Here is a 576,716-nt window from a genome sequence, read left to right on the forward strand (position 1 = left end):
CCAGGAGAGGATGGTCAGGGGAGGCACATTTGGCTCATGGAGCAGCAGTGAGGTGCTGCCATGCCAGGGCCAATCCCTGCTGAGGGGACCAAGCAGCACAAACCCACCCTGGCTCAGGATGGGCAGGCTCAGAGATGGAGCTCAGCTGCCAAAGTCGGTGCCACATCAGAGCCATAAGGGCTGAGCCTCACACTTCAGCCCTTCAGCTCTTGTGCTTAAGCCTCCTCATCAGCAACAGGCATCAAATAAACTTCCCAGGCACGTGCTCAGAGTGAATTGAGGCTTGTTAACCTCATGGAACAGTGCCATGGGGACTAGAATACACCATCTCTGTTCCCTGCATACAAATTGCATGAGCGAGCTTTCTTTTTAAATAACATACAAGTTAATTTCTAGCACAAGCCAAAATTTACTAGTCCCTGGAACCTCTTACTGAGGGTGGAAATATTCACTGAGTACCTATAAACTAAACACATCTCACAAGTATGAAGAAAAAGAAGTTCTTTTTATACCAGGACTTGATACAAAGCCCATTCTTAGCCTTTTCATTTCAAATCATTAAATGAATATTTTATATTAACTTCTCTGGCCAGGCTGAGTAAGATGACAATATTATATGCAGACTGTGGTCTGGAAAAAGTCCACAAATAACATTCATGGTTAGGAAAATGTGTTATACTGAAGGGTGATATGAGGAATGGTGTCCCACATATTTTTGCTGTCATCATGACTAAATCATGCTCCATGCCATCTGCGCCAACATCTGCATTTCAGCTTGGATTGGTTCAACATCTGCAAGGTCACCTACTTTGGTTTCCAAATTGATAATTTTAAATGAGTTTGAGGGTTTTAAAGAAATGCATTTTGTTAGAAGCAAGGATGCTCCCCTTGACTGCTGCATTCAGCAGCAAAAAATGCAGCAGAATTTTGATGCACCAAAAGGACCATATATTTTTTTTCCATCGGAATTATCTGAAATTGCTCTGCAGGTCTCCCCCACTCCCTGCTGTCCCCAGCCTCCTTGGCATTCCTCAGAAGGGTGAACAGGGAACATTGAAACTCTGGCCTCCTTCTCTGCTGTACCGAGGACTGAGTACCTCACTGCATCCCTTTAGAAAAAAGGCATTTAATGTGACCAAAACAGCAAAATCAGAACAGTGATACAGCTGCCATAGTCCTCCTCATTCCCTCAGTTTTCTGACATCACCCACTTTCAGTGTGGCACAGTTTCCAGAGAGCAAGCCAGATGTAGGAGGAAAAGGGACCTCACATTCATCAATACATTTGCTATTAAGACCATGGAGAAGGACCATATTTCTGTTTAAGCACAGATTTCATGGGACAAGGACTGAGCAGGCAGGCACAGACTGGCAAGCAAGCCCCTAGTGAGGAGATGTTCTAAACTAGCTGTCAGCTTGGTGTCTGAGGGCAGCAATCGTATTAGGAAGAGCAAACAGTGGAGCTCATGCTCGCCCAGGGCCATGCTGACCTGGTACACATGGGTCTGCCACGCTGCAGCTGCTCCCCCTGTCATCACTGACTTCTCCTCTGCTGTTATCTTCTCGTTTGAAGAGGACAGAGAGTTTTTTCTGCTCCTGCTGTGATTCCAAAAAGTCACTGCAAAGGTTGCAGCTGGGCACTGAACAGGCATGGACTGATAGAGCAGTGAATTGGGGCAGTCACTGCAAGTGCCACTGAAAAAAATTTTTAATAAGTCGCCTTATTCTCCCTGACTCTTAGATTTTTAAGACCCCTCAATCACCATTGCACTCAAGAAGGTCTCCATGCTCACGAAACAGCAGGTTTCCCTCTGTGTTACAGTGTGTTTAAAAACCTCAAAGCTCTCATCTCCTTTAGTGCCAGCTGAGAAGAAATCTCATCTCCTCGAATCACCCCTCTCTCTGCTGCAAGTAGTACCATCAGATCAAGGAGCCTCTGTAGGGTCTGGTGTTTTGCAGGCAGGACAGGTTGGAAGCATAAGGTCTTCAAATACACAAGATCTGGATTAACACAGCAGAAGCCCCACAGCCCAACACTCAGGAGGCAAGCCCTGAACTGCAGCATCCATACACAAACATGGGCCAGCGTTAATGCTGCTTGTGCCCTGCATGCAGAGAAGTATGGATTCTTTTATTAAAGCTTTAATCACGTGCTATTAAAGCTCTGAAGTCATTAAGAAGTTTATAATGCAATGAAAACATAGAGTGTCCTTTCTCCTGTGCTTTTTAATTCAACTATGAGTTTTTATCCACATGCATATCACAGATAAATCATTCAGTTAGAGCTAGACAGTGACAAAGGCCAAAATATCATTTAAAATTAGCATCTTAGAGTGTTATTCCAATACTTGGAATCACAAAATATAAGCAAAACATTTCCATAAATGCATCTGAATGATTTACAAAGCAGCTGAAAGATCCTGGTGCTTGGTCAAAAGCAGCTCACAGTGTATAAGCCTTTATCTTTTTTTAATATCCTTCCTCTCTAGTGCAGCTCCTAAGGGGTGTCTCAGGATTGACAGGCAGATGCACAGTCACATAACACAAGTTAAATGTCACCCACTGGCACGTGCAAGTCCCCTCCATGAGACCCTGCACTCCTTTATCAGCCTCATCCAGATGGTTTGGCTAAAAGATTGCACAAGTGATTTGCTAAAGCAAGACACTGTAATGTACCCCAAGCATCTGCAGCAAGTCACTGCATTAACACCTAAGCATGACCCTTGCAGAGAACTGCCACATGAACCTTTTGAGGCGTTGTTTGCACCCTCCACACAGCACACCTGCCACTAAATCCGTTACACAAATTGGAGCCAGCACGTGGGTTTTAAAAGCTTCCTACTTCTCAAGCACTGGTGTGTATCCTCATTAGTGTGCTTCATTTGCAGGGTGAAAGAAAAAAAGGAAGCAGCAATGATTCTCTGTAAAAAAAAAAAAAAAAAAAAAAAAAAAAAAAAAGTGAAAAGATCCTTCCTTTCACCACCAGCAAAAATGATGAAGAGGGAAACCAGGAAAGAAGTTATTTTTCTAAAATAAGTGAGAGCAGAAATAGATGTGAGAAGGCTGGCTGGAAAGAGGCAGGAAACAAGTCAAAGCCAACCTGAAACAAACAAAAGCAAATGGCCAAGAATAAGTGTGCCCAGGCACAGACTGAGACAGAAGAGACCCTAAAAAGAGCTCTTTTCTATCTCTGTTCCTCTTGAGTGCTGTGGAGAGTGGCTCTGAGTAGGTGTCAGGCTCCAAACTTGGCGTCTCCTCATCCCACCCAGCAGCTCTTCCCCAGCCACCCTTTGGAGGCCCAGGCTTTGCGGGGCAGCATCTCCCTGGGCTTTCAGCTGAGACCTGCTCAGTGCATGCTTCAGAAAACAAACACTCCTGTCTGTCAGCTTACAGCCTGCAAAGCCCAGCCTAACTTGAGATAATGGGAGACAACAAAGAAAAGGGCACCAAGCTCTTTCCGTGCCATGGAGGGGTCTGAAAGCAGCATTATTTAACTCAGCAGGCTGCTCCTAACAAAAGGCACATTGTTCCTCTGGATGACTTCTTCTAGGAAAAGCATGTGTGTGAATGTGGGAAACTTGGACTGGCAAGGCAATGAAGGTCAAAGTTTAACCATTTTTCCTCAAAACAGGAATTCATGGCTTAAAAAAAACCTAACCAATCCCCTTTGAATTGCTCAAGTTTCACACTCTGGCCAAAACTAGGTAAGCGTAATTTGTTCCATCCTTAAATTTTTTTATCTCCAGAGTTTCAGGTGGATCTGGACCCAAACCATAAGGGACCAGTCTCCAGGCCTGAATCTCTAGTTCCTTCCAGGCTGCAGTACTCACTGCTGCTGGCTTTCCAACATGTACCCAACAAGTGATGTAGCCACTAACATTGTCCTGCACTGCCTTAGGGTAACAGCTCCCATCATACACCATTCCTTCCCATTTCTCATCTCCTGCTTCAGCAGGACCACTGCAGGTGGGAAGAACTTGCTAGTTTTAACCTTTTCATTTGGGATATTTTCACATGGGTGCTAATCAGCCAGCCTTGTCCACACCAAGGAGGATATGCCAGTGTGCTCCCAAGCCCTGCAAGGTGGGCATACCTCCTACAGGAAAGGGTTGGGGGGAAATGAAACAGGCAGAGGCTTTCTCAGCATTAAAGTATTATGGCTCAGGATTACATTAGGCCAAGACAGGAATGAAGATTCTTGCAACAAACCCATGTTTAAAACAGTTTTAATTTAACAAGGGCTAATGCATACAAATATTTAAGTATTTGAGTATCCCTTTCTAGTAACTGAAACTCCCAAGTATCCATCAGCCATCGAGCCTTGGTTAACAGTGGAAAATGCCAAGATGAAGCAAACTCCTCAGGGAGGCAGATAGAGAAATTCTGTGCATAGGCATAGAAGTAAATTTTTCCATTACATGTAGTTGGGGTTCAAACGTGACTTTTGCAGTTCAGATGCTGTGCTGTTAGTGAAGACACAGCTGGTAGTGTGGTTTAACCCTTTTCTGGAAAGCTAGTTGTTTCATTAATATTTATTTGACCTGTTGGTGATTGCTGCAAAGCATGCCAAGAGATTTGCAATGATCATTTGCTTATAGAAAAAACTTAATACCACGAGACATCCTACAAGTCACATTAACCCTTGCACAGCCAGAGGCAATGGTACATGTTTGAGCCAGGTTTGACACAATCTAATTGCAACAAAGTGCTTTAGGAAAATTCCAGCTCCATCTTGCAGGCCCACCTAAAGTTAAGTCTCTTCATTTAGGCTGATGGGCTTTGTTAATTCATGCTATTTGTATCTCACGCATATTTTTTAAAAAATAAGAGGAGAACAATCAGAGGATTTTGGGGGCTCTCTTCTCTCTCCTAGTGGGCATGGCAAACATGTTGGCTTCTAGACTCAGGGGCCACCAGGCTCCAAGGGGCAGCAGGATGGCAGACCTCTGGGTAGGATCTGAGAGGGTCAGCTCCAGCCCCCAGCATGCAGATACACAGGAGGAACTTAAGGGCACAGAAAAGTAAGAAGCTCAATAAAATGGCTAATCCATCATCATCCAAGCTCCTGCTGGCTGTTCAGCAGGGTGCCAGCACACATTGACCATTTCTGCTTGGACTTAGAACCCACAGTCAGTGGTCAATTCGTTTTTATGCAATCCTCCTTCTTTTCACCCCAACACTGTCAGGAAACCCTTACAGTGAAAAAAATTCTCTACAGCTTCTCCAAATGCAAGGACAGAGTTTGGCATTAAACCCCCAGAATACTCAGACTGTAAGCAGACACCCCATTGTGCTCTTGTGGTCATTCTCTGGGTTTGTGAGTTTGGTCCCTGGAAAGTACAAGCTCCTTTGTCCAAACAACTGGAAGAGAAGGAATATAATAAAAATAGCTGCCTTGGAGGTAAATCCATCCTCCTCTGGGTGCAGACCACCAGCTACTGCCCCATGGCTGTCAAGTGCCAGGCCACATGGGGCAGGTCACCCTTCCCTTGGCTTTGGGAACACCAACGCAACGTGGATCCTGCCAGGCACCTCCTTCTTCAGGGCACTGGGCCAGGGGAGGCTGGTTGTTGGCACAGAGCGGCCCCTGAGCCCACTTCCCCAAGGCCAGCCTTCCACATACATGTTTCTAGTATTTCCTAAGCCTCGAGAGTCCAGGAAATCCCAATCACTAACCAATCTCTCATTATCTTTAAAACCAAAAATCCTGTTAATGGCTTTACCTCATACTCTGCAGCTCTGGAAACCTGCCCAGCTCCTTCTTGAGTTACTTACTTCAGCTGATGATCTTGGCAGGTTTTTCCCCCAGATCTTGGCTACTGCTCCTTGGTGGAACTGTGCCTAACCCTCTTGCTGGTGGTTGTCTGTCCTCAGGCTTGACTGCACGGGGCATTCATTCCTGCACCCGTTGAAAGACTAAACGCTGAGCAGGCAATTAATCAGTGCAATACATGGAGGCTGCAGGTTCCTACAATCAATTAACGACTTCACCATGTGTTCATTAGTTAAGAAAATGTTTCCATGCATACACATGTGATAAAATCACTGAGAGTGTTTAAACCTGCTTTCCATAGCTTAATTTAAAACCTAAGCTTTATTGCAGTGGTTCTTCCATGGCAAGGCTGAAAAGTGCAGCCCTCACTCCTGTGCCTCCTTTAATAAAGTTTAATAAAGTTCCCATTTACAAGCATCTCTTGTGCCATTATCTGGCATGAGGTACATGAGACAAAACCCTTCAGAGCCAGCACCTTTATTAAAAACATTGTTAGGGTTTCATTTGGGGCTCTTTTGAAGGTCAGTGGGATTTAATGACCAACCTTGCTTTCAACACCGAAAGCTGAGCAGGGGCTGGGTAAAGCTGAGGCACAGCCACAGACAACTGGTGGAAGAAAATAGCTCCAAGTTACAAGTTGAGACGCCATCCATCCAGAAATCAGACAGGGATGTAGGATGGGGTCTAAATTCCCCGAAGACATGCGTTTGCACCAGACAAAACATAATGGGCTTCTACATTCTTCTGTCTGGTGTGTTTGGGCTCAGTTCAACCATCTCCTATTATGTGACATTTTTGGTGAGTTGCATCCAAAGTACTCCGTGATTCACCCTTCGGGTATATCCACGGAGAGGTTTCAGCCAGGACTAACCCCATCAGTGCCTGTTGCTTTGTCAGCTGCATTTTAAGCCAAAGAACTCGGACAGGGCACTGGAATGCTGTTTTAAGGAGTCATGGACAACCCACAAGGGTGCTCATGTCAGCTGCCACCATCCCCAATGCAAAACCCACTGGCATTGGTGACAAGGACATTGGAGCCTAAGATGTATCTCCTAAAAGAAAGAACTGGGATTTCTTTATATCTCCTAAGACAAAACAGAAACAATTATCTCAGATAATTTGAGCAAATTTTACTTTCAGACCGGTTCTTTACCCTTCCACATGTATCCATAGAAGACCATCACCCCACTGAGCCAGGCGGGTCGAAGGACTTAGAACTCTCTTGGCCACCCCTCCCAGGCAGCCACTGTGTCTTCTTTGTCCTGAGTTAGCAGCACAAGCAAATCTGGGAGTCGTGCTCAGCGCATGCCAGCTGCTGCATAATGACGCACGGACAAAGGAAACCCGTGTTCCCAGGCCTGGCATCTTCCAGCAGAACAGTCTCCTCTTTGTGGCTTCAAAGAGCCCAGCACTTCAGTTTCTGTTCTTCAGCAGTTTCATGTTCATTGAAAAACAATTTTCTAATTTTGTAATGCCACACAAAAAGCACAGACGGGATGGATTTGTCAGCTGCTCCTGCCTGTAAAAAAATAATAATTTTACCACCAAGTCTTCCTTCACCAGACTCTTTCCCCCACTTCCCCAATACTCTCTCCCACCAAGAGCTTTTTCAGCTTCTGCCTTTGCAGGAGGACAAGCACCTTGCCTGTGGCAAAGCACTTCATTGAGGCAATGGTAACACTGTGAAGGAATGCACGGGGCAGGACTCACAGAAGGTCATTTTACATTTCCAGGCTTGGAAAAAGCCGTGAAGCAAACTTAACAGATTAATAGATCTGGGGGCTCATGCGAGATGACAGTGCAGCTCCTGACCTTCTGCAAAGCTTGTGAGAGGCCTTGGTTTGTATTTATGGTGAATGCATGTCAACCACAGCAGCATAGAACCACAGAAGATTTTGGGTTGGAAGAGACCAACCCCCTGCCTCAGGCAGGGACAACTGCCACTAGACCAAGTTGTTCAAAGCCCCATCCAACCTGGCCTCGAACACTACCAGGAATGGGGCATTCACAGCTTCTCTGGGCAACCTGTTCCAGTGCTTCACCACCCTCATAGTGAATAATTTCTTCCTGTTATCTGATCTAAATCATGAATCCAAAATTAGTGTCTCATAACTGGGGAATACTTGAGGGGAAGGTGAGAATTAGCTCATAATGCTGTGGAAGATCTACAAAGGGGTTACAAAAATAGTTGGAAATATCTGTTTGACTCTCATTGCTTACCATGGACCTACATACCTGTCACAACATCTGCTTGAGAAGCCTAGGGTGAAATCAAAGGCTTATTTGAAGTCCAGAATGACCTACTGTCCAGCTCCTTAAATGTCAGGCTGAAAGAGAGCAAACCGAGAATTTCCTACAGCATTTCAGGATGAAACCTATCTAGATAGTGAACACCAACAAAGACAAAACACCTGGCAAAGTCAGAGCCAACAAGATTAACTTGGTTATAAGTGAAGAAATGCTTTTTTTTCCCATTTCTGAGCTCAAACTTACTGATTTAGAGCCCTCATTTTTTATTCGGAGGTCTGCTTTGAGATCACACTAGGTGAAATTTCCTCCTTCTTTTTAAGCAAAGCTTCCAGCACTTCTGGTTTCAGGAAAAGTTTTTAAAATATGACACAAGTCAAGCAAAGGATTAAAATGCCGTAATAATTTCTGTTGTCTGCCCTGAAATCAGGTTTGAGACAGTTTGGAGTCTCCTTGATGTGTTTTGAATACTTGTCATAGCTTTAGCTTTAGCTTCAACTTCCTAAAATGTTCTTGTCTAAGCAAGGCAGAGAAAAACATGGATGGCTGTTTGACCTGAGCAGATCAGATACACCATCCTGAAAAAGAACATGACTTTTGGCTCAGTGTGTGTCTCCTCAGCAGTTTGCTATTTGACCTTTCTTAGCAAACAGCACTTCAGCAGTGGGACTGGGAGCTATTCCCCGGGCAATTCTTTGAGCCACTCTGTCATTATTAAATATTTAAATGTCCTTTTAAAATACTCTCCAGATTTCATAATATCCACCATAAAGTGTTTGCACCTTCTTCGCTGGGCGCGTCCTCAAAGGCTCCTAGTTGCATGAGTCTCCTTACCACGGAGGGGCAAGCCTTGGACCAGCAGTTTTTAAGCCTTTCAAAAGTTTCGCTAAATCAGTACAGACTGGTTCTGGCTGCAACATTTTATAGCTGGGCTGCTGGGATGGTCTGGGAACGTTTTTTCCTCCCTTTGTGATACATTGAAGTCTGAGACAGCTGGTGAGAGGGCTGGAGAAAGTACTAGAGCATTTCTGGTCACAAACGGGGGAGAGGAGAAGCTTGGGGCCAAATCTGCAGGCAGCCTCATGTTTCTAAGTCCAGAACATCATCTATATTGGACTCAGAGGTTTTAATACAGTGTCAGCTTTTCGCCAGAGGTGATTTGGGACCTTGGAGTAAAAGAACAAGCATCTGGTGTCCAAGGTTAGCCTGTTATTCAGGCAGAAGCACAGGTCCCTGGAGAGTGAGCATCAGAAGATAAAAATGAGGGGACACAGCATGAAAAGCCCAGCAAAGGCAGCAAGGAATGCCATAAATTAATAAGCAACTGTCCAGAAAAACACAATTAAATGAGATGCAATTACTTAAAGCCAAATAAGTATACAGAAAAGGGATAGCAAAATAAGCTACAGTTTTAGATCCCCTGTATGTGGTGCATTGGAGATGACCAGGTGGAGTCAGCTGGAGTCCCCTTGGAAGCTTTCCCATGCACTGGAAATCTTTTACAATCAGCTGCTGCCAATATTCAGTCACAGAGACAGGTCTCCACCTCAGATCTAGGATACAGACCCGTGTCCCCGACCAGCCACAGACTAAGGGCTTGGAGCAGAGCACTGGAGGAAACCCTGAGGTGCATGCTAAGCACAGAAAATCAGAGTAAATGCCTGTTACAGTGCTTTTTAACCCCTGTCTGACATGGGAGCCCAATACAGAATGGAGAACTTGGATGTGGCCTGCAGGGATCTGAGCATGGGAGTGGAATTTGGCCCAGGATACACAAATCCACTTCTCAAAGTCAGCCTGTGTTTTGGGGTGGAAGAAACCCAAAAAAGCCTCCAGAGGGAATCACAGCTGCAGACTGCACCCCAAAAGGGAGGAGGCAAACCTCCAGTGAGTCACATTCTTCTGGAAGAGGGATTCATGCTTGCAAGGAATCTTTATTTTGGGCAAAGTCAGTCACTCCTGAGTCATGCCAAAGCAACACCACTCAGATGACCAGGCAGAGAAAAATATCCACATTGCCTTTCCCAAGCAGAGCAGGTGGCAAATGCCATGCAGTGGAATGACGATGTCCATCTGCAGCCCTGGTCCCTTTCAGAGAGCCCTTCCTCCTCTCTGAATCCTAAAACCCGAAAGTGGATGAGAAGGAGGTGGAAAGAGGCCTGGAGTTCAAACTGGATGAGTTCAGCTCCCCAAGAGGGATGTGGTTGTCCCCCTGCAGTGAATCAGGGGCCTGGAGGGCACCCAAATTGCACCACCCTGGCTCTGGTGCAGCTTCCAAGGATGATCCCTCCAGCCTCAGAAGAGCCTGCCAGTCCCAATTCCTGGGAGCAGGAGTAATTCATCAGGGATGGGGGGAGAGGGGGTGCTGGGGGCAGCAAGGGGGGAGCATGGGAGGCAAGAGAGTAGAAAATGAATTGGGGGTAGAGAGGATGTCTCCAAGGAAAGCCAGAAAGCACCTACACATAGTATATAAATAAATACTACTTTCCTGTCTCTAATTTTGACACATGTGGAAATAGATCTTTTTGCTGTGCATGCTGATGGATCTGGGGATGGATCTCAGCAGCTGCAAGAGGAGCATACACTCCTCAACGACTCCACAACAGGATGGAGGCAAGGAGAGACCTGCAGACATCCACTCACTGCTCCTTCCCACAGCTCTTGTACACCCAACAGTTAAAAACTCCCAGATATCGGGCAACTTTAGCATCCCCAAGGACAAGGCAGAATTCCTGCCCACACACACCTCAAAACTCTCTATTTCCTTTCACTGAAGCAACTTGTACCCCTCAAGGCTGGAAGCTTAACAAAAAACCATAAATGGGATCTCCTGTTTCTGCATGTTTTCCAAAGACAGAACACCTGTGTGCATGTAGGAGGAAAAACCATCGGCTCAAGCTTAGGCACCCAGGAAAAGGACCCATGTCAAGCCCATTATTTCAAGCCAATGGAATTTTCCTAGAACTGGTAGGGACTTGGGTTAATCTGGCTTGCAGATGGGGAGAGGCTCGCACATGGGGTCAGGCACAGGAGCTCAGGCAGTAGGTCTGAGCGTGACACTGGCAGTGAGTCAGGTCAGCTCCTCGTCCGGGCAGCTGAGGTTTCACAGGACGGAGTCAGCAACTTTCTCAGCTCCAGTTAAAGCACAGAGTGAGCTAAATATGAGAAAAAGGCCTGAAGCCAAGCCTCTAAAAGCTGAGAATTCATAATCTGATGCTAAAGTAGGTCTTGATTTCTACTGAGCTGGCTCTCTGGTGCACATTCCAGCTTCGGCTGCTTCGCATTGCATCAGGCGGGAGCGTCACATTACGACTTGTTCACAGCTTGCACTGCAGCTTGGTTTCTGAAGCAGTTAGCCAACAAGCCAGGTAGATTCAAATTTGCCACGCAGAAACTTGTGTCAGTGTTTGGGTATTATTTGGGCAAGCTTCCATTTAAAGCAGTTTATTTTCCCCAAAGCTTTGGCAAGGAAGTAAATATGCTAAAAGGGCCAAGACACACATGGCCTATCCATCAGCTCCTTCCCTCTAGATGAATGACATTAACACTATAATCCATCCATCTGGGATATCTGAACATGATTCAGGATCCATTTCTGTCAGCCCTCCTTTGGTGGTTCCAAATGAGGGTACCCAAGCCAGAGGGCATGAGGCTTTCAGGGGGGTTTAATTCTACCAGTCCTACCATCTCCTGAACCTCCCTTCACCTGCTGCTAGATGGAGGAGGAATGGTTCACTTCAGACAATATGAATTTGGGGTCAACCTTCCTTTAACCCAACAAGCTAACCCCCAGAAGGACTGGATACTGTACCAAACAACTTCAGCAAAACTTAGAGACCATTACTGACGCTTGCATCTGCAGGGAGCTTGACACAGCACAGGGTCACTGTAGGGCCCCAAAACAACAGTAGTTTTGCTCCCTTTGGGGAAAACCCAGCATCTTGGGGTCTTTTCTTCACGCCACCAAGGTGACAGAAGCAAGGCCTCATGGGGCAGCAGAGAAACACTGACCTGGTTAACACTTACACATGCACATACCACATTAACATACACTTTTTTTCTATTTCTTGTCTGGTTTCATGAAATTAGATGGAGGCATCACACTAGGCTCTGCATATAGGCTAGCAAATCCCTCACCACATGAACTGGGGCTGCCTGCAGATTTACATCTTTTTTTCCATTAGGAACAAGAGACTGTTGTAACTCTGGCACTGAGATGAGCTGAGGGCATCAGTTTCCAAGCAAATCTCTATGATATCAGTCTGAATATGGAGGAAAATAAAAGTTCAAAAACACATGAATTGGAGAAAATCCAAAGAATAGAAAAATGAGAGGCTGAGCCCTTAACTGAGGAAAGATGAGAGAGGTCACTTTTCCTGCCTTCTCCCTTTAGTACAGTCAGTTTGCAACCATACATGGCTACCATGTAGTAGTGTTCCTTCTTGATAAAAAATCTACATTTGTTGGAACCCAAAGTGCAGGGAATGTTTCTCTGCCTGTCCTGAGGGACCCATCCCCCCAGGGAAATACTGTTTTTAACCTTCATCCGTGGAGAGAGCTGCCAAGGCTTTGGGATGAATTAGAATCTACAAGGGTAAGAGTTAGGTGGTAATATAATATATAGTTTGTCACAGGGTGAAAAATTTAGAGTTTTAGGTTTATTAATATGGTTAGTAGATGAAGACAAGATGGAGGATCCCTGTCATTTTTCAGTTCTCTTCCTTCTTCTTCACCTACTCCATTTTCTGCAGTGTTGGTGGCACAGAATGATTGGTTAGGAAATGCCGCAGTATAGGGCTACGTGAATGGATAGTTCATTAGGCACTGGTAGAAAAGACAAAATAATGTACGTTCTTGGTGACAATTGGGTGATTTATCTTTAAAAGGGCCTTGAGTTTCCTGCATTTTGTATTTCGGTACTTGCTCTGCTTCATGCTACGTGGGCGGCATGTCAATTACTGATAGGATATAATAAACAATCTGAAGACCGAGAAGATCCAAAAGTCCCGTTTGTCTCTTACTCCTGGCAAGGACTTTCTCCCCCATCCAGGGAGGACATGTGGGGGTCGAGAACCCACACATACATTCACAAGGCTGGCAGGTCTGTCCTCCTGCCATTTGGTTCTCACAAAAGCCAGAAAAATTTATTTATCTTGACGGTATTTATAACTTTCAAAAGATACAACAGAACTGGGCTGGCTTTAAGGAATAGTCTGTAAATTATAGAGGAAACATCTGAAATTATATCAGTGATTTAACAGACACATACTGCAAATGCATTTTTGTGTACAGATATAAAGCAGGAATTGCACTTTTGGCATGGTACTGCATGCAGACAAATCAGCTCTGCCTCTGAAATCTCTTAGAGAGCTAACTCTGTTCTGTGCCAGAAGCTGAGAAAGCAAATCATCACAGCCTAGCACACTCAAAATCCTACCTCACCTTTTCCCTGCTTCTGCAACTTCACCTCTGCTACTGAGTTCTTCTTTTGAGGACCAATACCATCCTACTTCAGGCCAGGCTTTTATGTATATGCATATCTATGCACTTCAAACCCCAAAAGGAAAGGCTTTCCTCAAGGAACTGGCTCAGTTCAGAGTCTGTTTCCCATTTTGGACATTGTCATCACCACACCAACTGCTCACCCCTGCATGTAAAGAGAAAAGAAGACTGAGAAATAAGAGCTGCCTGAAAACTTTTCCATCAAAGTCTAGACACGTCATTATGGGGAAATAGTCTGCCACAGAGGTGCTCTGAATGTAAAAATTCCTGAATAAAAAAAGTAGCTCAAAGGAGCTTTCCAGAAATGTTTGGGTGTTTTTATTCTCCCTTCCCTTCATTTCATGAGGTGCTAACGATGGCATGTCACAGGATATCACAGAAGCTCAACTGTCTTATTGTATTTTGAACATCAGCCAATAGAACCAATTTAAACCACCTTTTTTTTAAGATCAGGCTTTTTTTACATTGGAGCCAAGAGACATTTCAAAACAACAATGTTATTCAAAATACATAGGGAAGTCTGCTTCATTGGCTTGGTAATGTAAAAATTTTTTTAGTCAAAAAGAAGTCAGTTTTTTGAAAGGTCACTGGAAAAGCACAATTGGCAGATGTTGAATGGCTCCTTCTTCTTTAACCACTCAGTCATGAGGACCAGGGAAGAGTGGCAGATGGTCCAGCCATCACTGTGAAAAAAGCTTGTTTTAGTCTTAAACATGAGTCCGTAGACTCTGGACATTAATGTGAGCCACTGTGGATGCGTCATATTAAAGAAACACTAAAACAGATCTGACATTTTAAATATTTAAATATTTTTCTATCCAGATTGCCCATTGTTTGGGTATTTGTTCCCTTCCCTTCCATCTCTATCCTTGATAGGGATAAATAAAGTGACACATACACCAAGGGCCCATCCTCTAAGTTGAAACATTTAATGACAAAGAAAAGAAAATTTTAAAAAACCCAAAAAAAAGATGTGAAATTCCAGTAAACTGTGTTCTGGTGCTGGCTGCTGCTCTAGCACAGCCAAGGCATGTGCAAGGCTGCAGCTGAGCCAGGCAGGCCAGCGGGGGACAGAAGCAGAGCCAGCCCCACTTGGCCACCAAGAAGGGAGGTGATGAGGGAGCTGCTGCCCCTCGATGCACAACAAGGCACTGATGATGCTGGGGAAGTCCAGAGTCCAGGAAACAACAGTCTAAATGCTTCTACACTTTTCTTATGGCTCCACAGCTCAGGGGGATGGGGCCAGTTGGGATGTAGGAGATTTAAAAACCTGGAGAGATGAGCAGGGTCTTGCTCAGCTCAGCTCTGGCTCTGCCTGCTTTTTACCTGTGAGGTTACAGGCAAGGGGCTCACAGCCCATAGACCATGTGAATTTTCAGTCACAAAAGAAGATGAAGGAGGAAAAGAAATCTGCAACCTCTAACTCTCTTCTTTCCTTTTGCCTTTCTGTGGATGGATCAGCTGTCAGACAGGCTGTGATGCCCATCTTTTGGTCCAGTTTGAGAAGGGAGCACTAAAAGAAGGGGTTTTTCTAGTTACAAAAAAAAAAATGTAGAGGGAAGAGAACAGTTTATGGGAAGCATTTTGTGTTAAGAGGTAACTTCCCAGCTGGTAGAGGTGCATTTGAGTAATGCATTTCATCAGGGATCATGTGTTTCTTTATACCTTCATGGTCAGTGGAGGTGTAAAGAAACACATGGTCCCTGATGAAATGCATTACTGAGAACACTAAACAAGGATACTAATGGATTTCAGACAAGTTTCTGGAAACTCTGCAACTTTCCTCTGCAATCATCTGGGCTGGAGTTACCCAGCAGCAAGCTCAGGAAAAACCCACCCAGTTGGTTCTCTTAACTTCATTCAAGGGCTCAGGAATATAAGACACACTTGCTATGGCAAGACATTTCCTACAAGGTTATTTAAAGATGAAGTGCTGTGAGCAAGAAGCCCTAATCCTAAACTCATCATTAATGCAGGCTATGGACACGGCCAGCCTCCTCTGGCCAAGCACCAAACTTTCACCTCTCCCTCCAAACTGGGGCTGCTGCATGCTGGAGAGATCTGCCCTGAGCTTTATAGTGGAATTTATTTATTGGAGCATGCCAAAGTGCTTTGAGGCAGCCAATGTCTGGCTGCTAATGTGTAGTAACTATTGCTGTATTAGCAGCACATTGTAACAGCTGTCAACAAAATAAATTATCTAGGATGCTGTTTGGAGACTGAGAGCTGAGCTGTTCTGTTTGGCCTCTGAGAAAAACATGTATTTTGTTTCACCTCATAAACTCTACACATAAACAAACATAAAGCTACTGTTCATAAATCAGTTTTCCAAGAGCATAAAACTACTAAACTATACACAGCCTTGAGAACCAGACTATGGAGACAGATTGCCAACATCAGAGTTTAATGTTGCATGAGAGTCCACTGAAGTCACAGCTTGAAAACGCAAAATATTTGTAGGTATAAACTCTTAGCACCACCCTGTTGCCAAATCTCACGGGGGCAAAAGTGACAAGTCCCATCCACCCTCGTGACTCACTCTGCTTCTCAGAGAGATGGAGAAAAACCAGGGGACAGCACAATCACTCACTCAATTTTAACCTGGATACTAGGCCAAATGTCTCCTGAGATGTTTTAAATAGTGTTCTGAAACTCCTATTTGTGTTGCACAAGGAAGCTCACACACCCCAAGTTTGTAGACTTTCTGGAGCACTGGGGGAGCCACATCTTAAATCCCAGCCACCACTTAAATCCCAGCCCACCTGCAAATTGTACCATGGACTTCAGCAGCATCCATTCAGTCCTCAACCATTAGGCTACACATTATGGATAATTAACCTAGAAATTGTCAGCAGCTGAGATAGCCACCGGCATCGTCCTAGAATGCTTTTTTTTTTTTTTTAAAAACCAACAACCCCAAGGCTCCAGATATCCTGCTACAGCAGCAGGGCTGGCCTGACTGTGAGCATGGAATGGGCAGGTAAGGGACTGGAGCTGGGCGGCGGACAGGGAGCACCGGTGGAGAGCAGCAAAAGGCAAGGGAGAGTGTGCTCTGAGGGTGCAGAAAGCCAAAGGGCACAGGCCTGGGGGTCAGCACTGTGACACCCAAGCACCAGCCTGAGACTTTCCATTGTTTCCATTGGTCCTGCCCAAGGAGGTGACCTTGACACAGGGGGAAGCAGCAGGCAGTGTGCTGCTGTGGTGAGGATGAGGAGTGTACTTCTCCTCCAGCTTGTTCTGGCAACTCTGCTTCACAGCACAGAGTTCCCATGGGTTCATCCTGTGACATCCCACATGGATTTGTGCCCAAGCTGTGGTCCCAGCACCTCCCCACCTGGCCCAGGAGTGCCATGACCCAAATCCCAGGGCTAAAGCAAGCTGCTGTGCTTGCACCATGTGATGCAGAGCCTGAACACAGGAACCCTGCCCAGCTGGGTATTTCTGGCTCTGGTCTTCCAGCCCCACCAGCTGATAAACTAAGGCCACTTGTAGGCAGGTTTATTTTGACACCTACACTTTTCTTTAGTCAGTGGATTAAGAAGACCAAGTGAAAAATCTGCTTAACTGTTGTGTTTTACAATATTTGCTGTAGCAAAGGACCATCATTAGGGGGTAATTCAGTCTTCCTCTCCTTCCTGTAATGGCTATTGAAGGAGCCAAGGGCAACATCCTAACCTCAGTGGTTTATGTAAATGCTTAATTCAGGCTAAATTGATCCTGACCTGATTTGATACAGTAGCAAGATTTTTTTTTAAATGTGAAGACTACATATGTACTGTAATACTTTAATTGGTTCTTTTTTGAGACAAGGGCAACAGTTTTAATTAAAACTAATGATCTGAAATACATTATCAACAGAACCAAACTATGGCAATCAGTGGTACAGCCATCAGCTATGGAGAAGGCAACATTCACCTCTGGCTTGAAGCACATTTAAGCATCCTCAGTTCTCCCAGAGAAGACAGTGAGCTCTGATGCCTTGGGAGAATGGAGGCACAGGCCTCCAGTCTGTAGCTCTTGAAAGCTAAACTGATAAATATTTTATCTTTCCAAACATAGTTGTGAAAGAGCAAAAGCAACCAAAGCACCGGAGTGCCTTTGTAAACTGGCCAATTTTAATCCCACAGGTCAATCTACAGCATTTAACTGATAGCTCTTTTAACCTGTCAGAAAGAAAAGAACCTTGAAAAGATCTGGTTCACAGGTCTGATTTACAGTTTAGAATCTAAATTGACGAGGTATAGCAGCCAGGATCATTTTACATTATTGTGAAGTTATTTAGAGAACTAGAGCTGTCAGCCAGGCTGCAATAAAGTCAGAAATGTAGGAAGTAACATAGAAAACAGGAGATTACCCCATGGAGAATATGGATTTCATGCTGTCAGTATGCAGAGCTGGATTTAGTTCAAGAACTGCTGCAGTCATATTGGCTTTGCTTCCAAACATTGCAATGGTGGAAGTTTCTCTCCAACGGTCTAACAGATGTCATGTCTAGCCCCTTCAGATTTAGGCACCCTCAGATAAGTTAAATCTCCCATGATGGGCTCCAGCATGGCGCAAATACCCCTCCATATGGTCAGTTGGGTATACCTGAGCCATCTGACCCAGGGGATCCAGAGATCCGTGTGGGGTGGACCTTTCCCACTGGTGAATTCCAAATATTTCCTAGCAAGCGGAAACTTTCTGTTTTCTTTGCAAGCATCCACTACTGAAACCAAGGCTTAAATGAATCTGTGAAGCTCTGAACATGGATTCTCCTGCCCTCTTTGACCCTTCAGATTAGGCAATGCTGCTGGAAATCAGGTCCATGCCCAGCATGTACCAAAAAGCCTACAACAGCAACAAAGAAGGGGAGAAGGCACCAGGACACAGGCCATGGGAGCCAACAGGGGTTGAGCCCTTCCGTACAACCAAGATACATCACTGCCAATGCAACTGTTTTCCTCTCTCCCAAAAACTCACCTGCCTATCAGTGCTTCAGTAGTGGCTACAGATACGCATTTACCCAGGATAAAAAACAAATCCCTCTTCTGTCTTGTCTCTCTCCCTTATTAAGGTTACCACACATAATGTGTTACTGGGTGTCAGCTGAGCCTGGGCAGCACACCAAGGACACTCAGAGTCAACAGCAAACCCAAGATAAGATACATTAGCTCAAGCCTCAGTGATGGAGGTTTAAACAAATCCGTTTAACCTTGAATTTGTAGGAGGTAAAGAACACATGTGCAAGTAATTGTTTCACCTCACCTTACACAGGTTAAGCTGTGGCAATACATGTGCTTAGTCTAAGCTGCTCGTTTCTATTTCCGGAGGCATGGTGTTGGCACAACAATGCTGAGACTCTTCTGAATTCAAATTCACCATGGCAGCACCAGAGGGAGGTCAAAACAAGGATTAAAAAGTCAGCCAGGTCCATAAGGACAGTGCAGTTTCCTGCAATGTTCCTTGGGGATAAGGTATGACAGAACTTTTTCCAGCAATGCATTTTTTAGTGCCAAATGTAATCAGAAGATGAACTTAAGTCATAAAGCATCCTTCAGTGAAATGACATCTACATTAGTGCCTTCCTTCTGACACATTCAACATTGAACATAAACTGGCAGGAATTCAGATAAACAGCTCCACAGAAGATACTCCCAGATTTTGCAGCTGATCATCTCCAGATCTGCTGCATAAGCAAGAAGTCTCCACCTGTTCATGCATAAACAAGATTAAAAAACCCAAACAGATGGTGACTTAATCCCCACTCCATCACCGCTGATGTTAGACAAAGTGAGGGACACGCCTCGCTAAAAGCTTTGCTTATACTGGAAAAATCTTCAAAACTGGGTGTCTGTAAGGACAAAGTATTGCCATTCCAAAGTACTGCACTAATGTGGTGATTTCACTCTATAAAGGGAGGGATCTGACTTTAAATGCTGATTATAGCCACAGAGTATTCACAGGATCAAGCAACAACTGAACATGCAGAAATAAAGTGGAAAATTCACACCTCAAACAATCCAACCTGAGGAACAGAGGAGCAAAGAGCTGTTCATCTCCTGCCACCTTATAATCACTTGAAGTGGCCACCCCCTTGTTCACACTATCAACTAACATTAAAATATAGAAAAACAGCCAAAACTGCTGCTGCTATTCCAGCAGGTTTAAAAACAAGCCTTATGCTAAGGATGTTTCTTAAAAGGGAAGCACATGCTTGTCTCTCCTGTCCTGGTTCCCCTTCCCTCAGCTCCTGCTGAAAGGCATGGTGTCTCTACATTTAACAGAAGTCCTTCAGCAGCCAAAGGAATCCCCCTTGCTGACTTTGCACAGCAATACATCCCTTCACATCTGGGACTGGGGAGGAGGGGCAGACTCCCCTCTCAAGTTCCACAGAGGCAACAAAAAGGAATAATTGTTCCTGTACGTTTACAGTATAGCAGCAGTGAATTTTACACTGCTAATAACAGGGTTCCTGTGAAGTGGGAGCCTCTAGGAAGATCCTGGAGCAAGGAGAAGCACATCACTGTCTCAAACCTGAATCATAACTTTCTTCACAGATCTGAAAGTTAACCTCCTGCAAGCATGAAACCTTACCCTCCTAAATCATTTTACTCCCTTTCTATTCTACAGGACAATTTACCAACAGAATCTGCAGTAGGAAATGCTGAAAGGAATGTTTCCTCTTCAGGAACACACTGCACTACACACTGCTCCACTTCATGTTGCCCTTCTGCCTGAAAGAAGGAAAAAAACCACACAACAACCTCAATTGTTTTTTTCAGGCTGATAAAAATGTACCCAGTTCAGAATTTCTTCTTCTTACCAATGAATAAACCTGGAAAAAAAGAATCATATGGTGCTTAATAAGAGCCAAATGTTTTGGTCAATTTTTAGGAAATCTAAAAGCCAGAGAGATGGATCTCCACCATCCTTATGGTGCTCCTATTAGGAAATACACAGCAGATTTCCTCCAAGCTGCAGAAGGCAGGTCCAAATCTGTCTTTTAGGTCCCCTAAGCAGGTAGCTGTGTCACAGGTACACACACCCTCCAGACACACTCAAAGACAACAGACCAAGTGGGTACAATAACTGAACCACTCCAGCAACTGCTCACGAGACAGCTTTGGCCAAAATTAAGCAGGAGTTCAGACTAGCCCAGCCCCAGCTCACTTGGCCTGAACAGACTGGAGAGCACAGCTCAGACAGCAGAGCCAGCTGTAATGGCTGCAGCAGCTGGAGGAGAGCTCACATAATGACATTCCCAGTGCCTAATGCATATGGAAAGAATCAGGTTCCTTGTAAAAATACAGGTTCACCTTCCCTCTTTCAGCACCACACTGATGTCCAGGAAGTCTTTTCAGAGTGGTTTACTGTTCCAGACCCAAGGGCCTGGTATTAGAAACATCCAGACACGAGTATTTTCTCAGTGGTACAGGTCCTGCACACCTTTAAACTGAAGGGCCTAAATGTCTGACCTCCCAACTAGTGAGTGCTTCATGTCAAATGGTCTGAGAGTAAAACCAGCTTTTACATAGGGTTTAAAATAGGTGTTATTGTTCAAAACTCTACTAAGTCAGTCGTTTCATTTGTATTAACACAAATCTGAAGTAACAGTTTGACCAAATTTATTGTTTTCCTGATTGTATTAATTTTACATAGTACAAAGTTCTCTTATGTAAGCAATCACATTAAACTAGCATAACAGACTTTGCCTAGCAGCAAATACACCATTATTGAGATATTTTAAAGCATGTTGTTTTCAATAAGAGTTTAATTTGTACTTATGTTTCAGAGTTTGCATGTTCATAGGAAGCTTCCAGACATCTGGATTCCAGTTCAGAATTTATTTGCATACAAAAATATATTATAATGGAAAAAAGCATTAAAGTTTTCAACTATATAAAATTACAAATATATTTGCATAAAAGCAATTTTAAATTAAAATTCAAGCTATATTTTAAAGCAAAATACAGCTCTAACATTTAAGTTATCTTCTTCCATCTGCTGCAAAGTAAAAAAAAAAAAAAAAACAAACCCAAAACCAATGTTGCCAGTTAAATACTTGTAGGAGTTCACAAAGGTTATGTTCAGAGGGCATCTCAAGGAATGAAGTTATCAGACTAGGGCAGCAGCAGTTCTCACTGATTGATGTCACTTATCCTTCAGAGGACATTCACGTGCAAGCACAATGCTGAAAACTCCTTTCACATACCTGAAAATACAGAAGAAAGATCATTAAGCTCTCTATTAAATAAGATTGCATGTTGTTGATGTCTCAGACACTTGCCTACACCCAGTTTCCTAGACTGCCTAACAAGCCAAATTATGTCTTCTTTTTTTTTAAATTAACGTGAATGCTGAAATGCTAGTGTGCCAAAAAGACAAGGCAAGCACTGTTCTAACAAGTGCACCAGGCTTGAAAAGGTATCTGTACAAAGTTCTGTGTAACCTCAAGCATATAAATACAACTCCTCAAAAATATGATGATAAATACCAGATGGAAGTTGGACTTCTTCCTCACTGTACAGTGACACTGTACAAATGAGACTGCAGAGATCGCTGGAGATTTGTCTAGTTGGGATAAAAAAAAAAAAAAAATCACACCAAAAAAAAGCGCAAAGCCACAAGCACAGGTGGTAGTTCCTGCCTTCATCTTTGATGTACCTTGCAAGGGAAAAATGAAACCTATATGTTATAGGCAGCCCCTTAGAGTTAGCTGCGACATGGCTGTGCAAGATACAGCAATGGAAATATTTGGCAGTTTCGGCTTTCATTGTCCTACGCAAACCTTCCAAAACTTGGATTTTTTTCAGAGGAGTGAATTAAATTTCATTGGTAAAGATGGAGTTAGCTCAAGCTTACATCCATGACACAAGACAGGAAACTAGAGAATGTATTTTAAGAATGAGAAGTGAAACCAGGATTAAGATACAAGTAAGACAGCAGGGAAGCAGGACATTTGTAAGGGCAGCTGTCTTGAATTAAGTCTACATCTTCAAGAAATACAGGGAAGGGAAAATACCTAATGAATACACAAAACTCTCAGTTCACAGTCTGAGAGGGCTTTGTTTATGCTGCTATTTAGGTCTAGTCCTACAACTTGGTGGTTTGGGCTCTATAGCCTGGTTCCACACAAAAAAAAAACCCCAACCTGAAACACAAAAGAAATTGTATTATGTCCACAACAGAAGAAGAAGCAAAAGGAATAGGCAGAGTGCATGCTTGACAATAGGTGTCCAGTTTTTTGGCTTTGTTGTTTTTCTTTAAAAATCATAATGAAGAATTCATTACTGTAGCTGAAAGATACAATTTCTAGATAGTGGCAGAAAAAGTGATCTAAATTCCACTCCTGGTAAAGACAAGCACAAACAGGATTTTGACTTTTAGTTTAAGTCAACAGATACAGATATCTGTTCCTTAATTCTTTCATAAAGCAGAGTCTAGAACAAAAAGATTTTCTTCACCTGTGGATACTCCTCCAGTTACTTAGCTTTATTATGAAGAAATAAATCACCAGCTTTTAAGCTGAGTATTGAGCATATTAAAAAGCTGATGTTTATTTATCAATCCACTGTCAAAGAGAGGTGAATTGCAGCTGAGTCAGAGGTGGGGACAGGGGTTAATTGAGTTCAGCCTTTGTCACACAGGCTAAACTGCATGCCTTGAACATTCAGGCAAAGATCAGAATTTAGTCTGGTTTACTTTCTTATCCATATAATGATCCACAGGACTAATAAACGAAAAGGAAGCCACATTATATAAACTTTTTCTATCTTTTCCTTCCCTCTCTCCCCATACTTTGGTTTCCAACACTCTTTATAACAAGTACCAAGTGAGACACAAGCTACTAATAAAAATCTACTTACTTGCTAATATTCTGTCAAGATCAGCAATGAAGTCCTCCAGTTCTTTTGTGTCTCCAAGCTTTGCTGTAAAATAAGGGTCAATACTGCTTAGAGATGGCATGTTTCTCTGGCTAGAAGAAGCACTAGAAACACACGACCCTCCAAATAATTTTCAGTGGTACCAAACATGCTGTGGCTTATGGTCAGCAAAGTTCAATAGGGTTGCTGCAATGTCCAAAAGCACTTACAGAACACAGGAGACTGAACTGAAACTCCAGCTTTTATAATTTTCCATTTGACAGAAGCAACACAAAGCAATATTTTATTTAGTCTCCTTAAAAAGGAGTAGTTGAAGTGAAGAATAAAAGTTACATGTCAACTACTCTGTGTCCTTGCTACTGTGGCCATCTTTCTTGTTTCATCTATTCAGATACTGCATGCATGGCCCTAATCAATCCCACCCAATGAGCTCCCGGACCTACTCAAATCTTAGCCCCATAAAATCATATCAGTATCACTGGTTTGCTGTGCTGCCAGATCCTTTGACCTTGATCCATACACTATAAATTTGGAACAAAACATCCACCTAGGTTTCCACTTCTGACAACATCACTGTTTCCATTCAGTCTAGTTTTATTGGAAGTTGCTTCCGTATCTCACTTCTGTGATTTTTTCCAAGCCTGCTCCAACTCTTTCTGTCTTCTCATCAGGAAGAGCATCTTGTCCTTTAGTGTAATTCTTTGCCAAATATTTCCTGTCAGTTTAACTGAACTCTTTTTTGCTACTTCATAGAAACTATTACTCATAATTTCTCCCTAATATCAGACTAAATTGAAAAGAAAGCGTTTAACTTGGGTTTTTGTGACTGGTCACTGTCAAAAAGATATGAAAGCATGAAAGGCTATTGAGCATGCACCTGAGGAGAGTAGCTGTAACAAAAGCACCACGTAGTACATATGTATGAGTGTTCACTTATTGATATGTCTGCTCCAGAGTTAATCCAAGTTAACCTGAATGAAGCACTGTCCTGGGAAGTCAGATCAGCTGCAAGACAGAAGCCACTTTTGAAGAGCATAGCTTCAAAGGAGGAAGGAATTACTACTATATGGCTTGTATCAGCAGTGCAAGGTCTGTATGGATCTGAGCAATTGTGTTAACTTAAATGGCAGCACATGGCTTCAGAGGAGTCCCTCTGCCCCTGCATTCAGGCTAAGTATTTTTGTAGAGAACTTAAGCCACTTAGTTTCTTCAGTAAAGAAGTAACACGAGTTAATAATTAATCCTTATCAGCCAGAAAACTAATTTTTTTAGCTCAGTGTTTCAAAACCAAAAGAGTTGCCAGGCCACCTGCAAAGTGCAGATATGGCATGCTATTGCCATTTATAATCAAGACAATAATACTTGGACCTGTAATGTGCTCAATAGTAATCCTTAGTTTTGTTATCATTGAAAAAAAAACCAAAACCAACCAACCAAAAAAACCCCCACAAAACAAAAAACCAACCAAACAAAAAAACCCACAAAAACAAACAAACAGAAAACCCAACCAAATAAAACAACCCAACCAACCCAAACAAAAATACAAAAAAGTCCATGCAAGCATGTGAATCTCGGCACCCAGGAAGAAGCCCATATAGTTGAGGATTAGGAAGAAACATCAACAGTTAAAATTAAGATACCTTTACAAGGAGTTACTGAAGGGGATGGCAAGCTTGGAGTAGATGCAGTCAAAGAGTTGAGCTTTTCATCACTGAGACTGAAACTGTTTCTGTAGAGTGAATCTGCACCTGTAAAAAAGCAACATTATAAAGTAAACTTAACACCTTCTGCAAGTTTGCAATATAATTGAAACCCAAAATACAGCCTTTCCTATATGGACTTCAAAGTCTGTAGAACTCAGATTTACAGTCTTCAAAACCAGAGAAATAAATAAATAAACCCTCTATTGTTGCTCCCACTCCTACTGTTAAAAAGAAAGCAGCCCAAGGCTCAATCCTCATCCCCAGTAAGGAAAGGGTTAGCTTTCCCTGAAGTCAGCGCCATTTGAAAAATTATACAGAAATGACAATTATCCCACATCAGCTAAATTAAACCTAGTAGGACCTGCCTAATTCACAATATTCTGGGAAATTCTGTTACCTAAATTTTTCAAAAGCTACAAAAAAAACAAACAAAAAAACAACCTGAATAGAGAGCTCCAGGACAAGGACAGCCCCCCAGAATAAAGAATACATGTATACCCAAAGCAATGCACCTCTTTCTCCATACATTACTCTGCTGCTTTAGGTATGGCATTTTCAATTCTCTTTTATTCTGTGACTCTCTGGAGTTCATGATGCAGTACACTGGTACACAAGATATCCTGCAGTCTTATTTTAGGTGGTCTTTTAAAGAAAGCCTTATATGCCCTGGAAAGGACCAGAAAAGGTTCCAATATCTTTTGGATGTTCTGGTAGTTTAGAGGAGGCCTTAAGCTCCAAAAGTATCAAAAAGTATCTTTACCTTGTCTTTCTTCATGTAAGAAGTTGCAAAATGTACAGGGCACCCCAAGTATTATTCCTGGCTCCACTGGAAGGAGGCATTGTCATTGTGCTAGAGACACTAAAACTGCTGGTCCTGCAGTTTCAAGCCAGTGACCTGAAAACTGTAGTTCTACAAAAAGAAACCATTGTGATACAAACATGGTCTTCATTTACTTGGCACCTTGCCCAGGACATCAGAGTATGTCTTATTGTATTGAGTGGTGACTACCACTGCTTGCCATCGAGGCCAGCAATTCTGCTCCTGGCAGCACACACAGCATTTGTCCCTGGAGCCGCAGCCTGGGAGGCGGCTACGCTGCAGCACCAAGTCCATCCAAGAGAGAACTGTCCCACATCCTCGGACGTCTGTCCCATTTGCTGTGCCAGGAGAGGACTACCTTACTTAAGTTAAGCGTGTCTTGATGAATTGGCAGAAGGGGGCAGGAACACAGCTTGCCCTGCCAAGATCTGCACATCTACACCTCCCCTGAATGTTGCCAGGATGTCTCCAGACAGCAGACACTGAGACCACCCTCTTGCAGACTACTCCTTTTCCTCAAGTTCAGCCGCCTTTGGGAAGAAGGGTGCGTCTCCACACCCACCTCCTCTAGCCTGCTGTCCTTTCCAGTGCAAAAGCACCTTCCACAGGAACATACAGGTACAATCACAAGTCAGACGAGACGACTGCACCTGCAAAGCCTCTCAGATCTTTCCTCAGCCATAAAAGCTGATTTGTTTGTTCCATGCTGGCTTCCAAGCTTACGTCTGTTACAATACACACTGAAAAGGCTTGGGGCAAAAGCTTCAACCTGGAGTACTTTCCTCTTTCCCATGCATTTTGGCCCACCACTGTGCTGTGTCTTTCAGTTTGCTCTGCCATCAGCTCAGATCCTGGTCTGGCAAACACACGCTACCCACAGCGCCTCGCAAACATGACTGATGACGTGACTGCCATCTGTGACCTGGGGCTGCCACCTGGTCAGCCACCACGTGGTATTTCTTGTTTATAGAGATGGGTATGCTTCTTCAAGCTATCCCCTAATTGCAATTTCTTTATCTTCACTCTTAAGAAGTGCTGTTCTCTCTAAACTTCAGCAGATCAAAACCAAGCTACTTGAAACTTCAAATACAAGAAAGACTTCATGAGTACAATGCAGCACTGAGATAATTTTAGATAGAAAAACGGGGGGAAAAGATAAGACATTTTAAAAGTAGCTCCTAAAAACAGAAGAAAAAAAAAAGAACCTGAGGGTGAAGGAAAACTGATAGTGCTCTGCAATGATATGTCAGCAGTGCTGTACTATACCACATGAACCCTGTACATTAACTGATACTTCCTCTCCATTAAAGGCATGGCAAATTTCCTCCTGAAATCAGCTTACAGAACAATTGCCTACTAATACCACATTTCTTTCAGCCAAGATGCAAACCCCAGTGACTAAGAAACACAGAATGGAAAATTCTAGCTGTTCAGGACAAATCCCCTGCCATCACCAAAAGGCCAAGTAACTTGTAATAGCTCACGCAAACATAGCCAAGACTGTAATTCACTGAAACACTGACAGAACACACCAAAGATAAAACACTTTCCAGGCAATTTATTTGAAAGATGAGAACAAGAATTTCCAAATTAATTCATATTTTAGCTTTTACAGCTCATTGAATTAATAAAAAATACAGAGAACTATGGGTATAACTGAGTACGCTTATAATGTGAAATCTATGCTACTAGAATTCAAACAGCGAATGTAGCAAGGCTGGGAATTTATATTGCCAACCAATCCTTGTCATACACAAAATCCAAAGCTCCAGTTACTCTTATTTACAGATAGATTAAAACATTCTTTTTGTGCTTGTCAGAACAACTCAAATTGCAAAAGCTTTATTAAACCATTAAAACTGGCCACAAACTATTCACGTAATTCTTTCTATATATCCATGTGAACATCCAAGCTAGCAGACACCTTTGATTCTTTTTGGTTTTTTTCTCTTCATTATCCTTCTATAAGCAGTTGAAAGCACTAACTGCTTACTTTGCAATGTATTGACACCACTTGCTTCCACAAACAATATGCTGGGAAATATTTACAACTGAGCAAAGATAAAATATGACAAAACTGTTGTTTTAAATCTCTGAATGTTTTTCTTCCAGTTTCAAAAGGTAAAATGTTTTAACATAAGTGTTATCTTCTGATGGGTTGTAATAGTTTCAGGAAAATATCAACATTTATCTTTCTCAAAGCAAAAATGTACTTAAGTTACTAACTGTGGCTTATTCATGCCACCAAGCATCAGAAATTCTAGTGCTGTAAGGAGGAATGCATTGACTCCACCAGCAAGGTCACCATAACTGCTGAAAACAATGTACTGTTAAAAAATATTTATGACATCTACCACAGAAAAATACCCTCTTTGGCAAAGTGTGGCTGTAGGGCAGGAAGCTCTGGGAAAAGAACACTTCAGTCTTTGCTCTCTACCAGCTGCCACTGCCAAGATTTGCTCATTCACCTCCAATAATGGCCTTTGGAAGAGTTCCACTGCCAGACAAATACAACATCCTCTGCAACCCAATAACCAGGGGCTGATGCCAGGGATCCCACTGATGCTGTCCTTCCTCCTCCAGCTCCTTCTCTCCCACGGCAAGTTTATAATTCATTACTTATTTTTCACTTTGCGCATTGACTCTAGTCCCCATGCTTATATATAAACTATGCCACTTCAGCTGTTTAAAAAACAACAAAACTCAAATTGCCCCTTTAAAAAAAAATAGCCTTAAAATCTGATACTTTTGTTAGTGAGTTCATTTACATCAGTCAAGCTACACTGCAAAATTAGGGAGTAGGAATAAATATGGGTGTATTTTACTTTGGCAAAGTAATCTGTAGTTAGTATAACTTTGCTGTTCCAGTATATGGTTAAACCACAAAATAAACCATGGCAGTACCATGTAAATATAGAAATGTCCCCACAAAATGAGAACTTGAAAGGTTCTCGGCAGTACTTGACTGAAGGAGAAAAACCTCAAACTTTTCCTTTTAAAAGAGACAATGGAAAAGTTCAGCTGTCTAGCTTCTTTAATATCATGCTCTTTCTAGTACCATGACTCAAGACACAATTTTGAAGAGCACTGGAGTTGGTAAAAGTTTTACTGCAGTTTTCAGTGGGGAAAGTTTTAGGGGAAAAAATTAAAGCACATCCCTAAAGCTGTCAGAGAGAAGCTTCACAAGTCCACTGAAGTGTCTACAAACCATGAATTTATTATAAAACAGTAACCCAACACTTAATGAGCAGACTGCACAGCTAATTCCAAACAGAACACAGCCGACTTGTTAAAAAATCAGAAAAAAACCCCTGGAAATTGTAATGTCACCAGTAGAAGTGAGAAATATTCATGGCACAAAAAGCTTGTTTCACAATACATATGTTTCAGCCCCCAAAGACAGTGTTTATTTTTATCATCATCACAGTTACACTTAGCTGCATTGTTTATTTTTGGGGGGATTTTGCCTAGCTAACAAACATCTGTTCCAATACTGACCAAAAACTGACACCTTTTCTCTACTGACACATCTAAGCATCATTATTTAAAGGATTTCAAATCACACAGCTGCACAAAAATGATCTAGGAAGCCTGAAATCCAAGCATGTTTTCTCATCGTACACAATGCCTCGTGGATTGTAACCACGGGGGGGAGTGGAAAGGTAGGCTGTTTCCAGCTCCAACCTTCCATTTACTAATCTTCCTTTCTTACAAGCAAGAGCAATGGGTATGCTGGAGTGTAAAGAATGGGAAATCTTACAAAAAAGTGCATTTCTCAGCACACTGAAATACCTGTAAGAGAAGGCTATGCACCTGAAACTTCCAATTTCTCTTCCCCTTGGACGTATCAGGAACAGAATAAAACTTTATTTCTCAGATCATTTAATAAAAGGGCATTTCTCCAGGAGAGTCTCAATTTTTTCTCACTATAAATATTGCATTGCCCTCTTGTTTGAGACAGGCCATTGGAAGTTCACAGACACAATCTACCTCCTTTTCAAGTTACAAGACTGGCATTTGCTGCAGAGACCAAAGGCTCATCTACTTCACATCCTGTCTCTCACAACAACTCATGGCAGATGCCTGTAGAAGAGCTTTAGAGCGGTGCAGCCACACACAGAGTTTCAAAAGAAGCTCTACCAAGCTCTCACAATGCACATACCAGTCTCTTTCCTGAGACAGCAGTGGCATCTGCCCAAGCAGTCCTCCATCCTTCCTGCTGGGATTTTATCAAGTTATTTTTGAGTATGTGAACTTCGAATATCTGTAATACTTTAAGGCAGTATCTTTAACTGTTCATGAAAGAAGTAACACCATTTCTTTGAAAAATGCTAATTTAATTTTATTTCCTCATACTGGTGAGGTAGCAGTCACTTTCGTAATGTCACTTAGGATGTTCTGGAAGATTGTCTTGTCCCCACCCAAAACACCTCTTTTTTAGCCTGACAGTCCCAGTCTATTTAAGCATTTGGAAACTATTTTATGTCTTCAGTCATTTCTGTTGCCTTTACTTTCGTAACAGTCACACATTACAGGACTGACAATGTGAACAGGTTTTTCAGGGTGAGTGCTGCAGTACTAACAGTGGCTGGTGCTTCACCTCTGGATAGCCTAGGCATTAGCACAAGCACATGGGGACATCCACAGCCACATCCGTGTAACCACAAGTGCTGGCACTACACCAAGGACTGATGTCAACAGATCCTGCTCAACCCCTGCACCTACTTGATTTTAAAATCATAAAATTTAGAGTTCTAGATGCCCGCAGGATTTCTTTGTTGTTTTCAAAAGCCATGAGGCATTGCTCAGAAATCATTTACCTCTAAAAAATAACTACAAAGGAACACTGCAGGCTGTATGAGCACAAGAATTGAATTGATGCATTTATTTTGCAACGCTTTTAAGAGAGAGAGAATGCTTTTTAAGGGAGAGGCTGGAAGCCGAACCTGTCTCAAGAAAACATGGAGCTACAAGCATCAAACATTTCTGAGAGAACAACAACAGATTATGATGTAGCTTTTCAGTGTTATTGTAACTTTGGCCCGAGAAACACCAAAGCACTTCCCTTCTCAGCCTCTCATAAAGTCCAACTTCCCATTCATTATCCTAAGCCTAAACTTGGAAGACTGTCCTGACACTGCCATATACCGTACTAGCACAATGCACTGACTGGGCATGCAATTGACACAGGCAAGCCTGCGCTCTTCTTTGCAAGCTTATTCCAACACCAGAAGACAATGCTATCTGTAAGTTCATTAATACAGCTGCATCTACATTAGTGGCTTCTGCCAGCACAGCACTCTCTAGCACAAATCCTATTTTATCACAGCCAGCATATGCTGTGAATAGCAGAGATTTATAAAGTATTCCTCAACTTTGAAGTTCCAGCACAATTAATAACCTAAAAAACAAAGCTGCTAGGCATCAATTTGTTTGAATACATCAGGTTGAAACGTAAGTGGTACTCACTCACAGTCCAGCAGAATGTTGGAGTAACTCAGCAGTTGCATCATGATTTCCAGCACTGACCCAATCAGCTGTGGTGGTTAATGTAATACTCGTGGGCCGAGATCATCACACACATCTGCACACACAAGCCTCTCTGCTACTGCAAGGTCTAGAGTCCATTGTGCTATGTTCAGTGCTTAACCACAGCCAAGCCAGACCTCGTCCAAAGATCATTTAATCAAATGACAGGACAAGATGTGGGAGAACAAAGTACTAGTGTAGTCATTTTCCACAGTAGCGTCTTCAAAATCCTACTGTTTCTCAAGAGCCAGAAATATGTAATACAAGAATTTAAAGTAGTATTTTTGGAGCTAGGGTGAAATTTTAAGATGAAAGAATATTTTCAGGATTAACAGCATTGATAAAGATCTTTTGTAAATTTTTCTGTTAAATTAAATGGGCTCACCCTCATGGCAGAAACCCCAGGGGAGGAAAAGGCTTTCCTTGCCCTACTAAACAGGATTTTTCAAGTATGACCACTTGACATTTGTTAGTAGCTTCTCATGAAACTGAATTTAAGGCTGATTCAGGGCACTGAAACAAACAGTTGCAACAGTTTGAAATGTTTCCTCCTCTTACAGTTCCATCTGACTGGAAAGATATCATGGCAGGAGTGGCCAAAAGATACATATGCCTAACCTTCAGCCACACCACATCAGTTAGGAGGACTAGATTAAACAACAACCAACAGATAGCACTAAAACACAATAGTCTGCACTGTTCTGTTACACACATGATAAAGTGTATTTGCAACAGCCTTGGCACTGGATAACAAGATTTTGCAAAGATGTAAAGAGTCTTCATGAACAAGATGATCCTTCAAACTCTCTGCAGAGTTTTTACAGATTCACATTATCAGAACTTGCTCTTTCAGCCCAGTTACTCCTTGATTCTGCAGTGGTATTTTAACCTAAGCTTTACCACAGAAGAGCAAGGTCATGAATTCAGCACTACACTGGCTAACACTAATATTACAGAAATCAAAGGGAAAATAAACCTGGGGGAAAATAAATACTTGAGTTTGAACAGAAAGAACCTGGGTAAGTAGGCAACTCCCTGCATTTATTCTTAAAATAGATGTAGGGAGTGTAGCTGGATTACATCAGACACTAGAGCCTGTTTTATAAAAGGAGCTCTTCATAAATCCACAATTCCTCTCCTACTCTAACTTCAAAATAAAAAGTTGACTACACTGAATGACTCCTTTAAGAAGTGTTTCACCAGGCCTTACCTGAGCCATGAGCAGAGCTGGCTGTTTTTCTTTCCCTTCCCTTACATATATCCTCATAGACTCTGGTGCACCCTCCTGGTCCCATATATCCCAGTGCCCAGGTGACAGTGATTCTGATTTCTCCAGAGCCACCTTTCACATGATGCATCACCAAGGGAGGAACTCAGGCATGGGATGGGATATGAAAACTTGACAAGTTCCTTATGCAAGATCTTTGAGGACTTTGTATGGAGCCTTCAAACCCTGTCTATCCTACTAACCCACTACTGTCTTCAACCTAAATCAGTGTGGATTTGCCACACAGATTTTTATTTTCCAGATCTTCCTGAAGATGTGATCTGCCTGTTTACATAAGCATGCTGTTTTCTCACCAGGCCTTCTGCCCTGCCAGAGAACACTGTATCTTCCTCCCAAGATCCATCTTGTCAATTCTAACAGCAATTTTAAGCAGTTTTCAAGATTTAAGTTTTTTGAACCACAGCAGATAGCTATCTGTAGTTACTTAGCATTTCTCCATACAAGAAGAATAAGTTCTTAATACTGGGTTGGGGTTTTGATCATTTTCTCACCAGTAGATTATTTCACTGTATCATTACAAGTGTCTCAACTGTGAGACACAATAAGTGTCTCACAATGAGTGAGAGGTTAACATATCACAACAATGAAGACTGCACAAGAAATAGTAACACTAGGGCTGCCAGCTTGACTCAGTAAAGGCAGATTTCACCTCACACACCCTCAGCCATCTGAAAGACAAGTGTCCAGACCAAGTGTCCATCCGAAACACAAGTGTCACACATTTCTAAATCTTCCTTGGAGATGGAGAGATACTTAGAAGAAGTACTACACTCTACATTATGAAACAGAAAAATAGCATCTTGATCCATGTACTTCCACTGACTACAGAAAAAAACCGAAAGGCAGTGCTAGCCAAGGTATCCAAGTTCAGGGCAGGTAAAACAATACTTGTCAACCAAATGAAGCATATCCATGATGATGAAATAAAGGGCTCTGATAATCTGAGGAAGCTATGCTCTCACAGCTCAAGTACTAAGGAGATAGTATTAGTGTTTTAGCACTAAGTCAACAGAACTGCACCCTTGAGTCCCTGAACTGATAAAGAGGCAGAACAGAAATTAGAGAAGTAGTCTTATTACAAATGGCTGCAAAACAGGTGATTTTCACTAAGCTTCCCATATAGTTAGGAAATTAACAAAAAAAAACCAACATGCAACCAACACAACAAAACCAAACCAAAAACCTAAACCAACAAAACTGGTTATAGTTTGCTTTTAGCAGAACTTACTTCTGAGAAAGTAACCTACTGCTCCCAAAGAGAACGGCAGTTTCCAGCCTCACTGTATGGAAGACGAAAGATGTTTTCTCTCCCTGATTAGTAAAGCCAGTAGGAGGGGTTGAATTTTTTCCCAAGTTAACTAGAAAAAAAAATTAGTTCCAATTCTATGTTTTCTTGCTCCAAGCAGCTTTCCACCCTTCCTGTTCCATGTTCTGCACACACCATTCATATACATCTAGTGTACTTGGGCACAAGGTAGCTTAAAATTAGCACCTCGGAAACAGTGATAACACTGTCCTCCATCCAGATGGAGGGATGGATAACCATTCTTATAACGGGTAATGTAGACGAGTTTCCACCAGTTGTGGAAAGCATATTTTGGCTCACTCTCTCTATACATATAATTCTGGTTACCGAGACACAGCGGATGGCCCCTGTGAACCCAAAAGAGATCTTTTACTGCAGATGCCGGGACGTCCCGGTGTCCCGCAGCCGGCTGACAGCCCGACCTTCTCCCAAAGAGAGCTTTTTCAGCTCCCCTAAAACACCAGAACTCCCCTGTTCAAGAGAGTACCAGTGAGTAAAACCAGCGGGGCCAGACTCCGCATCTCTGCGACTTCTAGCCCAGAACGTAAACGAAAACGCACTGCTTTTATAGAAACAGGCGCGTTCCCGCTCCCGGGTCCCTGCCTCTCTCAAAGAGGGCTACGTGCTGGTTTAACACCCGCTCTGGAGCGTCGCTTCCCGGCCGCCCCGCGCCCCGGGGCCGGCACGGCCGGACCGACAGACACTCACTCTCGGAGTCGCTGAGGCCGCTGCCGTCGCTGACGCTGGCGCTGCTCCTCCGCTTCATGCGCTCCAGGTGCTCGCCGTAGAAGAAGCGGCGCCGGCCGGCGGGGCAGGAGAACTCCGCCAGCACCGCGTCGAACTCGCCCAGCGCCTCCGCCAGGCCCCGCCGCCGTCCTCCCCCGGCGCTGCCGGGCGGCGGCAGCGGTGTCAGGACCGGACCGGACCTGCCCGACCCGACCCTCACCCCGCCCGCCCCCCGCGCCCCCACCCCGGCGGAGGGAAAGGAAGGGAAGGGAAGGAAAGGAAAGGGGTCCCGCCTGCCCCCTCAGCCCGCCGCTCCCACCTTGCCCCGCAGGGCGCTGGGCTGGAGGAGACTTCATGGCGGAGGCGGGCGGAGATGCCCAGCGCCGCTGCCGCCTCCCGCCGCCAGCGTGAGAGCCCGGCCCGCCGCCGCCCCTCTTATAGCGCGGCGGGGCCGGGGGCCGGGCCGGGGCGGGCCGGGGGCGGCCCCGGGCGGTGCAGGTGCGCCGGGCCGGGTGTCCCCAAGGCCGCAGTCCCGCCAGCAACGCCGCCGCCAGCGGGAAGCGTCGCCCGTCGCCCTCCGTCCGCCACCGGGATCGCGGCGCCTTCGGGGTGATCGCGCTGCGCTTGCCCCAGCACCGGGTGCGTGCCGGGCTGCTGCGGAGGGAGGATACAGCGGGCGTCAGAGCCGGCTGCAAGGAGGGACTGTCGCGGGAACACAGGACTGGGTCAGCCTTACCCAGCCCCATGACTGCCAGCAGCACGAGGGCACACAGCAGCCAGCAGGACGAGGAGGCAGCAGCTCGCTTGCAGTGAGCCTGTGGCCTCGCATGCAACTGCACTGCTGCTCGGCCACCCCCGGGATCCCCTTCCTTCCCCATCCCCATGGCATTGTGCTGGCATCTGTCTGTAATTATTGCCCTTCTCCGTACATTGGTGAGCAACGGACACGGCCATGGGGGCAGCTGGGCCAGTTAATTCCAGAGGATGACCCGAGGAGAAGAGCGGGTGGCAGGGGACATGCAGGGAATACTCAGGCACAGGGAGTCACGGCCCCAGATACATCAGCCAGGGTGGTCTCCAGTGGAGTGCTTTCCTTGTTCTTAGAAGGAAGATTCTAGCACTTGTCCTGTAGTCAGCTAAACCTGATGTTTATACATGCCATAGCTGCGGAGTGCTGCTCTTGTGCTGTCTCTTGCATGTTTTAAATGTAAGGTGTCTGAGCAGCTAAAATACCTGTTAAATACTCATTGGGGAAGGCTCTGTCATATTTCGTTACTGCCAGAAATACTGAAAACAGACATCAGGTGCTATTCCATGAGAATGCGTCAGGATCTATGATTACATTTGTGTGCTGATGAAAATATTTAGAATTAGAAGAGTCAGGGAGAAGTAAGAAAAAACATCTGTGAAACTTTTCGACATTTTCAGACATGCTGTCATTGCTCCTGCAAGATACAAAATGAGAAAAACAATATTCTAGACAATAAACCAGATTTGTTCACCTCTCCTCACTGGCTGATATGGAGGCATTTATTTATTTTTGCAGTGAATCAAAAGAAGTTCTCATGGCGAAGTTCAATTGTTATTTATTCTGTGGCTTCCTCGTCTCTGTGGTCTTCCTCTGTTTTACTTTCTGCTAATAAAAGCATCTACAAACAATCCTTTTTAAAGACCATAGCGACACAGATGGAAAGCGAGGTTAAAAAGTAGGGGACAAGGAGGTACAAGGGCATGACGTCAATAGCACGAGCAGGATGAAAGATAATGGATGCGAGGCAGAAAGGAGAACTGTCGAGGATGTGACTAGGCACAGCTCACAGCCCAAAAAGACAAGGACCTGGCCCTGCCGCTGATGTCAAATCTCTTTTGCTCGATCAGCCCTACCTGTATCACACCCACCCCACCGAGCACTGGTGTTTCATCTATAGCACAGCCTGGCTTAGGGGCAAAAGGTGTTTGAGGTTAGGCTTGAACCTGTCCATTTTCTCAGGACACGCAAAATAACCAAAGGCTAAAAGTTCTCCTATGCCCTTCCTGTCATTTCTTGTAAAAATGGTCAAGCAATCCCACAGCCTTTTGGGATGGAGTATGAGGTCATGTAACAAAGAAAGAGCACAAAGGGGGATGAAGCTGTACAAGAAGGCTTGAGTTGCTTGGGGCCTTGCTGCCACAAAAAGGGGAATGGCATGCCTACTTCTCTCTTCTTGTGCTCCTGGCCTAGACCTTCTGCATGTCTTTTGAGCAGGTTTTTCTCATCTTCTGCTGAGCCAATTCAACACATTAGAACAGCAGCAAATTAATTCAGCAAGAAAGTGAGTGATTTTCTGTTGAACTGAGTAGAATGGGCTCAGCTCAGGGAGCTAAAAAAAGGAGGGTATGGATTGGTACGGGAAAAAACTTCTCCCCTGTAGTAATATAAGAACTTATCCCTGGCATTTTCTTTAAATTATTATTTTACACCCAAATTTACCATTTTCAGAACAATTTCTAGGCACGATAAAGAAATTATTCCATAAACCTCCCTTCTTTACAGCCATGTGTTTGGGAAATCTTCTTTGCTTAAGACAACTTGGGCTTAAAACGACTTAGTTGTGTTTACTGCTCCACAGACTAATCTCTTAACATTTCTTTCGGTAAATGCTCATGCTTTCTCCTAAGCAGCCTTGATTCTGCTGAATGCAACCGAGACAGCTGGCCAGTTTCAATTTTCCACATAAACCATTAGCTTATACCAGAGGAAACAAAGATTGGCTTTTATGCTTATTGGTTCTATGTCATGGACCATGTAGCCATGCACATCCATAAATATTCTTGAAAGGCCCCTGCATGCTCCAGCTGAACTGGCTGCACTTTTGCCACAGATGCCAATAGGAGCAGCCCACATCAGGCAAAACGAAGAAGTCACTTTTAAGTGCAGTGTCCTGAAACGCTGCAGGCTGACACGCCTGGCTGCTCATGTTTATTGGGAGAAACATCTAACACAACTCCTAATGTAAACCTCAGCTACTGAATCCCTCCCATTTTCTAGGCAGCCGTCCAAGCTGTATTTAAAGTCAATTTCTTCTTGACCATTCGACATAGTGTCTCCAGCTCCTTCTCAGCTGGTGATGCAATGTTTACAGTGGTTTCCTACTGCATTTTTAACCTCACAAACTTGTGAGCCACATAGCTATTTAAATCAGCAAATCCTGCCTGTAAATACGCTTAGGGAAAGGCTTTTAAAACAGGCACTTTGATATAGCCAAGCTGCAGGGCTCACGAAGGACTAGTTTTCTAAACAAAACATGGAGTAATATGGGACACAACATACTGTGCTGCTACACCAAAGAGACTCCTAGGAGGGGTTTACAAAGGTATTGGTACTGCAGGTTGAATAATCTAGTTGTTTCCAAAGCATGGCCCAGAGATGCCTACAGATCCATGAATGACTTCTGAGGCATTCATATAAAACAGGGGAAAAAAAGCAGAATAAAAAATTTACTGGAAATAAGTTAAAAATCACAGCACATGTGCAGCATGTACACAGAAACTAAAACTGCAGAAGGGGGAATTTGTAAATCTGAAATAGCTGAAAAGTTTTTGTCTAATGAATCTTTTCACCTTTCTTTTCATCTTTCATCACCCTTCTTTTCATCTTTCTTTTTGAAGATCAAGAATAACCCAAAATATCGATTGTGTTGAATAAGTACCATGTTCCCATAGCTAAAAACAGATGTTTTGTGAAACCTACACCTGTCTTCCCATTAGTATTGATACTAGACAAAAGCCATAGTGCCAGATCCCTGCCCATGGAAGCAGCCTGGAGTTTTCAATATTTAATTTCCACAAGTCTTTTAATATTTATTAGTCTGTGAAAATAATAATTCTTTACATAAGTAACAATACCAAGTTGTTAAAGTAGATAATTTAAAACCTGTGAATGACAAACAACAGCCCATCATTGCCAAACTTGTAGCTGAAGGAAGCAAGGCAACCCAAAATTAAGACAGATGTCAAAGAGAAAAATGGAAACTGCCAGGGGATGAAAAGCACAGGTGCCAGCCAGGCTGACACATAGGGAAACCCAACTTCTTGGGCTTCAGAGTAGGAATAGACCAAACATCATCACCAGCATAACTTGTCTCCCTGTGCAGCACATCACAACCCTGCCCTCGGGACGCTTGTTTGAAGGAGGCAGTGGTTGACACTCCAGCCTATTTTATCCTTCACACTGCAGTGGAATTGCCTATGTCAGTTAATTGCTAAACTTGTTTTGTAATGAGGAGAGCTGCCTAATTAAACCTTGTCAGAGATGAGCCATGCATTTTGCATAAGCTGCCTAACTACCGTCCAAAGTGTTTTGCTACGTTTGCTGCCAGCTGGGCTAAATAAAGCCCTATGATCTGTAGCTCAATCCACACCACCAGTGGGAAGAGTGAGTGACTTACAGCGATACATTAATCTTGAAAGATTGTCAAATAAAAAATCTTTTGCCAAAGGTCTTTCACAGGACTTTACTTCCTTTTCTCCCAATATGTTCTGTAGACCTTGAACTGAAACCTGGAGTTACTACAGACTGATGCATTTCCTTTTGATTCTCTCTCTGCCGTTCACTGATGTGCAGTGGATGCAAACTCATGGACCTGCTCACAGCCGCTCACAGCTGTGGCCTTGTGAGCAAACCATACACCTTCCTGCTGAATTCTGCCAAAAGCTGCACTCACTTCCTCTGGCCCATTATCCTTCCAAATTTTCTGCTTGTCAAATTAACCTCCTAAATGTGAACACGATATAGCCTGTGTCTCTTCCTCTGCCTTTCAGTAACCAGAGACAGAATCTCTTGGAGTTCTGAATGGATGTCTTTAAATAAGTTAATGACACTGAAACATATTTATGTCAGGTTGGATTTAATCCGTATTGTTGCAGCTGGATTAAAAGTCATTTAAACTGATAAAGTGGAATTGTAACCTATATTGACATCACTGGAATGTTGAGTGTTGAGCTTCTGTCCACAGTGAAGAGATATGCAAAACCACTCCAGACTTTGAATGTTCTGTTCAAGGGACTTTGGCTGAGCACTGCATGGGAAAGGGAGAGAAGTTCAGGTAAGGAGAGGTACAGGAGTGAGTAAATAAGAGATAAACAAGATTCAAAATAACTGCTTGATGCCATTTTGAGAGAAAATTAAAGGATTAGTGTCTCTTAATGAAAAATATGTTCATAGTACCAATTTGACTTGGGACCATAGCAATTTTGTCTCCAGTTGTCTTTTGGTGTTTTCAGTTTCTAAGCATTTTTCTTGTGCATGGGCTGACTTCTTTCAGAGTAAACTGAACTGGAAGACCAACCCAAGTGTACCCCAACTCTACAAGAGACAGGAAGGTCCCAACCAAATTCTTCAACCTGAAAACATGAACTTTTTTCTTCTGTTCTCAGGAAAGTACTCCCTGAATGCATGCTGTTCTTCACATTAGTGTAACTTAAACCTAAATTTTAGCAGTTTGGGTCAAAAGAGACAATTGCTGACAACCTAATTCCTGGTCACATTTGCAGAAACACCTTTTATATCGAGCTGCACGACAAGACCTTTTCCTCTTTTCCCCATTGGTCACCAGTTTTTTCCAATGGTGCCTGTATTTGTTTAGCTAGTACAAAACATCGGCCACATCCTGAAAATAGAATGTGTAGGAGCAAAGCAAACTGAACGGATTGCATTACAAAATTAGAGTTACAAGAGTGACTGGGCTGTAATAGATATTACAGAGCATGTACTGACTGTAAAGTATATAGGTAGTAAATAACACAGCAGTGGCAATGGAGAGAGGCAAGAAGCTCCTTTTCAGAGCAAGATCACTTCAGATGTAGGAGAAACTAACCAAAACACTGCTTGAAAGCTGTCCTAGTGTTTCTGGATCTCAGTGCAAGGATATGAGTGTTGTCTGGTTGTCTTTCCCCTGCAGTGCAAAGGAGCAACCAGAGAACAAGCAGAGAGAAGTGGACTAAAAGCCAGGAAAATCTAAGCAAAGGGACCACGGCAGTAAGCCAGGAGGGAGAGAGAGCCTGGAGTTTGGAGTGCTGTGTGGCAATTAGAGGTGGAGAAATTGCCTCTATTCTGGATGTGTTTTCAGGAAAACAAGGCTGTGCACATATCCTTTGCATGGGGAGATTGCACACGAGACTCTGCACAAGGCTGAGTGGAGGAGAGTTTGTTCTTCCATTAAGTCCTCCCTCAGCAGATGTCATCTAAAAGAGTCCAGTAGCTGTAAATATCAGTTCTAAACAGTAATGTGAAAAAAAAAAGGAAAAAGCATAGTTATGAATGCAATGTAAGAAATATATTTCCTGTGTTAGTTAGGTTGTGGGCTTCAGTTCAGGGCAAGCCACTATTTCTACCTCTACCTGATATTGCTGCCACCATACCAGGGTCCATGTATATTAATGTGCTGGACCAGGAACTGGAGACACTGAATGCTTTACTTTTCTGCCAGTTTTGCTTCAAAACCTTTCATGACTACCACTCCATCAAGAAACTTGTACTACTTCAAATGAAAATGAAAAGCAGTTGGTGTTTTCCACTTATTTTGGCTCTGAATTGTTGATAAATTGAGGAGTTCAGATTGCTGGATGCTTCAGAAAAAAAAGGTAATTTTGTCCAAAGGAGAAGGAATGTTCACTCAACAGGGGGCAATTACAAGAAAAAAAATGGGAATTTAAGGCTTGAGAGGCTTGTATTTCATGAAAAACATCTGACACACAAACCATATTGGAAGGAAATTTAAAGTCTTGTGAAGCAAAACATATAAGGGAACTCTTATGTATTAAAACAGTAAGATATCTTTTCTAATTTGTCTCCTCCATTAGTAAAATAAAAGGTAGCGAATTTTTCTGGTAGATATATTTCACAACAAAGCTATTTGCTGTGACTAAAAATTACACATTTTGTATTTTTTATATTGTATTTCACACACACACATACACAGAGCCTATTTGGCTCAGTCATCTGGTACTTCCTATCCAACACTGGTCGCAGACTCTGGCTTTCCAGAGCCTTAAATCTGGCCAGGAAATAAGATATTCTAAATAGATGTAATTAATAACTACAATGATAATAAAAAATACTTGTGGCCAAAATACCAAAAGATATGGCCAAAAAGATACTGACCAACATCTACAGGAATAAAAATGTTTCTTGCCCAAGAATTCTAATTAGATTTTCCTGGGAACACTGAATACCCTCTGGGTTTTGTGGTGATTTTTTGGTTTGTTTTTAAAAATGTACATGGGTTTCCATTTTGTTGTTTCTACTTGTCCTTGTGTTACTAAACCAATATTTTGGTTTTTCCATGGTGTATTACACCAGTTGCAAGGAAACTTAGGCCAGTATAGCCACAAGAACAGGGGAAGTCAGGAATGGCAGAAGGTGCTGGGGGTTGTTCCCATCCATCCCACTGAAGCAAGCTACCAAAACAGGCTGAAAAAAATCAAGCCTTTCTCTCCCTCCCATGCTCTGCTGGCTGTAAGGCAGTAGGAGGCAAAGGGAGAAGCCAAAACTGCTTGTTTGCTGAAGGCATGTGGCTGCAGAGGTTAGAACAGAAGAGGAGCTCTTCAATTATTTGTGTTGCAGTGGTGCCAATCATAGACCAGGACCCCATTGAGTCAGTCACCATACAAATGTGGAACAAAAGCAGTAATTCTTGAGCTTTGGTTGGCCAGTAATCCAACCTGCTTTAAGGCATGGGGATTTGCATGTTTATGGTTGGGAAATAACCATGTTTGAGTCCATTGGAGCCTCTCCTGTTATGAGTGCGCAGGGGATTGTGTAGATGGGAAGAAAAGCATCAGTGTTACAGCCAGTGACCATGTACTGCATCCAGCCCTTTCCTCTGAGTGAGGCAACTGCACTTAACTTCAGGAATAATTATTGAGCCCTGGGTCTTTTCCCCATTTTTCTCAGCTTCAAATAATTTTTGTGACAAGCCATAGCAGCGTCCTGTTTTCGTCACAAATGAAAGTAAACCACGCTCTAATTCTTCCAGCCAGAGGGAGGATCTGTGACAGCAACTTCTTCCATATGCTCATTTTCTATTTTCAACTCCTATTTCATAAATAACAGGCTTTCAGAATTGCTCACTCCAGACTGCCCAGCTTTACTAGTTGCATGTCTACATCAGAGGACTTGCATCCAAAACTAGAGTCAGAGTACTAACACAAGAGGGAGGCAGTTTAAAAAAATAAAAGAACATGAAATACCACTGAAAAACACAGGCTTTGCCACTGTAGACACTTAAAAAACACAGCTCTGCACATCCAGATTTATCCTGCCATGGCACTGAAAAACATTTGTATTATGCCATTGTATCCAGGGTTACTTGGGCCATAGGTCTTCCTGAAAGCACACTTCAAGGAGCACACACCTACTCAACACTTACACAGCAGGGTGCCAGGCTTGGCACTTGACACAGATGTGAGTTTCCTGTTTTTAGAGCAAGGTTACAAGCCCTCAGTGAGTCGGAGGAGACAACAGAGGAAAAGAGGTAGTCACCAGAGACAGAAATAGCTTATGTTATTTGGAGGATTTCTGCAGCCAATTTATATCATGGTAGGCCATGTACCTGGTCAGACCAGCACGGCCACTGCCTACTGTGGTCCTCACTCCTCAGGAATGCCAGGGCTTCTGTCACCATGGTCAGTGCTCATTAGAGGGTGCCTAATAATAAAGAGCCAAATGCAGAGACAACTTTCTTCTGATCTTCTATCTTTCTTCTGAGTTATTTGTTGCTTCCAGTTCCAATGTCCCTCTCCCCTCTCCAGCCCTGGCTCCTCAGAGATGGCCAGGATTGTGAGAGATTCCCTGTGAAACATGGTAGGAAGAGCCACGCATGGTCATAGCAAACCTAGAAGGATCACAATTTCTTCTAGAAAAAAACATACTTCCTATGATGGAAGGTGATTGAGAGGAATTTGTACCTTCCTTGAATGGAAGGCCATGTACAAAACAGCCTGATACACCTACCTGTGGACTGCTCATCAAATACTTGATTATCATTGCTGTCTTTCCTTTGTCTATCCATCTGTAATTGCTAGACAACCAACCTACATTTGCCAGGTGAGGTTCATGCTAAGCTGTTGACTTGAATCTGTTCATAGAAGCAATGTTGAATATACATCTTTCAGCACAACTTGTTACAGACTAGCTGGCACATCAGAAGCAAAAAGAAAATCAGCCTTGTAGTCTCAGTACCGCAATAACTATTTTTAGATGTCTGGCATCCTGAGTTAACCCATAGCTTTGCACTGGATATAGGGGTGCCCCTATATACAACAGAGATGTCTAGCCTTCTGATTTTTTATGAATTCATTGCCTACTAAAACAGAAAGTCTTCAGTGAAGGTGTAAGCTTCCAAAGAGAAGGCTGACACCTATTGATATCAATACAGGGCTGTTTGTTTTTCATTGCCTGTCCCCTGGAGAATCACCTTATGGGTCCTTCGGTGCTCACAAATGACTCAGCCGAGCGCTGTGGTCCTGCGAAGTGCAGGAACAGCAAGGGACCCGCTGACATTTCTGTACCACTTTGGGGCTGGATACTCTGCAGGGCCTGAGCTAATCACCAGTGCACGGCTCAGAACCTGAAGTAGCTCTCCAATCCCTGAGCAAATGAATCATCTCTCTTAAAAATTTATCCATGGCAAATCTAGCAGCTTCATCCCAGTGGCTCGAATTTCCCTGGACAGCTATTTAGACATGCAGGAAATGCATTACTAATAGAAGTAAAAGTTCCTCCAATTTCAGGAACTCTCAGAGCTCATTTTAAATACAATGAAATGCATGAATTAGCTACAATTTGATTAAACATCTCCAGTGATGGTTAACAGACTCCTTTGGTGCTTGATGCCTTTTGTGGATTCCTGGATATCTCTTGCACTACTGTATACAGAGCCTTGCCTCAAGCAGGTACAGTTTGTTTTCATTTACAGATAGGCTTTATGACAGTTTATTACCTATGGAATAAACCCTTGTCTCAAACTAGGAGGTCTCTGTGCTAGGCACTGTACAGGGAACAGCAAGACAGCTCCTGCTCTGGCCTCGCTTCCTCCCTTCTGTGTTGCTTTAAATGTGACTATTTATCATATGAAATCAATCCTAGAAATACCATCTATTTCCTTCCGCCATCTTACTGCATACCTAAAATACATCTAGGAACCTCTCAAAACCTGTGCCTCCTCTTGAGTGTTAGCAGCACATTCTCAAATACTTTGTCTAGACTTGAAATATGTTTAAGCAGCAAAGCCCAAGTGGGGAACAGACAACATATTTAGTTCATGATAAATTAACTGAAGGCTAATCTTCAAGGCCAACACATTCTGCCTCTCTTCAACAGCCTGAAGGCAGGAACAGGGTTGAGTGACACTTTTGCACAGGACATGGGATTTCCCAAAAAAGCCAATCTGATCATCTGTGGGCTCAGACATCTTTTCCCAGTATGTTTCCTGATGGTATGAAACAAGTCCAACCAACTGTGCTCTCGAGAGCCCCATATCAATGTCTACAGACAGCTGGGTTATACAAACACAAGTCTAATTCAGACGTTTAAGCACATACAAAACAATGACCTCTCTCCAATACCTGAAAGGAAGAAAAAATAAAAGCATTTTCCTATGCTCTTACCACAAAACAACACCTGACAAGACATTTGTTACCATGAAAATATTCCGGATGCAGGGCTTCCCTCTAGTGGAAAATTCACGAACTTTTCATTAGGAGCTGTAGTTAAGCCATAGAAAAACAAATGCCAAAAGCACATCTAATGTTGCTGTTGAAACACAAAGTGGCAAGTGCATTCCCACATGACAACACGATTATGCTTGAACTTCTGTGTCACACTTAACGCTTGACCTCTTCCTAGATGCTACAGCTGAAGAGATGTGAGGAACTGCCCCTTTCACCTTAATTGAAAATTCAGGACTAAACGTTTGCTATTCATACATGTTATCAGGTCAGGATTTTCCATTAGGGCCTGGGTTTTGGAACAAGCTTATTTCCTATGATGAGAAGTTTGTCAGATTTGGGGTACGCCTGCGGCAACAAGAGAAGGAAAGAGGGCATACTTGTGTGAGATGGCAGGACCCTATGTGAGATTAGATGCTGGGTCAACAAGTTCTCTTGACATTTATGCTGTTAACACAAATACTTGGTTTGTGCAGGGATCAGGAATAGAGATTTTAGAAAAGCCACAACCAGCCAGCTCAAAATAAAAGGTTTTTAAAGATCCAGAAAACAAGACAGGTAAGTAAATAAATGTACTGTAATTAATAGCGATCAAAATCAATGCATCTATAGCTTCACATCCAGACTATGAAGGAAATTTGAAGGTGCTGCTAAGACTGGTAAAGAGCAAATGAAGCCTAATTAACCTATATAGTGAGAGACCACAGAATACTTCACACAATCATAGGGTTGCTACATGAAGGCAAAGGCTGCAGAACATCTGCTGGGGGTGGGCAGCAAACCCAAGATGAAGTCAGAGTTGTGACCAAGCCCTGTTGTTACACACAGCCCAGTGGTGTTAGTCCTACATTCATCATTATGTATTTAGGAAGCACTGCTGCTACTACCCTCATGGTTTCACAGACCCTGAGGAAGGGCATAGCCACAGCAGACCCAGACTGAAATGCCAAGCCCAAGAGGCAGCTTCTTGCACCAGAGGTGCAGCACTTTTGACACCCCGCTAGTCAGCGTGGATAAATCCTAAGCCATGATAGCTGACAGTGCTGGCACAGCATCCCAAACTGCAGCAACGCCTGCACTGCAGCAGAAGAGGAGCTGCCCTGCTTCAGACCACTGCTGCCACCCTTCCCCTGCCTGTCTAATGAACTCATTAACCACCAGAAACCAAAGCAGTCAAAACAAGTATCTCTATCATCCCTTCTCTCTGAACGATCTAATGCTACCAGGCTTGCTGGGATAAATGAGGTCCTGCATTCTGCCTGCAGCCTTGTGCTGCATTTGCGTATTTTCCTTCTGCCTGGACACCCAAAGGCAGCAGCAGGCTGTTAGGGTACACCGCACGCCCTGCCCATCTGCTACAAAGATGAATTTTGGAGATCAGATTGCCAAGCATTTGTTACCCCAAGAAGTTCACATCTGCAATGACAGCCCTTAAAGACCATCTGGCTCCAACACCCCTGCCATGGGCAGGGACACTTACACTCTAGACCAGGGTGCTCAGAGCTTCATCCAACCCGGCCTTGAACACTGCCAGCTGGGGCACCCACAGCTTCTCTGGGCAACCTGTACAAGTGCCTCACCACCCTCATAGTAAAGAATTGCTTCCTGTTACCTGATCTAGACCTACTTGACTGCAGTCTGAAGCCATTACTTTTTATAGATACACATCTCAATCTGCTAAATAGTCATTATTTTTTTCTTAACTACTTACAGAGTTAATGTTGGAACAGTGATGTTCCAACTCAATAGAAAAAGAACCCAAATGAGAATGATGGACTGAAGTCTGATACCCATAAATATGCAAAAATTCCAAACCAAAGGCAAGTGTGTACAAAATAATTTATTACAGCATAACATATGTTGCCAATATTTTACAGTGAATTTTCCATTCAACAATTTTTTAATCTAAACAGATGACACACAAAGGAGAATTTTAATTAGAACAGTTTATTTGTCTTAATAAAATCCCCTCTTCATGAACTGGTATTTGCCTTTGAGGGGCTAGTTAATATTACTGAAATTATTTACATTGCAGTGAAATAAAAACAAACCAAGATTGAATAATTCCATTACAGTTTCCAGAAAACAGATTTTCTGTACAAGCCACAGTATAATTATGTTTTGATAGCAGTTCTTATAGAATGTAAAGCTGTCATGTGATATGTAGCCATTTTGTCTAGCAATGCTATGCTTTAAATAGGTATATTAGATTTAAACTTCCATTTTGATGTGTTGTATATCGAATAGTTAATGCACCAGAATACAAAGTAAGAAAAAGGTTATGATTCATAGTCAGCCTCTTTGTGCTCCCTTAAACAGCTTTAAAATGTAAAACATACTTCTCACACACTGTTTTGCCTTGCAGCACCTACAGCAATAGTATTTAGGCAGGAGAAGTTCTGGAGTATTGGCCGTAAGTAGACAACTAAGACTTTTAATGGAGTGAGGTTTTTATGATGTAGAGAAAAACTGTATTCCCCATTACTGTACCTTCTGCATTTGCCCAAAACTGGAGCAGCTTTTATCAACCTAAGTGTCAACAGGTGAACAGATGGGGAGAAACCAGAAGAGGTAGGGGGAGACGGAACAAAGGACAAACAACCGTATTCAAATTCATTGTGTCTTCTTAGGGAATTGCTTCAGGATACTAAAACTTTAGAATGTTAAACTGACCATAAAAAAAGGAAATAATAGCTATGGAACACAAGGTAAATGATATAGTTTTCAAAAAGCCTTAGATATTTGTTGTTTTTTTTTTTTACACAAACCTAATCTTCATATCTGTCAACACTGGTTCCATATAAGACACACACCTGACAAAAACATGCAACTCCCCCAATGCTTTCATTGTTGCTGTGCTTCAAAAGAAACCAAACTGACCAAAGATTAAAAAAGAAATCCAACCAAAACAACCCAGAAAAAAACCCTAAAGAACAGTAAAGACAGAGAGGGCAATTCAAGCAGCACTTCAGTCTTAATCTGCTAAAAACTCTCAAATGATAATTTATTAACGAGATATGTTCACATATATCTGCATATGTAACAACACTTAAGTGAAAGCAGTCTTTAATATCTGTATTCTTGTGAGGGAGGGCTGATGAATTATTAAAAGACTTAAACCTGTACAAGTATAAACATGAAAAATGCTGATTAAAGATGTTTACATAAATACTGGCAGTTTTCATTGGGAGGAAAAAAACCCTAATAGCATACTCCATTTAACTATCCAAATATTTTGTTTTAGATACCTGTTAAAGATATTAAAATACAACCTGGAAAAGTAACCCTGATCTGTATCCAACCAGCATGTAATGAGTCAGAGTTTCATACACGTGTGCATGTAGGTATACACACATACAGGGGCTTGCACACACTACTTCAGATTTCATTGGACAGCAAATCATGGTTAATGGCTGTGTGATTCACAGATGCAATGCTGCTGTTGTCGTCGTTTGTGGCAGGCATGAAGGCAGATGTAAAAGGGAACAGTTTATGACATGCTGCTTGATATTCTTCACACTGAGCATGGCAGCTTCCAAAACTGCCATCAAGCAATGCCTCAAAAACCTTTGTTAATGTCTAAAGAAACAAAAGTAACAGTTAATAAAAGTAATTTACAATTGTTTTATTACTAAAGGTACATACTGTTAAACAATACTAGTCTGAACAAACAGGTTTCTCTGTTGGTATTCACGTGTCTTTTACTTACAGGAAAAATTTGGAACTTTGTTCTTTCAAATATTAATTTATCATGATAATTAAGCATGCACATTATGCTGCATTAAATTACATACTATTTAAGATCCCACACATTTGGGGGCTTTATATACTGCATCTTTTACCTTCACATTTTTGTCTCTCATGTTTTTATCCAATCTAGTTGCAACAGCAATTGCTTTTTCTTGTCTTGATTTGTCCAGGAAATACATCATCTTTGCACCTTATCACAAGACAAAACCCACAATGTTTAGTTTTCCTAAATGCCATACTGCATATACGGACACACAGAACCTGAAAACTTACACATAAATGTGAACTAGACTTCTTACAAGTTTTAATAAACCATATCTTCCTCCTTTATTTGTAACTGAAAACTAATAAAACTAAAGCCATTTTGAAATTTATTAGAAGCATAAGGATTGCATAATACAGGAGACCTGTTCCTCCAAAAGTGACATGCCTTAGTTGACTGACAGGTCTTCAGTCAAGAAAAATATCAGAGTACATTGATGAGAAACCCTTCAAATCAGCACACTAAATGAAATCCATCCAACAAATGTAGAAGTGAGTAATTCTCAGAGACACACTGAATTCTCTTCAGAAGTACTGGAGGTAAGTGAACACCAGTTAACTGTGGAACACAGCCCAGTAAAGTTCAGGCCAGTCCATATGGCAGAATGCACGGCCATGGCTGCTCACCCAGAGCTAAGGACACAGCTTGGCTACAAGGAAAGTGCAGTGCAAGTTTGGTGCTTCACCTGGACCAGCCTACACTGGTGGAAAGGAAAACACTGCATTATGTAACTATACAGCTTCTCAGACCACAAACCATTTACCAAAACCCGTCTGGGCATCTCCGCAACATTCTGCTCCTTCTACCATAGCTGCCTTAATTTAAAATCTCATCTTAATGAATGTGTTGGCATTTCACTTTCCTCTGCTACTTCCTTTTGCCCAAATACAAAGTCCAGACCCACCCCACTATGTAACCTACTGCAAAAACCAAAAAGCTTAGTCATTTTGCTGGAAAAGTTAAAACCCCACATTCTGGATGTTTTGTCTTTTGTTTTTGCTCAACTAATTTCCCCAATTATTAGTTTTCCCAATGAAATGAAGTTTTCTAGTTCTTACTGCTTTTTGTAGGCTTCAGAAAATAAATTGCTAGATTCAATGTAGAGCCATTATTGCCCAAAACACTTCTACTAGCCTAGTCACTTTTGCTTAAAGTTAGGGAGGCTACGGTAGAGAAATTGGAAAGAGGTTAGAAGTCTGCTTATAGTTTTTTTATTAGTAATTTTAAGCTGAGAAAACACTCATTTGTACTCTCAGACTTAGGTTTTCAGACCTTGGATTTGCAAACTTAATTAAAAGACAACTGTTCAAGAAACTTAAAAGTTGTACAGTAGGAAGTCAATCGCCTCAAACCTGTTCCAGCATAAACAGAAGACTGACACACAGCTGAAGTCCTAAAGCTACCAAGAACCTACCCAGGGACTGTACTGTATTCCATAACACTGTAGGACCAGAAAATAAGACTGTAAAGCAGCCAGTGAGATGCTCAACAATTTGAAGAGTGGAAGAACACATCTCTAAGAATTGGGAGCAACTGGCTGCTGAGATACCTGTACTTGGCTTCTCAAATCTTGAGCCTGCTTGCAGAAAAGGGGTGCAAGTAATTCTCTCAAAATGCTGTCTTGAAACACAGACCTCATAGGACGCAACAGAAGTTTGTGATATTCTACCTAACCTTCTTTTAGGAGAGATGAACAATCCTCTGAAGTTAACTTTTTCCAGTTATTCTGGACAGACCCTGGGTAACTTTCAAAGACCAGGTGAGGTTAGCACTAAGTACTTAAAGTGCCTGATAAAACTACACTTACTTTTGTTTCTTAACTGCTGGAAATGGATTTTGTTTTTTCAACCAGCTTATCAAGTCACACCAATTTTTATTCCAAAACTTTCTGTACTTATTTAATTCCAACTTCCTTTGACTTAGCTCCAGCACCTACTTGTGGCTCTTCTATATAAATAGTGTCTGAGTGTCATATTCCAATATTTTCACTGCTGACCATGAAGCAGAAAAGCAAAGGCTACATAACAAGTTCATCATGGGACTTCTATTGATGCTGTTGCTACATGACAAAGTTGTGAGTAGGAACAGAGACATTCTGGCTGAAAAAAAACCAGGGAAAAGCACTTGCTAATAGATATGGGATTTTGTTTTATATTTTGTAACACTTTAAAAAGTAGAAGCTGTAGTAGGAAGGATGACAGTGCCTCAGTACTTGAATATCTATGGTGATTTGGCTGCACTTTTTGACAGTAAAGAGCAAGTTCCTTATGCATCCAATAAAAAAGAGAAGTACATTAAAAAAAAATGGTAAAATCAGACAAACGCCCCTCACACCCCAGCATAAACATGCAATTTTCTGGCTCATTGGAATTTATGTATGAATTCACAGAATGGTTTGGATTGGAAGGAACCCTAAAGATCATCTAGTTCCACATGCCCTGCCATTGGCAGGGACACCTTACACTGGACCAGGTTGCCCAAAGTCCCATCCAACCCGGCCTTGCAGAGTGCAGATAAAGATTCTGGATTTACATCACTTATATCATCTCCTTTTCAAGAGCATAAAAAAGTTAAACAAACCTGACAGCTGGTGCTGGATGGAGGTAGCATTGTGTTTGAGAAATTCCTCATTAAAACTCTCCAAGTTTTTATTAATAAAGATTTTCTGCATTTCTTGAGTTAGGACCTTGCTCACAATTTCTGGGAGGTTACTATGGTCAGATACTAGAAGAGGGAAGAAGAGGAGAAGCAAAAAAAAAAAAAAAAGACCCACATTTAAACAACTCTAGAAAACACTGAAAACCACAGACATCACTGCTGAAAGTGCCAGTTTTTTAAATGAGTGCACAGAAACACAAATCTCAGATCAAAATGTGTCAACACAAACATTGCTGATGCATTTACAGATGAAACATTCATAAAGGGTGCTCTGTCATGTAAACTTGCTATTACTTGCTAAACCACACACATTGTTTCAGTCAGAATCTCTCTCCTGTATTTGCCACTTATTTTTTTTAAAGCTTAAGGTTGTCCAGGATCCTTAGAACATTCACTTTTCTGTGAAATCTAGCCAAAATGAGTTGTTGGGTCCACCTGGTGGATTAATGGAGGAAGGAATATAATACATACACAGTACACCGGGTAGCACAACACAGTTTTCTTTGGTATTGCCATGGAAAAAACCAAACCATTTGTTTTCATTTTTTGTATCAGTTTGTGTTTCAAGAGTATAAATCTCAAAAATATGTAACTATGTCCTCGTAGAATGTAACTTCTTGTATCTTTATAATTACATACTTCCTACACACATACCAGCTTTAGAGAATTTAATCAAGCACTCGTGTAGCCATGGGTTATTACTGTTAATAGCAAAAGCTCTTTTGACAGACTGTAACATCAACAGAAACTTTCCTGTGGGAAGGAGAAAAAACAAATATTAGGAAACCAAGACTGAGAATACAGAACTTTTTCTCTTCATTATCAATTACTGTTTTCTTTAGTAAATCTAGTACAAATATTAGAAACATCAGTTTTCAGAAATAGAAAGTTTATTTTCCCATTCAAATTGCATAATAAAACAGAAGTTCTTGCTGCTCATACTCTGGCAACACTGCACAGATGTTACCATCTATTTGACTTTGGTTTCCTCTAGATAATTAAAGATCACACCACAAATACCTTTCCACAGTATTTAGAGTATATACTACAACATAGTCTGCTCTTACGTTTTTTTTTTAAGGGTGACTAAACAAAAACACTATTTACCCTATTATTACTGGATATGATGCAAACCTCAGCTTCAGTCAGATAAGTATTTATACCAGATAGTTTTCCACTACACTTGGATAACACAGGCTGCACTGAAGGATGAAAATTTTGTAGAGCAAAAATAAAATTAAGCAGTACTTTACCTTTTCTAAAGTATATTTCAAATGCTAATAAATGTGTTTCTATATCATCTCCAATAAGATTCTTAAGTGGTATAAGGAACTTAATGGCTTCTTCTAATGGATTTTCTACCTGTTTTAATAAAAGAACAGTGAAATTTACTGCTTAAAATAAATGTCAAATACAATGATAGTTTCTGTTATTCACAGCATTTAAATAATCAGAGGTCAAAGGTGAACTGAAGCTAGCTTTCTGAATTAAACTGCACTACAACATTTTTATTTAAACAGCAAGATTTTTAAAAGTGTTTACTCATCATTTCATGTTGACAATGACAGCATCATTGCTAACTCTGGCACTGCTTGTGTACTCAGTACTGCAATTTGGCATTTAGGAAACAATTAAATACAACCACCTTAGACAACAAGCTTGAAGTTACTATGATAAAGGAGGTAGTTCTTTGTGCATAGAGAAATACTGGCTCATCTCTTCAAACTTTGTAAACTGCAGTAATTTCTGTTATTTTTTCCTCTATTTACTCTATAAAACCAGATTTCTTCAGGCAAAACACATTTTTTTGTTCAGTATCTATTTTAATGACATATAGCCTATGGTTTGGAAAAAATCCTGAAATTTAAGGAAAGTAACAATATTAATGTAAAACTTGGATTTATTGAGGAAAAATACTTCTCTTTAGTGTAAAAAGAGGTACACTACAAAAAGGTACCTCTGCATGCAAAAATGATTTTATAAAAGCACCTAGATTCTTTTAGGAGAATCTGATAGCAAACCCATATTATAGGCTTTTTATGATAATCACATGAGTTTAACATGAAAGACCATGCTAACCCTTTCCAGTTTTTCAGGAACCAGCTCTTCCCTGGGTCCACTAGTTTCCTCCTCCTCTTCATCTCTCTTTTTCTTTTGATTTTTTTGCTGTCGTTCTCTTTCTGCATGCTTTCTTTCTTCTTCAAGTTTTGCTTTCTTCTGTGCTCTTCTTTGCTTACTAAGCATTTTCTTCAATTCTTTGGCTGAGAGATTTTCTACAGGTTAAAGTAACAGACAACATATTAAAAAAGTCTTTAATTAAAAATCTTGTTTCTCTCTAACAACTCAGACACATCATTATGCTTGTCCCCATCTCAAAATGGCCAACTTTTACAGCGATTTCCATAACTGCCAACACTACACAGGCCAACATTGCTGCTGGATTACTATTTACAGCCTAACACAACATTTGATCTTGCATATTTTCTCTTACATGGCTATTACAGAAACCTCAATGATTTCAAAGGTTAGCTACATGAAGTTGTTACATCTGTCACAGGTTTTACCTTAGAAAATGAACAATGGTAATAATAAGACTAAGCTCTCATATTGACTGTAGCTCAGCTTGCTTCTAATGCCATCTAGAAACATCCAGATGGATTTACACTCCATCTGAAAACATGCTGAACTTGCTATTTTTCATTAAAATGTCTGACTAATATACAGCCATGACAATTGCATTGGTTTCATACAAATGCCATGGGATAGCTAAACAGAAATTATCATTTAGCCAGAATAATCCTGCAGCTTCCAGTCTGTTTACTGTGGTGTTTCACTAAGAATAGGACTTTTGCTAAAAGCAGCAAGGCACAGAAAAATAGGCTCCCAAGGGACTAACACATCTTTTTTGTGGCTATGGCACCATGACCTCTGATGGTCATGATCCCCCATTGTGACACAGGGAAGCAAGTGTTCTTTTTACCCCAGCCACACAGTGCTGCCTTCTCCCACAGATAAGCCTACTGAATCCCAATGAACAGCAGGCAAATGAACTAACATGACTTCTTAGATGCCACCCACCTTTGTATCTATGATACATTGCTATCCTCTGTGACAGATCCTCTGTCACACACTGATCTTACATTATATACAGAAACAAATTAAGGTTGGAGAGAAAAAAGATACAAGTTCAGCTGTTCAAATATGCCTCTTTTTATATGTACTTCAGTATGTGTAGGCAGGTATAGAAAAACTTATTATCCACCTCTGAATAAAGGTAAGATTGTATTTGCAATATTAAGTGGCATTTTTGATTTAGCTTCCCTTTTCCCCCATGTCAAGTATTTTTCCCTTTGCAAAAAGCCAGACAATAATTTCACTGCTTTAGTCAACAGCCACTGCAATGCTGATAGTAGCTGTAAATCCACTAAAGGAGAAGCAACTATTTATCTTAAAATAAAAAAGTATCTTAAATAATCTGCTATTGAATCCTCAGATTTCCAAACCACACCCCACTAGCATCCAAAGAAAGTCTGTTTTCCATTTAATGCTAGTTTTAAATAATTTTCTAAATGTATTAATATTGCTAATACATTTATCCATGTATTCTTTGGTCCTCAAGTTATGTGAAAAGTGATAAAACTTAAGGCAGTAATAACTAGTATTACCATGTAATAAAGTAAATACACTAGACCAAAATTAAATTCTTACAATTCAGACTGCTTTTTCACAAAACTTATCCATTGCTTCATAATTCATTAGTTAGTAATATTTATCTAATGGCTGACCTGAATCTAGTTTTAATGTTCTGAAATGCCACTCCTCCTCAAGTACTCCAACTACACCTAGATTCATTCACGTTCTAGTTCTACAAAGTAAAGGGGTGTGAACAGAGAGAACTGTAGTGTGTTATCTATGATCTCTCTTCAGTTCTTGTGACAGAAAAGAGGAAAAACTTGTGTTCTATTTACTCTATAACATATAACTTACTTAGCTTAAGCTTTTACATGTGTCATAGACATATGAGCCTTCATTAAAGTGTAGATACCTGAATTCACTTCTTGCTCTTTGCTTTCATTGGTAAGAGGATTATCATGGAGCTTCAAGTAGATTTTGATTGCTGATCGGGCAGCCTTGAAGTAGAAGGCATGTTTCCTGAGCACATCTTCTAATCTCAGAAGGTCTACATAGGCACGAAGAGTCATCTTTCTCATGCAGTATGTGTGGAAGTCAAACTGATCATCTGTTATCTCAAAAAAATGCTTAAAAAAAAAAGAACACAATATACTCATCCTTTATTTAGTCTATTCTTTTATTAGACAGAGGTGAATAAAGTTACAACTGATACTATTTACAGGCAATATTTAACAGGTATAGAAATATATTTTAAATACTGACTCTTAAGAGAAACTATTGGTAGGGAAAAATCTCAGTTAAAGCCTATAATGTGATTATTCAATTAGTGACTTAGGCACTCTAAAAGCCAACTGATTGTGACTGTTCTGATTAGAAACACAATTGTCAAAAGTCAGCATAAAGTTAATGTATTAATAGCTCATAGTTAGGAGACATTGTATTTTATACTAAAACCTTTTCACTTCAGTAATAATCTTTCCATAATAGCTGGAGAAGACATCTCCTGTTACAATAAATGATCAAATATTAGCCTGTTTTTAAAAGCCATTATACCAGAAGTTTTATATGCCTAGCAAACAAAACTGCGCTGATTACATCAACAAATACTTTCATTTGTGTATGAGAAATAGTGGGGAAGCAATGGGTGGTGTTTGCACCTACTTACCCTTTCTACTTCATGACATTTTTTCAAGGCATCACCATACTTCCCTAGCCGTTGATAAGCTGCGGCGCATTCCGTCTGGAACCACATACACTGCATCTCATTAAGGTTCTCCATAGCAGAAGTTCCTTCCTGAAATAAGTGTCATTATTGCTATTGTAATTTACCAGCTGCATCTTTCAACTATGCCTGGTTCCAGGCCATTAGGAGCAAACAATCAATCCTTCAACTTACTTGGAATACAACAGGAAATGACAAACACCCAGTGACTGAGAAAAATACTTGTGGTATTCTATGTGCCCCCAGATAGAAAGAAATAGATTGAAATTATTAAAAAAAATCCAATTATCTGAAGATTAATGTCTCAACAGGCTTTCAAGATTAACTCATGCTTGCACACACAGTCTCACTTCTACAATCTGGGGGCAGAAAACAACACTATTTTTAAAAATTCTTTAAGTTCGGCAAACAATTTCAGCTGGTTTTCCCCATCATGTAAGTGGCATCCACCAGTCTAAAACTCCACCAATATAGTCACTGCTTTATCATGCACTATGAATAACTACACGTTCCTTGGAACTTTTTTGTTTAAATAAGTGAAGTTAGATTTATACTTGATATTTTCAAAAGAAAAAAAATCCTAGGATTGAGACTTAGTAGTTTTAATGCTCTAGACTGAGAATAAGTGAACTGGAAAAACATTCCACATAACATTAATATTAGTCATCAGGTATTCAAAACAGTCTTTATAGCAGAAAAATGACCCAGTTACACTCACAACATTTAATTACTGAGGATGAGATTTATCCTGTCTTTCCAGATATCTATGATAAAGTTGTTTCTTGCATTAACACTTCTGATAAGCAAACATGATGAGTTTTAGTAATCCAGTTTTCAGTCATTACTAGAAATATCTAGAAAGCTTGAATCCAATTTCAAGCGTTATCACACCTAAAATTAAAAAGAATAAAGGAGCCTAATTTGTTTATATGCTCCAGGATATCCCACAAAGTCATCTTCATGTTCAGTTACATAAATCGTATGAAAATCTGGTATTTAAGAATCCAAATTTTGTTCCATGTCAAAAATATATAATTTAAAGTGCTTATCCCATCTTTCAAGGATAGACTTTGCTTTAACAAAATTTTTGTGTGTAATACTAGCTTAAAGAAATTAAATGTTCAAGTCTAAATTAATTTATGTTAATGCTAAATCATAATGAATATAGTATACATTCCTGTGCAGTTAGATCAGATAGTACTAAAGGGAAACAACAAGGTAGTCATCAGATTAATTTCAAAAGTGGTATTTTGAAGTATGGCAATAAAAAATACTCCTTTGAACTACCATTTTTTCCAGTATTTACTGGGTCTGCACAGCTGGAATACTGCATCTGTCTCTGGGGCCCCCAGCACAAGAGGGATATGGGCTTGTTACAGCAGATTCAGAGAAAGGCCATGAAAACTCAAAAGGCTAGAACACCTGTCCTGTGACAAAAGGCTGAGAGAGTTGGGGTTCATCCTGGAGAAGAGCAGGCAGGCTCCAGGGAGACCTTACAGCAGCACGCCAGTATATAAAGGAAGTTCGTAAGACAGGCAAGAAGAGACTTTTCACCAGTCAGTAGCAACAGCAGAAGGAGCAAAAGTTTTAAGCTAAAAGAGGGTAGCTTTACACTGGATATAAGGAAAAAAATCTTTACTGCGAGGATGTGGCAATATGCTGGATCGTACATACCCAGGAAAGTTGTGGATGCCCTGTCCCTGTAAGTGTTCAAGACTGGGTTGGATGCAGCTTTGAGCAACCTGAGTTAGACAAAGATGTCCACACCCATGGCAGTGGCATTGGACTACTCCATCTTTAAAACGCCCTTGCCACTACAAACCATTCTATGTAGTTCCTTACCACCAGGCGTAAGAGCATTATAATAAAAATGGATATTAATAAAAGACATTTGACCAAAAATTATGAGTGAAAAACCACCAGAGGCAAGCAGAACACCTCTTAACTAAAGTAATATACTTGCCCTTGTGAATTTAGAGCACATCTCCTCTGCATCCTTCACCATATTTGCTCGCAGCATGTATTTAGCACATTTAGAATTGATAAATCTGTCTGCAGTATCCAAAGACTGTGCTTCATCCATCCATTTGGCAGCTTCCTTGATGTTACCTACATGCTGTTAGGAAGAAATTAAATAGTTAATTTTCAGTAGAAGCCCACTATTGACCATCTCCTGAAATCTGTATTTGTTGCTGGTATTTCTCCATCAGAACTAAAAGCTAGTGTTATTCTAACTCCTCCCACTCCCAGATTTTTTTCACCATTACAATTCACTGTAAGTTGTAACTGGCTTTGCAAAACCCAAAGAAAAGGGTTTTCATTTTCTTCCTGACAAAACAGTGCCCAAAAAGAAACCCACATGAAAACTGATGCCCATAACCACTGCAAACTGAAATATTACCCACACATTCACACCAGTTTGATGGGTTGATTTTTTTTATACATGAGGTACTCCACATGTCCAAATTCCCCTTTTACCTTGTAAATTTTTGCTTTTAAATAGAATAGTTCTATTAATGTTGGAGTGCTTGCAATTGCAGCATTAATGTAATCCAAGGCCAAAGAACACTGGCCAAGTTTGTCAAAGTGCTGTGCCAGGAAATACCGAACCCAAAGCAGTGTTGTTGGGGGCTCTTTCTCTCCATTTTCTGCAACAAAATGGGAAAGGTTACAATAACCAGTAAAGCTGAAGACTGCATTTGAAAAATGAACACAAAAACAAAGCTTGACAAACTCAGCAAATATTTCCTGTAATGAATCCATTTACTAGAAAATATAGTAACTATTTTTTTTGCAAAAAGTATCAGCACTTTAACAGTTCTTGATAACTTCCACGAACAGTATTAGCAGTTACAGGGTAATTAACGTAAGACCACAGAAACTTACCACATGTACTAAAAAGGTCACAAGTTTTCAAAGAGGCTTCATAACCAGTAACAAGTTCCTGGATTGTAGAAACCTACATGTAAAAAACAGTATGTGCTTAAGTTTTGCTTTACTATCATTTTAACAGAAACTAATACACTGAAAAGAATACTCGAGCAAACTAGAGAAACTATACAAAAATAACTACTTGATTTGGAAAAAAATTGGACATATCTTCACATAATTTACTTCCCCTTTCACAGATATTTTTGATCACCCGTTTTAACTAGTGATGTGGCAGAGAAACGGGTTAATCTCAGGCAGCTTACAGTAGAAGGTGTTCAAGTACACATGATTAATATCTTCAGTAAAAATTCCAAAATATAACTTAATTTATGCTATTTATTTTTAAGCATTGAAACTGAGCCAATTACAAAAAGGTGCTTTGAAAAAGAGAATGCAAGAACGTCCCATAACGATGGAGAAACAGCAGAAACTTCTGTGGTTTTTTGGCAGGTTGCTCTGTACTATTAATGATTTCTGTTTTGTTTGAAAGGCATTGCTGCCTAGAATGAAGGTTCCATCTTTTGACAAAAATCTGTACATTGACTTCCTGAAGGCTAGTACTTTCTGAAACCAGACACTGTCAACAACATTGGTTTTCATTCCTAGGTTTAAGACTCAAAATTCAGTCATACAGTTTTTAACTCACACTACACAAGTCTGACATTTACAGTAAGGACAAACGTTAGGATCTGTGCATTTCATGACAACTATTCCAGGTCCATGGCTCACAAATGCCACCTAGTATTTCTAAACCTTTTATGCAATGCTCAACCTTCATTTGAAACATGCCTGCCATATCCAGCAAGTAACCAACTAGCCACTTTACTTAACAAGAACAACATTACAGTAAGAAATATGATCTATGTATATACACCCAAAACACAGAAGGGACTTAAACATGAGACCTGACTGTAAGCATAGCACGGAAATGGCTACATTCATCATTAGGTGAAATCTCTAGATGGCAAAAACTGAAAACTTCAATGGTTAAAAGTAAGATGATCCTAATTTAAAAAGCTGGTTGCAAGAGTAAAATAGAATTGTAGGGAGACAGCAAAATTTTTAAAAAGCACAAATTGACAGTGCATGCATCCATTTCAAGATATACTTTGGGAGAGAAGGGAGAAGGGAATAAACCTTGGTCTAGAAGATCAAAGTATACAATTTGAAGGACACCACTTTATTTAACCTAATTCAGCACAACCAGCAAAAATGGCAAACACTATTTCAAAGAGAGCAGAGAAAGCGACGCGCCCAAGTCACACACAGCCACTGTAAATATCTCAAAAGTGTAATAAAATTTATAAACATACACATTCTGGAAAGCCCTGAGCAAATCTCATAAGAAATGAGTTTTGGTAGCAAAATCTCATAAAATACAATAAAATGTTACTGGACTTCAAATAACTACAAAGTGATAAAGGAATGTGAAGAAGTCACAAGTAAATGGACGAAGGCAAACAAGTTGTTCTCTGGCCTGCCTCAGACATCTGTTCACTGAAAGCAATCAACACCCTCAGAAAATATTTGAAGATTCTCCTCTCTAAAAAAAGTTTAAAAGCAGAAGCATCTGCTTCAGGTAGCATGGTCGCAGTGTGTATATGCAACTGTGTAGGCGTTATTTCCTTGCTGATTTTCACTGCAATTTCCAAGTATCCCGAAGTTATCCTCATCTGGCTGCTAGTAACCTCATTATCAGTGAATTGTGTGTAAAGGGAGAAAGTCTGCTTCATTTCTTGAACAAGCACAGCCCACCACCAAACTCTACATATAAATGTTTCTATTACTGCACACTCAGGAGCATGGCTTCATATCTGGACAAAGACCATGCTACAACCAAAAAGAATGGCATCACCACCCCTGAGCCACACATGCCTGGTCCCTGCTTTGGCTAAGTGCTAGTGACAGTATCCAGGGTTATGAGTGATTTCCTCCCAGTTCCCCCGCAGTGCACCAATGCCCAATTACTCATCTCATCAGCAGTGGGCACTGGCAGTGGACACACCTGGGACATCCTCATATGAGGGTCTTCCATCAGCTGACATGAACAGTGAAATCAAATACTCTGAATCTTGAGGAGATGGAGAATACCAAGATATAAAAGATGCCAAGTTCTTCCACATTCAGAAGTCTGCAGTGGTTTTGGCTTTTGCAGTTCAAGAAAATAATTGTCATTCTGGAAGCTACTATGAACATTACACTTGGAAACAAGTATTCAGTGAAAGCAACAGCTGAGAAAATGCAAACGAGACATTATTACAGACATACTTAATGAAAAATCACAGTATCTTTTCCCCTTACTTTTCATGCTTATGCTTCAGTCTCTTGCTAGTAATTCAGGAAAATAATCCCAGATTTGTCTGCTGCTTTAGGGAGCAAATTATCTGGAAATATAAACCATAATTTCTGTGTCCACATTAACTGCAAATTTAGTTGCAAAATCTGTCTCTTGGATTTGCTATTATCTGTATTCTAGAGTCATCACTGCCATCTTAAAGGCAGTAATATTTTACTATTTCTAAAAGCTACAGCATTCTTCATAATTTTATAATTTCCAAAAATTGCGCTGAGGTATCTGGAAATACCATGATATTGACCACAAGCTAATTTCAAACAGAATTATTCTAGGAAAACAGTGTGTTTGTTCTCTTGCCATTGAGTTGAAAAAACTTGAAGGTATCACAAAAGAGTCACTGAAGTCATCAACAAATCTCTAATTTCATTACAAAAAGACTGAATTAATTCCTGGGGTCACCAGTTTCAGAAGCCTCTTAATCAGAATTCAAACCTCAAACCTTTTCACAGGTCACTACCTACACCTTTTATTTCATTACAGAAGAACAATGAGCTGAGCAGCAAGAATCCAAGAAGGAGGAAATGGGCTTTAGCCTTCCTCATTTACACAAGCAAGTGTAGTGCTCATTTCTCCTCCTATACCCTAAAGATTAAAATTGTACATGCTCATAAACCACTATATATTCTTGTCAAGTGCAGTAATTCTGAAAGTTAAAAAGCATCTTTCACACTTGGTACTACTTGAAGCAAAGACTCCACAAAGGCTGCACTGCTCTTCCATTCCTGTGCAGTTTATTTCCATTGGAAACGACATTTTTAAAGTAAACTTTGAATAAATGCCTTAAAATGAATAGTTGAGAAATACAGACTGGAATAAATATAAGGCACACACACCTTAATTTCTTTTTAAATTGTAAGTAGCAAGAATGCAATTCACTCCAATTCTGAATTACTTTTTTCTCTGTGAGCACGAGTTTGTAATTATCTGATTACACCGAGATATATTTTGTGTCCTCTTTTGTAATGGACAGGCTAAGGGAAAGTGCCTATTTTCCAGGTAAACAATGATGACTAGAATTCTTCTATCATCTTCTGCAGCTATCATAGTGGCACCTACAGGCTCATCATGAAATGGAAATCTGTGCTACATGCTATGCCATACACCACTGACCCCTGCTACAGAAATTTTTCCTAAGACAAAGAGAAAAAGAGGCCTATCAAAGGTAAGAACAGTAGGCAAGAACTACAGTACCCGAAATTTTAGTTTGATTTTTTTCTATATTCCATGTAGTAGTAAGTTGAATGAAATGACAAAAGAATAAAAGTCAGAACAGCGATACAAAAAGATTAAGAAATATCCATAACAAAGGCACGGTGAAATACATAATGGAAGGTGAACTCAACAGCCTACTACCTACAAAGCAAGGATGCAAATTTTTCAAGTAAAAGGCTTAAATTCTCTGGTGCATTTATGGAAGCTAAATTACTACATTGATTCCACATCCTATTACTACATCAGTTGGGTAAAATATTTCATAATAGGCTTCTGTTTCAATGACAACCTTCCAAACACCAATACAGTATTTCCTTCAATGAAACAACTGCAAGGAACTGAATTACTGTAATGTACTATAAAGTGGTTAGACGGTGTCTATTCTTTTTTAAAAAAAATACTTCAGCCTGTTAATTTATCTGTTACGAATGCTACATTTAAGTATTTTTGTTTCAGTTGCTCCTAACAGAATTCAGTAAGAAGTTACCAGCACTTCCAGTGCAAACACAAGTCAAAAGCCACCGTATACAGGCAGTTTGGGAAGCAATCTGTGTTGACATTTGGCACAGGTTTGATTTCCTGAGGACATGTTTAATATTATCTGCTCCGTTCTCAATGCCAAATGACCAAATGGGAAACTTTACATACTGGTACTGAGACATTGAGTTCGTGACACCACTTTTCCAGCACAGCAGAAGCAGCATCCACTAGACTTGTCACCCTTATGTCTATTCGAGAAATTGACAAATAGCTGTACTTTTCAGAATATCCAAACTCTCTATATCTAGATATATCATCTAGATAACTCCATATTGACAGATTGAGATATCCAGAAACCATCTGCAAATGGCTTTGCTACACAGTACCCAAAGGAAACTGCTACTGTGCAACTTCAAAATAGGCAGGCATCATCAAGAAAAGACTGGATACCTAAAGACCAAATGACAAACTGCCTTTTAACAGCAGTTGAATCTTGTCCTTGTGCCAGAAAACCACATTGACATTAATAACAGAAAGTCCTTGTGACCAAATTAGGAATATCTTTCACAACACAAAGAAACATCTAGTACATGCCCTGAACCAATACTCTAAATGCCTCATGGGAAATGGAGAAGCAACAATAAAAACAGTCCACAAGAGTACTATGTCAATACTTGAAGTCTTTGCTACAACAATATTTTATCTAAGAGAGTGATAAGAAGGTGCATAAAGCAGTATCAAATATCACATCATGCAGAAGTGGTATAAATATGCCCTGAAAAATATTTATGAGCTTAGTACCAAATAAATTAAGACTGCAAAAATATAATGCAGTTGCTGGCTCAGAGTTCTGGAGAAGGCCTTTGATGACAACATTTTGAACAGGGTTTGCAGCTGGTCTGCGGCATGCACTTAACACCAAACCAAGCCTTTCTTGAGCTGTCTCCAGTATCAGTCCATTTCTGAGACAGTGGTAAATCATCCACACACACAAAGCCAGCCAACACAACAGAGCTGAAAGCTGAACCTACAAAACAATGAAGATTTCCACTATAATAAGATGGTTCCTTGTTTCACTTTTGATTCTATGCTCTCCACACCATTCTAAACCTTCCCCAGAAACAGTGCAGCACTAAAAAACACTCTGACACAATGATAGCACAAACAAGAATGTCTCCTGTTGCTCACAGAGACACTTTCATAGCCTTCCTGAAAAGGGTTACTTGATGGCTTGTGATGGATGAGCCAGACATACAGCCTGGCAAGGAACTTGTACTCCCTTCTTGAGAAGGGTCTCTAAAGACACCATGATGGAGGATCCCAGGTTCAGACCCAGTTCAGCTCTGCCCATGTGGTAAATTTGCAATCTGAAGTTCCCATCCCTACAAATGCTGATGCTTAGATCTGAACTTTCAGGCCTGCAAAAATACTTAAGAATGGTAGCAGAGGCACACTTCTGATAATCTCTTGTATCTAGCATGGCCCCATCACATGATTAATGGCATTTCAGTCCAGGGCATTTTGACCATACCTTTCTGGATGGAAAAGGGAAGGAAGTTTCAAATAAAGAAGCTGCCAATAGACTCAAAAACAGCTCATAAATTCAATTAACTACACGAAGAGAAAAGGGCAGGAGGAAAGGGCAGCTACACTTTAGAAAAAGTCTTCTACTACAGCCTAATAAAGACAAGAAGCATCTTTGTCTATAGCCAAGAGGTGACTGGCATGAATTGAGACCTGCTTTTTATCCAGACAAAGAAAAAAACATGCCAAGCACACAAGCCAGCTGGCACACCTGCCCTGCACAAAAGGTTTTGAGTTCAGGCTCTTCCAATGTAATCCACATAGGAAGGTGTTTATGGGCAGCCACCTAGAAAATTGCATTTCCTGTTACTTACTATAATTTTATGTAAATTAATATCGAAGATCACAGCATCTATAAGCTCAGACAGTTCAGAGAAGAACCAAAAAATTCTGCAGCAAGGCTCAGACTGGTAGATTTTTTTTTTACAGCAACATTTCTCCATTATTTAAAAAATGTCCCATCTACCTGCTTTGAAACATAAGATATTAACATTCAGATTTATCAGTGTAAAATAGAAAAGGCATAGGGTATGCAAATGACTGAATATTTCCATTTTTAATCATGGCAGCTGTACACTAACTTAGTTGCAACTGCTTCCTTTGTTCTCACTTGAAAAGTTTCTGCTCCACAACTTTTTATACAGCAGACACAGATTTCCCTCACCCAATGAGGTATGAACAAGCCCACAGAGAATATTCAAATAAATTACTCCAATTGTGAAAGCCCAGTCAGCCTCATACAGACAACTTCCATCGTTTACATGTTAGTAGATGGCTAACATCTGAATGCAGTAAAAAAATCACAAATAAAAAATATTGTACAACCCTCACACCATGAAAATAAAACCAGGAAAACCGGAAAGACAGCCTTTTACTTGACACAAGTCACCTTAAATTTCTTATCTTTGACATATATAGATGTCAAGGACATAGCTTTACTGTTTTGTGTAACATCCACTGAAAGTGTTGCTTTAAAACTAGCAGCAATTCACATGTAGGTACCGCTGTTTTTAAATTTATTCAACTGAGCCAACAGTAATCACTTTTGCTTCCCCGAGAAAACCATTTTTAAATGTGTGCATATGCTCACATTACACAGGGGAAGACAAAAATCTGTAATCTGCAGTAGAAGACACATCCCATGGTATCATGGTTAGTCACCAACTTCAGCATTTCTCAGTGTGTGGTGGCTAAGCACACTTTTACTCCCAGGAATTGTGCCACAGAGCTACCAGCTTATGATGACTGGCTAACCATAAAGCAGTAATTTTGCACTACTATATGTAAAGCTGCTGCTGTCCATCGCTGGTAGCACTGCTAACAGCTAATCTAGAAATAAAACAAGTGATACTTTTTCTAGGGTCAATAGTACAAATGATCACACAGGCTGTCTGAAACACTGAATTCCAGATGAAAAAACTTCCTCCATTTGTCTGAGTGAGTCTAGTTTGCATTTGTCATTCAAAAAGCAGATTGTAACAGGTATTCTGTATGCTTGCTCTGCTGAAGCAACATGCCCTTAAAAATAATGCTGTGTACAAGCATAATCAATTGGAAAGTTTATAGCAGCTGTAGTACAATACAAATTCAAAGCAAACCAATACTCTAAGATAACACTGTGGTCACCACACAACTAATTTAGTGAGAAACTGGTTTTCTGAAAGCTTTTGGACAAGTCTGGGGACTGCACTAAAGAAAGCAAATCATTTCACATGAGGAAAACATCAGTAGGAGCAACTGTGAGCAGAGATACCTAGAGCATTTCTTGTGGGTCTCCAAATGGGTTATTTGGAGCAGTTAATCCCAATACAGATCACTCCAACTAAAAAAGCTCTCTTGAAAAAGTAGTTCATAAATCAGCTGCTACACCTGTCAGCTCTTGGCTTACATGTTACCTCACAGACTTAAACTGTCGGCCCTCAGCATGTTTTACACTCCCCATTCTCACTGCAGAGCAGAAGCACCACATCCTTGCTGTAACTCTTGCTGTACCTACAATGATGTTTCTCATCCTTCTCCCTCCTCTACTTATTTTACAGTTTCCTTACTCCTCCTTATGATCCAGTTGTACAGTACAAATGCTATCTTTCACTGTGAACATACCAGTTGTTAGCCAGATCCTGGCTAAGTCCACTTACCAGATCATCCCTCCTGGAATTTTAACTCAAAGATGCTACTTCCTAACACTTGAAGTGATGGAGTTAGTATGAACAAAAGGCTGTCCTTGGTTAATCTTACAGAGATACTACTTCTTAAAATGCAGTTGCCTAACAGAACTAATGTTTTTACTGCCTTATGTAATCCACCAATAATCTGCAGAGGACATCTAACTAAAAAAAAACAAAAAAAAAACAAAAAAAAAAAAAAAAAAAAAAAAAACAAAAAAAAAAAAAACAAAAAAAACCAACAACAAAAAAAAAACCAACAAAAAAACAACAAAAAAAAACCAACAACAAAAAAAAAACACCACAAACCAAACCAAAAACCAACCAAACAAAAAAAACCCCAAACAACCAACAGTGGCAACTTGCTTTATATTCCTTTAGCTTTCCACATTAAGGAAGAAATATGCCTTCTTTCCAGAAAGGTTAAAGAAAGATCTTCACTGAAGACAGCCTACCTTCCTGTGTAGACAGTCTTACACCTTTTTTTGAGACTGTTGTTTCTGATGTTTCTTCCAGCCAGACATTTTCTCTCATCCAGTATTTCCTCACAGTCTCCATGATTTTAGATACTCAGAAAAAGGGCACATGTGCACTAATGTCGAGCTTCAATGGAATCAACCAATGCACCTGCAACACAATCGACGTAAACCTTGATGTTGACTAATTGAAGATCTTCACTCTTTGGATTTTTTATCTCATGGATATAGAGATCAGCATGTATGGGGAACCAAAGAGGATTTCTGAGCATTGATCAAGTACAAAGAGAATTTTCTGTGGAGGAGGTGAGGGTAGCACTCCGAGATCCATTTCTTGTGAGGAAGAGTAACAAATAACGCTGTTCACAGATATTTCAAATACATCTGGATTGTATCTTACAGAATGTGAAAATTACTACATCTCATGTAATTGCTTATACTTCAGGTTATTAACTTCCAGCAGAAACATTCTGCCAAGAGCCACAGTTACATTCACTCTGAACAGTAACTTTGCATAAACAACAAAACTCAAAATAATGAAGTGGCACTCCTAAATGCTAGTTTTTGCTCCCAAACATACAAAGCCTCCAGCTTCTTCCTGACATAGTAAGAATTATACCAACTGTGCAAATTTTATTCAAGCGGAAAGATATCAGTAGGATAACTGTCATTTAAATATGTACTCTCTTGTAGCAAGTACTCTTGCTAATCAGAAACTAAAAAAGACTGATAAAAAGATTTAATAATCCTCCGTGTTATACAGTAGGCTTTTTAAATGAAAGGTTTCGCATAACTCAAGGAAACTCAAGGAAAATGGCTATACTTTGCTGATACCAATATTTTAATAATAACAAACTTCAGATACTAAAGCACTAAGCAAAGTATAGAAGCTACAAAACCACTTGTAGCATAAAAGTAAAGCCTAGCAGCTAGATAGTAAATCTCTCCCTGCACAGGAGACTAAGACACCCATATCACAGTACTTAAATTTACACAAAAACTGTATTGTGTTGAGACATTTTCCTTGTAAATGCTCCATGTTTCTTAGCATAAAGAAACCCCATATATACAGTCACATTTCAAAACCTTTCATTCACATCGTAGTAGTTTAAGTGATTATTCCAAAAAGTCTCCACGAATCATGAAAATTAAATTGTTCACGCCATTACAGAAATATCAACCATACGTAAAACACCTATTATATTTGTATTTTTTAAAGCTGTGTTTTAAGTAACATTTCAAAGTTGTAGAGGAAAGTGGGTTATCTTGTTAATAAAACCCCCAAAACACAACCACAGAAGTTTCTTTATGTTGGATGAAGTTCTTTTATTACAGCCTCTCTGCTGTCCTCCCACGTCTCTCTTCCTTAGAATTAATTCACTGCAGTTAATCACCTACAAGTCTTACTACGTCGTCCTTGGTTAAAAGTCACAAATACCAGAAATTCACTTTAAAACACATTACCTCCAAGTATGTTTATGAATTGATGATGCCAAAACCTTAGTATTTTATGGCAAGATCAAGAATATCAAGTGAATAAATCTCCAAAGGCAATATGAGAACTACGTGTTTTAAATGTTCTTAAGAAACTACTTTTTTCAGAAATAACTACAGTTCTTCAAAACACACTATCATCACTGGCCCCACTACACACAAGCACCTCTCATAGTATGTGATCTTTTTATAAATCATGTCTGTGGACTTTCCAAATGAGGACAGCCAGTATTATTTTTTATTTACCCACGTTTAACCCATCCATCTTTTCAAGTGTGGCACTGCAGAAATGGTTTTTTGAGCAGCTCCCACTCTTAGCTTAAAAGCACACCATGCTGAGAAAAAACTGAGTACAAATTTAAAGCTGTACAGACTCAGACACTGGTACTCAAACACTTGCATTATTCTTTCAGCAAAAATGGCAGGGTGGAATGGACAATTGGGAATGTGATGTACACAGTCCACAAGTCAGGGCTCATATATAATCCATTCTGAATTGCATGAGAGATTCATAAATCAGTTCCCTAAGAATATCATCTGCTGGAGTCCTACAAATTCTGTGTCTCTTATTCTCCCCTTCAATATACACAGTACAGAAAGAGCAAGAACTTTTCTGGCACAGAATTTCTATGTATTAAAACACCAAGATGAGGATGACAGCTCATAGGACTTGTGTTATCACCTCCCATAAAGCAAGCTATTTTTGGGTTAAAGGCCACCTTCTCTTTAAACATATGCCATTGTAGTTGTCACTGTAGATCACAGCAACGCACCAGGTACTGGGAATAGCAGATATAAGTAGCAGTTGTTAAAAATTGAAGTCCTGGTCTCCAAAGCACAGCACCTCATTTATAACCTCTCATATGGCATCTGTCAAGCCTTAGACAATCACGCCACTGAGCAGCTCCCAACAGCTGGGCATTTACACAGCACATCAAGGGTAGGGGCAACAGCACACTGACCCCACCAGTGTCACACCAATAGTCCCTACTGCTTAATGTTACCAACAGCAGCAGGTTTCCTAGAACAAACTGACTCCACCAGCAGAAACCTACTCAAAGGGAACACGAACTATTCGGCCTGAGAAACCAATCTGGATGGAATTACAACTTCACCAGAATTTTATCAGTATTTTGTCCTCCACTTTTCCTTCGCCATCTAGATAGGACAAACTCATCTTCAGTGAGCATCTACATCAACAGCCCGGCCAAACCATTGCTGATTTCTAAGCTGGAAGTATTCTTTACACAGCTCTTTTTCTCTAATTGAGACTACAAGCAGATGATCACTGACAAAACACCAAATGCACAACACTCTCTATTAGAATTTGCACTGTGAAATTTTGCAGAAATAAAGACAGATGCCATATGTGCCACTTTGAGAGCTCCAAAATCAAGACTGATGAAGATGGAAACAATCATATGTGCTCTGTAGATCACATCCTCAGCCAAACCCCACTGCACTCTTGAATAAACAACCTGTTCTTTGGCAAGTACCTACCCTGAAGCAGCAGTTTCACATGCTTCCCATGACCTGTGGTGAACCATGCATTTACTCACGTTTAACCTAATCCTAAGGGAGTCTGCAGTTACTCAGCTATGATTTGAAGTTAATCCATTTCTAAAAGGCAGATTCTGTGACAAGTTTTTCCCTTTGTGAACAGCCTGAAGCAAGAAATTCTAGGAAGTGATTAGGACAGCTCTGCTGGCAAATGGATATAAAAATCACAACTGAAGATTCCAAATTACAGTATGTGGATTTGGGATCTCAGTGCTTCTGCATACAGGCATCCACATATATCAGCACCTTTACAGCACTGTTTGCTGTAGTGTCTTGGTGCTCCCAGACTTACATGAAATGCAACTTGCCCTGGCACTGCAGTACCAGTTCAGATGAGCTTGCCTGCTAGCAAGTAAATGGCTACAAGCTGGCCCTGGACTTGAAGGTAAAGTGAAAAGATGAAGAAGCATGAAGGTTTGAAGAGACCTCTACAGACTGCCTAGTCCAAGCCCTTGTTACACAACAGGGTCAGCTAAAGCAGATTATTCCTGGCCATGGCCAGTCACATTTTGACCATCTCCAAGGCGGCAACTCTACTACATCTCAACAACATCTATGACAAAAGTGTCTTTTCTTTAGCTCAAATATTCTCTTGTATTTTAATTTGTGCATATAATACCTTGTCTCTGGGCACCAATGAGAAGCATCTGCCTGTCTTTTTTCACTCTTGCCTTCAGTTAGTTACATACACAAGATCCCATCTGAGCCTTCTTTTCTCCAGTGTGAACAACCCAAATTCTTACCCTCTCTTTGTATGCCAGACACTCCAGTCCCTTCATCAGCTTCAAAGCCTTTCTCTGGGCTCTTCCTGGTGTGTACAGCTCTTGTACCAGGGCACCCAGAACTAGACTCAGCACTCCTGGTGCATCTCACCAGGGCTGAGAGAAAAGACGATCACCTCCTTCAACCTCACAGTAGTGCTTTCATTAATACAGCCCAGGATGCCATTGACGTTCTTTGCCACCGGGTACACTGATGGCTCATGTTCAGTCTGCTGACTACCACAACCCCCAGGGTCTTTTCTGCAAAGCTGCTTTCCAGCTGGTCAGGCCCCAGCCTATACTAGAGCATGGGCTTAGCCTTCCTAAGGTTCAGGACCCAGCTATTTCCCTTTGTTAAACTTCCTCTCAGCTCATTCCCTAGCCCATCAAGGCCTCTCAATAGCAGCACAATCTTCTCATGGATCAGCCACTCCTCCAGTTTTGTATCATCCACAAGGTTCTTGAAGGATACACTGTCCCATCAACTAAGTCATTAACAAAGATGTTCCCCACTACTGGCCCCAGTGTTACCTACCTAGGGACACCAGCTGGAGTTCATGCAGCTGATGACAACACTGAGCCTGGCAGCTCAGTCAGTTTTCAGTACAAATTACTGTCTACTAAGGTGTACTTCAACATGTTGTCTATGTTATCACAGATGGTGTCAAAAGCCTTGCTTATACACAGGATCAACTGCTGTCCCCATGTATGCTGAGATAGTAATTTTGTTAGAGAAGGCTATTAACTTAATCAGGCACGAATTCCCCTTCATAAAACCATACTACCTACTGTCCTGTGTGTTTGGTAATGGTTTCTGGGATTATTCACCTTACCAGCTTCACAAAGATTGAGACCAAGCTGACTGGCCCATAAGCTCCTCAGATCCTCCTTTTTGTACTTCTTGAAAACAGGAGAGACATACACTCTCCTCCATATACCTCAAGAAATTCCATCCATCATGATGATCTTTCAAAGACTGAATGGCAATGCAGTGACACTGTCTAGCTCCACTAAGAGTTGGAGATGCATCCCAATCAGGTTCAAGGTGCACATCCAATATGTTCAGACATTCTATAACCTAATCCTCCACTACTAAGATCCATGTATTTAAGAAAGCAATTAAAGTGACACCCAGATAACCTCAAAAATGACAGAAGTGGTGTACATTCTCTGCTGTCTTGATACACCAAACTTGATACTTGATCAGCACCTCTTAGAAGACTACCAGAAGATTTAACACAAGTGTTGAGCTTGAAATGAGAATCTTGTTAGGAAAGATGACCAAAAACAGTATCATGGAAAGTGCTTTGAATTTTACTGGATTCTGTCTCATGAAGACGTGTGGAGTTGTATTTTCATTTGTTTGCTTTTTTTTTTTAGCATAACAGCAAAAGCTGTCAGTGAAGCAGTGACAATTGGTATCTTCTGCTTCTCCTTGATACATAACAGGAATCCACTCTTGGACACGTAGATAAACACAAATATCATCAAGACAGCACTACAAGCACCAACTAGGCATCAGTTGAGCAATCCACTGCTGTTGTGTTCCATGCAATCCATTACAGAATATATGCAGGTGCCTTAATTGAGCCTCCTTCTGATTTAAGAAGCGTCCTATCAGAGGAGTAAAAGATTCCTAGAAGATCAAAAGACACATCACCATATCCAATGTTTGCCTTGGTGCTAGCAGATATGAGAAGATGCAGGTTGAGAAGGTAAAAAACTTAAGTACCTGCTTGGGACAGGTCTTCCTCCCAGGAAGACGAGGCATGTGCTGTTTCTGCCAATTAAAGCCACAGATGCAATACATGAAGAGTAAACTTGAAACTGCAGATTTAGTGTCAACACCACCATGATGTTGTTTATCACAGAGTGCCTTTTCTTTACAAGTAACTCGTAACTCCAGAATTCTTCCATTTCATCATAGAAATTACCCAAATAAAGTTAATATGAGGGGGAAAAGGTCTGAGAAAGAAAAAAAACATGGAATGAACTTAAGAGAGTTTTGTAGAGCAGTAAGACATTCACAGGATTCCCTCAGAATGTCTTAAATGATAGCCAGAACCAAGAAGGTGCTTCAAGAAGAACTGTACGAACAGGCAAAGGCTGGTATTTGAGAAGGCGACTGAACTCAAGATTAGTTGAGAAAAATTAATATCAAGCTCAGAATGCAAGTTCCTCAACACTAGTAACCTGTAGAGGAAGCACTCAGCTCTTGTTCAGATCAGCCATTTCCTTTCTCCAAAGCTCACAGGCGAAAAGAATCTGGTGCAATGCTTTTTACATTTGTGAACTTTGCCTTCACGCAACCACACGCATTTACCCTACTTCATTATGACCAAAGGTTTTCACATTTAAAAAGCCTCAGGCTGCCATATAATGAATAGAAGGAAAGCATAGCCAATTTATTCACAAGATACAGTGGTTACTTCAAAGAACCATCTGAAGCAAACAGGTCGTGATGAACATTATACTTCAAGTATTTTTTTTAAATACAAACGAAGCCATCAAGACAGTGTTCCATCAAATGATTTCTCTAGTATTTTGTAGATAAACAGTGATTTATGACCATAAGAAATGATGTACCACTGAACAGAGTCTATATGATATTATAAACTTCCTTTGAACAAGACACTATGAAAACAGTGTAAGACTGAGTCTGGCAGTCTCTATCACCCTCCAATTGACCTTGTCTTCAGTAGTAAAGACACAGAATCTGCCTGTGTACCAACACAGCAAGTTTGGAAGTGATTAGTGCATGCCTTTGGTATCTGCAAACAGGGAGCACAGTAACAATTATCACTTGAGAAATAATTTGAACTCTTTACATCCTAACTCCTTTTGCTCCTTATTCATGCACATAACCTGTAGAAAACCAATTGCCAATATTATAAAAAAAGTAAACAGACATCTACTCAAATAGCCTTTGTCCAAGAGTTCATCCTGCAATTCAACACCCCTCTCCTTATTCCAGTAGAGTAATTTCACGCTACAGCATGGTATAGAAGTGCACTCAGGATACTGAATAGCTAGCATAATTTTTTAGGGTCTTCAGTATTTTTATAATCAAAAGTTTTATCCACAGCACAATACATTAATCAAGTTAAAATGACAGTATAGTTTCTAGGCAGAAGACAATTGTTAGCTTCTTTTCTTACGGCTTCTCACCCTTCAGCCTGAACTACTTACATCTCCTCCAGTCTAGGTGGCTTGACAAAGAAGAAATAGCAAAAAAACAGTAAAAAAGCAAACCAGTTCCCATGCTACTTTATCGCAGTAGCATAACAGCACAAAACCTGAAGAAATCACAACCTCATTTGAAGAGCTTTGAAGAATTAAACCATGTCTTATATAACTCCCTTCTAAAACTATGGAGAAAAATGTAAGTCAGATCACTGACTTTCAAGGACTAATGGACCACACAGTATGAAACTGGATCTTGCTGCAGAAGCATGCTCAGTAATTTACAGTAAAGCCAGCTTAACACTTCCTCCTCATCAGGTTCCATAGTTCTTTTAAAGTCTGCTTTAACATAAATCATCAGTGGGTTAACAATTCCCTCCTAGAAGGCAACAGTACTGCTGGGAATGATGAAATACAGCACCACTTGCCCCAGGTTTCACCACACTATCTGTGTCACTTTCTCAAGCATCCAAGTTTCACAGTTACCAAGCCTTTAACAGTTTCCTTTTCAACTCAATTGTGCAGTCAAATATAAACCTCTGCACATCACAAACTGAACACAAGGCCAACACATATATAATTTTTTTCTGCGCCAGAATTATAGGAAAGACAGATTGCATAATGCAATATTAAGTATATTTTAACTCATTAGAGACTTCTTTATTAAGAAATGTTCTACCTCAAAACAGGTCTTTGAGTATACACAGAGCTTTTCTGCATTTTGGCAATCTTTCTTTATTGAACAGATTTCAGATTCTCATGTCTTTGGTTGCTCAAAGAGTTTCTTAGCAATAACATTAAGATTACTTTTTTTTTAATGAAACAAATAGCTTTACATTTCCCACTTACAGCATCCTTCTGAGACTTCATCCAAAGTTTCTTAAACAATTCTACTTACACTGTGAAGGAAGATTAAAAACATCTTTCCTACTTAACCACAGTAAGGCTTACTCTTCTATGAAGTGATGAAGAACAAGTTGTACTCCACACCCTTCACAACACCAACTTCACACAAGTACGTAAACAAATTCCAATTCAGTAGCTGAAAGAAGTAACATGCCATGCACCCACTTGGCACTGCAGTGATTTCAGTTTTATTTTTGGTGGGGCATTCATTAATTCTTTCTGGAAGCAGCTGGGGAACTTTCCTCAATGTTAGTTTCACAGATACAAAGTACTCATGTAACACATACTTTGGGACAAAACCTACCTAGCACAGCCAAAGGCTGAGGTACCAACTTACTGAAATGAGAGAATAAGCAACATTCTCCTGGACACATCTGACAAATGTCTGCCTTCTATACAATCACCCTTTTTTCCTTGCTGTTCATGAAAGATCACAGACCCACCTTGAGCTCTAGAAAGAAGGAACTTTCTAGGCTTAAATACCAACTCTTTCATCAAGTCCTCATGTCTATGCCACTCCAAAATCCAACTGCAGTTGACTACACCAAACTGCACATGTTTCCAAAGAAACACAAGGGGAACTTTCTTCCCAACTGGTAGAGAAATCAGAAATTTGCTAGGTATTTTCTAGTAGGCATAACACAATACTGACTACAATCCTCTTTCAGTCAAAATATACAAGTAATTTATGTGAGAAGCTACTACCAAGATCCAACTGAAATGTAAAAAGACAGGCATCTTTGGTAAGGAAACAATTTGAAATATGGCAAAAAAGCTTTTGCAGAAGTTAGCAGCACAAACAAATCCCAAGCATGTTTGGAAAAGGTGAAGCTCTTGATTTCAAGTACTTTTTTAGGATTAAGCTGGCAGTTTTGAGAAACTCTGATTTGATATAATGATGGTAACTAGCAGAAAGGCACCTTTCTGTGCAAGTCTGCCCCAAAATATGGTAGCCCTCTTTTTTTAGCCAAAAATTAAGTGCTAAAAATCTTTTCAGATGAGAAATGAGTTTATACTTATCTTTCAACCTGCAGATGTTTCACACTTCAAACAGCAGAGCTAGAACTTCCCTAACATTGACTGTACTTCTATCTAGATACCCAGAGTATCACAATGTAAAAAGTTTCAATTCCATTTCATTTACATTGAAAAGTGTCCATTAGCAATAGTCATTTTAGAAAAGCCTGTACTCTACAAGTGTGCTTGTTTTCAGCTGGGATAATTTGCTTCTTTAGTAGCCAGTACAGTGCTGTGTTTGGGATTGAACATGAGAATAATGCTGATAACACACTGGTATTTCAGTCATTGCTAAAGTGTGCTTACACTGTGGCGAGGACTGCTCAGGTTCCTGACCTCTGTGAGGCAGCAGGGGCACAAGAAGCCAAGAAGGAGCATGGCCAGGATAGATGACCTGAACTAGCCAAAAGGATATTCCATACCATACAATGTCATGACCAGTATATAAACTGGGGGAGTTGGCTGGGAGCTGCCAGTCACTGCTCAGGGATGGGCAGAGCACTGGTCAGTGAACAGAGAGCAATTATTCTGTGTATCACTTGTTTCTCTTGAATTTTTTTCTTCCCTCTCCCCTTTTCATTACAATTATTAGTATTATTATAGTTTATTTTCATTCAACATTAAAGTGTCCTTATCTTAACCCACAAGGTTTATGTGTTTCTGATTCTACTCCCCACCAAGCAGGGGTGGAATGAGCAAAGCAGTTGCATGGTACTTAAGCTGCCAGTTGAAGTTAAACCACAACATGATACCAGAATTCACTAAAATTATGTCAACCATGGCAAAAGTAGAGCTTACAGAAGTGTACTGAAGATTTTGTGGTAGGACACTAGCAAAGAAACTCTTAGAAAGAAGAATAATTTTAGTCCAAATAAAGGAGTATTCACTGCTGGTTGAAAAGCTGCATCATTTATTTAAGGTTTTTCCAGATACAAACCCCTCTTCTTACCAAGTCATGAATGGATTAGAACACCCATAGTGTTTGTAGCAAAGATAGTATCTGAAGAGACTGATCTTAATTATTCTATTTTCTACATATTTTAGTAACATGCTTTAGGTTCAAAAATTTATTTTCACTATACCTTACTGTCAAGTTTGGAAGGAAGAGCTACATTTGAAACCATTGTTCTAATGTGAAACAATCACACCAAAACTGTGACTTTAGAAGTACAAAAATTATACACTGAAGTTTCAGCTAAAGACTGAAATATGAAATAAGCCTTTGTGGTAGATACTAATGTATTCATGCAATTCAGAAATCTACATAGAACAATAGCCACCTGTTATTTTAAAAGCATTACTTCTGGTGACATCATAAACCATAAGTTGAAAGAATCCTGTAACACTTGCACTCAAAGTACACAAACTTAATGATCATTGATTTTTCAAAAACCTCGGTGCATTCTGCACCAATCTGACTTCAAGCATTTTGACATCAAGTGATCATTCACACATGACGAAATAGCACATTAGGGAAAAAATGTTCAACAACCATAATTGGTAGGTTATAGGAAAAACTACATTAAAACCTCTTAGTCTATTAGAAATTCAATACAGAAGACTTCATTAAAACCAAATAAATACTAAATTTTACCTTTTCTGGATTGTAATATAAAGATTTCAAAGTGGTAAACAAGGGTGGGCAGCCTTTACTGAAGTTAACCCTCAGGAACTTATCCGTTAGTTCTCTAAACTTTTCACCTAGGAACAAAAGTGTGTTTGGTTATATGTCAGTGATTGCAAGTGTTATATAAATATACTCACTAACTGCTGTGCAACTCTGGAAACAGAGGAACTGAGAAACTGCAATTAAGAGTTTTAATCTTTCCTGTTATTTAATAAGCCACAAATATGCTCGAGATTTAAAAAGAAAAATAAAAAAAATCAGAGTAAAATTCTTAAGTTGCTAGTGTTTAGGAGTCTGCTGGCAGACAAGGTAACAGTCCTTAAACCTGCAAAGTCTATTTAAAAAAGAAAATATTAAGTGTTGACTACAGAGGATGCAGCAAAAGCTATTTAAACAAACACTGAAAACATCCTATTAAGAATAACAATGGAAATCCTGCAAAAGCTCCATCATTGGAGGTTTTCATGAGCAAGTTAGACAAATATGTGTTAGAAGTAGTGCAGATATAAAGTTTCCTGATTTGAGGAAGAAGGATGAATGAAATGAACCCTTTGTCTCTCTTCTAGTCCTATTTTTATGAGTAGGACATGACTTGTGATATGATTGTTTCTGGCATTAGAAACAAGACTTATTGCTTCAGAAACATAAGCTCCATATCAGAATCATCTTGACCAAAATATACTGCAGAAAGCTAAAAATCTAATTATATTTTCAATTAAAAATTACAATACCTGCAGTAAGTGCTACCTTTCTGAGAAATGCTGTTTAAAAAAAAAGAAAAAGCAGGACTTCAAAGAGAAGATATCCAGCCAAGAAAATACCTGGTTTTCATGCTTTTATTTCTATGATGAAAGTGATTGTTTTCAGGTGGGGGGGGGGGGGGTGTGTGCTTGGTTGTTGTCATTTGATTGGGCTTTGTCTATTATTGACTTTGTTTGCTTTGCATAGGAATGAACTTGTTCCACACTTCAGTGCCTCCTCTGCTGTGGACTTCTCTAACTTTCTCAACAAGGAAGTAGCACACCTCATGTAATGCTAAGATTCACCCATAAAACTGACACAAAACTGTTGAAATAAACTTAACTTCAACAAGAACACATTAAAAATTTGATGAACAGATTGTTTTCAGAAAATGCAGACACTACTGCTTTGTATACAACATTTTCATTTACTTCTATCAACTCTCAATTGTCCTACACTTACTGTTATCAGCACTCTTGCTAATAAACACTGAGACTAATGAAAGTAACTCATGTTCTCACCTTGCTGTACTTAACCAAACTGCTGTGTATAGAAACTCCTACTACCTGTGAATGGGGATCCATAACTGGACTGTAAGCACATGCTTTATTACAGATGGATTAATTAAAATGTGCTGTCTCACACTACAGAAATTCCCCTACATAAAGAAAAAATCCATCTCAGTTTCTCCTGTTGAATTCCTGTAATTTATTTTCTCGCTGGAAGAATCATAATTTAGAATTTAGGAAAATTCCAAGTTTCCATTAAATACCTATTTGCTTATAGAAAGCAAAACAGTTTTAAAACAAAGTCTGGGGAAAAAAAAAAAGGCACACAGCTGGGCACCCACCTGTGACAAGAAGCCAAGTTACAATTTAGTCTCTGAGGCACACACCTGACCACAGGAGCATATACAAATCTAAAACTGCATGGCCACACACACACTTGATCAGTAAAATTGATGGTAACAGCCTTCCTCCATAAAAGTGGCTCCCAGCTCAATCAAGGAGCTGATTTGTATCAAATACAAGGTTAGGATGCAATGCATGGCAAGGTCTGGACAAGACCTGTCCTTTTAATACTAGCCTGCATTTTAGAGTATTTTAATTTTTAAGAGTAGTTTAATTCTGAATCAAACAGTGACAGCTGTAACTGATCACTGACCACACTGGAACAGTAACTGCACTTAAGCAGAAATTCTATCTTCTTAAAATTTGCAACTATTTTTCTGCAAAGATGTTCCTTCTAACACCTTCACATTCTCGGTATAAAATTTCACCTACAGAAATTCTCATCTCCTGTACTTGTAAACATAGAAAATCATTTAGTAAATAGATTAATCTCTGTGGGATCAAAAACAGTCTTACACATTTATGCCTGATAAGCTTAATACATTAACAGAAACAAGATTTAATTTTGAAAAATTCTTATTTGTTATAAAATGCTAGAGAAAGCAGCCATGAGATTTTTCTTGACCAATCTAATAATGGATTTTGTTTTCATTTATCGTATTGTTACAGCATGAGCAACTAATTCTTGTTACTATACATATTTCTACTTAAATGAACATGAGCTGTGAAACTACACTGATATAAGATACAAGGCAACCTAGAGCAAAACACACAGTGAAATGAACTCAACATCAAAACATGCTATTAATAAAGATATAGGAAAGCATTTTGCAGGTTATTTCCTCGTTTGCTGTGTTACCATAACAATCTTATTATAGAAAAAAACCCCAATTACTCATCACCCAGCTTTTCAAATCTAGCTGAAATGCCTTAAAATTTGCCCCTGTATCTTCAAAGAAACTGAAGTATATAGGATGATAAAAGGCACAAGTGGCAACTTCTCATGAAGCAGTTAAAATCTTTTGATTTTACACAGCAAATGTGTATACGCATTTGGACACACAAGCAACAACAGGGAATTGGACTAGCTATGCTATGGATCATTTAAAGCTACCAACGAATGTGGTGCTCAGCAAATGAGCTAAATTAAAACTAACCTTACAAATTTAAAACCATGAGGAAGTATGTTGGGAATTTGCAGCTGACCTCCAATTTCTTGACACTTGATATCTAGCTTATGTATTTTCCAAAAGTCTTCTGCTGGAGTTTCAGCAGTTAGACAGCCATGCACTAATTTTTATGTTATTTACCATTTCATTTAGTCTCCTTCCTTCTGTTTTGGAAGGGCACAGATTTCTATTTTAACAAGGATATACACATTTTACTTCCAAAACTGAGGGTGCACTGTATTTGAAAGGGCAAATCCACAAAGAACTTAGCTATAAAATGAAAGAATTTGTCCTACATAGTACTGCAGACCTTTTTGTTCCTTATCAAATTAGCAGCACAAAGGTAGTTTTTGTTGTCAAATTAAGTTCTAGTAGCTCTACAAGAACGTAGGCATACATTTTTACAGCAAATGTATGTATAGTAAAGATACAGGAGGGGGTATGCATATATGTACACTCACACCTTGAATTAAAGTGTGCGATACCCTACATTTTAACTCATGATTCTTAACTTGCATGAAGCAGAAAAATTATGTACAGGAATTCCTACAATCTACGTATCATTCTGTACTGTAGTTTTATCAACACAAATATTACATAGCTCATATTATCATATTTGAGTGCATGAAGTTTTTCTATCAAGTCCTAAAACATAAAAGAATTTTGTCTGTTCCAAGACAAATGCATACATCTGATTTGTCTACATGTTCAAGTAGGTATTAAATGCACAAGTAGGTATTAAACACACATTAAACAGCCTGATGAAAACTTCAGAAAAAAGTAAGAAAAAAACTATTACAGAACAGATATGCAACTTGTTACCTGAAACAAAGTTTAAAGGTAATCTTCTAGGTGAAACTGCTCTGGGATGTCTTTTACTAACTTCTTCATAAATCTGAAGCCTCTCTTCTAAAGTGCCTATTATCAGCAAATATAACAGATATAAGTAACAGACAAAAACCTATTCTTTTAAATGTCTTTAAATGTTGAGAATTAATTAAGCTAGACTCCTTATATGGATTTGGAACAATTTAAACATTTCATGTTATTTTTTCCAGTTAATCATAAACATTACTTTATAAAACTGTACTGAGGACACACTGTATATAAAATACACAACTACCAGCATTAATCACTCTAAGGATAAACAGGACCATTACCTTGCACATTCAATCACACAGAGCTGGAGCTTGGTTTCTTTCAGTTACATGTTGTGCAGACCCATTCACACAGTGTATGACATTCATAGCATCAATTAACGCTTTTTCACTATGCATCCATTTCAGACACACAAAGCATTCAGAGAAATAGGCTGCATTTCTAAACCGTAGGTATAAATTAGCATACTGTACAAGCATGCCTCTATTATAGGTCCTCTGGTGACAGCAAAACCAGGGCACGGTACTTCCAGTGTAAGTACTGAGCACCAGAACTCTTTATACCTTAATGTTTAACAAAAATAAAGCTACTTGAAGATTTTTTGCCCACTCCTCCCCTTTCCCCCATAATATGCTTTGGAGCTCCAATGTGGTTAGAACTTAAATAACACTAATCTTTTGCTTTAAAATGCCATTTTTATATAATTAAAATCGATTTTGCTTAAATATTAAATTCGTCAAACAATTTTAAACTGAATACACAGATCAAGACTACATATATATTAAATATATCTCTTTTCCTTTCATAAGAAAAACAGTTTATCTTGTCACTGAGCTCAGATGTTGGGGAAGGGGGGGGAAATCTATCACCCAGTGTCTCCAAGAGATGTAGAATTATAAAAGTTACACTAAAATATTGTTTGGACTGGAACTAAAGCATATGAAAGCCCTAATTGAAGTCACAAGTTGGAGCTCCAGAACTTACCATGGGGGAGGAAATAGTCCTAAGACCACCTAAAAAATAAAGTAGCATTATTAGTTTTATAGAATCAGTAAAGTCTTAGTCTACATAGGATTTTAATATGTCAAAAACTACTGGACTGGTTCTTTGTTAAAAATGACATGCTTTCATCAACTTATTTGTTGTATCAGAGAGAATAACTGAGTTCCTGGGTAATTTAATTTCTGAGACAATAACCATATGATTCAACTCTATGGGTACACCAGGAAAACCACTCAAAGGACAACACTACACTCTGAATATATGTAACAAATGAAGTAATTTTCATTACCCAGTCACTAGCCATATTCGCAGACCTCATGAGACCTAATTGTAAAACTTTCTAGAAGAAAGCTGGTTGAGAAAAGTACTGCAGCCATAGCAACTACAAATAATATAATTATGGGCTTATGATTTATGATGTCATCAGAATAACTCCAATAAACTTTCACTAATTAGTGAAAAACTAAATACAAAGAAACCATTCCTGCATAAATGTAAACATTCTGGAAAGTTACCACTGCAAAACACTTAATACAGCATAAATAGTTGCAATATTGTAGTTTTTTAAAAATAAGCTTTTTTCCTGGAAAAACACAATAGACATGTGAGCTGGCATTGGAGTAACAAAGGTTTTAGTTTTAACACATTTATCACCTTTAAGTGCCTACTAAAAAAAAAGGGAAAAAAGGTGTATTTTTCAGATGGTCTACCTTAAAGGGCCATCTGAAATAGCTATTTGAGTATTTCTCCACATGCCTCTAGAAAGAGGTACCACCTGAACAAGCTTCAAAATTAAAATTTTATGTTGTAACATATGATAGCAGTCTGACAATCAACAACTAGAGAGGAATTAATTGCCATTTGGTTTCCAAGTTCACATGTAGCAAGGGAATGTTCTTCGTGTAAGCACCTTTGCAAAAGCCACCCTTAATTCCAAGAAAATAAATCCTTGCTGTTATTTTCATGAATACAAGATTTTCAGTGAACATTTTAAAAATGAATGAACACACTATGTAATATTCAAGATCAGAAGGTACATCATTTTCTGCCAAGCAGAACTTTCTAATCTAAAGCAGTACCATATCCAACAGGAGCTCTAAATGTATCCTGTAACATACATATTTTCACTGTATCCGTGTAGCTTAACTTACTGGGTTGTAGGGCCCTTTCCAAGCCTTCATAATAATACCAGTTTTCTGCATTACGCTCAATTAACTCTTTGTATACTTCACCAGCTTCTTTCAGTCTTCCTAACTTGAGTAACATCTCTCCTAGAAACAACACAGTACAGATCTATGAATTACATGAGGAAACACTTGCAAGTAAAGTTTACAAGAGTAGATATATAAAATTGGGCTTAAGCATACACAGATTCTTTAAAACAGGCTTTATTTTCCCAAAGGCATTTGCTGTGTGTTACAAATGCTACCTGAAGCTATCACACATAGAGCTCAGACTGGAACATTCATCACCTGTGAAAACAAAGACTACCTAAATGTCTGTATCTGAGTATTTAAAATAGCTATTGGGATTATCAAATAAACAAGCAACTCCTCATTTCAGGACTCCAACACACAACTAGATCAGTTTTTAATCAGGCTATTTACTTAAGAACATTTTTTACATCCACTAACCAGTTTTTTAACCAGTTAAATCACACTGTTTTGCTACTAAGTAAATGGTTCTACCAGGTCTAGCTTGCATGGAATTAGTTTTCTTCACAGCAGCTCATGCTGGGCTGTGTTTTGGGATTTGTGACTGAGTTGATAAATACACCAGTGTTTCCACCACTGTTAAGCAGTATTTGCAGACCATCAAGGCTCTTTTTGCCCCTACTCTGCCACCACCCAGAGTAGACCACAGTGGACAATAACGCAGGAGTGGACCCAACCTGGACAGTTGATCCAAACTGGACAAAGAGATACTTTATGCTATCTAGTTTCATGCTAAGCAATAAAAACTGAGGAGAAGGAGTGTTGGGGCAAGTAGCCATTGCCTGGAAACCAGCTGAGCATCAGTTGGTTTGTGGGAAGTGTACAGTGACTGCATCAGTTGAGGATCTGGGTTTGATTTTCCTTTCTTCCTCTTTCCATCACTCAAGCTGTCTTCATCTCTATGCACAAGCTCTCTTGCTTTTGTTCTTCCTATTCTGTCCTAATTTGACAAGCGAGGCTGGTGAAGTGAGTGGGCAGCTGTTTGGGGCTTACCCACTGGCCAGGGTCAGCCCACCACAACTGCACAAGCAAGGAGTAGCTGAAGAATACGTGCCATTACTCACACGTATTCAGAAATCAGTATTAGCACTTCAAATCCACAAAACAACTGTGAGTTATTTTTAGCCAAAAAAGTCAACCTCAGCATTCACTTCAATAAGTAAGTGCATTAGAAAGCTTGAAAAGGAAACAAGAATTGGATATTTCAGTCAAAAAGGAAGAAAAATATATAAGTGTTTGTACTTCAAACAGTATTCTTTATGAAATTCTTTTTCAAAAGATTAAAACTGGGTTATAACACTTCTGATTTATGGAAATCTAGTCTAGTAAGTACAAATATAATCTGAGATTTCCTCTATTCCTGTGTCAACCCAAGTTAAACTACCTGCATCCACTACCCACTTTGGTAGGAAAACTTACTTTATTGTGCACAAAATTGTAAATCTGCTGGTACCTGTTTTCCTACAATAATTGTTACAAATAAATTAAAGACTTTACATGCTGATTTTTTTTTTCCTTTTACTGTTTAATTGTATATGAAAGCCATTAGCAAAAATTTCTAATGAAATTGGCTAAGGGAAGAAAAGTAATGACTTACCTTTGATTTCTTCCACTATTAATTTATCACATATTTGCTTTTCATAAGTCTCTATATGTTCTAAAGACTCCTGAAAAAGATCTGCCTCTCTCATCACTTGATTTTGATATAAAATCAGTTCACTATATTCATAATCTATTTTATTAGGAGGAACCTGGGGGGGGGGAGGGAAAAGCAATACATTAGTTAACATTTACCAGTACCTCAAAAGCATGCAATATTACAGAATACAAGATTTAAGCTATGGAACATAATCAGGTCTATTTATATACCCATCTAAACATTCAAAATGTAAAACTCCCATTATTCACAATCAAATCAGATTCATTTAATAATATCCTTTTTAAGATAACATTTTAGAAGAAGTCCTTTATTTCTCTTTTTTCTATCATTGTGGCAAGCTAATTAAAAAACTGAATTATATGAGAGAAAGCAAAGATCTTAATTTATTTCCATTCTGAAGGACTTATGCACAATACAACAACTTTGACTTAAGTTCTACAGCAGATGGTTGGGATCTAACAGTATCATTTTCAGCACACCAGAATTCTGTATCAAACTATTTCCAAGAGCAATGACCCATCCATAGCTTAACAATTTTTCAGATTGTAAACTTACACTATTTCTCTCTAACCAAGTGTTCTCTGTACTAAACTTCAATACCCCAGAAAATATAGTGCACAAGCATACAGAATGTTTTCAAGCAATGGATAATTATTTTTAGGTCTGCTTCCAGTTGTACACCTAGGACTTTCTAAAGGCTACAGTATAACTAGTGGCTCATCCACCTTGCAGTGCTACAACAGCCAAGGAAGCAGGGTGACATTCAAAGTTATTCCTTTCAGAGATAACTCCCTAAAGTGGATTAGGGCAATGAAAAGTCTTGCCAGAGTTATGGTAATTCTTTTCATACTAAATGCTCTTCACTAATATACAAAAAAGCTACTCCAATCACAAGAATGTTAGAGAGCAAATGCAATCTCCAGACAATGCCCAGCAGACCAATAAAACAGTTTGCTATCTGAAAGGTACTGTACTTAGAGAAATTGTAGGAGAGACTTATAATCTAATATGATTTTTTTACATAATGAAAGATGAGAAGCAGTTCAGTTTGACAAATGTTTATGATACTCTTTCCTGTGACACTACATACTTTGTTTCTTCCCGAGCAACCAACACTTTAAAGTCACATTGGTCACTAAACAGTTTACTATTATTTTCTGTTCTCTGAAAAAGCTTATCTTTGGTTTTTAAAGAGACAAATAATTTAATAAAAAACAACACAAAAAGTCAAAACATTAAATTGGCTGAAAGGAACATTATTATTAAGAATACTGTCCTAAACCACTACTTTCAGCCCTTCCCTAAGCACAAACTGATTTTATAGGATTTAACTTTTCAAATTTTGAGAGGCAACTTTTACAGTACTGCTGGGCATTTTTAGAAAGATTTGCTTTTACAGATTAGTGTTCTGAAAGATAGCATAACTAAATAAAATACTGTGAAGATGCGTGTATCTGACAGTGAACATTACTATGAAAATAACATAATTCAAGTACTTTTTGTAGTAGCTAATACAGAATAGCAAATGATGGCTAATGGAACAAGACTATCTTGCACATATTAGTCAGTAAGTTGCATGAAATTCTACCCACTTCTCAAAGTATATCTCTTACCTACAGCTCCACTTCCATTTCCACCTTTGCTCAATTTTTAGTTAGTCTATATTACCCGCTAGAAATCACTAATAAAAACACTGTTACCAGGAAAGCATTTTTAACTGCTTCACAGAATGGACTCATGGAACAGGGGTTAAGCAACATTAAGTCATGTCTTCCTGTTTATCTTTCCTGCAACACCATGGAACGAAACTGCAGGGCACCAATTTAGTTCTTTCTCCTTCACCTCCTCCTAAAAATATCCTTTCCTCCAACACAATACACATATCTAAATTCCACAACTAGCACAGCTTTTTGGCACATCATGAATTGGTTTTAGGCCTTCAAAACACAGATTACCCAAAAACCCATTAAAAATATATACACAAACAGATATCAGTTGACCTCCTCATAGCTGTTTTGGCTCAGCAGGATAAAAAAAATAAAAATTACTCTTGCACACAGAGCAAATCCGCCAGAAAGATACTGCACTTACTATCACTCCATTTAAAAAGCTATTTTTAAAAGTAATTTTAAGGAAAGTCCATTTTCAAAGAAATTTTGAAATCTCATCAATTTAATGATTACTTAAATAGGTAATTCATCAGAAGGCAGGCAGTTAATAAAGCAGTACTAAATCTGAATAATCAGATTGTTTTATAAAGAATAAGATATTTTATAAAGAGAATGTCCACACCACTGTTATTGCTCTTCAATACATCTTTACTCCTCCCACCCCCCAGAAGAGTTATGATTCTTGCACAGGAGATGTCCAACTTTCTCCTGAACTCAATTCTGCTCTTTCAGAATAAATGTCTTCCTGTCCTCCTGGACCAAAGAAGGATCAACTTTAGAACTGCAGATGCCCTAACAACTGTCACTGGAAGAATGTGACAAGATGCAGCCAAAACATACCTAAGAGCAGACCCCCAAAACTCTAGAGGTTTTCTGTCCATACCTGTATTTGTGGGCCTGATGCAAAAATTAGGAATAAAATAAAAATTAAGAATAAAAAATTGCTCTGGAAAAGAAGGAAGGAAAAATGGGACATACAACAGTAAAACAAATTGCATAGTTGTTTTACACCTTGGTTCCCAAAATTTAAATTCTGAACTGACTCTTAAATAATTTGACTTAACTTGGGACAGCACAAGCTGTTACATTTCCTGCAGTGATGTCTACCTTTAACCTCATAACCTGTTTTTGACTGAAATATTGTGCATCTGGACAATTTACAGCTTTCAGATGACAGGCAACATTGATCTTAATACACCAAGAGACAGAAAATTCACCATTTCCAATGATAACTTAGCCACAAGAATAAAATTGTCAATGATAAAGAGCAATTTATCACTTCAATTTGTTGATCAACTTCCGGACACTACTCCTTCCTTTATTGTCCCTGCTAAGCAAGCTTCCTAGCTATTACTCTTCCCAAACTCAGCATCCAATTTGTAGTAAAATCACCTAGGTTTTTTCCTGTTTACAGTAAACAAAGAGACTCTCTGCCCTTCACAGACAGCTTTTTCTCTAGTCACCTTATCTTGCCATATTGTTCTAGTCATTTTCTAACTTTTGACAACGGGCTCATCAGTAAGTCTTGATCTCTCAGTAATCAGTGTTTTATGGATAAAATCCCTGCTTGTCAGAACTAAGAGCATATTTTACTTTTCACTCATAAGCTTTGCCCTGAGGGACAGTTTTACAATAAACTAAGCCAGTGTAACTGCAGTCTGGATCAACAAAGGCAGCTCACTTCCCTCTATTATTCCCCTTCCTCTTTCCCCTTTCACCTCACAGTTGTTCAGTCCAGCCAATCAATCCTTCCAAAGAGTGATTATTTTTCTGGCACTTTGGCTTCCTGAACCAACCCTCCACAACTCAGTCAGTGCTACACAAGGAAGTGGTGCAAGCACACAGGAAAAACCCAGACTGCTGGTTTTGGCAACAGCTTGTAGCTAGACTAGCTCCATTATTTTGTAATACTGCATCTTCAGATGTTCACCTACAATCACTAAGATGACAGTTCCTTGAGTTTTTTCTTGGTTTTACTGCTTGGTTTTGGCTGTTTGCATTCACATCTGAATGGAAAGAGCTGCCTGAGTAATTCAAGTAAATAAATATCATCCTACATTACCACAATTTATTATTATGACAGCAGCATTTTATATAACATGTTACAATTCTTTGTCTATTCATTAACATGAATGGTAAACAGTATCAGGCCTAATACAGATTGCCATAAAACTCCTCAAAAACACCCATTTGTTGAGACCTGCTCACAAGTCATTTGGGTACCCTTCAGTCTCTCCACCCTCCTTTTAAACTACCACCCCACTGTAGTCACTGCAATATTCTGTGAAGTCAGTCACAGAAGTTCATCTGTCAAGTTGAGCGCATACGAAGTACAGGCTAAGAGGGGAGATTTGGGAAGGAAAGTAAGCAAGATGTGCGCCTCCTCAAAGATCCATGGAATGCCCTGGATTTAATTATTTTAACTGCAGGACTGAAAAACCCAGACACTGCAAAACCAGTACATTTGGAGAACATTGTGGAAGAGCCAATGAATGGCAAAACTGAGCTGTGAGTTTGCCTGGGCTCTCCTGATTGTTCTGGACCCAACACATGGATTCTCCCTTCCAGTGTATGGGGTTCTACCAGGGCCTGCACACATGAGGGAGCTGGCACAAAAAAGCACAAGACTATTTTTAAGAAAAATTGAACTAATTTGTTCATATGTATTTTTAGTGTTTTGGAGGAAAAAAGACAATATACCACTTAAGTGTCTCTAACAATCTCAAAAAAAGAGGACAGGCTTGACAGGACTAATTTCCTATAAAACTACATTGCCCAACATTTGCTGCATACTTCTGTCCTTCAATGCTTAAGGAGCTTTTCCACCACTTGCCTCTGACTGACACGATGCTAATCAACAGTTAAACCAGCTCATTGTGCAAGTACAAGCAATCTTCTTTTTTATGGGAATTTCCCATATATCTCCAGTTTTATCAGAAAATGGCATCAGTGCTTGCGCTCATCTTAGGATCATCTCTGTTTTAGAGTGAGATTTGAGATGGTGGCAACTTGCACAGCAGACTCAACTGATATCATGCATTCATCTACATTATTTAAATCTGGCTTAGTCACTAGACTGAACAGTCTATCATGATGGACCTCAACCAACCATATTTACACACAGCCTTTTAGAAAACACAACACACCAACAGCATCACTTCCATTCTCTCCAAGGGGCCAATACCACTATTAAGCTCTCTTAGTCCTTGAAGAGCCTCAGTTTCTTATGCTACATTTGCTGGTTTTCCATCTACTATATAGTCTTTCTAACTTGAACAGTCATTTTGACACCAAACTCAGATTGGGCTCTGCTGACTCATTTGAGAATGACGACTTTTTGGTTGTCAAACACTAACAGAAGATGACCCAATTTTGATTAAAACTCATTCTTTTCAGTTTTTACTCAAATTAGAAGTTACAGCTCTTTTGAAATATCAAGCTGTATATACCCAGCTTGCAACATCATTTTTTTGACCATGATATGTGATCAAGACAAACACTGGTCTCTCCTAGCCATTTATTTCCTTTCTTACAGTTAATCCCGTATAGAACAACTCAGAAAGGATATGAGATTTTTTTTAAAAACACACAGTCTAGAGGTCAGGTAATATCTTAGTATTTTTACACAGTACTTCCAAGATGCCTCCCTAGCTGAATGGATCTATAAACATGTTTCTTTTTCTTTCCACATTACAGAATAATCGACACATCCACTCTGTTCTGCTAATTTAGACTTTATAGCTCTGCATTACCACTAATAGAACAAGGGAATAGTCTCTCTCAAAAAAGGTTATACTCAGTGATTTTAGCATTGTACCATTTGATTTACTCAGGTCTCAGCAACACTGAGTCTGATCAAAGAATTTTCAGCTATACTTTCATGTTACTCTGAAACCAAGCATTGATTTTAAGTGTACTATATACAGGGGGTATACAAACCGTTGACAGTATCTCATTCTTTGTAGAGATGTAGTGGCATCCAGACTATTGCAGGAGAAAGGGCAAACTAGCACACCCAAATTTTTAAACTATTTTCTGTAGTTTCACTTACTGAAAAGGGGTAGGATCATCACAGGTTCTCTAGCTACAAGTCTCACAAACATTAAGTTTCTCCGCTTGAGACTTCTATCTTCAATCCTAATTGTTTATTGAGAGAGGAGAAAAGTACTCCCGTAGAATTTGTGTCTGTTCCTAAGCTCCTGGAAATCTTTCTGCTCAAAGGAGAAAGCTCCACAAATAAATTTATTCATAATTGATTTATATTTCCAAAGAACTAATTCCTCAGATTCTATCCCTTATACAAAAACTGTTCTGCTTCCAGACCAGGAAATCTTACCTGCTGGGTTTTCCTAAACTCTTCAAGTAATTTTAAGGCCATATCATAATCTTTCAGTAAGTGGTATGCAATGGCATATCCAATCCAGGAAGCGCGTTGTGTGGGGCGCAGTTGAAGCAGCTGGTATCTTGTCTCCTTCAGTAAAAGGAAAGCAATTTATTTAAAGAAGAATTTTTAACTGGAGTTAATACCATTTATCATGATTTAACACCAAGACAGCCAATATTTTAAAAGAACTTTTAAAAGCCGATGGCAATCTTTGAAACTCTAACAGCATGGGGACAAGCAGCACATTTCTGTTTGATAAATCTGGGGGCTACATTCTAAATATGTAAGTCATGGAACAAAGCATAACATCTATTTGTGAAGTCACAGAAGGTGTCATTTTCAAGAGCACCTCTTACAGGCCTAAATTATTTCCAAAGATAGAGCTTTGAAACCTCAGAAAGCACTTTCCTCTAGAAAGCAGGAGCTCACTGCCACTGAAAGAGTGGCATTCATTCTCCTCATGCCTAGGCACAAGGTCCTCACACACTACTGTAACACTTCTCAGAACTTCTTCCCAAGTCAAATCATATACTCAAATCAGCTATTTTATCTTCCCTTTGCATTAGCAAATTCACAGGAATTAACATCCTTACTAAAGAGGCCAATTAATGCCAAGCCCACAGTTTACACCTCTACTTCACACGAAACAGACCAATCAGTTCAGCCATTTTGAAACTACTCACAGATTTTAGACAAATTTTAAGGTTTTATTTATAATAATAATCATCACTGGGATTCCAGAATCAGTCATCATGGGGCAAGTTACCCACATACTCACAAGAAACATGATAATGTATTTCTTAACAAAAAGATCTTCAGCTTTTGCATCCAAAACACCATTTGTATTGTTTTGGCATGGTAAGTACTTCTACTTGCTAGTATAAGTATTGGCCCTTTTTCTTAGTATTTTAGTGAAAAATGAATTAAGAACTATTTTTACAAGGTGACTGATGAATCCAACTGCACAGAACAAATATTTCTAGTTCTGTTCTTGACCTTATATAGAGTTTTACCACAGTATCTTTCCTTGCTTTCCTAAACTATAGCTTAAAACATTTTTGAAACAGAAAAAAAAGTAGTAACAGAAATACTACCAATAAAAGGCTTCACAATGAAAAGAACAAGAGAGTAATAAGGTAACAGCCATAAGTGGGAATTCAAAGAGAATACTTACTCTATATCCTTCTAAATCTCTCATCTGAATCTGTAACAGAGAGAGATCCCTCAAGATCTGTAGATTATCTTTGTCTAGTTTGAGTGCATTCCGGTAACACTTGATGGCTTCATCATATTTCTTATCTGAACGCTGCAGAAGACCATAGACATGCCAACCTAATGTAGGTTAAGGAAAATACATTTACAATTTTCACAAAATAACTGCAGTGCACTTGTGTTACAGACCAAACAACTTTGCATCTTCCTTGAAGACCAGCACCCTTATAAATGAAGATGGATTACTGCAGTCAGACTTTACTAACACACTGTAAAATATTAAATGCTTTCAAATATTTTTTATGAGACTTTACTGCTTAACTCAAATTCAGAACCCCCTGAGCATTTTTATACAAATTAAATTATCCAAACTCCACTGCAAGAACTATTCCCCAAGATTTATTGTTTAAAACAGGCTACCATAATTACAGTAGGAATTCTTACTCATAGAAGTGTTTCATTACAACAATGTACTTTGTGTACAAGTTCTACTCGTCCTCTCTTGCCTATCTGTAACCTCAATTAGACTTCAGATTTTACAGTAAGGAATAAACACAGAGCCCCACTTGATTCATTGACAAAAGGGAAACTTAGCATTTTGTGCATCAGAAGTGTCACAATCTCAACATCTTCGATTTCCATCAATAGTGTCATAGCAAAACAAACAGCTTTTGTACTACAAAGGATACAGACATGACTCTTCACATCGTTACGAAGTCCTTTACGAACAAATTCGTATGCTTCTTCCTTCTTCCCTAGGCAGTTCAAGGTCAGTCCTTTCATCGCAAGAGTCTCTGTAAGAAGTATCAGATACTTATGTTTCTGACTTCCCATATGCCAGCTCCACAGTGCAGATATCCTTTGAAGTTGTTACACAGTGAAGTCCCCCATTAAATTTAGGACAGCAGCCTAGCACAGCTGTAGACTGTTACATGGAAGCATTTCCTTTCTTGAAACTGGTCTTTTTAACACTTGTAGAGCATCATACAGATGTGATGAACAAAGACAACACAAACTTTTATTAATTAAAAAATACACTTCCGCTGGCTCTAAGGGCATTAACAATAAAATAAAGCAAATTTAGAGAGCTCCTCAATGTGTATTAAAGTTCCAGATATGAAGACCAAGGGAAAAATGGCTGTGTCATACCACAAGAAAAAAATCTGTCAAAATCAGTTCCCCTGTTACAGACTTCTTAAAAATCATTAGTTAAGGGAAGCATATTTCCTGGTACCATATTTGGACTCTAAGAGACCTTCTCAATGCAATAACATTTTAATCAACGTTCTGAGAGGCACAAGATTTCATCCAGTACACTGGTATGACTTTGGTATTGTTCTCCCGCTTCTCCCATTCTTCAAGGCACACAGTAGCCAATTACAACCTCTTCCCCAGTATTAAGGGCAACAGCTCATGATCTCCAGGTCAGGTGTAACAGCAGTTTGAAGTTTTATTGATAGACCCATTTAACACTTTTTCTGTACAGTATACCTATAAGTAAATGATGACCCAAAATGAGTCAAGTTTTTTTGTTGTTATTTTTAAGTTGTCCTACATCCACACTGTAAGAACAGAGAAAGCCAGAATGATACCTTTCAAATAATATTAAGAAGTTTGAAAAAGAATATCCCCACTGTGGGAATGGGAGCAAGCTAATCCTGCCTTCTCACACCACTGAGATAACTGCCCAGCCACACCAATCCATCTGTTTGCCACCTTCTTACTAAACTTCTGAAACTCCTTTTCTCTGAAGCTAAGTGTGACAACAGTGCAGCTTTCCATCAGATCATTTCACTGGCTTAGTTCTGCTTCAGCTGCTCATTCCAGGCTTTATTCCCAAGCTTCAAAGCCATTAGTGGCTCAAAGCCCATGTAGTATGTGGATTGCCAAGGCAGCTAGCTGTCCTGGAAAAGTTTAAGAGGAAGCAAGAGCAGAAAAGACAGATCTGTATACTGAGATGTTATAAAAACAGAAGTGCTAGTAGAGACAAATGCATTAGGTCAGAGCTTGAACAAAACCACTCTAGCTTTGAAGCAACAAAAAAACTACTTTTATCTCTAGAGAAGTTATGAAGACAACAAAGAAACAGCAGACACGGATGGAAGCATGAAAAGGATTAGTCAAACATTTTGACAAGATTTGACAACATCAAATAGGAAAATAATTTTACTGACACATTACATGCACACTCAGTGTTAGGTTGCTTCAACAGCAAAAAAAAACCCAGAAAAATTACTGTATCAGAAGGAAAGACTGTCTGAATAATATAAAAGAAACCTGTAATACAATAAGACTAGAGAATCTTGTTGAGGATGTAAATAGAATTTAACAGATGTAAATAGAAGCAATATTTTTCTGCCCTGTTTCCTACAACATTTATCAGAACAGGATCACCAGATTCTGTCTTCAGCTTCAAGTATTAACAGCAAGAGTACTACACTTAACTCTGCTCCCTTTAAGCAGCAACTTGGTATGCAGTACAGAAAATTTAAGAGTATGAACTTGACAAAAAAACCCTCCAGATTTTTAATCTGTTAGCAGAACATGTTCATGTAATATTCAAAAAAAGGCTGGGCTTGCTTTAAATAGGAATGTAAGAAAAACCCACACTAGTATTCCGACCCAGAAACCTAGAAAGGCAAGTTGGAAGCTTCACTGAAGTGCTGCTTCCACCATGTATTTTCATCTTCAACATCTAACTGCACAGGAGCATTTCACTGAGGTAGAGTGGAAACCTGGTCTGAACGTACAAAGACTGAAAATCCAGAGTAATTATTCAGTCATAACAACAGAGTCACACTCCACAACAGGCTCCTTTCTTTCCTAATAGTATGATATAGACTAATAATACATTTAACCTTGTGACAGGAGACAAAAAAAAAAAAATCTTGAGTCTGCAGTTACCTCCATGTTCAGCAAATTTTGGGTTAGAGAGGATCATCTTGCAGAACTTGAGTCCATTTTTGTACTGTTTTTGTTCGTAACATTTCTGCAAAAGAGGTGAAATACAATCACTGAAATGCATTTAAAACCACAGTACCTTAACATACTATTACAAATGCAGTCATTCAACCAGCAAGGTATGGTGATCAGACCACTAACAAGCTCTAGGCAAATACAGCTATTCATACTAAATTGCCTTTTCTCAGCATTCAGAACATCCAGCCAATACTATACCTCATGGTCTACTTTTTTATAAAAAACTAGTTCCTTTTCAACAGAAATAGGAAAGGGAAATAGCAATATCTACTTCAACTCAAATTCTTAAAATAGAAAGCAGAGTTGGAAATCTTGACTCAACAGAACTTTTGAGGAGAATTAATCTCAGAATCTAGATACTCCTTTCAAAATCCCACTTCCCTGGCCTAGTGACTTCCCAGAGCAAGACATCTCTAGACAGAAGACTTTCCTAGTTGCCAATATACACTTTTGGAAAGAAGAAAGAAACCCTTACTATAACCTCAGAAATCGATACAGAGATATCAGGGTGGGAGAATTTACCTGGGTATTAAAAAAATAAAGCATCTAATTTCTACCTGAAATAGTACAGCTAAGGGCTACTTATAGATTTACATAGAATACAATTTACCTAATTACTAGGTAAACTGGCAAACAATGTGGTTCAACTGGGGGAACATACGGAACAAACAAAATGTGAACCTGGGTCCCTTTTCTTCTTTAGGAATATATTACCTAAATCAGTACAGTTTTAGTAATTTAAATCAACTACTGATCACTGCAGTGGATCACTAAAACAAATCTGTTTAAACCAGTTAAAGGCACGCTTGTGTCAGTAAGCATGAAAGTGATTTAAGGTCACTTAAGCTTTTTAACTATAGGAAAACCACCAAACCAGACTTAACTTGGCACCATTTTCAGTTAATATGGAGTATTGTCCTGCTGTAATTTAGACAGCTATTCTCAGGAGAAGCTATGTCATTTCAGTTATGTGCTTGAGTGCTTTAACAGTCTCCCATAGATCATTCCCACTCCATCAATCTTCCAGGACAAAGGCAAAATCTGTGTTAAATTAATATGGAGTATAGTAACTCCTTTGCAATCAGAAAAGATCATCCCATTACTTCACAGGGTAAAAGCAATACAAAAACATACTTATGCTCACTTCGGGGTACTGGCTAAGGTAGCAAAACGAGAGTCCTCCTCCAGTCTGTGGGGAAGGGTTTAACTGCAGACAGTTTTTAGGTTCTTGTTGCCTGAAACTCAAGACACTTGCAGTTAACCATAACTAAGTGCAGATTAAATCGGAGGTCACCAAAATAAACTCTCAAAACAAAAGAGAGCTAACCTTGATACTAGATCAGGTTGATCTGCCTGACTGGCTTCTGGCAGCATGGCCAGAGAGCTCCCATCAGAAGCAGTTATAACATGGGAACTCAATTCACATTTAAACAACAGCAACAGAAAAGCTCTGAGATTTTTTTTAAACTGAGAACTAGTTTCAGCATCTTTTACTGGAAAAAATCTAGGTTGTGGCAAAACTTGAGGGGAAGATGAAATTCTCCTATCCATCATCTAAGATGCTTAGTATCATTTTTTAAAGAGTCCTAGGAAAATACCAACAATGTGCCAAGTATGCTTTCTAAACTTATTCAAGCATGACTAAAAAAGTAGCAATTGTGAACATTCATCCACAGTTCTACAACTCTTGCAATGTTGAGTGAAACCCCAAATATACAGCAGTGCTTAACCAGAAGCTATTTGAGTCAAGTGTGCACTTAAAATAGATTAACTGCTGGAGAAAATTAGATCCATTATCCTCGTGCTGACATTTTTATCCTATAGAGTTCAGTCTCAGGCCTAGAATAAGAACTGAATTGAAGATAATTAGAGACAAATGTGATTTTTGGAGAATAGACAAGATCACATTTTCTAAAGCACAACAGATGAATGGGAGAGAGAAATTAATGCACTCCACACTGAGAGGAAGCGCTAAGTTCAATTTTCACAGTTTTTTGGCTTGCTGATAAGACAACCAGCATCTTTAGTTTAGGTTGAGAGAAGACCTCTTAGTGCCCCAAGTCCAAACTTTAATCCAGTACTGCCAAGTCCACCACTAAACCATGTCCCTAAGTACAACATCTATGCATCTTTTAAACATCTCCAGGGCTGGTGATCCAACCCGTTCCCTGAGCAGCCTCTTCCAATGCTGGACATCCCTTTCAAGTGAAGAAATTTTTCCTCATATCAAATCAAATTTAAACTTCCTCTGGTGCAACTTGAGGCCACTTCCTCTTGTCCTGAAGATTCTGGGAGAAAAGACCGACCAACCCCCATGTTGCTAGAGCCTCCTTTCAGGCAGTTGTAGTCTCCTTTTTTCCAGGCTAAATAATCACAGTTCCCTCAGCCACTTCCTCATAAGACTATACTTGTACTCATAACACTTGACAGTAAACACTTTAGCTGAAAACCAGAAAGCATTTGACCACACCTGCTTGTTACTAGACGAAAGAGGGTCTAACTACAGAAACATAAATAATCAGTACAAAATGCAACTTTATGCAATTCTCCACTTATGGGTCAAGTCTTGCTGGTTAATCAAAGAGTGGCTTCCCAGCCCCATTTCCTCCAAACACATATGTGAACATGCATTTGCAAACGAGTTTTGTATTTATACAAATATCCAATTGGTTTAAATGTATACCAATAGAAGAAAAAAGGGTTTTGCTCAGAAATACGAATTATTTCTCATCATATATATATATGTATATATATATACACACATAGAAAGGTCTAAAGATTCAGTACACAGACAAGCCTGAAGCTTTTAAAGCATCCAAACCTTATGAAAAGGCTACTTTCAAACTTTTCTGTCCAAAAACTGCAGATGAGCACACCATGCTCCACCTGTATTTTGTTTATAGAGGACCAGAGTTTGACGGCATATGATACCATCTCATTCTGTAGCACAGATGGGCATTTCATAGTTGGGAAGCCTGATGTGTTCTCAAGTTTTTTACTTATCAGGACAAATGTAGCTGAAATGCATTCACTAGTATCTGTCCCACTGCATTAAGACTTTGGTACACTAAAAGCTCAAGTTAATATGCTGAGTTGGGGTTTTTTTTTAACTGCCTTATCTGTTGTGCTTAATGTGATGCTCCCCCATCACCTCTTTATGGCAACCATTTCCTGCTAAAACTAAAGCCAAATCATGAATGTTTACAGACTTGAAACCTCAAAGGGAAATTGTGGAAAGGCCAAAATGTTATCCAGAACTTTTGCTACCAGATGTTCCTGGAAGGATGCTACCTCATCTGGCAAAAATCTCATTTATTCCCCTTTTCAACACTAACTCAAAGATATAATCTGCTTGTAGACTGCCATACAATTAAGCTAGATACCATTTAATGTACTTTCAGGTTAAATATTAAGTGCCTCTACACAGATGTCAAACTGGCACTGCATCTAAGAATTGCAATTGTACAGGTAAAAAATACTACTAAAAAGCATACAACAATGAAAAACAAGAAAAGACTTGATTCCTGTATTGCTGATGTGCTTTGCTGCACCTACTTAGCAAAACACCATTCATAAATTCTATTTTTTTGTATGATGCCATTTTGTTTAAAAACCTAAAATGCCTTCCACTATTAAGTATAAACAGAATCAAGGATCTGAATCACTAGCATTACTTGTAAAATAAAAGGACTTCACATATCACTACTCAATCACATGTGTCATTTACGTCTTACTTAGGTTTAACTACTTACAACATCAGGTTAGTAGAAGGATGATTTTACAAACTATGTCTCCCTAGACATAGCATCTGCTACTTTGAAAAAGACCCTGCATTGAAAGAACAGTTACATTTTTCACATACATAGTTTAATACACAGGCAATTTTATGGCTGAAGAACATCCCATTATCTCAGACATTAACACTCACTTCCAAGAAGTCATCTTAACAAAAAATCTCAACTGGCGACTCAAAGAGACTGCAGCAACCAATTTCCTTCCTCACTCCATGGCCCCAGTGCCTCTGAAGGTATTTAAGTGATGAATTATTTCACAAAGCATTCTTATGTGAAGGCTAGATAAAGAGTAGTATCACACTCAAAGAATGAGGACACCTATTGCATCAAACCAAATAGTGCTAAACACAGTAATCAGGCTTCCCTGGTCACCTTAAATGTTTTAATAATTTAAAGTTGTTTAAGATGGTCTGTGACTGTAACAAAGCTGCAGTGAAGTTCAGTCCAAATTGTACACTGACCCATCCGATGGTGAGCTTGTGTAAAGAGAGCTTGTAAGAAAGATGGGGACAACGCATTAGCAGGGCATCTTGTGATAGGATAAGAGGTGATGTTTTTACACTAAAAGATCAATTCAGACTAGACATAAGATGACATTTTTATGATTATAGTGGTAAAACACCGGAATAGGTTGCCCAGAGAGGTGACAGATGACTCCTTCCTGGAAACATTCAAGGGGTTCTGAGCCACAAAATCTAGTTGAAGATGTCCTTCCTAATGGCAGGAGGGTTGGACTACATGGCCTTTAAAGGTCCCTTCCAACCCAAGCTACTCTGTAATTCTATGCGCAATTTCTTTAACAACAATACTGCAATTTAAAAATTGGTTTTGCTGTCTCTCAACAAGAACTTATCAAACCCAAAATCCAAACCATTACCAACATATTTTAACATTATTCTCCAATCCTACCTGTACAGCCCACATTCTGTTAAGACAGGTCTGCACATCAACAGTCTTTCTTGCCAGAAACATGATAGAGCATCAGAACCACCAATAAGAAAAATAAGCATTTCAAACCAATTAAACAATTTTAACATAACTGAATAAATACAGCTTCAAGTTTTATTAGAAGAACAAATGATAGAAACATTAGGTTGGAAAAGACCTCTATAACTGTCAAGTCCAGCTGCCATGTTCTCACTAAACCGTGTCCCCAAGTACCATATTAACATCCCTTTGTAAATACTCCCAGGGTTGGTGACTCAGCCACTTCCCTGGGCAGCACGTTCCAGCGCTTAACCATCCCTTTCAGTGTGGAAATTTTCCCTCATATCCTATCTAAACCTCCCCTGATGTAACTTGAGGCCATTTCTTCATGTCCTGTGACTTGTTACCTGGGAGAAGACACTGACTCCCACCTCAATACCACCTCCTTTGAGGCAGTTGTAGTGAGTGATAAGGTCTCCCTTGAGCCTCCTTTTCTTCAGGTTAAACAACTACAGCTCCCTCAGCTACTCCTCAATTAGACTTCTTTAAGACATCACTTGTTTTAGTCTTCCCTGTTACTGTACTTCCATATAAACCTGCCTGCAGAACTCTCAGCACTTTCAACATTCTTCTTGCCAGGTAGTGTCTTTGCTCCTGTTGCCAAGATTTTTTGGTGTAGTACTCGGGGGGGGGGTGGGGAGGGAGGGGGGAGTGGCAACATCTAGGATTCATTAAAAAAAATTACTTGCGTTCTCAATGCTGTGCAACACTGATGGAAGTGCTGCTTAAGGAAGGAAGCCAAGAACTAAATGTGGAACATCAGAGCCTAAAGAAAAAGGACAAGGCTTACACATCAAGCCTTATGAAAAGAATGCTGGAAGTCAGTTATGCTGGAAATCTCCCCCAGTCACAATGGTGATCAAGTTCAGTAGTAAAAACCCCTCACTTATCAATGACACTGATTCTGATCAGCTCCTTTTCCTGGGAGCTATCTGACAAGTACTTTGGGGCTGACCAAATTACTGATACAGATTTCTGACCAAAGCCAAGCACAATCAATACAGGAACATCAGCACACTGTCAGTATACTTAATTGGCATTTAACACTTGGACCTTTTAAAAAGCCTTGTTTTATTGCTCATCTATAAAACAATGTCATCAACATATAACAGATGATCTATTTTTTACAGCAGCTGATAAAATCAGTTGTCTAAGTACATTAGATTTTAGGCAACACTCAGTAGCTACTACTTCTAAGCTAATAAATAATTATTAAATTATTCACCAGTTTGACAGCAAAGTCTGTCTTGTTTGAAGGAGTTCAGCATCTGTGTTGGAAATGCTCCTTGTATTACAAAATATACAGATATCTGCAAGTACCATGATACCATTGAAGTTCAGAGACAGACTGAAACCTCTCCATGATGTTTTCCAAACAGCATCCCTCTCCCCACACTGATTTCAGTTTGTCGATGTTTAAGAGAATGAAAAAAAAGTATCAGCTGGAAGGGGCTTTGGGTGATGGAGGCCAAGAAAGCTCTGTCTCAAGCATCTTAAATTTCTAGTCCCAGGGCAACCATTCCAGAATATTAACATGTTCATCTAGCCATTGTCCATACCTTACCAGGATTTTGAATATGCATGGCTACCCCATGCCTGCTCTTACTCTGCCGGTAAGAGCAGTTAACCTCATCATCTGAAATAAAAAGAAGACAACCTAGATACATCCTTGCTTGCTTCGATTGTCAAAATGGACAAGCCACATCATTCTTCCCCAGACCTGGGGACTTAGGAACACAGAACAGGGCTGAGTCAGAACACAGACAGTGGCGTACAACAGAACAAGCAACCAGCACTACATGGTGGTAACATTTTGACCAATGTATTAATGTCACAGTAATATCTGTTTTCGCTATTGTGATACTCTGTATACAGCAGCATTTTTGTCCCTTAACCAGATTTACACAATTACTCAAATAATCAGAAGACACAAAACTTGTTACATAATGCAGCTGGTAGTAACAGCTGTAATCACTGCTGTTTGTATTCTTTATTATTGGCAGAATAAAATTGATATTGTATTTATTATGGGAAAGAGCATGTATGGTAAGAAAATGTTTTTTTCACCATTTATTGTCATAGACATCTTTAACAGCCCTATAAACTACAACTCCTTTAAAAGGGGAAGCTATTATCAAAAAGCTTGCCTTAAATTAAGACCTAGTGTAATTTCATGCTGTGCACATACACTCAATACAATTTGAATTCCTAGAATATCTTTTACTTCAAAAGGGCAGAAACAAGAAAACAGAGTAGAAAGAGCTCTTGCTGGCAAGTACTTAGTGTTTGTAACTTTCACACTGCTTGACTTAATAGAGTTCTCTCTCCTGTTTATGAACACGTGTGCCCCTGCAAAGCAAAAACCATAACAGCAACACTAGAAATGAGAAGTCATAGGCCCGTCAGACATTTTCCACTAGTTTTCAATCCGCACTTTGTGCAGAAGTACCGAAGAGACTAATCTGCCACGTCTCCTGGGATGAATCGCAATTTGCTTAGCAAGAACTCAGACTAAGCAGGTGGCTCCACAACCTAGTGAAACTGCATCTGAGAGTTAAGTAAATGAAACTATGAACATCAGCACTGTTTTGTGGGATCTGATACAATACACACTAAAATAAACATCAGGCTTCAAAAGTTATGATTTTTTAGGCATCTTCAAGCAAGTTCAAGATAATTACCAATGCAAGCCTTCAACACTAATTTAATCTTGACATTCCATACTTAACAACACAGTGATTCAGCCAAAAATCGCATGAATCACAACAGATCAGAGCAGGGATCAGACACACCTGGAACAGGCCACTAGAGGTAAGATACAAGTGCTGGATGCAGAGAGAGGGGCTTATGAGTAAGACAAGCACTACTGCAGCTCTCACCAGAATGTTCTCAGCCTCCAGTTATTGGTGCCTCACCAACACTCCAGGCAAAAGGGTATATCTTCACACACCCAAAAAGAGTAAAGACGGTCCCCACCATGCACCTCTCAAAGTGTCCAAGTTTTTTATATGGCTAATACATCATGCAGCAAAGGGTTCCACAGTATAACTGCCTCTATGTTAACAACTTTTTGTTGGGAGCCTGCTACTTTGTAGCCACCATTTCTACCAAAATCAAAATAAATCACAATAGCTTGGAAATAGATATGTCCCTACTTAACTTCTCCAAGTTGCTCGACTGGTCAATCTTCTGTTAAGTTCCTTCTCCCTCTAGAAGGTAATTTCATACTCCTTCTGAGGAGGCCTGGGGGCAGGACAACAGGAAAGAGCAAAGCACACTGCCCTGCAAATGTAGACTTGTAGTGCACTTGGGCAGTGGCATATCAGCATCTTCCTTTCACCAGGATTCACCAGTTTTCAGTGTACAGGGAAACTGTCTTAAGAGAACTTCAAACACCTCTAAAAATCTCAAATCTTAAGAGCAATCCATCTCACAGCCCATACTAGGTCTATATTAAATTAGGATTTCCAAGTCTAACATTGATCTACAAACAATTTTACTTGTTATGACTCAACTTCCTTCAGAAACATGGAAGTTTTCAGGTGGGCTTCATCTTTTGTGCCACAAATAGTTTAGAACTGAACTCTTCTTGCCATTCAGTGCTTGTTCTGTTCCACATGAACAGCCAAATAAGAAAAAATTGCAGCATAAAACACTGAAAAATTACTATTTTTTAAAAGAGAAGTATGAATTAAAGTCCAGAGTGAAGAAACAACCCACAGCATTCCACAAAAGCCTGCTTTCTGAGCCTTGCATGATGACCTTCACAAACTCCTTTTAAAAAATTGAACCAAGAATATCTATTTGGGATAAAGTTGTCTCCAAATGAGACTCTCTCAAATCACTGACAAATGTGAAGTGTGACTTTGCCTTACAGCAGTCTTACTGACTGTTACCATTAGCCTGGCATCTATCTTCCACAATTCTGTCATTTCAGTAGTTTGCAGCTGGCCAGGCATCCTCACCACCTCGTTTGAAAGACCGTATCAAGGAAATCGCCTACACTCTTCCAAGGCTGCTTGTCCTTAGCAGCACAAGTAACAACCACACCAAGAATCAGTCTTAAGTTACACCAGAAGATTTTAAGTGACTGCTCCAAACTCCTATCTTTAAAAGGAAGAGATCTTTAATGTTAGAGACTTCAAACTTCCACTGCTCCAGTAGTGGATTATAATGGCTACCCTCAGCTATGGTATTTATCTCATTTGGGAGGCCCTAATTAGCGTAACAACATAATTTCCCAATTATTAAGTTTAATAGCTCAGTAACTCCCCCATGTCATTCCTAGGAGACTGACTAGTTGCATGCTTATAAACCATTATTATTTCATTAAATAAATTTTTAAAAAGCTTTTAGAATTCTGTGCATAAGAATTAATTTAATTAAATCCTACAAACACCTGTATATTTATATTTTATCAAAGAATAAATCTCTTAAAATTATTGAAAAAGTTGTAGAACAAAAAGGACATAACAAAGAAAGTGAAGAAGTCCTCAGACAAGGCACTTTAAATAATTTCTAACATTTCCTTACCCTCAGAAATGGAAAATACATGCCTGAATGAACTGAGCAGCCACAAGTCACTGCCACAAAGCTATATACTTGCAGACTTGTTGTGTCTTATTAGTTGAAGTCAGCTGCAGTTAAAGCAGCAAACCTTATTTTATGCAATACTAATATGTGGAATTTGCTAAGAAATCAAAGGATTAGTCATTTACAGGCATGATACTATCCACAGTTCTACGAGGCATGAAACAAACATCAGACCATACCTTATACTGCATGATCCTGGGCTGACACCACTACCTATTGGAAGACAGTAAGCATTTCTTAAAAACAAAAACAACTTGGCAAGTGAGCCATGAAAGCATGACAAGAACCCCAAGGCTTTCCTCTAAAGCACTTACAAAGATTACTGCCATGCCCTGTCCACACAGAGCTGATTTGATTCCATAAAACCAATGTTTAAGAGTAACTCTGAAACAGTTTATAGTACGGATTCTTGGGTGAAGGAAAAAAAAAAAAACCATCAAAGCTGCTTCAACTGAAATATACTCTGAAGGCAAGTTTACAACTCAATTTCAAATACACAAAACAGAAGATCTGGCTAAGCTTACTAGAAGTAAACACCAAATACACGATACCAAACTTCAACCCTAACAAGAAACATTTCTAAGTTACCATGAGTATGCTTAGTTTAGAGTGCATCTGCCCCATTCACTTAAGTCACCTGAGCTGAAGACTGACTTTAATTGGCAAAAAACACACCAGCATTCCTGTATTAATTCTTATTTATGATGCTTTTCTCCTTCCATGAGAGGGGAACATATGCAAATACTTCATCCATGCCTTCTGTGAAGTGGAAGACAGGAGCTTGAAGTTGCTCAGCCCCTTCCTCCCAAACAACATCACACCTGTAAGCACCAACAGATCTTCCAGGGAAGAGCAACTAGACTGAGAAAGTCTCTGCAGAGGAGTGGAAGTACGGCCTAAGAAACAGAACAGAACTGGAAGACAAGATGGAGCAAGAAAGGAGTTTTAGCACTACCTTACAGTAGTCCTGATCAACTAGAACTACTACCTAGGCTACAATTGCTATTACTTCCCTAATCACCTAACTGCTAGTTTTAAGTCAGCTTGTTCAAGCACTGCCAAGTGTGCAAGCACACAAACTGACTGATGTGGCCCTAAAGACTATTTACTCAGCTTCTTGAGCAGACTTCCCATCTTACGTTGAACTCCAAGAGGCCACACTAGTCAGGGCAGCTCTGACAGCTTCGCTGTTACACAGGCATCTTGTTCAGATCACTGATAACCTGTGTCACATGTTACATACGCACCAAGTCACTGCAAAGGATTTCTCATGGTCTTCAAATGAGTTTCTCATTTCACAACTGCTAATTCTCTGCAAAGTGTTCATAAAAATACTTAATACATGAGTACAGTTTCCTTGCATCTGTTCCAAGTGATTAAATCACTACATGCTTGTAGGGTCTTATTATGCAGCCTCCCACATAATCCCTGCCCTCAATATTTAAAATTACTAGGGATGCTATGGGCATTTTAAGTATTCTGGCAGTGCCAAAGTAAGCAAAAGCTGGTTCAACTAAAGAGCCTTTAGCACCACAGGCTATACTACTACACAAAAATACTCTGAGACATGTCAAGCAACCAAAGGGTTCCACTTGTACAACGCTGACATTAGTATTCCAGAAAGAAGTGCACCATGAAAGAGTTGGAGCTAGCTAGAAAAAAGTAATAAGAAATTAAGATTCAAGAAGTGACCATATATGAAGAGATAAGGCAGGAATTTTGTGATCAATACTTTAGGAACTGCAACTGGCCACTACACAGCACCAGTTAAAGGCTTCTGAAAGTTTTACAAAGCACGTAAATATCTGTATGAACGTCACTGAAGCTTAATGTATCTATTCTCCTTGCCTAAGCACTAATTTCAAAGTTTTATCCACTGTTTTATATATATATATATAAAACTGTCTAAAATATGGTCTTCAGAGAAGCCATGCTATAATTCAATCAAAAAAAACTTTAGAAGTGGCTGCTACTGTGAACTTGTCTGCTGCTAGTAAGAATAATCATTTAACTGTTCTAATATTAGTCACTTATTTTTAGCAGAGAGAAAGAGGAGTGCTAGAATGACTTACTAAGATGCATACCATAAGCATGCAGTAAGCAACAAATCCCCATTAAGAACCATTAAGTTTTTTAAAACCTACATACTACACAAAGCAGGCAAAAGAAAACAGCTCTGAAGCACCTGCTGAAATACACCCGCTCCATACAGAGTACACGGGCTTACACACACTGAGCTCAGCTTCCTGAAGCCAAAATGCCCACTTTTGGACCACAAAGTATAGAAACTAGATAACCAATTCAGAGAGAATTAAAGAAATCCGTGCCTGCCAGCAGGATTACTTAGTGTGCTGCATAGACGTCCTCTGCCTGCAGACTGGTAAACTGACACAAAACACCTCAATTTTGTTGAGGCGGGAACTCCATTACTATTACGCTGACAAGTTCATGAAAAGGGGAGGGTGGTGTTTTCTTGTCTGGGGAGGAGTGGGGGCTTTTTCTTCCTATAAAGTGGTAGCATGATAAAGTATACAGTGACTGAGTTACAAACTCACAGCTAAGGTGAGCTCCTCCTTCTTCAAAGTTATCTCAGAAACACTAAATGTCTTTTGCAACATTAAATCTCAAAGAGCTGAAGTAGCCCAGCACAAAGGAGTTGAGACAAGTCCTCCAAAGGACGCACAGAAGCAGGATACTTCAATCCACCAGACATCTTCAACTACACTCAAAACTGCTGAGCGAGCGAACTACTTTTAACCCGGTCCCTACAGCAAACCCGACGCTCTCGCTGGAAATGAAGCACCGATGGGAATCAACCAAGCAACAGCAACCCCTGCTACGCTCGCACCGTGCTTCGAGGTCTTCTCCTTCCGCGCTGCGCGGGGAGGGGAGCGGCGGCGCAGCCCGGGCTGGCTCCGCAGTCCCCGCGGCGAGCGGGAGGAAGGCGCTCGGCGGCCCGGAGAGGCTGCCTAGCTCCCTCCCTCCTTCCCACCCTCGCCCGGCCAGGGGCCACACCAGCCCTTCCCGGCCGCCGACACGAGCAGCGGCCGGCTCGCCCGGCCTGCTCGGCGGGCCCCAGACAAAGGAAGGAAGGAAGCGGGGACGAACCGGGGCGAGGAGGCGACGGCAGCCCGGCTCCTCCCGGGCGAGCGCGGCCGCCGCATCCGCGTGCGCTCAGCCGGGGCCAACTCCGGCGGCGGGCGAAGTGACCCGGAGGGTACCGAGCGAGGCCGGCGTGCGAGAGGGAAGAGGAGGGAGAAGCGGCGGCGGGAGGAGGAGAGAGGAGCGGGGCCGGTGGCTCACCAGGATCCGCTTGAAGAGGTTGCTCTCCTTGGGCGGCAGCGGCACGGACGGCATGGCGCGGGCGGCCCCGGGACAGGCACGGCTGGCGGGGGGTGGGGGCGGCCCGGGAGGGGCGGGTGTTGGTACGAGGGACGGGAGGAGGGGGAACGCCGGGGAGGAAAAGCCCGAACTCGGCGGGGCGGCGGCGGCGTCTCTTTAACTCATTGCCCTGCGCCGCCCGCCCTCCCCGCCGGCTCCCCCAGGCCCCTCTGCGCAGCTGCCGGGGCGGCCTCGCCGCCCGCCTGACGCTGCAAAATGGCCGCCGGGGTCCCCTCGGCGCAGGCGCAGCGCCGCTCCCCACCACAGACCCTCCGCCCGGCCGGCCCCAGGGCGGGGAGTGAGGGTTCCCTGAGTGATTTTCTGTGCGATTCCCGGAGTGTCGGCTGAAGCGTCCCTTTCTCGGCGCTCGAACAGCCTCTTCGGAGAGCCAGGCTGCCCGCAAGCCTGGCAGGGAGGCGGCGTTGGGAAGGAGCGCAGCCTCTGCCGGCGGCGGGGCTCGGGGAGGCTCTGCGGGCTTGCAGTGCCCTGGCTGGTATTTAAGGAAACAACAGCAAACTTGGCAGCCAGGCTGTGAGCAAGCGGGGACGGCCCCCGTCGCATTAAGGCATTTTCAGCAGTTGGTTATGTAAAACTTCCCGACACCATCGTGCGCCCATAGAACAGCGGCGTTTATTCATCGCTTGGCTCCTTCATCGAAGGTCTAAGGTCCTTTTTTTTTTTTCTTGTTACTCCCAAAAATCGTTCTTAAAAAACAAAACATAACCAAAACCACCAACAACCAGGAACACTAAAACTACATGGCCTGGGGCATTACACAGAAGGAAAACTGGTTAAACTGTCAAGGTTACAACCAATTTCATCTTACAGGGAAAATAAACTAGGTGACTTAAGTTAAAATCTCTGTTTACGTAATTAACCTTTAAAAATATTAATTATATTGTGGCATTTATTTCTAAGTATCTTAGCTCTGTAATAATATGGTTACCCACCTACAGTCGCAGATGATGAACGATAGATATCCCTAAGTAAAGCAAGTGCGTGTGAAACAGTAACTCACAAGAGCCAATTAGAAAATCTGTGCACTGAATATATTTTACTTGGTACTCGGTAAGTAGATGTCTATGAGACTGAAAATCCCAAGCACCACGTCCTTGACTTGACACAAGCCTTGCTGAAGCTGATGACATGATAGCTGCTTTCCTTTCTAGCTAACAGAAGCAACAAGAGAGTAGACAATTTCTTGGAAGAGAGTAACCTGGATGTCAGCCTAACTTGAGGACTACGAATTAGAAAAAAAAAAAAGTGGTATGTTTAGAAAGCCTCCTGAGATGAAAATAGCAAATATGAGGAGAACGTAAAGTATGCTTTCCTATAGTTCTTTATAGCTGAGCCATCAGCTTATGGACACTTTTTGTGAATGGTTGTTCTTTCTGTAGTGTTTTTTTAATCTCTCTAGATGTATGGTCTGTAATAAGGAATATCTCTACAGTGTTTATTTGTCACTTTTTTGTTCTGGCATGCTTCTAATTATGTCGGTCACCTGGGTCACTGATCACAGTATGTGTATTTTTCACAGGCAGTACCCAATTTGCTGTTCTTTCTGCTATATGCTTTAGAAGTGCTGTATTGCATATCTGATTTTTACAAAGCAGGAGTATTACTGACAGGGATGGCAGCCTTGGCTTTGCCTGCAGGATCATTTTCAGAGCCTATTTGTACCATGGCATGTCTTCAGCACTTTTTACAACCAGCTGAAGCCTTGACTCTATGAACCCTATTTTCTGTCTTAGCAAAAGACATGTTATGCCTCTGGTTGGGTTGAATGATAAACAGATGCATCATGGAGAACTGTCAGGCAAATATTGTGCTAGGTGGACCTTTGGTCTGAAGAAGTAAGGCTGCTCTTGACAGCTAAAGGTCTCTGTTTCCTGATAGCCCAAACACTGGAAAGAATGCTGTCTGAAAATAGGCAAATTGCAAATAAGAGCTAGGGGTTCAATTTGCATCTAGATGTGTCCATATTAAAAGTCTGTGTTAAAAGCACCAAGAAAAGGAAAGCAGGGAGGCAATAAAAGAAACATTTGTAGGCTAGCTGAGAGAGAATTAACAAAGAAATGAGCTTTGTGGGAAGGCCGAGCTCCAACTGAAAGTGAGGTTTGGGAGCGCAGTCAAGAAAACTTCATGTCATTTAATCCCACTGTGCTGGGCAAAACAAAGCTCTCTCTACAGGCTTTGTTAATAAACAGGACTGCATTCAAGATGTGTATGATTCTGTCACCATTTTTTCCTTCAGAGAATTCAGAAGTCTGAACTGTTTGGGCTGGAAGGGAGGAGTGATATGAAAGTGTTACATACATTGTAACAAGTTTGCTATTTTTGCCGTGTGTGTCACTTTACTCCTGTGAAGTTGTGGTGAGATCCTTGCACACCACTAAACCCAGTTAGGGACCCCTGGGCGAAACAGGGCCCCCGCGTGGGCATGGACCTGCCTTTGAGCCAAGCACGTTGTAAGGCCTGGAGCATGTTCTGTCTGATGAGCCATCCCTTTGCCTCCAGTTTCTAAATTGGCAGGTTAGGAGTGCCAGGTTTTAAAGCACAGGACCACCACGTCTATTCCAAAGCCTGGGAGCCCAGCTGTCTTTCTGCTGTCACTCTTCCCTTCTGCACCCAATGTCACTGCAGGCTGCTGTGGGAGCTGAGGAAGGTGGTGGCACCCTGCCCCAAACAGCCCGTGCCCCATAACCCGTGGTCCTCACCAGCTCCAGCAGCAGCTGCTGCTTCAGCCATGCAGGTTTTAAGGTATCGAAACAAACTGTAAGAGGGGTGGAAGCACAGACAGCAATGGGATTTCACATCCTTCGTACTCAGTTCTCATATCGCAATCTAAAAGAACACGGTAAACTTAGGGAAAGAGTGTATCTTACAGGTTTTGAATATGAGATGCATGGATAGGTCCTGTGGTGGATGGTCCCTGGCAACCCTGCTGACTGCACAGAGTCCAGCCCTTGTCTTGGCTGGGTGGCCCCTGCGTGCTTTGCTGCCTGGTAGGGAGGGAACAGGACTTTGTTACAATCTCTATTTTCACATTTAAGTTAAATATTCAGCCACAAGGCATAATAAAAACTGAACATGATCATGTTTAATCAGAGGAGTTAATGCAAGAACCATTACTGGCTGGAGAAGAAGCTGATTGATTTTCCTTGGCCTACCATCTTCTTTTAAAACCAATTTTGGAGCACGTGGTCTACTTGCAGTTTCGTGTTCTTATTAGGTTCTTGGTTGTCCTCCCAGAGAGTACCTTCCCAAGACTTTTAAGTATCAAATTGCATGTTTAGAGTACCAATGCAAGTATAATTTTATTATTTTATTTCACTGAGCCCCAGAAGTCATAGTGGGAGAAGAGTGAGATACAGTGGGAATGGTGTCTGGCTGATGGCATCTCTCATGGCACATCATTGCCGGCGCAGGCCTGGGGAAGCGCCTTGGAGATTTCAGGGTGCTGTTTGCTGTGACCCTTTGAAGACTAGACCAGCTCCAGGGTTGGTCCTGTTCTCTGGAAGTGGTTTTCCATCCGTCTGCCTTGCTTCCTGTCCCCATGGGTGCAGCAGAGCCAGAAGCTGTCCTCAGGTCCTAACAAGCAGTTAGTCATCATTCAGGCACTGAGGTTTGATCTGAATCCTACCCATTGATCAGTCCAGTTTTCAGTCTTTTGGAATATTTACCACACCAAATCCCAGTGATGTTTTACGTGCCAAATACCGAAGTTTTACCTTTTTTTTTTAAAAATTTTGTAGAATGACAGTAGCTGGGAAGAAGGGGTTTTTTTTGTTATTATCAGTATAAAAACCCCATTATTAAGTATTTTTAAAATTCTAATTTGGGAGGTAGCGGTATGATGTTTAATAATATCTTTTAAAATGTCCAAATACATAGTATGTTTTGAAACATAGTTTATGAGGAAGCTGCAGCTAACTAGCATAGTCATAATCCGAACGGTAATGTTTATTAATATTTTGTTTGCCTTCAGTAGCATAGTAATAGCTCCTTTTAAATATAATTGAATAGTGAGCTTTGACACAAAGTGAAACTTAATGTTATTTTACTCAGACTTCTCTGCAATTAATCTTTTACTAACCGGGTTTGAAAGGCAGAGGCCGCCTTCGCCGCCGGCGCGGCTCAGGCGCTGCCGCGCGGTGCGGGGAGACGGGAAGCGCGTTTTCCCGCGGGCATGCTGGGACCGGGAGTACGCCCGCTCCGCTTCCCGTCTGCCCTGGCCCCGCGTGCCGGGGCGGGATCCGTGCGGCGCCCGGGGGTGCGGACGGTGAGTGCCGGAGCCCTCCGCGGGTACCGGGGAGCGCAGTCCCCGCCCCGCCGCTGCTCCTGCCTCTCCTGCCCGCTCCTGTCTCCTCTCCCTGCCCGCTCCTGCCTTTTCTGCCCGACCGTGCCTCTTCTCCCAGCTCGTTCCTGCCTCTCCCTGCCCGCTCCCGCCTTCCCCGTCCGCCCGTGAGCCCGCAGCGGGGCCGGGCTGTGGGGGCTTCGCTCGGGCTGCGGGGGGAGGCAGAGGTGTGTGGGAGGCGCTCCGGGGCGCGGCCGCGAGCTGTTCCTGGCCCCGTCCGTGTGCACGGAGGTACCTCCTGCTGCCGTGCGCCTGCAGGTTCCAATGTGCCCGAGTGCTGCCGCATGGCGCCGGTAGCATCTTCGGTTGTTGGAAATGCTTATTTTAACCTCTGAAGGTGTTCGCGAGATTGAGAACTCTGTCTTAAAATTATTTTTTAAAATTATTATTTTAATGGGACAATTACAGTTGTCACTTTCGCTTACTGGTTTAGATTTGTCATGTGTACGAAGTAATTTTAATCACATTAAAAGGTTATTAAAATCTGGTTTGGAGATCACTTAATAGGTCATCTAATGCTCATAGCTCTGTAAAAGTTTTATGTATGCTTATTTTTGTGCAAATGTGATGCAGCAACCTTTCTCTGAGAAGGAGATACCTTTTTTGTTTTACATAGCAAAATTATTTTGAAACTTCTGACTTCCTTGAAGATCTGTGTCATTTCATTACTTTTTTTTTTTTTGGCATTTAAACCCCAGAATTTTATTTCTGAGAGCTTGGGCAAAGCAATGCAACAAATTTATTATTATTTGAGTACATTGCTTCTTAACTACACCCATAAAAATTAGCTAGATGGTTATAATGAATATGTTTAATGAATTAATTAAAACAAAATATAACATTAATATTTTAAAATTGAGTTGATGATGGTTAGCCCTTCGCCAAACAACAATGGGCCATGTTGATCTGGAGCAAGTCCATATTCATCAGCAGAATTAGGTCTTTTGGAACTGAGTCCACTCATGCCCCTGAGCAACTAAATCCAGGATCATAGATGATGAGCCCAAGTGCCTTTTGCTGTGTTCCTGGTGAAGGGAACAGGATCCCTCTCCTGCAGCTGGTTTTAGGCACTAGAGCAGTCCATGAGGGGTATCATTTGCTTTCTGTATATTAAAGCAGTCTTGAAATTTCTGCTGTGGATTCAATAGCACCTGCTGGCTGGCGAATCTGGGAGGGTGCAGAGGTAAAGGTCCTTGCCTCCTTCTGTAGGTAGTAAAACAGGCGTTCAGACAAGCAAGGTGCAGTACTTTTGGTTTTACTGCACATTGCTCTTTCTTCATTGTGGACAAATGGATGAAAGTAAATAGGTGAGAATAGTGGGCGACTTGAGTAGCGTGTCACAGTAATTTGTTAATAAAACGCATGAAGATGTGCAGGTCTTGTCACTGATGAGTAAAAAATAATCGTGCTAGCAAACTGAAATGTGTGTTTCCAGGAGATCTTGTTACAAATAGGTTCATGCTCTTATTTTCTCAGAATCCACTTTTTTGTAAAAATCAGTGAGCAGATGGGACCATGGCACTGACAGGGTTACTAGGGAGTGCTTCTTTGTTAAACCTTTTCTGTGGGAGTAGTCCTAGAATAAGTGTGATTTCAATTTAGTCTTCCTAGTAGAGCCTTGCTCTCCAGTACAAAATTTTAGAGCATAGTAGTAATTCATAACATAGTTTGCAATGTTGATGATATAAAATTAAGAGGAAATGATCGTTCACAGAGCAGGAGTAATGCTAAGGGGAGCCTGGGTCCTATAAAACCTGTAGGCCAAGTGTCTCAGAAAAATATGGGAGTTGTATTTCAGAGTACCTGCTTCTTACTCACTTCTCGGATGGAAAATACTATGTTGCTTAAGTGTAAATATAACATGGTAAGGAGTATACAGGGGACATAAAGCACATAAAGCAGTTCCCCTGTTTTCTGCATATATGAGTGAGTGATTTTTTGCAAGTGCATTGCAGTCCTATTGACTGATCTGTTGTGTGGTGTCCTCCTTTTATGGTAGTGGATATAATTTGGCACATAATTCTGGACATTTCATACATTCTCTATATAGAATTCTTTACCTCTAGTATTGATTTGTCTTCTCAGCAACATTTTTCTTTCACCCGTAAGGCATGGAATGGTTGGATTTTTCCAATGACACATATGGCAAAATGAAGCTGTTGTCTGCAAAGCCCTGTCCACAGGAGCTTTTCCATAGTATAAATAAACTGTTTGAAGAGGTGAGAGAAAAGACTTTTTCCAGCCCTCAGTCAGTACAATGGTGGTGATAAAAGCTTCTGGTTTAAACCAGGACTAAAACAGGTATAATTTTGTCCATGACAGTTGCATTTGTGTTGGTGTAATCAAAATCATGATATGGGCTTGTTGCAGTCCTTGTGTTTGTTGTTGTGGGTTTTTTTTAATAGAATGCTTTCTTTTTCTAGTTAATAACTCTGGCCCATGCACTGTGTACTTTTAATTTCAGGTGGTGGAAAAATAAGAAACAAAATGAAACCTTTCCAAAAGGTCTGTCTTTTCAAGAGCCTGCTTGCCAATTGCTACTGTTGCAGCCAACTTGACAGCTGTCTTCTCCTTCCTGCTGCGAAGAAGATAGGCTGTGTGGTGGGACTGCACAACCATGGATCTTGGAGGCCAAAGCCTTTATTGGACACAACCAGATTCACTCTGTCTTTTAACAGTTGGCACAGGAACAACCATCAGGATTCTCAAGCTTTGTGGAAGCATGAGGCTGTGCAGAAGTATCTGGAGAGTCTCAGCAAGGAGTACCAGCAGATTAGTCATCTGTTAAGTGCAGACTCATTAAATGGCTTTGAACAAAGAACCCTGAGGAGAAGATCTGCCGATCTGTCCCCCATTGCAGCTGCGTTTCAAGAAATCAAAGAGGCTGAAAGAGAAGCTCAGGAGTTAGAAGCAATGTGCACAGGTAAAGGAAAACACATCTACTTGCTTGCTTCAGAACAGCAGCTGTGCTTGTGATAAAGTTCATTGCCCAGCCTTTGAGGGAAGCTTGTGGGTAAATTCGACCAGCCCTGAAACACTCCCTGGTCCTCCCTGCTCCCGGGAGCTTGCATGCTGCAAGGGCTTTCTGCATCCAGCCACATCCTTCTGTTTTTCATCTCACCTCACTTTAGTTTGAGTTCTTAATATGGTAATTTTGGGAGAGTAGGGATTGTCTGGAACCTGAAGGATATCCATCTAGCAGAAATAGTTGGGAAGCATTTGTTTTGAGGTTATTTTTTAGGAGAACTGAGAGCAGTTTGAACTGAAGAAAAAAAAATTAGCGAGCCTAAAACCTTTGATAGACTTTAGCCGTGTTATTTAAAATGGGATTCCATCTGACCAGTTCAGTGATATTTATTGAGCAAATGACATGAACTTTCATTAGTCTCTGAGTTGTCAGCTCTAAATTTAAATGGCAAAAGCTAATATTTCTTTGAAAATGTTTGGGGAGTCCTTTAAGGAATAAAAACCGATGGTTTTTTAGAAGTTGCTGTTTTTCAATAGTCTGCTACAGTAGAAGTTGGGGTAAAAAGAAGTTTAAAATTGTTGCTGGTTTTTGTATGATTTGGGAATAAGAAAGTACAAGGGGAATAAAAAAAATTACAAACTAAGTAATGGTGCAACATTTGGGAAAAAAACCCCAACATTGTTACAAGTGTGGGGAGGAGCACACAGTAGGAAGGAAAAAGTGGAATCCATTCTGCTACAGTAGTAAGTATTAAGGCAAGAGAGGGAAACACTGACCTGGAGAGAATGGGGTTTACATTAAAGCAGTGAAGGAGGGGAAAATCAAAGGACAGGAGAAATCGGTACCCAACAGTGTAAATGGAGGAGGACAAAAGTTCATAAGAGCTTTTCAGAGAGAGAGCCAAGGAATCTGGACAAAACAGTAAGAGCCATACTGAAATAAAGATGTAAATGTGACTTATTTGGACAGGTAGAAAACATTTTTATTCTTTAGTTTTAAAAATAAATTGATGTTTATGCTTTTGGAGAAAAAATGGTTATTTAAAATATTTTAATCCTCAACCCTCTCTAATACTCTTCAGGGGAGAAAAGAGGAGAAAGACTGAAGGAGACACAGTACAAAAATTAATGCTGAAAAAGCAGTGTTCTTCAAAGACTTAAAAAGTATTAAGAAAGCTCTGGAAAATTCATATTTCAACTTAGAAAGGCTATTTTTGGATCAAGTGAATATAATAAAGAATTTTTCTAATTCCATAAATTATGATGTGGAGGGATGGAGTGAGTTCTAGTTGAAGGAAGGGAAAAGAATGGTAAAACATACAGCCAATAAATTAATTAAATGAAGCCAAATTATTCTGTCTGTACCATGTATCCTGTGGCCGAGTTAAAACGCACATGTCCCCTTCATTTGGCTGCCCATTGTTTTCCACTTAGCTCCCTAACTGACCCTCTTCTCTCTAGTACCTGAATTCCTGACAATTGATGTAGGATTTTATATTTGCAACACCCAGTGAGGCAGAAAAATATTTCCCAGTTTCCCTCTGGTGATGGGAGTCACGAGGTAGGTTAAATGAATTCTGTTGTGCAGGGAGGTAGGAATGGGATGCCAATCCTTTGAACCATAAGCTCATTCACCACCCCCAGACCACCTCACACTGCTGTTGACAGTAGTTAATTTGATACTGTTTATTTAACTGATCAGCAAACATACTTCTTGGACCAGCTAGAAGTGTTTGAGAGTCCAGTTTTATGCTGCATCTGAGACAAACCTATGGTTTCCATTCTGGCCACAAGGCAAAAGGTTTTCACCTCCTCGTCGTTGCTTTGTTCCCTCACTCTTACTCCCAGCTGCTCAAAGCTGGCTTCAACCATTCCCCTCATTTGTGTTGGTAATTGTCCAGTTGTAATTTAAATCTAGTTCAACTTGGCATGGTAAAAACATGTGTTTATTCAACCAGACTTGATTTTTAAATTTCAGTGAGTAGAATTGTTTCACTTTCTAATGAGTAGAAAAGTGGTAGAAAAGCAGGAAGAAATATGAAGAGGAGAGGGGGCTCCCTGTTTTAGCAGTGACTGGTTTTCCACTTGACTCCAGCTGTCTTCCAAGTTTCTACTTAGTGTATAATCTATTGGCAAATGATCAGCACTTTTAGTTACTGTAAACTGGAGCCTCCACAGCAGAGAAGGCTTGGAGCTTCTGTGAGCTTTACCTGAGAATGTGTCCTAGTTTGTTAGTAAGCTCTAAAATGTGGGAAGGGGCAGTCTAATCACAGGTAAAATATCTGCTGCTCCTTCCAGCACACCTGGAAGGTATGATCATTGAGTTAGCAATGTGCATCCTGTCTTGGGCTGCTCTGTTTGAGTATTTCACGCTGGCAAAACGCTGCAAGCTTTTCTGTGCTGCAGTGCATGTCTTTGGACAGCTGTGTTATAATTTGCTCTAGGTGAGATTGGCTAACATCTATTCTTGTTGTTGGAATTTAGATCTAGACAGCAGAGATGAGAAACAACTTCTAGAGCTTGCCTTAGAAGAGAAGGAAAGCCTGGATAAAAAAATGAACGTGTTGTGCAGAAAGGTGAGCCTGAGGTAAAATTTTACAGCTTTGTAAATAAAGATGTCAGAAAAACTTTCCTTTACGATCTTACCAATAGATTCTGACATTTGAGTTTAATGAAACAGAAGTCCAGCTTCTGTATTCTCCCTGAAAAGAAGTGGCAACATCACTTATTAGTAAGCTTCTTAGTGACAATTTCGTCTTAGAAACTGATTAATTGAGTCATTTCTCTTGCTTGCTTGTCTGTCTGCAAATGCTGAAGGGGATTATAAAAGTGGTGAGTCTGTGCTACTGAGACTTGACATGACATCCTAGTAACTGTTTGTGGCAGTGGAACATGCATTCTTGAAAGATTTCTGTTTGGAACTTGCAGTCTTTCATTTTCTCTTCAGCTGACAGCACCCCATGAGTGGGGAAAATATAAGCAAAGGAGTTGAAACGATTCAGTGGAGACCTCTGTGTTTGGGCTCATTTCTATGTTCAGAGTGAAATAATATGAAATGGGACTTTCTCAAATATAAGATTAATGTAAAGATTAGCTGGGTTAGCTAATAACTTTATCTTCATAGGTAGCTGGGGCTACCTGTGACCTGGCACCTGACTTTGCAGGACTGGATTTTCAGCTAGCTTCCATATGGATGCACTAGCATGTTGCATTTCCACACTGACTGCACTGAGTTGCAATGGTCATTGGACAGTTTTTAGTCCTACTTAACTAGCTTGCCAAAGGAAATCAGTGGCTGAGTGTGCTCAGACTGTGGCAATTTTGAAGGCTGGCTGTAAATTTGATTAAGAGAAGATCTGGGGTCATGAAGAAGATAATGGCTTTTTTTTTTTTTTTTCCAGCTTTTCCAGCTTCTAGTGCCAAAGGAAAAATATGATAGAAGTCCTGTCATATTAGAAGTGACAGCTGGCAGAACAACTGGAGGTCAGCAAAGCCCCTACAGTGAAGATTACTTCAAACCTCCATGCAACTCTATTAAACCTCTTATGGGTTATTCTTAAAGCTTTTTTTTATACTTTATTGGCATAAAGTAATACTTTCTGAAGACGAGCATTAACCTGCCTAATGACTGGGGTTAGAGTTGCAGCTAAATCTAAAACCTGCTGTTTATGTGGTAATGCCTTTTTATTTTTAGGGGACATCTGCCAGCAGTTCACTAAAGAAATGTTTGAGATGTACCAGAACTATGCCGACTACAAACGTTGGACCTTTGACATCGTGAACTATACGCCGGCTGAGATAGGTACAGCAGTTCTTCAGAGATTCTACCAAGACAATGAAGTTGAATACAGTGTTTCTCTGCTGTATTTGTCACACACTATTTTCTCTCCAGGAGGGTTGCATCATGCTGCTGCTCATATTTCAGGAGAGAATGTCTACAGGCATCTGAAGTATGAAGGAGGGACTCACCGAGTGCAGCGAATCCCTGAGACGGGCATGTCATCAAGAATGCAGCGTATTCACACTGGGACAATGTCAGTCATTGTCCTCCCTCAGCCAGAGGAGGTAAACTGTTCATTGGGGTGGTAAGGTGGTGCTGTACCCCGCCTCACCCAGTTTGGCATTGGAGTACGTGTTATTTAAGACCATGTTACTGTTTTGGGGATTTCACTGATAGCCAAGTGCTTTGTGCAAGTCCCAGCAAATGAACCACGAGTGCTCTGACTCTGGAAGGTGACAGTCCTTGGCTCTGTACTTTATATGTATAAATGGATCATCAGAAGCAACTTTGCAGAGATTTTCTGTTGCCTGAAAGAGCATGTAAATGAGTGATCATTTCATTAAGTTCCAGCCCCAACACTGACAAGGCTCACTGCTATGAGTAAGCCAATTTTAAATTACATCATGTATTGAGACAGAATATATCCAAGAAGATACTCAGTGTTGCATAGTAACGTGATTCTGCACGTCCTTTTGATTTTTTTTTGTTTCATTTAAATTATTGGTGTCCATCTCTGTTAAGTCAAGGACAGTCTCCTTTGAATGTGAATGAGTGTGTTGGCTAGTCCGTCTGAGATCTCGCTGATACTGATAGTTCTAACTTAGACCAGCAATTTACACACAAAGTAAACAAAACCAGATCCTGTAGGCTTTTCCCACACCTTCTCCTGTTCTTTATAATACTATCCTTGCAACATTGATCAGATCTGAATGTTCCTTTCCCATCCACTGAGCTCAAACTCCAGGTCCAGGTCATCACGGACTCCTATTTTCAATGTGGCAATCCTTACATGGATGGATCTGGATATGCCTATTTTCTCCTCAGATGATTCTAAGTACTGTTGCAAGAATCATTCAGGCTTGACTCATGAGCAAAATCCTTACACTGCTGCTTAGAAGTGTTTTTTAAATATTTGCTTATTTCTTAGACTCTCCACCAAAGCTAGTGGTTTTACAAAACAGTGATTTTGTTTTGTTTCACACACCCACATACCTTGTTTTGTGAAGGACCTGGATAAGAGTTTGAAAAACTAAGTGAAATTTTTAAGGCATCATTTGTTTTTCAGAGATATTTGACACTGCATTTTTTAAATTACAATGATTATGACTGTTATTTAGGAGCAGTTGTAAAGGAGCAATTTTTTGAGAAGTGATTTCTTATTACTGGTGAGTGTCACTGACATCCAAATATTTTTAGAATGATCGGGGAGTAGTAATTTTCTTTGATTCTAGGTTGATGTTAAAGTGGATCCCAAAGATTTGCGTATTGATACATTCAGAGCCAGAGGAGCAGGAGGGCAGCACGTTAACAAAACTGATAGTGCTGTGAGAATTGTGCACCTTCCCACAGGTAAGTTTGGCTGTACTTTGTGCTTCTAATCACACTGAATCTGTGTCTTGCAAAGGAAGCCTGTGATCCTGTAAGTTGTCTCATGCAAGACTGGGCCTTATACCAAAAAAGAGGAAGTAGCCCCTTCTGGTTCTGTCCCTCTTGTAGCGAGGCAGTGTGAGAAAGGGGCTGTGTACCAGGGGCACAGTGATTATGCCAGTTTTGTTTTAGAGGGAGTGTTTAATAAATACACTGTCTTTGAAGGATGAAAGAACAAATGGAGGGTGACAGGGAAGGGATAGAAGATGTAAATAATTCGCACTGTGTGCTCTGTACCTTCAACAGTAATGGCCAGTGGCAAGCAAAGGCGTGCTTTGCCTAGCTGGAATCTGTGTAGTTACATGACTGATTAAAAAGAAGGCTTGAAGATTTTCATTCAGTACTAGATAATGCTATCATATGTTGGATAGAAAGGGAAATGTATATTGATGGGAAGATAGTGTGTAGACTGGACCACTCTGTCTTTTTTGGGATTTGTTTTTATTGAAACTCAGTGAGCTTCTCTCTGTACAGATGCAGAATCACTTTAGGTGCACAAAATTACAGCAGTGACCTGAAAATAGCTGTTCCCTATGTGCCTTTTTCTTTCAGAAATCAAATGAGAAGTACTACATTTCTTTTAAACACCTTTATTGTGTTTTATCTCATTTTTCATAATTAAGTTCAAGACTCACCAGTCTTGATTAGACCCCCCTCTTCTACTAGAATAATGAATTTTCCAGTCACCAAGAGCTTATCTGGACTAAGGTTTTTAAAACTTGTGTTACACTGTTTTAACATGCTTCTGTAGACTGTTCAAGTTGCATTTTTAACATAATGACAGCTAATTGGAGTGAACCCAATTTCTAGAGGCAATGTTAGAACCTTGTTTGCTTCATGAAATTTTAAAATATCCCTGACTTTTCTGTAGCACAGAACAAAGCCCCCCGGTGCAGCTGTGACAAGTTTAAAAATGCACTAATGGTTCTGGCCAGTGTGTTAAAATGTCGTTTTATCCTACAGCTGAAAGGCCCTACAAACCAGCACTCCAGTAGGTTTCATTTGCCTAATGTGTTAGAATTAATTTAGCTCGTTTGTTCTTTGTTACAACGGGCTCTTGGATGCCTCTGTGAAGGACTGGCCGTTGAGTGCCAGCAGGAGCGGTCCCAGCAGATGAACAGGGAAATAGCTCTGCAGACACTGAGAGCTAAGCTGTACCACCAGATCATGGAAAAGCAGATCAGTCAAGAGCAGAGCGCCAGGAAACTGCAGGTGAGGACAAGTGGTGGCTGAGATTTGGAGAGGGTGTTGTGCTGTAGATTTGTTTCTGATCTCTTTGGGTAACAGGGACAGAGCAAGTAAGAGTGTGTGTCTAACCAGGGATGCTTACAAGGGAGAAGAATCTTGTAGTCTAAAGTGGTAAGTCTGCCCTTACTTATCCCAGCTCAATGCTATTGTGGAGTTCTCAGGCAATGAGAAGAGACATCAACGGTGGCTGGAAAGAAGGCTGGCTGAAATTATTCAAAAGGCAAAACTCGACATCATGTACTGAATGCCCCCATTAAGGCCAGAGTTACACAAATTTAGCATCAGTAAAAAGTTATGTTCAATGAAAACTGGGATCGGAAGTTCTCAGAACTTTCTAAAGGGGAGTATTTTAAGGCCATACAGGGCTTTTGAAAGAAACAAGTAAATAAACAATCCTGCCACTATGCAGTTAAGTAGCAGCTTATTTGATACAGTTAAGGTAACTTTTTGAGGAAGAAATAGCTCCTGGAAGAGTTACCTCAAGTTATGCTGCAAAGTGTGCTTTTCTCTCGGAATGTCCTATCATTCTTTTCCCATTCTTAGAGTATTTTCCCATTTGTGGTGTAAACTTCAACAGTGATCTATTGGAATAAAAATGCTTCAGAATTAGAGAATTATTCAGTACTCCAAATTTTCCAGCTCAGCTATTTAATCACTTACTTCAGGTTGCATTTAAGTGTATTGTCCCTGCAGATTATTAACCCCATCATTGTAGGCAGTGACCCATTTATCTTTTGTTATTAATTTCAGTTTGAGAGCCTTCAAAGCTGCATAAAGGATTTGTATTTATATTTATATATTAAATTTATATGAATAGTGTGGAAAATCAGGCAGAAGTAAATTACCTTTCCTAATGTTTCAGAATTTATTCAAGAAATTCCACGTTCTGAAGTATACATGTGGAGTGCAGATGAAATTTTCACCAAAGCCCACTGAAGCAGACACCCATTTGTTTCTCTGAGGGCTTTTTAGCATCTAATTCTCCATTTTATGAAGACCCACAGTGTTTAGTGGAGTGTTTAACCACAACTGTGCTACATTTGGGTTTCTGCTTCGAAAGTTAGAATTGCTGTCTGCACGCTCGCACTTCACCACTAGAGGGTAACTTAACTTCTTACTCTTAATCTCAGTCTTTTTCGGTGCTAATTTCCGACAGCCACGCAAGGACTGTGCTGCTTCCGTTATTAGTGGAGACTACTTTCATTATTTTTTGTGGGAGCTACAGCCCCCCCCCCCCAAAAATCCCACTCATATATTTTTTTGAAATAAAGACTCTCTTACCTTACATGACCTTTGAGAGTTACGTGGTTCTTCCAGCTACAGGGCTGGAACAGAAATATGCTGGAGGATATAAAAACTTGGTCTGTGATACAGAGTAACAAACAATACTGTTCAGTAATGCCACAATATTTAAAAAAAACCTGTATGCCAAGCCAGTGACCACTAGGTCCGTAGTTGGAAAAGGCTGATCCATTACAGTTTATTTTAAGTATCCTGTTTTAGAGAAGTGTTTGGTTTTTTTAAAACACAACATAACAGATTTTGGTTTTTCCTGCTTTGCTGAAGTTGGGAACAAGAGCCCAGTCAGAGAGAATTCGTACTTACAACTTCACCCAGGACAGAGTCACTGACCACAGGATCTCATATGATGCACGCAATATCAAGGTATGGGTTGCCTATGTGAGTGTTCAGATATTTATGTTTACCATAAGCAGAAAAAATTAGCTTCATGAGCACAACTTAAGATATACATATATGAAGAAAGTAGCCAGTTGTGCTCTGACAGAACACTGTAGATTTAGAAAGCTTAAACTTTCTTTCCTGCCTTCTTGTAGTCCTAGAGATTACTGGCAAAGGCTGTAGCTCACTGGCTTACTTCTCTGTCTGTTTTTCTCCTATATGTGAGTGAAAAATGACCAAGCATGTAGTCCTCAATGAGATCCATGAGTCCCTTGGCTAAACTTGGCAAGTGACATTTGAGATTCTTGAAGCATAGTACATCCAAAAGAAAAACCTTGCAGAAAGGACTTTTTATTTTTGTTAGGCCATTCTTTCTTCCTCCTAATGCTGGAGTGAAGAATGACAAAAACTTTTATGTTTGCATCACAGGCCACAGTTAAAAGAAACTGAAACTGAATGTTTGCATTTTAAGATTCTCTGAGATCTTGTTTCTGAGTAAATATCTACATATGGCTTGAATTTTACAGATTTTTCAACCTGGAAAAGAGAAGGCTTTGGGGTGACCTAATTGCAGCCTTCCAGTACCCAAAGGGAGCCTACAAGAAAGAGGGAGATTTTTACAAGACCATGTAGTGAAGGAAAAGGGGGAATGACTTGAAACTAAAATAGGGTATATTTAGATTGGATATTAGGAAAAAATTCATTACTGTGAGCATGGAGAGACACTGGAGCAGGTTGCCCAGTGAAGCTGTGGATGCCTCATCTCTGGAAGTGTTCAAGGCCGGGTTGGATGGGGCTTTGAGCAACCTGGTCTAGTGAAAAGTGTCCCTGCCCATGGCAGAGGGGTTGGAACTCAATGATCTTTATGGTCCCTTCCAACCCAGGCCATTCTATGATTCTATTTATTGGGTTTTTTTACAGTGGAAAAAACCCAAAGCAATGGATTTTTTTGTATTAAATTTATGAAAAACAAAGTTTAGGGTGATCCCTCAGTATTTTGGCTTAGGTATTCAGTTTGCTGTTAAGTGCTGTTGCATAAGGAGCGACACTTTTCAAACTGTACCCACAGGTGTTCTGGGTAGCTCCAGAGAATGCAGAGCATACTGAATATGGAGTGGTTCATATTTAATGGAGTGTAGAATACCATGGCCAGGGAAATAGTTCCATAATTACATAGAAGTGGCTTTTGTTAGACAGGTACTTAGTGTTTGGATCTTTCTTGAGTGAAACTGGAACCATAAACTCCCTAACAAAAGTTAGTTGAGCTTTCCTTGCAAAACAGCCTTGCTCTTGCCATGTTTGAATGAGGTTCTTCAATCCTTGATTGTTCTTGCAGGGGATTTTCATATAAGTGCATGGGTTACACGAAAGCAGGGGCAATAGCTGCTGTTGTTGCAGCCAGAAGCCACGTGCCTTGCACAGGCAGGCAGCTGATGTCCTGCTGCTGTCCACCATTGCTGCTTTCACATGGCAGTCACCTGCAAGGATGAGCAAGTGGAGGGACTGCAGGCAAAGTGCATTTCAGGGGTTTGAGTGTTTCAGAGTAATGCTGAAGGACAGTCAGTAATGCTTTTGTCTGCTTTTTTTTCATAGGAAATTCTAAGTGGGAAAGAAGCACTGGATAAGCTAATCAACAGACTACTGGAGTTTGCAGAGATAGAGGCTGTCACACGGTATCTAGAAAATTTGCAGGCTTTAGAAGGAGGAGGCTGAAGACCTCGAATAGTGTTAGAATTGTTGTGTTTGGTAACAGAATAAAACAGATGTGTTTGTTAGATGATACACTGATTAAAACCTATTCCTGTGGTTTTCAGTGTGTGACACTATTCTTTTTGTACCTTGGTGCAAGTGAGTTGAATTTATTGCAGCAGCCCCGGCAGTAAAGAACCAGCTTGGAGTTCTGTGTGCACACCTCTCCTGTCTTGGCAGCTGGGCTTTGTTAAGCTGGGCCTTCTCTTGACCGTATCACAGCTGGAAAGGTGAATTGTGGTGGTGGAGCAGAATAAATACCACATAGTACACTTTTTGTCTGGCAGTGGGAGATGTTCCTCTCCAGGTAAGAAACTGATCTGCCCTAACATAGTCTAGAACATGGCCTCACGAATACAGTTTATTTTTACCCATTTATTGCATGAGCTCCCTAAATGAAATTCCTTGTAAGTAACTTTGTATTATGATGCTTTATTTTCTTAAAGTATACAAAAGCAAAGGGAGTGAAGGGGCCAGAATGTCAAAAGAGAAGCCTGTTAGCTTTCTTCCAGGCATTCTTGGGTCAGCTTGTGGTGGGAGGGGCCCACATGCTGCAGTGGCATGTAGAAGTACCTGCTCTAGTTTTCAATTAAGTTTATGAGGTAACAGGCAGCTTCCTGCTTCCTTGCAAAGAAGACAAGTTCATACTGCAGAAGCGTTTCAGCAAACCAGGTAGCTTGGGAATTCAGCTCCTGTCGTTGGGAATGTCTGCCTTTGCCTGTCCTTGAGGGGATCCAGATGTCTACAGGGCACTCTCGGCTCTGACAGGACTTGTGCTGATGTTTTCCCCTGCACGTGTGCCGTGCTGGCAGGCACTGAGCACAGGCAGGCACTCGTTGTATGCCTGATTCTGGAGTGCTGACACAAAGATTGGTGCTCTGCTCCGCTGGGTTCACTTGCGAGATCACAGTGTCTTCTTTGCATCCTGCTCGTTCCAGGTTCTGCTGTAAAGCTGCTCTGCACAATCCTCTGCATGAGAAGAACCAGTTCATTGTTACAATTTAAATTATGCCTTGTGGTTGATTTATATTTGCATATTTATTTTGTAATCATGAATGATGCAGTGTGAGGAAATGTCAGGTAATTTAAGAAAAATAATTATTTCAATACTGAGTTCTTCTAAAGGGTGTAGGTTTTATTACTGTATATATAGCAACAATTGTAACATTATTCAGCTATATTAAGAAAGATAGAATTTGTAATGGGAAGAAAGCAGGAAAACTATACTCAGTTCCTCCATTCTTGAATTTTTTTTCAATTTTTTTGTGTGTTCTTATGAGCAAGCTTTGACAATTTCTGACTTGCTTCCAACACTTTAATTACAAAAGCTTTGGGGCTTCAGTTGGGTTGGTTGTTTTTTTTTTTTTAATTGATAGCTCTGCAAGTCAGTCAGGAAACGTATCACCATGCAATTCAGGATTCACTTGGACTTTGACTTCTTTCAGTAACCAGTCCAGAAAAAGAACCCTTCAGAAAGATTGGCAACTGAGCTTATACTTCTTGCAGTGCCGACAGACTGGCAATAACTAATATGATCAGCTGTAGTAGAATATCCAGCTAACATGGTTATCCAATTACCATGCTCACTTTCATTATGCAATTAAATTAACCAATTTATTTTATTAATTGTATCTCTCAAACAATCTTAGAAACTTCTTAAAAATTTTTAAATAATAAGATTCCACTTCCAGGATTAGTTAGTGCCTATGAAGTTCTTCACTATGAAAAATCACTGAAACACTTAAAAATATGAGCCTAGTTTATTTTACTGGAAGAAAGATAGTGATATTTCTGTAGGACCTTATGGACATTTGTGATTGATCAATTTTCTGTAGCCTGTTTTTGTTGGTGGTTTTGTGCAGACTGACAAAAAAAGGGAAACCAGACAGCAGCTCCCCTCTTTACTAAGTTTTGGATGCCCCAATTGTAGGTATTGAAATTTAGAAGCTAAGCTCCTTCTGCCAGCCTGGCCCAGGAGATCCTGAGGGGTCTTTGTCCTAAGCTTTTCCTGCAATTGCGTATACATGTGTGTGTGAGAAAAATACGGCTACGACAGCTTGGGATAGAGCGGAAACATTTCTACAGGAGGCCACTGCCTGCAATGCTCTGCTTTACTAAAACCAGGTATATTTGCTTCTCCTCATTGAGAACATGTTATTTGAAACTGTTTTCTCCTAACTTAAAAAATACTTGAAGCCATATTTTATTCTAAGCTCTTCCACCCCAGTCTTTCTGTGGGATATAAGAGCTGAAAGCTGAGAGATTGTTTGACCATGACCTGGCACCTCTCCTCAAGGAATGGATGTGTGGCACAACACTGCTATTTCTGAGGTGTTTTCAGGATGGAATATCTCAGCTTGGGCTTTTTGGCTCCTACAAGCAATCAGGACTTTCAGCAGTGAAATCAGTAGCAGGAAAAATTACAGTAACAAAGCACAGGGAGGAAAGGGAAAACAGTTTCTTGGGGAGAAACAAACAGCCCCGGGGGACAGCACAACAGAGCAAGAGGAGGTTCCTCTGCTAAAAACAGCCTTCTGCAGCTTTCCTTGTCAAATAGTGTTACAACAAACATAAACTACCACCCCTCCGCCTGGCTTCCCCTCAGCACCATCTGGGGAACCGAGACCTTACCCACAGACGTCACGTTACAGCTCGTGCAAGGCACCGGCTTCACCGCTCTGCAGATCCTGCTGATTGGTATGAAAGGTAGTCCTGGATCTCTTTCATTTCTCTGCTGAGGTCTCACGCAGCAGCATCTCACCCAGCCAGGAGGGAAGCCAGACAAAAGCTTTGTGTGCCTGGAAGTAGCGCTTCCATGGCAGTGGAGAGATGGATGTTTACCCTCTGCAAGAGGAGGGCAGCCCAGGTACCTCACCTCAATTGCTTTCATTGAGTCATCGAGTGTGTATCTGATTCTCAGGGCACTGCTCATTGCTCCTAAGGCCAGCAAATATGTAATACTGAATCACAGTCAGTTATATTAAAAAAAGCTCATATATTCAGCTTTATTCTGAATGTTGCTAATAGTAACTGCAACAAACCTTAACCTGAACTCAGTTAAAAATTTTTAAATTAAAAATTTAAACCCAGGGTTTTTGTTACTCATAATTGATGCACAGAATAAACCAATTTCCAGTTACTGCTTAAGGCGCTACAGGAACACACACAGACACTCTGTTGGTAGCCACAAAATACAAGTATTTCTCTTAAGAAGCATTTCCATACTTACAGACCTATTTTAGTTTATATTTATCTCAGGCCCCATTTTGAACAGAATATGCACCCCTAAATCTCCTAGGCTGCCTAAACCCCCTGAACAGATGCACAATGGTAACACAGATTGTTCAAATGAAAGCTTTATTCAGTATTTTTATATAAACTCCACTTCAAGAGCTTGCAATATTTTGTAATTGCAACTGAGAAGCAGTTCAAGAGAAACCAGCTGTTCAACTCTGCAGATATTACTTATAAACTAAAACAAATACTTTTCAATCACCCCAAGCAAGCCATTAAAATCCACTGTCTCCAGCCTGTGGTCTGTACAACGCTGTCTGCTGGTTTTTAACATAGGCTATTTCTGGTTTTACAGGTAAAATCAAATATGCTTTTGGGAATCCTGGGAATTCCTCAAATTCTCTAGGAATCTCTGAAACCTGGCTCTCCGGGAATCCTCTTGGGCAAATTTAGCCTTTTTGAGATTATAATTTGCAACACTTTTTGCTTTGTACAGAAACTTTTATTCAAGTTCTATCCTGAAACACTTCACAAAGCTAAACCTGTTAATCACACAAATGGTTAACACAATCTCTAAGTTAAATAATTTACCAGGTAGAAGGCTGGGGGACTTAAGAGGTAGATAGAGACTGAAGAGGTCTGGCTGACAAAACAGAACCCAAGTGTTGCCACAGTTGATAGCAGGAGGTATACAGACAGCTTTTGTACAAACAAGCAGAAGGATCTAAGGGCTGCAAGCCCTGTACGAGGAATGGAATGAGTCTTGGGAAAAGGAATTATCACGGAAATCAAAAGAGCACATGTAGTCAAGTCTTGAAATAGCCTGTGTGTTGTTGGAAAACAGAGAGGGTTCTTCAGGGCACAGTGCAAACAGGCAACAGAAGCGCTCGTGGGAGCCAGGACCTGGACACACGGTGGGTGGCTACAGAAGAACACGAAGCTTTCTGGAAATCTCAGCAGAGCAGGGGAGAAGGTGGAGGACACCAGAAACACGGCACAGCGGTGATACAGAGATTTGCATATCTGGGAATACTGGAGGAAGACAATTCGAGGAAGACAGCAATAATAAGTACTAAAAAAGGGGAGACACAACTCAAAAAACAAATCAAAGAAACCAAGCAGCATGAAATAGTTTTTTACTCCCTTTCTGAGATGCCACAATTTGCACTGAAATAAAATCTCCTTCAGGGAAGAAAAAAAAAGTATTTTATACATGCACAGGTTAGTGAATTTAACTCAGATCCATGTCATAACCAGCCCTGCCACTTCTAAAACTGAATATTGGGACTGGATGATGCTGCAGGCAGATTTTATCTATGAGGGTCAAACAAAACTTTACTCTTTTAGGAAAGTGTGGATTTCAATTTGCAAATCCCCAGGTGAAGGATTAAAATGTTTTAGCCTAAATAGGAACAAGGATTATTCTATAACATGGGTAAAATTGAGTGGTCTCTGCACAGCTCCTGGCATAGCAAATGCCCAACAAAATAATTTTTCTTTTTTCCATATATGCAATTATGTTTGCTTCTAAGAGCATCACCAACTTCAGGCAGGCCCTGCTGTAAAAACACACACAAATCTTACACTGTGAAGCTGCCTTTCTAAACAGACAAGGTGGATGAAAACATGAGGCAAGGAAGGAAAAATACAGAGCAGTGAATTGACTGGCTCGAAACCACACAGAAGAAATCATCATCAGAAATTGCAATGACTCCCCCCTGCTCTCTGGCTCTCCTCGTATTGCTAATAATGTCTATGACATCATATAAAACCAAGGGTGCAGTCCTCACTCAAGGAGCTTGCAATAAAAGCAGGCGAGCAGATAAAAACACACTGCATGATAGAAAATACATCAGCCAGAAAAGAAAACACTCTGCCGAACCAGCAAAAGGAACATTCCTTTGTCAAAAGGCAGTGCAGCCCAAAGAAGGGTTAGCAGATGAGGAGCATAACTGTGGCAACACCTCGAGGGTTCCTACAGCAAAATCCAAAAGCAGAAGACTTGCAGGGAGATAGGAGAGAGATCAGTGCAAAACAGATGTCTTGGAAAAGCAGCGTCTGCCTTAAATCTCACACAAGACAGTATTTTTTTTTTTGTGGAGCAAGAAATACTTGATTTAGATACACAGCAAGGAAATTGAATAACAGCATGGTGCAAAATTAAACAATGGCTTCAGATATACCAAAATTCATTCAACTGGCCCTTTTTGTAACTTAAGAACAAAGAATTAACTGGTCTCTGACTTTCAGAGGTAGTGGAGAGCAAAGTGCTGTTACTTCTTTGTGAAATGCAGGCTTTAAAAGTCACATCAGCTAAAGCCACACGTATGGTATTTAAACTAACTTTACTAGCTGTGAGCAAAGAAAACTATCTTTTTTCCTAATGTTCTGGTTTGTCTATTTAACGCAATACAAAGACCTTTGGTTCATATTACAACTAACAGCAGCTCCACAAGGAAACAAGTTTTGAACACTCATTTTCAGACGTCTTTAAGCATCTGCTCGAGAGATTTAGTTACAGGTATCTTAAATCACTGCCTGTGACCACTTCAAAGTGACAAAACTTTTTAAAGGAAAGACGCTAATATTTTGGGTACCTCACTAAAAGAGGAAAGCTATCCTCCTCAGAGGATATTAAAAGTGAAGCCTACAAAAAAACCCTGCACTACTTGATAAAACTGTACTAACAAACAAAAAATAACTTTCCAGAAATCATAATGAAATGTATACACTTTAGGCTTGGAGTAACAGAAGGAGGAGTACAGCAGTACAAAAATACGTCTAGGAAGAAAAAGAACTGTGCTTGGAAGGAAAGCATGACCAGCTGGTAACTCAGCAGCTGGTGAAAGCAAAGGAGCAGAGAGAATCAGATGTAGTGGTGGGTCACTGGTAAGGGCGCCCATAGCAGACAGCGTGATGGGGTCATGTGAAAGGCAAATGAGATTTAGGGACATATCAAGAGTGACTTCCAATATGCTAAGGAAGTATTGGTGACATTATGCACGGCCTTAATTCAGGTAAACTAGCCCAGGGAAACCCATCTAGGCAAGCGTAGTCCAGGCAGACTCAGGCTGGAAAGGGTGAAGAGAAGCGCTGGTGGAACACTGAAGGTCCTGTCACACAAGGACTTCGTTTGTGATTTCAAAGAGAGAAGATGTGATGGATTCAAGATGAAGAAAAGCTACTTAGCTCAAGGGCAGGACTTGTGTAAATTGGAAGAGTAAACTGGCCACAAACACAATGAGACTTCAAGTTAGAGCAGGCTCCTGGATGCCGGAGTAATGGTCAAGTAAGAACATATCCTAAAAAATCTGATTAAGAAACCCTCTCCTTGGAGTACACATTGTACATTCCTGTATCTACGACTTTGAAGCATCCTGCATGTGTCCTGCATCTCTAAATGGTAATCCAGGGTCAGATATTACAGTACACATTGAAATTTATCAGAACAAACATCAGACAAAATACAGCAACCCTGAGGAAGCCAAGGAAATGCATGGGTTTAAATACAATACTTAATTTTCTTCTAAACATAGAGTAAAAGTCACAAAATAGAAAAAGGGACTTCAGCGTCCACTGTAATACACAATAAGCCAGATTCCCTGTCTTGCACTCCTTTCTCAATTGATCCAACAGATTAATAGTTGTTTTCTCAAAGAAATTCAAGCTCAGCAGTTACCAACTCTATTTTGCCGGACTCTTGACAACTATCTTAACTGCACTCCTTTTTTTTTGACTGAGACTCTCCTGAACAAAACACTGTAAGCTTTAAGAATAGAGAAGTATTTTTTAACAGATTCATTATTTGGACCTTTATAGTTCACTGTTTGATGGCTAGAGGAGCAATGAGTGCTGCTATATTCTTACACAGACAACGAATCCTGGTGATGCTAAATGCAGACCAATCCCACCAAGTGAAGAAATCAAATCTACAATCCTTAAGAAAATGTCAAAGTCATCTTGGACTCCACTGCCATCAGCTCTGCTGATCTTTTGCTTTCCTCCCCTATGGTACTGAGAATGATGAAGCTTCAATATACTTAGGCCCTCTCAATTTATCAAACACTGCAACCCTAAAACACACGCTTCTTATCAACAGAAAAAACACAACTACCTCAAAAATGGTCCTGTATGCTGTAGGAGGGCCAAGTCTCTAAAGTATTTTTTCATTAAAGTATCAGGCAAGTGGTTTTTTGCTGGGAAAGAGACAAAAAGAAAGCAAGACTAAAAAAGAAAACTTGGTAAGTAAAAGGAAGGAAAAATTCAAGTAGACAACAAGAAAGAAGGAGACAGGAAAACATGACAGAAATGTCTACTCCAACAGGGGTGGCTCTGGTGCTGTTACTACAAGTTAGGATTCATCAGGGTTAAATCTTCTGCAGAGGTGTAATACATTTATCATGCACATACACAAATAATTTTTCAGAACATTATTTGGAATGGGTGGCACTGATGTGAATAACTCTTCTAAAAAAAGCTCCCAAATGATCAGTTTGAAATGTTGGCAGTCTCACCACCCACTCTTTTGCAAGCGATCAGACAAAGGTTAGTAAGCACAATATTTTACTCATTAGTGGAGAAACTACACCACATAAACAATCTTGAAGGATGATTTTACTACAATATGCTATTGAACCAGTTCCTCTCTAAAAATAAAAGGTCTGCTTCATTTTTGTCAGATTAAGGATTACTACATTCTCACATACTTAGAAAAGGAGTAAAAAACCTTATGAAATGTATTTAAAACAGCACACACAGAGCAAATACAACTTGGATGGCATGGTTAAAATAAAGAATACATGTATTTACAATATTGCATAAGTAATTTAACACAAACTTCCATTCCAAAACCAATCACATCAAAATAAAATAAAAAAATATTAAACTCACATATGTTTTAATACCTATAAATTCTTAACTTCTATCCAATATTTTCTTTATAAAAGCCTGTTCAAAATATTAAACTTTTGATTCACTCTAGCTTAAACAGAATCTAAAATGATTTGTTAAGTATTACTGATCACTTAGTCTTTGTCTTAAGTTTCTAGATTTTCCATTTTCAAATTTCCTCTTCTTAAATGTTGGCACCCCTTCTGTCAGGTCTCCAAGGGAGGTGACTGTCTTCTCCCTAAATATCACTGTTTCCTCTTCTGGATCCTCTAGCACTGGGGGTGCCACATTGTCACTCTCTGTACTTGGAAGCTCCAGGTCCACTTTTTCACTGGGACAAGACAGGGAAATTTAAAAGCGTTAATGTACATGGAGAAAACAACATGGTGTATTGCAGACAGCAACAGCTATTTTTATTTGACAAAACAGCTTTGAGCTAGATGCAGTCTTCTAGTCATCATCATGACAGGCATCAAGAAAAAAACCCACATTCTTTGTTTCTTCTGTGTGGGTAGCTGTAAAAAGTAACAAACTAACACCTCATTCTGTACAGAGCTTATAGCATGGCCCAAGCATGCATCGTCCTGCAAGAGATAACAGGGCTGTATGTCTGTAAATTTAAGAATATTGAAAGACAGTAGACAGTGAGTAATAGCAGTGGTTCACTGCCAAAACACCATTGAGCTGTTTTCCTCAAGCATCCATCCTGAAGGGACTGCATGACGGAAGAGAGACCCAGCTTACCAAATCAGACAGTGACCCTAAGCTGGGAGAGGTGCCTTTGGAGGGCAGGATCACAGCCAATACTGTCCAAACAAATCAAAGACATCAACTGAAAATCACCTATCTGTTTTAAGGGGTCAGCAGCAAAACACCGTGTTCCACAAGGATAACCTATGGCACAAACATACGCAGAAGAAGAACCGAAGAGTTGGCAGGAAGGTACCTAAATCACAGCTATCACACCAGCACAACACTGCTGCAGAGATATTGGCCAATCCATACAAGAATACTTCTGCTACTACCAAGTGTTAGTCTGATGTCAGCTCGTGTACTATGCCCAGTTTGGGGTCCCATGCTTCTAGGAAGACATAGATCCGCTCAAGCACCCAAACTGGCGCCACAAGAATGATGGCAAGTCAAGAAAATGCAATTGTTGCAGTATCCCAAAAATGTAAACCTCCTGGAAGTGGCTGGCACCGTGCCTAGACTGAATTTAAAGAAAATAATGAACAACTGCATTTGTCTCATTGACACATGTGCTCATCTCAAGCCTGTTAAAGTACAGACTGGTCTATGAGGTTCAATAGATGAAAGCACTTTTTACTACACAGTGCTTTCCAAAAACCCAGAAGAATTTTTCAGCTCAGGAGTCAAGGAGCAGTTTAGCTGGCCCAATACAGGAGGTGTTATGTGAACATTATCATCTCCAAGAAGTGCACCAGTGCTTAATTTTGTATGAACACTGTTGGAGGTCTACCTGCTAAATAATTTAGAACTAAAATGTTGGAGAATGGAGTAAGCATAAGGAAGAATACTCTTTTCATTCTCCAAAGCCTATTGTTGCCAGACTCCTTGCAGGATCCACAACAAGAAGCTGACAATTAAAGAGCATACTTCACAAGGGGAAAAAAAAAAAAAAAAAGATCCACCTCAGGCATTATGCAGAAAACAAAACAACCCTTCTGATCAGATGCACTTCATGAAAACATCTGCAGTTCATTGGTCTGACACGGAAGGGAGAGAGAGAGAGAGAGAGAGAGAGAATGAGAGATCATAGGATCATAGGAGCTCCTGGGGCAGCTGAACCAGATTGTTGGAGGAGATGACGTTAAGGAACATAAGCTTAGAGTAACAACATTTAAATATTTGATACTCAGCCTCTGAAAAAACAGCGCATGACTGATTCTTAAATCACTTCAATTTACTTTGTACTCATGGTGAACTTCTGCACAAAAACCAAAACACCACCTCTACCTGTAATGGAGAGCTATTACTTAAAATAATCACTGTGAAAAGAATTGTATTTGGGCAACATTTCCAATCACAGCTGTGCTAATTCTGCCAGAATTCAGAAGAAAAAGCTTCAGTTCTTGAAAACAACATTATGAAAATAATGATGGTAAAAAAATACTCACCCTGCTTCTTCTTCTTCTTGTTCTTCCCCTACTTCCTTAAGTGCTTTCCATTTTCCGTAAGGGTTGGTCTTGTTAGATCCATCACTAGAAGTTTCTTGGGAAGCTGATGTACTCTCCTCCTTATCCACGGTTTCTTCTGACTTAACTTCTCGCCATTTCCCATAAGGGCTTAACTTTTTAGCTTTAGGAGATTTTTTCCCTTCCTCTGATTCTTCACCATTATCTCCTTTCCTCTAAAGAGGAAAAAACCCATCTTAAGCAAAAATGCCTAAATAAAAACACAATGTAGCTTTATTTTACATCTTTTAATTTGCTACTATTATTATCTACTTATTATCTACTATTCACATTTTTCAACCAAGGGTAACTTGAAAAAATAAATTCATATTGTGATATCTAGAAATCTAGAAATTTTTCTTCTTGAGCTTTACAGATTTAAAAATCTTGAATGTTACAAGAAGTTAAAGTTGGAAAATCCCATCTACCAAGGCTGAAGTTATTAAACTCACAAACTGACCTGAAAACAAAGCTTAGCATATCTTAAAATAAAGGGGAAAAAATTCACATGCAACTTTCTCTACGTGCAGATGCACACACTTTATTGCTAATACCTGGTAGCAGTTTATAATGATTCAGTGATACAAAAATATGTGTTTTACAATTATCACCTGCCTAGGAATACATTTTGTATTTAAACTGTCTCTGTCCATTCTAAATTAACAGCTCCAGGCAAACCATCTAACCCAACCAGAGACATTATCACACTCTTTATCTTAAATTTATGTTTTAAATATGTAATTGATAGAGATTTTGTACTATAAGCTGTCTATGTTTTTTCTCAATTTAATAAGGAAACTACAACCATGCCATTTTCAGTCCAAAGCATTCCCTGAAGGTCTAATGGCAGTCACATTTACCAATGAAAGGCTGAAGTCATCCTCACACTGAAATCCAAACCATTTTGTGGATTATTTCAGAGAGATGGCAGTGACCTTTCTCAGAGAACACCACATTTTTTGTAGAATTCAAGATACTTCTGGCAAGTTGAAGGAAAGATCATGCTTTCTATTCTGTAACAGGGCCACTAATGAGCCAAATAATTGAATAAAGATTCATTTTATTAAGAAGTGCAAAATTTTACTTTCAGTCACATGTTTTAATCTCCTTTCAGTGAGTACAGCCTACCAAAAAAACCATAAAAGATATAGTTATAATTTTCTAGTATAAGATCATGTATGCAAAAGAAATCTGAAAAAAACCTACCTTGAAGTTTGTTTCTGGACTCTCTGCTTCATTCTCACTATCTTCTGAGTCTGATTCAGACTCTGTTTCAGCAGGCTTGTCATGCTGACCCTTCTCATTTGAAGAGGAAACAAAACCATCCGGTTTCTCCCATGTGGATACTGTCCAAGACATTTGAACAACCACATTATTTATGCTTCTCATTTTGATCTGTTATTGCTTTGACAACATAACCTTTCAGAAGCAGTGCTGCCTTATGCAAAAATACAGCAAATAATTTAGCAAAAGGCTTTTGCCTTTGTTTGGTACATTTGTTTTAATAACCATAATCAGAAAGATAACATTTCTTCCCAGCAGAAACACAGTCATGACAGCTGAGTTCACTGCTGAAAAAGCTTGTTTTAATTAGCTCTTACAAAAAGTATCACACATGGTGAACCGTGACCCACAAGACTGTGGTCCCTCTCATCCTTACAGAGGACAGACAAATAAATTTACTGCCCTCTAGATGTGCCTATTTGATTTGAGCTATTCAGTGATTATAAAGACAGGATAAAGTAAAGAATGGTAACTGTAAGCCTCAGGTCTCCAGACAGCTAGACCCCTTTCAAGTGCTACTTTGCATGGTAACGTTAGGTCTCAAGTGAAAAGAGCTCTCAAGCAAACAAGGAAATACAAACATCAACCTGAAAAGACATGGAAGTATGTACAGAACATGAACATACACATATATCCCCATTTTCAATTTAAAAGTAGCATTCCAGTAAATATACTGAGAAGAAATATTTAAATGAAAGTTGACTCAATGGTCTTAAAACTGGTTTTAGTAAGAATAAGGCAAAAGTACACCAACTTTCAGTCTAGAATTTTATATAAGCTTTCAGATGTAAAAAAACCTACACTTTTTCCTAACTGCAGACAACACAACATGTAAGTGCCTAGATGTGTCTTGAAGAAGTAAAAATGTAGGAAACTGGCAACGAATGGCTGCTGCATGAACAGCGCAGTCTCTTAAGGGTATTGCTGTCACCTGCTTCAGATTAGTAACTGAGCAAGTTCACTTTCCCAGGTACAGAGTGGAGTAGGTGCAGCCTCCCAAAGCACGACTCGTAGCACCAAGCCTGGAGCCATCAGTCCCCTAAGCTACATGTCTGACATGAGACACTTTTAACTATTTATAATAGTTAAAAATTTGTCTTGTCTTCAGAGGATGGGATTACTGTTAACAGAACAGAGAAGTAATTTTAAAGCAATCCCAAGACTCTTACTTACAGCTTTAAAAAAAAGGGATCAACTTGCAATCTCAAAAGGCAAAATTCTGCCAAATGTGACGATTAGAAACATATTCTTCCCAAGTGTCATATGTCCATGAAGTACTTAAAAGAACAGCAAACATAGTCATAAAATGTATTTGAACTTGGAAGGCAATGTTTAAAAATAACCAACATCTCTCTTCCTTTTCAAAAGAAATTGCAAATCGTTTGGGCAGGGGAGTGGCCCATTGAAGAACTGAAAGGTTTTGGATTGTTTTTTTTTGTTTTGTTTTGTTTTCCCCTATTCTTGGCATCATTAGCAATGCCACTTCATACCCAACTGCAGAAGGAAAATTCATAGCCAGCATAAAAATCACTTGCTCTCCAGAGAGGCATCATTGACCTTAAAATGATTCAAACAGATTTAGAAAGCAGATGCTATTCTGAGGGAGTTACCATGAAGCTCCCCATGTAGGGGAAAAATGGGAAAAAGAAGATTCTGGACTTCCATATCAATGCTACATCAGCAAGAGGAAAAGTTTAGGAGATTCTTATTCAGTCCTATATGCCTGTCAACACAAAATCCTTCCCTTTTCTAGTTTCCAAATTGTAATTTCAATATAAATGTAGTAAAGAACAATGCCTAGTTTAGAATTACAAGTTGAATGTCCAGGCGCTATGACTGACAATGCAGCTATAAAGGCAGTGCTGACTTAAGCAACTATTTTATTTCAACTAAGACAGCAGCTTAAAAAATACAAAACTTAGTAAAAAATGCAGTTATTTGCAAAACAAAAAGCTTTTCTGAAAACCCTCTCTCCTGAAATAGAGCTTAACTGGAAAGGAAGCTCTCCTTACCTCCAGTCTGTGTGTTATAGTAATAGGTATGACCATCTTCAGTGACACCTTCTACCCACTCTGCTCCCTAGGAAAAGACACAGGAGAGCTCATGAAAAAGACTTCAGGATCAGCCAAAGCATCACTTACAAATCTATTCAATTCCTAAGTACCTTTTGTCTGTGATCATCTTACTGCTTTAAAGCTTGAACCCCTAACGTTGTTAGAAAGTACTCCCTTCGACTCCAATGAGATGGAATTCCGTAACTTAAAATACAGCTAATGCAATACACAATTATTTTTCAAACAGTGGATGATTAGTATGAGGCTGTATAATAGATGTTGCCACACAGTTTAAATTATTATATAGGCCATTATTTTACATGTTCACCCCTGAGGCTGTAATTTCCTATTTGTGTCATTGTCTTTAGTGGAGGCTGCTGAAAAAATTCTCTGGGAGACTCAAGTCTTTGTGAGGGCTACGGAAAACCAATACCAATAAATTCTATCACAAATTAAATATACACAAACAAATAAAAATTTATTCCAAAACAGAACATTACAACAAATAATTATAGAATCAAACTTTGCATGCCAATAATTTTACTTCTTTACTAAAGCACCAATTTCAACAATGCACTGTTTTCCCCTACTGATTAATAAATAAACATGAAATGTGGCACAACTTGCTGGTATATCTTTGTGGATATGTAATTTTTTTTTCCCAGAATCAGCTACAGCTATATAATCAGTCATTACCCATGCCCTAACATTTTCCTTAAGAAACTGGTTTTCATCACCTCTTACACACACAACTACTTCCCTGCTCCTTAAACACCAATACGGCCAGCTCCGTGTTGGGCAACTTCACCATACATTATCTTGGCACTAATAAATGTCTGTGTGTATACAGAGATATACAGACAGGCTTTTGCACACCTATACATTTGCTTAACACTCTTATTAAAACTTTGCTGGGTTTTTTAAATAAAAACACAATAAAAATCAGAAGTTGAAGTTCTTGCATCCACTCTGTAAACACAATAAAATTGTACTGGCAAGTTCAGAGCAGGAAAAGGCAAGAAAGCCTTCAGAATCAAGTTTCCTCAAGGTTTTGTCCTCAGAAGTTTCAGTGTGCTGGTTTTGACAAAAGAAGCAAAAGGAAAGTTTATTTTAAGTATAAAGAGGATTAAAAAACCCCAGTCTTAACTATAATAGAGGTTTTCAGTCAATATCTGACACTAGGCACACTGAGTGTCCCATGACATAAATCCTAACAAGGACACTGTCAGTCTAACTGGTTATAGGTAGTCTTCAACATGCCCCTTCATTACTCTGTTCTCCCCACCTCTTACCAAGTCTGAACAACAACCTAATGTGCTGTAAAACCAGAAGGGCTCCTGAATCTCAACTGCACGATATATTGCAAGCATGCCTTTCAGTTTCTGGGCAATGAGTCCTTGTTAGAGATCTGGAATGTTCCCAATATCCTTAGCTCAGACTAAATAAAGGAGCAATCAAATGCTTGTTTTTAGCCACAGCGAAAATAACTCAAGACAGGACGAAGTCACTGAGCAGGGTGAGGGAAGAAAGGCAAAATACAGCTGTGTGGTGTTAAGATACTGGGGGCTGAAGGTGTGTGCTTCTGATATGGCTAGGATGAGCTAACTTCAAATTGTTGCCAAGAAGGGAGTGCCTTCTCCCCCCCAATCTGCTCTCCCCACGTTGGCATTTTTTCTGATTATTCAGAATGCTGATAGCAAGGAAATAAGTCTCCAAAGCACTAACCTAACTGATGCCTTCACTGCCTGAACTAGTGCACTGTCAGGATAAATGTGTCCCAAGGACCAAACAAGATTAGTTTCAGGACCACCTCTTTCAGTGGAAGGCTACAATAAGACTGGCTTTAAATATTGCAACGCTATGCCTTGACTGAAAAGATAAAGTTGAAGTGCTGATTAACAACTTGTGCAAACCCACAGGACAAGGAAATCAGAAAGCCAGAGTAGCACGTCATGTGATGATACAGAGCTACAGAATGTCAACCACTCTGAAAACACCAGGTTTTTTTGAACTCTAGTGTAAAATCCAACACTGGCAAACCAAACAAAACTGACATCAAATCATAGTGTACATATGACACCTATCTTGAAAACAGGGAAACGTAACATCACAGGAAATGTTGGAAAAATCCCGTTTTTAATGCTGCAAAGCACAAAAATCCTGGAGTGGTAAGTACCACAGGAAAGCCCATTAATAATAATAAGAAATCTTTCTGCCTTTGAACTACTCCGCAAGTTTTTCTGTGCCTGAAATAAGAAAAATTAAGTAACATACTAAATGACTAATTATGATGAATAATTGCTTGCATATAGGTTCCATGATCATAAGAAACCCAGTAAAAACACAATTTATTATGTAACTGTATGGTAAAGCAAACAAAAAATGGGCATTCTTTTTTTTTCAACTACCTGACAATGCAATCTCAGTGTTGCCTCAGATAAAGGCTTAACTATTTCAACTGTGTAATATTTAGCTTTTATAATTACATTTCATTCAAAAAAGGTTTAACAGAATTTATTCAGAATTTCCTCAAAGCTTTCAATTTTATGGGCTGAAGTATAAAAGAAGTATATTCTGCAGGAACCCAACCACCAGTAATTACTTCTCTTCCCTGGACAGAGAAATTAGCCAAATAGGATTTCTATAGTAAAACTGCAGTTTATAATAAATTATTCTAAATATTCAAATTATGTTTTCCTAAGTTTACAAAGGGCAAAAAATTTATTTTCCGCAACCAGAAGACTTGCAAATTGGTTAGATTATTTAAGTGTTTACAAGGACAAATACAAATATGAATAATTTGATTACCGTTTGTGAGTTTTGAGAGTTGCCTTGGAATCCTTTAGGTTTCTCCCACTGTGATTCTTAAAAAACAAAATCATATTTCATTCAATTTGGTTTATATTTAATAATCTTTACTAAAAACAGATCTAAAGGATATGCAGATCTAAAGGATATGACACTGATGTGTGTACACATAGAAACAAATAATAAAAAAAAATATTTATACACCTCACTGGAATATAAATAATCCTTGACCAAACCATGGTATGAACAATAAACCAAAGTATCATAATTGCAGCTGGCTTTACTGGCACTAACAACCCTCCAGACTCTATTACTAGGCCTGATACAGAGATACAGGATTTTTGGTTTTAAAGAAAAAAATAAAATGAAATGATGAAAGGCTACAGTAAATACTAATGTCAATCCTTAAATTTATAAGAAACAGTTTGTAACATTCTCATTAATGATAAAAGAGGGTTGCTTTTATGTTCTAAAGTAGATCACAACACACAGCTCCTCAAGAGAAGTCAGATAAAACCTGTAAATGTGGAAAGACACAATCAGTTTATTTCACATTCCTGATCACAAAGCTTCTTCAGGAAGAACACAGCTATCTTTGTATACTTAACCCCTGGCAGGCTAAACACTTCCAGAAACTGTGGAATTACTGCATTCTTCCATTATTAATCAACAGCAAAACCAGTCTGAAATTCTGGATGTCCAAGTCTCAGATGTTAAATACCAGAACTCCATCTAAGTGTTCACATTTCAATAATCAGCTTACTACTGAAAGAGCAGAGTAAAGAAATGCAGATAGTCTTTTCTCACTTGTATCCAGTAATTATATCTGCACTTGCTCCTCAGTAGCTTTTACCTCCAGTTTTTGTGTTGTAGTAGTATGTATAGCCTTCAGGAGATAATCCTTGCACCCACTCCTTCGTATCAATTTTTGCTGGCATTGAGGCATCCTGAGATGTCTTTTTTTTCTTTTCTTTCTTTTCTTTCTTCTCTTTCTTTTCTTTCTTTCCTTTAGTTTCCACTGTGTTGCTCTGCATTTTACTCTGTGTTGAACTGGAACCTACATCATCTTAAAGAAAATAATGCCCTTTAAAAAAAGAGTACTATTCTGAACTTAAATATTAGTCGCTCTTGCACAACAGAAAATAGGAAATTTCATTCTTACGAGTATTTTCATTAATGAGTGAAAATCATTAGTATTATACTCATAGCAAGTACACTTCAAAAACTATATTAAGAGAATCTTGCATTGTTGCACTGCTATAACATCATAACAAAGCCCAAATTTAAAATGATGAGTAACAAAGAGAAAAACCATAAGGACCAATGAGGTCTAACTCGACAACAAAAGAGAAACCAAAAGAGTTACGAAAAAGACAGCTTCTACAGGAGCCTGAAACTACAAACTTGTTTTTAAAGGATAATATATCTTCAGTGTACAGAACAAAGGTACTTGCTGAGCTGCAAGCTGACTAGGAGATTCTCATCTCCACTGTTTGACACCAGTGGGAATCCAACCTCTCCTACTCATAGGAACTTTAGCCTCCAACTGGCAAAAGTGAAACATTAAATTAATCAAAGGAAGCTGCACTGCTGATTCAAAGTACCAACTACAGCCTAATTTTCTGTTAACACATTGTTTAATTTTTCTGCTCCAAATTTGTTTGCTCCATGGATCACAGGATACCATAGCTATAAATATTCTGTACTGCAACTTCTACTACTGGCATTTTGAAGACTTTTTTTTTTTTTTTTAAATGAGCAACAGTCCTGGAGACCTCCTCTCTCGTTCTTAAACTTAAGACAAAACTTTCCTATTCAATATTCTTTCAATTCTGTCTTTAATCTTCTGGCAGCTACATGAACTACCTGGCTTAATTCCAAGCCTTTTCATATCCTCTTGATATGCTTTCATTGCAGCCTCCTCCATTGCTGCAAATTCTTTTGACATGTTTTCTTCTTCTTTTGCCTTTTCCAAGCTTTTCTTTTTAATCTAAAACAAAACAAAACAAAAAAAAAACAAACCCAAGAGAATAAATGAAAACCAATCTGATAATGAAAGAGAGTAAAAATAAGCATTTGCGCAATTAAGATATTTGAGTTACCTCACTAATTCTTTTTGCCACATTTTCTTTATGATTCTTTCCTCTTTCATGAAACTCAATGCTCTTCAAAGCAAGAAAAAAACCAAGAAAAATAATATGTAGTATACAATTTTTAAACAGTTCATTTTAGTTACTTAAAATTTAGTTGGACTAAATTTTGTTGAACAAACCTAAATGTAACCTGCTCTGAGAACACTTACAGTGAACACTACAGCTATAAAATGGCTATAGGAATACAGAAACACTGAGAAACATTCAACAGAGAAATTATGAAAAATCAGTAACACTCCAAAACGGTGTAATAAAATCTCATAGTATATTTATAAGATTTTTTTCAAATAATACTGCTCAGCATACATGTTAGAGACAAATAACAGGGAATCTGGGTTCCCTCTTCATGCTATCCTTTCACGTATCATCATGATTTTTTTTTCCTGTTCTCATGCAAACTTTTAAAAACCATATGGGTTATTCAGTGTTCCAAATATTAGCTACTGCCCTTAATTAGACTATACTACACTTCACAAACATCTCATGTATTTTAACTAGTCTGCAGGTTCAAAAATCTGAAAAAGAGAGAGAGAAGGAGGAAAAGACAAAGTGGGAGAGTTGGATAACTAAGGATAACAGAAGTCTGCAAGCCAAAAAGCTGCCAGAAAGACTGAATGCAGTAGGAGCGGGAAGGAATTCAGAAGCTCCCCACAGGTACAACAGTGGAAGTCCTCATGTGGTTCTCACATAAAAACATCTGTGCTCATTTAGATGTTCAGATGCTAGATGCCTAAGCCTGACCCGGTAACCCTAGAATTTCTGTACACAAACTGATGCGCAGAGGATGCGCATTCCAGGATGACTCATCTCATTTAGAGTCAGACTTTATAAAGTTACTCAAATCCCTCCCTTGACACATATTTCTCTTCACTTACTCCGAGAAGATACCTGCAGCTCATGTGAGCTAATTAGGTATCTTACTGTAAGCCAGAGGAAGCTCAGCTCAAGGAGCACCCCTGGCATCCAGTCAGGAATGCAAAACTTTCTGCTAAGGAAGACACCAATGTGTCTAGTAGTCTGCAAAAGGCATCTGCAAGTCAGAAACACGCTTCTGTAACCCAGTAATGTTTCCGTGGGCTGTGTGAAATGAAAGAAACCTGCTTTAAGAGCTCAGAGGCCTGGCTGTACTGTGCCTACCACATACAAACAGTACAGATACCAGGTTTTGCTTTCTACTTGCACATGAAAGCGAAGGACAGGCACAGGCAAAGTTCAAAGACAGACCAAATGTTAAGTCACAGAACTCAAAGCATAAGCAGGGTCAGATATTTAGTCCTTATCTGTACTGCCAAGTAGAACAGCACACACCATCTTATATGTGGGGATCTGGCTCTGACGTAATATATTTTAAGCATCACAGGTATTACAAAGGCATTTTTATAAAAACAAATCCCATGCATCAAAAGACTAGTATTAAAAACTGATGTGAAAAGCCTGTAATTAAAATTCCTAATATCTCAAATAATGGACATAGTATGGTAGACCATCATACAGGTCTGTTGTCTGCTATCCAGCACTTGCAGTAATCGCAGAATTTTTTAGGCTGAGATTTCCAGTAATCGGCCCTGGGGAAAGAAAAAAAAAGATATATAATCTGAAACAATAACCAAAGCCACAGGTTTTCGTATATATTTACATATATCTTCAGAAACTAAATTTAATCTTCTTTGGGTGATTAAATATTAAGAGTTTGGTTTTCTTTATTTTTTTTTTAAACCAAGTCTGGGGAGCCAGTAAGAGTAGATATATTAACAACTGTGTCTCATAAAGCACAGTTCAATATTGGGATTTTGACCATCTGACCTCCAAAAACTGCAGAATTTTTACAAGTGAGGCGGTGCTGTAAGAACCAGAGATACAAGACAAAGCAAGCCAGAGATAAACAAGCAGCTCTAGATACCCCATTTAAACACAGAACGGTCAGAAAAGTGCAACTTGCACTGTTTTTCATAAAAATGCTGGATACTGTACACAGTGAACTCAGCAACACAAAGGTGCAGTTCTGGACAATGCTGAGCTACTGTGGAGAGTGAATCCCAGACCAGATTCTGACCTGTGGGGTCACAGACATGGTAGTAAATTGTTCAGATGTTTCAGTGTAAAAATGTACGAATTTCTGAACCATGTAATTAGATAAGTGAGGAAACTTGGGGAAAACTCTTCAGAGCTCAGAAGTTAGTATATCAAAGTATTTAACAATAAAACCAACAACCTCCAATGGCTGTTTCTTCAACAAAAACCACTTTCTAATGCCAGATGAGACTTGTGTAGAAACAATTCTATTTCTCATTGGCTTGCAAAAACAGACACAATACTTTGGTTCAGCAGAACACATTTGAGCAACAGATTTCTTTGCTTTTAAGTTAAAATGAGAAAGAATGAGGGGCAAAATAAAAAAAAAATATTCAAGGTTACACTGAGAACATCAGAAAAATTGAAACTTGGCTTTTTGTCTGAAGATGACTGTACAAAGTTCAAGGAAAATACTTCCTGACATTCTTATTCAATAAAACCATAACTTCTTCCATGCACAACAATAGCACCCTCAATCCGTATGATACATGTGAGCAGATCTTTAATTACAGAAACAGACCTGATCAACTTAACTCCTACAATTTAAGCAGGTATCAAAATACACTCTCCCACCAGTGCTTCACACAAAAATACAGTTACCAAGAGGCTATGTTTATTTAAAAGTCTAAGTACAAAGCATGTACTCTGCAAAAATGTATCAACCTATAAGCAATAGAGTGTTAGCAATGCACAGCTTTTTGAGCAATTTCCTGGAAATCCAGAAGGAAGCAGCTGGGCTTTCCCTGATTTAAACAGAAATCCACTCATCCCTAAATGGTGTACTTTAAAACTGTGTGATTGCTTAGTCACAAATTTAATTAAAAGTGGTTTTTTGAGACTTGTACCTGAACATACTGGGGCAAAGCCTGAGTAATCTAATGCTCTGGCTGGAAAACCAGCTGAGTGGGAGGGAGAAATTCAAAGCTCAGAAATATCTCAAGAACCTTTTTCCTACTTGAGCTATGAATTGTCTCTAAATCCTTTGACATCATCTACAATAAATTTCCAGCTAAATGCAGGGTTAAACTTCCTATGGCAAGGGACCAATTTTGACAGAAAACATAAACTAGAAAAAAGCTTCACTGCATGTTTTGGATGTGCAAGAACCTCTGCCTTCTTCCAAGTTTAACCTAACATAGGAGGCTCTTTCTCTTCAAAAGAATCAAATGTAAGTGCTAAAATTAAGACTGTACAGCTGCACCCACCACAAGTCAAGACCTGAGAATTTGACGAACCATATTTTCACAGCTCTATTTTACACCAATTTCTTTCCTAAATCCTGCTGGCCACATCTGTTGCAAACCACTGTAGCTATACATAATCACTCTGAAGAACCTGAGAGAACACCTGTGGCTTCAGTACAAATCCACATCCTGGTAAAGTTTTTTAGCTTCATCTCCTATTGGTATTCATAAAAACTGGAGCTGGCTCTCTATTGTTACATATGAAATAAATGTAAGTGGTCCTGTGTGCAGATATCCTAAGAACATTAAATCCTGCATTTCACGATTAATGAAATTAATTGTGTAACTTATGATCTCAATTCTGTGACTTACGAGCATGACGAATCTTATATACCAAATAATTCTCTTAAATATTTTCTACTTGAGTTCACACCACTGGAAAAAAAAAGAACAAGCTCAGCTGAAATATCCATTGAATAACATCTTCCACTACAACAACAACAGAGCCTGCAAAGCTCCAATGGTGCTGCCATGAGATCAAACCAAGGAGGAATATTTGGAAAGGAGCAGCAACTGAAGTGAAACCCCACTTTATTGAGATGCTACAAATGCTTTATGGGCTCCATGGACAATTGTTTAAGTCTGTGATTGTTTTATCAATCTGACAAATACAGGCTTAAGAGTAAATGCCCTTAAAGCAGTACAGATGTTTTTTATTCTTGAATAACTGAACACAATTATTATATCCCACAAGTCATGGGAAACACAGTTATTTCATAAAGTCATTGCAGTCAGAATGGTACAGCTTTTAAGACTCCTTGTCTTCTGCCAGAAGTAAAGTTAAGGTTGGTTCTTGTTTTCAGCTCTACATCTGGGCCAGTCTCCTATGGACCAGAAAGCTGGCCAGCTAGCCAGCCACCAGTACAACTCCCTTTCTTCCTTTCAGTAAAATGAGGAGACAGTCTAGAGTATGTCTGCCTTGCCCAGGTTTGCAGGGTTGAGATTCAGCACTGCACACATGCCCCCAGGCATGGCTCCCAAAAGGCAGCTTGGTGACACAGACCCAGAGAGGTGTGCCAGTTTTACTGTGAAGCTCTAACTCCTGGGAAGGGTTCTGACCAAGTCTGTTTGGAGCCCAGCTTTCCAGAGCTGGCTGAGCAAGTCAGCTTGGCACCCTGCTACCAGGGAACAGGGCAGCACTGATACAGATGGGTATTAGGCAACTTCTGGACAAGCTGCTGTAGACTCATCCAGACTTGGAAATCCCGTACTAACTCGCAACTGGTTTACATCTCCTCCAGAAAAGTGATTTTCTTTCAACTTTTACTGGTCACACCACTCAGAAGAAGAATGCACATTTAGGGGGCTAAAGGAAAAGGAAGGAAGGAAAAAGAGGAAACAAACATCAAGCTGGTTTTTTGAAACCAATGAGATGCCAAAGTCTTTGCTGCAAACAGCAGAGTGCAAATTGCATCAATGTTAAAACAATTTTAATATTTCTGAAATTCATTTAAAACATCGGAGTGAACAAGAATCCAAGAAAGAACAAGTAGCAACTCTGCACTAAGAGCATCTGCCCCATTTGCCATTCCAAAAGATATGAAAATTACGAAACTCAGAGAGAAAGCACTGAAACTCAGGCATTTATACTCTGTACAATTCATTTCTTGAGCCACGAGAATCATGCAGCCTATGCTGCAGTGACCGGGTTACACATCCCAGCGCAGGAACCACGTGTTTGGGAGTATGCAAAAAGGACAGGTTCTGTCAACCACGTTCAGGAAGCAACCTGCAGAGTAACTCAAGTACTGGAGTCCAGGGCCCTGAACCCTCAACCTGCAGGGTGCTTCTCCTCACAAGTTACTGTACCATTAATGTTTCAATGGGTGGTGCAAACAGCTCTCCTTATACAGGGAAGCTTAAAAACCCTCATAAAGTAGCCATCTTGATTTGAGATAGCTTTGCTGAACTTTACCTGGAAATTCGGCTGAAGGATTTTGTTCCTACCATGTACTGAAATTAAGGGGGGAGGAGAAACAACTGGTTTAGGTGGTTCTGAACACAATGAAAAAGAATTTGACTGTACAAACAAAATCTGGAACCATTTGCTTTGAATAGCTCTGCTCTAAAATATCTGACTTGAAATCTGGCAGGGATGCAAGGGGTTTGTATCAGGGATGTCCAAATTAGAAGCCCTTGGGGGTAAAAAACAGCATAGCAGTCTTCCTTGGTTTGAGTATCTACAACCTCAAAAAACTTTACGAGAATTTAATATCTTATAGCTTTCTGCAAGTTTGAGCACTGAGGAGCTGCTACATGCATCATCGCCTTCAATACACGTTTGTGAGGCAAGATTCAAGTTTTTGACTACACAAGCAAATTAATTCAGCATAAACATTGTGGCTGTTCTAAAACAGCCACTCAAAAGGACAGAATCCATTACGATTTCTGAACACTATTTGGAAATACTGTGTACTTCTGAACAAAGGTAATGCTTCTGTAATGGAAAGAAGTAGAAGAAAACAAAAGAAAAAAAAAATCCCATGTATTTCACAACAGACACTCCTCCACATGGGAAGCTATTCCAGAACAGCTAATTCCAATTCAAATATCCCAGTACTGGTGAGACCTAAAATTGCAATGCTAAGATTGGCAGAGAAGGTCAAAAATGTTTTCTTGTACTGTGAAGTAGGTCCCAGTGCCATGGTCCCTAATGACTCACACTCCCCAGTAATTCACAGCAACTCTGTTCATTAATAGTGTAATAACTGTACCCTAAAAACTCTTCTTAGATAAATACCCTTTAATTTTTTTTTAAGGTATTTAAAAATAAGGTGTAAAGAAAAGAGCACCCCTGACAGTGAGTACATGGGACTGTCCTTCTGCCCAACCCCAGCTTGTTGGCTTTCTAATAGATCACACAATATATGTCTGTATGTGAGCTCCTGCAAGGTAGAACTGGATGGGAGTTTCATTCACATGAAACATGGCACTTCTCTGAAGGGCTTTGCTCTTCTGGCCTTCAAGTCAGTTATATTTTTTTCAATCCCTCTGTAAATACTAATTCACAACTCAAATGTCTGCTTCTTTTTATCATTATATTAGCCCCCTGTGAACTACATATAAATTACGATATCCCATGGAGAGCAGAGTCTGCAGAAGCTGCTCAGCCTGACCTGTATTGGCATGAATCTGCTTTGCCAGATCTCTTTTCAAAATTGTAAATTACAGAATCACAGAATCATTTAGGCTGGAAAAGACCTTTAAGATCATTGAGTCCAACCCTTAGCCCAGCACTGCCAAATCCACCACTAAACCATGTCCCCAAGCGATGTGTCTACACATCTTTTAAATATCTCCAGGGTCGGTGACTCAACCACTTCCAATGCCAGAAATACTTTTAATATACAAGAATGCACAAAGATATCAGGGAAGACAGCCTTCTGCATGTATGGAGCTCCAATTCTCTAGGTCATCTCCTCTAACTTCAGTTGTCTAAATAGTGAGATAGAGCTGTCTCAGTTCTCCCTGTCAATAGATGGAAACTGTCATCTCCAAAACACCACTCTTTGCATCCTAAAACGACACTTCAGAAGCATATTGAACTCCTTAGGTGCGTGTTTCATCCTTACAGAGGGAACCTAAAGCGAACTGCATGAGTCAGCCTTCAAAAGTTAAATATCTGAAGTTAGGAATATCTCCTGAGAGCAGAGGTCTGCTGCTGTAGATGAAGAAGAAGGATATGGCCTATATCAGGAAGAATGTGATAAGAATTAGAAGGGAGGAAAAAACCAGCAATGTAAATTGGGTCAGGAATCTGTTCAGGTATAATTTTAGCCATAACTAAAATTAAGAACACTGCTGTACATAGTACCAGTCTGCAAGACAGGCTCACACAGATCACCATCAAGTACTGCCCCACAGACAGACCTCTGAAGAAATTTTTGACCAGCTTAAGATTTTTTTTTTCCAGCAGGTAAGTTAGGATATCTTGAAAAGTAACAGAAACAAACAAATAGACACACCATTCTATACGCCATTCTCACCTAATAAAAACCACACGGGGATTTTTACACATCCCCCTCCTCCACACGTGCTCAGGTATTAACATAAATTCCCTAATTAAAGACTTCAAGGAGGTAGTGATGGCCAGGTAAAACCAAGGCACAGACACTTCTCCTCCTCACGTTTCGCCCAGAACCAAAGGCGGAAAAGGAGGCCGCAAGGTGGGAGGACCTGGGAGAGAGAGGGAAGGAGGGAGGCCAGGGGGGACGGGGAGAGGGGCAGGAGGGAGTGCGGGGGAGTGCAATGGAGAGAGGGAGGGAGGGAAGGGGGAAGGGGTACGGGGGGGGCAGGTTGAGGGGCCGCGGGCCCCATCCCCGGAGCCCTCCCCGAGCTGAGGGACGCCAAGTGCGCCGCCGGCGGGACGCGAAGCTGCCCGGCGTGTGTTGGGGCGATAAGAGCAAGACAGCGCAGCAGAAACAAACAACCTCAAGAGAGCGGCAGGGCGGAGGGGAGCAGAGGGGCCGGAGCGACAGTGAAACACCTCGCTCAGCGGGGAGGGGGTCGCCGGCCGCAGCCAGGGCACGGCCGCAGCCCCACTGCCCCCAAAAGCCCCACGGCCTGCAGGGGCCCGGCCCGGCCCTCGCACCGCACGCCGCCGGCCCTGCCCGACCCCGGCTCGCAGGGCAGGGGCTGTGCCCGCTCCCTCCCGGCCCCCGGCACTCACATCGCCGCTCCCCCGGCAGCGCCGCCGCTCCGCTACCCTGCACTCCCCTCCACTCGCCGCGCCGCTGGGGTGGGATGGGGCGGTGCCGGGAGAGGGAGGGAGGGCGGCGACGGGAGCCGAGAGGGCTCAAGCCGCGCTCTCCTCCCCGCCCTTCCCCACCTCCTGCTCTCACCCGCTCCTCCTCCCTGGCTCCCGAGGAGGCGAGCGCTCAGCGGGAGGCGCCCGGAGAGGGAGAAGGAGCTGCGGCCGCTCGGTGAGTGCCGCCCGCCGCCCGAGTCCCGCGCTCGGCGGCACCGGGAGGCTCGCACCCCTCCCTTGCGGTGGGGAGAACCACCGCGTGCCACGGGTTCGAGCCCCGCCGCCGGCAGCGCCCTGTGCCCAGCAGTCCCTGCCCCGCCGCACCCGTGGGATATGGGAGGTGTGGGGAGAAGGGCGGTGATGGGGTGCGAAGGGGCTGGGGAGGCGACAGGCCCCGGCCGGGTGGCGGTGCGCGCCCTGGGGCGGCGGCCAGCGGAGCCCCGTCCCGCCGGACGCCGCTGCCAACTTTCTGGGAGTTCGGCAGCGCGTGTGTCGGGAGGGCTCCTACTGCGTACCGGCTTCACCTCTTCCCTCTCCCCGCTGCCCCCGGCGCCGCTGCCCTGCTCTCTCTCCCTCCTGGCCGCCCGCCTCTCCCGCCGTCTTGGGGCAGCCGCGGCGGCGGCGGGGGCCGAGGGAGAGGGGGGGCAAGGGCCGGCGCCGTCCTGGGGCGCGGGGGACGGGGATGACACGGTCACACTTGGGTGTCCCCGGCACACTGGCCCCGGATCGCCTCCTCCGCTGCTTCCCCCGCAAATAAAAGTCACCCCGGGCTGGTGTTCCAGAGCGCACCCTCGCCCCCCCCCGCCCAGCCCTGTGTAGACTGATCTCCCCACGGTTCTGCGAAAAAAGTCGCGTTAATTCACCGGCTGCAGCTGGCAGGCTGTTTGCTACAGTCACGCACAGGGGTGGAGGAGAAGCCTTCGGAGTGAGTCATGGCTGTAAGAGGCCCTCCGGTTGTTTATGGCAAAAACAGGGGGATGGCTCATTCAAGATGTGGGAAATACGGGGTGTAAGAGTTGCCTCGATCCATCTTACAAGGACAAGGCAGTGGTATCTGTAGCTAGCACCCCCCGCCCCAGCTTGCTGTCGAGCTGCCTGAGAAAGGAGGTGGGGAGGTTGCCTTTTCCTCTCACAAGGAGGGCTTGTGGTCAGACTGTCATAGCTAGCTGCAGGAGTTTTGCATTTGTCAGCATTTCCATTAGAAGTGTACTTTTTATGTAGTTTGCAACATGGCTATAAATATATGCCCCGGGTTGAAATTTGGTTGATGGCCTCTTCTCCATCTAAGCAACTTTTGAAATGATTCTGCTTAGATGCTAAGTGGAAATCCGTGAAAAATACTGGCATTTTATGTTTCTTTTAACTTTAAAGCTTAGCTGCTTACACACATGGACGCATTTACAGCTGTTAGTCCAAAAAAATTCCTTCTCCCCCGAGTTTGTTAAATTGGGGAACAGTTGAAAAGCTTGGCCTCTACAGGCATTGGTCATTAATTAGTGCAGCAGAGACTTTGAAGACTCCTACAAGGTCCCTGCTACCTCGAGTGAGGGCAGCCACCTACAGAACGGACGTGGGACACTATGTGTCCGCACAGCTCTAACCTCCAAGTGCCAGGGCAGTTCCAATGCCTCAGCATCCCGGACAAGAAGCTGGTGTTAAAATCAAGGCAGAATATGTTAACTTCGGTCCGTGGGATTGATTTTTTTTTTTTTTTTTTAAACCACGTCCGTTCAATTGCTGCTTCTGAGACAGGGAACAAGCCCATTATTTAGGAGCTAGGAGCTTTCGTTTTGTGTACCTCTGTATACGGACGTATCTGGATCCCGTGAAACATGCCTGCCCCCCAGTGGATGTCGCTGATCTCTATACATTCTATACATTTACCACCTCCCCCCGTGCTCAGCCCTGCCCCGTCGGTAAGTTTGCAAAGGCAAGTGCTCAGGATGCCAGGCTCATCTGTCCACCGAGGGCCTGTGTCCGAGGATGGTGTCAGTCGTGACAGGATGTGCCACCATCCTTCCCGGCCAGCTCGGGACCAGAGGTGCATCCCCCAAGGTGTACCAGTCTCTGGCTGGACAGCAGTGAGAAGAGGTAACATGAATGAGGCAAACAGCTGTATGTAGAGGGAGAGGCAGCTTCATGGCTGAGACAGCTGCAGAATCAGATTTTGCAGCCCCGGCCTTTGCTGTTGTTTTCCACATAAACATAAAGGTTTTTGCCCGTGGTCTGTTGGGTTTTCTGGGAGCCTGGCCTGAGTCCCCGGGATCTGCTTCACAGTTATGCTGAATTTAACCATCTGGAATGTGAGTGTCTGTTTGCTCTCTATACACCGAAGATGTTTTGCAGGTCTAAGCATGTTAGAAATACAAGCCTTGAGTGTCAAAATTGCTCACTCAGTGACTGTAGTTTTTTGCTTTAATCTATCTTGGTTTCCCATATTAAAAAGATGTGAATAACAGTATCCTTTATCTTACAGATTACTGTAGTGATGAGAACCATAAAAGAACCTGAGAGAAAAGAAATTATTTCCTCTGTGATTTGAAAGTGTGTGGTGATGCTCTAGAGAACGAGGGCAGAAAGAGGAGTTTGTGTGTTAATTATAGCAAAGCTTCAGTGGGGAAAAAAATGTGACCAGGTCAGTTGCAAATACAGATTGATCTAATTAGAGATTGATGCATATTAGCACTAGAAGACATTTTTAGTTACCGTAGACCACTTAGTTCTAATAATTTCTAAATTCTGCTTTGCTTATTGTGTTTTTAATACTGCATTTTGTGAGTAATTTCCTAGGTTTTCTTTCCCTTAAGAAAAGTGCCAAAAAGCAGGTAGGCAGCCTAGGATAGCGTATGTGTGTCACCATCCTTCATCAGCTAGATTCATAATGTAACACCCGGGACTCTGCTGTCAGAGTCCCCTGCTGAGGGTAACCAGTGGTGGTAGGTCGTGGCTGTGGTCTGTGTTGCTGTACTTGCTCATATCCCTTGTGTTGTCTGGTCACCAGGAGAGGCTGAGAAGAATGTGGACATGGCCTAGCAAACACCTACTGAAAATGCACACAGTGCATTGGACATTTGACCAAATGCAGGTTGACTTTTCATGGGGGCAGCAAAAGGCACCCCTCATGTCAGATTTCAGATCTGTCACTGGGAGATGGAAGGCCATTACAGCCTTTCAAGTTTGCCAGATACCTATTGCCATTGGGAGACAGCATTTTCCCTGGTTTTGTTCTGAAAACAGCTCAAGTATTTTGGCCAAGTTCTTCTAATCCCAGTCTGCCTCTTTCTGCACCCCTCACTCAGAGGTAACTTCTGCAGCACATGGAACAAAATTTAGCCTGAGGCAGACATTCAACTTGGAAAATTTCAACCGAAACAGTCAAAGTCTGGCCAAGTTACAAGCAGCTGGAAGCAGCATCTTGCATTGGAAATGTTCAGCAGCTGCCTAATAGGCGATGCTACAAGCTTCATCAGTCCTGTGTATATGTTTATGTACATGGAAATATGCTGCTGAATTACAATATTACTTGGTTGATTACCTGGTCTACTAACTGATTTTTTGTTGGGTTGTTGTTGTTGTTGTTTTTCACTAGAGAATGGAACTTGAACATCTTTGGCTAATGCTATGAATTATTTTCCTTACTCACGTTGTTGTTTTCCTGGCTGAAAATCTGAAAACTTTAAAATGGAGCCTCTGAAATAAATGACAAGCCAGGGCTTATTCGTTCTGAATCTTTCAAAATGACTTAACAATTGTTAAAGACCAGTTAACAGTAGAACTAAAGCAAATTGCTTCCCAGTGTTTTGAATTGTAAAAAACCCACATCTCCCAAATTCCTAAGCTATTAATCAACTGCTCTATTGTAGCAGACTCACCCTATATTGTGTCCCTGATATATCTATTAAGTCTGCAGTAAAGTGTGAGTTTAAAACAATTGTGCCATGGAGTCACTGTGGAATAAATACCACAAACATTGGCAAAGTTGCTTCATAAATCTTTCTTAGTTTAGAGAGAAACTTAGGCATGCCTTTCTTCTATGGGAGTGCATCTGTTTCTTATGAGGTTCCCTGGGGGCTGGATCTTGATGTAAGGCTGGTTAATATCAATGTATTCACAGCTTTTGTGATGATACTGCATCATTACCAGCATGTCATGTGCAGGTTTGTGCACGTGTGGAACAAGTTACTAGTACACCATACTCCAAATAATTTTTAAATTATCAGCATTCATCAGAAGGCATTTTTCATGCAGCCACATACAAAAGAATCGAGATTGGGGTTACACCAGCAGGATAGGAGACTGTCCTCAAACTGGTAATTTATTGAAAGAAGGCTTAAGAATTTGTGCAGAGAATCATCTCAACGGGAGTTTTCATTGCAGTGCTGCGACTGAAGTGTGGTCTTTGGCTGTGTAGCAATATAAATACTGCACAGAAATAGGAAAGTACGTGGCATTAGTAAGATCACAGGAATTCCATGTCTGGTTTTGCTGCTCACATGTGAGGAAGGATGTGAAATATTAATTAGAGCACAGTGACAAAAGTGATCCAGGGTATGGAGACCAGGTGTCACAATCGCAGATTGTACATCTGAGAGAGGAAATGATGCCCATATGTATCATACATGTGTGTAAGGAAAATACATGATATTTACTTGACCATCCAGTGTCAGAGGTGAAGTTAGGCATATTGTACTTTGAAATAATAAGTAGCAACTAGGGCATTAAAGGATTGTAGTGGATTTGCAGTTGCTGGGAGTGTTTAAAGTGGGATGGGGTTTCCTTTTGAAAGATGAGCTTTCACTTGCTTTGGTGGAGGATGTTTCCAGTGTGTGTAGAAGGGGGAAGGACTGTACTCCATTCACCTGCATTTTTCCCTAGATTGAAAAAACAAGATTACTTGCCGTGCTTTCCATGTGTTGTAGCACATGTTGCTACCTTGACAAGATTACAGTAGAATGCCATACTTCAGAACTTGGCTGGTTTTCTCTTGGGTCAGGAGGACCATTTTTTCTTGGCACCTAATTTGACTTCTGGGAGTGTGAATAATTATTGTGTACTTTCCTCTATAGCATCAACATCTGGTGGCAGCTGGTGACAGGATATCAGGTCCTCACTTTACAGAGTCCCCTCCTATTCCCAGGTTGGTGTATCATCTTTCTTTGTTCAGGATACTGTCAGTTATATTCAGGGATGAAAAAATTTTTCCTGCCTTTAGATAGGCAAGGACATCGCTCACTGTTCAGAAGTCAGCTGCTCAGTGCTCTCCCCTTAACCATCTCTCTGTCCTTTGGGCATTCCTTTCCTGCAGCCACATCTGCTGCAGGGAATGGGCACATGGCCTGGCAGCACAGCACCCCTGGCAGTGACTAAAACAACAGAGGTTATGTCGGTGAAATCATTTTGTAACCTGAAACACGACTGACTGCCTGAATCAAGTTGAAGCATTACCTGCAATGCTCCTTTTCAGGCAGCTTCACAATAAACCTGAAGGTTTAATTTGGCCTGGGAATTGAACTTGAGCCTAGATAGCTGTGAGATGATGCTTTATAATTCCATAGTCCATTCTTTTTGATATAATAACCGGACACTTTTTTTCCTCTGGCAGCTGAACTAGGACAAATATACTCTAAAGTGTTGAACTATTTCTCTCTGTGAAAATCTTAATTTTACTGCATGTACTCTAGCATATATGGTATCAAAAGTCTGATGTTCAATCTTTCACTCAGTGGTTTGGTTTGGCTTTTTCATTCACACTTTAAGGTATCCTGTGAATGTTTTAAGGTGATAAAACACTTTCCATATAGGATGAGTTTATTGGAAATTTTCTTGTTGAGAACAACTGAAACTTGAGGAGACGAAGTTCTTGTAAGTCACTGTCTTTAGACTTGAAAGCATGTATATATGAGTGTTTCCACTGACTTGGAAATACTCAAGCACTCCTCTCAAATATGATTTTTAAATACATTTTCCTCATCTGCCCTATTGAGATGTCATGTTTGAGAAAATAATGACAGTACAGCCTTCTAGGGTTTGGCCTATATGCCTGTTGCTGCGTTCATTGGAGTTAATAATAATGCACTATTGATTTCTAGGACTTGCAGGAGCCAACTTAATAACAAAAGTATAAATCAGATGTTTTCAGTTTTCAAGAGCTCCAGTTAGGCTATTTAATTTTGTCTCAGAAAATGGCAGAATCAGACAATAAATCTGGAATTCTATTTTGCTGTTTCAGTACTTGGATAAAACTTGTGTTAATATAAAATGATAATGAATATTGCTGCATTGTGTCTGTTTTGAAAGTGCAGTCATGGGTTGTAGTTTGCCACTTTGTGACATCTTTTACTGTGTTTGTAATATTTAGTGAGTCTCATTCCCTTCCTGGTTGTGAGGTGAAACAATGTTTGAGGCTGAGATTAAATTTGTCAAAATTGGTAAGTGTCCATCTCAGAGGTGTATCAAATTTGAATACTGTTAAATAGTTGAGCTATATAGCTGACTGTTCGTGTGCTTAACAGCACAAATTTATGTGTGTAGGATAATTATGCACCCAAACAACTGAATTAACAAATGCTGGAAATAGTAGTAGGACTGTGTTATCTGTCAGGTTTGATTTTTCCCCCTCACCACAGCCAAGTGTCACTATAATCAGAATAGTCAAGAGTTAGGTGTTTTTATGGAATGCATTACTCTGTACCTGCTGTGCAAACTTCCCATTTGGTCCCTAATCCAGCACACCTGTGGCCAGTGAAGATGTAATTTTGCCCACTCTCCAGAATTTAACTTCCTTCTTTTATTTGTATGAGTGTACAGAAATCTTTTTTTCTTGTTAAAACCTAGTACTAAAACGCACTTGTGTACTTTAGGTAGTGGATATCCTGGTCTTTTTCCTCCATGAATACAATAGTGACATTAAGCAGTTACATTGTCTGGAGTTTCTGGCGATGCAGGCATCAACAAAATTTAATGAGGTGTTTCAGCTTGCTTGACCTTGTTCTGTGACTCATTTGCGTGCCATATATTCAGGTAGGAAGCCAAGCACTCTCCAAGTCCTGGCAGAAGGTTGCTCACATGGTATCTGCTGCTGCAGCTTCTGTTTCAGCATCTGCTGCTGCCCAGAGAAGCACTGCCACTGTGCCATTTCCAGCAGCTTGCACATTAGTCTGCATTGGACAATTCTGGGGTGTGTTTGGGCTCTTCGGGGAAGGGGCATGAGCTGGTGGTGGAGCAGTAGAACTGTTGGTGGAAAAGCTGTAGGATTCTGCAACTTGCTGCAGACCTTCAAAGACCTTTTTCAGGCAAGGGGGTGTTGAACAGCATTCTGGTTTCTGTTCTCTGCTCTTTCATTCCGTTAGGAGGGGAAGTTCAAGGTCTGTTGTTTTTAAGGTGCACTGTTGATCAAGAGAATTACAGCAGATATGTTTGTTTTAAGGGAAACTGAGGGTGGACTTTGTCACCAGTCAGAGGTGACGAGGTTATGCCATCCAGTGTCATGGGATTTGGTATTTTTTAAGATAAATGACAAGGGAAGTGGTGTTGGTATTGTGGGCAAGAGGACAGCAAGACTAGTCAGAAAAGGATGGTGACAGTACTTAGTGTTCATGTACTGCCATAAGAACACTGACTGATCCAACTTTGTCATTGCTGAATCCAACATCCAGTTACGTTGTGATAATAATGTGCTGTGTAATGAACAATGACTCTCTAGAGCATAGTCCATAGCTCTGATGTCTGCTTGTCTTCTGCATCAGTCACCGCCCCTCCCAGCAGCTTGTCACTCATCTTCTGCTTGCATTTGCTACCCCTGACCTGCCAGCTGAACACAGGAATCCTTCTGTTTCTGCCAGAATTGTTTTGCTTAATTTATCTGGTTAAAACAGTAGATTTATTTCACTCAAAATGGACTGGGGAGCTTAGGTGGCAAAGCTGAGGCAGGTTCTGGTAACTGTGCCGAGAAACTGCTGGGGGAAGGGTTAAGGAAATCAGTGGTGTGTTAGTTGAGATATTGGAAATGAGATGCATCTGCAGAATCTGGAACTGTAAACCTTTCTCCAACCTTGTGCTGGCAGACCTGTGCTAGCATTTTACTTTTACGTTTCCCTCTGGTAGAGGGGAATTATACCCATGTAATTTTGTGCAGAGAATAGATCCCTTAGCACCTGATTACCTCCACTGAAGTAGAGCTGAGTTCTTTTCCTTTGTGTTTGAATTTCCATGTGCTCTGTGCAGCTGTCTTTCACTGGATGCCTTTTTAAATGAAACCTTCATCATAAGCCATCTAAAACAAACCTTGGGGGTTTGTTTTCAGATTTTCTTAGTTGACTCAATTGTGTGGGTTAACAGATTTGGTTAAAAAGATTACTAAGAGTTTTTCAAATTCAGTTTTCAAATGTTAATATTATCATGTAGTAAAACTTGGCAACCATTACAGGTGCAATATTTTAATGAATGAACGAGCTGGTTTCTGACCATAAGTATACTACAGCCATGATGGTGAGAGACAGAAATACACTTTTATATTCTTTGCAAATGACCGTTTATGAAAATTTTCCAGGATGCATCTATTGATGTTAAATTGTCTTCATGTCCTTAAGTTTGCTGGTATGCTTTTATCGTTATTGTACTCTTTTGGGAGGGGAGGAGGTGGTCGATCATTGTGTACCTCATTTGAGGTGAATTATTGCAAACACATTACCAAATGTCTGATGTAGCTGCTTGCTTTGCCTCTGGATGTACATTTTAGGGCAGTCTAAAGCTGAGGCCAGACAGAACAGATTTTCAAGACAGCATGTTTTCAGGATGTTGTTGGCATAAAAGGTCTTTGTGTGTTTTCTGTGAGAAAATCGTTGTGTTAACCTTTGTAGATACTGTGTTTTGTCCCTCTGAAATAAAAGCTGCATCAGAAATGGCGGTTCGTAGTCTCTGTTTTATCGTCGCTGTGTGGCTAGCAGCTGAAAGATCAAATCATACATGAGGCTGTTACTGTACAAGCCCTCTCACTGTGTTTACCAGGTAGGTGGGGTTTTTTCTTCTTTTCCCAAATCTGTACACACTAGTCAAAGAAAACTACTAATTTCATGTTTTCCTGAAGGGAAAAAAAAAGTATTTTTAGAGAGAATGCCTTTACTGTGGAGAATTACTGCAAAATACTGTGTACTTCTTCACATACTTTAAGATTCAGACTAGGTTTCAGGTCTCATGTCTTTGCATCAACACCTGTCAAGAATATTACTTATATTTTTAATTCTTTAATCCTCTAGGTCACATGCATTCACACTTTCCTTGTTTCAGATTGACATCAAGACATGTAGCAACATTAAATGTAGTTAGACACTAGTTTGTTGGAGTTTCTGGTTTATGATGTGGTGGATAACCATATCAAATCTCTTCTTCTTTTTTTTGGAGATGGAACATGTATGTTCAGAAACAAGTTTCCATTCTGTATGTGTTACTATCAGACTGAGCAGTAGTCATGCTATAGGTGTTTCAATAGGCAGAAGTATTTGTGCAGGTGTGGTTTAAGGGAGAAAATGCGTAGTTGTGGTTCTTTTGCATAGCACTGTGTTCACATTTGCAGGATGACTGATTGAGCAGAGAAACCTATCCTAAATGGGAAGTATTAGGGAAGCCACTGAATTTGGATACTGTGTTAAAGAAGTTGGAGGACGGATATGAGAAGGTGGCATTATGAGCACTGTCCCTGGTACTTTGTTGTTTGTGTGCTCCCTCTTTCTTACCTAGTTTCATTTTTAAACCACGGCTTTCAGTTTGTTACTGAACTGGAGACACGTAAAAATAAAAATTCTGAAGGCTTTTGTTTTTCCTTTTCACCGTTCTGGGGAAGAATCCCTTTTTTGGGATTACTGGTTTCATCTGCCAGAAAAATATTACTTACCATCTCCAGGTAAGCAGGAAGGAAATGACAATTGTATGTGGATTCTGACTGGAACATGATCAGAGCTTGGGTGGCTTAAACCAGATGTCCCCATGCTTTTGCTCTGGAGAGCCACCACAATCAAATTTTATCATCTTTGTTATAAAATGTATCTTGAATGTTCATTTATATGCCTGAAGAATAGGGAATAGGGCTGGGAATGAAAGAAAATAAGGTAAAACAAATGAGAAAGGGAAGGAAGTAGAAAAAGGCAATCCAAACTAGCTTTCTCCTTCTAACTGTAAGGATATGAGCCAGGGAAATGAGATGCAGAAGAAATTGAATAGTCCCATTGGTAAAGTGGTAAAGTGATAATTTAAACTCCTATTGAATAAGTGGGAGCTAGATCAGTGCTTGCAGAAGAATGTTGAGTTTAATTCATTACCCATGGTGAGACATTTACATACCTCTCATCCAGTTTAGTGTGTGGATATTTGTTTACTGAAGGATTTTTTGGTGTCCTTTTTAAGAACCAAGTGTTACCTTTTGCTAAATATGAGAAAAATGGACTCAAATCTGAATGCTGCTACCAAATAACATTGAAGACCAGTCACCTGTAATTACAGTTTAAATTTCTTTCCCCTTTTCTCCTGAACATTGTGTTAGTGTGATGTAGTTTTTGATGAGGAGGCTAAGCGCATGAAGTGTGGACAAGCAGTTTTTTCACCTAATTTATTATCAGATTTTCTAAGTGAATGGTAGCCATCAGTGAAGCACCAGAACTTTCCCAGTTGGATATGACCAAGAGTTCAAACTCAAGATCTTCCAATTCCTTGTAGACTTACTTTGCAGTGCTTTACAAATGAGAAGAAAGGTACAGAAAGCCCCGAGCAACTCTCTGGGGAGTCAGGTGTGGTTGTTACCTTGGGATTAGTGCCAGTGATCAGATCCAAGGGGAAAGTAATGGGGAAAGTGAGTCAATAAAGCCGTATCAAGGATGTGGAGAAAGAGTGTATGAATTAGCAGCCTGCCCCCAGCTTTGTTTTATCTCAGTAGTGATATTTGCTCTTATTTTTTCCCAGAGGATTTCAACTGTTTGTACTTTTGGTGTTTAATAAAAGTGAAAATAAATGGATGACAAGGAGATATCTTTTTGGGGCTTTGCTTGCACAGCTAGCAAAAATGTATTTCTGCTCTGCTCAGAGTCAGAGAGATGGTCTGGATGAACAGGTGTTCAAAGTCAGGTTGGGTGGGGCTTTGAGCAACCTGATCTAGTGTAAGAAGTCCCTATCCATGGTGAACAGGGTGGACTAGATGATCTTTGAAGGTCCCTTCCAACTCAAACTATTCTGTGATGTTGATGGTGTGTCAAGAGAGGAGCTTTGTAACAAAACAAAACGACAGTAGTCCAGTGGAGAAGGACTTGGGGGTTCTTGTGGATGAGAAGCTGGACATGAGCCTACAAGTGTGCATTTGCAGCCCGGAAGGCTGATGGAATCCTGGGCTGCAGCAAAACCAGTGTGGCCAGCAGGGTGAGGGAGGCGATTCTTCCCCTCTGGAGACCCCAGCTGCAGTTCTGCATCCAGCTCTGGCGTCCTCAGCAAAAAAAAAGGCATGGACCTGTTGGAGCAGCTCCAGAGGAGGGCCATGAAGGTTATCAGGTGGCTAGAGCACCTCTTCTGCAAAGTCAGGCTGAGAGAGCCTGGAAAAGAGAAGGCTCCAAGGAGACCTTGTTGTGACTTACAGAAAGGAGGGAAAGGGACTTTTTATACTGTCAGATAGTGACAAGAGGCAATGGTTTTAAACTGAAAATGGGCCAACACAACTACTAAATGATTATATGCTGTTTCCCCCATTCCTCTGTTTTGCTTTGTCTATGTAGATTAACAGCTTTTTGCTGCATTAACTCTGACTTGCAGATCCTCAGATCAGATGTTCAGCTTGCTCCTTTCTGCCTATAAGCATGAATTGTTCCCTGGGTATTGTACCTGTTGATTTGTACCCAAAGTAAAGTGCTCTCTCCTCTGTTTTCTCCCTATATGGTATCCAGCTGCCATTTCACCACAAAAATGCAAATCTGCATTTTCTGATGATGCAGGTAGCATTTTTCCTGTTTGCTCTGTGGTGAATTTTCCAATGTGTTGTATAATTTTGTTCTGTAAATCCTGTAAATCTGTACCTCCAAATCTGACTTTTGTTGGAATGGTGCATGAATAATATACTTGGGTAACTTTGAAAACACTCACTGGATAATGTTATATATTGACTAGAAAGAGGACATTTAGTATATTTTAGTCTATTAAGGAAAATTAGTATATTTTCAGAAAGTTAAGTAGAAATAATGCACCTAACACTGTTACAATCACCTGGAACCAGAACCCTGAGATAGATTATTTAGGATCTTCTGGGAAAGTAGCAGCCTGCTGCATGCAAGTAAGGATTAGCAATAAAAGAATTAAAGGGTGCTTGTTTAGGGTAGGGGAGTTCATTTTCTCATAAAACTGAGTAGCAGGAAGTAAGCTGCTCCTAGCTTATGCAAAGCAGCAAAGGTTCATATCATAAAACCAAGAGGCCTGAGGATGAGAGCAATTAATGAAAAAAACCCCCCAAAAGTAATTTTCTTTTCTCTTTCCCTTTCCTCAGTGAGATCATTGACTAGTGTCTTAAAAAAGGTTGTTTTAATTATTGTTATTCTGAGTATTAAAATTAAATTAGTTTGATGTTGCTCTTCAGTTACTCACACAGGAAGATTTCTGTGATCTTAGTCACAAGTGGTATATTTTTGTCTGTTATGCAAAGCTGGAAAACATTTCTAATGAGTCTTGCTAAAAATGGGGAGCATTAAAAGGAAAAGCTCAAGAAATAAAATTAGTTACAGAGAAGCAGTGGATGAAACACTCTGAATTTAGGCTACCATCCTAGAATGCGAGCACTCCTTCAAATTAGGTATCTGTTCCTCGATGGTGGAGAGAGTTGAAATCACTCAATTTAGTGAGGTGTTTTTCAGAGCACATATCTTTAAAGCTGATGGCCCCTCAATAAATGCAGGACAAAATGGATTATAAGATTAAACATCTATATCGAAATGCTAAAGAGATAATATTAGACTGAAATAATAAACATAAATGATACCTAGTACTTTGAATGTAGCATTGAGAATACTGAGTCTTTATGACAGGTTATTTGGGGAGAATATTGAGCTGCTTCCATTAATAACAAAATGACCTCTGTTAGGAAAGCAGGAGGAAAATCACGTGTGTGAAACTGTGCCTGCCATAATGTCTTCTTGTTCTCTTAGCCTCTGGTTCCCAGTTTTGGTTTCAGGGCTCCCTAGACCACAGAACCAAGAAATATGATTCCTGGGAGGATTTTGGAAAACACATCACAGTAGCAGCAAGTCTCTTCGGAACTGAACCTCTGTGCCTGTTTAGGATATGTCCAACTGCTGTACCTTGCTTTTATGGGCAAGTGACAATAGTAGAGGCAATGGTTTCGTTTCTTGGAGTGATCCACAGGTAGGATTTGCTGGTAGGACTGCTTGCCTGGCTGAAGATGAACGTAGAGATGGAAGCTGTTGTTTTTGCAACTTGAAATGTAGCTGAGAGATAAAAATGTTGGCCTTCCAGCAGGCAGTTCCCCTTCCCAGCAGCGGTGAGCTCCTCAACACCCCTCCTTTTTGTGTCCTTCAGTCTTTATCTTTTTTCCTCTCTTCTCCATGATTTATGTATTCACCAATTGGTTAATGTAGCATGTATTTGGATAGGTAAGCCTGCTACTAAAAATATTATTTCCTGAACAAGCAAGTAACTGGGTTGCGTTTCTAGCTAACTGTTCTTTAATAGCCAGGTCTCTGCCTGAGTGAGTTGCAATGGAAAATTGATTAATTCACATGAGCTTACTTTTTTTCACAATTTATTTTCTGTCTCCTGTCTCTCCAAGTTACCACGTTTATCCTTCTCCATTAATTAGAGCAGCTGGAAGAGCAGTAATAAACACACTTTCCTTTCCTTTGTGTTCACATCCTGAGCAGTGCCGAAATACCCGCTTGTATTCCTGTAAGCATCTGAAATATTTGTGGAACTCTAGCTCAACATTTTTCTAAAAATTATGTTTATCTGGATTTCCTTTAATTCCATGAATTTGGTCTGCATCCTTACAGGGAGTCAGCATAAGTGTTTGAGGTAGCCAGTGTGGCCTGCATAAGGCAGCAGGATTGAAAGGATAAAAGAAATTGGAATAGAAATAAACACTTTTTCATCTGACTGGAGCAGTAGAAAAACTTGCAGCAACCACCCTGACACGTGCATCTGTTGGATGCTCTTTTTGTTATTGTCTAAAACACAAACGTGGATAAATAATTCCCTGGTACTTCTTTAAGACATCAACAGTAATTTCCTGTAGCGCGGATGGCTTTCTGGGACTGCACAGCCTCTGCAACCTAACTCTCTGGTCTTTAAAAGAAAATTAATTTAAAAAAAAAAAAAAAAAAAGAGGCAGCTGCAGAAGTGCAGCTTTGGGTCCAGAACTGTCTAGCTAAGGGCGGTGCCTAGCTGTTCTCCCTCAGGAGAGGGTTTGATGGGGAACATGATGATCCCTCCCCCTCTGTTCCCGCCCTGTAAAAAGGCCAAACCATAACAGCAATACTGACACCGCCGTGCTGTAACTTTGGCGCGTATCTGTGCGCTTGTCTTTGGGTGTACCAAATACTTCGTCTGTGATTAATAGCATTCCTTGCATAGAAACTTCTAAAAATCTCAGCTTCATTCTTGATTTTTATACTGATAAACATGGACATCAAAAAATCCACTGTGAACACTGTTTTGGTTTTTTTTCTTCTTCCCAGTATGTGTTTATTATTCATGAATGTGTTGCAACATCCAAAAATGTAATGAGTGACTCACAGAATGAGCAGAGGAAAAAAATACAGTTACAGCTTTTTAATGAGGATTCCTCAGCCAACTACAAAGTGTCCCAGTTAAGAAAACAGCTGTTGGACTGTATAAAATTCAGCCAGTCCTCGGTTTTATGTTCCTTCTGGATATATTTGCAACATAGTTTCACTTGGTATATATTTCTGTTCATTCATGTCCCTGATTTGTTTTCTTTCTTGTATCAGGGATTGCAACATTCCGACATCAAGAAGAAAAACTACAGAACAACATGTTTACAAATAGTTCTGGATTTTGTGTTTTTGTGTGTGTAAGAAAGGAAAAGAGCAAAGACTAAGTTTACCACTACTGGTGTAGTAACATCTCTAATGGTTTCAGATTAAGCCAGTATTCTTCAAAAACTATCCTTGCAAGGATTCCAGAGCAAATACAACCATCCTGTTATTGCAGCATAGCTCTGAATGAGTACAATATTGAAGGATCTGAAGCTTGTGGGATGATGTTGGGTGTGCTGTTCTACTTCAAGAATCCAAACTGACTTTCTTTCTGGAAATATTGGTTCTTATTGTTGGAAAGTCTAAACTTTTCTTTCATTCATATGTTTTTGAATTTTATCAGTATTTATAAATTTTACGTCATGTCTTGTACCCCTTCACCTTTGTATCTTTCTTGCACAATAGTGGGAAATCTGTATTTGCTTAAAAGCTTTGAGTGCAAATCTGTAGAGATAGATAGGCAACCTAATACTTGTCTTTCAAACCAGCTGTATACACAAGTGATCATTTCCAGCTAAGCATTTAGCATAATCTTACTGCAGTCAGGATTGTACAGACTTGTATTTTATTAAAGAATATTTTAAAGGAATTTTCAGGGTTGATACACATACTGTGTGAGAATTTGGAATAAAGACGTGATATTGCTATGCCCTTGCTGGTTCTCTTGGGATATTCAATAATTATTACCATACAAAAATGAGTTAATTTTGGCTTTGTTTGTTACAAGTATGTTGTAGTGAGGTGTTCTGTATATAAAATAGTGTTGCCTTTATAATGCAAAGCTGTACTTGGGCCTTAATTACAATTATACTATTTTCTGCCTTGTTTCAGAAACAGGTTGTACCTTTTCAAACAGTGAGCTCTTCTAGATTGGAAAAAAAAAGTAAATCCAGATAGAGTTACTTCTTTTTTGGTATAAAATGCATTCTTCCGTACATTTCCTTCTGATTAGTTGCCTTCTAGTTTCTTATAGGGTGTGTGCTGGAACAGTGTCTGCATGGCATTCAAAGGTGCAAGGAAAGTTGGCCTTTTTGGATCAGTTTTGTGACTCTGAATGAAGAACTAGAAATTAGCAAATTATAAGTGAGTTGGATTTTAGGATGCTAGAGCTTTAACTGTCTGTCTGAGTGTACTTACCAATAACACTAGGTGAGGCATGATGATTTCTCATTTTTCACCTGGGAAAACTTGGTAACATTGCATGTATTTTGCAAACATTGGCAGATCATAGTTTAACTCTTTTTGTTTCATGATTTTTGTGGGGTCTAAAGCTCACTGAGAGAAGTAGTATGGGGTATAAATTTGTCCTGTCTGTATTTTCATTTCTTTGTGTGACTTGCCTTCGAGCTGTGGGTTTACAAGTGTGACTTCTGTCACACCTACTGACAGGGGTATTTATAGGATGTTAAATAAATTTCAGTGCACTTTCTGAAACAAACAGGCAAGGAACGTGCAGTGTGAGGACAGAGCAAGAGCTAGCTCAGGTCAGAAAGTCATGGGTTAAGCATTACCTCTGTCCCTCCTCTCTGCCTGTAACATTTCCCAAGTAATGTATCTTTTTCTTTTTTTTTTTTTTTGGTGACTGTTATGCAATCATATGAATCTTAGGGTGAAAAATTTACCTGAGTGCTGGCCCAAGTGTAGTAGTCTGATGTCAGAGGGAGGTTTGATGTCCTTTGCTGGCAGTGCTCATCACAGTCGGAGCTGATTCAAGAGCAGCCAGCGTTCCCCATCCACCCCATCAGCTTTCTGCCACAGTAAGGCATTTAATAGGATCAGTGGAAGGTTTGATGGGTACCACATGGACCAGAACCAGTGCAAGGAGACGATGGGTAGGGAAAAGTGTGGTTGGGGTTGGTAAAGAAGTGCCAGGGAGAAGCTGGAACCTGTAGTTTCTGGCTGAGAGTGAATCAGAGATTATCCTGTGTCAGAGCTGTATCTACTACCTGGATTTTTGTGATTCTTTTCTTCCACAGTTTGCTTGTCAGTAGAAAGGAGAATATACTGAGATTTTAAACCATTCTCAGAAATATTGAGAAGCATTACTTCTCAGCAGAGGCAAACCTATAACAAAAGGAGGAAGGAAGAAACTTGAAAGAGTGAGGAAAAGTAGATTTTCCTAAAGGCTTGCCATTGCTGGGATGTGACCTAGGAATACCTTAGAGGTGATCCAAGAAGAGTTTGTGCAAGGCTATACAAGGTCAAGGGTTTGTAGCTGTGTGGGATGGTGCTGTGCTGCTGGCTAAGGCAGCATCTTTGCCACATCTGCCTTCAATAGGAAACACTGGAGGCAAAGTTGGAAGCATAAAATGGATGAGGTTAAAGCTGCCTGGTGCTTGGTTGTGAATGCATTTAATTTCAGACACCTCTCCTGCCCTTCTGCTATCAAGGCATCATTTCTGGAGACCTATGTGACCATAGACTTGAGAAATGCTTCCTTATGTATTTTGAAAGATGACATTTACCATCTGAAAGATTCCATTTAAACACAGGATGGCCAGGATACCTTCCCTCTCAACTTTTGAAAAGTATAGTGGCCTTTTTATATGCACTTTGTTTACTACCAGCTTTTCCTTTCCTACAATTCAACTAAAGTTCAGAAGACCAGCACAGTGTAAATAAAAGTAGACTGTTTTTTCTCAAATTCATTGTGCTCTGCTTTCACAGTGTGCACTAAAATATCACTGAAGCGTACCTTTAGATTGCAAATTAAGAACTGATAGCTGCATAGGCTGCTCTCCAGGTGTCATCCACATTTCTTCTCTGAGATGCTTTTCTATTGAAATCTCTGAAAATGCAAGTTTGTAGATGGCAAACAGTTGTCTTAAAAATATCAGAAGTGTATTGTCTGAATTTGTGATAAAGTTTTTAAATAACACAATGGTAAGAATTTTTCTGAAACTGAAGTCCCAGCAGAGACTTCCTTTGGGCGTAGGAGTAAGTTACCTTATAATCTCCTGATGCAATTTTTCCATGTGTAAATATTTAGGTCATTGTGCATCTGGCAGCACTAAAAACCCACAGCAGTGTCAGTCTGTGTATCTACTCCCACAGGAGGTGCCAGCCCCCAAACCCAAAGTACCAGGACAGTAACGCCAACACCATGGAGATGTATATCATATTTATTGGATTAAAATGTGATAGCACTGCTACTAGTGTTCCTTGGTGTTGTACACAAGGAGAAGGGGAAGGAGTTTGGGTGTTAAGACTTGGGTAAAAGCTAGTTCATGTGTTGTCCTTCCATACACAGACAGTGTGATCTTGGGCATATCCATTGCTCAGGTGTTCTTTTGGGCCGTGCTTGTGAATGGGATTGTTACAATTTTTCCTCCCCTTCCAGGGATGCCTGAGATGAAATGTTTTGCAAAGCTTGAGATACTGGGATCCTACAAAAACAAATGCAAACCAGAAGCTTCTTAAATCAGACTTTTATCCAGTCTAGAGACAGAGTTTGATGAAGCTCCAAGGCTGTATGAGGGGATTGTATGAGCCTGAGCTGAGAGCAGGGTGGTGGGATCTCCTCTTGCAATAGTGGAGTTACAGCATCTTGAGCTGCTTTAGGAATGCAGGGTATCACATAAATGGGGGCTTGCTAGGGTTTCTCATGTGGTGAACTTGTGTATAATATAGCAGAAAAATAAAAAACTAAGAACTTCTAGATCTAAATTTTTTGCTCCCATTTCTTCACAAAAACAGTATTTTCTCCTCCCCAAGCCCCATCCAAAAATGAAAGCTGAACACAGTCACAAACTTTCCTTTTGGCTTGTTTTTATGAGGCTAAGTAGTATGTCTGTCAGGTGGGGCAGGATACCTCCAGAACACATCATTCTGGTCTGTCCTCACATGGCTTCTGAGTTTCATGGTGCCCCCTGTGCAGGAGAGCTGCTTTGGTCTGCTCCTGTGCCTCCTGGTAGCCCGTCCCATCCTGCCCTTGCAGACCTGTAGCTTTCAAAGCCAGTTGCAAAGGAGGCAGGCAATTACCAGAGTGAAAAGAGAAGCGGCTTGCTTGGGGTCGCTCTTGAGGCCAGCAGAAGTGAGAGCCACATCCAGGTCTCTGCCACCCCAAGCCTGCTTGGCTGCACTGCTCCCCTTGGAGCACGATTTGGCATGTGTTTCTCTGGGAGCTGGGGCCAACAGCAATGTGAAAATTGTGTTATGCATTGTTTATTTATTTATTTGTGCAGCCTTAAGTTTTCTGCTTGTGGACTCCACCCTCTGCCTCGCTGTGCGGCTGCACAAATATTTGCTCTGGGAAACAGTGGGGGGAGTAGCTCAGTGCAAGGAATATGAGGCTGGGATAGAGTGGAGGGCTAAAGCTGTTTAAATTGGCTTAAGCTGTGCTGTTGGTCAGTGTCTAGCTATGTCTTTTGGGCAAATGGTGATCTAAGTTTTGTGGAAATACTCATCCCAGCAATGGGCAAGGTCACCTCTTCTTCAAGCCAAAATTATAATTAGCAAGAAACCTGATACAGTTCCAGGGATGAACATCCACCTGCATTCTCTCTCGCTAAATATGTTTACATTTTACATATGCTTTTCAAAAAAGTACTGCTTCCAGATTTAGCTTAGAAACAGCAAATGTTTGCATAGCTTGTGCTAATACATCACTACAAAATGATTTTTCTATTTAGTTGATTGCCTGGATAAGAATGCGTTGTTTCTTCCCCCTCTAAACCATAACTATTAGACTTTCTTTAATTATTGAAATGGTGCTCTCCCTGTGCCAATGTTACAGTTCCTTGTAACCGCTGTGCACCTGGGTCAGATTTCTTCCCTCTGTGCCCCATGATTTGCAAAGGGTTTTGCAGCACAAGAAACAAATGCTTTTAGATGTAAGATTGGATTAGACTTAAGTTGTTGGAGAGAAGGAATATACATCTGTTGTGAGAGGTGGAAAATACATAGTGACTAAAATAACGGCACAGTGTTTTTTCCTCCTTTTTTCAACTGAGAAATACAAATGAAGTCATATTTTGATAAAGAGCTGTAGTGAAGATATTTAAGTACTGACTTAATTGATACTTTTAATCAGTAAGTCTCAAAAAATGTACTGCTGCTTCTTTTTTCAGGTCTTCCATTAAAGCAGGCTGCAAAAATAGGATGATAAACTACATCTAATAAAATCATACGTGGATAACTGCCCTTTGAATAATAAACTGGGACCCAGTTTTGCTTTTAAGTGCCATGCAGGTGTCATAAGGACTCAATTACTTGGAAATAACCCCAAAATTTTCTTCTTGGTAATTAAGCATAACCAGTAGTTGGAGATATTAATGTCCATAAAACTATGGGTTTTGCTCAGTGCAAAACTTATGAGACTACTGTTTAATTATTACTGGGAGCATTAATGACAGTTGTGCTGAAATATATTTGAATTTGTCTCAATGTGTTTGCTAGAAGTAGCTTCAGGATTTTTTTACTCTCATCTTCCCTGCCCGTTGCAAGGTTGCTCCTGCTGCTTCCTGCTCACCTCCCAACTCCTTGCCCTGCCATTATGCCCTCTCAGTTGGCCGCATGGCTTGGGTTCTTGTGCCATGCCTTCCCTTATGGCCAGTGCACTGCTTTGGACTCTGCCTTTCTGGGAATTTGTGGAAAACCAGTGCACATGCCAGCCTGCAAACAGAGCATGTGCTTACCCTTCCTACTGAAACAAGGTAGAATTAACTCTGTTCTCACCCTCTGCACCACGTTTTTAAGATTGCACTTCTGTCAGGCCTTTCAGGACGCCCTATGCAATTGTAGAGCCCATCCCAAGTGCCTACACTGCTGTGGGCTAGTTGGCTTTCATGGTGTTGTTTTTTAGGCACAAGGGTTTGTTTAAAGAACATGAAGAGCATATCAGAAATTTACTGGGAATCCAGGGAACTGGATTCGCTCTGGCACTGGCTTGCTGTCTGTGCTCCATTGGATGCTGCACTTTAACTAAATTTCCCCAAGTATTTTGGGCTCTCCAAAGTTTTGCTCTTTTTCAGGGGTTAAACAGTTTGGTGTGAGCAAGATGATATCGGTTGAAAAGATGAGATGTTCCACAGAAATGTGTTCGTTCATTTAATTTAGGACGAGAGAATATAGTCTTAAACTGTGCCGGGGCAGGTTTTGGTTGGACGTTAGGAAGAATTTCATCATAGAAGGGGTGGTTAGACATTGGAATGGGCTGCCTAGGGAGGTGGTGGAGTCACCCGTCCCTGGAGGTGGCACTTGGTGCCATGGCCTAGTTGACAGGGCGTGTTTGGTCGTGGGTTAGACACGATGATCTCACAGGTGTTTTCCAACCTAATTGACTCTGTGAATTATTAGTCATGGAGGGGAGCGGGGTGGGATGTTTCGTAAGGATCGGAGGCAGCGGCGGGGAGCCGGTCGGGCGCGCTCCGCACACGGGGGAGCCGGGCCGAGCCGAGCCCGGGCGGGTCGCGCGGCCGCCGCCAGCCCGTCCCCCCCGCACCCCGCCGCCACCTGCGGGCCGGGCCCGGCGGAGCGCCGGCCGCCGCCCCGGGGCGTGTCGTGCCGTTCCGAGCCGAGCCGCCCGGCCCCGCGGTGAGTCACCGTCCGGGGCCCGGGCACCACTTCCCCCTCTCGACAGGAGCCATTTTAGCTGCACGACGCTGCGGGGAGGCCGGGGCGGCGCCGCGGGCCCCGCGGCCGGGCGGTACGTGCTGCCCGGGGAGCGAGAGCCGGGCGGGCGGGCGGGCGGGGGGGGACGCGGCGCCCGGGCTGCGGGCGGCGGCTGCCGCTGCCTCGACGTGCGGCCGCACCCGGGGCAGCGCTCCGCAGCCGTCGGGAGAAACTGCGGGGAAGAGGGAACTTCAGGAAAAGCGCAGCACCAGGGAAAAGCGAAATATAAATTGGGCCGTGAGTAAAGGGACGTTTCGGGGCAGCAGCGCCGTGAGCTGCCTGAAGCTGAGCCTGTTGCTGCGGGCAAAGGGCACCGCGGCTGTGCTTCTCTGAGCGGCGCGCTGCACAAGTGTGACAGCTGGTTTGCAATTCTGCTCCGTTTTACACTTTTGTCGCTTTTTTAAGCGTGAGGGGGTGCCAGGCAGGCTGCCGGTCTGAGCCCTCCAGCTGCCGCTCAGCGGACTGTAAAATACACGAAATTTTATTAATCTGAAGATGCGTGTACCTGGACTCGGCTAGCATGGAGAAGAGCACGGTCCAGGGCGATTCGGGCAAAGTGTTGGCTATCAGCGCTGCCGCTTTGAGCACTTTCGCTCCATTGCTCTTTGCCCTATGTGGTCCGTGGCGACTTTAAAATGGCAGATTTAAAATATAATTTCAAAGATAGATCATTCTCTGCGCCCGCGACCTTAAATTGAAGTTCTCTTTCTGCCGAAACAAAGCTATTCAAAGGCAGCCCCTACGGTGTCGTTTCACAATAGAAGGAGTTAAGTTGTTACGCGCGCAGGTACTCACCTTTTCCTCAAAATGATTAAGAAATTGAAGTTATGGCGATGGTGTACATGGCAGAGCAATTACAAAGTGGGCTTAGTGGTAGCTGTAATGGGAGAGGAAAATCTTGGAGGTAATTGTGGTGCTTTAAATTGCTTCTTAAACTTTCAGTGGATGAAAATTGCCTTGATTCTCCTAATTATGTACTTCTGAACTCCAGCACAGTATATTGAAAAAGAATCACTGTTTCCAAACCTTTGCTGAACGAAAGTGTTCTTCTTTAGAAGTTTTGTCTGAGTATATAACTTTGGACCCTATATTTCAATCTTTCACTTGAGAAATCAAATTCTGTATCTTCTTACTGAAAATTAAATGACAGGGCACTTGAGCTGTTGTTCACTGGGGAATACTTTACAGGTTCATTTACCGTATGGAGCCTGTATCTGAGAAGTATAATGGAGTCTTGCTTTTAGTGCTGTGATCAGTTGCAGGGGAGGGAGAGAGGGAGGCAACCATTAAGTAAATGGTCATGTTTTAGGCGAGGCTGTCTCTTGTCTTCAGCCTTGCCGGTGTTCACACATATTTTACTTCTACATCTTACAGTACAATGTGTTGTCACTATCTTTTCAATTTACGTTTTGCTTTTTTTTCTTCCTAAAAGCAACAAGTTTTGCAAGGATTTGGGAGATTTATTTGATGCATTGTTACATGTTGAAAAATGACAGATAAAATTACAGAGGAACTACTTGGAAAAAATGATTTGAGTTAGTAATAGAATTTTTTTTCTGAAAAAATCTTAAATGTATTTGCATCTTTCTTTTTATCATCATGACTTTTATTTTCAGATCCTAGGGCTCTGCTTGCAACTCATAGAACATGACCCTCCCTTTCCTTATCTCTTTTCTGCCCTTCTTTCTTTTGCACCAGACCCTGTTGAGACATCCAGCCTTAAAAACTTAAAACCTCAAGTTTTTCTTTTTAAGTCATCTCCCAAGCTGCAGCTGCTTATCATGGGCAGAAGGCTTTTTGTGTGCTAAAGGGTAAGTGGCTGCTGCTACTTTCTCTTGATCAGGGCTTCAGGGAAGAGCAGTTCCTCTTTGAAGGCAAGAGCTGCCATGTTTGGTCTCTCTTGCTGCTGTACAAGAACTTTGCCAGGGCTACAGATGCATCTGCGGTACAGTGGTGGAGCTAGAAAAAAGTTATTTGAAAGACTTACAGATGACAGCTTGGACAGATCTAGAAGGCAGAGAAGTGGATTAGAAGGTACAGAGAAGTGGTGTTAGTTTTTGTATAGCTGAAACCCATGTTTGTCTCAAAAAAAAAAAAAAAATTTCCCCCCTCACCCCCAAGACAGGGATCTTTCAATTTGGATTGAGTTTGTGATTGTTGAGAGATGAGCCATGGGAGTGGCATCGTTAGATGCCAGTTAGCTTGAATATTATTTCCAGATCCATGCTTTTACAGAAGTGTTGGTTTTCTGATGTGCTCTTTTCTTATCTGTTGGAGATTAGAAATATCAAGTCCATGGTCTTGCTCCTCAAATGAGAAGAAGAAAAGAGGTAGATGTCCAGATTTGAAGAATGTTGTTGGTCTGGTATAGCCTGATGTTTCAGGATTGCTGCAAACTTATACTTCAGTTGTGTGTGTTACTTTTTGGTCACTTTATGTATGAAAAAAGCCAAATAAATGAGGTGTTTTTCAGCACAGCCATATTCAATGAAGGGAACTATGGCAGGACTGTGCTCAGTGAGCTGATAGAAGAGAAAGAAAAATGGAGGATTTCCCTCTGAGTCAGAGGAGAAGCTTTGATCTCCAAAACAGCTTTCTCTTCTTGCAGGTGTTAGCAAAAATATCTCAGCTTTTGCTTGAAGATTTTGTTGTTTTCACTGACAGTTTTGGTAATGCGATGGAGTTTTGTTAGGTGTGCGAGAAGGAGCAAGGACTTTCCCCCACCATGGTGATTCAGCACAGGAGTGGCAGGAGGTGGAGTTCACCTTTCCAGCCTTGGTTACAATCTGCACCATAAGCTCTGAAACTTCACTACCCTATGCCAGTGATTTATGGTGCTTACAATTTTAGTGCCACTGACGTGTTTTAGAGATTATTTGCTTTCTTAAATCTTACTTAAACTCTGCTTTCTTAAATCTTACCTAAGTGTTTCTTCATAGATAAAGTAGTTGACAGAGACTGTACATACTGGAATTTTAAGTCTTTTGCTTATCAAAATTGCAGCAGCCATGTGAAAGGCTCTAGACATTTTCACTTTCCTGACCCGACCCGGCTAACCCATGTAGAGGTAAAAATTATTTATTCTTCAATATGAGCCTGTCCTGTGGCAAAGCTTCCCACTGTGTCAGTGTTTGTGCTGAGAGGATCCCGTTGGATAGGGACCAAAGTTTATGCTTTCTTACCTTGATGTGCTTTAGGCCTTACCTGCTAGCCATCTCCAGTGTTGAATCAGAGGGCTGGAGCTCAGGTCATTTATTTGTCCTTAAAAGAGATCACTCCTCTTGTGTCATGTGTGAGTCTGTACTAGGTTCAAGCAGGCCTCAATGTGAAAATGATAGTAGTTTTGTTAGCCTGGAAAGAACCTCCAATTCCTAAATTTGCATGTAAAAAGTATTTCTCTTTGTATTGGGGGAAAAGATATTATGGTTAGGATAATCTGCTAGGAATAGGAATGCTAATACATAGTTTGGAAACTGTGGGAAAGAGTTGCTTTGGGATGGATTGAATGTCACTTCTTCTATAATTAGACATTTTAGCCTATTTCTAGAACACCCTATATTTAACTCATCATAAGCATTTCTGTGTGGATATACCAAATACATTTTTTGTTTTGAGGGGAATGTTCTGCACTTCTCGAATGTTGCCGTTAGTGCTCTAACGGTCCCATCGCTCCACTTGTGAGCTCCTTCCGCATTTCTTTCACCTTCTTGCATGGTAGTGGTTTGACTTCTGAAGTGGGCTCGGTAAAAATGTCGTCCCACACAACACTTGAGTTTCCATGCTGGAAGAAAGGGGTGAGCTTGGGTGATTCAAATTGTTGTCTGCTCTTGAGAGAAATATTTTTACATATTGTGGCTGCGTATACAGTTTTGTCATGCTGTATGTTCCTCTAGAGTTACTTGTGGTTTTTTTGAGATCCTTTGACAGAGTGAATAGAGCTGACAGGTTAGAAGAAAACTACCTTGCTCTTCTGAACTTTGTTGCTTCTGCTGTTCTCCAGTTTTCAGCTGTCTTGGTGTTTATTAAGTTTTAAGTTGCCATTAGGGAAAGAAGCAGCAAAATATGATTGTGAAACTACAGTTACAATTTGTGATACCCAGTGCTGACCACTGTCAGAAAATTAATATTTAACTTGCCCTTCCAACCAGACTCAATTTCAAGTTAAAAGCAAGTTTTCAAGGATACTGTCAGTTTTCCCCTCTTTGTGCCTGCTACATGTGCTGCCTTACATAATTTTGGAGCTAACAAGAATAGTTTCCAAAGGATGTGATGGCATGGTTTGTAGTGGAGGCTGTCTTTCCAACCAGAAGGTGACCCTCTTAGGAAGAGCTTTCATGAAAACTATGTCTTGAAGGCACCAGGGCTAGCACATTGTCTGCTGATGACAGAATTTGCCTGGCATTGTCCTCGGCGGTGGTGGTTACAGTATCCACTCGCATCCTCTTGATGCATTTTCTGTTTTGTGCTGTCATTCCACGTCTCCAGAGCCTCTGTAAACTATTTACTCCCTGTAACTATTCAAGCTTTGTCCTGATGCCTGTAAATTAAGCATGCAAACGAGAGTATTAGCTATCAAGAAAATAATTGTGAAGCTTATGGGCCGTGGAGGGCAAAGGGTGGCAAACTGCACACATTGCAAGAATTCATTTCCCTGTCTTGCGGTGCCTCCGAACCAGCTTGTTAAGAGCTATGAGAGCCCAGCAAAGAGCTCCAGGTACTCTTGGTGGTGAGCTATTGAGAGGCCATCCTGTTGGTTTGGGTTTTTTTAAAAAGACCAACTTATGTTTATTTCAAAAAGGGAAAAGAAGGAACTGTAGAGAGGAAGTGGCTATTTGGGGACCTTTTTTCTTTACAGAAAAGAGGTGGTTTGGACACATGAATGAAAATGAAACTTTGTGTTGAAAAACAGTCTAAAGTTTGCTGAGGATGGCTTGCAGCATTTTTGAAAGTGCTGGTCCTTTTCGGTGAAAAAAGTGTATTTCTTTTAGTATCAGTTAAAAGCAACAATGAAATAAGTGCTTTTTGAAACAACTAAGTGAAACACACTTTTAATTTGTCTGAAGGGGCTGTAATCTGAGCGACCTGATCTAGCCGAGGATGTCCCTGCTCACTGTAGGGGAGTGGACTAGATGACCTTTAAATGTCCCTTCTCACAAAAACTATTCCATGATTCTTACACAGAAACCATTTATTTAGACCATTTAAAAATTGACTGTGAAGGGATTTCCAGAGAAAAAAAAAGCAGCAAGAAAGTTACTTTTGGCAGAATATTTTCCTATTTGTGCCCTTCTGAAATACATATATCTGATTATGAATGCTTCATGTAATGCAACATTCTACCATTGTTTTTATAAAAAGCTAATTGTCTTTTAGTATGGTCCTTAAAATGGCATGTATTAAATGTTGTTTCAGTGGTACTGGACTAGAAATAATTCTCAACAGTAAGAAATGTTGGAAAACTTTTGCCAGACTACAAGAGCTTGGACTTGCAAATGTTTTTTAATTATAACAGCAGTATATGCAGAAAAGGCTTAATGCTTTTGAAGTGATGTAGCTAGAAAGGTATATTTTGTGTCTAGATTCTGGTGTTTGTAATGTTTAAAGCTTCTCTTACAGGTGCCTTCTGTTCAGGTGGGCTTCAGAAGCATTTTGTTAATTTTTACTTCAAGACTTCATAAACAGAAAAACTGTGATGACATTTATTGATATACGATGATGTAAAATCTGTGCATTTGAGGGGAGAGACGGTAGCAGTTATTACTTGCAAATAGCTGGGTAAAAAACCCATTGCCCTGAGAGAGGAAACACAGAACCACTGATGCATGCATGCTGCATAGATGCAACATGGCAGTAAAAAAAAGGAAATATAAAAAAATCAGTGGGAAGTTTTGTGGGTTCATTTTTGCTGCCTTAAATGAGGATCTCTAGGTGGGGTGAAACTTCTATTGTGTGGAGAAAGCAGTTTCTTTCTGACAGAGGCTGCCTTGGGAGAACCTGTTATACTGTCTGTCATGACAAGCCCGATATTTATTAACTAGATGGGAGAATAATGCTAGCGCCTTGATGTTGTCTGTGGTATTTTCACACACCATGTGCTTACAGAGCTTAGGTGCACACTGAAGGTGCTTCAGCCTCACACCAGCTGCTTTTTCACTCATAAGTGAAGGCAGCATGTGTAACCTCCCTGGTGGCTTGGTGGTACATCCCATTAAACCCACACAGCAGTGGTTTGTGTGGATGTGCCCTGGAGCATGGGAGGGAGGTTTGGGCTAAGCAAGTTTTACTCTGGATAGTGAACTGTTCTGGAGGTGATGGGTTGTAAATCTTTAAACAGCTTATTTAGCATCTGCCCAGGCCCTTAGCTTGCCCTTAGGTAAGATTCAACAGTAAAGCTGTATTAGTTGAGGTAAAGTTGCAGTTTAAACTCCAGACATACATTTTTGTGAGCATGTAAACTTGCACCAGTCTAATTTAAAATGTGCCTTTAGTGAAACAGTCAGAGGTGGGTATGGTCATTCCTGAATGTTTCCTTGGCAGGAGCACTCATCCAGCTGCTTGAGGACTGCCATCCTCATTTTTTCTAGCTGACAGCATAGGTTGTTTCCTAGTGCTTTATTGCCTTCCCCTCCTATCCGCAGTCCAAGCTGTTAGTGAGAGCAACCCTTTCCTTATCTGGTTCAGCCAAGATGAGCCAAGTTCACAAGTCAGATGTCGATGCCACAGAAGTTGCTGGGCTGGTTGACTGAACCAGGTTAGGGATTGATTTCAGAGTGGTGGAGGTGTGGAGTTTGTAAGAGCTGGGATTGAGCAATAAGGGGAAGGATGAAGTAGCACAGTTGTCCTTGGAAAAGGACAATTTTTCATGGCCAGTGCTTTAGCAAAGCAATACTTAGGATGGTTGACTAACTCTCTTGTACATGTCACATCAAAACTTGGTCTCCAGTGAATTATCTGAACACCACAGCTAGATGCTTCTGATTGAGAAGAAGAATGTGTTAACTAATAAATTTAGTATTGCCCAAAGTTATGTAGGGGCATAAGTCTCAATAATATAAAATGGGAGGAAAAGGTGTTTGCTTGTTATTTTGGGATCACATGCAAATAAAAGCTTTTGGTGAAGGCAGAAGCTTGGGGCTTTTTTTGTTCTTTTTACTTCTGTGAGAAGAAGGGGAAGGAAATGCAGGGATGAGAAATGCACTGCTGCAGTTTTGAAAGAATGTTAACTTCTTGCTTTGTTTAAAAATATTCTAGTTATTCCTGTCTGCTAAATCAGGTTATTGAAATGAAATGATGACCTTTGCTCTGAGCCTGAAACAATCCAGAAGGAAAGCAGGTGTTTGTGAAGATTAAACCTCCTACCTCAGCTAGGAAGTGTTCTGGTAGGGTTGAGATTCTAAGGGTGCCATATTCTTGCTGAGACTAAAAATGTAAGAATGAGGAAGAATTTTAGAAGTTGGTTATGGTCAGTTGCCAAGAGCAATGCCGTGATAAATTATTAACTCCTTGCACTGTACTCCCTCATAGTACAAACAGAATAGCTGGTTATTGTGCTCTGCTTGTTAAGTCAACACTGTAAAAAATTCCTCAGTTATCTGGAAAATGTCTTCTTTGGGGTGTTTATTAAAGGGATACGGTAGAATTAAAAATCATATTCCCCTCTGTTGAAGGTGGTTAAAACCAGTAGAAATACATGGAGGCAATTTCTTTCTTTCTGTCTGGGGACCTGGTCAGCGGTTGTCGGTCAGCTTGGTTTCACTTTTGCTCCTCTCTTTTCACAGTACTTTGGTGAGGTGTGATCCCTCCTACCTCCCCAAAAAGCACACCAGAGTGAGGCAGTTGGGCTCTTAGGTGCAGAGACATGAGGCAAGTTGACTCATAGCCGTTCTGCTGGAAAAGCAGTTCTGTGGAGACCACTCCTCCCGTGTTAGCTGTAACTGAGTCAGACGAACAATGCAGGGGCAAGCTGTTTGGAGCATGTGGGTACCTTGCTGATGCCGTGCAGTCTTGATGAATAGATTTTCAATTTTTTAAGAATTAAGCAATCCTGATTTTTGTTTTGCTTTTATAAATATAAGTACTACAGTATTTACCTTTGCATTTTTGCTTAAACTATGCAGAGTGTGGAAACTTAGATAATTTTAAGGTGCCTCAAAAATAATTTATAAAAGAACATTCCTCTCCCCCACTTGTATTAGCCCTATGCTTCTTACATTAAATTTCTAAGTTAATAATCTATAATTCATGTAATATATACGAATTTGCATGTAAATATTACTTTTTGAGCTAGTATTGTAGTAATACACCATGAAAATAAATATGTATGAGAATTTTGAAATATTAAAATCCTAAAAAGTTACCCCTGTTGCCCCAACGACATGAACAGTTTAATGACTCAGTTTCCCTTCTAAAGTATTTAACACACACTATGCCGTGCCGGTGTCTACCAGAAATTCTATATCAACTTTCCCCAGCCTGGCTATAACTGAAGGCTCTCCTGGGGTAGAAGCCTCTGGTCCCCATCATTCTGAGTTTGAGTTTTGTTCCAATGGGAGCTGGGGAACTGGGGGTGTCTTCTTCAGCATCGGACAGTCAGCCTTCCAATGCCCTTTCTTCTTGCAATAAGCACGTGTCTTTGTCCCTAGGGGGAGAGGCTTTCTTAGATGACTTTTCCTGACTACCCTTCTTCCTGGGACAGGGTTTCCCTTTGTCACTGGAGTCTCTTATCTCAAAACACTGTCCAGGCTACTTCTAACAACTTACTCATGTCTTGAACCCCTTCTAACTTTTGCAACTTTCTTCTTATATCATTTGAAGCCTGACCTACAAACAAATAAACGAGATGCTTTCCCCCTTCCGTTGTACCAGGATTTATGTCTGTGTGTTTGGTAGCAGCTTCTCTTAACCTATTCAAAAAATCAGTAGGAGTTCCATTAGGACCTAAAATCTGTTGTTCTTTAGCAGGACACAGATGAACTTTCAGGGTTAAAAAGAATATCCAGCTTGAGAGCAGATGATTTCTGGACCAGTGTCAGCATCTGCCACCCCAGTTCTCTTAGGAAAACGTTGAATCCTGCCAGTACATGTTGCAAGATATGACCAATGTGACTTACGAACTAAGAAGTAAATCTGCAAAATGCTGTTAGCTACATAGTATTGTTGGAATCTGAGATGGAAAATACTTTTTTTTTTTTTTTAGTTCTCCTTTTGCCAATCCAGCAAAATTTAGTAAGGTTCAGTTCATGCTGCAAGGCTTTTTTGTTCAGAAATGCTTTTGAGCAACCATTACTTTTTGTATCTTTTTTTTTTTTTTTAATTTGTTGGCTGCTTGGGGTTACTTGAATATTTGTCAAGGGTGGGACCTGTGTCTTAAGTGGATGTCAGAAGTGATGCCGAAGCAAACTTTCTCTTAGTGTCTGATGGGTCCTAGTTTAGAGCTTTCATTCTGATTTCCAAGGCATGAAGCGGTCAAGTGTTTGGTGACATGGAGGAATGTAGTCTTGTCTTTTGAGGCAGGGGACAGCTGTAGTTCTGTGGAATAACCCAGGTGGTCGTAGAGCTCACATGGGAGTGCATGAAAGCCAGGGACAAAACATACTCTATCAGAGGAACCTAACTGAGGAATATGTTTCTAGGTTAGAAATGAGGAGAATTTGGACCCTGTTCTTTTTCAGGGAATTGCAGACTTCTGATTTGGAGATGGTTGTTCTACTAACAGTGCCAGTCACCAAATGAAGGCATTTTTATTCTGAACTGTTTCGGGATGAGGATGGGAAGACCATGTTAGGATGGAGCACCTTGGTTCTCTGAAGGGTAAAATGTGTCAGAAGCTCCTTGAAATCCAAAGAAGATTTGTACTGCTTTTAAGTTTATGCAGAAAAATCTCTTAGACTATAGCTGTACATGTTAGTGTTAAATCAACTAAATATGTACTGGTTGATATATTTCTCAACATAATTACTTGGCTGACATGTCTTCTGTTGCTTTAATTGGCAACCCTGCAGATAACAGCTCAAAAGTGGTTTTCCTCAGTTTTATACTACCAGTTGCCCATTGGTGGAGGAAGGATATGAGGCCATCTTAATAATTTCTCATCCTACCTGAAAATACAGTTTTAGGCTGACTAAGGAGATGATGTTTTCTGACAGATGATATTAGGGGGAAATCTAAGACTGAGCAGAAGACAACTTACATAGGGGCTGAGTATAGCATATTGCTTCACATAGAGCTACCATAGAAATTACAGCTGTGCTGGATTTTCTGCTTTTCACTGAACTTCTGCTTTGTCTAGCAGTTGGTTTTTGTGCTAGCTTGAGGGTACCAAATGCTTCTTCAGGGTTTCAATTTTGCGGTAGACTAATAGGTGTGTTACTCCAGGTATTAGTGTTGGAAAAGCCCTGTAGATTGCTAACCTGTCCCCATTTCTAGGACGGGGTGGTTGTAGAAAAGGCTGGTACTGTATCTGGTGTTTTTTGCCGCTCGTTGTGGTTCTTGTCTGAAGATTTCAGAAAGAAATCTTAAAAATATTTCATCTGTTAAGTAAAGTAACTGGGTTTCTTGGTGGTGTACATGCCTGTTTGAGGAAGACCAGACTCTAAAACCTCCAGAACTGGCCTGCCTGTTGTCCTGGGCCCTGTTAGATGAGAATGTGCCACCAGTGTTTTGTACCCTGCTTTGGTGGCCTTCTGGGGCCACATTTTAATACGCTCGACCTGTTTACTTCTTTATCCATCCATCTGGCTGGCTTTCTGCGTGTGGGCCTAATTTCTTTCATTTCTTTTTCTTCAGAAGGTGTCACAGAGCCTCTGCGCTCCTCAGGGGCGGCCACGGCCCGTGCAGGGGGACGTGGTGCGTGGGGGCAGACCTGGCTGTGCAGCAGGAAACACTCGCGGTTGGGCCTGGGGATCTTGGGCTGCGCTTCCTGTCGGTTAAACCACGAGCAGGGGAGCAGATGCGCCAGAGATGGCACCGCTGCCGCCCGCCCCAGGCAGCCACTGTGTAACCAACTGGCTTCTCGGCGGCGTGCTCTGGGCCCGTGTGCTCGGGGCCTTGTTGTCCCTTCGAGCCCCTTCTTGAGACGCCTGAGAGGAAAGATCGGGGTTTAACTAGTTCAACAGAAAGCAGGACTTGAGCTCCTGAAGCGCGAATTGTAAGAGAGTAACCATGGAAGTTATCCTAACACAGTGAGAGATGAGGTCCGGTGTTTCATTTTCCACAGCTACCACTGTGGGAGTTTTTAAATGCATGTGAGAAATGGGCAGGTTGGGCCACAAGTCGTGCAATTTCACTAGTATCTTTCTGGGCACGTAATTGCCACATTACCTGACCAGTTTTTATTGTAAAATCTGTGATCTTTGGAATGATTTTTTTCTTTTTAATTATTAATTTTTTTCATCTCAATACACTTGTGGTTTGGAGACAACTCTGGCTTTCAGTTAAACAGCTTTTTAGAAGCGCACAGAAAAATCACATAAAACCTTCGATTATAAACGATGTAATTTTTTAATGTGGGTTGCATGATTTCTGAAGATATGCACATTATTGCAACATAATTAATTTATTGAAACTAGAACTCTAGTAGTATCTTCCCCAGCATCAGATTTTAGAGAACTGAGTACTCTCCACATCACAGTTGTTTTAGAACTGAAACTCTGCATACATTTCAGCCTTTTTATCTCATTTAGTGATCTTTTCTTCCTCATGTGACAGCATAGCTCCCAGAATATTGTTTCTATCTCTTAAACTGTATATTTGTTGACTCGCCAGCATGGAGCAGGGATGTCTTTGCTGCGGGATAAAATGTTTATGTACTATATGCTCTTTAAAATAGAGGGTCTCAGCCTGAGGGGCACATTCCTCAGGGTAGGGAAGAGTAAGGTTATAGGGAAGTGAGATTGAATGGGTAAGGGGTTTGGGGTTTTTTTGTTGCTATTGGTTTGGTTTTTTTTCTCCTGCCTTGTGTTGGGCTATGAGGCACTGTGCATTGCAGCCTTCATGAGAGGTTTTGCATGTGCAGAAGAGCTGCTCTCAGAGGCAGGCACCACTCTGAGCTCCTGGTCCCCTGGGTTTCTGCAGGGCCAGGAGCCGGCACCACAAGGGCAAAACTCAGCATTTTGGCTCCATGAAAGGCACCAGCTCTCACATTTCTAACATAGCTGCACTGGAAGCCTTTCACAGGGACAGGATGATTCTGCTGGCCTTTTTCCCTTTCAGTTTTTGAGCACTGTTGTTCTCAGTACTGTCTTGTTTGAGAAAGGAAAGATACAAACAGGGTACAACCCTCAGGGGAACACATAGTAAAACCTCCACAAAACCTCTTGAAGTTTATGGCATCTTAAAAAAAAAAGGCATAGATTTGGGGGTTTTTACCCACCCACCCACAATTCTGATATTAATTTATTGTATCTGTGGTCATAGTAAACCACTGAGACTTCACAGAAGCAGACGAAATGTTAGACAACAGAAATGAAAAAAAGAGAGGAGGGTGGAGGATAAATTAAAGGATTGATTAGAAACTATGTAAAGCAGCCTGTCTCTGCATTACCTTGTTTATTGTGCTAGTTAATCTTCCACCTACCACTCAGCTTTCCCTTGAGTTTTCTTCTTTTGCCTTTTTTTTTGGTGTTTTTGTTTGTTTGTTTGTTTGTTTTTTAAAATTTCTTTATTGTGGGGTTTTTTTCAAAATTTTGTTGGTTGGTTGGTTGGGTTTTTTTTTTTGTTTTTGCTTTTTTGTTTGGGTTTTGTTTGTTTTGTGGTGTGCAGTGGGTTATTTTTTTTTCTTTTTTTTTTCCCTCCTGACTTTGTATGGGTTGAATGTTGTGCTGGGAGAGGAAAGGGTAGGTTAGAAGTGATAGATAAAAAACATTCTGCCTCTGGTTCCTATGATAATTTGTGGGTTTTCATAACAGAGATGATGTCTGCGGAGGAGCTTCTTCCGTGATGAGGCTGTGGTGCTGCAAGAAAAGCTGGAATGTTTGTTTCCCAGAGACCTCTGTGAAAATCGTCAGAGGGCTGGAACAGCTATCCTGTGAGGAAAGTCTAAGAGAGTTATTCAGCCCAGAAAAGAGAAGGCTCCAGGGAGACCTTGTTCCAGCCTTTCAGTATATAGATGGGACTTACAGGAAGGATAGAGACGTTACCAAGTCCTGTAGTGCCAGGAAAAGGGACAATGGTTTTTGACTGAAAGAACATAGATTTAGATTGGACATCAGGAAGACATTTTTGACAATGAGGGTCAAGAGGCACTGGCACAGGTTGCTCTGAGAAGTTGTGGATGCCCTATCCCTGGAAGTGTTCAAGCTCAGGTTGGATGGCGCCATGAGCAATGTGATCAAGTGACACATGTCCCCGTTGACGGCAGCAGGGTTGGACTTGGATGATCTTTAAAGGTCTTTTCCCCTCTGAACCATTTTCTGATTCTCCGCACTGGGGCCTGCATCAAATCCTGATAATTTAACGAAGTCAAATGTGACCTAAGGAAGGACCTTTCTTCTTCAGGAGATGCAGCCTACTTTTGCTCCCATTCATTATATGGAAAACTTACAGCAATCTCAGTCCTTTCTTATGGAAGTGTTAGAGGTTCTTAGAATGAAGGAAAGGTAGAAACAATCTTATTCTTGTGGGTCAAAGTGGGGAAAAGCTGCTGTAGGAGAAAATTTTTTCCTGGTGATAGAAGCTGTGTGGGTGCATGTCTCCTCAATGGCCCTTCTGTGTATGACAGCGTCAGGGTTTCTCTTTTGGGAAGCATGAGTGGACGTGTGCAACAGTCCCGTTCAGACAGTGCCTGAGAGGGGGCAAGTGCATGCTGAAATATCTGTATTACTCACTCTGCAAAGCCGAGGGGCGGTAGAAAGAGGTTTCCGGGTTTGTGAGCCACTGGCTGCAGTGAGGTTGTGCTGGTTCCTTTTGCAGAATGAAACCAAGTTGGGCACACAACTCAGCACAAGGTAGTGGGGAGATTTTGTGTTTTCCCCAGGTGATTCGGTTTCCCCTCCAGCCCTGCCTGCTGCCTTCCTTGCCCCCACAGCTGGGGAGTCAGGCTGGCTCACAGAGCCCTGTGGTAGGGGCTGTAGCTGAATGGCACAGGCATATGTGTAGCAGCCACCTCTGATGCCTTATTTAGTTCTGCAAAAGACATGGGAGCTTGCATGACGAAATGAGGAAGAGGTGAGGCTTGAATTTCTCTACATCTGGTTTGCGGGAGCTCTGAAAGTTCCCAGAATACCCTGATTCTGTAGGTGTTTTCATGCAACACTCATAAATTCTGTGTCAAGTTCATTTCATTAGCAGTGAATTTCTGAGTCTCCCAGGAGCAGGTGTGTGCTCATATGAGAGTGACTTAGGCTTCAGTGTACACTTCCCCAGACATTACGAAATGAGAAATACTGGCCTGTCCAGACACTGCCTTCCCTGGAGGGACCTTTGCAGACCCTGCTCCTTTTCCATAACACTCTTAAGAAAAATTTTTTTGCTTTTTTATTTTAATCTTGTTGGTCTCTTAAGTTGTGCTTTGTCACTATTTGAAACCCCATGCTGGGAATTGTTAGTCTAGCAACAAATCAGGAGATAATTTATGTTCTCTTAATAGCCAAGTTCAATAGTTTGAAATTCCCCAGACTAATAGTCTCTCTTCTTAATCCCACCCCATGCAAATCCTTTAGAACATGAATTTAAACTACGCTGATCTGTAAAAAGAAAAATGTACAAATGGCATGGGAATATTAGTTTCTGTCTTATTCTGCATAGCTGCAAGTTAATGTATTTATTACTGTAATTATGCTAAACATCATGAAGCATATGCATTTTCAGAATAAGCTGAATGAACACATTGCATTTCAGAGTGCATTAAAATTGGGAGCTTAAAAGCCCAAAAAGCTAACTTTTAATTATGTCTTGAGTGAATGTTCTTCTCCACTGTAACTGTGTAAGCAGCCTCTCACCTTGAGGAGGTTTTAAAGGCATGATTTTGCATATTCTCTGTTTGGTTCTTTAACAAAGATATTTTTCTGCAGACATTTAAATGACTTGGGTCTGTAACGTTATGTCCTGGATAGATGTTCAGTACAGTAGAAATGTCTGTACTCTTCATGCTGTTAATGCTGCTTCTCCAATTCAGGCAGCCTTCAGCACCTCATTGATTTAACCCAGCAGCAGCTTTTCGGGAAGGGCAATACTGACCAAATTAGGTGAAGGGCATTATTTTAAAAAAGACATTTGGTTCAGGACTCTTACTGTGCAGGATTAAGAAACAAAGGCACCATAATACTCCAAGTCTATGGACTGGTGGATGAAAAGCTGGACGTGACCCAGCAATGTCCATTTGCAGCCCTGAAAACCAACTGCATGCTGGGCTGCATCAAAACCACTGTGGCCAGCAGGGTGAGGAGTGTGATTCTGCCCCTCTGCTCTGCTTTCCTGGGAGCTCACAGTTCTGTGATTGTGTGAAAACAGCACAGATCAGTGAATTTCTGACTTGGAACCTCAAAGGTAATGATTACCTTTTGAAAAGCTGGCTGAAATGAGACAAACATATGCAAGAGGGAAATAAGAACCGTGTAGAAGCATTTCCCTCTCAAAATGTTATTCTTAAAGCATTTCAAGTGAGCAGTGCTGATGGTAGTAGGGAGAAGGAAGGAAAGATGATGATGAAGACTGGAGATAAGAAGCTCAAACCTGCAGTTTCTGTGAAGGGATGAAAGAGTTATCTCTGGAAGGTTTAGAGATAAGTTAATTGCGTTCCCTTTTTCCGTGTACAATGGGGAGATAGTGTGTCTTCACTGGATGAGATTATTGGTATAACCTGCACGTAGAATTCTTTGTGCTATGTGCTCCACACCCTTAAGTAGTTGGCTGTCTAGTAACAAGTTGGTTTGTGTACCAAACAAGTTACAGCGAGAGCCTAAGGTCTGGGTTTTGTTGGTTTGGTTTTTTTTTTTTCTTTGTTTTGTTTTTTGAAGTCCCTCTGGCTATGTAATAACTCACATTTTCTAACCAAGACCGTGTCCCTCCTTCCATGTCTCAGTGCTGTGTGTGTGTTGGTACTTTCTTAAAGTTGTATCCAATCTCAAGTTCAGTTTTAAGCGAATGTTATGAAAGTATTCCTTGAGTTCAGAGCAAACGGGTCAGCAGGTGACTTTGCTCCCTTTCCTGCATGGTGCAGGACATCTTCCTTATTGTTTTTACTTGAGAACATCTGGAGTATTTTGTTCCTTCTTGTCTTTCTCTTTGGTGAGCTGTGACGCTGGTACAAATTGCCCATGCAGAAAGCACATGCCAGCCAGAGCTGTGACTTGTGCTGAGGGAAAATATACGGTTACAGCCTTCCAACCCAAATTAGCCTTCGCCCTTCTGCCTGCAAGTTTAAAAGCTTATGTCCCTCAGTCTATAATTTTCAATAAATTTCAATTTTTTTTTTTTTGTTAGGCTTTAGATGATATGTGAGTTGCAGCTAGACTGATCTGTAAATTACAGTACACTGGAAATCAGACAGAAGATTTCACCTCAGAAAGGACTAACAAACGTCTTGGGAGACTGTCTTAAAGATGTTGAGTTTGTTTCGGTGTCTTGTTTAAGAGACCAGATCCTGGCCTATATAAATTCTGTCTGAGCTACCCTAAAAAACCCGTTTAAGCTAAAAATTAGGTTGAATGCTCTCGTGCTAAAAAACTTCAGACAGTTATATTAGAAAAGACAAGCACAGAAAAAAACTACCCCAGACTCGTCAGACTTGGAGGTTAGTGGGAGGGAGTTCAGAAGTCTGACTGACAGCTCTGACTTTCCTGTGTGCAGCTGTTCCTTATCAGTCTGCCTGATTGTAGGTATGGTTTGGTACTTTGCACCTTTTCTTAAATTACCTTTAATTCCTGTTTCTATAGACTTTTGAATTAAGTAATTCTGCTTGTGAGATGTTAGGAGGTGTTGGCACTCTTTCTTGGGTTGGGTATTTTTGTTGCTTTTTGGGGTTTTTTGAATCTCTATGAAAGCTTAGTGCAAGTTTCAGCTTTGTGATTTTGACAGTAGGAGATGTGCCTTAATTTTTCCAAGAGATTTGCTGATGGAGATTTGTCTCTCGTGTCCCAACCTCATGAATAAATCCCTGCCTGTGTTAGGAATAGTGTTGGACTCTCTAAGCCCTTAAAACCAAAAAATTCACTGTAGTACTTGCCTTAGTTCACTCATCAAACTGTTTCAGAAAAACTTCTGAAAAGAAGTAATCTCAATTTTTGTGACTGAATGGACCTTTGGGGATGTTTAGGGAAGGTGTATGTTGGGGCATTGTATGGGTACTCTGCCTGGTTACAGAGTGGAGAAAACAGACTTCTTGCCTGGTGCAAAAGTTCTCACTGATTAACTCCTGCGGTATAACCATTGGAAATGTGTGACTGAGTACTTAATTTCTTATATTTATGGGTAGAGTTAAATGAGGATCTTTGTGACAAATAGATTAAAAAGCTTCAGGCATGGTTTGCAGAAGCATTTTTTAACTGATAAGTTTTATACATAAGACTGAAAATCTGATATATGTAGCTATATATTTTACCCACATGTCATTGTTAACCACAGTGCTAACTTTAATATAAATGTGTTCTTATAAATGAGTATAATCTCTCAAAGACCAAAATGGTTGTTCAGTGCTGAGTTAGAGTAGCTTATAGTAAGTGTTAGTTGCAGTGCTTTGTGGTATGGACCTACTGTTTCTCATTACAAGCCCTCTTAGCCATTCATTTTTTGCTTTGCCTTGATTGGGTCTGTGATTCTTATCTAAAGGAGTAAAAGTTACTTAAGTAAAGATTTAGGTTAAAGCAGCATGTAATTAATGTTCTTCTTGTGTGTTTCATCTCTGCTCTCTTGAGTTAGCTTGCTTGTAAGAGTGTAATGGTGTATTGCCTTACATTCTCAGCTTTAGCAAAATGGACCACTGGTCCAAAATGGACCACTTGGGACCAAAATGGTCCCAAGCAGGAGGATGCCTGAACAACCCTGGGTGAGTCGTAAGAAAAACAGAGCTTTAACAAATAAATATGTATAAAGTCCAAGATGCATGATGAGCATGTAGGAAAGCTAAGGTACCTGTCATAACACATGAAGTACCTTGTGTAGTCCTCTGAAGCAGTACGTTTTTTGCTGATGGCCATGGGATGGCCATGCATCTCGTGTCAAGAGGGAGATTGCTGCTCCTTTTCTTTCAGCATTGCAGTGTTTGACTTGCCCCTGTCTAAATTGTAGGCCCTAGTCTGTGGAAATAGGGTTTGCAGGACACCTTCCAGGAAGGGAAGTTGGGCTAAAAGCCATCAGGGAGGTGGTGGAAGAGCCAAGCCCAGGGCAGCAGCACATCCTGGCTGGGCAGAAGGAAGCCAGTGGTGCTGTGGAGCCGTGGGCTGGAAACACCATCTCCTTGCACCATGCCGGTCACGTGCTGAGAACACGCCTGCCTGCCTCCTTCTCTCACAGCAAGGTCTGAGGGAGACAAGGATTAGTGTAATTACATGATCTTGAATCCAGAATGGGGATTGGGGTTTCTCAGACCCGCTGAAATAAGTGGCGAGTGCTTCCAGACCAGGGTACTCGCTGGAGGTAGGGTCTGCAGGTTTGTTCTTGTGGGCATCTCGGAGCCTCTGTTCTTGGCGTGGCCTGCCTGTGTTCTGCAGTTCCTAAAATGAAATCTCATGCCATCCTGTAGCTGTGAAGTAAGAAGGAAAAACGACTCCTCTGCTGCAAATGTTTTGTAGGTGATACATTCTAGAATAAATGTTTGTCCTGTTGGTAGAAAGGGTTAAGCATTGAGGGCAACAGGTATAGGCAGACTTAGGTATGTGATACGTTCGACTGTTATGCAAGGTGCTATAAATGTTGGCTCCCTGTAATCTGATACCGGGGTAGGACAGGCTAACCTAATGGAGGAAAATAGACAGCAATGTAAAAGAACTGGAAATTCAAGTCTAGCTGACTAATACCAGCCTGCTCCAGAGGCTTTTGACTGTTCATTTTGCTGACAGCTGACAGCAAATGAGCGGCAAACAACAGAAACATAGACTAATCTGCTCTGTATTCATACAGATTTTTTAAAGACACTGCAAAGGTAAGACACTTTCATGTTTCTCAACCTGGCACTTGCTGAATGCAACCTTGAACATACACATTGCCGGCAAGGGCAAAGTACCAAACTGAGGCTTGAAGTTCAGATCTGTGAGTTTGGGAAAGGGGAGGCTTCAGCAGGTTCTGTGTGGGTTAGTTTGTGCCCTGTTCTAGTTGGTGCACATCAGTTAAATTTAGATTTCTGAAACTACTCAAGTACTCAAACATAGAAATGCAAATCACACAGCATTTCTATGGCTATGTCAGAGAGTAATTTTGAACTTACTAGAATTTCTTTTTGCACAAGTTTGTTGTGCTTGATGGTCCAGTTATAAAAGTTTTTTTAATAATTAAGTGCAAAAGGAAATCCACAGAATGCTAAAAATCTGTGTTGCAGAACTTGTAATGGGGTTTTTACTGAGTTGGGTCCTGTAACAACCTCTGCAGAATGCTGAAAAAGTCCTGTGGGAGCTTAACTCCCTGATCTAGAATTACTGACGCTTGGCTGGAAGAGGTTGCCTGGAATAAGAAACTTTTGACTTGAACTTGATCTCTGCTGGCCTCTTTTTTTTTGTTTTCCTCTTTAACGTATATAAATGGTGTGTTCATTTATAGTGCAGCTAAAAAAAAAAGTTTTGTTTTTGGCCATCCATTTTTCTTTGGTAAACTTAACTTCTACCTACAGGTGCTTTAAAAATAATGACTGTGTTACTAATTTATTGGCGAAATAGTTTTTAAAGAACAATTTACAGTTTTAAGTCAATATTGGGTACAGACTAGCAACTGGTAATTTGTGAAGTTTGGCACTCTACCAAAGCAATTATATTTAGTTTCTCTGATCTTTCTTCCTCCCACTGCCACTACTTCATTCTCCTGTGTGTATGTGTTAATCAAAAGAGCAAAATCTTTCAGGGTCAGACAGTTCTTCCCCCCTCCACCCCTCTTTTACAAGTTTCCTCATATCCTGTTTTAGCTGTCTTGGAGCTCAGCCCTTCAACTCTTTCTGTATTGAGATCTTTCTCTTGGAAATCAGTGAAATTTGACTTATCTGCAGCTGTGTTGTTATAGATGCTTATAGGCTTGTGGTCTTAATGCTCCACAAAAGGTGCTATTAAATGCCAGAAACCACTTAAAGGTGCCTTTTAAAACATTTATTTTGTGTCACTGGAATAGTTAATTTGGTTTGCAGAAATTTCTGAACCGGATTTGGGATTTCATCAATTTACTGTTTTCTCCATACTTTTTTTTAAAAACAGCTTTTTGAGATTTTGTGCAGTGTAAAAAATAGTAAGATATATTTGATACTAATGTTACTTATTAATGCTGGTAATGTGGTTATCCTATTACAAGACATAAAACCTATCCTGTCTCTGCAAATTTACTATTGGATAAAATAGTATATACTAATTGTTGTAGGAGAGTAGGTAATGAGAGATCTTTTGTTTTCCTTTCTTGCCGTACTTAGTATCACTTACCTCTTGATGAACTAGACTAAGTGGGCACTTGCAGTGTCACATCCGACTTGTAGTCCGTCTATTCTGGTTTTGCAGTGTTTAGTATATTACTGTTTTTGTGGTGGAGAATATGTGAACCCAGAAGTGAACAGGTAACAGGAATAAAATGACAGCAAAATCCTGCATTTAGAGATGTGTGATTGCAATCTGCATTACTGAAGGTTTGTCATGTGTTAAGACAGCTCTTTTCCATTGTTTAAAAAGAAATCCTTATGTAATGGGGCTGGTTTGGTCTTATTACATTGAGCTGTTTTTAAAACATTCTACAATTTTCCTAAGCTTTTGACTTCTGTCATGTCTGTAGCAAGGAGTTTGAGCAAGTACATCTAGGCCAATGCATTTTTAATTGCTTTCCTTTCATCCTTCCAAAACTAGTTGCTTCTTGACTTAATTGAATGTCTCCTTGTTCTCATTTTATCTCATTTTGTCAGCTGGGAAATATGATCACCTGATTTTTCCTTTCTTTACCAATAGTTATGAATTAACTACAAAAGGCAGAATCAAGAGGCAGACCAAGTTAGTGACTGCCACGAGTCTTGGACCAGCAAACCACACTTCCCAGCCACTGCATTTATTGGGCATTGGCATTCACGTGTGCCATTATGCAGTAGCAAGAGGAGAAGCAGGCCTTTGCTATGAATGTTGTTTTCAGCTGGTCCTTGTATCCATATTACATTGCTAAACAAGGCCATGCTTCCATGAACATTCCGCATAATTAGGTTATTAGGATAAGGGACCTTCAGATAACCCTACAGAGAAGTTCTTAGAAAGACAGGCAGTCATGCTGTCAGTTGCCAGGGAGCTTGGTGTAATGCTGTGCTTGTGGCCAGCATTTTTCAGGTGGTGAAGGCCTGACTTTAACCCCTCTCTCCTTTTTGACAGTACCTATGCACAGATGTTAGCTTTCCGAGACCAAGATGTTCATGCTGCCCTGAGATGTTGGTGCTGCTCCATTCCCCTGGCCAGTAGAATGACTGTGGAATTCTTGCAGGCTTGGCAAACTGTATGATCTCCCCATGTACTGCCTAGGGGACACTGTCCTTTGGGGGGGGGGGGGGGGGGGGGGGGGGGGGGGGGAGGGATGACACCAGTTAATCTTGTTTGTTTGGATTTTAGTGGGTATGGGGAAGATCAGGCTAGATATTTTCCCAGCAGCACTGGGATGTTAAGCAGCAGTGGGTGGAGCTGACTGAACTGGAAGCAGAGAAGGAGGACTCTTGTGTATCCTCTCGTTATATAGAGATGTGGGAGGTTGTGGGGGTTTTTTATCTTCGGTAGACAAAACAGCTGCACCAAAAGTTAAAAGTCAAGTCAGTAGAAGGACACACATTTCATACATGTGCTTTGGTGTATATGTGATGCATGTGCACATGGCTGTAAAGCGGGGTCGTGCAACTGCAGCCGATGTGTGTGAGCGTGTATCCATGCAGGCAGGTAGAGTGGGGGCTGTGCAGTGCAGCAATGTTACGTGGCTTTTATCTAACTGTAGTTGAAGTAAGTGGTTTATCTGTGACCTGAGGCTTCAGTAACCCAAATTCAATCTGAAAAGTCTCAAAACCATACAGGTAGCCAGGTGGTGACATAACCACTTCTAAAAATTTCCCCCTATCTTCTCTTTTAGGTATCTAATGTGCCAAAAGTTGGGCAGCTGCAGAATGATGTTTGAATCCACTGAACAGTTTTGACTGGGGGCTAGTGATGGAAGGAGAGCTGGGGGCTGGCTGGCAAGGAGGAAGAGAGGTCCAATCTCTCACATGATTTGGGGAGGAGAGGTGGGATGGAGTTGTCATGTCCCATCTCCTTAACCTCTTCTTATGCTATGCAGCCAATCTGTGGAAATGCAAAATCCAGTTATTTTCATGCCTGGGGAGTGGGGAAGCAGGAGAGGGGATTTGGACTCTCTATTCCCCCTGGAGTGTCCTTGCTCTCTTGCTTTAGGTCAGCTAACTTTTCCTGTTGAGTTGGCTCTACTTTGCTAGAGCAAACACTTAGTGAAGAGGTGACTAAAACCCAGCCTGCCCTTTCTCTTGCCCTGTCAAATTAGGGAGGCTTGCTCTTAGCAGATGTTCAAATACTTACTTTGGAGCTTAGGAGCTGGGTAAAGCTGGGGAGAGCCTATCTCGCCTCTGTATCTTTAAGGTCACTCTTTAGGCCTGGCCTGTTGGTGGTAGGCTGATCTTTTGTTGCTGCAGCATAAATCAATTACTTACAGTGCTCTGTATCTATACACCTACACTGATTTGGGGCTACCTTGACACACTGAGCATGCTGGCAGGAGAGGATGCAGAGATAAAAAAGCCTCAATCATGCTGTAATTTTTTTCAGCTTTCCCAGCAGTGCTCTGCCAGGTTGCTGGGTTTGGGTATAACAGCTGTGTTACATAAATGTGCTGAATAAAAGGAACTTTAAAAAATATGAGGGAACATGGGAGATTGGAAGAAAAGGGTTTTCAGGGGTGGGGGAGTCTGTAAACAGTGCTGGAGCCATTACTGTTAATAGTCTGGAAAGGAATCTTGCCTCAAGTTAAATATTTAGGCTAAAAGAGGTAGTTGCAAAAAAAAGGATGAAAATGAGATTTTTGTTTGGGTTGTTTTTTTTTTTGTGACGGCAAAGAGCTTGTTGCTTGCGTTTGTGCTTTTTGCTCTCTTTGGAGTAAACATCTTTTAATGTTGAGTGGATTCATTTCACTACTTTAATATTGACTGAATTGTGTGTCAGTTTTGGGGTTTTATGCTTGTTTATATTTAAGAGATGAACCCTCTTACTCTCTGTCCTCCTTGCTGCATATGCACTGAGAGCCTGTGGTGACACAGGCTGATTTCCAGACGGGCTACAAAACAGGGATTTATTGATACTGATGATTTCTTTGTCCTTAATAAAAGCTCAGCAAAGGTCACTCTGTTGGCTTTTATTATGTCAGCTGCCCTTTGCACAGTTTGCCCTAGGCAACGTGGATGCTCTCAGAAGATTTGAGTCTGTTCCTTATGGTGTTTCTTTCCTTCCTCAGTGCTACCCTCTTACCATGTTGCTTTTCTCTCTCCTTTGATTTGTGTGAGCAGTTGAAATACTGAGCCTTCAAAAACTTTTTGTGCCAAATGACATATGTTAATTTGTTCTTGTCATTTCATCAACTGCAGATGCCCTGGGTCTAAGGGCATGGTTCAAAGCCCTTGATCTGTGCAAATTTGTAATATTACTGAATAGGAAAAATTAATCCATGAAGAATGACACAGAATACTAAGGTCTTAACATTTATGCTTAGTGTGGACTATATGTAAAGATCATTGTTGGTCTGGGATTTCTGGATTAAGAGAACGGTGATATCATTCAGCTTTGCCCTCCTTTTTAAGAAAACCTGACTCTATGATGATACTTGTTCATTATCTTAAAGGGAGGTGACTCTTCAGAAAGTGAACTGACTCTGGGTTGAACTGTCCTTGACCTCCACTGGTAGAATGGAGTTAGAAATTTGAGTGAAATGCTGTGGTTACCATCCATGTGTTTGACCTCACCTGAGATAGTTTTCAGTCCTTCCGTTCAAGATTTCCAGGTGATGTCTTTAATCTTCCCTTTCCTCTCATTCACTCCTCTCTTTTTCCTGTATCCAAGATGGTGTAGAGGAGGGGTATCAACTTTGTTTCTCTTAAGTCACAACTTTGACATTTCTAGGCTAGAGCTAATGCTGCAGACTGTCTTAGGAAATCAGTGGGAAATCCCAATCTCAAGTGATTTGTCTTTGTGTTGAATGAGTGGAATTGTTTAATCAGTAAGCCAGAATTCAGATCTGCACTTGAGTTTTAAAGCAGCTAAGCTGGTTCTTATTTTAAATGTACGAATAATCTTACTAATTTCATGAGAAAGGCATTGCAGGATGATTACAGTCATCTTTTGTAAACCTAAATGGGACTTGATTCAGTAGCTTCCTGGAAGCATCTTCCTGCTCATCTGGGATGCTCTCATTACCAAGACTTGAGTCTCCCAAGCTCATAGCTGACCTTTAGCAAATTTTTGGATTTCTGTCTGGTACTTTGATGCCTGCTACACCTGCTCCAGTGTGGTGCCATTATCTTATTTTGGTGTTCTGCATTACAGTGCTTGAATGCTGAGGTAGGATGGCCTGTACTGGCTCATTTTATCAGGATTTGAAGGAGAATTTGTGGATTCCAACATGGAGCCTAGTTGCAGTATTGCAGCTTCACTGTTGGGACCAAAAATGTTGGCTCTGGAGGTATTTCTTACAAGCTTTGTTGAAATGGCTCAGCAGAGCTAGGACTAACTGGAGGGTATAAATGGTGAAGAGTGGTAGGGAAAATGTTGCTGTCTAGCTAATGTCTAGGACAGAATCCTACAGTGCATCTTCTGGGATGCCAGAGTAGCATGTACTATGACTGAATGCGTTTTTTGACAGGCTGATTGAAGAGCTTGTTTCTAGGTGTTGAAATCAGTGGGTGAGGGGAGTTTCCAGGGGGATTGAAATAATTTTTTTTGAGTTCAGTTTCAAGGATTAAGCAAAATTAAGATGCTTGTTTATATTGCTGTGCTGTTTTTTATAATAAATTTGTACAACAATTAGTAAAAATGAAAGCAAAACCTTACTTCCTCCATAGTTCTGAAAACTTGATGTAAATTTTATGATAATGTATATTGGGTTCCCTTTCTCTTAGGACTATTTGTATGTAGTCAAGGTTACTGTGTATATGAATACAATTTCTGCATTTTATGCTGTTTGCAAATAACTTATTTTCTACTCGCAGATGTACGTAAAATCAGGCAAGGGATAAGTGGCATTATATAGCAAAAACAATACTCGTGTTTGTGTTAGCCTATAGACAGCAGGACCCTGTGATAGTTGGAATAATGAAAGCACAGTTTATAAAAATAGATTTGGAGGAAAATACAGCTGGTTTAGAATTCTGCTGGCTTCTGTGAAAAGCTGCTCTTGTTTTCTATATGGCAGAGAAAGTAATATGGGTTAAAGGAAAGTACTTTTGCATTATTTTGCTGTGCTGTTGTTGCCCAGTAGATAATTTGCTATTTCTATATACTGCTACAGAAGTAATGAAAAATATCCTGCAAACAATAATAGTCTGAGTCCCTAACCACTGCAAGGTTAGATATAAAAGCTCACTAAAGCCTGTTCACCCACTTGTCTCTGGCTTTGGTACTAATGTTGTCATTAGATGTTTCTTTTGTAAGAAGAATGTATCATTTGACTTTATTTATAGAGCCCTTGGTGGTTTTGGGGCCAGGGTATAGGGGAGAAGGAACAGTCTCACATCACTGCATCACCGCAGTGCAGAATTCATAAAACAGCTTTTGACTGACTGTTCCTGCAGTTCTATCAGATGATTAGGAGTTTCATGTTAGCATAAAGTGTGACTGGTTTAAGTAGTGTTTGTGTGGATCAAATGCATTATGCTGCTGCAGTCTCTTAAATCATATTGAATCATGATAATTAGTTTTGCATTGAGAGTTCTGTTGTTTCTTTTTTAAAATAAAAAATTCGGAGATATTTATTTATGGCTTTTAATAAGTTTACTGCCACAGCTTTTGGGTCTTAGGCATTTTGTGTATATTTTGGTATTGTAGTATCTACTGAAAAACGTTAATATTTTACAGAATAATGAATAACCTGGCACTAATGGAAGAAAGTGTCAGTTCCCAATGCACATGGAGAACTTCTAAAATTTTTTAGGGTAGCTTCGCCTCCAGTTTTCCTTATATGTGAGCTTACTGGGTAGCCTGGGTCTCTAAGACATCCTTTATCCCTATTTTTACATTGAGTCTGTTAGTTGTTATTGACCTTAGAAAGTTACTGGGTCTTAAGGACTTGTAGTCCTTGTTCATACATGCGACTTCAGTCAGTGTAATGGCCATGATTATAAGCCCTTGCAGTATTCTGGCTCTGGACAATTAGCTTAACCCCCATTTAAACAGAAGCCTCCATTTGGACAACTGAGGAGGTTCTTGTATTTCCCTGTTTGCCTTGTGATCCTTTACAGTGAAGTTGCTCTTCACTGAGTAGAGGGTGTGGCTTAAAATATTATTTAATCTTGTTGGACAGTTAAAATTTATTCCTAAACAGGAACCAGAATAGAAGTTGTACTTCAATAAATTTCCAAACCTGTCTTCTCTTCTGAAAAAGTTGGTATATCCCTGTTGGCATAGATTGACCCACTTGAATCGCTGTCTGTAGGAAATATTAAACTATGTATTATATAGTTATGTACTTTATTTTCAGGCTGGTATACAGGGTGGTAGGAGTCTAGGATGGGCCAAGTTGGGCCACTATACTGGCAATGTGTGTCTACTTCCTAATGGCATCCACATCTTCTAAAAGGCAAGGCCAATTAACTAGATTTAAGGAAGTCACCCAGGATTATATGATTGCATGTAATGCTTTCAGTGCCGTAACCCTGCTGAAGTATGGAGAAAGCCTCGTTGACTATTCAAATCAACCAGTAAAATGGCAAGTGCTGAGGTTGAACAGTCATGGTTCCTACAGTACTTCCTTCTCTGTTCGTGCATACAACTCTCATTAAAGCAAATATTATATAGTTAAAGTTGTGGCTACTCTTACAAAACTTTTAACAGCTAATTAGAGCATGCTTTGGAAGTTGGGGAGGTTCTCCTGTTTGCATAATCTTGGGTTTGGGTTTCCTGATTTCTTAGAAGGGCAGGATCTAGTGACTTAAATGCCTAAATGCTCTGCCATCACTACTTAGGAATTTGGGAATACCACAATCTATATAGGAAAAACAGCTGTTACATTTCCTAGAGTGAAGGGGAGTACAAGTCTCTGACATGATCCTCCCTAATTAAATTGCTTGGCACTGGGGAGAGGAAGATGCTCTTCATTTTTTTGAGTTTCAGCCTACTGTAAAAACAAGGCAAAGTTAAACCTCCTGTACAAAGGCAGCTGCTAATCCTCACCAGTGGCACTGAAGTTGGTTTTCCTGGGGGTCTCACTCTGGATGGGTACGTGTTAGACCTCTGCCCCTTATTCTTTTGTCACAGCATCTCCTAATCAAAGGCAGTTTAAAGAATTTTGCTCAAAAAGCTAGGAACCACACATTTTGCTTCCTTTAAAATATATGGATTTAAATTCCTAGGCACCAACATACTCCTTAGGTTTCTAATTTTAGACACCTGTTTCTGTTATTCTTTAGAAATGGTAGATTTTTTAATTAATGTATGGGTCACTTGAGTTGTACACGAAGAGTTCTTTTGCGCTCGCCTCTTTCCCCAGAGGTGGTGCAGCAACCTCTTGGTCAGCTCACCTTAACCGCGTTTACCTTTGGCCCGATGAGTAAGTAACAGCATGGGAGCTGTGGGCGCTCAGCCCTTCACTGAAGCTGTTTACATTCTGTAGTTGGGGATTTTTTTTTTTTTCTTTGTACTGTGCAGTTTTTTTGCCGGTTCTAATTTGCCATGACGTGGTCAGTGCTGTTTCCTTCCGGCTGCTTGCGAGACTCTGGTAGAGATAAGGGTACATTTACAGCACATTTTTAACATGAAGCTGAAGATCTGCTTCATGCAGGAACGTGGGGACTCTGTGGATTGTACAAAGAATTTATTTATTGGTTTTGTCATTTTGACATGGGGATTCAAGATCCAGAGCATTTGACTTGCAAAACAACAACTTTGCTGAATTTGAACTGTGTGTGAAGAAGAAATGTGATATACTTGGGATATCCTACAGCTGAGTAGGTCAATCTAAGTTTTGTATTTTTACTTTGAAGAAACTGTGAGGATGAGAGGTACTAATGAATGTGAAAACTGCATATCCAAATCAAATGAAAATACGGATTTTCTTCTTGTTAACTTTTTTAACTTTTCCTTAGTCTCATGCTTTTAATATGAAACACTTTGATGTCTTATTTCCTGAAACAGTTCTGTTTCTGGGAATGAAAGTTCACATACATTAATCAGTAAAAGAGACCTTTGGAGACAAAAAGGTGTCTGACTTCCTTGGACGTAGATAGAACAGTTATAATATGCGGAAAGCTTTATTACCACTGCTACTATTTCACATTGCTAAAGTAATCATTTTTTAATGATAATTTTTTAATTTTTCCCTTCACAGTGTTAAAGGCTATTGAGGTGGCAAGAACAATTCAGGAAAGGATTTGCCTTGGTTTGTTTTGCTTTGAGAAGAGAAGAACCCAGGAACACTGATGATCTAAGAAATACGAACACTGATACTCGATTCATTTTGTGATCCTGCCTTTCTGCCCAGCTGGACCTCAGTGAAGCTCTCTGTTCTTTCACATTCAAGAACATTTTTCTTTGTATGTGGAGCTGAGACCTGGGAATGCGTTATTATGGCAGCAGTTGTACAGCAGAATGAGCTTGTGTTTGAATTTGCCAGCAACGTCATGGAGGATGAGCAGCAGGTATGGGACGGTGTAAGCACCAACTTGTACAAATATGGTTTCTAAAAGTATTATGAAACACGAGGAAAAAATGTGGTGTAAAACACAAAAAGGAAACATTGAGGTCATTATTGTTGCAGCAGATCTTTGTGCTGTTTCAAAAGCTTCCTGTTGCTTCCTGTAACTTGCATGCACAGAACAGAAATTGGTTGAAATGTTATAACCTCTGCAGTATTGCAGAGATATCCTCCTCCCAAAATGTTTTTCCTGTTTTTCTGATTTGTGCCAGTAGAATCCATGCATATGTGATGTAGAATTCCCAAAATTACGGTATTTTATAGTAGTTTCAACTTCTCTAGTGCGCTAGGATAAAATTCTGAGTAGAAGTAATGGTCACACTGCAGATGACTGGAAGGTGCAGTATGTACCTGTTCACTGTTATTTACAGATTGGTTTCTAAATTGTGTTACTGTATGCTGGTTATTCAGAAATAAGCTTGAAGGTAATTTCAATTGGTTTCTTTTACACTGCAGGGAAAATACGTCTGTTTCTACATGAGCAGACTTTCATTTAGGTGTGGATTATTTAAACCACATCCTGTGAGTTCTGAAGCTTCAGTGTAGGATTCCTATTGTAAAAATCATGCAGGTAATATTACAGCTTGGTTAATATTAGAGCTTGCATTTATTAACAAGAAATTAGGTGTCTGAGTGCTGTGGAGAAACAGTTCTTAAAAGGCTAAGTGCCATGACAAACTGTTCTTCTTTTGTTAGAGTGAAAAGCATTTACTCTCCTCTCTTTAAAAAAAAAGCCCCACTTTCGGCTTTATTATCTTGTCTCTGGTTTTCTGTATGGCCTAATATCTGGCTGGGTCACTGCCCTGTTTCTGCTGTCAGAGTCATGCGATCATTTCAATGAACTGAGTGTTGTCTGTCTAAAGTGCTAACTCAGTTTTGAGTGGAATTAGTAATGTAACTTCCTTCCCTGTATTTTTCCAGAGCTTGTGGTAGCCTGGGGATTTAGATATGGGAATTGCACAAGTGTAGTTGAGAACAAGCCTTACTTATTATCTCTGCTGTTTGTTAATTGCTGGCCTTACTTTACAAGCCAATAGGAGAGGGGAGAATTGAGGTAGGGAGGGCTACTTCAGTGTGGTTCCTGGGAGGGGTAGTGAGAGCACACGTGGTTTTGTTCTGTTTAGCCGTGCATTCTGCTTCTTGCAATTTCTTCAGATGCTTACCTGAAAAACCTTAAAAATACTAAAGAGAGCTCAACAGGACAGTAAAACCTTTCTAAACAGAGCTTTCTCCAGCTTCAGAACAAACTCAACCTCGATGTTTATCTCATAACCCCACTAAATTCTGCTCTACATGAAGTCCAAGAAAAGAAGATGCCCTGCAGCATACCGAAAAGGTGATGAAATCAAAGATGCGAAAGGCCAGAGATAGAGGGTGCATAGCAGGAAGGCCATTGCTGCAGTCAGATGCAAGCTCCTTTTAAATCACTGAGTTCACTTAGTTCAGATATCAAAGATGCAGGTAGCCAGCTAGTTGGCTACCCGAAGTAAAATCTTAAATACTCAGTTGTAGAAGAGAAGCCCTGCACAGGGAAGCTTCCCTCCTGGGAAGCTGGTGCAAGGTTTAGTTTGGCCTAGGGTTCATAGTACATTAGCCCAAAAAGACTGCTTCTTGCTTATACTTGATTGACCTGCTTCTTACCACATAGGAGCTATTGCTACTCCTAAAGTTTTTAAATTCTTAGATTAGTTGTATTTAGGGATGGATAATGCAATTTGTGTACTTCGCAAAAATGTTAGCTCTCTAAGTGGTCTATGTTGGGCAAAAGCATTTTTTTTGGATCTTCATCCTATACAAAAGGTGTCATTTAACTCATCTTTGGATAATTATTTTTGCAATGCCCCCACAAGCTGGCATTGTAAGAACTTTGGTGCTTTTCTTGTCAAAGCTTTGCCTGTAGCTCTCTTGTGCCAAGAGCTGTTGGGACATGAACAGCTGTGGGGAGAAGTTCGGGGTCTAAGTGGCAGCTATGCTCACTATTTCAGGGAAGTCATAATTCATGGCTATTTTGTTTAATTTTTTTTTTTCAAGTCTTGGTTAAACAACCATAAATTATGAACAGTCCATTTGCAAATGTAAGCATTCAGCAGCAGATGCCAATGGGAGGGGCTCAGTCACATGGACCCGTGTGAACGGGAAAGGCTTGCTCTTATCAGCTTTATCTTTTGCAGTTTAGAAAAGATTTTTAAATTTTTTGTTTTTCTTGGAGGGTTCGCTTACCACACAGTAGATCTGTGGTGAGGAAGAAATGAAATGAAAATACCCTTGTAATTTTCAGAAGGGAACAAGTGTCTTGGGCTAAGGCTACTGATAACCTGTCTGGCTCCTGCTACATGTCAGGAATCTGGTTAAAATAGAGAGTTTGCTTTTTCTTCCTTTCTGTGTTTTTGTTTTGTTTGTTTGGGTTTTTTTGTTGTTGTTGGGAGACAAGGAGAGACTGCACACATAAAACTGGCAGGAGTTCCTACAGGCTTTGGCTGAGTCAATGCCGCTGTCTAAACCTGCTTCTCTTCCTATCTGCAGCTTCTTCTTTCAATGCCTTTTCATTTAATCCTTTGTGGACTTACAGCTAATGTGATATTTGATAAGGACATTCTTAATTTAAAAAGCTGAATAAAAGCAGCCACAGTGTCTAGATCCCTAGTAGGAAGTTCTAAATGGTGCCAGGGACAAGTTGAATCATTACAACAATTAAATTGCTAACATGGTTCCCAGCATGACTGCTCTGTGTCGGGCTGTGCTCTCTCAGGTGGCTCTGATGCGTGTAGTAACCTGTGCCTGAAGACCCCTTCTATATCTCTGAGGGATGTTTCTCTCTTCCCTTCTGATAAAGAGGGGTCCAAGACCTTAGGTTGAGTCATGACTTCTGTACCATTATCTTATGCCTAGGTTTGCTCTTCCACATTCCCTGATATTGCCATGGGCTTTCAGAAAGATTAAGCCAGCTGGTCAAGATGGAAGTCTACATTTTTTTGGTATTTCCAGCTCCTGCAGAAGGTTCCTCCCCCCTTATCCACTTTCAGTTTTATGAAGACTTTAAGGAAAATATGAAATCTGTAATGAGGCTGTCTTCCCAGAAAAGCAAGCATCGTATGTCTGCCTTCAGCATCCCTTTGTGCAATTTGGTCACTTCTCAGATGCTGGCAATGGGAACACCTTTAAAGTCAAGAGGCTGCCTCTGCACAGACACCTTCAGCAGGGGAAAACCAAAGGCTGTTTTCTAGTCACTAAGGTCACTTTGTCTCATTCTGTTTAGTTTTCTGGGGTGTTTTATTTGTTTTTTGTTTTTTTTTTCCTTATGTTTGTTTTTTTTACTATAGATGGCCATCTGTATTGTGAGTCTGGATTCTGTTGTTTGGTTAAAAAGACAGTTGGTCTTTCCCAGAGGTTGCTTTCTCCTTTTTTTTCTCATATAGCTTTTCCTTCTACTATCTATTGCATACATTTCTTCCCACCCATCATTCACTTGCACAAAATTTATTCCACACCAGTTAGAAGCTAGTCACCATAGTCCTGGGACAAGTTGTCATCCTTAAAGACTTGTAGTATGAGAAGACAGTACCTCCAAAGCAGAAGAAATCCGCTTCCTTATATTCCATTTCCATGGCCAGGATGGTGTTTTGATCTTCTGTCAGTTGGTGACAGTTCATGAGACAATTTTCAGAGAAAAAAAGAAATACCTTGTCAGCATGTCAAACACAGTAGAAGAATTAGAGAGCAGGAAGGAAGATTGCTGCCTTCAGCCCCTGGAGCAGGACAGGGTTCAGTTTTCAGGGAATTATGGAGTATAACCAATGCTTTCATGCTGCTGATGGGGCTTTCCATGGACTTCAGCATCTGTATGAAGTTTGCACTCCTCTGAATTGGTAAAGGTCAGTCTACAGGGATTTGGTGTCTAAGGTTTGGGAAGGTTTCAGCAGTAGCTCAATGGCTTTATGTGTCCCACCGACATGGGAGATGGGTTGAAGCCAAGTCAAAGCTTTGCTGGAGCTAGGGTATCATATTGTACCTATATTTTGTATGAGAAAGATGAAGCAGCAGAAGTAGGAGAAATTTAAAGGTATGCAAATTGTTCTTCTGTGGATCTCTGTATCAATTTCTTGAAAATTATTGCTGACACTTGGGGAATTTTTTTTAAACTTAGGTGGGATAGTTTGCACTCTTCCTTTTTGCCAGGGCCTATAGAAGCATGTTTGTATTAGAAATAAATTATTTTGTGATCTTGCTAATAGAGAGGTAATTTAATTTGTGTTAATTGAATCACTACCTTGTAGTTCTTAATTTAATGTTTTCCCTGTGTGTAATTCTCATTACACACTAGCTTCAAAGGGAGCCATAGTAAAAAAGGGCTCTTTTGCAGTTCCAAATGTGCACAAAGGTATTTTTGGGTCTTACAAAACAACAGAACTAGAGGAAGGTTTAGCTTGGCTCTCAACTGGGATTCAGGCGCTCTCAGTGAAAGCAAGAACTTTATAGTAAAGTACCGAGGTGAGATTACCTCACAACAGCCATATGTACATCTGTGTACATTAGTATTAGCTTTTAAAACTGAGTGAAAGGCTTGTTAATGCAGTCATAACCAATTGCAAATATTGTGCAAAAAAGCAATGACCACTTCCACAAAAATGCGTTTCAACTTAAATTTGTTTGCCGTTGTGTGAATGCTTTTTTCAATAGGAGCGTATTAGAATTTGTTCCTCCTTTCCTTTTCACAACCATGGCAGGAAGGAAAGTCCATACATTGTACCACTGTAGGGTATGAGTTGGAAGCAGGTGTAACAACAGTTTTAAAATAAAAGGCCACAAGAAGTGATGTTTACTGGGATTCTTCCAGTTCAAAACTGTGATTAAGTTAAAGAAAAGCACGTTTTAAAATGTCTTACCGTGAGTGAATGCTTTTCTGTTTGTCTCCAGTCTTTTGGAAGCATAGTGTGTCAGCAGCTTCCTTGGATGGTCTGGCACCGAGTTCAGGTGAAGAGATATTGCCCTACCATGGGGGTTTCTCTGCCTGCAGACATATTCAGTGACCATATCAGAGTTACATGTATGATGATTGTTTCTAGACATGGTCAAAATACAGTTTAATCTTGCAGAGCAGTTCAGATCTGATCATACGAATCAAACCAAGTACTGCTGAGCTGTCTGAAGCAGCACAGATCAGTACCATAGGAAACATTTTGGTCAGCAGTGAAGTGTATTTTAGAAACACATGGATGTTTGGGCTTTTGTAACTAGGTTTCATAGCAAAGTGAATAGGGTGTAATATAAATAGGGCTTTGAGAAACTGGTCTGAAAGCATGTGACAATCAGTTGATTTTATCTGTGTTTTGTTTATTATACTGCAACATTTTTCTACAACTTGTCCTCTCAGAGGCCAAGCCAGTGGCGTGAGCATTGGTCATTAGAGAAGGACAGTGCTGAGCCAGAGTAATTTTCTTCTCCAGAAGGAGCTAATGTATAGCTTATCTTGAGCACAGGCAACTCGATCTGTCGCTGCAGACACTGCAGCTTCTGAGCTGGTGCAGGGGTGGAAGCGGGCGAGAGGAGCGCGCCTCGCTGCGCAGATGTGGCGGGGAGGAAGCTGGCCACTTGCTGACGAGTGTGCAGGGGACAGACACCTACACCAGAAATAAGCACCCCAACGCCTCCACCATTTCATAGTCAATGTAGAGAAATAGGTGTTTTTAGGCCATGTCTCATTCTAGCATAGCACAGGAGCCTAAAACTGGGCAGGGAAATTGTGCCCTAGAAATACCATTTCTGTCTGTTGGCTGGGAAGGAACCTTGGGGTTCCTAGCTCATGTCCAAGTGCCTGGACCACAGCTGTCTGTAACTTAAATCCCAAAAGTTATGTATTGTGGCATATTACTGAAACTGAGGTATTTGAACTATTTTTAGAACATAATTGTATCTCAGGAATGAGGCTATAATGGACCATCTACCTTGTAGCTTATGGAACGTATTGTTGAAAATAGAACTTGTTTTTAATGCATGTAGTTTTTAATCTTTCCTCTCTCTTTACGGTGCTTTAACTTTTTTTATTGAATTGGCTTTTATTTAATCAAATCTATTTGTTTATTCTTGCCTGGAAGCAAATAGGATCAAGGATGTTAGGGTCAGTAAACAAATAGGATGCAAAATGTGAGCATCACTTTTTCTGAGGAACAGTAGGGACCTCTTGGCCATCAATGATTTATGGTTTCTCAGCTCCAGCATGATGTAGCATTGGTTAGAGGTGCCCACAAAGGTGTAGCGTGGCAGCTGTCCCACTGCGTGACTTGATATACACCTGTCATCTGGCGATATGATTGCACAAGAGGGCTTTAACTGGTTTGCACTTTGTTCATTTTTATTGATCTTCTACCATATTGCTCTCTTTTGAAATGTTTGATAAAATAGGTCATCATTTGTTGGGTCTTTTTTTTAATTTTAGTTTTGTTGGTTATTTTTTTTTTTTTAGGAGACTGTCCATGATAGAAGCCCTTTAAAATACTTATATTTCAGTTCTTCTTTTTTTCCTGGTTGCCCTTTACCACAGTTTTTTCTGAGACATGTTTTACAAAACACAGAGCAATTTAAAGTGGTAATTACTGCCTTTTAAAACTTCTAATTGCACTTTCTACTTTCAGTACTTACGGTCCAGACTCTTCCCTAGGGGAGGCTTACTCCCATAGCTGTTGTCTGTGTTGAGCAGATAGCTCTGATACCATTTGCCGTCTGATGGTGTGTGTAGTGGCAAGAGTGAGAGATGAGTAATTCCTAAACGAGGGCACAATGATACAGTTGTTTTTTTCCCTTGGTTTTTTAACTTGTGTGGTTAAAAAAACTACTTGACCTTCCTTCCAATACGTGAAGGGAACCTACAAGAAAGATTGAGGCTATTTATGAGAGCATGTGGTGACAGTACAGGTGGGAATGACTTCATACTTAAAAGATGGTAGGTTTAGATTAGATATTAGGAAAAGGTTCTTTACTGTGAGAGTGGAAGAGTACTGGAGCAGGTTGCCCAGGAAAACTGTGGATTCCCCCTCCCTGGAAGTGTTTAAGGCCAGGCTGGCTGGAACTCTGAGCAACCTGATGTAGTGGAAGGTGTCCCTGTCCATGGCAGGGGGATTGGAACTCAATGATCTTTAAGGTTGCTTCCAACCCAGGCCATTCCATGATTCTATGATTGTACATATCTGTGCTCTTCTGTGGAGGGTGGGACCAAATGTGGATATGTTACAGTGGGGATTACTGTAACACGCATATGTCAAACCAGGAGGCCCGTGAAAAAGAAATATATATGTGGACAGATTCTTGCTAGATGTTTCAGAGATGTTTATTTCTCCAGCCGCATGGCTGGGGCTCTGCCCAGGAACTGCTCAATCACGGGACCAAGGGTCCTTCTGCCTGCGCAGGGAGCACAAACCAACCAATGGGAACGAGGCTGAGCAGGGGCAGGGAAACCTCATGTCTCCCCTCAGGGCCCCTCTCCCAGGGCTCCATGGCAGGGGGAGGAGATCCCAACATCGATATACTGGTTTTCTCAGAAATATGTTTTAGCAACTTTTTTTTTTTTTCTTGTTTTTAAGCTTGAGACACTCATAATGCGTTTTATTTTTGTAGTGGGGGAACCTTAGAGTTACACTAGACTTTCTTTGAACCTGTTCTGCTGTCCATCTGCTATGACTTTCTTCCTGCAAATGACATTTTAAAAGACTGACTTTGGAAAATACAGTGGCTGTAGTAGATGTTATTTGCTGCAAACCTCTTCCTGTTGAGTGGTTGCCTTTTCAGAGAGTGTGCATCTTATTATTATTGATGGTCAGTTTGATTTCTGTTTTCCAGCTGCCTCTTTTCTTCTGTATCTGATGCAAAATAACTGTCAAGACTGAAGGGTGATGTCTAAAAGCAGACTTAGGAAGGAAAGTGCTGAGGGGGGTGTGGTGTGAGTAAGGTCAAATGACTAAAGCCATAAGAATTAGAGAGGGAATGTATTACAGCACTTACATCAACCCATTACACCCCTTCCTTCTGTAGCAAGTGGCCCCTAAAATAGTGATATTAAATAGTGTTATTAAATGTTAAATAGGAATTTTGGTGCCTGTGAGAGCTTTGTCCAGTCCTCACAGCCACAGGACTCTTTCACCCTCAGCTTGATGGGAAGAGCAAAAGGTGAAGGTGTTAGCAGCAAGTTCCTCACTCAGTATTATTGCCAGCAAAGTCTAGCACTTACTGTGCTATGCCACTCCTCTGTATTGTCAGCTTTAATGCTTCAAAACCATGTTGTGCAGGTCTGGTGTTATGTACTGAAGCACAGTCAGTACAGCAGATACTACAGCAATATTCAGCCTCTGGCTGCTGGTGGGACACTGCTGCTATTTGCTTTTGTGTGCTAAAAATCATCTTGTCCTTTAGTACTCCCTCCTGACAGTTTAATATCCAGGTGGTGTAGTATAGGTCTATTGAAGTATTACTCATTAAGTGGTTAGATTGGATACAATCTAACAAATATTTTGTTGTTTCTTTTTTTCTACACCCCCCCAGCTTGGTGATCCATCTATTTTCCCTGCTGTCATCGTGGAGCATGTTCCTAGTGCAGAACTCCTACATAACTACTCTGGCTTAACCTGCGTGGATGAACCTAGTGACATGATCACTGAGAACTCTCTGGATGTCGCAGAAGAGCAAATCATAGAAGATGATGATATCACCCTCACAGGTTGGCAATGAAACCATTTCTGTGCCATGTCTTTGCGCCAAGATGGCTGTGACTAATGGTGGAAGAAAGGTTAAGGACAAAAAAACAACAGGGAGCAAAATGAAGAGTGGTATTGAATGCTGTTAATTCTGTACAAGAAAGAGAAAATGACATGAATACTGTGAGCAGGTGGCTTGCAATTCCAGTTACACAGCTGATAATGGTGAAGAGTTTCATCCATCAACAGTGATTAAGGCAGAGTCCTGCTCAGAGTACCAACAAGGTTTTCTTTGTTCTTCATAGGTTTTGTTTGCTTTTACTTAATAGGTGGTACATTCCTAAGTAAACATATATACCAAAAAGCAGGAATATGCATCTTGAATAGATGTACTGCTGTAACTTCCTGAGGGTATAGAATTGTAAATTAAAATGTGCATGCTAGCATGGCTTACTGGTGTAAGTATGCTCAGCACAGTATTAATTTTGGCTCTCTAATAAGGATTAACACCTAAAATACAGATGTTTTTTGTAAATTCTGTTAGAAAAGGTAGCCCCAAAGAAAAAACAATTCTCAAGAGGAAAGCACAAAGATATGTCACATTTTTTTAAACACAACCTCTCACTGAATACGTGTATTTGAAGCACTTTTGCAGAAAAAGTCTCAAAAGAAGGGTAGATACTTTACAGAGAGAAATTTTCTTTCAGTCACTAGGCTCCACACCTGGACTGTCTCCAGGGGTGGAGACATCTTGCTGGTTTCACTCATGCTTTTGACATTATTTCCAAAGACATGCTCTGATACAATCTTTTACTACCAAAAGCAAAACAAGAACTCAACATAACTTGATATGAGGAGCAGTTTACAGAGTAAATTGATATGAGCTGTTCTCAGTAAATGGTTTTATCTGATGAAAATAGCTCATTTTTTTTCATAGCAGTGAATTATCTGTGAACAGACTGTGACCATACAAATAAGTTAGGTTATTATTCAAGAAGGTTTTACATACTCAAACTGTATTTCAAATTGAGACCTCTTGCCAACTTGCTGTTCATATTAATTATTCACACTACAACTGGCATTTCCCCAGTGTGTTACTTAAGCACCACTTAATGCATCCGTGTAAATTTCATAGCAGATCATTTTTGTGAATCCATATTCACTGTAATATATTGTGTGTGAATTTTTACATGTTTGAGTAATTGTGAAACTCCAGTTTTGCGAATGCCCTTGTTAATCTTCTTTTTTTTTTTTGTTGCTGGTCACATGAGAAGGGTTTGCAAATTGCTGCCAGAAACTGAAAATATTTAATCCTTGTAACTGATGGTGTCCAAGGGTTTCTGGGATACTTTGGCAGCAGACAAATATGGTATTGTTCCCATCGTCCATTGTAGTTCAAGAAATCTGTTTTTCTTTAAAGGTGAAGTCCTTAGAAATCAAGAACTGCCACTTTGCAGAGATGATTGTTGTGGAGGAGATGCTAACTAATTATCTGTTTCAGTCTCCATCCTGTGCATGCTGTGGATTTCCTTAGCAGGGAGAGGGGATGAATGCAGGCCGAGCAGGGACCAGCACTGTGGTTGGAAAGCTCCTGCTCAGGACAAGGCAGGCAACACTGGTAGCTCAGCCCCTGGTCTCTGGCAGGAAGCTATCCAGCCTGACTCTAGTGGGACAGAATTTGGGGCCCAGGGGTGTGAAGCCACCCCCCAGGAGGAGAGGACATGGGGGAGGGAGGCCCCTGTTATCTCCCTGCCCACTGCGGACAAGCATCGGCTGTGGCCACAGCTGCCCACTTGAGCTGCAAGACTGCTGTGTGCAAGAGACCCAGTTCAAGTATAGCTTGCTATAGGCTGCCTCTGAAATGGGGCTAATCATAGCTGAATTTTCCCACCTACTCTATTTTTCAGCTGCTTTTTTTCTTTTCTCCCTTCTTTGAAGTTTCCTTCTTGATTTTATTCATGGGCGTGTTTGCTCTCAACAGTGAAATGTGTTGTTTTGTTCTTTGAAGTTAGTACCAGTCTTTTCAGTCACTTCCACTTTATGCCTTTGAGAGAGGATCAGACATCATAAAGACTGTACTAATTCCACATTAAAATATTTATAAGGCTGACGTTCACAGCAAAACAAAACTGGAACCACCATAATTTATGACTAAACATTACTGAGTGATGACTGCTTAATGTGAAGGATTTAAGTTTTTTAAAGTTACTCGTTTTTCAGTACTATTTTACAGCTGTCATCCACTGGGCTTCTCTTTTCTCCTAGATTAACAGAAATTAGCAGTAAACCTCATGAAACTGAAGCAATTAGTTTTTAGGGATCTATCTGCAGAATAGTGGATGCTGATCGGTTTTTTCAACTGTAGGATGTAGCTTCAGCCCTTCAAAAGCACAGCTATCACACATTGGTGATTACTTACCGGTCATATAAATTATAACCTGCAGAAAACTAAATTATAAGATCAGCATGTGTTGCACATGAAACCCTGCTGAGACATGGCCAGCAATCGGCTTTTTAGCTATGTTAATGCTCACGCTGTAATTTTTTTGTAATGAATAGGCAGACGTGCCTTATCACCCTCCTCTTTAGAAGCACTTTTCCCTGGAAGAACTGCCATGGCAATTTTATGGTCAGTTTGTTGCCAGTCTTATGGGATTTTAAATTATTAACTATCATGTAGTGAAGGGTGATTAACAAAAGTAATTAGAGCATTTGGCTTTGAATGAAGTTTTATCTCTAAAGGGAATACTGAAATTTTTTTCTCTGAAAAATACAAGGGATAATGTTTTGTGCAGAGGAATTCTAGGCCAACTTGTCAGATGGTACAGTTTGCTACACTTTGTATATCTTATTAATGTGGCTAGTTATGGATATAAGGTGCACAAGACGGAGGAACTAATTGGATTATTCCTGAAAACATTTATTCTTGTTATAATTTTTTTTTTAACTTTGTCATGTCTGCTGAGTTTAAGTTATTAAAAACCACAGTTAATCAAAGTCTGCCATTTTGTGGTTCACGTGTTCTGGCACTGTTTTCATGGGATCAGGGAAGTGGCTGCACTGAGACAGCTTGTGGGGGAGGATGAGAGAGCAGGGATAGAAAATTTGAATTTAGATGTCCTGTGCCCTAGTCTGAATAGGGAGCATGCAAGTGTGCGTTTTCATAGATCGATAATGGTACTTAATAACCAGTTCAGAAGTTATTTTGCAACATTTTGAAGTTTGGTAGTGTTTGCTTAGTACATTTTGTGAAGCTCTAGCAGTCCTGCACAAACCCAGTGTCTTTGGTGGTCATTTCTGATGTTACAAAGAAATCCGAAGGAGTATTTAGGTGGAAACTGAACTTCATAGTGTTAATCTGTGAGGACTGTGAGTTGCTGAGATGCCAGTTGTAAAAAAATGGGTTTTGGTTTCAGTTACTTTGTAAAGAAATTATTCACGGCTGCCTGTAGCTGTGGTTAAAACCAGAGAGGGTTTTTTTTATATACCACCTCAATTTTCTTTACAAATTGTAAAGCCTTATTTAAAAAAGAAAATTGTGATTTGCAGGTCTCCTGAAATACCTGTGTTTTTAAACTCAGTTTTCCAGTGTAAGATAACAATCAGCTCAGAGTGGATACTAAAAAGTATGTGCTTAAATTTAACAGACAGCTATTCTGCAAAAGGGGGGGGGGTCTGTCCATGTCTAATGGATCTCTTTATTCTTTTAGCAACTTTAGGTTTCTTCTGACATTATTTTGAGGCTCTGCAGTCCCTGCTTTTGTCTCTAGTAAAACCAGCAGTGAACTTAAACACAGCTGTGACTAGCACAGCCTTTATCTCAGGCTGGACAAGGACTCGCGTTGTCCACTCTGCAGAGCTGCCAGCCACCAGAGAAGCAATGGGGGTGGGACAGGATTGCCCAGAGTGGTGTAAAAATTTCAAAAAAGGCACTAGACAGGAAGAGGGAAAACAGGACTTTGAACTGAGGTGGGTAACTTCCAACATGAAGCATAATTTCAGAGCAGAAGGCTGTGTTTGGGCAAGCCTTGTGCTAATGCTGATTCATGGGGAACCTGGATTTGCAGTAACTGGGCAGAAATTGGCATGCAGATACAGAGGCTTATGTTTGTGGCTTGCTCAGATAAACAAAGACTTGTACCCTGGGAAAAACTGGGAAGATATTTTTAGGTGTGGTTTTCCCCCTCCCCTCTTTTTTTCCCCTTTCTCTTCTCCCTTTTTTCCTTTTTTCTTACCCATTTTTTTCTTCCTTGCCTCTTTTTCCCTTTTTCATTTTCTTCCTCCCATTTTTTCTCCCCCTTCCCCCTTTTTTCCTTTTTTAAAAAAAAGTTTCTGCCTTTTTCAGATAACATTTGAAACCTGATACTTCTCAGAAATGACACCCTGCCCCATTTTTTCAGGTCTGACTTTGACAAAGTGTAAAAAAGAAGCCATTTCATCCCAGTTCTTCTTAAATCTGGGACTGTATCATAACAGCCAGTGATTGGAATACCATTCTGCAACATTACAGAAAAGCTAAAATAAGAGACACCCGCTTGCCTTTGGTAGCTGAGTTGGATATCTCTGAGCACTGTCTCATGTTGAGGGATGTGAATGAGCATCTTGCTGTTAAAAGGACAAAGACGTGGTCCTCCACTTATTCTGTGAGGTACCCCACACCTTGTTTGTTAGCTCTTGAGTTCTTGCAATTCAGCTTGCTTACCCAGCAATACAACCAAAACCTTTTCAGACATTTTATAAATCTCAGTTGTCTCACTGTGTGATCAATAAAGCATGAAGCCTGGTATGTGTTAAGTGACAGAAGTTTGGATTGTGAACCAGGGGCAGAGATGGGAGGAAAAACTACAACCCTTGTTTTTTTCAGCAACGGGGAAATATTAACTTGTCTTAAACCACTTTGTGAAGTCATCTTCTCTGAAGATGCTTGAAGGGTGTTGGCAAGAGCATTGGAGTGGTTAAGAAACTTAATTTTGCCATTCTGTGTTTGTGGATAGAAAGATACTGCTGCTGCTTGTAGAGGAGTACATCTGGTCCGGGTAGCTCTGCCGGCAAGCTGCAGAGCAAGATGCAAATTAAGCTCTTGAGGGGAGACAGAGACAAGAGGCTGTGAACTGCCAACCTTTGGGATAAAAAAGGGCACCAAGGTGGCACCTGGGCCAGGCAGGCAAGGAACAGTGAGAAAGACAGTAGGAGCCAGGAATTGCTGATCCTTTGGATAAGAAAGGAGAAGGCAGGTGACAGCAGCGGCAGTGAGGTCGATGGACACAGAAAGGAAGAGAGAGACTTGCCTCACTTTATAGTGAAGCTGTAAAAACCCAGGGGTTCCTTGGTTGGGATCATCCTTGGGGGCACCAGCTTGGGCTGTTCCTGTGTTACTGTGCTGTGAATAAATGGCTTTATGGAATGAGACATCTGAGACTCTGCCATGGGAAATCTGAGGTCGAAGTGGTGAGGAAACCTGGTCTGGCTGTGTGAGTGGGGTGTATGGGGAGCCAAGGGGAACGTGTCACTGGAGCCGCCCATTGTGAAGGGCCTTAGGTCCCAGCAGTGGCAGTCTCTGGTCTTGGGATGTGACTGCCAGTGAGTCTTGTGAATGGTCAGTCTGGGAAGTTTCCTTAGCATGCTTATATTTTTTGTGAGCATCAAATTATATTAATTTCTATGTTTACATTATTTATATGGCTATTATAAGTTCCTTTCATTAGTTTTGGATAGGGATGGTAAACTTCTAGCCATATGGTGTAACAGTGATGTAAAGCTGGTAGTCTCTTCCTTACCTGCTGTTATTCAGAGTGAAGAATTGACTCTGCTCCATCACCTTGGTACCTGAAAGCCAGCAAGCGGGTTTGGTCCTCCTGCAGCTTTCTTTGAGGAAAGAGCAGACAGCAGCAGCTCTCTCCTCCCTGCCTGCAGCACTGAGAACCTGGGTGGGGGGGGGGGGTGTACCACTCCTGGCTTTTAAATTGTATGTGGCAATATAAACCAGCCATGCTCCATGACTTTGGCTGAGCTGGATCATGGAAAGCTGACCTTCCTGTCCGTTCAAACAATATCAGAACTGAGAACAGCTGCTTTGGCAGTGCTGTGTGCATTTATTTATACTTGTATGATGTGATATCCTTCTTGAGGTCTTGGTAATTCTGGTAGATGATGTGGGAAGTTCTCATCCACATAAAACTTAGAACCAGAAGCATCAAGACACCAGCACCAGTCCAGGCGTGAACATGGCCACAGACTGAATGGGCAGTGCATATTCCATCTCCTCTTCAGATGGCGAGACATTCCCTAGGGATGCTATGTGGCTCTTGAGGCTGAGATGTCCTGGGTCTGAGCTCCTGAGCCTGTCAGCTGCCTGAAAAAATTGTCAGTGATTTGCTGCCCTCTCTTGCTCTAGGGCTTCCAAGGTCAGGACCTTAGTCCATACTTACTTTCTCTTCCTGCTATCCTCCTCCTCAGCTCTTTGTTTCTCATTTCTTAAGACTGTTTGGAGATGTCAGCCAGAAGGTGCAGATCCTTAACTGTCTGAGTGTCTTTGCAAGATACAGGGTGGCGGTGGTCCTGTAGACAACAGGGTAAGTTGCTGTGTGGATCAGGGATTCTCAACACCTGTCTGCTTTATTCTGTCTTAGCCTGAGCCTCCTACGCTTGGGGCACTGTGGGACTAAGGCTGAGAAAAAATCCAGAACATAAGGAGGCTTCTGTAAATCACAGCTGGTGGAGGAGGTAGGGCTGATGCGTGGATGACAGCATTCATCTTTGCCCTCTCATAATGATACAGTTGCTGAAGCTATAAACATTTGGGATGAAACCAGGAGTTTTTGTTTGGTTGTTTTTTTAATTATGTAATTGCTTAGTGCTAATTGAAGTGGGTGCTTCGTTGTTGCTGTGATATTTTTAAGGTTAGGAATATAGAAATTCTGGCATAAACTTTCTGGTTTTGTGCGCAGAAATATTCCAAGGTCATTACATTGTGTTTTAACATGCATATTTGCTTGCTCTGTCAGTCAGTGTAGTGGGCTTTTTTGTTTGGTTGGTGTTTTGGGGGTTTTTTTTGGTTGTTGGGTTTTTTTTTTTTTAATGTGACTGCCCTGCCCAAAATTCCTCAAAGCTTAACAGGGATGGGGGAGGTGTAAAGCTGGTGAAAGTAACTGAGGTTTCTTGGTGTCCTAGGGAGGGAATACTAATGCAGCCCTTTTTATGACTTTGATAGATGCAAGTGAATTCCCCAAAGTTGCATCAAATTCATATCAAAGGGTAAGGAAGCATTTCCATTCAACGAACAGTAATTTCTAAAAGGATGTGTTGAACAGTTTTAAATGTTTATGGTACCAGGAACTGCCATCTATGTTATTTTTCATGCCACAGTTATTTTGAAAAAATCATCTGGTAAAGTACTCTTCCAGTTAAACCAGTATTATCTTCTTGGAACAGCTGTTATTTTGCAAAATTATATGTTATTGGATTTTTTTGTTGTGTACCCTCAGATTACTTTAACATGTACATTAAGCATTATAATTAATGCTCAGGAGCTTTGGGTTTATCTAATGGCTGCCCTCATGAGATGGATGAGGAATTGTCTAGAAGTCAACAATTTTGAAAAGCTTGCCAACCTTCCATATTGCTTTTCATGTTTCATGTTTGCTTTTCACTGTGTTCTTGGAGCCTGCACTGTTAGCCCTACCTGTAATTCCCATGAATTTGAATGGTTTAGGATTCAGTTACACCTTTACATCACATGGTCTCTAACAGAACTTGTGGAATATTTTCTTGTCTCTCCTCCAGGCTAAATAACTGGATAGTTTCAATGGGCATGTCTTATTTATGGAATTCACTTCTGTTCCTAGAACCACAGAATTGTTAGGGTTGGAAAAGACTTCTCAGATCATCAAGTCCTATTGTCAACTCAGAACCACCAACATGTTCACCATTAAATCATGTCCTCAAGTGTCATGTACATGTTTTTCTGTGGATAAGACACTGGACCACCGTAAGAAGTTAGCAATATTGTGTTTTTAAATAATAATCTCTGGAATATTGCTTGTGTTAGTGATATTTCTTAGTTTCATGAGTGTTGTGTTTTACTGCATGTGCTTGATCAGCAAAGAGAGGGGTTAGAAGGATGAGGCAGAAACAAAGGATTTGTATTGGGTTTGTTTGGGGTTTTTTATATGTGCAATCTGAAAAATATACTGTAGTAAATAAATGATTGCAGTGTACATTTTCTCCCCAGCTAATCTGATGCTACACATCTAGTAGAAGACCATGTTTATCACTTTTTCTTTCTTTTTCTGGAAATGAAATAGGAATAAATACCACGTTAAGCTTTAAGTCTAGTTCATAGCTTCTTAAGAACTATTTTTTCTCCGTTGGTTTTAGTTGAAGCATCTTGTCATAATGGAGATGAAACAATGGAAACAATTGAGGCTGCTGAAGCACTTCTCAATATGGACTCCCCTGATCCTATATTGGATGAAAAAAGAATGAGTAAGTTTTTTTTTAATGAAAATCCAATCTGTATTTGCCAGGTTTATTTGTGAAAGGAGGAGGGATTCACTGCAGCATGGTTGCATGGAATTGGTAGGATTTTTTCTTAACTTCCAGATAGCCTTTATGTACATAGTTTGGATATCAGATATCCAGTGCTGTAAGCAATGAAGGATTTCATTGCCATGGCAGAGTTGAACAGGAAAAGAAAGAGTCAAGAATTACAGAAGGAAGATGTGAATGAAGTTGAATGGTTTAGATTGCAGTGTTTTGTTTGGTTGATGTTTTATGTTGTCATGATAAAAGAACATACACTTACATTTGCAGATTGCCTTAAATACGAATGTGAAAAACCAGATAATTGTGCTTCTTGTGGAGTGGGTTCTGTCATTAAATTGTTCTAGTAGTGCTTCTGCTTGTGTAAAATGTCGTCAGCACATATATTGAATTATAAACTAGTCTTCTCTCACTTGAGGGACTTAAATGTCATATTTTTATTTTATTCTATGTTAGAATTTTTCTTCTAAAGCCAGCTTTTAAAGTCCTCATGGCTGTGTGAAAATATTCCTTTTATTCCTTTCCCTTAAGCAACTATGTTTGGTGCAACCGAAGAGGAAGAAATGGTGCCTCCTATGACACATGTGTCAGTCACACTCGATGGGATCCCTGAGGTGGTGGAAGTTCACCAAGCCCCAGACCCTTACTCTGAATCACCAGAGACTCCAGAATTTGAACAACCAAAGAAGAAAAAAGGTAAGATGCTACCAGAGAACAGCAGTGTGGAGCAGGAGAGTAGTGGGTGGCATGGTCACTTCCCTGTGGGTATCTGGAACCATCCTGGGTGTCAGGCCAAAATAACTGAGTGGGCTCAGCCAGCAGTGCAGGGAAAGCATTTTCTTCCTGGGTAGTGGGAGCACATATAAGGGTGCTTAGACTAATGATGTTGTAGAGGTAGCAATGATGGCTTATCCTACAGGAATCTCTGCTTGTTCCTATTTATCGTTTCTTCTTCACAGCAGAATTGCAATACAAGCTGTAGAGCTTTTGCTGCTGTGAATCCTGAAGTACTTTTATTAGCTCTTAGCTTCAACTGAAGATACTTGATCAGTTCAGAATATGGGATGAATTGGGAGGGATTTTTAGCTTTTCTTAAATGTTACTGATTTTTTTTTTTTTTTTTATTAATAGCTGCATGCCATAGTAAGTGTTAGGCCCATTTGTACTGGATTACATAGTGTAGTGGTGTTCCACTGCAGTCAGTGCTGTGCCAAAGAGTAATGAAGTGCTGTTAGCCAGACCTTCTGCTCCTGTTTTCCCACCCTGCTTCAGCATGGAACCCGTTAGAGGCTCTGAAGCTGGCGTCTGCAGGAAAAGAGTCATGCTGTAGATAGATGTTAAATGCTCTTGCACCAAATTAATATAAAAAGAAAAATAAGCTAAGGAGGTTATGTTTCTGGAGCTAATCCTAGAGTTTATCCTAGAGCATGAGGACTTTCACAGGTTCTCCTGTATAACAGCCTTCCAGAATAAGGCTTCTGCTACCCAGACATACTCCTGTGGAATAGGAGTGCATTTTTGCTGCTACTTTTGCTGCTAATCCCAAATGTTGGGAATTGTTATGTGTGAGAGAGATCATATTGGCCTGTGAAGATCCTGGGAAAGCCTCCTGAGCCCCGTGTATGTCACAAGGTTTCATAGGGATGGGTGTGGGTCAGGAAGTCTCTGATTCCCCTAAGAAAGCTGAACTGAAACTGCTGTGGAGGAGAGCTTTACCAGCAGCTGCCCTGAAAGTGCTGTTGGGGAAACTACTGTGGCTGTGCACACTACTGTGTGATAACCAACTGTAAGAGGATTTTAAACTGGGGGGTTTTTGTTTGTTCTTTTCTTCCCTTCTTTTTTAATGTTGACTGCTGTGTGGGTCAGAATGAGGAGCTGCTGTCTGCCAGACATTTAACCTCTGTGGTTTGATGCTTTCGTACTCTTTCGTGTTGTGCTTCTGCTTACTCCCACTCCTTCCTTTTCCCTAGCTTTAGGTTAGAAAACCAGTTGCTTCACAGAAAATGTGTGTATTTGTTTTAGAAAAAAAAATACAAGAAAAGATGCATCAGCTTGGTGTTTCATTAAGTGCTAGTTTTCAGTGAGTTTGAGACTTCGTGAGGTAGATAGTATGGTCTGAGTGATGTAGAAGTGTTACTTCAGAATCTCGGGTTTTGTAAGACATTGCTGTACAAGAATTGCTGCAAAATGTTATTACATTTGTAGTGCACTTTAGGATAATGTGCAGTGTGTGGGTGGGATTCTTTTGGGGGTTTGTTTCTTTGTAGGGTTGTTTTTTTTTTTTTTTAAGTATGCTTTGTTTCCCTTTTTTGGTCAGTTTTGAGGTGTGGCAAAGGATGGTGATCATTTTGCCCTATCCATATCACTCGTGATTTTATAGGGTTTTTATAGATTTTATAGACCTCCTTTATAGACTTCTAGCATATATAAGCCATTAGCTAAACTTAGAGGGATTCACAGTGCAGAGCATTGCCAGCTAACTGGGCCAGAATGGCCCTGCCAAGTAGAGCTCCTCCAAGAGAATGCTCACCAGAAGCAATGTGGTGGTTTCACTTCCTTTCCTTTTGGCCTTATTGCTGCAGCAGGAGAGGTGTATCCACCCATCTGCTTGACTCCAAACCCATGTTCAGCATGATGTTTGTACTCATGAATGTCTCAGCACTGAGCTGCCCAGCTACAAATCAGAAAGACAGGAAAAACAAAGGGATGCCAGACAAAGAAACTTTGAAATTGGCTGTATTAATAGCTTCAGTTCTGTGTTTGCTGTGGAAGATGTTTGGCAGCAGGTGGTCACATAAATTCTATGCATAATATTTTATATATATACCATTTAGTTTGTTTGTACATGCATTATTTTTTTAACAAAACTCACTGAAAATAGTGCAAGAAAATGGATTTTACATTTTCTGGTCTGGTATAAAACATTTAATCAGGATGAACATTTCACTGCCTAATATCACCTTAATTTGTAGCATGAATTTCTAACCTGAAGTCTTTTACAGCCACGGAAATAGGAAAGTGAAAATACCAATTATAAATCCAAAGAGGTATCCAAATTATGGTAGCCCCACCTAAGGCTTAGCTCTTGCACACTTTTTATCCTTCCTCTATGTAAAATTCTCTCCTAAAAAGGAATTTGGTGATGTACTCTGAAAAATAACAAATTCATGCTCTATTGAAGCGAAGGAGGAAGCGTGCTAGTGCTAAATGTGCTTTAAAAAAAAAAAAATCTTCTTTTAAACAAAGGAAACATATCTGATGTCTCTGTTAACTGTTTTTTTGATGGTATCAGTCAGCACCTGGAGATTAAAGCTCACAGTGTAGTCTGAAACTACCCAAATAAAGTATCTCTAGCCCAGATACACAGCAGTAACAGCAATGCGTTTCTGTAAATAAGTTTCACATTCTTCACAGGTTTCTAATTTTGGATGGGCTTCTGGTAGAGTCCTGAAGTAGTCTAGGCTGAAGAAAGAGAGCCTAGAATTGCTCTTGCAGTCGTATTCATATTTAGTAGCCTAGGTTATCTCTAATCAGAAGTGCATAAATTATGTTGGATCAGTATTTAAGTTTCCTGAAGCTGACCCGGAGTAGTTCAGTGGTAACCTAATTGAGCTCTCATCCACTTCATTTACTTTAAGAACTGAACTTATTTAGACATAATGTCTAAATTAGTGACATCAAAATAACAGTCCCTACTCCTTAATGGCTACATTTGCACCTGTTCAAGAGGAAACAAGTCAACAGAGTCTTCCCACAGCTCAAGGTAGGGAAAGCACTTAGCCAAAGTTACCCTGAGGGTGTTCTTGTGCATTAGAAGCACATCCGTGCAAGAATGACTTCATCTAGGATATTTTACGTGGAACAGACACTTCTGCAGCCTACAATGATGAGTGGAGAAAAGCTGCTAAAAATGTACACCAGTAGTTCTTTATCCTTTCATATCATGATATATGAAGAAAACAATGTTGTAGGATTTCCTCCCTCCTACCTTCTTTCAAATCAAGGAAGACATTACTGGCCAAGACAGTGGGTGTTGTTTGTGTCCCGTCCTCAGTCATTAATCCTGTCTGGATGGAAGGATGAAAATTAGAGGACTGCACGTGTTATTAGTTTACTCACTATAGCTGTCTCAACTAGCTATCCCTTCTCACCCATGCCCTGTCAAAAAAAGAGAAAGAAAAAGGTACAAAGATGGACTTAGCAAGACTGCTAATGTCAAAAAGTGAGTGCTTAAGCCAAAGTTTCTTATGACTTCTCTGTAGATACCTGGAAGTTTAGGACAAAGGAAATAGTGCCAGCTGGCACTGAGTTGTTTTGGTTTTTTTCAGAGCTAGTGAAAAACCCTCTCTCACTCTGCAGCAGAGCTGTTCCCTTACTAAAATAGCCCCTCAAAACAAAACCAAAACTGGAAAGTTAGAGTGTATGGGATTGCACAGAACTTTTGGTCTGGCCTCTTTGGAACATCAACTCTTTTGAAATGCAATAAATTGAGAAAAAATTTTTCCTTTATATTTTTAACTATGACAGTATTCTATCTGAACTAGAAATATGTTTCTCTGAGTCTTGTGTCTTCTTAGTCTATTCTGCCTCTCAAAAGATTATAGGTAATAATATAGGTAATGTCAGTGTTGTAAGGGGTCACTGCAAAACCTGGTAAGATAAATTGTTATTTCATAAGAAAGTTTGGAAGGTTTCTGATTGATTACACCACTTGTAAAAGCTGCCATTGCAGGGAATGAGAACTAAAAAAAGAATAGGTTCAAGGTTTTATGCTGAAAAATACTTCAGCATGACTTAGCTTTTTTATTCCCTTATATGTTGGTAGGTGATTTCTCAACATTTTCAAATGAGTGCACTTCATTTTTGTAATCAGTTTTAAGTAACTTCTTCCTTTCAGTCTTCCTCACCAGAGAGCCACCATGCTTATGACTTAAAAAACTGGTTTTTTTTCAGAGCCTGTTACTGGTTCTTCTGATCTTCATAAACAAGTGACTTCCCTTTATCTGCAGCCACTGTGAAAAAGATGTAAAAGACAATAGGCCTGAAAAAAATGTTTGTTTCAGATGATGGTGTAGTTTGCTGCTGTCAGTGTAGACTTGCAATTGATTAAACAAGCAGACAAGCTTGTTTTGACCCTAACTTCCATTTTGGCAATGAGTGAACATGATAGTGCTCTGTATTTTATCTAACTTTTCCTGTTTAAGCCCTTACACATGGTTAGTAGCTTATTTTTCTCATCTCGTCTGTTTCGAGTGCTCTTAAGAGTACCTAAATAGCCACGGAAATTTCCAATGTACATGGACTTCAGGAAAATGTGTAGTGTAGTCTTTTTTTAGAAGTACAATAAGAGTATAGGAGGTCCATCCTGCCATAGAAAAAGAACTTCAGCACAGAACTAAGTTCCCAACTTACTAAAAATTGAATATTTTTTGAATTGGAGAAGCAAATCTCTTCCCTTTTCAGGTCCTTTTTTTTTTCTTTCTTTGTTTCTTTTTTTTTTTTTCCCCTTAAGCTGCAGTTGACTTACTGGTCGTTTATTTCAGGGAAGAAACCAAAACCATCTCGTTCTGAGTCCCCTACTACAACTCCAAATATATCTGTGAAAAAGAAAAACAAAGATGGAAAGGGTAAGTCTAAAGAGTTGTCACCAAAATTTGTAGGAGAACATTGTTTCTGAGTGATCTGTAAAAAGAAAAAAAATCACCCGTTCACTTGTGATGTAAACATAGGTCTTATGTTCAGGAGTGGTTAACATCTCAAGGGAAGGAAAAGATGAGCACATGAGTTTTCTTGGTGTATTTGTCACTTTAGTTGCAAGGGTTCTTGGAAACTTTTCAATATCCCTGCAGAGTCTGCTGTGTTTTGAGTGAAATCTTGGGGAATGCTTTGCATTGTATTAATGTTTCTTAGGCTGTGGTTATTTTGACAGATGATCTTTGAAAATGTGTTCCATCTGTATGTGTCTAATTCTGCATGAGGCTAACCAAGGCTGCCAGTTCGCAGCAGGAAGTACCAAGTCCTGAATTTTGAAAAAAGTTACAGCACATCTTGAAGACTTGGGCAGAAAACTTAGGGTTTGATACTTTCATTCCTCCCGTGTTTAAAAGATAGAAATAAAAATAAATGCCACATAACTGATACAATAAATAATTCTCTCAGCCTGAACTGTTCAGTAGTGTGTATGAGTTTTGTCAACAGCTGCCTTGCTTTGCTGTGGGGTCCAACACCGCACCCGTGCTCAGGCTGGTGTTTGAAGGGAAGGCTGATTCCCGGCCCCAGTGAGTGGTGCTGCGCTCAGTGGGAGCTGGGAATGAGCCTCCCCTGTGTCACAAGTGCCTGCTGGTGCACCTGGGGACAGATGTGTTTGCATGCATGCAGTACTTGCCAGGACAGCAGCCCAGCCAGTCCTGGGCACTGGTGGCAAAAGAATGTCAAACTCTCAAGGTCAGAAAAATCTCGCTCTAGCAAATGAGTTGTCATTTTCTTTTGAAGGGGCATTTTCTGCAATAACAGGAAGAAAAACCTGCTGGCAATCAGTAAATATTTAACATGTTAATGCCATCAGTTTCAAATATGCTTCGTTGCCTTTTTTTTTTTTTTTTTTAATTAAAACCTGATTTGTAAGGAAAAATGAAAGGCGTATCAGAGGGACATCCAAGTGGCGCTCAAATGAAATTATAGAAAATATGGAAGGAGCCAGCCACAAAACTAACAGGTGGAAGAGTCTAATGGTTCTGTCGGTGATAGCAAGGATACTCCATAATTCACATTTGTCCATTGTTACAAAATTGCCAATTCTGAAGGGAATAAAATGGAGCATGTTGCCTGAAACCACTGCTTGTTATGAAAACCATTTGTTTTGCATTTTTAGGAACATAGAATTGAAGTAAAAAACATAGTAATATGACCAGCCATGGCAGGGAAGCAGCTAGAAAATCATGAGAGCTGCGTGTCTGTTCCCTAAGGGGAATTTGTATGCTAAAATTACAAGCTCTCCATACAATTACACAATATGATGCATAGAGAAAACGGAGTTTTCCACATATTTCTTCTTCTGCTGTGGCTCAGAGGAGGTTAAATATCCTGCCTGTATGTAAAGCAAACCTGTTTTTTGCAGCCAGTCCTCTCCACAGTGATTTTTAGTGGCTAAGCAGTGACAAATTTTCAGGTTGCCTTGATGCAGCTGAGCGTTTTTAGTCTAGATTACAACAAAAGCACCCTGGATTAGGTGGTAAATGGCTGGGAATGCTCTCACTCCTGTCTGACACAGTGTCTTGCCTAAGCAGCCTTAGCCTTTACCTTTGGCATATATGAAGGCCAGGAGGCTGTTTTATGTAAACTGGGAGACATTTGTTGCAAAGGCAGTGTTTTTTCTCTAGGAATGCTCATTTTTCAAGCTTCCACCTGCTGAAGGAGCTGCTAACATTTTTGTATTGCCAGTGCTGATGACTTTGATGAATATTTGCTAAATATAGTTTACAATATAGTATTATGGGAATTTCAATTTTTAAGAGATCTCTTATTGAAAAAAAAGTTCAGACTGGTGGTCGTTAAAGTTGAAAAAATCTGCTGAATTAAATTGAAGCTATAAAAAGGGATCCTGTCACCTTCTGATCTGCTGGGCATCATTTTTTGTGAAGCTTGAGCACTGCTATCCTTGCTGGTTTTGCACAGCTACTTGTGGGAGGTGATACAAGAAGTTTTTTTCTTGCTTTCTCAGACTAACAACTGAGAAGCTTATGTGCAGATTCAGATTCCCAAAAGAACATCAAACACCAAAAACCTTCAAAAAAAAGCAGGAAAAAGAGTCTCATTAGTCGTATGAGTTTAGACTCCTTGAATATGGTTTTGGGGAAAAAAAATGCAGATTTTGTACTAATTTTAAGTATTCACAATCTGTGATTTTAATACCCTTTCTTTATATGTGGTAAACACTGAACAGATGTGATGCATTTCCATATGGAAGTGTTTGTCCCTGCTTGTTTGTAAAATGAAATTTGAATGTTGTCTACCAGCAAGCGCAAGCACTCACTGGATTAAAAAAAATTACCTTTTTCTGTACTTTGTTGTTAAAGGTTTGCCTACCTCAGCAGATATCACTGACTGTCCCACATAAATCTCATTGTTAAGGCAAGGATTTTGCTTAGCCTTTTAAAGGATTATAACACTCACCTCGATTCAGCAAAGCATTTAAGCAACAGCTTGATTTCCAGCATTTTTAGGGGATAGAAATTAACATGTTCCTATTTAAGGTAAAGCAATGGTGACTGCTACTGTGACTGGCTTACACAGGAGGGAAATGGGCACATGGGTGACAAATGCTGTCTAATGGTGGTGGTCCAAATGGGGTGGCTGTAGGTTGACTGGTGCCTGGCTGTAGGTTACAGAGTGGCTGGGGTATTTGTACACCTAGATTATAATAACTCACAAGGATCTCTTCCCATGCCCTTCCATTACTATTTGCTAGTCTTGATGATATATTATGACATATTTTATAAAGATACCAGCTTCTTAAGATTATTTGCATCATTAATAAAATATGGCCAACTAATATTTTTTCTTCCTTTTTTTTTTTGGTGTCTGAAATTCTTTTATTCTAGGAAATACAATTTATCTCTGGGAGTTCTTACTAGCACTGCTTCAGGACAAAGCCACATGTCCTAAATATATCAAATGGACTCAAAGAGAGAAGGGCATTTTCAAACTGGTAGATTCCAAGGCTGTGTCCAGGTTGTGGGGAAAACACAAAAACAAACCTGACATGAATTATGAAACAATGGGTAGAGCTCTCAGGTATGTGCATTTTTAGTAATAAACTGTTTCTGTTGCCTTAGTGTTTGTGTGCAGTAAATGCCTCATCTAATTTGAATAATGGAAAAATTTAGTATTCTCTTAGTTTGGGAAATGAAAAAGTTATTTCAGCAAAATAAATTAGCTAACTAAAAGTAACCCTCTCTAACCTTAACTCCAAGTCAGTCACCTTCAGTTTCAGTGTAGACATTTTTCAGTGCTGTTGCAAAACTGCATCTTCACAGTCAGACACAGACTAAATAAGAGACTGAAGATTTCAAGTGGGGCAAGCCTTTTACATAAAATTTGAATCTCTTTTCAGAAAAAAACCACCAACATTCATGTATGTTCATTAAATTATTTCTACTTGTTGCATGTGATTCCATCTCCAATGGAAAATACAGTTTTAGAATTCAGTTCTGGTTCCACTTCTCTGAGCTTGTGTGTGCAGACCATTTTAGAACATAGGCAGTGACACATGATTCTATCAGGCTGGGAGTTTTCTCATACATAAAAACCTGTGCAAAATAAGTAGACATCCATCAAGCTTCAGTCTTATCAGTGGATTGATAATCCAGCTGAGCAGTATGCGTTTCTTTTCATTTCCCCTCACCTTGGTGTGCGCAATTTCACGTTGTCATACTAATTTGTAAATGTAACAGAAGTAGTGCTCCCCTGTCCTGTTCCCTTTGCTTTGTTGTAGCTAAAATGTATCCATGTGCTCACTGGTGAATAAATGCGAATTCAGATAGCTGAAAGAACTGTAGGAGTCAAAAGGAGAACTGAAAGTTTTCATGCAACTCTTACAAAGTGTGAGTTGATAGCAGAGTTGCCAAGTCATGGAGTTCTTCTCTTTCTCCACAGATTTATCTAAGGTTGGAGTTAAAAGGTGGCATGAAATACCAGTAAAAAAAAGTTGTTTGAGGAAAAAGTACACTATTAAATTGGCCACTTTTTATAATGAAGAAACTAGACACATGAAAGTTTGTTTACTTGTTGTTTCTGTGTTTACTTTCTGTGAGTTCTGTTGCTTTGTTTTGTTTTTGGCAAAAAACCTGTATAACTTGATGTGTGTGCATTTTAAACAGATACTATTACCAAAGAGGAATCCTTGCTAAAGTAGAAGGTCAGCGCCTGGTATATCAATTTAAAGACATGCCAAAAGATCTCATCTATATTGATGATGAAGATGCGAGCCCTAGCACTGAATCACCTGATTCAACTCTGCTCTCGCCTGCTGTGGCCAATAGAAACCAATCAAGCAGAACTAGAGCGTCTGCAAACGCAGGAGCAAAGGGAGGATCAACCTCAGTGGTAAAACCAGCAAACTCAAAGCCTGCTAAGCTGAAGGAGCATGCAGAAGTTGTACAGCAGCAGACACCTGGCTTGACTTCAGAAGTTTTGAGGACAATGCAATCTCCACAGCCAGTACAACCTACTCAGCTTTTTCGGACAGTTCACGTAATGCAGCCATTGCAGCCCCTCACAGAAGGACATGCAGCTGTAACCAGTAATGTTCCGGATGAATCGTTAAATTCCTCAGTTCAGAATATAAGGTAAGAAAATGTAGAGAAAATAAATATTTGAATAATAATAAATTCACTGGATGATGGCTAGATAGAGTTGATTCTTTGTTTTGTTTCCAAGAAATGCTAGTCTTCCAGTTTGGTTGAAGTGAAACAATGTCTTTGTGGCTCATCCTAGGAATTGAGAGTTACTACAGCATAATATGACAGGTACACACATAACTGTACTGCCTGTGGTGGAGGGAAGCTCATCTTTTCCATGGTGTTAGGCCTGATGAATATCATTTAGAAAGGAAAAATATACAACTTAAAATTGTCAGTTCTGTCCCACAGCAGAAGCTGTGTTTTCATGTCTGCTTTTACAATGCTTGGTGTCTTTGCTTTTGAAGTATACATGGTGGATCTTCATGATACTTTCAAAATGATTTTCCTTCTTGCTTCTTAATTTTTTTTTGTAAGAATTTTTTGTCATCTTTTTCATCTTTTGTATTGTCCCCAGTTGCAAGGAAAAGCTCTATATTACCTGATCTAGCATTTTGCTGCTGTTACAAGAAAAAGTGCTTCTGATTTTAGGAAACAATTAACAGACTAATTCTTTGGGAGCTGTGCATCTGCAGACACTTGGGAGACAGTCATGCTTCCATGCTTAATTTGTGAGTCAGCTGGCTAACATGACACAGTGCTTAAGCATCATGACTCTTTTGCACCTACCCCTTAGTAGCAGGATTTACTTGTAAAAATGGGCAAGGGCAATATAGTGAAAGGAAAGCAGTACAGATGTAACTGAGGCTATATTGAACCATATAAGTTGGTAGAACAATAATACTAAACATGAATAGGGGGAAAGTTCAGCAATTTGCGAGTTAAATAGGTCTAGGCTAGACCTACACTAGATTATGTATCACAAACAGTATCAGTAGTATAGATGGTATAAAGAATGATAACAACAAACAGAAGTATCTGTAAGATTTAAGGCAGGCAAGAAGTCCAGCCTAACATCTGGAAAACTGTTCAGTGACATTATGACATCCAGTTATTGCATTACAGTATTTCCCAGTCAGACCTTGGGTAATAAGCTAAGGGAGAAAATAGTAGAGATGATACATGTGTGAAGTTCAAATGAAACAGAAGCCTTAAATCCTTAGAGTTCTGTATTACATTGGTTCACATCAATTGTTTTTAACCATAGCATTATTCCATGAAGTCTCTTAACTGTGCTTAGCCAAGATGACAATGTGAAGGGGTTAAAAAAAGAAGCATCAAACCTTTTCAGAATGGTATAGAAGTACTGCTGATTAAGAAAGGTTATACGAAGGGGTCTGAGCAGTTAGAGTGAAAATAAAAATTACAATCCAGACCTTCTGGTATGCTTTTAACCACAATGGGACAAGCTGCAAAATAGGTGCTGATGAGTCCTGTGCAATAGACACTGCCCATTCCAGGCTCTCAAAATACAATTTATGACATACATATTTCTGCTCAGCTTCAAAGGGCAAGGTTCAAATAGTTGGTTGAGGTAGAATGACATGTTGAACATTTTTTGGAGCGTATGTTTTAGGCATTGTTTTATAATAAGGCTGAAACAAAAGGTTGTTCAGACAGCTGTAACTCTTTAGCAGATGAATGTGTTTGCATACACATTCTGAATTGCTGCAGTAGGGCTTCTGTAAGGGTTGAAATGAATGGTCTGCATGATTTGAAAATGTATAGCAGGTATGACTGCCATTGTAGACTAAGAGCTGACAAACGTTCTGATGTATGCACACAGTCTGTGGGGTTGTGGTTGGAGTCACTTTATAGTGTGGGAATCATGAGGACAAATAGCAGCTTTGGTTGCCAGTTGCTGTTCAGTGGTTGGGGCATGTAAATAGTCAAGATCATTTGGGGAAAACAGCAACCAGGGTCTGGTAATGATCCTCAAAAGGTTTTCTGATGCGTGCTGGTTAACGGTTGGACTCTGCCCTGAAGCATGAACATCTTGAACCCATATAATTTGTCTTACGCAATTTAGCTTCTAAAGTTTTATTCATGTAAATGTTCACCCCTCTTCTTCTTCATGGAAATAAATGTTTTTCCCTCTGCAGCAATTTGCTTCTGTTCTGTTGTGAGAAGAAAAAAATTATTAATAGACAAAATATTGAGCATCTTTGAGGTCAAAACGATTGGTTTCTTAACACTTAACCAAAGCCTTCAGAGAATGTCTGAATGTGCATCTTCCCTGCTAAGGGACTGGGTAAAAGAATCATATTTGAAGACTGTTGCAAAGTGCTTGTGTCACTATCCCTGACTGGCACTAGGCAGCATTGCCTGGTACAGACCACTCCCAAAGCATCACTGGGAGAGTGTTGCAGCCAAAGGCCCAAGTCCCCCAAGGCCTCTTGGCATTTCTCAAAGGAATGGGCATGCCGGTGTAAATCTGTGGTTGGCTCTTCACGAGACAGGCAGTGACTTCATTTATAGCTGCACAAAGCTAGTATCTTACTCTGAAGTGGAAAGGTCTTGGCTTTTGGATGGCTTTTGATGTGCTTTTAGGACAAGTTTTGGTGCTGCTGTATGAAACAGAGGCAAGGAGAAGTGTTACTTACAAAGGATAAAAGTGTCTTCAGCCACAGTGCTTAAACAGAAAGGCTGTGATGTGCTAACTGAAGCTTGGGAAACAGGGCAGGAGCAGGGTCAGGTCAAGCAAACTGGGTTTTGCTGACTGAGGAGAACATCTAGTATCCCCAGTGGGAATATGTGGAATTGTAAACGCACTGCTGTTCTGCAGGTCTAACTGTTCTGGCTCGGTGTATGCAGGCACAGTTACTGCAGTCTCCAGTCGTGTAACTGGAAGCTGAATTTGGCGCCACATGTTTCCAGTGATAAGACAAAACCAAAAATGCCTCTCTGGATGAGCATTTTATTGCTTACTTTTTCTGATGAGCCAGCTTTTATGAGGAAGAAAAAGTTCCTTTGAATTTAGCGCTTGTAAAATTAATTCTGTTTAAACCAGAATAACTGATGCAGGTTAACCAGAATACTGGATTATTGGAGTAATTGTGTTTTGCCTTGGAATTAGGAGGCACTGGCCTGGGATTCAGCTCTGTGTACATTGGATCATTCTGAGTATTAAAGGGCATCCTTTCTGTTGCTGCAGAAAGTGCACCTCTCCTGTAGGGCTAGCAATTTACCTTGTCTAGGGCATCCTACAGGGCTGGAAGGTGCCTGTGTTTGGACAAGTAAATTTCTCGCTTAAATGATTAGGACTGCAGATAGAGAGATGCATTTTCATTTACCTTTAATCTAGGGTAGTAGTTTAAGTGATTTAAGATGGACTGAAAAGAGATTCTTATGCTATTTACAGTTCAGAGAATATCATATGGGGAGTAATTTTAAGTTCTATGTCTTTCTCTGTTATTGACTGTGTCGGACATGGCTGAACCTTCTAGCTGGCAGCTGTCTATACCAAGAAACTTGCAATTAGTTGACTGCTGACAGACCCTGTGCAATGTTTAGCACTCTCCAGGTTTTAATCTGTTTCTGTCAAAATTCAGCTTACTGTTTCTTTTCTGTACTTGCAAGTTGTCATTGCGATAGCTTGGACAGAGCACGTTAGAAGACCAGCATCCCAACTCAGTTCTGTAGCTGGGGGAAAGCTAATACAGATCACAGAGGACCAATGGGATATGCTCTCTGTGTGCACTTCTGAATGGGAGAAACTCGATGCGATGAATCAGCCACAGTTTTCATCTTGGTCTTTTTGCAACCTTCGAGGTAGAAAATCACTTCTGAAGGTGACACAAGCATGGATTGCAGTGGCAGGGTCCTGATTCAAGAGGAGGAGGAAGTAGCTGAACGTGTCATGTTTTTTCAGGGCGTGAGCATTCTGCGTAAGAACAGTGATGAAGCCAAGAATTCGCCAACACTGTGTATGCATCCCAATAAGCAGAGGCAATTGCCTTTGAAAGTCATGTGTACCCCAAGCAAACACATGCTTTCTGCTGTTGTTCCGTAATCTATTTCCAGGCTGTGATGCTTTGGTGGTCTGACTCCAGCAATGCTGATGCTGAAAAAAAGATAGATTTGTCTAGCAGGAGTTTATCAGCTCTGAAAATGTGATTACAGCTGCTATTTCAAATGAAGTGTCTTCATCTCATGCCTTATACAGACATTGGCTTGTGTAAGTTGCACAGTGAATGTCACCATTATCTTCTGTAATCATCCTTCACACCCTATCTGTATTGGCTTTGCTCGAGCTCACATAGCCCCACAGACACAGGGAACCAGTTTGGCTCTGTCCTACTGAGACTTTGCACTGACCATCTGCTTTCAGTCCCTTTTTCTTGAATAAGAGCTAGAGTCACATCTGCATGATGTCAGCTAATGTTGTAGCCCATCACTCCTGTGCCATTTCAATAGGTATCCTGAATAAAAATCATCACAGTAGGTCTTGTGTAAGTCTTGGTAAAGGGCTCTCTAGATCTCTCTGGGACTTGATGGGGAACACAGGCAAAAGGGGATCATGCCAGCTGAGGACTTGCAGATGATCAGAAACCACCTCTGAATAGCCTCCTTTGATTAGCCACCATCAGTGCACGTGCTTTGCTTCTGTTTGTAGTTAGACAGCAGTCTTCTGTCAGTGCTCCCAAGGCAAGCCTGCATTTTTAAAAGCTCTCCAGCACACTGACTAGTAGGTATTGTTGGATCTGACTCACTGCTACCATAGGCTTCCCCAAAGGAAGGGAAACGGGACTGTTACAAAGAGCTCATCTCTAATCTCTTAAGGCTTGACTGCAATCCAGGTTTCAGGTTGGTGAGAAAAATGTCCTTCCTGAGGGAGGTGCTGGTCATAAATAGGCTGATGTGGTCTCAGTGGGCTTCTACAAGAAACTGTCATTTAGCTTACAACAGGGTGTGTTTCTCAGAACACATTTACAATATGGACAACTTCTATCACAGCAAAGACTTTGGTTGTAACCAAACATTTTGATTTTCCTGCAGCTGAAGAAGACTTTTTCTTAAGCCCACTTCCGATGTAATTTCTGTGGTACGCAAGAAGGCAGCTGCTTATTGACAGAAAGGACTACAGAGTCATCTAGTCAGATTAATTTTGTTTCTGCACAATAAGAAGATATTCATAGGAGCTCTCTTTCCATGTCTTTGGCACTGCTGAAAGAGGTGGAGGTTCTGCAGGTCTGTTAGTAGCAAAGTTCCTGAGTTTTAGTTCAGGTGACCGTGAAGTTTTGAAAAATTCTGGAAAGAAGACTGTTAGACTTTGCGGTTCAGTAAAAAGGAAATCTTGAGAGTTCAGTCCTTTACCTCTGTCTTCTCTTAACTCTCTCTATGTATTTCTTAATATTGCTTTGTTTCATTTTATTACTGTGCTATGAAATATTTTGTTTACCTTGGCTTGTAGCTTCAATATTTTCGGTATCTTCTCCATATCATAAATTTCACATAAATTACCATAAATAAACTTGCTTTTCTTGCCTCTCACTAGTTACCTGTTGATGAGCTAATAAGATATTGCACAGTTCTAGGCCATTAACAGTAAAAAATGGCCCAAGAAGTAGATGATCATTTTCTGCCAAGCTAAAATGACTTCAGAATTTTTGTCATTCTTTTCTCAGTTTTAATCAGATTGTTTTATGGCAGCATTTCCTTTCCATCACTGTTGCTCAATGTTCTTATTCTTGTTGAAACCTCAGCAGCAACTTCTAAAATAAGCACCCAAAAGATTTGTACTTTAGAGAAGAAAGGGTGTTAGCAAAATGCCAGTGAAAAACAGAAACATAGCAAAATATAGACTTAAAAGCACCTAAAATAGTGTAGCCCAGTGTTAATAAATCACCTTAATATTGTGTACTTTTTTTTTGTAAAACAGACAAAATTATTAACCAAGCTATATTCTTTTCCATTATATTCAAGACAAATACTTTAAACAGATAGATTTTTAGTTAGTAAACAGGTTTAACAATTAAGGCAAATGTCTTGCTTGGCCACCATTAGCATAAATAAGTATTTATGGTGTGCTTGTACAGGCAACTGCTGCATGCTTCCCTTGTAAGTTCACAGTGTGTGAATGCATATATGTGTATGTACAGGTTTCTATATGTGTGTACCATATATCTGTATCTTGGCTGATGGAGAAGACAAAGCATCTGGAGTAAACCTCAGGTACAGGACTGACTTTCAAGAGAAATAAAATGGCTTAAGATTAATATGCAGATACTAATTACAGTATGCTGAGACAAATGGTCTGGTTTTGTCTCTCAGAGCTGTTGCTCCTGGTGCTTTGCAGATACCTTCTGCATTGATGAGATGCAGTTCATACATTTATCCTTCAAAGCCACTTAGTAGCTAGCAGCTTTTATTTTTACAAAACAACTACAGAACAAGAAAATAGCTTCAAGGTAATAGTTGGAGGGCATACTAGCACAGGATAGCAGCTTCAGCTGCTGCTTTCAAAATTGGAGCTATTGAGTTGTTCTTAATCCTTCAAACTCAGGCAAGTTTCTTCATGGATTAAAGAACTGGCTTGGTATCTATTCTGATATTTTTGATGCTTTTCTAATGGCAAGTTACCTTTCCTTCATATCTGTTCCACTTGCACTGCTGGTCTCTGTAGGCTTCCCTGGGTTGAGCTGTAGCTATCTGGCATTTTGCTTTTACTACAAGTTTGTTTAACTGTAGGTAGTTTACTTTTTTTATTTTTTGAAGAACCTAGTGGAGGCCCTCATCCTGTTGCTACTTCTGGCACAGACGTTAGTGACTTTTCTATCAAGGTCCCAGGGGAATTGCCGAAGGAAAAAAAGTAGTTAGCACTGATAACCCTTAGGAGACTTGGTATGAGCCTTAGTACTGTCATTCTGAGCCTTGCACTTTAGGCTTGGTTGTTGGTATTTGCTGTGTCAGCATCAAGTTCTCCAGAAGTTTGAAATAAAGAAGCAATCGCTCTAGGTGGTGCTTCACCTTCAACCAGTCCCATTTCCATGAGCTTCTTCTTTGGGATTTCTTCTGTTGTGTGAAAAAGAAGCTCAAGATTGACTCTGGTGTCAGTCATATCAAATTTTGTGTCATGGTTATGATGGCCCCTGTGAGGAGACCTGTGTGGGAGCCTCATTGGCAAGGATTTGGATTTGCTTTGCTATAGCAGCATTGCTAGGTACTGCAGCCTTCTTTCTTGGAAGGAAGAGAAAGCTACAGATGGAAATTTTGTTCCTTGTATTACCAAGCCATATGGGAGCTGGGGAAAAGATTGCCTGCAGCAGGGACTGGCAGCTGGAGGATGCTCAGGGAAATACCCATGCGCTTTGAGCCTGATACCAGCAGGGTGTTACTGGGGCTGCTCTTGCTGGAGCAGTCTTTGGAGCTCAGCTAGAGGCCTTTCCCAGAGGACTGAGCTGAGTGGAACATGAGAAATCCTCTACATACATTCCTTCACTTTACTGCTGCCCTAAGAAAGGGGGAATGCAGCTCCCTGTGTGGTTGGAGTATGGCCAGCAGCAGCATCTGCATCCACATTGTCCCACAGCTTCAGCACCACGCAAGTCCTGCTGTGGTAAGATTTTTGTTGCAACTGTGGTAGCCAGAGTATGGTTTTAAATTGAAGTTTTGAATATGCTGAATTGGATTGGACTGGTCAGTGGCTTAATGCTGACAAGTAGAATTTCACAGAGCTGTGAAAAATAGATCCTATATGGGTAGAAGGACTGTAGAATGGAGGAAATTCCATGGTAGATGTATAGCAGGCAACCCTTACAGCATATCTGAAGTTCAGTCTTCAGAAAGAACAGCAGGCAGTATTGTGCATGAACATGAAAGTACAAATGTTGACAGTAAGTTGCTTTCCATCTTAAGTGATTTCAGTAGGGGTAGAAATAAGCTAGGAGGTGGAGATAGTTAATTTTTTTTTATTTTTGAGAAAACACAATGGAGAGCTTAAGACTGAAAAAGGGGAGGAGGGTAGGCAGGACTAAACACTGAAGAGAAGCAGGAAGATGGGAGAGAACTCTGCATGACAAACAGAAGGAAGGAAAGATTGCCAGAGACAGCATGGCATGGTGGCCTGGAACAGCTGTGGCAGGGTGTCAAAGCAGTTACCCTTCCCTTCCTCTCTCCCTCCCATGTTGGGGTCACTAAGCCAGCAGCTGAGATAGCTGATGAGCTGGAGAACCCCGAAGTAGCAAAGGCCTGCTGGTGGAAAAACGCAGGTATCTGAGAATACCTTTCTCATCTCTGTAAAGGAAAAGTCTCTCCCACAATCCTTGCTGAATTGTAACGTTAGCCCCAGACCCTGGGTAAAAGAGAACTACCTCTCCCAGCAGCCTGTGCGGCTGCTTCCTTGACCTGGTGCCCCGCTCCGCCCCTTCCCTCTGCTCATTGGTTCCGTTCCCTGGTCCCGCCTTTGTACCGCCCGTGTGCCCTCAGATCGCTGGTTCTGTAAAGCTGATCCTGAGGGGCTGTTTCTCTTTCGCGTCTGGGGCCCTCTGCGGAGGACGAAGCAAACCTCGACTGTGGAACTCGCCATGCGGAGGGCCCTCCTTTGCTTCTTGTCTCTGGTAATATTGAGCTGTCTGGCCTGAGTGTGCGTGTGTGTGTCATCAGCGCTTGAACATCTGCGCGGGGATGAAAGGAGAAACTAGCTAGCGTGCTATACTGCCGCACCCAAAGCGGTCTCCTGCCCGAGCCGCTTTTGGGAAAAAGCAGCAATCTCCCTGTCGCCCTAACACCCTCACTCATGTACTCCCCCGGTGACCATTTATGTTTTCTGGGGGTTTTGTCTTGTTTTGTTCTAATTCGCGTGACTGGAGCGTGTTTCAACGTTTAAGTCACCACTGTGCACTGCAGTAGCTCTGTACTCCAGCAGTACAGCTCTTAATCCTCTAATGTTGTCCCCACAAGCTCTACATCTATTGACAGTAATGTGGTGCCCAAGTCTGTGAGCCTGCAACTGATGGTATCACTCCTAACTTAAAATGATGTTTTGGCAGCAGGTTCTGATCAGTTGCTTTACCAGAAGATGTGTGTGAGCCTGGCAGACAGAGAATTCTGTGTCCTGGGAGTGTGGGAAGGTCGTGCCCAGATGCTGCTACGATGTGGAGTTAAATGTATATATGGATGTCAGGACAGTTGAGGCGTGACTTATGAATAATTTAGGCTCGTGATTTATTAATTACTTGGGGTAATTTTTGAAACTGATGGCAGATGTCTAGTGGGTCATGCTTGTGATGTTGGTATATGCTTGAGATGGAGGTCTTGGATGTGATTCCTAGGTTTCCTGATGAACTGAATGTCTCAAAGGCAGGCTGTTCAGCTTGGTGGTGGCAGTATTGCTCAGGTGGGGTGCCTTTACTTTGGCACCCAGCTTGCTGAATTCAGGGGTCAGATCCAGTTCTTGTTTTATTAGGAGAGATTCTGCTACCTCTTTTGGAAATGTTGAGAAATTAATTGTTTATGATGCCAAATGTTTTTTCTATAGTAAATCTATAATGATTTTTTCAAAATTCAGCATAAAAGTGTTCTGACCCTATAATCTTCTCTAATCTTAGCAGGACTTTACAGACTCCAACCCAGGTTCCAGTGGTTGTTTCTCCTGGAAATCAGCAGCTGCATACTGTAACACTCCAGACAGTGCCTCTTACTACAGTGATAGCCAGCACAGATCCAGCCTCAGCAGCACAGAAATTCATTTTACAAGCCATTCCTACTTCCCAACCCATGACAGTTCTTAAAGAAAACGTCATGCTACAGTCTCAGAAGCCAGTCTCGCCTCCTTCCTCAATTGTGCTGAGCCCAGCACAAGTTCAGCAAGTGCTCACCAGCAGCGTGCAGACAATTTGCAATGGAACAGTCAACATGGCTTCGTCTCCATCCTTCAGTGCCACTACCCCCGTGGTGACGTTCTCGCCCAGCAGCTCACAGGTGGTGTCTCACCCGTCGGGCACGGTGATCACTTCAGTCATTAAAGCACCAGACACGAAGCAGGTTGGCCCACAAGAAGAGGAAAAGGAAGAGAGTGACAAAGCAGAAGATACTGAGCAGTCAGAGCAGAGATTCCAGCAGCAACCATTTGTGATGGTAGTGTCCAGTTCGAGTAATTTCCCATCTAACGTGGAAGTGAAGCAAGAAAATGAGCCATTGGAACCCAATTTGTATTGATAATGAAATAATTTTAAAAAAAGACCCTGTGGATGATTATTTTCATAAATGTGATGGGACCTTTTCAGTTATGTATATATGATTTGATTCTGAAGCATGATGTTGCAAAGCTACTTAATTTCTGCAGTTAATTCTTAGAATTCATGCTTTAGGATGGATTTTGATTTTCTGTTAATTGCAAAATGTTATCATATAAATAAAATTATATATTACTCGTTTTTCAAAGTACAGGCATGAAGGAATATGCTTTTTATGCTATGAAGACTTTCTCCTGAGGTTGCTGGCCAAAGTTTCAAACTTCTTTCTTACTTTGTTGTCAGTCTGTTGCCGATTTACATTACAGTAATATTATTGTAACCTTTTCTGTTTAATCTGTATGTGTATCACCTTCGAAGCAGCAGTTAGTTTTAGTAAGACAGTTTCATTCCATGTGTTTGAATTTTTATGATCGAGTATCTGTTTCATATCAGTGAATGACATCAGTTTTAGACTTTGATAACCAGGTATCCTCTTGCATTTTTTGCAGCACAAACTCTTGTGTGTGCAAAATTGAATATACACTCCTATTGAGAGTACTCAAAACATATATTCCAGTAATGGACAATGCCATGTCTCTATTTTATATGAAAACATCAGATATATTTAATTACAGAAGCTAACAGCATCACTACAGGTGCAAATGTTTCATGCCATTTTGCAGCTATGAAGCTTAACAATCTTGCTTTCTACTTCAGATTATTTTGTAAGGGGGAGGGAAATTAAATATATACAATTTATGCAGGTTTTTGGAGATTAATTCTGCTAAGATGTTCTTGGTTTTGATTGTAAATACTGTATATTCAATGTTGCAGGGAAGTTTTTTCAGCTAATTTTTTTCCATACAAATTTTTGATAGATACAAATAAGATCAATAAGATTGTTCTGTTTAGAGGTCTAATGTTATATGTATTCATATTACAGAGTGACTTTGTATTTAAAGACAAATTTTTAAATGATGGAGCCCATTGAACCTTGGGTCCTTCTTTTGTATTTTTAATTGGTTTATTATGAAAATAAATCAAATGGAAAAACATTTTTCTGTATTTACTCTGAAATGTTTTTATATTATAATGTTTTGACAGTCATCATAAATAGCAAACATAGTGAGAAACAGGACTGTGATTAGTGAGTGTGGGTCTGTGGTGGGACACGAGCAATTCACAAATCGCTTCTGAACAGACTTGAACACAGTCAGTGTGCTGTGGGTATCCTCTGAAACAGCAGTACTGTATGTTTTTGTAGCTGAACCAAAGGTTGAGCTAAATCCAGGAACTGGACTTAAACTACTCCTTTTCCATCATTTCCCAGCATGTTACAGACAAACAGCACAAAATTTTGAGTGTATTTCACAAACGTCGTTGTAGATTGTATGATACAACTGACAGCCCAAACTATTAGGGCTTCAAAAACTTGCATGTTGCAATGTTTCAACAGGGGGTGAATTAATAATAAATATGATGCCTGGTAGTATGATTCTATTGGTATAAAATTAAAGGGACTATGACTTTCTATGGTTGCATTAATGTTGGAGTTTTATCGATGGGTTGATAAGGTTAAATGTAACTTTAAGCACATGAGTACTAGAAAAACTAATAGGAGCAGAACTGTGGCAGAGATAGCCTGGTCTTGCTGCTTGACAAAAGAAACTCTACAAACTATTGAACAAGCAGTTCTCTGTCACAGGTGCCATGTTAGTTCGTTGTTTCTTCCCTCTGATTCCCATGCAGTCAGGCTTCCACCTGCAAACCCAGCATGCCTCACGCCATCTCCAGGAAGGCTGGTCATACCCACACTGGTGTTTGTTTATCTGGCAGCATTCCCTGCAGCTGGGGAGTGCTGGCAATATTGCTAGGAATGTGGATAAGCATTGTGGAAGCATATCTGATAAAAGTCCTCATCTGGAGGGCTATGTTAGATTGACAGAAGCACAGAAGAGGGAGGTTAGTTTTCTTAATCAAACTATAAAATAGGGGTGTTTTCCTATTCTACAAATATTTCATAATTGTAGGAAACCTGAAGTGATAATGCTTGACTGACATCAGTGTTTTTAGATATGGGGAAGTTGCTTTGGTGTTTACTGGCAATGTGGAAAAAAAAATTAAAAAACGTGTCATAAGGTTACAGCTTCACCAACAAAACTTCATGCCATAGATACAGCTATTGCACATGGAAAATGATTTGGCAGTTTAGTTTATGTCAGTTGGAGAAGTGGAGAAAATCTCCAGCAGCAGTAACGTGTCTCCAGCAGCAGACTGTTGTGTAACAGACAGTAAATAGAAATCACTCCCTCCTTGTATCCCTTGGGCTCCAGTGTGCCAGCCGGGTGGATCTGTACTTCAAACTCTCTTTGGTATGGCAAAGGAAGGGAGAAGCTGGAGTAAATCATAAAATGAAGGCTCACATTTGGAGTTTGAGCAACCCCTCCCCTGACACAGCTGCCTTTGTGCCTGTGGCAGCAGCCAAACAAAACACGCCAGCTCAAATCCCAGCCACTTCTGAGTCAGAAAACAAAAATTGAGGCTGCAGTTTTTTTCCACACACGTGTGAAGCCACGGAGGAAAAAAAGGCACTTTTTTATTTCTGAGGCATTTCACTGGATGAAGGCCGCAGGCTGCCTGTTGGAAGCCCTGTCCACCACCCTGTTGTCCTGAACATTGCCTGGGTACCTGGTGCACAGCACCAGCTCCCACACTGAGGAGAGGTATTTCTATTTTTTATTCTGATTTGGACAAAGTAGGGAGCTAGGTGGTAACCCACAAAAGGCAGGTTCTCTGATTACCAAAACTTCACACTGGTTATAAATTTTAACAAAGGCATCAGCCTTCATTGGTTACCATTATGTAACTTCTTCATTAATTAGTATTCTAACCCCTATTGCTAGTGGTATCATAAGCTGCACCAGGGGAGGTTTAGGTTGGACATTAGGAAGAATTTCTTCACAGAGAGGGTGATTAGATATTGGAATGGGCTGCCCAGGGATGTGGTGGAGTCACCATCCCTTGAGGTGTTTAAGGAAATACTGGACTTTGCGCCATGGTCTGGATCACATGGTGGTGTTCAGTCAGGGGTTGGACTCGATGATCTCTCTCAGAGGTCTTTTCCAACCACACTGATTCTGTGATTCTGCGATCTCTTGCTTCTCATGCTTGCGGGTGCAGTTCTTCCCTCCATCCGAGCCTGGGGTCTGCTTCGAGGAGCTCGGCAATGGGTCAGAAGTCCCGATGTCCCATTGCCGCAATGACCTTGCCCCAGTTACTGCCCAGCCCCGCTGACTTCACTCCTGGCGGCTCCCGTCCAGACAGCCAATTCCTCTGGTGATTGTCTTCCCTTTTCCTTTAAAACGAAAGTTCAGCCAAGCGTACGATGCTCACAACGCAACTGCGCAACTGCTTAATCATAACTGGTCCAGCTACAGCTACCGGTTAACAACTGAAAAAGAAAAACCGGCAGCATTTGATACAAACCTCTAGGGGCTCCAAGGCCGAGAGGCCGCGCTGCCGGCGGCAGCAGGAAGCGGCGGGGGCAGGAAGGGGCGGGCGGGAGGGGCGGCGGGGCCGCTCCGCCAGGGCCGCTGCGGAGGGGGCGGGGCGGGGCCTGCGCGCCGCCCCCCCGCGCCTCCCGGCAGCCCTCGCGCGGCGCGGCCTTGCGGGGTGCGTGCGGCGCGGGCGCCTCGGCGGCTCCAGAAGATTCCTGGGGGCGACGGGCGGCATGGAGGAGGAGGCGGGAGCGGCATCGGGAGCGGCCCCGCCGCGGTGAGCGCCGTCCCCGGCCCTGCCTCCCCCGCGGCCCCGCCGCCCGCCCGCTGACGGCGTTGTGTTTCCTCGGCAGGTTCTCCGACGCGGACGTCGACCGGGACCCGGGGGCGGCGGCGCAGGTGAGGGCCGGGCCAGCCCGGGGGTGGGCGGGGGTCCCCCGTGAGCCTCGCTCAGGTGAGGTCGGGCTGCGGGGGAGCCCGGCGCAGTCCTGGCACAGTACTCGTGCTGCCTGTGTGGCAAAGAAGGGGGGGGGGAAGCAAAACAAACCAACTTTCTCTTCCGTGTAGGGAGATGGTAGTTCACATAACTGAATCAGTTAAGAGTTGTGGGTGTAAAAGCCCTAGGTTTATTGAAGAAAGGTATTCCATTTTAGTTTTTATTTTGCCCTGCTCTGTTTTCTTCCTCCCCGTATAATTTGTGGGCACAGCGATTGATCTTTCTTTCCTTTCCACATAAAATAATTTTTATATAGTGAGAACGATCACTCACTGGAACATCCTCCCCACGGACGTGGTAGAGTCCCCATCACTGGAGTTTTTCAAGGCACAAGTGGACAGGTTCCTAGATACTCTAGTCTAGGGTGCCTTTCCCATGAAAGGTTAGATGAGATAATCCTTCGAGGTCCCTTCCAACCTGGCCTCTTCTATGACTTCATCAGTTAATATGTTTTAGTGTGCTTTCTAAGGTTATTTTTACTTAGAACAGCTGGTTGATGAGAAGACAGAACTGGAGGGTGGATAAGTATTTCTATTTAATACTTGGGAGGGGAGAGGATGTAAATGGTTAGTTCTGCTTGAAGAGAGTGGGTGGTAGAACCATAAAATGATACTAAATTATTTTTCCACAAAGAAAATGGTGAAGCTAAATTTTTCAGTTCTTTGGGGTTTAGGCTGTAACTTGTAGAAGTTTTTCAAAAGATAAATTACATTTAAAAACCAGTTTGGAATATCCATCTGGCATAATAAAACTAATTCAAGGACTAAAAAAAAGTAAGTTTCACATTTTGTGCTTAAAAAACCACCAGCAAACAAACCAAAAATCCCTGACACCAAAAGTTCATCAGAAGTATTAAGGAATACTGTCAGAATGTGTTTTTGTATTTTTTCCTGGATTAACATAGTTGTTTTGCTTTTCTAGCTTGTATTTCAGTTCTTTGTGCATTCAGTGCTTCAGAACATTATGTAACACATTCTATAGGCATTATTTAATACCTGACACAGTAATACTGGTGTCAGTTGTTAGGCCTTGTTTTCAAATTCCTGGATTGAGCAGGCAGATTGTGCTTGGTGGTCTCTGAACTAGTAAGTCCCACAGTTCAGAGCAGCCTTTTGCTGACTTAGGAGCTCAGGTCTCCAGGTACTACACCATGTTTGCATGGTCTTATGTGTGGTCTCTGTGTTCACGTGCTTAATATTTCTAATCTAGGAGGTGATTCTGTAGAAATGATGCTGTGTAATGCTTCCATACCTGGCTAGGCTTCTGTCCAGTTGGCCTGGCATTTCTGCGCTGTGTCCTTGGGATTTTTGATTCCTTTAATTCCTGGAGATTGTGCTTTGGCTCTCTGCACTTGGGTCTGATGCAATTGAAATACTGTCTGAATGATAAAGCTGTGAACTCAGGAATGACTTCTTGTTTTAAATTGAAAAAGTAGGCTACTTTGTGGTGACAGAAAGCACCTCTAATTAATGTAAACTTTTTATCAAATTTTCCAGTGCATTTAGAAACAGATTTGCAATTTAGTCGCATGGTAAGGGCCTTTAGAGTCAAAATATGCAGAAAGCACATACTTGAGTGTGAGGACAAAGTCTAAACTTGTTCTAAGTAACTGTTGCTGATGTCCATAATCTGAGTTCCCAGTGCTAGTCCAGTTTTAGTCGGCTTCTCAAACAGCTTACAGGAGTTACTTTCTCCATGTGTGTGTGCCTGAATGAGGTGTGGTGACTTACTAATAAAAACCACACAAAGAGAGAAATTTCACACTGTTGAAAATGCTTGGCTTTGGTTTGGTTTGCTTTCCTGGGGTGAGGGTTAGTTTTATAGGAGAATCCATTCATGTGTTGCTGGCCCTAATCAGTGCATCTGTCATCAGCATAAATCACAGGAAATAATATCTGGGGGAGAGGTAATCTGTCAAAGCAGTTATTCTGCACGTGGATGTGCTTTTAATGTTCAATGTCAGACCCTGCTTGGTTTTGAATGTCAAAAGTACTTCATCTCTCAGCACAACACAAACCAATTTTGATATGTGGGTTGCCTCACATCCCTGCCATGTGGAATACCTGTAGCCATGGGTATTTTCATAATGACAGCTGCTTTTGAATGTCTTTAAATGTCAGGAAGGCATGGGTACAATTAGATCAAGTTACAGCTGTCTGCTACCTGCCCCTTTCTTCAGAGACCCCCAAGGATTTAGATTTATGTGCTGTACCTCCATACAGGTGTATGTGTCTTACATAGTAAGAACTCGTGCCACTGCTAGAAGCAGCTCTTCTGGCCACGTAACTGCTAGGTGGCATAAGCACTTCATGTGACATCTGTTAGACAGAAAAAGACACTGATATGAATTAGAACTAAGGCAAGTCCTCCCTCCCTTCTTTTTTCGCCGGCTTGGTGGGACAGAGTTTTGGCAACTATGCTGTACAAATATTTCTGCAGGTGTAAAGCTTGTATCTTAGCTACATTCACACTTGCTAGATTCCAGGTGGAAGTCTGAGTAGAAGTCATCTTAGCAAACAGAGTTACTGTACTGTAGCAATGCACTGTAGTGCCTTTTGAAAGAATGACTGTCTTCTAGCAAAGGGAAGAACTCTTACCAATGAGAGAATTGGAGGTGCTTTTTCCAGGTGTGTGCTTCAAGTCACTGTGATTTTATTCTCTGTGCAAAGTCATGAACTTTTCTTAGAGAGAGCAATGTATAATTATTTCAATCCATATATCCAGTGATTCCCTTAACAAAGGACTACTTTATGCTTATTTCCATTGTGCAGTAATATCTTCTCTGAGCCCTGTGTTCCATAAATCTTTAATTCTCCTGCTTTTGTGTTCAGCATAAACTGAAACAATCTCTTATGCACTGTAATATGTGTTATATGGTATTTCATAGCGTCTTATCTCCACACAACTGTTTGACATACCGTGCGTTGACTTCCAAATTCCTGATACTGCACTTCTCTCTCAAATCCAGCAGATCTGTGTACAAGTATCTGAGAATTGTAGGAAGGTCTTTGGAATGGAGAGGATCATCTGTGTTAGACTTCATGTTTAGAGCATTTGAAATCCCACTTCCTTTGCAGTAAGAAACAGTCTGCTTGAATTTTGTATAATTGGCAGGTTCCTTCAGGCTCTGATGTTTAGCTTTGCACTTGAGAACTAAACAACAGGTAAACAGAAATGCCAGTTAGGATTTTATCTTCTGAAATGTCTCTTAGTTAACAGAGTTTGATACTGTGTTTTTATGAGGATTTCTGAAGTACCATTTCATATTTTTTTATGTGTGTTTACAGGAACTGACAACAGCTTTGGAAAAGAATCCAGATGATGCTGAATATTATTGTCAACGAGCTTATGCTCATATTCTTCTAAACAAATATGCAGGTAACATCTTCAGTCTAAGAATCCTTTTACAAGTGTATCATAACAGCTGTTTTACAGGAGGTGTCTTCAATCTGAAGCCAAATACAGTAACAAGAGAAGGCATTATCTGTAACTTAACAGGCTGCTTTTGGTATTAGTACATAATCTTGTAGTTTTCTTAGATTGTTTTGTTTCAGCAAAGCTTTCAGTGAAATGGGTTTTCTAGAGTCCCAGCTTTCTATTTGATTCCAGCCTAGTATTATCTTGGCAGCTTTTTGGAAGTAGATTTTTTTTGGCAGATTTTGAGATTTTTGTGTTGTTAAGTGTCTTCCATTGTTGTGTTCTTGGTAGAGACTGAATCCTGTCGTGGTAGGAATGTGAAAAGTGAATAATGCCTGGGAAAAAAATTAACTGAATAAGATCTGGTTTATTTTTTCTTGCCAGTAAAAACCAACCAAACAGAATCACACTTCAGATCTAAGCAGAGGATTTCACTAAATGAAAGTCATGCTACATCTTACATAAGAGCTCTGCAGCTCCATGAGGGATTCATGTATGGCAGTCGTGACTAGATTTAATTCAGTGTGATTTGTGTGCAAGATAAGAAAGATAACATAGTACATCCTGGAAAAAATTCACTACTTAGAGACTTGACAATTCACTGCTTTTTATAACGTTACTATTATGTTTCTCAACTTTAAACTGACTTTCAACAGATGCAGTTGCAGATGCAAAGAAGTCTCTAGAACTCAACCCAAATAATGCTGTAGCACTTCTTAGAAAAGGGTATGTATCATTTATGGTACTTTGGGAATATTGTGATAATCTGTAGGTCAATACTAGAGTTTGGGTTATGGTTCTGTGCAAGCTTTTTACAACACTGAGAACGAGTAAGTTCAATGCCCTGCTGCTTGCAACCCACTTGTAATAAAGCCATTTAGTTTGGGGTGGTTATCTTAATGCCCTGGCCTTTTCAAAAACACACCTTTTGGGTAATTTAAATTCTTACACGTCATTTTAACCAATGCAGCGTGATATCTGTAGAATGTGGATTACACTGAAAAGTAATCACTTTTTTCTTGTGTTTTTCTTTATTTGTGTCAGGTTAGGTGAATATCATATCAAAAATTATGCATCTGCTTTAGAGTCTTTCAGAGAGGGACAGAGGTTGGACAGTAAGTATTAAAGTTTCTTGTGTGTACAGTACTCCTTATGTTAAAAAAATGGATAATGTGTTAGATTAAAATGAAGACCAAAGGTTTTTTTTTAAAGGCTAATGTATTGCGTCCCTAACATCAGTTGTCTGGCTTTTGGGAACCTTTATGCAGTCACTGCATGAAAGTGTTAAACTGTTTAAAAAGGTGTATTAAAGTTCTTAGCAATTAGTAGCTGATTAGTAGCTGGAGGTCTTGAAGATAAATAATGTCAATGTTATAGTGTTAAGTGTGATAAAAAAGCTTTTGAATAAAGCAGGTTCCTTATGTATAGCTGGAACTTCTTCTTAAACAGTTTGACAGACCAGTCTTAAAGAATGTCCAACTTGGCAGGTATTCAAACTGACAAAATGGATTTTTACCTTACATTACATACCACTTAATTACAGAAGCATATTTATTATCTCTCTTTTTTTCTTCTTACAGTGTTGGCTTTCCAGCTGGACTTGGGCACTTTTTAGTTTGGGAGCACTTAGAACTTTTTTAAAACCTGACTATTTGATAAGCAGGAAAAGAATAGCTTAAAACAGAAAGCTTTGGTAGAAGACAAAAATCTTTGGGGAAGCACAAAACAAAGCAATTGCAGGATGATTGTGACTCCTTTCTCTCCTCTCCTATCCCCCATTGTAAATAAAACCTTCTCGTCTCTTCCAAACAGCAAGAGAAAATGGTAAAAAAACCACCTTGAAAGGTTACACAGAGCAAAGTGCACTAATCTGATAAGAACTGTCATGGTCTCAGATGTTTTCAGTGTGTTGTCTTACCTGTAATAGTAGTGGCTGGGACATGTAGGCTTAGCAAAAAATTAATTACTTTGCCTCTCCCAAATAAATGATCTAATCCTCTCATTTTAAAGTGGAGTTTCATGGACGTGTAAGCTAATTTGTGCTTGATACCAAGTGATCATGCTCCTTATTACTTTTGTGCTTGTTTAGCCTCTTCTTTCAGTGCATTAAGTCTGCAGAAACCTAGTATTTTTAAAGTCTTTCCCCCTGGATGAATGTGTTGAAATGGCCCAACGAAGGGTCTGAGTGCTGAAGCCACCAAAAGTGAAGTGGCAGAGCAGTGCTGGGCCAGCGGAATGGTGGTAGAAGGAGGATGTGGTGAAATTGCAGCAACTCAGCTGTCAGTTTAGGCTGCCTTGGAATAGGAGTTGAAAATAAGAAATTTCATTAAGTTCTTTGTTAGTTTGGATAACTAGGTAGTCTCCACTAGTTTCACAGTAAAGAGACAGGTTTGTCTTTGCAGTCTAGTCAAGTTCTCTATTTAGTAACTTTCCGTGAAAGGAAGAGTTTCCTTCCACTGACTTAGGTAGTTTTCCTTACTTGGGAGGTAACTTTTTGTACATCTCCAAGCTCATGACTGCTGAATTTAATTGAATGACTAATCTTTATTTTTCATCCTCTTGCCCCACCTCAGGCAACCAGTATCACTTTGAGGTTTTTCATGTGCATGGGTAACCTTACATTCTATTTATGCTGTAGAGTACAACACAGAGCTGCAGATATCTTTTTAGATAAGTGAATACCAGGATCCTCTTGGCTGTTTCAGAATCCCTGAAATCCCACATCCTTTCCTGTGTTGAATTGCTTCATTTCTACCTGTTTGAATTTAATTTGCTGTTGTTTTGTTGCTTACTCAGTTGAAGTGTTTCTGAAGCTTTGCACTTCCTGATTATTCCCGTATCTGAAGATACTTTCTGCTGTGCTTCCTCTATCTCATTACAAAATTCTGTGGCCTGCTGTGAGATGAGGAGTCTCCTGAAGGCCTTTTCTAAATTGCAGATTTAGTTGATTCTCTTTCATACATTACCTAATTTGCTGGCAAGTTTGTGTCTGTAACAGAATTTGCCTTTGTGGAATGTTTCATGGATCCCAGGTGGAAACAATTGTGAGCATAGGCATTTTGGCAACACAACTGACTTCCAGCTAAATGCAGCTAATGCAAAATGATCAAAGCACAGAGGGAAAATTTACCACGTACACTAAGCAGGTGATGAAGAGACTGCAGCTGTTGCTGCCTTGGGAAGAATTGCTGTGGTGGGGACTTCTTTGCTGGCAAAGCTGGTTTCTTTGCCACACAAGTGGGCAGAAGTACATGGATACATGTTTCTATTCTTTGCTAATGTAAGGGCTGTTTTAAATCTCAATCTAGAATGCTGACAACGATGAGCTTCCTACTTGTGCTCATCACTGGTAGGACTGACAGGCCCAGGGTACCACAGCAACCTTCCCATTACCCACCTACAAGGATATGGAAATAGGACTTGATGTGATGAGCTGTGGAATGTACAGTGTTTCTTTATTTTACAAAAGAACCTTAGAAAGCAATACTCCTTTCGCTCAGCCATGCGATGCATGCAGACTTTTGCAGTTCCTGTTGCCTTAGTTGAAGAATGAGTGTAATCTGGTACTCTTCAGTATGCTTTGTGGATTTAGGTCAATTATACTCAATTTTTCTTGGATTTTTTGCTCTGACCACTGAACTAATTTAGTGAAGGTGGAATGTGGCAACTTTTTAAAGAAACTTCTTCCTTTTCTTGTATTCTAAGAGTTGGTAGAGATTTAGTGAGCGAAGACCCAGTTAGGTTTTCTGAACTGCAGATATTTGTAGAAATTGTTTATTAGTTCTTTGGGAGGATAATACAATTTTAGAGAAAAAAAATTAATTTGCCTCAAATTATAAAATGTGTTGGGATGCAGGGAAAGAGTGTGATCTTCTAGGAAAAGAGGGGCATTAATGCCGGACTTACTTTTGAAGTTTGGATTGCATAGCAATCTAGTCATAGGCCATGGTTAAAAAGAGAATTCCTTGTCTGCTGATGAGGGAGGCCAGATTAGTGGAGACCTTACTTAGACTGCAAAACTTGAAAGTCTTTTTAGGTTACCATGCTGTAGTGGTTTTGGTTCAAAATATTCGTTACTTACTTATTTTCCTTCTGTGAGATAAGAATTAGGAGAAAAGCAAAGCAGGCACAAACCTTAAACAGTTGCAGTACAATGAAAGAGTTTTATTACTAATAGAATTAAAAGTAAAGAGAAAATAACAAAATTAAAGCAAATCCACCCCCCCCCCCCCCCCCCAGCACTTCTCTCCTTTTACCCAGCTCACACAGGGGATAACAGAACATGGGATGTTAGTCAGTGTTCCAGTTCTTGGAAAAGTCTCTCTCTTATGCTTAAGGAAAAAAGGGTTTTCCTTCAGCTGCAGGTGGTTCCCAAACTGCCACTAACAGCAGATCCGCCCGGAAACAAACAATCTGCTGTGTGTAGAACATCTCTCCCATGAAAAATCTCACAGTTCCTTCACACTACAAAACATGGGCCATCACATGGGGTTATTCATCTTTTCAAGGATAAGTTATTTTGTCCTGCACACAAAGGCTTTTCTTCGCCACAAGTCTCTAACAGCCTCTTACTACTTCTATATAGCCTGGCATAGGCATTCTTCACAGGCCACACGAGGATTCTCCATCCCCCCATGTTCTTCAAATGGATTAAAGAGACAAACAGTTTTGTGGTATTACAGTTTCTTACCATGGCATGCAAGAAGGTTTCTTTTAAGCTGCACGCCAGAATCGCGGCGCCGCCCTCTTTTCTCCCATCGCCATTTCCAGCTCCGTCCCACAGGACTCACTTCTCTTTCTCTCTGACTCTGGAGCCGCCATGTTGAAGAGTGTTCTTGTTCAGGCTCTACGGTGGGGAAAGCCTCGCTCCCTCTGTGCTGCTGGCTGCATGGTGTCCTCTTCAGTTCAGCACGAAGTGTGCTGGCTGCAGACAGGAGGCTCTGCCAGCTCCGCATGGAGAGGAGAGGGACCTGCCTGTCCCCAGAAGCCGCGCTGGATGGGTTTAGCTGTGAGCAGTCCATGGCTGGTTTGAGCTGCCTGCGGCTCTGGGACAGTCCCCCCCAGCGACCCAGGGTCCGTGCCACAGTGTTGGGAAAGGGGGAAAGGGGCAGTGGCCCCGGCCTGGCCCAGTGGGGCCAGGAGGCTCGGAGCCCCCCCACCTCCCAGCAAGCGAGCTCCGACAAAAAAGGGGAAGTCCCACCTTTCTGTGCGGTTTAAATATGTAAATTGTGAGAAGCGTAATTGGTCTTAAAGACTGTCCATCAACTCAGGGTCAACCCAATACACATGCTAAGTTTTGAAAATATTGATTAATTTAGGTTTCAGGGCTGCTCTGGAGCTCATATAATTCTGTGCTCTGGCCAAAAGCAATATTGATTTCGAACTTGTGTGTGTTTGCTTGGGTGTTTTTACTATTGTGTTCCAAATATCTCTAAGACTGAAGATTCCACAGCCTCCTTAGGCAGCCTGCTTCAGGGTTTGCCCATTCTTCTAGTAAAAAATTTAGATAACTCTTAAGATGTCTGGTTGGATGGCAGAGGAAAAGTGGAAATGAAATGGCTTGAGGAGTGGGATAGTGATTTTGTGACCTAAGCTGCACCTCAAAATTTATGTACATTTTATATTTGGATGGTTGGAGTACCTTGTGTAGCTGCAATGGAGTCAGATTTGGTGTTATGTGTGTGCTTACTGGGAACTCTTTTGTCGAGCTTCTTCATGTTCTTTGCCTGATAGTTGATAATGTGAATTCACTTGTAAAACGAGAAAAAGTTCAGTTATTCTTAGTAGTTGGTCAGTAATGTTGCCACTTTTTTACTTTCTTCACTGTGAAATATTTTTTGGGAATATTGTTGAAATAAGATGATTGCTCTGTTGTTATGGAGCTGTCTTTTTAGCTATTTTCCAGTGAATTCATTTCTATCTGGGAAGCTTGCTTCCAGGAGAGAATACTTGGTGTTTGTGAAATGTTGCACAGCTTTGGGTTGTCAACACAACAGGCCATCTCTCCTGACATTTCTCTGGAGAGGAAGTGTGTGACTGTTTGAAAAAATAATTTGAAGAAAAATAGAAAAATGTGTAGAACTGTACTTCTTGCTTTCTGAACAGTTACATAGGGATTGAACAGACTGGAAAGCAATAGCATATTTGTGTCAGTTAGTCAAAATCTAGTCTCCTACAAATTAATTAGAATTTAATTGAATATAGCATATAGTGGAGTTGTACAAAAATACTTAAAGCCTAAGTGGAATGACAGAGCTTACAAGAAGATAATAGGAAATAACACGTTTTTTAGTAAATTGATACAAGTTTGGGATGGATTTGTTCCAATTGGCAACTGAGAGGAATTTTTCTTCATGCAATGCGTGTAGTGCTTGAAGAGTTTTAATATTACTGTGTCTGATCTCTTCTAGATGTAGATGATGCCTTTACTATTTGGATTAAAAGATGTGAAGAAACACTGAATGGTAAGAAAAAACACGTATACTTTTTAAGGGATTTGATATGCCCTGTGCTTGGAAGCTGTGTTATGTTTTTCAGAGATTCACTGCTTTCCTCTTATGTAGAACAAAATAATTTGTTTTTTCTTCTTTAGAAGTCATGTTTTTCTAACTCTTGTTTCTCTTGGAGTAGACACCCGTAGCAGATTTAGAGGAACATTAGTATTGGGTTTTTCATGTAATAATTAGCTGTGCCAGGAGAGTACTTATTTAAAGATCAGACAATCATAATTAATTTTAACTTATTTTCATACACAACTGCAAACTAATTTTAGCTGTAGAAGTGTGTGTCAGCTTGCTGTCTATAAAGCCTACATTAAAGTAAGTTTTCAAGTCTTGCAGAAGATGAAGTTGGAAAGAGGTAGAAATTTGGAGATTTTACTCCTTGATTCCATGTGGAAAGTACCATGGGTGCTAATGGCTGTTCTGGTGACTTAACCCGTGGCAGTCACTGAGTGTGAGCAGTGTTTCCTTTCATACCTTCCTATGGACAGACAGCCCTGACAATCAACTCATCCACAGAGCTTAAATTGCCTGGGGATTTTCATGAGAGAGAGCAGAATAACTCATATAGTTTTTTCCTCCATCTGTTGTGACTTTCCCTTCTCTCTGGGCTGCTCGCTGGAGAACGGGACAGTAGAACAAGTTTGTGTCAGTGTGTTGATTAAAACCCAAATAAAGGAGAACCCTTTTGTGTTGTATAGGGATGAGCAGATTTCTGCTTCCTGAGACATCTTTTGTCATGAAGCTAGGCTTAATTTTATTTGGAGGAATTAGATGAGTGATTGGCATGCACAGTCTTTTTTGCAGAGTTACTTTGGGTGACAATTTCCTCTGAAAGAGGTTATACTACACTTTTTTTCTTAAATGTCATAATTGTATTTTGCAGTGTTTTATCTGGTGCAACTGGGTTCTCCTGTTTTATCCTGAATATTCACTGTCTTGTCTTTCTTGAGCCATTTTTTAAATTCTGGGATACACCAGCAAAACAAAGCAAACAAACCCACCAACAAAGCAGTAACTCTTTTGTGTTGTATAGGGATGAGCAGATTTCTGCTTCCTGAGACATCTTTTGTCATGAAGCTAGGCTTAATTTTATTTGGAGGAATTAGATGAGTGATTGGCATGCACAGTCTTTTTTGCAGAGTTACTTTGGGTGACAATTTCCTCTGAAAGAGGTTATACTACACTTTTTTTCTTAAATGTCATAATTGTATTTTGCAGTGTTTTATCTGGTGCAACTGGGTTCTCCTGTTTTATCCTGAATATTCACTGTCTTGTCTTTCTTGAGCCATTTTTTAAATTCTGGGATACACCAGCAAAACAAAGCAAACAAACCCACCAACAAAGCAGTAACTCTGATTTCTTCATTGCAGCTTAATTTGTTTTTTAAATCTCTTTTTGTCAGTGTGCGTTATAAAGAAGCAAAGGGAAAGTTTGTTTGTTTTCAAACATACTTAATCTGAAATATTAAGTATTTTGGGAAAAAATACTTAGAAGAGGGGATATTGAGCTATAGTTTAGATACAAGTATTACAGTATATTTAGGGTCATGTGAGTGAATTTCTCTGCCAAATTTTCAAATTTTTCATTCCCCAGTGGGGTTTCCCTGGCATGAGATAAAAATGTGGTGAGAGCTTTGTTCCATTTCTGTGGATGGATGGATGATAAACCTAGTGCAGACTCCCAGAAAGGGATTTTTTTTAACTTTCGTTTCCTGTGATGTTGTTTTCATTAAAAAAGGCCTGTATCAGTTTCAGGTAAGCAAGGGAATGTAATGGAAAGTTTGTTGATTCAGTTAATCAGAACATGCTTTATATTAGAGTTGTTGGTTTGTACAAGTTGCTGATTGAAGTCTGATAAAGAAGTAAAGTGTCATGAAAGCAAAGTACTAGAGGTAGAACTGATGTGTTTTTACTTCCTCTGCTCTTGAGACTGGAGTAAATGCAGGATGTCTGGAGTAACTGAAGCAAGCTAGAATAAGATTGTGCCTTGGAAGTTTAATATATCTTTTTCTGAAAATGCAACTCTTTTCTTTTTGCAGCATCACAGACAGATTTGGTAAGATGTTTTCCTCTAATATGTTTACTGTTATGACTTTTTTGTTAAGCTAGAGTATATTTTCTGCTTCAGTGGTTTCAATTCCAAGCTTTAAAAAGAATTTTTCCTATTGCATGCAATTCTGAAGGATTTAACTTTTCTTCTAAACATCATAAGTGTTTTGTTTGAGACCAAGGTTGCAAAATTTGAAACTTGAAAGCTCTTAGGAATGGTTAACAAATCTGGCAGTTACTGTGCATTCATTGAGGTAAATTTTAAATTTCTGGCTTGCAGTCTGCAGCCTAATTTACAAATTAACCAGTTGTGGTTAATTGTTTTGTCAGTACTAACTTGATTGGGACTGTTAAAAAGTAACTTTTTTTATCCCAGAAGCTTGCAAATAGTTTATGCAGTTTTTTTTCTGTTGTAACCTGCTCAGCTTTCAGTTTCCTTTTTTTTTTATTGTAAGTCTTCACAAGAAATGTTGAAATTGACCTCTCCTTTTGTGTGGTTTTTTTTTTTCCTTGGGACAAAAAGAAAAGGTGGACTTTGTATTGGATATTCTGCTCCCTCTTTAATAGTTACCTAATTTTTTTACATTTTAAGAATAGGGCAGAGGAGAAAAATGTACAGGAAGCATGGTGGTAGTATGTGAAGAAAAATCTTAAAATTAAAATGATTTTATGTTTAAAAGTTAAACCTGGAGTTCTCAGACTTACTTCAAGTTTCCTTCATGATTTATAGATTAGTAGCATAGTCACTGGGTGTTTTCCAGGTATACATCTTATCCAGGAAGAAATGAGTTTAAGCTGAACTTAATTGCTATTTATAAAAAATATTCTAGTTACAGACTGACATATTTAATGTAAATTGAAACTTTTAAATTTGTAATCTGCTGTAAGTGACCTAACAGTGAAGAGCTTCACCTGCAAGTTAATGTTCACACATAAATCAAGGAAGGGGGGAGCAGTCAGAATCAAGAAAAGGGGAGCAATCGGTGAAAATTATGTGTGCCTTGAAGAGTACTTCATGGTATATTTTCACTTACACTGATGTAACTTTCTTTCCAATTGAATGTGCTTCAACTAGAATATACAGCAGCAGCCTCTGCCACCAAAGATCAAGTAAGTTGACTTCAGCTTTACTGTGAAGTTTAAAGTAATTGACATATAGCTACTCTTTGGCTTGGGGATTGGAGTAGCAGGGTAATGACTGTAGAAGGGTTTTTTGGGGTAATTTTAGAAACGTGGCAGTCCAAGTGAAGTGTTTCTCAGTGCCATCACTTTTGTTCAGACTAAATGGTGCTTTCAGGAGGTTAAACCTAACCAGGAAAGAGGGGAATAGCATCAGCATTCTGGCTTCTGTTTTCTCATTCTCATGCTGAGCTTAACTCAAAGCCTGTTCCATTGTGGCTGGTACAAGTAATGTTTTTGAGATATGTTAAAGATTCTGAGCTAAAAAGTGAATGGGTTAAGAAAGTGATCTAATTTTATATACTGTGTGATCTAAAAAAAAAAATTATTCCTTTTTTTTTTTAAAGATATGACTGGTACCAAACAGAATCTCAAGTAATTGTGACCATAATGATCAAGAATGCACAGAAGGATGATGTCAGTGTGCAGTTTTTGGAGAAAAAGGTGATTTGTATTGATTATTGATACTCATCCCTAAATTCCCTGAGATGTAGTACTCAAGCCAGTGAATATTATATGCTGCAGTAGCATGAAAAGAGTGAGGCGGGTGGTGTTCTGCCTGAGCTTCTCTTATGTACCGTTGTGCTGCACATGAGTGTGTGCCCAGTCAAGTGATTTGGGATCAGTGACCACAGCAGTGTCCATAGGACTTAAACACAAGCAGTATGAGGTGGGCATCCTGCAAGGGAACATCGGGTTTTCAGCTGCCTGTGTGTGTGGAGGGGAGGGGGAAGAGGTGATCTGGACTTAAAAGGTTAGACTATGCATGTGTCTGGAGCTGGCTTGGGCAGAGACAAGGTATTCTCAAAACAGGTATGAACGAGTAATATTTTGCTCTAGGATAGTTACAGAAATAGACTGAATATTTCTGGGTGGGTTTTTCTTCCTTTTGGCGTTGCTAAAATTGTAGCAGCAAAATATATTTTTTAAGGAAGTACAGTAATCTCTGTAATGAAGTACCATATGTTGTACCAATGAATTCCATGTTTAATTTAGCTGACAATATTGAAGAGTTAGTCTCATTCTCAACTAACTTGATACTTCATGAAATACTGGAAATACTTGGTTATTGTTATCTGCTTTAGGTTGTTAAAATTGTCTGAGCACTTGTTCTGTTGCTTGCGTGTATTAGAAGTTGCAGATTGTTTTCATGTTCCATTATTAACATGTTGATACTCCATTTGTTATAATTCCTTCCTTTAAGGCTTCAGATCAAGCTGACAAAGATAGTAGGCTTTCTGAGTCCATGTAGCAAGAGTTGAAATCTTCTATTGATTTTCTAGTGTATTTTAGAAAGACCTTGTCCAATGATGCAGTAGTGTAATGGCATGGTCTAAAGGGATATTAATTTAATCACTTAATCTGTGTGCGAAATCCTTTACTTGAAAATGGAGCTGCTGTCAAAGATGACCAGAGATATGTTTTCAACTTATAACAGATGAATGCATCAGTGAGACTTCCATCAGGTGAAGACTTCAACTTAAAGCTTGATCTTCTTCATTCTATAGTGCCAGAGCAAAGTACGTTTAAAGTGCTTTCAACAAAGGTAAGCTCCTTAAAGTGTAAATTGTTTCTTGGACTATTCCAATCCTGAAAATGTTTCTGTTCTATTGTCTTGTCTCTCTGCAACAGTCATAATATCTTGCTTTTCATACAGAAATGCTTTTTCTTTCTTCAGGGTGTCTCTTGGCTGGTGGGAGGCTTTCTAAACTTGTACAAATATCAAAAATAGTAATATGATGGTGCCTATTGAAGTGCAAATGACAGGGTTATGTTGAGGATTCTTTCACTTGTTGCTAGAGAAAGAAGACTCTGATTTCACTGTTAGAATTGAGGTATTAGGAAAGCATGAATGCCCTTATACAAAACTTCTAGGAGGCAGTCTTGCCTGGTGAAGCATTGTTATCTTCGTGTGCCCAAGAAATAAAAGTCAGACTTGGAAGATTTTGGTGAAATAGTTCTCTACCCTTTCATTGCTTCTCGCTGGTGAAGGTTAACCGTGCGGTTAACTGTCCATGGCTTTTCGAGAGAGCATATTCCATGCTATTCCATGCTGTTCCTGGAAATAGTACGTGCCTGGAGACACTTGAAAATGGGATGGTGTGAGAGAATGCTTCTGTCTCAGCAGTTTGCTTCTTTTATATTACAAGTATAGAAAAATAAGAAACAGGGGTCTGGCATAGCATTTCTTGTTGGCATAATGAATAGACAGACATATGCTTTGTCCACAGAGCCAAGCTGGAATCCCCAATGCTGGAATCTAATGCTGATTGTTCTCTTGTATTTCAGCAGTGGTTCTGCAGAGCTTATGGAAATTCTCTTGTGTACTCGTGTTCCAGTTTACCTGTTTCATTCTCAGAAAGGCACCTATAATAGTTCTTGCATCATTTCATGGAAGAGGGGCTTCAGGATGGCAGGAGAGGATTACCACAGAAAGTTGGTCTTGTTTTTCCACTCCTTGTAAAAGAAACCTGGGCAGGTTGTGTGATTGAGCACTTTACTTATCCCCCCACAGTGTAAGAGCTTACATGGCACAAAGTATGTAGAAGATCTGGTAGTCCAATAGTATCTGTATAAATTTGAGTAGAATGGGGATGGACCTTGTCTGGAAGAGTAGCTGTGAGGTCCTGTTTTCTTTATCTTACCTAGCTTGTGTTACACTTTTAATTTTGTCTTGAAATTAATTTTTTACTTTTTTCTTTTACTTTCTTAGGAAGCATTTACATGTTACTGAGCACTGTGAAATTCACTTGACTTTGTCTTTCCACACTGGCATCTCTAGCCTGGGCTTATCTCTGAAATAATCTCTAGTCTAGAGCCTAGTTTGAGGTTGAACTAGTTGAACTTTGAGGTTCCAAAAGTGGGGTGAAAGCCTGAGTTACATTCAGGCAGTGTCTGAACTGTAAATATTTTGCATTTATTTTCAAATGTTACTGTTCCTAAATACTTGTGAGAGACTATTTTTTGAGACAAAACGGGTAGGAGGGAACACAGAAGGTGTTGTAACTGCAGAAGTCAATGCTTCAGCATGTTCTTACTTTTGCAGAAAGGAGTTAGTGTACAGCTGTCTGTGAAGGCATAGTGAAGGAATACAATTTAAACCATGCCCCAGCTGGTTCTTGTTCTGACCACCAGAGGGAGTCAGGAAGAAAAAAAAAAAAAAAAAAAAAACCATAAAAGCAGCTCTATGTTAAGTAGGCAAAGACTTCTTTACAGGTTTGTAATGGTTTCCTTAGAAAAATATTAAACGCTTGAAGGGAATGCTGCAGCCTTAGTGTTTGACCACCAGAAATTCAGATTTCTTTTCTTAGCTTTGTGTATGTACTTGGCTCTTATGAGCAGCATGGAAGATAAGCAGGTACTACTTTGAGTAAATTAATCTTATTGATTAGAACTTCTCAAACCATTCACATATTATTTTGTAGTATTTACATGAAGTCCTTTTGTAAGGACTTGGAGGGAAAGAAATAATCTTATTATGTTCCCAATTATATGAACTTCTTACTACGCACTCCTAAAGAAGTTGAGTTTTCATGGGATAGAAACAGATCTATTCCTGCAGATTAGTAATTTCAGGTGAGAATAATTTTATTTGTTCCTACTGCTTTATTTTGTGTTGCTGCTTTGAATGTGTGAGCCACGTTGCCACTAGTATCGTCTAGTTATCACAGGGCAACAAAGACTGGCCTTTCTTTTTTCCTCTTATGAGCAAATATATGAGGAAACAGTGGAACGTATGAGTGGGTTGTGTGGTGCATAGTTTGGGTCCATGAACTTCATACAACTGATAAATTTAATGGATAGAGAATGAAACGAGAATTGGCTGAGAGTAGAACAATCTTGCATATTTTGGAACTAAGAGAAGCTGTAGAGTGTTTTCTCAATACTGCTTGAAACTCAGCATCACTTGACAAATGCAAAGGCATAAAGGTAAAGATGCAAATTAAGGAGGAGAAAATAGCCTTAACTGTATTTGCAGAACTACAAATTCTAAAGTAACTGCAAAGAGCAGACAGAACTCACAGGCTCTTGAATTGGTTCTTTCAGCTAACGTTGACAGAGGTGAAAAATACAATTGCTAGCATAACAATTGTTTCTTTCCCAGAAAGGAAATTAAAATTATACCTTTCTATCAATCCATGCTGTGTCAAGCTCTGAGATACAGTCTGTTTGGAAAAGAACAGTGTAACACTAGCAAGTGCTACAGAGGTAGCATAGATAGATGTCTTGAGCTGTTTCAATGGTGTCTGTTTGAGCAGAAGTAAATTAGTGTTTATCATCTGCAGACATTGACTTCAAGCTGTGAACTAGAACAGGTAAAATATTTGATGCCGACTCAAGAGCAGCATAATATGTGGATGAAGTCCAGTTTTGAGATAAAGTCTTAAATTTCTGTCTTCATACATCCTCTAGTATTTTATATTCTCAAATTGTCAACAGTTTTACAGATGATACAGGTTGTCTTTAATATTGACTGTATCTATTATTGCCATACCTTGAAGCTTTTTTTTTTTAACCTAATTAAAAATTTTACTTGCTGTTCAATAGGTAACACTGCTGACAAGTTCAGCTTTGAGTTGATTTTGGTTCCTGCTCACATTCAGTGGCACGTAACTTAAGAGTTGCCTCTTGTTGTTCAGCATATAATTCTGATGGCCTAAGGCCTCAGGTTAATGTTTGTGTGAGAAAACGCTGGATACCACTGAATGGAGCCCTTCTCTTAAGGGTACTGCTATATCTGCATAGCATTTTGTACATTAACAGCACAGCTGATAGATCATAACTAGATCAATTGATGTTATTGATTGTAGTCGTCATCTGTCAGAGGTGTCTGACTGTAGCAATCTGATCAAGCAAAAGGTAACAGCTGCACCAAAAGGCACTGTAGAAATTTGAGATTGGTGTCTTACAAATGGAAGCTGAAAACCGTGTTGAATTCAGCATTTCACAGGAGGAAGGTACCCCTAGTGGTGCTACTTGTTTTTTTACTTCTTTCCAGGAGGGGGAGCCAAAATGTAAAGGCTGGACCAAGTTTGCTCTTTGCAAGTTGCCTGGGTGCAATTATCCTGCAGCTCAGCGTGCGTATTGTCATCATGCTCCCTTCATAGAAGGAAAAAGGCATAAAAATTTAAATGAGTGGCTAAATATGTTTAAGACAAAACTAGTCAATCTATATCTGTCCAGAAAATACGCCAGGAAAGTAGAAATGCACAAATAGTATAAGGATTTCTAATGTCATTAAATGTGCACAATCAGCTTCACATTCTTTTCCCTCTTCTGCTCAGTCTGTCAGTCTGTGTATTTGGGATTCCAGGGGAATATTCTGCAGTGTTCTTGGAAACTTGTGTAACATGAGCCATTTCTCTAGGTCTTCTGATGTGTTCTAGGTGATGCTTGGGGTTTTCTTCTCCTTGGACTGAGGAGAGTGAAGATGACTATGTGCTTTTAGCACGTGTGCTTACGACCTTGAAGAAAATTTGAGATGGTGCTTTCTGTTTTTCCCCTATCTACAGACAGACTGAGGACAATTACTGTGAGTTTTCAGTCTCTAGTGCCTTGGGCTTTTTGCAAGCAATGACTTGCAGCAGTGTAGAGTCATTTGAAAAAGTGGTAAAAAGTGGTTTCTTTACCCCAGAACTGTCCTTTAATTAGAGATCAAAGTTGTGCTGCAAACCAGGGAGGTGTTAGAAAGCCTCAGCCTCCTTTACAGTTGGTATTTGTTGCTTAATAGAGATGTCTGAGGAAGAAGCACACTTTCAGCAGCTTCATGCCGAGAACATGGTTGTGTGCATCAGTGGAATGTTGGTTTTTTCCTTGAACCAATATTTTGCTTTGCAAACTCTGAAATACCTTGTGAAGCTAACTGGAACTGATGCATGTTGTTGAATGTGAGGGAAAAGGCAAAGAGTGGAACTGTTTCACACACTCTTGCACTGTCATCAGAGTCTCTATTCACAGACAAATGTTTACAAATAGATAAACAAGAGGAACAGATTTATTTTAACTGAAGTTGGGTCTTACCATTGCAGTCGGATCCTTAAAAGATACTTTTTTGTTTAGGATATTTTCATTAAATTGCTTGTAGGTGCTTGAATGCAGACTTGGCTGCTGTTGTATACTTGTTTTCCCTGTGAGGCTTTCATGCAGATTGATATCTCCCATGTATATTCTTGAGCATTTTCTATAAATTCTGAACTAATATTTAAGATGAATGGATAATTTTCTGAAGTTTCTTGCATCTTTTAGGCAGGACTAGTTGGAGCAATTTCTTGGATAGACCATATAGAAATCTTCACTATGATTAGCATGATATTTACTTATTTAACAATAAGTTTGATTTTTATTCTTCTGTATGAATGAAGATGGATGTGAGGAAGACATAAACTTGCTAATACTCTGAGAACTATTATTTTTTACAAGCATGTAAGTCAGTGCCCATGCTTTATTTAAATGCATATAAGAAAGCTATGCATAAGGGGTTTTATCTGTCTTGAGAACTATTGGAATAATGATGGTTTACGTGGAGAATGAAGTGACAAATAGCTTCAGAATACTAAAATGTTCTGTGTTGCTAGCTTCTCCTCTAAAATTCAAAAATTTTGTGTTGGCTATGTAATATCAGTCAGAGGAAACTTGAACCTTTTTCCCCCAGTTCTCCATAATACATAGCTGGCAAAGAAACGAAGTAAATCCCATCTGTTGCAGTATACTCCCTATAGAATAAATTTCATAATTATTTGTGTGTGATAACACTGTAGTATTATTTTATCTTAATATATTTTGTTTAAAGTTATGGACCAAAAAGCTCAGAACTTAGCCTACAAGCAATATATAAAAGATCTTTGAATAATTAGGACACCAAAACTGTAGGCACATGTGCTCTTAGAGGTACATTTGAATAGCTCTTACATTTTTAGAAGATTGTTCTATTTTATCCTACAGAATTCATGAGATGATCACAAAATGACAACTCTAAACCCTTAAAATTTATGACTCAGAGAAGGCCGTCAGTAGTTCAGTAAATAACAAAGTAGTTGATTAGAAACACTGAATTCTTGTTTTCATGTGTTTGATACAGCAGAACACCAGAATTGAAAGGGGTATTTTTGATGTGTCTTAAAATTAATGGCTGAGCAGTTGCTTAAGCTTTGCCAGTTCTGATTTCCTTCATCCATCTGATCAGAGCTTGACAGAAATTGGCCAGTGGTAAATGAACTTTCCCTTAGCATGGACTGGAAAATACAAAACAGAGTAGAAATTAGAAAAAAACCCCAAAACTGTTGCAGTTTGTCAGTGTACACCAAAATCTCCATTTAGGGTGGAAGATAAAAATTCTTTCCCTTTTAGTGTATCTCAGTTCAATTGACAATGCCTGTCTCAGAATGTAAGTTCAAGTGAAATCAAGTTCATTGAAGGTTCGGACTTTTTAACAGGAAGTATCTACCTAGAAAATAAATGTTGGCTAACTAGTGTTGTTTTGATGTTTACCAAAGGGGAGAAATTATTTCTTAAAATTGAATTAAGTGCTCTTTTATGCCAGTTTTCTTAAAATAAGGTGTTTTTTCTTATTTTTATACTATCAATGAAATGGTTCAGATTAGCTTTTGAGGGTAACTGTGGCATCTTTTCTGATAGCAGTTGGATTAAGCTGCAAACAAGCATGTCCAAATCCCTGATAGGCTTTAAAAAATTGATTACTTTTATGACTAGAAAGCTCTGAGTAGAAACTTACCTGTGTCCTTTCACTGTGGGTGATGTTTCTTCTAGACAATAAATCCCTCATTTGGACCTCTTCTCAGAGGGGAAGGTTTCTCTCAAGATGGTATTTCAAACAAGTAGTGCCTGAATTACTCTCAAGATTTCACGTGTCTTTTCCTTTTTGCTTTGCTCTCTTTGAACTCAAAATACAAGGGACTTCAAAGAGAAAGTGTGTTATGTCTTCATTGCATTGGGATTTTTTTATAGATCTGGAGTACCATGTCCCATTTCAGGCTTGCCAGTATAAGAAGGGCACTGATGTGGTGGAGCACGTCCTAGCAGAGGGCTGCCAAGGTGGTCAGGTGGCTGCATGGCTTGAGCTACAAGGAGAAGCTGAGGAATTAGTCTTGTCCTTAAGTGGCATGCAGAGCATTTAATTTGCAGTTCAATTTTCCTGTCTTATATTCTAACGTTGGCACGAGGTACACAGGGCATACGTTTTATGAAATATAAATGTTGAATCAAAGTAGTTGGCAGAGTGTTGATGTATTTCTCTTGCCCAAGTGAATTTTTTTTTCAAAGGAGAGGAAAAAGCTAGCAGTACTTTTTTGCTAGATATGACACAAATGTCCATACTGATGTGTTACTTTTCTGTGTGATAGCTATCAGTATCTGTGCTAAAGCGTTCATTAAAATGCATTTATTGCCATTTGTGCATGTAATGGGGACTCGCAAAGTTGTTCCTTCTTAGATCAAATAGAGCTCTCAAGCTGAAGAAATATGTGCCTTCACAAGCAGAACTTTACAGCTTTATATTTTTGGAAAATGTGGTTGTATAATGGTATGAAGTTAATGATTTCTCTAGCTTTGCTCCTTCCTGCCACTTCGCCTAATGAGTAACTTCAATTGAAGTGGATGTAGTAGACAGAGTAGAAGTTTAATCACGTCAGAAATACATTCTGTCTCAGTTCTTCATTTGTGTGTACTTCTAGCTTGGCAGGGTTGAAATGGTTTAGAGTTAAGAAATCTGCATCTTACACTGGGAATTAGTTTGTGTCATTTGCTTTTCCGTAGGGATGTTTATCATGTAGTGCTGGCTTAGGGACAGTTTCAGAGAGGAAAATGTAAGATCTAGCAGATTAGAAAGGGAGAAGGGGGATTACTGGAGCAACAAAACTGAAGTTCTTCCTTATTTTCTTCTTTTTATGCATGGGCAGAGTACTCTGATGACTAGCCAAAGGTCTTTATAAGGATTTGTTGAGGAGGATTGTATTCTGACTAGAAAAAAGTCCATGTTCAGTAGCTCACATCAAGCGTTACATTGCATTAGAGGTCATTTTTGGTGTGGATGAAATAATCTCTATTTGAGATAGTGAAAGATATTGGTGGAAAGCCTGAAGTGTAAGGGCAAGAAGAGTTAGCGTAAGAAAAACTAAACAGAGAAATAGAAAAGGTATGGGGTTGAGCAGTTTCAGTATCAAGCATTTGCTTTTTTCCCCCCCCCCCTAAAACATGTTGGGGGACGCACTAATAATCAGTGTAAAATATTAACATTAGAGCCTCCTCAACTTAAGTGCACAACTCAGTTGAGTCTCCTCAGGTTGTGAAGAGTTTATATAAGAAACAGAGGAGAGTTATTTTAATGCAGTACTCATATCCCACTTGTAACTAATTAGTTCCTTTGTAAGTAGCTAATTAACTTAAATGTTTGGCTCAGGAGATCCAAATCCACTGGGGAAAAAAAACCTGCTAGTTCTGCCACTTGTGAAACTACTTGATTGTCTTATATGTAGATACTCAAATATTTTTTGCTTCCTTAAGCTAATCACAGAGCATTAGACTTATGAGTGTAGGTGCTAAAAAATTAACTTAAAGGTTGCAGTTTTCAAAGTTTTTAAAAGAGTCCAGTGGAGGTAGCTTTGCTGATTTCTTTTGTCTTACTGAAGAATAATTATTGGCACAGTTTGAATAATTCTTCTGCATAGTTTAACAGAAATCTCCGCATCCTTACAGATTGTGATATTAAACTCTGAAATACAGGCATTTTTTAGGGATGGTAGGTTGGGCATCCAGACTAATAGCATTTTAATTTTATTTGGTTGTTTTTGGTTCTGAGACTTTATTTTAAAAATAGATGCTCTGATGCTTAATTTGGGACTGGTAAAGTGGCTGAAAACATTGCAAATCCAACAGATGCAGGGAGTGGGAAATAAAATACATGTGGGTGTTGGACTTAGAAGCTTACTGAAGCTCTCCCCTGCCTTGAAAGACATTTCATGCCTCTTATCTTAAACTTTTTTTTTTTCTCAGTACATGTTAGCGGTGGACAATAAGTATTTAAACTTATCTAGAGAATTTGTAGCTTCCTGAGGGATAAAAAATAAAAAGAAACGTTCATAACTGAATATTCTGATTCTTAAAATCCATCCTGATTGCAAACATGGAAGCATTGAAACTTGAGTGAGCTAATTTTTTTTTTTGGTTTTGATAAGATACCTCAGTATGTTGCTTACCAGGGATTGATTTGAACAATGAATTAAATAAAGTTCAAATTTCAGATCAACATAATGCTTGGAGCTTGCTGTTGGAATCTAAGGTTAGCTTTTACAGTGGTGCCTTTGTTCTTGGGTCTGCAGGGATCCCCAGGTTGTAGTGGCTTTAGGTAGAACTAAGAGCTTGCTTCTGCCGAGCTGTTAACAAATAAGGAAGCACTGAAGTTTAGCAAGCACCGATTTCAGTTAATTAATAGCAGCATATGAACTTTGTGATGTCTCCTTAAGTGAATTGGAGTGACATTAGACAGTCCTTGTTTTGCAGACATTGTTTTGCAACTTTGTAACCCTGTAACCAAAGGCGAAGGTTGATGAAAAAACATTTCGGTGTGGTTGTCTAAAGGGATATGTAAAGTTGTGAATAGGGCATGACATCCTTCACTTAATTTTGTTTCTCCTATGGTAATTGTAACCATATCCATTTTTAATTGCCAGTTTTGTCAATGAATACTCAACAGTTTTCTCCATAGCAGTGTTTGTTCATTGAACCAAATTAATACAGTTTCTGAAGTTCTCCGGTGGGAAGATCTGCATAGTCCCAGGGTGTTTCTCTGGTTTGTGTACTACACATCAAACATGGAATTTTTTGGTAAACGAAATGTAAACTTAGATAAAGTTGGATTTTGTAGTCTTTCAAAACTGCTGTTTATGAGAGCTGACTGCCAAGAAAGGGATGCTTGAAAGGCAGTACCTTGGAGCCTGGCAGTGTGGAGACATTGGGACTGACCTTTACTTCTGGGATGTCATAATTTACAAAAAGAATCAACTGAATAGTAAGCACAAGAAATTTAAGTGGTCCTGAACAAAAGAGTAGAAGTCTGATAAAAAAGCTGCACAGGGACATGGGAGCTCATTTGATGAATGACTTGAACTCAACTAACTTCATCTTGTAAGGTAGGTAAATTTGGGTGTGATACAGGCTTCATATTAGTGGCTGTGTTTCTAAAACCAAATGTATGTATTTTCTTACAGCTACAGGATCCAACTTTGGAGCTGCTTGGCAGAATTGTTTGCCATCAGGATTAATTTGTTCTTTGTGTTTTGTAGGTTGAGATAAAAATGAAGAAGCCAGAGGCTGTAAGATGGGAGAAGCTGGAGGGCCAGGGAGATTCTCCTATGTTAAAACAATTTACACCAGGTTTGTTCTCTGAACTATTAAGTATTAAATGGTTTATTTGTATTGAGTGAGTTACAGTTATTAATAATAGTTTTGTGTTAAATATTGTTTATAAAATCACAGCTTCATATTTGCAATGAACAGCCTAATAGTCTTGTTTTCGCTGCCAAGAATTGACAGAAAGTCTGCAAGCCATTAGTGAAACATAGGTATTAAATTTATTCATAACTTCTGTTAGTCTGATGAATTGTTAAGGAAATGTGCTTGTCATTAATTCTGCTTATTTGTTTGGGTCCTTGTTTTGCAGTTCTGTATGCTGTGACATGCATGTGCTGTGGTTTAGGAATGGTACCCCCCAGTTCAGTGCTGGGACTCTCCCAAAGGACACTGTCAGGGTCTTACTCTCCTTTCCCCTCCCCCTTTTCTTGCAGTGGGATTGAGAATTGGAGGCACAATAGGTGAAGGGTTGAGATAAGAACAATTTACTGGAAACAGCAATGAGATTAGAAAACAAACGGCAACAGCAACAACATTAATAACAAAAGGCTACAAAAGAGAGAGTGGTTTACATGCAAAACCCCGGGGGACAATGAACTGATGATGGATGGCTTCCCTTCCCCAACACCTTTTTCTTGACTGGAAGCCCTGCCTTTCTTCTGGGATGCCAGAGTGTCCCTTATTCCTGGCCCCAGCAATGATCTGAGGTGGTGTAGAGTATCTTCTGGCCATGTCCACAGAGCTTCAGGCTCTGCCCCTCATCACTACTGCAAAAAATTAACTCTGTCCTGGCCATACCCAGGACAGCAGTTATGTGACCTGTTGGTTAAATAGTTAGGTATAGTTTCCTTAAGTATTGCATTTCTCTTGAAAACTAATACTTTGGGGTTTCTAATACAGATAAACATTCTGTCTTTGACAGAATTTGAATTTCCTGATTTATTGATTTCAGATTTTTTTTTTAAATTTAGCTCAACTTTTCCTGTGGGTCTAGGCTGCTGTTTTGTTTTTTTTCTGTCAGCCAATATCTCTTGCCTCATTTTGATTTTAATTATCTGTGTTGCTGTCAGCCAGCTTTTTTTATGTATGTTGGATAACAAAATTATGTAACTCTGTTTACCTAAAAATAAACTTCTGCATTTCTTAGTTTCCTTTATTTTTGTTACTGCAATGCAATGCTATCGGTTTGGAGGAATCCATTTGCATTTTCATGTCCCATTATCATCTCTGATTCATCAGGTACATGTGTCTGTGTTCTCTGCCGCTCTCAAAGTCGTGAGAAAATGCTTAGTTAACTAACACTTCTGTTTTCAGATACCCAGCACTTATACCCATCATCCTCTCACTATACAAGGAACTGGGACAAACTGGTAGTTGAAATCAAAGAAGAGGAGAAAAATGAGAAGTTAGAAGGAGATGCTGCTTTAAATAAACTCTTCCAGCAAATCTATTCAGATGGTACTGATGAAGTAAAACGTGCCATGAACAAATCATTCGTAAGTCTTCATTCTTTTCTCTGAAGAAATGTGTGACTTTTGCACACTGACACAATTCACTAAACTTTGCATAAGTTAGGAAGAGCCTCTGTTACCAGAATTTTGGGCCTATAAACGAATGGCTGTGGTTCTCTTGGAGATACTGGTACAGCTACTCTTACTGAAAGCTACAGGGCTGTACACTAATGAATGCGACTCTTTAAGTACAAGGTTGTGCTTTGTCACTGGTCTCTTCATTTCAATTAGTGTTATCAAAGAAAGTAGAGGTTTGGCTCATGCAGAGCTTGAAGACTTGCCAGGGGTCGAAAGGATCAAATTCCTCTTGATTGCTTGTATCTAGTTTAATTTGTAGTCTTCACAGGAAGGAACGTGACTGACCCTTTAAAAGCTTCTTGTTAATGAAGCAGCATCTCACTGTGTCCAGTAGTGATAAAAGTACTGTTGGGCTGGAGATGATGGAATGATGGCTCTGTCAGATTTTCATACGTACACAATTTCTGTGTAATCATTGCACTTTGAAGTTTGCTGTAAGAAATTGGCTTTTGTATTACTAGAATTCTCAGCAAACTAAACAAGCTCTCTCTCATATTGCAGATGGAGTCTGGTGGCACAGTTCTGAGCACCAACTGGTCTGATGTTGGTAAAAGGAAGGTAGAAGTAAATCCTCCTGATGACGTGGAATGGAAAAAATTCTAACCCTATTTCTGATCTTTACCATCTATGTGTTGCCATAGTCATGTACTGACCACTATGTATGGACATAGCATTCTTGGATTCAAAGCACTGAATATTCCCTTGAAAACAGGAATTGTCTTTACATTTTGCGTGCTTTAGAAATTCCTTCATCTGCAGATGTTAAAGATATACTCAAGAGTGGAATCCTATTTTATCATCTCCGACTAATTTCTGGGAATTGAGTCCATCAGTCCAAATTTTCTACCACCTTTATCAGCTCTGCTCTTTGGGATAGGGTGATCTCTAATGGCTGGTCAGGATTATTGCCTTACAGCTGGTATTTCTGTTCAATAACTTATTACATCTTGGCAATTTTGGGTAAAAACACTTTTCACAAGAGTGTTAAAATTGTTTGCTCCTTAACTCTGCTAAATAAAACTGTAAATACAACTTTTTCTATACGAAATCTGCTTTATTTCATTTTTAGTATTGTTTTTGATAGGGGAATCACTTGAAGCATATAGGTAAGGATGTGAATCTACTGCTTCAAAAGAAAAGATGACATGTATAGGAGCAAAATGCATTCAGTGAAGAGGATGAGATTACTATTCTTGATGTAGACACAAAATACCCACTTTGGAGTCCTTCCCACCTGTGTGATAAATTGAACTGTAGTCACATGTGATGGAAGTCAGCAAATTTGTTGTGACTGGAAATTTTTACAGAAAAGTAGGTCCTCTGTCTACCTTCTGTATTCAAAATAAAGAATCTTTTGCGATTGCCTGGAATCAAAGCCAGCAAGCAGTTGCTTTAAGTTACGTAATTTCTGAATTCTAGAAACTGTTTAAAGAAGAACTTGTATGTTCTTAATTGTTTCCATCAGTGCAGCTTTATTGCCATGACCAAATTGTAAATAACAGTAGAGAAGAAGAACTGAGAATCTAAGTACTGTCTGTGCTTGTACTTCCTGAATACAAGTCTGCAGGGACCGATAGATGCTCAAAAGCCATCTGGATATGCTCCTGGGCACCTGGCTTGAGGTACCCCTTCTTGAGTGAGGGGGTTGTACAAGGGCACTTCCAGGGGTGCCTTTCAACCTCAGCCTCTCTGTGATTCCATGAGAGAGAGAAACTCAATGTTGTGCTGAACGTGCCTTGTCCGTGTGCCACTGTCTCCTGAGAATTCGGAGATAGCCAAATGTTCTGTGATCGTAGAAACACCATGAATTGCAAATATTGAGCACCATGAAAGCCACTTCATTCCTTGCTAACCATTGGATGCTGTTTTAAGTTTGCTACTTTTCCTTGCTTTCCTAATTATGTGGGTTTTTCCCGAATGTTTGTTACTCTACCGGTTGGACGTGTTACTTTCCTACAGTGTCAATTGCATGAGCTTGGTAAAATAGAAAGGCTGTTAGAACAGGTGTTTTTAATAGGAAGAGTGAAGTCTGCAGCTCTTAGGTGTTAAATGATGATTGAAAATTAAAGAGGAGGAAGGAAGGATATATTCTGTTCCTCCTGAGGAGTAGGAGTCTTTAATTTTGCAGTGATGCTGGGAAGGTGCAGTGGCTTATTTCCCGCTATTGTTACTATGGCTATGCAGTAGAGAGATACCAAGACTTTAAAATCTCACAAATGTTAAAAAGAGAGGGTTTTTTTGGATGTAGACTATGACTACAGTCTTGACATAATTGCAGTTTCTGGATGCACTGGGATCATGATTATCCTGTAGTGCAGGCTGGGCGCTGGTTTCTTTTGCATCTCGTCTGGCTTCAGAATTGATACATATTTTCCAAAGCTCAAATTTTGTAACCTTCAGAACTGAATGTTACCCTGCTCTTTGAATGCAATGAACCGAGGTGGATTGGATTTAGGAAGGGTTTTGTGTGCCTTACCTCTTGACATTTACGGAACAGTGTCTGCTTCTTGGAAGAGTTTCTCAAAGCATATACTTGGGATATGTTTTGGTGAAGATTTTTTAGCTTTGGTGTGAGGCTTTTCTTGACCTTCAGAGAATTCTGAGTAGCTGGTTGCTCGATATGTAGAGCATTTGCCCATCCATATGGGATGCTAACATTGGAGTTGATTTGATTTGGAATAGGTATTTGAACTCCATTCTCCTGGATAAGTGCTTTGCAGCTTTTTATTTATGCGCAAAAGCATTTCTTCCTTTTTAGTGTAGAAGGAAGACAAATGTCTGAGTGCTTCACTTTGTCACAAAATTGGGTTCTTGTCTCTTGGCCAGCCTTGCTTTATAAATGTCATTCGGAGTACAACAGAGCTTAGCAAATGCTTGCTGTGGGGAAAAGCCTAGGTAAAAATCTCTTAAATAGAAATTAAAAAGTAATTTGAAGATGTTTTCTGCCAATCAAGTTGCTCTTACTTACTGAAGAGAACATAGCAGAGGTTTCTCTGTCTTTCACTTGCTGAAAGACCATGGGAGTATTATGTCAGATAAACACAATATATTCTTGTATTAAGTGGGTCCTGTTTCACTGCTTTGAGATTCAATTCACTTAGCTTAAGGCAAAAAGTAAAATAAAATGCATTGCTACTTTTGTACTCTTGAGGCATATGTAATGCAAATATAATGCTTTAGCTTCAGGCTAAAACTTGTAGCAATCAAGTGGTAGAGCTCCCTGTCCATCTCAATCCTGTAAGCCAAGTTTGCAGGTCTAGACATAATTCCAGCATGTTTCTGAGCACAGGCAGATAATCTGTATGTGTTCCTTCTTCGAGTTTGGGTTAATCAATAATGGCAGGTCTTGTTGCCTTATAGGAGGGGAATGTGTGTGGGGGGGGGAAGGTGTTGGGTTTTTTGTTTGGAGGGGATTGGATTAAAACAGTAGGCAAAATTTCCTTGGAAAGCTGGGGGAAAGGTGCTTCATGAACTTTGTGAACAGTGTATTTTGTTCTTGACAAAACACACACGCACAAAATGGTACCAGAAGCTGTAGCTCAAGAGAAAGCCTAGTGGTAGCTTGGGGGTCGAATAGAGGCTCTGAAAAAAACCTGTGACAAAGGGAATTTCCTTTGGAACTCTACAGGGTGAGTGGAATATGTAGCAGCACTAATAATGAGTTGGCTGGAGGAAGAGAACTGCCTGCAAGGACCGAGTGAATGATGTTTTAATTGTATTCAAACTGCTTGAGGGTTTTTATCTGAAGCCTTTTGGTCATCTGTAGATAGTACTGTCTGGAAGAGTGAGGCAGTTTCACCTCTGTGCTCTGATTTGTACTGATGCAAATACCAGAACAGGACAGCAAGAGGGAACAGCAGCTTTCCCATTTAATACCATAGGTGGAATTGCTCTTTGCTCCTGCTCTTGGGGAAGATGCCTGTTGCAGGTTAAGGCTGCCTCTCTCATCTTTGCTTGTGAAAGACCAGTTTGTAGATGTGTGTTTGTAAAAGGCCAGCTGAGCCTCTTGGAAGCAGAAGATGCTGCTCCTGGTTCAGTGTCTCTTTTGCCCTTTCTGAGCAGATATTCTGTCCACCCAGACATGTGAATCAGCAATCAGTTCATTGCCAACTGTAGTTTTATGCTTCACTACCTTTTTTTTTTTTTTTTTCCCTGCACTGCATGGAATAAGTGATTAGTCTGTTCTTCACTGAAACTTTCTTGGAATTTTTTTGTGCTGCAGTAGGGGTGAAGTGTTACATGGGAGGTAGAAGCCAGATCACCCCCCCTTCCATGACTCCCAGCTTCTTTTGCTTTCTCAGTGTAGATACAAGTGGAGGGTGATTCCTGTATGAAAAAGGACAAAGGGTTCATGTGTTATAAGTGGGGTCAAAGGGAACTGTAGATTGAGGAAAAAAGACGACTCCTGCCTTCCCATCACTAGCTTTCAATCTTTTTAATCATATGGGATTGCTTCCTGCTTTCCATCTCTTTTTCACCAGCCTGAATTTATCCCTTTTTTCTTCTCTAATCTGCTCTGCTGTTCTAATCCTCCTAGAAAAATCACATGGGTAATTAAGTTTTAAGGATAGTGGAACTGCAGTGCTGTGACAAACATCCACCCACCTGTGATGGGGAATTGATGACAAGCTCATTCCTCTTTCTCTCCTCCTTCCCTAAGCTTTGGCCAAAGGAAGGCTTTCAGCTGGTTTCTGCTAGCACAGGGTCAGATTCAAGGAGCACCCCGCTACAGACTTCCCCAAATGCTGACGTGTTGTAACCTCTTTAGTGAGCCAAGGTATTGCATTTGTGGTGGCAGTGAGAAACTTCAACACTGGGAGTAAACGCTGTACAGTAGTGAAAGGATGACTGTGGATGGTTAGAGCTGGAGTCTGAGCCACAGCTGCAGGGATTATCACAACATCTTTTCACACTGTTGGCTTTTTGGTTTTATTGTCGTTCCTGTGTTGCCTCAGAACTTTTCCTTCGAGATCAGATGTTACACTGAAGTAAGATTTTTTTTCCAACCTTGCTGCAGCACAAGATCTTTACTTTTCTCTATTTGAATCTGATATGTAGGTAAATAGGAATTTGCTTGCTTAAAGCTTGAGCTGGAGAAGGCATTTTGTTGCCTACCTTTTGAAATAAATAAACATTATGGTCACTGGGGCTTTTGTGACATGGCATGTACAGATGTGTTCTCGAGGTGCACATGCCATATGTGGCAGCTATAGATCCATGAGCAGGATGCTTTTTTTACTTACATGCTTTGTGATTGCCTGCAAAAAGCAAGTGATTACAAGCTTTTGTTAAGGAAGAATTAAGTTTGTTAAGCATTTGTAGACATGGAAATCACGTACAAGAAAGTTGTTTCTGTGTTTTCAGAAGGAGGCTGTTTGTTTGTTTGATTGAGGACAAAGGGAGAAGCAGATGACAGGTTGCCTGAAGATGCAAAAGAGAGCAACAGTCTAGTTCAGACATGTACAGAGTCACATTTCTCTCTTTTAGCCTCCAGTGTTTCACTTGCTATTGCCCTTCTTTTCCTTTTCAGACAGTTCTTGAACGAGTATGTAAAAGAATTGTTACACCTTCTACATTGAAAAAAGCACAGAAAGCAACTGGGGTTTTTTAATGTGTTTAATCTGCAGTAAAAAAAAAAAAGGAAAACTGACTTTTCTAAGCATACGATAGACGTATTTCTAAAACAACATAATGATCAAGGTCATTTTCGGTTTAAAAAGCAGAAACTCAAATTTAACAGGCCTTGAAATCCCACTTTAAGAAGTTTATAATTTAAATATTTCAAAGCAAGTCTGTCCTTCAGATTAAGGGAAGGTGAAGCTTATATTAAAAAGCTACAATAGAACAAAATACTGAATTCTATTCTCATCTTATTCTCATTTAACACTTTGCTTTTTAGATATGCAGTTTAGCATTCCACATGAGGTTGTCTTTATTTTCTTTAAGCCACGATTATGTCAAATTAATTCCTCTTTTCTCTGTGTCACGTAATGTTAATAACATTACTGGGCTTGCAACATCTCAAGAGCCGTTTAGTCACAAAAATGAATGCTCCAGAAAGCAAACTTTAAGAAAAATTGAACCATTTTTTTAATAAAGACCATGTAGGTGGCTCCATAAACTTGGCGGTAGGGTTCAAGATGCATGGTATGGATAAAGGCAGTGTAATACCTCTATCTTTGTTTTTCAAAGCTAGAAATACTAAGTCATTCCACCTCTGAGTGTTTCTGCTTAGTACCTTCCTTAGAGATTTAATATGTAATGGCATCAATCCCAATAATTGCAGAGTTTGCCTAAGCAAAAAGGATGAGGTGAGAAGGGAGAGAGGGGGGGAAAAAAAAGCTTTTTTTTTTCCTTCCCCTCTGGTAAGCAGTTTCTCTTGTGGGGAAGGGATGTTAGGTTCAGCAGAGCTAAAGGAACTGGTGTGAATGGCTGCTATCCATGTGAAATAAAGAGGGGTTGTAATCTTGTGTCAAAAGTGTCTAGTTCAAGGATTTATAAATAACAGCGGCTGTTGTAGATTCTGAAGGGGCTTGAGACTCCTTGGTCTGCAACTGCATGTAAATACTTTTGCTGTAGTAGCTGGATAGCAGATACTTGTTAGACACTACAGTGGTATCATGGATACAGGATTCTTGATGCTGGGGCTTCTTTGATGTTGGGATGTGCAAAGGGTTTTGATTCTGTGGCCACGCACATTCCCTTCCACAGCCCCTTTTCCTGCTGTTTGTTTCCGATTTAGCACAATGTGCGCTTTCCTGTGTCCCCTGGAGCAGCTTTGTGGGAAAGGTATGCTGTAATTGGTTTATAACCATTCATAATGACCTGGCAACTCTGAATAGCAATGGGGAGCAACTTAACTTGTGATTTATTTAAGTAACCTACATGGATTAAAGGCACTCCCAAGTGTACAAGTTGAGCTAGTTGCTTAACTGGACGTAAATTTTCACATATAGCTTGGAAAGAGAGGGGTTTGTTGTGAAAGACTGAATTTGGATATATGTGCAAGCTCCTGGACTGCTAAACCAATTTGTGAGCAAAGTTTAATATTGTCTTTTTTTGGGATGTCTCAGTTTTTTAATTTAGTAAGTGCTAGTATACCCTTCCTCTTGTAACTCTAATGGAACATTAACTTGAGGTTTTCATTTGTGGTTGGAATATCTAACCTTGCTTTTGGTGCAGTAAAACCCGCTCTGCTTTTGTAAGGCAGGATCGGTACTGCTGCTTTGGTGTTAGTCTTTTACCAGCTCATTGTCATTGCATTCCTGCTTGTTTTGTCGAGGCTCCAATTTTTTTTTTGTTTTTTTCTCAAGGGATTTTCTCACACAACACCCATGATACGAGCAACCCACCAGCTGCAGGGCATGATGATCCGGCAGGCGGTGCGGCAGCCCTGGTAGTTGTAAGGCCACGGCTGGTAGCCCATGAGGGGCTCGCAAATCCGCTGGCACTGGGTGTAACTTCGCCGGCACTCGATGCAGCACACGCCCAGGTGATCCAGCATGGGGTCAAAAGCCATCCCTTCACCTTCCAGCTGCTGGAACGTAAAATATTAAATGTCATCCTGGTGCTCTTATTCTCTCGGAATAACAGAATACATCCATGCTCCTGTTAACGCCACAAAGGGTAAAACTTGTAGTCTTGGGCCTGCGGAAGTTGACAAAACTCCCACTAAGTGACCCGTGCATCTCGCTTTATTATTTTTTTTCTTTTGTCTTTCTCTCTTTGGCAGAAATGTGGAATTGGTGCAATCACCCTTGTAAAATGGAAAGAAAAACAGGCAGCTCTAACTTCATTGTTTTTATTCTACAGTCCTTGCAACAGCTTCAGCAACAGTAAGCTCCTCCCAAGCTTTAAATATTAGTGATAGAAAAGATTATCTGAGTCTTTGATGTAGGTGACAATGGTGTGGTTTTTATGGTTAGTTTTAGGTTTTGTATTTTAATGCTTTTAAAGCATTTTTAGGAAACTATTCCCCTGGTCCCCTGCAGTTTTCTGAGGATTTTGCTCTTGTCTCTCAGTCTGGTTCCTTCCCTCCCAACCTGCCACACTCAGGTGCATTGTGGACAATAAGAATTCTGCCTGTTCTGCAGCTGACTGTAAGGAGCTAAATGGAGCAAAGTACGCATAAAATACCTAGAACCCTTTACCCTCCAAAATTCCTTTCCTCCTTTCTGGGGGGAAAAAAGGTAACCTGGATATTCTGCTTTTGGAAACTTGGTTGTTCTTTGCACATTGGTGTTATTTCAAGAAAAGCAGCAGTAATGTGCAAGTGCTGAAGTACCAGTCAGCTCTTCAGCTGAGCATTTTTCATTCAGAAAAGTAGCAGCACAACAAAAAAAGTGATGCAGAAAGGTGCCATCTCTTGTCTGGGCTTGTATGGGACACTATCGACAGCTGGGTGTTGTTAGGGTCCCCAGCAACTCCTTCCCAGTCCTGAGAGCAGGGAAGAGATGTTTTCTTGGTCAGGATTCATCATCCTTGAATTCACATACCTGCTCCATGAACGTCACCTGAGCTCGTCATCCAGGCTCCACTTAGAGTGAGTAAAGAGAAACAGCTCTAGGGGGGATTCATTTCATCCTTCAGGAGAGACCTCCAGCATAATTAATGGTCCTTCTCAGTCCAGTGACTCGGTCTCTAGGAAAGCCTGGGACAGGCATCGGGGCAGTAGCTGTTGGTGAAGGCGCATCCTGCCCTGCGGGCTGAGGGAAGTCTGATGGCTGCATCTGTCTGGCTGCTCTCCATTTGGCCCGGCTGCCCTCTGGCTGGAAGGGCAGACCTGTGGCCATTGTTCTGCCACTGCCCTCCAGAGGCAGGGCAGCTCAGACCTCATGGACACGGTCATGTTAGTGGCTGTGAGGAGAAGCTACATTCCAGTGCCACTGCTGTTTTACTGACCTCGTGAGAGAGTCGATTTAGATCCACTTTATTTGGAGTGATTAATTTAAGTTTAATTAAGGGATGTCAACTCGGCAGAATGCTGTCACAGTATAATGATCTCCTGCTGTTGCATAAATGTCAAGTCAAAGCTGGGACTTACTTCCAAAGCAGGAGGCATTTATCTTGTGACAGTGTTGTATTAAAATGACTTACTCCTGCTGCACCAAATGGTGGGTGTAAATTGTCTGGCGCTGGTGCAGCAGACTGGAAGGTGCCTTCTGCACAGCCAGCTTTCCTGCAGCGTGGCAGAGGTGTTGGGACACAGCGGGGTGGCTCCTCTGCTCTTTCTGGGGGCTGCTGCTTCTTGAAGGGTGAGAACAAGTTTTACGACAGGCATCCTCCACCCACTGCTGCTGTCTCAAAACAGATTCTTCCCTGTCAGTTGTTTGCTACTCTAGGTTTGCTTACCCTCGTAGAGAAGAGGCTGAGAAAGAAATTTATTTGGCTGGACCTTAATCTCTTTGCACCCAGACACTTCTGCTGTGTTCGCCTGTAGCAGTCACATCTGGTACTAATTTCTGTTTGAGAGCAAAGCATGTTTCTAGCTACTGGACTCTCTTCACATGGTAAATGATGGGGCTCAGCTGTCTGAGCAAGACCAGCTTTGGTTTGTTTTTAGAAGGTGCTACCCTTGTCAGATCTCCAGTGCTGTTTCCATATGGACCTAGAAACCTCAAAAAGCAACTTGGCATCAACTTGTGTTAACCTTGTGACCTCAAGCACTTGTGCTTGTTTCAGACTGAAATCTAATGAAAACTGGGAGGACAGGGGGAAGACGTTTTTGAGCTTCTTAGGTGTTTTACCAGTCTGTTATTTCCTAGAAAAGCTGAACAAGCAAAGATTGTGCAGATTTAAAAAAAAACAAGAAAAGATGCAATGCACCCCACATTACCAGCGTTACCTGTCCAACACAGTCCCGGGCTCTGAAAGATTACAGTGCAAATACTTACATTGTATGGGTTGTCTGGATTAAGTGTTTGATCGGTCTCTTGTCCCATTGGCCTGGTTTCATTAGACTGGTGACCAAGCTCTTGAGTCAGCTGCACAGTGTGTGACCTGGGGTTTACTTCAGAAGCAGCTTCCAAGTCTTCCTCATCAAAGTTTGATTCTGATTGGCGCTTGTTTCTCTTAATTTCTCTCCTCTGGTTATCTGAAGAAATAATCACCAGAGGACAAACCTACCTTGAGTGTGTCCTTGTAGTTCCCTAATATTTCAGTGATTTCTTTAAATATTAAAAAAAGGAGAGGGTGGAGGGCAGAGAGAAAGCTGAAATTGTGCCTTGGCAAACTTGATGAGCATCCCCATTGGAGCTGCTTGCCTTCCTATGTTGTGTCTGCAGCCAATACCAGTCCAAAGCAATGTGATTCGCCTTTCCCTCCCTCCTTCCTCTCCTTGAGGCAAAATGTGTGTGAGGAGCTTTGGGGGGTTTTTGACCCAGCCTGTAGTCACTGATACTAACTCAGCAGCAGTTGCCAGCACTAGCAAGACCAGCTGTGCACATCTCACTTTCTTAAAATTATTTTATGGCAGGATGGTACCCTCCTCTCAAGGACATCTGGTTCTGGACAGCTTTGATACTGCTCTTTTGTTGCCCAGTGGGATATGTAAGATCATGAGGAAAGTAGAAAATACTGGTAGCTTGAATCCACAGGTGCTCTAAAATGTGGTAAATTTTTTTTCACATGTGTTGTCCCACCCAAGTGTTCTGCTATTAACTGGACCAAAGAGGAATAAATATCTTCTGAGCCTTCTCCTAGGCCTGGAAGACACCTGGAAGAGTTGCCATCTCCCTGGTGACTCCTGAACACCTTTGCTAAGCTTGCCCATGGGCCCCAACTTCAGAGCTGGGATTGCCCCCAGGATCTCATAAACCATCCACTAGCTGCCTGGCTTAAAGTATCTTCCTTCCACTTCACTGAATTCCTCTGGGGAAGCAGGGTAGAAAACAGGACAGGCTATGGTCCCCAGTTCCTGGCCAGTGTTCCTGCGACCTGGTGTCAGCTGCCTACACATTTGGGGGCAAGTTTAAGCTGTTGTCCTTCTGTAGAAGGAGGCCGACCTCTCTGGAAATGTTTCATCTCCTAGCAAGTCACACACTTGGGCTACACAAATTGTCTGAGTAAATACAGGTATGGAAAATGTCATGGGGATAAACTCTAAACCCACAATCCTGGCAGAAGCCCAGGAAGCCATGGGCAAGGGAGGAAAGGAGTCTGGTTTCCCAGATGTGCTAGTTTTGATAGCAAACCTGATGTAGGGGAAGGCATTTCGATGAAGGGAAGTATAACATACTTTTCAAATAAAAGAAATGTTACCTTTGGGATATGTTGGTCTCAGCCAGAAGATTGGAAGATCCCTGCAAAGCTCTAAAATTTTGGGGCTTAGGAAGCTGTTATGCTTGATAGGTTCATCTGCAGCCACCCAGATAAGGGAGTTTTTGTCAAATCTCACAGGCATGATTTCATCTTCCTGCAAATAGAAGAGCATAAATCCTTTGCTGCTCAGTGAGCAGTCATGTGCCTGCTCGCTGCTAATTCTTGAGCGCCAAACTGTAATTATCTGCTGCAACTAATACCGAGCATCCTTCTATGTCATGAATATGAACAGATTGTGCTGAGCCAAAGCCTGGGGAAAGGCTGTCATCACTGAAACAAAGGGCAAAGCCACTGTCAGCTTTGCTGGGGCTATGATTTCACCCATCTCACCCTGGAAGGCTTCTGCGCCATGCAAGAGGGCTGGGTGTCAAAGATCTTTCAGCCCAAAGCATCAGAATTTCAGGTGGTAGAAACCGAAGATCTACCACCTTCAGCAAAGCAGCAATGAAATACCAGCAAAACTCAAGCCCCTCATCTTTCCTTACGCCCTGTTCTCATTTGATGTACTCCCACTATCTAACTGTATTTACAATGTGTGTAAGGGGGGTGAGGGGTGGAATCTTGTTCAAAAGTTTTAGAGAGGATTATAGCTTGAGAACTGCTCCAGCTCCCAGTTCTAAGTCAATGTGATCGGCCTGATTAAAGGTCTTGTTTGGTAAAAGCAATTCAATTGACCAAAAGCTTGAAGTGGAAGTTAAAGGAGCCTGCCTTTTTGAAGTGTACCCTGCAGGTTTTTGGTTCATATCTTCAAAGTAATGTAGGAAAATGCCAGTGATTGATTCTTTAAAGTTGTTAGTTCAAAGTATTATTTTACATAAAATGTGTAAGTATTTTATAGCAACGGTGAAATATTAAAAGAAAACTAACTTTTGAATCATGAAAACAAGCATGATTTCAAAGTTAAAATTATAAATTGCTTTCATAAAAGTCATCAAAACTTGTTATATAACTGACTAGATCAATTTATTCCCTTGAGTTGTTGTTTCTTTAGTGTGTTTATTGATTTCTTTTGTAGGTCTCAAGTCATTTAAGTTTGCTATCCAATCTGTCTACTGCTCTTTATTTATATTCTCCCACTTAAGCTTTTATCAACATCAGAAATATCTGAATCTAATCTTCAGAAATAAAAATATCCTTTGTTTCTGTTTGAAATGATCCTGACTTGTGAGCAACCAGAACCTGGGTATCTATAAAAGCTCATTTTACTCAACAATTTTTGTAGGTAGTGTTGTTATGATGCCCATTGTAGGAAAACAGCATATGCATACTTTCCCTTAAATACTTCCATATCAGAGAGAGGACTTGGCCTAGAAAACTAAATACCACTTTGCCATTCCTGTAGTACATCTGGCCTGGAAAGTTGAGTGACAGGAAAAAGTTAATGTCTCAGTGGTAGCATGAAGTCGGCTGCTTTGCACATGCAATTCATTGCATCAGTCACGTAGGTGATTAATCTTCGGAGAAGATGCACAAAAAGCAGGACAAGGAAATAGTTTTACTTTCACCAGGTAGAAGATTAGAAATAACTTTTTGATTACTTTAGTGATGCCATGATCATTTTTTGCCTTTTCTTTTATACCTTTTTATAGCTTTTGCATTCTTAGTGGTTTTTTGCCTACATTCTTGGACTTGTTTGTCAAGCTAGGAGACTAAACATTTTAGAAGCTTCATAGGTAGGGATCAGAAGGCCCCAGACCCCAAGGTTTTTAATTTACATTCTGTAAATTAAGATAGAACCATCCAGGGGAGGGTTCCTTGGGGAGGGGGGCTCACTCAAGCCTCTCATTGGGGAATCTTTGATAGATATGCTAATTAGTAAGACCTATAATGTTATACCTGATCTTTTGAGGGTGTGCATTTCGGCACATTCCACCTGGATGTGGTGCACCTAAGGATCCTTAAAATAAATATAGAGGTAAAATCCCTTTTTCCCTTCTAACCCTGTTTGATTCTTGATTTGAAGACCAGGAAAAGGCTATCATTAGGAAAATGTCCTCAGGTCTGTGACTTTGTTCTTAAAAAACATGAAAAATTTGAACTTCAAGCAATAGTGCTCATGAGGTCAAGGCCAGCTGCCTTTAAAATAAGGCAAGGCAGGAAAGATGGAGCTCTCTCTCTGGAATTCGTGCAAGTTCTCTTTCCCATCATGGGGGAAATCCTGCCATCTTCAGGAGGCTTTGTAACATTTGTCAGCCTTTCTGACTCTATTTGAAGAGACCTTTTCCCCCTTCATTTTAAAGCAGATGTTCAGCAGTCACAACACCACTGCAGGGAGGTCCAACCTTAACAGCGCCTCTCTCCCAGCTAATTGTATCTGGCTTTTATCCTCCCAGGAGTGGAGCAAACCCAAGGAAAGGGGCTGTGGATCTCCTGTGCTCTCCTGCCAGTGGCTGAGCCCCCAGCAGTGTCCAGGCTCAGCAGGACTCAAGTCACTGGAGCCACTCCTGTGTGAGCAATGGATTTGGGAGTCTGAGCTCTGGGAAACTCAGCCTTTGAGTACATAAAGTAATCAGATTTTTGTGCAAATGTGAGGAGGGTTGGCGGTATCTGGGTGAGAACTGCAGCTTCTGTGCTGGTTGTGATGCAAATTCTATGAAATTTAGTTAACATGTTGTAAAATTAAGTTTTATGCTAAGAAGGCAAAGTCATATTTTTTTTTAAAAGTTATTATTTCTTCTGAGTTATCTGAATTTTTGCCATGTTTTCCACAATTCCCTTTTACTGACTAGAGTGATGGAGTCCATGCTTCTGCTCAAGAGAATTGATAGAAATCTCCTGGGATCTACCACGGTGCTTCTTTGCATTGACTAAAGCAGCTGCTTCTTCCACGCTTTCCCTTCCAGCCTTGTGCACAGCCTGGTCTCAGGCAGGTGCTCTTGTCACAGAGGTCTCCTGTGGATCTGGTAGAAATTGGTCTGTGGCTTCCCCACTCACTAATCTGCTGCCTCTCATGATGTCCCTGGACACAGTGACATGTCTGACACCAACCTTGCTTTGCTTATCTTTCAGGGACTCCTTGCACCCAGTCAATGAATGCTCAGCTATCCTACCCTACCTTCAAACAACCCTACCATGAGCCAGAGTGTCTTTCAAATGCCCTTTTTATTTGTACTTAAATACCTCTTTAAGGCTCTCTCTATACAAAGATTAGTTAAAAAAAAATAAACTCCCCCTTACCAGCTCAGATGAGAGGCTCGCTTTAGCCATAGCATCAACTTCAGGGATGTGAGCTTTTGGCTGAGCTTTGATGTAACACTTTTCTCCTTCAGCAAAACGGATCCCAGTTATGCCCTGCAAAAGCAGAAGGCAGGGGGTTGTGCACAGCCCTCCAGCTCCTCACCACCCCCTAGAAAGTGCCTCAGCTCTGCTAAAATTGCCACTGAATTTTCAGTCTGAAGGTTAATCTTATTTAAAACCAGAAGCAATAAAATGCTCTTCCCTCATCATTTTAGCTTCACAATTTTGGTCAAATGGGTCTAGAAGTTTTTGCTTGATTTCTTAAAGTGGGGGGGTGTTTTATGTAAGTGCTTCCATGCAGGCTGTAGGCTACTTGGAGTAGCTCTGTTAAGGAATTAGTTGACATGATTTGAACTGTAACTTAGCACCTAACGTAGGCAGTCCTGAGATTGTGTTAGCTGGTGGCACGGCACCCTTGTGACACAGTTTTACAAAAATGCGGGGGCAGCTTCGTTCAGTTTGTGCAAAGAGTGACTGTGACAGCAATGGGAAGTTTGTGATGGGCAATTTGGTGCAGAAATCTGTGTGTGGGACTTTGTCTGGCCTACCAGGGTGAAAAGCAATTGCATAAACCATGGATGCTTAGTTTTAATCAAGAGAAGGAGCATGTCTCCTGCAAGTCCTGGGATGCCCCTTCCAGCGCTGTGCCAGAACCTCGGGCATCCACATTTTGCCACAGGAACCTTGTCTGTAGTTCCTATGTTTCTACTGTAGGTTTTTGGGTACCCATAAAAGAGCTCTCTTCTACATTATAAATTTAGATACCTCATTGTAAATGGCAAAACTTCTGTGTTTTTCATGTGGTTGCACAAGCTCCAGTGAACCACCTAAATGCAATTACCTAGGGCCCTTTGAGGTGTGCTGGTTTTCTGCCTGGCCTCTAGCTGCCAGGAGAAGGCACACACGACCCCTCTTATCTGCCCTGAAGGGGCATCATGGATGCCTTCATGTGCAGTTTTGAGTGCCACAATGTAAGAAAGACATTAACTGTTAGAGAGTGTCCTGAGGAGGGCAACAAGGACGGTGAAGAGTCTGGAGGGGAAGCTGTATGAGGAGCAGCTGAGGTCACTGGGTCTGATCAGCCTGGAGGAGATTGAGGGGAGACCTCATTGCAGTTACAACTTCCTCGTGATGGGAAGAGGAGGGGCAGTCACTGATCTCCTCTCTGTGGTACCCAGTGACAGGACCCGAGGGAATGGCCTGAAGCTGTGTCAGGGGAGGTTTAGGTTGGATATCAGGAAAAGCTTCTTCATCCAGAGGGTGGCTGGGCACTGGAACAGGCTCTCCAGGGAAGTGGTCACAGCACCAGCCTGACAGAGACCAAGAGGCATTTCCACAATGGCTCTCAGGCACCTCTTGGGGATGGTGTTGTGCAGGGCCAGGAGTTGGACTCAATACTTGTGGGTCTCTTTGAAATCGCACCACTGAGATGGATGGTACTGGGCACTTGAGCCATGTCCTGTGTGTCTGCAGGTCCTGTGTAGCCAGACACACCCCCATCAAAGCAAAATGACTACCTGTAAAGCAGTGAGAGAGGGGATGGCTATGCAAGGATGGGTGCACTAGGACATAAGGCTTTGTGGTGTGCCAAGTGTGCTAGGAATACCCTTATATTGCCAAATCCAAGCCTTCTCTGACCATGCAGTCATTCCAGCAGTGCCAGTCAATCCAAAACTACTAATGTAAATACCAGTCTGTTGGAAGCACATCTGTTCAATTGCTTTCTCCTTTGTGTGCATTCTTGGCTGAAAACCCAAGTGGCCTTATCCCTTTGCTCTCACTGGGCTTGTCCCTGGCCCTCTGTAATTTCAAGCAGGCACCGTCCCTGGGAGGTCCCTTTAGCTGGTTGGTGTTAGGAGCTGATTTCTGACCTGGTTGTGACAGGCAGTAGCTCACCAGCAACACATGTGGAGGCAAAATGAGTTCAGCACCTCTCTGGTGGACTGGTGCTTTTGTGCAAATGTGAAATGGCAAAGGCAAATGAGAAGAGCTCGCTGTAGATGGTCTTACTCAGCTGCTAATAATGTTGCTATGGTGATGCTAATGAGTGTTTCATAAAGGCAGAACCACAGCTGTTGGGAAAGTTGGGGTCCAGAGTCTCCTGGCATGGATTTATTTGTTCTTGCTGAGAAGCCAAGGAGCTGAATTTCCTTGCCTTTCTAGATCCAGCAAGGGGAAGGTGGCTGCTCCAGAAGCAGAGATGCTTCCTAGCAGCAGCATCTTTATTTTAGGTGCTGCTTTGACTTACAGAGGGCTTAACTCTGAAGTTGAATGTTTTGCACCTGAGAACATTTAACTGCAGGGTCTGGGCCCTGTAAATGGGTTTCTGCAACATCACATAGACGTGCCTTTAGTAGCACAGGGGTGGTACAGCTCAGAGAACCACTCTATCTGAGCTGCTGAGCTCTGCTGAGGGTTGGCAGCTGTAAGTCCAGGCTCCGTGCCGAGCAGCCACGAGTTGCTGGGGTGCCCAAGTGTGTTTGCTGTCAGCCCAAGTGGCCCAGCACCTTGTGTTTGGTGCACGGATGCATAAACTGTGCTAAATGCCTCCATCCTCTGCCATGCGGATGAACCCAGGCCAAGCCATGGAGAGCAGCTCCCATCCTTGACCTCAGGGCACAGGAAGCTCCCCAGGTCAAGCACTGTATGGGGATCTCTCCTTGGTGTCTCCCTGGCTTATTGTGTTGACCCTATGCTCCTCAAACAGGGATGTTCAGAGGAGGTGTTTTTTCCAGTTCAAACCACATGAAATCATGTGAGGGTTTTGTTGCAGCCTGACAGAATGTTTTTCTAGTAAGACCCCAAGGTCACATGTCATAGTTCTGCTCAGTGGTTTGAAAATGCAAAGTGCTTACATGGAGCTAAAACCGATGCAGCCTAATCCACACCACTTCCCAGAGTGGTACCTGCCATGATCTCTCTCCTAAAAGCACTTAGATTTTTGTTTTGGAGGAAACTGCCTGTCTCCCTGTGAAAGCAAGCCAGGAGAACAAAAATGTTTGAGTGGATGGTTGGAGGCTGGAACCTGAGACTGACTGGAACAGAGTAGTCAAGGCAGAGCAAAGTGTCCTTAAGAGTCCAGCGCTGGAGCGTGTTACATGAAGGACAAGGGTGGCACTACTTACGATCTGAAAATCATGGACTTCAACAACCTCTTCACTCCCACTTCCTGTTTTGAATGTCTCTAAGTTGTTTCCAGCATCTATTTCCATTGATCCATCTTGTACTTTTCCATTAATGCTCATAGTATAGTGAATGTTGTACACCTGGAATCAATAAAAGAGTGGTAGCACATGCCAGTAATTACTTACTGCCTTCCTCCTACATCAGGCAATGGGTCAATCTGACTCTCATATCCCTATTTAGCTCCTGAATCTTGCTTCTGCAGGTGTCTGATAACCCTCCAACAACCAACACTGCACTACTTCACTGTTGGGGCAGGCTGGCCACGGGGCAGCCAGCCCTGAGAGGTTGTTCAGTCTCCATCCTTGGAAGTTTTCAAGGCCTCACTAGATAAAGCCCTGAGCAACCATCTCTGACCTCGCAGCTGTCCCTGCTCTGAGCATCAGGTAGGACTAGAGACCTCCTGAGGACCCCCTTCCAGGGAGTGCTTATAGTTTTACTTCATAAACAGTGTGGGGTGAGTCCACACCCATGTTCACTCTGACCTAAAAAACGTCTTCTAGGACATTTTAGGAATTGCTTGTTATGCTGGGATGATTCCCAAAGGACAGCAGGCATGAATGTCCTACTCTGAAGAAGGCCAACCCCTATTTATCTCTTGGGATGTTCTGCTGATGCACAGGAAAACAGGTTCCTCTTGAATACGAACATACTTCCCAGCTTGTAATGGATGTGAACTTTGTTTAAATTGGATGTGAAGTTGTATACTCTCGTATTTTCCTTGTCAGCATATTTGCCCTTATCCTATTTTCAATGAGGAAAGCTACAGCGTGGTTTGTATTTGCTGGAGGACCACAATCTGTGGAGGGGTTTTGTGATTCTCTTGTGCAGCTCTGCTAAAAGTGCTGTGCAAGCAGTTTATTTTAGGTCTTAAAAAAGCCTTTACAGCATTTTAATAAAAAATTTACACGGACAGCTAGAGACAAATTTCTTCTTCTCTCACCTTCGCTCAGGAAAGTCTAAGGTGCTGAAGATTTATGGTTACTCAGCTAAACAGAGCCGCTCCCGTATTCTCTGCTTTCGAGGACTCCTGTTGAACATGGTCCAACATGGTCCATAAAACCAGACCAGTGTATGTGGTCTCCCCTGGTAGGGGCTGAGCTAGAGCTGAGACTTGGATACCCTTGTCAGTTAGGGAAGAATTTAAAGCTATAAAATAAAACCAAGAATTTAAAAATCGCCTTAGTTTTTAAATGAATGACTCTGAATATAATTTTTGCAGCTGCTTTCTAGGCATTTGCAAGTCAAGTGCAGCTTTCTGAGTTTGAAGGCAGCTTAGAAAAACAACGCTCAGCTTTCCCAGTGTCTTCACCTAGCGATCAACTTTGAAGCTTAATGAAAACTGTGAATGTGACATATCTTGTATGGCTAAATTTAGATGATAGGAGCATTAAAAAAGGGAAACATTGTCCTGTACTCCACAAATGCACCTACCTGCTCAGAGCTGAAAGCACTGTCCCCTGCCTATGGCACCATTTGCATTCCTCTCCCTTTTCAAAAGCCTAGAGAAGCACATGGTTCTTGCAGCACGTCTTGGAGGTCAGCAATGTGTCCTCTCTTTTTGCTGTAAAACCTTGTACTTTTCTTTCTGATTATCTGAATTATCCCTACATATAAGCTGAGATACATGAAGTCACATGGGTGTATCTTACAGGGGCACCTTTGCTCTGGCTGCTGGAATTCACACAAGGCTCTCCTTGATGAAGGCTGGCATGTGGCTGGAGGCAGTACAGAACTTCTTCCAAAGTAAATTCAAGGGTACTAATTTAATTTATGGAGAAAGTTACATTCATGTGTGTACCATCATGTTTCAAAGATGTTTTAAACACAAATTCTATATAAACAGAAAGAAAAGTTAATCTGTAAACATGTTCTAATGCTCTGAAGTTTGGTTCTTTAACTGCTCACCAACTTCTCAGTTTCATTCTTTGCATAAAGTGTTTTTCACATACCCCAGAAACTATAAATAATAAAACTTAACTTTTAAAATTGATCCACAGCTGCAAACCTAAGTGTATGCACAGTCATACAAAGCACCAGCGTGAACTAAAGGTGTCTGTTTATGGGTTAATTATAGCATTTTACATACTTGAGGGTCCAGGTAGAATCTGGACCAAGAATGCAGATACTGTGAAAAAAGAATTTGCACATTTCAATGCTTTTTTTGTCCTGAGAGCTGGAGTTTGCCCAGGATGTGAATCCCTGGGGACTTGTTGGGGTTTGAGTTCACTGAGGATTTGTGAGCAGAAATCAATGTAGAGTCTGTGCTCTCAAAGATGTGTTTCGTGTTCGCTAATAAATGTGCTTCCAGGAAGCTCCATCCACACAGCCACCAAAGACAGTGATTGTAGGTTTGGGTTTTTAGGTGCTTGGGATTTTTGAAAGCATGGAAAAAACCCTACAGGTCTGCTTAAAGACCACTTCATAGGCGTCGCAAGAAGTGCTTCCAGCCCGTGCCTCTCCATACGTGCGAGAGCTCCCCGCCCGCGCGGCCCCGGGTGCGGACGTGCTGGGGGCCCGGCCCGCCGCGCTCACCTGCCGCTCCGTGGCTTTCCAGAAGTAGAAGGCGCCGATGGCCCCGGCCAGCAGCAGGAGGGCCCCGGCGATCAGCACCGCGGCCCCAGCCTTCAGCAGCCGCCCCGGCCCGGGGGCGCGGCCGCCGCGTACGCCTGCGGAGAGCGCGGGTGGGAGCGGGCACGGACCCCGGCGGGGCCCGGCCCGGCCCGGCCGTGAAGGAGCGCAGCGTCCCGTCCTGAGCCCGGCACCCGATCCGACCTGGCCCGTTTTGTCCCCATCCCTCCCGTTACGTCGCGACCTGTCCCGAGCCCACCCGTTACCTACCGACCCGACCCGACCCGTCCCGTCCCGTCCCGACCCGCTCGGTCCCGTTCCATCCCAGCTCATGCCCACACGTTTGTCCCGATCCCACCCTGTCCCGCCCGGTGCCTGCCGGCAGCACTCACGGGGGGCAGGCACAGCTCCATATCGTCGGGCCCCGCTCCGGGCGATGGGCACCTTCTCGGAGCCCTCTGCCATGGCTGCCGCGGGAGGGAGACCTGCTCGGGCTCGGTCCCGGCCCCGGCGGGGCTGCACCGCCCCGGCCCGCCCCGCTCCCAGCCCCGGCCTCGGCCCGCGGGGAGGGCAGCACCGCCCAGTCCCGGGCACAATGAGCCCCTTAAGCGGCCCAGCAGCCGGCGGAGCTCCCCGGGGCTGTGACCTCCTGCCCCGGCCCCGTCCCTTCCAACCAACCCCTGGGTCTCGTCTCCAGCTTCCGAGCAGGGGGCGGGGGTGTAGGGGACAAGCAACCCCCGCACGCGGTGGCGAAGAGGAGGGGTGCCCGGTCAGACAGACGGCCGTCATAAAAAAAAACAGCTTTTAAAATAGAACAACGTGTTAACTGCTTTTTTACACTTGCCACAGGAATTCACAGGCGCCGGAGCTGACAAGCTGCTGGTCGGTGACTGCTCCGCAAAACACCTTTCTGACTGGCACAAGCCAGCAGCCTCTGGCTGAGCCCTGTGTCCGGGCTGGGCACAGCCTGGGAAAGGGAGCAGCGAGCCCAGGCCTGCTGCAGCCTAAGTGGGGGTAAAGTGAGGGGCTAATTTAATCTTTTCGTTTAATAAGGATACCTTGTGCCTTTATACCTGAAATAGATGTATCCCCAGGATTTCTTGTTTCCCATCACTCTCACCATGCTCAGATGGGCTTTTTTTTTTTTTGAGTACCTGAGGTCTGGTAGGATCATAAACGTTGGGTGGAAGGAATGTTCATCTACATCTGTTTGCTCATTCTAATATTGTGCATAGCAAGCTTTTAAGGGCTACAACTGCCTATGTGTGTCTATCCATGTCTGTCCATGTCTATGTTTCCTTCAGGCCCCTTATGGATATCCTGCCTGTACCTATATGCACAAGCATGTGTCTGTGTTGCACCCTTTGATGCTGGAAAAGAAACTGTACTGGACTCCTTTGGGGCTGATGGTGTCAAACACAAATCACAGCATCCTTCGTAAGGCTGGAAACCGAGACACGAACACCAGCTGCAAAAGGAGTGTGATGGGGGGGTGTCTGAGTTGTGGCCTGCCCTGCCCTGCCCTTCTTGCTCAGTGGCCCAGCTCCAGTTATCCAGACAGGCAGCAGTGAGGGGGGATTTAATCTGGGCAGACCGTGCCATGTGGGGCCCTGTCTCACTCCAGAGCAGTGCCGACAATTACCAGCTCTGCCGTAGCAATTTTTTTTCGAAGTATATGTCTCCATTTATATTTCGCTTCCCCTTTCTTCTCCATTTTGTTTGGCTGACTGGTTGTTCTGTTGTTACACACTACTGACATGTCCCCCCCATCTTAGAATTTCTGGGATCTTGATAATGGAAGCCAGCTGATGACCTTGTCCCACCACGGCTCATCCCACAAAAGGAAAGTTTGGCCCCGCTGTTGATTTCCTACACCTGCCTCTCCTCTGTGCCCCACTCCATAACAGTGAAAATTTTTGTTTTTTCATGTCTGAATCCCCTTAACTGATTTAACCAGTAGTTGAAAACCCATCATCAAGCACTGCAAAAGCAGAGAAAGCTCTCCTGACCACCTTGTGTCTGCTTGCTTGAGGACTGAATCCCAGAGACATATGATTCCCATTTTCCTCCCCTTCAACCTAAATTCATCCTTTCCATCGATTACTGTCTTTAACGATCAGACCTTCAACCAAAATTTAACGGGCATAGTTGCTGCTGAAAATAAACACAATCACAGCTCATTAAATCAAAAGCAAAGCCCACTGTGCAACTTCCTAAACTAGGACATATTCCAACCCGCTCTTGAATGACATACTGTGGTAGGTTGGGGCTAATAATAAGATTATGATCCTCTTCATTAGCAAGTATTTTGTTACACCAAAAATCTCGTGAATGGATATGTCTATCTTGGCAAAATGTGAGAATCCCAGCCTTTGATCTCAAACCTTCATTTAGCATCACTGCTTTAAAAAGACAGATTTATTTTAAGGCCCCTGTGCTTGTCTCCCATGGGAAAATGTGCCAGGGAAGGAGTGCTTGCCCAGGAAGAGCTGCTGCTCACTGGGGTTCATCTTGTTTGAGCTGCTTCCCTGAGACTAAGGAGAGGAAGCTTCTGTCCCTCCCATCCTGGCATGAATCTGCGTCCGCAGCGGCTCCTTTCTTGCAAGGTGACTGGAAGGACAGAGGGAGGCCGAGCTGTTTTGTCTTGCAAAAGTGTGGCTCAGGCTGCCCTGACAAGGAAGAGCATTAGCAAAGAAACTATCAGCACAAGAATGAATAGGTGGAATTCTGCGCTGGATATTCACGGAGGGACCTTCACTCCAGTGCTGTGTGGTGAAATGCAGTATCCTCTCCGGAGCAAAAAGGATGGGGTCAGAAGGCCCCATCTGATGGGACCTGAAGGACCCTACTGATGGGGCAGCAGTGGCCCACGCAGGTTTTGGCATGGGCAGATTCGAGCAATTCCAAGCAGTGGTGCCAGCTGCAAGCTGATCCACAGGGATTGGCCCCTGAAAGGCTGGGATGTGAGTGGGGTCCTGCTCGCCTGGGGAGATGTGGGTGGGAGAACAAGTCCTTTGGGAAGAAGCTGTTCTGCCTAAACCCTGGGAGAGAAGCTGTGCAGCATTTTCTCCTCAAGTTAAGGTTCAAATTCCCCAAGTAATCCTCCAAACATATTTTTCTCATGCAGGGAACAATCTCAGATTATTTTTTTCCCAATTCAGAGCATCATTGCCTCTTCTTCTTTTGTTCCACAGACAGAGAAAGAACAACATGAAATTTCAAGGAGACAGTGAAAAAAAATGCTCTTGTTACAGGGTTCACAGCTTACCACCTATGCTCATGCTTTGCCTTTTGTGTGGGCACAGAGGAGGGTGCAGGGAGTGTATCTTTTGCCATTTGATTGATTAGGTGACAAGAGGGAAAACAGGAGTTTTTAGACAGATGCAAATCTGTGCAAACAGCTCCGCATTCAGCAGCTCCAGACTCTCGCTGTAGAGTGCAAAGACAAGTGCAACAGCCAGGGTTTGCAGGGTTTAGGACAAAAAAAAAACGTGACTTGCCTTTCACTGGCTGAACCCTTCATTTGCAATAAAGATGACGATGATAGCAGTGTCTGAGCTCAGTCTCCTCTCTAAATAACATGTGTGTGCTCAGCTGGATTAAGCCAACTTCTGAGACTGGAAATCATAATAACAGTCTTTTACAGGACAGCCTTTCTGGTCGTCTAATACTATTATCCTCTGGGCTGAAAAGCATTCCAGAGCACTTGGAGTGCTACGATGAATGTGAGGTTGTTTAGCTGATAGTACTGGCTTGTCACAAGGAAGCACATTTTCTCATTATTTTCAAGTTTGAAGAAAAAGTTTAGAAGGAGAAATAGAAATATTAAAAATGAGAAGGATTTGGTCATGCTGTGTGCCTTTCTGTAAGTCTCTTGTGGTTCCTTATGCATTTCATCTTCATTTTCTAAGTGTTCCAAATAGTTGTTTGAACTACATTATGGCCTGAATGAAAATTTGTGAGGATTACTGAGACTGGGCACCTGAGTCACTGCTCTGCTTTTCCATGGCTTTACACCACCATAACACGTTGCCAATTCAGGTTCCATATACTTGATGTCTCTTCAATAATAACCGAAGTCCTTGGGGAGAAAAAGTCCTACAGAAAATGAAAATGTTGGCTTTGGTATTGTGGTGAGCTGACCTGGCTGGATGCCAGGTGCCTGCCAAAGCTCCATCACTCCTCTCCTTGGCTGGACAGGGGAAAGAAAATATAACAAAAGGCTTATGGGTCAAGATAAGGACAGGGTGAGATTAGTTTCATTTACTACAAATTAAATCAAAGTAGGATAATGAGAAGTCAAACCAAATGCTAAAAACATTTCCCCCCCCACCCCATCCTTCTTCCCAGGCTCAGCCATACTCCTGATTTTCTCTCCCTTCTCCCCTGCAGTGGCACAGGGGGACAGGGAATGGGGGCTGTGGTCAGTTCATCACATGTTGTCTTCGTTGCTGCTTCCACCTCAGGGAAAGGACTCCTCAGACTCTGCCCCTGCTCCAGTGTGGGGTCCCTCCCACAGGAGACAGGACTCCATTAACTTCTCCAGCATGAGAACTTCCCATGGCTGCAGTTTTGCTCAAACTGCTCCAGCCTGGGTCCCTTCTATGGGGTGCAGTTCTTCAGGAACAGGCTGGGTCCCCCACGGGATCACAAGTCCTGCCAGCAAACCTGCTCCAGCTGGGCTTCTTTCTCCATGGGGGCCACAGGTGCTGCCAGGAACCTGCTCCAGTGTGGGCTTCCCACATGGTCACAGCCTCCTTTTGGCATCCATCTGCTCCTGGAGCACCCCCTCCCACTCCTTCATTGACCTTGGTGTCTGCAGGGTTGTTTCTTTCACATATTCTCACTCTTGTCTCCATTTGCTGATTTTTCAGTTTTTCCTCCCCTTTCCTAACTCTGTTACCCCAGAGGTGCTACCGCTGTCCCTGATGGGCTCGGACAAGGCCAGCGGCACTTCTGTCTTGGAGCCAGCTGGCATCAGCTCTGTTGGACACTGGGGAAGCTTCTGGCAGCTTTTCACAGAAGCCACCCCCACAGCTCCTCTGCTCCTCAAACCAGTTATTTAACTTGTGATGGCCTAAGAATTCTGATAAACTCTAAAGATTCTTGCTGGCAGTGAGGCCAAAGGATGAACACCCACATACGTTTGTCATCACCACGGCTCTCATCTCAGTGGTGTCCCTGGGCACTCTGGTGCTCCTGGGATGCTTGCTTTTCCTCCTCTCTTCCCCCACTGACACAGTCCTCCCTTCTCTGACCAGCAACTCATGAAATTTCAAACACCAAAACCATTGCTTTTCCTGGTAGGCTGTAAAATTCTCCCTGGAAAGCCCTGCAAGGTCCATGCTCTAATGCTATTCTCTGGAGAAGACTGGCACCCCTGTTTGCCCTGCTTGGGATGCATCCCCAGCAGGACATCCCAGTGCAGCTGAGCTGGCCCCAGGATGGCCTTGAGTGTGCTTGGTGCAGGATGCCGCTCATCCCGATCCTCCCTCTTCTCTCCGGTGGTGGGGTGAGGACATATGGCCCATCACAGTTTGCTCTTCCTCACCCCAGGACACTAAAGGCTGATTTGTTTTTCCTCAGGGCTGGCTCCCATCTATCCATATGTCTTCATCTTATTCTTCTTAATTTAGCTAGTGGCTGTGCCTTCTGTTTTCTTGAGTTAAAGAAATAAGATAACTAGCTGTCATTACATGCTTTCATCCCTACCTTTAACGATGTGGTCTCTTTTGTAGCTGTTCTGTGCAAATTGCTCATAGGCTACTTTCTTTCTTAACCTCCAACCACAGCTTTGTGCTTTGGAGGTAGTTATTATCTTAAACAACTTGGTAGCATCAATCTGTTTCTTTCCCAGAGGCTTCTTTACACTTTGATGAGAAATCTGCCAAGTCTCTTTTTGCTTTGTGGCAAAGGCTGAGCCTAGCTTTCTTTTTTTTTTTTCCCCTCACCCAAAAGCACCCATGAATCAACTCTATTTCTCTTTTTCGATCTATGGGCTGCTCTCCTAATAATTTCATGACCTGACTTTAGAGAATATTTCCAATGAGATTGTCCCACAGGCGTCTGCAGCACTAGAATGTTTTTTACAAATCCAATCTCTTGAACTGTGTGTTTTACTCACCCTTCTGACAACACTTTAAACATTTTTTTTTGCTTCCATCACCTGTGTAAGACTTTTGCAGTAGTACATTCCAGCAGATTTAATCCTTATTCACCTATTCTCTGTTCTATTATTTTGCCTCTTACATCAGGATTTTTTTTTAGCCAATCTACAATACTTGTTCCCCCAGATTAGATCTTTTTTTTAAAAAAAAGGTTTTTTCCAAAATACCCTCCCTCACATCAGATTTCATAAACTAAGCCTAGGAGAGTGAAAGAATCAATAAACAACCATGAGAAATTTTAGTGCTGCGGGGCTTTTTGTCTTCACAACCCTTTTCTTGAGCCTGCTGGCCCTCAGAAATGACCATGGAGATTCCAATACGTCCATCAAGGTGTACCAGGGCCTCTGCTCCCCACTGAAGGCTGTAAGAGCTGCATTGCCTCTGGGCTCAGGTTGGAACATGGACAAGAAAAGGGGTGAGTTCCTGCTGGAAAGTCCAGCAGACAGTGCTGTGACTCAGCTTTCGCTATGAAATCAAGCTCTAGCAACAATAATTTTGGCCTGGCTGGGGCCAAATCTCCTATCTCAAAGATGTTATTTGGTAAGCCTGGGGCAGCAAGGTCATCATGTGTGTCCAGTGTGGACTGCTGAGGGGAACAAATGCTTGGGAAATAGCATGAAAAAAGCTGTGGACCTTTCACCTTGGACAGCTTGGAAGAGCGAGGGATGGAGGGAGGAATGGCAGCGTGTGGCCCTGGAGGCCAGGTGAGTTTGGAGAAGGAATTGTGAGCTGCTGGGAAGAGCTGACTGCTCTGAGGCTCACAGCTGCAGCTGCCCCCAGGACACCCAGCACATTCTCAGGGCTTGCCCCACAGTGCCACGAGCAGCCATTTCCATGGTGCTCCCTAATCCCAAAAGGGAAACTGTCAAATAATTTAAACTCCACGTGATATAGCCCATCTGCTCTGGGCCATGCCCAGCATGGGGGAAAGTTGAGGGTGGCAAACACCACCACAGGAAAGCTAACTGCAGAAGGGGTGGCAGTGCCCTTTGTCCACCAGTTGTCCTCGACAGGGTCCTGTGAGTGCAAGGGCAATGCCCAGCACACCTGGCTGTGGTGACACTGGGGGGAGCTGAGGATGAGCATGGACTTTCCCTGCTCCTCGCCAGCCAGGCTTTCTTGTGGCTGACAGACCTTCTGGTTGCTGCCTCAAGCTGTACACCTGTCCTTTCACAGTGTGTCAGGGACAGCAAGGGCTTGTCATCAGGCAGTTTTGGGGCTGGTTTGGGGGATAAGAACAATTAGCTTGCAGAGAGCCAGATAAATACGTTCTGTAGCATCACAATAGGTGGACAGAATGGCCTCACAGCTGCTCTGCCTTCCTGTCTTCTTTCTCCTGCAAATGTCCCTCCACCATCCATGGCCTTGGTGGCCCAGAGGAGATGCTCAAGGTAGCTGATTTCCTGGCCTCTGCCCATGGAAAGCCAAACTTGTGGTCCTTACCACACATGACTCCCCTTTCCTGCAAGGAGGTGGTTGCAGCTGCCCCAGAGCATCTCGTGGCCACAAGGGAAACCCGCCTTCCATCTGGGATCAGCAACTGGCTTTTTGGGAGATACGTCCTCCACACAAACTTGGCCTGATGAAAAGAGCTTTGTTGTCTCACTGCCTCTGCTTGTTGGTGCTGAAGAAACCTGGCCTCCAGCTGTGGTAACACAGTTTTAAAGGCAGAGGTGACTGGCACAGCATTTGCTCTGTGGTTGAGATGCAGCTGGGTGGTCCCTTGTGTGATGAATTAGTTACTGTGTGAAGAGCTCTGAGGAGGGTATAAAGCACTGAGCATTTCAAGTGCCTTCTGAGGATAATGCATTTTAAAGATCAACTTGGGTTTGCCTGCAATGTGATTTGTTTAATTATTTAAAGCCTGTTAGCATATTTTCCTCAAGGGATGGAAAATCCTCAGCAAAAGGATCCTTACACCAGAACAGAGATTGCCATTGTGCGCTGAAGGTCTGCGCTCACACCCAGCCACCTGCACTGATCCCATCATGCTGTGCAAATACTCACCTTCCCAACTCCATAGGATGCTTTATTCCAGCCTCTTCTCCACACCTACAAGTCACCAGTCACTAAAGGGCACGTTGTGGGGCAGCTAAGGGGTAAGTACTTGTTATGGAGGGATAGGCACTTGTTATGGAGAAGGCTTTGAAACAGTTCTCAACCTCAGCCTTTTCCAAGCCTATGCTTGGCTGGGTATGTCTGCATGGTGCAAGGTGGGATAATGCTAAGACAGACAGAGAAGTACACCTGGAATTCTTGCTGATCCCCAAGGAAGAGCTTTTTGGTTCAGGAGTCTCATCTCCACATAGCTGCACAGTGCAGGACTGTATGAGAAGGTGCAGAGCAGGTTTGGGAACAAATGGCCTTGTCACAGGCCTGGATTAACTGGTGCTCTTGCTCTGTCTGAAAACAGTTTCTTGCTCAGTTTTGCTATGCCTGCTGTGACAAACAGCACATGCAAAGCTGACTCCACACTGCTGAAATCCCAAGGAATGGTGCCTCTCTCTTCTTCATTGCTCCCCACCCTTAAGTGCCAGCTTGGAAGCTCTGGCTTCTCTATGTCACCTAGAAGCCTGACCTGCAACCTCCCAGTTGAGAGGGAAAAAGCTCTCAATTGTTCTCAACTTTGAGAGAAATCACTGTGTTTCATGTGAGTAGATTGTGTGTACTGGACAGGGTGAGGTGGTGAGGCAGAACTTCTCTTCAGCATCACCATCGTACCTGGAAGGTGTTACACAGCAAACAAGCTGTGCCAGCACCTCCTTTCACCTCCTTCTGTTGCACTGAGCGATGGGTACTGACAGAGGTGCCATCCTGCCTGAGGGACAGTTTGGAAACGTTTTGGACATGGTGTGAGAGAGCACTAAGGCTTTCCTGTGCTTGGCATGATTCATGCCAACTTCTCCACGAGGGGCCTTCGCAGATAGGGAAGAGATGTTGGCTGTCTGGCAGCTCAGAGATTTGAGAGTAAGGGGGATGTTGCTTCCCTCACCTGGGACTGCAAGTGGCACCCAGTTTTCCTAGCACTGCTTGGTGCTGCAGGAGCTGGTGTACCTGGATACCGGAGCTGGCACCACGTTGCCTTGTCTGTGCTGGAGGCTGCAGCACTGCTTTCTTTCACTGCAGCACAGACTGCAGGGATAGCTCTTAAATTGGGTCTGACATTGTAATGGGGAACCCCAGAGACCAAGCACTGTTTACACTGGCAAGACCTGACGTCCTCATGGCATTTGAGCTGGGTCACTGCAAATTTAAATTGTTGTTGATTTTTATTTTGTATTTACCCATGGAATCTGGACTCAAGACTCAACTGGGGCATGGTGGATGGCTTCCACGAGGTCCATCCTTCAGCCAGTTTTACAGCTGAGTTGGCTGAAGTGCAAAGAGGTCAAGAGCCCCGAGTGAAACATGCCGAACAGGCGGCTCATTAAGGGCTGAACTCCAGACCCACGTTCCCAGTCCTCTGCTCTAATCACCAGGCGAGACATGGGAGAGCCTTATGGGGCTGATGCTGATGAAAGAAGAGTCAACAGCTTTATTTTGCAGCTTTATTAGCAAAACGATGTAAAGCCAATGTGCCTGACTCTATTATTGAACCAGTAATCTCCGTGTGCTTACATCCAGAGCTTCCCAGCTGTTTAACTAGGAGTCTGAACAATAAAATATGCCTGAAATGGCTAAAGCAGAGGCAAAGCAGGAGGTAAGATGTCTAATTGGAGAAGTTGTAGCGGGATTCTCACCCCAGGGGTCTGTCCCTTGGGATTAACGGTTTGCTGACATCTGGGTTGTGTGGCACTGCTGCCTTGCCCTGGGTCCCACCAGGGCTGATGGCAGGGAGCCAGAAAACAAAAAAATAACTCCCCAAACTCTTACCACAGGGAAGATGAAGATTTTTATGCTGTAAATGTGGAGGCTGTTGAGAGAAATAAACTGGCAGCTTCTACCCGGAGATGGTTGTGACTTCTCTTGGCTTGCAAAGCCATCTAAGGAAAGAGCGGGAACAGGGAAATACAGTCTCTTCTCCTGATGCCAGGGTTTGTCCCAACAGAAATAATCCCACTGTCTTGTCCCATGCAGTTTTAAAGGCCTGAGAGTCTTATGTCTTAGGCTCTACACAGGGATCTGGACAGGCCAGATCGATGGGCCAAGGCCAGTAGTATGAGGTTCAATAAGGCCAAATGCTGAGTCCTGCACTTGGGTCACAACAACCCCAGGCAGTGCTACAGGCTGGGGGCAGAGTGGCTGGAAACCTGTCTGGCGGAAAAGGACCTGGGGGTGCTGGTCAACACCAGCTGAACATGAGCCAGCGTGTGCCCAGGTGGCCAAAAACATCTGGCCTGCATCAGCAATAGTGCAGCCAGAAGGACCAGGGCAGTGACTGTCCCCTGTACTCAGCACTGGTGAGGCCACACCTCAAATCCTGCGTCCAGTTCTGGGCCCCTCACTACAAGAAATACATTGAGGTGCTGGGGCGTGTCCAGAGAAGGGCAATGGAGCTGGAGCACAAGGCTTATGAGGAGTGGCTGAGGGAGCTGGGGGTGTTTAGCCTGGAGAAAAGGAGGCTCAGGGGAGACCTTATCACTTTCTACAACTCCCTGAAAGGAGGATGGAGCAAGGTGGGGGATGATTTCCTTTCCTGAGGAACAAGAAATAGGACAAGGGAAAATGGCTTCAAGCTGTGCCAGGAGAGGTTTAGACTGGACATTAGGAAAAATGTCTGCACTGAAAGGGTTGTCAGATATTGGAAAAAGCTGTCCAGGGAGGTGGGCAGCCTGGGGGTATTTAAAGACGTATATGTGCCACTTAGGGACATAGTTTAGTGGTGCACTTGGCAGTGCTGGGTTAAGGGTTGGACTTGATGATCTTAAAGGTCTTTTCCACTCTAAATGATTCTGTGATTCTATGTCAGCTACTCAGGATGAACGCCTTCTTGGCAAATACATGGGTGCCTGTTGCACATGGCATCCTCTCCTGGTTTGGCAAAATGGTCCCAAGTCCATCTTCACCCAGGCATGCGCCTGTTCGCGGCATGCCAGGGTCTCAAGGCAGGACTCAGGCTTCTGTCTGCAGCCTTTCTCAGCTGCAGGCAGAACTGAGCCCTTGGCCACTACCAAGGACAGATTCCTTTTCCCTAGATAAGGTGCCTGAACTAGTTAAGAGAAGGAGGTAGCAGCTAGAAGTTGGAGGAATCGCCATTTAGAGCCACCCATTTCTTTCACTCCTCCCATGAATGAGGCACTGCTGGTTCCTAGCTCAGATGCAGACCTTTGGGGGCCACCAAACAGGTGAGATGTGTCCCACTACCAGCCCGTTTTCATGAGAGAGGCACTTGCCTCTCTCTCTGGGAGTCTTTCCAGATGAAACCAAGTCACCACCCCAGCTCCTGTTCTCCTGCTTCTCTTTCCCCTGTGATCCCATTGGAACCATCTACTGATGCTGATGAAAAACTGAACATGGAGAAAAAAAAAAATTAAAAAGAGTATCCAAATGTGCTACAGCTGAGGAACTGAATCAGACACATAAGCTATGGACATCTTGGGAGGGCCATCACCCCAGGTGTATTAGGTTACGATGTAAGATGTAACCAAAAGTATGTGTTCTATCATCATCTGTTGAAACCAGGTGGGTCAGTGTTCTTTATCTCTTCCGTGACACATCCCTGGTAACTCTTTCTGGGAGATATCTTCTGTTAATGGACCATCTAACCTCACTGCCTGACTCACAAAGTTACATCATCCCACTGTGAGATGCTCCGCCCAGGGGGAGGAACCAAGCATTCCTACCTGGGTATAATCTGAGGTTTGGAATGCCACAGGCAGCCCTTACCTATTGGATTCCCAGAGGACAAGAGCTACATAATCACCACTGGACCTTCAGAGGAGGACCTGACCTTTCTACAGGATCACCGCTTCAACAGAACCACATCTATCACTTCAAAGAGGACTCCAGCCACTCCTTAATTGGGCTGCTACCACCACCCTCCCCAGCAGGGTGTCAGGTCGTATCCTGACTCTGTCAGGTTAAGCCAGTGTTTCTGTGTTATTGCCTTGTTATATACACTAGTAAAGAACTGTTATTCCCATTTCTCATATCTTTGCCTGAAAGCCCCTTAATTTCAAAGTTGTAATAATTTGGAGGGAAGGGGGTTACATTTTCCATTCCAAGGGAGGCTCCTACCTTCCTTAGCAGACACCTGTCTTTCAAACAAGACACCAGGTCAGCTACTCCACACCAACACAGAGTCTTACACAGACTCAGAGCTCACTGTAAATCCAACTAAAGTACTGTTTTGAAATCCACCCACATCCTTGCTTTTTACAACCTCAGGAAGAAAATGGCAAATTAATCCCTTTTTTAAAAGGATGAGTCGGTTCCTTGTCATTCTCTGCGTGGCTCAGGATATGATAGTTTCTGCTGCATAAATACAGATTGTTTCTTTTCACAACTTCCCTTTCATCAGACTGCTAGGAAGGCCTGGAGGTTGTTAAAAAATGTGAAAGAAACTTGCTTCCCAATTAAGGTCAATCTCTTTTATCAGAGTCTTTGCATATAAACCTCACTTTCATAAGGATTTCTGTAAACTCCATCCCCAGCTCTGACAAACTGGGAGATGCCCAAATCTCTGAAGGAGCCGGAGAAGTGGCTGCCTTCTTTCCAGGCTTGCAGCACAAAGCAGGGATCTGATCTGTCATGATGACTGAGAACATGTCACAACAATCTGTTTGCGTTCTTCAGGAAAGAAAAACATCTTTCTCTCCCCAAGCTAAGCTAATTTGGAGATTTTGCAAGCTGACATGCAACCTGATTAAAATGACCTCAGGCCAACAATTCTTCTTAGGCAGCTCCACAATTAAAGTCTAGACCTATCTGTAGCTGAGGGATTTTTTTTTCCTTCAAATCCCTTTTAGGGAGGAGAGAGTTCTGTGTTTTTATTTTTAAATCTACATATTTGGAACTTTTCTTTTACACTTTGCTTCTACTGTAGCAGAATGTGCTAAGGGGATCTATATTTTTTCACATTTTGAGCAGATGAAACTTGTACGCAGAAGCCCCAGTTTCTTGCCTGCTGGAAAAATATACTGAATCTCGGAGGAAATAATACATGAATAAACTTGAGGACTCTAAGAAATACCCAAGGCACTTTGTGGCCTACATAAATCTGCCCTCTGAGGTAAAAATGTTGTGCCTGCAATTTTCCAAAGTCAGTGGATATTTTTGTAATGACCATTGCACTACTACTCAAATCACTTTTTTGCTTTTTGCAATTAGTTAAGCAGTGGGATCAGTTTATTAATCTGCTGAATTTTTGTGAGCCCAGTGATTTGGCTGGCAGCAAGCAATGAAAAATAAATGGGTGCCTTCTGGCCGGACGTTTTTCAGACCTGAGCAACCCCTAAACTCAATTCAGTGGTATGAGGAGATTTGGTGATTTGCCCATGAATGTTTTAATGCCCATTTCTTTAAAAAATCACCAGTCATTCGTCAATGGTCATTCATCAGAGGTAAATCCAGGAGAGATTTTTCTTCCCCTTTGCTGATTTGGCTCAGCCCGGATCATCCTCTGGTTTCTAGCTTGTCAGCTGGCTAAAGTGATTGACAACTTGTGTTTTGCTAATGCTTTTCACAGAGTAATGAGATCCCCTAAAGGGCTTTATTTATGAATTCAAATTAAATACTGTTGAATTACGAAGTAAACTGGAGTGACTTGCCGACAAACTTTTTAGTATCATCAAAATACCCTGTACAGCCATGGTTATTTGACACTGGTTCCAGGCTCCCGAGGTGGGGTGGGAGCTTTCCCAGGTGCAAGGGTGGGATGGTGACAGGGGATGCCGGTGGCTTTACACTGGGGACCCACGGTGGGTCCTTGCGTGCCTATCCCCAGCCCAGGCAGCTCCCTGCCTTGTGTTTCTCCGGCTGCTGGGGGGGTTGAACACATGGGCTTTTCTCACCTGATTGCATGACCCTGCCTTGGCTTCACCTCTCGAAAGACTTTTCTTCTCGGATTACTTCAAGAGGAATTTGCCTCCTGGCCCATTTCTTTCTGCAGACACTGCTCCAGCTCAGAGGTGGAAATTTCCCCTGAGGAGGTGAAGGAGATGTCTTCTGGGAGCACAGACCCTAGGAAAGTCAGATGGAGACTGTCTTACTGCTCCCAGCCAGGCTGAGCAACCCCCCCTGTTCCTTCCCATGCCCCAGGAGAATCCCTGTTCTGCCCTGCCATGGTCTGCTTTCCCTACTACACACAGGGCCTCATGTCCCAGTCCCAGTCCCACATGGGAGTAGATGGAGCCCAGTCAGCTGGCATCTGTTTGGGGGAAAATACTGCCTTTGGCGAATTTACACTGAGGGGAGAAGGACACATTCCCTGACCCAGCTTGCTCCCAGGATGCTGGCCATGAAGGAGCTGGGTCAGAAGCTTTTTAGAAATCATAGAATCATAAAATGGTTGTAGTCAGAAGGGACTTTAAAGATCATCTAGTTCCAGCTCCCCTGCCACGGGAAGGAATACCTTCCTCTAGACCAGGTTGCTCAGAGCTCCATCCAGCCTGGCCTTCTTCATGGAATGGGGCTGTTCCAGTGCCTCGCCACCCTCATTTCTTCCTGATATGTAATCTGTACCCATCCTCTTTCAGTTTAAAGCCGTTCCCACTTGTCCTGACGATACACGTCCTTGTCAGAAGTCCCTCCCCAGCTCTCCTGTTGTCCCTTCAGAAGGGCTATAAGGGGCTATAAGAAGGGGCTATAAGAAGGTGCTGTAAGGTCACAGCCTTTCACAGCCTTCTCTTCTCCAGGCTGAGGACGCCCGGCTCTCTCAGCCTGCCCTCACAGCAGAGGTGCTCCAGCGCTCCCTCTGCAGCCGAACCCTGTGGCAGCGGGAGTAACGCAGCTGCCGAGCTCAGGGCTGAGCCTCCTACCCCGCGCCAGGCTGGGAATCCCAAGGAAATAAGGAGCTCCGTCACCAGAGAGCTCCTCAGTCTTACCACAGACCGTGATTGTAGCACATCCCGCTGCCTCGGCTTTCTGTGTGGGGAGGGCGGCGTCTCCCGGCCCCGCCGTTCCCCCCACGGCCCCAGCGGCGGGGCCGGGCCTGCACCGCCCCCTGGCGGGACCCGCCGGCAGCGCCCGGCGGCGCCGCTGCCCCGGGGCTCCGTCCCGGCCTCCGGCACCGCCGGCCCCCCTGGCCCCGGCGCGGCACGGCGGAGCGGGGCTTAAAAAGAGAGGACTGGAAGGTCCTGCTCGGAGACGCTGCCCTCCCTGGGTGCGCCGGCGGGGCGGTGGATGGGGGTGGATGGGGTAAGCGCCCTCGGGTGCCAAAGGCGCTCTGGGTCATGGATGCGCTTGGATGGGTCCGTGTGTGTGCGGCCGGGGGCAGCGCGGGTGCCCGGGCGAAGGGCTGGCACCCGCTGCGGGCTCCGGTGCTGCTGCGGCCGGGGCAGGTTCCTTCGCTATCGCATCCAGCATCATCGCTTCCAGCCCTCTTCAGTTCACGCCTTACACTTCTGATTGTCTTGGATTAAACATTACCAGAGGAAATAATACTAATAGCCTTTCGCAGTGAAGAAATCAACTTCTAAGGCATTTGTTATGGAAAGGATTATAATAAATTAAATGCTTAAACTAGCACTGTGCAAGCATTTTTGTCTTGGATCAAAATGTTTGCACTGGCTGTTTAAACATTTAATTTATTATAATGAGAAATATCATTGTAAAAATAAGCATGTTAATTAAACCTGAGTTTTGCAAATGTGAGTCATCCCATGTGGACACAGTATAATGAATATAGACAGGTAGAGTCTGCATGCCCTTTTTTTTCTCATTAAGAAAATTAACATTTACATCTTTAAACCCTGAAGCTATTAGTTATTTTTAATGAAATGTGTTGCCATTTCAAAGTTAAGCTCTTATATGATGCAATCAGATATTGCCAGGTCAGTGAAGAACTTTGCTAATTAAGTTGCGGAGAAGTTCTTTGCCACAGATAATTGATTAAAGTTGTTACATGGATAATCAATTTATGCAGTTAAATAAATAAAAATAAATAACTGCTAAGAAAACCCAGGTCATGCCAGGGTGGTAAAACAAAGCAGTACCTCGGCCATCCTGGGGCCCAAAGGAGCCATGAATTTGGAAGCGACAGACTGAACCTCTTTGTTATCCTCTGACAGGGGATCGTGGGGACCTTTACAAAGGCGATTTGGACAGTGATGGCTTGCTGCTGGTGTGGGTGAGAGAGGACGGAGGCAAGACTCTCTTTCCCTTTCAAGTGAAGTGACTGGAAGAAATTTTTTCTACCTTCTCATGCCACTGGTCTCTGGTGCATCCATCTGGTCCTGTGCTGGATTCATTGCATGTGTCAGGTTGTATGCTGATATGTAAACAAAACGCATTTGGATTTCCTCCCATCTCTCTCACAGATACGTTGTGTATCTGTGTTCCTTTACCTCCTAGGGGTTCATAAAACGTTCTCAGCTACGGCCTTGCAAAGGGTAGAGGTAGGGTTACTCTGTTTTAATTAACATCCCGTCAAGCTGTGTGTTCAGAAGTATCTTGGGTCTCGTTATTGTACATTATACCCCAACAGACAAAGGTCACAGCAGGCTGCCAGCCCTGGCTGGATCCTGTTTCTGAAGTGATCTAGCCCCCAAGGGAGGGAGGAGGAAAATCTTTGGCACAGAAGTGAAATGAAACTCTAGGGAGGGAGGAGACCTTGGTAAATTATTTTCTAGGAGCTGGGGATGGGATGATCTCACTTAGGGGTCACACACCAAATACACTGTGTACTGTTATCCCACACACAGAGATTCAGGTAGGAAATTTGTAGACAAAAGCAATGTTAAGATCTTGATTTGCAGAGGTGGCTCTTGCTATTCTCTAGCTAGTTGTCCACTGAACCTGCTCTTAGTGTCTGCTGTAGGACTTTTGGAAAGTCAAGGTCCTTGAATTTCTTCCAAATCCAGTGGACATGTTTTGCATAGAGAAAGAGGATGAATTAAGCTGAGGATCCTCTGTACATAATGAAATTGCTTATTTAACTGGGGAACATCCTCTCAAACCTTTGTGTGTTTGCAGCCTCTAGACAGCTTAGTCCCACATCATGTGGGTCCCTCTCTCCTGTCTTCCCGAACTCCCTGCTTCTTTTGTCTTCTCACTATGAGTGGGAGAAGAGTTTTTCAGGTGAAGGGAGGAAGTTGTTGCCCTTTATTCTTCTCTTTGTGTCTCTCTGTCCCTCTGACGGAGTTTTACAGAGCTCTCTATCATCATGACCTCTGCTGACCTGCTGCACAGCTCCTCTCTTCTTGCAGGAGCAAATTTAAGTTATGCCGAAGCCATGTTGCCTTAACCACAAAGGAGTATTTCTACACAAAGCATGAACTGGTGGAAAAAAGGGAGAACTTGTCTGCAGGCACCTTAGGACTGGTTGTTCTTCAGTGAGTTGCCCCATCCCAAGGGGTTGGAGCACATGGCTAGGGTTACAGTGGCCATCCACAGAGCAGCCAACCCAGACAGGGCTAGGACTCATCGCCCTGGCAGAAGGCTGCAGCCAGCAGTCAGGTAGGTAAAAGGTCCTGGGAGCTGAGCTGCAAAGATGGGGCTGCCCGGCAGACATCTGCAGGGACAAATGCAATTCTTGGCACCCAGCATTGGGCCATCCACTTAGGAGAATAGGTAGAAGGCAGCCTCTACCTCTGGCCTCCAGCACATTCATCCTACATCAGTTAAGGCAAAGGTGCACAACCTGGAACAGTTTTCAGATCAGAAAGATGAAGCTGCCAAAAATAGTCTGCATTCTTTAGCAGCATTTGACTATAGCACCACACAGGATTGCTTCCTTACCTCAGATGTGAGGCTGGTGGGTCCTCCTTACTCAAAAAGTACCCTGAAGGCATAGCAGCTGGCTCTCGACTGCAGCAGAAGCTGACAGGCAAGTGGGGTTTGCCTGCTGCAGGCTGAGTGCTCATGCCTGTGACCCTGAGGATTCTAATGCCCACTCAAAAATAATTAATAATTATCAACTAAATGAACCCACTGGCTTCTCACAGCCAGTCTAAGTCACTGCTTTTCTCAGCTTGGTGGCCATCTGCTTCCTTTCCATGGGCATCACGGGCACGAGTGTGAAATCAGCTTTGTGTGTCCAGCAGGAGGGACCTGTATCACTGCTGAACGGGAAACCCAACTCCAGGAAGCTTCTCCAAAGCATCCACTTAAATAAGGAATACTTGAAGACCTTGGTGTATATGGTGGGAAGTAACACTTCTCTTCAGTTACTAGTCCACGTCCTTCAATTTAAATTTTGGCTTAGGTGACAGTTAAAAAGTCAGTGGGCATTACCACAGGGATGCTAAGCCTTCAAGTTATCCAATGTTTTCTCCTTGACCAGCCTTGAAATGGATTAGAAACCTCCAGAGGTTTTACATCACATATAGGCTGATCTACTTTGTTGGCTGCTGCTCAAAAACACAGTCCTGCCTTCTTTCCAGGCCCTGGGGCCCTCTTCCCTCTCTGCCCCCTCCCTAAGATTTGCTTGACATCTGAGTGAGCTAAATGTGCAGCAATCTACCTGATTTTGGTACTTTGGTACATCTGTCCATGAGCAGATGACTTTCCTGGGTGTTGGTGTCAAAGGAGTCAGGGGAAAATGAAACTGGAGCTGGAGAGGATGGATGATCCCCTTCAGGGACAGTGCACCCCCCTGAATTTCTACACCCACAAGGTCTGTGCCTGTGTGTAGGGCAGGTGCTTAGTCTGCTGTCATACACAATGGTGAGGTAGTCAACACAGTTACGGGAAACTAGAGAGCAATTGCGCTAAGAGAATGCAGGTGCCTACTGTGAAATAAGTCAGACAGCCCCTCTAGACCCCCCTGACCAGCCCTCCTTGTCTGCCACAGGAGCACAGATGCCTGTCATTCATGTAGACCCTACACATTGGCTACAGAAGTCACATCTGTCTGAATCTTCAGCTAAATCCCACCTGGTGTCTCTGAGTTCAGGATCTGGTCCAGGCAGCAGTTTCTGAGTACCACTTGCATGTGTTGAGGTCACAGGATTATGTCCCCATCCCAGAGGTCACAGCCACATCCAGTTATGAGTGTGAGTGCTGCCACTCCATTTTAGGAGGAGTCCTGCACCTACAGCACGCACTGCAGGAACCAGAATCAGGCACCTCAGTGGTGTTTGACTCCATCACACATCTCTATACATAAAGCATCCTTGAAGGCATTCAAGAGGCACAGGACAGTAGAGCAGGTCAGTGGGAATTTGACTAATTTTTTGGCTGAAGCACCACAGGCATCCCTGGGATCTTGTCTCCTTGGTGTGTGTGGTGGGTAGACCTTGGTCAGCAGCCAGACCCCCTCCCCATTTCTCACTCCCTCCCTGTCCTCAGCAGAACAGGAATGGAAAATCAGATGAAAAAAGCTCATGGGCCAAGATAGATAGAGAGATATCACTTACCTATTACTGTCACAGGTGAAACAGACTTGACTTTGGGGAAATTAATTTAAATTATTGAGAGTTAAAACAGATTTGGGGGTCTGCCCAAGGTCTCCAGGGTGTAAGATGCAAGCCCACAGTTCCAGAATATCAATGGGGCACTCAGGAGACATACTGCAGTTATGCCTTAATGGCTGTGAAGGTACACCTGGGAATTCCCATGCCTGTAGGAATTACCCACTTCTGTGTTTTGTGTCCTAAAAGTGCCTGTTTCTCCCCACTGACTGTGGAGGGTGTCGAGGGTGCTTGGCTCCATTGTAGGTGACTACCAGAGATTCCAGCAGGAGAAGGCTCAAGCTCAGTGTCAGAGCTTTTGTGATGTCCTGCTGCTGTAGCCAGTTTGGGCCATGGATTTAATGATGGCTCAGTGAAGGAGTGCTGTCTCCAGCCCTGTGTCTTGGCACCCCCTCCTCACCTCTGCCCCTAGAGCCAGGGAAAGGCAGACAGGAGAAGGTAGCTCTTTGTGAGCAAGAGGTTCTGTGGTCGTATGGTCTCACCATGCAACATAGGGCTGATGCCACACCATGCTTGGCAAATAAATGGAATTTATCTGATAGGCATACTGCATTAATTTCTGAAGTATGTTAGCAAAAATCTCAGTTATGGTAATCAAAAACTAAAAGAAAAAAACTAGGCCATACACAGTGAAATAGCATCAATGAAGCAAATGTTTGATCCAAGGGACTTAGCCCAGGAGCTAAGCCTCGGGCTTCCCTCTGCACTCAGCTGCTCTTTGGATGGTGTGTGCTCTTATCTGATGAAGCTTGGTGACTTTCCTCATCTAATTTTAGGCATCTAAAAGTTAAAGGAGTCTAGGCTGCTGCCCCTTGCCTTTAAAAGAAAAGGGGAGATCAAGAGCTTCAATGATGCACCTGAACTGTCCCATTGCCTGGCCAGGCCTAGATGAGAAGCTCTCAGAAGTCTGTATCTTTCCACTAACCGGAGAGTCCCTGTGAAATGATGGGCTCAGATCTAAATACCAAGTGGATGAATCCCACATTATACAGCATGTGGGATGCCAGAACAGACAGATCCCAAACCCCAGGAACAGGTGACTTTATTTTCCTAGCATTTCAAGGTTGCCTTGCATTGGGGTGGCTGAAACTCCTGGTCAGGCAGTGAGGAGCACCCATCCACTCATAGAAGGGCACAAGCTCTGTTGCAGGAGACAGCGTGAATTTGACGCCAAAGGCTGGTGCGATGAACCGTCCTTCATCTGTGACTACCTCCTGTCGGTCCTGCCAGGGGAGCCTCGGGACCTGCTGTGAAGGTGTTGGGGTATGTAACCCAGGCTTTTGAACTAGATGAGGAAGAACCACTTTATCATACAGCCCTGCTTCTTTTGACAGAAAGCCTTTCTCTCCCTGAGTTCAGTTATGACTAATTACTTCCCACGCAGGTGTTGCTGCTCTGCATCACCGGTGATTAGCCAGAAAGGAGGCTACCAACTTTCCTTCTCAGCACCCATCCTTCAGCCCCAACTTCAGCTCTAAATTTAACCAAGATGACTCTCTAAGTTCATTAGATGCATCATGATTTTTACTACCAGACTTTAGATGAATCACCAGAAATACTCACCTGTTTTCCTGACCGCAGGAGGTGTATCACAGACGTTGCTTCCCAACTGAGTCTTGCATTAACCTGATTTCAATTCCCTTGAAGTACAATCTCTGAAGCTCTCTGCCCACCACAAATCTCCACACCGTGGCTTTTATGATACCCCAGTTAAAACTCAGACCCTGTGTACATAAAAACTTGATTGGGTTCTGGCACTCTTGCTACGTGGGCTTGAGAAAGCTGGAAGTTGGGGGACAAAGGGGATTTTTGCTGGTTAAGGGACATGCAGGTGGGATAATGTTTTCTACTTACATTTTGAGACACAAAGCCAAATAGATCCTCATTTATGTCTAAGAAGGTTTTATATTTTCTTGGTGAGTCATACTCTATATATATGTACCATATTAATTAGATATATAGTTAAAGAATTCATGATAAAACCCCAAAGCTTTGCCATATACAGATTTTTGGATTATTGATTTGTACAAAATGTGAAATAATATGATCCATGTAAGGAGCAGTTCTCCCTTTTGGAAAACTTAAATCAAATATTAAAATTCCAGTAAAAGTGTTACCTCTGATGTAAGCATTTTTTTGAACACAGGAAGAAACACTCATGCTTCAGCTTGTTTCATTAAATGCTGTTCTATACCTGATTTCAGCAGAAGGATTTGAGATCCGCTTTTAGCTTGAAACCCCTACAGGAACAAATTTCAAAGCTCTGTATGATTTTTTTTTTTCCAGGACGGTCATTTCAGGGAGAAGCAAAATATGTATCATAGAAAATGTCAACATAATCAACATTTTAAATTCCCATTTTATGCACCTTCCCCTTGATGTATAAATATATATACACAAACACAAGCTACTGTCCTTTAGTAAGGCTGCTTTAACAAGGGGTAAACATTTGAGCACACACCCATGGAGCCCGACTCAATGTCTCAGCCAGAACAGAAAGCAAAGTGCTCTGGTGGCTGCTGATGCAAAGACATCGGCACAGCACAAACGTTCCCGCTGATGAACGGAGCTTCACTTGCTTCACTAAAATTACACCACTCCCCCCCCGTGAAGGGTAAAGCTGGAAGAGCTCAGAGCAGACAAGAAAAGGCTGCCTCTGTCACCCAGCCCTCCCTCCCACCCAGCATCAAAATCTCTAGAGCTAAACCTCCAGAGGTATTGCCGGAGACCAAGGCTGGGCCAGACTAAAAGTAGCTCCTTCCCACTGCACTTCCTGGCACAAAATACTGTTGTTGATCTATGAAGACCTCTATGCTCTGAAGCAGGAAATCCATGAACAGATCCCTCTGACACATCACAAAACCTTTATTAGTGTTTATCAGTGATACAGATTACAGGAACCAAAGGCAATTAAATAACACTTAAGTTGACCACAGACTCAAGAAATACAAGTCACATTTGGCAAGGCAAACTTCTCAGTACACTGGGTTGCTCAGGTTATTATTACACCGTGAAAGAGGAATTTCCCTTACAAGATTCTACATATGCAGGATATTATTATTATTATTAATTGTATTAATTGTTATTATTGTGTCTTTCAGACAGTTCCTTTGGCAAGAATTCCCATTTTTAAGTATTTATTATATAAAAATATAACAAATTTTCATTATGTACAAACATTACATTACACAATGTACAGGTTAAAAACACTACAAAAAATGGCAGGCCATGGGTAAACCAAAAGCAAAAAAAAAAAACCCCAATGTAGAAAACATGAAAAGAAATTTAAATACTGCACATTTCATAAAAATTACATTAACTACAAACAATCTTTTTTGTTTGCAAATATCAAACAGTACTGATCTGATTGGAAATCTTTCCCAAATGACTTCATTTTTAAGGCACATCTTGCATATTTACACATACGACACCGGATCTGGTCAATAACTTAAAGGCTCTCGGGAGTGACCTAGTTGTGTGCGCAGGGATGGGTGCACTTGAGGGAGAGCACGCTGGGCTACGCCTTCTCAGTCGTCTCAGTCTGGGGGCCCAGGTATCTCGCCGAGGGGGCTGGGAAGAGGGGCACCCCGATCTCCTGAAGGTCGGGGAGCCGTGCAGGGTGCGGCGGGGAGAGGAGCGTGATCGTCCGGTCAAAGTCCCTGTGCAGCACCTTCTCATAGACACTCTGAAGCCCAACTGTTTTGGGCAGCTGGGCTTGATAAAAGTTGTCCCTGCGAAGTGGATCCCTGGGCAAGGACGTGCTCTTGCAGAAGGTGGAGAGGGGTGCTGAAGGATGTGGAGAGGGGTGAGGGTTGGCTCGGCCACAGGAGGGGCTCCAGCAGCGGTCTGAGTGCCCCAGGATCTTGCATTCAGCTGTGCATGCCCACAGACCTAGAGAGATAGGGGAGGAGAAACCTCTTGTTACTGCAGAAATAAATCCATTCACAATCCTCAGAGTTACCAGTTACAGGATGATTCACTGCACTGACAGCAGGAGTGGGGAGGCGATGCTCCACAGCACAACAAAAAGCCATGCTTGGTTAGGTAATGTTGTTTGATAGGGACACTCCTCACAATTCTAACTTTAAGGGAACCTTTTTTTGGGAAGAAAACCCAAATCCTACAGTACTTCCAGCATCTGCTAATTTGTGCTGGGCTCTCAGTGCAGAGAGGAACCAACATCTAACAGCCTGCTGCAAAGAGATGGGCAGTTTGAGCCACGCAGTGTGTGGCTCCCCTTCCAGCTGCCCTGCCTGATCTGTGTCCCATGGACAGGTCCTTTCACCCACCTCCCCACCCACCCATCTTTCTGTCTGAGGGCCAGTGGGGAGCAGGGGCAGAGCCCTTACCGTTCTGCATGTGTGTGATGAGGTCTTTCTTCAGGGCATCTCCGCTGATATCTGAGTCACTGTCGTTAAAATCACTGTCGCCTTTGCCACTGTCTTTGCCACTGAACTTCTCTGCCTCCCGGCCGGAGATAGTGTTGAAGGAGTGTCCCTTCCAAATGGCCACAGGGGGAGCAGGCTCCTTGTAGCTCGGAGTGGCAGCAAAACCCTGCTGGTGGGGAGGGAAATCAAAGGAGACATGAGAAAGGGAAGCACTGAAGGGTAAACCAACATTAACTGCACCTCTGCAACTCACATCCCCCAAGACACCCCCCACCTTTTGCCCCACTTCCCCGTGGTGGGACCTTACCTCCCCACTCTGTCCCCTCAGCCTCTTCTGACCCTCGTAGAGGCAAGTGCTGTCGCTGCCACTCTCAGTGGCGGAGATCTCTTCAGCAGCTGGAGAGGGGTCGGGGCTGGTGAAAGAGGTTTTGCTGGGAAAGGTTCGTACCTCAAACATGTTCCCCCTCTGGCTGCTCTCCTCCTGACAGCCCTTCTCCAGGTGGGAGATGTCTATTTGGTCCTTCAAGGCAGTGCTGTTTTTGATGTCGTTCCCCTTCTTGCGCCTGTTACAGGTGGTGGCAATGGTGATTATAGCCACCAGGAGGAGAGTGCAGCTGCCTGCCAGGACAATGATCACGATCAGAGGAATGTCCCACTGCAAAGCCTTTCCTTCCCAGGAGCTGGGCTTGGCTATGTCCTGGATACTGGATGGAGCAGTGGCGGTCACCAGGAAGTTGACTGTGGCGGTTGTGGCCAGGGGAGGTCTGCCATTGTCTGTCACAGTGAGGATGACCTTGAATAGCTGTCCCAGCTCTTCAGAGAGGTCACCCCTCAGCACAATGTCCCCAGTACTTGGGTTGATGGTGAAAAGGTCCTGCTGGGACTCTTCCAGGAAGGCAAAGGTGAGCTCAGCATTGGCCCCATCATCTGCATCTCGAGCTTTGATTTGGGCAACCAGGGAGTCACGGGATGTCTTGCTGGACACACCAATTTCCACAGTCCCATTGGTGAGCACTGGGTGGATGATGACGGGAGGGTTGTCGTTCTGGTCCACCATTCTTACTTTTACAAGGGTGCTGCTGGAGAGCTGCGGGGAGCCACCATCAGTGGCCTGGATCCTCAGGTCCAACTGCTTGAGGATCTCATAGTTGAATGTCCTGAGGGCATAGATGGCCCCGGTGGCGGGGTCCACCGAGACGTATGTGGAGATGGGGGCCCCCATGACCTGCATCTCCAGGAGCCGGTAGGTGACCTTACCATTGTGGCCAAGATCAGGGTCACGAGCCACCACCGTGGTGATGTAGGCGCCTGGGGGGTTGTTCTCTGGTACAGCCACCTCGTAGAGGGGCTTGGCGAAGAGTGGCGCGTTGTCGTTCTCATCGCTCACCCGCACTGTATACTGGCGGACGGTCTTGAAGGGCGGCGAGCCCAGGTCCTCAGCCACCACGGTGAGGTTGTACTCAGGGATGCGCTCGCGGTCCAGTGCTGCTGTGGTGACAATCATGTAGCTGTCCTCGTAGGCTCGCTGCAGGGCGAAGTGGTCGTGGCCACGGAGGCTGCAGCGCACCTGCCCATTGGCACCCGAGTCGCGGTCTGTGGCGCTGACAAGGGCCACAAAGCTCTCACTGGCTGCTGCCTCACTGACATAGGCCACGCCGGTGGTGCTGGCAGCACCACGGAGGGCGCTGATGCTGATGCGTGGAGCGTTGTCATTGACGTCGGTGAGGCGCACGATGACGGTGCAGGTGGCGGCACGAGGGCTGGCTCCGCGGTCCTGGGCACGCACATCCAGCTCGTAGGTGCGGGTGCGCTCGTAGTCCACGGCAGCCTCCAATGTGAGGCGGCCTGAGCGTGGGTCAAGGCGGAAGAGCCGCCGTGCCTCAGGGGGCACCTGGCTGCTAAAGGCATAGACCACCTCCCCATTGGGGCCCTCATCAGGGTCAGCAGCATCCAGATCGAGCAGCAGGGAGCCGGGCGGTGCATCCTCGGGCAATTCCACCGTGACTGAGCTCTGGGCAAAGGTTGGACTGTTGTCATTGGCATCAAGGACACGAACATGCACGGTGGCTGTGCCTGAGCGTGCTGGACTGCCACCATCCTTGGCCACCAGCTCCAGGGTGTAGGAGGGCTGGCGCTCGCGGTCCAGCTCCTGGAGCAGCACCAGGTCAGCGCAGCGTGCCCCATCCGCCCGTGTCTGCGCCTCCACACCGAAGTGGCTGTTGAGGGAGACCTGGAAGCTCTGGATAGAGTTGGAGCCCACATCCTCATCCACAGCCACCTCCAGTGGGAGGCGAGTTCCGGGTGCAGCACTCTCCGACACCTCCAGCGCCATCTGGGCATGGGGGAAGCGTGGAGCATTGTCATTGATATCACGCACCTCCAGCTCCACGTGCACCAGGCGGTAGCGCTCCCGCCAGCAGCTCACCACATCGAAGGCTAGGACACACTGTGGGGCTTGGCCGCACAGCCGCTCCCGGTCCAGCCCCGCTTCACCGATGCTCAGCTGCCCGTCCTCCTCCCGCACCCGTACCAGCGAACTGTTGCTGAACTGCCGCATCAGGCGAAAGCTCATCTCCCCCGGCGCCTTCACCGGCATCTCGTCGGCCAGCGTACCGATCACCGTGCCCGGCGCGCCCTCCTCGTCGGTGCGATACCTCACCGTCTTGCAGCGGGACAGGGCCAGCAGGCTGGCGGCGGCCAGCAGCCGCAGGGGACTCATGGCAGCGGCGCGGGCTCAGCCCGACGGCGCGGTGCGGGCGGGATGTGCGCGGTGCGGGCGGGATGTGCGCGGTGCGGGCGGGACGCGCGAGGGTCTGAAGTGGCACCACCGCCGTCTGCGCCCCCCGCGCCGCCGCGCCGCCTTTCATAGAGGGCGCTATGCAAATGAGCGGGCGGCCGAGCCAATGGGAGGCGGCGCGGCGCGGGCGGCGGGCGGCCCCCGGCGCTCCCCGGGCCGAGCCGGGCCGGGCGCGGGAGCGGGAGCGGGAGAGGGAGAGGGGTCGCGGAGCGCTCGCCTTTGTTTTCTTTAACTCTGCGGGGTCTGGGGGTCTTCTTTTATTTTATTTTCTTTTCTCTTTTTTCCTTTTCTTTTTTTCTTCCCCCGCACTGTCGCTATTTCTTTTTCCCAATTTATTTCTTTCTTTTTTTCCCCTCCTTTCCTGCCCCTCCCGTCTCTCCCCTCTCTCCGGTGGAGCGGCAGCGGAGCTGGCGCGGGGAACACGGAGTGCAATGCGCGGTGGGGTTTGTTAATCCTGACACAGGTGCCGTGGCATGTCGTGCCGTGCCGTGGCATGTCGTGCCGTGTCGTGGCATGTCGCGCTGTGTCGCGGCGTGCCGCGCGGGCGCGGACGGGGGCGCGGGGCGGGCGCGCATTAGCGGGGTGCGGGGGAGGGGGGGGCGGCATTCAGCTGCGCCCGGAGTGGTGTGTCACTCGCGTGAGAGCCTGTGATCAGCGCCGTAAGTCGCCTTTCAGGAGGTGTCCCCGCATGCTTTAGTATGCATGTCACCGCCCGGGTTTCTTAAGCCTGGGGCACTAGCAGGCGAGGAGGAAAAAAAGAAAAAAAAAAAGTTCCAAATAGGATTTAGCATAAGCTTGAGGAGATTTGGAAAGGTTTCAAAGATCAGGCTGTATCAAAGGCTTATGAAGCCCTCGTTAGCTGTAGAAATATAATAGCATGGCAGGCTATCCCATTCGAGGAACCAATGTCTGTATTATTTCACTATGACAGGCTAAAGGGAGAGAAAGTTGAACAGTTTCCACAGAGGAGTTGGACTAAGTTGAATATAATGAGCAAACGCCACATGTATCCATTATGTCGCTCTATTCATTCCCAATCACTGCCATAACTCTTTGACTAAACGATGATGAGCGCTGAATTACACACAATGCCCTGCTCATATTAAAATACATTTAAGACCTATCCCTCCTGGTGCCCTGTTACGCCTATTCACAGGATTTTCTTTTTGTCCTAATAGGGCCTCTCTGGGAAGCAACACCAGTCTCGTTCCAGAAGAACAAAATAACAGCATGAGGCTGAAACCTGGCACGAACCGGGGGGAACGAAACCATCTGCCCCGCAAGGCACCAAGGCCCTGCGCGGAGCCCGCTCCCAGCCCCGCAGTGCCTCAGCAGCCATGGGGAGGGCGGCTGCCGGCCTCGGCCCGCAGGGAGAAGACCTGACAGGGAGGGAAGATGGGGGTCCTAAGGGGCAACTGCTTCCCCAGGAAACTGCATGTCCCTTCCCTTCCCTTCCCTTCCCTTCCCTTCCCTTCCCTTCCCTTCCCTTCCCTTCCCTTCCCTTCCCTTCCTCCCCTTCCCTTCCCTTCCCTTCCTTCCCTTCCCTTCCCTTCCCTTCCCTTCCCTTCCCTTCCCTTCCCTTCCCTTCCCTTCCCTTCCCTTCCTTCCCTTCCCTTCCCTTCCCTTCCCTTCCTTCCCTTCCCTTCCCTTCCCTTCCCTTCCCTTCCCTTCCCTTCCCTTCCCTTCCCTTCCCTTCCTTCCCTTCCCTTCCCTTCCCTTCCTTCCCTTCCCTTCCCTTCCCTTCCCTTCCCTTCCCTTCCCTTCCCTTCCCTTCCCTTCCTTCCCTTCCCTTCCTTCCCTTCCCTTCCCTTCCCTTCCCTTCCCTTCCCTTCCCTTCCCTCTTCCCATGTCTCAGGGAACCCAAGAGATGCATTTTAAAGGAAGAGGGTGACAGAATGCGGTCCGATCCAACCCCGCTCCGGTTTCCTTGGAAAACCTGGGATAAAGGCGCTGGGCTCGGCACACGGAGCGCGGTAGCATCCCGGGGCTCCATCCCGGGGTGCGCGGGGCGCTGCGCGGGGCGGCACGCGAGCGGGGGGCGGCGGGCTGCCCGCAGCGCCGGCTTATGGAAATGGGATTTAAATCGCTCCTCGGCCCTGGCTGCGGGGGCGCGGGGAGGGGGGCACGCTCCGCCGCCAACAAAAGCTCCCGGTTTCCATACGAACAAACCTCCGCGGAGCTCTTTTCTCCTGCCCGCGGGAGCTCCGCAGGCGGCCGCCCGGCTGGGCGGAGAGCGTTCGGGCCGGGCCGCCCAGAGCCGGGCCGGTGTCCGGACCGGGCGGAGGTCCGAGGTGTAGAGACTGGGACCGGGCTGCCTGGGAACGGGGCCGCTGGCCGGGAGCGGGCAGTGGGCAGCGGGGCGGCCCCTCGTGTGTAACAGGATTATCTTTGCCATTTCAAGTTCCATACAGCATGTAATTTATTTTTAATTAGGATTAGATCGAGCAGGGAAGGAGACCAGACCTTTCCCCCACCTCCCCCTCCCTGCAAAGGCATGGCTATTTCACGAGGAGCTCTTATTCTTTACAAAAAAACCAATCAATCGATAAACCAGGACCTGTGTTCACCTCCCACACACTTTGCAGGAGAAAAGGGTGCAAAGGGCTGTATTTTCAATGTGTGCTCAAGTATCTGAATCAGAAAGAGGCTTGGAAATCCTTCCTCTTTCCCATCCACCCAGTCCCCCTCTCACATCCTTTCGATCCAAACCCATTTTTAAGAGGTGGGGATCCTGCAACAGGTCACAGTCGGGTCTTGCTCCTCACGCCTTTTTCTATTTTTTTTTTTTTTTTTTTTTTTTTTTTTTTGGTGTGTGTTTTGTTTTAGAGACAAATGCACTTTCTGTCTGCTTGGGTTATTCCTTTTCTGCTATTGTGACTTTGATTTAAAAAAACCCTCCAATGTATCAGTCTCTGCTGGAGCAAAGCCTTCTCCCCAATAGTTTGGATAGAGTCCACCACAGAAATGTTCTGAAAGGCTAGTGAAGAATCTTGTTTCACAGCTCAAAATAAACATACGGATCAGCTGCATTAAAAGCACTTCTTTGAAATATTGTGGTTAAACAGCCCAGATTGGTCGATTGCTCCATGCGGGGACATATGTTCTTGCAAACTGTGCGTATTGTTACTAATGGGGATTCTCACACCACAGCCTTTCCTTTGAATCTGAGGCACTGGTGGTTTCTCTGGAGCTGTTGCAAGGTTGTTTTAATAATTTACCAGCTCTCTTGCACTTAGTGTTGTTGCGGAGACTCAGAACGTGCAAAGAAGGAGGTGTTTTGCGGTGTCCAGAGGTCTGAGCTCTGCTGCCAAGCTCCATTCTGTACCTATTAGACACAGAAATCAAAGCTGCTTTGAGAGATGGGTGCCAGGCAAAGGAAAAAGCAAGGCTTCCCCATGCATCTCTGTGAACCTGGGTTCTTGGGTAATGTGTTGTTCCTAAGGAGGGGGAGCACTCCTAGACCACCAGCCTGTTGCCAACATCAATCAAGTAAGTGATCACTAGCAAATCACTCCAGGTTCCCTTTTTCAGCTTTAAACTTACTTCTTTCCCCCCCAGTTCAGCTCTTAGAAATAAAGTTTGTGGGTGGTTTTCCCTGTCTCCAGGGAGTTATTGCCTTACAAGGGGTGGCAAAACCCCGGGATCTCATCCTGTTCTTCTCTCGTCCAGCTGAGCACTGACAGCTGCTGTGGCCCTTTTTCTCATCACTTACAGCACAGTCGGTTTGCCTACATCTCAAGGTGTTAAGTGTCCCCAGTGCAACAGGGCAAGACTTCCCTCCTCTCAACAGGTACCTGGGATTCTACCCAGGGATCTCTGTTCATGGAGACAAGCTAGAAGGTTTTATGTTTCAGAAGTGTGAGAGAAGGTAAAGCTCCCACAGAATTCCCGTTTAGTATCTCAGGACCATATGTACCTTGAGGGAGAGTGTGCAGCTTCATGGAAGCATGGGGCAGTGGAAGCAAGCCAGGCTTTAAGGAGAGGTTGCTGTGTTATATGTGCTTCCCTGTTCCCAGGAAATCTTAAGGGCATCAAGCCTTGGCTATTGAAAGTGCCCCCCTCTGGCCCTCTCAACACAGGCTGAATGGTGAGTGCATGCCCTCAGGGTGGTGGAGTGGGCTCCCCTTGTAGCACAAGCCCTACGTATGACTTTGCGTCTCAGGAGAAGCCAGGCTACCTGGGCATGGTCTCCAGCTGGTCCTGCTCACCCACACACCCAGAGGGTCTGTTTGACCCCCTCTCCAGATGTAAAGTCGAGGTCCATGCCCCCCACCCCTTGTCTCAGCCTGCAGAGTGGTGGCATGGACCTCCCTTCCTGGAAACTCATCTCCATGCTCAGGCCCTGCCTCTTTCTTCTTGGGCATCCCAACGGGCTTGGCTGTCTTGGAGTGATCTACAAAAACAAAGGAATTCCTTCTGCTTCAGGGCCTAAACAATCCCCCCTGTTTAATCATTTCTGCTGAAACCAAGGAAGTGTGGGTTAACCTGTCAAGCTCCACAAGCCTGGGCTGCCCAAAACCCCTGGAAAACAAAAGAGTGGAACGAAGCAGTGAAGGGTTTTGTTGCTCTCTGACTGTTTGTGTTGGAGGGTGGCACATGGCATTGTGCTTCTGTCTCACGCCATGCGGGCTACAGAAGACACGGCTGCAAACCTTCCCGTGAGCTGTGGGTTGGTACTGTGGTTATAAATCATTCTGATCATTTGTTTATTTGCTTCAAATGCTTCCCTGCCTGCATCTCCCCTCTGTGAAATGTGGGTTAGAAGAAGGAGTTTGTTTTGCAGAAGAAAGAAATTGTGTGCCCATACCTCCCACCCGGCAAGCAGTTTTGATTCCACAGGGAATTTATTTTTTAATTGGATTAATTTCTAGCTTCTCCCGGAGTAGCAGCTGGGGTCTTTGATTCAAGAGGTTAAAACAAAGGGGCATGAAACAAAAGACCAGTTTTCTGCATTCCCCACACAGCGTGGGCCTCGTGCGAGCTGCCCGGAGGTATCCCTGTGGCGGTGCATTCCTAAAGGTTTCCCCATGTCATCTTCAGCCAGGGTCTACTGCAGGTTTTTGGGGGCGTTTCCTAGTCTGTCTTGCCTGCAAGGTATCTGAATATGAGTTTTTGCCTCTTCACCCAGCTTATGTTCCCACATAACCTTATTCCTTGGTGTCCCTTTCCTTTTCCGCTCTTCCGCCCACTCCCCCACCTCCTGCCCCTTTTCCAACTGTCTTTACCCTCTACCTGTTCTGCCCCAGAAGAGATAAATGAGGCTTTTTAGCTGTTAAACCGGGAGGCAGGTTCTCACATTCAGTTCTCTTCTCTCTCATCTGGAGCAGGGCTCAGTCCCACCAAGGTCTGGGATTTAGGTATTCAATTGTCATTGAATGCTGTGGAAGTTGGACATATTTTAGCTTGACTGAGGACTTAAGGCTCTCTCAGATTCAACCGCTCATGTCTAAAGACTGTGGGTGCATTGGACAGGTGACAGCCCAGGTCCTGCTGTTTGCCTGCTACGAGGACTGTTAGGAGATCAGAGGTGCCCTTAGAAGTAACTACCTTTATTATACAGGTCCTTTCTGGCTGTTTTGCCTTTGTGCCTTTGGTTTTAGGGAGTGCAGGTAACAGAGTTATTCATGTCAGTCTCCAATCTGGACCTTTAGAAGAAGTGCTTACCTTCTCCATAGCTTGAGGTCTGGTCAGATCACTGGGATATTAAAGAGGGGAGTTGCACAGCTCCTCTCCCTGGCTGTCGCAAATTGGTGCTCCTGCTCCATGGCTGCTGCTACATGCCTGGCTGGGATGTCTTTCACAGCACTTTGAAGGTGTCTGGACTGATGTATTTGGCTTTCCTCCAGCAGCTCCTTGTTTCCTCCTGGGTCTCATTCACACTCTCCTCCTTGAAGGACTGTTTGGAATTTTAGACTCTTACAAATGATGAATGGGTGGAAGAAATACACCTCTTAGATCCCAGAAAGATGTACAGTCCTCTGCGAATACTTATGTGTGGTGGTTGTGATGGGCTCCACTGATTTATCTGAGAAACAGCTCCCCGGCTATTTGGTGTGCAAAGTCCTTTTCTGCATGTCCTTCTGCTGCCCCTGGCCAGAGAGTGTCAGCCACCCAGTGCCACACTGAACAAGTATGGCCCAGTCACTCTTTGGGCTTTGTCTCCTTCCTACAGTTTTGGAAGTCCTTCCCAGTAAGATCATATTCTAATATAAGCACAAGGATAGTTACACACATGCTAATATATTTTTACTATGCCCATAAAAATAGCCTTTCAATTTCTCTGCTGTCTATATGTTTTCAGTATTACCCTGTGCATGTGATTTCTTGACCCTCCACTGACACATCTGTGACATAGGAGGGGACATTGGGAAGCAATCCTTGTTGAGGTCCTGGAAACCGAGAAGTTGCATTAGCGTGATGCCATGCTGGAGCTAATTAGCCCAATATTGCAGCACAGTTAATGAACTTGGGCACAGTGCCACAGCTTCTGATTCCCAGGCTGAGGGGGCTTGCAAGTTCTGGCCCTGGTCTGCTCCTGGTTGTTTCCCAGAGGATTACAGTGAGAGTGAGAGGCAGCATGGGGGAAAAATGCGACAGAGAATCAGGGACTCAGACATGTGCCATGAGTCCCTTCCTCCATCTCGCCTTTCCTTCTCCCCCCTGCTTCCTCCCTTGTCCTCCATCTTAATCGCGCCTCAGTTTGCAAAGTCAGAGCCCCCAGCTGTGAAGGACTAAGTCTCTTCTTCTCCCAAGCTCCTGAGCGGCAGCAGGCTGTGAGCAAGAGTGTGCCTCGTGTCACTTCTGTTGAAGAGGCTGTGAGAGCAGGGGAAGAACTCAGACGCAGGCGGCTGCCACACTTGGCCGCCTGCCAGGGCAGGAGCACGCTCTGTGAGCATCCTCCCTCAGCCGGCCGCTTCTAGGGCTGGGAGTCTGCCCAGCACCAGGTTTTATTTTGGCATAGTGAGGAGCACCCTGCAACTGAAGGATGTGGGGGAGTGGCGGCGAGTTCCATCAGGCTGCTCTCCTTCATCCTGGTTTTAGGATCATCTCCCTTTCCAATCTTCAGGAGAGCTCAGAGTTAAATGTCCCTCTCTGCCCCCACCTTTAATGTGTTGGGTGACAGATTTTATCTTCGATGTCTGCCAGGGTGTTGCTGCCTGACATGCTGCCAGCTCCAGGCAGAGCAGGGCAGGAAAAGAGCACACAGCTGTACAGAGGAGGATGGAGAACAAACACATCCCATTGCAAGACAGATGGAAAGGCTTTAGATATTAGTACTGAGTTGGCAAGAAGTAAACTTTTCAGAAGCTTGGCAAATCTGGTTCTTAAATCATTTGGGTGCTCTTGAGTGTTTCACCCAGGATTTTTGCTTTAAGGTTTTCTGCTACTGCACTGTGCTGCATTTCATGAGTTTAGGGTGTTGCTCAGGATAGATCAGACTGCTTTTCGAGGCCACTGGTAGACTTTTTTTACCATATCTGCCATTCTTTGACCTCTGCAGCACCTCCAGACCTATGAAACATTCCTGTACTCACTGTTCATCTTTCATGCATGGCATTTACTCATTCTCCACATACACTTCACTGAAGGGGTCTGGCTGAGGAGGCAGAATGTTGGCCCTGGGTGATGTGACCTGGGATTGGAGTTGGTGGCAGAGTGAAGTAGAGTTGTTTCCCGTGGCTGAAGGATGCATCTGTACCACAGCCCTGAAGGGCATGTTTGCCCATCTTTAGTAATTAGCCAGTCAGACCCCTAATGTCACTCGTCCCTCCTGCACCTGTAAATGTGCATCACAGCAGGACAAGGCAGCGATTTGGAAAACACTGCAGTCTCTATGGCTACATCTACAATGCCGAATAAAATGCTCCATACTCTGGCTCTGCTTAGTTTACTTCTGCAGACATATTCTATGAAGATACAGCCCTTTTACAGTTTGTGGGGTATTACCTGTTTGCCTTTTCAAATTTAGCCATTTGGTGCCTTCACTTATTTAACTCACTTTAAAAAGAGGCACACATTGCTACCCCATGTCTGTGGTTTTTGCATCTGGAAATACAGACACCATCACATATTTCACACATGATTCCTGGGAAAAAATCATCTGCCCCCAAAGTCTGCAGAATTCTGTTCTGAAAAGCTAAATAAATTGTTGTTGCTTTTTAAGTGTCATAATAAATGTATGGAATGATCTCACGTAAAAGCTGGAGGCTTAGAGAGTAGGTGCTAAAGAAATGCATCAAATTAGACCAAAAAAAAGGCATAAAATCTATGTTATCCCAAAAGATAAGGGCTGACGGCTCAAGCGACTTTTCTGTTTGCTTCTGTACTAAACATCAGATTCGTTTTTCTGCCTAAAAGAATTTGCATCTCTGCAGTGAGCAGATCTGAAGGCTTTGTTTTTCCAGACAGGTACGTGGTGGTGGGGGAAAAGTAGGAAATTATGCAATCAGGCACGGTTTGTAAGTGAAGGGTCACAGATGGGTGAAGCCTTGCAGAAGTTAAAACTAACAAACAAGCAGTTGGAGATGCTCTTGGAGCATCCTGAACATTTAGAACTGAAGAGATTCGAGTTTGCCTCAGCAACCTTATGTATGTATATGCATGTGTTATATATTATAATGAATATGATAATTACAGGAGATAATTTATAATATATGTGTATTATATATGAGTGCCTCCTCAGTAGGCTAAAACAATGCCATGAGAGTGTAAAGAAATGTGAAATCTAATTACTGTAGCTGTGTAAGTGAAGTAATGAGGAGCTTGAGAGTGTGACTGATATGCAATTAGATACTAGACTAATGAGCAAGCTGTCTACAGTCCATCAAAAGAGTGAGGGAGGCTTGTGCAAGACACCCCTGGCATTGCAAAGAGGACGATATACCACATCCAAATGCAGCTTACTAATGACTGGAGATTGTATGCTCAGCTTGGGGATAAAGCCATTAACCAGTAAAATCCTGTGGCAGACCCACAGGAGATAAGGACAGTAAAAAGTACAAAAGTATATAGAACTGTAAGTATGTGTAGGAGAGCAGTAGCTGGGATTGAAGGCTCTGGATTAGTGACTCCCCAGAACTGGGTTTGCTGTGCTATCTTACCCCAGATAAAACAGCCAGGGTGAGAAATTGGTGTCAGGTTGGGTCGTGTAGATGGCAATGTAAGACTTGCCTTGGGAGAGCCGGGCTGGGAAGGGGCAGCAGAGAGCCAGGCAAAGGTAGTGGAGGCAGAGACGACAGCAGGCACCGTTGGGGAAAGGCACTCAGGGCTCACTATGTCCTGTAACAACAGTACTTACACTGGACAGATGTCTGTCTAGAGGAGCTTATTCTTCACCATGTATTAACTGTTTAAGCTGAAATTTTCCATCCCGGGGGTTGACTTCAGACTGTTGGTTCTTTCTAAGAGAAAGTTTCAGCTGAAGCAGGTTAGTTATCTCCAGAAAAGTAGCTAGGTAAATTTATCCTAGGCTTTTTAATGGTTGTTTTGCCTGGGGGATAAATATCCAGGCTCTTCTTTTTCTCTTCTGGCTTTTTTGTGTATTTTTTTTTTCCTAAATCATGGAGTTCTCATGGTTTCATTTGAGGACTTGACATTTTGCAAGAAGATGAAGGCAGGTGACTTGTGCCATTTTGGTAAGCAGTCAGCCAAATTGGACTACACATTTTAAATGGTGCAGCCTGCAGGAGTTAAGTAGAATAGAGATTAAGCAGGTAACCATTCCCTCTTTTTTCCTGGTCTGCTGCAAATTTGGATCAGTATTCTGGCTGCTTGAGAGACAGAGACAACTACTTGTCTGGTGTCAGGAAAGAGCCATCAAAACCCTCTAGCAAAACATCCCTAACTCTCTTGATTTCTAGAATGGTTGGCCATGATAGCCTAATGCTGGTCTTGGTTCCGTGCTTCCTCAAACAGGACATGGTCTGTACAATGGACCTAAGGCTTGCAATCCTGGGGACAACTGCTGGAGACCTGCTGGTGAAGTTATGCTTTTCCAGGATCTGTACCTTAAAGTCCAAGGAGATGTGAATAAAGCATCATGGATTTTGCAATGTCAGGCCCTACAGAGTGAATGAAAGCTAGCCTTGAGTATTTCACCTTAGGTGTGCAAAATGAGCAGATATTAATCTACTAACTTGCAGCTCTGTGTCTCAGCTCAGCAGCTGTAATTTGGAGTTAATGGTACACCTTCCTTCCACAGGTTCATTATGGAAATAAGATAATTAACATCTGTGAATCACTCTAATTTAAGAGCAGGGAAGGCCAAAGAAAAGTCTATGAGTAAATTATTGCTTTCATCCTGAGCAGGGCTTGAGTGATATGAGGAAATTTTGACCAAGGAGCAAGGACCCAGAATATACCACTGAAGCTCTTGGGTCTGCAGAACAGAGTAGGAGGATGGTGGAGAAGTGTCACGTCTCTGTGCAAATAAGGATTGCATCACAGTGTGACTGGGGATGCCCAGACCACCTTAGGCTCCATATTTCCTAGTGTAAGTGCCTGACTTTGCAGTCTTACCAATGTACTTCCAGCGCAGTTCTCTTGGGTGCCATAGCCATGGAAATATACAGGTCTGTGGAGGGAAAACCCTGTCCTGTTTGCCCTGTAATAGCGCAAGTTGGCTTGATGGGGGTTTAGATCAGTGATTGCTCATTAAGCTACAAACTTTGGCTGCCCAGGTGGTGACTTCTTTTGTCACTGTCCTCCAGGTACACAGTGACCTTCTTGGTCTCCTTTTCCCTGCAGCTGTAAACCTTCTTTGCTCTTCCCGCCTTGAGGAAGAAACCTCTGCATGGGACTTTCTTGTTTTGCTGCCTGGGGAATGTGGCTTTAGAGAATAAATAGCAGCAAAGCTTTATACAGAGGCTGCAGCTTTTTGAGGAAGAAAAAAGCCTTCTAAGGTGGTCAAAGGCTGAAGACCCAGGTGAGCCTTAAAGCAGAGCTGTGCAGAACTCATTTTGGGTGGCCAAAAATGCACAGGCACAGTTTGGTTAAGGTGTGCCTTGTGTGTTTGAAGGTTCAGGCCTTGGGCTCTGTGTGTGTTTTTGGGCAAGAAATCTCCTTGTGTTGCCATTAAAATAGCACTCCACAGAGGGCAGTGGGTTCAGCCTGAAATGCTGAAATGAAACAAATCAAAGCTATTGATTTGATTTTTCTAAAACCCTTCCAGACACCTAAAATCTCAGAGAAGTCTTCATGGATGGGAATTTCCTCCAGACTGACTCTTTTGTAGAGGAAGTGGGCAGGGAAAGGGAGCTGTGGAGTTTCATCTGGTGAGGGAAGCTGGTGGTCTGCTTCCATTGGGATGTCAGGCCTGTCAGCAGCATGGCAGATATGAATGGCAGGGATGCAGGCAGGTAGGACTCTCTGTATAGAGGGGACATAGGAGGGAGATGGGGTGATGGGAAAATTTGGGCTGTGAGCAAAGGTGGGAGAGGGAGGACCAGGTGGGGGGATTGGGTGGTAAAGGGACTTGGTGGGACTATTTGAAAGGGGGAAGTATGGGTAGACCCTGGAGGGAGGAAAGGAAGCTGTGAGATGGCAAGTCTGTGGTGTAGGGTTGGGGAAAGCTATGGTGTTTGGGAAACCCTGGGGAGCTGAGGTCTTGGTGGGGAAAGTGATGGGAGAGATATGGTGAGAATGCTGGCTTTGGGGATGGCAGCTGGAGTGGGGGAGAGGCTAGGAGCTGTGGTCTGGAAGTCGCTGGAGAATTTGAGCTCTGAGGTCGTTTAAGAGGTCTGGGGCCACAAATGTTGGGTATAGGCACTTCGTGGGAAGCTAAGGAATCTGGACTGGGAAGGGCTGAGGAAAAGCCCTTGTCTTTGGGGGACAGCAAGGGCATGTGTATGGCTGATTTTCTGGAAGATGGGGGACTTTAGGATGGCCACTAATAGGCATCATCATGTTCTGGGGTGCAGGCAAAGGCCTGATCTGATGTTTGTTCCCAGAAGGCTATCACATGCCTTCTTGCTATCATAAATACGGTAATCCTAAGCATGCCAGGAGCTTCATCCATGCATGCATCATGCAGCTGGACTCTCACGTTGGATGTATCACCTGCACAAATCAACTGCCTTTAAGTGGGGAACAGACTGGTCTGGTTATGTTCATCCCTCCAGCAAGTCACGGGGTGATCCCATTAATATAATAAATTCTTGCCTTCTCCCTCTGCTCCCCCTTCTGTGGCTTGTCCCACTTTCTTTCCACCTCCTATCGAGACAGTGCACTCCTGTCTTTCCAGTCACTCTGCAGCATGTCTGGCTTGCTCTCAGAGAGTAACCCTGGAAAAAACAGTAGGTATCCTTATAAACAGATGTGTAGCGCAGCACCAAGCATTTCACAGAGAGTGCTCCCATGCTGCAGAATGTGTTGTTTAAGGGCATGGTGTCGGGGCATGGGGGATGGTTGTAGGGTGGCTCTCAAAATGCATTTAGAGCTGCACATGAGCAAGCTCAGACTGTGCATAGCACGTTGGCTGCCATCCTGTGTTGAAGCATCATGTCTGACTTAAGCATGTTGGCAATGTAAGCTGTCCTCGTAGCCTGTCTATTTCAATTAATAATATTTCACCTGAAACCCTCTTTAATCATAAACAGATCAGAAATTACTTATCACAGACTTCCATAGGTGTATATGGTGCTTTATGAACATATGAGCAGACAGATTGCTGCCCTGAAGAGCTCACAATTGGATTTAGACAAATTCAATAAGAAAGGAAAAAACTATCGGGGTTGAAACTTTAAGCAGACAAATGCCTGTATACAATTGCATCAGTTGTAGTCCATGGAAATATCATCTTTTTTTTGATTCAACTGTTCAGCTGTGTCACATCTACTGCCGAAGATGACAGACTGCTAGTTCCTTAGGTAGAAAATGCTTATATTTTAATGCTTGTTATGTCATGATTTATTAAACCAATCTAAATGTAAAAATCAACTGAAAGGACAAACTTATGCTTAAGGATGACCTGCAGCATCTAAAATGGAGACACTGACCAAACTAGTAGAAACAAGGTCAGATTTTGTTTAGTTCAGATAATTTATGCCCAAATTGTAATGCTGAGGTAATTTATGTTGTATTTAGTTCTCTGTTTCCTATGAAATTTGATTGTGTAACAGTGTGATATGAGTAATATTTTAAGACAGGATTTTTATAGATGAAGCTTGTAGCTAATATACACAGAGCTTTTACTGGTCTTTCTTGTGAAAGGAAGAAAAGGAGGAAGAAGGAAAGAAGTGAAAAGCACAAGGCAATAGCCGTGTAGGATTGCATCCTTTAAATCAGGGATAACATTTTGCTTACTTTAAGTTTTTGGTGTGTTTTTCCTGAAAAAAAACCAAAAGGTAAAGATGTTTTGAAAATTATGGACTGACTAATGTAGCTCTAATCTCCAGAGCAGCAGAGAGGTAGCCCTCTTGTTGTCTGCTCCATGCCTCTTTTTTCAGGATTTTTGTTTATCCCTCAGTGAAGAAGTCCAGCCCCTGTGCTACAAATCAACTGGAAAAGATCCTGCTCGTGTGCTGTGAAAAAGTGCCGCTGGAGTATGTCCTGTACGGCAAAGGGAATGGTCCTTAAAGGCAGCATGTAGATTTATAAAGTATGACAGCAGAAACAAGAGGTGTGGGTTATTTTTTATGGGCAGCCATTAAAAAAAAAAAAAAAACAAAAAAAACCCCCTTATTTATCAAATCTGAGACAATGGTCATATAACGGGTTTCTCGAATTCAAGGTGAATCAAAGGAAAATTGTGTCCAGGAGGACAGAGATGCTCAGCCAGTGCCACTATGGCATGGCCACATGACATACCCAGCGGCAGGCACAGGGCTGTGAGTACAGCTGCCCGCAGACTCTGCCAAGGAGCCAGATGATGCTGGAAGAATATCTTTCACAGCTCTGGATCTGGCTATTCTTGGCTTGTTCTCTGGCTGCGGGAGCTGGAGCTCATTGCTGGGCAGATAAACAGAGAGACTAATAAAGAAGATGAGGAGCTGTTGATCGTTCGAGCAAATCAGAGATGAGCTGTTAAGCAGAGGAGCGTGGTGATCCCTGTGAAAAATCACCTGGTGGCTGACACTTGGTCCAGGATGAAAGTGCCTTGGAATAAAACTCTCCTCTCCCCGCAAGCAGTCCCTCTCCCCAAATCATTAAATCCTGTGCATAATTACAAAAGTGTAAAAAGCTCTACCTCTTTCAAACACTGATTTTTTTTTCTAATTCCCATAATTGGCAAGCAAGTGTACATGGGGGAAAAAAGGGGAGAAAGCTTTGATTTTTTTTTCAAGCTGAAAACGTGCAAGCCCTGTGTGGGTTAGGTCCTTTAGATATTTAAAAAGATTGAAGCAACTTCAAAGGAGACGTTCTGTTCTATCAGGTTAAGTATATTTTAATATTAGAGAGACTTTTTTTTCAAGAACAGAGATCTGTTCTCTTGAGGAAATAAAACATTCTTAAAGATTTTATCCAGAATGGTTTTTCATTGTTTTTAAAGAGACAACACAGGATTTCAAGCATGCTGAAGCTTGTAAATGTCCCAATTTCTCTTTATCGGTGTTGACTGCTCTCTGTTATCAGGTTGATTGTTGATAGTTATGTAAATCAAAATTTTTTATCAACAGACTGCTGATTTTTTTTGGAAACAAGAAGGGAGAAGCATTTGGCAATAATGTTTTTATTTACCTGTTATGAAAGCCAGCATTTTGTGGCTGAACAGGGTGCAGAGTGCCAGCCCTTCAGTTTAGGGACACAAGGGAGTTTTCCTAAGGAGTATTTGCTGAATTCCCTGCATATGGCCCAGGATATGATGAATTACCAGAAGGCAGAACTATTCTCTCTCTAATGCAGGTGTCTGTTTGAGCTACCTCTCCTGCCCTGCCTGGTGGACTAAGTGAATTTCTCATGAGAAGTGTGCTATAAAAACAAACTTGAAATGTGTCCTGGACAAATGGGAAGGTGAATATTTAACAGAAGGAGGATGAAAAGTCTTTGGAGGGGGGGTCACTACAACAGCTCGAAGCAGCGGTGTGGAGTGTAAGACATTGTGAAGCCATATGGGGATGGAGCTGCAGCAGTTCAGGGCAAATGCAATGCAAAGTGTGGGCCCCATGGTCCCACACCTTGTGATCCTCATGGAACTGCCCTTCCAGGCCCACTGTCAAGAGGTGGTGCAGGTGGCAAAGACCTTCTCCAAACCCTGAGGGACATGGTACCAACGGGGACGTGTGACTCTGCAGAGCAGTATCCCAGGTGGCATCTGCTGTGGCAGATTCAGGCTGTGGTACAGATAATTCAATCTGTTTTGTCAGGAGAGAGAAAGGTAGAAGCCATATTTCCATCTTCTGTTGTCAACCCTGTCTTTGACAGCAAAGCCTCTGTGTGGGTTTTGTAGCCAGCTGGTTTAACATCTGGGCAAGGAGTCTGCAGGGAAGTGAATGCCTCTTACCCTCTTTTCTCTCTTTTTATTGTAATCCAGATAATGAAAGCAACGAGTGGCTGATCTGCCCCTCGTGAACCCCGAGGAGATCCAGCTGCCAGCTTCTGAACATTCTTGTTATTTTAGATTAACCTCCTGGCCTGTGTGCCTTTTGGGGAGTCGAGACCAGAAATAAGGCAGTGAGACAGCTCAGTGCTCGAGCAGGGTTGTTTCTTCTCTTCTGGTTCAGACTCCACATAATGCAGCTGGGATGCTTTAGTCTAGGAATTGTCTGGAGAAAGGCTCCTTGCCAGGTCCTCCCAGTGTGCAGACCCAGGAACCAGGAGCATAGGGCAGAGGATGTTCCACAGGTTTTCCTCTGTCCCATCCATCATGAATGGTAGGGTGGGGAGGAGGCTCTGTGTTTGGTGAAGGTGCTCCTGGGTATGTATATCCAGGGAACATGGGATGGTGGAAGGGGTGACTGTTCTCCCACTGGATGTCCTCCCTCAGTCTGTGGGAAGGCAAGCTTACTTGGGGCATTCTCCTGCTGGGATCAACACAGCCAGAGGATAGAGCATCCTGTCTTGTTAGATCCTGTCATTAGTAACAGTGGTTAAACGTGTGTTTTCATGTATAACATAGTGCATCTGTCCTCAGTTATCCAGACTCCTGTAGCTGAAAAAAGGTCACGTCCCCAATGTGTATTAGTGACTCTGAAAATTCCCTCTGTATTTGATGCCCCCTTGTCCTTCAAATCATTGGCAGGGGGATTTTAGTTTTATTACTGGGGTAATTTTAGGCTAGAGTGGTCCTCAATGAAATTTTGATGAGGCAAAATAAAGAAGGAAAAATATAGCGATCTCAGAGCTTCTGCAGTGCTCATGTGTGCCTCATGATCTCTGCATGGAGTCTTAATGGTGCACAGCAACGAGCAGAGTACATATGCTCGATAAAACAGATGCTAGGCATGTTTCCTTAAATAGATCTTTTGCTAATTCAGCTCAGCTTTGGTTCTCTGCTTGCTCTGGGTGTCCAGTCCGTAATTCCCCTGATAAAGAACATGCTGGGGATGCTATAGCTTGGCACAGAACTGTGACCAGGGACTTTAGCTTCCCTCATAAACAGCAGAAAAGAAAGGGTCCCAAAAAGTAGACTATCCACAAGTGACTGTAGATAGCCTCAAGCCATAGTTTTCCTCTAAAGGGATTTGATCGGCTTCATACATAAACTGGATCAATGCAGCAAATGAAAGTTAACATTTCAATGGCAAAACTATCTCTTTTTGCTGCTTACTTCATAGCAGGGACATCCAGGTAGTACCAAATGTACCCCATTCTTTCCTGGATACCAGATTATCCCACAGAAGGTGTATTGGAAAATCTGGTGATGCAGACACTGAATTAGGTGCCACAAAAATTTATGGTTCATTCTGTTCTTGAAGTGGTCTGATATATAAAATATGTAAAATGATTTTAAAAGTCTGATAAATAACAGAGTGTGTGCTCTCATTATTCATCCTCATGCTTAATTTAAGGACATCCTTCATTTTTGTGATGAATGTGACACTGAATGCTACAGAATTTCCAGCCCAGGGCACTGCAGTACCCAAAAACCAGAGGCAAGATCTGGAAGAAGCCTTCCAGTCCCTGTGGGTTGTCTCCTGCCCATCTTTCCCTTGCCAAGCTGAAGCTCTCAAACATGGCTATGGGCTTGGCTACTCAGAGGGATTTCCATGGCTTGGAGGGCTGACCAGACCCGTGAGCTGGAACCGGAAGGCTGAGGGGTGCAGAGCTCAAAACCCTCCCAGCCTGCAGCCCCAAATGCCCACCTCCTGGCTCCAATAAAGGGACAGGTCTCACCTCATAGTAGGACCTTTCCTACCTTCCTAAAACCAACAATTTTTTTTTTTCTTGAAGGATGAACAAGGCTCATTATTTTTCTGCAAGAGACATCTGGAGCGTGATGAAGGGTCTGTCTCTTGCAGGGTGGCCTCTGGTTATGGCAGTTATCCATAACCAGGGTTTGTTCTCTGCTCTTGTGGAGAGGGTTTGAATCTGTAGGTCACAATGACCAGGTGATGGGCTTAGGAGGTGGGGAAAAAACCACCACTTAGAGATGATTCCAGGGAGATGGGATAGAAGAGGGAATAGGAATTGCAAGAGACAAGATAATTGTGTGAACCTCTGTAAAAGCCCCTTCAAGCTATTACATAGATGAAGGGTACCATCCTCAGCATCTCCTTTTCCAGATGCTTTTTAAAAGTAGAATGCCTCAGGGTGCATTTTGTGAGCATGGGGACTGTGTCAGTGTTAGGTGTACTTTGACAATAAGTTTGGGAGAGGGCTGCACAGGGAACTTAGGTTTTTGTATATTTTGCCTGCATCTTGTTAGTCTGTATGGCTGAGCTCCCTGCAGCTGGAGCAGATCTAGGCTTGCCAGGAACCAGAACTCTAAATTTTTAGAATGTTATCCATTGGAAAGAGAATGTTTTCAACTGGAAAGAGAATGACTATTGAATTTAGGTACTTTCAGGACTAAATAACTTTTGGGGCACCAAAACCCCTAATAAAATTACCCCTACACTACTGGATTGCTCTGGTCCTTGTGTAAATACTGCCAGTAAAAGCAGAGAGACTCATTAAACACAACACTTTTGCAACCTAACGTGAGCTACAACACCAGGCTTCAAAAGGTCCAAGCTACCTTCAGCAGATTCTGTCAATCCCCATTCCTTTTATCTCTCTTTAAAAAGTACAGCTGATGGTAGGCAAGCTTGTTATACAAATGAAAACAACCCAAGAGAATGAAAACATGGACAGTTGAGGCCAGCACCTTGAAATACTCTGTTGTGTCACCAAGCTGGTATGTGACAAAGTATAAATGGATGAGGATGGCAAGAGATTAAAGCAGAAAAGTGCCTGTAGCGGGAGGTGAGCTGCCCCAGCAACAAAAGAGTGGCATGGTGATCAGTCCAGCTATACCAGCTTGTTCTCAATATAGAACTATTCAGGTAGAGTAGCAGGGATGGAAATAGTTATTTTCTGCTGTAGCTGTATTCAGTTGAGATTCTCTGTTAACACAGCTATGGACAATATGCCTCTGTGAGCATCACTGTAGCATCGCAGTGAGAATCCCCTGAGTTACTGGGCAGCTTTTGTAGCATCATCTGAGAGACAGTCAGCTCAGAGTAGCCCTGGAGCATTAACTGGTTTCTGATGGTTTTGTCCTGTGGAAATGTAAAACTGATAAGCAAGCAGTTAAGGAGATACTTAACTGGAATATCATTCCTGATTCTGATGGTGAGAATTTTACACATGACCCAAATATCACAAGATTTTAATTGTCAGCTACAATGAAAGACTTAAGGAAACGGAAAGTGGTGTTTTGGTGTTGGATTTTTTTTTTAAATTTTTGTCCCTTTGGGCTATGACAATGTAATTTTGGGGTGGTTTGGAGAGAAGTGAACTCCTGTTCTTAAATTACCTTAAGAATTTAGTGTGCCTTTTGACCTTTGTCAGTAAAATAGACAGAAAGATTTGCAGAGGAAGAGAACAAGATTTTAATAGTGGGTAATGGAGTTGGAAGTCCCAATAGCAGACTGTTGAGATGCATTAACTCCATTTATTATAGGAAGATCCATCAGGAGAGAAGACTAAATGGGCAAACCTGGGAAAACGTATTAAAATAAATAATTAAAAAGATAACTTTTAACTTACTGTATTCACAGACTTAGTGTTTCATGAAACAGAAAAAAAAAAAAAAAGATTTTCCCAAAAAGTGTGCTCCCAAAACAGCGCTGTGTGTGTATATGTTATGATTCAGTTTTTTTCCCCAGCCTTTGAATTAATTAGCTACCATGTTGAATTCTAAGTGCAATAATTAAGCAAATTAATGCTGCAGTGAAGTTATTAATGAGGCAAAATATGCTAATATGCTTTCGATAAAGAACTCTCTTTTTCTCTCTTACCAAGAAACTGGAAAAGCTCTTTTATTTCAGGCCAAACACCTTATCTGGAGTTCTTAGAGAGCGGGTTTTCAATCATATGCTGGTGAGCAAATACTTAAAGCAGGGGTTAATATCTGCATTTTTAGACACCTGTAAAATCTTTCAGAAATGTTGCAGTGACAATGAAGTTATGAACCTGGTTTCTAGCAGCATCAATAATGGGGAAAGGAAGGTGTTCTATGACCTGTACTTGCATTATGGAAGAGGATAATACTTATTAAAGGATTGCTATTTTTATGAGGATATTTTAAATATTCAATTCCTATGAAGCAGTGAAGGCAATTATTACCAAGACATAATCAAAAATACATTTCTCTATTCAGTGTGTCTGGTGCCATTATGTTGTCAGATTGCAAAAAAATACTCTGCATTGAAACATGATGGTAATTATTTAGTTGCTTGTAAATATGTGCATGTAACAATCATAACAATAATAACTAATAACTGGTTTCTGTAAACTTTGCCCAGGTGCTTGGAGATGGGCATGTAATCTGTAAAGCCATTTAAAACATGACAATAAAAGATTGTTCCTTGAAATGTTAGAAGTATTCACCTATGAAGAAAAACAGTCACGTTATAACTTAGAGATCCATTGTATAGCTCCTGTTTTCTCTGTCTCTGCCTAACAACCACTTCTTTTAATCCCTAACAATCCAACAGACACTGCATTTTCCCCCACTGAGTTCTTGTTTATAAGCAGCTTCTATGACTTTTAGGTATAGCTTCTCTGGGAAAACCTTTCAGCCTCTTCTCTTTCACTCCTTACCTCTCCCTTGCTGTACTTTATCCTTCTTGTTATTTGCATCAGTTTGGTCAGATTTCCAAGTGCTGAAGGGCTTCTAACTGGTTCAAAGAGGCCCTCGAGCCAAGCCAGGCAGCTGTGTTCATTAGTTTCTTGTTTTTGTGTTTCATCCTTTTATTTAAATTTTATTTTTATGTTCAGCAATATACATGCCTTGGAGATTTTCTTATCAATCTCATGAAAAGATGTATTCTTGCTACCTCCCAGGATTTAATTTCCTTCCTTTAAACCTTCAGGATATTTTCCTGCTCATTTGCTGACATGTCTTTTGTTTTCAAATATGCTGTTAGCAGGTCCTTTTTTGGTGCCCAACTAACCCCTTGGACATATTTTAGTTATTTCGCACTCAGTAAAAGTGGTTCAGGTAACATTATCTGCTGTGTTTTAACTCTATGCCAAGAATAATCTCTCCTCTTGACTTGCTTATTTCCTGGAAATGCTAATTTTAGAGCATTAAAATTGTGAGAAATCATTTCTCGAAAATTTCTCCCTACAGGCAGTTAAACCGGTTTACTGGACAGTGGTTGAAATTCTCTGTTTAAAAAAAATATTAGGAGTTTTCTTCTGCTTTGATCTGTAACTGCAGCATCTACTTCCCTTTAACTTGTTCCAAGGCTAGCAGTTCATCCATATATTTATATCCTTATGGGCTGGGATCTGTATTGGATGGTCTCTGCTGTTTAGATCTCATCACTCAACATTTTTGCATCACTGGGGTGCAGGTTTCATTTGATTACGGCACAACTCCTCCATGTGTTTACCCTCACCTGCTTTTTTGGTGCATGCTGACTCTGGCATTATGGATCTCCACTCTTCCTCTTGCCATTTCTGCAGTGCGCTCTTCTGCAGGTCTAAACCTTTGCTTTTGGATTGATCTCATTCACATTGTGGCATTTTCAGGGTTCATCCCTGATGGGGAGCCTGCTCCAGTGAAGGATTTGTGTGTTTGCATGTTAGAAGGCACGTTGCTGTTTGGTGCCCAGCAGAACAGCCAAGAGGTCCCCATGCCAACTGGTGAGACTCCTTCTGCATGCCAGAGTTACGGATTGAATGGCCTTGTACACTGGAGCATCAAAAACTGGTCAGCATTGAAGGTTGGCATCCAGTCTCAGGGAATTAAGATAGACTGAACTCCAGTTTATACCACCCTATGTTTGGGTGTCTAAACATCAGTTGTGGGTCTAAAAGCCACAGTATGTGAACAGTATGGGTAATTTTAGCAAATTATTTTTCAGTTGGATTTTAGACTATGATAAGGTAGTTGTTGGAACCTAAGTTAGAGAACATGGGAGGATATAAAAAAGCAGAGCGAAGTATTTGATGACATCTAGACAATTGTCCTTTATGCTCTGACTCTGAAAATACTATTTGTGCCTTTATCTGGTCTTGTGCATGTGGCTTGGGGTGAGGACAGATAGAATAGAGTCTGCTGGAGATTCTCAACAAGTACAGCTTCTGCAATTACAGGGAATACTGTAGTTCCTAAAAGCCATGTAGAAACACAGGCACTTTCCAAAGAGATTCACTTCAAGCAGAGCACCCAGCTACAACATTTGGTGTTAGTTTCAGTGTGGTCATATCCTGGTTAAATATGGACTGTTGCTATTTATTTGTGTTCCTGAGTGCCTTGGAATCTTTGTCATGGATCTGGACCACACTGCACAATAGCAAAATGCAAAGCTCAGCTCTGCAGTAAAGAGTTCACACTGTATGGAGATGAAGTTTGCACATACCACCTTTTTCCCCCCAAGACTATGCTCTTGGTTAAACATGAGAGCTCCGACATCAAAGACTGAAGGTCTTACAATCCCAAAGCCAGGATATTTTTCTCTAAACTAAAAAGCGGCAGTGCCTAAAGAGGGCCTAAATGACTTAGGAGGAAATATGACAAGAATGACTGCAGCCCTTTGTATATTAGTTTGCTTTTCTGTATGATTTTCTTTGATACAAAATGTGTTGCTGCTTCACTTATTGTGGAGGTTCTCACATGATTTCCTCAGTCAACAGCAGAACTCCATCAGGAATTCATTAGACAGTGTTTGTACAGATGTAAAGCTCCCTCTAAGTGATCATATTATTATTTATATTGGGCCTGATCCTGACCCTTAGTCACATAAATATTTCCCAAGAAGGCAGCCAACTGATGTGACAGAGAGGACTGCAGCAGTGAATTTAAATACATGCTGCCAAGGCAGCAGTAACATTTTTCCTTCGTACATGTGAGTTTTGTTATTAATCTTAATTCTGGGCATTTTTTTCCTAGTTTTTAATTGATTTTCATGAACTACACTTCTGTATTGTGCACTGTGTACACTTCCTTAAAAATACTTTAAGGTAAGTGAGGAACACCTTACTTTCGTGTTCCAGAAACCATTTTAAACCTTTATCTGTACTTTGTTGTGTGTTCTATCTGGACTTCTGTAAGGTCTTTGACACGATCCCCCACAACATCCTTCTCTCCAAACTTGAGTCATATGGATTTGATGGGGGCACTGGTGAGTGGACGAGGAATTAGTTGCATGGTCTCATCCAGAGGATAGAGGTCACCAGTTCAATGTCCAGATGGACATTGGTGACGAATGGTGTCTCCCAGGGTTCGTAGTGGGACCAGTACTGTTAATATCTTTATCAATGGCATAGACACTGGGATTGAGTGCACCCTCAGCAAGTTTGCAGATGACACCAAGCTGAACGGCGCAGCTGACATGCCTGAGGGATGGGATGCCATCCAGAAGGAGCTGGACAGGCTGGAGAAGTGGAGCCATGGAAATCTCATGAATTTTAACAAGATCAAGTCCAAGGTGCTGCACGTGGGTCAGGGCAATCCCTGGTAGGAGCACAGGCTTGGGAATGAATGGATTGAGATCAGCCTTGCTGACAAGGACTTGGAGATGCTGCTGAAAAACTGGATGTGACCTGGTAATGTGAGCTTGCAGCCCAGAAAGCCAAACACATCCTGGGCTACAACCAAAGCAGTGCGGGCACCAGGTTGAGGGAGGGGATTCTGCCCCTCTGCCTGCTCTGGTGAGACCCCATGTGCAGTGCTGCATCCAGCTCTGGGGTCCTCAACAGAGGAAGGACATGGACTGGAGTGGGTCTGGAGGAGGGTCACAAAAATGATCACAGGGATGGAGTACCTCTGCTATGAAGACAGGCTGGAAGAATTGAGGCTGTTCAGCCTGGAGAAGAGAAGGCTCTGAGGACACCTTATTGTGGCCTTTCAGGACCTAAAGGGAGCTTATAAGAACAACAGGGACAAACGTTTTAGCAGGGACTGCTGCAATAGGACAAGGGGTAATGGCTTTAAATTATTAGAGGGTGGATTTAGAGGAGATGTAAGGAAGAAATTTACAATGGGAGTGGTGAAACACTGGAACAGGAGAAATGGTAGATGGGTAGGTTCCCATCTCTGGAACCACAAGAGATCAGGCTGGATGTGGCTCTGAGCAACCTGATCTAGTTGAAGTTGTCTTTGATAATGGGGGTTGGACTAGATGAACTTTAGAAGCCCCTTCAAACCTAAACTATTCTAGGATTCTCTGGTCACCAATGGGCCAACACAGATGTCAACCTTATGTGATACTGTTGAATTTTGGGTCATTCCTGTAGAACATAGCATTTCTGAGGTCATAGTACCCAGTTATATTGGCTGACAATGCAAAAAGAGAAAAGGTATGTTCTACAACAGGGTAAGAAAGGAAGAACAAAGAGCTTGTTTTTTTCTTCAGAGAGCATAGCAGTAAACATTTGAAGGTGTTGGAGTTAGAACAGATCCTCTCAGTCAGATCCACTCACTCTCAGTGGAGTTAGTGGCTTGTCATCTCAATGCCAGGGGAAACAGCCTGGTTACAGTGAAGGTTGAAGCTGGTGATTGTTTTCAGCATTAAGCTCTGGGATGTTGGTTGGACGAGGTGACCCCAGAGGTGCCTTCCAGCCTAAGCCTATGATTCTGTGGGGATTTATTGCTCAGTCAAGGTTGGAAATGGCATTAGATGTTTCTTTGTCTTGAAAAAGTACTGCCACTGTTGTATGTGTGAGTATGGGTGCACATGTAAAAATGGGAATCCTCTTCTTGCTGCTAGTGAATGTTTTGGCTCTGTGTACATGAGGGACCATGACACCTGCGATGGATAAAACTTGCTCCAGGATGCATACCAAATCTCTGCTGGAGGCAAAGGCTTTCCAGTGGGGGAAGTGTGGTATGACCAATGAAGACTACTTCTGTTCTTCAGAACACACAGTTCATCTTACAATATTCAGTTTGAGACAGGTGGCATAGCAGATTCACCATGCTGCTGCTTCCCGGCAGTGTTGAGTTGAAAGCTTTGTCAAGCACTGGAGAATTGCCACTTTGGAGGCAGAAAGCTAATGTGCAATAGTTAGGATAGAAGAAGTCTCACCAGGGATATAGAGGTACGTGGCTTCCATATGTCTTCATAAAACCACTTGAAAATGGTCCTCTTGATTCTGAGCTCCTGTAAAACCATATTCCTTACATGAATGTAGGTGAAAAAAATCATCTGTCAGTCTGGAGACACTGAGTGGCACAGGGAAGAAATAAGGTTTTAGAAATTAGGTTATGTGCATTAGGTTTTAGAAATGTGCCTTAGGTTTTAGAAATGCACATCTTTCTGAGGCACCCCCGGGAAGCTTGGTCTGTGTATCAGTGTTGAGTACAGTTGGCATATGAGGGCAGAGCAATGATTCCCCTTCCCAAACACCACACATCTTCAGCCCATCTGGAGCACGGCATGGTTAAACCTATGGTGACTGAAGGCTCTATGAATGAATCTAAATGAATGTACTGAAGGTTCCTCCTTGGCCAGCTGTTTGCATCCACTGTCAGGATCCCTCATGCTAGTGACGGATGGCGTGCTGGCGATGACAAATCCTTGCTCTGATGAAGCTGCACAGTGTACGTGGGCTCTGTCTGGCTATGTCCTCTTTAATCAAATGATTTTATAGGGCACAAATACTTCCAGGCTGGTGCTTTTATTTTAGCACAGGCTGGTCTGCGCTGGGCCGACGGCACGTGTCTTGTTGCCTGTCTCCAGCCCAGTTCAGGGCACCTTAGAAGGAATATCTGTTTGTGTTCCAACTGGCTGAGACATAGACTTCAATTTTGTGTGCTCCTTTGCATCCAGGCAATAAATCTTGTAATAGCTTAACTTTTTATATGGATGCTGCCTCAGGCAAGGACTGTGTGGCCTAGAAAACAGGAGGTTTAATATTTTATAAAATTTCCAAATGCTGTTTTGCTGCTACCTCTCCTTGAGTGAATGGAAGCCACAGTGGTTTGATAGACCTCCAGACTCTGAACAGCATCAGGGAACAGAAACAATCATGGACCATCTCAGTTAACTGACATTACACAGAAACCAAACACTGGGGAAAAGTGGTTTGAGTGAAAACATTTGAGGAAATCACAATCCATTTGGAGAATAAGCAAAATCTTAAAAACCCCACCCTGTGCCCTGCAGGTAAGTCATTTAAGGGAAATTGGTCACTTGTCTCTAATAGTAGCAGGGCTGGGGTGTGTTTTGAGCTAAGCAAACAGCTCACGTGAAGGTAGACCTGAGATAAAACAGTGAAGTCAACAGCCTGGCTCTGTTCTTCAGTAGTGTTAGAACTTTGAATTTTTGAGGGGACATTACTGTGGCCACTTTATTTAGGCCTGTTAGGCACCACTTGCTGCAAGCCATTGGGGGGCAGTTGGATTTGTTATGCTGGAGGAGTACCTTGCATCCCCTGAAACAGAAATAATTCCCTTGTTGAGTGTGTGTTAGGACTGATCTGTGTGACAGTGGCACTTACAGATTCATCCATCATCAAGACTGACTTAGGGCAGCTTTTAGATTTTGATGCAGTTGGGGCCCTTTTGTCTTCCTCAACCATCTCTCTGGTCTCAGGACAGAACTTTGAAAAAACAAGTGAAAAACAAACCATGCAGAATGAAAAGAAGCTGAGAGACTCCATGGCGAAGCTTAGGATTGCAGCAATTTGCATTTTTCCGGGCATGACTTACACCTTTCTTGAGGTAAAAAGGATCCTGTCTGCTGCTCTTGGTATCTTATGCAATCTATTCCTACTAGTGCAACACATAAAAGTAGTATCCTGTGATGTAGTCCAATGATTATACCTTGGCTATGGGCTGAAGTTATTGTTGGTAGGACTTGGGTCAGGAAAGCACTTATATGTGTTTCTGCCATGGAATTCCCTAGGGTTGAATGAAAGAGAGGGAGGAGGTAGGGGGTTGTGCCTTTCTCCCTGTCTTTTTTTGGTGCGATGGACTATGACATGTCACATGCTGTGGTTGCATCCACTCTTCAATTTTCCCCCTCAAAATGACTGAAGCCAGCCAGGAAAGGCAACAGTGCTCACTTAAATACTTGAAATGAAACACAGGATTAAATGGTTAGCAGAACTGTATTTGTACAGCCCCTCTGGAGACTGGAATGAATTGGTTTGAGTCAGGAGCTCACACTGCCATTTGCAAGTCCTGCTCAGAATCTCTCATTTTAAGCATAAGCTTAAAATGGTTAGGGAGGAATCCAGTGTTGCAGAACCTGAATGCATTTCATCATTAGCTTATTTTTTTTTTCCAAACAGTTGCTGTTCTGACCACATTTTCAACCAGAGCCATCTGATGCTGAGCAAAAATGAGCAGAATCACTTCTTGGAATTTGTCATCTCCAGGTGGTATTACTACCAGTTGAGAAAAACATCAGATGGCAGAATTCGTATCAGTTTTTCCCAAAAAGAGATGGGGAAGAGACAAGTGATGGCTCTTGAACATGCTTCACTTATTCATCCATGACAACTGAATGGGTTAAAACCTGAAATGTGTTCAGCAAGGGTGAGTGGGACTAAGAACTTCTCCAAAGGTTGTGATAAATTACCTTTGGAAAGCCACTTTGCCTTCACATGGGTGTCAGATGAGGAGTCACCAGGAGGCTGAGCTGGCAGTTCAGGGTGCTAGGGCTTCAGGCTGCTTTTTTCTGTACTTCTTTCCAGCCCTCTGCTCCCATTTTTTATTTTCATACCAGTGCAGCTGCTCAGCTTGGTTCAGCATTGCCTCTGTTTTCTGCATTCCTGCCCTTCGTTCCTGCACAGGTCCTTCACTCCCATCTGTTTCTCCTCCCTCTTACATCAGCCTCTTGTAACATACACCTTGGGATATCAATCCTATAGGCCATCCTCCATGGAGTTTGTTGCCTCTGTGCAGAGAGTAGTGGTGGAGAGTTGCAAACAGCACCAGAGAGAAATCCCAGACAATTAACAATGCAAAAAATAGTCAACCTGGGCTCTGTCTAGTCTCTCTCTCTCTCTTCCCTTCCCCCTCCTTCTCCCTCCCTGCTTCTTTCTTGGGGACTTTGTCCTTTTTTCTGGAGCTGTGCTTGGCATGTTGATGCAGGTCCAGTGTGTGAAAAAACAGGCTGGGTCTGGTTCTGCATTTAAGGGGGATTTCTTTAGAGCCATCTGCCATCTCGAAAATTAAAGCAGGGAAAGGTCATTGGGATAAACCGATTTGCTAAACAAAACGGTTAACAACTCATGAATAAAACTTAAAAAAAAAGAGACTATCCTGAGGGGAGGGGCAAACTTTATAACAATAAAGAAACACACCCCAAAAAACCCACAGTCTGCCCAAGCTGATCTCCACCCACCCCTTTCCAGTTCCTTCCCATCCTTTTGGGGAAGGGACTGGTCCCCTTCTTTACTTCCCGAGCCCCCTCCCTCCTCCTCCTGAGCCCCCGTGCCCTTGTGTATGCCTTTGGAGAGGAGGACTTGCAATCTGTGCCAGGGATGTGGCTGTGAACTTCCTAGTGACTTTCCCGTGATTATGTCCAGGGGCCTTTGTGCCTCCTCTTAGCAAATCTGCAGCAGCAGCAGTAGCAACCAAGTCACTTTTGTCCCTTGCTTGCTTCAGCAATGCCTCCTCCCTTTTGCTAGGTTTCTTGCAGGTCACACACAGGAGCAGTGAGCCTGCCCCTGTACAGACAAGAGAGAACTCACAGCCCGTACAGGCACAAGAAGCAGCAAAATCCTCCTCCTTCCCCTCCCCCATTTCAGCAGTAAGGAATAATAAGGATTATAGGGAAAGCTGGCTGTTGGAATATGGTTCACTGGCCATGCTGGCCACAGCTACTGCACTGCTTATCTGGGCTAAGCCTGACAAGGGAGCAAGCTACCTGAGATGGAAAATAGGAAGTGAGGGAAGCTCACAAGCCACCCATCACCTGCTTTTGTTTCTCTGCCCAGCAATCAGTTCTCTATATTCCCTGATGAGACCTTAGCACAAAACCAAGAAGTAGATAGTGTTTGTGTTTGCTTACCACTCTGCAGGGCCTGCCCTAAGCACCAGTTCTCAGGGGCCCCCTAATGGAAAAAATCCTTAAAATGGTTGCTGTCTGCAAGACCTGCTAGTGGCTATGGGGGTCCTCTTGGAGATGGCTGAAGAGAGCCCCTAAAGATCTGAAAAAAGTTCTTGCAAGGAGCACCGTGAGACTGTTCAAAGGGACTGTCCTTGAGGGTGAGTGTCACATCTACCCACACAGCAGTGCTCTGGATCCTTGTCCTTGCCCTGCCCTCTAAACCACTAAGGTCATGATACAGCCTTGACTATCTTCTCCTTAGGTCTGCCGGAATGATGAGAACTGCCCATAACTTTAAGAAAAGAAGCTTAAAACATCCAGTGCCTAAGGGATTCATGCCTGCCTCTTTATGGGTGATGAGGGCCCAAAGGAGCTGTGTTTGGTTTTATTCCCTCATGTTGTTCTTCTCACCCACAAGTTCATGATGTGGGAAAATCTCCCCCATGCTCTGGAAATTGCCAGAGAAACTCAGGCATCATTTCATCCAGTCAGCAGGGTTTTGTCCATGTGCAACCAAAAAAGCTGTAAGTGTTTTGGTGTGGGATCTCTGGAGTCAGCTTCTTTCTTAAACTCACCAGGCCACGCTGGCAAGCAGCTAGATGGGCTTGCTTCTCCCCCAAACCATGTGTGGAAAAAGCCATGCGCTACCAAGGCCACGGGAAGAGGGTCTGAGAATGCCAAGGTATGGAAATGAGAAGCTAAGCTGTTGGGAGATGGGGTATAATCGGGTCTGGATCCCATCCGAATCACGGTTTCGTCATGGATCAGAACCACTGGCTCTGCTCCCATGGTCCGCTCATGGCTTGCCAAATAGCAGTTTGGGGTGGGGAGTGCTGCCTCGCCTGAGCTGCTGAAGGAAAACTACATGGGCTATTATGTAAGCCCTTTCTAAAGCTACTTTTTGTTGGTATGTTGGGAAAAGTAAGAGCACATTAACAAAATTTCCCATTTATTTATCTGAAGTCTGATGACATCAATTGAAAGACATCCATTCAGCCCGTTCTTTTATAGTGGCTTTTAGTGTGTGCTCTTTTCTCGTTCCTTTCTCCATTTTATTTAGTTTTAGAATGGTTAAAATGAACAGTATTAGGGGAAAATGGAAGTACTTGACTGAAAAGAATTAATGAATATTGTTATAGCTATTGCTACAGCCGAGTTCAGCTTTTCTATTGGTCTTGCAAGTGAAAGCATCAAACAGTCAGAGCAGACAAGGAAGGTCCCTCTGACCATGCAGCTGGCTTTACCATCAAACTCAAGTGGGCAGAAAGGCATTTTCTGTGCTTTTGTTTAACTTCCCAGTGTAAATGAAGTTGGCCTACGTTGCTGATATGCACCTATATCAAACTCATACTTGACTTTATAAATTGTTTATAGAATTCACACCATGAATTTTGCATAAAATAGTTGCAGAAGAATTGTGCCTGGACTATATTTGCTTTTCCATGAGTAAGATGGTGAGTACTTAATGTTTAATTGATTAACAAGCAGGACTGTCCAATACATTTTCTTTCTAAAATGCACAGTATAAAACGAGAATCTGTAACAATAAAGGTCAAAACACCACCAGGAGAAAAATCTCAGGAAGCTTGAGCTGCAGAAACATTTATAAAGAGAAAACTTCAAAATGGGTGATAGAATAAAAAAATGTTGTCTCTGGATTAATTTTTACTCTCATTATGCCTCATTTTCCCTTAACTTGTCCTACACAAGAACATGTAGCTACTGACTGTTGTTTACATATCCAGGTGATTTTTCCTTTGGTTTTAGGAAGTAGAATATGCATTTAATATGTTGCTTACCTGCTTTGATCTTTGACAGTCACTAATACAATTTTAATTTTAATTTTTGGACTTCTGTGCTTATATTTAAAGTATTAACCCTGAAACATCATTCTTCTCCAGGGACAGGATTGCTCCTGACTTGATCTATTTAGAGTTAGAAAGACTCAAAGAGCCCTACAGGGTTGTGGCAAAGCACTTGAGATAAGTGTTTTTTCCCCATGTATTACTTATTTATTAAAGCTGGTGGAGCATAACTAAAATGGAGAAAAAAGACCAAAGAAATACAGAATACAATGGCCTTCAGATTTTAATGGGAGATATGGCTGGAAGCAATTTCTAAATTATTAAATAAATCGATTTTATTTTTGCAGTCACCCTCCAAGGTGTATTTGTCAGCCTTATTATATTAATCTTCGGAGCTATTCAAAACCACTTACAGAGAAACATGTTTTTCCTGGCCACAATTCTTCAGCCCTCCTAATTAAACACGAGATTTACATTATAGGTACAGCATTCTTTCCTTTTCTTTCTCTTTCTCAGCGTTCATTTTTCTTTTCCTCAGTCAGTTCTCCCCATGTTTGGTTTCTATGCCCAAAGACAAGTAGATGTCAGGCTAACAAACCTGTAGGCAGCCCTGTTGCCATTTAAAATTCAAGACCTATTGGCTGCAAACATTTTTAAGATAACATGTGCAGCACAGTCCTGCTTCTACTGTTCACGGAGGATGACAGGGCACAAAGCGTTAAACAGCCTATTTGTGACAGCAGGGTTGTAATAAAAGGTTATTGCACAAAGGAAAATACTTAAAAAAAATATATTTGATTTATCATTTAAGTGGTTCTGTGCTCTCTCACTCTCTCTCCGTGCAGATGCACACTACATAAAATCCATTTGCTCAGCTTTTCCCATGAGTAATCCAACCACAGTGGTTTGGAGCAAAAACCTGAAGAAGCAATTGAGAAAATTCCGGTATTGAAAGTTATTATTAAATGCCCATCGATAAACCAAATGTGCTGGCCTGCTGAGAGGGGGAGAGGAAAATAGTAAAGTATTTATTTCCCGAAGATCAACTTTACAGTCTCCAGCAATTAAAAATGGATAAAGGCAGAGCATTCTTCCCCCTTCCCCCAGTTGTCAGTGGTGCTGGTGCTCAGCACATTGAAGCATGGAAGGAAATTGGGAGCAATTTTTGCTGCTCCCTTTATGGAGGAGAGGGAAGATGCTCTGCTGAGAATGAACACTTCAGAGCAGCGGCATGGGGTGCACCTTTTGTGACCATTCCCTCCACCGGCATCTTTGCTGGAATACAGACTGGGAGAGGTCTGTGAAGAGATGAGTGCATGGAACTCAGAGGTGAGGTACTTTATAGCACACGCCTAGAGGTTGTGCTTTTAAACAGGGTTTCTTTGTACATGCAAAAACATTGCTAGTGTTCTGCTGCTTTCTGTGTGGGTTTACCACAGCGAAACAGAGCACAATGGTACTTAAAATAGATGACTACCTCTCCAGAAAATATACGCCTGCTGTGTAGTGTTCTTCCAGCTGACTCTCTGCTCATTGTTTTTTCCAAGATATGTAATTTTTATTATTACACATTGTACCCATAAATAATATGCAACTTGAGAAAGAATGAAAACATTCCTCAGCTCAATTAAAAAGCAGGTTATCTCAAGGCTAGAGCTGTTGCCAAGTACATAATGGCTGTTTCACTTTACTGCCACAATCACTTTATTGCCAGAGCCAGGCTCATTACTTTGGGCTACTGTGCATCTCAAGGCTTTGCTCTGAGCAATGCAGAAGCTGGGTAGCTGCCTCATCTCAGGAACTGCTCTGGGAAACACTGTGCCTCTTGCACACCTCCCAACTTCAGCTTTGCTGCAGGGGACAATAATTCACTGTTAATCTATGGGCAGCAAATTACATCAAGTCTTGTGCTGAGCAAGGTGTTTGGGAGCAGAGCCCATTCCCCACTTCTCTTTATACCCTCACTGCTGCTTCCCCCTCCCTGTAGCCCCCAACTCTGTGAGCTGACAGATGGGCCCATGCCCACTGGTTTTCATTCTGTTGGATGCATGGTGAAATGAGCCTGGGCAAGGCACAGCCTGGAAGTTCCTCTTCTCTTGTGCAGCTCCTCTCCTTAAGCTGCACTTGAATCCTCTGTTGTGAGGGCACAGGGTGGGATGGCCGCAGGAACAGACCCACACCACTCAGTGATGTACCATCAAACTTTTTTTACTTAGCAAGGTGAGTTTACTGGCTGGATAGTGATTTTTTTATTCCAAGAATTCTGCTCTATCACATACAGATGCACAACACACATTAATCAGACCCCCACCCTCACTGCAGTCTAGACCAGCACCCCAGACCCTGGGGGGCAGATGCTTGCTCTGACAGAGGGACATGTCAGGTCCTTGGTGGCAGCTGGGCCCCTCCACGGGGTAGTTCCACCTGGGGCAATAGCTGCTTCACTGTGTCAGCTGTCCTAGTACACACGTTCTCCTGCCCCCAGGAGACTGCTGTTTTTAACTATTTATTACTTTCTAAATTAGACTGTTGGCATAAGCTGCCAATGACTTTGCTAATTACATTGCCCCAGGCCAGTCTCTCTGACTTACTCCTTACTAAGGCCAATTAGCAGTTGCCAGAGTGGTTCTGTCACCCACTGGCCTGCCGCCCCAAATGTGAGCTTAATGACAGTTATATAACAAAGTTCACCTAAACCTCGGTTTTCTGGATCATTATTTCAATCAGATAGAGCTGGGCAGATGCAGGCAAGGCCTCACAGGGGTCTTTTGGGGATGCTAGCACCTACCTTATGGCCCAGGACCTTCTCAATAGAGACGTCACCAATGGTTTTGAAAGAAATGTCTAGAACCCTACCTGGTCCTCTTCTATCTCAGCCTTCCCATGACTTCTTCCGAATACTTTGAAACTAATTTGAAAGCAGACACAGGACAAGCTCCATCTGCCCTGTGCATGAGATAAAACCACTTTTCCATGACACATGAGGTCATATAACACACATCTCTCTTGGTGATTGTAACAGAGAAACTGCTGGTTTTCCTGCCTCCATGTAAACCTTCAGGACATGCATGAAGATAAGGCAGCGCCATGGAGCAGGAGGGGGAGAATGTGTGTTTCCATCCTTTTCTTGCAGTCCCTTAATGATGCAGGACCCCTGCTCAGAGGAGAAATGGCTGGTGATGCTGACAGTGAACACATTGGTCAGTCTCATTTTTCAGTGGGGCACTCCACCAGAAAGCCTGAGAGGTTTTGTGGGGTTCCTGAAGAGAGAAACAAGCCTTGTGTAACACAGACTCAGAGAAGAGACTATGCAGCCCTGTTGGTAGGTAAATGGTGCTGTTTTTTTAACCTTGTTCTGTTTTTAAGCTTATTTAAATTATGCCAATGCAAGGGCCTTGGTGGGCCAATTAGTCAAACATTGCTGTTGATTTTAATCATGGAAATTACACAAGGCTGAAGCTTTTCTCCTTTGGTTTTTCTCATCTGCACTCCACTGTGGAATGTGATTGCACTACTTATGTTTATGATATCAGTGCCAGAGCTTGATGTAAACTAGTCCATCTGGGTTCTGCTAGCGAGGTAGCAACGGCAGCAAAAAACTTCACCCAAGGTTTGCATGACCATCACTGTAACATTACAGACACAGGATTTAGTTCCATTTTTATTTACCAGCCAGCTGGGGTGAGAAAGGAGGCATGGTCAAAACTGGGGAAGAAGGCAGTTGGCAAGGATGCCCCTTTTACTCAGAATATAGGGAAAAATGATAAAAAAGGACTAAGAAGGAGAGCTGATCTAGCACAACATGGCTTTTGCCCACAAGGGTGACAATGCTGAAATGGAGATGGTTTATTGAGGTTTTCAGGTGGAGGGGAACTAGGCATGATTTTGACAACAGGCTCAACAGAACCAGCTGGAACAGGTCCATTGCACTCATGTCTCTGGACGGCAGTCTGTACACCAACACACAATTAGTTCTGAGGATGAATAGGCTCATGTCACCAGACCTTTCCCAACTGGAGCAACAAAATGGCTACTTAGAATATACAGTAAATCCCATTCCTTCAGGACTGTGGTGCTGGCAACTCATCCCCAGAGATTCACTTCACTGAATTACTTCATGCAGTTGTTTGTGTAGGCAGCAATAAAGTCTTTGCACATGCCTTTGAAAGTAATTTATGGTGAGCACTGTAGAGTTCGCTAAGTATTCCTGGTGCTAAATTCTTTACAGGGAATCATTTGAACATGATGATATCCTTACCCACTTTCAAAGGCAGAATTGGAGAGGTTTTAATGATAGCCACTGTCTATGCATTTTATGCATTTTGGCTGAGTTTTTCAAAGCATGTGGGTAATGAGGACATCCAATTCCCATTAATTTTAGAGGCACCTTAAAAGGCTTTATAAATCTCAGCCTTTATGCTCTAGCCAAGAAGGGAAGATTGATTTCCATAATGAGAAAAATTTTAGCGAAGTACTGATAGCGTACTATAATAATGTCCATGACAGCTCACAGAAAAATTAACCTCATTATCTGTGCCATGTATGAATTTCTCTTCTTAGTGGCTTACCTTGCCATATCAAGGTAGTTGAAGGCTGCGACTGCTAGTGTGGTCGATGTTACATTAAGGCTGAAATTGCTAAGGACTTATCTTTTTTCTGCTATCCTCCTGGACTCATGAAGTTGCTTAGATTGCTTTACATGGCAATGTCACTTAGATTGGACAAAAATTTGTCTAGGAAACATTTTCCTACTCCTAGAGCTTCTAGACATGTCTTGTAGGAGCTGAGGTTTTCCTGGAAAGATTTTTTCAGTTCAGATCAGTTCAGCTTTGATCACTTTTGACCACTCTTTTTATGGTATTTTCTTCTTCCCTTAGGTTTTTCTGTGCTTTCCTTTTGATTGAGTGGAATTTGTGCTTTCTTCTGTAAATCTGTGATTCTTAAGCAGACTGGAGACTTTATATAATTTCTGTGAACTACAAGCTTATATATAAGCTAATATATTTCAGCCCTTGGATTGCTCACTGGCTGTTTTCAAAAAAATTTTACTTTAGGTTCATAATTTTGAACTTGAGCTGCTTTGGTTGTATATAAGGGGTAAAATGATGTCTTTGCTAAAGACAGTGATGTGGGAGAGAGAGACAGTGCTCTTTGTTCACATGCATGTGTTTGTGTATAATGTGGGCGTTTGTTTTTAATTCAGAAATTGCATGCATGTAAATTGCAATTGATACACGTATCTTTAGCTGTAGAAACACATAGATATGGGTATCTGTCAGAGCAGCTCTCATTATTGCTGTCTCTCAGCACCTGTGGCTTCACCTTCCAAAACTCCCAGTGCTTCTCATCTTACATCCCCAGGCTCATGTGGGCAAACTGAGGCCAGGGCTGCCAGCTGGAGTGAGTGACACTTTTTGCATGCACCATGTAATTTAGCAGGTGAGGGGCGTAAACACTGATCTCTTGATGTACAATGGTTATATACAAGTGGTGGGACCTGGTAGTTCCTCCTGGCTGCTGGTTCTGGTTACAGAGCATGGCCATGTTCTGCCTGTTGAGGTGGGCTGAACACTTGATGTGGAGCAGCCCCTTCTGTGTCCCAATTCCTGTATAGTGGCAGCCACCCCCTGCCTCCTGCACCTACCTCTTCACTGACCACCCGTCTTATGAATGGGTCTTGATATAGAAAGAGCTACCATAGTACATATAATGTATTTAACACCTATATTCTCGGTTGGATGGGGTTCAGCTGGCCTAGCTTCAGCACCACACCAGGTTTGTGCTCAGTGTCTGAGCTCCTGTTATTCCAGATGTAGGCACAACAGCTCTCCAGGCTCTGCTGACCAGATAGTGACAGGGCACAATACCTGATCACAAGGAAAACCACAACATGTAACCGTGGCTCATGGACTTAGTTCATACCTATGTCATAGATACCTCAGGGTGGGGAAAACTCAACACACCGCTAGACACTGTGTTGGGCTCATTGCTGTGCAAACGTATTGAAAGACCATTCCTACAGTTCGGCAGACAAGCTGTATAAACTCAGCAGCTTTGTATGGAGAGGTTTTACTGGGAGATGTGGTGCTGTACTGTGTACTCTCCAAAGAAGAACTGTGCATTTAGTTCCTTCTGTGGAAGTTTGCATGGGAATGAAAATGTGAATTATTTGGCTCAGGTCAGTCTGTATTATGCGGTTTGCTGAAAAATGTATTGGTTTCTTACAGGCAAAGCTATTCCCATGAATGCACAACACTAAATTAATCTTTGTTATATGCCCAGTGAGTTACACTTGGGGTGAGTTTCATCCAGAATTTTTATAGGTATCAGAATTATATAAAGCCATAATTATTAAATGCTTCCTTTTTTTAGAGCTGCAATATGTAATTGTCATGTAGGTTGCTGTAGTTTATGCCTTTAGTTACATTGCCAAGGTACTTAATGTTTAATAAAATCCTTTCATAACCCTTTGTCATTAATACATAACTTGAAAGAGCTGGGACAACAGCTGTGGAATCTAAATGAAGCAGTGTACTTGGCACTTTTTAGTCTTCCTCATTATCTATCTTTCAAAGTAGGCTAGTGCTAAAACAAACAGACTTCCTGGAAAGTATTATTAAGACATACAACACTAGTGCTGTAGGAAGGAGCCCTGTGAAACAATTGTATATAGTGTAATTTTGTTGATAATGTTTATTTCTTTCAGAAAAAAACCTGAAAACAGTATCTTCTTAGAACAAAATGTTCATTGAAATGTTTTTCTTATTCTTTTTTTTAATAAAGTTACTCTGTAGGCCTAATAAAGTTCCTTTACTAAGCAATTATGGCATTTTGTTCATTATGCATTACACCTTGTCACATGCGATGAAGGAAACAGCAAAGCCTTTCTCTGTCCTTGAAAACCAAAAATGTAAATAGTGACATTAGTCCCAAGGGAAGATCTGTGTTAACTGTGGAGCACTGCGTTAGAAATCCTGGGTATTGTATGTCCCCATTGTTTAGTTAGTGCGGGGTGGTTACTGTGGGATTTAAACCATATGTCACTTGAATTCCAAAATTGGCCTTTTCAGTCAGCTGTGCTTTATCATTCAGTATTGATCACAGATAATATGCTTTGCAAATTAGGGGTGGTTACAGTGCCTTTGTCCATAATAGATGTTGTCATTCATGTAGAATAGCCTGAAAGTGAAGAACATTTTAAATGGGGTTAAAGCTTCTATAGTCATCATTAATGAATTTTCTAATGCTGTCTGGATTCCATAATCGTGTGAAGATCAATAGCTATTACAGTATAATGTAAACAAACAGAGAATCCATTAGGAATGGAGGGGTTGCACTGAAGCATTTTACTTCTTGCCTAAAATGGTACATTAGTTATTACCAGGGCAAAACTGAATAATTGAGTGTATAAAACACAGCCTGAACAAGATAGTGATTAATGAAAGTGAGGCTATAGCTGAACGAAGTCTTAGTACCTTTTTTAAGTGAAATGAATTTGAACAAATTTAGCTGCAGTAACAGGATCCCTTTTAGGTATTGCTGTGAGACTGGAATACTTATGAGCTGGATGTTTGAAAACAGTGAAGTAACAAGACAGTTTTGTTGTCTCACACCAACACTTACATTGTGGCAGTGCGTAGATGCTCTGCTGGGGTGGGGACCTGCATTACCACTGGCACAGGAGGAATACAGAGGAAATTGAAGCTCTTGTCCCTGAAGGGCATGGTCTGAAATATAAGAATAAGAAATAAACAAGGAGGTGAAGGGATGACAGGAAGAATGGCTGGTGTTGAGCTTTTCTCAGAGTATTTTAGCATAGTCTGGATAGCTGTGAATCTCTCATCCAGCTGGTGGTAGCAGCCTCCCCCTAAGTCCGTTGCTGGCTTTTGGCATTGTGAGCATTCGCTGTTGCAGAATGACTGAACATTGAACTCAGATAACAGCACAGCAAAATCCACCACAATTGTGGGGGTATACTTACAGCTTTTACCGGCTAGGCTAGTAGTTTAATGCCTTAGAAAGCCTCGAGCAGCCTAGAGGTAGCACGGGCAATCCAGCATTTCAGTAGCTCTAAAAGCGGTAAAATGGTAGCTGCGAATCTAATAACACCAGCAGAAGCAAAGAGGGAGAAATACAGCTCCCAGCTTGCCTAATTTCCCGCAATTAGAAGCTTTCAAAAGAAACAGAAGCACACAGATGTTCGCAGAAAGAGTTGCAAAGCCAAAAGAGGGTAGGCCCTGCCTTGGTCCTCTCTTATACTCAGAGAAGGGGAAAGGGGCGGACTGGGGGCGGACCCGGGGTGACCGGCCAGTGAGACACTGCTAAAGAGTTTGAGTTACATTTGGTTTTGCCCGTGCTTGGAACAAAGGGGTTCAGCTTGGGGAGGGGGAGGGGAAGGGGAAGCGGAAGCTCGGAGCAGGCAGCAGCACACAATGGAGCCTGATAAAGTGCACGTCTTTTGTACAGTCTGTGATACTGTGTCACACGTGTACTTTCTGTAGAGCTTCATTAGCTTGATTGCAATGACAAACTCAGAGGTATTTCTTCTCATTGTTGTGTACCATTAACTGAAACTCTCCTTAGCACATAATAGAAGAAGCTGAGACCTGGGCACTTCTCAGGGTTTTGGGAGGCTGAGCCTGTGGAGGCCTATTGGTGCTCCCGTACAGCACTTGGTCAAGGCTGTGACAGTGTATTTACATGGAGGGAGGATAACTGCCCAAGACTGAAATGTGTGTCACACTCTACCTGCCAGCCTTCAGTGGGAAATGTCACCTGGAATATCTGTCATGCTGCAGAAAACTGCTCCAGTCTATTTCCCTGTCTGCTTACCTACATTACAAAAGAAATAAGAGATGCGTGAGCCCAGGATGTGGCACAGCCCCAGTTTGTGGTGGTTTGTTGCATACTGCTTTGTGGTTGGTTGACTTTTTAAGGGGAACTGTGGTGTGACACCAGAAGACCCACCTGCCTTGACTGCCACTGGATTTCTCAAGGATTCCCAAGTGTGGTTTTTTATGCTGTAGTGCAAACCTTACCATGACTTTTTGATTTGGATATTCATAAACCCACATGTGCTGCATATCTGGGGTCTAATAAGAGCTGACCCTCACTCAGCAGACTTTCCTACATAGTGCCATTAATGTCTCTACTATGCCCCCTATTTTCAGGAAATGTACAGGAACTTCGAGTCAGCTGTTCCTCTGTGATGTTTGAAACAGCTTGAAGGCAGACCATATGGAACAAACAAACAGAGGAACTGCATCTCCATAAGAACCTGAGGAACAGAAACGGGACAAGAGGCTTCTATCTCAAAGAAGTTTCCTCTCCATAAGACACCACAACTGAAATACAACACAGCATGTCACTCGTGTGAATATAAAGCTATTGCTTTCCATTTACCAGCACTTACACCCTCTGAGGAGCCCAATCAGTTATGAACATATACTGGGGAGACTTCTCTGTCCTGTCTGTGATGCTGAGATCTCCACTCATGTCGCTGCTTCCATTTCTGCAGCGAGGCACAGAAGAGCATTTGGCTTAATCTTTCCTGAGCTGACAGTTTGCTATTTGTGGCATTTTCTCAGATTACATACTCTGTATCTGACAGTAGCTTGTGATTTTCAGCAAGTGGAATGCAAGGGAATGACATGCATCCCTGGAAGTCTAGTAACACATCCACAGTGGGCTATTCTCAGAACCCTGAAACACTGAGCCTCTGTGAACAAAGGGCCTAGAGAGCCTGGATCCACTGGTGCCTCCAGCCAGGCACAATTGTCCCCATGTTTGCTATCCAACTTCCAAAGTATTACTTGATTTTTGTCTGCGTGCAGATTTGCAGGACTGAACCCAAAGAGCTAATGTTATTTCAAACCTGGATTTTCTTTTTTTTTTTGTGTCTAAGAAATAAACCTGCTGTAATTACCCTGGTCTGAAACTTGGCTGAGAGGAAAAAAGGGTGAAAGCGTAGTGTAATTTTCTGCTATTTCTGATTCCTGAGATCCTTCTGGAGCCTTCAAATTTTGTGCAACTATCGTGTCTCCTGGAACATTTTTCTGTCATTCTAAATTGTCTTGCATTTGTTGTAAGCTCTTGAGGCTAATTGCTGCAGAGCCGCACAATTAGTCCTCAGTGCAGATCCAGTGTGGGTGCAGATCCACCATGGCTGACTCTGAGCATAACTAGTTTGGTTTCTGTGGCTTATTCTTTCAGAGACAGCACTGGCAGAGCAAGGCTATATCCTTTCCTTGCCCTGCAGGGACAGGGAAGCATTTTAGTCACTCTTGCACCACTGAGGTGCCTGTACACTGCAGGCAGCCCAGGCCTGTGGGCACTGTGTGTCCATGACCTGGGAATGGCGGGAGCCTGTGTTGGGCTCTTCATGGAGCTAAGCCCCATACAAAAATGGTCATCCCAGCTCTGCTATTAAATTAGACAGAACCCAAGGACAGGGTGCAGGCTCTGAGGAGAAGTGACACAACCTGGCTTGAGTCCCAAAACAAAGTCTTCTCTCCAAAACAAAGTAGCCTCGTGCAAACTGCATACTTAGCAAAGTCCAAGGTCTGTGCTAGTCTGTTAAGGGTGCCGAGGCATTGTGTGGGAGACAGTAAATTGTTATGGGGCAAACCCACATGCCAGGGAATGTGCTAAGAATTAACCAGTATACACAACTGCAGAGCAGGGCTCAAGCCCCCACCCTGGCTTTGGTTTATTTTCCTGTACAATCTGCTGGAACCAGGGTGGCTCCTGAAAAATCTCCAGATTTGCTTCTACTCTGCAGAGGTGAGCTCACACTTGGCAGTGCTTTGCAATGAGGTGAGCTTGCTCTGCCTGCATTTTGAGTGGACTCAGTCTCATTCTGCCTCTACTGAGAGCCGAGAGCAAGCCTTGTGACCATGCTAGCATGCTGCTTTGGCTGCATAAACTCTGCAGAGTTCCAGGATTTATTACTTTCAGCTCAGGGCTGGGCGAAGGTGTTACCAAAACTTCATTTTGTCCATAAGTAAACTTGGTCCTCATAACATCTGATACCTGGGGTCAAAGTGCCACAGGAAATACATCCTGTGCCACCCACTGCACCAGTTTGCTGGGATGGCAAATTTCACCTGAGTTAACAAACTGTCCAGAAATTCTGCACCTTGGGGAAGGGCGTAGGGAGATACTCCAGGAACAGTGAGGCTCACTAGCTCTGGGTCTGTGCCAGGTCCTGGTTTTCCCAGGGAATCACACAGGGTTTCTCCATGCTTTCTTCTCCAGAATGTGTATTTTCCAAACTTTCTCCATGGCTTTTGATATTTTAAATTCCCATTTTTCTGAAAATAGAGACAGACATATTTTTGTCTGATAATAAATGACAAATAGCCAAATTGTTCATGTTCAGGATTTGAAATTCCTCAGTGTCCTGTACTGATTTGAAAAGAACTGTTCCCTTTAAAAGAGAAGTTTCTGAGTAAGTGCTGCTGGACACACTTATTTTTGGTAGCTTTTATATGGAATGTGCTTCAGGCTTCTGTCAGGTGACAGTGGGACTCCAAAATCCTGTATGTTACTGTACTTAACTTTAGATTTCTTTGTACTGACTTTACATTATATTTTCTAGGATTATTTTTTTTTTACATTGTATTACAATGCTTTTAGTCATGATCTTAAAAAACTATGGAAGAGTAAGGTCTGAAAAGGGAAAGCTACAGGTATCAAGTGGTGTCTTCACTGTGAGTTAGGGATTGCCTGGAATGGCAGCACACATGGAACCAGGACTACATGTATATCTACTGAAATGTAAACAAGCACACTGTTCACGTGCCACTCTGGACTCAGACTTGCTTGGGAATGCAAATCTCTTTTGTTTAAAATAGAACATTCTGCTTTTAGGAAAATATTTTAATTGAAACAGCTGACCTACAACAAAGAAAGACAAAATTTTTCAAAAGAGGTTTTGGAAAAAAAAGGGAAAGAAAAGGATATCCCTTAATTTCTGGGATGTGAAGATTTCAGATGGGCAAGATTGAATGAGGGAAGTTGTAGCTACTGTGCTGCTGGGTGTAATTAGTTTCCAGATTATATCACTTTTGATAATTAGATCTACATGAAACCTCCAGTCAAAGACTTCACAAGCATTTCTTGTATGTCAGCCTGGATATGTGCTAGTTGGAGTGATAGATCTACTGGATAGATCTAGGCTCGTAGATGCTTTGGGAAACACCTTCATCTTTCTTTTAAGCTGGCAGATGGTTTGAGTCCGGGCTGGACTGCCTGCTGTTGTTTTCAATGAAGGAGTGTTACCTTTTTGGATTCATGAAAGACTCTCAATCAAAGCTAAAATGGCAGGCCAGTGCAGTGAATCAATAAAATCTCTACTTTCAGCTGGAGTGTCAGATAGTAATTCTTCTCGTGTCACTGCCTGGTTAAACAGTCATACTCCCGCTAAAAGCCCTATAAGACATAATAGATTCATGTGGCGTTAGTCTATTGTACTGCATTTACCCAGAAAAAGGGAGAGAGGTTACTGTTTCACTAAAACAAACCAGACACTGATGCATTGTGTATCAAAATGTATTCACCCATTTCGCTCTGCCTCATTAGAGCAGGGGGAACTTGTTTTCTATACCGCTTGTGGAGCAGTGTTAAGACACCTGACATATTCATTGCAAATCCTAGTTTAATGATGACTTAGACATCAAATCCCAAATGATTTTATATCCTGGCTGTCTGATTTGCCATTACAGCACATATTGTGTGCTTTCTGTTTATTAAACTACAATAAAGATGTACAAACTGGATGTATTAGAACATTTTCCAAGACGCTTTAGAATAAATCAGTTGGCCCTGCGGAGCAATTACCCAACTGTATAATTTCTAATTGCAAGAAATTAACTTGCTGCATCTGATTTGATGTATTAAATTTCCTAGTATATCATGTTTTAGTAGGAAATGTTTATTAGACAGAGAGTTTTCATTCAAAATGAAAGTCCTTAAATGTTAAATATCAAGGTTCAGAGACTACAAGAAGGAATGGCTGCTTTATGCCCTGCAGTTGGAAGCTGGTGGCCCTAAACCAGCCTTATCCAGATGCAGGCAAATTTCTGAGCCCTTGGTGATTCCCCAGTTGCATATATCAGCCGTAGATGCCCTTCCCCTATTCACTCCTACATACTGACCTTGTGTCAGAGAACTGAATTAGCAAAACACATGCAAGGATCTGAGTTAAAACTCTGCTTGGAGGCCTCTCATGTACATCACACTCTCCTGAGACAGCCAGAAGTTAGAGCCAGTTAGACCCAAAGGCAAAACAGTCAGTGCCTTAGAGGGGGAAAGTTCATGTTCCAAATTCTATTTATTTTCCTTGTGAACGAAAGCTGTTCAAGAAGTGGAAGTTTTGCTTCCTACTACTCACATGATGCTCACACATCTGCCATATCTACTCACCTACCTATCCAGCTACTTACTTATCTTCATGCATATTACTAATGGGAATCATTGATTATTTTGAAGAAAACCATTAAGAGAGTATTTTCATTCCTTATTTTGGAGAGTCAGATTACCCTTGCTAGTATTCATAGCAGTGCAGCTTGCTAACATTGTAATTCAGAGGTGATGTGCAGGATTTTTATACTTAATGAGACTCACATACCACATTATCTTACTATCTGCATGGATCTGGGAATTGTTGTAGAAAGTTCCCATTAGTCATATTAACATCCATCATGCTTTTCAGCTCACTGTGAGGATACAACCATGGAAATGTTTCTTTCACTGTGGAGGTTATTTTCCTTTGAAAATCCACTGAACTTTTGCATCTTGGACAACTTAAATATCCCTCTCTGCTGCTAGGTCAGGTATGACCCTGGCTAAACAAGGGCAGACTACAAAATATCAAGGGTCCCCTCCTCCACCTCTCTGAAACAAACCTCAGCAGATGTAGACAAGATTTTAATAGCTACAAAAAGAGAAATGCATGACAACCTCATTAAGGGAACTATAATAGGCTGTCAGAATATTTCCAAGAGGACAATATATCAATGTCTAGTTTGTTGCAGCATTACTAACTATGGTAGTTTGCCCCTCTCATAATCTTTCATTCATCCTCTTTTGGTCTGATTTCCAATAATACTTCACCACCACATGCATCCACTCTCCTTTTCAGCTGCCTCACAATTGCTGACATAACTCTTTAAGTACAGAAGAATTGGGACTGGTAAGTGACAGTAATAAAAAAGCAGTTAGTGGTCCACCCCACTGGTAGCCCTGATACGGTACATTAGAAGGGTTTTCATTTTCTTTCCCTTTCTACCATCCTGAGGACCATTTTGTCCCATCCCAACATCTGCAGGAGGTCAAGGTCTAAAGGGCCCAGGGATTTTACACCATCTGCCACCAAAAAAAAAAAAAGATAAAAAAGAGGGAAAGGAAGGCCCTAAACATTGCTCTAAAGAGCTATTTAAAGTAATTTATCACTGTAATGGCAAACCAATCATTATTAATTGTACCCGCCCATTGTCTTTCATGTACACTGCAAGGCCATGAGACATTATTAAAATAGATTTAAGCCACGGCAGTTGGAGTTCTTCCCCCCTCCTCTTTCACCTTCCCTGACCCTTTGGGAAGATGAGACGGAGTCAAGTGATTTTGTTTCTTTTCTTTCACGGGGAAGCTGGCTCTCCTGTTCTGCTGGGGATCCAGCATTCCTCTGAGCTAAGAGTGCTCTGTAAGGGTTGTGGGACATCTCACACTAGTCTGTGCCAACTGCTGAAACTGCTTTGAAGCTGGGATGGAAACATAAGCAGAAACTCACACCAGAGAGCCCATAACATTGCTTCCTCCTGTGTATTTAAAGATTTTTTTTCCCCCCACCTGCCTAGGAAATATCATTCCCAGTCAAAAGGCAAGAAGACAACAGTGGACTTCTAGGCTTTTCTGTTCATGTGTCAGTAAACAGCACTTCTGGTGAACCTGGCTTTGTATATCTTAGGCAGCTGTGGTTACAATAATGTGTCTTGAATGAAATGTGCCAATTGGAGGAAATTGTCAACTCATTATTGCGGCTAACAACTGAGATACAAATGTTTCAGTCAGAGTAGGAGGCGATTTTGTAAACAAGGAGCATTCCTGAGGGGATTTTTATCGCTAAAATCCATATGAAGTAGACCTGAAATAATTGTAGTGGCAAAGGGTACAGCTCTGCTCCAGCTGGAGTTGATGACAAACCTCCACCTGATTTCCACAGGGCAGGGACCATGCCCTTTGGGGAAACACACCTAGCACCGGTTTGTGCTCTGCAGGGCTGCTGACATGTGCCCAGCTATAAGCTGGAGTTCAGCTCAGCCAGTTTAAACTAGCTGGTTAGATGGCCCAGTGCCCACACGGATGCTGCATTTCCTCTACTGGTCCAAACACACTTCCAGCAGCAACCCCCCACTGCTTGCTGGCTGTAACAGCTCGGGGCACAGACCTGAGCTCTGCTGCCCAGTTATCCCAGTGCCCAGATGCTGCCTGACCTACTTTTAGACTCTACAGTGCTGTTGTAGAGATGCCTCTTCTCTTGGCTTTGATTATATTTGTGCATGGATCCCCAGAAAGCTACTCTGACGCTGGTGTCCTTGTGCAGGCAGAGGAGACTGGGCTGTGTTTGTATGGGAGAGTGAGAAGGAGGACAGGAGGAATGGGACCATGAAAACTTTGAGTCACTGAGAGACTGAAGTTGCCTCTGGGGACACAACAGATAGAAGCTGAGAAAGGCCAGGCAGGAGGAAGGAGCTGTGGCAGCCCTGAGCACAGAGAAGGCCAACAGAGAGTTTAGTACAGTCTGCATGCTGTTTGACACAAGGAAAGAGAAATCTTTATTTTCTGAAGGTTTATATTCTCTTGGGTCTCTCATACAGCTGAAGAACCTTGGTCCAAAACAGGGACAAAGGGTGGAATGGGATTAGTCAGGGGCACAATGTCTTTGGCAGGGACTTCACTGTTGTCCTGGAAAGCAGTGGAAGAAGGACTTTTCAAAGCACAAACCAACAAAAAACTTGCTGAAGCCAGAGAGTGAGAGGGAACAAAAATGAAATTGAGGCCTGTCATGTCTTTGCAGTTCAGCTGGGATAAAAATTATTAAAGAATTGTAGAATTATAGAATGGTTTGGCTTGGAAGCAACCTTAAAGATAATCTGGTTTCAAACCCTCTGTCGTGGGCAGGGGCACCTTCCATTAAACCAGGTTGCTGCTTTAGTGGAAAACCCCATCTAACCTGGCCTTGAACATTTCCAGGGATGGGGCAGTGACAACTTGTCTAGGCAACCTGTGCAAGTGCCTCATCAGAAAAAAATAAACTCTTGTCTGTTCTCTCAGAGTCCTTCTCCCTCTGTTTGGCCTTTCTTAAGAGAGTGCATGTGTAAAGATACAATAAGGAAGATAGAAGGTACCCGGTTTATGATGAAATAATGTACCTTTTATCATTAAATAAAACAAAAAACCACTGGAATGAGCAACTTTAAGATACCATAAAGAACAGGTTTTCAAGTAAGGCAAGCAAAAAATTAATTTCTAGTTGCAAATCTCCGTGTATAACAGTCAAGATGTGCTTTGCATAAAGACTGTTGCTTCAGAATTCATCCATAGCCTATGAAATATTTAAAGTAATCTCAGCCAGCAACCCAGTAACTGGTCATTAGTATTCTATGAGTTGTGGAACAACCCAAATGTAAACAGGTAAATGCTGGATACTTTGTTTTTACTTGTCCAAGGCCAAAATAGATTATTTGCACACTGGAAAGTTTGCAGTTGATACTTATCACAATGTGAATCATGTTTCAGTGTTTAAGTACACAGGTTCCTCCACCCAACATGTGCTGCTACTCGGGGAATGCACGCACAGCACTGAGACTTTCAGGCACCCCTGCACTGAAGGGTCTGTTTTTCACTGCATCATAACTGGCTGCAGCAGGAGATGCTGAAGCTCCCCAAGGGCAGGAGAATTGTCACCAGGGACAGTGCACTATCACATGTGGCATTCAAGCCTCTGCTAAGAGAGAGCTAGCAGAGGCACTGAATCTTGGCAGCTGGACAAGCTGATTCTGGGATGTACCTGGGTGGAGGGATAGTGATTGAGAGACGTGACTGTGGAAAGTTGTCTCTGTGGTCTCACAGTTACCAGAAAACAAGGCTGATCTCCCACAATTACTGTCCCACTAAGCAACAAACATGCCAGGGAGTGACTTGGCACAGACCAACAAATCCTTTTCTGTAAGAACTCAGACTGAGACCACAAGGTCTGATAAAGATCACGTGTGCCTTTTCTAGTGAAACAGCAATTTCAACCAGTCTGCATCAGCAGACTCTGCCCTCTGAGGTAGGAGTGAAAGCACAATATTTCCAGTGGCATGCCTAAGGGAAGACAGGTTTGGGATTACAGCCGTCATATTAACAAAAAATTTATGCCCTTCCCTGCACTGCCTTCTCCTTTCCAGTACAGATGACTATGTTCTTCCCCTCACCTTCTGCATCCCTTCCCTTTTTAGTGACCCACTTGCCACAAAATATCCTGTTCATGCTATGGGATATTTCCAGGATGCTTACAAAGAAACTGAGGCTGTGGTATCATGTAACATACAATATTCTCATGCAGCAACTTGCTGTTGCCAAATGGGGAAGTTTCTGTTGCTCCTCTGCTCTCATGCCTTTTTCCCTCATCTACTCCTGTTTGCCAGACCCTTCCCATAGTCAGTTTAAACCACTGAAATTATCAAACCCTCTTAATTTTCTTTTGAATTTCTTTTCTGACATTTTCATGAGTTAGTTCAGCTTCTACAGGGACCCTTTAAGTAACAAACCGGATGAGTGAGAAGGGACTTTTTGTACAAGGGCTGAACAGTGACATTGACTGGTCCAGCCTTCTAAAAAATTATTTTGAAACAAAATGAACGTAAAACCTCAGTTGCCAAGATGCTGAGCAACTGGCATTCTTTGCTGAAGCCACTTCTGTTCTGGTGCTGATTCTACGGGAGATGCTTCATGCAGTGAGTTCCCAGACCTTGGCACTGAGGGTAGGCTGTTGCACTCACACCATTTACAGAGAATCACAAAATGAAAAGCATCAGCAGAAATGACTTTTCCTTTCATAGAACTATACACACACCTGGATACACAATGGCTTCGTGAATGGCTCATAAAAGGTGTTCTGAAATAAAAAGGAGATGAGTGTTTTCAGCTCAGGCACCTGGCAAAAATAATGTGTGTGATGTGGGGAATAAACAGTAGCCCTTCAAATCATGTGCAGTAGAGGTGGCTGTGAGCTCATCATTTGTTTTCATCCACAAAAGGATGAACAGCTACATCTGTTTGGAGTGAAAATTGTGATGAAAAGCTTGACATCTAGCCAGTTGAAAAATCTGGTCTAACTTTTCAGGACAGGATTCATCTCTATCATGTGAATGTATGCAGGCAAATGCAGTGGCTCTCCTTCTGCAGTATGAACATGAAAATAGCAGAAAATTACTGCTTGTTTGTACTTGTTTTTCTCCACCTAAATTCCAACCTACCTTCTCTCCTTTTGGGCAGTTCAGTATTCCTGATTCCTTCACGTGCACTTCTTGTTCAAAGGAAGACAATAAAGCCTTTGAGGTTATGACCAGGCGCACATATCTGGGATGAGATTGTACCTCATTGTTTCCTGGGGGCTTCAAGCAGGTGGTGCCTTGCAGAGTAGCCTGAGGAGGCTGCTCTGACCAAGGTAGGGCTCTCTGCATTGTGCTGTGGCTCTCTCCAATGAAGACCTTCAAAGAGCCACAGATGTGGTTTACAGCCCTATCCTGCCCCATATTGCTTGCCTCATTTATTCAAGACAAAGCACAACCCCTTTTTTTTAGATATGATAAAATGCTGTATTTAAAAAACATATTTCATTCTATTTGATCTGTCATTTTAAAGATGAAACTGAATTTTTCCAGCTCAGGAACATTTTGTTCTTTTTTAAAGCTCAGTGTTATACTAAAACTCTTTGAGAAGACACACCAAAGAGAGAACCACAGGCTTTGAGAACAGATTCTTTGTGTGAAAATATTGATTTTACCTGACACATCTGCAGTGAGTGAACAAAATTGTTCCACTTGTATAAAAGCAACTCCGATTGAAATCAGTCTTCTGGCCTGAACTGAACAATTAAAAATCTGAAATGAAATGGCTTCCATTAATTTTTGTGGTTTTGCTGGTCAGCTTCATTACTTTATTTTGTTTTTTGCAGCTATAACTCTTCTATCAGGCCTCCCTTATTTGACATGGCATGAAGGGTGTTAAATATTTTCAACTTAAAGCCTGTCACTATTAGAAGAGTTTTTGGTTGATATGAGTATTTATTGCTCTTCACTAAAGACATAGGGTAATAAAGAAACCTATTTTCTTCAGATACTAATTATACAGGTGCATAATTAAACATCTTAAATAATGAAATAGATGCTCTGTAAAAGGCTAAAAATATGTGGCCATAAATTAGTCATTCAGACTATATTAATAAATAAGTTCTGGATGTCAGCTTACAAAGATTTCCTTTCTGTAATTTGACCACTGGTACGCGCATTGCAAACACATCAGACTCCCCATCCAGGCTCTACTCAGTTGCATTTCTTTGTGTCCCTGGATCACTGTGCCTCACAGAGCTGGAGGGCTTTGTGTACATTTTGAGTCTGATGTGATTCTTGTACGGACAATGGTTTTGTGCAGAGGGGTATGGTGGCTGTGTCTGTGTCTGTGGAGGATGCATATGAGACTGTGCAGGAAACCCTTCTAAGTGCTGACCTGCCTGGGTATCAACGGGGCTGGGATTTCATCCCCAAAGGCATCTGAGAAATCTTGGTGCTTGCCTGCCATTGATGCACTGCATTCTTAGGGAGTTAATTCCCTTTGTTGTTTCATTCACCTTTGCAGAGTGAAGATTATGTGTGTGTAACCTACCCAAATGAACTGCTATGTGGACTCAATAACTGATATTCATACAGGACCAGGAAGATTTCATGCTCCAAAGAAATGCTAGTGGTTACTCTTAGCCAGTCTTCCTAAGGAAATTAGATTCCCATGATCCCACAGGCTGTGTTTACCATACTGTTGAACTCTGTTGAACAATTTAAATGTCCATTTTAAGCAAATTCAACAGAGCAGTAAAGTCTCTAGGACATTGTGGTCAACTTCTGTGAAAACAGGCAGGTAAGTAGAGGAAAGACAAGCAGATTAGCGCTGCCACCAAAGGAAAACCCTCAGTGACAGCAGAGCCAAGTAGCAGGCACTAGAGAATCCACTTAGGAAAGAGAACATGGCCATTGGAAAAGCTGTGGGCAAGGATCCCAGTTTATAAAACAAAGAAGTCACTCAAACTGTAAGCACCCTTGCGCAAGAAGGTGCTTGTTTAATTTGGTTAACTGAAATGATAGGGAAAGGGCAAATTGTTTTTGGAAGAAAAAACCCACCCCACTTCTCCACTGGCCTTTGCCCTTTTCTAAAGCCTTGCTCAAATTGAATCTTTGTGAAGGCTCTGAAATATTTAGTTACTGCCTATCCTTTTTTTTTTTTCACATTTTTTTCTTGTGTATTTCTGGACTGTAGCCAGAATGGAAACAGATTGCTGAATACAGCAAAAAAAAAACTATTCTCAAGGTACTCCCATGCCATCTGAAAGCTAGAAATGCCGTAAATCTTGAGCTAACCTGCACTTGAAACCTTGAAACTTGCTGACAGTGCACTTCATTTATGCTACCAGGCATAAGCGCTGACGGTTCTTGTATTAGCAGGTCTCATCTTACCAGGGCTGGCCTGCAGGTATCAAGGTAACACTGCTGTTCTGTGTGGCACCAGACAGCTGTAACATCATTCAGTGCTGCTGCTTTGCAATGCACACTCCTAGCACCAGCCAGGCTCTCTGCTGCAATGTCTGTGCTCTGCTGTTGTCTCTGTCCACTTAATCCTCTGCTGTCTTTCTTAGAGCTGAAATGGCACTTGACTGCAGGCTCCCATAAACCCCACTTTGAGAACAGGAGATGGACTCTTTCTCCTACTTCTCTGCATCCCATCTCAGAGCAAAGAGGTGCAGCAGAGCAGAGCTGCTCTGTATGTGAAACCAGTGCAGAACTATGCCTGTGTTCAGGACATGCTTGGAAGAGGGCCTTATAAACCCACACAGAGGCATGGAAGTTCCTGTGATGCTACTTCGTGTTTCAAACTCTACCACTGTGTCCGAGAGACTTTCCTTCCATTGCCCAGCAGGATCAGGTGAGCTGAGGTAGAAAGAATTGTTCAGCTTTTAATGCTTGTCCCCTCAAACTCTCTTCATCTTGCCAGTGCTAGCAATGTGTCATGGTTGTATTACATTACAGTACTTGGTGATATCACATTGCTTTTTCATCAGTGTTATGAAACTTCCAATCAATACTGCCCAAAGTCACTTATTCCTTCTGCATGTTTTGTACAGCTTTGTCTTACTTTGATTTAAACATTCCAGATTCAGGCTGTGCCTTTGCTAGGTTATTCATCCTAAGAATAACATATCCCTGATGACTTTCAGGATCTTAAGAAACTTCCCTAAGACAGACAAAGCGTGCACAACCAAATCTAGCAAAGGAAAACAATGAATGTTTTTGCGTCTATTTGACGAAAAATAGTGAATTACTGCAGAGTGCAAATTGTTTTCAACCCTGTTTGCTAAGAAAAGCTCTAGTTCTTTTTTCTGGATTTTATTCTCTTGGACAGTCAGTCTCATAAGGGAAAGGCTGTGTAGTCTTGCACAGATAAGCCTGTTCTCACATGAGACCTCCATTGCTTTCCTGGAAAACAGCCTAGGGAAGTAAGTCCTGCCACTTCTGCTGAGCACTTAGCAGATATGTAAATGGTAATAAATGTAAGTAAGGTATGTATCACTCAGGTCTGTATCATCTATTCATTTGGAGTGCCACTTGTCGATGTGAGTGTGTCAGCAGATCTCAGAGCAGCACATGAAAACATGCCACAGAAAACTGTAAAGGGACCTTTTTCCTCTTTGATTGTGAAGGAGGCACAAACCATTTACTCCATTTGATGGTTGGGAGAGACAGAGAGAGAAAAAAAGACTGTTCAGACACCTTGAGAAAGCCACTCATGAAGAGTTTGGGTTTAGTTATTCTTAGATTGATTGGTATTTGTACCTTTGCTGAGCCCAGTGTACCTTCTCTATGGCCACAGCCCCTTCATAGGCTGACTAAGCATTTGATATTCTTGTATTTGATCATTTCTGCAACTATGATTCTGAAGATTGATGGCCTGCTGATGAAGCACCCTGCACATGAATACTTCCTGTCCCAAGTAATTATCTTTCTAGAGAAGCAGACAAAGGATAGGTTTGGGTCACTTTATTTTTTCCCGAGATGAGGAATTGGACACAAGAGAGATAACGGGCTTTCAAAGGTTACAAAGAAAGTCTGTGTCTGAGCCAGGAACTGGTTTCATGTTTCCTGAATCCCAAACTGCAGTTTTAACTCAAGTAAATGGAAACATTTATGAATTAGTGATGCTGGTGAGGTTATATAGTGATGGGACACAGGCCAGTGAGTGAGTGAGTGGGGATTTATAAGGAAGGGCACAAACATAAACTATACATATGACTTAATAATCTTTATCCATAAATCAAATTATGTTCTTTCTGCCAAGGAAAGATGTATGCCTGTTTTTTTCTTTACAGTCTTTTAGTAAATGTGGTTTGAAAGTTTACTTCTCACCTTTAAAGTGTGTATGTTAATATCTACAATCCAATCATGTTTCCTTTTGGTTTGAAACAATGTTGGGGGAATTACATGAATTCAGGTGAAACCTCAAGCTCTTGAGAGTAAAATTTGCTACCCCCTGTTGTCTGCCCCTGAACTTTGAGAGAAGAAAGGTTGCAAAGGAGGGAGAAGACAGTGGAGATGTTCTCAGTACTGAATTCTTAGAGGCTGGATGGGAAAAAAAAAAGGAAAATACATCACTCATGCCAAACATATTCCAAACTTTCACGTGATTTCTGTAAATGAATTGCATTAGAAGACCCAACCATTTAAGTTATGCAAAATCAATATGCTGTCATCTGTGGATATGAACATGTCTCAAGGACAATTTCATTTCCACAGAGGAGGTTGGTAGTAGTTGAGAAGTGCATGTTGAGTGTTGGAACTAACCCAGAAGAGCCTGTTACCCATGAATAGCACTGAAGTCCAGTAGGTGAAAGATTTACATAGGAATAATCTAGGAGAATAGAGGTTTATCTCCATAGCCACGAATTTTCATATAGCCTTTTTTGTTTCTTTTTTTTTTTAACAAAATAGCATCACGTGAATCTGAGGACCCTCACAAACATTTAATTATCATTACATTTCATGACCAATATGGTGTCAAGTGTTATACTGCATTCCATGTGGTAAGGTCATCCTGATCTGGTGGTTGTGGTTCAAAGTTGCAAGGTATTCAGAGAAGCTGAATTCTCATAGGCACGGCATGACTGGAAATCAGGGCTGTCTCATCCTCTGCTGTAAACCTGTGTCACTGTGTCTTATTGCTCACAGGGCAATACAAGTTCTTACCAACAACAAGGATGGAATACATGGTGCTTGCTCACCTTTTGCATTTCCAGCCAGTGGAGCAACACATTTTTGAATCTCAAAAAAATAAACAAACCCTCCATTTTAACACATCAGTATCTTTTTATTTGTACAAAGCATTTTTTTCTTTCTCCTGAAACAAAGCCCACCCAAAACCCACCCCAACAATCCTTGCTTGAAAATTTCCTAACATTGGATTTACTCACTGAAGTGTTAAGTGGGAGCATAGAGATTTATTTAAATTTCATTCGTTGTTGTTTTTTAAAGGAAAATGAGCATCACCAAAAATGTAACATTGGAGACTATGAAGTTCTGGCAGCTTGGCATGTCTTTCATACTGTTATGGAAAGTAACTATCATGCCAAACATTTTCTGCTTTGTCTGAGCCACATTCTTATAAAGTAGAGACAAAACCTGATATTGGATGAAGATAGTAAAGCTGAGTTACGATGGAAAGGAATTTGGTAGATTCATAAGTTTGAATATGTTTGAATAAAGGAACCTGGAATGTCAGGATTTTGGTAGGAAGCAGCAAAGAAAATGACAATGTTCTTGATCTTCTTGCCTCACCTGGCCCAATAAGAGTGTTTTTCAATGAAAATGAGGACCCATCATATGCAAGTAAATCTTTGATCTCACTGAACAATTGCCAGCTTTGTGAAAATGGGGGTGACAGCATTTTGTACAATGCCGCTGCTGCTCCACATTCCCTTGCTGCTGTATACATCTTTATGGGTTCTTTACAAAAGTGAAATTGATGGGGGAAGTCAGCCTTGTCCCACAAAAAATTGCCACGGTAAACTATGACTCTGGTAGTCAATGGATGGACTTTTCCTTCCATTTTAAGTAAATCCTACTTAGTTGTCCATTAATATGCACTAGATTTTTTGTTTATATAAGTCTGTAGCTTTTTAGAACAGCAGCCCTGTGAGTGGCTTACAGAAGAATCATAAAATTTTTACAGATCAGAATCACAGGCAGAAATTTCCAACTCAGGCCGGCAGTGCAGTTATATCCACAGTCCTTTTTGGTCATTGTCTGGTATCACCATGGTGCTCTGAGTGCTGGGAGGCTCTGCTATACAAACAAAACTTAATCATAGAAATTCTTTCCTATTTGTATGTCTCTCAGTAAATGTCTAGCCTATATCATGAACCAACAGTGATTTTAAGCCTCTTTCCTAATTTTATCTCTTCTAATTGCAGGGGCTGGTACTATTTGGACAAGTCTAGGGTTTCAAAAATCAGCCAACTACTGTCTTCTGAGATGTCTTTGATAGTTGTCTTCTGATATGCAGTGTCTGTTTTAGTTATGGTGGACGATTAACTCACAGTTAATGTTTCCCTATATCCTTCATTGTTTTATATTTTTATATGTGTCATTTCTTATTAATTTCCTCCCTGAATTAAACTTCCTTCATATTTTCTACCTTCTTTTTACAGCTTTTCCTCTACTTTAAACAGTCTTAGTGATACAGCAAAGCACTGACAAGGTTGTACAAGGCTCCTGTGAGACCTCATCTGGAGTACCTCATGTAACTTCTGGTTGGGAACTGACAGACTCATGCATGAGTGGTTGGGCAAAGAGAGGAGATTATCATACAAGAGAAAAGTAGAATATCCTGGATTGTTTTCCTTCAAAACCTGAAGACTGAGGGAGGATATAACTGCTCTATGCAGAGCAGGGGGTTAAACACCACAATGAAGAAAGAATTTCTCATGCAAAGGCTGATGTTGGCATAAGAACTCTGGATACAAAAATGCTGTAGCAAGGATTTTCTTGCTATTTTCTGAGCCGTGAGAGACTTTTCTCTCTCACAGAAGAGGTATCAGAGTTCTGTAAGCAACCAAACACCTGCAGCCTTGAAAAGTCTTGTTTATAGTATAGTAGGAAAATATTTTGACAATGGATGTTTTAGGATTTTAGCCAATCACCCCAAGGGGTGGCTGATCCTTTGTCCAATTAGACTATGAAGAAAAATGTCTATAAAAGAGTTTGTAAAATAATTAAATAAATCAATCATGCTGCACAATTCCTGCCTGCTAGATCTTCTCTCCTCCTCCGTATGGCTGTGGGACATGGTAATATACCTTAGGGCATTTTTTTTTAATAAAAAACCACATGGGTATACACTTGCTATGGATGTACAAAGACTTGGAGTTATGAGAATGTTCCTAATGGCTGACACAGTGAGGTTCTGCAGTGGTCTTTCCATAAGAGAGGGGAAGGGCTAACTGCTTCCAGGATGGTTATGAAGGAATAAAGTACGATGTGGTGCCTGAGGTAGTAAAGGATCAAAGTGAGTGAATTCACATATTAATTACAGTTTCTCTGTCTGGGACTCCCAGGTCTAGACTGTAGGTTTGGATTTCTAGAAGAGTGTTAAGTGTTTTGTCTCACGTTATATTCCACAGAGAATCCAGCTCAGCCAAATGTAAATATGAGCATTTGATCAGTCTCCACTAACTGTAATGAATAGACACCTACTTTTAGACACCTCAAGTTAGATGTTAACACTGGAATCTCACTGTACTCTGAGTTAATTAATTGCATAGCCCATGAGGGTTTGACTCAGATGGCTCAGAGAAGTGTCTTGTCCCATTTGAGAGGCCAGTGGGAAATCTGCAGGGGCAGGCAGATAGGGCATAGGACTTGCGGAAAACCTGCTCTCTTCTGAAGGAGCAGCTGGGGTTTCAGCAGACATGAGGGTAACTTAGAAAGCACAGGCTGCCTATATTTTGGCAACTGGATTGGATCCCAGGCAAGGAGAGCAGTGAATCCAAAGTCATAACCTTGATAATTTTCTCTCCTCTCCTTTCTTTTTCCCCTCTTGTCTTTCTCTGATTTTCTGCTGCATTTGTTTAATTTTGTTACTGCAGTCACATACTTTAGAACAGACTCCAGAATCTTGAAAAGCAAACAGAATTACGCATATTTAAACTAAAAAGAAATCAACTAAGAGTGTAACTTTCCTTGCCAAGTAAAGGCTTCCCTGTGCAATGGGCATGTGAATTCCTTCTGCTTAGCCCCAAACCTTCTGCTGATTTTTCACTAATGTTCTCTGTAAACAGAGCATTTTAACATTTACTACCAGGTTTCTCAATGACACCAGTGAGTTTCTTCTTAGCCAGCAGAAGTCTTTTCATAAGGTAGGGCAAGAAAGAACTTTAAGGAAGGGCAAACAGCACCAAAAGGTAAAGCAATGGTTCCCTGCAGGATCCTGGTTGCCAACCATTATTAATATGCTCATTTTTGGATTTGTCTTTGGGGCTTTCCTTGCAGTGTGACATTAAAAGTCTTGGCAGATGTTAAATGTAAACAAAATCTGCAGTGTTTGTTGCCTCTCTGAATGGAAGGAAGGTGTGACTGATCACTGTCTTGCAACCCCTCGATAAGAACAATCAGTGTTACTGAGGCATGTGGAAGGAAAGAAATCTAAGCCAGATTGTTGTGAGAGCTTCTTGAGGGAATAAGAAGGGAAGGAGAATAAAACAGAAGATTTAAGAGGAGACAAGAGATTATGCAAATATGAGCTGTGAATAACATCCTGGCAGTACAACCCCTCCAGAGATAACTTGCCACCTGCATTTCTCTAACAGGCACCTCCAAGTCAGTGAGAAAAATAGAGTAGCTTTTGAACAAAAAGGGAAGGGGAAGAAATCAAAATCAGACAAAGCACTCTTTAATTCTAGCCACGTTAAACTCTAAATGCTGCCAAAAAGCCAGTAATAAAATTTAATTCTTTCTGAGGACATGATGATCAGTCATCCGACCAAATATCAAAGTCTCTTGGGAGTGTTTCTTCCATTGCGGGACTTGAGTAGACTTGACCCTCTCAGCATTTCGTATTTCATAATTGAACTCAATGTCCCTCACACTTTTAACATCTTCCTAGATTAAAAAAGAGCATTAATCACTCTCGCTTTGGAGCAGCTCTGAAGAGGGAAGTAGGACACCCGGTGCAGTTTAGAGAAGCCTGGAGAATTAAGGTGACCAGTGTCTCTGTGCACGTGTTAGTGTGGTCCCTGTCTGTATCACAAACAAACAACAAACTCTGTAATAATTGCGGCAATATATATGATCTACCACCACCTCAATAGTTTCACAAAATTGAGCACCGTGCTTCTGTGGCTTATCTCCGGAGAAGTAAAATAAAAAAAAATTTGAAAAGCGCTTTTAAACTGGGTGCTTTGTTCTGATTTATACATTTCTTTTTTGAATAGCCGGGGTTTATCTCTTTCAGCTGCAGGAACTTAGAGCAAATGATAAACGAAAACATCAAGCCAGAGCCTGCGCTAATGTCTGACATAAACATGTCATTCGATATTTAAGTATTTATTTATTCATTTATGTTTTTGTAGTCTCTTCTTAGGCGCAGAACCTTTGTATTTATTGTAATAATGGTGACAAAATGTGGGAATGGGGCGGGGGTGCGGGGGGGAAGAATGAACATAAACGCAAGGGAAAAAAGAAAGCAGCGGAGACGGAGGAACGGTCCCCGCAGAGGTGGGGCCGTCGCTGCCCTCCTTGTTTTTGGTTGAAGTGAGGAAAACCGAGCTGGGGAGCGGGCTGCGCCCCACATCCGAGGGGAGCAAGGCCGAGAGGGCATTTCGGGTCCTGGCCAGGAGGGGAGACTGAGGGAGCGGGGGAAGCCCGGGGGCCCTGCGGCGGCCGCTGAGGGGGCGAGGCTGTGTCCACGGCCCTGGCGGGGCCCGGGCCCCTGGCGGGGTGGTCCTGCCACCAGCATGGCTACAAATTGCCGTGGCTGCGGGCCCGGAGAGGGAGAGCGCGGGGCTGTGGGGAGGGGTCCCCTCCCGCTTGGACGGTCGGAAGGGAAGCCACGGGGCCAGGGGTGCAGTGGAGCGAGGAGGGGACAAAAGAGGTGGCTGGGGCTGGTTGCCGGAGAGGGGTGCCCGGCTGAAATCCTTCACAGCTCCAGGACACAAAACCTCCTAAATCTTCATCAGAAAGTCATTAGAAATCTGTTGGCGGGGCCGGGCGCAGATTGCCAGCGGAGGGGACTCCAAAGCCCCTCCGGGCTCCACAATACCTGAAATGAACTGGAAGGGATGGGGTGGGGCTGGGAAGCAGATTTCCTGCCATAACTAAAGACCCCTTTCAGCCTGCTCTGCAACAGTTTTACGATGTGTTAGAATTTACATTCACGTGTTGTTAACCATTCTTTGGTGCAATGAAACGTTTTATCTGTCTGACCTCAACCTTTGCCATATGCTGGTGCAAACTGTTCAACTTAAGCCTGGACGAGTTTAAGAAAAGGAGGGAAAAAAAAAAAAAAAAAAAGAGGGGGAGAAAAAGGAGGGCCCAAAAAGCACATTGCTGGGTAGGCTCTGTTGTTGCTTGTGATAGCTGCCTTCCTCTCCGTTTTCCATGGAAACGTTTTGAAAGCCAATTCCAGAAAAGAAAAAAAAAAAAGGAAAAAGGAAAAGATGAATAGGGGTTCAGAACATGCCAGCTCTTCACTAATTGTCCACTTCACTTATGCTGCTTTATGTCTGGTGATTCTTTTTATATTGTGGAGAGATAGCAATGAAACTTTATTATGAAGGGTTAAGGAGAGGTGTATGGAATACATTTGAAAATGATTGGAATGAGTTTTCAAAGGTTTTTATTTATTTTATTCAAATTTCCTGATTTCTTAGCCCAGTTTTGAAAGAATTAGAGATATGGACTGTGGAAGGAGAGTTATAGTTGTGTGAGATAGCCTGGTAATTTGTAATGACGGATTCCATTTTATGATTTTGAAGGTCTGCCTGGTTAACTTGTAAATTCAGCCTTATTTTTCTCAGATACCAGCATTTTGGCAATGCCCCAGACTTGCTATTCTTTCCCTCTGAATCTGTGGTTATGGACTTGTCTCTACATCTTGCCTACAGTGTCTAGATGTGGTTAGGTGTTTCTTACCTTATATTTTGGGTGGACTAAATAATCCAGAGTGCACTTCCTAATACCTGGTGTGATGGATTTTTATGGTTATTTCTCTTCTGAGAAACATGAGTTTTCCTTCATCCTCCAGATGCCTCTGGAATCTAGTAAGAATGGTCTTGGACAGATCCCTCAGGAGGATGTCTGCAAAGATGTACTGTTGTCATGTTCAGCAGCAGCGGGACTTTGGGATCAAAAAAGCTTGAGTTCGGCCATTCAGCTGTGAAGCCGATGCCTGGAAAAGGTTCATTTGCACACATATGGAGTTGTTTATGACAAGGCTTTGAATGCTTAAGGATATTAGATTATTTGGGAGTTAGGCAAGTCCTTAGTGGCTCAACTGATAGCACTTATGTTTCTGGAAGGCCCCCATTGTTTTGTGAGCGTCCCTCTGTAAAGCCATGCTGACCCTGGGGGGCATCCAGGTAAGAGAACTCTTATGGCTAGACAAGGCTCATATAATCACCATCATAATTGTTATAAACATATATTATAGTATTGGCTTCTCGCAAAGTATTAAGGTAGATATTATATAATGTTAGAAATGCTTTTTGCTGTGTGGATGTAGTTTTCTCTCGTTTTAGGAAGAATGTTAGCAAGTGTGAGCAAGTAAGATAACCTCCAAGTGAACAGAGGAGGAGGCCCAAGGAGCTGCTAATCAACACTTTGTCCAGAGAACAAAAGGGCCCAAAGGCTGCTCCGCCCGGAGAACGGGCGGCCAGGAGAGTCCGAGAGCCGCTATCACCGCTCTGCCTGGGGGGCAAAGAGGCCCAAAGCTGCAATCAGCCCTGACTGTCTGGAGAATTAAGAGATCCACCCTACCATCGACTCTTACCTAGCGGGCCCAACCCCAAGAATCAAAAGAAATAAAACCACAAGGCAGAAGACTACGCATGCTCTAAAAAGGCGGAACCAAGGAGTGGCCATGCAGAACAGCTCCTGGAAAAGTTTTAATATGAATAGAGAACAGACAGTAAAAATGGTATAAAAAGGACTCACCTCTAGCATCAGGTGTGCTCTTGGCAGAGCGCCAAGGCACCCGGCCATTATCCCTTTGCTTTATTTTATGTGTCTCTTATTGTCTTTATATTAAACTCTTTAAATTCTAACAGGAGAGTGAACCTCGTTTTTCACAATAATGAATCCCCAAATTCATTAAATTTAACCTAATTAGATATGCTAGCATCAATACAGCCCATCAGTATTCCGTATCCTGGCCCAATCATTGCTGCCGTCTCTTGCAGTATGTATTTTTGCATTTCTTGGTATGTGACATGATTCTCCGGGAAATAAAAATCATTGTTGCTTTCTGTGAAACCCTGCCACATTTTTATAAGTAATTTCCATTCTGCTATGGTCTATTACACATGAGGTTTTGAAAGAGTGAGAAAGAGTTAAGCAAAATGAAGACCATTATCAATATTTCATTTGTCACAGCTGAAAAACTACATTTATAGGTCAGTCCTTTTCAATTCGTTCATTGATTTCAGTACTCAAAGCCCTTCAGGGAGTGTCTAAAATCCACTGAAGTTTCAGAGGTCTAAGTTTTGTGTTTGGATTTCTGATAAAACTGAAAGATGTGTCAAAACCACGTAACGAGCTCTGGATCTGATTTACCGGTGTACACTTTCAGTCTTTACTGGTGTTAACTCCAGTGATTTCATTGGAATGGAGCTGGTATTGATTTAATTCTTATGTCGATGTGACCCTTCAGAGACATACTTTCCTGCTCTTATTCCCACTGACTTCAGTTCAGAATATAATCAGGATCATAATTAGAAATGATGACCTGATTCAGTCAGGCATAAAATACAAGTCAGTCTTCAAGTTTCTCAGTAATGCTACTGACTGCAGTGGCACTACTTTCTTACTTAAAGTCAAGCGTGTCCTTACATCCCTTGCAGATGGTAACCTGTGTATTTAGGTTCTCTCTTGAATTCTCTGAAAGTGGAAGTTTTTTGACTGGCTATAACAAGCTTTGGAACAAGTCCATAAATAGAAGAAACTTGGTAAGAGTTTTAAGGAGACTTGGGAGCAAAACTGTGGTTGCTCCTCAATCGCCATCTATGCAATTCCATTTGCTTCAATTAACTCATGGAATTTGATCAAAGTCCCTTTCAGAGCATACTCATGGTACTGTCTACAAACTTATTACTCTCAGAAAACAAAGTAGGACAATGCATTTCTTCCTGCAGATTGTGCTGTCTATTCTGGGTGCCATTTAAATGTCTGGTGCTTCAACATGCATACGCAGCAGGATTCAAATTCCTTTGTTTATATGTATTTTTCAGGCAAAAACTTGCCAAACTCCAGTTGCAGGTTTCTTGGGAGAGAACTTGGCGTGGAATTAAATACCCTGGAAGTGGACTGGGTCCAAGATTGAATAAAATCACAGCTGAGGTGCAAACACCTAATTACAACCATTATCCAAAAATTCAATGAAAAATAAAGAAAATATTACTCATCGCGTTAAAAGGTGAATTTTTCTAGTTCCATTAGGAGATTTTAAAATCAGCCAAAATATCAAAAGCTAAATGGTCTAAGTATCCATGATCAATATTTATATTCAAGTGAAAGAGAAGAGGACTAGGCAATGAAATTTAGTAATGCACGTATTGTTATTTGATTTGAACAGTCAACACTGGTAAAAAGCCTAACTGTTTACTAGAAGATTACTTTCTGATTCAGCATTACCATGCAGATCTACATCTGTTGCTCTTCATTTGAATGCAAAAATTACCTCTAATCTAATTAAAAATAGAAGGCAAGCGGGAGCTTGATGTCCTTTGAAAGTCCTCAAACTTGGTAAAGCCAGAAACAATTCAACAATTTTAAGGAATTAATTGGATTAATTAATCAGAGGCTAGATTCTGGCTAGTGAGCTCCAGCTGGAAAGGTAACTGTGAGGAATAAGATTTTTAATGCAACACCAACAATGTTCTTATTGCTTGTTGGCATCAAATAAGTACCTTTGATATACCTAAGTTACCTTTGAAACATCTAATTTGACCTACGTTGCCTTTGAAATGGCTGATTTGTGTTGGCCTAGTGGCAGCAGCACTGGGCTCGGTGTGGCTTGGTTCATCTCATACTGAAGGAGACCAACTTCTGCAGTTAGGCTAGTAGCACTGCAGGCTGGCTCAGATCTGCAGATTCTCTCTCTGAGGAGAAAGGGGTTAGGTGACAGGAAGAGAATGCAAATTCAGGTAGGCTGGGTTGTGTCTTGCCTGATGTAACTTTCCTTCTCTTGCAGATCTTTAAACTGTGACCTAAAAAGGAACTCGCATCAGAATTTCCCCTCCAACATGGTAAAAGCATTATTTCTCTTAAGTACATTAGATCGCCTCTGAAAATTTAATCTAGCATCCTAGCAAGAACCTTTTTTTTTTTTTCCTGTAGTAATCATTTGCTTGGAAAAGCCTCCTGTTCCTGAAAGGCTATGAAAACAAACACAGACATATGCAGGGAATAGAGTGAGAATTTCTGAGTATTACATCTTATGATAAGTGACTAAGTAACAGAAAGGCAGAAACATAGTAGTCTTAAGTATTCATGTAACATTTTATATTCCTATTTAAGGTCTCCACTTTCTGTGACCTTGAGAGGACGTTGGTTTGTCCTTTTAATGTGGAGGTGAGTGAACACAGTATAATAAATGTCATATTTATTCCTGGTCTTCTAGTAGATCTTGCTGAATTGCTTTGCAAATTTCAGGTGAGATTCATTTCACCCAGCTGACCTTTGGTGAGCACCAAGAAATATATCTCCACAGTGTCTGTGGAGGAGGAAGCCCAGGAAGCAACTGGCTTACATGAGATGATTCATTCTTTGGCGGCTAGAGTTAGCTGAGTTAAAGCTCTCCCATTATGGTGCTGTTGCATGTCTGTGAAAGGGAAAAATACTTCAGCTGGTGGTTTTAGTAGATCAGATGTAGGTTGTTAGATCTAGATTTGGTAAGGTGAGTGCTGTCTCTGGCATTCCTGGAAGAAAATGTTTATCCCTTTTAGGGAGTGGTCATGGTGCATCACAGTAATTTGTTGTTCAGCATTCATGTGTCACGTCTGGACGTGATATCAGAAATGGGTTCAGGGGTGGTTGGCTGCTAAGAGGAGCTGTGATCCTGTAAGTACAGTCTAGGGCACCTAAGGCACCCTACTGTCACAAGCAAGGAAATGTGGTATGCTGTCCTGCTTGCCAAAGGTAGAGGCTTGCAGCATCTCTGAGAGAAGCCATTTGGGTAGGACTGAGGTGGGACATACTGTAGATGTGGCTGCTCTGCAAACCTGTTTCATTTCAAAAATGTTGAACACCTTGACCTAATTCCCCAGGTAAATTAGCATTAATATTTAGATTGTCCTTTTGGAGAATCAAAACAGAAAGGTTTGATACTACAGGGGTAGCTTTCAAAGAATTCAGGCCCAGTTATTTCAAAGTATGGCATAGGATTCATCATCCCTGCCTCTAGAGGTGTGCAGTTTAAATGATGTCTATTTGTGAGCTAGCACTACTAAAGGGCATGTCTTCAACACCTGCTCCATGAGAGATGACTCGCCCAACTGCAAGTGCTTAACTCTTCCCACTGAATAGGCTAGCCTGGAGCAGTGAGCTCAGACTAGACACCTTGGGTTTAGACATTCAGCATTAAGTGGGAGGAATTCTGTTCTTAGTCTGTAGGTACTGCTATTTAAAAATTACAGATAAAATTAATGGAAAAGTTGCTGCTGATTTGCATGGGAAATGTGACCTTCCAGCCCCATGGGACTGGGGGTCCAGTGTGACTAAAACCCATTGGACTGTTTCACTCCTCGCAGCATCTAAGCCATGCTTACTACTGCTTAAGTAAAAATAAGTCTCAGTTGATTTTCACTGATATCATGTTATGATCCCACTATAGATCCTTCCTCAGTATAATCCCTTGTGTAGCAGGATGAACTTTCTAGTTTGGTGTTGGTACTTTTCAGAGCACTTTCGGGAAGATTCCGAAGTCTCCATTGCAGCCATGGAGTGTGGCTGGTAGACAGCAGATAGCCTTGCAGTACCTGTGTGGCATCATCCTGTGGCAGGTGCTCTCTGTGCAGCTGGGGGCTGCACTGCTGTGGGCTGCTGTGGCTGAAATTTGAGATCTGCTTCAGCCTGCACACACATGGGCTGTGCTTCTTCTTGCTGAGTACTGCTGCCACTGTCCTATTGCTGCCTGCTCCTGTCTGCTGTCCAGCACTCCCTCTGGCTCCTGCTGCTGTGTGGGCAGCAGGCTGAGATGCCAGAGGTGGCTCCAGGTGCTGCAAATTTTGATATATGACAAAGAAATGGTGCAAACTGCCTGTCCCAAACAACCTCGCCCTTGTCTCTGATACTCCCCTTTGGACTCCTGTTGCTTCTGCTGCTGCCTGTGATTGAACTGCCATCAGTGACTGCTCTGAGTGGCCAGAGGAACCTGCAAGAAGCTGAAGAGTGAAAACATACCAAAATATGGCAGTACCAGAAGGCTAGAAGCCTTGTTACCCAGCCATAGGACATCTGCTTACACATCTGGTGTAAATATCCATCTCTCACTATCCTTCTTGTGCTGCCGAGTGCAGAAGTTTGTTTGGACCAGTGATCATACTATTCTTGTCATCTCTTTCATGAGTAGTGGCAGAATACAATGAAGAAAGGGAATTGTTTTGCCGGTTTGGGATTTCAGGACATATGTCTCCCGTCTTTCACCTCCTGATGTCCTTCAGGGAGTATAGGGAAATTAACCCCATTCACAATGTGAGTGCTTGTAATTAGAACTCTCATTCACTCCTAATAGTCACTGGTATCCATCAAAGGCTTGATGTCCAGGTGTGTTGCATAGTGCAATGAAGAGAAAAAGAGCTGAAGACACTAAGCTTGTTGGTGGAATGAGGGGAGCTGCTCTGAAAAGACCCAGCTATGCTTGACATCCCCAGGGTGTTGTGTGGTCTTGAAAAGCCGGTCAGAGGAGTGAGAGTGGGGCTTTTAACAGCATTTTATTAGACACCAGAGGCAGGCCATGAACGGGTTTATAATCTGTTGTCATGGTTCAGCTGACAGATGGCAACTGGTGAGCAGGGCAGTCTTGAATGCTTCATGGGACTGAAGCCTGTGCAATCTACTCTAACCTGATGGTAAGCTGATGAAAGTGCCCCTGTGCAAAGATGCTGTGCTAGCTAAAGGCTGAGTCAATTTGAAAACCAATTTTAATTACACCAGTGCAAATTTTGTGAGCAAGCACACAGTCACCTTGGTGGTAAGGAGAGAGATGTCATTAGTGGTGTGTAACTCTGGTCCATGCTTTCTAGACCAGGCTAGCACGTCCTGGAAAGAGTATCAGACACCATAATATAATTACCATAATATAAAGGTTAAAAGTCCCCCTTATATTATGATGGTACATGTTAATCTGTCCCTTCTTAACAGCACCTAACTGATGAACAAGCTGTAATTCAGACCTCAAAACCGGGAAAAACCCACTAAATAGAGCTCTATAAGGTACAGGAACAGTGGATTAACAGGGTACAAGGAAGCCTGCCAGATTTGTGTTGTATCCTAAGCTCCACCATCCCATTTGGCAATCTCCTCTTTACAGCGCAACAAGTGTCACGAGCTGGCTGCACGCTGACACGTCAGATCTGTGACCTCGCTTTTCAGCCCTGTGCGGCTGAACTGACCCCTGCAGCCAGGGATCAGATGGAAAGCCATTAGAGCTGATTCCTCACCAGCACCATGTCCAGACTCATGTCACTGCTGCTTTGAGTCATCCTGGGAGCAATCATCCATGCATTGATTTTATGGCAGTGCTGACACTTGCTTTCATTCTTTCGGAGCCGGGTAGAATTGCTCTTAACCATGCCCCCTGCCGCCTCGGGATATAATCTCAGGAGCATAGTTTAGGGGCACAGCCAGCTTCAAGGAGCATTACTTTGCTTCAGTGCATTTTTATATGTTTTCTTTTCCCTGCAGGCCTTTTTCTGCTAAGGGGGATGTTTGAACCAGTGAATGCACTTCTTTTTTCTTCTTCTCTTTAGTAAAGTGACAGTCAAAAAGTCTAAGTATGTGTGCTGTTGTCAAAAAATACAAACGTTTGCCCCATTTGCTCCTGGGTAGCGTCCTGGGTTTATGTCTTAGCTTCCAGCTTGGTAATAATATCCTCCCTTAAGAAAGGACTTTGCAAGCAAATCGATTCATCAACACAACAGCAATTTGAAGCCTGCATTTGCCAAATCCACAATCCTGGGAATAAGTTTTAAAGGATAAAGCTTCAGTAAGACTATTTATGCAAAGATTTTTTTTTGGATCAGGACCAAAATAAGAATTTTTTTTCACAGGTTAGAAATCGTTTGAAGTACTTGTTTGTTTTTGTTTGGTTTTTTTTCCCCTGTAATTCTCATTAGCTAAATTAATTGTTGCTCCCTTTTGAAATTAAGGAGAACAAATTTTCTGGTACTGAAAGGCACAAGAAAATAATTGCCAACAGTCTGTTTGTACCTGAGTTTTTATTATATTTCTCTTGAACGGAATATCAGAAAAAAAGGGAGGAAAACTGTTCACAGAAAAAGAAAAAAGCCCAGTATATTAAAGAAAGAAATACATTTGTGTGATGATTTCTTGTGGATGCATACAACATTGCAGTGTTCTGATAATGGAAACAATTAGTTTTAGAAACAGCACAAAGCTTGCTAATTTCCAAATAATGGGAAACGGTCTGCCTGACAGGCTTTTCTTTTTGGTATTTATATTGCATATATAGTAGCAAAATAGCAGGAGCAGAGGCAAAGCCGGGCAGGCAGGGCAGACTCTCCAACAGCTGCATTGGACCCCTGCTGTGTTTCTGCCAAAGCCCGTGCTATGGAACAGCGACAAGGAGACAGGCTTTTGGGGGTCCACTTATGTGATTAGCCCTCTCCTCTTGGGCAGAAAAGGGAGAGAAATGTTAAGGTTTTTTAAGAGGAAAATGAAGGCCACACCTACGTGAGCAGATGGGTTGTTTTCTGTATTTTTCTATTCCATGAACAAATATCTCTGAAAAACAAGCATGATTTGGAAAGGTAACTTGGCTAAGGGTCTTGCAGAGCTACATTTTTGCTAAACCATTTTTCATTTTCCTATTTCATTTCCTGCACCCGAAACAAGGGGAGGGAATTGTGCTTTACTTTTTGCTTTTGTATAAGGCAAATGGGGCTGGAGGTCTGTGGTTAACAGAATAGGAGGAGGCTTCCTGCCGTCTGTCAGTGAGAGATAAAGGTGCCTTCTCACTTCACGGGTCTTTCTGAAAGAATCCATGAAGTTTGGTGTCAATAAGAAGAGTGGGTCAAGAGGGTGGAGAACGTACTGGTCATACTGGTCTGGCAATATTTGGGACAAAGGGCAATAATGGACTATTTAGGCAGCTAGAGCTGATTTTTGGGAAAAGTGGCTAGCCTGGCTCCTATTTAGCTGAAGAAAGACCTAGAACTGAGATGGGAAAACATGAACAAAACCATCCATGCGTACCCTCTTTACAAGTTGTGAATGTTGAAGAAAGGCTGTCATATCTACTGCCTTTGGCAACTCATTTCCTCCCCTGTCGACATGAGAAAGTGTTCAGGAGGCAAAGGATTGGTTCCCTGTTGGTACGTAGTGAGAATACATGGTGGCACTGTAAGTCACTGAAAAGCATCACATATTTTGTGAACCATCTACTCTGCTCTGTAGAGATAAGGTCAAGTGTTCAGTCTTTTCAGTTTCCAACTGAATTCCTTACAGTGACATCTTTTTGAAATCTTTTAGAAAGGTTAACAGTCCCTTAAGAGTCCTATAAACTTCTAGACTCATAACAATAGAAGATCTTCAGATTTACTGTCTTTTGGGATTTTATACCCCCAAATCCTAGAAAGCTTTACATGTGACCCAAACTGCAAACATATAGCAAGTAAATGGTGGGACTCACAAGCCCAAAGAATACTGATAGCAGGAAGATGCAAGACTTCCCCTCTAGGGCTAGTTGAGTACTGTAGGCTCAAGAAGGGCTAGAAAGCTACCAGGTCAAGGAAGACTTAAAAGGATGGAAGAAGAATGCAAAAAAAGTTAAAGGAGTGCAGTGAAATGCCCATGGGGAAAGGAGGAGAAAAGAAGGCTCGTACACTTGTGGGCTTTTAAGGCTCTGTGGAGCAAGGGCCAGCCATCTTGCACACTGTTCAGAAGGCACAATATACTGCCTTGTACGTGGAAACACACATAACAAATCTTGCTATCATTTCTTATATGATTACTTTGATTATCCAATGTATCATAGATGAGAATGAGCAATTAAAATAAAATCTAAATGTAGATTTTATTTGCATAGATCCTGAAAAGTATCTCTCTTTAGCAAAGCCTTTTGCTATTGCTCTTTGCACCCTGGGGAGTTTTCAGACGCCTGATCATTTCCCTTGGCTCCCTAGCTCTGGGGAAATCATATCTTTTTGTTGGTTCCCTTGGCTTCCCAGGCAATGCGAGGAGCTGGCTCAATGTGGGACATAAATGACAATTCATTGCCAGAAGGGAAGTAATTTTCAGGCCTCCTCCCCTTCTTTTCTTGCCGTGAATGTAATAATACACTTTGGAAACATTACTGCGGCAATCTGAAAACAGCAATGCTGTCAGAATTCAGAAAATGCCCGATAGAACTGATCATTCACATAGCTTAGCTGTGATGTTTGGAATTGCTGTACATCATATTTCATTCCTCACTAACACCCTGATGGATTTTTCCCCAGTGAGAAGTTGTCTTTGCACTAAAGCAATGCAAGAGCACTATAGGTTGGATGTTGATATTTTTCTTCTCCTTCCTTCCTGTCTACCTCTTCTTTTTTTTTTTTTACTTTTTTCTTTTTTCTCTTTTCCAAAAAGCTACTTCATGTTGCAAAGATCATCAGATGAAATGAATGCAGCCCAGCTGGGATTTGCTGGAAATGTGTTCAGCTTGGCAACACCTCTCACAGAGTAGCTGGGTCCCTAAAAGCTTTGTTTAAAATGATGAAATGAAAACAAAGGAGACATAATTAGCTGCTGTGTAATAATAGAAAAGGCTTGTATCCAGTTACTGTAAAAGTCATTTAATGAAGGGTAATCTGGACATAAGCCTGCACACTATAGCTGTAAAATATTTAAGCTTTTTAATGAGAAAGAAAATGGAGAGAAGGGTTTGCTAACGTGATTAGGAAAAATGCCTTTCATAACCATTTTTACAGGGGCTTGCAATGCCTAAACTGAGGTTTGAAGCTTTCTTCAAGCCAAAGCAGCAATAAAACTTTTATGCTGCACCAACACTTAAAAGCTACATACATCACATTGGTTTTATATGTCTGAGTGGGAACATCAGCGTACGCTTTTTATGTCTGTAAAGGGCTACACTGGCTATTGAGTAGCAGCTCCAGTTTCTTCCACTTACTTCAGATTGTAGAGTGCTTGTGGATGAGCAGTCATTAATCTTAAACTGCAGTAAAAGTTGCTTTCAGTGATGTTCTTTCTCATCTCCCTCTCCTTGTTCTGTTTTTCCTGTCTATGTTCCCTATCCTCCCCTCCTTTCTCCTTCCTGCAAAGCTCCCTTTTCTCATGCTCTCTCCACTACTGAAACCAAAACAGATGCTGCTTGGTCTGAGGTGGACCAGCTGCTCTGATATGAAGAATACAGAGCATTATTTTTAGTCCACTGACAGGTTACTAGGCAAAATGTGGGAATCAGCTGGGGATTTTCTGTGATGGGACAATCATAAATGATGCAATAAAACATTATTGTACCCCTGTGTAGTATTGAGAGGTGGGATTTACTATTACTATGGTATTTGCCTAACCTGAGTGCAAATGTTTCTATGTTTTTGCCACCTATACCTGGGAGGAAGGGATAATCCTGTCTCCCTGCAGGGGACATCTTCTTTCTAATCAATGTAGAAATGAGGATACCTGAGAAAGGTGGGCACATCTGTAACCCCCCTGGATTATAGATGCTCCTCTCTTTGTTCAAGAAAATGAATGGAGTCTCACGGTGGTACATCAGATTTCCCAGTCTTTTCTAAGATACAAGAATGGCTGAGAAGGGCCACATGATATTGAGACAGTGTGTATGGTTATCTATGGCTGTCTGACATATAGCAGGGGAAAAAATGGAGACAGGATGGTTTCTACCCTAAACCTCTCCATGGAAAGTCTGATGGTTGTTGACAGCAGGTTGGACCCTGGTAGAGCCTTCCCTGTGGTCCTCAGGGCAGTGACTGACGAGGGGGAAGGAGGCCTTGGCAATGAGAAGGAGCTGCTGGGCAGTGGTTGGAAATTTTGCCACTGGAAGTTTGAAGGGTGAAAAGGAGAAAGGACCGGGAGTTCATGTGCTCTCATTGTGCCAAAACGTCGCCTGGCTTATGTGCACTGCCATAGTTCAGCTGCCTTCAGCTGTGCTCTTCCCCTTGTTTCCTAGCTGCCTATTTTCCAGGGCTCCATGAATTGCACTCATTGTTAGTACAGCCAATTAGAGTAATTGTTGTCATTATTTCAGTGATATCTCACAGAAATAACATGCTCACAGACACAGCTTTTTCACTCCTTCAAAGTCATTACTGTGCCATCAGAATTTTAGCTCAAAGGTTTTGCTTAAGCATATAAATAATATTCGTAGGTCTGCCCCTCATATTCTTGCAAATTCTTCATTTAAGCTTCCATGTAGAAATGGAGATAATAAATATTCATGCATTTCTTCCTACCTTGATATGCTAATTCTGGTATGAATGGTAATCTAGAAGCAGCTGAAAAAGATGGCTTGATTCTGGTATTATTTATGAATCCTGCATTGAAGTATTGGGCTGGGGGTGTTACAATGCCAGTTAAGAGTGATTTAACAAGAATTGTTCTATGGAGATACTGTCTTTGCTTTATCCATTGCATAAAATCATTTAAGATTATTGAATTCCTTATTTATTACGTTTTTACCTCAGTGAGTTGTCTCAAATTAAGTGAAATTGATTCTTTTTTCCTCATCTCTTTCACAGCCTTCTAAATAAGGTGCTGAACTCAAGTGCTTCAAGGTGTGCACCTAATAGTCTGATTGACTTCAATGAGCTAGTTTGACAAAACCTTAATATTTGTAAGAGTGATGGATCTTTTAGTTACCAGCTGTATAATACAAAATGAAGAGTTCGTTTCTGAGCAAGATGAATGGATGTTCAAATTGACTCATTTACTGTTTGAAGCAGTCACAAAAATATTTTCATACTACTGGAGAATTAAGGATATGTCTCAAATCTCAAACACTAAGGCTCTCAGACTTCGTTTTAAAAGCATTGTATTTGAAAATTCTGGGAGAGAAACCTGGGTTTTTTTTTTTTTTCACTCATATTGAGCTGAGATCCAAGCAGTTGCAATATACCTGATACTGGTTGAATATTAGGATGAAAATATAGAACCATGACTATCTCTCAGCCAATTATTTGTAGTACAGACCTCAGGACTCTGCTACTGCCTCCAGTGGCAGCAGAGACCTACTTTATCTCTGCCAGAACCTAATGGAGTTAGAAAAGCAGCAGTGGCTCAAACCAAACCAGTCACTCCAAGCTAACCTCCATGATAGATGCTTGAGAGAAAGACAAAAGGCAGCTGGAGCTACTTGTAAATTGGTAACTCTGATCAGTGTGTAAACTCTGTCATGCACCATTGCATGTTTGCTAGAAGTGGTGTCATGCAAATGGACAGAATTAATTTTTTTATTTTTTATTTTTAGAATTTCAATGTAATTGCAAATAACTGGAAAGATCAGAAAAACATATAACTCTGCTATAGCCAATTTTACATGTCACTAACTTGTCTCCATTTTTAATAAGTATGAAATGATGTTTGTCATATCAGCAAATCTTGACTGCTAAAAGATCAAATGACCTTTGAATGTTAGAGGTTAAAAAGACCAGATGCTCAGAACTGAGTTAATTGTAGATTCAAAGTGCATAAAGCTAAAAGCTGAAAGACTGAGCTCATGTTTTCTCATTTGTTGTTGCAGGTCACTGGGGTTACATGCTCTTAACTATGTGAAGGCCCTGCGAGTAGGAAGACTTCTTCCTTTTCATCCTAGTGGCTTGGCAGCAGAATAACCCATTATGATTATAAATTACAGTTTCCTTTTTAAATGTCTGGAAAGACAAGAAGGACAAAATTTAAAACCCTGATTCAAATATGCCCAGTTTCAAGCTCTTTAACATGGGAACTGTAAGGATTATATTTAACTGGTGGTAGATGACACTCAGTTAAACAATACCAATTTGGCTCATGAGCTGCAGCATTACCAGATGTACCCATAAACTGCAAACATCCTCTTTATTTTGTTTTCCCATCAACACTGGCTAGATTAAAGAAGAATATTTGCCTTTGTAAATGGCCAAAATTTTTCAAGTCCATAAAAATGACAAAGTTAATAAAAATTGTTTAAAACATATAGAATATTTAAATATGACTTCTCTATGCTCTCTGTCATAGAGTTACTGTAAAAATATAATACAATTTTGGAACAATGTTTTCTGTTTGTAAGATCAGTTGTTTATCACATTGATTTTATTGTGGAGAGGATGCTTTGCCTAATCCGACACAAAATATTTGTCCTAGGCCTAGATTAGCTGGACCCAAATAATGAGATTTATGGAGATGACAGATGCAAAACTATTTTTTATGTTTGCTCCACACCAGACCTAAGAAAAGTGATATTCACTGCATCAGATTTATTCAGTCTCACTACTGCTATTTCACCCTGCTGCAAGAAGGGCCTGAGTGGGAAAGACTCTGAGGTTGTGAGAGTTTAATAATTCTCATCAAAGATGTGCAAGACAATGGAAGGAAGAGTGGGACCTCTGCCAGAGGTGTCAGTTGGAGAAAGTGGGTCATTGATGCCTTCTATCAAAATGACAACTCCCAGTAGGAGGTCCTCATCAGAGACTGCTTGGGAGCACTGGAAAGGTAGTCAATTTTTTTGGTGACAGGGGTGATCAGGAGCTGGCATTGTATCCATTGCACCCTCCCAACTGTACTGCTGTATGACCTGCTGGTGGGAAATGCACTGTACAAAGACAGGCACTGCAGGCATGGGAGGAGTCGTGCAGAAGCTGAGAGTTGTCAGGAAAGCACTGACAGCTTGTGCTTTTCAGATTTGGTAACCAGCAGATGCATGGCTTGTTTAGCTGTACTCTGAGGGTAGCAGGCCTTTACATGCTGTTTTGTGGTGGTGTACTAAGTGTGTGCTTCTGGTTTGCTCTGCTACTGCTTGAGGTTTGCTTGTAGTTTTATCACTTTCCTTGCTTCGGGAAGCAGATTATAAGAATTACTTTTGTTTCAGCAAAACATACCCTTAATATACCCTAATCTTCAACTTAAAGATGCTGTAGGCTATTTCCTGCATTGGTCTTACCTAAATATTAATGTCTAAAAATTAGGCGTCTAGCCTATAATTAGATGGCTTGGCTCTAGACTCCACTGCCAGTGGGGGGAGCGAGAGAGTTGATCTAGCTATCCTGTTTTGTACAGACTTGACCCTCTCTGAACCAGCTCATGCTTCCACCCTTTATGAAAGGATTTGGTGGCTACATCATTGATAGTTAACAGATTCCTGAGCCTCAGCTTTGCCATATGTCCTGACTGAAAGTGCGTACTGTCCATCACTGCAACACTCCACAAGAAATCGAGTGTCACTGCTGAAGGTAGACTTAGGAGGTGGTTTGCTGCCATTGTCATCTCAGGGAGTGGTAACACGGGTGAACTTGAATCTGTAAACATTTCTTCTTATCTGTAATCCAGGTGAGCACATTTAAAGTGCTTTCCAGGTTCTGGCCTCATTACTGTCTTCACGGGAAATTTTTACATGGCAGCTGTTTTGTCCCCAGACACAAAAGGAATGAGTTCTCTGTAACTTATGGTGACACGTTTCACTAGAAGGATAGAAATGAAATGTTTTACTGACAAAAGGACCCCGTTAAACAACATCCATCTTCCTCTTTGCAAAATGGGCAGTTATTATTGAGTTATTTATGTGAATGCCCCTGCTACAATGCATTTTCTTTTGCATTTAGTCATGTTCAGTACCTCTTCATTAGTGCTGTTAGATCCTTAGGAAGAGCAATCCACTGTACTCACTGGCTGGGGTGCCAGACTCAGAACCTGGCACAGAGTGAAACTCAAATGGTCACTATCTGCTTACTGCACTGCCTGCCAGGAGTAGGATTCAGCAGGAAAGCATGAGTGGTTTAACACATCTTTGAGAAGGAGCAGATCTTTTCTTGGTGCTCATACCTGTTCCCCTCTGTTCAAGTGAACACTTGCTTTTTGCTTTGTCAAGAGTGTGACTGCTCGCTCTGAAAAAGTTTGTTGGCACTTTTAAAGTCTCTGCTAAAATACTTCATTCTTGGCCATGAGAGATCATGAATTTTTACACAAAGCCATAGGATTTTTAAATGCTGAATGTTCCTAAATGTTGGCATCTAGCAATGCTGGGATTTTTGCATGCTTCAATCCAAAAGAAATAAATCTTTGTAAAAGAAAACCAACTTTGATGTAGGCACCAATAAAAGGATTTATTTCACCTCTGAAAGTCAGATGTCCAGTTGAAACTAGCTGTCTTCCTCTCTAATTAACAGAAGGAGAGCAATATCATAAATCTTTCCAAGATACTTAGCTTGGTGTGATGTATGCCATTCCTTGGAATTACTTTGCTGTCTACTTATTTTAGAGATGAATCCCATCCCTGTTTCCCATTGTTTATTCCTTGATATCAATGTGAAACTGGATGCTGACTAGAAATTAAGCATCTAAATATCTTAATGGATATAGGTCAAAGCTGGAAAATTTTGTTTTATGAAGTTTAAGTTCACAAGTATTATCTTACCTTTTCACAGGGCAGAGGAGAAAAATCTCTGTTTAAATCCTTTCCTTTGAAAAATAATACAATCAGCTGAACACCAGCAATTGTGTTCTAAATCTTTATAGCCTTAGTTCTAGCCTTTAAAGTATATTTAGAATAACATATTTAGCTGTATTTCTTCTCTTGCCTTTAGAATGCCAGGCACACCAATAGAACTATATGAATAATAAATTATAATGCTGTTTATCATCTAAATTGTTATCGTTTAGAATTTTTTTCTCAAGTGTTTCTTCTAGAAATCTATTCAACCCTCCCTGATGACACATTTGGATGAACATTTTTCAACTGTGAATGCCTAAAGTTAATAATCTAGGTCTATATTTAGGCACAAAAATGAGTGACCTGATTTTCAGAGTTGCTGATTAGTTATTTTGACGCATTAGTATGAATTTAATAGCTTTGCTGTAGGTGCCAAAGTCTTAAGAATGTTGTTTTTTTTCCCATGCACAACTTGTCTATCAAACTGCAGAACACATGCAGAATTAGATTACTAATGAACGATGACAGTATGCCATATACAAACAATGTTACATTGATTCATTTATTTGTTTACATGGTTGGGCAGGCTAATTTTATGTAGAAAGTTCACTATGAAAGCTGATTTATAGTGATTTGAACAGAAAAGCATGCATTTCTCCCATTTCATATTGAGACAATGGTGAATTCTATGTGAAGAAAGCGCATCCTCTGGTTGTTCTTTGTTGTATGCCAAAGAGAAATATAATCTGAACACATTTTGCTCATTCTATAGAAAAGCAAACTTAGTTTTTCCTGATGACTTTCATTATGCTAAAAATTGTGGAAAACTGGATACTGCACAATAAATTGATGCATATTGTAAAGCAAAAACCTTTCAGAAAACATTAGGAGACATATGCTCATTTTAGAGGTACTTGGTGCCCCTTTGAAATGTGGCTTCCTTGCTGTTTGAAGATGTGAATCACCAAAGCTCTTGGCTACTTACATTAAGAGGTCATAAGGATTTGCTTAAACACATTGCTGAATAGGGGTATAATAGCCTGATTTGCTGTATCTTGTCTGCCTGAGTTTGAGAAGGTCCCCAAACTACTTTGAGAATGCCCAGGACTCCATAGAGAGTAAGCACTGTTGAACTGCAGTGTGAGTGGCAGGATCTAGACTTCAAAGATAAAGGTAAAAAATACCCTTTGTTCAGCGTGTTATCTGTTTTTTCATTGAATTATTTCTTGATGTGCACAAGAGCGTTTTGCAAAGAAAGTGAAATGAGGACCAGATGCTAGTTTTCCTCATCTTTAAGAGCTGGTCTTTGGGCCCTGATCAAACCAGTAGGGAGGTTCTTACAAGCCACAGGGGAAGTGGGTGCAGGATCCCAGCTACTGCACTTAATTTGCTTGCAAAAGCCTTAAGGACAATGTCTTGAATAGAAGTAAGCTTAGTGAGAGCTGCACAGCTCCACCTGATGTTATATTGACAGCAGGTGGCAAATGTGGATGGAAGCGCCTGACTATCACTGAATAAAACACACAGTCCCTTCAGCATCAGCAGCTGTGTGATCACTGGGGAGTTGTTTGGTTACATGTGTTTTTTTCACATCTGTCAATTTAACTAAATTGGTGGTCTAAATGAATAGTGTCATACACAGGAACATTACATGGATTAATGACAGCTGAAATGTATAGCACCTAGAGGATTTGGGGTCCGTGAAGCAGTGAATGGATTTCAGAAAAAGCATGATTTTCATCTGTGGTAGACATAAGCTTGATCCATTATTCAACATGCTATGCAAAAGAGAATTGCACATTGGGTTTGCAGGGCAGTCTTCTGGCATTTCAAAAAAGAAGAAAAAGGAATTTAAGAGAAAGATTTATATATTTATGTTGCCTCTGTTTATGATGCTAGCACAGGAAGTCCAATTTCCTCCTAATTAGATTATAACAGGTGCAAGCAAATCCAACAGAAGGGAGGCTGCTTGTATAATATCTATAGCACATTTGGTGTGAGTGTAGCAGGGAAACAGGAAGCATCTCTCAGCTATGGTTTTCCCATGTTGTGGTCTGAGACCTGTCACTTGCTCTGCCATCAGATAGCAGTGTTACTGGGCTTGGAGAGGTGACCTCACCCTGGCTCAGGTTGGGCAGCTGTGTTCAGCTGAACCAGATGGGGAAGTGAGTCCCCTTCTGAGACTCATTTCACACCATGCTTTGTTCTTCTGAGAGCTGTGTTGCCTCAGGTGCTTCCGTTCCATCTCGCACACCCTGTTTCTTGAAAAGCCGTTGCTTTCAGCCATGTGGGAGGTGTTGCAGTCCTCGCCAGTCCTTCACTGCTGATCCTGCCTCATGTTCTCCTTTGCCCCTCCCAGCCAAAGAGGCAGCAAGAAAAGGATAATACATCCTGCATGCAGACTTTGCCTCCTCCAGCCACTTAAGCTGAGGTGCTGAGGTGTGAGCAGAGAAGGCTTGGAGAGTGTCACACCTTCTGCTGCGTTACCATGTGGTACTGCCAGCACAGTGGTGCGGGGGACAGTTGGAGGCAGAAACCTCTAAAAGTGTCATGCCAAGAATGGCCACAACTCGCCTCTCAGAGATTTCAGGTTGTCTTGGTGTGTAAAGATGGCAGAGTTTTTTGTCTTTCTCCTCAGACTTGCACTGAGGAAGCTCTTTTGATATGTCTCTGATAATGAGAATAGAGTCCAGATGGGCAGAAACTGAACAAGTGGTATAAGAAGATGGATGGATGTTTCACTCCAGTTTTTCAGCAACCCAGGGAGCAATGTTACTTCAATTAAAATGAAATCTAATGAGTTGAGAAAATTTAATTGCATTTTAAAGGAGGGGCAGTCTTTCTACTTTCATTTTGAGTCTATAACGTAATATATAAGAAGGGTGAAGATCTACTTTTTAATTAAACAACTGAAGAGATCAGAACTGAGATCCTAGTTGACTAGGATGCTAATGCTGTTCTTTAAAAACTGCTAATGAAAAATATAGAGGATTAATTTATGATTATTTTAAAGGAATGCACAGAGTCATTAATGATAGAGGATTTAATAATTTTCTTGTGGGCAAATGGAACTATTCTGATATAACATTGTGTAATTTTGAGGAAACAAGGTAAAGTCTGTTTGTGTGTAAATACATTTTACCATTGCTTCAGACTCCTGGTGAGATCATAATGATAAAGCTTCACAAATACTGTCACAAACTGGCAGAAACCAGCCTGGCAGGAAATTTCAAACCCAATGGCAAACTTCCACAGGCTATTGGAAATTAGTTGCTAAAACAGTCACTGGGAGTCTTATGAGAAGAGGACTGAGTTTTTAATACATAGACATGCAGATGGGTCCTTGTCAAGTTTATGATGTGACACTCATTTACCTTCAGGGAGAAGCGGAAATCCAGACTGTAAAGAAAAACAGGTTCCAGAGGCAGGATCTGTGGAAAAAACCCCAGCATTTTTTTTTGCAGATATTGCTCTTGACTATTCAGAAATATATGTGAAGAAGTGCATTTCCAGAACCTAATGGCTAAATAAGTGAACATTATAATTACTTTTTACTTCTTTATTTTTTTTTAAATTTGGATTTTCTCCCTACTTCCCTTTCCTTTTGGCCATAGCTTCATCTGGTGCTACACTCTTACCTGTTTTTGATACGTGTTTTGAGAAATTTTTTTGGACTTGTCTACATAGGGATCTCTTAACAGCGATTCATTTTCTCAGCAGATGCACTGATTGAGTGTCTTCTTTTTGAGTTAGCTTAACTCCAGTCGGTGTGGATTTAAACTATTTCAGACTAAGCCTATTTTGAAATAAGAGAGCGTATCCAAAAATTGAGGAAAACCTCATTTTTCTTTAAAGTTGACACTATCTCAGTTTAAACACACTTTGTGGTGTAAACAAGCCCGGGAGAGCATACCATGTGTTTTGAATTACATTTGCAAGCTCTTGTGAGTACTCCAACTCATGTTCATGTGCAATTCAACCTACAGCAATTCAAGATGTTATCACTTCCCCACCTTCTCTGCTATTTATCACAGTCGGTCTGTTAGAAGTTCCTGCCAGGGTGGCAGATAGCAGACTGGAACATCAGCTCATTCAAGTTCCAGTGAGAAGTGCATTGTCTTAGCACAAACCTGGATTCACTCATGAGTTGCACTGGACTGTGAACTGGAATGTGATTAAGGGTGCAGTTCTGTTTCTTTGGCTCTTGTTTTGGGGTTGCTAAGCTGTTGCAGCAGATGGAAGCAACATAGCACTGCTGGAGTGAGATTAACAAGGTGCAGTGCTTTGTCAGAAGATGCCTGAGTGGTGGTGCGGCTCGACACCTCACGTGGGGTCTGGGCATTATAGACTCATGTTCTTTTCCCCATCCTTGTAGAAGTGATCTTTCACAGTGTCTTTGATATTTTTCTATAAAGGAATCACGTTTTTCTTGGGGTCAACAAGCAAGGTTTTTCAGCCCCTCCTCTAGGTTCATTTGAATATCAGATTCCTCTGAATGCCAGTGAGGCTGTTCAGAATTCTGCCAAAAAAATAGCTTTCAGAAGAACTGCCTGTTCTCCTTTAACCTTGTTCTCAAAGCAACAGCAACAAAAAATTGTTCTGGTCCCCTGGAGTCTTAAAAAAACATTAAGACCGGCACTGAGCTCAGACACTTGAAATTTGGCTGTATTACAAAGGACTGAAAATGAGACATTTGCCCTAGTAAATGTTTTAATAGAGGGGTCATTACCTGTACTCTCTCTGTGACTGGATAAAGCCCACTGCAGCTGAGGATGGATTGGACTAATAAACTCTGGAGCCTATAGAAAGTCTGCAGAAGTCAACAGTGGAGAAAGCAATCAGGGTGCGTGTTATAGTGTGAGCATTATTGGAGGAGAGCTTGCCTTGCTCAAGGGTCCCCAGGGCTGCTTGGGCAACTCTATTTACTTCAGTTGTCTGAAAAGTTGAGAGCTGGTATGTTAATTTGTTCTGAGAAGCAGTCTGAGCTGCATAATAGCAGCTGCAGGTGATGCAGTGCCTATCCCATCCTGAGGTTTGCAGAAATCTGGCATGCCACTATATTTACAGTTCAGGTCAATCAGCTGCAGAGAATGTCTCTGAGCATGACTCCCCTCTCTGCTGCCCAATAAGCACATTCTTGTGTGGTCCATCTATTTATTTGTGGGAGACCAGGGCTGCTTTGGTATTGCTGGCAGTTACCATTATGCAAATTATGTATCTGGTCAGAATGGATCATTGTGTCCATTGCAAAGCCCAAAGCACACCTGTCCATGTCTACAGGTACTGCAAAATAGAACATTTGAATAGGTTATAAAACCAAATGATGACTTTCTTTTCCAGGGTCAAGTGTTATCTGGGTGTGAGCTTTCTTTTCCCTGAGTGATGAATGTGGTTGAAATGAAGGGACTACTCAAGTGAATAGCTGCTGGTCTGGTCTATTTGATCACAGCCAAGCCCTTGTACAGCCTGTGTGACATGAGTGGATCAGGCCTATGCCACACAGTGTTGGGCAGTTCAAAGATACAATGGCCACACTTTGATCCTGGATGTAATAATGCTGTGATGATGCAATGCTCCAAGGAGGCTGAGTGAGTAGGTGTAGGATAGGTTTAACTTTTGTGTGCATGCCACAGGAAAGGGACGAGAATATTCTCCTTGCCTGGGATCAATGAGGCCTTTGAAATACAGGCTACAGGCCTCTTTAGGGATATCTAATATTAATGTGAAAATATTCACAATGCTGAAGGCTAAATAAAGCTGCAGCTGTATCCTGCTGATAGTCTATAGGTTTCCTCATCTCTTATTCCAGCTCAGAGATTTTCCATGTGCTCTTCACTGTGACATGTGGTTGAAGATGAACACCTGGAGGAGGACCTTTTTTTGCATCTGTGCCAAGCCCAGAAAATTTTGTCAATTGAAGAGAAAGTGGTCATCAGTGTTTTTGGTGTGATTGAACACTTTACATTGTTTGGTCCACAAAGAGGGAAGAGGTTCTCTTTGCATCTGTGAGAAGGAAAGTATTCATAAAACTACCATGAAAACATATTTCTCTCATTACCTCCTTAAGCTGGTCAAGACAACCCTGATCTGAGATTCAAAACGTGTAGAAAGAGGAAGAAGGAGAGGGCCACAACTTTCCAACGTGGCATTATTGTGGGGAAGAAGATCCTTTTTCTTTCTTGTCCCTTAACTCTGCACATCGAGGTGTGTGCACTTTTAATCAAGGGATTAGTAAACACTTGCTATCTATAGGCTGGGCTAGCCACAGTATTTGTTCACAGAGCAGCCAGCACTGCTGGTGCATAAGGCTGCTTCTCTGCAACTTGAGAGAGGCAGCAAGCAGTTTGTCTGCAATGTACAAAGCCATAAAAAGCATCTGGGAGCCTTTTCCCTCTGGCCAAGTGGCTGCATTTATATTCACCAGCCACAGGCATGTGCAGGCATTAGAGAAATGGTTTTTGCTATTTTAATAAAGATCTTATTTTTGTTGGGACTTGTGATATGGTGGTATGTGGAACAGATGTTTCAAGGACCTTTTTGTATTAAGTGTTTATTATACAGGTGTCTGTAAGTGTTTGTGTTCATATTAATGACTCAGACCATATCCAGGCCATGTTCCTCTGTTCCTTGGGACTGGGACATGTGTATGAAGGACAAGTTTTTCTGAGGAAGTAAGTATTCTCATCATTGGATACACTTTTAGGGGGAAGGGACAGAAATAAATGCAAGACTCTGAGAGTTCAAACTGCAGTGTACTGAAGTGCTAAACAAATAGCTGCTCAGATGAGAAGACACCCATTATTAGTTTGAGGTCTTTCCTAATTGTGCATCAACTTTTACTTCTGAAAATTATTTATCCACAATATAGTACCCAAGTAAATAATTTCTTTCAATGTCATGCTGGCTTGGTTTCCAAGATGCCTTTTGAAGGAGAAGTTTTCTCTTGTCAGCAATAACATGTCCCCTGCCTTGTCATTGCCCCAGGTTATTGTTAAGCAATTATTCCTTCTTCTTTAAAAAAAATTGCATGCAGGTTTCTCCTGCCTTTATACATGTGGCTAGCTGTCCATGAAAATCTGTCATAATCCCAAGGCAGCAGTGTACTTCTTTCGTAACCAAACTGTCCTCTAACACTCCTTCTCCTGGATGTTTTCTTCTGCCTTCCTTTGCCATGCTGTATGAATATATGCTGTTCTCTGTGTTTGCTCTTGTTTCTTTTAAGGAAGTAGTTATTTCTTAAGTGTCCTTGAATGGGAATTGATTCTCACTCACCACCCCAGCATATTTTCATAGTGCTGTCAGTGTTTCATATATACACCCTTGTGCTTCTCTTCTAGATCTTGCTTTTTGTGCATTTTGATGTTCTCTAACAAAATGTTCCAGTTTTCATGTATGCTGTTATCATTTTGCCATCCACTCTCCCTTCCACCTGTTTTCTTCCTGTTCTTCCAGACCAGGACTATTCTTTCTTGATATCTTTTGGCTTTGAACTCAGGCAGATTATGGTTAGACTCAATTCATTTATCCAAGAGTCTCTGGATAAATCTCTGGATTTATCCAAGAGTCTCTCTAACAAGCTCTTCTGCCAAGCCATGGAACCTGTGACTAATAATCTCTCATCCTTCTGGCTGGTGGTACATCAGCTGCTGTCATCTTGGTCTTATGTCTTCCTTAGTGAAGGTCTTTCTTTTCTGACATTACAGATAATTTTTTTTTCTTTCATTTTTGGTGGCTGAATCAGTCGAGTTAGTGGCATTTTTAAAGGTGTAAAGGAAATTTCACCCTTTCTGCAAATTCTACTCAGTTTCTCATTCTACTCCAGGAAGATGCCACTTTCCTACAGTCTCAGAAAATTGAGGCTCACCCTTACTAACATAATTTTTAAACTAGGTGTTAATATTTCCCATACACTTTCTTATTTTGAACATGGCCCAGAGGGATGTTTTTTAAAACACTAACCTGACATTCTACTGATAAAGGGATTAAATGAAAGTATTTGCATAATATCTTCCAAATAGATGAGCTTTATGATAGATGACACCAAAATATATTGCATAAGAATGTGAATCACTTGGAGAGGGAAAAAGCGCAAGCAATTTGTAAAGGGATTAGCAGAGTAGAACAGGTCTATGTTGAACATTGGTATCATGAAATAGATGGATTTCATGATGACAGTTGTTCCACAGCACCTTACCAAAGAAAGCTGACCCTCCTAACCTCCTTATTTCACTACAGGATGATCCTATAATCAAAGAAGACCAGACTCATTATTTTCAGAAAGAAACATCTTCAGAAAATAAAAAGGAATATTAGCTGCTATGTTCTTGTATCATAGGATGAATATGCATTAATGTTTTCTCCATATTTTTGGCTTTACTTCAGGAATATGTAGTTTGGTGGGAGGAGGGATTTAACAAGCTTTAGGCAAGCTTTGCTAAATCCACAGTATAGAGGGTACTGGACGACATGCACTGAAATGCTGATTCCACCAGGCTCGGAGTCTTATCGCGTCTGCAGGCAAACAGCAGAAATGCTTTTACATTAGACTTGCAAAATGTAGTGTGCAGTGCAGTACTTTCTGTCTGAACCATTCTGTCAAGTTAGCATGGTGAGGTACTATATCCCACTTTGGATCCACTGATTTTTATTTTCTTCTTGTAAGAAAGTGCAGGTTATACACCTGTCCTGGGACTGTATGGAACGATTCAGAGAGAATTTGAGATTGTGACATCAGCTAGGATAAATATATTTGTGTATGATTACTTGATAGATAGAACCACATAACCTACATTCATCCTGTTGTTCGCCTACTAAACTGAGACAAGTTCTATATTTTTTTTTGTTTGTATTTTTGCACATTTGATGTGGTCCCTGTTCTCCTATAGTTGAATGCCTCTTATTCTTGTTAATGCACACAATTGCAAAACATGGCTCTGAGACAGTGCAATACTATATTTTCCAAATGTTGGTGGGAAACTGAGATGTAAAAGGTTATATTCATACCACCATGCATGATCAAGTTATATTTGACTCCCGTGACTTTGGATCAAACCACTAGCTTTAGAGAGTAGATTATATGAATCACCTATCTCTCTGTTGAATAATAATCATGATAATCTCTGCTGTGATAAAACCAGTCATTAAGTTAGGCTGGGTTTGAGAAGGGCTCTGCTGAACAGGTGTCTGAGAGACATTAGTGTGCTTTTTGCAAAGGCACTTTGTTGTATAGGTCCCACTGAAATCAAAGACAAGGTCTGTTGCAAAAGAAGGGACTTTGCCCTGAATTGCCCACTAGGACTGTTGCAAACGAGGAAGTACTGATGAAAGTGAAGCTCTACAAAAAGAATCCTTGTATTTCCCTGTTTTCCCAAGAGGAAATTCTTAAGTAAGTGCAACTTTCCTGTATGACATATAAATAAAGTTTCTCGCCTCTAAAATGTAGAAAATGCATCTATTTTATTTTTTCAGATTAAGGGTTCTACATAGATCCAGAGAAAGTACTTTTATTTGGCATTAATTACGCTTCGATTAGGAACAAAAATATAGATCCCCATTGTCTCTGTGAGGTCATGTGCAAACACAAATACTGCGGAAAATGCCAAAGCAACTGATCAACTATGATTACTGAGCTATGCCAAAGCAAGTGATTAACTATCCTTACTTGGCTAATATTTGCTTCCTATCTCGGAACTGCTTTTTAAACATAAAAGAAAAACTGTTGAGAAACTTTTATGCTTCGTGGGTGATTTGCAAACCCAGCCTCTGGAAGGAACAGAGACTCACTGTTATGCTCAGAAAACAGGTTTTTCTTCTGATTAGACATCAGGCTCCAAACTCAGAGGCTGTCTGTGCTGACAGCACAAAGCTGCCTACAAAATTTCACTTTCTTGCTACACAGGGGAGCATGCGAGTGTGGCCACATGTGCTGCAGAGTTGCCCTCTCTGTAGCCAGCAGGACTCGTGGTGCCTTAGCAAGGCCAGTGGGTCTGTAGGTGCCCTGGGCAGCTGCCTTCTGGCAGTTTTCAGGCTGCCAAGGAGTTGTTGCATGCATGGGGCATGGAGCATGCTACTCATCTGGAGTCTTCAGATATACAGATGCATCTGTGCTGTCAGCTCAATTTACCTGTATCTCTGTGTCATGCTTTCCCTTGCTGCTTCATCCATCCAGCTAAATGCATTCCCCCTGGGAATAATGCCTGGTCCTCAGGAAAAGGGGCCTGTTTGTATGCTGCTCGGAGCTTGTTCCCTTAAAACAGCCTGGTGGTTTCCCATGTATTCACATGATGAAACACTTGTCCTTTTAGATGTCTTCTGGGGCCTTTGGTGCTAAGATGTGACCATTACTTTTCTATGTAAGTTTGTGTAGGTCTTTTTGGTGTTTGGCTTTCTTTTTGTTTGGAGCATCAGAAATAACCTGAGGCATGGATTGAAGCCTACCAGAGTGGTATTACCATAACAAGAGATGTGATAGAAGGGCTTATGTCTGGAATTGGAGGGCTAGTTAGGACTAGGCTGGGCTGATAAGGAACAAACCCTCATCCATGACATATTTTGGGAGTGATTTGTTTCCAGGATTTCCCTCGGTTTTGTATGGAGATCATTTGGTTCACTCAAAAAAAAAAAAAAAAGTCTGGGAAGGAAGTGACAATTATGCAATATCAGGATATCACAGACTGAGAGTAGAGATCACTTGGCCAGCATAGGCTTACCAGTTGTCTGCAACATGTATGTGCTGGTTTGTACCTGAAGTCTGCTCTGGTGTGGCCAAAGAGTTTTTCTTATAGTGCAAAGGATATTTCACAGCTGTCAGCTGCTCTGACAGGGGCCAGTCTGCTTCTCTTGGAGCTCAGAGCTTTAGCCCTGGCTGTACTTAACAGCATCAGTCTCTCCTTTCCCTTGACAGCACTGTGGTTTACCCGGGAAAGCACACCACTGTAACCTGAGAGGAAGAAGCCTGGATTCATTTTCTTGCTGTACCAGCATGGCTCTGGTTCTTTTTGCTTACACATTATCACATGCCTTCCAGGTCTTGTCTATCTTACATTGAATTATTAGCCATGAAATCCTCCAGTAGAGATGCAGCTTCTGCTGTGAAAAAATATCTTTGCAAGAAATTATTATATCCTTACCCTGCAAGATGCTGCTGCCAGCCTTGTGAATATGTCTGGAAGCTTATGCTTATGCAAAGCTGTGGTTAAAAATATGTTACCCCAATGGACATGACTTCTCTCAAGAGTTTTCTAGTTTGGATTTGCCCTAAGCCTTGGCTTTCCCTTTGCCACCTGGAGCTGACAGTGCTATGGTAATACAAGGAAGCCTTAAGAGTTCCTCACCAGGGAGATGAGTTTCATATGAGGCAGCACTGCTGCTCAGAAGTACTGCTGCTCCTGCCCTGACCTCTGCCCACCAACACCAGAAAGGAATAAGGGTCTCCTGACCGCTTTCTTCACTTAGGCACAGCGACAGCCTTTTGTTGCTGACTCAGTAGAAGAATTAAGCCTGACAGAATGAAGGAGAAAAAGGAAAAGAATGTTTTCATCATGGTCATGTTTTGGTCTAGGGACTTCTTGACTTTTACAAGTGCATAGATATAGCCATTCCCTTAGTCCCTACCAGAACCTTCCTTCCAAACACCAAGCTCATTTTCCCAGTGATCCAAAGAACTTGGGAGAGAATTTTAATTTCTTCTGCACAAGTGGAGGCTTGCAGCTGACTCTACCAAGGCAGTTGCTTGTTGGGAGTAGAGAATTCCCATGGTGGGTTGGGTGCTGTGGGAACTGCAGGCAGCTCACTGCCTCTCACATGGTGGGGTGGCACAGCTGGGGAGTGTGGGGGCCACACTAATTACATGTGACCTTTTTTCATTTCTCTGGATCAGTGCTCTAGAGACAGGACAGTCAATCATTGTGGTCAGGTGGAATGCAGCTCCATGAAAAGAGAGCAGGTGAGTAAGCCTTGATGGGTACACAGTGTTAATGCACAAGTAAGCATTAATGGGCACATAGTATTAATATATGACACACAAAGCTGCTGGGAATGAAATGGGAGGTAGTCTGTGTCCCACCTGTGCTATGTGAGAATCAAGGGAACTGAAAAACTGTAGAGACCTCTGTGTATTTTTCTCACTGGCAAAGGTCCACTGGCCTTTGGGAAAAGGGAAACGTGGTTCTGGTGTGTGAGCAGTCTAGCCTCATCTGCTCTTCTCTGTATGTATAAGAAGTAATAAATACCACAAAGACCTGTATTGTCTGCATAACTTTGATGGAATCTTCAAAGAATCTACAAGAATTTTTATGATTGAGTTGCTGTAAGGAAAATGCCTGTTTGCCTCTCATAGCAAATAAGCACCTGATGTTCTGTAGAACCAAGATTAAGATCAGATACTGTACCCCATGGGAAAGGTTTCCTGTTAGAAAACTGGACACAGTTAATTTATGATGGTAACTTATGTTTTCTTTGTGCATTAGTAATTTGGTTATTGTATGAGTTTATGACATCACTTACCCAAAACCTGTAAAAATATCATGCAAGTTCCTTAAGGGTTGGTTGGGGAAATCCCCAGACTCTACTATAAAATACATCCTTTCTCCCTTTGCTGTCACATCTGCTGGCTGAGAAGATGAAGCACACACAGGTGGCTGTGCTTCTCCTCATGCAGAGCATGAGTGCTGTGGCTGGGACGACGACAACAGCTGCAGAAGAGGTAAGATGGGGGTCTCATAACCTGAGCTTTGGTGCCTTCTTGTCATCTCACATAGTTTAGATTGCTGAAAATTCTTTTAAGGTTACTGGAAAATGATTAGACAAATGTTGAGATCTCTGCATGGAGAAAGTTTAAAGAATTCCTCCATCCTCCCCCCAACTAATGTATAGGGACTGGGTAATAAATGTAAAATTGAGGCACAGGTTTAAAGTCAGAGTCAAATTCTGCCTTTGGTTAGATGAGTGCAACTCCCAGTGAGGATCTGAGTGGATATTAAATGCTCTGTGTAGCTTCTAATTAATTAGCAAGGGCTTATAGCAGGAACAGATCCACATCTTTGATGTGGAAGGAGTTGGGAGGTGGGAGCTTTCCCAGCTGCATGATTGCTGTCATACTCTGTGACTAGGCACATGAAAGCCACATTGGTTGGTTATTGTTGGATGCTCTCCCTCTTCCCTAAAAAACTGTATCTGGTTGGGCAAGAGAGAAATTCAAAGCATAACAAATCAATCAGAAGAAAACCCACAATAACGCCCAAACAAAAGCTACATCAAATTCAGGGGGGAAGGGAGAAAACTTTGAAAAATACTTTTTTTAAGCAAAAAATTTTATTAGTAAAAGATAGTTTTGATTTTGTACTGTCTTTTAAAATTTTTTTTAAATTAAAAATGGGGGTTCAAATTTTTAGAAAAAAAGTTTGTTAATAGGTTAAGAGCTTTTTCAAATGAAGCAAAGCATTTTGGTTTTGTTTGGCTGAAAATGACTGCCTTTTGGTATTTATTAATTAAAATTTGGGAAAAAACCATTTTGGCTCCCAATAATTCTTTCTGATTTATCTGGTTTAGTCACCAACCAGAGAATTCCTGTGTGCCCCTAGTTACATTTTTTGGAGTTTAGGAGTGTTGTGGATGCAGGCAGTGAAGTTAACACCTCCTGGGAAGCTGCCTTTATCTGCTCAAGGAATGAAAAGTTGCAAAATTCAAGATGGAGGTGTAAATATGTATTGATAAGCTGAGGGTAGAAAGCTCAATAGGGGAGAAATTCCTCCTTAGTCTGCTTAGCTTTAAGCTAGTCTTCAGTCTGTGTAATTTGCACAATTTGTGATGCTCTCTGCCCTAACACTGTTAATTGCTACCAGCTGCCCATCACGATCAGTGTAATTGTATGAGCACACAAGTGCCTGTTCAAGAGGGTTTATTTGACAAATTGTCCCACAAAGCTTGTTTATACTGTGCCACTTAACAGACCTGCCCTTTGCTGGCCATTTGGATTTCCCCACCATTCCCTGGCTCAGGAATAGGATTCCAGCTGGGATTTGGGAAATGCAGGAAGACCCAGCTGTGAGTGTCCTGTTGCAGGGGAAGTCCATTTGATGCTCCGTCTGCTGCACCATTTGACATTGAGGGTGTCTTGCTCCAGTTCCCAGTTTGCCACTGGTTTTGGTGAGATCCCATTATGGGTGACTGTGCTGCATCATGGGAAAGCACCGTGCTCTTCACACTGTGTGGGAATGTGGTAACCCCCAGTACGGTGCCAGGGTTACAGTCACTGTCCTTGCTGTGGCAGGAAGGCAGGTGGCAGCCACAGATGGAAGTTAAAGGGGTGTATATAGTCTTACTACATAAAAGGCTCCCACGGTGGATCTGGCTGTATCCTTGGCAGTGTGGCGTCTTCTCCCAGTGCTCCCTCTCCACAGTTGGATGCTGTCACTTCCATGGTGCTAGTAGCAGAGTGGGACATGTTCCCCAGCCATCACAGCTCACAGCCTGACAGCTTGGTGTGAAAGGGGCAGCGAGTCCTCTGCTTAGAGGCTGGAGCATGAGCTGGGTGGTGAGGAGGGGACATCCCTGCTGGGAGGACAGTATTCTCTGGATTTAGGGCAGAGGGGCATGGCACTGTCCTTTTAGAATGCCGTGCAATCTGCCAGGGCTGCCTGTCACAGCCTCAGCTCACACCTCCTGGACAGGCTGAGTGTCCCCTGCCTTGCTCTGGTCACACAGAGCCTTTCTTCAAGAAGAGGTGTCTGTGAAGTGACATTGTGCCCAGGGAAACTGTCACCTCAGCAGCAGACCAGAAATTTTACAGTTGCTCAGGATTGCTCCCATAATAAAATCAAAGTGCTTTGGAGCTGCAGGATGAGGGCTAACTGGTGGGGAAGGGATGGTGCCTTATGCAGGAAATCACACTAAAAAAGTCTTTCCTTTGTTTTTCAGACTGCTTATCTCAGTACAATGCTTCCGTATCTGACACAACCTAGGAATACGAATGGCAAACTGCAGACTACCCCAAAGGTATAAACATTACTAGCCTTCAATATTGTCCAGAAAAGATCAAATTTAGGAACTTCTGTCCCATTCTTTAGATGCTACACAGTCACTTAGTGACTTGACTCTGACACAGGTAAACCAGTTGTGCTCCCTGGAAAAAGCATTTATGTGTTGTGTATCCGGTACTTTAGGAAGTAGTGAATCTCCAAATTCATCACTACTGTTACCATGTCATTCAGTGCCTTAAGTCAGATCCAAAACTTTAGCATTAACCTTGTAACTACTGAACTGGACCCCAGACATGAAACAGATGGGACCCTGGGGATTTGTTGCCAGTATGACAAACAGTTTGGTGATTCCAGTCTTCCTGGAGGAAGTCTTCTGTCATAAACTATACCAGGGCCTTGAAAGTATCTTCTGAGGAGAGTCCACTTGTGGCTGCTGGGAGTGAGAATATCTTGATTCTCCCTGTTCTACCTAGTTAAAACATTATCAGCTATTTGATGGTAGAAGGACATGAATCTTATTTCTGTGCCTTCTGGTAGAGTGCTTAAGTCCATAGTCTGCAGATTTTAGGGTTTGGTTTCCTTCCCTCTCTCTATCAGTGACTGTTTAATAACATATTTGCTTTGGAGCAGATTCAACGGGTCACACTTGCTCTGTATGGTCTTCCAAATTATAGTCAAAAACAGAGTTCATCCAAAGCACAGGTCCAGATTCGGTTGGCAGTGGTAGACAGCTTCACAGCAGATCTTTTGTGTGTCCAGGCAAGCCCAGTGGGGCATATGGGATGTGTGAAGGGACCTCTTCTGAAACAGAGTTGAGTCTCTGGCTCCAGTAGAGCATTTCAAAAGTGAAATGGAGTCAAGATTCTCTTTCTGAGAGTCTGATGAGCAGGACCCAAACTTTATCCATCTCCTTGCCCAGCTGAGGTAGCTTCTGCCCCTGCTGTGGCCCTGTCGTGTGCTTTCTGTGGATCTCTGTCTTAGGATGAGCAAATAGCTGATTCAGACCTGTGAATGTCACTAGGCTACAGTGACAAATTTCCTGGTTTTCAGAAAATTGAGTAACTGCTTGCTCCTACTCCCTTTCTTAATTTGAAGGGATGTGGAAAAAGAGCATTTCTCATAGCTTCAAATATGTATATGTAACAGCTTAATTTTGCAGAGTGAAATGTTGCTGTCAAGTCCTTGCTGTAGGCTAGGACAGTTTGCTCTCTTTTAAGCATTCTGTATAAATTATTAAACTTTAAGAACCATACAACTCCATCAAAAGTAGCAGTCCATCTCATGCATTTTTCTACAGGATGACAGAAGACATTTTTGTTACATGGTTGTAATTTGGCTGGTATTATATTTTGATTGAAGCACTTATTGACCCAAGGGGCTTTTAACTAAACAATGCTTATTGGTCTTGTCAACATCCTGATCCCAATGCTTGTAATGTCAATGGAAGAATGGAAGCAGTCCTGTCTGCCCAGGCTGTCTACTCTTTTGGGGAAACTGTCTGTTGGCTTCAATATCAGCTGCGGTTACTGCAGTGAATCTCTTCCTTCAACTCAAAGCTCCTTCCTAACTCAAATGTTAAAATATAATGATTGTTTTTCATAGGGAGGTTAAAAGCACGAGTTGCAGGTTTTTTGGGAGATACCTGAATACATTTATGAATTTTTTTTTAGCACAATAGGCATGGTAAGTCTAGAAAACTGATTGGTATATACAGTCAAGACTGTAGCTTACAGCAGAGTGTATAATGCATACAAAGGTATAGCAGACACTATGCTGTACAATGTATAGCATACTCTCTCTTGTATACATGTACTCATATTTGTGTTATGCACAGAAAGAACAGAACACAATACCTTCCACACAAAAATTAGCATGCCAGTGTGCAACAGTCTCAGAGAAGCTCCCATATACTCATTAAGCCACATTTATTTATTCTTTTGGTCTCTCCCATCCATTTGTATGTTATTACTGAGCAACTTGACTTGCCATCCCAACCATGTCCATGTGCTGAGGACTCGGAGGTGTAGAAAATATCTAGGTGACTTAGGAACTTATTTTTCATAGTAATTTACATACTGATAGCCATATCTTCAAAAATACTGGGAAACTTAGACATAATGTGTTCTCAGTGGGATTTTCAAAAGTGCTTTGGTAACCTGCCTGGCAGAGAAATCAATGGAAGTTATGTGCTGGGACGTTCTGGAATGCCATGAGATACTTCTCTGCTTCCTTTCATGTTAAATGTCTTCAGCAGTCTGAGTGAAGTTTTAAGGCCCATGGTACTTGAACAACACAGATAAAATGACTTTCCACGCTTTCTTCCAAAATGAGATGCATGCTGTTTGTTGTGGCTGCAGTAAAGAGGTTGCCAGAAGTGTGAACTGGGATCATTCCTGCTTGCTGCTCCTTTTTTTGGGCTCACAGATTAAGACAGTTTTGCTGCTGGCCATCACTGTGTGTCCTGGGCTGGTTTTTCAGTGAGGACATTAGTTGAATCCACTGTGGAAAAGCAAGGGAAGAAGTGCTGAAATGCCAGCTCTCAGGACATTGTTTTGTTATTTGCTTGTTTATTTTCAAGAGGGGGAGAAAAAGAGAGAACACATGAATAACACTGGGATTTCTGCAAGGCAGGAAAAGAGATTATAGAAAGAAGTGAGTTTAAAGAGCAAGTCTGCAGTTTTAAAATATGCAGCTGCATTGAAGTGTGTGCCAGAATATTTTAAAGTAACACCAAATATCTTTATTAATAAATTCCTGATAGGTTTATGAATTGGAAAGATTTTGTGTACAAACAGAAAAGAACTGCTCCGAACACACTCAGTATTCAGCCTGGTGTTTATAGAATGCAGTGTGCCTTGGCTGTAAATTATGGTGAGATCAGGAGGTGCCAGCCCTGACCTTTCTGTACCTCATGCACATTGCTCAGTGATGGTGCTGTGAGCATGCAGACAACTGGGACAGGCAATTCATGGGCAAGAGCTTTGCCAACTATCCACAAGGATGGATGGGCGGGCTGTGATGTGTGGGTCTTATGAGCAATATTTTGTAGCAAAATAAGAATCTCTACCCTAGGCCAAACCTGCCTATTAAATTTATCACCTTTCAGTGGTGTATAATTAAATGCACATGTCTGTTTGCTGTGGCTGGCTGCAAATCTTCAAATGAAAGATTTTTCTTTTCAAAACCTTCCCTGTTACTAGTTCTATTTCAGTGCTTTCCTCTCTTTGGATGTAAATGACTAAATGATTTGACCAATTTAGATGAACAGAATAGTAGCTGTAAGACCTAACTTACTACATTATTATTTTCCTGCTATTGCCTGCTTTTCTATCTGCTGGAAAAGGTATTTCATTATCTTAGGAACATTGTCCACAAGACTGGGAAAGTAAGGACTATTATACGCCTCTGTTTTTCCAATGGTAAAATCTTTAAAGCAATATTTAACTATTTTTAGAGAGATTTGTAAGGATGAGTCATAGAAATTGCTAGATATTTTGACTTCCTTGGAAGAAGGTGGAAGATGACTAGTAAAGAAATTGTTGATTTTGTGATTGGCACAACTCCTATTATTTCCAGAAATTATTAGGTGCTGATTCTAGAGAAGAATGTTAACACTTTTTTTCTTACCAATTTATTTTTGCAGCTCTTTGCCAATGTGTCTGGCTCTGTGAATGATGAGGGAACCTGTCAGTGCTCCGTGTACTTGCCGGATACCACCTTTCCAGTGCAGAAGGCTGAGCAATTGGAAATTCTAGTGACAACACTCTCGGAGAAGTTTGAGACAGAGCTTTCTAAAGTAAGGTGTTCTTTTGTCTTAAAAACAACACTTGCATCTTTTCGGATAAATGGTTGCCTATGAAAAAGTGCAGCAATTAGCATTTATCTGTGGTCTCTCTTTCAAACAGTTGGAAAGAGGGCTCTGTAAGAACAAGGAGAAAGGTGATTAAATCTCTGATCTTTGACATTGTAATAGCATATCATACATTTGAATATTCTCAGGTCTCTTTTCTAGGCCTTTTCAGCTAGAGGCATATGGTACGTTTTGGAAGAATGGTTATGGTTTTCCTCTTTTGGTTCAGTTTTATTAGTTTGGGATTGCTACATGATGCTACAGGAAGCCAAGCCTCCTGCTCTTTCATGTGTTATTATTTGTATCAAACCAGTCAGATTTCGAGAAGGCAGTGAAGGGAAAGAGGAGAAAGGTCACCAAAGCCCAGAGTGAAGAAGTAGGTGAATATTTGCCCCTTCACTGCTTCTGCTCTCACAGAGGAAAAATAAATAAATAATAATAAAAAAATCTTTCTTGTCAACATCTGAAGCTGTGGCAGTGAGACTGCTGAATTATGCATTTCTGTTGAAGACAAATACACCTTACATTGCTTTGGCTGCTTGTTGCATGAATTGAGCTCCATTTTTTAAGGAACTGGGGCAAACCTACACATGCTGAAGTGCACTGGGTGAAGCTGCTTGTGAAGACAGGAATCTGCCTTTGACTTTTTATAGTGGATAAATATTCAGGATTCAGATTTGGTGTCCAGCAGAAAGTGTTTTCTTTGGAAACCAAGCATCTTAAGAAATGAAGTGTCCTTGAATTAATCAGCAGAAAAGGCAAAGCATTAAATTATAAATTGTAATCATAAATATTCATAGCCCTCCTCTGGTATAATCAAGAACAGATAAGAAGTTGTGCATAAAACCCACAACAACAGGCGTAGGATCTTGTGGCAAGATCTCTCAGTTCAAATAGTTTGTTTTGAAAGAACTGGAGCTAACAGTGAAACACATTCAGCTGTCAGCAGGCATATGAAAGGCAAACTGACATAAGTCCTGCTGCCTCCAAGCACAGGAGTTACCTGATCCCTTGGAGCATGGAAGTGCAGCTCAGGGTTAGTAAGCCATGAAAATCACTGAGATTTCAGGCCCCCATGCTGTTCCCACTGTGGTCAGTGCCAGCATTTGAAGGTCACTGCACTGGGACAGGGTGAGGGGCATGAGTCCCAGCCAAAAATTGGCATGATTCTTCAAGGTGTTTGTGTATCACCTTTCCCAGTCACTTGCCCTGGCACAACCTATCTCTTACTGGTGTTTTCCTTAGAATGGTGCATGTTTCCTTTAAGCTAGTGCCAGGCAGATGTGTGGAGCATCTCAAGTGCTGCTTGACCTGTCTGTGTGGACAACCTCTGATCTCCAATGAGTTCAGACATCTTGCTCATATAAAGACACAGGTTACTATAAATACCTAAAATTAGGTGTCCAGATTTGTCCCTGAAACTCACCTCTAAATTCAGGGCAAGCTGAGTCCCCACCCTAGACTTTAATGTCTAGGTTGCCAGCTGGTGTGAGCCGCTGTGACTGTTGTCACCCGTGCCCAGCAGTGTACCACAGTGTAGACACTGACCTCGACTTGCAACTCTTGCTTCAGACAGTGAAAATTCTTGACCTAACTCAGGCTTCACTGAATTTCATCCTGTCGAGACCAATCAGCCAAGCAGTGTTACAATGCATCTAGTTGAAGTGTGACATATACTTTGGTGTGATATGGGAAAAGAGACACTTTAGGTCAGAAATTGAAATGAACAGATTGAATTTTGGTGTAAATTTATGTGTGTAAGATTTCTCATTTCTAATGTTCTATTTTTTTTTTGTAGAAGGAACAGAGTTATTGAGCATTTCTCTATTGATATCTGAACTTAAGTAGTCTGAGATCCTGTGATGCATAAATCTCCATGCTCAAAAATTCTTTACCTTTCCAATTGTGGAAAAAATCCTAATGCAATCCTGTATATTACTTCAGTCATAATGATACTTGCAGGGACAAGGAAATAATGAAGTGGAGGAAACCCAAGCTTTCAATACTGATCATTACTAGAGATGATCCTGAGCAAATTCCTAGGTAATTGCATTCAGACATAACCTAGTCTCAACATGGAAGTAGGAATTTCTACTGAATGCTTCCTTTTTTGACTCTCGGAATCCATGCTTTTGTTGCTCTTCTAAAACACCCTTTGAAGATCATGGTAACATTTCCTGGATAAGAGCTGCAGGATTGGACCCTCTTAAGGATGCTTTCCATGTGCTAGAAGTGCCAGATAAACAACCTGATTGAATCATTAACCTTTTGCCTGATTGTTGGCTAATTCAAAAAGCAAGGGGGTCCTTTTATAGAATCAGCAGGCAAGGAAGCTTGCAGATAAAGAGATGCTCTCATGTGCCAACTGAGTACAAACTGTAGGCTGAAAATACCAGACTAATTTTTCCTCTGTCACATCAACCTTTGCCAGCATAATTATGACTACAGAAGAAAATTAACCTTTTAAAGCAAAGTGGGAATTTGCTGTTCCTATCAATAGGAAAGGGGAGAGGACACTTCCATGGTGGGGGTGGATCAGCACATGATCACAAGGAGAGAAAGTGCCTTTCAGAACATGGCTCACGATGGCCACAACATTCTCATGTAACAGAAACAGGAGTGAAAAAGCCCACTGGTTTTCAAAACAGGTTAACCTGTAATGTAATTCTTCTCCATCTCAGAAGGCAGACTGCCAGTCTTGCTCCTTATGGCTCTGTAGAGGTCAAGCCTGCCCAAAGCCAGTGCCCTGGCTTTGTGATTTTATAAAGTTGCTGGTTTTGTAATTTCTTTCTTATCTTCCCTCGCTCCTCCCATATTTTTTATTTTACATCTTCATCTTGCGCCTTTGTTCCCCCTTCTGTACTCTCCAAATGTGTGCTGGAGAAGTGTCTGCTTGCATGCTGCAAAACCTGTTTTGGTAAATACCAGCTGCAGGTAAACGACACAATAAATGAGCATTGCATATTTTTCCTGCCCTTTTCATTAAACAAAGGTGACAATGCTTGGAAAGGAGGAAAAACTGAAACTGAGGATTTTTTCCTTACATATACTTCACGTGGTTCCATTTTCTTCCCATAAAGGGCTAATCCAGGCCCTATGCACTCATGATACCCTACTTCAGGCTTTTATGAAAAATGCAGCAGCAATCAGTACTAGTTATTGGTCTGTATCTCTAAATATAGGAAATGCACAGAATTTCTGTGCCAGCCTGTCAAAAGACTACAGCCAGTCCCTAGCAGGGAGACGCAGTAGAAGAGCAGGGATTACAAGCTGCTTAAATCTATCTGCCGATCAACAGAGCAACATCGTGTTCTTTCAACTGATATTTCTAATCCACAGAAACTCCTAAACCAGAACTGAGCAGGTGGGAATCTCCACATAGAGCATTGTAATGCTTAACATGTGTACTGGATTTATCTGCAAGAGCAGTATAGGCCTGTTAGTGCAGTACTGCTGAGAAAATTTTATTTGTCCAATAATTTGCCAGGGGAGCTATTAGCTTAAGTTCACTGCGATGCTGGTGTGGCTGTGCAGAGCACTGCAGAGTGATGGTGCTAGTTCAGGCTCAGCTATGCTCTGCTGGATGGTGTTGACATGTCCTTAAATGACCTAGATGGTTGACTGAGTGAAAATTCTCTAATATGGGAGGAGAATTTCAGGGCTGTGTCTTGCAGCATTCTGCAGTCAGGGCTGGAATAACTATGCATGCCTTGTTCCAGCCCTCAGCATTTTGTCCAGGCTCTGAAAACCCTGGAGAAAACTTCAAATTCACAGGTTTCTCACTAATGAGTAGCCATCACTAATTCCAGCAGCCTGTTTATTTCTACCAAATCTGTAGATTTGGTCTGTATTGCATTATTATTACCAGTATTACTGTGAGAAAGATTATTAATAAGTAGACAGATTTCCAGATACCTCTGTGATAGACATAGCTTCACACAGCAGTGCAATTTTGCTCAAAAATGGACTTGCTTCATACTTCTCAGGCTGTAATCACATATTCTTTCTTTTTTTGTTGTTGTGCCAACTCTAGACACACAGTTTAAACATTTACCTTTGAATAATTTTTCCAGATGGGTTTTTTTCTGAGATTCTCTTTCAACTCCAAACTGATTTTGGTGATCAGTGTAGGTGTGAGGTCCATCTACCTCTGGCTTTTCCCAAAGCACTGTTTGGTTCTTCCTACTATTCCCTAGCAGATGGTGGTGGCAGTTAGGACTGGCGCCTTGAGAGGCCACCTAAAAACACTGACTAGACAGGAGTAAGGGAACAAAGGTAGGTATTTATTCAAAGGGCCTTCAAAAGTACCCCCTGGGGAGCCAGAGGCTACTGCCAAGATGGATCCCAAGATGGATGACGGGTTATGAGTTCTTCACACTTTTATAGGTTCTGTTCATTTGCATATCAGGGTTAATTCTCCAGTTAAAGCTTCAGTTAATGATGTAATTTCCCCTCAGCTGACCCCCCTCTCAAAGGCTTTTGGTTTATACTTTTTGGGCCTAGGATGGTCTGGGTGTCCTTGAAGACAAAGCCTGAAGAGGCTCTGTTATGTCTGCCTAGCATGAGAGAGCAGAATTTAACAGGCTACAAGAAACTTCAGAGATATACACCAAGCAGGACAGGATTCGAAAAAATACAAAAGTTAAAACCTAAGGCATCAGGGCAAGGGATCCCAGCAATCACTGTTGCCAGCCAGTTACAAGGAACTAGGTCTAAGTCTTTGTAGGCTGTTATTTTTTGATTCTTAACTGTAATCAATAACTTGAAGTTATCCTGGCTTGACCTGGGAGATCTAGAGCATCCAGTGCTGTGAGCCAGGGTGCTTCTGCTACAGCTTGTGGAAACTTGACAGTTCTGAGCAGCTCGAAGCCTGGCTGCACACATTTAGAACAGAAGATCTGTTTTAAACTCAGATTTATATACATGGAACTGAGCATCCTGGTTTTGGTGTATACTACGTATTTCCATGCAGGGTTTTTGTAGTGGGTTAAGACTTACAGTGTACTTGTGCCATTATTGATAATTATACTTCTGAACAGAGGATCTACTCTTATGCTTCTCCTCCTTAATCCACATCACTAAATAACTTATGATCTTAAAGGATCCTCTTCATGAATTTCCATGCCATGAGCTCCCACACCTCCTCTTTAGTACACAAGGGATTCAATCAAGATTGAATTATTTGATAAATGTGGGGTGTTGTTAGGTCCCTGTCTCAAGGGCTGCTGTCAAAACAGAAAAACAGGGAGTCCATGGTCTTCAAACCATGGCAGGATTTCAGACACAATGGGAAAAAGTACTGACTTTTATTTAATGTTAAGATAATGCAAGGATGCTTGAGAAGATGTAGGCTAAGACTTTCAGCTGAAGAAGTAATAGTTATGAAAATTACAGAGCTGCAGATAGAGGCACAAATACCATCTGAGGGTATAAATATGAAGTTAATAGTGCAACAAACTATTTATATTTATTCCTACTTATCTTTTGTGATATAATGATATTGATTTAAGGGAAAAGAGACATGACTTCTATGAAGCATATGGGAGAGAAATTATGCCCCTTTACCAAAGCATTAAATTTCAAGGAACTAACATTTCTAAGGGAAGTCCCAAATCCTTATAATATTCTTAACATTCAGCATCACAGTGCTTGTACTGTGACCTTTACCTCAGCAGATATATGTGTGAAAATATATTTATCTGGACAACTATTTAATGGCTCAAAGACTGAAAAGGCTGCTATATAAATTACTCCAGCTAAAGCCTGCCATCTATTTAACACTTTCACTTAAACCAGATTTCATTTTTAACACTCTGTTTAAATATTTTCCCCCTGCCCAAAGACAAGCATCAAATCACTTCTGCCAACATTTGACACAATTCAAATGTACACAAGGTAAAGTCCTATTTGGATTCAGAGTTAGTAGGAAATGAAGTTGAAAAACTTGGGAATTCTTTATTGCATTTTGCAGCCTTCTCTGGTTGCTTTTGAGAGATATTATACTGCAGATTTCCTAATACAATTTTTACCAATGTAAGTTTTTGGCATACTGAGGATAAAATTAGCTCACAGAGACAATATTAGAAAAGAATAAAAAAATTGATGACTGTGAGTAAAATTCTGCCTTCAGTTATCCCCAGGCATTCCTGAGGGGATTTTGCAAAACTGCTAACAATAAATGAAGGTTAAATTTCATATTTTTTAATGTATGTGATGAGAATTTCATTTATGCTGTTTATGTGAAGAATATATATGGCAAGTATGTGGAAGCTATGCATAGGGTACTCAGAAATATAACAAGGATGTCAAACAGGCTTGTCTTATTTGCTAACCTGGACTTGAATATGTATTTCTTTTTTCTTTCTTTCAGGTTAGGGAGTACTCAAAAAGAATTGAACTGTATCAGCAGCAAATCCTCAATCTAACCATCAGAGTGCAGCAAGTGGAGACGGGTGGTGTATCTTACACAGAATTGGACTTCCAGTTACTGAAAGTGGAAATCCGTGACCTAGAGAAACTGGTCACTCAGCTGAAACCCAGCCTTGTTGGAAGCAATGCCATCGTTGAGCAAATATATTTGGAGGTATTGCCAAGGTCTTAATTAGCCACAGAGGGTTCAAATACACAGATAGTCTATTCTCTCTTTAGTGTTTAGGCTGAGGAAATGCAGTCTGTCTCTACTGCAGCCAGTGGAACTATTTTAGCATTTCATCAGCATAAATTAAAAGAAAGTTTGACCTTAAATGCATTAACAACTTATTCCTTGATATAGAGCACAGAAAAGCAAAGAAACCCCAAAGCAAATGGAGACCACTCTGGTTTTGACAAATATCTGCCTGAAAGTTAAAAGTTTTTCATAGTGTTAAGCACACAAGCTGATTAAATTATTATAATAAATATTAATTTACAGACCCCCATGCTTGAAAGCCTCTATGCTTTAATTTAGATAATTAAAAAATTAGCTGCTGGTTGCTAAGGCAGTGGCCCAATCAATATGAAATCAAGAAGTAGGAAAGATTATCACCTTCCCAGCAGACTATAAATCACATTTTCAAAATTGTAGTTAATCACTCACCTAGAGAGAATAATTACTTCAGATGGAACCTGAAATATCATTTGCTCCATTGTCCTCTAGATCATCAAGCAGGTGATTAAAAACACTCTTTATCTTTGCAAATAAAATTTGCAGATACTTTTGTAAGGCTGGAATAAGTACTTTTTGTATTTAACAGTTAGTACTTGCCTAAGACCTACTGGATATTTTTACACTATGTATGAAATAACACTGTATTTTTTGCATCCTGTTATACGACTTAGTCTTAAAGCATATCCTTGTGGTCACATACTCTGCTGGAAATATCAAGCTGAGGCCAGGAAGATAAGGCCTACTCTTAGGGATATTTCTTAGAACCTCCTCTGTAGAGTCTTCTGTGACCTGATCAAGCTGCCTGCAAATATCTGTAAAACAACATTGACATTAAAACTTGCTGTCTTTTTTTCCCCTCTAGATCACCAATCTGACCATATTGGTAAATGAACTGGAATCACTGGACAAAAACAATGTCCTTGCAATTCGTCGACAAATTGTGTCTCTGCAGAATCGATTGAAAGAGTGTGAAGAGAATGCAACCAAAACTACACCACCCCCTTATTTCTCACCAGGTAAGTATTTCTGTTGGATAACACATAAGAAATAATACAATACATTGTTAGAACTGTAAATGCAGAGATTTCCTTTTGTTACTATTAAATACAATTGTAATGATACTCCTTAGCTCTTGAAAAATTGAGCAGACAGTTCCTAAAGTTTCATCAATGATTCAAAAGGAAAAGGAAGGCAGGAATCAAATTCTTGCAAAAACAGTAGCTGTTTTCAGCTGGAAGAAGTCGCAGTCTTCCTCTTACCTATAGTGTGAAAAGTGAATCTCTATCCCTCTTCTCTTTTTTTTTTTTTCATAACAATGAAATATGGGAAAGTATGTTTTTTTACTGACTAGTTTCAATTTTTAGTAGTTCCTGTGAAAGTGACCTGTGTCACGGCAATATTGCTCTAATGCTGCTTGAAAAATGTATGAGCAACTGTTGATGTACTAAAGCTGTTGATATGCAAGCTCCAGAAGGGATCTTTGTGTGAAGATTACTTTTGCTTCACAGGCAAAAGATGCTTCTAAAACAGGTGGTCAAGAGACTTGGGGAAAAATTCTGGTCTTAGGGAAATAAGGGGAAGCTGTATTACTGATTTCAGTGGAACTAAGATTTTATAGTTTTCTTAACTGGGAAAGGTTATATTCTGGTGCCTGGATCAGTGGCTCCCAGAGTGCAGTTCATATAATGGTGATAAGAGTTATGGGGTGTGTGGTAATTAGTTTATAACTGAAAGAACTTTTGTCTTTGTGTTCAGTTTGAAAAATCATATTGTGAGTGAATCATAGTCTGAGAAATTCTGAGAGTCAGATATGATATACTGGAGCAAAACATTTAGAAAACTCTAGACTAGATATGCCAGGTCAAGAATCCTACTTGCTAACAGACAGGAAGATTTCTAAAACTGTGTTGGTCCTCTGAGTGTTTTATACACAGGGGGTACCTTTAGGCAGAGTATTGCAAGAGCAAAAGTGCTGTGTTGTACACAATACCCAGGGGAAGAATCTTACTTTTTCACATAAGCTGGTTAACAATCAGCTAGAGGAGCCTATAATAAAGGAGGAGTGGTGTCCTGCTTTCAAGGACCACAAATTTGCACCTACCAGCGTTTACCTCTCATCACCTTGGGGTCAGCTAATTCAAACATCTCATTGGAAAGGTGAGAGGCAGAAACACAAACTTCCCTTAGGGTGAGCAGTCCCTCCTTAGGGCTTCATGGCACTGCAAGCAATTGCTGCGTTTCTCTGACAGAATGCATGAGTAACACCTTGTCTGGGAATCAGACAGGAGAGAAATCTGAAACAAAAACCTGCAGTAAAAAATCTCAAGGCCTTTCTCTGCTGCTTAAGGAAAGGCTTAAAATGTTTCAATGAAAAAAACTGCACAGTGTTTTAGAAGTACTTGATGGGCATCTCACTGATTTATTGAGGGCAATGGTGTGTGGAAAGGAGCAATCTCGTTCTCTTCAAACCTACAGCAAGCTTTTGTTTTGGTGAGAAAGTACTGAGCTCCAGAACAAGTACTGTGTCCTTCCATGAGGGATGGAGGAGAGGGCTGCTTTTACATCTGGGTGGCTGGTGTGTCTGTGTGACATAGCAGCTTTCAGTGTGTAGGAAAGGGGAGACTACACAGTGCAGCTCTGTGCAGGGATAGGCAAGTCATGTCTAGAGCAGGATGGTAGCTCTGGGATGGGTAAATGTAATTGCATGGAATTGTGACTGTAATAGACTTATTCAGCATTGTTTCTCAGGGCACAGTAAGGAGATGGATAGACTTTATCTGGTACCAAAATGGTATTGCTTTAGCATTGCCTTATTCCAGACTGGTATGCCAGCTAGCTCAGGCACCTTTGCATATGGCAACACTTCATTGTAACAGAAAGGAATGGAGCAGGTCAAAACCCTACCTGATATAACAACTTCCAGAGAGTTACCAGCACTGATATCAGCTGAGGACAACCTCTTGTGTTTGTGAGTTTTTCTGTCCAGAGGTAGGAATGTGGGAGGGGTTGGAGGATGTCTGTGAGTGTATTATCACATGGTCTCCTTCAGGGTGAATGTGGTCTCTGAGGAAGGCACAAAGGACTGGCAGAGAAACTGTTGTGTTGGGAGATGCCAGCTCTACAGATAACACAAGTGTTACTTAGGCTCAGATCCCTGCTAATCCACACTGGACTAGCATATTGTGACTTTGCGTGACTGGCGGGGAGCAACTATCCCCTGTGCAGAGGATTTTGTAGAGCAATTAGACGTCCTGCAGACTGTACCTGAAAACACACAGAAGCAGTAAGATGGAGCAATTTTTGCTTGGGAAGATGGAGCAAGTATTTGAGAGAGCTGCATTTCCTAGCTGGTCATTTTGGAGGTGCTGCATGGACGCTCACACCTAGGCCTCTGGAGCTTTCTAGCACCCATTTGTGTGTTTGAATACAATTTCCGTATGTTTTCTCTGCAAGCTTGAATGCCTTGAATTCCTGCCAAACCTCTTGGCCTTGCCCTAATTTTAGTTCATATTATATTTATAATGTTTGTATTAAACTGACTCTTTGTCCTGCTTTCAGATTGCTTTTTCTTTCCCCCTTCATCCTCTCTCCTGAATATTTTGGGTAGGCAGCATGAACTAGAGAGAGCTTGGCTAATCCCCAAGCTGTCTAAGATCATGAGTCTAAATGCAAGTTTAATTAAAGCTTCTTGCTTTGCACTGCCGTAGTATGCAGCCCCTCTGACTCTGTCCCCCAAGGCTTTTGCTGCTGTATTTCTCAGAGTGAGCAGGCCTGTTCTCAAACAACATAGCAGAAAGAAATCACTGGTTTCCATTTCCTCTGACTGGAGTGGTGGGTGTCTGAGTGTCTGATATATAGGTAGTCATTCCCATCATTGTCACTGGCTTTCCTATCTGCAGTGGTTCACGGCATCTCTCTCCTTACCACTCCAGTGGGAAGAAATATTTATTCATTCATTTTCTTTTGGGCTGATTTCATGTGGCTGCATAGGGTAGGTATAGAGAAAAAAGACCTTAGGATGGTCCTTTGAGGTTTCTGCAGCAGATTCTGTGTTACATCTCACTGAAATGATCTGTGAGAGGAAGCAGGGAGAAGTGAGTCTGATGAAATTCAAAGGCAAAATAGAAAGGAAGAAAAAAAGGAGCAATGTTGTTGTTTTTTTTTCCCCTGGATTTTATACACTCAGAAATTAAGAATTTCAAGCTACTAGTGAGTAGGTCTCAGCAGGAGGAATACCTGGAGTAGCCTAATTCTGAAACTCAGGCAATCTTATTGGAGTCTTATAGTGATTTCACTCTCAGCCTATATTTTACCTCCAATGGACCCAAGGTGTCTGTGTTTTCTGAATATTTTGGGTTGTGTTTTGAACTGAATGCATCCATACACAAGGAGAGAGATATGTCTAGAGGCACCTGAAAAGAACTGTCCAGTTGTCCTCCCCAGGACTTCCTGAACTGCCCCTGGAGACACATGCATCTATTTAGTGGCATTGGAGGGAGCTGAGCTGAAGGACCTCAGTGGCTTAGTTGCCTTAAGGCATGTCAGATGAAAATCAGCCCTCCCTCCACCTCATGCCCTGTTAAATGTTGCCAGCATAGGTCGTCTTTTATGCTGCTCTAAGCCTGTGTCAGTCCCCCATGATACTGGTGGAAGACTGGAGTGTCTTTGTGGGTCTTCCTGTGTCAGTGAGATAGTAGAAGCCAGGATGAGCCTTTCCTTTAAAGCTCTGTCTTCGGTATCTCAAGCCCTAGTAAGGCTGGTAACAGCTCCCACATCTGGATGGAAGGGGAAGATGCACATCTGGTGCTTGGGAGCACGTGTGAGAATGTAGCACCAGCCTGCTTCTGGCGTCTGTGCCCCTCGTGGGAGTTCCTTTCAGTGTGGGTCCCACCTTGTCTTGTGACCTTTGGCTGCATAGGCCAAGGGTGGTCCCTTGTCTTCTGCAATCAGATGCAGCTGCTTGGTGGGAGGAGGCTGCTGGAATGTTTCTTTTTATTGTTGGAGTAAGAAGCTGATGTGCTCTGCCAGTGCTTCAGAGTGAAGTGGGTAAAGGGAGATCCAGCAGGATGTGTCTCATGCTCAGTTCTGCAGCCCGTTAGCCAAGCAAGTCCGGCTCCTTTCAGTCCTGACAATTAGGTGTCAGCTCTTTTTCTGGTGAATCAGAAGGATTAGTATACAATTGAGCTGAGATACTGATTCTTTATGGGGGGACAAGTATGTGTGTATGGACCTGTGCTAGACCTTCCCTTGTCTGTTTGCTACATAAGCACGAGACAAAGGAAGGCAGAAATATCAGGACATCATTTATCAGTGGCCCAAAACAATGGAGAAAGGAGTTAAAAACTTGAAAGTTTGAATAATGCATTTGGATTTATTTCAAGTACCTTCTAATATTTACAAAATTACATGACACTTTGCTTCCTTCGTGAATTCTTTTTCCCACAAGATCTAGACAGGGAGGCAAGTTTAGATTAAATAAACAACAATGAATTCTTCTGAACCTGTGCAAAAGACAGATCACCCCCGACTACCACAGAGGGTTTTTTGTAAAAAAAAATAATAATTATGGGAGAGTTTTCAAGGAAATAAAAATCAAGCACATACTCTATAGAAACCTCAGACAATTTTTGATGTCATTAAAACGGAACACACTTGTAACTTTATTTTAATAATTCATTGTTTCATAAATAAAAACCAAACAAGTGTTCAGCAGAGAGATCTCTTTAAGGGAAGAAATAATAATTTATTATTTCTTTTGTAAAAAAAGGTCTCTCTGCTGAACACACGTTTGTTTTTTATTTATGAAACAATGTATGAATTATTAAAATAAATCTGGAATTGTGTTCTGCTTAATGACATGAAAAATTATTTGAGGTCGCATATAGATGAGCTTAGCAGTGCTTCACTACCTGCAAGCTTTGGTGCTGTATTTTTTTAAACAAATGAAGAGTTTTAGAGCATTTAATAACCATTTAATTCTGAGATAAGTTTATTGTGATTTAAGCACAGTAATATATCCAATATGTCACCAGCTTTAAAGAAGTCCTCATGCCATAGGTAGCAATACATAATAGAGATATATGAAAAAACCAGTTCAAATTGATTTATGAAGTTGGCAGGCTGCAAGCCATTTTGCACTGGCTGCCTTAGCATTCTTCCTTTGCATGAGCTGAGGTGTAAGCACCTCCAAATACTGGTAGCTGTGCCAAGTGCTGAGGCCGTGTTACTAGACATGCTACGTGCCATTTCCAGAGATGCAGCCTGGCCAGCCATACAGCAGTGCCTGCCTTGTGTGCTATATTTGGAAATGAGGTTTCTGCTCCGGGGCCTCGTCCTTTGTAAAGCACTTAAGTGCATGCTTAAATGCTCATCTGCTCCGAGCCAGGAATGCTGATTCGAATGGATTCTTGGTGGCACGAAGGAAAGCAGCATTCAACCACGGTCATGCCATGTTTCAGCGGCAAGAAACCCAGGCCACAAAAAGGTCTGGGGGAGGAGATGGGATTGTTTACAATTCGTGCCACCTTGTCTGCCATCAGATGGAGACTCAGTGATGAGGAGCTGCTGCCATGGGCAATACTGACCTCAAGGAAGTTGCCAACATGGCCTGGGGACATAGGGATTTATCTCAGTGTAGTGATTTATATTAAATATAAAACTGCTCCCCGCCTTCCTCACATATGTTGAGAGGAGGCTGCAGGTGAATCACATGTCCCTCAGGTCACAGTCACTAGTGTAAGACAGTGCAAAACTTTGAGGAGTGAAGCTGTGGTGTAGTAGAAGCAGAGAAATAATACATTTTGAGAAAGGGGGAGACATGCAGAGCTTCACTGTCCAAATTGACTTTAGACATTGGCCCAAATGTCAGTGCTTGTACACTACTAACATTTGGGACACAGGTTTCTAGCCCCACACGTACTGCACCTTTCTCCTGGGCAAAGCAGATCAGAAAAAGATTTCTCTGCATTTACAACAGTGCATTTTTTTTACCAATTATCTTTTTTCCCCAGTCTTTTTCCAAATACAATACTTCAGATTGGTCTGCCTCTAATTTTCCTTCTTTCTCTGGGATAGACTGCAAAGCCTTTGAGAACAAAATGTCTCCTAGACTTTTCTGTCAGTGGTTTCAGGAGTTTCCAATTCATGTCCATAAGTACTGTCTGCCTATGCTTAGGGATGGCCAACTTTGAGGGAAAAAGATAAATTCCTTCTCTGTTATTTCCTTTCTTCTTTGTGCTAAGACAGAGGTTATTTATATGCCAGACATCCTTTCCTATGACTGAGCATATGATCCATTCTTGTCACAGAAGCTGCAAGAAATCATGACATGGTTCCCACTCAAATTATTAAAACCTCGAAAGATAATCTTGACATTCATCAGCACCATAGCTGTCAGTGCATGGAGTTCCTGTGTTTAGGGAGGCATTATTAGCAACCAACTTTTGTGGCCATTAATTTATTCACTAATTGATGTATGAGACTTGGGTCTATTCATACTATACTCCATCTTTAATAAGGAAGACTATCCAGTGGCTAGAACACCCCAGTGAACTGGGAAGCATTGGAGTACCACTAAGCTTGTGAGCTGGTGCCAGCCACTTGGTATCTGTGTCTCCATTACCCCAGGTGAAGATAACCCTACAGAAAAAAATCTGGGACACTGTGTGGCAGTAATACAAAAAGCTCATGTTAACACTTAGAAAAGTGCATGCTGGTTTTTGCTAGTGGCAGCTTCAGACTCATCAGAAGCCCAGGGACATTTTTGAGTGAAAGTTTTTTCCTACCAGTGACTTACAATATTGAGAATTTATCAGGAAACAGGAATATCACTAATTCAGCATGAGTAAAAGGAAACTGTTTATTGTATTTAAATTATTTTTTCCATGATACTGAAAATGGTTTTGCTGTGAATATGTGTAAAACAGAGCTGTTCTGATTCAGCTTGAAGTCATATTTTCTAAAGAGTCATCCCACATGAAAAGTCAGAGTAATATCAGTCTACATTTCCTGGGCTGTGATTGTTACTGTCTGCAGATTTCTTTGAGGGCCAGAGGTGGAAGGCACCATGTGGCTGTGACACACAGTTGTAAAGCTGTGATTCTGACAGCAGAATGCTAATCTGAAATGTGACTCTGGAATTACTGCTGCTGCTGCTCCTTTCTTCCCCTCCACAGTGAAATACACAGAAATCAGATGCTCCTCGTTCTTTTTTCCCCCATGTCCCATGCTTTCAGTTCCACTGAGGTAGAAAATAACCTAAAATGCTTCTGAAATTGTGTTTTCCAAGGGATTTCCTAATGCATTAGGCTGGCCTGCCTCAAATGGGTAGAAACAGAAATCTGTCCCTTGTATGGAACAGAACAATGAGTACTTATTTTCTGTGAATTAATCCCCCACCTCCCCTTTCAAATAACTGTAATAATATGTATCCTATTTTTTTTTTGCTATGTTTTTGAGTCAGCTTGGACCACTTGGTGCCATCCAGTTGCTAGCCTTAGCCCTAAATGGGCCTTTTACACTTGAAGCTATGCATTTATGTCTGTGCTTGGTCATGAAGCTGTTCCTCACTAAATACAGCCTAGAGGCTACAGTCTGCAAAACCTCTCTCCTAGTAATGACATTTGGAAAACCTGTTTGTTTTGGTTTTTTTCTCTTTAATTACAGGTACCTGCATTCACCGTGGACTGATGAATGTTAGCCAGCCCTATGTTGCCAAGCTGAACTGGAGAGGATTTTCCTTCAAATATGGTTCCTGGGGTAGAGATTATTATCCCTCTAACCCAGAGAAGGAAGTCTATTGGGTTGCACCATTGAACACAGATGGGAGATACTTAGAATACTTCAGAATTTATAGTTCCTTTGATGATTTGCTGCTGTTTAAATACAAGTATGAAAGGAGGATAACATATGGGGAAGGAGGTGGTGCTGCCCTTTATAAAAATTATTTGTACTATCATGCTTATGGTTCGAGATATATGGTGAAGCATGATATAAACACAAACACGGAGGTTTTGAGGAAGGGGCTTCCAGGTGCTGCTATTGGTAACCGCTTCTCTTACGCGGGCGTAGCATGGCAGGACATAGATTTTGCCGTGGATGAAAGTGGGTTATGGGTAATATATTCAACTGAAAATAACGTGGGCAACATTGTGATTAGCAAACTCAATGAGACCACACTTGATGTGCTAAATACTTGGCAGACGAGACAGTACAAGCCATCTGTTTCCAATGCTTTCATGTTATGTGGTGTTCTTTACGCCACAAGGCCATTGAACACTAAGAAAGAGGAGATCTTCTACATGTATGACACAAGTACTGGCCAAGAAGGTAGGATCAGTATCATTATGGATAAAAAGTTAGATACAATCCAGAGTATTGATTATAGCCCCACAGATCAGAAACTGTATGTTTACAGTGATAGTTACCTTGTAAGATATGATGTGATCTTTCAGCCTTAGTACCTCAGGGACATATAGATATGATAAAACTGACTGCAGCCAATATGAGTGATTCAATAGGCCTTGAGACAGTGCTACTGCCAGTTCAGAGTTCATCTGGTCTGATGTACTGTATGTAGGGCTGTCATACAGATACTTACACTCTTCAAAGGGATTGCCCACTCTGACCACTAATGTTGCTGGCAGCAGTTGGCACTATGGGTTTTTTTTAGGTTTTGCTTGGTGTTTATTGGTGCTCAATGCTTTACAGTTGTCCTGTCTCTGGGGGTAGATTCAGTGCATAGATTTAGTGCATTTTGTTTGCAGAAATAGCTGGGCACAGACTATCTAGTGACTGAGAAGCTAATTACCCACTGATTTGCATTTGTCAGAGAAACACAGGCAAGGCACTCAGAAACAGAATGAATTTCCACTGATCTTCATCAGAGTGAAATGAGGCCTCAGAGAAATTAATTCAAGGATTAAAATAGATTAGGAAGTAGACTTGGTTGGAAGACAGCAATCCATTTGTTAGTTGGAAACAGTGGTATCTGGCTCAAGGCTTCAGGAGGAAGGGTAAAAATGCACTTTGCTGTGTAAGTCCTACCACAGGAAGGGAAGAGAAGGCATTGTGGAAGGGAGAGGGTTCACTGCCCTCGACAGCAGTGATCCAGTGGGACAGTGGCCCCTGGTCCCCACCCGTAGCTGCCTCTAATCAGTTCAACCCTCTCCCAAGCTGCCACAGTACCAGGCTGCCTTACTGGAGTGCCTGTGGGGACAAAACTGGCAGTATGGTTTTCATCAATTTTCCCTGCTGTCCCACTCTGCTTCCCCTATTAATTCTGTGTGCCTAAACCTGGCCTTAGGAATGGTCTTACTACAATCTAGCTAGGTGCTCCATTTTCCAGCCAGTGCAGTGCAAAGAACACTGTTTTCCTTTTCTTTATGCTCTTCTAAGTTTATGCAAATCCTCCCATTGACTTTTTTGGCTACGAGTGGCTCTTGGTGTATATAATGCATAGCCATAGAATAACAGACCTGTTATTTGATGTGCCTCTTTTCAACATTTTTGCCATCCTGTAATTAGATTCCTGGGAGCCTTGTTAGTCTAGGCTCCAATTTGTTCCTTGGGTAATTCTGTCTTACAGCAAGGTAAGAGGTCTTGTGGAAAACATGAGTCTAGTCAGACTAGTTGAATATATGATATGGTTTTGATTTTTTTTTAATGGGTATTATGTGATAGTTTCTGAATATGTGCACTGTAACAATGCCTTATTTTCATCATGTCAGAAAGCAAGCTAAACCACTGAAATTCAGAGCTCTGAAATGACGAAGAAAGCAGTTCATGTGGTTCATTTTCTTCTGTTACATATGCAACTGTGTCTGTGTCCTCTGATAATCAAAATCAACATGTATGCAAATGATTGCTTTTGTTTTAATAAAAAAGTTTGAAAGAATCTCAGCTGTTCTATAGAGCCATTTAAAGCTGCTTGTGTCAAATAGGTAACTTCTGGGATGCAATGGGAAGCCTGGGCACCAAATATTTGAAACAGGATCACTGCACTCACTTGGACTCTGTGTGCTTAAGTAGGAACAACACAAAGGTGTGAATCTGTATGTCAACAAGTACAGAAGGGGAGCTTTATTTCCCTGCATGGAAATGTGTTAGCTGGTTAGGGCAACACTTCTCCACCAAGCTGAGATGCTACTCAAGATATTGGAGGCAGATGAACTGATAACATGTTTTGAATCCAGGTGCTGCCACTTATCAGGTATCAGCATCTGTTTCTTGGAAACCTGTGAAATGAATTTGAAACCCATGGAGGTGTCGGTGCAGTAATCAGATCAAGCAGTACAGGCAGGGGGCTGTTGTGTGAATAATTTGCAACAGACCAAATAAGGATTTGGCTGAGAAAGGAAGAAGAAAACACTGCAAAAGTTTTTTTTCCCTCTTCATCTGTGTGTGTGTCAAGGAAGGTGAGCAGCTCTCCACTTGTTATCAAGAAATGCCATCAGCATGGGCCTTGAGGCTCCTCAGCTCACCACCTTTTAGGGAGGGAGTTGATGTTAGCATGAAAGTAACAGATTCTGGTGAATTGCCTGCGGTTCTTGAGTCCTTCCTTCAGCGTCTTTAATGTTTCAATGGCTTTAAGCTGATGAAGCATAGATTGAGGTTAGGTATTAGGAAGAAATTCTTTATGTGAGGGTGCTGAGACACTGGTACAGGTTGTTGAGAGAAGCTGTGGATGCCCCATCCGTGGCAGTGTTCCAGGCCAGGTTGGATGGGGCTTTGAGCAACCTTGTCCAGTAGAAGGTGTCCTTGCCCATGGCAGGGAGGTTGGAACTAGAGGATCTTAATGTCCCTTCCAACCCAAACCATTCTATGGTTCTACAGTTCTATGATTCCTGGGGACAGATTTCTCCCCTTTGGAAACCACATTTGTCCTGGACTGGAGGCTTCTATGGTGAAGGGGAGGTGGGGATGCTCTGGCTGCCCACCATGTTCAATTGCGGTGTGGCCCAAACCCTGTGTCGCTTGGCACCAGGCTCCAGCTGTGACCACTGAGGTGGGAAGATCGCGACAGCGGCCATCTCTTCAGTCAATGACTCAATGCCACTGCAGAGAAGATAAAGCACAACCGGTTTGGACCTTGGTAGCTCAGTACCAGAAGGAAAGCAGAAACATCTCTGCAGTTTCAAGGCTTTTAAATATCTTGTGTAGAGGGGCTGGGTCAGGATGTTTCAGTGATGGCAAGGCTGAGCTTGTCCTTTGATTTTTATCCTGTGCTAATATTTCTCAGGCAGCAGATGCCAGAGCGCAGGGGAGACTCCCCATGGATCTGTCAGGGCAGGCCTGGCAGCCAGAGACCATCCCACTGCCCCTGCTGGGATCAGGGCAGCCAGAGGGCACCAGGGCAGCCCCAGGCATTGGGCACACCCCTGGGGACAGTCCAAGGCTGGGTTGGGACATGGCCCCATGAGTGGGCCAGGTTCCATGGGGTTCATGGCTGGTCAGGGCAGGGCTGTGGGGAGTTGGATGTGGCATCACTGGTTAGGGGCTGATGGCCCTGGGGGCTGACATGGGGTCCTGGGCAGAATGGGGGGAGCCACAGCAGGTGGGCACAGTGGGCAATGAGGTACATAAATGCCCCTGGGGCACTGGCAGTTCTGTTAATAAGAGGTTGCAGAGCTGTAAAAAAGATCACTGTCCTTTTAAAACCAGAAAAAATAAAGGCACAAAATGACTTTATTTCAGCTCTTAGCCTATTGACTTGGCATCTCCCCATGGAGGTTTTGGGGTCTATAAACAATATTGAACATAAATAGTTCCTGCCACAGAGGTAGGTGGAGAGGACATCTGTCTGCGTGGTGACACAGGGAACTGCCTTACAGGGACTTTGAGGCAATTTTGCTGATGAGTGGTTTTCACACCACCTATCTCAAGACACCTAAGGTGGGAGACTTGGCTCTGATCCATGCATTGATGGCATGTAGGGAGAGAGGGATCTTCTGCAAAGGAGCACTTCAAGAAGTGGGAGTAATACATCTTTTCACTTCTCAGACTTGTCCTTTCAGGCCTTTGCTGAAGGTGGTTCAGTAGAGCTGTCTGTTAAAATTAAAGCATGTTCTTGAGCTGGCCATGGCACACAACCTTGGGCAGGCTTCACTTGCTGTCCCTGCTGTCCCCTCTCCTACTGCTGGTGCTACCTCTGCTTTGTCTGGGGAGTGTTCCCTCCTTTCTTTCCTCCTTGGATGTGGAGAAGACCTTACCCTATACTTCCCAGCATGGACTCTTACTAGTTTGGTGGCTCTACACTGTTTCTTGAGAGGGCTTTTGCCTGCAGTGACGTAAGTTGCACTCTGACTCTTTTCACTCAGACATTCCTACACACATTGACCTTGTTCTGCCTGGTCTATGCAAAGTGCAGTGACATCCTCTTTCACCTTTTGCAGTCCTCCTTGGTCCCACTATTTCCTTGATAAGTTAGATATAAACCCTCTATTCTTTGATCCAGGACTTTCACATCCTTTCCTCTCAGCAACCAAGTTACCCAAGCCTCCTTGCTTTGCTGCCTAAACAATGCAACAATGCCAACCTCCTTCATCCTCCTGCTGCCTTGTTACATGCCCTTCTATTTATCCCACCTGACACTTTTCTCTGGGATGCCCTTCCCTGGACTCCTTCAGATTTCTCACTAATTTCTCTGTGAAGCTCCTGATAAATTGCTAGCTGGCTACAGTTAAGTTGTTGCCTTCAGCAGGAGACTGGTATTTATATTCTTCGTGTATTCAATTAGCTGGCACATGAGCACATGAAGCTGGCACACATAAACTCTCTTATTATTCATTCCCGTATGTCACTCCCTCACTCTCTGTTACATTCACTTGTTATATCTTGTCTTAAACAGAGACTGCATGTTCCTCAAATGAAATACCTGTCTTTAAGTCTAGGGTAGTACAGCACCCAGCATAATGGGCTGCTGTCTTCCTCCTCTTTCCTAGGTACTTCTGAGAAACAAACAATAAGGAACAACAAGAGCTGGCCACGGATTGTTGCATGCATCTGTGTTTTTGTCTGAATTTTCGTGCATGCTGCGATGTGTGCTGCATATAAATTGGCTTTGAAAAGTAGGCAAACAATATGCTTCCAGACAACAGTGTAAACATTCTGTTGGAAACTGTTTCAGTAGCTATACGCACATAATGTAGCTACAATGCATCCCTAAATTTGTACCATGTGGGGTAGAATCACTTTTTCTCCTGTAAATATTTGGTTTCTTTCCCTTCTTTCTTTGCGTTTTTGTCACTGCAGAACAGTTGCTCCCTGAAAGCCACAGACCAATGGCACAAATGCGAGCCATGTGTACAGTCTGCAGCCACAACTTGTTTCATGCTGCCAAACAACCTGTCATCCTGCAGGACTAGGAGTTCTCCTAATAGTACAAAATGCTTGCTTTGTTGGTGAGTTGGGTTTGGAGAGATGAGAATTAAGGACTCACAACATGACGGTTTGTAAAAGTGAGCACGTGCGAGGGTGAATGTGCGTCTTCCCCTCTGCTGTCTGGGTTGCTGCCAGTTTGCAAGCTGTCAGCCATGTACAGGGAAGCAAATGAGGTGAAGGAAGCTGCATGGGCAACCCTTCTTTCAGGCCTTCAGGGAATGGGTCCTTTCACTGGCCTACATTTTCCAGTATGTTCGGCCAGGTCAGCTGTACTTGTCCTTGGAACATATGTGAAGGCAAATCTGGCTTTAAACCATTGCTCTTCCTCAGCAATGAGGCTGGAAATTGGTGGCCCAGTATTCAGCTCAGCAGCTCCTAAACTTCTTTAACTTCAGCCTGCTGAGTGTGATTGCTACAGAGTGACTGGACACGGCCATATCTCACATACATCTCTCTGCCTTGGGTCATGTGTTATGCTGGAGGGAGGCGTTGGACAGCAGTGCTATACAGCTGGTGGAACCACCAATGATGGGAACTCTCACTGGAAGAAGATATCCAAGCATACTGCTTTTGGCTGGAGCTGTGTAAAAGAGGGGTAGAATCCTAGACTCAGATCCCAGGAGGTCTCCTTGTCCACCCCTCTTCTTGAAGGCAGGAATATGTATGTCTGAGCTGCCTTTGACAGCTGTTAGTGTAATCTGTTCTTTAAAATCTTTAATGATGGAGATTTCACGGTCTCCCTAGTGGCCTCTTTTGGCACTTAACTACCCGCACAAGTAGAAAATTTTTCATAAACCTTCTCTGCTGAAAATTAAGTGGATTTAAGAAGATAAGCACGACTATGTTGCTGAGACCAAAGGCTCAGGTGCCCCAGCATCTCTACATAGCTGTGGCTGATAGCGGGGGCTTCACAGAAACACATAGCAGCAGGACAACAATGTAGTGATAATCCTGCCACTGGACTTCTGTAGCTTTAAGTTTGGGAATGTTTTGTTGGTCTGTCTGCAAGGGACTCAAAGCACAGTTAACTCTCTTCTGTGTAAGAACCATTTGTGTAGTGGATAATGCTTTTCATACAGCTACAATGCCTTCTCTTTTCTAGATAAAGAAAGTTCATATTCCTGCCCCTTCCTCCTTGGTCAAGTTTTCTAATCCTTATAAAATTTGTGTTGATCTCTCATTTCAGTTGACCTACAACTCCTTTAATCATCTTTCAGGAGGAGGGACTGGTTAGCTGTAAATTTCATAGTGTACAACACTTTGAACTGGCACAATCTTTTCTATTGCTGATGAGTTTTAGCCCAATCTGGTTTGAAAGGAAAGGACTAAGGAGCCACGAAGAGAAGAAACAAGAAGTTAGGGCTAATAGCCTAGCCCAAGCAACATCCTGAACGTGGAGAGTCCCATGGCCTGCCTCCTGCACTGGATGCTCGTGAATGGTGTGCATGAGATACACAGAAGCTGCCCTGTAGAGGAACCAGCCCTAGCGCTTCTTCCTCAGAGAAGCGCAGAGGAATTGGGCAGTCATGCTCCCTTAGGGCCCAGGGATATTGCACTCCTGCTCGCATGGTTATACAGTTTTCAGAGGGGGAATGGAGAATTTGCACCCAAACCCCAGCCCCTATATTATTCCCTGCTGTGCTGTGATGAGAGTTGAAGGATATGTAGATTTGTATGGGGTTTGGCTCTGACTCCTAGTGTTGCAGTGCCAGCTTACTGGGAGATTTCATTCTGTGGCATTTCCTTCTGGCTGGCTCAGTGTGCTGGTTGTTCTGCATCCTCCTCTGAGAAGCTCAGGTCTCTCACAGTATTACGTGGGGAACTGTGGATCTGTCTGTACCCTGCAGTGCAAGTCCTTACAGTGACACTTGAGTCACTAAGCTGTGATGATGCGAAGTTGCCAGTGCCTCTTGGACCAAGGACAGAATCCTCTTTGCTGTCTTTCACTTGGCAGTATAGACATATTCTTGAAGCTGAAAAACAGGATAGCTGTTTTAGCAGATGCTAACATGAGCACTTGGCTAGCAGGCTATGCTAATGTGGCTAACTGGCTTCCAGAGTGCAAGCACTCTGCCAAGGAAATGACCCAGCTTGTTTAGAAATTCCTGACGAGCCCCTCAGTGCAGTGTGCCATGGGTACATTGACAGGAGGCTTCTTCAGCCTCGGACTCTCTGCAACTGGGTGTGGGAATGGATTTTGTACCTTTACCTAGCGAGCTGTAGTTTTGTCAACCTACTGGGTTCTTGGCTAATTTTACATGCATCTATGTGAATTAATTAGCTCCTGATCTGTAATCAGGGAGGGCCAAAGAATACTCTGGAAAGACCAAGGTGATGGAAGATTGCTGCCATTGCCCGTGTGATGGAAGATCATTGTTGGAAAGACTGACAAAAAGAACTCAGGTTCTTGATGTTTATGTGGGAAGCACATACACGAGCTGCTCAAATCATTACCATCTGTATTATGAATAGACCCCAGAGCATTAACCTGTTCTATTAGTTGCCTATGCTGGAAATACTTTTTTATGTTAGCAAAGCTGAGGTACAAATCCTTCTTATGCATAATGCAGGACATTTTATACATTTGACAGGAATGCAATTTGAAACATTTTGAACGGAAACATTCTCTGCTGAATTGTTTTATTGTGATGAAAAATACCCCCAAGAAACAGTGACGTTAAAGATGCCGAGTCTTTGGAACTCAGGAAAGTTTGGAGTGATAAAATGCACCTTGATTTAAGATTTTCTGCATCTCCATTTTGGTCTATTTTAAAGATTAGGAAAAAGGAAAATATTAGTTTGGATTTTTAAATGGGAATAATAATGGTTAGCTCTTTATATAGTGGTTTTTCTCTGTGGGCCACCCAGTCTTTCACTAACAGTAATTTAACTTGGAAACCTCAATGTGAGGAAGGGAAGATATAATAATAATCCTCATATTAATTCAAAATTCCATGCCTTTAAAAATGGGGAAGGAGGGAATAGTCAGCTGGAAGTTGTGAAAGATCTCTTTATCTGAAAAACATTCCTTTTATAGCTTTTCTTCCTTTGAAGAATCTGCAGCTTCTGAGAATGGAGGATAGCCAGGTTTCTGCAGGACAAAAGAAGTGTGTGCACCTGGGCTTTTGTCTGCAGACAACTGAGATTTTTTTCCCTTCGACCAATATGACTCCCTTAAAAACTTGGGGGTGCAGACTGTGCAGCTTCACACTATGTTCTGCCACGCAGGACAGGAACCAGGATGGGGAATGGTACTGTTTCTGGCATCACCAGCTCCTGCAGGGATTTCTTAGCGCAAATCTTTGGCAACCAGATTATGTTTTGGAAATGATTCTTTGATGTCTTCTTATTGAGGGCCCGGGGGCTTTAGCTGTGTGTCTGTTCTCTGCTGGAGATGGGAAGTATTTTCTCTTTTCCGTAGCTCAGAATAATTCCTGCTTTTCCCTTTGTATCAGCTGTAAGAGAAGTGGCCCAGAGAGATTCAGATGTGCATCTGTAGCACAGAAAAAGGCTCAAGGAGGTTGGCAATAGTTTTTCTTATTCTGATCCCTGGAGTGATGTCTGGAATCTGGAGTGATGGTCCAGATAAGAGCCTCAAGACAAAAGAATCATCTCTTGATTTTTATTTTTATTTTTATCCAGTGTTAGTCCTTCATGTTTCTATATGGAGAAATATGAGCAAGGAACTTCTTTGTGTTGCAAACCACCTTCCTAAAAGCATTTGAGTATAGTTATATTCATAAATAGATGGCTTTTTAAGTGCACTTATTCCTCCTGGGAATGGAGGTGGATTCATAGGCAGATCACAGAAATCCATTTTTGCAACCCTCAGAAAAAAAATTGGCACTATGTATATTGCAAGAAGAATAGGGCTGAATCCCAGTGACACAGACTGATATACTGGTGAGAGATCCCAACTCTTTCATAGCTAATTTTTGAAGAAGTCTGCTTGGAGAGCAGTGAATGAGGAAACACTGTGTGGATAATCAGCAGTGCAGCATGGTTCCTCATCCTTGGATATTTACAAGTACAGATTTTCTGTTAGTGTATAGCTTCAGCTTCCAGCATTGGGAGTTCTATGACTCACAGGATATCATATGGATACATTTTTTTTCTTTTTTTTCTTTTTTTTTCCTTTTTTTTCTTTCTTTTTTTCCCCCAGCTTGGGATACAGAGTTCCATATGAAAAGTGTCTGTAAAACATGAGCAAGAAATTTTTCCACTGCCAGTCTATGGTGGGGTTTGGGCTGAGTGTCCTAAGTGGTGTGTCCAAGGTAGCCTGAAAATGATATTTGCAGGACAAAAGTGAAAGTGGAAGATACAGGTTTGTTATCAAAATGGGAAGAAGGGCTTTGAATGATTTGGCTTTGAAAAAGTTTTGGGGGTGAACAAATTACAAGAAGAGACCACAAGGTTTCTGGACTTTCAGTTTTCAAGAGAATGCTTAACCAAAATTTCCTGGCAGTTAAGTACTTTATCAAGTAGGTCTTCACATATTTCACCTTTAAATAGTGTGTGTTTATAGCTTGTTCACAACATTCACAATGTACTTTTGGCCAAGAATTATTTTGTATCCACAAATCACACAAGTTTATTTCATAAAGTGAAAAATCCTGTTTGTTAATTGAGCAGTGCACTAAACAGGATTAGGCAGTAGCACCTGTGGAGCATTCCCAGGAGTTAATCCTTCATGTATCTTGGTAAGGAATTATTAGCAGACTGCAACTGGGTGAAAAGCATCCTGCATCAATCCACATAGTAAAATTCCTTCTACTTTGGGGAACAAATTACAAGATAGGTGTTACCATAGGTACTAGTGGCTGTATTGACAAGGTCTCAGTTTTACTGCTGAAATAGGTCACTCTAAAGAGCAGTGCTTGGTTTAGACATGATCAGCAGAAAAGTGGTTAATGTGCTGAGAGCTGGAAAAGAGATTATGGTTAAATGGAGCAAAAATTGCCATTTTGTACCTGACTCTTCACAATCCTGCCTTCGTTTGCAACTGTATTGTGTCATCAAACCATGAGCAATCCATGGGGTTTCAGCTGCATGACTCCCATTAATTTTCATCAGAGTCAGGAGAATAAACTGCTGAGCAAAGCACTCTGAAAATGTACCCCTCCGTTCTTAACAATTATATTACTCTGCTTTGTGTGGTGGGCAATCTTTAGGAGGGAGAGCCTGAATGCTGCATCATTTCAATACCTGCTCTTTGTGCATAATGAAATCAGCACCGTTTGCAGCCTACTTCCCTACTACAGTAGACAAATGATTTCACTACACAAATGATCAAATGATTGACTTCAGCATTTCTCTCCATGAAACAGATACAAATCTTTCAGGGATATATCAGCTGTGTTTTACAGGATGGAAAGACTGTTTAGGAATATTTGGTGATGTACTTTAATTAAAACTGTTGCCAGGATACTATCAAGTTACAGAGGATAACTGTGACTGTGGCAGTTCTAGTGTTAAAGAGATGAACAAATACCAGCATTCAGAACCAGTGCCATGTGTTTAAAGCTAGAGCAGAAGTCCAGGTGCAAGCTGATATCTCCCCACTGCCATATTTCCATGAACAGTAGCAGGCATGCAAACCCTGGAATGGTCCATGCAAACAGCCCTGGAGCAGTCAGAGCCTGTGAGATGCTGAAAATCCTCATCCCTTATTAGTGTCACTGACTGAGAGATACTCAGTGCTGCTCAGAACCACACTGAGCACATAGAGCTGGCATCTAGCCCTCTCACTGTATATGTGCTTCCTGGCTTTTATGCCCAGGCTCAATTGTTCTGAGTAAATAACCACCCTCGTTTACAAATCTGCATTCTAAATAATTTCTTCAGCATTCAAACATGCACCAACCTTTTACATGACCCTCAAAGTGCAGATAAAACCGCAGAGATTTCCTGTGGGAACTTTAAAAAAACAATAACCACAAACTCCTCTGAAGGACAAATAGAAATGTGGTGAAAGTTTCATTAGCAACAAACTCTAGCCCTTTTAGCTGCGCTAGCAGCCATATTTTTTGTTTGGCGGGACAGTTTTTGCACAGATGTCAAGTTTTGCTACTTGAGGAATGTGAAAATGAGAACAGTTTTCAATGCATTTGGATCAGTAGGCATAATCAGGTCTTAAGACTACCCTTCCTTATCCAGATAAACAGTAATTCTTTACAATGATTTCTGAAGTGTACCATGTTCTCATTTACTCAGACACGCAGTGCTTATAGTGGGAACCATTGAAAAGCGTTGTCCTGCATTATCGGAGGGATTTTGAAGGAAATGAAGCAGATCTGCTTTACAATACATTGTTCCTACAAGGAAGGATCTCACAGAATCTAATCTTTTTTTCATTCATTTTTAAGTGTAGCCTGCACAAGAGGCAGCTCCTCAGCATCATTTGTATGATAATAGCATTGTTTTGTCCCAAATGTGGTGCACATCTCAAGGACCTCCATAGTTACATCACGGGGATTGTTCAGCCCAGACAAGGGGGAGGCAATTGTGGAGGGAACAAGTCTAAACACAGTGAAGTGAATTTCAAATATTACCGTTAAATCGTTACATTTACTTTTTCATCTGCCACCAAAGAGCCTTTTCAGCAAGAGGGACATTTGGCTTCCCATAGAATTTCTGCCAGACCAGAATACACTGAGCTTTTCCAAGAGACTTAGTCTGGACGTCACCTGTCTGCCTAATCCTGGACTGCAATAGAACTTTAGGCAGTCAATAAATACTTAGTCTCATAACAGAGTTCCTTTTTAGTGTGCATGGGTAATTAAGGATAAACTTGGAATTTTGAGGTGAAGTGGGAAGTCACTTAGACTTTAATGTAGTTTAGGTCTAGAGATGTCTGAGGTGCTGTGCCTGGCCCCCACAGCCATTCCAGAGGGGTCTGTGCTTCCTATCTGAGAGCCATGACACCCCAGGGTATGTTGCAAGGTCCTAAATACCCATGTGAGAGCAACCACAAACTAATTTATTAATGATTTTAATCATCTATAGGGCTAGGAGGGCTCTAAAGCCTGCAGAATGGATTGGTGTTTGAGACTGAGGTCCTACAGGGAGATTGGTTCCATTTGTTTTTTCTCTGTGGATTATGCAAGGAGCCCAGGGAAACTGGCCTCCTAATTTAGGTGCTTCACTGGGATGCCTAAAGCTGGCAATATGAATCCCCCAAGTGCCACTTAGAACAGTGCCTAGGCTTCCACAAATGAAACTAAGTGCTGTTATGACTCTATAATGAGTAGTTTTCTTACAATACAGCAAATGGTTTGGCATGGATGCTTTAATTATAAAACCGAACCCACTTTTCCTCTTTGCAAAATATTAATGAATAGTTCATGAAGTGCTTGTTGTGACCAGTAGAGCAACATTCATGGTCCTCTCAGTGTGATGAGTTTGCTGTGAATATTCAAAGTTCACACTTGTTATTGTACTGCAAAGCCACATGAATCGAATGGAATGAAATTTATTTTATACACCTTTATCAATCTAAAACATGTATTGCTCTAAGCTAGTTGAATAGGCCCTATCCATAGAAAGAGTTAGACACTGCCCAACTGATTGACCTTCTCCTTGAGGAAAACATGAAATAGCCAAAATAGGTAGGCCAGATAACACTCTGGGGTGTTTTTCCATGTTAGGTGGGTTAGATTGAACATGTGGGGTTTAATTCTGCGTCCCACCCTGTTATTTTTAGGGCTGTTTGAAGTGCCCTAGGGTATATTGCCTTGCCTCTATCTGGCCTAGTGAGATGCATTTCCCATAGGCCCTGTCACAGATGCCTCTTTCAGGGCACCTCAAACTACCCTAGGTTCTTACAGGGTGGGGCAACTGTACACCTGAACAAATGTCCCTCAGCTGTCATGGTCAATGAAGTTGGAGATTTCCTTCCTAGCTATGTTTACTCTGGGTTGTGCTCAGTACCTTCATAGTTTCTGTTGGTTCTACTCTCCTTAGCTCCTGGATGAAACTCATCTCATATGCAGAGACCTGCACCCTGGACACCTACACGTAAATATCTGCATTCCACTCTTGCATTTGGGGGAAATTAAGTTGAATGAGATGAATATGACCCAAGGTTGAGACAAAAAACTGTGAGAAAAAAAAAGCTAGCTCAACTCACATGAAACTGGAGCATGTCTCCTTTTTTGGGGGGGAGATGCAGGACCCAAAACCAGTATGATTTGCTTCATAGTGGCATAACGAAAATGTGTAGCTAACTAAAACCACCAACTTCCTATATAGTTGAATCCTCTTATTTTTAAATGAGGTCAATTTTGATACGAAAAAGCCATTTTGAAATAAAAAATGCAAAAGATTCCTTTTGAAAGTGTTGAAATGAAATGTGCCATTTTGAAAGTTTGATTCCTGTTTTTTTCAAATGAAATGTCAAATAAATGCAAATCAAATTTACACAGTTTCTATCATGTGAAAACAACATATTTTATCAAATCTATTATTCACCTATATTTTCAGGATAGATTCATGTCTGATGTGTGAGCAGGCAACTTAAAAACTAGCACAGTGTGAATTCACTTGTAAGAGGAAGATGACAACTTATTCCCTGTGACTCTCTATGCTGTAAAAGAATGACTGAAAATTCAACTCCCATGGTATTTGTGTTAAAAAGGTTGGCTATATAATGATTTTTACTGAATAGATTATGAATGGAAAATAATTTTGATTTCTAAGGAAATAATTTTGACTTCTAAGGAAATAATTTTTGTCTGTGTTTTTGCTTGAATTGGAAACAAAAACAAACTGAACTTCTCATACAAGATGAAGATAAGGTCTAGTTTTCCTACTTTATGTATTTAACTTTAGATTATATTTTAAACTGCTGTAGTATTTATAAGGCTGTCTTCTACGTAGATGTTTGGGAATGATAAATGTTTTTGAAAAACTCTAAAAAGTTGTGTAGTCCATCTATATTTGGTCACTTGATTTGGGAACAAAACCTCTCTATTGAAGTCTTCACTTTTCCATATTTGCTATTTAGGGACTGAAACAATTAAGTTAGGAGATCTGCCTCATCATAAGCCTCATAAAGCTCAACACAGGAGCCAAGATCATTGAGCTGGATTCTGTTCTAATTGTCGAATGACATTATTTCCAGACCACTGGTGAGGGTTAGGGATAGAAGGACTATAGACACCTACAGGAGGAAAAGAAACTGGAATGACGTTTCTGCTGATGTGCACATCACTTTCTTAAGTGTGGCCTAAAACTTCAGCAGGCAGGGACCTGTGCAGGAATTAGGTTCTTATTTTTAGCAGTGATTTCTTAAATTATGACACCATAAAGCTCAGATTTTGTGTCTCTCCTTCAAAAGCAGCCTGACTCCCAAAAAGGTCAGATTATCTGGGGAGTAGCACTGCAAGACTGGAGACTCAGATGGAGGGAATCCACACCTCCTGCTCAGGGAGCTGGTCTCACTGCACGTACAGAGAGTGTCTCTGATGCACATGCTCACAGTACCCATGGCCTCCAGCATCCTTAAGACACCACGGATTTCTGGAGTGAGTTTCCTATATGACTTTGGACAAGTTACGCTTTAGTTTCCTCATCTGTAGGCTGGGGATTATATTGCTGGATGGAGGCTAAAATCACTGATGTTTGTAATTTGTGTTGATATTCTCTGAGGGGAGGCAGGCACAATAGAAGTGCAAATAAATTGTTGTGACTGTTTAGTATTTCAGTAAATGGAAAAACTCTTCAAAGCAGAGTTCAGAGCAAGTACAATAGAGTGGAAAATTACATGTGCAGAGATAAGAAAGACGACAGAAAGACGTGAGGAAGTAATTTCATTTCACTCATTCTAGAATCAATGAGATGTGTACATTTATTTGCCAGTGTGAATTATAATATTAGCAATGAGTCTTTCAAGAAAAACAGTACTGCATTTGGGCAGGCAAGGCAAATTTGAAACAGGTCCAAGTTTGGTCACAAAAGTTTCCACTTCCCTTTCCATGCCTGTTATTTATAATTAGGAAGCAGAGCTATACATTTCTCTGCGAAGGCACAGCTGAGCAGGCTCCTGACTTTAAGATGGGCCCGCACCTTCCTCATGAGTATGGCTACAGTGGGACCAGGCATATGACAGCTTGGAGAAATAAGGGATGCTTGGATTTGGGTGCTGGTGGACATGCTGAGCTGAGACCATCTCTGTGTGTGGGGGTGGAGGGCACACGGATCACGGAGCTTGTGATCAGGTCTGCCCATCTCGAGGTGGGTAAACACAAGCTTTGTAGACACTGGAGGGGTGAGCATAACTCTGTTGAGTGTGAAGAGGGAGGCAGCTTCTGCTTGGGCGGTGACTTTGAAAGTCATTGCCCTTTGGTGAGGAGGGACTGATCTGGTGACAGTGCAGGAGGCAGGTTCAAGGAGTGAATTATGAGAACCAATTCCTTGTGGGTAGGTTACTCACATTTGTTGTCATCATCATTATTCCTCTCCTTAAGAGAGTATGTATTTCTAACAGGGCTGAGCAGGATGTCTGTAAGGGCAGATTGAATACAGAAGCCTCCATCTACATACCATGGGCTGTGACTGTGGAAAAGGCCATTTGGCAGCTTATGGGAAATGAATTATTTTTCAGCCTGGCTCTTAGAAGAAAGGTTATCTCCACATCAGCATTGTCCCTGTAATGCTTTGCACTGTTGAGCACATCAGCAAACACATCAGGGAAGAGCGAATGTCTATTACTCCTATGGGTATGTTCCCTCAAACTCAGTGTTGACACACACCATAAACTAAAGTCCTTGTCCTGTTCTTACTTATGCTACGTCATTTCTGTCCCTGAGCAAGCCTCCTAAATCCCCAGATTGTCATTCTTGCAATTCTAGTGAGCAGTTACTCCCCTTACAGAGAGAGATGGCACTGAACCAGACCCCAGATAGGAGCGTAAGCAAACAGGACCTTAGAGCTTGCAATTGGGTCTATATATCTGGCAAGCTCCCCTTCCTCAGTTCAAGTGCTCCTGACCTTTGATCTGGAAGAAGTATCAGTTAGAAGCAACAACTGAAAACTGAAGTCTCTCTTCTATAAAAGACATAAGAAAATATTCTGATCTGGGGTAGGTTACCACAACTCTAGGGCAGTGGGAAGATGATGGTGCACAGCAGGTCATGATATGCACTAATTTTTAACACCTATGTGTCACAAATGACAGGAGAGAGAAACCTTGAGTGAAGAAAAGATGTAAAGAGGTAAAGAATGGAAAGAATAAAGCAAATCCTAAACCCCTAAAAGGCTCATACCTGAAAGCTATATGAAATGATATAGGAGGTTAGCTGTGCTGAAGAATGAGGACAGAAATAATCTGAGCTGTGATAATACAGTATTAGGTTATTTAAATAATCTGTTTAATTCTTTTTAATTTGTGGGATCTTTTTCTTGGAAACTGGGGTCCTTTTGACACTAAAGGAGTGCTAGCCGTCCTTAAAAAGCGCTGACCCTGCCACAAAAGGGACTGCTAAGAAAAATTGAAAACAGCTCCTTAACAATGGATGCTTCAGTTATAGTGTGGAAGTGTTGGAAAAGCATGTCTCAGGACTTCCAGAGAGCTGCTGCATAGAGCTGAAAAGCGATTAAGGCTGGCAGATCACTGTATAGTTTTGCACTGCCAGTCTTGAGACTGCCTCAGTAATGGTGTGACTTACTCAATTCAACATAGCCTTGAAAAGGGACCTCTTGAGCTCAGAAATGCTGTTGTGTAGACCACTCACTTGCCTTGAGGGGATTGTCACAACATTTCCATGGCAATTGCTCTTGTAAGCTGAGAAACGTTTAGGAGGCTGCCATAATATAGAAGCTGGATAGTATGTCCTGACTTGCGTGCATGTATGTGTGAGAGAGAGAATGACTGTCTAATGGAAGATCTATCCATCTGATAGATGGCTGAGGGGTTTCTCCCTGTGCTGTAAAGATCTGTTTTTAGACCACTTGCTAAGCTTCGAGTGGGTATATTTGCAGAAATCTGGATTGTTTGGGAAGTATTTGTCAGCAGAAAAAGCGATCAAAATGCATGAGATAATGTATTCATAACGCATTATTTGACTATTTTAGAAGCAATTATGCATTTGAAGCCATCAGTGTAAGCTTAATGCAGACAAAATGGAGCTCTTGGTGCCACCCCTAAAGCCCTCTTCCCTTCCTCTGCCACTGGGCATCAGACTTTTCTCACCTGGATCCTTTCTCCAAATCCCAATATACAGGTCATTTTAAAATCTTTCTGCTTCTTTCTGTAAAGTAATAGTGGTCCTTTCCCCTCCTCCCTGACACTAATTATTTCCCACCCATGCCCTAGTCACCTCTCATTTCACAAACCATCATTGTGCTTAGACACCTCAGGATGATTTCTGAAAATTTAGTGTAAAATAGGTGCTGGATTGGAATTTTGGGTCACATTTTCAGGAAGACCTTAGCCATGGTCCCAGTCTGCAGCTGTGCACATCGAATTAGCAGCATTTCTGGAATGCTGTAGGACTTGGCTTCTGCCCACCAACTGACCTGAGTTGGAATCAGCAACAGTTTGTGGCTGCAGAGAGGTGAGGCAACGTGGACGTTGCTACATCCTGAATACACCAGCCAGGTCCTTGGAGCAGGCTCCTGCAGCAGTACAAAAGGAGTCTGGTCTAGTTTGTGGTTGCACTTCATCTACAAAGGCAGGGAAAAGAATGAAATCTTATCCGGTGGTGTTATCTGTTTCTATGGTGCTTTTTATTGTGTGTACAATATACTTGTCACCTTATTGCTGCTATTGCCATGTGCAAAGGCTGTTGTCACCTGGCTGTGGTTTGTGGCATATCAAATCCCTTTCCTTTTACACTGATGACCAGTTGTATGTTTGGAAAGAAAAAAATATCTGGGGTGATTGGCTATCTTTGAGAAACTGCTTTGCTATTATTTTCTTAGCTCTATGCTTGGTGCTTGTTTCCACTTCACCATGCAGAAGCGCTGCTTATCATGGCCCACCTGGCCAGCTTCAGAATGACTTAACTGTGAAAATGCGTGAAACCCCCCTATTCTATCAGTGCTTTTCTTTCTGGTGATGGTGCTGAGAGGAGAAATAAATAGGCAAAGGGCTCTGCCAAGGAAAGGAATGAGCTGTTTTACATGTCAGCAGGACATAGGACAAGAAGCCGCAGCCTCCAGTTACAGCAAGTGAACAGTAGGATCAAGATTTAGAAAGATTTTCTAACTGGAAGGACAGACAAACACCTAAGAGAATGACTGGGGATAAAAGCGTCTTTAAGGCTGGACAAATATTGTGAAGAATAACACAAACTTGGTTGGTTGTGCTGTCCTGCTGGTTCTAGTCTGAACAGCCTCTTGTCATGCCAGTGGTCCTGTTCTTGTCCTGTTTGTGAGTCCATCTTATGTCATGTAGCTCAGCAAAAAGTTTTTCCTTTTTCTGACTTACATCAGTTCCAGAATTAGATTTAACACTGAGCTCCATCTTCGTTCCTGAATTTTGCTAATTGCAACTTACTGTGTTACATATGTTCACAAGACATCTTGGTTTGCTTTTTTCATCAGTTTATACCTCTCAAGGATCTAAACAGTAGTAGCCTGAATAGTTATGATGCTTTTTACAGTGACCTACCTTGGCGTTCTGTATTTCTATCCTTGAATCCATCCCAACTGGCTTTAGATGCAGTTTCCCAAGGCTTTTTAGGGTATTTCAAAATTGACCTAAGCAATCAGGTGTGTCACGTAGAGCTCAAATTGTTAACAGCACATTGACAGGTGAAAGGTATTTCACCTCTCCTTGATGACTGCAAAGAAAATTCTCCAGAAAGGGAGTCCTGAAGTATTTGTAAAACTCTTTAGGAAAACAGTGTGTTCCTATTATTTAACCAGTCACTGTCAGATGACCTGATATCCCACATCAGGGAGCAGCACAGAATTTCTGCTTTCTCTGTTGACATTTGAAGAAGCTCATCAAAGGCAGTTCATTTCTGCTTTCTCTGCTGTGATGAGATTAAAACCTTCTCATATTGAATATCACAGCCCAACCAGTCTGGATTTGCACAGTGTTTCAGGGTGTATTGACTTTTCACTGTGACTTCCAAACCACCTTCTGAGATTTATTTTCTGTAAGTGGCTCGGACACAGTCCTCTGGCTGCACCCTGAACCTCACTGTAACATACAGAGTATATTCATTTAAATTGTCTTTTTTATCTTTCTGATTGAAAAATGCAGTCCAGCAATTCTGTTTCTCAAAAGTGTTACAGGGATTTATTGTTATCTAGTTCTTTTAATATTGTTTGTGGGGTTCTCAGTCACAGTGACCACTGCAAGAACAATTTTACATGCTTTCTGCTTTGAAAAGCATGCCCATCTTTTGTAGGTGTGTCTGTCTACGTATGAATGCATGTGTATATTTATTTCCTACTGGAATCAAGACAGTGTAAGGAATGAAAATCTTACATGACAAGCTCTGAGTTGCAGTAATGAACGCAGAATACAAAATCAAATTAAAACACCGTATGCTAGAAGATAGCATTAGGAACAATTTGACATTTATTGAACAACAGATGGTGATTAAAAGAATAAACCTTGATTGTCTTGCTAAAAGCCAAACCTCATAGTTCTGAGGAATGTCTAACATTTCAAATAAAACACTCAAGGCGTCAGTGAAATCAGGAAGATCAGTCTAAAAGGGGTTTTTATATATGTTCCTATCAGAAGTGCAGTTAATATCTCCCCTTCAAAAGTATCATATTTTTAGCTAGGTAGTTTTCTGGAAGTGAATATTCTCCTGCAGGAGAAGATACAGATAGTAAACAAAAGAGAGACAGCATGTGTGTTAAACTGTATTAAATGAGGGGCAAATGGAATACTTTCTTTCCCTTTTACTCTGTTCTTTCAGCGCAGTCCAGTTTTCCATATAAAAGGATGCAGGGTACAGTCCTGTCCTTCAGAGTAGGAACTCCATGGCAGTGGGGAGGTGCCTTTGTGAATCACACTGGAGTGAATGGGGGGCAAGAGACAAACTTCCCAAAATTATTTGTTAGCCTGTTCTGTCCTCTTTCTCTTGCACCATGCAATTAAGTGCTGCTCTCCAGGGGGTGCCTGTGAGCTACCTAATAAAGGTGTTTAATCAGTAGCTTTGTGTCCCAGATCCCAGAGGTTTGTATCCTGCCTGTGAAGGAATGCATGGAAGGTGAGAAGCAGTCTATTGCCAGCAGATTTATATTCCCTTTCGTGTGGAAAGTGGGTGGATGCACATTGTACCAGGCAGTGGTCTTGGGCAGGTGGTCCCATTTTACCTCCAACCAGTGTATCTCGCCTGTCTGATGGCACTTGGAGATTGTCTGCTCTGAATGCATCTTCTGGCTGAGTCTGTCAGTGGACACAGACTGAGACATGCTGAATTTATATTTACAGGATCAGTTATGAATAGTTTTGCTTCATCTCTTTCCCTTTGTGCTAAACAATTTAACACATTTTTGTGTGCAATCACTCTGGTGCTCTTAGGAGTGATATACTGATAATTAGCAATAATTGCTAGACATATTCAGCTTAATTTTTTCATTGTTCTGGCTGTGCATCCTTCTCTCCATGTGTAGTTGTCATGTCATCTGTTGATGGATGAGTTTTGTTTTATTCTTTCTATCTAAAGCCGTTCTGCACACTTCAGACTTGTATGTTGCCATGTTTTTCTTTGCTCAGATCATTCTGCTTTTCTTGTATCAACTATACTTCTCTTTTGCCTTCAGCATTTTCACCTTTCCTTTCTCTCCTGTCTTAGCCTTGATTCTGTCTTCTCTATGTTTCAGTGACTGGGCATAATGAATTTTCAGTCATCATTCACAGATATTTGCTCCGCCAAACCAGTTTCACAGATTGCATTTACTGTGTCTAGGAACTATAGCCAACAGCACGGTCCAAGGGAATTGATGATACAAAATATTTCTTGTTAGAAATACCCTCTCAACATCTTTGGAAGTCAATGACTATTAAACTCAAAGTACAGGGACAGACAGTAGCATCTTGAAAAGGGTGGAGATCCCCATGGGTTGAGACAAGGAGAGAAAAGCTTATGCAGTAATAGTACCTTGGGACAGGCATCATGGTAAAATGGCTGGATAGCTGTCTGGAGCAATTATACCTTTCTATTAACTATCAGGGTTGGCTAAATAGCTGTCTCAAAATACATGTTTATGTAAGGAGAAGTAGAGTATGGCTGTGAACTGGAGCACAAGACATTGGGGTTTTAAATTCCAAGTGCCAGCATCACTCAGTTTCACCAAAATATTTACATTTTTTGGTTAACAGTATTCAGGGTTTGTTTCTTTAGCCAGAAGGTTTGGGGTTTCTTGTGTTTGTTTTCTTTTTTTTTTTCATAACATCATAGGAATTTTAAATCAACATCTAATTGCAAATTAGAATGTAACTTTGAGATTAAGAAAGGCTGATATAAATATGTGGTACTTTAACAACAGAAGAGGACTCCAATAACATCTGATTACAGAATAGAAGTATGCTGATCTTGGTCTAAAGGGTGTGAAAGATGTTGGAAAACCATTACTTCTAGTTAAGGAAATTGTAATACTATCTACTTATAAGTGATACAGAAAGCAAGAAACGAACAGTGAAATTTGGAGGGGGAATACTGTGATGAGAGAAAGGTGAGCTGGAAGTGCTGGTGAATGGAACATTTGAAGAGTCTGGGCACTTGAATGCTCTGGGTCTGCCTCAGAAGGTGCAGGATGGCTAGTGAAAGCCATCAAAGGAAGACCGAGAGAATACACAGAGAAAGGCAGAGAGGGTGAAATTCTTGCAATGCTACATGGGAACTTGAGGATTCTCTGTTTTTGGAGGTGTTCAGATCTCAAGCCCTGAGAAAATCTCAAGCCCTGAGCTAGGTCAACCCTGGCTTCATCAGGGTGTCACATGAGATTATTTCAGAGGTGCCTTCCAACTTCAGCTGCTCTAGTATTTTGTACCATTTTCCCCAACTTCAGTTATAGAAACATGGGTTTTTTTCTTTAATTTGTCCATCAGTAAGGGGCACAAATTCTTTTCATTGGCATTAAGTGCACAAAGGCCTCCTGCTATTATCCTGCAAAATACCATACTGAAGACAAACTACGGAAATCTTTACTGTAGGGTTAACATTCATGCGTTAGTAGAGAATAGCAAAAGAAGACAGTACAAAAAGGAAAACATTTTATTTTGCTGATGTTTGCAGTAGGTAATGACAATATCAGCCTTAAGATCCTATTAAGCTACTTCAAATTAGTATCTGATCTGCTTTAAAAAGACACTCATTATCAGTTAATTCATTAAGGGTGTTTGTTGAGGTTTAAAGCATAGGAAACAAAAATACCTCATTTGCAAGCAATTAATACAGAATTACTTAAGCAATACAGTTTTGCAAATGAAATACTTATATTTGAATTTCTTTTAATCCACTTGAAAGAGATACTTAGATCTTTAATCATCATCTAAATTAGATATGTTTTGTTAATTACCTATCAATCAATATTCCAGTTCGGCATCTACGCTGCTCGAGAGACGGGCACACAGTTGAGACAAAAGCTTTTCTTTTCATGAAAAATACTTCTTCATTTATTTTCTTTGTTCAGCTGGCATTGAGGGTATTAACCAATTCAATTGTTCAATAATTCAAGGCAGAATTACTGTGTTTATTTATTTATTTCTTGCTGTGTTTTAAGTAAAAGTCCCAGAAGATCTGGTCATTTATTCCTATGCAGTGAAACCTTCACAAGCAATGTACTTTTATTTAAAAATATTGTCATTAAGACAACATTGCATTTAATCTCTGATTTAAAGCCTGCAACTGAACAGTGTGGCAACCATGTGGATCTACTGATGCTGCAGAGACAACTCCCTGTCCCACGAAAGCACAGTCTTGAGTCTGAGTGATCCACTAGATCCTCAGTTTGTGTAAGGTGCACTCAGCACCTGCAATGGTCAGACTTTATCATTCACTAGACTTTTGGCATACTTTGGAGGAGAGCTGGGAAGAAGAGATCCTGGAAAGTTAAACTGCCATGTTCGGTGAGAAATCACCTTTGCTGTGGTTTCAGCTCCAGCACTCAGTAGAAATCCTGCTTTGTTTCCCTGTTCAGAAGAAAAAATGGATCTTCAAATAAAAAGTGGGCCAGAATGTTTCTTTAAAAATGATTCCAAATGATTCTCACCTAAGCTTTAAATATCTACCAGTCTAAAGCCAGGGATGAGAATTATGTTAATGTCTGACTTGAAAAGCACTGAAAAGCCAGTGTTAATAATGAAATGCTGACACAACTTTATCTATAGCCCTTCTAGCAGAGCAGTTATAATATGAAAAAGTAAGGTTCAATAATATGCAAGGCAGAAATAGCAAATTATATTAGATGTGACATATTCGCCATAAGGCCTTTTCTAAACTACACTGAAAAAATTAGGACAAGGGTATGGTAGTATATTTCTCCCCAAAGCATGAGAAAGGCCTAACCCCCAGAGCATTCCCTCTGAATTTGTATTCTATTTCTAGCATGTGTTTTATTAACTTTTATTTTTGTTTTGCAGGCTAGATGCACAGCACCAACCTTAATGTCAAATTAGATAATGAAAAGCAATAGTCAACTTAAGAAAAATCATTCAAATAACTGTCATGTTGCATTATAGTTTTTGCTGCTAGCAAAAGCCTTAATTAAGTCTGCAGAATGGTTTCTTTTCTCATCTTCTGATTTCAGAAACTCTGAGCTTCCTAGGCAATTTTTCTGTTGGAGCTGCATCTTTACATTCCTACAGAAATTGTCCTATGCACAGAATAGAGACATATCTAAAAAAATTAATAAATCTAGGAGGGGAGAATTTCACACAGGGTTGTGACATTTATCAAGCTGTAGGGAAAAAGTGAAAACTAAACTTTGAGTGTTGCTAGATTTAATCTGGAATGATGAACACAAGCCTAATACCTGCTGCTGATATACACTGATTAACAAATCAGAACAACAGCAAGCTACATATTATGTATGATAATCTGGAAATATGCTATCGAACTGATCCTGTCCTCCTCATGCTGCTGTGAGGTTGCCCAAGCTGGGAGTAATCCCTGGCTGGTGCAGAACCAAGCTTACCCCAAGATAAATTTTCCTAAAGGAAAGAGCACTGGTGGATCATTGCTGCTTTGAGCAATCTCTGACTGAATCAGTAATTCCCAACAGGGAATCTAATTATGCCAGGGGCTGAAATGATGAGCACAGGCACCGGAAAGTGCAAGGAAAATTATGCTGCACCCAGGTGCTGAATCAAGCAGAGCACAGCCAGATCTGGAGGAATGGGCCTAATGAATGCATGCATAACAAATTGCAATTAATACAACTGAAGGAGTCATCGGTGTGATAGGCACTACCTACTATAAGTGCATTATTGGAATTAGTAAGTTGAATGCGTTTCTACTGCTTATGAACCTCCAACAATTCTCCATAACCTTAAAAGCTAACTCTCCATCACATGCTGTGCTTTGATTTCTATCATGAAGTGATCTCAGCATTCATGATCAATTCATGATTCTTTTAGGCTGGAACTGAAATGGAAGTGATGACTGAGGATATTATACATGAGCTGCAGACAGGCACTTAGTCCATATAACCAGACTAGAACTGTTTGCAAGTGAAGCACTCAGAAATATGCTTATTGGGGTGCCAGAACCCCTCTGTACCAACCCCTGAGGCCTGTAGATCCACTTCTAGTGGTCCAAAAGGCTTGCTAAAGCCCTTGGAGAGGTCCTCTGGACCTGAACACAAACTTTGGCCATGCAGGAGCCACGGTCTCTTCTGTCTGACATTTACATAATGTGAGTACAAAATGTTTCTGGGTCAGAACATTCCATTGCCACATGTTCCTATTTACACAGTGTCCTGTAGAAATGACAATGATTACACGAGGTAGCAAGTTGCAGTGAGCCAAGCTCACATTTTTTTTCCACTGAATCTCAGACTGAGTTTTCTCTGACTTTGTTAACTCCTGAATTCAGCTGTATCTACTGCTCATTGCACCAGTGAAACCAACAGAATTATTGCTGTCTTAAGGCTTGACTGTGAAGCCAAGTACTGCACTTTTCTTCACGCTGCTAAAACAGTATGATATTCTAAGATGATATTTGATACTGGCCTAAATTCCCCTTCTGCAAGATTGAAACAGTAAAATTACATTTCCCCTCTACTTTGCCCCTTTACCTCAGTGGTAAGCGCTCTGTAACATAAGAACATAAAATTATTGGGCCAGTCCATCCTTGTGGGATCATGCACACCAGGGGAAATACATAGCCTCTTCCTGGAAATACATTGAGATTTTGACAAAAGGCCTGATTACATTAGTCTGCCGAGAGGAAAACCAACTTGAAGTGCAGAAGCTTTCCACAGAAAATGAAAATGTGGTCAAATGGAGAAGGAAAGAAGAAAAGAAAAGCAAAGCAAGAAAGTACTTTTAAGAAATTTTCATGCTGTTTTCTGAACTTGGGCGCTATAAAATTGGGTGCTATGTTTTGACCAGCTCTACAAATTCACAGCAGAGCTGGCAGGAAGAATAAAGGGTCAGATCATGCCAAGCTGAAACTGGAGTAGACATTCCTAAATGTACTTGTCCTTGCTGCACCCAATAAATGGTTTGTTCATAAAGACCTGAAGCTAATGCTGTCTAGTTCTTCAGACTTATGACCTGTTGGCATGGGAAGAACAAGCCAAATTTAAACCTTTTGGGGACATGTGGGCATATTTTCAAATTCCTTCCCTTCCCTTCCCTTCCCTTCCCTTCCCTTCCCTTCCCTTCCCTTCCCTTCCCTTCCCTTCCCTTCCCTTCCCTTCCCTTCCCTTCCCTCCCTCCTTCTTTCCATCCCCTCCTAAATCAAACCCAAAACGATCCCCTTTACATAGATATGCTATAACAGCAAAAACAACTCTGTCACTTATCACTACATACATGTAATAAGTGTCTTGGATGCCTCCATATTTTACTGTGTTATTTAAGAACATTTGTGTCTGGAATGCAGGCACTGATTTCTAATCTGGAAATGAGAAAGTAAGGAAAAGTGTATGAGAAAGATTGTCACACTGAATGGAAGAAAAAACTTTGCTAAGGAGGATCTTGTAGGGCTTTTTTGTTTTGATTTTTAGTTTAGTTTGTTTATAGGTCCTGTGAAAATCCATCAGATTAAAATACATCAGAAAATCCCCAGGAACAGGCTGAAAGTGAACAAGAATTTAATCTTTCTTCATCACTGTCAATAGAAATTCTTTCCTCCTGATAAATATAAGTAGATGCTGTTTCTGCTTCTTTATTGATGTTGGTGATCTCAATCCAATAGTGCAGAAGAAAGTGGAAGATTAAGATGTATTGTAAAGCAGGATTGCAAGATTATTGCAATAAAATGGAAAAAACTGTCAGTCACATATTGCCTTAAGATGGAATTTTACAACACTTTTGTGGTTAAGAAAGGTTAAAACTCTTCCAAGAAATTTTTCTTACTGAAAGACTTTCCCTGGAGAAGATCTTCTAGTCATTTAAGTCCTTAGTGACCTGACTATAAATCTGATATCAAGAGCATAGAAATAAACTGACTCACTAAAGGCTCTTCAACTGGTGAAACTGTAAGTGCTGTGAGTTCCATGAAAGAGGAAATTAGAATCTAGGTAAAAATCAGACTCTATCATGTTTTCTGGGCTAATCCCAGAATTTCAATAATATTAAATTAACTAGATAGTAGGAGTTATTCAATAACAAGATCTGTGTGCTGACCAAGGAAATCAGCTGGAATGAGATGGAAAGTAACTTAAGCCAGTATCCCAAAGGGAGGGCCAAGGTTATTTGGAAAAATCGTAATTGCTCATGAGATTTTAGCAAGACTCTAAAAGAACCTGCTCTTTGACAATTTCATATTTAAAATAATAAAAATTAAAGTAGCAAAAATTAAAGTAAACCCAAAGCACTGGGGGTTGTACTAACACTCATATTATCACCTGAAGAGAGAGTGGGGTGTGAGTGCTGCAGCAGAGGATTCTGTGCAGGGAAAATCTTAGTTATCTGGTGAAGGCATGCAGCTGCCTTTACAGGGTCTGGAAACGTGCTGCATGCACAGGCAAATCTCATCACCACAGGAGAACTTGAGCAGAGCCCTTTCCCAGCACAAGGGTGCTAACACTGAAACCTTACAATAACATCAGGCTTGTCTGTGTTTTTTCACACACTCTCTGTTTGTATGGCTTGGATGATTTGTATTGTGAAAAGGACTGGACAGAGTATCACTCCCATTCTAGTACCCTTTGACACTGAGTTGAAAATATTTAAGCCTGCAGGGAGATTGGTGAATGACCCTTTTGAATATGTTTCCATCTAAATCATTAAGCACATGGGTAGTGAGGGGAAGAATCCCTGACAATGTTGCATGGCATATGTCTTAACATTTCTTAACTTCTGAGAAAAAAGTGACCACAGAAAAAGTTGGTCTAAGGGCCCAGTATGTCAAAGCATTTCCAAAATGCTTGTGCTCCCTATTTACATCCTTCTATTTGCATGTGAAAGGCCTGTATTTGCAGATGTCAAGATTTCACCAAGGGTCAGACTGAGCCGAAACCCTGAGATTCAAACATTTCAGAAGGCCTAAGAAAGCTTGTTTTCATGGCTCTGGTTTATGTCATTGTTGGAGATAAGCAAGTGAGATGATTCAGTGCAGAAATAAATTCCTCCAGGGTTAGTGTGTGCTTTGGTTTTGGTCACTTCTGTCAGATGGCATTGTCTGATTGTCTTGCTTGGCTGCTAAAGCCTCATGCTTACACATTTTGCTCTCATCTGAAGTGGAGCTTACTGTAGTCTTGATCAAGATGCTTTGGTATGCCAGAGAGCTGTTCTACACAACTGCTCTGGGGCACTTTTCAGCATGATCAGACATGTCCAGGACTGGCATGGCAGCCAAAAAATCATGCCAGGAAAGCAAGGGAAAAAATGAGAAGTATGTTCTTGGTATCATAATGGCTATTGCACTGCTGAACTCAGCTTATACTGGCTCACCTGAGGCAGGGCAGATTTCTCCTGTTGGTATAGTCCTTCCTGAGCAACTCAGAATGCCATGACTGGTGGACCTCCATGTCCCCATCAGTAGCTAGCCATGATCCCACTGCTGCATGGCCACCCTGACTATCAACCCTCCACTGAGCCAGCTCCTTTGCATCCTCAGCAACTGGCTGCAGCAGGGTGGAGCTCGGAGCTACTGTGACACTGCATTTCCCTATCCAGTACTGAGACTGCAAGAATTTGTCCTCATTCCTGGGACAGTAAAATTTGACTTTGTCTGTGGTGCTATGAATCCTTGATCTTCCCCTGAGAACTGTTCTTACCGATTTCAGAATGAGACTATTATTACATTACCATTCAGGGAGGGCTTGCCAACAAAGTTATTCCTATTAGAAGTGCCTGTATCATTGCAATTTCAGAATATTGAATTTGCATTACACAAAACTCTTGGTCAAGATCTTAGCTGATGTAACCCTCCTAAATTTGCTGAAAGCATTTCTAGTAGGTATGAATCTGGCTATATGCATGTTCATGCCTGTATACATAGATCCAACAGAGAAGTATTATAGAATATACGACATTGGTAGGAAAAATTCTGCTTTATATTCACTTTGATGCTTCTGTGATAGAGACCACTCTGGAGAACAAGTTTGACTTTTCACACAAAGATTGGAAATTGGTCAGTTTTGCCTTTTACTAGAATTAAATCTTGAATTATGTGGTGTAAGTGTTCAAACAAAACAGTGCAATTACCTGTATATTCACTTTTCTGTTGAGAGTTTTTGTGTCAGGGAGTATGTATGCAGAAGGGGAAGGAAAATAATGATCAAATTTAAATGAAACTAAAAGACATTTTCTCAGCTGGAGGTTAGAAAAAAAATGATTCCATAAATGCAGAATTTTGTGAGAAGTCCTTGATGATGTCTGGAATAACATTACATACATCATAACATAATAATGATAAAACAAAAACCCCAACCCCTGCTTTAAACTTATTTCATTCAATGCATGTACATTTTTCATTTTGGCATTGTTTTTGTTCTACACAAAGTGTATTTTAAAGAGGACTTAGATGTTTAACTGCATTGAGATCATGCATTATACTCTTTGTCCTTTACAAAAGCAAGCATACCTGCCAGGAGCACATAATTTAATAAAGAAAATATCATTATAACTAGATTTTAGTGACAGCATAATCAGGAAACACAGGCGAGAGGTCAGCCAGCCAAATTGTTTTTACCAGGTATTTGAGAGCTGTGGGCTGCTGTTATTTTCAGCTACACCATAATTTCATTTTATTGTGGGGAATAAATCAATGTTTTAAAAGGAGGCTATTTTTTTTTCATATCTAAAAGATACAGATGTTGGCACAAGAATTGCTTGTCGCTGAAACTAGCTGTAAGCATATTTAGCCCAAGAGAAAATGATCAGGTTGATAGTTTAGAGGTCAAAAAAACACCCTTATGACAATCATGTTCTGTTTGGCATCATCACAGCTTCTCCTATGCAATCCTGTCCTTGCTCCTTCATTCTCCTTTACATTATTTTCTTGTTATTGTGTTCTTTAGGGTACGGGCTTTGCAGGCTGTTCAGTCTCTGAATGGGTTCAGTCCTTCGCTTCCACGGAGGCTGCTGAGAAGGGTGTCACTTGTGAAGGCAGTTTTGTGAAGAGGCAACTCACTAATAAGACCCACACTCAGCCAGGCAGCCTGCTCAGTGCAGGCCTCCGAGCAGCTATCAGAAGCTAATTGTAATGCTCATTAAAGACAGCTTAGCAGGGATGTGAAAATGGCAGGCAGAGCTTTGCTATTATCTACACCAGCGCCCAGTCCTCTTACTCAGCAGCTCTGCTCTCTGGGTCTATTCAGGGACAGAGATGCTGCTTTTCTAAAAGCAAGGAAAAAAAAAAAAAGATTCCAAAGCCATGTAACTTGGCAGCTCTGAAAAACTGGGAAGGCTGACAGAGGCTCTTTAGGTTGCATTTGCATCATGTGCCCTCTTTTTTGATAGAAAGCTGTTTGCAGGACCTCTAAAAGTTGTACCTGCTTCACAGTCAGCAGGTGAGCATGACACAGGTGTTTCTGAGGATGTACAGATATGCCTAATATCCTTTATTAGTGGAGACAATAAAGAAAATGGAGAGCAGAAAACTAGTTTGACTTAAGCAGCCCAGTTTAAGCTTTTGAGTGTCATCTCTTATCATTTGCAACATCTCCTTCCCACTTCCTCCCACCTCCTTCAGTTTTTCCTGTGAAAACTAAGCAAGTATGGTATGGAAATCCGGGACACAATGTGTGTTAAACCCGACATGCTATATCCCTAAACTCCCTGTCAGAGTAAAAATGCAGTTTGAGGCTTTGCATCCTGTTATTCCTCATGCAAACTGCCACTGCAGACAAGCACTTTGCCTGTGGTAAATGCTCTTGTTCAGAGCAGATGTTTCCCTCAATTAGCATTTATTCAACTATTTAGCAAGTAGATTATATTAAAATATTTTAATTTATGCAGAAATTATGTTATTAAATTTACAAATTCTTTTTATAAGACACATCCTGTAGTTTCAAGCTAATAATTTTCGATCAGTAACAGTCATCATGGACCAGAGAGTATTCCTGTAAAAGAAATCTTGGCATTATTTTCTCCAACAGTGAGATATTCTCTCCTTTCATGTATTCCCCATAGCGTGATGATTGCATTTTTTATATTTTCCTCATAAAGATAATTAATGTTTAAGACACTTGACAGGTTTTCGAAAACATGGGGATACAGATTTTTGAAAGTTCTGCACATATGTAATAACCCTTTTGTTCTTATTCTATTAACTTTCCTTCTTTCAAAGCCATGGATAGACAAGACAGTCTTTTTCTTCTTGTCTTTCCATCTGTTCAGAACATTTTCACGCACTCTGACAACGCAGTTCTGCCCCAGTGTTCCTTTCCCCTTGAATATTGACATAAGTGAACAGTGCAGCTTAAGAAGCCCACATATAGGTCAGCATTATTTCTGCAAACGTTTTCCCCTATCAACTACAGCAAAGGGTATTTGTTGTGAGACTGAGAGGCTCATGCGGTTGACAGTGGAAGGCGGAGTGTTTCTGCATGCTGGCTGTGGCAGGAATCCAGCTCAGGTTAGTAGTGACCGACAGCTGCTACCATCTACTGGCTGCTCGCAACTCTCTGTCAAACAGCGGGGCACCGGCTGCCTTCCCGAGGCTGCTTCCTGCCTTGCTGCCGCTGCCACTGAGCCTCTTGGGGCTGGCAGCTCACAGGAGGGGTAGCACCGTCACAAGTCCCTTTGGCAGGCCTTTTGCTCGAATATAATTTAATTTCTTTCTCGCTATGTAACACAATGCTCACTGTTTGCTTCAGCTGGCAACAATGCAGTGCTTAGGTGTGTGCCGGCTAATCGCTGCTGAGCTGCGAGTGGATGCAAGACAATCCTTGTCTACCTTGGATTTTAACATGCAGTGCCCCATCAGTTAACCTGTGTTTATCTGTACATTTGTGATGGCCTTTCTCAGTGCTGGCAAACTCCCAGGCTTTTGTGGGAAAAACCCCAGTGTCTTTTATCAAGGTTAGTCCTGAAAGACGTTAAGCTAACTCTGAAGGTCCTAAAGTTCCAAGACAGTAAGGCAGATAATGTCTTCTTGTAAATAATAAATATACTCATTTAATAATGAACAAAGAGTGAAAAAAGTTTACTGACACAGCAATGTCTGTTTCTGGTTTTTCAGAATATTCAGTGCAAGTAAAGTTTAATTTTTTTAGTTCCTTTATAGTAATATGCACAGCTTAGCTACTTTAAAAGAATTGGTCTAATCTGGATAGATGCACATTTATTCTTCATGCTTATGATTTTGGGAATAAACATTAGTTATAAATAATAACAACAACAACAACACAATTACTGCACTAATTCCAACTAATTCTTCTTTTTTGCTTTCCTTCCTTTCCTGGCCCTCTTAATACTAGAGTTTAACACAATTTGGCTTTTCCTTTCACATCTCCTAGGCATAGCCTTCCTGGTCCCCAAAGGGGAATGGCTTTGACTAGTTGCCCAGTCCTTGTCAGCTACTGTTGAAAGAAAGGTTTCTAAAGTAGACCAGCGAGTGCCAGCATACTGGCAGTTTATTTGCAGAATGTAATAGATTATAGATCTAACATCACCTAAAGGGGATGCATAGAGGCAACAGTGACAGAATGACAGTAGAGTCTGCAGAAGCCAGAGTTCCACAAAGCAATGAAACATTTAATGTTCCCAAAAGCAGTGAACTCCAGCAAGATGAAAATTAACCTCAGACTTCTTGTAAATTTAGGTCACAAGGAAGAACAACACAAAACTTAAAAATAACTGGAGTGTTACTGTTGGTTTGATGCTATGAATGGTGATGTTTCCCTATATATACCTGACCATGGGCAGTTTGTTAGTCATGTAAAAACTCTAGTGCAGCTGTAGTAGTGCTCTCTTGCCCCTGCTGATATTCACTATATTCACTGCCATAATGGAAGAACTTCTCTCTGCTTGACAAAAAAGTATCAGGTGGAATTGTCTGGTTTCCCCTCTTGTAGAAGTGAGCCTAAATATTTGACATATTTTGATTTGACCTGAATCTCAGCAGAATCTATGGAAAGTAAGCAGACCTAGTATCTTCTCTGATTAGTCTGTTCCATTTCTCCAAGATTAAAAGCACACCTGCAGGTCATGGTGGGGACTATTATAGAATGGGGGCATTCATTACCCATTTAGTGACTTCCAATTTATGCAGTTTAATAGTAAAATGAGAACAGGAAAGGAAACTATGTTCTCCTGGTAGTTTGGTGATAAACTGAATCTTTTTTAAACAGTAGAGATGGAAATGATAGTGAACCAGTTACTTTTACCCCCAGAAACTATGGAATAATTTGATTTATTAGTTACTCTCAACTGTGTGGTCAGCTGAGGTAAGTGATGTGGCCACCACATAGGTGGTAAGAACAATGCAATTGCTAGGATCATTTTAATTACTAGCTCTGTATAGAGCTATTTCAGTGAGTGGGACTTCAGTGTCTGTATCCACACCACTTTGACAGATGTAGTCTTGGAAGAACTATCATCCTATTATTTCCTTTTTACGATGATTTTACAGCTGTCCAAATGTTCTGAGTGATGTAGCGACCCAGAATTTCTCCTGCCATTCTGAACCAAGGCTTGCAGACTTGGTGTTAAATGGTTGACAAGCTTGATCCTGTGTCTGCTCTGGCAGCATCTGTCTGATCAGTAAGATGGGATTCAGCTCCAGATAGAGTTGCTTAAATGTAGGTGTCTAAATGAAGGTATTTACTATAATCTTACCAAAGCCCTGTTGCAGGTTTTCAGCATTTTCTGAGTCACTTTCTAGGCCCTGCTGAAAGTGCTGACTGGCAACTGAATTCAGATGCCTACACGTGGACTCCTTGATGTTTTAGATTCCCTGAGATACCCTCCCTGGTTTTCACTTGCTGCTATGGAAAGTTATTGCTTGTTGTAGGCCTCCTGTCATATCCATCCTCCTCACATGACTGTCTTCCACATTACAGGACATCTTAAATGTAACTCCAAGCGTATGTGTGTGCAACTGGCTTGAGTTAGGATCTGCATTGACAATAATGGGTGGGAATTATACAGGTCACAGGTAAACATCTGAGCTACCTAAATGATAGAGTCTCCTGCCACTAGAGGCGCCTCAGGATGCTCCACCCGACTGTCCTAGATATTGAATGGCTTTGTTTAGTCAGCTGAATACTGCTCCTAAATTTAGATGTCTTAGACTGAGTATTATGCCAAGGGAGTGATACAGGTGCCTGAAACATGGTTTTTTTTCTGTATTAGATACATGAATGCACCTCTGACACCTGCAAAGGTATAAGAGATGCTGCTGGATTTATAGACTTGTGTGGTGTTGGAGTGGCAGCTGGAGAGGTGCCCTCAATGTCTCGTGGAGAATAAGGACAGTGCTGCCCTGCTGGGTACAGCTTCCACACAGGCTGGGTAAGATGTGCACCCTGCTCACAACCCAGGCAGAGCCAGGGTGGCTGGAGGAACACGACCATCTGCCAATGCAGACTGCATAGGTACATGTGTCTGTGTGTACTTCTCCTTCTTAGACTCTGGAAGGTCAGATGTGTTTCATTCCCTTCAGAGACTTAGCTGGTCCACCACGTTAGGCTGTGAGCCATCAGGGATGGCAGCACTGCTAATGGAAGTGCTGCTTTGGTTTTATATTTTGTTGTAGAATTTCATGTTTCCTGACACTAGCTGACTAGGATTAGGCAAGATAGAAAAGGTTACGGAAGAATCAGGAAAGATGGATAATGTTGGTGTCTAAATTGTCTGTTGGAGTAATTTTCTTCCTATTTACTATGTGGTCATCAGTTAAAAGCCATACTTGACCCGTCACTCCGTGTCCATTTCCAGACAAAACTGGTATCTTATTGTGTCTTTTGAAATCTATTTGGACAGAGGACTGAAACATTCTTTTTCTTTGACAAGGATCTTGTCATATTTACTCATGTCTTTGTCATTCCAAGCAAGATTTCTGCAACATGTTCTGCTTTAAAAGGATTTATAAATATCTGCTAGAAATAGAAGTGGGCTGGTCACTAAACACCATTGCAATATTGCTCTCCCTGCATTCTAATATCTCTTCCAGTTTGCTGCCAGGTGAAACTCAGTCAGCTATGGCCTTGCAAGCCCCTTGGATACAACAGTTAGAGAAACAAGTCTTTTTGTTGTGAAAAGTCCTGATGGAACAGAAAGTTGTAGCTGAGAACATGTTTATTTGTGAGGAGGAAAATTAAGGGTTTTGGTTTTGTTTTCCTGATGGAAACTGTGGGTTTGTTTGTCTGTTTGTGTGTAAGACAGATGTTTTCCCATAGAGACAGTTTTTGTCCAGTGGAGACATCCTACCTGTGTACAAAGGCTGATAATGGGAATTTGCCACGTATGCAAGTGTTCAGCTAAAAAATACATTTTGGGGATATGGCTTTGTTCTCTTCTATGCTTTTTTTCATCTATTAGAATGAAATCCATGGTTTGTAATAGGAAAAATTATTGCATCTAGTGGATGAATAACAACCGAACTCTAGCACCCTTGAATGACTGCCAGCAAAGGCTGAGTGTCATTGGACAAAACAATTTTTCAGTTCTGCACTTCAAGGAGGGGTAACCAAGTGGTGGATTACTAGGTAAAAAGTGGACTTAACCTGGTGAAATTTAGGGGGAAATTTCTCAACAAAGTTGAAGTCAGAAGGACTGACAGACAAAAAGAAAGCCTGTGAATGGGTACAGGGAGTGGGGAGAAATACTTCATAACAAAGGTGTCAAGAAAGAAGAAGTTTGACTGTGGCAGTGGAGGTGTGATTCTGAGAAACTCTGCCTATGAGAGAGAAGAGCAGTTCTGAGCAGATGAACAGTCAAAGATCAGGATTATTCAGGCAGGAAAATACATACAGATAGGTGTTCTTTTGTTTATAACTATCTAACAAGCTTTTCCTTCAGAAAATCCTGCTGATGGGAAATTTTCAAGTAGCTCTGCCTGATTAACACAGAGGAATATTGGCACCTTCTGTGCTTGTTATTTTGCCCAGTCTTCTATCACTTTAGGCAGAGATGCCAGAGATGTCTGCTCAGAAATATGTGAACTGGTTTCTTCCATACATCTTGACTAAGACTGATACATTTGGAGTGGCTTTTCCTGGGACATCTCTGGCACAAATCACACACATATTATCTGCCCAGTCCAGGGTACTGTGCCAAAGATGCCTGTATATAAGTATTCATTCTTTACAGTACTGGGCTGAAAGTTGTATGCTCCTTCATTGCAGCAATATTCCATTCAGATACCATGATGGTGAGTGTCAAATTAAAACATGCAAACAAACAAATTAATTATCCTTGGTTATTATAAAATTCTACCTTTAGTTCTCCTTTGCTACAGCGGGGATTACTGTAACACACATATTTCAAACCAGGAGTCCCGTGGAAAGGAAATATATATGGACAGATTCATGGTAGATGTTTCAGAGATGTTTATTTCTCCAGCCACATGGCCGGGGCTCAGCTCAGGAACTCCCTCAGTCACGGGACCCGAGGGTCCTTCCCCCACAGGGGAACACAAACCAACCAATGGGAACGAGGCTGACCAGGGGCAGGGAAACCCAGTGCCTCCCCTCAGGGCCCCTCTCCCAGGGCTACACGGCAGGGGGAGGAGACCCCAACACTCCTTTTAGAAAAAAGGGTTCACGGAGTTTTTTCCAGAGTGAAAAATACCCATATATTTTATTTGAAAACATATTCCACCTTCAAAACATAAAAAAAAATCAACGCTTGCGTTAAACCTGGCTAAGGTTTATAGCATATGACAGTCTTTAAAAGAGGAATATATCTGGAGGTTTTCATGACTTTGTAAAACTGCCTAAGTTACACATGCTGAAAGTGCTGCACATTAGATACTCTTGTCTTGGAATGTAATTGCCTTAAAGGTATAAAGGAGGCTGAGACTAATAATTCCCCCAGCATGACTATTCTCCGTTTCTGTTCCACAGAGGAAGATAGAAGGATGTGGTATCATCAAAGAAGCATGTGTTGGGAGAAGGAAGAGGTAATCCTTATACAGTTGCGCCCTACATCTCAACTAAGGAATGAAAACATCGCGAAAGGATTTCCTGAAATCCTACATACACTATATCCCTTAACCTAATAAATGCTATAATTGTTGCACTAAGATAGAGATGCTTCCAAAGTAATCCATGTTGGGTGGCCCTAGGTAACAAACTATTTATTAATATCTCAGAGTTGTGCCATGCAGTGATAGTGATGGAAATTTGGCAAACCAACTCTTCTGTCAGATGAGTGAAAGAGCCACTTCACTCAAGGCTGGATGACAGATAGACGTAGCGATCATTACATGAGGGAAATCTGAAGAGATGGCTTATGATTAGGATGGTGACTGAGAGAGATGACAAGAAAAAGAGAAGAGGGCAGTGAGTACTTTCTCATCCAGACAGTTTCACAGACATAAATAAGTCTGAAGCCTTTCTCTCTTACAATACATATTGCCAATATAAATTGGCTGCAAAATTCTGTTAAGTTAAATTATTAACATTTGGCACAAGTTTTGAGCTTGTGCAAGTGATTTTGGGTGGTGGACTGGTTTCAAAGAATCTCTGTAATCTGTTTTACATGGTATGATTTTCCATACTTATTTAAGTAGAACAAATAGAAAACCTAGGTGATAACTGGTATTTATTTTTGTGACTAGTTGAAATCTTTGGAAAATATGATCTTAGTTTTCCTAAAGCTAGTCATAAATTTGGGTTAACAGTGTAAATCTGGCAGAATAATGTGGGAGACAGAATAATGTGAGAGGTTTAATTCAGGAAACAACTTTTACTCAGCAGTGTAGGGTGGTGCAGCATTTGCTCAGTTTCTGGGTGGTTTGGAACTGACATCTTCAGCTGTAGTGAAACAATTTTCATTTCTCCTGATCTGTCCAGGGAAGGCCCCTCCTGTTGAGCTATCCAGGGCTAGGTAGTTCTCACCTGCTGTGGCTAATGCCTCATTTTCGTATCATCACCCAAGAATTCAAGTGCTGCAAATTTTAGGACACAGGATGATTCCTCTAGCACCTTGAGAGGAAGCCATGCAGGAGACTCCAACACATGGTGATTGGGTTGTTCAGTGAAGACATGCAACCTTGGATCTTTTGCCTGTGACAAACTGGTCAGAAGGTGACCTTGAGCCTGTGTGTCCAGTTGATTAGATAGCCCTGAGCAGCAGGTTTTGGGGAGGCATGTGCTGTTGAGTGTCCTTCCCAGAGCTGTTCCACCTTATGAAGCAGACATTAAGGATGATCCTGCTTAGAACATATGGAGAAAGGCTGTCAGGGGTGCTCTCAGACCCAGGCTGGCCCACACTGTGGGTCTGTGAAATATGGGTTCAAAGGCCATATGAAGAAGGGCAGACTTTTAAATCCAGGACTGCAGAATCCTGGCCCCTATTCTGCTAACAAGTTGGAGGGGAAATCATGTCACCAGTAAGTTTTGTGAATTTGTCTGTCTCTCTTCAGGGGAATGGGTGTTTGCTCATTTTTGGTGTCCAAAACACTCTCATTCTTTGTTGATTTTAACAGTAGAATATAATGATATGCACTAAAAAAATAATTATAATTTAAATTTTTTTTATTCTTCTGGAGATAAAGAGATGAAAGAAATTCCAAAGGGTCTGAAGTGATGCTTGGGGTTTTTTTTTTCCCTTTGCTGGCAGACCTGAGAAATCAATTATTCACTCTGTTTTGTGTGGGCTGCCCCAACTCCGAGCAGTGCAGAGACATAGATGAGCAGTCCCAATAGAGAAAGTCATGGGCATCCCAGGACATACAACTGCTGTGAAAACCCCACCATGCCTAAGGTCAGTGGTGTTGCTGCACTTCCTTCATGAAACATTTCTTCATGTTTTTGGTGCACTCTTGTCACTTGGACCCATGCTAAGATATACTAAGAGAAAATAGTTCAGAGGATCGAATTATTATATAAAATAACATGCCAGAGCACAAAGGCTTGATAAAATTCTTGGTGTCAGTGCACAGACAGGGCTTCTTGACAGGAGAAGGGAGCACAGTTGGTGTCGAGGCAAGCAGGGACAGTGTCCTCCCCTTGAAGTTGTGGTGCTCCAGTGAGGCCAGCAGAGTGGGGACAGGGACTGATGATTGTCCAAGAGCCCAGTGGCTTCTGGACAGGTGCTCAGTGACATGGCGGGTCCGAGATGAAGCCAATCTGCTCAGTGCATCTCAGACCACTTGTGCATTCAGGGACCTGAGACTTGTAGCAGCTCTGTAGCATGGTAGATCTTGTTTTTCTGAACAAAACATGAACATCATTAAATTGAGCTTGGTCCCTAAGAATGCCAGTTTACTAAAGATAAAAATAACTACAAATGAAGTAGTGAGAGAAAACATTTAAACATAAGAATATATATCTGAGAATTGCAAGTTTTTAATGAATGCTTCTGTAGGTGTTCCCCTCCTCCCCCTAAAATCAAGATGTTCTGCCAGATAGAAAAAGAAGGCATCAATATATTTTAGATATTTTCAAAATGAATGAGAAATAGAGAGGTTCATAGACACATATAAATTAACAAAGGAGCTAGTCAGATAAATGACAAATAAGGGATCTTTGTGAAAGATCTAGATGTATAGCAGAAAAGAAATAAAAATAGTAACATTACTAATCACGATCCCCAAATGATACAGTATTCAGAAAGACTGGATGATATGTTAGTATCAGGGACTGAAAGACTATGGCTTAAACAGGAGAAGCCAGATGTTATTAGAAATGAAGTGTTTGGTTCTCTTTATGTACTACACAATCCCCAAGCAGACACACATGCTCCCTCCTCTATGTGTGAGGGAGACAAAATGCCTTGGGCTGGAATCCAAACCCACCCATGGACTGACTGAGTGGGGGAACACTGAGCAAAGAGAGATGAATGAACCCCTGCCCTTCCCCATGCTCCTGCAGCAGCTCTGCAGATTTCAGGGGATTACCCTGTGCCCCCTTTGCAGTGCACTGAGCTGGAATCCCTGCAGCTGTAAAAACGTTATTCTTGTGTTGGGAGGAAAAAAACCACAATCCCACAGTCAAAAAAGGCAGTATCTCTGCCAGTTTTCTGTGTAATAATGTAGTGGTTGAAGCACTCACTTTGGGGAAAAGGTTTTTTTTCAGGGTTCTCCTTACCACAACAGAATCCTACTCACACCTTCCATCATTCTGAAGAGTGTAACCTGAGCTGCCGGTTGTGATAATTGCCTCCAGTAATGTTTGTGAATCCACAGTCAGGGAATAAACACCATTTAAACACATCCTGGGTGTAAATGAAGAAGGACTAGTCCTGAGAGCCCAGAGCACAGTCTGAACAGAGGTGAGCTACCTACCAGCCGGGTTACTAAGTTCATATCTCACTTTCTTCCCTCTTCCTCTCCTCGACCTTCCATAAAGGTTTCATTTCTTTCTGAATGCTGCAGGGTGAAGAGGTTCTACTCCCTGGGATACTTACCCATCATTCTGACAAGTATGTGGTCTGGAGCTTGGACATTTTAAGGATGGAAGGAGATGTAGCCTTGACATTAACGAGTAAGTCTATGCTGAATTCTTTGCCTGTATGAAATTCCCAGAGGATGTTGTCCCCAAGCTATTTGGAAGAAATGCCCACTCAGGTACTAAGGATAACACCAGAGAATCGTGGAGAAGACAGCTGGAATGTGCTTCAGGGGTCAACCCTCTCCTTACTCTCCATCCCATTAAGTGTGTGTCGCATTAGAGATACGAGGGCGGTGTGAGCCAGTTACCAGCCTCGGAGAAGAAGGGGAGACAAATCCTCAGTTGCAGTTGCTTCTGTTGTGGCTGCCCAAGTAGCAAGAGAAGGTCTTTGTCTTTCCCCTCCCTGTCCACAGGCTTGCCTGTTAGTCAGTGTTGGTGAGTGCAGACCTGGCTGCCTCATGGTGATGGAAGCAGGGCTGCAGGAGGTGACAAGGACCTCCGGGGCTGGGCAGGGAACTGCTGTGGCTGCTAGTGATAAAATGAAGCCATGGAAAGAGTGATGGTCCCCAGGAGCTGGATGGAGTTGTCACCTAACTCCAAGCCCTTGACACAGGTAAATGGACAATTTTGCTTATTATTTTGATTACAGTTTTCATGTAGATAACCTGTATGTCCTTAAGAAATTATTTGTACCCAGCCCAATACAAAATATTTTCTGATTTTCCAGTAAGTAGGAATGGAGTGGGGGAGGATTAATATGAGTGACTTAGAACAAACTCAAGGTTCTTGGTATGGCCACAGATGGGGAGAAAGAAAGATCAATTAGAGCTACTTACTATTTCCTGGGCTGCTTCTGCTATCATCTGCTTTTTTTTTTTTTTTTTTCAGAGAAAAAACCTGCTCCAAGCTTGGTATTTCCTGTGGACACCATGAGGCCTCTGGCACAGCTTGGCTTAGCACTGGAAGGGTAAGACAAGTTCCTTTTTTTAGGCCACCTAGAAGTATAGGTCTGTCTCCTCTTGGTGAAGAGGCCCACAGAGCACATCCAAAGAGTGGCTCACCTTGCCATATAAATAATTACTTCATTATATGTTGTGTCATGTGTTCTCCTTATGATACTTTTCCATGCCACTACAGTGTAATCTGTTTTTTCCTTTAACCCTGTGCTCAGTGTGCAGTCGAATGCCAATCATTACCAGCACCACATGTTCATTTCAAATTATATCTCTTGAAGCTCTATTTTTGGTTGCTTTCTGGTCCCTATGCACTATTTATATAGTGCCACATATGTTTTGTGGAGCCCTGAGATGAAACTCAGACGTGCTGCTCATTAGACTACTGTCTAGCTGCTAAACAGTACCAATTCTCAGATGCCCTTTGGTGACAGAGTTACAGTAACTGGACTTTTAAGTCTGCATAGTCTAAGACTTTACCCTTCAATGATGCTGGCCCATGGCCTGCTGAGGGAATCTGGACCCGTGAATGATAAATAGGGCAAGGTGGCAATATGTTGTTTAAACTGTAACCTTCAATAAAGGTTTTATGAATTGACTGGTGCTTCCTGGGCACACAGTGTTCTAATGAATCTAACCAAATATTTAGAGGAGACAAGTAATTAAATGTGAGTGAATAAAAGAACCTATTAAACCATCTGGACAGTTCAAAGAATTGGTAATTTTCAGATAAAATGTTGAGAGTTAAGGTCACCAGTTAAAATCTGACCCTTGTTGAAGGTGATTAGGCATTACTATCACCTGATGACTACCTGGGAGACCTAGGTGAAATGAGTCAGGGATTGCTTTTGTGTTTATGACTAATTCTGCAGAAAAGATTTTCATATTCCTGTCACCTTTCCAGTAGATCCCCAGCAGGAAGATGAAATTTTAGATTATTTTTGTCTCCATCAGTGTTCATTTAAATTTAAATTAGGATGTGTTAGATGTGGGAAAGCTCGTGTTTCTATGACAAATTAAATGTATGTTTTGACAATTAAAAGAGAAGATGAAATTCCAAAATGGATGATTTTAAGGGAAAGGGGGAAAATCCCATGGAAAAAAGTGTGAAATCTACAAAGATGTTTTATATGGAGCATAGGCAGACATGGAAGGTTGAAAAAAAGAACAGACAACTAGCTGAAACCTGCTGATAAGAAATCTTTGTCAGCAAAAGAAAATCAGTTGAAGTATTTCAATCCTCAGCAACTAAGAAACCAAGCCCTCAAATGAGTAAGAAAGTGTAAAGGAGGCATTACACAAATAAATTTTATTTAAATTAGAAAGAAGTTAAATTAAAGTGGGTGGAGGTTGACTCTCACTTTGCAAAACTGGTGTTTACCACTGTCATAGTTGAGAACAAATTTAAAAGGCAAAGACAGCTGCATTCATCTACAGGCAGTCTAACGAGCTGCTAATCTATCTTCCAGCTAAAAAGCTGCTTATGCGACCCAGTACTATGCCTAGCAGGAAGTCACCTTAGTCAAGAGACTCTAAATATTTTGGAGTGGTGTTATTGTTTCCTCCTTCTGAAACTGCTACTGACTTGGCAGGTTTATGATTAAGCATAGGAGGAAAGAAGCACTGAGATGCTGGGACCTAGTTTGGTTCTTTGCCTAAAGAAAAGAGTTGTGTATTTCAGCCTCAAGCTTCTGTCCACACTCTGAGGCTGTTTAACACAGCCAGTGTTTGTTAAAAACCTCATGGAGAAAGAGGTGAGTGCTGAGCTGTGGGTGCTGAGCTGCTTGGGGCAGATACCTTTTCACCTTATGCAGTGGTGAAACACCACGTGCACCAAATGCTAGGAAACGTGGGGCTAAAGAACGATTGCCCAGTTTTAGGGTCCTTATGGACTAGGCTAGGCTTAGGTCCTTTCACTGGTACTTTAGACTTACCCTACAGTTGAAGGCTTACAGTCTTATATGCTGGGCACTTGTAGGGGACATGGAGAGAACTGGATGTTCAAGAAGAGTCTGAAGAAGACAGAAAGTTTGGTAAGAAGATTCCTGAGGTCATGGAGAGTTGCCTTCATCTAGAAGAAAGCCAACTTTTAATTTCTTCACATAGTGGTAAGCCATCTCCTGTAGTTAAGTGTGTTATCCACAGTAATCTTCTGTTGGAAAAGCAAGCACCAGTCTGGTATGTCATATTTAGCCCTCCAAAAGCTTAGGGGCAGTTTTTACCTGGTTAGGAAGGTCTCCAACCCAAGTTTCCCACCCTTCTGATGACTGCTATAACCAGGAGTTTGCAAGTACCAGGTTAGTGTCTCCTTTTGGAGCTATTCTGTTTGACACAGGCTATTTAAGTATTCATTGGAGCAGAGTCTGTGTTGGAGGTCTCTCCCAGGTGAGATTTCCAACCGCCAAACTACAGCATATCTCTCCCTCTATCTCTGGCCTAATGAATATTTAAGATATGATAGTGATGACAGCCATGGAAAAACCCATGAGAAAATAAATTCCATCTTCATAGGAGGGTTTAAATAGTGTGCTGTAAATAAAGCATTGGGGCCACACTGAAGACGAAGGATAAAAGAAAAGGTTGAATAGCTTACTCATTAAGTGAGCACCATCAAGCATGAGTACAGAACGAGGCAAGGACTATGTGGAAAAAACAGTATGTCATCAAGCAATTAAAGAGTGTGGCACAATGCGTATGTATAAGGGACTGAATTAATGTTTTCAGGAAATCTTAATTTTGGCATTTACTAGCACTGGAATGCTTGACTTTACAATCTGAGCAATATTAATTTAGTGTATATTTTTGTGTAGATAAGCCTGACATAAAGAGGAAGTGAGGGAGCCTCACAAAGCCTTAAAAAACATACTCCTTTTTCCTCCACCCCAATCGTCTCTGAATATGAAATTATGGCAGCTGGTTGAGATTCGCAATCAAACAGTGAAAACTTAGTGTACTTGATGATTATTGCCATTGCATTTCCTCTGTAGTAATCATTTTCCTATTTTAATTCCAAGCATTCTCTACCTCATCACTTTGCAGACTAACACGCAATGAATGCTATCAACAGGAGGTTTTTACAAAAGCCTCTACTGCTACAGTTGGAGTTAAAGAGGGAGGGGGCAGGGGCATTATAAAGGGTGAGGTTTTGAAGAGACATTAGAATAGATGGCTAAATAATAAAAAGTAATGAAGGTAGAATATTTTGCCTGCTGTTCTGCTGATGAATTTGCCCATGAGCAGATTGGAATATTTTAAAAACGTGTTCGTTATTCAAAATCGTTTGTTAAGGGTCAAATACTTTCCTGGTTACTCATACTGAAGCAAGAAAAACCTGTCTGTGGAACAAGCTGCTTCTGGGTGGGAATAGATGTGAGGAAATCTGTTCCCAATTAATTTATGGAAATAATTCTCCATTTCATAAGTGACTCTTTGTGTGTGTTTTTTATTCAGAATGTGGATGGTTTTGACTGATCTTTTAAGTAATGTGTCGTTACAATGTGTCACAACACACTGAACTGGGTTTGTAGTAAAAATATTTGGTTATATTCTGTTGTAAGTTAAGTTCTCTGATTGTTTTCTGATATTCATAGATAGTTGCCCTTCTTAACAGTTCTCCCCCTTCCCCTGAAAACATTTCCCTAAAACAATGGGAGAAAGTGAGCACAATAGGGACTGAAATGAATTAATTTTGCCATCTACAAGAATATGTGTGATTCTTATTTGGGAAGAGGGCCGCATTTGCCTAGTACTAATGACTAATGACTGATGAAAGGACTATTTTTAGTAAAGCACATGAGACTAGGCAGACATGAAAATACACACATGATGTTTCTAAATTCTCTAATGCTTTTATAGTGAAAAGATAATGGACACATAAAAATTGTGTCTTGTAGATAGCTAAAGCAATTATTATGTTGTAGAAAACACTTCTTATATTGATTTGTCAGAAGCCTTTTATATTTTGGTAGCTTGCCAAAGAGTCATTATGGCATAATATCTCTCCTAGTCTGTAATATACATTTGTTTCCGCTTTAGCAAAAGCACTTCTAAATGTGATATTTAGGTGAGTTGAGACACACAAGCAAATATCATTAAGAATTTTTGCAGTCCTGCAGAAGTTCTGAGAGTCTTTGGAGTCTTTTTGAAGTGGAAAAACAATAGAGGTTAAAACTGGGTACTTTTATCATCTCACACTGAAATGACTAACTCTGGAAGAGCAGAGGTGCACTCACAGCCTGCCCAAAGCATCTATACAAAGAACCCATAGAAGTATTTTGTTTATTAGCTGACTGCTAAGTTTCTCCTCATTTCTTTCTAGACTGACTTTTTTAATAGGGGGTGTAACTCAGTCACAACTAGAGGGGATTTGTTGAAACCCAGTTTGTACAGTTCCAGATCAGTTTGGGTTTAGCACTTATGCTGGCTACATGAGGATGTTTTCTTCATTGAAGAGTAGAATGAGTTCTCAGCTATTCTGGGATTTCAGGCCAAATTATGTTGTGAGCTTGGGTGTACCACTAGCAAGGTGAAAGGCAGGCTTTGCTGCTGGACTATCAGGGCAGACTCAGAGGTGTGGACTTTGGATTCTTTTGACCTGTGTCACTGTCAGTGACAGTGACAGTGACAATCCTGTCAGCTGCAGCTACAGGTGGTTATTTTGGGCTCTTCAGACCAACCTGCACTGCACTTAGGAACCAATGAGCATTGCTAAAACACAATGTAGTCATGTTTAGCCTCTCAAATGTCATATCCTGGGCATCTTTCAGGGATTTATTTATGATAATTGTGTCTTTTCAATGGGAAGCTTTTTCTCTCTATATATAATAGCTGACTCGTTAAGCTTGGCACGACCGAAGTGGAAGACTGGCCCTCTGAAAGAGGCTTTTTTTTTCAGTTTTGGATCCAAATGGTTTAATTTAGAATATTCTCTGCATCAAGCTGGTGACTGTCATGTTTTAACTGGGAATACAGATGCAGCTTTTTCGCCCAAGGACATAATTTATGACTGTGACCAATTTGCCACTTTGCTGTAGAAAGGCAGCCAGAGGTCAGTCCATGGTCCAAGATTTGTGTAGCACAATGTGGCTTGTGTTCACATGAGGGCTAGCTCCTCTCTAGCAGATTGAGTTTTGAAATAGCCCAGACTGAGCCAGGCCCTATTGAAAAGCTAGGGTCCTCCATTCACTCTTGCTTCTTGATCCTCTAGTGCCAGTGGTATGGAGGTGCCTGTTTTAGGACCTAAAAGGTAAAACACAGTATTTACTGTATATTAACTAGTAAGGATTCTGCTTTCAATGGCTGAGTCAGGCAGCAAGTTCTGAGTGTTTCCTTGCATCTCCTGTGCATCCCTGCCTTGCATAAAAAGGGTTCAAGAAATGTTGTTTTGCTGTCAATGAGGACTATAGATTGGCACTTCAGTATTGAGTCACAAATATGCTGAATAAGTTAAGGAATTGCAGTGTGAAATGAAGAAATTTTTTTATTGTAATGACTGGTTCCACTAGAAACTGAAACTTACCTTTATTCAGAGAGTAGGAGGAGTAAAAGCAAAGGAAATTAATTTTTCTCCTACAATAGCAGCCCTAATAAAGGGAGAATACCTTTGATGTGAGATAATATTGCAGAACCCCAGAGCAACTGAGTTTGAAAGAGGTTATTGGGTCTAATCCCCAGCTCAAGCAGGATCACTTAAAGGCAGCTTCTCAGGACAATGTCCAGATGGCTTTGAATACCTCCATGGAAGGAGACTCTGCAACCTCCATGGGCAACCTGCTCTGGTGCTCAGTCACCCTCACAGTGAAAAAGTGTTTCCTTATGTTTAGGAGCACCTTCCTGTATTTCGGTTTGTGCACATTACTTCTTGTTCTGTCACTGGACATCATTGAGAAGAATCTGGCTCCATCTTCTTTGCACCTTCCCTTCAGTTATTCATATCCCTTGATAAGATCCCCCTGAGGCTTCTCTTCTCCAGGCTAAAGAGTCCTAGCTCTGTCACCCTCTCCTTGTACATGAGGTGCTCTTGTTCCTCAGTCATCCCCACAGCCCTTTGTTGGACTCTCCTCACCAGTATGCCCATGTCTCTCTCATACTGAGGAGCCCAGAGCTGGATACAGTACTCCAAGTGTGGACTCATCAGTGGTGGATAGAGGGTAAGGATCAGCTCTCTCCATCCGATAATGGTATTTCGTGTAATGCAGCCTAGGATGCTGTTAGTCTTCTTTGAAACCAGGTCTCACTTGGCTCATACTCAACCTGGTGTCCACATTCAAATTTGCTTTCCAGCTGAGTGGACCTCCAGGATGTGCTCCTGCCTGGGGTTGTTCCTCCCCACATGCAAGATTTCGCATTTCTTGTTGAACTTCATGAGGTTCCTGTTAACCCATTTCTCCAGCGTGTTGAAGTTTCTGTGTGGCAGCACAACCCTCTGGTGTATCAGCCACTCCTGGTTTTGTGTTATTGGGAAATATGCTGAGAGCACACCTTGTCCCATCATCCTGATCATTGATGAAGATGCTGAACAGGATTGGAGCCTGTAGCCCAGAGTGACAAGATGGGGTACAGTGCCAATTAATGCCTGGACTGACTAGACTTTGCGCCACTGACCACCACCTCTGGGCCCAGTTATGCGACCAGTTTTCAACCCACCTCACAGTCTGCTCATCCAGCCTATACTTCATCAGCTTCTCTAGGAGGATCTTAAGGGAGACACCATTAAAAGTCTTGCTGAGATCCAGGTAGACAACATCTGCTGCTCTTCCCTCATCTACTGGAACAGTTATTTCATCATAGAAGCCTATCAGGTTGGTCAAGTATGACTTCCTTTTGATGGATCCATGCTGCCTATTCCTGATGGTTTTCTTGTCCTTATTGTGCCCGTATGTAGTTTCCAGGATTAGTGGCTCCATCACCTTCCCAGAGATCAATGTGACTGGCCTATAGTTCCCTGGATAACCCCTCTTGCCCTTTTTGAAGACAGGAATGATGTGCACTTTCCTTCCTTCCTCGGGTACCTGTACCTATTGCCATGATAATTTAAAGGTAATTGAAAGTAATGACATTAGCCAGATGCCTCAACACTTGTAGGCACATCCCATCAGTGCTCTGGTCTAGCTGATGAGTCAGTGATCAGTCAAAGGTTGGACTCGATGTTGGAGGTCTTTTACAACCTAAATCATTCTGTGATTCTGTAACTGTTCCTGTCCATGCAGCTAAAATTATCCCCAAACTCAGGCTGTTTGTGCCCAAGTATCTGTTGTGAATGGCCTCAGAGTGGTGTTAATTTTTTAATAGTGCTGTGAAAAGAAAGCTGCTCTGAGCCAGAAGTGTGCCACAGAAACCACCTGCAAATTAATATGCTTGGGCCCATGCCCCAGTCCTTTTTCTTTTATTGGTATTGATGCATCCATGTAGTCTGAGCAGTTGCTTTCCCCAGAGAAGAGTTTCACATGATTTACAGCTACATGAATTTGTCTTTTTTGCCTCTGGCTTTCTAAAACTACCTACAACTTACAGCGTGGAATAGGAGTTCACCAGCCTATACAGCCATCATTTGAAATCTTGGTGTCCCACTGCCCTCAAGCCTGTAAAAGCAGGAAGATTGTCTGGGAATGGAGATTGATGCTATTTCTTAATAGAACAAGTACAACTGTACTTAATTTTTAATTTATGAAAGAATTGAGTGTTTGCTTAGGAAGGGATTTGAAGCCTTTTGTGTGGTATTTTTTAAAATTTATTTTACTTTAAATAAAGGCAACCCAAGCTGTTGTTCTTAAGCACAGTAGTTTTACAAGCAAGCTCTCATAGGAGTGAAGAGCTACTCCCCAATGCTTAAGCATTATTCTGTATAATTATGGATATTTTTTTTGTTCCAAAAATATTTTTTTGAGAAGCTGACATTTCAAAGGCTTTCAATTCTGTGTGTCACTATCAAATAATCTTTTTTGTACTTGGCTGTTTATTATTGGATTGCAACAACGATAAAGCTCTAGGGGTTTTGTCTCCTTTGGTATGTTAATTAGCTATTTTCCCTTTGATCTTTTTCTTACTGAAAAGAGTGAAAAGCTATCTCGGTAGGGAATCTTACTGATGTACATTCTTCCCCTCATCTCCATAATCTGAGGATCAGAGGGAGACAACAAATTTCACTGCTCAGTGAGGTTGCTATAGGCCTTAGTTATAATGTACTTGGTTTCTAAATAATCCCACCACCATTTATATTTGGAATACAGAAGAGGAACCTTTGAGAAAAGGAAATGCGAAAAAAATTAATTTTAAACTGTGAACTACCTTCATTAATTTAACTTTTTCTTGAAGTTTTACACTCATGCATATGCCACAAGCTCTTTCTTGTATGCCTCTACACATTTTTTCCTTTTTTCTCTCCTTCTATTTTACTGTTGGCTTTTGATACATTTTCAGTTCTCACAGAAATAAAATATAGGCTAAGCACAGAGTAACTATCGAGTGAACTTGTAAAGTAATAAATGTTAGAATAGCTTTCCTATGGAAATGATGAAACTCCTGTAACTTTGGACCATTAAAAACAATTGGGCAGAATTGTGGAGTGGTGGGGAAAAAGCATATACATATACGCACAGAGATTATATGTATGTATTTCTGTCTCTCAAAGTCCTTCCTCAAAAGCTGTCATCCTCTATAACATTTCTTGAAAAAATTGAAGTAAAAGCACTTCAGTGAGAGGCAGAAGCAGATCTGCTTCATGGGGCAGTCCAGCACTGGGAGAAGTGTAGGTAATATTATCTATTGGAGACTTTCCAAACAGTTTCTTTGAGCCAGTTTATCCATTTTCCTAGGAGATGGACAAAGCATGAGGCAACCTTGCTGCAGAGATTCTTGTGTCCTCCAGTGTGGGATGTGACCAGATCTTGATATTCACAGTACAGATATCTACATTTGAACAGGTCATGTAGTCTGCATTGGAAGTCAGGGAAGGGAAGCTGGCACTTGCAGAGCAAAAAGGACGCTATGCCAAAGAAAATGTTGGGTGAACTCCGCCCTAATAGCATCCATTTCTCTCCAGTGCCCCGTTCACATCTGTATCAAATTGATACTGGTGTTTTCTGAAATGGGATGGGACAAACCCTTCCTCTTCCAGGTTACCTTGCATGTGGAAGGGTGAGGAGTACCTAAGGTTCTTTTGCTGCTGTCCAACCATTGCTGCTGTTGCAGCTCATCATTAATGTCTCACCTGTGTGCATGCATGGGAGGAGGTGCCAGACTGTTTTTGTAGTACAGGTACATCACCTGCTGAGGGATGTGTTGGTATTCTCCTGCTGTGAACCCTGGGCTTGGAAACGGTCACATTAACTTGCAAGTTCAATTCAGTCATTAAAATACAGGTGCTTAATTCAATCTGAGGTGCCTGAAGGAATCTCAGACACCCATATGGGTCTGACTTACAAAAGACAATGAAAGTTGCAAGTTCTCCTGGAGCAGCTGGAAGTCCTATGGCATCTTTTATGGCATTTAGACAACTCGATGTCACTCTAAGAGTGGATGCACATTGAGGCATGTGTTTGCATGCAAGTGAGGTGTCTAAGCCTCCATTACAATGGATGAAGATCTAGTCAATACAGTAGAGTCTTGAGAGCTAATAGTCTCAGTCTAAAAGTAATACCTACAGGTGACCAGCTGATTTCAAGTGTCTAACATGCTTCTACATTCTGGACCTGAATTCCATCCCCGCTATGTAAAAGTCCAGTTCAATGTGCCTACATTATTGTGGCACCTGCTGCAGTTTAAGATACTCCCACTTGGCTACTAGCTCCTATTCCAGGAGGACATAGGTCCTTTGTCATATGTGACAACCCCATTGGATACTGCAGTCCCTCTAGGACACCTGAAATGGCACTAGATACCTGCGTATGTGCAACAGACTTGAGCATTAGATGTCTGCTTTTTTGCGAGCTCAGAAGTTCCCCAGAAAATATCTCTTTTTCTCCACTGAGTACAAAACAAGCCTAGTTCAGATGTTGAGACATCTGTGGTAGATCTCTAGCTGTGATCAAGTGAATTCCATTTCTGTTTTTCTGGGCACATGCATCTCAAAGACACTCGGGATTCCTACTTTTTCCAAGGTGGCAGTACAATCGTCGTTTCTCTGGAGCATCTACAGGATGTCTACATGTGTCTGGACAGGTGTATTCTGACACAGAATCAAAAATAAGTGAAAATCATGTTGAAGTTGTTCATGAGTGATTTTAATGCTTTTGCCTTCCTTTTGCTGCTCTACAACCATGGGATGCAAGTTGGTGCTATGATATGAAGAGCCAGGGATATTTTTTTTTGCCTTAGTGAAATCTCTGGTATTAATTTTTGAAATGTGCTGCTTGCACAACATCTTTCCTCAAGTTTTTCCCCACTATCTCTAAGACTTAATATCTTAGAGCAGTGTCTGTAAACCAAAGCTAATGAAAAAAAGCAGACAGGAGGATTTAGATCCTGTTATAGTCTTATGCAATAAAAATCTTGCTCCCACAAGAATCAGCTGTTCTCAGGAAGGCTCAGGTGGGATTCCCAATGGTCTGTGTAATTACAGGGGGAAGGATCCTTACTTTCTGCTCTAAGTCAGGTAACCAAGTCTGAGATAGTCACACGACCTTCCCTTCACTGAAATTGAAGAGAGAAATTGAAGTCTCCAGAGGAGATTTGCATTTAAGACTGCTCTAATAAATCACTCTCTGGATGTGCTCATTTCTGTCTACTGACTATAAAAGGAGTCTCAAATCATGAGCTCACCCGAACTCAGACATTTATAAAGTCAATGAAATAAAAATATCTTATATATATCTGAGACCAGTGGAGGATTTCCTCCTGTTCTTCAAGATTAAATGTTCTGTCATGAATGTGAATACATGAAGTTGTATATACAAGACCATTATTTTTATGTTCATAAGCCTTTTACTGTCATGCTACTTTTTAAATATTCAAAAAGTGACCTTCAAATGAAAGTCATCAGTGTTTTCAGGAAAATGTGATAAAGTCTGCTTGGCAATCACATCTATACTTAAGCCATGGTGACAGCCAGAATATGCACTGAGTTAATGCTACCTGAATCAGGTGTGGTACAAAACCCCCTGGGCATGGTGGTAGGTTTCTATTTGTTTGGTTTGACTATCTCTTCAACCACACATTCTGCTTCTTTATTTCAGACCTCTTCACTCAGAAGTTTGGCTGTTGTTGCCTCTCTTATTTTTCCTTTTTCCTTCTTCCATCTTACTTTTTCCCTGTTTTTCTCTTTTGCTTGTCATTTCGTTGTCAGGCAATTCCTCAATTTTCCAAGATGTGGATCATCTGCAGGGGATGCTTGGAGTTCCTTGAGCTATGTGTTTTTCCTTTGTACCACCACATCTTCAGGGAGGTTTATCAGTTCTCTGTCCTGAGACCTGACCTGTGTAACATGTTTATCAATGACCTCATCAAGCCTGACTGGGAGGCACCTGTCAATATACTCAAGGGGAGAGCCAGAGAGATGCACCAAGACAGGCTGGTGGAATGGGCTGACAGGAGCCTTATGAAATGAGGACCTGACAGACGGCAGGCTGCACACGAGCCCTGCAGCACAGAGGGAAAAAGCCTCCTTGACTGTATGAACAGGAGCACAGTCAGTAAACTGAGGGAAGTGACCTTCTCCCCTACTCTGCACTCAATAGACCACATCTAGGTACAGCAACCCGTTTTGTGATCCCAGTACAGGAAAGTAATTGAAAAACTGGAGCAAGTTTAGCAGGGCCACTACGATCGTCAGGGGTTGAAGCACGTGCCCTGTGAGGAGAGGCTGGGGGAGCTGGACTTGTTCAGCTTGGAGATGAGGTGGATGTGGGGGGACCTTACAGAAGGCCCCAGCACCTATGAGAAGCACTGATAAGACAGAGCCAGGCTCTTTGTAGTAGTGTGTGAGATAGGATGAGAGAAAACAGGCTTTTGGTGAAAAATGACAGGTTCAGAGTGCATGTGAGGAGAATCAATAAAGACAGTCCAGCAGTGGAAGAGGTTTCCTGGAAGACCCTACAGTTTTCATCCCTGTAAATTTTCAAGATCTGGCTGGATAAAATCCCAAGCAACTTTCTCTGACACCATAGCTGACCCTGCGTGGAGCAGGAGGTAGGACTAACAACCTCCTGAGGTTGCTCCCAAACAGAATTATCCCGTGATCCTGTGATTTAAGCTCAGTCCTTGTCCTGTATCCTTGCCTTAGCTAAATTGCAGTCCCTAAGTTTGCTGACGCTGACCTTGCTTTTCTGGCTTGAAGTCCTGGTTTGACCTTGGCTTCAATGTGATGGGCTTGATGTGCAGTGACCAACAAACCCATGGTGCAGTTGATTCCTGCACCCAACCCACCTTTGCCTGGCAATCCCAGCTGCTAGAAACCTCACTCTTCCTAAGACTGCAAGGACTCACTGTCACCATAAGTATTTCTGAAATTTCAGATTTCATACCTGCATTTTACAACTTCCCCTCACTCTTTCATCTTCCTGGGAATAGTGTCTAAATCAGCCTGTCATCACAGCACAGGCAAGAGGCAGTGGCATAATGGTTGCAGTAGAAGCATGTATTTTTATTATTAACATCCTGAAAATGATAGAGAAATTGCAGCATCACTTCTGTGTATAGTAAAGCCATCATTATATCTTTATCTGTTTTGAGGAAAAATTATTATTCTACTTTGGGGCAATGTTGAAGAAATATGGGAAAAGAGACATTCCTGAGGAAACGCACTCTGGGCGGAGAGAAGGCATATGGGATTTGCAAAGAAGGGGTAGGTATAGGTGATAGGATAGTTGTTTGGCTTTTGAGATAGAAAGGGAGAAAGATCTGGTTTATTTACTCCTGTGATTTATGTAAAGAGTGATGTACAGCTATTAAATTTTAACTCCACTGTACTTTGAAGACATGTTGCAGGATTATCCATATTCTCATGTTACTGCTAGAGACAGGAGGCATATAGTCTCAGTGTTCTGCTCACCTTATCCAGCAAGGATCTGTCTATGTAAATACTAAAATACGATTTTTTTTCTGTAGTTCAAGGTCAGCATCCTAGCAAGAATGCTCACCCTTGAGTATGTTGTGCCAAACAAGACCAAGCATACCCACAGTCAGTTGATTGCAATTTCTTCTATATCCCTCTAGAATCAGGAGTTGCAGGGTGTGGGTGGTGATGGAAAGAAATTTATGAAGGTGATGAAGGTTTTATATGCAACAAAATATTTTCGTATGGCCATGCTGGACTTGCTCTGTGTGGTATTTGGGATGCTGCTGTAAAATTATGTGGTGAAAGCTAACAGTGGATTTTGTAATCACAAAAACTGTCCCAAACTCTCATACATGCAATGCTCAGTGACTAGCTGACAAGCTGCAAGTAGTCTTCTGATTAACACTCCATTCTCAGAGCACCATGGAGAAACTGTCCCCGTATGTTGTTCTTCAAGTTCCTGACAGAACAGACTTCTCAGAAATTGCACTGCTGAAAGGTTATTTTGTTCCCTACTTTTTACCTTCTACTGTCTGCTTGTCCTTGTTAAACAGATATATATCCATCCCACTTCCCTGCAGAACCATAGCCTCTCAGTTTTATGTGGGCTTGGAAGAAAAATGGGCTAGTGTTGTTTCTGACATCCTTTGAGGATCTGGAGACATTCATTAGGAATTTCTCCTCCTCACACTGACATTGCGTAGGAGATAGATGCATTATTTTAGTGATGAGTTTGAATTGGGTGGCATTCTGTTTTCAAGTGTACTGTGGAACAAGGGGCGGGTGGTGTCATGGATGAAACTTTCTGCTAAATTCATCAGGATCAGCTAAACAAAGCTTACAGACAGGAAGATAACAAAATGTTAGAAATGTTTGACTGCAAAGGTCCTCAAAAATTGCTTATTGCCACTATCTGCAATAAGGCAGTATCAGGTGTACCTCAACCTTCGGTGACAGTGTTGTCTGTGCAACAATTACAAACCCTCCATTGCTCAGCCATTATGAATCCTAGATTTCACAACTGCTCCTTGCAGCAAACTCTGACGTGCAACTTCTCTTCCATTTGCAATGCCTTCTTAAAAGCAAAATTAAATAGTCTTTGCTGAAAATTAAAAGTCTTTCTTTTTACGGTCTCCTTGGTGAACAAGGAGTACAGTCAATCACTATAAGGAGCAGCAGAAAGACTGGACCATTGGAACAGGACAATCTGCTTCCAAAGGTTTTGATTGTGTAGCGCATCCTGGCACCTTTCACACCTTCCCAGCCTGAAGGACAACACTGTGCACATCACAGATCTCTGCTGTCCGTCTACGGTGGCTAACAAAAAGCGTCAGCAGAGAAAAGGGAATTTTCCCTGGGTTAAAGTGAGCTCAGACCAATCTTTTTTTTTGAGGGTCAGAAATGACAAAACTGTAAAATCAAATGTCTGGCATTGCAGACAGTGTCCAAAGCGTGGTAGTGTAGGAGTCTGGATACTGGAGAGAGGAGCGGGTTATGACTGTCGTATTCACAGAGATGCCCTGTGTCTGGTCCAGGGTCATCAGAGGCACTGAGCTGGTGGGGTGGAGAAAGGCAGCTCTGAACCCCTGCATGAAGGTGGGAACGCAGACACCTCCCCAGCTGCTCCCCGCCTGCTCCACTCACACCAAATGTCCTTCCATTTGCTCAAACAGGCAGGAGGAAGCCAAATGCTGCATAAGCTTCACGAGGTTGCTAATTATGATGGCTGCCTGGAGTTGATGTGGTAAATAGAAATACCACAGCTGAGTCCAAATGGACATGCTGGTGTTTGTTTTCACTTTGCAGAAGCAAACTGAATGTGAGGGCTTGATAACATCTGATCCAAATCCTCAGAGCATACCCCAGCATACGGTACCCTGTGTGATGAGGGACATGTCAGATGGACCATTTGGACAAAGAAAGTGACTCAAACTATCCCACAGACCACACTTAGGAGGCTTTGGATCTATACACAGATAAATAACACAGCTGAACAGCTGTATAACACATAGCTGATGGTGACCTTGTATTTCCAGTCTGTCCAAAAGGTACTTATTCCATTAAAGTGGTAAGCACATTTGTGTAAATACAGAAAGTGACCCTTTTTGCATTTAACATACACATTCAATGAACAATAAGATTGCAAGGTCAGTATTTAGGAATAAATAGAGTTATTATTAAACTTACTCATGCAATATCACTTCTGACCCTTTGCATATAAATGGCATTTATAGCCATATTTACTCCTAGTTACAGCCGTTATTGACACCTGAGAAAAATCTAGCATTTTCTGTGGCAATGGAAGGCTGCATCTTTAAAGTGATAGAAGGTCACAGGAGGAATTTTAGAGCTGGCATTTTCTAAATTTACACAGTTATTTCTTCTTATACAGGCTTATTTTCTACTCATTTGTTTGTGTATGTCTGAGAGATATATATGCACTTTATTCTGTATATATTCATGTCCACATCCACTTATTTTTTATTTCTTTCCAATATAAAGAAACATAGTAAGGACTATATTTCATTTTTAGTATATCTGTGCTACAGTGCAGGAAAATCAATTAGCTTTAGCCATCCCAGTTTCTTTTCTGTAAAACTTGGATTTAGAATTCTTCGCAGTCCCTCCCATGGACAAGGTCTGTGGACTAGCACGTGGAGGTTGTTACTATTGCCATGTACTCCCTGTTATCTCTTTAAGGGGTTAGTAGGTTTTTTGCCCATACATTTTCGAGCTGGAACCATGTAAGCCAGCTTAGGTGCAGAGGTTTATTGCCTCTTGTATGGTATTGTGAATGTGTGACTATAAATACATGGAGGGTCCTTGTGGCCTTTGGTATTTGACCTCCACTGGTGAGCTTCCGTGGAAAACGGAAACACTGCAGATACATCAGCAGGGCACTAGCATCTGATCTGCCACATGGCACTATGAGGTGCACTGTCATCTTTGGGATGGAAGTCAGCTGAGATGGGGACCTTAGGCAGGAGCACAGACTCCTCTAACCCCTCTCACGGTGCTGCAGTACCCAGCTGATATTCCCCAGTGATGTCTGTACTGCAGCAGATGTACATTGCTGTTTTAAATGGCAAACAGCAAAGCTGTAGCATTCTGCACTGCTTTCTTAATGAAATGGAGCTGTCTGCATGCTGGGCTCTGTCACTGGAGCCTGCTTGTTCTGTGGCCAGTGTATGGAAACCATTTAATGTAGGTCACAATATGCTACAACGCAAGTAATGCAAAATCTGGAATGACTGCACTCAAACATATGCACCCTTACACGCTGTCTTAAGCCATGGCTCGGAGACTGTTTATTTGCAAGAATAATTTCCTCTCTGAGCATTTGCAAGGATAAACAGCTTCTGTGCTCATTCAGTGCTGCAGGATGCACTAAAATGGCAACCTCTCATCCCTTTCGGGTTTTGCAGCCTCCATTTTTATTTGGAGCCCTACTGTGAAGTACATCCTACCTCTTTTTTTTTAATTACCCCCTTCATTATACCTCTCTGACTATCAAGGAAAAGCCTTTCATCAGTGCCTTGTGAAGTCTAGGTGTGGTTTCTTTTCTCCTTTTTCTTTTTTTTTTTTTTTTTGGTGCCTGATGATGAGAGTTTTGAAAAGAAACATGGAATCTGAATGCATGAGCAAATCTATCTGGGCACCTGCTTCTTGAAAGAGAGGAAGACAGAGAAGTGGATAAATGGCAGAGGCACTGCATGATTGCTGGAAACAGCTCTTTTCACATCCATGTGTTTTCAGAGCACTCTTTTTCTTTTCTAGTTGTATCAATGGCTTTTTTTTTTTTTACTGCTGCTTTTCCAAAATTTTCCTTTACAAGAGGAAATGAGTTAAAACTTGTGGCAATCTTGTGAGAGAAGTAATGTGTTATGGTGTAGTTTGGCCCTGTAGATCTGTTTTGATATACAGCTACAAACGTGTCCACCAGTAAAATCTCTAAGTTTACAGTCTGTGCCAGAAAATGGGATGTAGAGAAGTGTTTGGGGTCCACCCAGCAGACTTATGGTGTGAGTTGCATGAGTTTACACCAGTTCCTAGGCAGAGATTCTTTCTTTCCTGCAGACCTTGCACCTGATGAGGTATCTTATGTCATTTTTACCTCTCTTAGTTTCTGTATTTTTTTTCCCCTTTCTGTGTCTGAGTGTCTTTGAAAGGTAAGGGATGCCACAAAGCTGCAGAGGAACCTAAACCCACCTGAGGCATGACTCCAGTCTCTGGCAGATCTCCTGGAAGCCAAATGGCTGTTAGGTCTGTGATGGCAGAGAGTGGATTGTACTGGTTCTTCAGGGATGGGGAGGTCATTTCCGATGTGTTCCCCCAAACTATTTTAAAGAAATAAATCATGTCTGTCCTCTCTCATCTGTTCCATGTTATTAGTTTTTCTGTGGGAACATTTAAGTTTATTCATGGCAGTAGTAGAACATGGTTGCTACTTCAAAATATCCATTATAACACGGCTGAATCTTGAAGTTCAAGTAGAGCAAATATGATCCTAACTGTGCTGCTGACTTGGTATTCAGTTCTAGCTCTGCACTGCCATGGCAGCAGTGCCCCAGTCCTTTACAAAGGAATGATATTACCTACTTCCCTATGCAATGTATTTAGACTTCTGTGACAAACAGACACAACTACAATAAAAGTGTTATTATAAAATCGTAGCAGTCATAATAAATAAAAGCACCGCAACAAGCTGAAACTGTAAAAAGAATTTATTTAGTGTTGCAATTTCTTGTCTGTAAATTGAGCAGGACACTGCTGGTAGCAATTTTTATGTACAGTGTTGCAGGGTTTTTAAATGACCTTAAGCAGTCAGGGCATTTGCTCTGAGTGTATTGTGCAAGTTGGAATAAATGGCGGAATGATTTGGGCTTTTAAAACCAGGCTGAATAAAATGCTACAAGATATCCTGCACGGGTGGGCTGCCTCTGACAGGCAGATGCATTCAGAAACATAACGTGTCTTGTTTGGCTCTGATTTATATGACTCTGTGAAGGTGCCTAAGGGCTGGTTTACACACAAGCTCTCACTGTTTTAATTAAACCTGTTTTCAGTCTAAGATTTCAGTTCAGAATAAAAGTTACTGTCATCAAGACAGCTAAAAATTGTCAAGCTCTGCTTTATGCATCCCACTGTAGGGGTCTAAGTGAAATGACACAGCTCTGCAGGTACTGTGCATATGGAAAACAGGTAGGCACTTCCAGAACTAATGTCCCCTGTTCCCTTGGGAAGGGGTTTAATACTTTCCATTGACTCCAGGACATAAGGAGATGAAGTCCACAGCTTAGAAAACTGGAATGAGACATCCAGAGATGATGTAGTATCTCCTGTCACTTCTGCAGAGTTTATACCCAAATTGCCACGGATGGATGGAAATCAGAACTACAAATGCAAATATTATGGAAAACACATGAAGAATAGCCTAGATAAAAAATGATATCTAATAATAACTGATTAAAATATCTGAAGAGAAATTGAAGAAAAAGTGGGAAAAAGAAATAAAATAAAAGAAAAATTAAAAGGCTCAGATGAAGACTTCAGGAAGATGAGGCTGGATGTTCTGTGAATGGAATGTAGAGGGTTTTGTGACCATATTTGTTGGCTGAATCTTGAGTTTTAAGAGAAGTCAGAGAGAGTAAGTCAGAAAATTTAATGGGGTTTTGTCACTAATTTTCTTTCAGAAATCTTGCCTTAAATAGCCAAGTGAGAAAGTCTATTCTGTTAATGTACATATACATTAATGTATATATGCACATAAGCCCACACGTGTATATGCATACATATATACTTACACATGTATATGTATTGCATGCACACAAATATAAAATGTATATGTAATAGATTTATGTGCACAGAAATTTGGTACACATATATAGACAGATCACCTCCCTCCCCTTTATATACGTACGATCCTAAATTGATGAGAGTTTTTAGAAAAAAAATAAATGGTAGTTTGACACCACTTGCCACTGGTATTTTAAACACTGAGCTCTTAACTGAGGGATTCAGTTTCTGAGTTTTTTTACCTCTCTTAGCAGTTGCAAGTACCCCTTTTCCTCCGTGGTTTAAATTCTGCTTGCACAGATGCCTAGAGGCTGTGGGTCTCAGTCTATCTACAACTTGTAAAGGCAGTTGCATCCTCGTGTCAGGTCTGTCAGACATGATCTGAGCCACCTAGCTGGCAGGATGGACTTTGCACAAAATACAGAGCTCAGAGAGGTAGAAATAACCTCGAGACTGGAGCACTGATCCGGGAATCAATAGGCTTGGATTCAGTCTTCTGTTTCAGAGACTCACATCAAGGTTGCCTCACAGAAAAAAAGCAGTAGCAGACACTCCTGGAGGGCTCTTTCTGCTCCTGCTCTGACATCACAGCAGCATCCACATACAGGAGTGCCTGCAGTCAAAGCCAAAGTCAATGTCCTGCAATCATATTGTTCGGTGCTAAGCCTCTCTGTGCTGGCCTTCAGGCTCTTCTGGGCTCATTGTAGCTCTAGTATTTCAAGCATCTGAAATAAAAATCTGGAGATAGCTGTTGCTGTCTAAAACACCAGAGGAGGACTGAACTGGATGCAGTTGCACCTGTGCCATTGCTGAGACCTTAATGAGGAGGGTAAGAGCAGGAAGAAACAAATTTAGCAGCAAGTAAGTTGTTTCACTCCAAAGGAGGATCCCAGGCAAAACCAAGTAAACAGATGGGGCATTGGAGAGAAGTGAAGAGGTAAATCTTTTGGCATTTATGACACTTGTGTCTAACAGCTACAGGACTAGAAGTGAGAGAAGAAAAGAGTGCCTGAATTTGCAGCTGAGTCAGTAGGGCTCTTGATTGTGAGGATTCGGTTACAGATAATTTACAGTTCCTTCTCATACATAATGTTCATCATCACACCCGGACAAAAAAAAGAGGTAGAAAATATTCCCAGGCACTATCAATGGTAGCTGAAAATCTGGCCCAGTCTGTAGACTGAAGTCTGGGGAAGGACCTACAGGGGAAAAGGGTATAGAAAAAAAGTGAAATCTGTAGAAAAAGAGAAGTGACAATAATTAGTGTAACATCCACTGAAGTTGCCTGGGAAACTTATAACAAACAAATTCTGTATTTTCACATCATTAAACAATGAAACTCATCAATAGGGATACTGGGAGATCCCAGAGCCAAACACTAATGGGCAGAGGGCAGATTTGGGGTGGAAATATTTCTTGCTGCCTTGTAATATGTCAAACATGAATGTCAAACATGAGCACCTGTTATAACCTGTGGCTGAAGAAGACCCTAAGCTGTTGACAGAAGGAAACAGGGAAGGTTTGCTATTGATGTGCTTTTTCTTTCTTTCCTAATGTCTTCTTGATGCCTCTGCTATTGGTTGCTGTCAAAAACAAGAACTGGGTTAAACATGCCTTTGGTCTCAGTGATGCACTCTTTAAGTTCTTGTGAAAGAAATCACAGATTATCCTGAGAACTTTTACTTTTAAAGCTGTAAAGGGAATATTTCACATATTTTCCTGCTGCCTGGATAGCTCAGCATACTGCTGCCATGCATGAAGTGTGCCAATAATCCCATTTTAACTCTCCTTATTCCATAGAGGATTCAAATTCAAGATAACAGCTCCAGGCACTTAAAGTATCATGTAGGAAGGCCAAATAGAGGCAGTGATCACAGAAAACTCTTTCTAAGCTGCTTGGACTTGATTGAAAACTCCTGCTTATGTCCCAGAATGTCACTGACATTTTGGAGCAAACTCTCTTGGTGTGTGCTTCTTATGATGGAGGTCCAGTAGTTATAATTGCTGGTTTATATTAAATGATGGGACACAGGCAGTTTAAGCCAGTCTGTGTGCCACAAAAGGAAGCCCATTCCTGCTTGTTGTCCCTCCTATCATGGGCACACGGACCCATGAAATGTTGGTGTGAGCACAGGCACTTCTGTGGCTGTATGTGGTCAGCTAGATCACCAAGATGACAACCATACGGCCACCTGCATGCTGAGAAGCAGGCATGAGGAGCACAGGCTGAAACCAGTCTTTTGAGAGCAATAAGACTTTATATTGGCTTAGACCACTTGTGGAAGCTTCTATATCCTCTCTCATAAGATCTAATTACTAAGTTTGCTGGCTCCAAGATTAAGTTGTTTGGATGACACTGACCTCAGCTAAGAACTTGTGGAATTTAATCTACAAATGACGATTGACTCCACCAAATGTGGGGCATTTGGTCAGGAAGTAGAAGACCAAGGATTTAAATTAAGGTTCACATTGTTCAGATTAAGATAAGGGATTGTACAGTTGAGAAGGATATCCTTGCTATAAGTCAGATATAATCTTAAGAAGATCCCCTACATCCTTCCTCTCTAAAGCAGGTGTGAAAAATTTACAGAGACAGAAGAGGTGAGACAGAGCAGATATCCACCTTAGGTATTAGGTGCCTCACCAGGGGAAGAAAAAGCCTCTTTCTTTTTGCTGGATGACTTTTTCCCTTCAGTGCCAATGTAGGGTAGAATGTGAACAGAGCATCCTGTTAACACATCTGGATACACAGTTGTTTTTATTCCCAGGTACAGAATTGGGCTCTTCTGCTGTTCTTCCTTTGAGTGCCATGAATTCTGCATGCCTAGCTGCACAAAAATTCAGCTTGAACAGATGTGAAGGCATCTTTCTACCCAGGTGAGCCTGCAGATTCATGTACCCTCCAGTACTTCTGGGAGGTATAAATTCAAACCTTGTTAGCCTGAGAAAGACACTGAATTCAGCTTTACCATTTCCTGGGTAAGATGTTGAGCAGAAGAGAGCTGTTGTGGAGGCCTTCTCCTCAAGGGAAATCCAAAGCTTAAGCCAGGATCAGGTTTCTGTCTCCGAATTGCACACTGGCAGCTGTCAGAGTGCTCTGGTCTTAGCAGGGCACCATGTTTCAGGTGCACCGTCACCTTTGTCCTGGCAGGCTGCAGTGTAAGAACCAAATCACCTGGCTGTACTCAGAGGGAAGCCCTGCTGCATCTGAATGGAGCGAGGCACCCCGGAGAATGTCGCAGCCTCGCCTCGCCCGTGACACCACCAGAGCGGAATGTGCGCAGATGCGGGCTGCCAACACGGGCTCCGTGCTCACACAGGAGCAGGGGGAAACTTTTAATTAACCACATTCCACTTACTTTAACACACAAATCCAGGCTGTAATTGGGTCTTGGGTGTGTCTCTTTGAGTACTGAAAGCTACAGCCTGCTCAACAAAGCCCGGTGATTGGAACTCACATAGAAAGAAGACCTTAGCTGTATTAGTATGTGGGGCAAGCTTTCCCATTAATTGAATGGGTCTGTGAGTAAACTTCCAAAGAAATTTAATTGCATGTAGGGCTATCCATTTACTCAGAAAATAGGTAGAAAGGCAAAGACATTTGAAAAGAGTAATGTATTTTTATGTTAGGAATAGAGCCAAGTTCAGCAGTGTAGTGATGATACTCCTGTAACTCATTTAGAGGAATTAAAAAACTCAGGGATGTCTATTTTGTGAGTATTTATATATTTTTTAAAAATAATGATAATTAAAACAGTAAGAAAAGGGGTGGTGGGACGACATCATATATCTCCTCCTATTCCTTGGATGAAATCCACATGCTTCAAATACTACCATCAAAGATAAAAGGCTTGTTGTGTTGGCAACTTTACAGTCGCTTTTCAAGCCTGTCAGATAGTCATGCTATGGCATCAACCATTGTTCTTCTGGAGGCTTCCTTCTTCTCTGACTTGATGGGAAAAAATATGTCATCTTTTAAATTATATTCCCTTCCCAAAATTAAAAGGAGGGCAAGAATTGGCAGATCTCTCTTTAGGTGAGAGAAGCCATCTATTATTTATATACCTCTTTTAACCCTGCCGCTGTTACATCTGATTGCAGAAAAATCCAACAAGCTGCCACTCACCATAAAAAAAACCCACAAAAACATTGAAACCTTTGCTTTGTATTGAATTAAAATATTGGAAATGCAAAGCTCTACCTTGATGTTGGGATCAAGGGAGATGCATTTGTGTTGCTGCTGCAGTCATAAGACAGAACCCATTCTTTTCAAAGTAATTGGCTGCCTGCTGTCAGAAGTCCTGAGGAATGTTTGGCATGTTTGTACAGAGCTGCATTGTCATGCTGTTTTTATTTAGAATAGGCTGCTGCCTATAGCTGGACCTCTTCAATCAGCAGTGAATGTCTACCTACCATGCAGGTACCATGTTCTGAGTATGTTCATGTGCTCTTGCTTGTACTGTGCAAGGTATTTTTTGGTTTTGTTCCTTTAAACTGCTTTGCTTGGAAAGAACGGAAAAACGCCTCTGCCAATGTGGAGCAAACTGAATTCTAAGAGATTCCCACTTCAACCTTTACAACAGAGACTTCTGAAAGCCTTGTTTAGAAGTGTTTTGGAGAAAAGATGTGGCCTCAGAACAGTTCAAATGCTTTGTCCCTGTCTAGAAGCTCAGAAATAATTCTCACACACCATATGGCAGGGAAAAGTAGCAGACTCGGACGGTGGAGAGGAAATGAGAACTGACCAAATGTTTCCCACTTAAGTATCATTCAGTGGATGTTTTCCCCATTCACACCTTGACAGCTCAGACTACCCAGTGAGCCCCTTTGCCACAGTACCAAAGTGTGTCCAAGATGTAAGCTTTCAAGCAAAGCTACCACTAGCTGAACCAAACCCACCCAACCCCACAGCAAACCGCTTGGTTAGTTTCAGTAAAGCTTCATATCATGAACAATACAGACTAGAGCTGAAGTTTTGCACGAAATCACAAAGCAATTATAATCAAAAGGAGCTTGAAGAGATATGATATGAAATCCTGGCATTCCCCTGGGATAAAATAGTCCTGCAGGGCCCTTCCTGACTCATGAGTCTGTACTAAATTGAAGGAGGAAAGTAGGACATATCAGCTGATAGAACAGATAAAGAAGTAATAAATTCTTAGTATTATGGACCAGCCCGCCTTCTGCTGTAAATGTGTTCCATATATTGAAGGGTTATATTCTGCCCTCCATCCTGAATCACTGTGGATTTTTGAAATTTAGCCTGAAAGTAAAATGAAAACAAAGGCGATGTCTGAAATTATTAGCATCCTACTAGTATCCAGTATTTCATGGTGAGACAAGGAAGATATCAGTATTACTCTTGTTTTATGTGTGCACTTCTTTTGTTGTTTTTTCATATTATGAAAAGAACTTCTGAATTTTGAGCTCTAGAAACTCAAGAAAAAAGCATTTATCCAACTTCTGCATATGACAAAATTTCTCTCATCAACCAGCTACTCTGTACCTTTCTATAATTTCATATATCTAAAACCAAAAAGTCTAGCTCTGAGCTAGTAATCTAGATACTTCTATTTAATGGAGAGAAGTTGGCAGCTCCAAAATATGACACATCTCAGACTATGCTACCTACCGTGGCTGGGTCAGTAATTTTCTGTCATGCCCATCCTGATACAGTAACTTTCCAGGAATTTGATGGAGACCACTAGGCACTGAAGGCTGCACAGCAGACATAATAATTTTACTTCCAAATTCACATTACCACTATGAAACTGGTCTAAATCCAATTAGTGACCTGCTATAGAGGTGAAAGCCTGAATAGCCCACTGGTAATTCCCTGAATTATCTGGCCTCCCAAAGCAATTTTATTTAGCTTGAAGCCTGTTCTTCCAAACTGCTAATTTATATTTTAGCTGAGTACAAGCAGGATTTTAATCATTAACTGTAATAACAGCATTTGTTCTTATAGGGTAAAATCAGCTCAATCCATATCCAGTAAAGTAGCTTGAGTAATTGAAATAGAAGCACACAACTCTGTCCCTTCAGGCATTTAACAATAATAGCTAATAGTAAAAGATGATGTATTTCACTCCCGCAGAAACACTAGAGTAATTTGTAGGCCAACAAAAAAATCTGCTGTAGCAGCTATTCAAAGTGGGCAAGATGTTTTCTTTCTATTTGTATCTCTTGATTTACAGTTTGGATAGTATTACTAATCACTGTGCTGGAGGTAGCTTTGAACAGGATATCTCTAACTAGAAAAATTACACATACACACTCAGAGGTTCTCACTTGTGCCCACATTCACTCACATACTTTTCTTCTCTTAAAGCTCACACTAGAAAATCAATTTTTTTGTGATAATAATTTCAACTTTATAGAACAGAACATATCAGAGCAAGGATTTTTTTAAAAAATGTCTAGATATCACATCACTTTTGCACTTTTGCAATGGTAAATGTACAAAGCAAATGTGCTTGTGCTCAAAAGGAAAAAAATATCACAAATTGGTAGCTGCTGCTGTCAGAATCTAACTGCTGCTTCCACAGTGAAAAAAATGGAACCAGTGTCTTAAGAGAAATTTATCACTAGCTACCTAGATGGTAACAGCCGCCTCTATATAAGAACAAGCATTTTTGAACACATCTGAAAGGTGAGACACAGCTTGCTTGTTTCAGGCACTGACTGACACGGACTCTTTGGGTGATTATCCCATTCATGCTTCAGTAGGTTTCTGAAGAGTGCTGGATACTCACAGGGCAGAAGTAGATGACCCTGAAGGTTTCAGGGGCAGAACAGTTCCAGCAAGCTAAGTCGCCTGCTCCTGGGAAAGCAGTTTTCTTCCTCAAGAGGTCTTAACATGCATCTACCTCTCTCTAGAGAATACAGAAACTTCTTATAGAAAAACTGCTTCACCTGGCAATTTAAATGGGGGTACAAGTAAGGTATCCAAGTTAGGTGGATTAGATCACGCTCTTTTCTAAAACCAAAATACTCAGGTGAGTTCTTGACTTGGCTATTGTAAGGATCCATACAAGCAAAAGTACTTCCTTTTGCCCAATTAAATTGTGGAAGCTTTTGGAGGAGTCCTTTTCTAATTCAGAGATGTGTATGATGTATTATCTGGTACATCACTACCCATGCTCTTATCTAATAGCTTAATTAGTTTTTTAAGAGACCACATAGCTTGTTTCCACAGTACCTTGCTATGCCATGATGGGAAGGGAAATGTGTCCAGGCTGCAAGTGGATAGAGGAAAAATGCTGTCAATATAGTAAAGAAAAAGATAAAATGGAATAAAGAGTGATGCATTTGGGGAAAAGCAAAAACCCCATGTAATCAATGAATTTAGATGCCTAACTTAGGTGTGAATGAATGCAAAAAAATCACATCAATTTGAAAATACAAAGATAGAATGCTTTTTTAGGTGGCATGTAAAAATGCTATGGCATGGAAGTAGGAGTCTCTCTGGGGGCTGAGTACTGATCCAGATTAGGCCATTTAAGATCAGGTTTGTAAGTATGCCTTCCACATGCAGGTGAGGTTTCCTGAGATTCATTACAGGCAATGAAGGTTTCTTCTTCTAATCAACTGCCCCTGTGCAGGTTTCTACTACTACTTGAGAAGCTTAAGGTATTGTGGTTGGTCTTCAGCTCCTCTCCAATAGGCAATGGGCTCTCCACAGGCTCTGTCTCATTTTCTTTACCCACCTAAAGATCTCAGATTGCCACATATTAATATCCATTAATACAGATAACTGAATCCTGCTCAAAAAGTATTTAATACTGGTGGGACCAAGTGCACTGAAGCAAGAGGCGGGACAGCCTGCATGAAGGAGTCCATCTACCACCCTATGACTACAAGAGAAGATCAAGTGGCAAAAGGAGCAATGAAATAATTCAGAGAGAAAAAAATCTGACAAAACTTTCTGAAGAGGGAGTGCTATTAGGGTTATGGAACAGTCTTGCTAAATTACATTGGCACCTGGCACTTAAAAAAGTTGATAGCATAAGGCAATAACAAAAGTGATTTTCAACTAATTTGCATTGTAGATACTTTCCATAAAGGCCTTCTGCTCCCCCCTCTGATAACTGTATTTGTCCAAATTATTTATTGCAAATGAATATGAAATGAATTCAACTATTTTTCCCTGTTTATAAATCATATTCAAGCTCATCTTAATTTGTATGGAAGTATTCATTGCACATAAGTATTTGCCAACTAGTTTATGAGGACAAATTACAGATGACAACTTGTTCGTGAACACTTATTTCAACTCTTTGTTTCTCCTGAGTTGTGATTAGTCATCCATATCACATGGTATTGAACTGACTGTTACTTTTTAATCAAGAAAACAATGATTAATGATGGCAATTAACTGATAATGAGAAACAAGAATAATGTTAAGTTCAAGACTCACAAACATTTTTAAATAAACCAACAAGCACTCAAAGACACACAGGGAATCAATACCAGTTTCCTATGAGTATGAAAATGACTAACTTAATAAGTTCATTGGTGAAACATGCATGTCCTCCAGGTTTTTTTCCTAAAAGTTCATGCTACATGCAAAAGTAATTTTGGGATAGCACTGAAGTAGTTCGGTGATCCATGTTGTATTTGATCTCTTTCCAGGTGAAGGATTTTATTAGCATCACTTTTTCTCCTGTGGCCTGCAGTACTCTTAGATACAGTCTTTGAGGACCTCCTGGCGTCTGGTCCTACACAATTTGTGGTAATCCCCAGTTTTGGTCCTGGCTGGAGCTATACCAAAAGAGAAAGAAAAAAACAACAGAAAAAGACAAGAAGCAGCTGTGTGGATTGCAGAGAAATATTTGTTGTTCTGAATTTACTTGGTTCAACTATCTAGTAGGAATCCTCGAAGAATCTTGTTCTAGGCTATAGGGAGCAGAAGGTGTCACTGCTGAAAGAGTGAGTGATGATTCACGCTTGTGACAGAAGCAGCTCCAAGCACTGTGATTTGAGTACCACTGCACTAGCAAATATGTGGTAGAAGTAAACGTGCCTTGGCAGCAAAATAGATGAGAGTATATAGAGTATCTTTTAAGATCTCTTCCTCTGATTTCAGAAAGAAACCATACATAAAACACTTAAATCTGTGATACTTCTGTAAATGATGCCTCTCTTGATGAAGACAGCTTTGACCTTTTTAAAAATTAGTTGGGTGGAAAATGGAGCAGAATATCCATTTACAATTTCTATAATCTCTCTTTACAAATACATAATCTTCTTTGATCAGCCAAGGTATGAAAAAAATCCAACCTGATCACTTTTTCTAGATGGCAAAAATCCAGAATATGGAGCCACCAGAAAAGCAGTGAAGCAATTGCCACTGCAGCCTTTCCCCTGTTTTCAAACTGTCTTTTCAGTCCCTATTTATTGTAAAAATGCAATGTTTTTGGACTTCTTGACTTTCAGATGTAGTTTTATCTGGTGAATGGACTTGGAAGGAATTGGGAGGGGACAAAAGAACACTACTGTGTCCCCCCTCAAAAAACAAAAAAAAAGTATAGACCAAATAAACAAAAACTAAAATCATGATAAGTTTACATTCATTTTCATAGACAGGTAATATTGTGGGATCACAACTATAAAAAGAATTGGTCTAATCGGGTAAAAAAAGAGATGCATACACTTTCTTTATGTAGATATATCAACATTTCAGTTTGGCTGTGCAATTGTCATCACCCCAGGCAGACAAAACAGGCTCAGACACAAGAAAAAAACCCCAGTGGTTAGAATAGATTAAATCCTCCAAACACAGAATATGAAGCCCAGTTGTAGAGTAGGTATTTCTGAAGCATCTCTCCTTAAGACAATGAAGGAGTTGAGTACAATGGATCATAACCTGTGGGCCAGGTGAGGAAGTGTTGGTAGCCACCACTGAGCTGTGCCAAGGGCATACACCCGGCTGTGCTGTGCCACAGCTCTACCTGCCTTCAGTGGTGTTCTGATGGCAGGAGCCTAGGGAAGATTACAAGATTGGGATAAATGTATCACTGATATTCCTGAATGAATCCACTTAGGCTCCAATAAGTCAATGTGCCAAGACTTCCTCCACTGAAGATGGGACAGCTGTATGTAACAGCTCTGGTTAGGTTTTTTTAACCCCATGAATTTTTCCTGTCAGTTTTTTAAGCTTGCTAAACTTTCAGCATCTGTACTATCAAGTGATAGGGACAAGTCCTCAGTTTACTTATGTATGGTGCAAAGGAATATTTGTCAGTGGATCATCAGAACTTCTTCACTGGCCCTGGCTTGCTGCCTTGAATATCCTCAGATTTGCTTCACCTCTGCACACCTGTCTGGTAGTCTCTGCACTCTGAGGTGACCCTGGCTTCCCCAGAGCGGCTCTGCTTGGGTACCAAGGGAAGGGACTGTCGCCCTGCCAGTGAGGACACTGCCTCTTCCTGGCTTGCTGTTACCCTCCACTTTCAGCTCCCCTCCTGCTGTGAAGCAGTCCTGGCTGCCCCCCGGCAGTGTTCCACTTGCCAGGGTGCAGCTCCCACTCTCATTTTGGATCTCTTGTATACCAGTTCCCCTGGATGCTCTTAGTCTTGGAAAAGAGAGTGATTAATTAATTTCCCTTCACAGGAATCGTCAATCCAATCTTCACGGGATTTTACAGAATTAATTTTTCTTTGTGCCTTAGTTTCCCCATATAAAAATTGGAAACAAAGTTGATGTTTTCCTCCGTGAAATAATTTATAATCTAAAGGTGAAAAGTGTAGGAGCATAGACCTTGAAGTATCTCCCACTGGAACCAGAAGGAGCAGACACTTAAGTACCTGTGTGGAAGTGGCTCCTACTAGAGCTAAGATACAGGAGTTAATTTTCTCCTAGCTTCAACAGTCTAAATAATGGGAATTTAATATAAATTAGTCAACAGAGATACACAAGTAGTTTCAGCCCACTTTAAAATCCCCACAGTGTCCACAAAGAGAACCCAAATTAATTGCTTGGATGGCCAGACTTAACTGGTTGTTTTATGCTAGGTGTCAGAAAGTTAATGGCTAATTTACTTGAGTCTGGACTGATGGATCCAGTATTAGCCTTTGCTAATAAGTAAAGTATTTGGTTATAAATCATTAGAATAGCAATATTGTCCTGCTGCAGCCTTATAATGCTGCCAGTTTAGCATGTCTGAAAAGGCCCTTTGGGTAAAAAAAGGCTTAAAAGATTAGAGATAAGATGGAGGTGATGTAATTCAAGAAATTGTCATCTGCATCTGGTCCAGATACCAATTAATTCTGATTCTTCCTTAATTTCCACCAAGTTAAAGAAAAGATGGCTTTGATTTGATAAAGTCGATTTGTTCCTACTCTGCTGCGCTTTAGAAATCTCAACTATATTTTAACCTGCCACGACGGTACTGAATATAAGGCATATTTAGCTCTGTGTGAACCTGAATTATCTTCTTGGAATGCACTTTGTTAAGGAGATGAGTATTTTTACTGATATCTTTCTTTTTTAGCAGGCTGAACCCTCTGGTCCTAGCCACAAAAGAATGTAATATCGAAGATTTTAATAGGAATATGAGATAATATGACATCGAGAAATACCTAACTTGTATGCTTTTGGTTTAGATTATTAACCCTGGTTCAGTTTCAAGGAATGCTCATAAAATTAAAACAAAACTCCACAAACTCTATGCTTCAGATTAATTTCTCACACATATCTCTTTCTTCTTATTGTTTCCATTCCTGGTGTTTAAATCTTGAAGCTTTTGCACATGATAGCATACAGCCATAAAAGCTACAAAATGTGCAGACAGATGAGCAATGCAAATTGAATTCAGGTTTTACAGGAATCTGCACCAGGGATAAAATCAGACAGAAATAGTTTACCTCACAGGGAAAACAAAGGAGAAAAAGAGCAGAAGTTTCCAAGGTATGGCAGAAGTTTATGCTTCCATTAAGACCAGCCATCTCACCGCGTTACGTTCAGGGTGCTGGAAGCAGCACCCCCGCGGTTTCATTTGTTCTCAAAACATGCTAATGACAGTTTAATGATTAGAGCTGGCGAATGTGCAACGCGCACGATGAGACCGGGAGCAGACTCGAGAGGGCAACTAAATCCGCGTGTACCACCCTGCATATTCACAGCTGTCTCTGCCCCGTGGCAGGGTCTGCCCGGGGGTGTTGCCCTGTCCTGTTTTCCCAGGGAGGAGAGGGAAGCTCGCTTAGGTCGCACCTGGGTCGCGGTTCTGAGCGCTGGCGGCCGCGCGGCCCCGCGGCGGGGGACGGGCACCGAGCCCCCGCCGCCGCCGGCCTCCTGCGCTCCAAAGCAGAGCCCCGGGCTCCCTCTGTAGTTCAAGTGGGGAATTCTAGGTACCTCCAGCAGCTGATTCGTCCTAAAAAAACGGAGTCCTTTGTCTGTGCGTGCGTGTGGCAAGCGGGGCAATAGCCTGGGAATGGGGGGACGGGGGTGTGGGTGTCTGGGGAGCTCCCCATCCCACCTGGCGTGGGGAGGCACCAGGTCCGTCTTCTCCGGGACTCTGATCACTCTGATGGGCAGGACTACCCCGGGGACCAAAGCAGGCCTGCCGAATACTCAGCACAGGAAAGACATGGACCTGTTGGGGCAAACCCACAGGAAGGCCACGAAGATGACGAGAAGGCTGGAGCTACTCCCCTGTTAAGGCAGGCTGAGAGAGTTGAAGTTGTTCAGCCTGCAGAGGAGAAGGTTCTGGGGAGAACTTAGAGCAGCTTCCCAGTACCTGAAGAGGGCAGCAAGAGAGTCAGAGAGGGACATTTTACAAGGGATAAGTGATAGGATAAGGGGAAAGGGTTTTAAACTAAAAGAGTGTTGATTCAGATTAGATATAAGGAAGACATTTTTTTACAATTAGGGTGGTGAAACACTGGCACAGGTAGCCCAAAGAGGTGGTGAATGCCCCATTCATGGAAACATTCAATGTCAGGTTGGATGGGGTTCTGGGCAACCTGATTTAGTGGAAGATGTCCCTTATCATTGGGTGGGATGTCACTAGATGAAATTTAAATGTCCCTTCTGATCCATACTGCTCTATGATGCTATGATTAAGCTGTAGAGTGTGTGATCCACATCAGGTCAATGCTTGATGCCCCAGGGGACACATCTACAGTGTCTGCTCTAACCTGCCTGTCACTTCAGGGGTGTAGCATTGATCTTGCCTCACAAAATGTCTTTTTATAAACTGCAGATGTCCTTCATTAGCACACACTGCTTTGTTTGGAAATGGTTGGTCACAGCACAGGCAAGAAAATAACAGGATGACCATGCACCCATGGCAGTCAGCCTGCAGGGGCATGAAGCCCAGAGCAAGTGTGATCCTGGAGAGAATCAAGTCCCAGAAGAGCTAACAGAAAACTTTGCCACCTCAGGCTTGATTATGAAAAAGTAAGACCAAGAGATAAGTCACGCACTGTTGCCCCCTAATTGCTAAAATATCGTTGTCAAATGCATATCTTGAAATGCTACAGTAGTTGTCAGCTCTGGTGGGCTAAAAGAAACCTCCTGCCTTTATCAAGTAAAAAAGACGTATTGGAAAATCAAATCATTCACAGATGGGAGATTTTTCTGTATAGAGCTTATAGGATAAAGAAATATTCATGATTCCTATAAAAAGATCTTGTTCAAAGATAATTTTGCCACTGTTGCTAGGACCAGAGGCCAATAAGTATAGCGGAGTAACTGCTTCCCACTGAGTGCACTACTGCATAAAATGACATGAACTCAGAAACAGCCAGACAAGTACAGAGGGGCTACACATCTCCATTTGGCATCACTTCATGAAACTACGTTTCTGTCACTTTCTAGCTGTAACCAATCTCTTCAGTCTCATTGGCCATTTGTGTACAAGCAGGAAAGTCCTCTCTGATTTAGAGTAGGCTAAAGCTTCTCTGCAGTTTTTTTTGCGCTTTTTCCATGGAAGATATGTTGCTCCTCTCCCTGCTGCTTGACTTGAATATTTCCAGCTCTGAGAAGACCCCTAGAGATGGGATACCCAAATGACTGATTCCCATGTCCTTCAACTTCTTTATCTTAAAGAGAGAAAACTGTAAATATGCATAATAAATATTCTGTAAATATGCAGGTTATATTACATCTAAGTATTATGCAGAAGTTTGTGCTGTACTTATATTACTATTGAACTTTTCTTTAGTTCTTGCACTTCAGTTCTTTTTAATCTGAAATATTTGTGCCACATTGATATTTAAATCTATGTAAAGAAATAAGCAAAGATATTTTTTACTTTAGGAGAGTCAAGTTCTTCTTTTCATCCTTCTGCCCTTCAGCAGGAAGAAAATTTTACTTCCAATTCAAGGTAAATTTGTGTATTTTGCCAAATTAACAGTTGGAACTACTGTACTTCATTTTTTTGTGGTGCCTGGAAAAGAAAGTTTTAATAATTTCCCTTTGTTTTTAGTGCCCATTCAGATCCAGATCAATTGACCATGAAGGACAGCAGGAGAGGAGACAGTGAATTTAATGACAGTCATTCTGTTTTCAGCGGAAGAAGGCTAAAGAAGACACCTTCAGAGATGATGGAAAATCAGGTTGGAAAGTAAAAAAATTTAACATCTCAGTTTTGGAGTGCAAGACATAGGTGGAGGCAATGAACTGAAACAAACCTTATAATTCTCCTTTACAAAGGTCCTGGATAAAGAAAGGCAGGGACAGATTGAAAAGTAGAGGTATCTGACCCCTAGTCACCAGTGTCCCTGACTCACCAGTGAAACACCTCAGTGATGTTACACACAGCCACATGATGTAAGTACTCATGAGGCTCAGTGCCATGACACTGTCAAACCCCAATATGACTGGCCTCTGAGTGCTTTTTTTTGGGTGCTCAGTTTGGTAGACTGCAGAGAGGCTTGAGAGTGAGTAAGTGAGGAGCATAAATGCTTCTTGAATCTGAGCAGCAGAAAATGCAGATACTAAAATCACCAGGTACGCCTGAAACGTTTGGTCCATGTCTGTCCCTGTGTGTTGCAAAGTGCATGTCATATGTATGTACACTCTAAAAAAAAGAATGAGATATATGAACAATTGAACTGCTGAGTGTTGAAACACATGTATTACAGAGGTGTATGTTTATTACAGCTCACTGCACACAGGTGCTTCTAGGATCCTAGCACACTATTTAGTATCCTAGCATAATTTAAGAGATATCTCCTTCAAAATCAGCACAAAGAAATGTAGGTATACTTATCTGTAAATATAATAAATGGCTTTGTTTTGATAGAATAGAAACACCTAAGATTTTCCTATTGTAAATGTGATATTGTTGTCCCAAGGATAAGATTGCTAAAAGTCAGCCTTTGCTGTGATAATAAATTGTGATTTAGTAAAACATATTAGATTGTTGAATTCTAGAAAAGTATCTTGTATTAATTTGAAGGACTCAAAAATATTTCTTCCTTTCCAGGTACTGTATCCCCTTCAAAGGAAAACACTTATGAGGACAAAAAGGTTCTTATTCCTAACAGCTGAAAACAAGGAAAACACTTCCTCTGCATTATGAAAATGATGACAATTCTACAATGCCAATTTATTGGGACATACTGCAGCGTGGAAACTCTAGTTTTCATCCCCAGTAGCCAAAGCGGAAAAAATGTTACTATCAAGAGCATATTCCCATACCCTAAAGACTGCAGAGTATATCTGAAAGGTTTCTAAATGATAGTCAGAACAGCCCAGGTACTGGCCTGTCAAGACAGCACAGAGGATTAAATCAGCCTTCACAGAACACTTTACCCATAAGTACCTCTGAAATAGGGACATCATTCTGAAAGAGCAATGGAAAGATAACACAGACTATCATAAAAACGTTTTGGGTACTTTTGTCCATGTTTATGAGAAAGTGTTACCAACTGAGATGTGTAAATAAAATCCCAGCAGGATCAAATGTTACTTTAAGTTATGGCAAAATCAATCAGTGTCTAGATAAATAATCTTCTTAAAATCATCTTCTATATTTTGTCAATGAATCTAAGTTAAAACTATGCAAAATCCTGCAATTACTGCTGCTAGGAATTAAAAAGTAAATGAAACCGAGCCATGTCTTTATTCTGAAATGATTATATAAAAAAATAAAAAAAACTAAGTGTACATCTACAGTTAAACACATCCTGAAGTACTTACTGTGTGATATATCAGACGGCCTATTTATATTTTTTTGCTATTTAAAAATAACATCAAACTGGCCGTAGGTCTGCATCTGTAACAGTGCAGGTAGATTTTTATGCCCACATGGCTGGGTGAGTTCTATGCTACTGTATGAGCAAAAGCATTAGATCACTAAGAAAATCATAAAAATAGCTGTGCTTGAGGGATGAGGAATGTAGGTTATTTAGGAAACTATCACACACAGACATAATTAAATACATCTTTCTGTATATATATGTATAAATCTTTCAGTATTTCTTTTCATGATTGTAAGGGATCTGGCTGGGATGGAGTTAACATTCTTTGTAGCAGCCCTTATGGTTCCATGTTTTGGATTTGTGGATAAATCAGTAATTTATTACTGTTGATAATACAGCAATGCTTTGTCTATTAGTGAACAATGTGTGCACATCCTTAAAGATTTCTATTTTTTCACTCTGTCCCCAAAGTGATTAAGACAGTGGTCTGCAAGAATTTGGGAGTAGACACAGCCAGGACAGGAACTCTCCAAAGGGAATTCCCAAAGCTATATTTCATACCGTATCAGTTCCATCTCAAAATGTTTGCTCTCAGAAAATGCTGAAGAGCTAATTTACCACCTGTTTCTGGTCATTTTAGATAAGGCTAACTCAATTTTCAATGAAAAACAGTATTTTAGAGCAGTTTAATAGTGATTTTAGTTAAAGAAGATAAATTAAAATTGGGTAGTGAATAACAACTGCTGTTATTAGGCCAACTGACCCAGAGGAAGACAATTTGAGGACAGGCTTGGGGATCTCTACACTCAAGCTAAATAAAGAAGGAATAGAGCAAAGATTTCCTATTTGGAAATGCGCACATTATCCTGATAGTTTCCTGGATCATTTTATAAGGAGTTGATTTTCCCTGCAGAAAGACATAACTCAAGCACTTCACAATATCAAAAAAAAGCAAAAAATATCTGAAGTAGAATATAAATGATCGATGATCTGGGACCAGTAAGCGATTTTATTGGATGAGTTAGGACACTCTTTACACACCACTTGTATAGCTTAAATCATGCCAGGTCATAGCTACTTTTTTGCTGCATATTCTTCTAAATGATGCTCTTTTTTTAGCTTTTAGTTACATTGTGTACTTACTTAGGAACTTAATATATGCTTTTTTGAAAACTGAGGTGATTCTTGAATTAAAAAGAGTTAAATGATGGTTCTTAACTTCAGATGTGCTTAGATATGTGATACATACCTGAATCTTAGTCTAGGGTTAGAATTTTGATCCGTGTGCTCCACTAAACATATTTGTCTAAGTTACATTGAAAATTAGACTGCTGTTAAATGTGATAAATTTTTTTAGTGTTTTCCGTCTTTTTCCAAGTGTGAGTATATGAACTATCCTAGATAGGCTATGTGAATGCCAGCAGCCTGTATGGTACAACAGAAACCAGGGCAAGGATAATGTGGTTTGGTTGATACATGTGTTCTACCACAATATCATTATTAAATAAGACTTGATTGTCATAGGTGCCAGCCTAGTTTATTAAGGGAAGCCTATTTACCTGAAAAAGTCTGTGAAGTATGACAGCATAGTTGCTGCCTCATTTGCAGTTGCAATGTCCCAGCTGAGGCATCTATACGTTGAGAGAAGGGTGGGATGAGTAACTAGGATTAAGAGTCACTAGAATTGTCCCAGGGGAAGCAGCTGTCAATCTGGAACAGAATCCTTGACTTGTTTGAAGTGTATGTATATAACATTTATTTTAGGCTGCTGTAGTGATTTATCTTAGCTACAATTTAGAGTCTAAAGGTAATAAGTAAGGCAGGTAATTTCCACATACAGCCAATGACTAGAAGTAGGATCCTCCAGGGGGCAATTCAGAGCATGCAAGTTAGATGCTAAAGTAGCTGAAAATGGATGATGTGCTTCCTTCTGTACTTCATTTTCATCATCCATTAAGGAGGAGCAAAAGTATTTCTTTACTTTTCTTTTTCCTCTCCCCCTACTCTTTCATTATATACTAATTATTTTTCAGGTACAGCTTCCTCCAGTGGCACAAAGGTAATTTTAAATCCTGCATTTCCCATATGTACTTTGTGTTCTAGGAGCAAACATACCCTGCAAGCAGTGAATGCTAGGAAGGAATACTGCTCTAGTATGCCTGTCTTTGGCTATCTTGGTATTGCTAATGGGGAATAGAAAATAGTTTTCTACAGCCTATTCTATTGCTACATTGACTGCCCTGTTCGACCTCTGATGATTGAACTGAATTGATCTTGCTTGAGGAAGAACTGATTTCTGAGATTTGTGGACCATGCATACATGCATGCGTACATTAATAAGCCATAAAGCCCTGAAAGAACACATTGTGGTTCAAGTCCAGTCCATAAGGCCTTCTCACTGAGCTCAGCATGCAGGTGAAGGAATCCATTCTTAACCAACACAACCAGCACATGCAGGCTCAGAGGTGGCATGCAAGGTACTATGGCAGCAATATAGTAAAAATGGGAGAATCAGCTGCTGTCTAGCCTGTGAACTGGTTTGAATAAAAGACAGTAATTGCTAAGTGTCTGTGCTTTCACCAGCTGCTCAAGGGCTCATTAACCTCAGCAGAATAGCAGACTCATTAGCAGGCTTGTCTATGGATTAACCATTCAAGACTGATAGAGATTGCATTTGCCCAGGGTAGGTTAAATCAACTCCATACATTCACATTATTTTTATCTTTAACAGAAGCTGAAGGATCTTTGGAAATACATTTCTGTAATTTTCTTCTATCACAGCTCAACCAGGTTTTAGAAGCCAAGAAGGGGTTTTATTGTGGCTTAATTAGTGTGTCAAAACTGGCATCAAGGTAGATTTTTCTCTAAAAGAAGTCAGGATTGCAGGTTTGGTAGTTTTGCTCTTTTGTCCTTAAATATTGGTGGAAGGTCCAATGACAGTCTGGAAATGTGTCTAAGATGACTGTTATTCTGACATTTCTCAGATGTAAAGTTGAGTTCTGGCAATTACTCTGGAGCCAACCCTGTGTCTTTGAGACACTTATAAAAGAAGATAAAAATGGAGGTAAGGTTCAAAAGAAACTTCAATCAGTTAGTTTAAAATCATGGTCATAACTCTACTTCACCCATCTGTCTTGATTCCTTTCCTCCCAAAGGAAGCCAAGAGGACCAGGAGTATCTTTCTTGAAGGTAAGAGTAGCCCTGTGCTGTATGGGCTGAGGAAGAAAATTCTGGTTTATTAGCAGATGTAGACCTGAGGATGAAGCTAAATCACTCCTCTAAATCCCTAAACTTGATGCAAATCTGAGGAATGAGCAGTGGCTACTTCATTATATAAATGAAGTTTGTTCATAGGGTTAATTGAAAAATAAATTGACAGATCATAGATCATAAATTCATAAAATGGTTTGGGTTGAAATGGGCTTTAAACACTGCCTAGTTCCACCTCTGCCATGGGCAGGGACATCTTCCACTGGACCAGGTTGCTCCAAGCTCCACCCACCCTGCCCTTGAACACTTTCAGGGATGAGGCATCCACAGCTTCTCTGGGCAACCTGTGACAGTGCCTCACCACTCTTTCAGTGAAGAATTTCTTCTTAATATCCAATCTAATTCTATCCTATTTCACTCTAAATCAAGTTTAGTCCCCCTTGTCCTATCACTATATGCCCAAATAAAAAGGTCTCTGCTTTAGTGCAAAGGACAGCACTGATCCTAAAGCGACCCACAGACTTTTGCTATGAATTTCAGAGCCTTTAGCTTTAACACTTGATTGATTTCTACACCTCTGCTCTTGAACTGGTGTGCAAACAGGGCATTAGCTATAAAGTCTCCTGTTACTCTCCCCTGATTTGAGTGGACATTTTCAGTAAAGAAATCACAAGCTAACTAAAGACACAGCAAGAAGTTTTGAAAGGTGCAACAAGAACTAGTTTTTTAAACTTTGATTTTGCTTACAGGAAAACCCACCACCTGTGAATTGCGGTGAGTCAGCTCTCTTACAAGTTCTGTATGACACCTGACAATGTTTTTCCTTTGAAAAAAGCACTTACATATTTCTTACTGTTGGATGTTTGTTCCCTGTTAGGAAAACCAACAAGGGGTTTCTTTCTCATTCTTGTACACAAAAAAATATATGTAGGCAAGATTGTTTGTGAATGATATCACCTTCACTCAATAAGACATGTCTTAGAAAATGGCTCTGAAGTGTTCTCAGAAGTGTAAACCATGACTGTGCTCTCTACCCATCTAAGGAGATGACTTCTGTCTAGCCATTGATTTTTCTCAGCCTTTTGAATGATGGCTTGAGAGTTTTTCCTGTGCCGTAATTAGCCAAGGAAGGAGCAAATCACTTTTAAAGTTAGCCCATACAGGCATTTTCTGTTTGTAATATGCATGAAAATTAATTACACTTCAAATTTACTCAACACAAAGAGAAGCTAGTGAATCACAATCTGCAGTTCATTGAATAAATGTCAGTTATTGATTTCTGTGGTTCAGTACTAGTGAGGTAATGTCATGTTTGCTACTCATTAGAGGTGACACAGCACAATATATCATAAAATGTAATTAGGGGAACATCAATCATTTAAAATATGCAGCTAAGATTAAATGTATTGCTGTGCACAGAGAAACGAAGGGGCTCATTAACAACGTAGTGTAATGTGACAGCAAGAGAGAGCCTGATTTTCAAAAAAAGGAATCTTTCAGTGTGTTGAAGATCATGACAAGCCTCTTCATATTTTAATTAAGATTTTAATCTGATTTTGCTTCTGCTGCTAGAACAAATGAACTTTCATGCATGCCATTTTGTCAAAAATATTTATGATAATGTTCATTAATTGTTGATTAATAAAATTTCTCATTAAGGTTCTTTTAAAACTGGTCAAATGTCTTTTTGAATAGGGCTTTCAGTTCATCTTTCCTGTGATCTGAAATGTGATTGTTTGATCACAACTTACACCAATAAATTTTCATGATTTTTTGATATCTCACTTGGAGAGGGAGACAGAGAACCAGAACAATAAAAAGCAGGGAGGGAGGAAAAAAAAAATCAAAGCTTTACCTTGCTGTGAGGGAACTTTTGCAAGGAGCTAGTGGGAAAAAGAAAAAAGCAGAGGAAGAGCTAACATCCTAACACCCTTCTACTTCTTTCTTTAGCAATGCAAGTAGAATTTCAGTAAGGGTGGTTCTTGCAGCTCTGTAAAGCATGATTCGAGTCTGTGAGTTGTTAGAAATGCTTGAAAAGTTGAAGGCCTGTAGACTAGGCTAATTTTAGCTCCCTGTGCAGTGGAGAGATGCAATTCTTTTGAATGATGTGAAAATGATCCTTTTACCCCTGCCTGTAGAGTCCCTCATCTGTTCTCTCCTCATCTGTTCTCTCCTCATCTGTTCTTTCATGTGGGCTGCCAGGCTGAAGCAACAGCTGAGAAGTCTCCTAGGAGGAGAAACATTACCAAGTAGCCTTGCTAATTCTGCCACTTGAAAAGCTTTAAAATTTTCCTTACCCGAGGGAGCAATAGATTTTACAAGTAATCTAGTTTTAGGAAGTGTGACTCTGTGAGCAAGGGCCTTGTTACACTGTGTGCTGGATAGGAGGCAAAGATCTTCTCTAGCAGAGAATTTTTTAAATGATTCTTAGATATTCAGATCCTGAACATTATCTTAATATAAAGCCAACTATATTAGCATTCCATTCACACTGGAAGTTGTTAGTTCTCAGATATCCCTACCTGTTCTCTCTCTTTCTACTTTCATCAAAAAAGAGAAAAAAATTAGCCACAATGGAATGGCTAAAACATGAATTTTATTTGCAAATATATTCCTTCTCTTTCTCTCTGTTTCTCTGCCCTTCTCTCAGGGCTATATCTGTGTTGGCAGCTTAACTCATTACTGAACTCCGAAAAGTTTCTTGAAAAGACTTAGTCAATGCTCCCATGCCCCAATCCTTGCCCCCAGGCACTTTTGCTCAGTTAAAATTTAAAGCCAGAGCTAGGAATCGTGGCACAAACCCTGTCAGAGTTAATGGAGCATCTAGACGATGCTCTTAGTCATGTGATTATCTTTAGATAGTCGTGTGAGGAGCAAGTAGTTGGACTCTATCCTTATGGGTCTCTTCTAACATGAGATATTCTTTAATTCTATGATTCCATGACTCTGGCCCTCTGGGAAAACTTGGGTTGGTGTCAAGCCTTGAATTCATTCCTCTGTCAGAGTTTTTCTGTAGATGAAAAACCCTCCAGGGCTCCAGTCCTAAACCAGCTCATCTGTAGGTCATGTTTTATTTACATGAAATTCAATCCCAGTACCCATGTGTTACGATCCGGTTTAAACCCAGGAAAGCAAAGCAAGCTAAGTCTCTGTGCATAAACTGGAAAGAACTTAGAAGGTTCAAAGTATTCTGAGAAATGAGACTAAAAGCAAATGAAGCTAAATGATAATGCCAAAAAATTGATGTATTTTATTTAATAGTAAAAGAGGCAAAGAGAAGGGAAGATAAAGAACGAAATAGAGAAAGAAGTGTGCTTGGGGGTTGGGGGCACAGGGAGACGTGACAGGGGTTAGGTGGAAGCATATCACCCATCCGATGGTCCCAATGACGCCTCGTTGCTCCCCTCCATCCGGTCTGCTGGTGGTGAGGGTCCCCCGTCGCCGCCGTGGCCATGGCACCACACGCCGCTACACGCTGTCACACGCCAAAGAGTGCAGAATCCCGTGGATTAATACACTCTTTGGGCCAGGTGGGAATGCCCGTGTGTCTCCTCTTGCAGGGGCTGGCTTGACACCGTCCCTTGCAACATTGAGGGTCTGTTGCATCATCTCTGGTGCTCTGGTGCAGGGTCTGGGGCCCCCTTTATGGGGGCCCCTGTGATGGGCCATGTCACCCCTTCTGTTGTGGATAAGCTTCCCCCCCCCTGCTGAGGACCCCTCACAGTTCTCCTGGGCTCCTCTGCACAGTGGAGGATGGGCGGTCACTGCACCTCTGACCAGAGGCTTTTCCAAGATACCTAAAGCCTCTTGTCCCCCCACCCTTTGGTGCAGGGGGTCTGTTCGAGCCTGGCAGCTGATAGCCCTGGGGCTGTGGTCTCTACCTTGGAGGTGTTAGGCTTGTGCTCAGTGAATGTGCCCAGCCCTGAGTTTGTTACTTTATCTTATCTTCATCAGCGAGCAGTGTAAGGCCTTAGTCAGGGCCCCATTCAGGGTGCGGTAATCTTCTCTGCAGCTTTTGTAATACAGTTTTAAAAGCCCTTCATGAAAATATTTGTCATAAACTATAATATTTCAGTCTCTGACACCATGTCTGTGCAAAAATGCTCTTCTATCCGTACCACCACGCCCTTTCTCCACCCTTTAGAATGAGCTTGGCTCCCACATTTTCTATAACAAGTTTTTCAGAAGTCTGCTGGTTCCTGTTGATATGCCCACATTTCTGAAAAGGAGAAGGCACCAAAGTGGGAAAAAAGCAGACTGTAGGTCTGAAGGAAGTAGATCATAGTGCTGTAGGCATGCAGGCCCTTCCCATTCAAAGCAGCACCATTGAGAAATGGTCTTCTCTTGGTTAACAGGACCTCTTGACTATACTGATCACTGCCATTTGGCTTTATGGCAATAGGTCTTCTAGATGGATATTTAACAGAAGCTTACGCACCTACCAGGCTGGTAGGGTTCCAGGTAGAGGACACATGGGTTGATCCACTTGCCTGAACATTGGTCTGTAATGCTACTTCAGGTAGGTTAGGTACTCTGTTAGACTTCCAGCTGCCACTTCAGTTGCATAAGGTGGTACTTCTTGTGACTATTGCAGTCTTGGTAGGGCTGATGAGTTTTTGTCATCATCCCTTTTGCTTCTGGCCAGAGCTTAATCCTATGTTGTTCCTGAGATGCCTAACATACAGATTTAGCTGAAAGCATAGGATGAGCATTGGCTACCTGTGAGTTCAGTGGCTCCTCTGCTAGGAAGAAATTGAAACCCCATGTCCCACCACCCAGTAAGATGCTTCTAATTCAAGTAAGCCCCCCAAAATTTAAGCATTTAGTAATCATTAAAGGGTGAGCATTCACTGATGAACAAAAGGGGATAAGACAGATAAGGTCTAGCCTCAGAGTTAGTGGTCTCGGGAGTGAGTTGATCAGATTTTTGTTTGGAATAAGAGGCATGTATGGGGCATGACTTATGCGTAGGGTTACATGAGGGAGGACGTGTCCCAGTGTGTTCATGCAGAACAAAGCAGGAGTGAGAAATTCCACTCTGCCTCTTCACAAGGCAGAGACTTGGGCTTTGTAACGCACTGGGGAGCACTGGTTGTTACTGAGGTCTTTATGTACTTTTGTCGTAGCATTGAAATTGTCCACATTTAAAGGGTTATGGCTTGAGAAAAAAGTCACAGTGATGCCTGAAGTGGCCACCTAAAACCAGAGACTAGACAAGAATAAGAGAATAAAGGTAGGTATTTATTTGAAGGGCCTTCACAGGTACACCCTGGGCAGGCCAAAGGCTACACCCAAGATAGACCCTGAGTCAAGAGTTCTTCATACTTTTATAAGTTTGGTTCATTTGCATATCAGGGTTAATTCTCCAAATAAAGCTTCAGTTAATGATGTAATTTACGCAAGTTTACCCCCCTTCCCATGATGCTGATTTACACATTTTGGGCCTAGGACAACCTGGGTGTCCTTGGAGAGCAGGCTTGGAGAGGCTTTGTTATGTCTACCTAGCATGAGAGAACAGCAGCTAACAGGCTACAAGAAACTTCAAGAGTTACAAACTAGGCATGACAGGATTGGAAAAATATGAAAGTTAAAACCTAAGGCATCAAAAGAAATTTCAATATCTTGGATATAAACTATGATTAAAATAGCATCCTAGTGATGGTTGTTAGAAGACAAATTCTGTCCTGGGACTACAGTGAAACCCCCCCTCCCCCACCCCCCCTTTTTCACTATTTTTATTCTAAGCTGAATCTTTTTTTGGTCAGATTTTCTGGAATATTTGATGCTAAGACAATAGATAAAATTTTAAACAAAAAATTCCAGGTTGAGTGAAGTAAGTTTTAATGTTTGAAAGTTTTGTGCAAGCAGAATGGGAAATTCTGCAAGATCTGCCTTTAATTTATCTATAATACTATTTTGCATGCATGTGTAATGTATACCTGCATATTGGTCAATAATGGTGCAGAAAGAAGTAAGTAAATTGATTGCTTATACAAATTCAGACCCCAGACAGTAATTGCATAATTAATGTGTATTACACAGCTTTTGCTGAAAACTTACAAACCTCATCTACTTAGCAATATACATTTAAATAATGTTTCAGAAGTCCAGGGAGACACTACAGCATGTGAATAAAAAAGCATTAATCCATGCCATGAGTTAAAAGCACAGCCAGACTGTATGAATTTATTTAAAGCAATTGACGAATGTGCCCCAGCACTTTCTTACAAAGTTAGCCATGTAGAGAACCTTTGTTAGCTTCCTTTTTATCTTTATTTTCAAGTGAAAAGAACAATTAAAGAAAGCATTTAGCTAAATAAAGAAGAAAAGGCAAGGTAAAAAAAAAAAAAAAAGAGATTGTGAGTCAGCCAGTCTTTCTGTACCATTCAAGAAGCAGCAGATGGAAATTGGCAGCTGGCCACCTTTCTCCACAGGTGAAGGCAAGAGTCTGAGCTCTACCGAACAATGACTTTTCCTAATGCATCAAAATTACAGAGGCATCTATGCTAAATAACTTTGTCTTGGAAGCATGTGGAGACTTCAAATGTATTATTACCTCTCACAACTCTTCATTTGGTGAGGGAGTCTTCTGGTTGCACATTGGGCTGCAGTACAATGAACAGAAACAGTTGGTCGTGGTCATGAAAGAGATTTTTAATGACATAGTTTGATTTTTGCAAGGTTTAGTAATTCTGAATGTCTCTCTATCGACAAATAGATGAATTTTAAAGCATTCATTCGACTGCTAAGCATAGAACCAATAAGGGAGAGGTGTCAAGGACACAGGATTTTCTAAAATGTGGTGATGACTTCAGTCTTAGGTCAAGAGATCAGAATCTGCCAGTGTCAGGAAAGCACAGGATCACAGCATAATTCAGCTTTGCAGACATCTCTGGACAACTCTAGTTCAACATCCTGTGGTTGGTGAGACTGAAATGTCCAATGGTGCACTATGTTTGAAGGGAGAAACTGGATATGAAAGAATTTGATTGGTATTGGGCAAATTGTCATAAGTATAGAGGGATTAATCTCAGGTAACATTAGCCCCCTTGTGATTACCTTAATTTTATCTAGTCACTCATGTTCCTTCTCAAAGGAGTAGAGATTCTTCAATAAAGCAGTACATAAATAGTGAACACAGATCAGATGAATATTCCAGATTCTCAAATGATGAAACTTAGGCAGCTATCTGAGACTGGCTGCCTAACTTTTAGACAGACAAGTCAGGTGAAGTGAGTCCCATGTGTGATATTAACCTCCAGTAACATAAAGGAATGGATGCTTTCTGTGTCAACCTGTTTGGTTGGAAAGGAATCAGATTAAGTAATAAATAAAAAAGAATTATTGACTTTAAGGTTGATTATTTAGAGTCTGATACATTAACATCTATTTATTGTTTACAGTATATAAACATTTTGGAGGCTGCTGTTCTGCTGGGTATTAATTTGAGGACTAGGTTCACATGATGACTAGATACTAACCCAGGATATACAAATTTAATTGCCATTATTCTCATACAGGAGCAAGACAAAGAGTAGCCAGGCACCTTAGGATGTTGGAATGCAGGACTGAATGAAAGAACGTTATTTTCCTTGTTGTCAGGTTTTAGAACAAGAGGAGACGAGAGACAAATCAATGTCTTACAATTGCAGTCTACAGTCTCCCTCCTATTCTATTCCTTAAAATGGATTTAGCACCAGATATACAAGCCTGAAATGTGATGAAAAAAGACCATGGTGACTGGAAATGGTAATCTGTGTGCTTTCTCCATTTTTAAGGGCACCAGTGCAAAGCAATATCTCATCTGAGATGGAAGTGAAGATAGAAACTTACAGGCTTACATGATCTTGTGTCAAATTTGCTGAGTCCCCTGCCGAGATATGGACAGCTTTCTCTGTTATGTGATGGAACACAGAGGGCCAGAAGCAGAGAGAGCTTAGACCTTTCTCATTGATATTTTGCAATCTGAGCTCAGTGACAGCCAAGCAATGTTTTGCATAGCTTCCTTCTCAGCATGCGGATTTTCTTTTCATTTTTTCTTTTTTTCTGTGTTTGCCGTTAGTGTAATTTTCCCCTCCCATTTCTCAACAACTGCCAATAACATATTGTTTGATTTAAACTGAGTTTTCTTTTAGAGCTGTGTAGATACAAAAATTCTGCTAGCAAGGATTTTCTTGCTATTTTCTGAGCCCGTGAGAGACTTTTCTCTCTCACAGAAGAGGTAGCTGAGTTCTGTAAGCAACCAAACACCTGCAGCCTTGAAAAGTCTTGTTTATGGTACAGTAGAAAAATATTTTGACAATGGATGTTTTAGGATTTTAGCCAATCACCCCAAGGGGTGGCTGATCCTTTGTCCAATTAGACTATGAAGAAAAATGTCTATAAAAGAGTTTGTAAAATAATTAAATAAATCAATCTTGCTGCACAATTCCTGCCTGCTAGATCTTCTCTCCTCCTCCCTATGGCTGCAGGATATGGTAAAATACCCTAGGGTTGCAGTAATAGAGCTGTGGTATTATCAGCCTCAAAAAATTATAAAGAGTAATTTGCAAGTCAGACTTCAAAAGCCACAAGAATTTGTAAAGATAAAAGCCTTCCATTGTACTCTTATTGTGTTTTGCTGCATTCTATTATATTATTGTATTGACTTGTGATTTATTTTTAATGCTCAGAATATCATCCAGTCTTCTAAATTTCTGGACAAAGGTCAGTGTCCAACTTCCAGCTTGAGTTCGCTTACTATCTCATGCTCACATTCACCTCTCCCAGTCACGCTGATTCTGTCCTTATATCCTCTGCCTCATACTCTGTCTACTGGGAATCATATGCCCAGGCAAACTTTGTTCAACCCCTCTATTCTCTCCTGTCTCCCTGCCAGTGAATTCATTGTGTTGCCAGTGTTGTACTCCAGCTTGAAGCCCCATATTTGACCCTGGATATTCTGATCATCCAGTTTAGGATTTGTCTAACCAGCCGTTGCCTTCTACAAAGTACATGTGGATAATGGAGCTAGTCAGCATCTGCAGCATTTCAAAAAAATGGGGAGAAATACAAACTGCATCTTGTCTTAAATCTGGCAGAAAAAAATGAGTCAGATGAATCTTGCTCTGCAAACAAAGTTTTCTTGGAATAGTTTAATAAGAAAGCCCAGAGTGACAGGCTCAGATGAACAGGTCTGTATTGCAGAAATCAAAGGAAAGGCAGTATGGACTCTACCTTTGTAACTTGTAGGACTTCTAGTCCATTTGTTTTTCTCTTTTTGCATTGGGTGTAGAGGGAAGACACCTGGAACAATGAGTCTAATTCGGTTTTTATGAAGGAGTTGAGAGGAAGAGATGTGAGGATGCTTCTGAGGAAAGTAATTAGTTAAAGAGAATTCTGAATGGCTACGGAAACAAAGGACTGGCTCCCTTGAAACCAGAGAGTCTGGTAGAACACACACATAGAAGTCCAGAGGCTGGCTTGCTGAGAAAGGAGTGCTTCCTGATTTGTCTGGAAGTGCTACATCTCAAACATACTATCACTTATCAAAAATTGTTTCTAAGAGCTGCAGGAGGAGGAAGCTACAATGATTTATTTTTTTAATACAGGTTGTTTTCTTTCTGAATAGCCACTCAAATGTCGGGGAAGTAAACAATTTTTCATGACCTTACATGCGTGCCCTATGTGCAGAGATTCCCAAACATACATACTCTGGTGTGCAAGCCAAGGTATTCTTGTAGTCTGCTTGGCAAAACAAATCATGGTGAAGTCCAGTGATTGGTTGTATAAATCTGTGAAACTCAAGGACCAAAGCCCCGGACTCTTCTGTCTCTTTGACCATAGGGGCTGTTAGTTAAATAAATAGCTGTGCTTATATTTGAGAGGCACCACAGAAATATTTAAAAGAGTTAAAATTCTTTTTGGGGCAGGAAATGATGAGAATGTGCAATCAGTGTGTCTCAACCATGCTGAAAATGCCAGAACAGACAAATGTCCTGGAAAAACTGTATCAGTTACTCTTCTGAGACCTGTCTCTCATGCATGCAATTATTTAGGGTTTTGTTTAAAATAGCTGGGAAAGTTATAAACAGAGCTCCCAACATGAACCTGGCAGGTACACTCAACAGCCAGGAGGGGGAATGTTAAATAGCATCTACCCAAATCCCTAACTCATGTGAAATTCAAGTGCTGAGGAGAAAATCAGGAGCTTAATGATTAAACGTAGAGAGCTGTCATTGCTGCATTACATAAAATAACTTGCCTCTAGCAAGCCGCTACTATTTCTTCCTTTAAATCTCTCACTTTTGAGAAGCCTGTTACTCCAGCTGGCTGCATCTGTAGCTTTGGAGCTATGTAAGTTTTACAGTGTAGAGGGCACTTATACAGAGACTTTTCATGAACAGTAGGGGACCCATTAACCACTGAATAACCACTGCAATGATCAAGTTATATTTTCCTGTGACTTAATGGGACTAGTCACAATCAGAAACTTAAAGCAGAAATGATCCTCAGATATGTTTTTAAGACACAGCAAGTCTCCAAGCAAAATGCAACTTATTTGTTTGTGCATTACTGTCATTAATAAACAGATATGAGACTTATTACTGCCTCAAGCCACAGCACTTTTAATGATGTCCAGAGCAGATAGCTAATAAAGCTGTGAACAGTAGCACAATGGACCTGACCTGAATGAGCAGAAGGAAGAGCAGTCGCACGTCAATGGCAAAGTCTCTGACACTCGGAGAATGAGCAGAGGTTTCTCATTATAAAGACTGCTCTTTCTTTGTAGCTTTTGTCTCTCTGAAGCAGACTCCAGCATCCTCCAATAGATCTCCATTTAGTTAGTGTTCTTTCTCTTGAAGCTAGAGGCATATTCTCTTCTACTTGACCTCTGGGATTTTTCTTTTCTCCACAAAGGGCAGCATTAATACATCTTTGTGAGAAGCGATTTTCCTGTCCCATGAAATTTTGTGCCTTAAAATCCAAACAGATTTCTCTTTTCTTTCCACAGTGATTTTCTTTTTTTTTTATAAATGTGTGATTTTCACATCCCAACTGTGTTATTGGACTATGAGATATTACGTAATTTGGAGATAAGAATCTGTGCTTTTTTTTTTAATATAGGTCTGTGACATAGGCATTTCTCTTTCTTGTTTTCCCAGGGAAAAGGCTCCTAAAAATTTTAAAAATAGTCAGATTTTTTTTTTTTTTTTAGTAAACCAGAGAAATGGATTCAGTTGCCCTGTTAATTTAGGGATCAAGATGACTCAGGTTCAAGACTCATCCATTGAATATTTGGGCTCTTTTATGTGGTATGAGGAACAGGGTAAGTGCCCCATGTGCAGACTCTCTCAGTTTCCTGTGTTTTCTTGCATCTCATCCTCAGAAACAGCCTGTCCCCAGATATTAGTGTCCTACCTCCTCCCTCTGCTCATGTTTCCTGTTGAATTGGTGGGTGTACAAGGAGCACGTCCCTCCTTCCAAGCGTGCATATTTCCTCACAGCCTGGAGCTTGCTGAATGGCCCCGAAAACTGTGCAGATAAAATTTAGCCAATGTAGAAATTATTTGCATGCATTTTGAGGGCATTTACATGCTTGATGTGTATTTGTGCTTGTGCGAATGTTTGTCGCATGGATAGGCATGTCATGTTCATTCAAATAGCACTTCTGTTGAAGGTGGCTGTGAAATTAATGGCCCTTAAAGTTCACCAGACTCGCTAGGGGTAGGCTAGAGGAGGTGTGTGCAGGAATAAGAGAACCTGAAATGGGAATGTTGTGGTTTAGGAATGGTATTCTCCAGTTTAATACTCCTGCAAAATCATGTGCCGCTTCCCCCCACCCTTCCAACTGGAGGCACAAAAGCAAAGGTCACTGGTTGAGATAAGAACAATTTACTGGAAACACCAAAGAGATGAGAAAAATGAACAGTAGCAGCCACAATATTAACAACAAAAGTGTATGAAAAAGAGAGTGATTCACGTGCAAAACACTCATCAAGACCAACCTGACAAGACCACAGCTGGAGCCATCCCACCCCAATCAGTCCTTCTGCCCCACTTGCTCAGCCGCAAGGAACTCTTTCTCCTGGGAAACAAGAGTCTCTTCTCCCTGCCCCCGGCAATGACATGAGGTGGTATACAACAAGCTCCCTGTCTTAGCCATGCCCCCTTCCAGCTACTGCAAAAATTAACCCTGTCCTGGCTAGAAGCAGGTCAGGGAAAATAGGGAAAAGAGAAGGATCGGGTCTCTAAAACATGTACGTTTGTATGGTAATGAATAAAGCTTGTGAACTTTATGAAGGGCAAAGGAGTCAGGGAGTCAAGGGGCCAAGGGGTAGGGTGAGAAAATCTGTGAATTTATCTTTTCATAACAGAAATGAGTTGAAGGCCCAGGTGAAGAAGAAGCTATGGCTCCTCTTTATGGCCTGCCCAGGTGGCAGAGCACACAGATAAGACATGGAGCCACAGTAAGTATAAATCATAGGCCAGCTACTCTTCCCTCCAGAAACCCTTGTGAGTATATCCTCCCTTAATGGGAAAAGGTGACCAACATGTCCAAAAAGGGTAAAGTAGAAAACATAATTACTGAGGGCATGGTGAAAAGGGGTTCTCGTGTGGCTAGTTTTTCTGCCATCAGCGAGAGTCCCCGCTTCTTGTAAGGTGCTGTTTCTTTCATTGCTGGGAAAGAGCCATTGCAGGTATCTTCTTCCTTCACATTGACATCAGGGGACTTTGCTTTAGGACTTTTCTAAAGCCTGTGTAGGACTGTGAGTTGTCACATAGAGAAAAATGAAGCAAGAGCTAGAAGAGGAGGTGTGAAACACTGATTCACACCTTTGTGAGCTCTAAATGGAACTCATGGAACCTATTTAAAAATTCTGAATGTTATTTTTTAAATGCCAGTGTTTATAAAAATGTTTATATCAATTAAATTCCTTCTAAAATGTCACAATTAAAGTTAAATGAAGTGGAATTTAAAAGAAAACATCCCATAAAATGCTAAAGGATGGTTATGGTCCTGCTTGTCTTAGAATCAAGTGTATGTGAAAAAAATATGGTATTTCCTCTAAGTTTTGAAAAATAACAGCTTGTAACTTTTCTTGTTACTTTTGGTCTTATTAACTGTTCGAGAATGTTTCAGTCATCTACTGCAAACAGAAAGTTATATCATTACACAGTACACGCCTCAGTCCACGTCACCTAGCTTCCTAGGAGATGGTGGTGGTGGTTTGTAACTAATTAATGAGTCTGTGTTGTATTTGCTCTAAAATCATATCCATCTGTGTAGGTGATTTCAGTGAATTTTAACAGGGTCTCTATATGAGAGTTATTACTTCTGTCATGCAGAGACAACTATATAATGATTTGCATAATTGTAGGTGGAGGAAAATGTTAGCCTGCATATTTAAAACTGTTATATACATTTCCACCTCATTAAAGAAAATCACTGGAGCTAGGTACCATACTCAGGTTGGAGATCAGGTGGCAAACTATATACATTACACAATCTAATTTTCTACTGTTAAAGAGTTCCGGCTGAACAAAACCGACAGAACTGACCTTGCTCACTGAAAAAGTTAGAAAAGAAAAGAGTGCTTCTGTGAAAATACACATGTTCCTCTCTGTCATTGTAACTCTAACCTTGGGGATCAGTCACTTTGGATGTGCTAAAGAGATGCTTTCATGAATAAGTGATGATAGGCCTTAATGTAATTAGGGATCTTAACAGGCAGAGAGGGAGGAAGGTTACTGTACTTGCAATCTGAAAGCAGAGGGACAGATTCACAGAGGGGATGCATGTACTCAAATCTGTAGTTTAGATCTTTTCTTCCTCTGCTGAAATCTGGTGTTGTGTAAATTTTTGCTGGTGAGCATTTGTGGAAGTGCTCAAGTCTTGACAGCTCTGTATGTCTTGGCACATACTACATGCCATAAACTTGGCAAGGAGGCAGATTCTGCTAATATCACACGTGAGGCTTAGCCCTGATCTTGTGGCTGCTTCAAACCACTTCTGAACATAGTCCTACATGTCAACAAACACATGTACTTCTGGCATGCTTTTTCTAATCCAATGAGTGGGAATGCAACTTGACCCTCATATTAATTTGGGTAAGATGCTTATTCTTTTTCCACTTTTCCTTGATAAAAGGACAACTTGTAGGGGTGGCACAAAAAAGAGTGCCTGAAAACTAATTAAGGAAGTGAACCTTGATTATCCACATTTATTAGCTTCCTGCCTGGCTCTGTCTGAGAGTGCTTCAGTCAGTTCTCTGAAGGACTGATCTGTAAGAGGGTAATCAGAAGCATTGCGAACTTCATCCTTGATCTTGGGGTCAGGAGTGCTTCCTGTTCCTTTTTAGTTGGTTATTACAGACACAGTTTAGAGTTCTTACCAAATTCTTCCAGAGCAAGGATTTCTTATAGGCACTGGTAGGAACGGCCTGTTCATTACACCTGGTAAAGTGGTGTGCAGGGGCTCCCTGCCAGGGAACAGAGTTTGAACTCTGTACGGTCCTAGAGAGTGTCCCTAGCAATTTCTTGATATAGACAGAATTGTCCAGATTCTTCATGGGACTTTCCCAGTTCTCTCACCAGTTTTAGCACTGGATTAGGAATATACAAAAATGATCAGAAGTAGAAATCTCCAGGATAACTTCAAATGGCCTTGGGTACCTGAAGATTGGGAATCAGTGCTGGAGAGAGATGCAGGCTCAAGACTCAGAAACAATACATCACTCTCAGGGCTGATGGTCTATATGGACTTTCAGTTGCATGTACCATATCAATCAGTAGAAGTCAGGCAGAGGCAGCGAAAGCATTGACTTTCTGTTTGGGGCCTCCACCACTTGCTCACTGCACCACACCTGCACCAGAGGGATGTGAGAAGGCAATTACACAATAGCAGTTGCATCTTCTGAAGATGACACAGAACCTGAATGAAGATGTCTAAAAAAAGCATGTCCAAGTCCGTCATCTCAACTTCTGGTATAGCAGAGATTCTTCAGTATTTTCACTATTACTTTTGCACTGAGATTTAAAAATAGAACAGGGATTCCTTTTTTTTTTTTTGGTTTATGAACCGTATATTATAATCCAAATTTAAAGGAATCACACTTTGACTATGCTATGATTTAACTGAAAATGTGTAAGACACTATTTTAATCAAGATAGGTTTGAAAAAGACTTTCAGTGTTGTGGGTTTTTTTTGGCAGGGAAAGCAGAAGAAATAAATTTTCATGCTTCTCTTTTCGTGCAAAATGTGTCTGGAACTAAAAGTTTTGATGTAGACTCACTGTATATCTTTGCCTACTGTAAGATTTGGCAAAATTAAAATTCAACATGCCTTAAACTATTATTTTGTGATCACTAGTTCTTACAAATATTTTTATTAGGCTGCCATGGTCTTCATGCAGTCCTACTTATATCAGGTGAATTTGGTGAAAAATGAATGTGGGAACAGATATTTTTGAAGGTTGCAGTTTTTGCTGCAGGGGTGGAACTGGTATTCAAATAAGCAGTGCTAGGCAAATGGATATTATATAAACTCAGTGAATCATGGAAAGTGATGTATGGTACAACACCTAACTCTTTACACAGGAGAAAAAATAATCAGTTAAAAATATTTGACATGCCAAATTTCTTTCAAAACACCCAATTGCATTTACTATACATTTAACACGTTTTGTACATGCATCGTCCAAGTATTCCCTTATGTACGAACATGTTTTTCAAGTAAGAAAGCTGAAAAAGGAAGGGATTTTAATTACAATTAACACAGGCAAAGTAGCAACAGTGCAACATGTTGATACTGGAAAACAAAAGATTAATCACAGTCCCTTTTGTTTGCCAATACTGCTTTTCCTTGTGATTTTAGCAGATGTGTGTGAAAAAATCCAAAGGCACTGCAAGGAAGTGGTAGTTTTGTCACTGATTCAGTACCATTATATTTTCTCTGTGATACTTATCATTAGATAAAAGCACTGAGTTGGGGCAAACAGATTGATCAAGGTCACTGTATAAGTATTTTTTGAAATACAGGAGCAATGTCCTAAAATGGCAAGCAGGTTCTAGTTCTGTCATTTAGATGCATGAGCAAAGCTTCAATAAACAAGAGGAACAGTGAACATTTATAAAACTCCTGCCCTGGATCTGCTGGTGGTAGTCTCATTTGTCAATACAGGGCCCTGAAAACTCAATGCTAAGATGCTTCCAAATGAATTTTGATTCTGCAAGGAGCTACTCACCACAGGAATGATTTGTCTTTACTCTGACTTGCTCAGCTTTGTACTGCTTCAGCTTTTTATTTTGTAAGCTGGCCCCAAGCAAAATTGTGTGGAGTCTGTTGCCGTTCCTCTTTCTCGCATGCAAAAGTACTTTGAAGACAAGAGAGGAGATAACATCAGTTTTTGAAAGAAGACTATCTACATCTTTGGTTCTGGACTAACTTTATTTTCATCTCAGAGTCTCCAACAGATATGGACTAACTTGATGCTTCCATAATGTCCAGAATGATAATTTTATATCTACAGATTCATCAAATACTCCTGGGAGCTCTGCTCAGAAACATAAATTCACACATGCTGCCTGCAATACAAGCACAGAACAGAAAGGCAGCCCTTTCCCAAATACTATTCTGTATAAAAAGAAGAGGTGGTTAAAGACAAGTGGGAAGTACAAAGGGACAGTAAGATAAGACTGAGGGAATCTTGAAAATAAACTGCAAAGAGGTCTCTTCCTAAAGTTTATAGGAGTCATTTCACAGTCATGGGGGAGGCACAGGTGAGAGTGTGATGGCAGGTACTTGAAAATGCAGCAAAGTTGGCTCTGAGACTGAGCATTAGACAGGATAGGATGATGGTGGTGGCTGATGAAAAAGGAAGTAAGGGATGAAAAGCACTGTTTTACTCAGATTATGCCTCCTCTCGGATGAGGCTCAGAGTCTTCATTTCTTGTTCTCCTTCTGGTCCAAAGACTTGCATTCTTACCCATCCAGTGGTGCAATGTCAACGGTGAGGGAGGCCAGCCCTTTGTGCTCACTGCTGGGCAGTCCACAGTGCTTGGAATGCCCTCTAAGGCTGTAGGGTTTAAGATCTCCCAGGCTGAGGCTGTTTTCCCTCCAAACTTGTGCTTCTGTTGGCACATTGGATTAAAACAAATTGTCAGTCCCTGAGGGTCACTGAAGAGAGGCTGGAACCTAGCTGCATGGTCTTGGCTACCTGAAAGGGTCTATCAGGTGGGTGACTTGCTGCACTGTCCACAGCAGCAGGCAAGTAATTTGGAAGGGCTGGGGCTCTGGTCAGATTTTTTTTATATTCCAGGGCTAAGCACTTGATATTGGACACAGCCATAACTCATGCCAGTGTCTTAGTGGTGTGTGTTCTGTACAACGATCTTCTGATGGAACATTGTGTGAGTACTCTTGAGTGTAACCATGAATGGTCTTTTTCCCTCCCACTTTTGGTATTGCTATTACATTTAAAAACATCCCTCCACCTCGAACAACTGATTGCTGATGGAGCTCACCTCTACTATTTCTTGACCAGCATGTTCCACAAATTCATTTTGAACAGGCTGTGCCTTTGAGAGACCACATTTTAAATGGCTTTGATGCTATTGTCACCAGTGCCAACAAATGCACGACAAATTCTTAGTGAGTGTCTACTGCTGAGAGTGAAAGTATTTCCTAGGATGAGGACCATGAGATGGATGAGAAGACCCCTCACCCCCATACTGCAGCTGTATTAGTTTGCCTTCCTGGTGTGCTCAGTGCAGAATTGTTTTCTTGGATTCTGCAAATGCTGATGGGCTTTCCATGGGAGTGAAGGCCCATGGCCACATAATCTCTTGCTCCACATACCTCCATCTGTATTACTGATGTGTCACGCTTGTTTAAATGACACAGTTTTATCAGTTCCTGTGAGCTTGCAAAGTCTTTTTGATGCTGGAATTAAAGATGCATTTTTGCTTTATATTTCATGAAGGTTATTTTTAATGTTAAGATAAAATGCCTTTTTAGTTTTTTTATATGCCTCTGACTTTCCCACTGAGATCTCAGGGACATTCAACATGTTGGGTGGTTCCTACCAAAGGACCTATCTGTTTTTAACTTTCTGTATCCAGGTAAATGGATTACTAAAATAAACACTCCAGCTTATCTGTCTAGCATCTAACTGGACTGTCCCTCATGTACAACACTGAAAGATTTTGGGAAACAGTGGAACTAGCCCAGGCTAATGATGACAACTTGTTAAGAGCAAAACTAGTATCACTATTTCCTGACAAGAATTAGGTCTAAGCCCAGTTCAATCCAGAAACAGAGCTTCACCTAATCAGTTGTGACTGTCTGGAGCTGTTTACCTCTGAGTACTACTTCTACACTCTTTTGTAGTTGAGGAGAGGTAGAAAGTGCCTTTGTGGCTCAATTCACTTTGACAGGAAGTAGAAGGTATCTAAATTCTAGAAGAAAAATGTGTCAAAGCTCCCCATTTATTTTCTTAACTATTAGAAGAACCCTCAGGCAGTTGGACGAGATGTGAGCATCTGGTAATCTTTGCAAACCTGAAGCTAAGGAAAGTTAACCCAGAGAAGAAAGGTCGTTTCTTGTCTCAAATATAGAATGGAGCTCACAGGACTCTTTTGTGAGCAGTGAGACTCTCCTTCTGATCAGAGGCACACTAGGGAACAATGTGAAATCTTCATCTGCCTCTAAGTCAACACATGCATAGAAGGCTGCCTGCACATTGGATTCCAGGAGGAATCGTTACCAAAGTACATTTAAAAGATCTGTATCATCAGACCTGAATCTGAATTTGTTCGCCCTTAAGCAAGATGGCCTAAATGTTAAAAGTAATTTTGAAGGTAAGTATCTGAAAATCCCAGTGATTGACTGCCTGATTCTTCAGGTACTTAGTCCCAGGGGCAGTCCTTGTCTTTGGCAATGCCCCTTTTGCCTGTTTTTAACAATGTATCTGAAAGCCTGGCACGTGGTAAGTGTACAAATAAAAATTACTCTCTTCATGTTTACTGAGCTCGACAGGAAGCATTTGTGATTTGGAAGCACTACTCAGCAAATGGTGGAAGAAATATGAAACTCAGCAAAACTGTAGGTACTTTTTTTGTCTTTTGTTTATTATTGTGGCATACTACAAAGTATAGATCATTTGACTTCAAAATTATATTTGCTTTTGTTACAAAAGAGCTAGATCTCTCTCCTTTTAAAGCAAGCTTAAAAACAATCAATATTTTTTATCCTTCCAAAATCCCTGAAAGTTTAGATGATCCAATAAGGGGAATATAAAAGTATCAACAAACCAAAAGTACAAAATAAGCAAGAATAAAGGGTGCATTTAACCTGAAAAGCAATTTGCACAGTGTCTTTTTTTTTGCTGCTGTTAAAATAAACTACAAATAAGTGTAGAGCTTTATATGTCACCTCAGAGGATAGCTGCAAAGATTTATATGGAGTCACAGGACACTAAGCCTATTGAATCCATTCCAAAATGGCTAAGTAGCTTGTGCAGCCGGCAGCAATAGATATTTTGATAAATATATATATATATATATATTTTTTTTTTTTTTTTTTTCCTTTTTGCCTGCGTAGTCTTGGGACTAGCCACTAGATGGCACTGTTTTTGCACGGCTGGAAAGTAAGCAAAGTTTTTCCAGAGAAAAATCGAAGTGGCTGGTTCCATTAAATTCTACGTTTTATCAGTAGATGGCAGATTTGGGCTATTTATGGAAAAAAACAAAGGCTTTAATGCTCTGTGCTGCTTCTTGCAAAAGCATTTTCATTTATTTTTTCTTAAGCCTTCTATATGTAAAATATTATACAAAAATAAAAATTGCTGGCTGAAAAAAGGACTTTTGTTTAAAGCATTTGTTTCATCTTTTTAAATTACAAGCAGAAATATACAGGAAAGTAGGAGTCCATTAAAACCATTAATAAAAAGGGAAGCAAAATATAAATGAGTAAGAGCACACTTCTAAAAACTATTTCCAAGTAGTGGCAATAAAAAAAATGTTCAAACATATAAGAATATTTAAAAGGCAAAAATAGAGAAATGTGCTTTGATTTAAAAATATATGACAAGTATACTTCTCAATTCTGTGATACTTTCAGCCAAAGATCATAAACCTGTCATTTTTCTTGTCTCTGTGAACCCTTTTAAATATATTTACAGAGGTGAGTAAAAAGGCATGCAAAGAAAATTTTTGCCTCATAACATCAATTCAATTTTTGGATGCTTGTTCTCTCTCTAGAGCAAGAAATCAGGAAAGTAGGCTTGGCTTCCCTGAAATCAATGAAAAGTGTTTTTCATGGAGCAACATTTTTCAGCCTAGCTGTCTTGAGGATCCTAACAATCACACCCAGAACTTATGTGGCAGGAAGCAGTGTGTCTACCTGGTGCGGGTGAAGTTCCAGCTAGAGAGAGCTGGGTTAGCTCTGGGGCAATAGGAGAATGGTCACAGTTCTTGTGCTGCTTTGCCCATGTAAATTAGCTTTCAAAGGCTTGGGTGGTGAAGTTGCTCCCAAGACCTGAGCTATTACCTCTGCAATCAGCGCACTGCAAACCAGCCAACGGAGCTGATCTGAGCACAGGAATCGGTCTTGTCCCCTCTAATACACTACTATGGCAGCAAATGCCTTCATCTACTTGGACTCCACAACTTGTTATTTTACTCTCAGAGTATTTTTACCTTTATTTCCAAAGTGGTATAGAGGTCTCACACTCTTTTTTAAGTTTTATTTTTTTCAGATCCAGATATGCTGCTGAAGCTGTGTCACCTTCTTATGTAACAGCCCAGTGCAGTCACCCAAGAAGCAACAGCCCACGCTCAGCTCCCACATTTCCTTGGGGAGGCCACAATCCATGTCTCCCTGCTCCTTGGAGGTACTGTGAACACCTGACTGTGGGGTGCTGGAGTGTGGAAGGTCTTTTTCACTTGTTCTATGGATAGTGCACATTAAAAACATCATTGGTGTCAGAGCAGGAACACGAGTGCATTCTCTGAGGGATGTGGGTTCTGGTGCTCTGTTAAGTGGGTGGATAACACTCTTTCCTTCTGCTTCCGGCACCTATGAAGTTAACTGTTTCCTATGTAGTGGAAAACCTTCAGAAAGGGGCTGAGAACTAAGAGAAGCCAGCTGCCTGAATGTAAGAGCCTGTGTTTCTCAGACCCTCCTTTGGGATGTTGTGGTAGGCTTAACCCTATCAGGTAAAGGTGGAGATTGAATGCAGGTCCCCCCTGTGATCTAGACCTGCTGTAACTACTGTGCATAGGCAGGAACAGAAACCTCCTCTTCTGGGTGCCTTTTCAAAGCAAGCTGTGGAAACCACAGTGTTTGATAAAGACCCTAATTGTGTAGGTGTGTTAGGTGAAAAACATGAAACTGAGAGGGAGTTAGAGTGGGTTTCTGAATGTTAATTGGGCTTGGGCGTGAGATGGAGCTCATCGGTGCTGTCAGAACTGAAGGTTTATCTGTGCACACCCAGAAGATCTTTAGGCACCGAGGGAAGTTTGATGTAAAAAGTATGTGGGTGCTTTTGTAACTAGGAGAATACAGGAGAAACTAAGGAAAGGTTTTGTCTTTGCATCCTACAGCCCACATGCTGATTCTTGCAGACACCCAACAGCTCTTTTGGATTGGTCCTAAATAGTCAGCATAAGAACTTGGAAGAAACTGATGTATATGACTAACCAGAACGGAGCAGATATAATTCTTTCTCTCCTACACACCTGGAAGCTCATAAAGACACGGGACACTCCAGTGGGGCTTGAGTTGCATGGTCTGGCAGAAGGATAGCAGAGATTAGACCAGTGTATTACACCTAGAGCAGGCAGATTCCCTAAGGGATGTGTGTGTAGGACGGATTAGGGAAACCTGGATGAGAAACACACAGTGCATAACAACTCCAGGCATATTACACTGATGCCTGCTGCTTGGGCAGGATAAACACAATTAGTTATACGTGCTGAGCTAATCTGGCAAATCCCATCCCAGCCAATTCACTGAAATTGCATTTTCCTGCTCTCCCTGCACTTGTTGTGTAGACATTCCCATGCCTAATTCTGGGGGCTTAACCAGAGCATCACTCTGCACAGAGTTGCTGGAGAGGATCATAGCAGGAGTTATGCCCTCACATGTTCTGCTTTTCAGACTTCTAGCAAATGATGTCCCTGTCCCTGAGTGTCTCTGAGCTCCCACAATTCCTGTCAGAGCCAACTCAGTACCCTGATCAAACACAAGTGTGAGATTAGCCAGCATCTCCCTCAGTTTTAGGACAGGACTCATTTCTTTCAGGTTTTGTTGTGCAAAAGATACATGCTCAAGCTATTCACCTGAGCATCATCTCTCTAGACAAGTGACATTTTCACCTCCAAAGTGATGGTGCCTGTCCAGTTTCTCATTTCAGACCCTCTGTTATGACAACATGAATTTCCATTTATTCCCCTTGGTTATTCTCCTGGCTGAGACAGGAAATTTAACTTTGAGGGTCTGTCTGCTAGCTGAGGTGAGTCCCATACTGTCTCTGCAAAGAAATGTGAAAACAAAAAGAATCCCCTAGCTGTTATCCCTACTCCAGGGTTATAGGCACTTCTGAGGTGCTACCCTCTGCTTCCTAAATCACCACAAGAGCAAATCCTTCTGGAATTTGCTGGGTAGGTTATAAAATCTTTCAGATTGGGATGGACCTCAGAAGGTCTCCACTCAAACATAGTGCCAAGTCAAGGCCAGCTGTGGGGTCATATTAGGTTGCACAGGGCTTTATCTAGCTGGGTCTAGAAAACCTTCTCTGGGCAACTTGTTCCATTGGTTGACTTGCCTGAGAACGAGAAAAGCATTCCTGATACCTGCTCAGAAATTCCTTCTCTCCTACCATGTACTGTTGTGAACAGCCTGTCTCCATCTTCTTGATGATCTCCTCACAGATACTGGGGTTTGCTGCATAGTCCCTCTGATGCTCTCTCTTCTCCAGGCTGAGCAAGCCCCACTCCCTTGGCCTCTCCACACAGGGCAAGTACTCCAGCCCCAACCATCATGGCAGCCTTTGCTGAACTTGCTGTACCAGAGCAGGCGCCAGTGGTTCCCACACCCAGCCTGCAAGATATCTATTTCTCACACAGCAACAGGAGCTGGATTCCCACTAACCCCATCCAGGATGCTGTAAGGACCACAGGTCTCCCTCCCCTTGGTCTCCCGGAGGACTAGTGCAAGAGCAGCAGCTGACAGGCTAATTATTAAGGGAAGTATCTCTAGGTCTGTTAGACTTAGGGTTTTTCTCCCTAAAATTTTCAAGCATGAGAAACAGGATCAGGTGCTCTCTCTGTGCTGTGTGGCCCAGTTGTAAGGAGCCAAGACTTTGGCCTTGATCAAGACTAAGCTTTGTGAGTGTTCTAGTGTCAGGCATCCAGTTAGAAAACTGAAAAAGAAGATAGAAATGTGTCTTGAGAGATTTTCAAGGGATATCAATACTTGATCCACATCCACTATAACTCAGCTGACTCCTAACTACATTCTTCACCAAAATGTACACCCATATGGAAGTTGCCATATCTTTGTTTGGCTAGCTTTGTATACTCAGAAACAGTTATTTCTAGCAGGGTTCGACGCTCATGGTGTTTCTCCTGTTTCAGCAAGGCTAGTGTTTCTTCCAACAGTGGGTCTCATTAGAGTGAACGGAGTATTTTTTCTCTCCTTTTGTATTCAGTACAAAGAAGTGTGGTTTTGACATGACTGAGTTTAAAATGAAGCAAACCCTAGCATTTGCATTTATGACAGAAGCTGCAGTTTGTTCTTGCCACTAGATCTATACACAGCCTAAAGAGCTGACTGCAAACAAGATGCCTGAACTGGAATTGTTTAAATTTAGAGGCTGCCTTGGTTTTTTGCTCAAGTGTCACACCTGCGTCTGCAGCCTCTCTGGACAGTCACCAGGAGGAGGTCACAGTCACAGTGTCCTCCTTTCTATTCTGCTTTAGACTGTCCAATCTCTACCTCTGGTGACAAATTTGTTCAGTATCTCTAAGCTATGTGGGAGGTATTTCTGTCTGCTGTGCACATCTGCTTATGCTGCATCCTAGTTGGGGTGAAGAGGCAACAAGGAATCTGGCTCCCCTGCTTGTCCCCACAGGCCCCGTACCAGCAGAGGAAAATTTCTCCCTGTCCTCTCTTTCATTTGCTGTTAGAGCAGTCCCAGACTAGGATGTTAACAAGGGCTGGATTTTGTCTCAGTTTACTTCTTTGACAAATGTGGGATTCCATTACTGCCTTGGCATTAAGCACTTTTTAAAATGTAAATTTCTCAGCTGCAAGGAATCACATTAAAAAAAAAGTATATTCAAAAAGCAACTGTCTAAATCAAAGACTAATTGGCTGCCAAATTATGGGTTTATGCAACTCCCTCATCACAGCTTGTTTTGCTTTTTACCAGAGGTAAGTAAAAAAGCATCAGAAAACACAAAAAATATTTTTGTTTTCCTTTCATAATAAAACATGCGATGTCAACCCATTTACTTTGAAAGTTCATGCTACCTACAGTGAAAATCTTGTCCACCTGAGGTTGCCTGTCCAGCCACAGGGAAATGGGAAAGACTCCTGTGATTAAATCCTAACTAAAGGGAAACTGAGGCAAGGTGCACGGTCAGCAGCAAACTATTGGGTGACTCGGGAATGGCAGCAGGTTTCTCAAGGACCTGGGCATCACACCTTTGTGCAGAGGGTTCAAAGCAGCAGCACTGAGATCATCTGCCCCTAAATGCACGTCAAAGTGCTCAGAGATTCACAGTCTTCTTATACCAGGGATTTTTTTGGTGAATGCCCTCTGGGACTGGGGCCATATAGGGAATGAGTGTGCATCTGAAAGCTCTCGAAATCAAAGGGCAGCTGTTGGTTGACTTTATTGCTCAGGTCTCCATGGTGGCCTCAATCTCACACCCAGGGAACTTAATGGGAGGAAGAAATTAGTTCCTTGACAGATGTTCGCAATCACACGGGTGAAATGCTCTGAACCTCAACACACGAGGCACTGGGGTTAATGTCAGACCTGAGGTATATTATTCTGGGTCATTGTCTTTGTGGTTGACCTAGTACTGGTGTGGCATTTGGAGACAATCTCCCAGGATGTAACAGGAGTCAGATCACATTTTCCTTTCTTCTTTCTTCCTCTCTGTGACAGTTCCTCAACCTGCCTCAAGCTCTGTACTTGCCAGCCTCTCAAAAACATCACATGCAGCAGACTACCTGGATGCAGTGATGTTCTTCTCTATATGACCTTGCAATGATGTTTTTCTTCCCCAACTCAGAACCAGGAGTTTTATCTTAATCCTTTGTTGCAACCTCAGCATGCGAATTCACACTTGCAATGAAAAACAAGGATTCCAGGTAAATTACAGCAAAAAAATGAGAGTTTCCAGTAAAGCATTTGCCTTATTTCTTCAGCTTTAATTCTTACCTTTTCCCCTAAGTTTTCCCAGTGATACATGTTTAAAAGAGTAACAAATCCATTGCCACTGGGGACCCATATACCCAGCTTTATGCTGCAGAATGATTACTCAGGAATTCCCATTAAGAGTGGGATAACAAATCTGATTCTCTTGTTTCAGCAACACAGTACCTTACTAGAGGATTGGGGAAGGAGGTAAGGGGGGTGTGGGGAGTGTGGTGTGTGTGTGGGGCGTGGTGGGAGTGGGCAGAGGGGCTGGTGTGGAGAATGGTGTCCCTATTTTACCAGAACAAGGGCTTTGTGAAGCAAAGATGGTCTTATCCAGTAACAGTCTTGTACTACGTATGCACACATACTAACCAGGCTCACCTTTGAAATATGCTCACTGGTAAGCAACAGCTTAGAAAGAGAAGGGTACAAATACCATTCCAAGAGCTTTTCCAACCATGCTGCATCTTTGCTATGTCAAAAATAAACTGCAAAAGGAAAAGATGAAGAATAAGCCTACCATTTTGCGTCCTCACTTCTTAAAATAAAAGAGTAGTTTAAAACCGCATAAAAATGTTCTGCCATGATGAATTGCACATTTATAACCCTATTTAGTGAAGTATTTTACCTATGTAATTTTAAAACTGTCACTTTGTCAAAAAATATAGATGAGCAAGTTGGCCTTTCACATTTAATGTTTTCGTTCCTATTTGCAATTCACCGAGTTCAGCTTTGATTAAAGAAGTGGTATAAATGGAATGCATAATGGTCAGGACTTGAAGAACATATTACTCTGGCACTGCAGGATGAGACTTTTTTTCCTTGTATAAGCAGATTTGGTTTCTTCACCTGAGAAACTTCTTGATCATGGGCCTGCTGGCTTTATTACATCTGAAATGCATCTTGCCTTTGACTCCAAATTTGCGTAGAATAAGGTGCTTGATTTAAAAAGGAAAAGACAAAAGTCAGTGGACACACATATTTATAACACTTTCTTTTAACAGCGCTTCCAGGAATGAATCATCCTATGAAGTCTGACTTTCAGTCTAAGATGAGGTGTGGTTGCTTCAGAAGATTTTAGGGCCAATGCTAAAAAAATGATCAGAGGAGGTTCTGCTCTGGACACAGCACGCCAAGTTAACAGGGTTTATTCTCCACAGCAGCTGTTGTGAGTGCTAGGCATAATGCAACCCTGAATTAGCTAAGAAGAAATATTTCCCTCTCTCTTCTACATGTCAGAGAGACATTTTTATGTCTTCAACCCATTTTTCTCTGGAAAACCCATTTTTCTCAATTCTTTCAGGTTAAGTTAAAATTTGTGAATAAAATCCCCCAAACAACCCCAAACCTCAAAACCAACCAACAAAACAATCCCCATGAAAGGTTTCCTTTTAAAATAGTTACTCAAATACATTAATATTTTCTTTTTCAGTAGACGCTTTAAATACAAATTCTCTTCCTTGTGACTGATTAGCTGTAAGTATTACACATTGCATTCCAGCTCCACACTCAAAACGGTTTCCTAATGCAATCACTCTGTATCAGTATTTAACCACTGAGGAAAACAAATCCAGGTGTTCCTCCAGTAAAGACCTCAGGTATGTCACTGTATTAGTGACTGTTAAGACAAGTACCTCAGGAGGGAAGTAGGCAGCCATTTAATGGCTAATGACAACTTCACAAAATTATCTCTGTTTAGTTCTGCTTGATCAAATAGATCCTCCTCTCATCTCATGATGTCAGTGACATCAGAATTTGCTTTAGGATCCAAGCTTACCAGCTTGGATAAAATGAATATAAATAAATAAATAAATAATAATAATAAATCAGATGTGAGAAACAAAGGAGACAATAGAATTCAATTATGCTATTTGGAGATGGTCCTGACAGAAGGCATGAAACATCTACGTATTTAGGAAGGCCAATTTTAGGAACAAGGGTGGTAGTTCATTGAAGCATTCATTCTTCTTTTTTAATTTCCTTCCTTGGATGTTGGTTTGCAGAAGACCACTTGGCAGGATCTTTGGGCTAGCAAACAGATCTGACACCTGGCTTCCAGCCCCTGTTCCAGTGAATTCCACAAGCAGTTTATGCAAAGCTGAACAGTATGAAGGAGAGATATTGAGCTGATAACTTTAGATAATGTACCCTGTGCTGCGCAGGAACCTTTCCTTAGAGGCAGAAGATAGGGGTTTGAGTCCATTTTAAGAAGAGCTCCTGTGTCTGGGTTGGTGACAACTGGAGGAAAGAAGTGGTTCTTTCAGGTATTTTTTTATGCCAGTCTAAGTTTTAGAAACCCTTCCCAGCTGAAACTATTTGTCAAATTAATGTTGAATTCATAAAATTGTTTTGGAATGGATGAAATTGCTTTTTGGGGATATGAATAGTTCATTCACAGGAAGAAAAATGTGCCCAGCTCTGGCGGATTATATTGGCAGGAATGCACCCAAATGTTGCTAGAAATGACTTCCAGGATGAAGAAGAGTGATGAATACCACACTTAACCTTAAAAATGTGCTTAAAAGCTTTCCTGAATGCAAAGTATACTCTCGTTACTGGAAGTGCAGGGCTGAATTCTGTGCTGCTTTATGTGCTCATGTACATCCAGCAGGCTAAGTGCCAAAAAAATGCAATATGCAACACTTTTGCAGAAGTATTTGCTACATCTCCACCTATTTCCAGAAGTGTTTATGCTTATGTAGGTTTCTTTGACAGCAGAGAAGCAGGTCCAGTTTTCTAAAAAACCACATTGAATATGAGTCAGCAGTCAAGGGAGCAGATTGTCCTGCTCTGTTCTGCACTGGGGCAGACTCACCTTGAGACCTGTGAGCAGTTTTGGGTGCCACAATATAAGACATTAAACTATTAGAGAGTGTCCAAAGGAGAGCCACAAGGGTGGTGAAGGGCCTTGAGGGGAAACCATATGAGGAGCAGCTGAGGTCACTTGATCTGTTCAGCCTGAAGGGGAGACCCCATTCCAGTCTATAACTTCCTCATGAGGGGAGGATGAGGGGCAGACACTGATCTCTTCTTTCTGGTGACCACTGACAGGACCCGAGGGAATGACCTGAAGTTGTGTCAGGGGATTAGGTTGGATATCAGGAAAAGGTTCTTCATCCAGAGGGTGGTTGGGCACTGGAACAGGCTCCCCAGGGAAGTGGTCACAGCACCAAGCCTGACATAGTTAAAGCATTTGGACAATACTCTCAGGCACCTGGTGTGACTCTTGGGGATGTCCTGTCCATGATGCTTTTGGGTCCCTTCCAACTCAGCATATTCTGTGATTCTGTGGTATTTTATATCACTCTGTCTCATTTGATTTGCCTGCAGAGATTGTTAAACAGAAAGTCTCCAGTGAGGTAAATGAAATCTTTTGCTAACTGTCCAGGACAGTGAAGGTATTTAAGTCAAATATGACTCTTCCAGACTGAGTGTGTGACACATCTGCTGTACCTTTTCTTCCTTCATTGCCACTTATCCCACTTAACACTGGCTTGATTAACTGACTAAGTGGAAATGCTGTACTGCAGCTGAAATTCTTTCTTTTCCTATCAGTTCTTGAAAGGGCAAAATGATAAATGGGATTCAGATCTCAGAGCCTCACTTGCATCACAAAATGTCAAACCAACTACTGCATGGGTTCAATGTTTCTTAAATTCTAATACATGCCTGCTGTCTCTATCTTCCTCTGCACCTGTGGAGGTGCATGTGACAGTCACCTTTGTTTTTTTAAGGACAGCCTCTGCTTGTCTTGAGTCGTAGGTACAGGGCACATAGAAGATTTTAATATGCGTCTTTGGCCCCTTCTACTTGCCAATATCTGGGAATTCAGAGATCTGATGCACAAAGATAAGAAAATGAAAGGAATGAAAAGGAAAGGAATATATTTTGAAATTCCAGAACAAATTATACAAGAGAGATGCAGGTCTGACAGGATGTCAACTCCAACTTGAACCTCCTGTTGACAGTTGCCCAAAAGCCATTTCCATAACTAAAACTTCCTCCACGCCCATTTCCACAGCAAATGGCTTGTTGGGGTCTCCTCCCCTGACATGTAGCCCTGGGAGAGGGGCCCTGGGGGGGAGACACGGGGTTTCCCTGCCCCTGGTCAGTCTCATCTCCCATTGGTTGGTTTGTGTTCCCCGGTGTGGCCAAGGACCCTCGGGTCCCATGACTGGGGAGTTCCTGAGGAGAGCCCCGGCCATGCGGCTGGAGAAATAAACATCTCTGAAACATCTACCACGAATCTGTCCATATATACTTCGTTTCCACGGGACTCCTGGTTTGAAATATGCTTGTTGCAGTAATCCCCACTGCAACAAACTGGATGAGGAATGCCGGCAAGACACCGATCCCTGAGGAAGATTCGTGAGTAAAATAACCACTCTAGACCTCTCTCTTCTCATCTTGGTTTGAATATTCTCTCTGGACTATGGAAGAATCGTTGGAAATGGGGCTCTCTGAGCCACAGAAAGAAATGTACCTAGAAGTTAAAGGAATCCTTGAACAACAAAACAAGAAAGTAATGGAACTGGGAGATCTAGAACTTTTTTTTAACTGGCTTTTCAAAAATTTCTCCTATACTTCTCGAGACTTACTTTTTGATATCGAACCTCCTGGAACTAGTCATGGGTGTTTTTGGGACGAGATCTTGTGGGAGATGAAAGATCAAACAGAAAATGCATTAGTGATTGAACCTTTGCGTGGATCCCTCGTGGTCAGTGAAGCTATTCAGGAGCATTTATATGGTCCTATTACCCCTAAAGCAAAGGATGGCCATAGTCCCGCGGCCGAGACCACGCGGCCGCCATCCCAGGAGCATGTGACTGCAGCCGTGCCAGCGGAGGTGCCTGTGCTGGATGTGCCCGGCCCCCTCGGGAGCCCGCGCCTTATCGCGGACCCCATCCCTGTCTCGGGGTCCCCGGCCGCACGACTGCGAGTGAGGGAGCGATGCCGCAGGCGCCGCGGGTGCCGTGGGCCACGAGCAGCCAGGAACCGGGCATCGGCGTGGCAGGCCGCTCTGAGCACACGGCTCGGAGAGCCCTGCGGAGGGAGAAGCGGCGGCTTCCACAGCGACACGAGAAGCCGCGCAGCACAGCGCCGAGCCGGAACGGGGCCGCTCTCAAAGCAGCGTGGAGTTTGCGGAGCGGAACCGCTCACAGGGCACGGGGCCAGCGGCGATGGCAACGCGGGGCCGCACAGAGCCCAGACACGCGCCGGAGCAGCGCTGCTCAGAGGGTGTGGAGCAGCCACAACACGGGGGCCTGACCGAGATGTCGGAGTCGGCGAGGCGGCGGCCACGCGGGACCAGCAGCCACGACGAACACGCAAGCACGTGATAGGAGGAGTTGTAGCCACGAAAGTCACAGGAACTGTGAAATGGTACAATGTGAGAAACAACTATGGATTTATAACACGAGATGATACAGGGGAAGATCTATTCATCCATAGAACTGCCATTAAATGGAATAACCCTAAAAATTACCCGCAAAGTGTAGGAGATGGGGAAGTTGTACAATTTGATATAGTGCAAGGAAAGAAGGGTTTACAAGCAGCAAATGTTACTGGGCCTGGAGGTATTCAAGTCAAAGGCAGCCGTTATGCACAAAATCATAAACAATATCCATCCCAGCAATTTCCCTACCCACAGCCTACTTTCCCCTTTTACCCTATACCCAATATGAACCCTTTCCTAAGTTTACCCCATCCCCAGTTTATTCCTAATCTGTTTTTCACCCCATGGCTTCCCTATACAATTCCATTTCCCTACAATTCCTCTCCAATGCTGAGGGGGGGATGAAAAGGGGGAGGGAAGAAATTAAACCCTCTCCTGCCTCAGTTTCCCCACAAAGCATGTCCAGAGAGTTCTGTCTCCCTTCTATCAGCCTAAGATGTTCCAGAGAATCTGTTTGGACATTTAAAGACTCAGGAGGGTGGCTTGTTTTGTCTTGAAACTGTTCTTGTTATGTTTATCCAGGTGTTTTCATTCTCCTTTTATTAAAATAAAACGGGTGAGATGTTGGGGTCTCCTCCCCTGCCATGTAGCCCTGGGAGAGGGGCCCTGGGGGGGAGACATGAGGTTTCCCTGCCCCTGGTCAGCCTCGTTCCCCATTGGTTGGTTTGTGCTCTCCTGTGTGGGAAGGACCCTCGGGTCCCATGACTGGGGAGTTCCTGAGGAGAGCCCCGGCCATGTGGCTGGAGAAATAAACAACTCTGAAATATCTACCACGAATCTGTCCATATATACTTCGTTTCCATGGGACTCCTGGTTTGAAATATGCTTGTTGCAGTAATCCCCGCTGCAACAATGGCTAATCTATTAGAAAAGATAAAAAGATCACAAATGGTATATTATGTCTCTAGAGAAACAAAGAGAGTCATTGGTCAAACATCCTAAGGTCAGTTTTGATCCCAGAAAACAAACTTATTTTCACCATGATGAGAAAGACAGGGAGTCCTAAATAGCTCCCTTTCATTGGATTTGGATGGAATTACCTACCTGCCCCCTGAAATCTATGGGATTTTCTCAGCCTGAATATACAACCAGGGCAAAATTGCACAGCACCAAAGAGAAATTAGTATTACAAGGAGCACCGGTTTTCCTGCCCTCTGTCTGTATCTGCAAAATCTACTGTCCTGGACATTACAATGCCATTGTATCTTACAATTACAATTTTATCACCCTGTGTTGAGCACCTGTGACTTTTTCAGGCTTCTAATTGTACAAAGCTCATTCTGGTGAAAGGATCATGAGCATTTTCAAGCAGTTTATAATGAGGATGTCATTGCTTTTCATAGTGTTAACAAGATTACCATCATGTGTTCATGAATACTTAAGCACATTCAATAAAAAGGATGGGATGTGCAGAGGATGAGCTATTGCACCTCTGAGATTGTTAATCAAGGCTGTAAATTATCCATATCCTTTAAATTCATGGTGGGACAGCAACATCAAAGAACTGTTTCTCCAACAGGCTGCAGTCAGGAAATAAACCTGTTTTTTGTTTTTGAGGACATTGCCATATTCTGCAATCCTTCAGTATAGAAAATTAGCTCAGTCTCAAAGTACATATGGTCATGAGCTGTGTGTGCCTTTGCTTGCTTCTGTTAGCTGATAAATTGGTGATTTGAGCTAGAAGGAACACTTTATTCAGTGTTTAGGATCCGGGGGAGGTTTCGATACAGGTTTGATGCTTTACAATGTAGGCCATCAGATATACAGCTTTGTTTCCAGGCAGCTCCATTTATTTACTTACTGATTTTTGTATCGAACGTTCTTCTGCCACCTAATTCATTCTTGTTAGTTTTCTGGAGTCTGCTCATACACACTCCCTCACTCACCTGGGAAGTTCCCATTGCTGCACTATTCAAGGGACACAGAACCCTGCTCTCACAATCACTGATGGGCATTTCCCGAGTGCACCAACAGGCACAGATGAGGGCCAAGGACTGACTTCTGGACCAGAACACAAGTGTCACTGACCAGCTCCTGTCAACATTACTTAGAACAACCTTCTTTCCAGAAAATTCTTGGAGTTAGTTGCTGTGGTGTGACACTAAGGACTGACAGTTGAGTCATGTGGACAATGAGGTGAGCACTCAGGCTCAATCCTCTTTTTCTCAGTAGAGTAGACAAAGCCTCTGAGTCAGAGTGATGTTTCTGTCTGCCTGCTGGGGTCTCTACCACAGAAACATATTGTCTATGAAAATTGTTTTAGAACTACAGTGGCTTCTAGTGAAGTCTGAGCCTTAGGGGCTACTGCATTGCCAAAATCCTCACCTGTTCCTTCTCTGTTCATAAAAATCACTTCAAAGCTTCTATCACCCTTAAAAGTAACATGCACTGCTGCACAATGTTTATTTTTGCTGTGATACTGTCCTAACTCCAAGAGGCCCAGTTATTAACTGGAATACTGAGATCTTGCTAGCACTCAAATACCTACTTCACTGCTTTGAATGCAGTGAGGAAGTCCTGAGTTCTGGGCTCTGCTGAAAAACTCAACATTTTATTTAGTATGACACATTAGAGGAAGTGGACACAAGCAGTTTCTACCTATTACATGTCTCTAGCCTCTATACTGAGAGAGTTTTAGTCTCCTGTGTTTTACTCCATTTAGATCTCTGTAGTCCTCAACTTTATGACACTGTCATGGGCGAGGTTAAAGGCAAGCGGTCCCAGCTCTTTTCAGCCTGTTGTATCACTTGGTGGTTTGGACACTCTTGTAGAAGGTAGAAGGAGGAGGTGACTCAGAATCTCCTCTGGCAGAGCAGCCAATTAAAGCTAGGCTTTTGTGCTATTGCTAAAATGACCAGATTATTGAAGAAAAGTTTGCCACAGAACTAATGATGTTTGTTCCGGGCTGTCAGAGAGTGTTAGGCATGTACCCTCTAAATAAGCTTAATTTGCTATTGAGCAGTGTGTTGGAAGGCACATTGACCTTGTTGTGCCCTGTTGTAGTGTTGAATCTAAACCAATGCAAGACTCAATTAATATAAGCTTATTTGTAACCATCTGAGAGATGAGTCTTTTATATGACATTGTGTTTGATCCAGGGGAATATAACCTCTAAAACATTTACCTGCTCTCTCTACTTATGTTGGTGTCAATGTCAAGTGGTCACATGAGGAAGACATATCTCCTGAGCTTTTGAATTTGATCCCTAAACTGATGCCTCTGATATTTTTGACTGACATTAACAATAATGAAATATTGGACTCTAGCAAGCTCCCAGTTAGACTAGTTACCCCTAAGTTGGGATGACCAAGCACTGGTCTAAAGAAAATAGCTTGTCACACCTGGTGATACCACAGGAGCTGGATTCCTCTTGTTTGTCTATAAGAGTGCAGTGAAACAATAGAGAAGACAATCTTTGCAATTAATGTGATCGAGTTATACAGTGTAAACCTTTGACAAATTAAAACAGACTCTGTTGCAAACAGGCTTTGAACATAATTTCTCCTAAAGTTGACATGAAAATACACTTTTAATCAGAAAGATAGAGAACAAAATTCTTTCATGTTATTATTGCACTATGTCTTTTTTTATCTTTTTTCATCCCCCCTTTTTTTTGCACTGTGCTGAGCCTCTGGTATCATAATTAAACTGAGCAGATATTTTGCATTAAACACCAAGGATCTTTTCTGTGCCCCTCCTCAGATGCCTTTGAAACTCCCAGAAGTAGCAATCTGATTTGCTTCGTATTCAAAGCTTCCTACTTGAGATGACAGTAAAAATATGGATGATTGCTTTAAGCCTTAGTTGAGGTAAATGCAATGCTCAATAATTTCATCAAATAAAGCTTGAATTTTATGGTGCATATGCCAGTCTTCATGGTTCACTGAACTTTTTCAAATAGTACACAGCCTGCCTATATCAAATTTGTAGAAAGGGATTGATTTTGTTGTTGTTGTTGTTGGAATAAGGCCATTTCAACGTTGTTGCACGCTTTCCTGAAATAATAATGCTATATTAAAAGATAAATGATAAGCAGATTACTATTTTTAAGGATTATTCAGAATGTTAACAACAAATATGACAGACTTGCTGCTGTAAACTTAAATGGCAAGTCTCAACCTGATTATTAAAGTTCTGTTTTCCACAGTCATGTAGGATTATAGGGCAAGCTTTTTTTTTTGTCTGCTAGACAGAAGCATTATGCTTTCAACTATAACCATAGACTGTTATGATTATTTTTTCCCACATGTATTTCCTTCGTTTTGTGGTAGTATTGATAAGAAAGCAATGGAGACTGCAAAGTGCTTCCTGAACATAGCTAATGTTACCAACTGTGATAGTGGGAGAATATGTGATGAAAGCAGACACATTTAGAACATTATCCATTTCCAGACTGATAGACAGTGACAGGACAAGTGGTAGCTGTTTAATGAATTATTTTGAAACCTGGCTAGTGCAATGAATTCCCCTTGGGTTTTTTTCAATCCACGTTTTCTAAGGCCATTTGTATGTAGCTATATTTTCCTGCATTTGTTTGCTTTTATCTGTAGTTGGATGATGAAAGGACTGCCTTTAGCATACACAGGAAGCAGCACATTTAAAAGCATCTAAAATGCAAATCTACCCAAAATTTTGGTTAGGAAGTATGTAGTATCAGCTCCTTAGCTGCTGTCAGAGAACATAACTCCATGAAAGTCACAGGCATAGTGCTAATATGTCCAAGCTGAGCCTGTATCCTCCTTAGGTCCCTATCAAAGCAGTAAATGATCAAAGCTTTCTTTGTTCCTTCTCCCAAATATTTTGCAATGTAGCATTCAGTTGTAATTGGTTTATCCTAATTTCCTTTTTGTCAGTGCCTTTTTGTGGCTCTGGCAATTTTCAATGACATGCATCTTGGGATTTCATACGCAAAATTAATGCCAGTAATAATTAGACATCACTGAGGCCCAGGATTTAAAGAGAAATAGGTTCACATAGTGAAGATAACAGTAGTATTATCTGAATTTTTCAGTATTATGTGAGTGCCAATGGCATGTTATCAGGTAGTCTTTGGTGTCCAAACATTATGGAGAAAATAGAAGCTTATTTACATTACCTTAAAATCAGCCAAAACCAGATAACCCAAATTTAGCTGTGCAAGCTGAAGGTAAAATGACGGTGGCAACTCACTCATTCTCTATTGGAGTAGAACAAAAAAAACCCCAACCAATAACAAACCCTGGAATTTGGGAAAGTCTATACACAAGTGCTTGTACAACTTATGTGGAGGAAGTAACTTTGGACTAAAACTAACAGATGTAGTGGGGACTGGGTACTTTGCAGAGAAATATATAGCGGGCATTTTTTTATCCTGTTTATCCTTAATTTGCTTTGAAGCCCCCAAAACCACATGACATTTTGTATTGTGTCTGGCTGAGAAGGAGTTCATTTTCCCGTAGCAGCCCTCACAGTGCTGTGCCTTGCATTGGTAGCTGGAAAGGTGTTGATAACACACCTTTGGCTCCTGCTGAGCAGGGCTGGCCCAGCACCAGTGCTGTTTCCCCAACATTCCCCCCCCATCAGTAGTCTGGAGTTGAGCAAGATGCTGTGAGGGGACATATCTAGGCCAGCTGCCCCAAATTAACCACAGGTATATTCCATACCATATGACATCAGCTCAGATACAGAAGCTAAGAAAAGGAGTAGGAATGGAGGCATTTGTTATTTACAGTGTTTGCCTTCCCCAGCCAACCACCACACGCACGGAAGCTCTGCTTCCTGGGAAATGGCTGAACAACACTTGCTGATGGGAAGTAGAGAATTAAATTGTTGGTTTTTCTCTTTGCTTGTGCATGCACAAACTTCTGCTTTTGCTTCAGTAAACTGCCTTATCTCGACCTATGAGTTGTTTTCCAGCTTATTTTCTCTCCCCTGTCCAGCAGGGAAGGGGTAGTGATAGAGTGGCTTGGTGGGCACCTGGTGTCCAGGCAAGTCAACCTACCAAATATTGTTAAGGTAAATCATCTGAAATCATTGCCTACAATGACAATCAATTCTCTCCCATGTTTTCCTTGCCCTCTTGTGGGGCTTTGAATGCAGGTGCCATCTGCAATGTGGTCTTTGGGTCAGTGATTGCTTTTTCTACTTCCCCCCCCAAGAGCTGTAAAAGTGAGTCCTCATGAATTTCCATACTGATGGTACAAGGAATCAGTAAAGCAAGGTCTGATGAGAAAGAGGAATTGAGCAACAACCACTAGAGAAATCCATGTTGCTGGACTTGTGCTTCAAGATTGGGATTTTTAAACCTATACCATATAGGTTTATCCTACCTGGTTGTAGGATATGCTTAGTGTAGTGAGAATGTGATTTATTTAGTTAAGCTGTCCATTAAGTTTTTGTAATCTGCATATCCAAGTCCTGACAGGTAATTGGTGCTGACCTGCTCAGAAAGTAACCTGGATGTGAAACCTAATCAGCAGTAGATATGAGATGTCAAGAAATAAATAGGTAAATATTAGGGAGTTAGAGAAAGCACTTCATTAAAAACTCAGTATTCAGGCAAGGTTACAAGTAAATTATAGATTCAACCTGCCTCTAGGTTTATTGGGAGCAAGGGTGTATGTTCTGAAATCTCTTGGGTAGGGTTGTCATCTGCTATAAAATAAAATGTACCACCAAGGGCTTATGTGGATATTCCTTTTTTTTTTGCCTGAACATGAAGTGTAGGAAAAAAAATGGGAAAGTTTAAAAAAGGAGAATATAATAGGGCAAGGAAGACTGGTAAATACTGGTTAAAACAGTAGGAAACTGACCTTTGACTCATGGTGGAAGGTCGACAAGGTTAAGTTGGCATTGCACATTGGAGTATTTAACATATTGTTCTGTGCGTCAACATTTTGATTTCATATTCATTTGATAAATAATGCAGTGAGAACAGAAAAAGGTACATATGAAGCTCCTCTGACATTGCTTGTAACACTGGAAAGGAATAGACTTGCAGTGCCTGGAATGTCAGTTGCCACACATACTAACAATTATACAGAAAAAGCTCTCAGACAGCAAAATGCAAAATTATCCTCTTACAACCCTGCTGCTGTACTGGAAAGACTTAAATAAACTTGCATTCCATTTGCACATGCTGCAAAGTGGGAACTGTATCTCTAGATTATTTGTGTTGCATTTGAATTGGGCATTTTCAAACCTAATGCAAATGAAGGATGACCCTCAAACTGAGACAGTATTTGGGTTCCTTATGTGTATACACACACACATATATATATAGAGAGACATATATATATTACAAATATCAGCCCAATATCTGTAGCTCACCCAAATCCCCGGGGTGAATCTCACTGGAGACATGCAGTCTCATCTACCCGAACAAATTGAGAGCACCTTCCCTGACCATCCTCAGTGATGCTCCTCTTTCCCAGTACCTTCACTCCTTCCTTTTGGATGTGCTTTGCAGCTCATTTTCTGAGTGAAAACAGCCTGTATTGTGAGACACCAAAGAATTACATGCACAGTTTACATATAGTAATGAGACCATCCCAAAAGTATGAGACAGCCCACCCTTAGGAATAAGAAAGGAGTAAGGTTAAGGTTAGGTCCAGTATGATCAAAAAAGATTTACCAGGTTGTTTTCACAGTATATGTTGATGACAGGAGTTAGAAATAGTTAGTGGCATTTCCTCTTTTGTGAAGTAATGAGGCTGATTGTTACTTTTGACTTTTATTATGACCGGCAATCTGATTCAATGAGCAATCACATATAGTATGTGTAATTCTATTATTTATTGCTTTGTTCACTATTCACTTTACAATTTGGCTTTAGATAGCTATCATTTCAAATTATTCGGTTCAGTGCTGCAATTAGACAGTCGATAGTCAGTTCTAAGTAATGCTTTCTTCTGGCACAGGGTAATACTTGAAGAATAATTCCATTCTCCCAATTGAGACAAAGCTGCCGAGAACAGTGCATTCAATTTTCTTCTATTCCAGACTGGCTATTTGAGTTACTGCAGCTCCTGAACTTATGCAGTTTCAGCTGCTTACTTATCTGCAATAAAATTGTTGGAACTAAGGAGGCTCTGAAAGCTTTCCTGATTAACAGGCTTTATGCCTTGTAGAGTGCATTACTGCTATGGTGAGAACTATATATATGGGAATAAAGAAGCTTGGTAGCCTTGGTGCCCCAGCAATATGAAGGAGATGATTTAAAATAAAGGGAAAAAAAAAGTTAATTGGGTTCATTTGTGCTTGAATGGGGTCAGAGACAGCAAGCTGCATTTTTTCCTAGAGTATTGGCTTTATGAGGTAGCCCTGCCATGAAACAGAGTAAGTTCTGCTAGATAACTAAAGATTCAGGTGGTTGAAAGGCTTTTACATAAGACAAAATGACTATAAACCAAAAATCTATATTCAGATGATGGTAGCCATCTGCCCATATCTATTTTTGCCACCTTCTTTGTCCCAAATATATATATAAAAAAAGTCAGATTCTGTTTTTGCTACAATTTTTTTTCTCTGTAATGAAATATCAACATTTTCATGGTTTGTACACTACATGAAATATAATATTTTGCTGGAATCCTTTGACCTTTTCAAAAACATGTATTTTGATTGTCTGGCAATTCTGCTATTTCCCTGAAGGTTAGAGAGGAAAACTATGTTTTGCAGAGGGGGTGAATTTACAATGGCATTGCACTGGGCTCGGTGGCATGTATTCATATGCAGCCCGGATACAGGGATGGTGATGATTTGTAATGGTTAGTCCTGCAAAATGCAGTCACCAGGACAGATTTTCTTTTTCTTTTCTTCTTCTTTTTTTTTTTTTTTTTGCCTGGCTATCATTGTAATAGGATCTGTTTTGATGAAAAGAAGAAAATACCTCCTCAGAAAATGTCCAATTACCCAAGATGAAACTCAAGCCAGGCCTCCAGGAATGACACCCAATTCTGTCTTGCACCTGAAGCCATCTTCTCTTTTTCCCAGCAGCACTGATAAACAGAACTTTTCTCTTCAGCACAGAGGTTCCAGGCTGACAAAAATTCCCTGCGTACTGTTTTGTGAAAAATGTCAGTGTTGAGAAAAAAACTTGTTTTCTTTTTGTATCAAAATAAAAATCAGACTTTTAAACATATTTTATGAGAAAGACCAATCCCTTATCCTCTGAAGTGGTATGAAATAAATAGGCAAGACATGTATATAAGTAAGGCAGAGAGAAGCAAAAGTAAATCTGAGTCACCAGTTTTCTTGGACCAAGTGAGGGTGTTGAAAAGGACGTTAATGCTTCTGGTAGTGTCTCACCTGACTGGGATACCCCTTGGAGGTTAGGGTATGGTATTGACAGGCTGATGCAATAACCATAAAGGTAAAGGTGCCTCACTTAAAAAACTTCTGCCCAATCCTACCCACACCTAGAGAAGTTCTTAGACCATCAGACCTGCTGGGTTGAAGCACTGCTATCTCTTTCTGTACCTGAAGCTCTGCAGGTGCGGCTCCAGCCAGCAGCAAAACTCCTCACCATGCTGGACATTGCAGTATCTTCATTTTCCTCTGCATCTTTTTCATTCCATGTGTTTCGGTCCCGCTTAATGACACAAGACAATTAATTTTTCCTATCAGGTATGACAAGTCCCTTATGCATCTGGATGGACCTCTTCATCCCATCCTGGATGGGTTTCTCCTGCACCTTTTCTATTTTCATCCTTCCTCACTTCAATTTATTTAAAGTCTTTTTCTAATGGGAAAAAGACTCTCTCTTTTCATGGCCAATGTCCTCTTTTAGATTTCTGCATAAAATGTTTGTGCATATTAGGCATTTGTGTTTCATGCTGTAAAGTTCTGCTGCAATTTCTTGCACAGTCTTTTGCATTTTACTTTTACATTCTTATATATGTTTAACGTCTTTGTTGGTGACATGGACAGTGAGATTGAGTGTGTCCTCAGCAAGTTTACCAATGACACCACTGTGTGGTGCAGTCAACACACTGGAAGGAAAGGATTCCCCTTGACAGGATTCATTGTGAACTTTATGAAGTTCTACAAGGCCAAGTGGAAGTTCCTGCCCCTAGATCAGGGCAATCCCAGGGGTAAGTACAGGCTGGGTGGAGAACGGCTTGAGAGCAGCCCCAAGGAGAGGGACTTTGGGGTATTGGTGGATAAGAAATTCAACATGACCCAGCCATGTGTGCTGGCAGCCCAGAAAGGCAGACACACCCTGGGCTACATTGAAAGAACCGTGGCCAGCAGGTCAAGGGAGGGGATTGTTCTTGTTCATGAGACCCCACCTGGAGTGTTGCTTCCATCTCTGGGGCCCCCAACATAAGGAGGACATGGACCTACTAGAGTGAGCCCAGAGGAGACCACGAAGGTGATCTGAGGACTGGAATACCTCTCCTATGAAGACAGGCTGAGAGAGTTGAGGTCAGCCTGGAGAAGAACAGGCTCCAGGGAGACCTTACAGCATCTTCCAGTACCTAAAGGGGGATGAAAAAGAGCTGGAAATGGACTTTTTACATGGACATGTAGTCATAGGACAAGGTAGGTTTAGATGAAGTATTACGAAGAAATTCTCCACTGTGAGGCACTGGAACAGGTTGCTCAGTGAAGCTGCGGATGCCTCATCCCTGAAAGTGTTCAATGCCAGGTTGGATGAGGCCCTGAGCAACCTGGTCTAGTGAAGGTGACCTTGCTCATGGAAGGGGGATTGGAACTAGATGATCTTCAAGGTCCCTTCCAACCCAAACCATTCTATGATTTTATGACACGACTTTATGATAATCTTCTGTGTGCGGGCCTTAAACTGTGGGCTTTTTTGGTATTCAAGTAAGCTGAGATGGAAACAACAGCAGAAATTTTATAGTCAACATATTCTGGGACTACAAATAATAAGGCTGTTTTCAAATGTCCATAAGTTACAGGAGACAGGGAAATACTCATATCACTTTTATATGTCTCAGCTCCAGGTGTAACAAATCTTTCAAACCTTTAATAGTGGTGCTGGCAACCTGGACACCATCTCCTGATAATTAATTTCTTTTTAACTTTGGTATGTGATTTAGGCTGCCATCACACAGATTTTGAATAATAATTTTATTGCCTATCTATTTTCACATTTGACATTCACTTAAACCCTTCTTATATTGTAAAGAAAATAGCTTTGATGTAGACAATTAGATGGTAATTTAACGTTTACATCTTCATTATTTGGGCATTTCAGTTGTATAACATGTCTTGCTTAAAAACCTGAACCCTCCTTCCCATCCATCAGGTCACAGTAAAGATACCTGTATCAGTGAAAATTTAACTTATAATTCTAGTTATGGGTAGAGGTTTTTCAGTATAACTTGCTATCTTACCAAAAAAAAAAAAAAAAAAAAAAATCTTTGGATAACAATATTAGGTATAAAAAAGCGACTGATCTTAGTGACTCTGTAAAAAAAATTTGCTTGACTACATCAGATCTTTTGCTAGATTTGAAAACATCATTTTATTGCAGAGAGAAGGGACAATCTTTTTCATAGATAGATTTTCTATGAATGAGTGTAGGAGCTTGAGCTTCCGTTCTAGACTTGTTTGATTGTCTCCAAGGTAAAATCTGGATTAGACTTGCCACGAGATATTTATATAAATAATCATTTCTTAAAAGAAATATTCAAAATATAGCTCAAATCTTGTACAGAAGCAGAACTGCACTCACACAGACCTTCACAGAAAAGGGGCACACTTTACAGTAGATATCTGCTTTCATCATACATTTCTTTTACATGGACTATTATGAACCTCTGCTTGAATAAAAATGCATTATTGAATGTTGATCCTGTAACAAGAATTCTGTGTTTTCTTTCAGGGATTAATTGTCAGATTAGATTATGTGGGGGTCTGAAGCAAGAAGAATTGTTTCCCCTTCTCCCTCTGGGAAAGAAACAGAGAATGCAGATTTCTCTAGCAAAGTTTTGCTACATGAGAACTTGGTATTCACGTGAAAAATATGCCTCTAAGCTCTGCTATTACTGCCTGTTCTCTTCTAAAGTTTGTGGTGTAAAAGGAAGAAATGCAATAGGTGTAGTCAATAAAAAAGAAATAAAGTCTGCAGTGAGAAACTGCATAGCATTCTAAAGCTCATCGGTACAAACATGTATACTAGCTCTAAAGAGAACAGAATTAACGCTTCCTTTTGTAAGTTCAATGAAGTATTTGGCAATTAATGGGTAGGTAATTGATCTAACAGCTACAGGACTTTAAAAAACAAAGATAATTCTCAGTACGAAATTATATGAATTTTTAACTCTAGTTGATAATTGAAATGGATTCAATTACAAGTCTTAGCTTTGATTCTGTTAGGTGTTTCTGCACACATAAGGATTTCTTTACAAAATCAGATTTCTTGGACCCATACCTTGGCACAAATGAATATTTGGTTTATTGAACATTTCCCAAATTTATTTTCTTTGTTTTCCTGGAGACTCTTTTTCAGGTCTTTATAGTCTTCAAACTCATGTTATCCTTAACAGAGTTTTTCTTCATGCCACACCTGACTGCACCTTTAAGATTTTACCCATAATGTGTTTTTTAGAGTATGATTGCTGCAAGACTTAAAATGGAGGTGTAGTTAAATATCTCTCTTTCCCTTTTATTTTTTATTTTCAAACCTCATTTTCTGAGAAACACTTGGGCAGTATGGGTCTGATCACATGTCAGGGACAGATCAGGCTGGAGGGATGAGAAAATAGAGGACAGCAAGAGCAGAAAATTCCCCTCCCAAACCTACTCTGCCTGTTCAATTTCTATTCTGTCCAGAGGAGCTATAAAACTAGAGAGAGGTGAGTAATAGATTTGAGAGTCATCAGAAATATAAATTATAGCTAGACATTTCCTATCAGCATGCCATGCAGTTAATGATAAACAGTCAACGAGATGTATGCACTTCTGGAATTTTTATAATGAATCTATTGCTTCCATGACAGCTTCCTGTCAAACATTATGCTTTAGAATTTATAACTTGTGATACCATTTTAATACATGGTCTGGATATGCTAAAATCTATTCATTTTCTTTTTAGGAGTGTGACACTTTCACCTAATGAACCTAATGAACATGCCGAATAAAGTCCAAATGTCTCTGCAAACACATGCCCCTGCAGACAAGGAGGATTTTCTCTTTTCCTTCTTTTTGTCTCTCTCCCTCCTCTTTCTCTCTTTCTCTCTTTCTTTCTTTCTTTCTTTCTTTCTTTCTTTCTTTCTTTCTTTCTTTCTTTCTTTCTTTCTTTCTTTCTTTCTTTCTTTCTTTCTTTCTTTCTTTCTTTCTTTCTTTCTTTCTTTCTTTTTCTCTTTCTTTCCCTTTCCCTTTCCCTTTCCCTTTCCCTTTCCCTTTCCCTTTCCCTTTCCCTTTCCCTTTCCCTTTCCCTTCCTCTTCCTCTTCCTCTTCCTCTTCCTCTTCCTCTTCCTCTTCCTCTTCCTCTTCCTCTTCCTCTCTTTCTCCCTCTTCCTCTTCCTCTTCCTCTTCCTCTTCCTCTTCCTCTTCCTCTTCCTCTTCCTCTTCCTCTTCCTCTTCCTCTTCCTCTCTCTTCCGTTCCTTCTTTTCTTTCTTTTAAATGACTGCTAATCAAAAGAGAACAAACAATATTTTTAGAGATTAATGGTTCCATGGCTCAGAGGAAATGAAAAAAAAAGTACAAATGAGATTATTTAAAATTGTAATTGCATAAAAAAGGGATCAGTTCTGTACTTCCTGCCTGATTTATTATTTATCTTCCTACTAGTTCTCAGTGTATTTACAATCATATATGCTAGATGTCTTCAAAAGCATTCAGATAATGACTGCTCTCCAAGCCTGGTTCCTCTTTGCATCATTTTGGGCATGCAGAGTTGTTTGCCCAGCGATCAGACCAGATTCAAGAGACAGGAAAATGCAGTATTGTATCCCTGCTTGCAGAAAAGCAGGTTTCACCTTTGAAATTATGCTTGAATATCAACCTTTTCACTCATCTGTGTTTGAATCTGATTGTTTGTACCAGAATTATTTACATTAAAACTTTCCTGCCCTTTGCACCCATCCTAGCCCTAAGGAGGCTATGATTTAAGGTGAAAAGAAATGTATACGATTGAACACAATTCTATTTCTACTATAAAGGTCTGGTTCCCCCCATGCTACTTTTATGTCAGTTTAGCTATACAGATTTTATTAGCTGCTAAGGCAGGTGACCTCTTTGGGAAACACTTTCCTTTTCCTGCACTGCCTGGCAGGCAGTTGCAGCCTCCTTGCTCTCAGACTTCGCCATAGTGGTAGATCTCAAAGGTAGCTCAGACTTTTTCTGGCTTTATTGATGGCCTGTTTTTGCTCACAAACTATTCTTCCTTTTCTGCGTACATGGGAGGGATGAGACCTCCCTTGTAACAAAGAAGTTTTGAAAACAGTGGGTGACATATTCAAGTCATGTCTGAAGGAGTTGCTTACTGCGAGCTAAATAGCACTGAACACCAAAACACATGAAAATGGCAGTCTTATAGCAGAAATCTACACAATTGCTATAAAGCCTAGTGGTTTTTAAATAATTCCATGCTGAAGTTGAAAGAACCCAATTTCTTGTTGTCTTCTAGTAGAAGATCTGGCAATTTGGTAATATCTCGTAACACATGCAGGTTTCATGTACGTTCACTACTGGGAGTCCAAGAACTGCTGCCTAATTGCACAATCAGGCAAGCAGTTAAAGAGGAACTGGTAGCTAACACAGCTACTGTCAAGCCCCTCAGCTGTTACAAAGGTTGCATGTAAATGTGCCAGCAGTGTGTGTGTCTATCCTACTTACTAAAGTCAAGATGGGAGCAAATGGGAACATGAAGGGACAGCTCCACAGAAATGGGTGAAAAGCAGTGTAATGGACAGGCTAAATGGCAGGGGTGGTGATGTGGCAGCTTAAAGGCAGGAGAGAGGGATGAGAAGAAGAGTTTATAATGAGTGCTATGGACTCTATAATCAGATTTTCAAATGTTATAGGGCCCTTGGAGCAGAGATGTGAACAACTGTGAGCAAATTAGGATGGAGACCCCACTGGGATAGAGGGACTGTGAGACAAGCTAATTTTCCAGGAGATAAAGCTGTTGCTGTCTGTCTGAGAGACTAGCATAGGCAAGATGGCTGTGAATAGATATGCTGAAGAGAAAGCTGATAATGAACCCACAAGTAAGAGAGAGAAGATAAAATGGAGAAGACTATGGTAGATATTCTGTAGAGGAATGGGGAAGTGGCTGTAAGACAAGGGGATGTGCTACATCACCCCACATTGCAGGAAGAGAATGGACCTCAGTACAATACAGTCCTCTGTTAAGGGGTTTTGGTTTTTTATTAATTCACTGACAGGGACAACTACAGGCTGAATTCTGTAATTTTGTCTTTTGCTATATTCTCTTGAAGCGAATTTTTCTAAAGTCTTCTTTCTAGTAAGTATCTGAACAGTTCATAACAAATCATCCCTTCCAGGAGATCATTCATTATTAGACATATTGATGGCATGTTTGAATCTCTAAAGTGGTAATTTATGCTATTAGCTGAGTTGTCTTGATGACCTTCACTACACTAGTATTTTACTCATTCTTTCATATTCTTGTACTTCATACATACCAGAGAATAATTCATATCCTTGGTAACGTTTGCAAATGATTTCCCCAGAGGTTTTTCTTCATCAATACCAGAGAAAACTAACCCATTGTCATCATCCCCTAAAAAGTAATTAGCCATGAATAATTGCTCCTTTCTGACATCTTTCTAACTTTGCACTGAATTGATTTTTTTTTTTTTTAAGTAGAGTCTATTAATTGTGGAAGCATTAGGCTGCCTTCTCACTTTTATTCTCCCATTCCTTATTCTGTGCTTTTGTTACAAGTGCTCTGGATTACATTTTGTTTGTCTTGTTTAATGTTGCTTGCACAGTTCCCTAGCTTTATGATACTTTGAATTCGAGACTGGTGGAATAGATTTTTCTATGCAGCGTTATTAGATTCGATTTTGGAATACTTTTACCCAGTGAGTTATTTTTGTGGAAGTTTTATGCCACTTTCATGGGACATTTTTTCTCTTATTTACCCAGCAGGTAAATACAAGTTTGTCTCTGCCAAGCAAAATCCAGGGAAAAAAATATTGATCAGAGCCATGGTCCCCTATCTTTTTGTAACTGATCGTTGCTTTATGTATCTGGCACAGTTTGTGCTTCACAGGGTCTTCTGGAGTTAGCTAAGCTACTGCACAGGGCTTGAGGATGTGGCCTACCTGTGATACACTTATGTCTGACCCTAAAAATCCTAAAAAGAGATGTCTCAAAAGTAAAAGAGCAGAAGAGAAACACCTTCACGTGCATGCACAGGTATTCCCCTGAAGGGAGAATCTCTTTTCATCAGTGGTGACTAAGTTACTCCACTTTCCACGGAGGTATTTTTATAAAGATGGGTTATGCTGGAAATGTTTCTTCAATGGACTAGGAGGGAAAAATGTGTTTTCCTTTAACATAAGGGAACCCTTCAAACATACTGCTACACAGTGAGAAAAATTCTGTTGTTGTAAACTGCTACAGTTCTGTTGACATTTAACAGAGCCATGTCTTTTAAACAAAAGGAGGGAGTGCAGGTAATACAGTGTTTTGTGTTCCACATGCCTATTCCTCTTCTACATATGAGTAGGAAATCACCCTATTTTTCCCTGCTATCTTGTCTGGATCCTTCCTTTTATTGTCTTAGTCCTGCTGCACTCCCACCTCTCTTTCATATAATGCGGTGGTGCTCAGAAATCTTTGAATACATTTTAATAATTATTTATTTTTCTTTTTAAAGCTATATGTTCTTGTGCGTTTCTACATGTGGTGTTCAGCCTTCTGGATTTGTGGGCCACTTTCTCTCACCTAAAGTATTTGTAAAGGTATTTTAAATTTTTTTTTGATCAATCCTCCTCTATTACTTCTCTGTTTTTTTTTTTGTTCTACATAGCTATAGACTAAATGACTATATTTTTGTCAGTTTACTTTCCCATCTTTTATGGATTTAATATATTTTTAAAAACCTCCTATAATTGTTTACTTCATTTGATGTTTTATTCTCCATATTTCTTCTTTCCTTTACGTCTTAGTCTAGAGAATATAAATCACAATGGAGTTGGAAAACATGGTGGATTTTAACACTTTCTTCCAACTTTTCCTAGCAGATTCTTGTTTTTGTAAGCCTTATACATGTCAGGTTCTTCTTGATTTCCATTAAAGTTCTGCCTTTAGGACTGAACTCTTGTTTACTTAAATCCTCCAAGTGCTCCTTTCTGAACTGAAAACCTTTACACTCCTTTATCACATGAACTCATTTTTTACTCTGTTGGATACAAGCATTCAGTAGTCACTATTTTCAGGTTTATCTATCTTTTTTCTTTCTACTTCTGTTCTATCTGTAAACTTTACTATAGGCTGAGGATATCTTAGCTGCTGACTTTGGTAGTTGCTTCATGAATCCTAAAGTTAACTTCAAAAGGATTTAAACATTTGTTTCTGTACATATATCAGCATACTCCAAAAATATAGCAACCTAGCATGTTAGCTCAGAAATATTTTATATTTTTCCTTTTGCATGTTTTCACTGTGCCTTCCTTTTCTATTTGAATCCCAACTTGTGGAGCTCACTGTGGAGCTATAGCTTGTTGAGACAGTGAATATTTTCCTGGACCATAAAAGCACATGGTTTCTCATTGTTTTTCTGTCTCAATCTTGAATGCTGTGCTTAGACTGAAATGACTTCTTAGAAGAGAGATTAAAGGACTGCCAGGGAGATACCCAAGGAATCTGTGTTTTTATGTAGGGAAATTCTAGTTATAATTATAGATTCTGGTTATACAGTTGCCATCCTAACAGGATTTCTTTGTATTCACTGGTAAGAATTTACCTTATTTACATGTCTGTGACTGAATAGTACCAGCTGAAAATGGAAAACATTCAGATTATATATGTATGTGTACAGTAGGGAATGGAACTTGTCTCAAAAAATTTAAAAAATTAAATATGTTTCTCTCTCTTTTATTTAAACTTATTCTGATAAAAACATATTGGACTATATTAATAATGGACTCAAACACTAAAGCAGCATCTTCATTGATTTATATCCCTCTGGCATAGCTCACTCTACAAGACGTCAACAAACAAAATGTAAATTTTCTCCCGAATGCATGATTCTTTCATGCCACCACAGACTCTGAGAGACTCCTTATTATTACTTTTGATCTCTGTGAGCCTTGATATTATGAAATCCTTCTGTAAACTCAGCTGCATGCACATTTCATCTATGCAGAAAGCATTTAAGTTGACTTCATATGTTTTTCCACCTTCAAAATTCTTTGTTTCCGTCCATGTGAAGCTAAATTTCTCAGGGGAAGAGGGATTGAAGCCTCAGTAGAACGGGAAATTGGGAGGAAAATCCCCTATTGACTACCAGGTACGAAAAAGTTTCATAGGCATCTCACTGGGAGTGTTATCTAAGCTCAGATGCTTCTGTGCTGCCTTATCTATAATCTGATATTTTTCATTTGGAGTCCAAATACATCTAATTATTTTTACAAAAATGTAAAATAAATGTGCATATAAATTATAGATTAAGAATGAGGACACCCTGGTAAGTAATTTCATATAGTTCATCCACTTTCTTTTTCTACTGCATTATTGGTTTAAGTTTGAAGTAATAAAATCCTTTTTTAAACTTCTAGAATTACTTGTACTATTCCTTATTTGTTCCTTCTGAAGCCTCCAAGTATGAAAGGTTATTTATTGTGGCACTAGCACTTGCTAAAGCTTAATAGGAAAAAAATCTTGTAAGTGTCACCATGGTATCTGTCACAGTTGCAAGTAATAATTTTGTTTCCAAAATCTGTCATGTCCTTCTTTTTTTTTCAGAAAAGATACCACGCTGATATGAAAATTGTCTGTGCTCCACTCAAATGTACAGAGAAAAAACATTCAGTAGCAAAGTTTTTCTTAGACAAGCCTGGTAAAATTCCTTATCCAGGTGACTTTTCACCTTATTCTGGTGAAATTACTTATGTCAGCAATTAATTTGGTCTGATATTGTTCTAGAAGGCATTTCAAAAGTTAACAATGTGAGTCTCGCTGTACCTAGAAATAGTGCTGACTTTTCCATGTCACTTCTGGGTCACAGTGTTGTCAGTTTCTGCTTTTAATGGAGTCTCATGGTATTTGTTGGTTTTTTTTTTGTTTTTTTTTTTTTTTCCCCCCAGAAGTCCCAGATTCTGGGGGCATATCTCATATTTCATTTTAAAAAAAGAACAGGTTTATTGTTCTTGTGGTACCTCAGAAACCCTTGACAACTTGACCCGAGCTCACCCTATGGTCTCAGAAACACAGAATTAATTAAAAGAAACAAGCATTCATGAGACTGCTTAAAACTTCATGGTTTTTTTGGACAGTGTTATTCCTTGGAGACTGATGTAGAGATAATTTGTGACTTTTGAATGCACAGGTTAGCTGTGCATAGTGCAGTAAAGCATGCCTCCAACTGGTGTGTGCTCAAAGCTCAGCAAAGTCCCGGTCACATATTCTGAGCAGCGGCTTTTCTACTGGATAAAGGGCACTTTGGCCATACAGGCTTGGGCAACAGATGGAATGAGGTTCAAACCACAGATATCCTCAAGCTTGTCTTGATAGCTTCTGACAACCCTTTTGTAACTTCATTACTGCCATAACAAGATAGAACTGATATTATTGTGCCCTTGGCAAGGCTGTTCTGAGCATTCACTCATTATTGTTTGAAGTGCATTTGATTATAATGAATGGGGTGGAAGGTAGAGGCAGGTTGAAATTCGTGGGCAAAGTATGTGTTGAGAATGAAGGAAATGTTGATATTTACCCTTCATAAAATATTGGGTAAATGTATTCTTTTCTGATACTACCAGATAGACAGGAATATGTATTTTATGTATTTATATGTACTCCTATATATTTCCAATTAATTTCTTGGTAGACAGCTGAATCTCTCATCCCTTTTTCTCTGAGCTGTGCCCTGCACAGCATATTGAGGATCAATGCAAACTGTGCTCATGCCTCGAGCTGGCCAAAATCTGGGTGGTCAGAGGAGTGCGCTGCAGCGTGCTAGTGATAAGTACCCACTGGAGGCCCCTCTGGAGACGTGCATCCCACCTGCAGCTCTGGTGCAACTTCCACTGACTTGCAAAGGTATAGGATGTGTAGAAGGGCCATGACTGGGAAAGGACTGGCGGCTCACTGGGGGTGAGCAAGTCAGCAAAGACGGCAGGTAAGATAAAGGAACGAGGGGTTTAAAACAACACAGGCCAATTTGCCTGTCTGTCTTACTTGGGTCACTGCCAAATGCTGACAGAGCTACTAAATAGGCTTCCTGTTCATTGTCAGCCCTAATGCCTGCAGTTAGAGCTGTAGCCTCTGTCTCCATTACCTGCCTGGGAAAAGCCTACCCCCTTCTGCGGAAGGAGTCGTATTTTAATGGAGAAATCTTTAGTCATCTCCCCCTCCTGTATTTGTAAATCTTCCACGTGTTTGTTGAGAGGTATCTTGTCTGAGGCTGCCTTTCTTCATTGTTTCCCTGTTTCTGTGTTGATCTTACACAACATATTTCTCCAGTAAACCGTAGATTAACTGGATGAAAACTTGGTATTTGAGAATTAACCCAGAGCTGCTCCATTTCTGCCACAGCCTGTTTCAAAATTACAAATAGTCTTTGGGTTTTTGGTGAATACTCACTCCATTTTTTATGTTGTCTAGTGAAAAAAGAGCCACTTTAACAATCAAGGCATTATTTTATGGCAAGCAAGATAATATTTTACAAAATAAAGGCAAGGTTGCTGAAAGCTTTGAAACAGAATTTTTGAACTGTTCAAAAATGCATGACTCCTTAAACTATGAAATATTTGGACAAGGGTTTTACTGCAGCGATTCCCACTTGGTAGTTTTGTGAGGCTGTAATAGTGCAGGAATCAGACGTAGGTATGAGGGGGAAAATCCTAGTCTGGTTAGAGAGTTGCCAAGGACTTAAATTAAGCCAGGGCTTTGCCTGAAGTTTCTGGAAGGCAGAAAGCCTGCTATAGGAGGAATGGAGAGGATTCTGATGTAGTCTCCTTTCAACCAGCACTGGAAGTCAGCTCATCTAACTTAAGCTGCCTGGAAGTCCAGTATCTACTCTAAGCCAGTTTTCTGGGGTACCCTTATAATTAGCAAGAGGAGATAAGCTCCAGAGGGCAATTCATGCTGTTTTTCTGAGACATCTGCTTTAGCACTGGATAAATCAGCCCCTTCAGTGTTTTTCATTCTTTGCTGACTACAGGTAGATGCCAGACAACCAGCTCAGACCAGACATTTCCAGTTAGGGAGGTGAACAGGTTGCTTGTTATCTGCATGGTTTCATGCCTGTGGAGTGTGGGTACAAACTCCTGGAGGATTCCTGCTCTCTTGCTCTTTGTGATTAAAAAGGAAATCGATGTTTTGAAGTGAATTTGCCCCTTACTGTTTTAAAAATACAATCCTTAACTGTGTAGCAGTAGCTTGGTGTGGAGTAGAACACAGAGTCAGCTGCAGACACAAAACACAGATGCAGCAGCTTGTAACCAGCAGTGTCTCCTGCGGTGGTCACCATGCCCCTCTCAGGCACTGTGACTATCTATTATAATGTCAGACTTCAGCCCACAGATCAAATGCCGTCTGGGTGAAATCAGGAGTGAGCAACAGTGACTGTGGCTTGACTTGCCCATCAGCTGCACAGACACTTAGTATTGATGAGTTTTTAAGATGTCTGGCTCTATTTTTCTGTAAGCCATGCAGTCCTCATGCATTACTGCGTTGTGGTGCAGCTGCACTTATGTATGTTCATTGCTTCACGCCTTGATATTTATGGCAGAAGAACTAAGGGGGGAAAGGACTCGCAATAGCTGTCTAAACCCTTGTAAATGGCAAGGGGGCAGAGGCAGAATCTGCAAATGGCAGAGAGACAGTTCTTGAGTTTGACAGGCTAAAGCAAAGTTAAAAAACAACAAAACAACCAAGCCTCTAAGTAGTGTTTGTCTAACTATTTTCAAAGACAGCATTTTGAGCTTTATGTTGCTTTAGTCAGTGATGTGTTTTAGCAGAGAAAAAACAGCAATCGCGTTGAGCTCATCTCAAACACACATAAAATATTTTAGTTTCTTTTCTTTTATCTCCCCTTTAAGATACAGCTCAGGAGAACTATGTTCCAAGTGACAGCATCTTTGACAACCTGTACATTTTGTTCTACCTTTTGTTCTTCTTCCTGTGAAAAGCTGTGTGATGAAGATTGCTGTAGAACTTTGATACCATCCCTACTTATGTGGGGAAAAAACAGAGGAAGAAGAAACTGTATACTTCCCAGCAGGTCAGGCTGAACCTTTAACTGCAACATCCATTGAAGGGCTCTGTATCTCTGAAGCAGCCTGGGGCAGGATGTATCCTTGCCTGTATGTATCAAAACGAAGTAGTAGAGCACTGAACAGACTTCCTCACTCTAGTGTTAACAAAATTCCTTACAATAAGCTAATAAGTCTACCCAGAACCATGGAAATGCCATTGGCTGAGTTTTTTGAATGTGCTTTCTCCCTTTGTGCCAGCAAATGCCACTTTGATGCTCAGAGACAGAAAGATTCAGAAAATGTAGGCATTGTTTCTTAACCTCAAAATTATTGATTTCTTGAATTGGAACATCACATTTTCAATTTCAGAATTCCTAACTCAGTATTTTTGCATAATTGCACAAATCTTGAACTTGGTCCAAAGACAGAAAGCACTTATGAATGTATTTAACTTTACTCATGACCAATGATAAGCCCAAACACAACTAATTTTTGAGAGACTTTTCCACAACCCTTTATCTCTAGTAGTAGAGGCTCTCACAAGAATAATGAATTTTCTTCACAGAATCCTAGTGAAATAAAGCATTGTTATTATCCCATTGTACAGCTGGGAGAAATGATGACACAGAAATGAAGTGCTTTTCTTAAAGTTTTATTTCAGTTAAAAAAGAGGTTAAAATTTGAAAAAAATGTCATTGTATTATTTTAATTTAATTGATCTTGCTGTCCCAAAGACTCTTCCTGTGTATCCATACACAAAGCAAGTGGTGCTCTAAAGTGCTAGTGATCATTTATGATGACAGACCTCTGCTGAAAAATGAATAAAAACTTTTATATTGTGAGCCTTTGTGTCTGTAAGTGCATGTGTGCCTGTTTGAGTGCACTTTTTGGAGTTTAGAGCTACTAAACTAAAGTTTAAATCCTCTAGGTCTCACAGCAGGGCAGAATTTTCCAAGAATGCCGAACACTGTAGAAATCAGCAGAGACTGTAGAGAAGCAGTGAAGAAACACACACTGTGTTTTTTCAAAGCAAGGTCAGTGTTCATTAATATTGCTGTGGAGAGCTCAGCTACACACAGAGCTCTTCACAAGCTTTACTTACTTTACGGAGGTGCTTGGCACTCCTAATCATTGCCTGCCCGTAGCGCAACACGACTATTCCTGCACTCACAGAGGTGGGAGAGCTGGCCGAGCTTGTGAGGACTGGCCTTCAGACTAACGTTGTTTTTCTGTTTGGAGGTGTCATGACATTCCTTGAGAGTCGCATCCCACTGACTGCAAAAGTTCAGGAGCAAGCTGTATGGAGCAGAACTCAATAGATTTCAATGACAGACAACTGGAAAACATGATGAGGGGCACACCCTCCACCTGGCATCTACTGCATAAATCCACCCACTATTATCAAACATGGTGTTCTCTCCAGATGATAAAGCAAGTCTATGAAAAAGCACCTTCTTGTGTTAAAGCAAGGTGTGTTCCAACCAAAACTCTTCTAACTTTATAGAGAGGAAAAGGATAACAAGAGATTAAGACCTAGGTGGAAATTAGAGGCAAATAACCCCATATGGATTGCAGAAGCCACAATGGTTTGCTGGAAGGAAGCAGAGTAATGAAGAGAGACATAGAGGCACTGAAATTGGAGAAGATGGAGGAGGTGAACACAGACATGGAAGGAGAATGGAGTATCTTGGTGCTCAGAATGGATATAGAAGCAGAAAAAAGCCATTACTCACCAGAAGGAAAGAATTACAGATCCTTAATATACAGGAAGGAGGACTGCAACAAGTCCCTAAAACAAAGGGTAAGCAGAAAATAGAGCACAGAAGCTTTCTGGAAAGGTGTGTAAATGTCTCCAGAATGTGTCTAGTAAACCTAGGCTGCAGAAGCAACAAAGCATTTGCCAGTCTATGAAGCACTATATATTTGGATACGCCTGTTCAATTTTGAATCTATTCCAGCTCCCATACTGCCTTTGGAACCTCCATAGTTGAGCCCCTCTCTCTTAGCTGTCTGTGAAAACTGAATAGGTCTGAATCTTGATACAGTATTTCTATTTCAGGGCCCAGGAGTGATCACAATGTAGCACCATAGTCAAGTGGAGAACAGAGCATGAAGGTTAAAACTGATTAGACAATCAGGATCTGAAGGCAGTAATTTTTTTTCTAGGAGAAAACTATAGGTTCAAATAATATATTTTCAATATTGCAAAATATTTGTTTATTCATTAAAAAATGCCCACTTGAAAGAATTTTCCAATTACTCTCCCCCTATTCAGTTAAATTTAATACCTGAGGTTTCCCAGCTACAGTGATTTCATTTCATAAACATCTTTCAGATGCAAAATGTCTGCAGAACAGGTGACAGCCCATGATAGGTCACTATTTTTCAAGAACTGTTCAGGTGTTTTTCCCTTCAGCTGAAACCTCACATGTGAAAACTGTGAAGTTGAGAAAACAGATAAAGGCAGTGTGGACAACTCAGGAAGAACAAGGACGATGTCTTTTTTCCCCAGTGTTTTGAACTTAATTTAAAACACTGCTTCCAGCTACAACAGAAAAAATAATACAGGCTATTAAGGTGTAATGAACATACAACTTCAGATCTCCTTGAAGAGAAGGTATGTGTAAAAGCAATAGTCAGAGTGTTATAATGTTTTGTAGCAGAGATCATCAAAGACCTTTGAAGACATAGACCTTCCTGAGCCCCTGCAATGTGTGTTTGAGCTGTTGTTTCCATTTCACAGAAGATTAAAATGAGTTCTCGAAAGATTCATAAGACTGAGGTAAAATAAATGTAAAGGCCATGACAGATTTTAGTATACCACCCCACTCCCAGGCTTATGCTTCAGCTGCACGGCTGTCTTTATGTTTGCCTGCAGCAAAACAGAGGTTTAAAATAATAGACAAGTTGCTATATACATGTTAAAATTCCTTTCAAAATACATTAAATTGCATGTTAATGAGAAAATTCTATTTCAAATTCTTTCATCTACTTTGTAGACATAAAGAAGAAGGGGATGATATTTATAGGTATGCTCTTAACAGACAGCATTGTGTAGCAGGAAAGTTTATTTTCTATGTCTTAGAGCTGATGCAATCTTCCAAACCCCCACTACAGCTGTCTGCTTCGATAGCCTCAAAATTATCTTTTCTCTGTCTTTCTTTCTGCTACTTTATGTCTGAAGGATTCTATGATTTGTCTAGCTTTTAATAAAACTAGATAGCATGTGGATTGCGACACTCTGGGCCAAAAGATTTTCACATGTTTACAGCTGGACTGAATTTTGTCCTGAACAACATTTTGACCGCTTTTCAACAGAAGAAATAATCAGAAGGACATGCAGCTGCTGCATAAAGGCCAGGGGAAATTAAAATGTTTCCCATAAGGAAACAAATGAACAAAATACATATGCAGCTTGAGTAGAATTTGCATTGTAACATCATTAATTACTAAAAAGCCACAGGTGGGAATGCCATGAGGCATGAAAATATTATTATGAGGGGAGAAATGATTCTGTGTCAATAGGACAGTCCTTGCAAAGAGGCATCAAACTGGTAAATGGCTAAGGCTGTCAGAGCAATATCTTAGGAGATGAAATATTTCATAAGAAGTAAGTACAAACCAATAGAATACTTGTAATGCTTCTTTTTTTTCAGTCCTTCACAAATACAATTGAACTCCTTTTTTTTTTTTTTTTTTTTTCTCTCAACAGAAAAGTGTGTAAACACTTAGTACACTACTGGCCTTCTGTACACAACAGCTAATCCTGGCAGTTTATAATTTTATAATTAGGGAAATGGAGGACAGAGATGCTCAGGGTAAGACAAGCAGTTTGAACCAGGACTGAGATTGGCAAACCCTGCATTTTATTGACAGCACTGTGGTTTTCTGTACTTTCTTTGATTGTGATTTGTCTTGTGCTACCTTACTCTTTTTCTGGTAATTCTGTATAGATGCTTCTGCCTCGGAACTTTACTCTAGGACTCCTTTGTTGGCATATTCCAGACTTTAAAAGTCCTTGCAAAATTTACAGAAATGTCTGCAGATTTCACATTTTAAAAAAAATTGGACTAGTAAAGTGAAATTATAAGGAAGAACACCAGCAACAGATCCAACTCATTATGTTTACAATTATTTAACTGCACAATATAAACCAGATTTGTTGAACATGTAGGTAAAGCTAGTTTGGCTAACCATTATAAATGTCAGAGAAGCTTCCAGCCAGCAACTAATCCATTCTTTTGTGCTAGTCTTTTCTTGCCACAAATTGCAAAACAAATGGAGCGATACTTAGGAAGATTTTTCTATGCTTCTGAACACAAAGATCTGTTCCCTTTCAAAGAATTCTATAGTAGAATTGATAAATGAACAAAATCTTCCCTCAAATGCTGAGAAACAGGTATTGATGCCTGTGATGCTAGAAATATGAGTACTATTCAGAAAAAGAAGTATTTCCCACCTTGAGGATATGTTGAAAATCTCCTCAAAGAACAGGTCTGACGGAGAGAATAATTTTAGTTTGATATGCTGGTTTCAGCTGGAGTAGAGTTAACTTTCTTCACAGTGGCTGGTATGGGGCTGTATTTTGGATTTGTGCTGAACACAGGGCTGATAATACAGAGATGATTTTGTTATTGCTGGGCAGGGCTTACACAAAGCCAAGGCCTTTTCTGCTTTTGGACTGCCAGACTGGCAAGGAAGTTGGGGCTACATGGGAGGCTGGGAGGCGACACAGCCAGGACAGGTGACCCAAACTGACCAAGGGGATATTCCAGACCATGTAAAATCATGCTCAGTATATAAAGTGGGGAGAAGAAGAAGGAAGGGAAGAACATTTGGAGTGATGGCGTTTGTCTTCCCAAGTACCCATTACACGTGATGAGGCCCTGCTCTCCTGGAGATGGCTGAACACCTGCCTGCCATGGGGAGCAGTGAATTAAATCCTTGTTTTATTTTGCTTGTGTGTGCAGCTCTTGCTTTCCCTATTAAATAGTCTTTATCTCAACTCATTGATTTTTTTGGCTTTTATGCTTCCCATTCTCTCCCTGATCCCTCTGGTGGGGGATTGAGTGAGTAGGTGCGAGGGACTTGATTGCTGGCTGAGGTTAAATCATGACAAATGGTGACAAAAAGCACAAAAAAAAAGTTTAAGATTGGGCTGTGGTCACCAGGCCAGAGCATCATGATTCTACAGTATCCTCTGACTGCTACCCCTCACCCACTTGCGACATAAGAAGTGCAAAGCCGTATATTTATGGGCAGAGCAGTTTGGGTAGCTGACTCTGGTCAGCTTGCCACTGTGCTTTTTATTCCTGTTGGATGGCTTATATGAATTTTGTGATGGAAAGCAGCGTAGTCTGTAACAGACATAGATATTTCAATGCAATCCATTTGAAACACAAATTCTGATATGGGATGAATGAAGAGCAGAAACAGAAAACAAAATGAAACAACCGAGCAACAGCATATGACTATGCAGGAATTCAAGTCCTTACATGTAAACAGCAGCATGGATGAGAATGCAGCCTCTGAAAGCTGAATAAACAGTCAGTATGAGCCTTAGCCTATTCGCAGTGCACTGAAGCCTTTTCCCTTCTTTTCCTTCAAAGTAGAGTACAATTTTTTTTCACCCCTTTTTCATATTTTCTTTGAAAAGAGGCTATCCCACTGTGCTCAAAACAAGCCAGTAAAAAGTAAAACAAACAATCTAAAGCAAAACCCGGCAACTTTTGTTATTATATCATTGTTTTCTATCTCAAGTAAAGCAATAAAAATATTGATTGCTGGAGGAAAGCCTAAAAATCAAAATGATTTGTCTCAGTAGTAGTCCCTAGAAGAATGAGCTCCTCAGTTGCTGTAAATTGGCCTACTTCTGTGGACTTAGATTTTAGTGCAATTGTCGCGTGTGTCTGAAATGTCACAGGAGCTATGAAGCATTAGATATTAGATGGTAAAAATAAATAGAAACTAACAAGATTTGCCTTCCTACTCAAGCCCTTCAGTCCTTCTCTGCCTTGCTTTTTCTAACCTAAATAAAACGAAAGGACTTCACTTTATTGCTGCTAGCACAACGCGGCGATCACTTATAGTCATGGAATGATTTAGTCCATGAAGCTCCCCTCCATCACCACCTGAATTCAGATCAATCAACCCTGCACAGCATAAGCCTTGCCATGTCATTATCAACAGCAGCTGGTTTTCCTCTGACTGTATGAGACTATGCCTTAGAGAGGGGTAGGATACCCAGATTCCTTCCTCATAAGTGAGGCCAGAGGGTGGTCTCAAAGCCCTATCAGCAACATGCATGCTGCACACAAATTGTCATCCTATCTGAAGGAAATGTAGCTGCAGAGAGTTTCATTTTGCTGGGCAATTTGAGGAATCACAGCACTGCTGTCATGCTTGTGCTTCAGGGACTAGGGTCAGTAGGAGCTGGTTGAGAGGGTTGAGGGGGATCCTGCCTTAGAAAGAACCACACAGTACTGCAGGAATGCTGCTTCTCATTTCAATTCCTCATCCTCAGGCAAACTTGTCCTTTTTGGACTTTCTGTCTCATAATATTTTTCACTTGCACCATTTTCCCTTCTGCTTTCATATATATCCTCCAGTTATTTTTTGTGCTTTTTCTGTGTTGTGAGTCCTGTGTATTCCACTGTTGATGCTTTAGCATTCTGAATCCAAACTCAGTAAGCTTTGCCTGTGGTCTAATCATTGTGCCAGCTATGTCTTGGTATTAGAATTTGCCCTCTGTCTTCTCATCTGTTTCAGTAATCGAACACTTTATTTGTTAGTTTAACATTTTCATTCCTTGCTCTAGTTGTTGTCATTATTCTACTTATACAGACTCAGTAATGTTTAACTCCATAATCATTATATGGAGAGAAAAGCTGTAAGCAATTTGGAACAGTAAGTCCCTCTAAAAAGAAAAAAAGCTTTAGAACAATTTCTCCCCCCTCTCCAAAGAACTGTTTTTCAAAGCTAATCAACGAATACAGCAGAATGAACTACTTCATCTAGAGAGTCAACACATGGCCATCTGTCCAGGAAACAGGAATGAAACTGTGCCCCATAAATGCCTCAAGGAGAAAGAGATTTTCTGCGTCTTCCACATTCAGAAGAGAGACAGTGGCCAAAATATTTACTGCTGATAAACATTAATATGCCCCTCAAAGGCTGCACTAGAGAAGTTAACATACGCCAAATCTCCAAATATGTTTCCTGCTCATGCTGCTCCCGCAATTTTAATTAAAGTTTTTCTCCTTAACTTTGCAGTATGATTTTAAAATAAATATATTGTAATTCATTTCAGAGTCAGCAGCTTGGCTCATAAATCTAGACTCAAATGATTTAGACAGGCCGTTTTGGCCACCCTCAGTCTGAAAACAGAATAGCTGTTGAGTAAACATTTCTGCCTTTCATGTAACCCTTTTAAAAAATCTGGTGGTGAGACTACCCCATCCAATCCTTATACATTATCCTTATACACCATCAAATCCTTAACATTAAGAAGTTTTTCCTAATGGCTTGTCTAAAGCTTCTTTGAAATAGTTTAAACTTTTTTAACCTCTTGTCTTGCCTATATTAAACAGGAAGATCAATTAATCCCTTTCCTTTTTGGCAGCAAATTTTGCATGTTTGAAAATGGTGGCCTTTTAGTCCCATGAGTAAATGGAACCAATTCTTCCCATTTTCCAGCTGGACTGTGATTTTTAGACCTTTGGTCTTCATTATTGTCTGGAGTCTTTCATGTTAGTCAGCCATTGTCTTGAACGATGAAGGTCTGGTGGCTGACATGGCATTACATTGAGACTTTCTTTACTTTGCACTAAGCAGAGCATGAGGTTTACCTTTACATATGACTCTTACATATAATGTTCACAGGTTTCAGTACAATGCTTACTTTTTTTTGTTTTTGATTTGTTGGACAGAATTACTCCTTTATAGTAGCACTAGCAAAAATGTGGGTCACTAGCTCAGCTACAGAAGAGGCTGCAAAATATCAGAAAACGTGTATTTTAATGTTTGTCCTTCTTTCTCCTTCCCTGCCCCCATATAGGTCCTGCAAAACCTCTGACTAGTAAAAGACTTTGAGAGATAATGTGTTGTTTAATACCACTTAGTTTTTGAAAAAGAGTTTCTCTTTCAAGGAGCAAATAGGAGTGCAGATCCCTCTAAAACTTGCTTTCCACATACATGATTACTGCTTCCCTTCCTCTGCCTCTTGCAGACACCTGGACTGATGCCTCCCTAGCAACCCTAAAACCCTTTTGCAAAGATGTAGCTACTTCTGGAGGGTGGTAAAGCCTTATATAATACTGAAGCTTCATTAAAAATGCACTTTAGCTCCCAAGCTTGTGAGCTAATACAGTGTAAAGAAGGACAGTGCAGGGTGATATTGATCAATGGTAATTCTCTTTGCATATGTCTTTCTTGTCCTCAAGCCACTTATGGAGTTATCCTGACTCTAATCTTCCTGGCGCCCTGCACACTGAGCTCTTGCTGAAGTTAATGGCAGAACTGCATGCAAACTTCCAGGTTCAAGCCCTCTCTCAGAAGCAAACTCTCCTACACTTGCAGATTCTGTGATAATATGAAAGCTTTACTGTGCGGCTGCTTCCCTCTTGTAAACAGGATCAAAGGCAGCGTGTCATTTTTTTTTTTATTTTATTTTGGTCTGCTGTCTGGTTGCTGTCATCTCTTTCTATTCTGGCTCATCTTGTATTGCACCTTGAACATTTTATCTCACAGCACTTCACAGTTTGGTTCCACCCTTTTTGTGTGGTACATGACACATTTGAGTATTTTTTTCCTATCAGTATGGCATTTTATATGATACATGCTACTCTGCTGAACTAATTGTGATAAGTCATGCCGCTAGATCCAGTACAAATGCCCCTTTTTCAAGGTTTTTCTTATGCTCACATATCCTTCACTCTCTAAGCATGCAAGTTCTGTTTTCCTAATTGATCTATTTGTATGACAATTTGATAAGGTAAACTGTTGCTATTTTCATAGGAAACAAAAACACAGGCTTTTCTAGATGATACCTGAAAAGAGTCCTGCATATCTATCACATGGATGATGTAAAGTACCTAGGTTGCAAATGCCCTAAATGTCTCAGCATTGCAACTGTGAGTATTCAAACAGCATTTTTTCCCTGAGCCCTTATTTGTAGCCCTTTGGCAACAATAAGCAGCTGAAGAGAATGCAAACTCTTCTGAGCTAAGGAACCTTTTTCAAATCCCAAATTACACTAAGCAAGGTCATCCCTGCAGTTCTTAGCAGCTCCAGGAAAGTAATTGCAATCTTTCAGTCAAAGATTCAGTCTCAAAGCCTTTGAGGATTTCTGTCCTCAAAGCCATTTTCCTTGCTTCTTTCACATCTGGATTTAGACTCCTGCCTTTCAGAAAGCACGCAAAATCTGTGAGATGAAACACTGACTCCTGAAAAATAAATTGCATTAGGGGTACATGAGCCTAAGTCATCAGCATTGGATGCAAGGGGTTGCTGTGGGCTAAAAAAAGACGGGTTTCTATATGCAAAAGGGATAACTGAGCACAAATAGTGGAGTGATCATTCCTCTGTGTACAGCATTGTTAGAGGTACTATGAAAAGATGCCCTCATCTCCAGGAGAATGTGGAAAATCTAATAGGGATAAGATCAGAACTTACCCTCTCCTATCTGCTGAAGAAGTGGGTGAGGGGCAGTCACTTGACTTTACTTTTCACTGGATTTAGTTAGTTCTTTATGGAGAGGAGTCCTAATAGCTAGGTGGGAGACACAGAGAAGGGCTCCAGTTTGTTGACCCACACTAAATGAAGTGTTGTATCTGAATGCCAAAGGTAGAAAAGCCTTCCATAAATACCAAATGTTACTTTGTAGCAATGAGTTTTGAATAAGATTCTGGAAATTTATGACTAAACACAGGGAATCAGGACTACTAGAGTAGTTCCACAGATTACTAGCATTTGGAGACAACAAGCTAGAAAAATACCACAAAGCACATACAAATTCCCCAGTCATTCCTTCTCTGCTGAGGCTGTAGAAGAAGCTGGGTGTTTCCACTAAGACAGAGTTAATAAGCAGATAGGTTTTTGTCTTCAAGATGAGGAAAACTCTCCCCCAGGGCAGAACTAGGCACTGCTCCTATGTGGTACAGACAACTCTCTGGTTTGGTCCTTGCCCACTATGCCAGGTTCAAACATTCAGAAGCAAAGGTGGCTTCATCCTGACTCAGAGCATCAGGGACACTGTTTTTTTCCTGCTATAAAAGAGCACTGTGCCTCTTTGTTATCCGGCATTGCAAAGGCCGTGGGCATTTGTGGTGGCTCTGTTTCAGCTGATGTCTGTCTGAAGCACATTACAGTAAGGTCTCAAGGGAGCTGAAATGTTCTAATTTGAGTAAAAGTTACTGGATTTCCTTACAGGGGAGAAATGTAATGGCCTGTGATACAAAAGAGGTGACCTTCAGCTTTGATTTTAAATCCTGCTATAAATTTCTATGCACATATATTGCTGAGGGAAGGTTTTGGCACAATATGCATTTAATTTAACAGTCTTGTTTATTCCAATAGTGCAGGGGTGTTCTAGCATGTACGAAAAGTTAAATTCAGAGAAAGTAATTTTAACCAAAGATCAAGATGAAAAGCCAAGCTACATTATAAAGATACTTAAGCAAATGCACTATATTTAATCTACTTTCATCCTAAAGCAACTTCCAATTTTCTCTTTCACTTACATTTCTAATGCAGTAGTATTTATTACTTATTGCCTACCTTACCAAATGAGCAAGAGTACCTAGAGATACCTTCTTGCTGATTAGAAAGTTCTCACTGCAAAATAATAGATTTATGAAATATACATGAAGAAACTTTTATTAAAATTACATTAATAGCCAAATTCTGCACACAATTACACTTGGCCATTGTGGAAATCAATGAATTGCACCAGGATAATAGAGAGCAGAGTTTGCTCTGACTGCATAATTTCAGCTGATTAGAAACAATGAAATGAGATATTAATATTGACACTCCCTGTTTGAAATATCCTTGTTGTATGGACCGAGGATTGATGATTTGGGGCCCTGTGTGGAAGAACAAAGTCACTCTGCCAGACAGCCCTGACAACAAGACCTTATATACTTAGACAATTGCTCTCATATATAACTCCACTTCTGGAAGGAAAAAGGAGGAGAATCTTCTCTCCTGCTTTGCACCAGGTCACACTTAATATTCCCCCCAAGTAGCTGATAATACATATCTGAGCAAGCTTTAAACTCACTAACTCAGGTGTTGAGAGCAATGGAACTCCTGCAGCACAGAGTTCAATAGAGGCTAAGCACCCAAATGCTTAATCTGGTCTGTCACTAGTTAGCTTTGGTACTTCTTTTAGGTTAGCTACAATATGAGACTGGCTGCAGTCCAACCAGCAGGTTTATTATCTCCAATGCAGAACTGGTTTTATTAGCCTGGGTATAGTACTGTGCTAATGTAATATATATGATGCTGTATAGATGAGGAAGTGGCTTTAATTCTTTTGGTCTGCAAGGCAGCTCACAGCTCTGCATTGTGTTTTATATTCTGAAGGAATAATATTCTTCATCTGAGGGACCATCTGGCCTGGGGGAAAAGGAGCCTGGGACTAATGGCTGTGCTCAACTGTTTGGGTGTTGAGTTAGGGCTTTGTTGCCAAGTGTTCAGACCTTCAGGCAGAGGACAAAACTGGTGTCCATGAGAGATGGACACAGACAAGGAATCAGAAAGCAAGGGATTTTTTGGGAACTTACTGCTGCTAAAACAGCCACTGTGACTGACAAATGCTTTGCCCCCTCCCTGTGTCAGCTGGAGCAAAGGGGGACTCAACCTTCCCTTCCCCTTCTGTTCGGAACTGTAGGGATATGCTGCAGCAGGGTGTCTGAACTTAGTGAGAACTTCTTATCTCTTAGAGCTGTGAAACCCCAGTGTCTTTAGGGATGCCTAGGGAGTGTGCACAGCTGCTTTGGATAGGCTACCCACCAGCCCGAACAATAAGACCTCAGCAGGCTGTTCTTTGCTTGACTGTGCCAGCACCAGTGACTTGGCGTGGAACAGAAACCACCATCATTACAAAAAAGTGTAGAAACAATGTTTAAATAGCTGTGTTGCTCCCACCTTCAAAGGTGTTAGATGTCTGTTTCCAAATAACAGAATAATAGAATCATAGAATAGTTTGGGTTGGAAAGGACTTCCTTAGAGGTCATCAAGTCCGGCCCTGCTCTATTGAGCAGGGTCATCCCTCAACTAGTCTGGTCTTTCAGAGCCCTGTCCAGCCTGACTTTAAATGTTTCCAGGGATGGGACATCCACCGCCTCTCTGGTCAACCTGTTCCAGTGTCTCACCACCTGCATTGTAAAAACTTTTTCCTTATACCTAGCCAAATTCTACACTTTCTTAGTTTAAAATCATTAGGCCTTGTTCTATACTACTGAAGGACAAACACAATAAAGAAGAGCTAATATCTGCTAAAAGAGAGTGGTTTGGGTACACTGGCAGGCTGGCAAGAGCCGCACAGATATAAATTAATCACACTTCAAATAATGCAGGTTGGTTCTTCCTGACTCAGATGTTGGGGACCTGGAGAGAGGAAGGAACTGCAATGAAATACATCCCTACTCTCTTTTTCTTCTGTTTTATACTATATTCCCAGACACCTCATTTTTTGGGATGGAGGAACAAGCTGTACCTTTACTAGAGAAATCTCCTTGGTCAGCCAGCTAATATGTATCTGGTCACAGGTCCCATGTAGGAATATTTGCATAACTGAAATGGGATCTGGGGGACTGCAGTGCCCAGAGCTCGGCCTGGGGAGCAAATGAGCTGAGGAGTTCAGGGGTGCTACTGCAGACACCCACAAACTGAACATTTTCCTCTGTGGTACCCTGGCACAGAGGTGTAGTCTCTAGAGACCACTCCAGGCACATGACACCGAGTGGCAGGAAGAGGCTGGGGAACAAGACCCCTGCATCCCTCCCATTGTGTACGCTGAAAGGAGCAGCTGGATTAAGATGCCTCCTTCCCTTTGCAGCTCTTCTTATCCACACTGAAATCACCAGGGCAATAATATGTTGGACGTCTAAGGACTTCAGAATGGATGCCCTATTATTTCTCTCTTTTGTTTTGTTATAATACATGTGACCTTCAACTGCTTTCACACACTTTTCACTCTGTAGAGAAAATACCATGCTGAATGGCTTAGCTGTGATTTCAATACAAAACCAACCAACAAAAAGAGAGTTTGGGACAAAAGCAACAGTGCGGGTAACGACATTCAGAAGCGCTAGAAGTGAATCTAACTGCACACAAAGCGGAGTTCAGCTAAGTGTCACTGCCAAAAACCATCTTCTGTTCTCTATGAAATGAAGTTGGAAAAGAGCTAAACTGAGTACTGAAATCCAGTGGGTGCATAAAAAAACACTGGTAGAAAGGGGATGTACCTGCTCTGGAGGATTGCAGTCACTCATTCTGCATCTCTGTGTATTTGGCAGATGGGATGCAGAAGGACCAGTCTTTCAGCTGGTGTAAAAGCATACAGTGATTTGCCTATGCAGAGGATCTGCTCCATGGCCTGTGCTTAATCCTCCCAGGCAACACTTTAGGAAGTAATCAGATAGTCCTTCATATCTGATTTTGAGAGTACAGCTGGAGGGAAATGCTGCAATTCCTCCTTTCTGAAACGTGTCCATAAAAACCCCATCAATTTTAATTTCCTTCCTTATCTTCACCTGCTATTCTATCTCAGTTTTATTGCTGTTTGGAATAGGTTTAGTTCTACACATCAGACATGGAAAATGTTGCCTGGCTGGACTGAAGGAATAAAGGAAGATCCCCCAAATTTCTGAACGATGTTATGCAGCAACACACAAGTTGCTTTCAGATGCAAGGGGTGATGCATAAGCCAATGCTTCATTTGCATGCTAAGGAAGGTCTGAAAGCCTGCTCATTCTCTGCTTGGATCACTGTAATATGCATGAGTGAGAAAGGAGGATAATAACCAGTAGAAGGAGTTGCTTTTATTAACATGTAAATGCTTCTGCAGTTTTTCTTTTAGATGGAAAGTTTGGAGGCAAATATTTTCTTCCTCTGCTTATGTGTGAGAAAACACATTTTTGTCTGTGTTTTAAATACTAAAAATAGGAGGAAAAGGTTTCAATTTTGATTATTTAAATTAGATGAGAAACGAAAATACCCATGTGGGTTTGATGTGAGACATAAAATACTCCCACAGAAAATACCATTTTCCTGCCAGCTGCCGTGAACAGGGACCTTGATATTACCTCAAATGGATGCAGTGACTTGTGCTTGTGCATAGAGCTCAGCCTTTTGTCAGATCGTCTGGCCTCAGCTTGGGCTTGCCTGGCACCATCAGTACCACAGTGTCATCCACGTGCAACACTTCAGGTGAGAGTCCCGCTACATTGCCCACCCTGCACAAATAAATCCTTAAGGGAATTGGTTCTTGTCCAGTGATGGTCTTTGCTTGTTGGCTTTTATAAACTGTAGGCATTCAGGAAGAATTTCAGGCTGGTAGTGGGAACCACCATTGAAATATCATATTCTCAGCATCATTCATATATAGGAAACAGAAGAGCAGTAGCCGCTGTTCTGGTCAGCTTCACCATCGCATGTCTTCCTTCCTGAAATCTAGGAAGTCCATGGTGAGATATTTTACTTTGTACAGAAAACATGGGATCAAGAAGCAACAGATGGAAGAAGTAGCAAACATTCCAAAAATAAGTGCTCAAGAATCAGAAGGAATTATTATACCTTGTTCATCTATAGTTTGCAGCAGGAAATGAATATTTATGTCTCAAATGTTATGTT

The 576,716-nt window shown here is 41.4% G+C and overlaps 9 protein-coding genes and 1 long non-coding RNA gene across 25 annotated transcripts; 5 read left to right on the forward strand and 5 right to left on the reverse strand.

Annotated features, from left to right (window-relative positions):
- Positions 1-21,106: 21,106 nt before the first annotated feature.
- On the reverse strand, positions 21,107-35,130 carry RGCC (regulator of cell cycle). Its single transcript, XM_039568185.1, is given in 6 exon segments — positions 21,107-21,715; positions 23,370-23,432; positions 25,028-25,135; positions 34,742-34,898; positions 34,901-34,920; positions 35,079-35,130. Coding segments are annotated over 6 exon segments (393 nt in total). The 5' UTR covers positions 35,116-35,130; the 3' UTR covers positions 21,107-21,707.
- A 12,158-nt stretch (positions 35,131-47,288) lies between these two features.
- NAA16 (N-alpha-acetyltransferase 16, NatA auxiliary subunit) lies at positions 47,289-109,491 on the reverse strand. 4 transcript variants are annotated; one of them, XM_039568194.1, is made up of 20 exons: positions 108,963-109,486; positions 96,211-96,295; positions 93,996-94,100; positions 93,269-93,426; positions 92,047-92,181; positions 85,978-86,131; positions 84,318-84,437; positions 82,108-82,203; positions 78,492-78,598; positions 59,659-59,731; positions 59,251-59,420; positions 58,736-58,888; positions 56,716-56,844; positions 55,963-56,176; positions 53,997-54,190; positions 53,171-53,279; positions 52,572-52,670; positions 51,840-51,983; positions 49,309-49,406; positions 47,289-49,045 (listed from the first exon to the last, which is right to left on the reverse strand). In XM_039568194.1, exons 1-20 carry the CDS (start codon positions 109,014-109,016, stop codon positions 48,845-48,847), a joined length of 2,598 nt encoding a protein of 865 aa, XP_039424128.1. In that variant the 5' UTR covers positions 109,017-109,486; the 3' UTR covers positions 47,289-48,844. The 4 variants fall into 4 exon arrangements, 3 of the variants coding, with proteins under 3 accessions (XP_039424128.1, XP_039424148.1, XP_039424138.1); XM_039568204.1 differs by lacking the exon at positions 49,309-49,406 and having other exon boundaries at positions 48,933-49,045; positions 108,963-109,487; XM_039568214.1 differs by lacking the exons at positions 78,492-78,598; positions 82,108-82,203; positions 84,318-84,437; positions 85,978-86,131 and having other exon boundaries at positions 108,963-109,485.
- A 2,351-nt stretch (positions 109,492-111,842) lies between these two features.
- On the forward strand, positions 111,843-126,533 carry MTRF1 (mitochondrial translation release factor 1). Its single transcript, XM_039555565.1, has 11 exons — positions 111,843-111,897; positions 113,134-113,322; positions 115,862-116,320; positions 118,849-118,940; positions 119,766-119,847; positions 120,059-120,166; positions 120,257-120,429; positions 121,597-121,714; positions 122,868-123,004; positions 124,607-124,705; positions 126,314-126,533. The coding sequence occupies exons 1-11, from the start codon at positions 111,843-111,845 to the stop codon at positions 126,431-126,433; spliced, it is 1,632 nt and encodes a 543-aa protein (XP_039411499.1). The 3' UTR covers positions 126,434-126,533.
- A 3,276-nt stretch (positions 126,534-129,809) lies between these two features.
- WBP4 (WW domain binding protein 4) lies at positions 129,810-153,168 on the reverse strand. The gene is made up of 11 exons (XM_039568292.1): positions 153,074-153,168; positions 146,580-146,652; positions 145,037-145,099; positions 144,801-144,924; positions 143,788-144,000; positions 142,935-142,990; positions 140,085-140,151; positions 137,995-138,134; positions 136,732-136,964; positions 134,721-134,924; positions 129,810-130,735 (listed from the first exon to the last, which is right to left on the reverse strand). Coding segments are annotated over exons 1-11 (1,254 nt in total). The 5' UTR covers positions 153,076-153,168; the 3' UTR covers positions 129,810-130,656.
- Positions 153,169-153,244: 76 nt separating this feature from the next.
- ELF1 (E74 like ETS transcription factor 1) lies at positions 153,245-242,582 on the forward strand. Of its 9 annotated transcripts, XM_039568235.1 has the most exons (10): positions 153,268-153,326; positions 158,218-158,288; positions 203,467-203,776; positions 212,362-212,536; positions 220,890-220,997; positions 221,586-221,750; positions 226,598-226,681; positions 229,655-229,847; positions 230,933-231,400; positions 240,901-242,582. In XM_039568235.1, the coding sequence occupies exons 3-10, from the start codon at positions 203,705-203,707 to the stop codon at positions 241,508-241,510; spliced, it is 1,875 nt and encodes a 624-aa protein (XP_039424169.1). In that variant the 5' UTR covers positions 153,268-153,326; positions 158,218-158,288; positions 203,467-203,704; the 3' UTR covers positions 241,511-242,582. The 9 variants fall into 9 exon arrangements, with proteins under 9 accessions (XP_039424195.1, XP_039424169.1, XP_039424219.1 ...); XM_039568261.1 differs by lacking the exon at positions 158,218-158,288 and having other exon boundaries at positions 153,245-153,326; XM_039568285.1 differs by lacking the exons at positions 153,268-153,326; positions 158,218-158,288 and adding an exon at positions 174,699-174,829 and having other exon boundaries at positions 240,904-241,825.
- A 2,586-nt stretch (positions 242,583-245,168) lies between these two features.
- SUGT1 (SGT1 homolog, MIS12 kinetochore complex assembly cochaperone) lies at positions 245,169-272,668 on the forward strand. Its single transcript, XM_039568314.1, has 13 exons — positions 245,169-245,301; positions 245,378-245,423; positions 248,808-248,898; positions 249,594-249,663; positions 249,982-250,052; positions 255,348-255,401; positions 257,479-257,495; positions 258,564-258,598; positions 259,015-259,111; positions 260,106-260,213; positions 269,965-270,055; positions 271,346-271,527; positions 272,122-272,668. Exons 1-13 carry the CDS (start codon positions 245,258-245,260, stop codon positions 272,221-272,223), a joined length of 1,008 nt encoding a protein of 335 aa, XP_039424248.1. The 5' UTR covers positions 245,169-245,257; the 3' UTR covers positions 272,224-272,668.
- Positions 272,669-277,221: 4,553 nt separating this feature from the next.
- CNMD (chondromodulin) lies at positions 277,222-292,579 on the reverse strand. The gene is given in 9 exon segments (XM_039568305.1): positions 277,222-279,157; positions 281,514-281,713; positions 282,880-283,033; positions 286,117-286,230; positions 289,302-289,442; positions 291,895-292,004; positions 292,007-292,028; positions 292,323-292,358; positions 292,360-292,579. Coding segments are annotated over 9 exon segments (1,029 nt in total). The 5' UTR covers positions 292,396-292,579; the 3' UTR covers positions 277,222-278,941.
- A 21,873-nt stretch (positions 292,580-314,452) lies between these two features.
- On the reverse strand, positions 314,453-318,797 carry PCDH8 (protocadherin 8). 4 transcript variants are annotated; one of them, XM_039568361.1, is made up of 3 exons: positions 316,445-318,797; positions 315,958-316,162; positions 314,453-315,499 (listed from the first exon to the last, which is right to left on the reverse strand). In XM_039568361.1, exons 1-3 carry the CDS (start codon positions 318,713-318,715, stop codon positions 315,126-315,128), a joined length of 2,850 nt encoding a protein of 949 aa, XP_039424295.1. In that variant the 5' UTR covers positions 318,716-318,797; the 3' UTR covers positions 314,453-315,125. The 4 variants fall into 4 exon arrangements, with proteins under 4 accessions (XP_039424295.1, XP_039424285.1, XP_039424274.1 ...); XM_039568351.1 differs by having other exon boundaries at positions 315,958-316,165; XM_039568340.1 differs by having other exon boundaries at positions 316,304-318,797.
- A 22,795-nt stretch (positions 318,798-341,592) lies between these two features.
- On the forward strand, positions 341,593-430,899 carry OLFM4 (olfactomedin 4). Its single transcript, XM_039555571.1, has 5 exons — positions 341,593-341,823; positions 413,214-413,366; positions 419,791-420,003; positions 420,929-421,082; positions 428,731-430,899. The coding sequence occupies exons 1-5, from the start codon at positions 341,593-341,595 to the stop codon at positions 429,522-429,524; spliced, it is 1,545 nt and encodes a 514-aa protein (XP_039411505.1). The 3' UTR covers positions 429,525-430,899.
- A 38,445-nt stretch (positions 430,900-469,344) lies between these two features.
- On the forward strand, positions 469,345-508,874 carry LOC120410385. Of its 2 annotated transcripts, XR_005602947.1 has the most exons (7): positions 469,345-469,417; positions 469,521-469,629; positions 470,425-470,503; positions 472,468-472,597; positions 503,539-503,605; positions 503,708-503,837; positions 504,710-508,874. It is a non-coding gene; the product is annotated as an uncharacterized LOC120410385 (long non-coding RNA). The 2 variants fall into 2 exon arrangements; XR_005603247.1 differs by lacking the exons at positions 469,345-469,417; positions 469,521-469,629 and adding an exon at positions 469,655-470,149.
- Positions 508,875-576,716: the final 67,842 nt, after the last annotated feature.

Source organism: Corvus cornix, chromosome 1 (genome assembly GCF_000738735.6).
Source record: "Corvus cornix cornix isolate S_Up_H32 chromosome 1, ASM73873v5, whole genome shotgun sequence".
Classification (NCBI taxonomy): Eukaryota; Metazoa; Chordata; class Aves; order Passeriformes; family Corvidae; genus Corvus; species Corvus cornix.

Bases quoted from the DNA above. Each gene is read 5' to 3' on its own strand.
- NAA16 (XM_039568194.1), bottom strand. From the start codon at position 109,016: ATGCCGTCCGTGCCGCTGCCGCCCAAGGAGAGCAACCTCTTCAAGCGG. The intron at 59,732-78,491 runs GTAAAATTTAGT...TTTTACATGTAG, and splicing joins TATATTACAATCCAGAAAAG to GTTTCTACAATCCAGGAACT. The intron at 54,191-55,962 runs GTATCTACACTT...TTTAACCTGTAG, and splicing joins AGAGCAAGAAGTGAATTCAG to AAAATCTCTCAGCCAAAGAA.
- MTRF1 (XM_039555565.1), top strand. From the start codon at position 111,843: ATGGGATTTCACATCCTTCGTACTCAGTTCTCATATCGCAATCTAAAA. The intron at 118,941-119,765 runs GTGAGCCTGAGG...TTTTTTTTCCAG, and splicing joins TGAACGTGTTGTGCAGAAAG to CTTTTCCAGCTTCTAGTGCC. The intron at 120,430-121,596 runs GTAAACTGTTCA...CTTTGATTCTAG, and splicing joins TCCTCCCTCAGCCAGAGGAG to GTTGATGTTAAAGTGGATCC.
- WBP4 (XM_039568292.1), bottom strand. The intron at 142,991-143,787 runs GTAAAAGCTACT...TTGTTTTTTAAG, and splicing joins CTACAACACAAAAACTGGAG to AATCACAGTGGGAGAAACCT. The intron at 140,152-142,934 runs GTAATCAAATTA...GTCTTTTCCTAG, and splicing joins ACTCTCAAAACTCACAAACG to GGAGCAGAGTGGGTAGAAGG.
- ELF1 (XM_039568261.1), top strand. From the start codon at position 203,705: ATGGCAGCAGTTGTACAGCAGAATGAGCTTGTGTTTGAATTTGCCAGC. The intron at 212,537-220,889 runs GTTGGCAATGAA...CGTTGGTTTTAG, and splicing joins TGATGATATCACCCTCACAG to TTGAAGCATCTTGTCATAAT. The intron at 229,848-230,932 runs GTATGTGCATTT...CATTTTAAACAG, and splicing joins ACAATGGGTAGAGCTCTCAG to ATACTATTACCAAAGAGGAA.
- SUGT1 (XM_039568314.1), top strand. From the start codon at position 245,258: ATGGAGGAGGAGGCGGGAGCGGCATCGGGAGCGGCCCCGCCGCG. The intron at 245,302-245,377 runs GTGAGCGCCGTC...TTTCCTCGGCAG, and splicing joins TCGGGAGCGGCCCCGCCGCG to GTTCTCCGACGCGGACGTCG. The intron at 260,214-269,964 runs GTAAGCTCCTTA...TGTGTTTTGTAG, and splicing joins TTAAAGTGCTTTCAACAAAG to GTTGAGATAAAAATGAAGAA.
- PCDH8 (XM_019289562.3), bottom strand. From the start codon at position 318,715: ATGAGTCCCCTGCGGCTGCTGGCCGCCGCCAGCCTGCTGGCCCTGTCC. The intron at 316,166-316,303 runs GTAAGGTCCCAC...CCTCCCCACCAG, and splicing joins TGAGGGGACAGAGTGGGGAG to CAGGGTTTTGCTGCCACTCC. The intron at 315,500-315,957 runs GTAAGGGCTCTG...CTATCTCTCTAG, and splicing joins CATCACACACATGCAGAACG to GTCTGTGGGCATGCACAGCT.
- OLFM4 (XM_039555571.1), top strand. From the start codon at position 341,593: ATGGTGTCTCCCAGGGTTCGTAGTGGGACCAGTACTGTTAATATCTTT. The intron at 413,367-419,790 runs GTAAGGTGTTCT...TCTTTCTTTCAG, and splicing joins TTGAGACAGAGCTTTCTAAA to GTTAGGGAGTACTCAAAAAG. The intron at 420,004-420,928 runs GTATTGCCAAGG...TTTCCCCTCTAG, and splicing joins TTGAGCAAATATATTTGGAG to ATCACCAATCTGACCATATT.